Source organism: Homo sapiens, chromosome 9, assembly GCF_000001405.40.
Source record: "Homo sapiens chromosome 9, GRCh38.p14 Primary Assembly".
NCBI classification, from domain to species: Eukaryota; Metazoa; Chordata; class Mammalia; order Primates; family Hominidae; genus Homo; species Homo sapiens.
This window is the reverse complement of record NC_000009.12, coordinates 85,480,316-85,926,627: the sequence shown is the minus strand read 5'-3', so window position 1 is coordinate 85,926,627 and position 446,312 is coordinate 85,480,316. Positions and strand designations below refer to the sequence as shown.

Below are 446,312 nucleotides of genomic sequence, written 5' to 3'. Positions count from 1 at the left end.
TAACTCAACAAATATTTATTAAGCGCCTTTTTTGTACCAAGTACTCTTCTGTGCAGTGGTGATAATCTCTGTATAGAGGACAAACAAGACCCCTGATCTTGTAGAAATTAAACATAGGCAGAGAAATTGTCTAGGATTTTACTATTAAAATAAATCTAAGCAAATTGGAGGTAATTCAGAAGAAAGAAAAGCAGAAAAAAAGTAAATCCACATGAACAAAATTATTGTTAGGATTTTGGTTTCTTTGTTTTCAGTTATTTTTTTTCCTCTGCCAGGACTTTTGTTTTTATTTTGTTGCTTTCCTTTGTTGAGTGTGTATGTTGAGGGGGTTCTGTTTAACATCTGAGATCCTACATTCTTCTGCTTATAAACATGTGCCTATGTAACAGCATAATCTTCATGGCCATCATTTTGATAGGGCATAATATTCAAACATTCACTTTTCTTTGAGATTGGTATTTGGGTAGGACCCCTGACTTAAATTCACACGTCCCATCCCTAGGAATAACTGGTCTCCACTAGGGTTTGTTAGAAATGCTCCTTATAGCTGGGCGCAGTGGCTCACGCCTATAATCCCAGCACACTGGGAGGCCGAGGCAGGCGGATTACCTGAGGTTGGGAGTTTGAGACCAGCCTGACCAACATGGAGAAACTCCATCTCTACTAAAAATACAAAATTAACTGGGCCTGGCGGCACATGCCTGTAATCCCAGCTACTAGGGAGGCTGAGGCAGGAGAACCACTTGAATCTGGGAGGCTAAGGTTGCGGTGAGCCGAGATCGTGCCATTGCACTCCAGCCTGGGCAACAAGATTGAAACTCCATCTCAAAAAGAAAAGAAAAGGAAAGAAATTCTCCTTATATTCCCAAATCCTCTTTTAACTTCAGGCTTGCTGACCAGAAGTCACTGGGTCTACAACACATGTACACAGACAGAAGACACATGTTTATGCAGCTGCTCGATGCCCTAACACACTTCCTCATGGATATCACATGATGATATCCATCTTTCCCAGGCCAGACCAGATCATGAAGGGCTCTTTTGGCCTATGATGTACATGCTTACAGCAAGCTTCTTCAGAAATGCAGTTGGCTTTGAGTCCTAGAATCGTACACTGAGCCATTGTTATCACATTGGTACTAGGTGAAAATATGTTCATATGTTCAGCACTACAAATAACTGCCATACAAGTGAATTTTTGGAATACAGCTTATTTATGAAATGGTGACTCACATGGCAATGCTATTTTTTTTCTTGGTAAAGGGAACAATTGTTAATGGATAGAATCAATTGTGTTCGCCCATTTATTTTATCCAGATACAAGGCAGCTGGGTTGTCTTGATGTGGAAAACAAAATGTCTGGCTTTAGTAACACTCGAAATAGTTCATACAATAGGATCTGGCATGCAGGCCTCAAATCCCAAATGCACTATTCATGTGCAGAAAGCAATCTAGGTTTCTGGTGGTATACAAAAACAAAGATATGCACCTCAATTAGCTTCTGATTTCAAAGAAGAGTGGTACATGTTAACAACTCACTATAACATGAGCCAGCATGAAGCAGAGTATCACAAGAGTGGTAGAAGCTTTAAAGAAAGTCCAAAGACAACCCAAGGAATGGAAGATAATTTTTGCAAGTCATATATCTGATACAAGACTTGTATATAGGACATATAAAGAACTATTACAACTCAATAATAAATAGACAAGTAACCCAATCTAAAAATAAGCAAAAGATCTGAATAGGCTATTCTCCAAATAAGAACTACAAATGGCCAGTGTACACATGAAAAGATACTCAGCATTAGCCATCAGGAAAATACAAATGAGACACCACTTCACATCATAAAAGAGATCCATAATAAAAATTGTTGATAAGGATGTGAAGAAATTGGAACCCGCATACGTTGCTGATAGGAATGTAAGATGGCACAGCTGCTTTGAAAAGAATAGCAGTTCCTCAAAAGGCTAAAACAGGCCAGACACACTGGCTCACACCTGTAATCCCACCATCTTGGAAGGCCAAGGCAAGTGGATCACTTGAAGCCAGGAGTTCAAGACCAGTCAGAGCAACAAAGTGAGACCCAGTCTCTACAAAAACATTTTTAAAAATTAACCAGGCATGGTGGTGCACGTCTGTAGTCTTAACTATTAAAGAGGCTGAAGCAGTAGGATCACTTGAGTCCAGGAATTCAAGGCTGCAAGGCTGTGATCCCACCACTGTACTCCAGCCTGGGCAACAAAGTGAGACCCTGTCTCAAGAAAAAAGAAAAGAAAAGAAAAGAAAGCTAAACATATGTTACCCTATAACCCATCTATTCTACTCCTAGGTATATACCTGAGAGAAATAAAAACTTATTTCCACACAATGTGTACATGAATGTCCTGTTAAAAGAAAAACTTTAGACAAATTAAACTTAGAGTTTAATTGAGCAAAGAACAATTAACAAATCAGGCTCTGGGGCTGCCACATAGTCACATGACATTTATGCACAGAAAAAGAAATGATATATGGAAAACAGAAGTGAGGTAAGGAAAAAGGTGGATTGGTTACAGCTCTGCATTTGCCTTATTGGAACGTGGTTTAAACAGTTGGCTGCCTGTGATTGGCTGAAATTCAGCTTCTGTGATTGGCTCTCTGCTACTTGTTACAAGACTAGGTTACAGTCCCTTTATTCCTAAGAGCCAAAAAGTGAAAACAACCCAATGTCTATCAATTGATGATGGATAAATAAAATGTGATATATTCATACAATGGAATACTATTCAGCAATAAAGAGAAATGAAGTATTGATACATGCTATAACATGGATGATGAACCTTGAAACTCTGATGTTCAAAGGAGAAGCCAGTCACAAAAGACCACATCATTATATGATTGCATTGATGTAAAATATCTAGAGAAGGCGAACCTCTAGAGACAAAAAGTAGACCAGTGGTTGCCTAGGGCTAGGGGAGTTAGAAGGTTGGGAGTGATGGCTAAGGGGTACAGGGTTTCTTTCTGAGGTAATGAAAATGTTCTAAAATACATTGTCATGATGGGCCCACAACTCTGAAAATACTACCAGCCCTTGAACTGTACACCTTCAATAGATTAATTGCATGGTATGTGAGTTATATCTCAATATAGCTCTTTTAAAAAAGAATTTGACCAGGTGCGGTGGCTCATGCGTACAGTCCCAACACTTTGGGAAGCTGAGTGGGGAGGACTGCTTGAGCCCAAAATGTTGAGGCAGCGGTGAGCCATGATCGTGCCACTGAACTCCAGCCTGGGCAACAGGGAAAGACCCTGTCTCCAAAAAAAAAAAAAAAAAAAAAAGTAGAATTTGAGCATGGTCAGGAGTGCGAATGGGGAGTGATTGTAAGGGGTCATGAGGGATGTTTCTGGGGTAGTGATAGCTTTACAACTTTGTAAATTTACTAAAAATCATTTAACTGAAGCTGCAATACAACATTTTTTTAAAAAATTAAGCTCTCAGAGGGCTTGGGATTCCAGCTCAGAGAGGCAAGAAACATTCCTGGTTAGAACTCAAACTCCTGGAATAGTCCCAGAAGCAGAAGGTCTGGAGGGCAGCATATTTTATGGCCAACCTGGTACCATTGGAGGGATTTGTGGCCACCCACAAGGCCCAAAGAGCTGCTAGCAATAGTATCTCATAAGTTGCAGCTAACCAGTCATATGTTGATTTCAAAGTGGGTAAGTGTCAAAGAATGGGCAACTTGGGAAGATCCACATTTCTCCTGGCTCCACCTGAACCTCCAGAGCACAGGGTAATGAAAGTTTTTAGAAACCCACCAGGTGATTCTGATGTGAAGCCAAAGTTGAGAATCACTTCTCTAGAGAAAGCTGGCTGATACGGTTTGGAGGTTTGTCCCCTCAAAATTTCATGTTGAAATGTAATCCCCAATGTTAGAGGTGGGGCCTGGTGGGAGGTGTCTGGGTCATGGAGGCAAGTCCCTCATGAAATGGCTTGGTGCCATCTTCATGGTAATGAGTGAGTTCGATCAATAGATAGATAGGTAGATAGATAGACAGACGGACAGACAGACAGATAGATGATAGATAGATAGATACAGAGAGATAGATGCTCTATCTATCTCTCTAGGCTGACACACATTCACTCAAACTGATGCTCCCTTCTCTTTCAAGTCACTAGATGGAAGAAACAATTTCCTATCCTGATCAGTGTGGATCGGGTGTGACTTGGTGTGTCACACAAAACAGCAAACATCACTTGACTTCTACCTTGATTTCTGAACAGCACACAAATGAAAAAGGAAGGAATGAAGTAGCTTAGGGCAGGAGAAGATGAGAAAGACATCACAGTTTTAAGGTGAACTCATACCTCTTACATTTTAGTAAAGAGGCATTACTTATTACTATGGCTTTTAGATTAAATAGTGAATATTTGTTTATAAATTAATTTTTCCATGGGTCTACTGGACTAGGAGCCATGAAAGCAGAGCTTTTCAAACCCAAGAGTGCATCAGAATCACCTGAATGGCTTGTTAATATGTCCTGCTCCTTCTTCCCCAGATCCTGATTCAGCAGGTCCAGGGTGAGGCCCATGACTTTACACTTCTAACAAGCTGCTAGGCAATGGCTTGCTTCAGACCACACCTCAGCCCTATGCTAGAAGGCAGAATCCACCTATACCTCAACGAGTCACACATTTAATCAGTACACAACATATTCAAGACCCTACATTAGCTACTTAGAAAAAAGGGACATAATTGGTTTTTAACAGGTTCATAGTCTTGTAGAAGCAAAAATGTAAAGAATTTCTGTCTTTTGTCAACTTTAAATTTATTAGAAAACTCAAATAGGATAAAGATGAGCTATAAAATCAATAGAATTTTGACACCAAGAAGACATTTACATCCAAACCCAAGACATTTTTAATAAATGTGCTCCCTTCTTACATCAGCAAGGGTCAGTTTCTGTCATTTATAACCAGGAACCACGGAGTCTCTTTCCTTATTTTGAGGTGTGACTGAAATGGAAAGAATTTCAGTTTCTTCCATTTAGGGAAAGGTAATAATATGGGGAAGATAATAATAGCACCCATTTTTTAGCATAATTGGAAAGATGAAATAAGATCATATATAGAAAGCTTGAAATATAAAGAATTTATTTTAACAATGTCTGGCACATAATAGATGCCTAAATCTTAGCACTTGGAGCTGATTGTATGGGAAAGGGGAAGCGAGAGATTATAGCTGCTGGTGGAATTTTAAAGAATCCCTTGGCCAGGCGCAGTGGCTCATGCCTGTAATCCTAGCACATTGGCAGGCCAGGGTGGGCGGATCACTTGAGGTCAGGAGTTCGAGACCAGCCTGGCTAACATGGCAAAACCCTGTCTCTACTAAAAATACAAAAATTAGCCAGGCATAGTGGCAGGTGCCTGTAATCCCAGTTACTTGTGAGGCTGAGCCATGAGAATCGCTTGAACCTGGGAAGTGGAGGTTGCAGTGAGCTGAGATTGTGCCACTACACTCCAGCCTGGGCAACAGAGCAAGACCCTGTCTCAAAAAACAATAATAATAATATAAATAAATAAATAGTCACCTACCTGAGGCTGTGGGTGCACTCACTGATGTCCACAACAGCAAGTGGATAAGGGGACAAAATGTACTGTGTCAGACAGAGGTATAAAGAGTTCCCCCAAAGAAAGAGGTGGAAAGCACAACTCGAAAATTCAGCCACAAAACTTAGCAGACAAAAGAAAACAGAAAAACACAAAAAGAAAGTAAAATATGTATTCTGGACAACTCCTGGAAACACTGCTAACTGCAGCCTATTCCTGAGCACCAAATGCAAATTGGAATGGCACTGGGTTGCCTGCTTTTAAAAGCCATGCACAAGATCAGGCAAAGTGGCTCACACCTATAATCTCAGCACTTTGGGAGGTCGAGGCAAGCAGATTGCTTGAGCACAGGAGTTCGAGACCAGTCTGGGCAACATGGCAAAACCCTGTCTCTACAAAAAATACAAAAATTATTTGGGGCATGGTGGCACAAATATGTAGTCCCGACTACTTGTGAAACTGAGATGGGAGCATCGCTTGAGCCCAGGAGGTTGAGGCTGCAGTGAGCCGTGATCGCACCCTGAAACTCCAGCCTGGGTGACAGAGTAAGACTTGATATCGTTAAAAAAAAAAAAAGAGGCATACACCACATGAACTGAATAGATCCATAATCAAGAGGCGAAACTGGCAGAAATTATGTTTTGTGTGTGTGTGCGTGTGTGTGTTTTTTGGTTTTTTTTTGAGACGGAGTCTCGCTCTGTCACCCAGGCTGAAGTGCAGTGGTGCGATCTCGGCTCACTGCAACCTCCACCTCCTGGGTTCAAGTGATTCTCCTGCCTCAGCCTCCTGAGTACCTGGGACTACAGGCACGTGCCACCACACCCGGCTAATTTTTTATATTTTTAGTAGAGCAAGGTTTCACCGTGTTAGCCAGGATGGTCTTGATCTCCTGACCTTGTGATCCACCTGCTTCGGCCTCCCAAAGTGCTGGGATTATAGGCGTGAGCCACCGCGCCCGGCCTGGAAATTACGTTTAATCACCCAATGTAATTGTTTCTGCTTTCAAAGCCTTTGTTTCTACATAAGCAGTGGTTCTCAACCTTGACTGTAGATTAGAATCACCTAGAGAGCCCACCTCCAGAGACTCTGATTTAACTGCTCAGGATGCAGGCAAGGCATAGGCTTCTCCAGTGATTCTCATATCCAGCCAAAGTTGAGAACCAACTGTCAAAGTCTTTATAAATATCCCATGCTCAGTTTCTATGAAGAAAAAACAAAGATTTTATTTCAAAGAATTCATTATTCCACTATTCAAAAATTTCTAAGTAGGTGTTCAAAATCACCCTCATATTGAGGCTATAAAAGAGTCAAAAGAGAATTTGTTAGGAAGGTTTCTTTGGAAACAGTTGTTCTTTGACTCTCATTCCTAGAATGGAGAGAGAGAGAATATCTGCCCCTTCACCTTAGTTAAGAGAGAGAGGCTTCAGCAGTACTACTTAGAGAGTTTTATATTCATTCTACTAGCCAGGGAGACACAGTGGACTGGTATCTGACCACTGGAAAATTGTGAAGGCAGAGGTAGACTCACTAACTACTCCAGTGCTGGAAAGCAAGAAGTTAGCTGCTTTGGGATGGGCCTGTACTTCCAGTTGGTCAGGGCAATGGATGCCTATGCCGACTGCTCAGGGCAGCCCTGGAGGCTGATTCCCTGTGTCCTTTCAGTAGCCTGGTAAAGAGCTGGCTCACCAGATCTGAGTTCACTCAATAGGAAAACAGGCTAAAACATGAAAACTGATCTCAGAAGTTGCTTCTTTCTAATAAAGCCTGTTTGCAATCAGAGGTTGTCCATCACTACAAAGGCACGTAGATGATCCTTGTCTCTATTTTCCTACGAATATGGAATGTAGGTGGAAGTAGAGCTCTTCATTATGGGACCATGGCCCCACTGAGTCCAGCCCACCCACAATCAGTCCAAGCATCATTCCTGGAGGACTCATGACAGTAGGAACTGTCAACTATGCACATTTCTGCTTATCCATTTCTCCCAATAAATGTTATTTTATATTTGTACCATGTGGCATTGATGGAGTGCATGTATTCATGCTACCTTTGCAAAATGACCACTAAGGAGAAAGAGCTAATCTGGTGCCTTTTAAGTCCCAAGAAGGGCTGCCTGGGGGAGCCACAGGATCTTAACAGAAAAAGTCTGTGAGTGCCTCCCGAGTAGAGTCAGTCAAAGGACTAGGGGCTAAGAGGGGAGCAGCAAGTCAGAGGAAACTCCAGTTCCCCTATCAGGAAAACACCATTGAGCATTCCCAACAGAATCCTCTGAATACTCCCACCCCAAACATTATCAGCTCTAAACACTTATTAGGTCCAGAGAACACCATCTTACAATACCAGTCATCATGTTCCTAACGCTTTTTACCTCCTCTGCCTCCCCATTCTTAGAGGAAATCATACTTAGCAACATAGATGGAGTGGAAGGTGAGCATAGAGAAAAGAAACATCACAGTCCCTCCCCTGGTTCCTGCCTGTAGAAGGTTCCATCAAGGGAAGGAGAAAGATTTTAACTTAATTTAAATGCAAAGATTTTATAATAACTTAACATAGTGTACTTTTAGTTACTGAAATAAGACTGTGTTTTTGTTCAATGTCACCAAGATATTTTTATTTCCTGAAAGTAAGAGAAATGTCATGGGAATGCGTACATTTTCAAGTTGGAACAGAAGGTACTTTCCCACTAAATAAATTTAAAGGGAGCAGAAGTCAAGAAAGAATTAGAGAAAGAAAGAGAAGGAAAGAAGGAAGAGAGAGAGAGGGGAGAGGGAGGAAGGAAGGAAGGAAGGAAGGAAAGAAAGAAAGAAAGAAAGAAAGAAAGAAAGAAAGAAAGAAAGAAAGAAAGAAAGACAGAAAGAAAGAAAGAAAGAAAGGTGTTTTCTGATTACATTCTTTGAATCAAGTTTTTCTAGTTTCCCTAAATATTTCACGAATATTTTGCATTATCTGATATTCTAAGTTTTACACCCATCAGATCAGAAAAACTTAGAATATCAGATAATGCTAAATATTGGTGCGAATGTAGGAAAATGGAACCCTCCTACTCTGCAGGGAGCGTCATACAGCCACACCCATTTTGGAGAGTAGCCTGAGAGTACTTATTTGTATATGTGTACTATGTCTACTACGACCAAACAATCCATATTGAGTACACCCAGAGGAACATGCACACGGGTCCCAAAGGGGATATGTACAAGGATGTTCATTGCAGCGTTGTTAGGGGTGACCAGCAATTGTTGGGAATGAATAAAAGACAGCCTCGCTTCCAGCTTCCATATGGAAAGCACTCAGGGAGTAGAGTGATCGAGCTGTTGAATCAGGCAATCTGCAGTATCCACACAACACGTAAGTCCAGTTTAAACTGCAATTTTTAAGATCACACAAGAATATCTAAAGAATCTTAGTGGACACCTAGAGTCCATGTCACCTCTAACTGGACACTGACAAGGTCCCACATATTTTCTCCAAACAGCAAACCCCTATGCTATGACCTTTTAAAAATGTTAATACCAATAATATAATCAATGACTTGGTTTATTTTCCATGTAGGTTCTGCATTCTCTGCTCAGTTTTTTTTTTTTTTTTTCAGAGATGGACTTTTGCTCTGCTGCCTAGGCTGGAGTGCAGTGGCGCCAACTCGGCTCACTGCAACCTCTGCCTCCTGGGTTCAAGCGATTCTCCTGCCTCAGCCTCCTGAGTAGCTGGGATTACAGCCCCCTGCCACCACACCCACTTAAATTTTGTATTTTTAGTAGAGATGGGGTTTCTCCATGTTGGCCAAGCTAGTCTTGAACTCCTGACCTCAAGTGATCTGCTGCCTTGGCCTTCCAAAGTGCTGGGGTTACAGGCATGAGCCACCGTGGCCGGCTTCTGCTCATTTTGAAGAGTTGTATTGTCTGTATTTTCAGAGCACGTTGCTACTATATATTACACATTACACCGTTTCTCTTATAAGCATCTTTTTTTTTTTTTTTTCAGACGGAGTCTTGCTCTGTTGCCCAGGCTGGAGTACAGTGATGTGATCTCGGGTCACTGCAACCTCCACCTCCTGGGTTCAAGGGATTCTCCTGCCTCAGCCTCCCGAGTAGCTGGGACTACAGGTGTGCACCACCATGCCCGGCTAATTTTTGTATTTTTAGTAGAGACGAGGTTTCGCCATGTTGGCTAGGCTGGTCTCAAACTCCTGACCTCAGGTGATCTGCCCGCCTCGGCCTCCCAAAGTGCTGAGATTACAGGTATGAGCCACTGCACCTGGCTGCGTCATTTTGTTTTATTAATAGTTCTACAGAAAGGGCACACTTAAACCTCACCACAGGCTTTATTTCAATGTTTCCCTTCTTTTTCTTTGTCTGAAGCTCATTAACCCCCAGGTTTCTCAGGAGGGATCACTGAAATAGTTTCTAAGTTTGTTGCATATTCTTCAATATTTGCAGTGGACTATTTTGATTTAGGTGAAATTCACATAATACAAAATCAATCATTTTAAAGTGAACAATTCAGTGGCATTTAGTATATTCACAATGTCGTTCAACTACCACATCTATCCAGTTCCAAAACATTTTCATTAACCCCAGAAGAAACTCTGTCTCCAGAGTTACTCCCACAACTCCTAGCAACCACCAATCTGCTTTCTATTTCTGTGAATATTCTGGATATGTCACATAAATGGAATCATACGTTATGTGATTTTTCTGTGTCTGGCTTCTTTCACTTAGCATAATGTTTTTGTGGTTCATCCATGTTGTAGTATCCATGTATCAGTCCTTCGTTCCTTTAATGATATTTCATTGCATAGCAGCTATACCACATTTTGTTTATCCATCTGTTGATGGATCTTTTGCTCATTTTTAAGTGAAATGAGGTTTCACATAATAGCGAGAGGGAGGGTGTATTAGTCCATTTCCACACTGCTGATAAAGGCATACCTGAGACTGAGTAATTTTTAAAGAAAAAGAGGTTTAATATGGACTCACAGTTCCATGTGGCTGGGGAGGCCTCACAATTGTGGCAGAAGGCGAAAGGAATGTCTTACATGGCTGCAGGCAAAGAGGGAAAATGAGAACCAAGCAAAAGGGGTTTCCCCTTATAAAACCATGAGATCTCGTGAGACTTATTCACCACCATGAGAACAGTATGGGGGAAACGGCCCCATGATTCAGTTAACTCTCACCAGGTCCCTCTCACAACACACAGGAATTATGGGAGCTACAATTCAAGATGATATTTGGGTGTGGACACAGCCAAACCATATTAGAGGGATAAGCCAGGGCGGATCTTCTGTCTTCTCAGCTCTATAGTTTGCTCTTTTGATGTTCTCATAAAGTGATCACAAATATGAACTCATTCTTTCTGATATCTGTCTCTTCTGTTGCCCTCTTCAACTTTTATTTGAACTTTTTACATTTGCTTTGTATTGGTTTCCCATTACTACTGTTAATACCTTAACACAAAGCTATTATTAAAACAATAGAAATTTATTCTCTTACCATTTGGAGGCCAGAAGTCAAAGTAAGTGTTATGAGGCTAAAAAATCAAGGTGTCTGCAGGGCCACACTCCTGCTGGAGGCTCCAGGGGAGAATCTGTTCCCTTGCCTTTTCCATTGAGTACGTTGAGGTGTTGACTACAATTGAGTGATTGAGAACCACTGCTTAAGTTTGCAGTAATGAAAACTGAAAAAACCTGAAAGTATAATCTACCAATGGATTTTTTTCTCCTTTCACAAAGACATTTGAGACCTTTTGCTTTTTTTGTAAAGTTAAAAATCTGCAATAGAGGCAGTCCCTATTTCCAGGTCATATTTGAGGTACATTTCTCACCAAGTAATTTCAAAACTTCTTAAAATCCATGTCTCCTGGGAGTTTCAGTACTGAATTTAGTGACACGGTGTCTATTCTCTCTAAAAAATGGGCCTTTTTAGGCAGGAGCCACAGTATCTATTTTTTCTGCTGATATCATGTAAGAGCAAGAAATAACTTAAGATTTCTAAGAAAGAAATCTTAAGTGATTTCTTAAGATGACCACATGATTTATCATCCAAACTAAGACATGTTTGAGAATGAAAGGCACTCACTTCATAATTATTACAAGGACAGTTGATGAAAATTAGGACTATCTGAGGCAAACTGGTATGGCAGTCAACTTACTTATCCATAATTAACCAATCCAGACAGGATAACTGTTGAGCCCACTGACAAGTGACATGAGTCCAGGGTTAGATTGTCCACAGTAATACAATTAACATTACATGCCACCCATACCCATATTAACACACAAAATATTCCGATCACCCCAGAGAGTTCCTGTGTGCCTCCTTCAGTCAATTCCTGCCTACTCCCAGAAGTAGTAGGTTCAGATGTCTATCACAGTAAATTACATTTGCCTCTGCCAGGACTTCATATACAGGAATCATCTTAGTATACACCCTTTCGTGTTTGGCTTCTTTTACTCAGCATGTTTTTGAGATTCATCCAGGTTTCTGCATGTGCCAGTAGTTCAGTCCTTTCTTACTGATAAGTAGTGTTCCATTGTTTGACTATACCACAATTTCTTTATCCTTTCTCCTTTTGGTGGACATTTAGGATTTTTTTTTCCCCAGTTGTTAGCTATTATGAATAAGCCAGCTACAAACATTATTGTACAGTAGTTTGTGGACATAAGTTTTCATTTCTCTTGAGTAATACCTAAGAATTGGATTGATGTGTTTATGAAAATATAGTCTGGTGGTTTTCATATCCTGGATTTAGTTTCTGTTTCACTATGCTGCCCAGGCTAGTCCCAAACTTCTGGCCTCAAGTAATCCTCCCAACTCAGTCTCCCAAAATGCTAGGATTATAGATGTGAGCCACTGCATCCTGACAATGTTAGTACATTTTTAAAAATCCAGTCTGTTCATCTTTATCTTATAATTGGAGTGTTCAGCTTTTACATTCAATGTAACTATGAATGTGGTTGGGCTTAAGTCTACCATTGCTATTTGTTTTCTGTTTGTCTCATGTGTTCCTTGTTCTTCTCTTTTTTATTTTTTCCTGTCTTCTTTTGAGTTAATCAGTTTTTGTTTTTAGAATTCCATTTGTCACCTCCACTTCATGTATATGTATAGTTGACCCTTGAACAATGCGGGTTTGGGCTGCATGGGTCCACTTATATGTGGATTTTTAAAAATAAATTTGTTGGAAAAATTTTTGGAGATTTGCAACAATTTGAAAAAACTTGTAGACAAACTATATAGCCTAGAAATACCAAAAAAATTCAGAAAAAGTGTCTCACAAATGCACACTAGTCTATGTGTTAATCAACTATTTATGTTAATGGTAAGGCTTCCAGTCAACAGTAGGCTATTAGTAGTTGAGTTTTGGGGGAGTCAAAAGTTATGTGCAGATTTTTTACTGCACAGGGGTTGGCACCCCTAATTTTTGAATTGTTCAAGGGTCATCTATAAATATATATTTTTATTTTTATAATAATTGCTTTAGAGATTATGGTATGCATCTTTAACTTATGTTTACCTTTAAATAATATATTTCTTTTTTTTTTTTTTTGAGGCAGAGTCTCACTCTGTTGCCCAGGCTGGAGTGCAGTGGCACGATCTCGTCTCACTGCAACCTCCATCTCCTGAGTTCGAGTGATTCTTGTGCCTCAGCCTCTGGAGTAGCTGGAATTACAGGCATGAGCCACCACGCCCAGCCTAAAATAATATTAAATGACCACAAACAATGTAAGAACCTTACAATTGTATAATTTAATTTTCCTCCTCCTCATCCTTCATCCTCTTATTGTCATGTATTATAAACCCCACAATACATTGTATGTTAAAAGCCCCCATGATATATTGATATGTTCATATTTTTACTTTAAAAATCAATCGTCTTTTCTAGAAATGAAAAAATGTGTGATACGGTTAAATACAAAATTAAAAGCTTTTTCCCAGGAGGCAGAGGTTCCAGTGAGCCGAGATTGTGCCACTGCACTCTAGCCTGGGCGACAAGAACGAAACTCTGTCCCAAAAAAAAAAAAAAAAAATTAAAAGGTTTTTAAAATGTTTATGTACTAATTTACTTTTTCTGTTATCCTTCATTCCTTATTGCAGATTTGATCTTCCATCTGACTACATTGTCCTTCAACCGAAAGACTTCCCCTTCCCCTAGCATGTCTTATGGCACTGGTCTGGGGATAAATTCTTTCCATTTTTGTTTATAAATGTATCTAATTGGCCTTAATTTTTTGAAGGATATTTTCACTGTATATAGACTTCTAGGTTCAGCCTTTTTTTTTCTTTCAGCATTTTAAAGATGCTGTTCCATTGTTTGCTCATCTCCATTCTTTCTGATGAGAAGTCAGCCAAAAATTTTGTTATTATTCCCCTGTTTAAGATTTGGGATCTGTGAGTTGCCACCACCACCCTCAATCCCCCATCAATTTTGCAAAATTCTTGGCCATTATTTCTTCAGGTATTTTTCCTTCCCCACTCTCCCTTTCCTGTTCCTCTTAGGCTCCAATTACACATCTATTAGTTGATTTGATTATTACCTATAAGTCTCAAAGATTTGTTCGGTTTTTCCATTCATTTTTCTCTTTACATTTCATTTTAGACACTTTGTATTCAAATTCCCTGATCATTTCTTCCACTCTTGTCAAGTTGGCCATTAAGCCCAACTGATGAAATCTTCATTTCTAATATTGTACTTTTTCAGTCCTAGCATTTCCATTGCATCTTTTCTGTAGTTTCCATTCCTGGAATGAAATTCCCTGCCTACATATTGTCTACCTCCCTGCACCCCAATCTTTTAAACATATATACTATTGTTATTTTAAAGTCCTTGTCTGCTAGTTCCAACATCTTTTCCATCTCTGAGTCCACTTTTATTAACTGTCACATTTTCTTCCTTCTTTATGTCTCAATTACAGCAGCCCTAGCAAACTAATATATTGCCTATTTCTCAATTGATTCGAAACTTTGGGGGTGGGGGAAGTGTGCTGTTTATTAGGTGCAGTGAAATCCCCCAACTGCGTGGCAAATTGTAGTGTTCAATAAATGTTTGTAGAATGAGAAATTTAACACCTTATTAATAAGTCTAAAAATATAAATTGCTTTTCTGATATTTGTTCTGAATTTGCTCAACTTAGAGGAGTTTAGACTGTGGCAGTAACATTATTTGTAGCTACTTCTATAGTTGACTGTGACGGCCTTGGGAGAGCAGTTTATGCCACATTAACAAGGGTAAACACAGGTCATGAATCATTGCATGGGAAGATGGTGGCTATACTGAACATAGATACGTACTCAGGTGACTTTCATATTCCCACACACAAGATAGCATATCCTAGGGGTTAAAACCGCAGCCTTGACATCATATTCCCTTGATTCGAATTATGTCTCCAGAACTGAGTGGCCTGGAAAATTGTTTAATATTTTGGTGTCTTAATTTCTTTTTTTGAGACTCTCCTGCCCAGGTTGGAGTACAGTGGCATGATCACGGCTCATTGTAGCCTCGACCTCCTGGGCTCAAGTGATCCTCCCATATCAGTCTCCCAAGTATCTGGGACTACAGATGCATGGTACTATGCCCAGGTATTATTTTTTTTTTTTTCTGTAGCAATGGGGTCTCCTTATGTTGTCCAGGCTGGTCTCAAACTCTTGGGTTCAAGTGATACTCCCATCTCAACCTCCAAAAATGCTGGGATTACAGGTATGAGCTACCACCCCCAGTAGTATCTTAATTTCCTTACTGAAAGGTGAAATGATATTAGGGCTTTGGTGAGGACTAAATGAGATAGACTACATAAAACGCTTAGGACATCAAACGGCACATGGTAAGTAATAAATGTCAGCTGTTGGGCTTTTGAGGAGTTCAATATACAGCACCTCTCTTTCTTGCCTGAATTGTGAATCATTTCAGGTATAAAATGGTAGAAGCAGCAGATGAAACATCAAAATGACATCTGTGTTATTGGTAAAGCTAGGTTGGAGAATTTAACTCATTGTGAGAGCAAGAGAGTCCTGAACTCCTTATTCTAGTGGTCCTCAAAATATATTCCAGTATCATCAGTCTCACCTAGGAACTTGTTAGAAATTGGGGCCCCACCTCAGCTATACTGAATCAGAAACTCTGGGAGTGGGGCCAGCGATTTGTGTTTTCACAAGCCCTAATAGTTTGACAACAACCACCTTCTCCATCCCAGTCTGGGACTTAGGAAGTAGCATTCTAGGGGAAGACTGTCAGATCAAAACCCCTTTCTCATGGTCCAGATGAAGGAAAGAGTGAAGAGGAAGAAGCAAACTAGACCATAGCCAAGAAAGTTCCAAAACAGACAAAAGATGTCAAGAAAGAACAGAATTAATGAGTAGAGGTAGCCCTTGGAGGAATTTTGCTATAAAGAAACAGAGAAATGGAGTGGTTGATTGAGGGGCATGTAGACTCGATACAAAGATTATAAATAAAATTGGCTGGTTAGTTTCTTCAGGAATTTATATATCTATCATATCACTTACAGATGACTCCCATGGAGGTAATTCTTTTTTTTTTTTTTTTTGAGACAGTGTCTTACTTTGTCTCCCAGGCCGCAGTGCAGTCATGCAATCTGGGTGCTGGGCTCACCGCACCCTCTGCCCTCTGGGTTCAAGCATTCTCCTGCCTCAGCCTCCCTAGCAGCTGGGATGACAGGCGTGCCCTACCTTTCCTGGCTAATTTTTGTATTTTTAGTACAGACGGGATTTCCCCATGTTGGCCAGGCTGGTCTCAAACTCCTGACTTCAAGTGATCCACCCGCCTCGGCCTCCCAAAGTGCTAGGATTACAGGTGTGAGCCGCCGTGCCTGGCCTATGGAGATAATTCTTATAATTTAGAATTTTTGTGGCTGCAGTCTTGGCAATAGAATCATCAAAACAAGAATTCATTTGATTTTAGGAGTGAAAATCATTTAATAGCCTAAAGCTTGTTGAAGGTCAGACATTTTACATATATTTATTTAAGATTCACGGAATTAAGTGTCATTATCTCCATTTTATAGAGATTAAGTAACAGGACCTAAATTGAGAGGAGAAATTTTCAACCAGGCATTCTGGCTTTCATGTACTTATTTTTACTCCTACCAGGTCTTCTCCTGTAAAATAGAGCTTAAAAGACTCTTAAATCAAGGTCTGATGCCTAAAAATCTGTATGTACTTCAGCAGAAGGATATAAATACTGACAGCATTTTCATTCATTGGGGAATTGAGCCGAGATCAGAAGAAGCATATTACTTACTATTACAGAGTCACAAGATCTCAGGTATCAAATGTCAAATTAAGTGACATTAGCATGACTGGCCAAGGTTTATCTCTGCCACTCTTTTTTCCTTCAGTAAATCCAGAAAGAATCAAAGGATTCTTTGATTCTTATTGGATTGGATAAAGGATTTTTTTTTAAATACATGGAGAGAGAACAATGCTTTATTCATACTGGAGTGTGGGGTCCCAAATAGGCCCTAATTGGATAATGAGAGATCTGTGTGTTATGTGTAGGAGAAAGCTAGAAAAGCAGCTCCTTCCATGGTAAAACCCTCCTGGGGTGGAGAGTTCATCTGCAGCCCAGCTCTTCTCACCACTGCTGCTAGAGGAGGAAACTGGGAAGGTTGCACGTGGAGAAAAACTCAAAAACAGATGATGGAAGGGGAAGCAGTTGGTGAAAGTCGTGTTAGGGAAGCGATGACATGAGATCCCAGCATTTCCTGTTGGACATACTTCTCTACCTTCTTTGAAGAATCTTTTTTTTTTTTTGAGATGGAGTCTCACTCTGTCACCCAGGCTGGAGTGCAATGGCGCCATCTTGGTTCACTGCAACCTCCACCTCCTGGGTTCAAGCAATTCTCCTGCCTTAGCCTCCCAGGTAGCTGGGATTACAGGCACACGCCACCATATGCCTGGCTAATTTTTGTATTTTTAGTAGAGACAGAATTTCACCATGTTGGCCAAGCTGGTCTTGAACTCCTGACCTCAAGTGATCCACCCACCTTGGCCTCCCAAAGTGCTGGGATTACAGACATGAGCCACCGCACCCAGCTGAAGTACCTTACTCAGAGTTTTAACACTACTTAGTGGCCTTAGAGGCAATAATCCAGTTCTTTTTCAGCCACTTCCTGGGGCCTCCAAAAAAATATTTCAGCTATAAGACAATGGGAAAAGAGAGACAAAAACTGCCAAATTATCACCCTCCCCATGTCCCTGGTCCTACCCTTCTACTAGGGTTGGATGGGTGGGTGTACCCGATGGGAACAAACCTCAGGGAGCAGATTTTCAAGCTGGGTATGTTTTGAAGCTGGAGAGAATTAAGTCCACTTCTAGTTGAAAATGACAATGATGCCCCACCCACCTTGGGTGTTCTTGAAGCTGGTGGGAGTGGGAAAGAAACCATGAAGCACTCTGCTCTTGCCTGTGGCTCCAGGCTGGACCAGGTTCTTGTGGTGATGTCCACAGTGCAGCTCCTCACCCAAGACTGGGAAATGGAATTGAAGTGTGGAACAGGGGTAGCCTCAGGGTAGGCAGTGTTAAGGGAACTGGTTTTGAGTCTGACCCTAATTACCCATGTGTCCTTGGATACGTTTGTGATAATGTTGGTTTATGCAGGTGCAAGTGGCCTTTCATTTTCCTCATGGCCATGAAACTCCCTTCCAGAGAGGGGATTTATAGAAGCCTCCCGCCGAGAGAGAGGGGATTCTGGGAGCCCCAGCAATTGCTGCTTTTAGTCAGATAAGGGAAGGTCTGAGAATGCTTCTTTTTGCATTTGTTGAATTTCAAATATTTTCAGCTTAAAATAATCTTCATACAAACTCTGGGGTTCTGAGTAGGTCCCCTCAAAATGCTAAAAAGCTAAAATGACAAGAAAAAAGAGACATATAACAAAAGATAGAAGAGATATAAATAAATAAGACATGGTAAAAGATGAGCATAATTTTAAAATTTTAAAATCAAAGATAAGTAAAAGGAAGAATAAAATAAACTGCTTATATAATAAAATAAGATAAAACAGTAAAAACTAGACAATATACAAAGCAGCAACATTGAAAGTCAATAAACTAAATGAACATAGGAATAATAAAATAATAATTAAACCAACAGGTCCAGCTACAAGTATGTATAAGAAAGGAAAAAATTAGAGTGCAGAACAGTGCCAAGGGAATGTGACAGGGACCAGGGATAAAAAGCTGGTTGCTGGCCAGGAGCGGTGGCTCACGCCTGTAATCTCAGCACTCTGGGAGGCCGAGGTAGGTGGATCACCTGAGGTCAGGAGTTCAAGACCAGCCTGGCCAACATAGTGAAATCCCCTCTCTACTAAAAAATACAAAAAATTAGCCAGGTGTGGTGGTGCATGCCTGTAGTCCCAACTACTGGGGATGCTGAGGTGGGAGAATCACTTGAACCCAGGAGGCAGGTGGAGGTTGCAGTGAGCCAAGACAGTGCCACTACACTTCAGCCTGGGCAACACAGTGAGAGTCTGTCTCAAAAAAAAAAAAAAGAAAAGAAAAAAAAAAAAAGCAAGCTTGTTGCTTTGGAACAACCAGCAGTTCCAGTGTCTTCCATTCCACGTTCTTTTGGAGTATAGGGTCATTGAAGGAAAAAGCCTAGGCTTTAGAGCTTTAGGGCATAGAAAAGCTGCCATAAGCCTGTGTGGTGTTGTGTACCTGTAGTCCCAGCAACTCTGGAGGCTGAGGTGGGAGAATCCCTTGAGCCCAGGAGTCAGTCTGGGCGTCATAATGAGACCCTATCTCTAAAAAGAGAAAAGAAAAGCAGCTATTCATCCAGAGAGTTCCTTGAAGGAGAAAGAAAAGCTAGCTGTGGTTTAATCATAATTTCCATCTTGATGCATTATCGTGACATTTTTCTGGCTTGGTTAATGAATGCCAGCATGTTATACAGAGCAATAGGCCTAAATCAGAGTTGGTATTATTATTCTTTAAGTATGCAAATGCACCGTCTACTTTTAGAAGTGGGACAAGTTGGAATGGGAACAAAACTTTCATAGAAATAGTGAAAAAAAACTTTCAATTGGAAGTTTATCTTGAATCTTAAAATTAAGGAATGTAAAAACTTTACCTTAGTTGGATAAAATTGAGGTTATAATTTCAACTAAGCATCAGATCACAGAATACATAAAAACTAAAACAAGTACTGATTTTTGCAGGATAGTAGGAGATGCCGTTCTTCATAACTGACATTTGCAGCACAAGTATTTTTGCAAAAATACTTAAAGACGTTATCAGATTTCTCAAGAGGCCTATCTTAATCCTTTGATAGTTAGCTCCTTTTTGAAGCTCCTCTCATGTCTTAATCATCCTCGTTATATTTTTTCCCTCATTTATTAACTGACCTAGATACACCAGATCATGTGGTATCTCCTCTTTCTCGCTCTCTTTTTTTTTTTTTTTTTTTTTTGAGACGAAGTCTCGCTCTTGTCCCCCAGGCTGGAGTGCAATGGCGCGTTCTTGGCTCACTGCAATCTCCTCCTCCCGGGCTCAAGCGATTATCTTGCCTCAGCCTCCTGAGTAGCTGGGATTACAGGCGCCTGCCACCATTCCCGACTAATTTTTGTATTTTTAGTAAAGACGGGGTTTCACCATGTTGGCCAGGCTGGTCTCGAACTCCTGACCTCAGGTGATCTGCCCGCCTCAGCCTCCCAAAGTGCTGGGATTACAGGCATGAGCCACCGCGCCCAGCTTGTCACTCTCTCTTTTTTTAAATCAATTTTGCTTCTCTTCACAACCTTGTTACTTCAGGAGTTAAATAACAAGTATTCAGAAAATGCTTCTGGTAAATAATGAATATTCAGAAAATATTTTGGACAATAGCATGTGTACTTCTGTTTTTGACTATGCCAAGTTCACACATACAGTGGGAACAAATGGAAATGTTTTGCAAATGGATGTGTGTCTGAGACCTGGGAAAGATCAGCTACTGCCAACTCTTGTTATTGTTAAGTAACTTGTATCCCAACTTAAAATCAAACGAGAAAGCAGGCAAAGACACTGACATTTGCACAAAGCATCTGATGAGGCTACAGTAATTAAAATTGACTAGTAAAATAGGAAATAGAAGTTAGCAATTCCTTCTTCTTCCTTAAATCCTCAGTGACCCTCAATAAAGATGTCAGACTATAGCATCCTGGAGCAGGTGCTAAATTTGTCCATATTTTTCCATGACAAATTAATTTCTACAGGCCTAAGTATTTTATTGTAAATGTGACAGTTTTTCAACTAAGCAAGTTTTGGAGCACCAACCAGCTATAAGGAAGAAGGCATTGTGCCAGTGCTGCAGAGTTCTTTTGCATATATTATTTCTCTCGGAGTAAATAAAGATTTTTGTGCACATGTCTGCCTCCCTTGCATTATTTCAGTTTCTGCTCAAATATCACCTCCTCAAAGACTTTCTTTGACCAGCTCATACTGCACTCCTACCTCACTGTCTATTATATCACCCTGTCCCACTGCCTTATCACTATTGGAAATTATCTTGTTCATTCAATTGATTGGTTATTTCCTGAATGTTATGTCCAAGAATGTAATGTCCACAAAGACTAGGACTGTGCCCATCTTGTTCACTACCGTACCCGCAATGCCTAAAGCAGTGCACCTGGCGCATATCAAATTTTTTGAACAAATTAATAAATTATAGTCTCTAAGGGATAGTCAGCTAAATTAATACATAGGAGGCCGAGCGAGTCTGAAAGTTTCATTGAAATATTTGCTTTAAAATGTTAATTTGCACAATATTAACTTGTAGTTATTTACAGAATGCAATGCAAACATCAGATATGTGGCCTTCTCTAACCCAAGATTTCATTATTCAAATATGTTTCATCAGCTCTTCAGACAGTGTCCTTGCATGGGATAGCTAAATTTGGAATAAATGCCAACATTTGCATGCAAATCCATCATTCTCCCTGTCTATTTCTTAGAAATTTATATGCTATCCAAAGGTAGGGAGACTAGACAGAAAATATGTGGCTTGAATGAAAATTGCTTCAACTGGAGGCAATTGTAATCCTTGAAGTCAATAGAAGTTACACATTCATCTTACTCTAGAAATGGAATTCTCTTTTCAATGCTCATCTTTGAAAGAGCAACACATATGACTAAGACAAACATACATATCTAAGAACATCGAAATCATTCTATGGGAAAAATCAGTTTCATGTTTGGTAGTTAATAGTTTCTCTTTTTAGCATGCATTGTAAATTTAGTATATATGACAAATTGAGCTGTCAAAAATATTCCCCTGGCCGGGCACGGTGGCTCATGCCTGTAATCCCAGCACTTTGGGAGGCTGAGGCGGGTGGATCACTTGAGGTCAGGAGTTCGAGACCAGCCTGGCCAACATGGTGAAACCACATCTCTACTAAAAATACAAAAATTAGCTGGGCAGTAGTGGCACGTGCCTGTAATCCCAGCTACTCGGGCAGCTGAGGCGGGAGAATCTCTTGAGCCTGGGAGGCGGAAGTTGCGGTGAACCGAGATAGCACCACTGCACTCCAGTTGGCGGTGACAGAGTGAGACCCTGTCTCCAAAAAAAAAAAAAAAAAATTCCTCTTTTTAAAAACACTTCAATCATTAAGGAATAAAGAAAAATATTATAGCTTATAGTACATAGCTAGCTCTTATACCTTCCTGATCAAAGGTAGAGGTAGCATAAGTTAATGAAAACAATATCCCATTCCTTAGTTTATTCATTAGTTCCAGCTTCTCTTCACTAAATCCATTATTGAACAGCCAATAAAATCATTCAGTTTATGTTTTACCATTTGTTAAAATTAGTCTAGGCTGATTTCCAACTGGAAAGGTACCTGGGTGTCTTTCCCATCTTGATTTTCTGCCTTAAACTTCCAGAAGAAAAGAAAAGTTTCTATACACATTGCATCCATGGAACAAAGGTTTCCCCACCTGCATCCCAGGCCTCTGTTTAGAATTCAAGAACTGTGTTACTACTGTGTTGGAGAAGATCATAGGACTGTATAGAGGTATGTTCCTAGGGGTAAAGCTACATGCCTTTGGGTGTATTCTTAGGTCGGCCAATTTATATCCTTGCCTTTAATCTTATCGCCCTTAGGGTTGACACTACCCTAAAAGTCAGGAAAGAAAACCTGGCTTAGAACTAGGAGTGCTATTCTACATTCAACATTCAAAAACTCTTCTGTTGGTCGTTGACTCACCAACATCCATTCATCCCCAGAAAACAGTCTAAATCAATTTTAGTAATCCTATTTCTCTCCCAAATTGGAATCATGAAAAATATTCCTGGGTTGCCAATGGCAGAATTGTGCTACTGAATCCACCAAGCCTGAAGCCTGCTCTGCCTCTTGGAGTTTGATTTATTGAAATAATGAACTTCTTTATTGTCTAAGCCAGTTTGAGTCAGTTTTTGTTACATACAGCAGAAAGTATCCTAACTCATGCAGCTCCACTAGGAAAGAAGTCCACTGTCATGATTCCAATTTACTAAGAAGGACATCAGAGTTCTGGTTCAGGGAGCATCTTTATCTAAATTATCTGAGACCAGTGCCCTCTGAGCCTCAGATGAACCAGTTTGTAACTTTTCGAGTACAGTCTACCTTGACTATGGCCCCTGGAGTTTCTAAAGGCTATTACCAGTTTTACTTATTCATGCTTTGGAACCCATTGAGTTTCTCCAGGGGTTCAAAGGTCCAGTGTGTTCCATTGTGGCATTTTCTTTAAAAATTCATGTCTAGGCCAGGCGCAGTGGCTCATGCCTATAATCCTAGCACTTTGGGAGGCCAAGGCGGGAGGATCACGAGGTCAGGAGTTTGAGACCAGCCTGGCCAACATAGTGAAACCCCGTCTCTACTAAAAATACAAAAATTAGCCAGGTGTGGTGGCACGTGCCTGTAGTCCCAGCTACTTTGGGAGGCTGAGGCAGGAGAATTGCTTGAACCTGGGAGGCAGAGGTTGTAGTGAGCCAAGACTGCGCCATTGCACTCCAGCCTGGGTGACAGAGCTAGAATCTGTCTTAAAAAAAAAAAAAAGTGATGTTTAGCAGCTTCAGTGCCCATAGATGCATGAGGCACTGGATTATCATACTTTTTCTAACCTAAGTCTGCAGACTTGTATATTATTTATAGTTGACTCTCTGTCCCCATAAACAAATGGAAATGAGATGTGCACTCCCTTCTGAGATCACATCTAGCTTGATAAGCAGACCTAAGGTATTTGAATTTATTTATTTATTTTTGAGATGGAGTCTCACTCTGTCGCCCAGGCTGGAGTGCAGTGGCACGATCTCGGCTCACTGCAACCTCCGCCTCCCAGGTTCAAACAATTTTCCTGCCTCAGCCTCCTGAGTAGCTGGGATTACAGGCACATGACACCACATCTGGCTAATTTTTAATATTTTTTTGTGGAGACAGGGTTTCACCATGTTGGCCAGGCTGGTCTCAAACTCCCGACCTCAGGTGATCCGCCCACCTTGGCCTCCCAAAGTGCTGGGATTACAGGCATGAGCCACTGTGCCCAGCCAGGTATTTGAATTTAAGCAAGGCATCTAACAAGGACTCTTATGCCAACTCAAGACGTCTCAAGGCCTTTCATGGACAAGTTGGAGAAATGTGAACTGGCTACACAGGCAAATTTATTAATGTTTAAAACTGCATACCTGCAGAATGTTGATTCATGGATCACGGTCAATTTAGAAAAAGTTCTCCAAAGCCTGCTCTGAAGCACAGTCATCAGATATGTTCTATTCAACGTTTTTATCAATGAATAAGATGAAAATATAGAAAGCATGCTTTTTGTATCATTTCCCTATGATACGAAATGGAAGAAAGTGACAATATGATGGCTTACTGAAGCAAAGTCTGAAAATAACTTAACAAGCTGGATCAATGAGCCAACTGTACAAGGAGCTGTTTTCATAAATGATATAAAAATATGGTGAAGATTATGTAAAAATTATTTTTTTAAACTAGGGATATATAAATAGAAAAATTGGTATCCATATTCCTATATCTGATGGACTGTCATATGAAATGAGAGAGAGATATTGTCTATGTCTCAATAAAGTAGGTCTAAGACAATTTTTTTGGCTCAATAATGAAGGGATTCTTTAACATTTGAAGACAAAGGAAAAGAAGAGAATTACCTGAAAAAAAAAGAAAAGAAAAGAATTACCTGAAGCCAGGTGCAGTGGCATATGCCTGTAGTCAACTTCTTGGGAGGCTGAGGTGAGAGGATTGATTGAGCCCAGGAATTTGAGTCTAGCCTGGGCAACATAGTGAGACCCTATCTAAACAAAATTTTCTGAATTAGGATCTGGTGATAAGTGAGATTGCTATGGTTTATAAATTCAAACCAAATCTGAGGGGCTATAGATATTTTGTTTTATAGATAACTTGGAGGAGATGAAATCTAAACTTTCTTTCCATGGGGTTTATTTTTTAAAACTAGCCTCTCATTCTTTGTGTTTTAATTGTAGCATTTAGTTGCTTTACATTTGCTATAACTATTGATATATTTGGTTTTAAATCTACCAAATTATTATGTGATGTACACTTGTTCTGCCTGTTCTATGCTCCTTTTTCTCTCCATTCTTGTCTCTTTTATATTGATCTTTTTTCTTTTCTTTCCTTTATTTTTTATTTTTTGGCAGAGTCTTGCTTTGCTGGCCAGGCTAGAGTGTGGTGGTGCGATCAAGTGATTCCTGCCTCAGCCTCCGAAGCAGCTGGGACTACAGGCACCTGCCATCATACCAGGCTAATTTTTGTATTTTTAGTAGAGACAGGATTTCACCATGTTGGCCAGGCTGGTCTCGAACTCCTGGCCTCAAGTGATCTGCCTGTCTCGGCCTCCCAAAGTGCTGGGATTACAGGTGTGAACCACTATGCCCAGCCGATAATTGATATTTTTAACAATTCTACTTTTAATCTCTATTTGCTAGGACATTATACAGCTTTTACTCTTCCTTTGGTCGTTGCCTTAGAGACTATAGCATGCAGATTTTTAGCAAGCGTTAGACTTGACAAAGTCTAATGTCAACTGGTATTTTTACCCTTTTCCAGTAGGAGGCTTTTAAGCCCTGTAACTCCATATACCTCCCTCCCAAATTATATACTGTTGTGGTCTTGTATCTATAAATATTTTAAACTGCACAATACATTATTTTTGTTTTATATAGTTAACTATTTATTTAGAGTTACTAGTTGCTATGCTCTAAGGTGTCCCTGATAATTTGTGTTGAAAACTCAAGTCTCAATTCAACAGTATTGGGAGGTGGGGCTTTTGGGGAAGAAGTAGGTGAATGGATTAATGGGTTTGTGGGAGTAGGTTCACTCTCTCTTGCCCTTCCGTCTTCTGCCATGTGAGGGCGCAGCAAGAAGCCTCTCAGCCCCTTGATCTTGAAATTCTCAGCCTCCACAAGCATGAGGAAATAAATTTCTGTTCTTTATAAATTACCCAGTCGGAAATATTCTGTTATACCAGCACAAATGAACGAAGACCCTAGCATAATTATTATTTTATTGCTTCGTCTTTCTTCCTCTATTTCTGACCTTCTGCGTGGGTTCATTTTCCTTTTAGCTGAACACCTTTTAATACTTGTAGTATGGGCTTGCTGGGGATGAATTCTCACTCTATTTTTTTCTTGAAATCCTTATTTCTACGTCATTTCTAAAGAGTATTTTCACTATTTATAGATGCTTGCTAAGTCACTATGGCAGTTATTTTCCTTCAGGACATTGAAAATGCCATGTTATTGTCTTCTGGCTTCCATTGCTTCTACTGAGAAGTAAGCTATCATTTCAGTTGTTGTTCCTTTTAAGATGATCTGTCTTTTTTTCCTCTGGCTGACATTTTTGTTTTAGACTAATTAGAGATCTGAAGTGATTTTACCTTTATTTCCTTCAGTTTAAGCCAATTATGAAATTTCACAGTGATTTCTGATGTAGGGGCAGAAGGAAGGCCGTGTTAAGAATCATCGGGACGGCCGGGTGTGTTGGCTCACGCCTGTAATTCCAGCACTTTCGGAGGCTGAGGCGGGTGGATCATGAGGTCAGGAGTTCAAGACCAGCCTGGCCAAGATGGTGAAACCCCGTCTCTCCTAAAAATACAAAAAATTAGCTGGGCGTGGTGGCGTGGGCCTGTAGTCCCAGCTACTCAGGAGGCTGAGGCAGGAGAATCTCTTGAATCCGGGAGGCAGAGCTTGCAGTGAGCCGAGATTGCGCCACTGCACTCCAGCCCGAGCAACAGAGCGAGACTCCGTCTCAAAAAAAAAAAAAAAAAAAAAAAAGAATAATCGGGGTTGTGGCCCAGTTGGCCCTCGGAGGTGCAGGCAGGGTGGGCCCTCACCAGCGCAGCTGCAGGGGCATGGACTGCCCTGCCCGCAGGTAGGTGATGTTCCGAGAGCGTAAAAGCTGGTAGGTGATGTCCTCCACAGCTTCCAGCTTGCGCAGCTCGATCAGGGCGTCCCCTGCTGTGGCCAGTGAGTTGGTGATCAGCTCGGCCACCTTGGAGTCGCCCTCAGCAGAGATGATGGCCGCCTTTTTCTGCTGCTCAGCCTTTTCCACCACAAATCTGGCCCTCTCTGCTTCCTGCTGAGCTATCTGTTTGGCTTCCACCGCTTCTATGAACTCCTTCCCGAAGGTCAGATATGTCAAGGACACGTCGTCCAGAATGAGCCCAAAGGTGGCTGCTGGCTCCGTAAGGTCATCGCTCACCTGCCTGGAGATCTGCTCTCTCTGGGTGATTAGTTCTCCAGCTTCAAAGCGAGCCACCACTGACTTGAGGATCTTGTTCGTGATGGACGGCGGCACACGCTCATCATGGTCCTCTCCGCTGCTGGTGAAGATGTGAGGAAGCTGGCTAGCTACGGGCCGGAAGATGATGCGCAGTGTGAGGTTGACATTCTGTAAATCTTTGCTACCGGTGATGACTGGCACATTACGTGGCTGAGAACGGCAGTCAAAGATATTGATTTCTGTAACCATGGGATGAGACAGTGAGTCCCTTTGCCTACCACAATGTCCTGTACTCCACGGAATCGGTCAAAGACGACAGCTCTGTGCCCAGCATCCACACTATATAAGGCAGAGTTCACCACGCCTCCTGCAACAACTAAGGCCAGGCCAAACTTGCCGATGAACTCAAACATTTTGGCAGCCATGTTTTCTTCTGCTGGACCCTCTCACACCCGCTTCCACCCTGACGTCCACACGAATTCTCTAGCCACATATACTGCGCGTGCGCCGCACTGCTTCTCCTCGGCCCGCTCTCCTTCCCTGGCTGCTTTTTAAGAGTTTCTGTCTTCCTTGGATTTTCAGCCTTTTTACTCCAATGTGCCTAGGTGAAAACCTTTTCCTGTCCTGCTTTGGGCTTGTAGGGCTTCTGGAATTGGTTGGACTGATGTCTGTACAAGATTTACTTCTGTGTTACCCCAGATCCATGCGCTAACCTTATTGACACAAATTCATATCTGCCCTCTGTGGTGGCTGTTCCCTGATCCTTGTCACACTTGAGCACAAACTGCCAGCGGCTTATCTCACACACTTGCTATGTGCTTTCATGTCCTGCCCTGGGGCTTTCCCGGTGGGCTGAGGCATGAGATACATACCATGGTACCCACTCAGCGCTCACGTGTACACAATCTTGAAGTGTGGGAGGTATCACGCCATATAGTGGGTTCTACCCAATGGGAGGGGAAAACTCCTGGACAGTTTTCTCTCCCTTCCTCCTCAGAACCAGATTGTTGAAGTAACAGTTGCTCATACCTTTTCTGATGATGGGTTGCGAGACGAGGTAATAGACTTTACAATGGGTGTATGCCCACGTTAGTGTAACACACGCTACATCTGTACTACATCCTTCTCTATCTCACATCAATTTTGCCCCACTCGTGCACTTGTAGGAATACACTTACCAGTAAAGTATACATGTAAGCTTTTGCCTCAGGCTCTGCTTTTTAGAGGATCTGGGCTATGAGCTCCTCAAATACTTATTCTGACCCACTTCCTCTTTCCTTTTTTTTTCTGGAACTCCTGTAAAATGCATGTTAGTTTTTTTCCTTCACCACATCCTCTGGGTTTATTATTCTCTCTTATGTAATTTTTATCTGTTTGTCTCTCCAGGCTTCATTCTGGGTTTTTTTCTGTCCGCTCTTATAGTAATTCTCCTTTAAATCTGATGTCAAACCTACCTACTAAATTCTTGGTTTCAGTTATAGTTTTTAAAGTTCGAATATTTCTGGGTACTTCTTTTTTTAAATTGTCTATGTTATTTCTGTGCAGTTTTCAACTGTATTTTCTATCTTAGGTTTGCTTACTTGGCTATAGTAAGCATAGTTATTTTAATATCTAGATCTGTTAGTTCCAATATCCAGAATCCCTACAGATCTAGGTCTATTGCTTATGGTTTCTTTCAGTCTTCATGTTGTCTTGTCACCTCATGTGCCTGGGTACATATGAGTGTGTGTTGGACATTTTATTTGAAAGATTGTTCACATAATTTGAGCCCTAGGAGATACCTCTCCCCAGAAAATATTTTCATGTGTTTTGATCAGGTCCCCATTAGCACTGTCGTCTTGAGCGACCTCAATCTGATTTCAGAGACTAGACTTCGAGATCACTGGAAGCTGGGCTGCAGTCTGAGGAGGGGCTGCTTTTCTTTTAGTTCTCCCTACAGTTGGGGTACTATCATTTAGATAAAAGTGTGTATCGGGTGTGGGGGGTTGTGCTAATAGGACATTTCCCTTAGTGGGACCTGGACTCCAACTTTCGTACCCCTTTTACATTACAGCTGTCAAAAGAACCACTCCTCCATTTAGCTGGAAAATGTCCTAAAGGTAAGTAACCCCAATTGCCAGGATTCCTATCTTCTAGATTTTGCTAAAATCTAAATTAAATGAAGAACACGTTGTCAAATTATGTGCCAGCAGAGTCAAGTTGGCAATAATTCTTTTCTGTACTGATAAAGAAATATGATAAATATTTTTAAACTTTAGAAATATAGAGATGATCCTAAAAGAAGCTACCACATTGCAGCTTCAACTCAACATTATGCCCAGAAGTACAATTTATCAAATAAGAAAATGTATCCAGTAAGAAAAGTAATCAAAAGTACAGATTATGGTGGAGGTTATTTTCAAAGGATTTAATAATAATTTCTAGTACGTGTTTCACAATGACTCTAGTCAAATAATACTTCCTGGAAAACTTTACATTAATAGACGACAAAGCATAGATAACATTAACTCAAATTCACATGAATCTCTGTCTCACAAAGAGAACAAGACGGGTAATTCTTGTGAAAGTTTGCAATTTAATGGCCGGGCACAGTGGCTCACACCTGTAATCCCAGCACTTTGGGAGGCTGAGGCAAGTGGATCACCCGAGGTCAGGAGATTGAGACCAGCCTGGCCAACATGGTGAAACCCTGTCTCTACTAAAAATGCAAAAATTCATTGGGCATGGTGGTGCATGTCTGTAATCCCAGATACTTGGGAGGCTGAGGCAAAAGAATTGCTTGAACCCAGAAGGTGGAGGTTGCAGGGAGCCGAGATCGTGCCACTGTACTCCAGCCTGGGTGACACAGTGAGACTGTGTCTCAAACAAAAGAAAAAAAAAGTTTGCAATTTAACATGTTACCAAAGAATATTCTTTGAACTTGATTTATGACACAAAGCAAAATCCTTCTGTTGCTGTGGGGGAGATGGTACATCACCTTTATTTGTTTTTAGATAGATCCTTAGTTAATTACAAGGACACAAATTAATTAGCATTTTTTATAAAAAGCAGCCTGTGGAGATCGAATTTATTTGCAGTTATGGAGAAAACACTTAAGGATATTACCTACTAACAGTGAAATCAAGAAGTTATAGCATTTTTTTTCTCTAGTCTTCCATCTTTGTTGTTATAAGACCTAAATCTGCATATGATCTCTTATTACTTGAGCCTCAAATTTGCTTTCTCTTAAATACATAATGTACAGTTTCAACACTTACACAAGAAAATTTTTGATGCATTCCTTTAAGACAATATATACAACATTTTATCAGTATTACCACTATATACAGGCTTATCATAGTCCACAATATTGCTAATATGCCTTACACAGTTTTCTGAAAGGCTACCAGCCCATGCAACTCAGTTCCTTCTCTCCGACTGCTGAAATGTGGTAGTTTCTATTTGAATGGGAATATGCAAATCCTAGACAAGTTCTCATTGACAAGAATATCGATAGCATATTCATTGCCAGTAAGAGCACACACTACTCTTCTATTGATTAAGGTGAAATCTAGAGTCAAGAAGTTCCAAAGGACCATGGCCCTAGTGGCCACTGTGTCAGTACTGAGCAGATTTTAGAGATGTAGCTGAGGCATTGCCAGATTGTTCCAAAAAGGCCAGCGCGGTCCTTAATCCTTGAATAGAATGTAAAACTCCATTTGATGAAAACTTACTATTCTATTCTTCCAAACTGTAGTGTTTCATTTATGTCATGGAAGCTGTGAACCTTTTCAATATGGAGAGTTGGGAGATGACTTGTGTTGGAGGTACTATAACATACATGCATAAGATGAACATATAATTTCTCATCCAAACTGGGATACTTCTGAAAGCATAAGGTACTATTAATATTTATACTATACTGAGATATAAGGTACAAACTGAAATTTCACAAGAGCAAACAGTACTGTGCAAACTCAAACTAGACTCACCCTACCTATAATGCAAGAAATGGACCAAACACATGGTAAACATGGGCAAGCATAGTTTCCACAAGTAGAATAGGTGCTCTTATGAGCTGTAATAAAGCTGCAAGTTTCATCCCAAGAACAAAAGAGAAATCTACTTTGCAAGGGTTATATTTTTAGCACAGCCTAGGCCAGGTATCACCATTGATATATCACAACAATTCAGGAACACCGTTTTTTCTCAACAGGATGAAGCAGACAAGCATCAATTATGCAAAATTAGAACTCTGCTGTACCCAAATCAATATTTAGCTAGATGTTTGCCTTCTTTTGCCCGGCTATCACACCTGTCATCCCAGGTGCAAGACAAGGCATCAGAGACGTTCCTCACACAGTGATGAATGGAGTATAAAAGCAGATATAGAAATGAGAGATATTTATAACATTTGCTCATTGATATAACAATAAAAATTGCATTGTTATTGTATTCACAGGCTACCAACTCATGTAAATAGTCATGGTTACCAGTTCTGGCCCCATGATTTTTTGTTGTTTGTTTTTTGAGATGGAGTTTCACTCTTCTTTCCCAGGCTGGAGTGCAATGGCGGGATCTCAGCTCACTGCAACCTCCATCTCCTGGGTTCAAGCGATTCTCCTGCCTCAGCCTCCTGAGTAGCTGGGATTACAGGCATGTGCCACCACGCCCGATGAATTTTGTATTTTTAGTAGAGACAGGGTTTCTCCATGTTGGTCAGGCTGGTCTCAAACTCCTGACCTCAGGTGTCAGGTGATCCACCCACCTCGGGCTCCCAAAGTGTTGGGATTACAGGTGTGAGCCACCACGCCTGGCCTGGCCCCATCTTTTAGAGAAGGTCAACTTTACTCTTTCCTTGACAGAGAACCTTGATCATCTTACAATTGTGAATTAAATTCAGGTAGAATGCTGTGGTATCAAGCAAATATCAGGGTACTGGATTGCTGACACACACATTTTACTCTTTATTAATAGAAGAGAGAATTAACAATCTTACTCAATCTCTGCATTGTGTAAAAGATCCCAAGAAAGAACTTATTTCCAGATGAAACAGAAATTTAATCAGTTTCTGGCAAAAAATAGGTTGTCAGTACATGAGGTTGCCCAGCATCTGGTCTCAGTTCACAGACAAGCAGAGCAGCTTTGACAAGACTAGAGAATTCCAGAAAAAGAACTAGGGATGGAAGCATCCCAGTAATATCTGATTATTTCTAGCATGCTCCTTGGGTTACATGAGCAAGGTGAGGAGCACACCTTGGCATTGCCAGGTAGCTCCAGAGGATACAGCAAAGAACAGCAAAGATGTCTAAGAACAAGAAATAGCCATAACCACGGCTGGATTATTAACAACAGAGTAACAGCATTTTATAACAGCTATAGCAGAGGTAAAATGCTCCAGTAGAATTTTTTTTAAAAAACACAATAAATCGGCCGAGTGTGGTGACTCACACCTGTAATCCCAGCACTTTGGGAGGCCAAGGTGGGCAGATCACTTGAGGTCAGGAGTTCAAGACCAGCCTGGCCAACATGGCGAAGCCCCGTCTCTACTAAAAATACAAAAATTAGCTGGGCATGGTGGCGGCACCTGTAATCCCAGCTACTTGGGAGGCTGAGGCAGGAGAATCTCTTGAACCCGGGAGGCAGAGGTTGCAGTGAGCTGAGATCAAGCCACTGCACTCCAGCCTGGGTGATAGAGTGAGACTCTGTCTCAAAAAAAAAAAAAAAAAGCAGTAGGCTAGGCGCAGTGGCTCATGACTGTAATCTCAGCACTTTGGGAGGCTGAGGTGGGCAGATCACTTGAGCCCAGGAATTCAAGACCAGCCTAGGCAATGTGGTGAAACCCCATCTCTACAAAAATGAGATGGGTGTGGTAGTGCATGCCTGTAGAACCAGATGCTTGGGAGGCTGAGGTAGGAGGATTGCTTGAGCCTGGGAGGAAAAAGTTGCAGTGAGCCGAGATTGTGCCACAGCAATCCAGCCTGAGCGACAGAGCAAGACTCCATCTCGAAAAAAAGAAAGGATTAATTAGTACATCCGTTATGAAAAAACAGTATGGCGGTTTCTCAAAAAATTAAAAATAGAACTACCATATGATCCAGCAATCTCACTTCTGGTTATATGTCCAGAGGAAATAAAATCAGTATGCTGAAGAGATATTTGTACTCCCGTGTTCATTGCAGTGCTACTCACAATAGCCAAGATATAGAATAAACCTAACTGTCCATCCCCTGATGAATGGATAAAGAAAATGCAGTATATATACACAATGGAATATTACTCAGCCCTTAAAAAGATGAAAAACGGCCGGGTATGGTGGCTCACGCCTGTAATCCCAGCACTTTGGGAGGCCAAGGTGGGTGGATCATTTGAGGTCAGGAGTTTGAGACCAGCCTGGCCAACATGGCAAAACCCCGTCTCTACTAAAAATACAAAAATTAGCCAAGCATGGTGGTGCATGCCTGTAATCCCAGCTACTCGGGAGGCTGAGGCAGGAGAATCGCTTGAGGCTGGGAGGTGGAGGTTGCAGTGAGCTGAGATCACGCCACTGTACTCCAGTCTGGGCAACAGAGTGAGACTGTCTCAAAAAAAGAAAAGATGGAAAACTTGTCATTTGAGAAAACATGGATGAACCAGGAGGACATCATCATGCTAAGTCAAATAAGCCACACACAGAAAGGCAAATACTGCATATTCTCACTTACATGTGGAATCTAAGAAAGAGGAACTCATGGAAGCAGCATGGCATGGTGGTTACTAACGGACAGGTAGTGGTGAGGGGATAGAAAAGAGGTTGGTCAAAAGAGAAAATTTCAGTCAGACAGGCAGAATATGTTCAAGAGATCCATCCTGCAACATGGTGACTATAGTTAATAACAATGTATTGTATATTTAAAATTGCTAAGAGGGTAGATTTTAAGTGTTTAAGTGTTCTCACCACAAAAAAATGATAAATGTGAGGTAATGCATATGTTAATTAGCTCAATGTAGCCATTCCACAATATGCACATATATCTCAAAATATCACATTGTGTACTAGAAATACATACAACTCTATCTGTCAATTTAAAATAATAGTAAAAGAATTTATCAGAAAAATAAAACACCCAAAAGCATCACCAGGATTGTGGTGTTGATCCTGGAGAATCTCTGTAGGTCCACATAATCTTCAGTAGTGCTTGAAATTTGCAAAAGCCAATTTTATAACAATAATAGTTTAAGAATTCAGTTTACTGAATTCATATTTACTTTTACATACTTTAAAATAATAGTGTAAGGCCGAGGTGGGCGGATCACAAGGTCAGGAGATCGAGACCATCCTGGCTAACACGATGAAACCCTGTCTCTACTAAAAACACAAAAAATTAGCCAGGCGTGGTGGCATATGCCTGTAGTCCCAGCTATTCAGGAGGCTGAGGCAGGAGAATGGTGTGAACCCGGGAGGCAGAGCTTGCAGTGAGCCGAAATCAGGCCACCGCACTCCAGTCTGGGTGACAGAGCGAGACTCCATCTCAAAAAAAAAAAAAAAAAGTCACATAATGATGTTTCAGTCAATGACAGACCGCATGTACAACTGTGGTCCCACAAGACTATAATACTCATGTTTACTATTCATTTGCTATATTTAGATATGTTTAGATACATAAGTACTTATCACTGTACTGCAACTCCTACAGTATTCAGTACAGTAACCTGTTGACAGATTTGTAGCCTAGGAGCAATAGGGTATACCATAGGATATGGTTTGGCTATGTCCCCACCCAAATCTCATCTTGAATTGTAGCTCCCATAATTCCCATGTGTTGTGTGAGGGACTCAATGGGAGGTAATTTGAATCATGGGGGTGGGTTTTTCCCATGCTGTTCTCATAATAGTGAATAAGTCTCACGAGATCTGAGAGCTTTATAAAGGGTAGTTCCTGTGCACATGTTCTCTTGCCTGCTGCCATGTAAGACATACCTTTGCTCCTCCTTCACCTTTTACCATAACTGTGAGGTCTTTTCAGCCATGTGGAACTGTGAGTTTGTTAAACCTTTTTCTTTATAAATTACCCAGTCTCTGTTATGTCTGTATTAACAGTGTGAGAACAAACTAATGCACCATATAGCTTAGTTGTGTAGTAGGCTATACCATCATGGTTTGTGTAATTACACTCTATGATAATGACACACTATGATGAAATTGCCTGACAATGCATTTTTTAGAAAGTGTCTCCTTCATTAAGTGATGCATGACCATGTAACAAATGTTGGCAGTTACAATTACTGAACTTCTTGCAAAAAAACAAATTCAAACGTTAAAGTACAATGTCATGTCTGCATTTAATTTTTGCACTATGGTAAAAATCAGAAGACATTTAGCCATCTTTTAACCCCATTCATAAAATAAACTTAAGTAAACTTAACTAATTCTTAAAATAGAATTCTTCAAATTAATTTTATGGTCTAGTATTAAAACTCTGTAAATCTTAGCAAAAGGTCTTAGTAAAGAAAAGTTCTTGAAGACTTCTCACAACTACTAATCATTGGTCTAGTGTCAAGTATGCTAATTTGCATTTCTTTGGTCATGATCTTATAACTGATTAGTAGGGATACCGAGCAATACCTTAATAAACCAAAATTACATTTTTATTTGGTAAAAATAGCATTTATCTTTAAGCAAAAGTCTCATAACTCAATTGAGTAATTGATTTTCACTTAGAACAGAAAAAGGATATTTTCCAAAGTAAAAAACCATTGCAAAATTTAGTTCTCTAAAGACTGATCTTTTTAATGTATTTTAAAGCATATGTGCAAATTATAGAGCAAAATGTACTGCTTGGCTCTTTCATGAAGTCCATAATTTTATTTCTACCACCCTGAAAAGTTTTTCTTAAAGAGCTCATATAAAGCAGTAACAGTTTTGACTTCATTTGTTTCTTTGCTTTTTTTTTTTTTTCCATTTCTTTTCTTCCTGGAAGTCTTTCAGACCTGATATTTTAAATTTGTATAAGTACTTAATACCATCTAGAACTCAATCAAAATAAGAGCTTTATTGAATCTGAGACTTGATAACTTTACTTGCCAACTGTCTATGGAATAACCATCCTGTCTTGTTTAAAAGTAGCTTCTGAGGTAAACACACTTTGTTTTCCATCAGTGGCATATCTATACTAACCTGGTACAGATTCCTTATCCAGGGGGGGATGATTATTTATTCATAAAGCAGAAACAACCTATAACAATCTGACTTTAAGGAGGCCCTCCTTGGAGATCAAGAGTTCATATTCCTAAGTCTGAGAGAGGGGAATTTAGTGAGGATCTGAGCAGGGTGATTTTAAAGTTGTTCAACTATGAATACAGCAGATGCCAGAATGACCAGATGGATGCCAAACCAGCACACACCAGCAGCATATCAGAGCCGGAGCCCAACCAAAACAGGTACTGGTTTTTGACTAGGGAATTCTTAAGTGAGTAGTTTATAATAAAAGTTATTTTTCCCTATTTTATTATTATTATTATTATTATTATTATTTTTTTTTTTTAGATAGTCTTGCTCTGTCACCCAGGCTGGAATGCAATGGCACGATCTCAGCTCACCACAACCTCTGCCTCCCAGGTTCAGGTGATTCTCCTGCCTCAGCCTTCCAAGTAGCTGGGATTACAGGTGCACGCTACCATGCCCGGCTAATTTTTGTATTTTTAGTACAGACAGGGTTTCACCACGTTAGTCAGGCTGGTCTTGAACTCCTGACCTCAGGTGATCCACCTGCCTCAGCCTTTCAAATTTCTGGGATTATAGGCGTGAGCTACAGCGTCCGTCCTCTCCAGCTTCTTGACTGTGGTCTGATAGGTGTACCTGTTCCGTAATGACTGCAGACTGAGCAACACTTCAGATGCTTGCGGTGGATAGTATGAAATCTTGAAGGCAAAATGAAATTTTATTCTTGACTTTGGTGAGTCTATTAAGTCATTAAATTCATATTTCATCTTTATATAAGGAATGTGGTCATGATGGCAGGATTTCATGGTCAAAAAACAGTTTCCAGCTTTTTAATGATCATTTTGCAAGGTCTTTTATTCCTCCCTTCTAAGTGGGGGCATGTATTTGTGCAAATATTATTGCTATAGACTAAGATCCTTGGAGATATACCTACTTTCATGCCCCAGTAAAAGTGATCTTAATTTGGGGGAATAGAGGAGTGTGTTTTTCTAACTCCTAAGAGCTTTTCTTCTTTGTTTGTATGCTAGATTTATTTGTCAAATAAGTAACAGTTATCTGCTAATTGAACAAAACCAGAAAAAATTATAAATAGATATTAATGAAATATATTTTTAACATTTGCATTTTCCCACTTCTCCAGAGTGGAGGTCTAGCATACTGCATGGATTTAAATTAAAAAAATTTAAATACACATATTGACAAAAAAGAAAACAGATTGCAAATATATATTTTTATACATATATTTTATTGGTGTCAACAGATTTTTTAAGAATAATTTTTACTAAATTCAATATTTTTTAATATTGGAACCTAACTTCCAGGTATGAAACAATTCTACAGTACCTAATTTTTGAAAATACCATTACCAGCCAGGCGCTGTGGCTCATGCTTGTAATCCCAGCACTTTGGGAGGCTGAGGCAGGTGGATCATGAGGTCAGGAGATGGAGACCATCCTGGCTAAGATGGTGAAACCTCATCTCTACTAAAAATACAAAAACAACAACAACAACAACAATTAGCCAGGCGTGGTGGCATGCGTCTGTAGTCCCAGCTACTCGGGAGGCTGAGGCAGGAGAATCGCTTAAACCTGGAAGGCGGAGGTTGCAGTGAGCCGAGATTGTGCCACTGCACTACAGCCTGGGCAACAAGGCGAGACTCCGAATCAAAAAAAAAAAAACAAAAAGAAAAAAAGAAAATACCATTACCAAAAGAAAACTGAAGCTTGGCAACTTTCCCTAAGGTGTAAGCTAACTTCGATTACATATATATATATATATATATATAATTTTTTTTTTAAGATGCTGTCTCACTCTTTCACCCAGGCCGGAGTGCAGTGACGCAATCTTGGCTCACTGCAACCTCTGCCTCCTGGGTTGAGGCAATTCTCTGCCTCAGCCTCCTGAGTAGCTGGGATTACAGGCACCTGCTGCCATGCCCGTCTAATTTTTTGTATTTTCAGTAGAGACGGGGTTTCACCAAGTTGGCAAGGCTGGTCTTGAACTCCTGACCTCGTGATCCTCCCACCTCAGCCTCCCAAAGTGCTGGGATTACAGGCGTGAGCCACCGCACCTGGCTGATAATATTTTTTAAAGTTTGTACATGACAACTACTATTAGCTTTACAGTCTTTACTGTAATTTTACTAATTTCAGATTTAGTAAAGAAAAAGTCTTTTAACAATCTTAAAGGTTAAATACTTAATTACCTAAAGAAGTCTGGACTTGTTTCTGCTGAATTATCCTTGTCTCCCAAACAGTGAGAACATTTCCTTCTGTTGCTTAGAGAAGTTCCCAGCCAGCAATCATTGTTTTCATTTTGTCTTTTCAAATACTTTTGGGCTAGCTGCTTGATTTCATGATGCACTTAACTTTTGAGATACTATTCTTATTCTACAGGCAGTCTATTTTAAAATCAGCATTTTCATCAAGAAGCAATTATTAAGTACTTTCTATGAGTCACTATGCTTGGGGAAAAAGAAGAGACAGTCACATCTCTACATTTGTAGTAAATATTTGTGATTCATGGAAAAATGAGCTTTTAAAGAAACATGAGATATGGGTTCTCAATAATAAATAGTTAATTCCAACCAGAGAAATATCCGGAAAGACTTCAGGAGGAGGATATATTTGAACTGGACACTGAAGGATAATAGTGATCACTATATGCCTAGATGTCTCAAGTCATAAAATCAGTACATAAAAATTTGATTTTTAAATTTTTCTAAAACTGAACTTAATTTCTATCTCAAGTCTCCATTTCTGCCTGCTATGGCAAAACTTAATCTAGACATTTCCAGATAAACTCAGCCAAATATTGAGATTTCTTATGCATTTTAAAATTCAGTCAAACACATCCTTGCTACTCGAGTTGTGGTCCATGGACCCAGCAGCATCAGCAGCATCTGGGAGCTTTTTAGAAATGCAGAATCTTGATCCCCACTGCAGATCTTCTGAGTCAGAATCAAGATTTGTATTAAAAATCCCTAAATCAGAATCAGTAGTTTAACAAGATTTCCAAGTGATTTATATGCACATTAAAATTTGAGAAGCCCTGAAATACATTACTGTCACTTTCCTCTTCAAAATAGAATCTGAGCTCCAGGGCTTCGGAAGTGTGCTGGGATCAGGGGCAGTCCTCTAGCTGTGCATTGGCAAGGTCAGCCACTGAATTTGCTACAAGGAGTCAACCAGTCTGCTTCTGAGATGGTTGAGCCTTCCATGGTGGCTAGCCTCAGTTGGGATGGAAGCTGGTCTCCATCTAACCTCAGTCTCAACTTTCTTGCTCTACCATAGGTTTCTCTCTTTCCCTGGCTGCAAGACCTTTAGAGATCTACCATATCTCACTTTTCACTAATCTCACATCATTTCTCTCATTTTTCAAAATTTCTCTACTTTCCCAGAAACTTTCTGGTTCATTCATCTTTGTGGAAGCCTGCTAGCTCAGGCATCTGAAGTTCAACTAGTCAGTGACCACAGGTACAGGTTGGCCTTCTTGTGGTTGGGACAGAAGTCAGACAGGCTGTGTCTAACTATATATTGCTGAGTTCATAATCAACAATACATAGTGAGTGGAAGGAAAATGGAAACGTTGCTGAGTATGAATCCTTAATCACAACTGCAAAGACAAATTTTTCCAAATAATGTAACATTCACAGGTCCCTAGGAATTTGAGGTAGATATCTTTTAGGTGGCTGTTCTTGGCCTACTACATACAGATTAGTATATACACATATATTTCTTTGCTCTGTCGGCTGAGAGGGCCTAAAAAGAAACAAGGTAGCACACGGTGACTATTCAGATCTTGGTTTCTATTGTAATACCATTCTCTAGTAGAAGAAACCAGGGCTATTTGGAGAAATGGCTGATTCTAGTACTGGGCAGGATATACACATGATGGGCCTAGGGCATCCTGTAGTGCTAGAAACAGGAATTTCTCAAAAATGAACAAATGAAACCCTATCTCTACCAAAAAATACAAAAATTGCCGGGCGTAGTGGCATGCACCTGTAATCCCAGCTACTTGGGAAGCTGAGGCAGGAAAATCGCTTGAACCTAGGAGGCAGAGGTTGCAGTGAGCCGAGATCGTGCCACTGTACTCCAGCCTGGGTGGCAGAGCGAGACTCTGTCTCAAAAAAAAAAGGCATTTCAAAGGGGCCCAGGAGCCAACTGAAAGAGTTCTCAATGGCCAAAGCTGGAAGAATTAGAGAAAAAAAAGTAGTATTGAATTATAACCCAAGTATAATAAATACCCAGCAGTTCCTACTGATCTAAATAAATTAATAAATGGGAGAGAAAAGACAAATGTCCTGTAAAGAAGAATTCAAAATCACCTAAGTAGATACTTCACTCTAAAGACGGGGAGCATAACTTCTTGCCTTTTAAGTGCGGGCTGCACATTTTTACTTCCTTTCAATAATACAGCATAGAAAAGGGGGGAAAGAGTAACTTCCCAGTGGAGAAACCTGACAAACGTCCTTCAGCCAGGTGACGAAGGTCAACACCAACAGTCACAAATCACACAGACAGTCTGTACCATTGACATGATGTGAGGAGAGTGACACTTTACCTCTGTGGTCTTCCTCCCCCACACCCATAGCCTTAGTCTCATCATTGTAAAAACATTCCATTTAAATTTAAATTGAGGAACATTCTTTAAAAAATAGCTGATCAGTACTCCTCAAAACTGTCAAAATCATTGAAGACAAGGAAAGTCTAAGAAACTGTCACAGCCAAGAGGAACCTAAGGAGATAGGACAACTAAATGTAATGCGGTATCCTGGATGAGATTCTGGAACAGAAAATGGGTATTAGAGGCCGGGAGCATGACTCACGCCTGTATTCACAGCACTTTGGGAGGCCGAGGTGGGTGGATCATCTGATGTCAGGAGTTCAAGACCAGCCTGGCCAACATGGTGAAACCCCATCTCTACTTAAAAAAAAAAAAAAAAATTAGCTGGGCATGGTGGTGGTACACACCTGCAGTCCCAGCTACTTGGGAGGCTGAGGCAGGAGAATTGCTGGAACCCAGGAAGCAGAGGTTGCAATGAGCCGAGATTGCACCACTGCACTCCAGCCTGGGCAACAGAGCAAGATTCTGCCTCAAACAAAAAAAATGATATTAGAGAAAAACTAAGAAAATCTGAATAAAGTATGGACTTTGGTTAATAATAAAGTAATTATATTGGCTCATTAATTGTAACAAAAGTGTCAGGCCTCTGAGCCCAAGCTAATTTATCATACCCCCTGTGACCTGCACATTTACATTCAGATGGCTTGAAGCAACTGAAGAATCACAAAAGAAGTGAAAATGGCTGGTTCCTGCCTTAACTGATGACATTACCTTGTGAAATTCCTTCTCCTGTCTCAGAAGCTCGCCCACTGAGCACCTTGTGACCCCTGCCCCTGCCCGCCAGAGAACAGCCCCCTTTGACTGTAATTTTTCATTACCTACTTTATTGCTCACACATAGCCTGTTTGGTGGTCTCTTCACACGGACGCGTGTGACATTTGGTGCCAAAACCCAGGACAGGAGGACTCCTTTGGGAGACCGGTCATCTGTCCTCACCCTCACTCCATGAGGGGATCCACCTACAACCTCAGGTCCTCAGACCAACCAGCCCAAGGAATATCTTACTTTCTGTTTGGACAGAAAGGCTACAGGGTGTGGTCTGGCTCTTGTGTAAGAATTCCGACTGCACAGCCCTGCACTTCAGCTGTGTGTAACGAAAAGGGCTGCGATGAGTCAGGGAGAGCTAGTGTGGGAACAGTCTCTAAAGCTGTCTTCAAGGAACGGAAAGAGGAGTGGCAAACGGATTTAGGATCTATGGGGTCAGCTAGGTTTGGTTTTGTGAGTTTATATAATGGTTCTGTTAGGATGGCAAAACCAGGTATCTAAAGGCGAAAGTATCCTACCATGCCCAGGAAGGAAAGGAGTTGTTTTGTAGAAGGCGGTGAGGTTTGAGAGATCAGTAGGACATGATCGGCAGGGAGAGCACATGTGTTTTCATGAAGAACTATGCCAAGATAGGTAACAGATGAGGAAGGAATTTGGGCTTTACTGAAGTAATGGGGGCTGTCCGTGAAGGCTTGTGGCAGTACAGCCCAGGTAAGTTGCTGAGGCTGATGGGTGTCAGGGCCAGCCCAAGTGAAAGCAAAGAGAGGCTGGGATGAAGGATGCAAAGGAATAGCAAAGAAAGCATGTTTGAGATCCAGAACCGAATAATGGGTTATGGAGGGGTTGTGGAGGGAGGTATTGAGGATAGGAGAGTATATGGGTTTGGCACCGCAGGTTGGATAGGCAAAACAATTTGCTTGATAAGGCGCAGATCCTGAACTAACCTGTAAGCCTTGTCTGTTTGTTGGACAGGTAAAATGGGGGAATAGTAAGAAGAGTTTATAGGCTTTAAAAGTTACATGCTGTAACAGGCAAGTGATAACAGGCTTTAATCTATTTAAAGTGTGCTGTGGGATGGATACTGGTGTTGAGTTGGGTAAGGATGATTAGGTTTTAATGGGATGGTAAGGGGTGCATGATCAGTCGTCAAGGAGGGAGTAGACGTACCTCATACTTGTGGGTTAAGGTGGGGGGATATGAGAGGAGGATGCAAAGGAGGCTTTGAACTAGGGAAAAGGGCGGCAATGAGGTGTAGCTGTAGCCTAGGAATAGTGAGGGAAGCACATAATTGGTTTAAATGTCTCGGCCTAATAAGGGAACTAGGCAGGTGGGGATAACTTAAAAAGATTGCATAAAAGAATGTTGTCCAATTTGGCACCAGAGTAGCGGAGTTTTAAGGGATCTAGAAGCCTGGCCATCAATACCCACAACAGTTACGGAGGCAAAGGAAACAGGCCCTTGAAAAGAAGGTAATGTGGAGTGGGTAGCCTCCGTATTGATTAAGAAGGGGACAGACTTACCCTCCACTGTGAGAGTTACCTGAAGCTCAACATCTGTGATGGTCTAGGCGGCTTCTGAGGCGATCGGCCTGCATCAGTCTTCAGCCACTAAGCTGAGAAGATGTGGGAAGGAGTCAGTCAGAGAGCCTTGGGCCAGAGTTCCAGGGGCTCTGGGAGTGGCTGCTGGGTGAGTTGGACAGTCCGATTTCCAGTGGTGTCCCGCACAGATGGGACATGGTTTAGGAGGAATCCTGGGCTGCAGGCATTCCTTGGCCCGGTGGCCAGATTTCCAGCACTTAAGGCAAGATCCTGGGGTAGGTGGTCCTGGAGGAACGCCTGGCCACTGCAGTTCAGGCGTTTGGAGTTCTTGTGTGCTGGAGATGTGGCTGGGGTTTGTCTCACAGTGGAAGCAACGAATTGTAACTCAGAAATAGCTACTTGGCTGCCTCTACTCTATTATTGCACACTGTGAAGGCGGGGTTAATTAAGTCCTGTTGTGGGGTTTGAGGGCCAGAATCTAATTTCTGGAGCTTTTTTTAATGTCGGGAGTGGGTTGGGTAATAAAATGCGTATTGAGAATAGACAGCCTTCTTGCCCCTATGGGTCTAGGGTGGTAAAATGTCTAAAGGTTGTTGCCAAACGGGCCATGGACTGGGCTGGGTTTTTATATTTGATGAAAAAGAGCCTAAATGCTAACTGATTCGGGAAAGGTCAGATACAGAAAAAGGAGCATTAACCTTGACTATGCCTTCAGCTCCAGCCACCTTTTTAAGAGGAAATTGTTGGGCAGGAGGGGGAGGACTAGTCACGGAATGAAACTGTAAGCCAGACCAGGTGTGAGGAGGGGAGGTGATAGAAAGATTATAGGGTGGGGGAGCAGAGGTTGAGAAAGAATTGGGACCTGGCTTGGCCTGTCGAGGAGCAGCCTGGGGAGGAGAGGTCAGATGGGTCTGTAGAAAAGGAGGATTCAAAGGACTCAGAGCTTGGGGTGGAGACTGAAGGAACAGAGAGGCGAGAAAAAAGAAAGATTTGGGATGAGTCACATTGGAGCAGAGACCAATGTGTAAAAGAATGCCTGGAAGTCAGGCACATCAGACCCATTTGCCCATTTTTTGACAAAAATCATCCAAGTCTTGTGAAATGAAGAAATCAAAAGTGTCATTTTCTGGCTATTTAGAACAATTATCAAGTTTGTATTGGGGCCAAGAGGTGTTGCAGAAGAAAATAAGATGATCAGGTTTTCGGTCAGGCGAGAGTTGAAGAGGTTTTAAGTTTTTGAGAACACAGGCTAAGGGAGAAGAAGGGGGAATGGAGGGCGGAAGCTTGCCCCTAGTGAAGGAGGGAAGTTTAAAGAGAGATACTGACACGGAGAAGGGAGTGGGTGAGCAGCCCTGGGCTGTAATGTAGGTGAGCAGCCAAAGCAGGCATCCCCGCAGTTGACTTGCCACCAAGGGAATGTGGGTGACTGACCAAGGCACGTGTCCCCATGGTGATCAGACACCAATGAAATGTGGGTGAATAATCAGGCAGGCATCCCTGCAGTGATTAAACACCAAGGGAAGACTGTCTTCCCGAGTCGGTGACTGGCGCCGGAGTTTTGGGTCCACGGATAAGATGTGTCTCCTTTCTCTCTACTAGAGAGGAAAAAGAACTGGAATTGGAAGGACAGGGAGATTGAAGGGTAGTGAGAGAGGGAGATTGAAGGGTAGCAAGAGAGACTGGAGAAAAGAGTGAAAAGACCGCTTACCTGATTTGAAATTGGTGAGATGTTCCTTGGGCTGGTTGGTCTGAGGATCTGAGGTCGTAGGTGGATCTCCTCATGGAGTGATGGTGAGGACAGGGGATGGTCTCCCGAAGAAGTCCTCCTGTCCTGGGTTTCGGCACCAAATGTCATGCACATCTGTGTCAAGAGACCACCAAACAGGCTTTGTGTGAGTACCAAGGCTGTTTATTTCACTTGGGTGCAGGGGGGCTGAATCCGAAAAGAGTCAGTAAAGGCAGATAGAGGTGGGGCCGTTTTATAGGATTTGGGTGGGTAGTGGAAAATTACAGTCAAAGGGGGTTGTTCTCTTGCGGGCAGGAGCGGGAGTCACAAGATGCTCAGTTGGGGAGCTTCTGAGCCAGGAGAATGAAATTCACAAGGTTAATTGCTCAGTTAAGGTGGGGCAGGAACAAATCACAATGGTGAAATGTCATCAGTTAAGGCAGGAACCGGCCATTTTCACTTCTTTTATGATTCTTCATTTGCTTCAGGCCATCTGGATGTATACGTGCAGGTCACAGGGGACATGATGGCTTAGCTTGGGCTCAGAGGCCTGACATCCTCCATCATTAATGCCTCTTTAATAAAAACTCTGCTCAAGGCCGTTTTACTTCCAAAGGAAGCTGGAGTCATTCACTGCAAGGGCCATCAAAAGGCATCAGATTCCATCGCTCAGGGCAACACTTATGCTGATAAGGTAGCTAAAAAAGCAACTAGGTTCCAACTTCTATCCCTTATGGCAGTTTTTCTCCTTCTCAGCTGGTCACTCCCACCTACTCCCCCACAGAAACTTCCACCTATCAATCTCTTCCCACACAAGGCAAATGGTTCTTGGACCAAGGAAAATATCTCCTTCCAGCCTCACAGGCCCATTCTATTCTGTTGTCATTTCATAACCTCTTCCATGTAGGTTACAAGCTGCTAGCCCACCTCTTAGAACCTCTCATTTCCTTTCCATCGTGGAAATCTATCCTCAAGGAAATCACTTCTCAGTGTTCCATATGCTATTCTACTACTCCTCAGGGATTGTTCAGGCCCCCTCCCTTCCCTACACATCAAGCTCGGGGATTTGCCCCTGCCCAGGACTGGCAAATTGACTTTACTCACATGCCCCAAGTCAGGAAACTAAAATACCTCTTGGTCTAGTAGACATTTTCACTGGATGGTAGAGGCCTTTCCCAAAGGGTCTGAAAAGGCTACCATGGTCATTTCTCCCCTTCTGTAAGACATAATTCCTTGGTTTGGCCTTCCCACCTCTATACAGTCTGATAACGGACTGGCCTTTATTAGTCAAATCACCCAAGCAGTTTTTCAGGCTCTTGGTATTCAGTGGAAACTTCATACCCCTTACCGTCCTCAATCTTCAGAAAAGGTAGAATGGACTAATGGTCTTTAAAAACACACCTCACCAAGTTCAGCCTCCAACTTAAAAAGGAGGACTCTGTCAAGGATAAGCCCAAAAACTCACCAACCAAGCAAGTAATTACGCTGAACCCTCCTGGGCACTCTCTAATTGGATGTCCTGGGTTCTCCTAATTCTTAGCCCTTTAATACCTGTTTTTCTCCTTCTCTTATTCAGACCTTGTGTCTTCCGTTTAGTTTCTCAATTCATACAAAACTGCATCCAGGCCATCACCAATCATTCTATATGACAAATGCTTCTTTTAACAACCCCACAATATCGCCCCTTACCACAAAAGCTTCCTTCAGCTTAATCTCTCCCACTCTAGGTTCCCACGCCGCCCCTAATCCCGCTCGAAGCAGCCCTGAGAAACATCTCCCATTATCTCTCCATACCACTCCCCAAAATTTTCGCTGCCCCAACACTTCAACACTATGTTGTTTTATTTTTCTTATTAATATAAGAAGACAGGAATGTCAGGCCTCTGAGCCCAAGCTAAGCCATCATATCCCCTGTGACCTGCATGTATACATCCAGATGGCCTGAAACAAGTGAAGAATCACAAAAGAAGTGAAAATGGCTGGTTCCTGCCTTAACTGATGACATTACCTTGTGAAATTCCTTCTCCTGGCTCAGAAGCTCCCCCACTGAGCACCTTGTGACCCCTGCCGGTGCCAGCCAGAGAATAACCCCCTTTGACTGTAATTTTCCACTACCTACCCAAATCCTATAAAACTGCCCCACCCCATCTCCCTTTGCTGACTCTTTTCAGACTCAGCCTGCCTGCACCCAGGTGATTAAAAAGTTTTATTGCTGACACAAAGCCTGTTTGGTGGTCTCTTCACACGGACTCGCATGACAAAAAGTACTATATTAATGTAAAATATTACTCAAAGGGGCAACTGTGTGCAGAGATTGGGGTCACATATTGGCACTCTCTGTAGTCTCTGCTCAATTTTTCTGTAAATGTAAAACTGTCAGAAAAATCATAACATCTTTATTACTATTTCACTTTTTTCATAGTCAGCATCTATTTTTTTCCTTTGGTAATTTAAAGAGCTTAACTTCCTAGCTGGCTAATGCTGATCAGTGGGAATACATATGTGTGGGGTCTGGAGTGAGCTGCGGATCCTGCCTCCCTCAGTGATCTGTGTGGATTTTGACAAGATTTTTAACCTCTCCGTACCTCAGTTGCCTGTGGGTATAATAATGACATTCCTCAATTGCCTCACGAAGATAATAATAAAATTGTACCTTTACCTCCAGATTTGTTATGAGATTTAAGTGAAATAATGTTTTTTTTTTTTTTTTTTTTTTTGAGAGGCCGTTTTCGCTCTTGTTGCCCAGACTGGAGTGCAGTGGCTTGATCTTGGCTCACTGCAACCTCCACCCCCGGGCTTCAAGTGATTCTCCTGCCTTAGCCTCCCAAGTAGCTGGGATTACAGGCACATGCCATCATGCCCAGCAATTTTTTTTTAATTTTTATTTTTAGTAGAGATAGGGTTTCACCATGTTAACCAGGCTGGTCTCGAACTCCTGACCTTAGGTGATCCACCCGCCTCGGCCTCCCAAAGTGCTGGGATTACAGGCGTGAGCCACCGTGCCTGGTCAAAGTGAGATAATGTCTTGTTGGTAAATTCTATGAAGCAAGGGATCTTGTCTGTTTTGACTCACCAGTCAACCCTGTACAGGGATTGGAAAACATTTTCTGTAAAGGGTCAGGTAGTAAATATCTTAGGATTTGTTAGCTATATGGTCTCTGCTGCAACAATTCAATTCTGCTGTTACAGTGCAAAAGCAATAGACAATAGGTAATGAATGGGCATGGTAAAGTTCCAATTAAACTTTACAGACACTGATATTTGAATCTCATATATAATTTTCACGTGCCATGAAATATTATCCTTCCTTTGATTTTTTTTCCCCCAATCATTTCAAAATGTAAAGTCATTCATAGGCAGGATCTGAAGCTCACTCCAGATCCCATGCATATGTGGTCCTACATACATATCAAAGTTAGTTAGCCAGAGCCAGGCACAGTGGCTCTGGCCTGTAATCCCAGCACTTTGAGTGGGTGGATCACTTGAGGTCAAGAGTTCGAGACCAGCCTGACCAACGTGTTGAAACCCCATCTCTACTATATTTTTACAAGCCTGGGCACGGTGGCTCATGCCTGTAAGCTCAGCACTTTGGGAGGCCGAGGTGAATGAATCACCTGAGTTCAGGTGTTCAAGACCAGGCTAGCCAACATGGTGAAACTCCATCTCTACTAAAAATACAAAAATCAGCCAGGCATGGTGGCTGTTGCGTGTGCCTATAATCCCAGCTACTTGGGAGGCTAAGGCAGGAGAATCACTTGAACCCAAGAGGCGGAGGTTGCAGTGAGCTGAGATAGGGCCACTGCACTCCAGCCTGGGCAACAGAGCGAGACTCCATCTAAAAAAAAATAAAAAATAAAAAAATAAATTAGCCAGGCGTGGCAGTGTGCACCTGTAGTCCCAGCTACTCAGGAGGCGGAGGCAGGAGAATCACTTGAACCTGGGAGGTGGAGGTTGCTGGGAGCTGAGATCGCACCACTGCACTCCAGCCTGGGCGACAGAGGGAGACTCAGTCTCAAAAAAAAAAAAAGCTAGCCAAAAAGTTAAGCTCTTTAAATTGCCAGAAAAAGAAAAATAAATTAGCTGACTACGAAGAGACTGAATAGTAATGAGAACATTACTTTTTTAAGATCCTAAATCCAGACAGTGGGCTGGATTTAGCCTGCAGGCCATAGTTTGCTGACCCCTTGTCTTGTACAAGGTAAGAATTCACTAAACTCAAAATATATTTTGTAGTTTAGTGACAGCATTAGTATTATCACTATTTATGTTTATAGAGCTTGAAGGTAAATGTTGTCAAGGTCGCGTAATTTTGCTTCATAAATTTTAACTGTATATTTACAATGAGCTCCTTTAAAAACACCAAACAAACATCTTCCTATTCATAAACCCTGTTTTACAATGACAGATCTTTGCACCCTTAACTTACTAGAGTTAACAACATTGAAAAAAAAAAGTGAAATCATTTTGCCTTTTCTTAAGTTTCTTTCCTAATTATGATATTTTATAAGTAAAATGTGAAATTAAAAAATTATTTAGTGAGTTTATTTTTAATCATTCATGAAACTGTTTTAACCATTTTTGTTTTATAGGGGGTTCTCTGGAGAGTCTAGTTAAAAACCTCAAAGAGAAAACAGTTGTTGCTATGTGGAAATACAACATAAATCTTTCTGACAGTATGTTTAGCTTCTTCTCCTCTAGGTTCTGTTCACAGTAGGAACATTCTGTGTTGGAGGGACTGCCTGTACATTACCTTATTGCTCTTACCCTGCATAGTAATGTTGAAGCTCTTTCTAGAACCAGGGTTACAATCCTAAAGTCAGAAGACAGTTTTTCCACAATTAATCTGAAGACAAAAAAGCAACAGCATTTTAATTTATTCTCAAACCCTGGTTCAAAGACTTCCATTTGATGAAGCTCTCCAGAAAATAAATTCTATGCAAAGTAGGACTGTTTTCAATGAAGAAAAATGTTTGGATTGTTGAAATGTCTTTTTAAAAATCCACTTGAGTCTGAGCTTCTAGAGTCAAGCATTGGGCTTTGCCTTTTGTCATATCCCCTACAACACCAAGCAATCATTTTCCAAACTGTATGGACTGCATTGTGGAAGTGAGTTTAAAATTTCTATAAATTGGCCGGGCGTGGTGGCTCAAGCCTGTAATCCCAGCACTTTGGGAGGCCGAGGTGGGAGGATCACGAGGTCAGGAGATCCAGACCACAGTGAAACCCTGTCTCTACTAAAAAAATACAAAAAAAAAAATTAGCCGGGTGCGGTGGTGGGGACCTATAGTCCCAGCTACTCGGGAGGCTGAGGCAGGAGAATGGCGTGAACCCAGGAGGTGGAGCTTGCGGTAAGCCGAGATTGCGCCACTGCACTCCAGGCTGGGCAACAGAGCGAGACTCTGTCTCAAAAAAAAAAAAAAAAAATTCCTATTAATTTAATTTAGCTATTGGAGCGGAACCAAGAAAGAATAGAGGGATCTGAGCCAAATAACAGTTGGAAAGAAGCATTGATTATCCTACCTCTGGCACTACCTTTATTTCTCAGTAGGCTTGCCTCAATACATTGGCATGCATACCCCTATGTGATGACTTGGAGGCAAAAAAGCACAAATTTCCTAAGTCTTCATAATTTTCAGAAGAGGAGAATGTGCATCTTTTAGCATCACATCTCACTTGAGAATAGGTCCATACAGAGACTCAGTGGTACATTTTCTTCTGGAAGCTTCTTGTACAATGCAATTGTCAATCAAAGAGGACCTCTGTAGACTGTGAAATTCTAGGCAAATGTAAAGCTTAACAAAATTATTCTTATTACCACCGGGCGCAGTGGCTCACGCCTGTAATCCCAGCACTTTGGGAGGCCGAGGCAGGCTGATCACCTGAAGTCAGGAGTTTGAGACCAGCCATGATCAACATGGAGAAACCCTGTCTCTACTAAAAATACAAAATTAGCTGGGCGTGGTGGCACATGCCTGTAATCCTAGCTACTCAGGAGGCTGAGGCAGGAGAATCGCTTGAACCCGGGAGGTGGAGGTTGCGGTGAGCCGAGATAGTGCCATTGCACTCCAGCCTGGGCAACAAGAGCAAAACTCTGTCTCGAAAAAAAAAAATTATTCTTATTACCAAACAAAGTGATTTATTTTATTTTAAATTGCTTAGTGAAGTGATTTTAAATTAACGATAAAATGGAAGGACAAACTATTAAAATTTTAAAAATAGGTTACCTATAGGGAGGAAGAGAACAGTGAAGACAGAGAGAGAAGCTAATTTCTTCAAACACATTTTGTTTATATATTTGATTTTGGAAGCATATAAATTTTTAAAAATAATCATAATATGGCTGGGCGTGGTGGCTCACGCCTGTAATTCCAGCATTTTGGGAGGCCGAGGCGGACGGATCACCTGAGGTCAGGAGTTCGAGACCAGCCTGACCAACATGATGAAACCCCCTCTCTACTTAAAAAATAAAATTAGCTGGGCGTGGTTGTGCATGCCTATAATCACAGCTACTCGGAAGGCTGAGGCAGGAGTATAGCTTGAACCTGGGAGGCGGAGGTTGCAGTGAGCTGAGATCATGCCATTGCACTCCAGCCTGGGCAAGAAGAGCAATACTCCATCTCAAAAAAAAAAAATCATAATATAAAATTAAATGTAAAATTAAAATGTAAACAAATGAACTTAAAATAAGAGATCCAGTTGATTGCATAACTAGAGAGAGAGAGAGATTGTTATGAATGTCTTTAAAATACAGATGCTCTTTGGCCGGGTGCGGTGGCTCATGCCTGCATTCCCAGCACTTTGGGAGGCCGAGGTGGGCGGATCATCTGAGGTTGGGAGTTCAAGACCAGCCTGACCAACATGGAGAAATCCCGTCTCTACTAAAAGTACAAAATTAGCTGGGGTGGTGGTGCATGCCTGTAATCCCAGCTACTCGGGAGGCTGAGGCAGGAGAATCGCTTGAACCCGGGAGGTGGAGTTTGCGGTGAGCTGAGATCATGCCATTGCACTCCAGCCTGGGCAACAAGAGAGAAACTCCGTTTCAAAAAAATAATAATAATAAATAAATAAATAAAATAAAACAAAAAACAGATGCTCTTCAACTTATGATGGGGTTTGATACAGTTTGGATTTTGTCCTCTCTAAATCTCATGCTGAGATGCGATCCCCAGTGTTGAAGGTGGGGCCTGGTAGGAGGTGCTTCAGTCACGGAGGTGCGTCCCCTATAGCTTGGTGCTGTCATCACTATTGTAAGCGAATTCTTACAAGATCGAATTGTTTAAAAGTGTGTGGCATCTCCCCCACTGTCTTTCTTGCACCTGCTTTTGCCACGTGACATGGCTACTCCCACTTTTCCTTCTGCCATGAGTAAAAAGCTCCCTGAGGCTTCCCCGGAAGCTGAGGAAATGCTGGTGCCATGCTTGTATAGCCTGCAGCACTGTGAGCCAATTAAACTTATTTTCTGGTTTTGTTTTTGTTTTTTTTTTTTTTTTTTGAGACAGAGTCTCACTCTGTTGCTCAGGCTGGAGTGCAGTGGCGCGATCTTGGCTCACTGCAAGCTCCACCTCCCGGGTTCACGCCATTCTCCTGCCTCAGCCTCCCGAGTAGCTGGGACTACAGGCGCCCACCACCACGCCCGGCTAATTTTTTGTATTTTTAATACAGACAGGTTTCACCGTGTTAGCCAGGATGGTCTGGATCTCCTGACCTTGTGATCCGCCCACCTAGGCCTCCCAAAGTGCTGGGATTACAGACATGAGCCACCGCGCCCAGCCCACTTATTTTCTTTATAAATTACCCAGTCTCTGGTATTCCTTTATAGAATTGCAAGAACGGCCTAACACAAGGTTACGTCCTGATCAACCTATCATAAGTTGAAAACATCGTAAGTTGAAATGCATTTAATACACCTAACCTACCGAGCTTAGCCTCATCTACCTTAAACGTGCTCGGCTGCGTGCGGTGGCTCACACCTGTAATCCCAGCACTTTGGGAGGCCCAGGTGGGCAGATCACGAGGTCAGGAGATCGAGACCATCCTGGCTAACACGGTGAAACCCCATCTCTACTGAAAATACTAAAATTAGCCGGGCGTGGTGATGGGCATCTGTAGTCCCAGCTACTCGGGTGGCTGAGGCAGGAGAATAGTGTGAACCTGGAAGGCGGAGCTTGCAGTGAGCCAAAATCGCGCCACTGCACTCCAGCCTGAGCGACAGAGTGAGACTCCGTCTTTATATGCAAAAATAAATAAATAAATAAAATAAAGTGCTCAGAACACTTACATTATATATAGTTGTGCAAAATTATCTAACAAAGTCTACTTTACAATAAAGTATTTAATATCTCATGTAATTTATTGAATACAGTACACTGCAGAGTACAGTATTTGTTTACCCTCATGATGGCATGGCTGACTGGAAGTTATGGCTCATGGCCACTGCCTAACATCTCCAGAGAATATTGTACTGTGTATTGCTGGTTGGGAAAAGATCAAAATTCAAAATTTGGGGTGTAGTTTCTACTGAATGTGTATAGCTTTTGTACCATAGTAAAGCTGAAAATTGGTATGTTGAACCATTGAGCTGAGGATCATCTGTTCAACAGCTTGATTGCATGTACCTAGAGGCACATATACTAAGGACAAAAAGATATATAAAAATAATCCTGTTTTCGGGAACTGTATTTTGGAGACTGGAAGACATGGAGAAGTGCTGCTCAGATCCTCCTGCAGGGAAGATCTTGCTACTGGGAGTGGACAGCCTCAGACTATTAGCTCCTCCAGGGTTGATATCATATGCAGAGTTGCCATGCATAAAGTCATGCGCTTCCTGGTACAGCCCACATCTGGTGGCCAAGTATGACAGGAATATAAAGTCTGACCAGTTTGGCCCAACATGAGACATCTATGACGGGTATTACTCATTCCAGAATTCCCTGCTAGGTTGGCCAAAGTTTTGAACGGCCTGATCATACGGTATCATATTAATTGGTCTTCTGCTCAGTTCTTCCTGATCCCCGCTTCTTTCTCATGTTGTACCCCAAATTCCATCTCAGTGTCTGCTCCACAAAATGTAACCTGTGACAGAGGTTGTATTAGTATTATCATTCTGAGACCTCTTTATATGTAGATCGAGATAAAACAAATGAGTTATTCTGTTTATTTTGTTTACAATTGGAATTTTTAGAGTAGGAGAAAGAAGTTTCAGTGAAAGATCAATAAAGGGCTTAAAAAACGCTATAGATTTGGGTTTTAGTTTAAAGTGTTAATGTCAATATATATTTTATCTTTAAAATACATATTTTTTAGGCACGCTTTTACACTGTTGGTGGGAATGTAAATTAGTTCAATCATTGTGGAAGACAGTGTGGTGATTCCTCAAAGATTTACAACAGGAAATACCATTTGACCCAGCAATCCAGAATATAAATTGTTCTATTATAAAGATACATGCACGTGTATGTTCACTGCAGCACTACTCACGATAGCAAAGACATGGAATCAACTCAAATGCCCATCAATGATAGACTGGATAAAGAAAATGTGGTATATATATACCACAGAATATATGCAGCCATAAAAAAGAACGAGATCATGTCCTTTGCAGAGACATGAATGAAGCTGGAAGCCATTATGCAAACTAATGCAGGAACAGGAAACCAAAGACAGCATATTCTCACTTATAAGTGGGAGCTGAACAATGAGAACACATGGGCACAAGGAGGGGAACAACACACACTGGAGTCTGTCGGGGAGAGCAGGGGGCGGAGGTGAAGAGCATTAGGGAAAAGAGTTAATGTATGCTGGGCTTAATACATAGGTGATGGGTTGTTAGGTGCAGCAAACCACCATGGCACAGGTTTACCTATGTAACAAACCTGCACATCCTGCAAATGTACCCCAGAACTTAAAACCAATAACAACAATAAAATAATTTTAAAAAAGAAAAAATACATATTTTTATATCAGTCAGCTTTTGCTTTTTTGGGGTTTTACAAACCACCTCGAGGCTTAATGGCTTAAAACAACAAATGTTTTTATTTCTCATTATTCTATGGGTCAGCTGGCTAGTTTATGGTTTTGGCTGGCTAGTTTGGGGACGGATTGTAGGATGGCATAATTCACATCTGTGCTGCAGCTGGGACAATTAGGATGGCAGGTGCCTCTCTCCATGTGGTGTTTTATTCTCTAGGAGCTTAATCAAGGCTTGTTCCCAGCAGTGTGGTGAGCAAGCCCCATTGCACATGTGCTTTTTAAGTCTCTGCTTTTGTCACCTTTGCTGTTTTCCATTAGCTAAATCAAGTCACATGGCCAAGTGCAGATTCAAGGTGTAAAGAGGCACGCCTCTCAATGGTAGAAGTGTCAAAGCCACATTACAAAGAGACATGGGGTATGCAGGAGGGAGAGGAATTTGTGTCCATTTCTGCAATTTACCATCATTCTCTAGCACATTTTACAATGCCTAGAAGCAATGATTTACTGAAAAAATGCTATTTAGAGACCACAATCTAGCCACTTCAGGTGTTCATTGCTGTTCAGCTGGTCACTGTCTCTGGGTTTTTTCCTACTGATTAGGAAAGAGCACCAAGACACCTTGGCAAAATTGGTGATTCCATGTTTGGGGCAGGGAAAGTAAAAGATGAGGCTGGAATATCTTACAATACCAGACAACAACAAAGCTATCAAAGACTACTAGGTTTGCATTAAAGGAACCTGAAACCAACTTTAATAGACTTTCACTGGCCAAAGAAGGAGAAATTTTAACATGAATAACAATAATATCTTCAAGGAATTGAATACCTCGAATATTTCAATATTGTTTAAAATATTCAAATATGTTTAAAATCAATGAGTTCATAATGATGCTAAAGAAAAAAATACCATTGGTCATTTTTGGAGGATGTTAGGAAACTAACTCATTATGCTGAAAACTGGTAATTAAAGGGAAAAGAATGAAGCATTTATTTTGTCTTTCTTATATTGCTTGTACCACAGGGTAACCCAGTAGTTGATGATGAAAAGTTTCTCTTTATAGTTATATTCCCTCTAATAAATAAAGAAGAATGGTAAAATTAGAGCATCACCATTTTTCAATTCCTAATAAATTAATCAACATAGGCAACTGTCATCATCAACTGCTAACACACACACACACACACACACACACACACACGCAACTAGACACAGTGCCTCCTGAGGGAAAAAGGTAGAGGTAGCACCACCTGTGAAACAGTCTTTCCCAAAAAAAAAAAAAAAAAAAAAAAGGAATCTGATCAAGACTTTAAATTAAACTCCAGTGAAAAGGTTAGAGGAATGTGTTAAATGACACCCTACGACTGGTGTGCGGTGGCTCACGCCTATAATCCCAACACTTTGGCAAGCTGAGGTAGGAGGATTGCTTGAGGCCAGGAGTTTGAGACTAGTAGGGTGAACACAGTGAGACACTGTCTCTACAAAAATTTTAAAAAATTAGTCAGGCATAGTGGCACGTGCCTCTAATCCCAGGTACTCAGGAGGCTGCGGTAGGAGGATCCTTCGAGCCCAGGAGTTCAAGGCTGCAGTGAGCTATAACTGTGCCACTGCACTCCAGCCTAGGTGACAGAGCAAAAACTCATCTCAAAACAACATCAACAACAACAAAAAACCCTAAGGATGCAACCAGAAAATCTAGCCTGCGAAAAACAATCTTGCTTTTTTTTTTTTTGACAAAAAGTTGAGTTGTAAGGCATATTAAAAAACAAGAAAAGAAAAAGGAAAAAAATAGAAGGGGGACATAAAGATTAAAAGATATATCAACCAGTTAAAATACATGGACCTCGGCCAGGCGCAGTGGCTCACACCTGTAATCCCAGCACTTTGGGAGGCCGAGGTGGGTGGATCACCTGAGGTCAGGAGTTTGAGACCAGCCTGGCCAACATGGTGAAACCCTGTCTCTACTAAAAATACAAAAAAATTAGCTGGGCATGGTGATGGGCGCCTGTAATCCCAGCTACTTGGGAGGCTGAGGCAGGAGAATCGCTTGAACCCAGGAGGCAGAAGTTGCAGTGAGCCAAGATCATGCCACTGCACTCCAGCCTGGGCAACATATATGTAACTACACACACACACACACACACACACACACACACACAGATATACACACCTCATTGAGACTCTGATTCACAAAGTGTAAAAACAAATTCTGTAAGAAAATCAGGAACCTGTAAAAGCTGACTGCATATTTGATGATATTCAGCTGCTAAATATGGTTCATTTTTTTTTAGATTTGATAATGATCTTATATCTGTGTTTTAAAGAGTCTTCATCTTTATTATATGTATGAAATATGTATGTATAATGTCTGGAATTTGCTTCAAAATAATCTGAGTAGAGGGAAAGAGTTGAATTATAGAGAAGATTGGCCAAGTGTGTTTTAATTGTTGAAACTGGGTGGTGTAATGGGAGTTTATTATATCACTCTACTATGTTTGAAATCATCTATGATAGTTAAAACATTTATACTTAAAGAAAACATTAAGAAATGAGGACAATAATAAGGTTCCAGGGGAAAAATAATGAATATACCTACTACAAGAAGAAAAACTAAGAGAGTGAAGGGTAACAGAATTAATACTCTGTTTGAAGATTCCTGTCATATTTGACTTTTTCCTTCTCTTCTGTGGTCTATTTTCTTTATTCTTTCAATAGAACATTCTTTTGTATCTCTGCTAGTTGTTTTCCATTTGACCATCCAAGATTCATTCTCTGCCATTCTCTGCCTTTCTCAATGTTCCTGGAAGCCACGGATTGTGTTACCTATGCTCCCTTATCAACTGACTGCTGGCCGGGTTTAGCCAGGGGAGTGTAGAGGAGACAGTGGTGAGAGTATTAATTCCACCAATTCCTCCTTACTTGGGCTCTGTGTGGTTTTCTTCTTACATATAATTTCAACTTTTATTTTAGATTCCAGGGGTACATGTGCAGGTTTGTTACATGGGTATATTGTGTGATGCTGAGGTTTTGGGTACAAAATGATTCCATCACCCAGGTAGTAAGCATAACAGCCAATAAATTCTTTTCAACTCTTGCACCCCTTTCTGCCTCCTCTTTCTAGTAGTCCCCAGTGTTTACTGTTCCCATCTTTATGTACACGAGTACCCCATATTTACCTTCCACTTATGAGAACATGCAGTTTTTGGATTTCTGTTCGTGTGTGTGTGTGTGTGTGTGTGTATGTATGTGTGTGTTTTTTTTTTTGTTTTGTTTTTCATTTAGGATAATGGCCTCCAGCAGCATCCATGTTGCTGCAAAGGACATGAGCTCACTTTTTTTTTTTTTTTTTTTTTTTTTTGAGATGGAGTCTTGCTCTGTCGCTCAGGCTGGAGTGCAATGGCGAGATCTCGGCTCACTGCAACCTCTGTCTCCTGGGTTCAAGCTATTCTTGTGCCTTAGCCTCCCAAGTAGCTGGGACTACAGGCGTGAGCCATCACACCCAGCTAATTTTTTTAGTAGAGGTAGGTTTTCACCATGTTGGCCAGGCTGGTCTCGAAATCCTGACCTCAGGTGATCTGCCTGCCTCAGCCTCTCAAAGTGCTGGGATTACAGGCGTGAGCCACCGTGCCTGGACCAGCTTTTTTTTTTTTTTTTTTTTTTGAGATAAGTTCTTGCCCTGTTGCCCAGACTTGAGTGCAATGGCAAGCTCTCGGCTCACTGCAACCTCCACCTTCCAGGTTCAGGTGATTCTCCAGCCTCAGCCTCATGAGTAGCTGGGATTACAGGTACCTGCCATTATGCCCGGCTAATTTTTGTATTTTTTTTTGTGGAGACAGGATTTCACCATGTTGGCCAGGCTGGTTTTGAAGAGCTCATTCTTTTTATGACTGTGTAGTATTACATGATGTGTATGTACCACATTTTCTTTATCCAATCGACCACTGATGGGCACCTAGGTTGATTCCAGGTCTTTGTTATTGCGAATGGTGCTGTGATGAACATAAGTGCATGTGCCTTTTTGGTGGAATGATTTATTTTTCTGCGGGTATATACCCAGTAACGGGATTGCTGGGCCTAATGGTATTTCTGTTCTAAGTTCTTTCACAAATCTCCAAACTGCTTTCCACAGTGGCTGAACTAATTTACACGCCCACTAACAGTGTAGAAGCATTCCCTGTTCACAGAAATATCGCCAACATCTGTTATTTTCTAACTTTTTAATCATAACCATTCTGACTGGTTTGAGATGGTATCTCATTGTGGTTTTGATTTGCATTTTTCTGATTATTAGTGATGTTGAGCATCTTTTCATGTTTGTTGGCTGCTTGTACATCTTCTTTTGAGAAGTGTCTGTTCATGTCCTTCGCCGCCCCCCCATTTTAATGGGGTTGTTTTGTTTTGTTTTTGTTTTTGAGACAGACTCTCACTCTGTCACCCAGGCTGGAGTGCAGTGGTGCGATCTCGGCTCACTGCAACCTCTGCCTCCCAGGTTCAAGCGATTCTCCTGCCTCAGCCTCCCGAGTAGCTGGGATTACAGGCATGCATCACCATGCCCAGCTAATTTTTGTATTTTTAGTAGAGACAGGGTTTCATCATGTTGGCCAAGCTGGTCTTGAACTCCTGACCTCAGGTGATCTGCCTGTCTCAGCCCCCCAAAGTGCTGGGATTACAGGTGTGAGCCACTGTGCCCAGCCGGGTTATTTGTTTTTTGCTTGTTGATTTGTTTAAATTCCTTCTAGATTCCGGACACGAGAACGTTGTTGAGTGGATAGTTTGCATATATTTTCTTCTATTCCATAGGCTGTTTATTGATAATTTCTTTTGCTGAGCAGAAGTTCTTTAGTTTAATTAAGTCCCACTTGTCAATTTTTGTTTTTGTTGCAGTTAGTTTTGAGGACTTGGTCATAAACTCTTTCCCTAGGTTTTCTTCTAACATTTTTATAGTTTGAGGCTTTACATTTAAATCCTTAATCCATCTTGAGTTAATTTTTGTGTATGGTGAAAGGTAGGGATCCAATTTCACTCTTCTGCATATGACTAACCAGTCCATCCCAGCACCATTTATTGAATAGGGAATCCTTTCTTCATTGCTTATTTTTGTTGACTTTATTGAAGATCAGGTGGTTCTAAGTGTGTGGCTTTATTGCTGCGTTTTCTATTCTGTTCCATTAGTCTATGTGATCTGTTTTTGCAGAAGTATCATGCTGTTTTGGTTACTGTGTCCTTATAATATAGTCTGGAATCAGGTAATGTGATACTTCTGGCTTTGTTCTTTTTCTTTAGGATTGCCTTAACTATTTTTAGGTTCTATATGACTTTTAGAATAGTTTTTTCTAATTCTGTGAAAAGTTACACTGGTAGTTTTGCAGAAATAGTGTTGAATCTGTAGGTTGCTTTGGGAAGTATGGCCATTTTAATGATATTGATTCTTCCAATCCATGAACATGTAATGTTTTTCCTTTTGTTTGTGTCATCTCTGATTTATTTCAGCAGTGTTTTGCAGTTCTTCTTGTGAAGATCCTTCACACCCTTGGTTAGATGTATTCCTGTGTATTTGTGTGTGTGTGTGTGTATGTGTGTGTGGCTATTGGAAAAGGGATTGTGTTCTTGATTTGGCTCCCAGCTTGAATATTATTGGTGTATAGAAATGCTACTAATTTTCATACATTGATTTTGATCCTGAAATTTTACTGAGGACATTAATCTGTCTAGGAACCTTTTGGTGGAGTCTTTAGGGTTTTCTAGGTAAAGAATCATATCATCAGCAAAGAGATAGTTTAACTTTTTATTTTTCTATTTGGATGTCTTTTATTTCTTTCTCTTGCCTGACTGCTCTGGCTAGGACTTCCGTATTATGTTGAATAGGAAAAGTGAGAGTGGGAGTCCTTGTGTTGTTCCAGTTCTCAAGGGAAACGCTTCCAGCTTTTGTCCATTCAGTATGATGCTGGTTGTGGGTTTGTCATAGATGGCTCTTATTATTTTGAGGTATGTTCCTTTGATGCCCAGTTTGTTGAGGGTTTTTATGATGAAGGGATACTGGATTTTATCAAAAGCTTTTTCTGTGTCTATTGAAATGACTGTATGGTTTTTAGTTCTGTTTGTGTGATGAATCACATTTATTGATTTGCATATGTTGAACTAAGCTTGTTCCCCAGGATACCTTGATTGTGGTGCATTAACTTTTTAAAGTGCTGCTAGATTCAATTTGCTAGTATTTTGTTGAGGATTTTTGGGTCTATGTTCATCAGGGATATTGGCCTGCAGTTTTCTTTTCTCACTGTGTCTTTGCTGTATTTTGGTATCAGGCTGATACTGGTTTTGTAGAATGAGTTAAGGAGGAGTTGCTCCTTCTCAATTTTTTTGAATAGTTTCAGTATAATTGGTAGAAGCTCTTCTTTGTAAGTCTGTTAGAATTTGGCCATGAATCTCTCTGGTCCAGAGCTACTTTTGTTTGGTAGATCTTTTATTACTGATTAAATGTCAGAACCCAATATTGGTCTGTTCAGGGTTTCAATTTCTTCTTGATTCAATCTTGGGAGGCTGTGTGTTTCCAGGAATTTATCCATTTCTTCTAGATTTTCTTGTTTATGTGCGTAAAGGTGTTCATTTTAGTCTCTGAGAATCTTTTACATCTCTGTGGGATTGGTTGTAATGTCACCTTTGTAATTTCTGATTGTGCTTATTTATATCTGCTCTCCTTTTTTCTTTGTTAATCTAGCTAGCAGTCTATCCATTTTGTTTATTTTTTCAAATAACCAACATTTGGTTTTGTTGATCCTTTGTGTGAATTTCATTCAGTTCTGCTCTGATTTTAGTTATTTCTTTTATTCGGATAGCTTTGAGGTTAGTTTGTTCTCATTTTTCTAGTTCCTCTAGAAGTGATGTTAGATTATTAATTTGAGATCTAACTTCTTGATGTAGGTGTTTAGAATCATAAACTTTCCTCTTAACACTGCTTTTACTAACAAAGAAATTCTAGACTTAAATTGAACACTTGACCAATTGGACATAATAGATATCTAGAAAATACTCCACCCATCAACCATAGGATATATATTTTCTTCACATGGGAAATACTCAAAGATTGACCATGTGCTCAGCCATAATGCAAGTCTCAAAAAATTAAAAAAGATCGAAATTGTACCAACCATACTCTTGGACCACAGCGGAAAATAGAAATGCCAAGAAGATCTCTCAAAACCACACAATTACATGGAAATTAAGCAACTTGCTCCTGAATGACTTTTGGGTAAACAATGAAATTAAGGCAGAAATTTAAAAATTATTTGGAATAAATGAAAACAAAGCCACAACATAACAAAATCTCTGGGATGCAGCAAAAGCAATGTTAAGAGGGCTCTGTGGTTTTGACAGTGGCAGCTTCATTGCACAGCTGTAGCTCTTGCAAGATGGCCCATCCTCTCCAGCTCTGCACTATCTGTGCTCCGGTAACACTATTTCCTCCCCTGCATCTTCAGCCTTAGAAATGGTAACAGAGTCCCACTGTTGCAAGCTCTAGGTGGCTCAATGTTCTTTGCTTGGTCCTTTCATGAAGGAACTCTTTAAGTAGTTCCCTCATTAAAGACTTTTCATTTGATATATTTAAGCCTCATGCCTGTAATCCCAGCACTTTGGAGGCCGAGGCAGGTGGATCACCTGAGGTCAGGAGTTCGAGACCAGCCTGGCCAACATGATGAAACCCTACCTTTACTGAAAATAAAAAAAATTAGCCGGGCGTGGTGGCGTGCATCTGTGATCCCAGCTACTCAGGAGGCTGAGGCAGGAGAATCGCTTGCACCCGGGAGGTGGAGGTTGCAGTTAGCTGAGATTGTGCCACTAGACTCCAGCCTGGGCAACAAAGCGAGACCTTGTCTGACCAAAAAAAAAAAAAAAAGAAAAAAGGAAAAAAATAAAAAAAAAGAAATATTTGAGCCTAATTTTATTTATTGCCTGGACCTCAAAAAATACAGCTCACCTTATTTACATTCTATTTTCAACATTAATATTGTCTTTCTTAGTGTATTTTACACTATTCTACTTAAAGATGGAACTGAATTATTTAAGTCAACAAATATTAATTGAGCACTTACTGTGTGCAAGGTACTATGTGACTATTTCAACATAGTGGTTATACGGTGGTAATTGAGACAATAAGGTCTCTGCCCTCATGGGGCATGTTTTAGTCACTTTGGGCTGCTAAAACGAAGTACTATAGACTGTGTGTCCTTGATCAAGCAGCCCTCAGAGTCTAGTGGAGGCAACAGATGTACATAAATGGCCAGCTGAAGACATATCAAGGGAACTGTGTGGTTACAGGCATAATTCTAGGTGCACAAAGACACTTAGTATAGGTCATTCATTCATTCATTCACCATTTACTAAACCTTATACCTTCTACCAGATCTTTAGGAGGAACTATCTCTTTATGATTATTGTGATTCGAGTGCAAAATAATTAATGCATCTCCAAAAGCGAAATCTTCGTACAGCTACCTGCCAATTCTCTACCTTTGCTATAAGCATCTTTTCTGCCTGAGACTCTCCAAAGAGAGCTCCCTATTTGTTTTTTCCATGGCCTCCCACATATATTATCTGAGGGTTATGAAACCTCTCCCTCTAGAGAATGCAAATGATACTCTTACAGATTAACAGAATGTTAGCTCTGAAAGAGATGTTATTGTTTCTCATAAAAGTTAATATTTGTCTTCATATCATGAAAAATGAATAGGGTGGTTTGTGATTAGAAATGGCAGGCTCAGGACCTCCAGCTGCCCTGAGGGCTGAGGGCTCAATACTTCTGCATATCTATAGCCAGAGCAAATACATTACTAACAACTTTTACTGCACAGGCACCTACCAATCAGAATGAGCACAGACACCGATGTCAGACAGGGGCATCCAGATGACTGGCAGCCTACCCATAAGCCATTCCTGTTACATTAATGTTTCTTGGCCCATCTGCTTAAAAATACTACCTTAGAAGCCAATAGACACATGAAAAAATGCTCATCATCACTGGCCATCAGAGAAATGCAAATCAAAACCACAATGAGATACCATCTCATGCCAGTTAGAATGGCAATCATTAAAAAGTCAGGAAACAACAGGTGCTGGAGAGGATGTGGAGAAATAGGAATGCTTTTACACTGTTGGTGGGACTGCAAACTAGTTCAACCATTGTGGAAGACAGTATGGTGATTCCTCAAGGATCTAGAACTAGAAATACCATTTGACCCAGCCATGCCATTACTGAGCATATACCCAAAGGATTATAAATCATCCTGCTATAAAGACACATGCACATGTATGTTTACAGCAGCACTATTCACAATAGCAAGGACTTGGAACCAACCCAAATGTCCATCAATGATAGACTGGATTAAGAAAATGTGGCACATATACACCATGGAATACTATGCAGCCATAAAAAAGGATGAGTTCATGTGGTTTGTAGGGACATGGATGAAGCTAGAAACCATCGTTCTGAGCAAACTATCACAAGGACAGAAAACCAAACACCGCATGTTCTCACTCATAGGTGGGAATCGAACAATGCGAACACTTGGACACAGGGTGGGGAACATCACACACCAGGGCCTGTTGTGGGGTGGGGAGACGGGGGAAGGATAGCATTAGGAGATATACCTAATGTAAATGACGAGTTAACAGGTGCAGCACACCAACATGGCACATGTATACGTATGTAACAAACCTGCACGTTGTGCACATGCACCCTAGAACTTAAAGTATAATAATTATTTAAAAAAAAAAAACTACTACCTTAGAAGGCTGGGCACGGTGGCTCAAACCTGTAATCCCTGCACTTTGGAAGGCTGAGGTGGGCGGATCACCTGAGGTCACGAGTTTGAGACCAGCCTGACCAACATGGAGAAACCCGTCTCTACTAAAAACACAAAATTAGCCAGGCGTGGTGGTGCATGCCTGTAATCCCAGCTCGTCGGGAGGCTGAGGCAGGAGAATGGCTTGAAACCGGGAGGTGGAGGTTGCGGTGAGCTGAGATCGCACCATTGCACTCCAGCCTGAGCAACAAGAGTGAGACTCCATCTCAAAAAACAAACAAACAAACAAAAAAAACTACCTTAGAGATTGTTTAGTCCAGCCCTTCTGTTTATTTTTCAGATCTTTTGTTTTACAAAAGAGAGACCTAAAGTCCTTAGAGGTGACAAGACCTACCCAAGGGCATATACTGAATCTGGGTTTCTCCCCACTAACTCCATCTAGAGATGGCACCTCTTTATTACTGTAAAGTCCTTCAGAAAGCTCTTTGTCCCAACTCTCTGATCCTTTTTTCATTTTCTTCCTTTTGGCTGCAAAGCCCTCCATTCCATTTATCCACTCCCATTTCCTTCTTCCCTCTTCGTAACTTCCTATTCTTCCTTCAAAGCCCTCAGTTCTAACTAATTAGCATACTGAAGCTGAAGCAGCATATTTTGGGGTGGCACTCGAAAGCCAGAACTGACCTTAGGTTTCTCATTCTAAGAAAATGTATGTAAATTGTTCAGCACAGTTTCAGCAAATGGTAATAAATAATAGCAATTATTATTATTATTGTTCTTTTCAGCTCTGTGACTGTGAATAGGTTACTTAACATCTCTGCATCTAGTTTATTCATATGTAAAATGAGAAACTTCCCCAGGGTCTTGCCCACAATGCTGACAGGCTCTATGAGGGTCGTCCAGCAGTCACGTAGGGAATTGGTGGGGGATGCTCTCACAGTGGTCAATTAAACCATGGAGGGTAGAATTTGAGAGTTGTTGGGAATGATGTGCTAAGCCAATGCAGGGAGAGGAGTGCTTAGGGAGGAATGCAAAAGACAGACTAGAGGCTGGGTGCGGTGGCTCACGCCTGTAATCCCAGCACTTTGGGAGGCCCAGGTGGGTGTATCATGAGATCAGGAGTTTGAGACCAGCCTGGCCAAGATGGTGAAACCTCATCTCTACTAAAAATACAAAAATTAGCTGAGCGTGGTTGAGGGCGCCTGTAATCCCAGCTACTCGGGAGGCTGAGGCAGGAGAATCACTTGAACCTGGGAGGCGGAGATTGCAGTGAGCCAAGATCGTGCCACTGCACTCTAGCCTGGGCGACAGAGCAAGACTCCAAAAAAGAAAAAAAAGAGACTAGATTGTGTCTGTGCAATAAGGATGTGAAGTAGACAGGCAGTGGGAAGCTGGGGAGGCAGGGATACAGGCGGCAGCAGTGAAGTGAACCCAGAGTTACATGCAGAAACACAGGGTCCAGGGCACAGCATTCTTTTGAGTTTCAGGAAGCTTACTCAGGATGGGCTTAGGTGCTGCAGCAAGGGAATTATGATAAATCTCCCAAAATTAATTTGGTTTGGAGCTAAGGATAGCTAGCCAGCCTCAAGGTTTCACATGCCCTTTTCCTGCAGCCCTTTGCTAATCAAATTAAAGCCTTCCTGGCAATAAGGGAGTTTTCTGGAGAGCTAACTGGAAGAGTCAATTCCACACATATGATTTGGCTTTCCACTTGCTTCAGGCTGCATGCCTCAGGTCAAATTTCTTTTTCATTTTGCTACTATCACCTTTCATCTTCCTGTAATCATTGGTGACACCTGATCCAATTACATGCCGGTGACTTTCCAGGAGTGCTAGGTTGACTAATACTCATGATTGCTGCTAATTCATAGAAGAAAGGGCTCTGTACTGGGCTGGTAGGTTTTCACAGTGGTGTCATCCACTTTTCAGTTTCAGCTGCCATACCAATAGAAATGAAAGCACTTTAGTTAGAAAAGAGAACACTATGCTTTATTTTCCAGAATCATGTATGTGCTAGAACGAAAGCCAGCAGTAGGAAAAAAGTCACAGAATTAAAATCTGTCTTCCACTCCCTCACCTCCCATTACTGCTTCTGTTACTTTCAAAGCTTGTTGCCTCTCTGTGCCTCATTCAGCCCAGAGTCTGAACACATCATTCTTTCAAACTCTAAACCATTCCTTCATGATAATCTCTCCTTTGTGGCTTATTTCTTTTTCATTGAATCCACAAATACCTGAAAATTGTATTTCTAGCTGCAAAGGTATTTCCCTCATAGGTTAAATATTTCACAGCTATAAAGTCTCCCAGAGAATTGTAATTTACCTCAAACAAGAGACTGCTAGGCTGAGAATTTTAGGCAACTTGATATAACTGTAGTGAAGATATTTTGGGAGGCAGTTAAGGTTTTTTTGTTTTGTTTTGTTTTTTAAAGCATATCAGTCACTAGTGCTAGCTAGCATTGCCTAGAAGATAAGCAGAAATATTTTACAGTGTCTGTGATTCTGCACAAAATGTTAATTGATCTTACACAACTCTTTACAAAACTGAACCAGGAGCTACTTTATTATGGAAAACAGAAATTGTCATCTAGGTCTTCAGTATAAACTAAGGCACTGAATGAAAAACAGTAAAACTAGACTAACCCAATTATTTGTCCAGGTCCAATTCTTCCAGAGCCATGTGAACAAAACATTTATTAAAAATTGTCAGCCAGGCATGGTGGCTCACACCTGTAATCCTAGCACTTTGGGAGAGTCGAGGTGGGCAGATCACCTGAGGTCAGGAGTTTGAGACCAGCCTGGCCAACACAGTGAAACCCCCGTCTCTACTAAAAATACAAAAATTAGCCGGGCATGGTGGTGTGTGCTTGTAATCCCAGCTACCTGGGAGGCTGAGGCAGGAGAATTGTTGGAACCTGAGAGGCGGAGGCTGCAGTGAGCCAAGATCGCCCCTCTTGCCTGGGAGACAGAGCGAGACTCTGTCTCAAAAAAAAAAAAAAAAAAAAAAAAATGCCCATCTGGCCTCCAGGAAGAAACAGCAGCATGATTCATAAGGGAAGAAAAGACATTTAGGTATGAAATAATCACAAGGCCGAAGGGATGTCTAAAATTTGTCAGAAATCGCTGCTGTCAATAAATAATGGGGCTTTTGTTATCTGGCTGCTCTCTGAGCAAAGCCAGTAACAATTAACACATGACAAGTCGATTTGCCTTTTACAGAAACCATCCAGAGATGGTTTGTAGGTATGTGATTGTTAGAGTTTCAGGAAACTCCTACATCCTATAAAGTTGATCCAGATTTATTACTGAGGCAAGAACATCCCCAAAGAAAGCTATAGCCTAATAAGCTATGTTATAACCCAAGTGTATGAAGAAATAAAGAAGAAACAGCAGGTTGGGTTCTGTGTGGAGCACACATATAATAGAATTAGTTAGCGGTTTTCTGCCAGTGCGTGCCAAAAGTCAGCTAGTAGAGGTTTACAAGAACTAACATTTGGGAATTTTGCAAGCTGTTGTTAAATTCTGCTGATAGACCACTGTGGGAGTGTCTACACCACAGAAAATGCCAAATTGCTGTAGACCAGGGATTTTTGGGTTATTTTGTTTGTTTTCAGCAAGCTGGTTTACTAGCCCACTATTGTTTAGCACTGTTGAAGGCAGAGTGATTCTTTCTGTCAGGAATGTATATTCCTATCTCTCAGAGAGGCATGTACTATTGTGGAACTAGAAAAACTCATCAGACATTTCCCAGAATCTGGATTTAGTATTCCTCTAATTTTGTTTGCTTCAGGTCTATGCTCACCAAACAATCTTCTGCTTATCCATTTGGTACCATCAAATGAGTTGGTGTTAAACTGCATTCTTTGAAGTCTTGGGGATTCTGAGGAGCCCTCTTAGGGAACATCTTGGGGAAGGGAAAGAAAGGGGAACTTGAGGCTGGGCAGGTCTGTTGTCTGTCTTCAATCAGAGCAGCTTTGTTTTCTGTTATGTATTGGTTGTCCATAAAAACAAAACAAAACACAGTTGCTTGAAGAAAGCATACCGCTGCTAAATAAATAAAGCAATAGCAAATAACTTTTGAAGATGGGCCAGAGCTGTTTGTTCACCAGAAAAGCACATCCCTTTTTTTAATACGTTATTAATCTGGGTATAATTCAGCCATTCATGAGTTCAGTTAACATCAATTAGTTTTCAATCAACTGATAATGTTTGGATGCACCTACTGAAAAAACCCAAATTTATTGTCTAACCATATTGAAGACAAGAAGAATTGCTCATCTGGGATTTTTTTTTGTTTTTTTTTCGAGACGGAGTTTCGCTCTTGTTGTCCAGGCTGGAGTGCAATGGCACTATCTCGGCTCACTGCAACCTCCGCCTCCCAGGTTCAAGCAATTCTCCTGCCTCAGCCTCCCGAGTAGCTGGGATTACAGGCATGCACCACCACGCCCGGCTAATTTTTTGTATTTTTTTTAGTAGAGACAGGGTTTCTCCATGTTGAGGCTGGTCTCGAACTCCTGACCTCAGATGATCGGCCCGCCTTAGCCTCCCAAAGTGCTGGGATTACAGGCGTGAGCCACCGCGCCTGGCCTCATCTGGGATTTTTATCAGTGTAATCAGCAAGCCAAACTGTCTGGTAGCTTTTTTTTTTTTTTTTTGAGACAGAGTCTCACTCTGTCGCCCAGGCTGGAGAGCAGTGGCGTGATCTCAGCTCACTGCATGCTCCGCCTCCTGGGTTCACGCCATTCTCCCACTTCAGTCTCCTGAGTAGCTGGGATTACAGGCGTCCACCGCCACACCTGGCTAATTTTGTTTTTGTATTTTTAGTAGAGACAGGGTTTCACCGTGTTAGCCAGGATGGTCTCGATCTCCTGACTTCGTGATCCGCCTGCATCAGCCTCCCAAAGTGCTGCGATTACAGGCATGAGCCACCGTGCTCGGCCAGCTCTCTCTTAAATGTAGCAGCTGGAAACATTCTTTTTGCTACAAGGAAATGGGAAAATAAATCAATCGGGATAGCTGGGCTCAAGTCATGGGAAGATTTCATCTTTTAAACTGGCTTTCCTTCTAATTACAAAAGTGATCTATGTTCCTTATAAAAATGTAGAAAAAAAAGTAAAAGGGAGAAAATAAAAAATCACTTAGCCACATTCAGAGATAGTTATTATTTTTGGTATATAAGCTAGCTGTTTATACAAATATATATATTCATACATATACATATGACTTTTTTTTTTTTTTTGAGACAAAGTTTCGCTCTTGTTGCCCAGGCTGGAGTGCAATGGCACGATCTCGGCTCACTGCAACCTCCACCTCTGGGGTTCAAGCGATTCTACTGCCTCAGCCTACCGAGTAGATGGGGTTACAGGCGCCTGCCACCATGCCCAGCTAATTTTTTTGTATTTTTAGTAGAGATGAGGTTTCACCATGTCGGCCAGGCTGGTCTTGAACTCCTGACCTCAGGTGATCCACCCGCCTTGGCTTCCCAAAGTGCTGGGATTACAGGCATGAGCCACTGTGCCTGGCCTACACATGACTTTCAAAAGGAATTTCTGTTTTTAATTTGAGTGCACAATGTAATGCCACTCTTGACTGGTTTTTAACAGTTTCCTCATCTATATACATGTGTATTAGTCCATTCTCACACTATAAAGATACTACCAGAGACTGGGTAATTTAGAAAGGAAAGAGGTTTAATTGATTCACAGTTCTGCATGGCTGGGAGATCTCAGGAAACTTACAATCATGGCAGAAGATGAAGGGGAAGCAAGGCACATCTTACATGATGGCGTGAAAGAGAAAAGAGAGAGAGCGCAGGAAAAAACTCCCACTTATAAAAACCATCAGATCTCCTGAAAACTCACTCACTATCACAAGAACACTATGGGGGAAACCACCCCCATGATCCAAGCACCTCCCAGCAGGTCCCTCACTTGACATGTGGGGATTACAGGGGTTACAATTGGAGATGAGATTTGGGTGGGGACACAGCCAAACCATATGAAATGACTGTGGGTTAATCTATACATGAAAAGCTTTTTCCCTATATAAAATGCTGAATAAAAGCTAAACCACGGCCGGGCACGGTGGCTCACTCCTGTAATCCCAGCACTTTGGGAGGCCGAGGCGGGCGTATCACCTGAGGTTGGGAGTTCAAGACCAGCCAGCCAAACGTGGAGAAACCCCGTCTCTACTAAAAACACAAAAAAATTAGCCGGGCATGGTGGCCCATGCTTGTAATCCCAGCTACTCAGGAGGCTGAGGCAGGAGAATTGCTTAAACCCGGGAGGCTGTGATTGCAGTGAGCCGAGATCGCGCCATTGCACTCCAGCCTGGGCAACAAGAGCGAAACTCCCTCAAAAGAAAAAAAAAAGCTAAACCAAAAGCCACAAATTTAAAAATAATCAAGTAAATTAAAAAAAAAAATCAAGCAGGTACTATGTACACGACATAATCTAAAGTCATGATATAGTATTCAATAAACATAAGTCTCCCTCTCACCTCCACCAGATAGCCTCGCAGTTCTCTCCAGAGGCAACCATTATTATCGGTTCCTTATTTAGCTTTCAGTGATATTCTGTGCATATCCAAGCATGTATATGAATTGCAATGATTAATAAGATTTCTGGTTTATATGTAGAAGTAGAACCCAAATATTTTTTTCCTTTCTTATTTATTTTTGGTTGAGACAGGGTCTCATTCCACTGTCCAGGTTGGAGTGCAGTGGTGATCATAGCTCACTGCAGCCTCAAACTCCTGGGCTCAAGGGATCCTCCTGCCTAAGCTTCCTGAGTAGCTGGGACTACAGGTGTGTGCCACCATACCCAGCTATTTTTTAAAAAATTTGTGTAGAGACAGGGTATTGCTATGTTGCCTAGGCTGGTCTCAGACTCCTGGACTCAAGGGATCATCCTGCCTTAGCCTCCAAAGTGCTACGATTACAGGCGTGAGCCACTGAGCCCAGTCACATTTTCTCTTTCTGCCTCCCTCCCTCCCTTTTTTTTTCTCTTTCTTTGTCTTTCTCTCCCTCCTCCTCCCGTCCCTTCCCCGCCCCCTGCTTCCTCCCTCCCTCCCTTTCCTTCCTTCCTTTTCATTTCAGTAGGTTTTTGGGGAACGCGTGATGTTTGGTTACTGGATAAGTTCTTTTGTGGTGATTTATGAGATTTTGGTGCACCCATCATCACCCTAGCAGTGTATGCTGTACCCACTTATAAGTGAGAACATATGATGTTTGGTTTTCCACTCCTGAGTTACTTCACTTAGAATAATAGTCTCCAATTGCATCCAGGTTGCTGCTTATGGCTGAGTAGTATTCCACGGTATATATATACCACACTTCCTTTATCCACTCATTGGTTGATGGGCATTTGGACTGGTTCCATATTTTTGCAATTATGAATTGTGCTGCTATAAACATGCAAGTGTAATGTGTTAAGTGTCTTTTTCATATAATAACTTATTTTCCTCTGGTAGATATCCAGTAGTGAGACTGCTGGATCAAACGGTATATCTACTTTTAGTTATTTAAGGAATCTCCATACTCTTTTCCATAGTGATTATACTAGGTTACATTGCCAACAACAGTGTAAAAGTGTTCCCTTTTTACCACATCCATGCCAACATCTATTATTTTTTGATTTTTTAAATTACAGCCATTCTTGCAGGAGTAAGGTGATATTACATTGTGGTTTTGATCTGCATTTCCCTGATAATTAGCAATATTGAGCATTTTTCCATGTTTGTCACTTGTATATCTTCTTTTGAGAATTGTCTATTCATGTCCTTCGCCCATTTTTTGATGCAATTATTTGTTTTTTTCTTACTGATTTGTTTGAGTTCTTTGTAGATTCTAGATATTAGTCTTTTGTTGGAGGTATAGATTGTGAAGATTTTCTCCCGCTCTGGGTTGTCTGTTCACTCTGCTGATTTTTTTTTTTTTTTTTTTAATGAGATGGAGTCTCGCTCTGTCGCCCAGGCTGGAGTGCAGTGGCGTGGTCTCCGCTCACTGCAAGCTCCACTTCCTGGGTTCACGCCATTCTCCTGCCTCAGCCTCCTGAGTAGCTGGGACTACAGGCGCCTGCCAACATGCCCAGCTAATTTTTTGTACTTTTAGTAGAGACGGGGTTTCACCATGTTAGCCAGGATGGTCTCAATCTCCTGGCCTCGTGATCCGCTTGCCTCAGCCTCCCAAAGTGCTGGGATTACAGGCATCAGCCACCACGCCCAGCCTGATTATTTCTTTCTCTGTGCAGAAGCTTTTCGGTGTAATTAAGTCCCATCTATTTATTTTTGTTTGTTTTTTATTGCATTTGCTTTCGGGTTCTTGTAATGAAAGTTTTTGCCTAAGTCAATGTCTAAAAGAATTTTTCCAATGTTATCTTCTGGAATTTTTATGGTTTCAGATCTTAGATTTAAGTCTTTGATCCATCTTGAGTTGATTTTTGCATAACAGGAGAGATGAGGATCCAGTTTCATTCTCCTACACGTGGCTTGCCAATTATCCCAGCACCATTTGTTGAACAGGTTGTCCTTTCCCCTACTTTATGTTTTCATATGCTTTGTCGAAGATCAGTTGGCTGTAAGTATTTGGCTTTATTTCTGGGTTCTCTATTCTGTTCCATTAGTCTATGTTCCTATTTTCATACCAATATTATGCTGTTTTGGTGACTATAGCCTTGTAGTATGGTTTGAATTTGGGTAATGTGATGCCACTTGGATAAATTCTTTAGGATAAATTCCTGTAAGTGAATCAAAGGGTATGCCAAATTTTAAAGCTTTAGATTTGGCAGGAATATTTAAGTTCCACTTCATAAACAAAGAATGTGAGGGTGGCCAGGAACAATGGCTCACACCTGTAATCCCAGCACTTTGGTAGGCTAAGGTGGGTGGATCACCTGAGGTCAGCAGTTCGAGACCAGCCTGGCCAACATGGTGAAACCCCATCTATGTTAAAAATACAAAATTAGCTGGACATGGTGGTGCATGCCCGTAATCCCAGCTACTTGGGAAGCTGAGGCAGGATAATCGCTTGAACCTGGGAGGTGGAGGTTGCAGTAAGCCGAGATTGCACCATTGCACTGCAGCCTGGGCAACAAGAGCAAAACTCCATCACACACACACACACACACACACACACACACAGAATGTGAGTGAGGGTGTAGTGGTTTATATGTATGGATCTTTAAACACTTATTTATTCTACATAACTGCAACTTTGTACCATTTGACCAACATCTCCCCGTTTCCCCTATCAGCATTTCCCTATTTCCCACTCTGACTGATTTTTGATAAGGGTGCCAAGTCCATTCAATGGAGGAAAGAACAGTCTCTTCAACAGATGCTACTGGTACAACTGGAGTTCCACATGCAAAAGAATAAATCTGGACCACTACTTCACACCATATATAAAAACTGACCCCAAATGGACCAATGACCTAAATATAAAAGCAAAAACCATAAAACTCTTAGCAGAAAACATCAATCTTCATGACCTTGGATTTAGGCAATGGATCTTAGACATGACACCAAAAAGCACAAGCAACAAAAGAAAAAAATAAATTGGACTTCAACAAAACTAAAAATTTCTGCATATCAAAGGATATTATCAAAGTATAAAGAAAACCTACAGAATAGGAAAAAGTATTTGGAAATCATGTATCTGATAGAATTTAATGTCAGAATATATAAAGAACTCATACAACTCAACAACAAAGACAAAGAACCAAATTAAAATGTGGACAAAGAACCTGAATAGACATTTCTCCAAAGAAGATTTATGAACAGCCAATAAGCACATGAAAAGATGCTCAACATCATTAGTCATTAGGGAAATGCAAACCAAAACCACAATGAGATACAACTTCATCCATCCTGGCTAACACAGTGAAAACCTGTCTCTACTAAAAATACAAAAAATTAGCCGGGCGTGGTGGCGGGTGCCTGTAGTCCCAGCTACTCGGGAAGCTGAGGCAGGAGAATGGTGTGAACCTGGAAGGCGGAGCTTTCAGTGAGCCGAGATCATGCCACTGCACTCCAGCCTGGGCAACAGACACTCTGTCTCAAAAAAAAAAAAAAAAAAAAAAAAAAAAAAGAGATACAACTTCATACCTACTCGGATGACTATAATAAAAAAAAAGGAAAGAAACAGGTGTTGACAAAAGTGTGGAGAAATTAGAACATTCACACATTGCTGGTGGAAATGTAAAATGATGCTGCTGCTATGGAGAACAGTGGTTTCTCAGAAAGCTAAGCACAGATTTACCATATAACCCAGAAATTCTACTCCTAGGTACATACTCCTAGGTACATACCCAAAGGAATTGAAAACAGAGACTTATTTGTATGCCAGTGTTCACTGCAGCATTATTCACAATAGCCAAATGCTAGAAACAACTCAAGTGTCCATTGATGGATGAATGGATAAAGAACTGTGGCATATCCATACAATGGAATATTACTTGGCAATAAAAGGGAATGAAGTTCTTGTACATGCTGCAATGTAGACAAACCTTGAAAATATTATGCTAAATGAAATAAGGCTGACACAGAAGGTAAAATATTGTATAATTCTACTTATATGAAGTATCTAGAATAAGCAAATTCATAGAGAAAGTAGATTAGAGATTACCAAGAGCTGGGGGAAGGGGAAAATGAGGAGCTATTCCATAATATTACAGTGTGTCTGTCTGGAGTGATGAAAATGTTTTGGAAATAGATAGTGGTGATGGTTGCACAAGATTGTGAATGTAATTAATGCCACTGAATTATACACTTAAAAAACAGTTAAAATGGGTTGGGCACGGTGGCTCACACCTGTAATCCCAGCACTTTGGGAGGCTGAGGCGGGCAGATCACCTGAGGTCGGGAGTTCAAGACCAGCCTGACCAACATGGAGAAACCCCATCTCTACTAAAAATACAAAATTAGCCGGGCGTGGTGGTGCACGCCTGTAATCCCAGCTACTCAGGAGGCTGAGGCAGGAGAATCACTTGAACCCAGGAGGCGGAGGTTGCGTTGAGCCGAGATCACACCATTGCACTCCAGCCTGGGCAACAAGAGTGAAACTCCATCTCAAAAAAAAAAAAAAGGAAAAAAAGTTAAAATGGTAAATTTTATGTTATATATATTTTACCACAACTTAAAAATTAATAATAAATAATGAGTAACTTGGTTTAATTGCTCTTTAAGTTCCCTTCCATTGCTGAATTCTGTGATTTTTTTTTTAAGGTCGGAAAATAGGTTATATCCATTGTTGAAAATCTAGGAAATCTGGGGCATACTGATAACAGGAGAGGCTAAACATGTGCAGGGACAGGGAGTATATGGCATATCTCTGCACCTTCCTTTCAATTTTGCTGTGAACCTAAAACGGCTCTAAAAAAATAAAATCTTAATTTTTAAAATATCTAGGAAATCTCCAATTATGTCCCATGCCTTGGGTTCAGCTTAACATTTCAACGGAACAGAGCCTGGCACATAGTACTAGATAAGCGTCTGTTATTATGATCATCATCATCTTTTTCAAAAAAGCCCTGTGGGACAAGTAGGATTAAGGCCATTTTAGATGAGAATAAACAGACTCAGAGAGGGTAAAATTTTTGAGAAATTTGAGAAAATTTATTTTCTCAATAAATCTCTCAGCCAGCAACTGAGTGAGCTAGGATTTGAACCGATGATAGCCTGGTCAAAGAGCCTAGGCTGACACCACTAAGTTCTTCCCCAGCCCAATCTATTCTAGAACTGCTGTGCATACAGGTCTGATCATTTTTCTGCTCACTGTGAATGAAATGGTACCACTTTACCTGGTACTTTTTCCGTGTAGCCACATGGACAATGCATGTCAAAGCACTTTGAAAACAGAAAATCCTATTCAAATGATAGGTATTATTTAGAAAGCTGGCTTTATAAATGCATGTTTTTGGCAGCTTCAATTAAAGTTAGGATCCTCCTAAGAGAAATTATCATTGTACCTTCTTTTGTGAAGTCAAAGCCTTCAAGACAGTACTCAAAATTCAATAAATAGGTTTTACTATGTAGATGAACAAAGCTTTAAAGTGAATAAGGACAGCAGTGAAGGGCAAGTCAAGGATAGATACTTCACAAGCCAACTGAATGAAGACCATGGATTCGTTAGCTCTGAGCCGTTTAACATTTCATATTATACTTAGCAGGAATGTATGACAATATTACTTTGATTTTTTGCTGGTCCCGCTTAATTACTGCATCCAGTTGCTTCCTTTTTTCATTTTCTTCTTGTAGTTTTCTTTGTAGCTGTATCTTTTGATATTTCATGTGATCTACACTCTGCTCTAGTTCATTAGCACGTTTCTCATTTTGGATTGACAGTGATGCCAGTTTCTTACTATCTTGTTGCTTCTTCTGTAAGACCTGAGATCATATGGAATATTTCAAAATGAAAAACTGAATCTCTCACAATCCTCAACTAAACTTAATCTTTTCATTTGATGGTAAAAGAAGAAATTTTCCCTAGATTTTCATTTATTTTTGACAGGTTCACAAACAATTGCTTACTATCATACATTTCCATTTTTGCAATTAGGGAAACCATCATAATTTGCATCACATATGTAAAAGTATAAAGAATCATGAGACTTCCTGATGTGGACAACAAAATGAAACAGATGATTTGCTTTTCATTAATAAGTATTTTAATTTAAAAAATAGTTAAAACAGTATAAAGCTGAATTTATATTTTAAGAGTCACTCTTATCATATACCCCAATCTACCTGTCCTGCTTCCCAACACAAAATTATCAATTTCTTAAATATTCTTCCAGAAAAAAATGTATGCATATGCATGCAAACAGCTGCATATGTATTCTATATAGACTACTGTCTCCCTTTTTTCCTACTTATCTCAGAGGTCTTTTCATATAGATTTGTTCCAGGTGGCTGCACAGCATTCTACTGTGCTCTTGTTTTTATAGCTACAGCTATAGCCTAAATCGTTAATCCCTGAGTTAGGATGATCAGAGCTGATAACATCTTCCCTGAGAGTGACCAACCATTATAATTACTATTTTAACATTTATCTTAAATTCCTTCTCATCTAACTAAAATTACGTACAGATAGCATTAGACTTTCAAAGTGTTCACACCACTAATATAAAATACTTGTGTTACAATTTAGTCCTGACCAAACAAACATATATTAAACTTGTATAATGTGATTAGCATTGCACTAAGTACCAATTAGGTGGCATAAAAAAGGTAAAGGGATGTCATTCATAAATTAGGCAGACCACAATTATTTCCTTTATTTTGGCAATAAAGTGTTAGCATAGGCAAGTTTTGTTTTAATTAAACTAAGTATCCAAGAGGCACTGCTGCTTAGAGCAGTGCTACTCAAAATGTGATCTGTGGACCAGTGCTAGTTCACAGACATTGTTGTCAATTTGCACTCCTCAGCATACTGTTAGATTCGGTTGACGTTTTCATGCGAGACTTTTTTGATCAAGGAAGCTGTGCAATGACTGACCTTTATCTCATCACAGAACAAGAACAATCGGCAGATGGACTACTTTGGGTACCACTGGCTTGGAGGCCACAGGCCTTTGCCGTTTCCAGTACCTAAATTTGGACACTGGCTTTGCCACTTACAATTGACAGTAATTACAATACTGCAGCAAAAATGCTAATACCAGCATTTTAGTGTCTTTTTCACATAATATTAAAAATATCAGTGTACATCCTAAAAGTCTTAAGAGTGAGATACTGTTGCCATTGTCTTTTGCACTTATTTCATAGTTGCTCAAAAGTGCATCTGTCAGCATTAAACTATTAATGAAGCATGTAACGCTCTACATATACTTAAAGACATTAAAAATATAGGTTTTAGAAGTTTTTAATTTAAAAATGTTTTGTTTTAAAAATTGAAATAACTGTTTTATACCAATAATAATACTAGTATTTCAATATTTTAAAACAGCATGATATGGCTGGGTGTGGTGACTCACACCTGTAATCCCAGCACTTTCTGAGGCTGAGACGGGTGGATCACTTGAGGTCAGGAGTTTGAGACCAGCCTGGCCAATGTGGTGAAACTGCGTCTGTACTAAAAATACAAAAATTTGCGGGTGTGGTGGCAGGCACCTGTAATCCCAGATATTTGAGAGCCTGAGGCAAGAGGATCATTTGAGCCTGGGAGGAGGCAACTGCAGTGGGCTGAGATCATGCCACTGCACTCCAGCCTGGGCAACAGAGCAAGACTTCACCTCAAAAAAAAAGTATGATATGTTAGAGAACTGAAAACCGGTATTGTCATCACCACTCTGGGACTCTGACTGAGTTATTTTACCTTTCTAAACCTTTCTTTCCACATTTGTAAAATGGCTAAAAATGCCCACTTCAAAGGATTAAATAATGCGTATAAACCATTTGGTATGCATAGGCCCTCAACAAATGGTAACTACTGTCCTCCTCATCCTCCTTATCATCCTTATCTCCATGAGTAGCGCATGGATATGTCAAAGGTACAAAATTTCTAAAACTATGTCTTCTTTCTGTCCTCTGCTGTATCAGATGTTTCTTTTGAGGTAAAGTTCTACACCTTTCATTTTCTTTCCTTATCAGTACTCTTAGCAGAAAAGGATATACAGCAGGAAGCAAAGCATGGAAAGGTGAATTCCAAAGTGGAAATAACTATGCTGAAGGAAAATGGAAGGTGTAACATAGATAACCACCCTATGTCCTCCTTTAAGCAGTTCAAACATTCAAGCCATATTATTTTAACTTGATGTTGACTTGAGAAGCTATTTAGGTAACAACTTTTAGTGGAAATATCCAGATGTTTGAGGTGGCATCAGAAACCCCAGGAGGGACTTTTCTGGCCTGTCACACCAGAATATACTGGTATATTACAATATACCGGGCACACCAGAGGTATATTGTAAACATCTATTTTGTTGAAAGCAAATAACTGTGGCATAGTTCAATAATAATAATAATAATGCTGTGAATAGGTTAATTACAACTCTACCTATAATGGAAAAATATAAAAATGCTTCTATAACATGAAAGAAAACAGTAGACCATGAGAGATAAAGAAATAGAGGACACATCCTAGAAAGCTCATTATGATCAGACTAACAAAGCACTGTGACTATCTCCAAAGCACCTGGAAATGGCTTCATCACACAAAATCTCTATGTGATGGAATATTTCTCATAGAATAGAATTTTTAACTGTAGCTATTTCTAAAGTTAAAGCTAAAACCAGGCATTAGGAAGTTAAGGATGAATTGCAGTACACAAAGTTATTAACCTTTCTTAAGCCAATCAGTTATGGTTTGGGAAAACCATATCTCGAAATAGTTCCCATTTGTTGAGTGTCTACAAAGTGTCATATATGTACCAGCTGTTTTATTTGTATTATTTAACCATTATTTAATCCTTTGTCCTTCAGAAAAAAACACTGTTTTGTGGTTATGTTTATTTCTTACCATGTGGTTTTTTGATATGATTGAAAGAATATACTTCTCGAATTAAGAAATATACTACCCAGATTGTAAAATATGTAAATCGACCAGCACACTACAAAAGAAAAGTTAACACCCAGTTTCTCTTGCTGGTATAAACTGAATCCCACTTCTTTCCTAACTCAGTACAAGAATCCTCAGAAGCAAGAAAGCTTATATAAGTTTTCTCAATTACATTTTTAAAATTACCTGAACTCTCAGCTTTGCAGCATCCACCTTTTTACGAAACTCTTTCTGTAATTTTACCTTCATTGCAACATCAGAAAGATCTTTGTTTTCCAGCTCCTGTAGCTGCTTTTGTGTTTCAGTTAGTTCGACTTTTGCCTGTTCTGCATCATGCTCTAGCTTTGTTACTTTCAAAGTATACTGCTTGCTTACAGACTTGGCATCGTTACCTTAACCGTAATAATAATTACTATTAGTATAAATTATGTAAAAAGAAGTTAAACATCAAAAACATAAAAATACTCTACTCTAAAATCCAGCCAGGCAGTGATACTATTTAAGGCATAGCATTAAAAACCCAGTTGTCCCCACCCACCCCCATCAAACACAGCTTGCCATCAGGCCTCTTAATAATTAGTTCCTTAATGACTGTTCCCATCTGCTGCCAGTCAGTCTCACTGGTTCAATCTTTGGCATTTTACAGTGACATTTCTGGTCCTCTGAATTTGTAGTTGAGCTTTGCTGGCATCAAACTCAGTTAAGAAGGATATTTGGAGTGACTGTCCTCTTGCTTAGTATACTCCAGCCTCCTGCTACCAATAATCTGTCTGCTTGAATTCCTTTTTCAAATTATTATGAAAATTTTTAAATATAACAAAAGAAATAATAAAATGAACCCCCATCACCCAGATTTAAAAGTTATCAAGATTTTGTCACAGCTGCTTCAAATATGTCTTTTTACTTTGCTTAAATATTGTAAAGCAATCCCAGATGTCACTCATCTCACCTATACATACTTCATTTTGTTAAATTCCTCTTTTTACTTATACATACTGCAATCGGCATTCACACAAAATATGGACATAACCAAAAAGTCATTATCACACTAACAATATTAACACCAATCAGTCCATATTCAGACGTCCCCAACTGCCTCAAAATGTGTCTCACAATTGGTTTATTTAAATCAGGATCTAAACAAGGTCCACAATACATTTGATTTGTTATGTCTCTTAAGAATCTTTTCATCCAAAGCTAACTCTCTCCTTTTTCACTAACCTGAACTTATTCAAGATTAATTCCTTTTAAATTCTTTTCTTATTAATATATAGAACAGAAAAAATAGAATAAAGATATTTCTGTATCTCTTTTGATTCTAAGTCCAGCTAGTGACCCTAAAAGCTTGGTTTTGATTTGCTCTGAATAGGCAACCGTCCCTGAACTAGACTGGCAAACTCGTGGCAGTAGAAAACAGGAGTCTAAGGCTCAGGGGGTGAATAATCACCAGAGACAGTTTATTATACTATTTATTTATTTAGACAGAGTCTCGCTCTGTCACCCAGGCTAGAGTGCAGTGGTACAACGTAAGCTCACTGCCACCTCCGCCTCCTGGGTTCCAGCAATTCTCCTGCCACAGCCTCCTGAGTAGCTGGGATTACAGGCACACGCCACCATGCCCAGCTAATTTTTGTATTTTTAGTAGAGACAGGGTTTCACCATGTTGGCCAGGCTGGTCTCGAACTCCTGACCTCAAATGATCCGCCTGCCTTGGCCTCCCAAAGTGCTGGGATTACAGGCGTGAGCCACCGCGCCCAGCCTATTATACTATTTATATAGCTGGTTATACTGCTATCCAAAAATACTCATCATTTTTTGATAAAAGTTATTTAACTAAATGTAGTGTGAACTGTCCTCTGACTCTAATTTATGATTACTTGACTAACTTTAGAATACATACAACTACTATATTTTAACAAATCATTTTGGACTATTCATTAATTGTTCAATACACCAATATTTTATGAACCAGTAAAAAAATATACAGTGCCAATAACAACATGTTTATTTTATTTTTTTGAGACAGTCTTGCTCTGTCACCTAGGCTGGAATGCAGTGGTGCAATCATGACTCACTGCAGCCTTGGCCTCTGGGGCTCAACCAATCCTCCTACCTCAGCCTTCCAAGTAGCTGGGACTACAGGCATGTGCCACCATGCCCAGTACGCATCAGTAGTTTTTATAAATTTTTTTGCAGTGTATTAGAATTGATAGAACATAGTATAGATGTCCTGTAATTATTAGTTGGCAGAAGTAGCTGCTATTCAAGAGAAGTCTTCAGTGAGACCGCATTAAGGGCATTAAGTTTTTGTGGGGTTTTTTTGACATTTTTTAAAAAGCATCCTCTGCTTAGCTACTTTCCCAAAGCTTTTTCCTTTCTCATTCTATGCATCAACCTAGCTCCAGTTACCCAGATGTTTAAATGAGTTTGACCATGCTGCTTCCCCACAGGCAGGATCAAACACCAGTTGACCCCTCCTAGGAGTATCTAGGAGCTGATCTAGAATGGTTTCTCCATTCCCAAGATTTCAGGGTACTGCCTGTGGAAGTTGAGGATATTTACCCACTAGAATCAACGACTTTCTTTCAGAAAGGTTATCTTACTATGGATCTCATTAAACAAGCATGTGTTTGTAGCCTGGTATACCCAACGTGGTTGTTTTAAAATAGAGGATACCAGAGCTTACACAGAGAAGACCCTTTTCTTGCTCATTAGAACCAACGGCAATTTGGAGCTTTCCTAAAAATCCTCAGAGATGGTGACTATCAAAAGTGTCAATGAGTGCTTACTTTTCAATGCCCTCTCACTGAAGACTTCTCTTGAATAGCAGCTGCTTCTGCCAACTAATAATAACAGGACATCTATACTATATTTTATCAATTCTAATACACTGCAAAAAAAATTTATAAAAACTACAGGTGCGTACTGGGCATGGTGGCACACGCCTGTAGTCCCAGCTACTTGGGAGGCTGAGGTAGGAGGATTGGTTGAGCCCCAGAGGTCAAGGCTGCAGTGAGTCATGACTACACCACTGCACTCCAGCCTGGGTGACACAGTGAGATCCTGTCTCAAAAAAATAAAATAAACATGTTGTAACTGGCACATTAAGTGCCACAGAATTTCAGCACAATGCAGAGTTCACACCGGTTAGAACAATTCAGAGGTGAAATCCCAAAAGAAAAAAATTCTTCTGATAACTAACCTCCACATATTGGCCTAAAAACTCACCTTGTTACACCAATCCAAGCTAAGTGGATAGACCTGAGCTTCAAAAACTAAAGTAACTGTTACCACATCAGAAGCAATTTTAGAAGTTTTCTTTCTCATATAAGCTGGTTCACAAGATACTATTACCTGTTTTTATTAATTCTTTAATCAGATCTTCCTTCATCTTGATGTTAACTGTAAGTTCTCTCATTTTTTGTTTGGCTTCAGTAAGTATGCGTTCTGAATTCTTTAATTTTTGCAAATTCAATTCTTGACTCTCCTGGAGACAATCAATCTTTAAATCTTTAAAAAAAATGGAGAAATAAAACTATCTGCTGGTAAAATATTCAACAGAAGTAGAGTTAAAAAAAGAAAAGCAGACTCAAAAGCAATTTAGAGGTGGCAGTGGAAGAGACAAAAAGGAAGGGGAGGAAAAAGGGGAAAAATACACAGCAACTGGGACTCAAGCATTCCAGCTTACAATAAGAGTTTTTATTTTCTTACAAATTAATACATATATGTATATATTCTTTCTTAATATCCCATAGGTTCAGACACACAGTTTTTCATTGCCTTTAACATGAGTTATTTGAGATAGGTGTAAAATTTCCAGATGGATAGAGGGGTGAATTTGTTTCCTATCAACTTCTACTTTTATTGTAATTGGAGAATGCAGACTATACCAGGCTACTCAGAGTGTGGTCTAGCACTGTTTGTTACTGTCCTGCACCAGAATGTAAATCAACTATGTCACTAAGCACACTGCTTTAGTTCAGGTGACATTTTTTTCATAGCCAGACTTTCTCAAGGAAGGAACTAGTGTAAGCTCATTTACATTCCGACATAAGTTTTTTTCCTGGTTGCAGAGCAGTAACAAACAGCTCAAGCATGGCTGCTTGAGTAGCATTTACCTTTGTTATTTCCACATTTTGAAATTTATTTTAGTTATACTTAAATTTTTGGCTCATAAAGCCACATATAGATTCTTAAAGAGATGCTCTATATTTTCAAAGTGTAGCACTTGTATTATATTCCCTATTCCCTTATTTTTTGTGGGTCAACCACGCATTGACCAAAAGAGATGAGTTAACAAAATCTACTACTACCGGCTGGGCAAAGTGGCTCACGCCTGTAATCCCAGCACTTTGGGAGGCTAAGCTGTGCAGATCACAAGGTCAGAAGTTCGAGACCAGCCTGGCCAACATAGTGAGACCCCCATCTCTACTAAAAATACAAAAATTAGCCGGGTGTGGTGGCACACATCTGTAGTCCCAGCTACTTGGAAGGCTGAGGCAGGAGAATCGCTTGAACCTAGGAGGCGGAGGCTGCAGTGAGCCGACACTGCACCATTGCACTCCCGCCTGGGTGACAGGGAGAGACTTCGTCTAAAAAAAAAAAAAAGTTGTGAAAACTATAGGGTAGTAGGAGTTTTTTTTTTTTTTTTTTTGAGGCAGGGTCTTGCTCTGTCGCCTAGACTAGAGTGCAGTGGTGTGATCTCGGCTCACTACAGCCTCGAACTCCTGGGCTCAAGCGATTCTCCCGCCTCAGCCTTCCTCCTGAGTAGGTACACACCACCATGCTCGGCTAATTTTCTGTAGAGAGACAATCTCACTATGTTGCTCAGGCTGGCCTCAAACTCCTGGCCTCAGGCAATTCTCCCGTTTCAGCCTCTCAAAGCACTGGGATTACAGGCATGAGCTACTATGCGTGGCTCATAAATGTTTTTGATGTTGTTATTGATGCATAAAAATTCTTAGCAGTTGTGTACTAAAACATTACCAACACCCAGTACACTAATTGGGCTCTAATGCCAAATACATCATTGACGTTAGGCACAAGTCCCAGTGAAGGAGTAGACACCTAGTACAATTATTTATACTGTATTTTAACATCATCAGGAATACAAAGCATATCAATTCAGGTCTGAATATAAAAATCCTTATTCTGAGGGAGTTAGCCTATATCTCTAGCCATAATTAATTGATAGAAAATCTTTTTTTATTAAGGAGTAAAAGAGGTAAAACAGAGAACATAAAAGAAGTTCTATCAACTAGGAAACCATTTGTACCAAATTCTGGTCTTTGAGAATTCCTGGATGTTTCTTAAATTATCAACTGAGGAAAAAGATAAGTGTCCTATAACCATTAGGTCTACATTATTTAAGAAGATCTATGTACCTTCATTCTCCGAATCTGACTTTTGTGTTTCATCCTGAGTATCACTCAATTCAACAAGGGAACAGAGTCTGGCTTCTGAATCCATGAACGACTTCTACATCTTAAAAAAAAATCAGAAAGTTAACTTATTTGTTAGTGTTTTCTAATCTGCCCTCAAATTAGTTTCCCCAAAAAGTGACAGTAATGTTAAAAAAATTATTAATTACATATAAAAACAGAATGTTACTAATATTGCTCAAAATAGAAGGATGCCCCCCTCACCCATGTTGAATCCAGCAGAAAAGTCATGTTTGTTGCCAATGTGGCAGCAGAATAAGGAAATCCAAAAAAAAAAAAAAAACCCTCTGAAAATTAGAATCTCATTACTATAAAAGCTCTAAAAGCAAAATTATTTTTCAGTTATAAGACTGATGACTTGTGTTCAAATACTATTTTCATAACACATTAGATGACAGTACATTTAGCAAAAGTTACCTACTCTTCTATTAAACATAAAAGATATACTCCAATGGAAAAAACCTACACTTTTATATTTATTGCAGCATATAATTCTAAATATTTATTAAATCAGTGTATATTTAACATACCTAGTTCCAGATTTCTCTTGGCCTTCTGATTCTTCATCATCACTGTTATCAGAAAATTGGCAGTGGAGGACCTCATCTCGTTCTTCTACGTGATCCAACAGCATCTGACTTTGTGTTCGAAATCCAGCAAATATTCGATCCAGAGAGTACATAGGCGGACTTGTGTGGACCTTGCAAGTGATTCCCCTACCCAACAACAAAAAAAGTGATATTTTAAAAGTCTAATTTTATCCTATTACTCTAAGTGCTTTTAAAGGGGTTATTAGATTGGCACTCTTAAAATAGCCAATCACTGGAAAATGCTCCCCTCAAACAAAGGTCAAAATTAATTTAACAATACTGTTGTGCCTCACAGACAAATACTTCTTTCAGAATCTACACAGCTCCTTCTCTTCTGGACAACTCTTCTATCTTCACTTACGGAAAACAGTATTCAAAAATGAAACCAAAAGAACGCATGGAAAACATCCTAGCTCTTAAACACAACACAGACACACCCCAACAAATGTGCCCTCTTCCCCATCTTCCCAGTTCAGAACACCTGGAGAACTGTGGTGCTGCCGCCAAAGGTCTGCATCCCCTCCAATCCAAATCCTACCACAGGAAGAAACCCAGAGCCGTCTCCACTCCCTCTGCCAGGGCAATATTCCTAATCTGAATACCACAATGTATATACTTATTCTTTATACATGGTAGTTAGGTATAGCTGAATTAAGGCTCTAGGAAAAATATTTAATATATGTCATAGGACAAATAAAATTGTATGGCTAGCCTGGGAATTTTCCACAGTACAACATTCTTCTATTGGAAATGCATTTTAAATTCTCAAAAAAAAAAATGACCTTGGAAAACAACAACAATAAATTAGAAATTGCCTTTATACCTTTGTTCTGGTTTCTATTACAAAATATTTCCTCTGCACCATCTCTGTAACCAAACCTCAAGATGACTTCTCACAACAGGCAATAAAATCTTAGAGGAGACAGTCCATTTATCAATATAAATTATTATAAGCTGTTAAAATTATAACATATAGTGGAATATGAGTATCACACGGTGTTTGGGATTTAATCACTTGACAATAGGCCCCCGTCATGTATTCTCTCCTAAAAAATCCTACCTGATTCTGAAAATCATCTTATATCTGATTTTTGTGCTTCTGCTGTCAGTCACCTAATTAGATCATCTGTCACATCAGCATCATGATAGATGGGCGTAAAGTTTTTTAGGTGGCCTCCCAATGGGGTATGAGGGAGGGGAATTCTTTAAGAAGAACCAACTCAAGAAGTACTGATCTAACAAATACAACGTACTAGACATGGCTATTTTATCCCATAACTGGCAGGCATCTAGTTTTCTCTTGTGAGAGTTTGGGAATTATTTAAGGAGCAAATAATAAAACCTTTTGTTCAGAGTCCAACTTCGTTCTCTGGGATTGTAATTTCCTTTTAAAATTTCTTAAATTATCAACTGAGGAAAAAGGTAAGTGTCCTATAACCATTAGGTCTACATTATTTAAGAAAATCTATGTACCTTCATTCTCCAAATCTGACTTTTGTAAAAAAGAAAACCAAATGTCCAGAGCTATTATAGTATTCATACCACCCAAGGCTGCCTGATGCAAAGTCCATGGCACTGCTCATGTATCACTTGCCTTTCATTTCTTATCCCTCTGACTGTAACAACCAGATGGATCTCACGTGAACAAATCATTTCCCTTCATAAAATGAGGAAATAGAAACCACAATTCATGAACCTGCTAAACCAAAACTCATGAATCTGCTAATTAAGTCTTTTCCATAATAGAGATTCTTTGATAATTCTTAAAACTGTGTGTGTATATATTTACCAACCACAAACTAAAATTTATATTGATATTTATATTGTCTTGATTATGTCTACTTGGTAAGACTGAATAGCATATAAATATTATTTCAAAAATGACAGACCAAACAAGTTGAAATAAATATCCTCTAACATCTCAACTTTGTGTGGTTAAAGGAAGAAATAAATTCATGTAGATATTAAACTTGGTCATGTCTGAAAATATGGCAAAGGATACCTTTTTCACATTGATGAAGTATAGACATTATCTCCATCCAACTATTCCCTCCAAATGTAACTGTGTATTCTCTTATTAGTTTTTTACTAGAAAGAAGTATGCTTAAAAGGTATATACAAAATTCCATAAAATCAAACAAAAAAAATCTGCTGAGACTGTATAAATACACTGTGATACTACACATGGCTAAAATTTTTTTAATCTCAAAATAAGGAAAAGATTGTTTGGACTTTACCCTCCTGGAATCTTGTCTTGATGGGATATAAATATAATGCCCCAAATGAGTATCAAATGGTACAGTATATGGTCTCTTTTCAGGGATCCTGGCATCTGGCCCGTCTCCACAATTTTCTTTAGCTGAAGAAGTCACTGACAGGTTAAGTTTTGTTAGTTCTTCACTCAGTTGATCCACAAGAAGTTGTTGTTCTATTATTTTTTCATTCTTTGTAGAAGAGAGACGAAAAATTTTAAAATAGAGCACTTCAGTACATTCAGATTATGATTAAAAACGAATTTTACATTGACCAAACTCATAACTACTTTAATAATACAGTCAATTCTCATTTATCCAGAGACTAGCCTTCTGGTGTTCACAAGTAACTAACATTGTTCTGAGTGGTAAAACCTTTTTAATAGTAAGGAGCAACAAACACAGCCAAAAAAGTCAAAAGTCAAATACTCAAAGATAACACCCCATCCACTGTGACTGGTTGCTTTGCCAACCTGAAGCACTTTGATTAGCTTTCTGTATTAAAGTATGGACTTTCTGAGTGAAATCCAAAAAGTAAAAAGAAACAAGAAAGTTCAAAAAGTGGAGAAAGAATTGTAGGCAGCAGAGTTTGCAGCAAAGGAGGCAGAAGGAGGTAACAAGTGCAGGGAAGTGAAAGCCTTAGTGAAAAAGGAAGCCAAAAGCAGACAGATAGAAGATAGCCAACTGATAGTCCTGAGAGGAAGGAGAACTTGGAAATCAAAGGCAGAACAAATTGTTTATCAGGAATGTGTGTGTGTGTTTGTGTATATGTGATTTAGTTTTTTTTGTGTATCCTCTAAAGAAAATTTTTGAAGTGTATCAAATCTAGAAAGTTCTAATGTCAATCTTTGTTTTACAAGCACAAATTTATGTAAATAAGAAACACTCATTCATCTTAATACTTCACATGTACTACAATGTTGAAATAGGAAAAAAAAAAAAACCTTATGTTTTCATTGTATAAATGCTGAGCAATAAAAATGCAACCTTACTTAAAAATCACGTATTCAGATAATTAAAATATACAACATCAAAGGATTCAATGGAGTTCTTACATTGCCTGGGAAAAGGATAAAAGTACCAATTAATATTAGGGTGCATGGTATACTCTCTAGGATAACCACTAAAAAAAGAGTAAAACTATAACTTCTAAGTTAGTGGAGAAAACAACAGAAAAAGAATAACCAACGATCCAAAGGAGGGAAAAAGGAACACAGACGAGGAAGGATAAATAAAAGGCACAATGGTGGATTTTTAACAAAACAGTAATTATGTTAAATTAATAAATGAATAATGAAATTAAAAGATAAAGACTATCAGAAAGGATTTTAAAATTATCTAACCATATGCTGCTTACAAGAAACATATCTAAAATAGACACAGAAAGATTAAAAATAAGATAGAAAAAGAGATACCATGTAAATATTAATCAAAAGAAAGCTGGTGTAGCCATAGTAATGTCAAGGTAGACTTTAAGGCAAAACTCATTAGATAAGAAGAGGTAAAAATGATTAAAAGAGCAATTCACCAGGATGGTATAACAATTCTACATTTGTATGCACTTAATAACACAGCTTCAATATTTGTAGTGTAAAAACTATCAGCACTTCATGGAGAAATAAGACAAATCCAAAATTATAGTAGGGCTGGGCACAGTAGGGCTCACACCTGTAATCCCAGCACACTGGGAGGCCAAGGCCAGTAGATCACTTGAGCCCAAGAGTTTGAGAGCAGCCTGGACGACATGGTGAAGAACCCCTTCTCTACAAAAAATACAAGAATTAGCAGGGCATTGTGGTGTGCGCCTGTGGTCCCAGCTACTCAGGAGGCTGAAGTGGGAGGACTGCTTGAGCCCACGAGGTCGAGGCTGCAGTGACTCATGATCGTGCCACTGTGCCCCAGCCTGGGTGACAGAGTGGAGGTCTGTCATAGTGGGAGATTTTAACATCACTTTATAAATTACTGATATAACAAAAAGACTTCAAAATTGAGTAAAAAATGTAGATTTGAATAATAGGATTAACAGTGCCCAATGATTGCAGAATGCATATTCTTCTCAAGTACCTCTGTAACATTTACAAACATTTGCCTTATTCTGAGCCAAAAAGCAAGTTTCAATACATTCAAAGGACTGAAATCAGAGATAGTATGTTATCTGATCACAACGCAATAAAAATTGATAAAACAAAAATAAATCCCTCATGTCCTGTAAATAAAATAACTATGTTATTCACAAATCAAAAAGTCACAATGAAAATTAGGAAACATTTTGAGCTCAATGTGGAGTGCAAGTCAAGATAAGCTTAGAAATATGTAATGTTAAATGCATATACCAAAGAAGAGAAGCTAAAAATCAATATACTAAATATTCATCTAAAGATGTTAAAAAGATAGCAGGAGGTTACCCCAAAAGTAGAAGGAATTAAATAATAAAGGGCAGAAATTGGTGAAATAGTGAACTAATGAAATAATGAACAAACATACACTAGTGAGGATTAACAAAGTCAAAAATTGTCTCTTTGAAGAGACTAATGAATTGGTAATTTTACTAGCTAGTGAAACTGCAAGAAAAAAAAGTGAGAGAAGGCACAAATAATCAGGAATGAAAAAGGGGACATGTGACTACACAGCTAAAGATATTAATGAATAAAAGACTATCATAAACAAACTTATGCCAATACATTTGAAAATTATATACAATGGTCAAATTCCTAGAAAAATAAACCTTATCAAAACTGGAGGAAAATAAAATACTAATATGATTTAATTCATAAAACATACCCCCAAAGAAAATTTCCAGTCCCAAATGCTTAACAGGCTAATTCAACCAAACATTTAAGAAAGAAATAATACCAATTTTCACACACTTTTCCAGGTATAGGGGGAATTAAATAATCTATATTATGAGGCCAGCATAACTTGTTACAATATCTGACAAGAATACTATGAGAAAGAAAAATATAGGACAAGCTTACTGACAAATATAAACATCACACTAGCAAACCAAATCTAGGTCAATTGTGCAGAAGAGTTAACATAGCAGACCTGACTGCTATCTTTTAGAAGATCTGCTATGAGGTTGTCAGATGTCTGAGAGCTTGGATTTTGGGAGTGTTCTTAAACACTCTGATAATACTGACTCACTGTGCTCAACTATTTGCACAATCAATGTGGTTTATGGTGTACACCTGCTTTCCTTGTAGTCTGGGACTCTGGTAGTCTGGGCTAGGCAAAGGGTGCCTTCATGACCCACGCATCCTCAATATAACCCATAGGCACTGAGTCTACTTAGTTCCCCTGCCAGATAACATTTTATAGGTGTTGTCACAACTCATTGCTGGGGGATTAAGCACATCCTCTGTGACTCTGCTGAGAGACAAGTCTTGGAAGCTTGTGCCTGGTTTCCTCCAGACTTTGTTCCATGTGTCTTTTTCCTTGCTGATCTTGCTCTGCATCCTTTCACTGTAATAAATCCTAGCCAGGAGAATGAATATATATTGAGTTCTCCTAGTACGTCATCCAATCTGAGGGTGGTTTTGGGGAACCCCCAATACAACAGTATATCGCAACATCAACAACAAAAAGGGTTTATTCCAGGAATAAAAGATTGGTTAAAAATCAGATCAATCGGCCGGGCTTTGTGGCTCACGCCTGTAATCCCAGCACTTTGGGAGGCCGAGGTGGGCAGATCATAAGGTCAGGAGATCGAGACCGAGACCATCCTGGCTAACACGGTGAAACCCCGTCTCCACTAAAAATGCAAAAAAAAAAATTAGCCAGGCGTGGTGGCGGGTGCCTGTAGTCCCAGCTACTTGGGAGGCTGAGGCAGGAGAATGGCATGAACCCGGGAGGCAGAGCTTGCAGTGAGCCGAGATCACACCACTGCACTCCAGCCTGGGTGACACAGTGAGACTCTGACTCAAAAAAAAAAAAAAAAAAAAAAAAAAAAATCAGGTCAATCAGTGTAATTCACCATATTAGCAGAATAAGGAAAAAAATCATATGATAAAGAAAAATCATTTGATAAAAATCAATATCCATTCATAATAAAAATTCTCAGTTATTTCCTTAGTTTGGGAAAGGGTAAATTAAAAATACCTATAGAAAATATAATACTTCAGAATGAAATTTTGAAAGCTTTTCCTCTATGATTGGAAACAAGACAAGGATGCTTTCTATCACCACTTGTATTCAACACTGCAGTGGAGATCCCAGCAAATATAAGAAGGTATTTTTATAATAACTTTATTGAGACAAAATTCACATACTATAGAATCCAACTATTTAAAGTATACAATATAGAAGATATAGAAGAAGAAAAAGATACAGAAGGTGAAAGGATTATAAAGGAAGAAATGAAACTGTTACTATTTGCAGATGACATAATTATAAATGAAAATCCAAAAGAATTTACAGATAAAATATTAGAATTAAAAAGCAAGTATAGACCGAGCACGGTGGCTAACGCCTGTAATCCCAGTACTTTGGGAGGCCAAGGCAGGTAGATCATTTGAGGTCAGAAGTGACTGACTGACATGTTGAAACCCTGTCTCTACTAAAAATACAAAAAAATTAGCCAGGCATGGTTGTGCATGCCTGTAGTCCCAGCTACTAGGGAGGCTGAGGCAGGAGAAGCACTTGAACCCAGGAGGCATAGGTTACAGTGAGCCGAGATCATGCCATTGCACTCCAGCCTGGATGACAGAGTGAGACTCTGTCTCAAAAAACAAACAAACAAACAAAAAAACAACAAAAACAAGTTTATAGCCAGGCGTGGCGCGGGTGCCTGTAATCCCAGCTACGCAGGAGACTGAGGCAGGAGAATCGCTTAAGCCTGGGAGGCAGAGGTTGCAGTGAGCGGAGATTGTGCCACTGCACTCTTATCTTGGGTGACACAGTGAGACTCCATCTCAAAAACAACAAAAAAAAGAAATTACTTCCAAAAAGTTTGGATCTTTTCCATTTATCTTGGGAATTTTGAAGGCTCCCCACCTGATGGTAACTGTAGACACTCCTGATCAAAAACTGAGTTTAGTCAGATTGCTGGATATATAATGTATTAATATCTAAAAATTAGTACAGTTCCACATACCAACAATTGGGGAATTTGAAAAATAAAATTTTTTAAAGATTCCAATTTACAGTGACAGAAAAAAATCAAGTACCTAAAAAGAAATCTATAAATTATTTGCAATATTTCTGCACAAAAAAAGTAGGCCATTACTGAGAAAAAACAAAGGAAATCTAAGTAAATAGAGAACTATACCATGCTTATGGATTAGGAGACTCAATCAAAATACGTTCATTAATTCTAAACAGATATATAAATGTAATTCAATGTTAATTAGTTAATTAATGTTAACCAACTTGATTGAATCTTTCTATAATGTATACATACATCAAAACATTACACTGTATCCCAGAAACATACAAAATTATTTGACCATGAAAAATAAATAAATGAAAATAGCGTACTTAGTGAAAGAAGTCACACACAAAGGCCACTTACTGTATGATTCCATTTGTATGAAATATTTAGAATAGGCAAATCCATAGAAGTAGAAAGTAAAGTGGTTTTTGCCAGGGGCTGAGGAAAGGAGGAAAATGAGGAGTGACTGCTAGTGGATACAATATTTTCATTTTGGGGTGATAAAAATATTCTAAAATTAGATGGTGTGATGGTTAGACAATTCTGTAAATACATAAAAAATCACTGAATTGTATATTTGAAGGGCTGCATTCTATAGTATGTGAATTATATCTCAATAAAGTAATTACTTAAAAAATTTAAAAATTAAAATAAAATTTATATGGAACAACCAAGACATCTGGGGAGTTGGGAGGGAAGGAGAACAGCAGAAGGCCTTGCTCTACAAAATATCTAGACTTATTATAAACCTACAATAAATAAGAAATGTGATCTTGGCTCAAGGAGATACAAATCAACCAACAGAATAGAAGGCCAAGAAATAGACAAGAGAGTCATGCACAAATGGACCTTGATTTATGATAAAGATAGATTTATGATAAAGATAGCACTCAAAACAATTGTGAAAAGATGGTTTCCAATAAATGATGCTAGAACAAATGAATATCTATATGTTTAAAAAATGAAATTTGATCTTTACTTTACTCCATACACAGAAATCAATTCCTGGAGGACTATACAGCTAAATGTGGAAGGCAAAACAATAAAGCTTCTGGAAGATAATATAGAAAGTATCCTCAGAGGAAACAATTGAGGAAAGGAAAAACTTATTAAATAGAGAACAAATACCATTAACCATAAAGGAAAAGATTGATGAATTTGATTACAATAACTCTTCATCAAAGATACCACTGAGAGTAAAAAGCAAGCCACAGAAAAATTATTTGCAATCATGTAAGTGACAAAGCGCTCACACCCAGAATATACAACAAACTCTACAAATTAATCTAGAAGACAGGTAACTCAATAGAAAAACAAACAAGAGACTTGAATGAGTACTTCACAAAGGAGGATATCCAAATAGCCAAAAACATATGAAAAAAATGCTCAACCTCACTAGTCATCAGGGAAATGCAAACTAAAGCCACAATAAAATGATACTACATGCCTACCAGATTGGCTAAGATTTAAAAATTAATAACAAATGTTGAGAAGCATATGGAACAGTGAGAATGCTCACATGGAATAGTGAGAATGCTGGGTGGGAGTATAAAGCGGAAAACAATTTGGTAACACCCACAAAAGTTGAAGATATACCTACCCTATGGCCTAGCAATTCAACTCCTAGGCACAAATCTGAAAGAAATGTATGTGCATGTGCACCGAGAGACACTGAAAATTCACGAGAAAATTTCACAGAAAGCCACAAATGTCCATCAAACAGTAGAACAGAAAATAAATTGTGGTATAGTCATACAATAAAATCCTATGTACCTATAAAACTAAACAAACCACAGTCACACATTACAGATAAAATATTAGAATTTACAGAAAAAATATTACAATTAAAAAGTGGATGAATCATAATAATGTTCAACAAAAGCAGCGAGATACTGAATAAGCTATACTGAATTAATAAAAATTCCAAAAACTAAACTGTAGTGTTGAAGGATACATATTTAGATAGTAAAACCATAAGAAAAGCAAAGAAATGATTACCATGTAAGTCAAGAGACTGGCTCTCTGAGGAAGAGGGAGGAATAATAATTGTAAGGAGGCACTAAAAATTTTGAGGCGCTGGCAGTTAGCAATTTCTTGACCTGGTGGTGGTTACCCAGCTGTTCTCTCTGTGATAAATCACTGATTAATATGTATTGTTTTGTATATACTTTAGTTTTATGTTTTTAAATTATTATACAATTAGGGCCAGGCATGGTGGCTCATACCTGTAATCAATCTCAGCACTTTGGGAAGCTGAGGTGGTAGGATCACTGAGCCCAGGAGTTCGAGACCAGCTTGAGCAACACAGTGAGACCCCGTCTCCACAAAAAAATCAGAAAATTAGCCGGGCGCGGTGGCATGCACCTGTGGTCACAGTTAGGAGGCTGAGGCGGGAGGATCACTTGAGCCTGGAAGGTCGAGACTGCAGTGAGCTGTGATTGTGCCAGCGCACACCAGCCTGAGCAACAGAATGAGATCCTGTCTCAAAACAAACAAAACAACAACAAAAACAAACAACAACAAAATACAATTAGAAGGGTTAAAAAAGAAAACAAAAATCAAACAACATGAAAATCAAAATCTGATGTGTGCTGGATCAGATTATTTCTCGGAGCATTAGTTATTCCCTGATAGGAAGCTAAAGGCTTTAAATGATATTAACTATTTGGGGTGATGGGAGAAGCCACAGCCAGGGAGTATAATATGTAGAGGCATACTATGTTATACTGTAGACATATCCATGTTAATATAATAGGAAAGCTAAGATAGAAAATTTGAAAGATGTAAGCAAAGTTAAAAAGCAAACCACTCACGAGGTATAAGAGGATAATTTAATACATTTTAAAGTTTAAATTATGTATTTACCATCCAACTCCTAACAATACTGCATTTCCTAATACCTTGGCAAACAACAGGAAGGAAAAGTATGGAAAAATAACCATGGTATGATTTATAAATTAATTTCCTGGGTATTATCTTTATATTTCTAAAACCAAAGTCAGGCTAACAATAAAAATGTTTCCATTTAAGCAGATTTAAAGGAAAAATTAATAATTCTCTCAGGTGCCTATGTTCAGAAGTCTTCAAATGAACATCCTTTTTTTAAGTTCCCATTTATCATTTAAAATGCTACTGTGTTTAGTTAGGTACTATTTCAAGAAAATCTACAGAGCTAGATGCATTAAGAAACTCTACCTGCAGTCTATTCACTTTTTGCGCTTCTTTCAAAGATACAGCATGCCCTTTGTTTTCCTGTACCATCATCTGCACTTGATTCTTCAGTTCCTTAACCTCCAGTTCCTTCTGATTAAATACTACTTCATCAGCAGCAAGCACACACTAGTGGGGAAAGAAGGCACAAGTGACATTCACCATGGAAAATAATCAAGAAACCCCATATGATAACACAAAAATGGTGATTTGATTATAGCTTGATGATGTCTCATAAATTTTTTTTCATTTTCAACTTTTTCTGATTTCTTTCTAAGAAAGGCAGAAAGAGTTCAGAGAACCTACCATTGCTATAACACAGGAATTCATTACCATGAAGACAGAAGATTTTCCTGATTTTTACTTCCTGTATATAAAAACTAGTTGTTTTGGTTCTAGAGTACCTTCACTAAGATTTTTACAAGTTTGCTAGAACTGCTATGAGATTTTAACGTGGATCACTCAAAGAGCTCACATTTTCCAAATTGACATATAGGGTTATAAGAATACATTAGGGCATTTGAATGAAGCAGATTTGCTGATTTTGTACACTTTCATTATGAAGAGATATATTTTGAAGATGTCTAAAAATGATTAAACAGTTTTACTTTTTGGTTTCTAGTAAATTTGCCGATTTTTAAGTACATTTGGGATATGTAAATAATAAAGTAGTTTTTAAATGAAATAAACAGAAAATTATTTGTCGAGAGCCTCATTCCACATATTGGCTTGGCATTTTAAAAATCTCACTAAATAAGATGTTGGTGTGGATGCGGTGATCAGGGAACACTTCTACACTGCTAGTGGGAATGTAAACTAGTACAGCCACTATGAACAACAGTGTGGAGATTCCTTGAAGGACTAAAAGTAGAACTACCATTTGATCCAGCAATCCCACACTACTGGGTATCTACCCAGAAGAAAAGAAGTCATTATACAAAAAAGATACTTGCACACGCATGTTTACAGCAGCACAATTCGCAACTGCAAAATTGTGGAACCAAACCAAATGCCTATCAATCAACGAATGGATAAAGAAACTGTGATTGATATATATATATATATATATATATATATATATATATATATATATATATATATATATATATATATATATATATCTATATCACAACTCCTATATAAACCAACTCCTATATGTGTCCCAACATTCAAGCTTCCAATTACCAGTACTTCCTGTTCCACCAGTTTCTTATACTAATGAGGAAGGGCCTGCTCTACCTAGACAGTTATTACCTTTCAGAAAAAAAAAGAACTAAAAAAAAGATTTAAGAAGTATTACCTTACCTGTTTTTATGCTATTATTTATTTATTCATTTATTTTTAGAGACAGGGTCTCACTCTGCCACCCAGGCTGGAGTGCAGTGGTGCAATCATAGCTCACTGCAGCCTTGAACTCCTGGGCTCAAGTAATCCTCCCACCTAAGCCTCCCGAGTAGGTGGGACCACAGGCGTATGCCACCATGCCTGGCTAGTTTTTTGATTTTTTGTAAAACAGGTCTCATTTTGTTTCCCAGACTGGTCTCAAACTCCTGGGCTCAAAACAATCCTCCAGCCTCAGCCTCCCAAAGTGCTGTGATTACAGGCATGAGCCACTGTGCTGGCTGAGACTAGTACATTTTAATGTACCGATCTTAATGTAACAAGATAGTTTCAAATCTCATATTTCAAGTAACTAGAAATTTCTGCTTGTTGAGTTTGGTGTAATAGGAAAGAAGAACATCCACAATTATCTGAAAAAATCAGTGAAATACTCCTCCCTTCAAACTATGCAATTATGAGGCTGAATTTTCTTTACAAACTTCAACCAAAACATATTGCAACAAACTGAATACTGAAGCAGATATGAAAATCCAACTTTCTGTTATTAGGTCAGATGTTAAAGAGATTTGCAAAAATGTAAAGGAATTCTACTCTTACTAAAATTTTTTGTGTGTTGGCCAGGTACGGTGGCTCATGCCTGTAATCCCAGCACTTTGGGAGGCCGAGGCGGGCGGATCATGAGGTAAGAGATGGAGACCATCCTAGCCAACATGGTGAAACCCCGTCTCTACAAAAATACAAAAATTAGCTGGGCATGGTGGCATGTGCCTATAGTCCCAGCTACTCGGGAGGCTGAGGCAGGAGAATTGCTTCAACCTGGGAGGCGGAGGTTGCAGTGAGCCAAGATCACGCCACCACACTCCAGCCTGGCGAGAGAGCAAGATTCCATCTCAAAAAAAAAAAAAATTGTTAGAAAATATTTTTCATTAAAAATGCCCTTTATATTAACATGTAATTGGGTTACTGTTAGTTTTGAATGAATAAATAGCTTAGATTTTTTCAGTTTTAATTCTAACACAGTAAATATCAATAGATATAACCCACATAAACAAAAGCTCTTTGAGGGATCTCGCTTTAAAAGTGTAAAGAAGTCATCCTGTGATCAAAAAGTTTGAGAACTTGAGCACTGCTGCAACAGAGGATAATACAAATGCCTTCTTTATAATATTACATGTAAAAAGGCTTTGAGGAAATATTTCTAGCTAGATAGAGAAATAAGCTTAGAGCCTAAAAAAAAGGAAATATACTTAACTATATTTCCTTTTTAACTAAAAAGCTATCTTTTTAAGTTTTCCTATTTTGAAAAATGGACAGAACCATGGAAGCTGGGAACCATGTTATCTCAGGAACAACTGAAGGACCATTCATTTGCTCACTAGCTTGCAAACTCCACCCAAGCAAGCAGTAACTAGGTGTGTCCTGTCCTCCACTATTCCCACGACATACAATCTTCACACAATAGTTTCTGAATGAAAAGCGGGGAAATGTAAATCTGAACTCAATACATGTACATATAACATGTATACATGTACATGCCTACATTCCTTAAACATTAATAAATATGCTAATTTGTTGGTTTTTTTAAAAACCTATACTCCAAACACAAGAGATGAAGTAATTTTTTCTTTCAAGAACTACTGACCGACAAAGGGAGAAAAACTCAGTAAAAGATAACTTAAGTTTTATTTCTGAAACAAGTTTATTTTCAGTCTCTAAATTGACAACCAGATCCACCGAGTTCTATTTAATAAATATAACAAATTAAAATACACTTTAACCGAAGGAGAAAGGAAGAGGAGCCAAGAAGGGTATGAATTGTGAGCAGGAAGCAATATGAAAGGGGAGGGTAGAAAGAAGGAAGTAAGAGACGCAAGTGGGATCTTTTTTTTTTTTTTTTTTTTGAGACGGAGTCTCGCTCTGTCCCCCAGGCTGGAGTGCAATGGCGCGATCTTGGCTCACTGCAAGCTCCGCCCCCTGGGTTCACGCCATTCTCCTGCCTCAGCCTCCCGAGTAGCTGGGACTACAGGCACCCGCCACAACGCCCGGCTAATTTTTTTGTATATTCAGTAGAGACGAGGTTTCACCGTGTTAGCCAGGATGGTCTCGATCTCCTGACCTCGTGATCCACCCGCCTCGGCCTCCCAAAGTGCTGGGATTACAGGCGTGAGCCACCGCACCCGGCCTATATCCAAAAATATTTCAAAGAGAAGTAGGTGGACTTAGGAATTGAATCAGAGAAGGAAAGCTCCTGATTTCATGCTCAAATTATATTGCCATAATTCCTCTTTACTCAGATACTGTCACATCACTATTTCTTTAAAAAATAATCATTTCAGTTTCATTATTTCCATCATGACGCTTTTTAAACAACCCAGTTCATTTAAAGTCCTGTAAGTCATAGTAAAACTTTCATTAAATTTTTCCAATGTTAGGCTATAAGTTAGCACTATGGTTCTTGAATGCAGATGCAAATCACCTGGTAGCTTTATAAAAAAGAAAGTGCCAATGCCCAGGTACCATCTCAGACCAATTAAATCAGAATCCCTGTGAAGTAGGACCCAGAAATCAGTATTTTTAAAAAGCTTCCCACGTGTACTAATTGTGTGGCAGCAAGCATGGACATCACTGCTTCATACAGAGATTCTAAAGAAATATGTCAAACAAATGCACTTTACTTGTGAGTGGGACATTATGTAAGACATACTGTAATTTAAGATCATTTGTAACATCCTTCCAAAATTTTTTCAGCATTGATATCAGATATGAAGTATTTTGATCAAGTTTATCAAGAGTGATAGTGAAGTGTATATACTTCTATTCTGCTTGATATTTTACAAAGAAGCATGTATTATTTTTGTAACTCTTTGATAAAAGATGAAAACATTCAATAATTGTATTCCATAAGATAAAGGAGCTCAAAACATCAGTCTGAATTTTATCCAGAAGAGATAAACTGTACTGAATTATCTAATAAGACCATAAGCTACCATATATAGTTTCTTCTTAAAAAAACAAAAACAAAAACAATTTCTTCAACCATGCAGGAATGCCAGGACAGGGGCTATAAAGATGCAAGATTTGCTGCCTCCTGTAGGCTGCTATTTGAATGACTAAAGCCATCTTACTTTCCTAGCTGCTAGGAAATTCCCTCCTCTGGCAGGATCTCCAGGAAGATTCTACTAAATATGGTTTTTAGGGGAAGAAGACATCCAAGAATAGGACAGGCATGGTGGCTCACGCCTGTAATTCTAGCACTTTGGGAGGCCAAAGCAGGCAGATCTCTTGAGCCCAAGAGTTCAAGACCAGCCTGGGCAACATGGTGAAACCCTGTCTCTACAAAAAAATACAAAAATTAGCCAGGTGTGGTGGCAGGTGCCTGTTAGTCCCAGCTACTCGGGAGGCTGGGGTAGGAGGATCACTTGAGCCCATGAGGTTGAGGCTGCAGTGAGCTGTGATTATGCCACTGCACTCCAGCCTGGCTGACAGAGGTAAGACCCTGTCTCCAAAAAAAAAAAAAAAAAAAAAAAAAAAAGAATAGTCACTGCAATATTATTTAATAATAGTTAAAACCTAGAAACAGCCTAAATGTCCAACAATGGAATATTAAATAACTATAAACACATTCATAAGACAAATTACCATATAAACATGAAGAGTCAAGTATGAAAAATATTTAATCATGTGCGAAAATATTCAAAATATAAATATTAAGTGAAATATAAAATGCAAAACTGTGTGTAGGGTTGCAAGTACATATTTTTAAAAAATTATATGGGCCAGGCACGGTGGCTTACGCCTGTAATCCCAGCACTTTGGGAGGCCGAGATGGGAGGATCACGAGGTCAGGAGATTGAGACCATAATGGCTAACACGGTGAAACTCTGTCTCTACTAAAAATACAAAAAATTAGCTGGGCATGGTGGCAGGCGCGTGTAGTCCCAGCTACTTGGGAGGCTGAGGCAGCAGAATGGCGTGAACCTGGGAGGCGGAGCTTGCAGCGAGCCCAGATCGCGCCACTGCACTCCAGCCTGGGTGACAGAGCAAGACTCCGTCTCAAAAAAAATAAATAAATAAATAAATAAATAAATTATATGTACCTAGAAAAATAATTCTGGAAGGAAACCCACCAAAAAGAGATGTTGGTATTTCTAGGCTCTAGAATTAAAGATAATCTTTTAACTTTCTTCCTTACACTTTCCTGTTTTGAAAATACTCTTGATGAACATGTTAGCTTTTAAACTAGAAAAGCATAAATTGTTATTCTTTAAAATATTTGCAGTTTGAGCCTCCCATTCTAACCTTCTCCCATTTCCAACAAATGGGTATTGGTTAATGAAATTAACAGGCTACTAATGCAGAAAGTCAGACCTTGAGGAACACAACAAAACAAACAGGTAAATGTCAATATCAAAAAACAAAAATATAAACTCTCAACTTTAAAAAAAGAAGTATGTGTGCTGGGACAAAAATCAAAGAAAAGAAAGGCAAGTTCTGGGTCAACTTTGATAAACACTTAAAGCAAAAGCCACCTCCAATCTCATGGTAGAGCTGAGAGGAAAAAAGATACAAAAACAAATTTAGCCTATATCACAGTCTCACCTGAAGTGAGTCTAGAGGGGAACGATAGGAATTCAGTATCTTGCATTACAAATTAATAACTTCACCTTACCAACCAGTCTGAACTACTTTTTCATCTGAGTGATTTAAGAGAGATTAATAGGCTGGGAGCAGTGGCTCACGCCTGTAATCCCAGCACTTTGAGAGGCTGAGGCAGGCGGATCACGAGGTCAGGAGTTCGAGACCAGCCTGACCAACATGGTGAAATCCTGTCTCTACTAAAAATACAAAAATTAGCCAGGCATGGTGGTGCGCACCTGTAATACTAGCTACTCGGGAGGCTAAGGCAGGAGAATCACTTGAACCCAGGAGGCAGAGGTTGCAGTGAGCCAAGATCGCACCACTACACTCTAGCCTGGGTGATGGAGTGAGACTCCATCTCAAAAAAAAAAGAGAGGGATTAATAATAAAGCTGTTCAATTTAAAAGTAAAAATAAATTCATTTTGCTTCTACATCTGTTTTTAAAGATTCCTTGGAATATATCCAGAAACTTAAAGCATTAAAGCATGTCTGTCTGCGAATGAAGGCAACTGATTAAGCGGGCTACTTTACCTGTGTTTCCTTTTTCATCTTTTCGGATGTGAAGATCTTTCATGGATGTCTCCAATTCTAGAAGATCTCTTAGGTCTTCCTTGTACACTTCTATATAAGATACTTTCACATTAAAGTCAATGCTAGGATGTTCAGAGATGCTTTGAAATATTTCTTGAATAGCTCGAAGAATGATACCCTTTTGGCCCTCCACAACTGAAGCTGAAAATTTAGAAAAAGAAAGCATATCTGGAACTTAAAACAAAAGAAAAGTTACAACCCCAAATTTATAGTTAATTTATTTTATCACATTTCTATATATTATAACTTTTTTTTTGGCGGGGGGATGGAGTCTTGCTCTGTTGCCCAGGCTGGAGCGCAGTGGTACAATCTCAGCTCACTGCAACCTCCGATTATCAAATTCAAGCAATTCTCCTGCCTCAGCCTCCTGAGTAGCTGGGATTACAGATGCCCACCACCAGACTATTATAACTCTTTTAAACCACAACTATAAAATTAACAAGTGAACGTTTTCACATGTATCCCCTTACCAAGAATTCATTCATGCATTCACTGAACAAATATTTATTTAGTATCTACTATGTGCCAGGCACTATTCTAGGACTCTGCAGTCCACCAATAAACAAAACAGGGAGAAAAGAAATCCCTTCCCTGGTGAGATTCTGCTGAGGAAAGACAGACAATAGCAAAAAAGAATAACTGATAAGTGAATTACATGGCGTATTAAAAAGTGTTAATTGTACCTGGAGGAAAAAAAACACGGCAGCGTAAGGGGACTAGAAGTGTAACCACCAGCCAAGAGATGCTTGCAACTTTAAATAGGAAGGTCATGGTGGGCATCATTCAGAAGGTGACATCTGAGAAAAGACTTGAAAGAGGCCGAGTGCAGTGGCTCACGCCTGTAATCCCAGACTTTGGGAGGCTGAAGCAGGCAGATCACTTGAGCCCAGGAGTTCAAGACCAGCTTGGGCAACATGGTGAAACCCTGTCCCTACTAAAAATACAAAAATTAGCTAGCTAGGTGTGGCGGCCCATGCCTGTAATCCCAAATATTTGGGTGGCTAAGGCATGAGAATCACTTGAAGCTGGGAGGTGGAGGTTGCAGTGAGCTGAGATAGCGCCACTGCACTCCAGCCTGAGCGACAGAGGGAAACTGTCTAAAAAAAAAAAAAAAAAGAAAAAAGATTTAATAAGAAAATATATTTGAAAAGGCCCAGGAATCAAAAAGACATCAAGTGGCACAGGTGAATTTCAAAGCAGGTAGATATGGTAGAAATGTACATTTTAATATAAATGATAAAACTATATGGGGTGGCATTTTATTCCATAAATAGGCCATACTGTGGTGGCTCACACCTGTAATCCCAGCACATGGGGAGGCCGAGGTGGGTGGATCGCTTGAGCTAAGAAGTTTGAGACAAGCCTGGGCAACATGGCAAGACCCCTTGTCTACAAAAAACACAAAAAATTAGCTGGGCATCGTGTTGCATGCCTATGGTCTCAGCTGCTTGGGAGGCTGAGAAGGGAGGATTACTTGAGCCTGGGAGACAGAGGTTGCAGTGAGCCAGGAGACAGAGCCTAGGTGACAGAGCAAGACCCTTTCTCTAAATACATACATACATACATACATACATAATCTTTCCCAATTCACTGTTGATTAAATACTAGATCCAGAGAGGTGGCCCTTGGCTCATAAAACATCATTCTACACAAAGGGCTTCCCCTGCCCAAAGCCACTCCACCTCTCGGATATTCACTACTACTAGTGGGAGCCATGTTATAGAAATGTTGATGCTTTTAGATGACATATAATTTCTAAAGCACAAAATAGCTGTAAAAAGCAGGAAACTGACCCTAGGTAAGACCAATCTATTTCACAGTCCTTTGCACTAAAATATCTTTCTCTTTAGATCATTTATTATGGTCTGGGTGGAATCCCAATCACTGGAGCACAATTCATTTATGTTGGCAAGAATGCTTTTTAAAAAAAATTCTTGTATCATATTTCTTCACACGTCACCAAGTCTATCTGTTCTGAGATTTCTGGATGGGGTGAAAAGGTGCAAGGAGCTTGAGAGTAGAAAGGGATAACGTGAAAAGACAGGGACGTAAGCCAGAGTTGATGGCGACAGAGAATGTGTGCAGAAAATAGGTGCAGAAAGGCCAGTTATGCCCAGTCCTAGACCCTCAGTTCAACAATGAGGAAGGAAACATCTCTACACCTCTTCTCCTCCAGCACTATCTAAGCCCACAGCTTCTACAAACCAGAACACAGACCAGTACAATAACATCATGAGTAAACACTTATTTCTGCTCCCACTTGTTTCAAAAAGGAGTTAGAGCAGCTTTACAAATAGGCGTAGGAGGGACTCAAACAGATACTTCTACATCGGTGTTCACAGCAACATTATTTACAGGAGCTACAAGGGGGAAGCAAACCAAATGTCCATCAAAAGAAGAATGGATAAATAAAACACAGTATATACATACAATGGAATGTTCTTGGAAAAAGGAATGAAGTTCTGATAGGTGACATAACATGCTAAGAGAGAGAAGCTAGACACAGAAGGAAAAATACTGTATGATTCCACTTCTTTTTTTCTTTTCCTTTTTTGAGACAGGGTCTCACTGTGTCACCCAGGCTGGAGTGCAGTGGCACAATCACAGCTCACTGCAGCCTTGACCTCCCGGGCTCAGGCGATCCTCCCACCTCAGCCTCTGAAGTAGCTGGGACTACAGGCATGTGCCACTACATTAAGCTAATTTTTTTGTTGTTTTTTGTAGAGACAAGCTCTCACTATGTTGCCCAGGAGTGCAGTGGTGCGATCTTGGCTCACTGCAACCTCCACCTCCTGGGTTCAAGCGATTCTCCTGCCTCAGCCTCCTGAGTAGCTGGGACTACAGGCGCCCACCACTACACATGGCTAATTTTTGTATTTTTAGTAGAGATGGGGTTTCACCATGTTGGCTAGGATGATCTCGATTTTCTGACCTCATGATCCACCCGCCTTGACCTCCCAAAGTGCTGAGCTTACAGGCGTGAGCCACCACGCCCGGCCCACTTTTATGTGTTTGGTTTGGTTTTGTTCTCTGAGACAGAGTCTTGCTCTGTTGCCCACACTGGAGTGCAGTGGCACGATCTCAGCTCACTGCAACCTCTGCCTCCCAGGTTCAAGTGATTCTCCCGCCTCAGCCTCCAGCAGCTGGGATTACAGGTGCACACCACCACGCCTGACTGATTTTTTTGTATTTATAGTAGAGATGGGGTTTCACCATGTTGCCCAGGCTGATCTCAAACTCCTGAGCTCAGGTGATCCTCCCAAAGTACCGGGATGACAGAACTGAGCCACCACGCCTGGCCTCCACTTATATGAAATATCTAGAATAGGCAAACTAAAAGAGACAGAAAGTAAATCAGGGATTATCAGAGAATGCGGGGAGAGCTATTGCTTAATGGGTACATAGCTTCTGTTTCGGTGATGAAAACTTTGGAAATACTGGTTATTATTGCATTAACAATTAGTATATTTGATGCTGCAGAACTCTACACTTGAAAGTAGTTAAAATGGTAAGTTTGGTGATCTTTATATTTATATGTACTTTATCACAATTGTAAAAATAGTAAAAAAAAAAGTGTATGAGATAAAATTTAAAGTAAGTGGAGGGAAAAATTGAGACTTTAAAAGTTTCTGTAGGCTAATTTAGAAAACTGCCCATCATTTTTAGCATTGTTCCATGGAAAATGTATTCCAAGCAACAAAGAGTTGACTTACAAATGAAACTTAAAAACAACTTGCTTCCAAGTTGAAGATTACCAAAGTTTAGGTTTTTGGCAACAATCGTTCTGAAAATCCGAGTTTCCATCAACTTTGATGGCTGCCTTTCCCCTAATTTAAGAGGCAAGACTGCCATCATGTGGCAAGTAAAGTAAGTTGTGGGTTTTCTTCTAATACAGTACAAAGGAAGATTCCCTTTTAAGAGCTTATAGGAACTAGCCTGTAGGAAATATCTAAACCTTTCAAACTGTAGTATAGATAAGCAATCTTGATTATCCAGAATAAATAATTGACCAGAAATAGTTCAGTTACTCCCCACATCTATAGATAACAAAGCACAATTTAAAAGACGTATCAAAAAGCTTAATTTCAAATATTTATAATAAAGCTCCAATATGTATTTTGATAACTTGAATATAAAATTTGCAATGTTAGTCTTATATTCCTGAAATAAACCATTTCCAAAAGAAAATCTGCAAAGTTTTATACCTCAACAACTCTCATTTAGCTATTATATGGTATTTAAAGAGTACACAAAAGTTTTTGGAAAAGGCTATACCTTGTAAAGGTAATTCCAACGTTCTGAAAAGCAGGAAAATGAATATTAGCTAAATAAGCATCATATTTAAAAATAAAGCCAGGCATGGTGGTTCACGCCTGTAATCCCAGCACTTTGGGAGACTGAGGCAGGGCGGATCACTTGATCTCAGGTGTTCAAGACCAGCCTGGACAACATGGCAAAACCTTGTCTCTGCAAAAAATTAAAAAAAAAAAATTAGTTGGGAGTGGTGATATGCCCCTGTAGTCCCAGATACTTAGGAGGCCAAGGTGGAAGAATCTCATAAGCCCAGAAGGTTGAAGCTGCAGTGAGCTGTGATTGTGCCACTGCACTCCAGCCAGGGTGACAGAGCAAGGCCCTATCTCAAAGCAAAATCAAAAACAAAAAACAAAGTGAGACTGTCTCTACAAAAAGGTTTTTAAAATAAAGTAAAATACATTTTAAAATAAAAGAGTTTCATTCTGCCCTAGTGCCCAGCATGGTAACCTAGACACTGCAGATGCTCAATAAATATTCACTGGAGGGGGAAAAAGAAAACATTATTTGCATGGTCAATAACCAAAAAGCTGACCCAGAATTGGTGTTCTATAGAGACATTCTGGGAAACAGAAAATGCTCACTAATACACCAAAAAATAAATCCAACTTTTTTTTTTTTCTTTTTGAGACAGTCTTGGTCTGTTGCCCAGGCTGGAGTGCAGTGGCATGATCTTGGCTCACTGTAGCCTCCGCCTCCCAGGTTCAAGCGATTCTCTGCCTCAGCCTCCCAAGTAGCTGGGATTAAACGCACGTGCCACGATGCCCAGCTAATTTTTGTATTTTTAGTAGAGACAGGGTTTCATCATGTTGACCAGGCTGGTCTCAAACTCCTGGCCTCAAGTGATCTGCCTGCCTTGGCCTCCCAAAGTGCTGGGATTACAGGCGTGAGCCACCACGTCTGGTCTGAAATGATATTTTACATTGTTAAATGCAAAAAGAAAGTTACAGAATCACAGGTATAATATCTCATTAAACAAACAAAAACCCAAAAAACTACACAAGTGAGTAATATGCATCACACTTATTTCTTTGGGGTGAGAGAAGCTGTCACTTGTTTAATTTCTTATGCATCACTTGCAATCCTTCTTATAATAAATATTTCTTTAATTTAAAAAAAGTAGAAAGAAAACACCATCCAAAATGTTTTTAATTGTCCTCCATTTCTTCTGATAGAGGGAATTTTAGAGCAATTAAAATGTTAGGACAACAGATAACTTCAATAACTTTTTCTCTTACAAAATTAAAATAGTACTCATGGTCTCTTAATAATAAAAAAAAAGGATAGCTATAATTAAGTCACCAGCTCCTGAACATTTATAACTCCTATTGGTATAAGGCACATAATGGGTCATTAGGATTATAAAACATTTGCCAATCAAAAAAAAAAAACCCTACAATCCTAAAGAAAAGCCACAATTTATACTAGAAAAACTGAATTCTTTTTATTGTAAGACGCTGAAACAATCTAGTATCTGTGATCTCCTAATCCTACAGAATATACAGATTGTTTTCTTTTAGTTGGAGAGTATTGGCCTCTTAAGGCTCCTCCATTTTAATCTTTGGAATAAAGATTTCCTGAAACTACACAACCACCCTCTGAGCCACCTCCCATCCATGCACATAATCAGAAGTTTCTTTTTAAAAATTTTTTTTTTATTGTTTCAGCTCATATCTGAACAGCTAAAGAGTTTCTGAAAGCCATATATTTTACATTTGTGAAATATGAAAATAGAAAAATATTGAGAGCCACTATTCATACAGAGAATACTAACTAAAACTTTAGACAATGATGCATATGTGCACTACTCAGAAGTTTGTTTTTAGTGGAAAAATATAAATACAGTAAACAATCTTAACAGAGGACTTGGCTGTCAATTCCCCCACTCTATTACCAGACACTTAACTAAAATGATTTCCAAGGTTCCCTTCAGCTCTATATGAGACCCTATGACTCCATCTTTTCCAAACTATAATTACAAGCAGCAGCAATTGTCCTAAAATATTCAGAATTTAAAAAAGAAATCTGGCTAGAATATGAAAAAAAAAGATACTTTACATAATAAATTTTTCCTACGGTCCCTAAGTCCTGATTGCGGGACTCTTAATATTTACAACTGGCTTGTTAAAGAATGCAAAATCTGATCATGTTAACTCATTTATCTCTATTTTAAATTCTGTTCAAGATAACAAGGGCTGACCACTGAAAACTATTTTAAACTTCTTTCCTCAAGCAAATATAATCCTAAGTTAGATTGCTTAATGAAACTTCAATATTTAAAAATGAATCTTTCAAAGATGATGATCTTACGATCACATTTGATTACATGATTCATTCCTTCACTATTCAACCAATATGCTAAACACCTACCATGTGTCAGGTATTGGTCATATTTTAGCTTCTTTCTAGCGTCACAAATAAAAGTCAAAGAGTATGAGAATCTTACCAATATGGCCCCCTCCAATGGTGTATGTCTTCCCAGATCCAGTTTGTCCATAGGCAAAAACAGTTGCATTACAGCCCTCAATGAGTGACAACACTAGGGGCTTTATACATGTGTTATAAACTTCATCTTGAGTGGAATTTTTGCCAAAAACAAAATCAAAAGTGAAGACTCTATCTCTCCCAATGATAACTTGCTGGCTGTTTGGAATAACTCTCACACAAACTTGGTGATTATGAAGAACTTCTTTGCAAAGCAGAGGTCTAATTCTTACAGCAACTTTTACTGGTATTTCTTCCTTGGCAACTTAGATTTTACTAAATAGATTTTCTATTTAATGTTCAGTATCTAGTGTGAGAGACTTCCATCTTATGTAAGATCTGGATTCCTGTGTATCAAAAATAAAAAGCAAATTTTAATTACTGATTCCTTGTATCCCAATAAACTAACCACCTTCTAAAGCAAAGTCAATTAGAACAGGTTTTGTTTCAATACAACATAGTTGAAATGAGTAAACCTGTCTTGTAAAATACATCGTAAATTTGTAGACAAACTAGTATGTCTTGGGTTTGCTTCAAAATAATCTAGGTGTGGGGTCCATGAGTTGATAAATGATGAAGCTAGGTGATAAGTACATGGGATTCCATTGGGCCTTTATTTCTACAGTAATAATGTTTCCCAGTTCATTAATCTAAATATTAAATAACCAGGGAGTTAGAAAGTTAAGGCAAGGAGATAAGTAAGGAACTGTACACACTTTTTTTGTTTGTTTTTTGAGATGGAGTCTAGGCTGGAACGCAGTGAACCACAATGAACAAAGCCCCTTTACCAACCTGTGGTGGACATGGTAGCTTGAGCAAGAAAGCAACTTTGCTGCTTTCAGCTGCTGAGATTTTCAGATTGCTACTGAAGCCTTATCAAGACTTATATCTTACACAAAAAAATTTCTTTCCATTCTAGGACTGATATGAAAACTGTGAATTTCATATATGGATTATTTGCATGCGTTATTCATAAATGTCTATTCTGAAACATCTCTCCAAGGCTCACAGAAATTTTCTTTCTGTAGCATAAGGCAGAGCTATCTTACCAGGGTATCCTTAGATAAAGTTTCCCTTAGGCCTTGGGGCAGCCAGGAAACCCCTGAAAAAGTAAAAGCCTCTGTTCCAGTCACTTCCAGATACAAGAAACCTCATCCAGTGCTCCTCAGTGGGTAGCTCCTGCACAAGCTGCTCTGGAGTTATGTCAACTATGAAAAGGGAAGTGCTCCAAGTCCTAGTAATCTACCTCATCAGACAACTGCAGAATGCACTGCTACCCATTATCAAAGACAGGCTTGTGAAACTGTTGGAAGATTATGTTCAAGGTGCCTAAACAGCAAGGCACACAGTAGAATAAGCAGCAAGTCAAGAATGGGGGAGCCCAAAATCTAGTGAGCAAGGTTTCCTTAAAGCAACAGCCTTAAATTTCTATATTGATTATATTTTTACCCATTTGCCAGTGACATGCATTTTCAGCATCAAATCTAGCTGCAAGGTGACTGCTCAAACAATGCATATGCTTTCTGTCACCTAGAGCTTTGTCATTAAACACTTGAAATTAGAAAGGTCAACTGAATTTGAAATCCTGTCATTCACTTATTTATTCATTTGTTTATTTTTGAGACAGGGTCTCGCTCTGTCGCCCAGGCTGGATTGCAGTAACATGATTATGGCTCACTGCAGCCTCGACTTCCTGGGCTAAAATGATTCTCCCAGATCAGCCTCCTGAGTAGCTGGGACTAAAGGTGTGTGCCACCATGCCTGGCTAATTTTTTCTATTTTTTTATAGAGATGGTGGGGTCTCCCTATGTTGCCTAAGCTGGTCTCCAGCTCCTGGGCTCAAGTGATCCTACTGCCTTAGCCTCCCAAAATGCTGGGATCACAGGCATGAGCCACCTCAACTGCCCCAAATCCTTTCATTTTTATCACAAGAAATTTTCTATTACATTTTTGATGAAAAGAGCTGTTAGATTATTTAAAAATAATTCCAACTGTTGTAAATTACTGAATGCTTAGATAAAAATTGTTTTTATTACCTACTCATACAAATGAAATTGTAATGGGCACTCAATTCTAAGAAATCATTATTTAAAAGTTTAGATCAGGAACTGAATATTCTTATTTCATGGATAAACTGATTTTAAAATGAAAAGTTAATGTTTACAGAAGCAAGTACAATTCTCTCATTAGAAACCCTGAAAAGAGTCTGAAGTTTTATAGAAATTCAACATTTAGTAACTTTCCTATAAATTTATATTATGTTTTACTTATCCTATACTATAACAAAAACGTTTTTCACATTTTTTTCCATCTAGTTCAATACAGACACCTTTAAATCTCTTTCCAGTTTTGGGAGAATGAGATGCCTCTGGTTCTTTATGTCAGTAATGCAAAAGGCAAATGGCAGGGAGCACCAGCACAAGACCACTGACCTGGAGCCAGAATGCCCATCACACCCAACTTGCTACTTACTGTAAGTACTTGAGCAACCTACTTGATCTCTCTTGAGTTGCTGTAAAGACTGAATAAGTTAATATATAAAGCACTTAGAATAGTAGCCAGAAGCATTCAATATACTCAAGCATCACTTAATGATGGGGATACGTTGTGAGAAATGCATCATTAGGTGATTTCATCATTGTATGAGTATCACACAGTGTACTTACACAAGCCTAACTGGTACAGCCTACTATCCACCTAGGCTACATGGTATGGCCTATTGCTTCTAGGCTACAAATCTGTACAGCCTGTGACTGTATTGGAGGCAACTGTAACACAATGGTAAGTATTTGTATATCTAAAGAAAAGGTACAATAAAAATACCGCTTTATATATGTCCATCATTGACCAAAACAAAACATAGTTAATGCAGCACATGACTATATAAGCATTTATGGGTGTTCTTACTATTATTATTAGACTGAAATGTGCCATGAGGTGCTATGAGGCATAGGAGAATTGGTACAAACTATTTAAAAATTTGACTAAGCATGCCTGACTCCATTGCAAAGTGTTTTGAAACTTTATCAACATCTGGCCCCTATATAAGCTAAGGCTTTAATCTTTGAAATAAAAAAGTTTTTAGGCATTGAGTAGTAGGTGAGTGGTCAGCCACTGAAAAGAGTCAAAGACCTAAAGATTACACATAACATACTACAGAAGGAAAATACCTATCTACCAGAAACCCAAGAGTCACAGTTGAGACTATATCTTAAATAGTGGGCATACAATAGATAATAAATGTTTCTTGAATGAATGAAAAAAAGTAACAAAAGAAACAAAAAGCAAACAGAAAGTATTATGACAAATACTGTTAATCAAGAAAAGAACCAATGACAAACACTCAAAAGACAAAATTATTTTTCTGGTAAAGCAGCTACTTATGCTGTGTCACATCAGCAACCTATGTGTTAACATGTCTTAACTTCTAAAAGGGTAAAATGGAAAGGGGGAAATGCTCCTTTAATGACCCCTTGTTTGATCAGGGTAAAGTGCAAAAAAAGAGTAAGATAAGTCCTTGCCCACGCCTATGTCCTGAATGGTAATGCCTAGGTTTTCTTCTAGGGTTTTTATGGTTTTAGGTCTAACGTTTAAATCTTTAATCCATCTTGAATTGATTTTTGTATAAGGTGTAAGGAAGGGATCCAGTTTCAGCTTTCTACATATGGCTAGCCAGTTTTCCCAGCACCATTTATTAAATAGGGAATCCTTTCCCCATTGCTTGTTTTTCTCAGGTTTGTCAAAGATCAGATAGTTGTAGATATGCGGCATTATTTCTGAGGGCTCTGTTCTGTTCCATTGATCTATATCTCTGTTTTGGTACCAGTACCATGCTGTTTTGGTTACTGTAGCCTTGGGCAAGGACTTCATGTCCAAAACACCAAAAGCAATGGCAACAAAAGCCAAAATTGACAAATGGGATCTAATTAAACTAAAGAGCTTCTGCACAGCAAAAGAAACTACCATCAGAGTGAACAGGCAACCTACAACATGGGAGAAAATTTTCGCAACCTACTCATCTGACAAAGGGCTAATATCCAGAATCTACAATGAACTCAAACAAGTTTACAAGAAAAAAACAAACAACCCCATCAAAAAGTGGGCGAAGGACATGAACAGACACTTCTCAAAAGAAGACATTTATGCAGCCAAAAAACACATGAAAAAATGCTCATCATCACTGGCCATCAGAGAAATGCAAATCAAAACCACTATGAGATATCATCTCACACCAGTTAGAATGGCAATCATTAAAAAGTCAGGAAACAACAGGTGCTGGAGAGGATGTGGAGAAATAGGAACACTTTTACACTGTTGGTGGGACTGTAAACTAGTTCAACCACTGTGGAAGTCAGTGTGGCGATTCCTCAGGGATCTAGAACTAGAAATACCATTTGACCCAGCCATCCCATTACTGGGTATATACCCAAATGACTATAAATCATGCTGCTATAAAGACACATGCACACGTATGTTTATTGCGGCATTATTCACAATAGCAAAGACTTGGAACCAACCCAAATGTCCAACAATGATAGACTGGATTAAGAAAATGTGGCACATATACACCATGGAATACTATGCAGCCATAAAAAATGATGAGTTCATGTCCTTTGTAGGGACATGGATGAAATTGGAAACCATCATTCTCAGTAAACTATCGCAAGAACAAAAAACCAAACACCGCATATTCTCACTCATAGGTGGGAATTGAACAATGAGATCACATGGACACAGGAAGGGGAATATCACACTCTGGGGACTGTGGTGGGGTCGGGGGACGGGGGAGGGATAGCATTGGGAGATATACCTAATGCTAGATGACACGTTAGTGGGTGCAGCACACCAGCATGGCACATGTATACATATGTAACTAACCTGCACAATGTGCACATGTACCCTAAAACTTAAAGTATAACAATAATAATAAAAAAAGAAAAAAAAAAAAAAAAGAGTAAGATAGTGCAGCCACTTCCCATTATATTATACTTTACATAACAGTAAATATTAAAGACAAAAAATAGCACTACTTAATCTGCAGCTAAGGGGATAGGAGATGAAACAACTGGAAGGGTTCAATCATCTGAGCTATGCTATACTTAAAAAAAAAATAGCCAACATATCAACACATCATCTACTTCAACAGCCTTGACAGAAATCTACATGCTATGTCAAAAGGTACAATGACCAGTACTTCAGAAGTAGAAGAGAAGGAAATGTAATTTTAAATGAAAGAAGGGAATAAAACTTAATATGAAAATAATCCCCAATTTGTAAATATGTCTATTATTCATACACATACCAAAATGAAGAAAGAAATGCATGGGATTACTCACTATGCTTATTTTCCTTTCTATAGTTTTTACTATTTCCCCAAATATTCTACAATGACTATATACATATATATATACACACATACATATATATACACATACACACACACACACACACACACACACACACACACATATTTTTTTTTTTGAGACAGGGTCTTACTCCCACACCAAGGCTGGAGCAGTGGTGTGATCACGGCTCACTGCAGCCTCAACTTCCTGGTCTCAGGTGATTCTCCCACCTTGGCCTCCGGAGTACCTGGGACTACAGGCACGTGACACCATGCCTGGCTAATTTTTTGCAGAGACAGGGTTTTGCCATGTTGCCCAGGCTGGTCTTGAACCCCTAGGCTCAAGCAATCCTCCTACCTCAGCCTCCCAAAGTGCTGGGATTACAGGAATGAGCCACCATGCCCGGCTCTACAATGATATTAGTTCTTAAAAAAAAAAAATCTCAAAAAGAAAAAATGGTTATCTATACTCAAGTTGAAAAAGTTAAGCATAATGTAATCAATACAATATTGATTTTTTTGCCCTGTGTCAAAATTTAGAAAGGGCAACTACAGGTCAGAATTGACAATGAGACGCCTTTGGCCATTCACATCAGTGATGGACAAGTCAAATGACAGAGAGCAACTATCGAAGACTAATATGTTGCATACTTTTAAGAGAACATTATCCTCGTTAACTAATTTTTCAGAATTTTCAAAAAGATAGTCATGTTTTGCAATCCGGGAATTCCTCCGTAACTTTTTTTTTTAATCTTGATAAGAAGAAATAAATAGGAAGACTACGAAAACATTAGGCTTTTAAAAGATACTATATTTCAGGTCATGGCTAGGGTTAGTATTCCTTCAGTCTTGTGTCCTAAACTTCTGCATCTCCACATACAGTCACATCTAAGAGATGTTAGGATAAATAGATTCAAACACAGCTCTTCTCCCTCCCTCTCTATACTTTTTCTCTTTCAAATACACTTGGTCTTTAAAATTTAGATGCTTCTATGCTCAGACATTTATATACACATAATATAATTAAGGCATACAATGCAAATGAAAATACAATGGACTGCCAATTAAGTTACATACATTAGTCTATGAATATGGTGGCTAATACTGTATATTAAACATTTACATATTATTAAAATACTACACAAATCAGGTTTTTGGTGCAGAAATCTAATGATTATTTTATTTACATTTTCCCCCTCTTCCCTTTGAGTTCCTTTGAAAAATAATTTCAAGGATATCTTGGCTCAGTGGTGCACACCTGTAATTTTAGCAACTTGGGAGACTGAAGCATGAGATCACTTAAGTCCAGGAGTTTGGGACCAGCCCAGGCAACATAGCAAAACCCTATCTCATAAAATAAATGATAAAACTAATTTCAAGGATAATGCATAGTTGAAGGAAGACAAAATAAATTCACAAGATAATTTTAAAAACAGAAATGTTTCAGGGCAAAATGTGAAATAAACACACATTCTCAATATGCAGGCAGTTCACCATAAATATATCTTCTACTCTCTTCCATAATGTAATGACTACCACTAGTAAAAACTATTAATTTATACTTAAGATGGCAGCAGGCCAGACATGGTGGTTCATGCCTGTAATCCTGGTACTTTGGAAGGGCTGAGGTGGGCAGCAGATTGCTTGAGCCCGGGAGTTCAAGATCAGCCAGGGAAACATGGCAAAACCCCTTCTCTACAAAATGTACAACAGTTAGCAGGCATAGCGGTGCACGACTGTGGTCCCAGCTACTTGAGAGGCTAAGGTGGGAGGATCACCTGAGCCTGGGGGTCGAGGCTGTAGTGAGCAGTGATTGTGCCACTGCACTACACCTTGGGTGACAGCCTGAGACTCTTTGTCAAAAAAGAAAAAGAAAAAAAAAAGATGGCAGCAGTGTCAAAAATATAACAGTCTCTATTTTACATATACTTCATACCCAAAAAGCCAACTATTTGACTTATTAAATGTAATAGCATGCGTTAGGGCTTTCTCTAGCAACCCTCTTTCTTCAGATTTTGCATGTACTCCAAGAAAAAACAACTTGAAATTTCTTGAACACACAGTTTACTTGTTCATATCTTTAACTATGCTGTTCTCTTTTATCTACAATGCCATCTATCTCTTCCACTGAAAACTTCCATTTATTCCTCAAAATCCTGCTCAGGTGCTAGCATATCTGTGAAGCGTTCTCTGACCTGTTCCTGAAGTCAAACATTCCCTCCTCGGTAATATTTCCATACTTTAAACTTACTATTATTGAATGGACTCCAAAAAAATTCTCTTTATTGTTGTGTCTAGCCCTATGATCCTGATTTCAAGATCCTGAAAGACAAGTTTCTATCCCTTACAAATACCACAGGACCTGGCACATAGAAGACACATTTATTGAACTCAGTGTTTTCTTCATGTTTACATTCTTCAAGTACACAGCTGTCTATGCAGTGAAAAATGTGCTCTACAAGTAGAAAAAGAAATATGTGAAGTGCACAATAGACAATCCTCAATTCCCATAATGCAGATGTGCATGAGCAATTATTAGCAGTTCAAAGTTGTTTCATTACGGTAAGTACTATTCTAACAAACTAACTGCCCCAACCAATTTTGTCTAGGAAGCATATATGGTTTTAAAGTGTTGATTTACGCCAGCTGGGCATGGTGGCTTACGCCTGTAATCCCAGCACTTTGGGAGGCCAAGGCGGGCGGATCACAAGGTCAAGAGATCGAGACCATCCTGGCCAACGTAGTGAAACCCCATCTCTATTAAAAATACAAAAACTAGCTGCGAGTGGTGGCGCACGCCTGTAGTCCCAGCTACTCGGGAGGCTGAGGCAGGAGAATCGCTTGAACCAGGGAGGTAGAAGTTGCAGTGAGCCAAGATTGCGCCACCACATTCCAGCCTGGCAACAGAGCGAGAGACTGTCTCAAAAAAACAAAAAACAAAAGTGTTAATTTAAGAGAATTAGGATGCATCGGTTGCTTACGTAAACTCTTCTAAAAATGAATAGCCTAAGCTACAAGCAGGAGAACTTCTTTTTTTTTCTCTTTGTGTATACATGGGGTCTCACCACGTTGCCCAGGCTGATCTCAAACTCCTAAGCTCAAGCAATCCTCTAGCCTCGGCCTCCCAAAGTGCTGGGATTACAGGCATGCACCACCAAGCCTGACCCAAGCAGAAGAATTCCTAAGTGGCTGGTAGTCTTGGCCTCTATCAAGGTTTGGAGGCACATTGCCATTATGACCTTACCCTCTACACTATGACCTCACTAGAATCAAGACAGACAGCAGCAGCCATATCTCAGTCCAGAAGACCACAATTAGGGAGCTTCAAAACACACACACACACACACACACAATTATATATATAAAATCCTTAAATCAAGAACAACCAAATATATCACTTTTTATGAGATGAATGATAGCCATCTTCTATTAACACTACCAATTAGCCTGACCAAAAAAAGGTATTAATGTAGATGCCAATTAGTGTGGCCTCACTGAAATATAACTTAGATTGAAATTAACTGAGCGTAATATGAAATGGCACCAAGTATCACTGATTTAACACCTGGTGAAATAAAAAATTGTGTTATTTCATGTTCTGTTCTTCAAATAACCAAACAGTATCTTTCACTTTGGCTTCTTAAAAATTAGCGTTCACAGGCCAGGTGTGGTGGCTCACACTTGTAATCCCAGCACTTTGGGAGGCAGAGGCGGGCGGATCACAAGGTCAGGAGTTCCAGACCAGGCTGGCCAACAAGGCGAAACACCATCTGTACTAAAAATACAAAAAAAAAAAAAAAAAATTAGCCAGGCGCCTGTAATCCCAGCTACTCAGGAGGCTGAGGCAGGAGAGTTGCTTGAACCTGGAAGGCAGAAGGTGCTGTGAGCCGAGATCGTGCCATTACACTCCAGCCTGGGCAACAAGAGCAAAACTCCGCCTCAGGGAAAAAAAAAAATACAGTTCACAATCAGCAAGTGTGAAGTGCATACTAAAACTCTGCTCCAAACACACTTACTGTAAGTGATGTAAACCCAATGGGTATGCCCCAAACTCCATTTTTTCCTCACAGTTAAGTACTGAGACCCCTCTCCAATCTGCAGCTCCCACTTTCTGTAGGCCAAGAAAGTTAAACAAAAAAATACAAGCAGGTACTCAGTGAGGACCTGAGGGATTCTCCCACGAGTAAAATACATCTATTTTCACACAAGGTTCTTTTGGTCAACTTCTGGGTTTTGCTCTTACTCCAGAATTGAAGCTACTATAGTGTTATAAATCTGTTGAGAAAAGAAATCTAGATTTGTATGAAGATCTTTAATATTTTAATTTGCCAAAAAGCTTCTCAAATATTTTTATAGCTACAAGTCACATTTATTAAGTGATTCCAGTTACAATCCCAAGCACATTTACTACACAACAGGCAATGCTAAATGTTGAAGAAAAGTGTCTCCAGCTTTTTAGTGTAAGACAGACGATCTTTCATTAGTCCTTCTAATGAAAGCATTAGCATCTACTCTGAAAAATCTGGCGAAGGTAAAGAGTGAAAAAGAGGAGGAAGAGAAAAGGCAATCAGCCAATTTGATAAACTATTTTTGTCGTTACTGTTCAATATTTATGAAGCACCTTAATGCTCGAAATCTGACAAAAATTCGGTAAGGCTGTTCCAAACAATAACAGAAAAAAAAATCACTTTTCAATAGCTGGCGGGGGAGGACGAGGAGCACTATATTCAAAAAGTAATTCACTATACCTCATTCATGAATGAAAGCCAAATTTCACCCATAGGCTGTTAACCGATGCTCCGAAACTTATTCGCAAAGTACATAGAGAAAGAAATTGCGCTGGGCGAAACCTAACTCGGCCAGAGAAGCGGCTTCAAAACCTGAAAGGGAGAAAACAACGAGTCAGGTCGTTGCTCCAGAAATTTCCGAGCGCCTGGCTCCCCGGGAGGGAGTGCGGGCGCCAGCGGCGGTGAGGGGACGGTGGCACCTGTCACTCGAGCGGCCCCCACGGAGTCTCGGGAGGCTCAGCGGTCGCCGGCCTGGGAGTCGGGTGCGAGTCCCTCCCCGCCGCCCCGAGCCTTGCGCCGAGCGTAGGGCCGCGGCCCCTTCCGCGGAGCGGCCCTCCCGTGCCCTCTGCCCAGCGGCTCCGGCCAGTGGGGCCCGTCGCCTCAGGCCGAGTCCCCGCCACCCTAGGAGCCGAGGGGAGCGCTGTCGAGCCGCTGCTTACGCCTCCGGGGTTCCGGAGCGGACACCCGCGAGGCGGGCCCGCCTCCGCGTACTCACCGGGCCTCCCGGGCCGCCGGCTCGGCCCTCCTCTCCCTCCTCCCCCCGCCGCCGCCTCTCCCGCGGCTCCCCAGGCGGCCGCACTGGGCGTTGGGACTGGTCTGGGTCAAGTGTCGGCAGAGCTGGGGGCAGGCTCGCGCCGGGCGGGGGTCGCGGTCGGCCCACAGGCTGGGCACTAACGGGTCCCGGGGCGCCGGGGCGGACTGCGGCGGTGAGCGCGGCTGCAGGCCGCGGTGAGGGGCGGGAAGAGCGCAGCTGCGAGCAGGCGGGCGGAGGGTAGCGGGAAGCCCGGGCGGAGGGGGCGGCGTGAGAGCCTCGGGGCGGGGGCGGGGCCTGGCGCGTCCGCCGAGCGCGGGGGTTTGTTTATTTTCCCGGTTGGTAGCGGCGCTGGCGCTGGTTAGAGGTTCGCCGGTGACGTGAGCGCCCGAGTTGGGGGAGAGGACCAGAACCACCTGCTGGAGAAAGGGAGCTACGGGGGCCGGGCAGGGTCCAAACGCCTCACGTGGGCGGCGGCGCCACGGTCTTCGGGGTCACAGGGAAGAGAAGGGCTCTCCTCAAGCGGGTGGAAGGAGGGAGGCCTCCCGAGGGAATGAGACTCCAGGCCACTCCCCCGCAGCAAGGCAGGATCACCTGCGTCGCGGAGAGCAGTTAGAGGTCCCTGGAGTGGAAAAGGGCAGTGGGACCTGGTAGCTTGGGTTCCCTGCAACTTGGGGTTCGACCTCCAGGCAATGAAGTAGGGATGGTCCTGCAAGTCAAGATTCCAGTAGCAAGAGTGCATCAGATCTCTGTAAGGAAAATAACTAACATTGCTCAGTTCCCTGTAGAGTTGCAGGGCGCTTTGACGTTATCTCCCTTGGTTCTCCATCAGGTCGTAGTGGACTAATTTTACAGGCGAAGTTAAGTGACTTACCCAAAACCTCACAGCTAATAAACGGCAGAGCCGGCACCCAGCTGTACTGGCTTCCAGCGCATCCCATTATCTCCATAAATCCCCCTGATTCAACTAATATTAGACGCCCCACAGGTAAGATGCTTCAGAGTTAGAGGGGAGTTGAAGATACCTTTGCCTTCAAAGAAGTAAGGAATGAAACAAAGATAAAACAGACAATAAAAGACAAACCATGATAGGTGCCACGTGAAAAGTGGCAGAGTACTGCCGGGAATCAAAGAACCGTGTATATCTGTCTTGGGGATAAGGAAAGAAACGCAGCATGAAGGAGTAGGCATTTGGGATTGACCTTGAAGGAGACAGGGAGAGTTTTACAGCAAGAAGGGATAGCATGAGAATATATATGAAGGCGAATCAGTGAAAGTTGTGTTGGGGAAAGAGCAAAGACTCCAGGTATGTTGAGAGGTAGAAAAGACAAAGGAGTATGGGGCCTAAGATACCAAATGGATGAATTTATATTTAATTCAGTATTTTGAGTTTTTATGGTTCAGAAGTTTGGGGGAAGAAAAGGAAGGTTTTTTTTTTCTTTATGCTAGTGATTTATCTGTGAAGGGAAGCAGAAATCAGAGGTGGAAAAACTGACAGATCTACTGTAGGCCAGGTAAAAGGTAATGATGAGTCTGACCTAAAGGGACAGCCAGGGGAATTTAAAGAGCATAGTTGAGAGATGATGTGCATGCAGAATCTATAGAATTTGCTAACTGATTGATTAATTGTGGGTAGGAAGAGAGAAATCAAAGAAAGTGGAGGTTTTGAGTTTCTAGATAATTGCAAGAGAGAAAAGAGACAATTACAAAGGAAAGGAGAAGGAGCTACTTCTTGAGAGAAGATCAGTTTAGATTTAGACATTTTAAGAATTCAAAGGGTTGTCAAGACAGCCAGACGGACATGGACACTAATAAGTTAGAAATAAAGGTTTTGTAATATGGGAAAGAGGACTGAGCTAGAAAATAGACTCATAGATAATCAGCCTAGGAGTGATATTGCTGTGAGATAAAAGAAGAAAACAAAGTCAGAATCTTGGAAAACACCCTCTTCAGAGTCTCGCTGCTCAAAACGTGGTCAGTGGCCCAGCAGCACTGACATGAGGACCTTAGTTGGAAACTCAGAATCTCAGGCTCCACCCCAGACCTGCTGAACCAGCATCTTCAACTTAACAAGAACCCGAAGAGATTTGTGCCACATCAAAAAGTTTGAGAAGCTCTGATCTAGGTGAGCCAAGCCAGCAAAGAAAGGGGGTGGAGCAGAAAATGGGAGGAGAATAGGGTAATGCAGAATCATCAAGACAAGGTAAATTGGACTTTCACAAAAACGGGGCTGGAAGGAGTGTTGCTCAACAATATCCAAAACCACAGAGGTTGAAAAGCACAAGGAAAGAAGGTATGTTTGCACTTTGTGATTAGGTAGTAGGGTCTTTAAGACCACATTGTTCTCATTGAAAGCCTGGGAAGAAAGATCCCCTTTCTGGTCAAGGTTAGTCTAGGGATCCATCCCCTCTTCCCCAGTTCCCACGTATATGGGACATGTCGAGATAAGTAGATAGATTGGACAGTGGGAGAAAGTAGTTCTCTTCCAGTTGCTTCTATTTTCTCAGCAAAGTGAGGAACAAGATCATTTTGGCAGACTGCTAATTGTCCATCATAATTTAGTCTCCCCTTCTCCCTGAAAACACAGACTGCTTTTCTCAGCCTCTCTTTCAGTTGCATATGGTCAAGTATTAAGTTATAGAACATGAGCAGATGTTATGTCTGCCACTGTCAGGCCAAGGCGTTTACTTTGAGAGTACTTGTGCCTCTTTCATACATTTTCCTTTCTGCCAGCTGGACCCTGGACACGGTGACTCTGATTCAATTATGCAGATGACCACAAGCCTCTGGGGTTGGCAGAGCCACAAGAAAGAAGGTGCCTGGATGAAGGAGAGCTACCCACTGACCTGGACACCCAATTATGTGAGCAAGATATATTTCTATTGAGTTGGAGCCATAACATTTTGCAGTCTATTTGTTATAGCAGTTTAGCCTACTCTAGGTAATGTAGTCCTTAACGGAAAGTATTGAGAAAAAAAGAGAGAAGGGAGGTGAAATCAGAGTTTATGAGTGAGGGAGAGTGAACTGACTAAAGAACATGGTAAAGTTTCCAGGCATTACTAAGAGCCCCATTGAATAAGTGGTCATGAATTTATAGTGAGGCTAGCCACTTGGTTATGCAATTTTCTCTAGCCATATTCAGTTGCTCATGTGCAGGCACTGAGTAGGCAGTTTTGGCAGTAACCAGGACTGAGATTTGACCAGGCAAGTATAAGGGGAAGATAAGGGCAGAGTTGGTGGTGGTAGAGGCAAAGGAGGCCTTATAATTTCAGAAGTGGTAAGAAGTAAAGCTATGAGAGGAGTGAAGAATGGTGGAAAGACGGTAGAGTGACTGAATTGGTGTTTTTGATGAGGTTGAAGAATTGTTGAAGTTTAGTTACTATATGCAATGACCTTGGAACGATAAGAGATGGTTGGAGAGTGGAGGCTTGAATTAAATTAGAGGAGGAGCTGTAGTTACCAGTAATATTACAGTGTAAGGAATGCATATGAGAATGGATAATTGAGGTACCAGAGGGTACAAGATCCTTTGAAAGGAGGTAAAGGAATTGAGACACAGTAAGGATTTTGAAGTGAACATCCACATAGTTATATATATCTATTATACATACATACATACATATATACACATACCCCTCACAAAGAATTACCGCAAGAGTGATTCCACAGTAGTGTTGTAGTAGTGAGTAGTTTTGGAGAGAGTGATAGCAGCCCTAGTACTAAAATCTTTAATCTATGAGTGAGGGGTTGAATTCTTCAAATTAGGCTGCACAGGGACATCAGTGGTTTAATATGTTAAACTCTTGCAAATATCACATTTCATTAAACAGATGCTTTTACGTTTTATGTTGCTAAAGTGAGATTTCTAATTGCTTCTCTCTGACCTCTCAAATTACGATGGTAACTGCCTTCTTTTACAGGAAATGCCCATCTGTCTGTATTATAAACCAGACACATGCCAGGTTTTCCAATTTAAATGACAGTGCTTTAAAACTTGTCATAGACTACTCTGTCCTACCTCCAATGTGTATTTCAAGTAGATACATCTACAGATGCTAGCTCTGCCACATCAAACAATGCACAGTGAATGTTCAAAATCTACATTAAAAACCTTGGTTATAAAGAGCTAGATACCCTGTTTTACATGATGTGATTATTACACATTGCATGCCTGTATCAGAACATCTCATATACCCCATAAATATATACATCTACTGTATACACACAAAAATTAAAATTATTATTATTTTTGAGATGGAGTCTTGCTCTGTCAACCAGGCCAGAGTGCAGTGGTGCAGTCTCGGCTCACTGCAACTTCCGCCTCCCTGGTTCAAGCGATTCTCCTGCCTCAGCCTCCCGAGTAGCTGGGACTACAGGTGCATGCCACCACACCTGACTATTTTTTGTATTTTTAGTAGAGACAGGATTTCACCATGATGGCCAGGCTAGTTACGAACTCCTGACCTCAAGTCATCCACCCACCTCAGCCTCCCAAAGTGCTGGGATTATAGGCATGAGCCACAGTACCCGGCCCAAAAATTAAAATTAAAAATTAAAAAATTAAAACTTCAGTTATAGCTTAAGTTAACAGTAAGTAGGGATTGGCTAAAGACCTGATAAATTGAAAATAAGATTACCTGTAGCTTGGGAAATGATGTACCATGTTATATAAGATTGCTAGGGGTAGAATTATGAGGTTATTGTGAGGATAAGACACGTTACACACACACACACACACACACACACACACACACAACCATTCTAAAGACTGCAAGTACATATAAGCATTAAGTTAGGTATGGTTATTCTATTATCATACTTATTTCTAATTATTATGGAATTGCTTTAACTATACATGGACTTTTCCTACTTAGAAAATGTTCATTGCATATGTACATGTTAAGACCCAGTGGCAAGGGGACTTCTGGTTAAGCATAGTGCATTGAACATACGTTTGTCTCCACTTATTCCAGAGACCTCATTAAAATGACAGTAAAGGAATAAAAAAGATATAAATCTATAAAGAAAAAGCAAACAGGGAAAGAGATCCCCGCTGAATAAAATGCCAACAAAACTTAGAAACGTGGAAAGCAGATGGATGAGTGATCACTGACTTACCAAAGCTGCCAAAGTGACTACTTCAGCTTTTGGGAGAAGGCAGAACTAGCCAGAAGTGAGCCTATCCATGTCACAGCACCCTGGAAAGGCTCTAAAACTACAGCTGCTTTCTCTCCGAAAGCAGAAGGAGAGCAAGGCTAAAAAGGAGAATTCACTGTGAATGTTTTCTAAAGAGAATGAGATCCTGCCTCCCCTATATTCCCTACTCCATTCCATGCTGCCCAAATTCACCGGAAGATAGATGGTTTACTTTCTGGAGAGGTTCACTCAGAGCTCTCTTAGGCACCAGGCAGAGCTGAAGACAGGGGTGACTCACTACACAGAAAAGCAGAATTAAGTGAAGTTGTGCATATTAAATTATAAGGCAGACCCCTTTCCCCCAGCTTCATTCACAAATTCAGATCCTGGAATGCTGGGATCCTTTCAAGAGACTGGAAGCTTCTTAGGGGAAAACCAGCTGCTCCAAGAGAAGAGGTCTCCAAATATTGAGGTTTGGGGATCCCATGGTGAAGAGTGTGGCTTGTTGACTGTCTTTTACAGTCAGCCCAATAGTCAGCAATCCCTGATTGTACCTACAGAGGCTCTCATCAACATTTTATTGCCTCATTCTTTTATTTGAAAAATTTTGACTGGGCGCACTGGCTAACACCTGTAATCCCAACACTTTAGGAGGCTGAGGTGAGAGGATCACTTGAGCCCAGGAGTTCAAGACCAGCCTGGGCAACATAGTGAGATCCCACCTCTACGAAAAATAATAAAAAATTGGCTGGGCCTGGTGGTACACACCTGTAGTCCTAGCTACTTGGGAGGCTGAGGCTGGAGGATAATTTGAGCCAGGAGTTTGGGGCTGCAGTGAACTGTGATTGCACCACTGTACTCCAGTCTGGTTAACAGAGTGAGACCCTCTCTAAAAATAATACAAATTTAACAAGTTTTTTATAGATGGGGTATCTCTGTGTTGCACAGGCTGACCTCAAACTCCTGGCCTCAAATGATCCTCCTGCCTGTGTAAATTAGTTCAACCATTGTGGAGGACAATGTCGCAATTCCTCAAGGATCTAGAACTAGATATACCATTTGACCCAGCAATCCCATTATTGGGTATATACCCAAAGAATTGTAAATCATGCTACTATAAAGACATACACACACGTATGTTTATTGCGGCACTATTCACAATAGCAAAGACTTAGAACCAACCGAAGTGTCTATCAGTGATAGACTGGATTAAGAAAATGTGGCACATATACACCATGGAATGCTATGCAGCCATAAAAAGGATGAGTTCATGTCCTTTGCAGGGACATGAATGAAGCTGGAAACCATCATTCTCAGCAAACTATCACAAGGACAGAAAACCAAACACCGCACGTTCTCACTCATAGATGGGAATTGAACAATGAGAACATTTGGACACAGGGCGGGGAACATCATACACCAGGGCCTGTCGGGAGGGATAGCATTAGGAGGTATACCTAATGTAAATGATGAGTTGATGGGTGCAGCAAACCAACATGGCACATGTATACCTATGTATCAGACTGCACATTGTACACATGTACCCTAGAACTTAAAGTATAATGATAACAATAATAATAATAATAAAGATCCTCCTGCCTCAGCCTCCCAAGTAGCTGGGACTACAGGCATGAGCCACGATGCCCAGATATCACCTCATTCTTAAATGTGGTGAACAGTTGATGATCTCCATTTATTTGAAGAAACCTCCTTACATGAAAGACAGAACCTACAATGAACAAACAAGAAAAGAAAAAAAAGAGCTTTAGAGGCCAGGTGTGGTGTAATCCCTGCACTTTGGGAGGCCAAGGTGGGTGGGTCACCAGAGGTCAGGAGTTCGAGACCAGCCTGGCCAACATGGTGAAACCCCATCTCTACTAAAAATACAAAAAAGTAGCTGCGCGTGGTGGCACACACCTGTAATCCCAGCTACTTGGGAGGCTGAAGCCGAGAATTGCTTGAACCCAGGAGGCGGAGGTTGCAGTGAGCTGAGGTCACGCCACTACACTCCAGCCTAGGAAACAAGAGCGAAACTCCGTCTCAAAAAAGAAAAAAAAAAAAAAAGAACTTGGAGGAAATAAAAGCAGTACAGAAAGCCAGAAAACATGTCAAAATCAAGAAATTCACAAAAATTTTAACTTCCATATACTCTTCTCACTCAGGAAACTGCTAGAAGGAGAACTCCATCCAAGTAAAGGTGTATATCAAGAAACAGAAAAACATGTGGCTGGGCACAGTGGCTCACACCTGTAATCTCAGAACTTTGGGAGGCTGAGGCAGGTGGATCACTTTAGGCCAGAAGTTTGAGACCAGCCTGGCCAATATGGTGAAACCCCGTCTCCACCAAAAATACAAAAAAAAAAAAAAAATAGCCGATGTGGTGGCACATGCCTGTATTCCCAACTACTTGAGAGGCGGAGGCAGGAGAATCACTTGAACCTGAGAGGCGGAGGCTGCAGTGAGCGGAGATTATGCCTCTGTACTCCAGCCTGGGTGACAGAGTGAGAGTCCGTCTCAAAAAAGAGAAAAAGAGAAACAGAAAAACATGGGATCTGGTAAACCAGAACTCCGACAAAGCAGAAAACAAAGAGAATTCTCTAGATCAAGCTTTTCCAACCCGTGGTGTGTGGCCCAGGATGACTTTGAATGTGGCCCATCACAAATTTGTAAACTTTCTTAAAACATACTTTTTTGTGATTTTTTTTTTAGCTCATCAGCTATTGTTAGTGTATTTTATGTGTGGCCCAAGACAATTCTTCTTCCAGTGTGGCCCAGGAAAGCCAAAAGATTGGACACCCCTGCCCTAGGTGAAGGTGAAGGGAGGTTCCAGGAAGTCAGCTGTGTAGCAGGCCTGGAGAGCACACTAGAGGATGGAAGGCTCTAGAAGGGATATCTCCAAGAAAATAAAATGGAAATGATGGATTACCTAATATGTCTGAACCTTTTGAACAAAATTTCACAACTCTGGTGGAAAATACGGAGATGTAATGGTGATAGATATAGAGAAAACTAAGCAACCACCAGGTGTGGTGGCTCACATCTGTAATCCCAGCATTTTGGGAACTGAGGCAGGAGGATGGCTTGAGCTCAGGAGTTTTGAGACCAGGCCAGGCAACATTGTGAGACTTTGTCTCTACCTTAAGTAAAAAAAATTAGCCAGGAGTACTGGTGCACATCTGTAGTCCCAGCTACTCAGGAGGCTGAGGTGGGAGCCTGGGAGATTGAGGCTGCAGTGGGCTATCATCGCGTCGCTGCACTCCAGCCTTAGTGAAAGAATGAGATCCAGTCTCAGAAAAAAGAGAGAGAGAGAGATAAAACTAAGCAACTTAAGAAAGAAGAAAGAGCCGGGCGCAGTGGCTCATGCCTGTAATCCCAGCACTTTGGGAGGCCGAGGCGGGCAGATCACGAGGTCGGGAGATCGAGACCATCCTGGCTAACACGGTGAAACCCTGTCTCTACTAAAAATAAAAAAATTAGGCGGGTGTGGTGGTGGGCACCTGTAGTCCCAGCTACTCGGGAGGCTGAGGCAGGAGAATCGCTTGAACCAGGGAGGCGGAAGTTGCAGTGAGCCGAGACTGCACCACTGCTCTCTGGCCTGGTTGACAGAGCAAGACTCCATCTCAAAAATAATAATAATATTAATTTTTGTGCATACACAGTAGATGTATATATTTATGGGGTATATGAGATGTTCTAATACAGGCATGCAATGTGTAATAATCACATCATGTAAAACAGGGTATCTAGCTCTTTATAACCAAGGTTTTTAATGTAGATTTTGAACATTCACTGTGCATTGTTTGATGTGGCAGAGCTAGCATCTGTAGATGTATCTACTTGAAATACACATTGGAGGTAGGACAGAGTAGTCTATGACAAGTTTTAAAGCACTGTCATTTAAATTGGAAAACCTGGCATGTGTCTGGTTTATAATACAGACAGATGGGCATTTCCTGTAAAAGAAGGCAGTTACCATCGTAATTTGAGAGGTCAGAGAGAAGCAATTAGAAATCTCACTTTAACAACATAAAACGTAAAAGCATCTGTTTAATGAAATGTGATATTTGCAAGAGTTAACATATTAAACCACTGATGTCCCTGTGCAGCCTAATATGAAGAATTCAACCCCTCACTCATAGATTAAAGATTTTAGTACTAGGGCTGCTATCACTCTCTCCAAAACTACTTACTACTACAACACTACTGTGGAATCACTCTTGCGGTAATTCTTTGTGAGGGGTATGTGTATATATGTATGTATGTATGTATAATAGATATATATAACTATGTGGATGTTCACTTCAAAATCCTTACTGTGTCTCAATTCCTTGACCTCCCTTGAAAGGATCTCGTACCCTCTGGTACCTCAATTATCCATTCTCATATGCATTCCTTACACTGTAATATTACTGGTAACTACAGCTCCTCCTCTAATTTAATTCAAGCCTCCACTCTCCAACCATCTCTTATCGTTCCAAGGTCATTGCATATAGTAACTAAACTTCAACAATTCTTCAACCTCATCAAAAACACCAGCCTCCGTCTCAAAAAAAAAAAAAAAAAAAAAAAACTAAGAAGAAGAAGAAAGGGATAAAAACCTCCAGGAGAAATAGTCACAGCCATAAAAAACAACGAAATCATGTCCTTTGCAGCAACATGGATGCAGCTGGAGGCCAATTATCCTAAACGAATTAGTGCAGGAACCAGAATACCAAATACCATGTGTTCTCACTTACCTTACCCCTAAAAGTTAGGTGCCCTTCCTCCATACTCCCACAGTACCCTCTATATTTTTACCAGAGTCATTATATTCCTCTTTACTTTGTGAGCCCCTTAAAAGCAGAGACCGGGTCTGTTTTACTCATTGGTATGTCACTACAGTGCCAGGCTCATTGTTCGCATTCAAATGGTTGTTGAATGAACAAACTCAAATGTAACTGCCTGTTTACTTGTCTGTCTTTCCTCAACAGGCTGTATGTTCTTTGGTGGATGGATCTGTGGTTTATTAAGCTTTGTTTCTTTTAGCATTTAGCACTCAGCATGAAGACCTAGCACACAGAAGTTTATTGAATAAATTAGTCAGCATTATAATTAATCTTTAAAATACAGTATATAGCATTGAAGAATATATACAAAGTATTCTCAAGATACAGAGAGACATGGGTTGCTCAGGATTATTCCTTTGTGTTTCACTTATAGGAAAGATCTCATACTATAGACTACAAATGCCAAATGACCTACTGTGCTCATACCACCCTTAACCTAGAAATAAAATAGAAACAATTCCTAAAGAGACAGTCTTAAAAATAACCAGCTAAAATTTTATCAACAACAACAAAAAAGTAGTTGGGGTTTTTGCTCATTAAATTAGTTTGTATGGGTAAGCACCACCTAAGTTTCTTGACTCATGGCATGTGTTCTTAAACCAATTTACTATCCACTAAAAATAAATAGTGATCAATATATAAAAAGCAGTTGTATTTCGTGACACTAGCAATGAACCATCTGAAAATGAAATTAAGAACACAATTCCACTTACAGTAGCATCAAAAAGAATAAAATATTTAGAAATAAATTTAACCAAAGAAGTGTAAGACATGTACACTGAAAACTAAAAAACATGGTTAAAAGAATGGAAAGACAGCCCATGTTCATGGATTGGAAGACTGAATATTGCTAAGATGGCAGTACTCCCCAAATTGATCTACAGATTCAATGCAATTCCTATCAAAATTCCATCTCCCTCTTTGTAGAAATGGACAACTGGTCCTAAAATTCATATGGAAACTTAAGGGACCCCAAATAACGAACAAATGTTGGAAAAGAAGAACAAAGTTCATGGATTCACACTTCGACTTCAAGATTTACTACATAATCAAGACAGTGTGGTACAGTCTGTCATAGGACAGACATATAGACCAGTGGAATAAAATTGAGTCCAGAAATAAACCTGTGTGGTCAATTGGTTTTCAACAAATGTATGAAGACAATTTAATGAGGAAAGAATAGTTTTTTTCAACAAATTGTATTGACACAACTGGATATCTGCATGCAAAATAATGAAGTTGGACCCTTAACTCATACCATGTACAAAAACTAATTCAAAATTGATCAAAGACCCAAATGTAAGACTTAAAACTGTAAAGTGCTCTTCTCCTTCCATCAAAGCTGGTTGGATGTGATTTCCATGTTCAGATACAATTTATGATACTTGCTTCTTTTGGGCATGCATACATTAGAAGAGCATTTTTTGATCAGTATGTTTACATGTAGTTCTTAACAGCTTTATATATATGTGAGCTCAGAAACTTATTTCCATCTGAAAAAGCACCCCTAATTTTCTATTTCCTTACCCTGCTTTACTCTCTCCATAAGTAATATCACTGGACTATAAGTTCCTTGAGGGATAGGGCTTTTAGTCTTCAACTCTATCAGCAAAAATATAAAGGTTGATAGAAAATATAAAGCAGGAAAATGCCTATAAATTAAAAGCCTGTAGAAATTTCCATCTTTACATTTTAGCATTTACATATAGATGCCATTTTTTTATATTTTCAGGAAATAAATAACTTTAGCTACCAGCCCACCCTTTGGAAGAGGTACAGATTATTTCCCATATAAGAACTAAACCCCACAGTACTGGCCCATGTCTTGAAGGGTGAAGGGCCAACTAAACTCACATAATCAAATGCTTAAACCTAGCTTCCTTTCTTATGGGAGATACTGAATTTTGTAATAAACCTTACTAAGAATACCTCATACCACTTAAGGTAACTCAGGAAAACTATGTTAGTATTCTTCTTTTCTGATTTATTTGTTCACAATCCACTAGAATACTTATGATTGTAGGTTCCATTACCCTTAAAGTCTTGACCTTCTCTTTCCTTGGCTGCTCAGGTCATAGGTGCTGCAATCTAGAGACAAAATATTCCTTACACTGCCAGATACTTGCAAACTAAGGGGAACGAGCTTCCCTCTGAATGTTTATGAAGGAGAGACCACTGTGGTAATGTTAAATTTAATACACTTGTTGTATTTAGGAGCTAAAAGTCTCAGATGCTAAATGAGGACTGATTTCTTTTTATTTGATCATATACCTATACATGTGCAAAAAAATTAACTTCTTGTATTATAGTGTCTTTGGGGAAAAATAGTTTAAAATTCTTATCAGTTTTAAGAAAAGTTATTTTCCAGCTATAGTTCAATAGCTCACAAACGTAACTGTTACTAAAAAAATAAGTAATAAATAGCCAAAAACTGGTGGCCAAAGATCCAGTAAAAAACATCCTCTTTCACTCATAAATCAAAGAAATAGTCATGAAGCACTTCTATGGCTATAAAAATAGATTCAGCAAGTCTTTAAAATATTTTTGCTAGAATTCACATTAATCTTCCCAGAGAATACTCTTATTTATACTGTTGAAACATACATAACTAAAATTGGGAATTTGTTTAGAAGATATATATAACTAAAACTGAGAATTTGTTTAGAAGATGTCTTATGATTTGTTTATATAAAATAAACAACCATGTGTGCCAAACAGTTATCCCATTTTGACATCCAACTGTATGGAAAACCTACTTATAATTTAATCTTAAACATATATGATGCTTCAATTTTCAAAGTGCTTTCATTTGATAAAGCATTTATTTGATAAAGCATTTATTTGATAAAGTAAGACTATGTAACAAAAATATTTGCTATGTAACAAAAATAGTAATTTCCCTCCTAATTACTTTGTGTTTCATTTGAAAAATATGATTTTGATATTAAATGCAGGGTAGTGATTCATAAATAGTTTTTTAAAGGCTGTTTGGTTTAGAAAATATCATTTAATGTACTCTATTAATAAAATTACAGCCTGTGTCTTTCTAGTCATGTCTAACAGCTGGTGACACCTGGAGCTAGCCAGGAAAATGTCTAGTGAAACGGATGGGCTTAGCCCCAGGCCTTGAATGGAACAATTCAGATGCTGTCCAACCCTCCCAGGTGATGGGAATTTCAAAAGGAGATTAACTCCTCAGTATTAAAATACCTTGCCCTGTTCCCATTATTCCCATCTAGAAAAAGCATGCTAGAAAGTAACAACAAAACTTTGACTTTAATAGTTATAAATTATGAAAATTATCAGTTAGTTGAACTCAGATAACTCCTCACTCCTTTTCATTCCTAGAGGATAGACAGTGAAGTGCAACTACAGCCCGCAAATGAAAATGAATAAAATTAATCCAGCCCCTCAAGGCAGGCAAGTAGCTGCTGGTTTGTAATCTTGAATTAAAGTTTTTTTATACACAGGTTTTTCGGTAGACAAAATCAGGGACATTTTAGCAGAGGGAAAAAAATAAGCAAAATAGTTGAGATATCATTGTTTTACAAAAATAAATCCCATTTTGCCTACAGCAATTTTTTTGTTTGTTTTGGCATATCATTCATGGTTCTTCAAAGGTAAAATCACTTAAGTCCTAACTGCTTTCCTTCAGTGTATGTTGTTAGGCCATTGGAATTTACCACAAACTGCTATTTCTTGTAATTCTCTATTGAATGGCTCCACAATTTCTATTCAAATTCGATCTAGGATGGCTTCTTTTCATAATATCCTGAGTGAATAGTAAACATAGGAAAAGGAACCAGTATAAAAATATACCAGTATGAAAAATAAAAACCAGTATAAAAAATAAAAACCAGTATAAAAAAGTTATTTTTTAATGGCAAAGTCAGTACTAACCAAGAGTATTCTTTAGTGTTTAGAGATAGCCAAAGGTTGAATTTAAGTTTCAGTCCTTATGCCAGAGAAATATATTCTCTCAAAATATTTTTTGAAAATCCTTTGCTTGTCTATGGAATGCTTTCAAATAAACCTCTTTCCCCCCTGTCTCCCTCCCACTCCAGTCATCTGTCTTAGAGCTATTGGAATCCTGGATCATTGTGGGAAATGAAAAGTAAGTAAGTACATGCCTATGATTTGTTGTTGGTAAGTGTGGTGTGGGGTCCAAGGAATGGTTCGTTTAAAAATATGACACTTCAGACCACATAACTTTTTTTTTTTTTTTTTGAGACGGAGTCTCCCTCTGTCGCCCAGGCTGGAGTGCAATGGCGCGATCTCGGCTCACTGCAACCTCTGCCTCATGAGTACAAGCAGTTCTCCTGCCTCAGCCTCCCGAGTAGCTGGGACTATAGGTGTGTGCCACCACACTCGGTTAATTTTGTATTTTTAGTAGAGATGGGGTTTCATCATGGCCAGGCTGGTCTTGAACTCCTGACCTCGTGATCCACCTGCCTCAGCCTCCCAAAGTGCTGGGATTACAGGCATGAGCCACCGTGCCTGGCTGATCACATAACTTCTAACAATATTTACCACACTGGACTTGAAAAATTATACCTTGCTTTATATATGTACTTAATAAGCTTGAAAACACAATAATACAGTATACAAATAAGGTTTTAAAATAATTCCTTTTCTACTTTAGTTATATAATTATTAATAGATAGTTTTAAATTTCCAAGAATCATTAAGTATACATTTTAAAAAAATATTTAATTTTCTATTCTTTTCTGTTGTGAATGGTTTTGTTCCTTGGGCATATAGGGATCTTGCTCATTATAACAGACTATGAGATTGTTGTTTTTTCCTCTTAAAGTACTGTAGATAACTCAATAGAGCTGTGTGTTACAATTAACCAGTAGAACATAATATCTAAGTCTTATTCAATATATTTGGGTTCAAATTACACTGTTAGCATTTCAAATAGTGCCAATTCTGTTGACTCATTGCAGAAATTCCTAGAAGGAAATATAAAAACAGACAAATGAGAACTATGCAAAATATCAAAAGCCATCATTATAACATCAACTTTTTCTGGGATTTCTTTTCATAATTTCCTTTGTTCTAATTACCTCCATGTTGGAGTCATGTTGGGGTCAACATGAAAGCCATTATAAAAATCAAACACTATTCCAGTGTTTGATGCTTTCTCTTTGTATGCAGTACATTCCAGGGAATGGAAGGAATCGCAGCAGTCAACCTTGGTGTAGGCAATAAGGGGTGCATTGTTTACAGATAATTTAAAAACAACAAAACCTATGAAAAGTCAGCCTGCTTTTATCAGCAGCAATGACAGTGATAAAATACTTCTCCTTATTGGGCAGAGGCTCCCCAGTACCCTACCCTTGGTGTACTTCTGCCAACATAAGCTCAAAAGTACTACATGCCCAATGCTTTTGAGATGCTTATTGCAAATGGATCTCACTCTCGCCTTTATTTTCAGTTTTTGAAAATATAAATGTAGAAGAATATATTATCAGTGTTAATCAAGGCAGCCTACAATCTGTTACAACTTTAAATGTTTAAAATATACATAATGAATTTTTTTAAAAAGTCCAATGAAGTTGAGAGAGGAATTGTGGACATAAGTAACTTTCTACCTGAACTTTCAAATACTGATACCCCACTGTTTTAAAGTCACGAGTAGGTGCCTAAGGAAATAAGTGAAAGATCAAAATATGTCATACTTGCATTTAATGTGTAAGAATTTGTTTTGACCACAGAACCGAACTCCCACTAAGGATTTCACTCCCTGATAGTCATTCCAAAACTTAATATAAGACTTTCATTTTTTTCTATATAAGGAATTTAGTCTCAAATAAGCATTCCTCACTTTACTGGCCTAGACTGAACAAGGCAATGGCTAGTGGCAATCTAGTCCACAATTAATGAAGATCATATTTTTGCCGACTCCTTGGACCCTGGGTTCATGAAGATACGAAGAATTGAGGCAACAACAAAAAAATACATTAACAAAAAGAAAGCAAACATTAAAGCACAAAAGCACCTTCATCAATGTTCTCACCACCTGTGGTTCCCAACATAAAGAATTTTCCATCTCTGTTAGCTATAACACTCTAGAGCTAGGAAAGTAACTAGTACTTTACAAATATTTTTCCTTTCAAATGCTTTATTACAGTTAGAGGAAAAAAGAACGTAATGAACAAAAAAAAGAAAACCACAAACATTTTATATACATGCAAAAGGGCAATAAAGTGACAAAATGTTTAGAAAAAGCATGTGAAAAAGTAAAATCATTTAGTATATGTAAAAAAATAATTTTACTTGCCTTGGGTAGGTGTTTAATTTTTTTCTTTCCTTTGTGAGAACACCGACTAAACTAGAATGACCAGAGGTTGATTTCCAGAATATATTATTCACGACGTTATTTATATGTGTGTTTGCATATGTGGCATGAAATCTGTCATATATATAAAGGATATATGTTTAACCAAAAGGAAGAAAAACACCATACCTTTGTTATTTAGAAAGCAACTCACAATTGCATAATCAAACCTAATCGTTGTTTTGATATAAATTTTCTTGCTTTATTAGTGAGTTGGCTTTGAGGAAATGTGTATTTCCACAGGTAAAACAAGTATGTGTTAATTTCTTGAGCAAGTAGGATTCCAGTATCAGAATACATTCTCAAATGAATTATTCCTAAATAACGCATAGCACATTACTTAATCTTATAAGGAACTTATTATTAGGATCTTCATTAATAAATATTTATTTATAAATATTGCTGTGCTTGTTAAGGGCACTGACCTTTGGCCATTATATATATCTATATCTATGTATATATACAAGTGTATCTATATATACATTATAGCTATATAATGATATATCATGATATAAAATCATATTAAATAATATAAAGTGAAATAATGTATAATGTATACCCTATATCTATATCTATATACAAGTATATAATACTATATATATACAAGTGTTTATATACAAGTGTATATATTATAATGGTAAAAGGTCAGTGCCTTCAACAAAGCATAGCAATAATATATTTAAATAAATATGTATTTATTAACAAAGGTCCTCATTATAAGTTCCTTGTAAGATCATGTGCTATGCCTTAATTAGAAATAATTAATTTACACATACTTGTTTTACCTATGGATATACAAACACATTTCCTTATATACTTGTATAGGTACAAGTGTATATATATATATATGAAATATATATAATAATGGCAAAAGGTCAGTGCATTTATACATATTTATAATGTGTATGTTTTACCTTTGGTTTCTATGATTTATATTTATATATAAATATACATAAATTTATAAAAGTGGAAGACTAGCTGGAAACCAGAATCTGACTTCAAACAGTCTCTGGTAAAAATAAAATTTCCCAGTTAGTTTGTAAATTCGTTTTTTGAAATTTAGAAAATAGTATCTCATTGGACCAATATTTATAAATTGTTTCATTCCCAGGTAAGTCCACAGAAGTCTATTTAATTTAAATAAATTTTAGTACCATGCTTAAGAGATAAACTATTTTCCTTTTTATAAGTTTGTTTTGTTTTGGTTTGTTTCTTAAAGGAACTGGTTTTTAGCAAGGAGACCAAGAAACTCTACTCCCTAGGGGCTAGCAATGAGAGAAAGGAAGCCTTGAGTCTTTGAGCACAGGGTGACAGTTTGGGTCCTATGTGAGATGATCAAATCCACAGCAACAGAGGAAAGGACAAAAGGAAAAGGTCTGTAGCAGCACTACATCAGAAAAAATGGATTCCGCAAGGAAGTGGGTGACTCTGAGTAAGCATCCATGTCAGGATGGTTTTGCTACAGCCCCCAACCAAACATTAATTAGTTTAAGAAACTCAACTTCGGTTTACAAGTGTTTTGGAAAAGTAACAAAGAACAACCTAAATAACAAAATAATTCCTCAGGTCATTACAATGGATGTTTCCTATAACTGAAAAATATGGTTAAAAAGTACAAACTACATTTGGTGTGCAAACTGTTTAGTTCTTAATTCCAAACTAAATTGTACATTATATAGTAAAATTTTGACCAGAAAAACTTGGAGATTTTAGTAAAAATTTCATTGACATATTTACAGCCCCAGTGTAGTTTGGCCAGTGTGCAAAGCCTGACTAAGGAGGTTATAGAAAAAAATATCAGACTTGAAGCCTATCAAATCATTAAAGATGCTTTAGCAAGACTTCAAGCTTTACAGACATACTCCATGTGACCAGAGATGTCATAACCAGTGTTCTTTCTCTTGAAATGTTAGAATGCTTTAGTTTTATTCTATAATTTCCGTGTTCCATGGAACAGCATTCATTTCTCCCAGTTTTAGTAACATAATGAGAGATATATTGAGTGTATAGAGCAGGAAAGACATGAAAACTTATATTGCATAATATTAGCAAACAAAAAAGATAGCATTATAAATTTTTAAAAATCCAAAAAATTTCCAGAAACAGAACAGTGAGCATGTTTAAAAAGTCAAGACTGACCATTTCTGTGAGCTCTGAGGACTGTAAATGAGCCTCAATCCATAAAGCTGAGAGGTTGTCTTAGCCCACATATGCAGCAGGTGACTCCCTCTGACAAAAGCAAGATTTAGCTGGATCTTTTAAAAAATAACAATATACTTGTATTTGAGAATAACAATAATATAGTTATATTGTAACATACTTTTATAATGTACATTTATATTATATAGTAATACATACTTGATAGATATTTTAGTCTATTACTAGTTTTATTCTTCAAATATGCCTGGAAAAACATTTAAGCGTATTTATAAATGTAAATATTTAAATGTTATCAAGTATTGGAAAACATGTTTGATTACTATGGGAATATAAACTAAAACTCCCCGAATATATATAGAAGATGTACACATCTATAGCATATAAAAGAATTAGGGATTCCTTCCTCCCCTTCTTCCTTTATGCTGAGGAAAGAGGTAGTGAACTTGAGCTTTAGTTTTTAACAGGTTAGAAAAAGGAATCTTTTTACATATCTACTAAAAGTTCTATTATTCAATGTCTAAGTTTTTAAGTCCCTTGGTTTTCTAGATACTTCGATGGAATCAGCAGCCATTGATCCAATGCCAACTCCAAGACTGGAACGTCGCAATGATAGTTCCAAGGCGGAAATTTGACGTAATTCTTTTCGACACAGTTTTACAGGTGTGACACCATGAAGTCGTCCCACATTTCCCACAACCTGAATTTGGGATGACAGTCGACTGAGATTTTGTAAACTGATTATCATCTGTTTCTGTTTTATTCTCATTACCTAACATATGCCCACTGGGGGGTGCTAAAGAACTATGAATTGGAGGTAATTCTGGGATATCTTCCCAGAGCTTTTGAGGATTTGGCTGTGTTCTTAAGCTGCTTGCTGAACTGTCCATTTCTCTTTCTCTTCCACTTAATTTCATACTTTCAGGTCTGGATGCCCATTTTAATTCTTCTGAAAGCATGCCTCCTTCTGGCTTCAGGACTCCATCTCCAGCCTTATGATCTAAAAATAATCCCCAAACCAAAAAATTAGATATTATTTCCTCAAAATTAGGTGTTTTAATCAAAACATCTTAACATAAATACATTATTATCACCCAATATGCATAATGTTGTTCAACTTTTTTGTTAAATGACTTATTTTAGATGAACAGATGTGTGAATATGAATATTTTTATTTCACTTACAGGCATCTTGCATGTGAATAACTCACAACTTTAATTCATGGAACAAATTGAGAAATAGTCTTTTGGGGGTTTGGTACTCCCTGGAAACATAAGAGTGCTTTGGGCACCTCTGGTGCCTTTCCATGCCTGCCTTCTCTGCTGTTCTTGCTACTAGTGAATTCTAAATCATGGCCAAGTGATGCCAGCACTGGATAATATTGGCTCTGCCCCATATCTCGAGGGAAAACTCTGGGACTTGGCATTATATGTGTGGGAATCTGGCCTTGGTTGGCACTCCCAGCATGATAGCAGGGTTCTGCTGTCTGAATGTACTCTGGGGTGTGCGCCACAATTTCTGTCATCGAAATGGAGATGAGAGAATATGCCCTTGGTGGGGACACCCCACTGGAATTAGAGTGAAGAGATCAAAGCTAGAGGTTCTTAAATCAAAGAATGTCTAATAGCAAAGACAAAAACTTGCTTAAGAGAAATGCATACAGGTACTAGACCTAATATGATGAAAAATGCTAACTTCAACATATTGATGCATGCTTAGTATACTTTTAGTCCTGCAAAGACAAAAGTTTTTTGTTTGTTTTTTTTTGAGACGGAGTCTCGCTCTGTCGCCCAGGTTGGAGTGCAGTGGTGTGATCTCGGCTTACTGCAAGCTCTGCCTCCTGGGTTCACACCATTCTCCTGCCTCAGCCTCCGGAGTAGCTGGGACTACAGGCGCCCGCCACCACGCCCGGCTAATTTTTTGTATTTTTAGTAGAGATGGGGTTTCACCGTGTTAGCCAGGATGGTCTCGATCTCCTGACCTCAGGTGATCCGCCTGCCTTGGCCTCCCAAAGTGCTGGGATTACAGGCATGAGCCACCGCACCTGGCCCAGTCCTGCCAAGACAAAGTTTTAAAACACAGGTTGCACATTGGCAGCTCTCAAGCCAAATCTGGCCCATAGACATGGTTTGCTTGGCCTATAATGTTAGTAATACTTGACCCAAGATTTAAAATTTGAAAAGTTTCATATAAAAATATAGATTTACAGCTTTTCTAGAAAAACTATAAGAGTTAACAGTTTCTGAATTGCAACAGCAGCTGGAACACCGTTGCCACTGACCATTTAGATGACTGCTGCAGTCCCCACGGCTCACTCTGGTTCAGGTAGGGGTTCTAGTTTGTAACCCCTGGTTTAAAACATAACTGACTCTCTAGTTTTTAAAATTCTCTCAAAATCAAATAACCTGAACTAGCAAATGATCTAGATCCTCGTACATGGAACTCATACTAAGTTGACCACAGACAGTGGCTCCCAAACTCTGCAGTACATCAGAGTCACTGGGAAGCTTTAAAAAATCCTGCTCCCTAGCTGGGTGCAGTGGTTTATGCCTGTAGCCCCAGCTACTTGAGAGGCTGAGGTGGGAGGATTGCTCAAGCCCAGGAGTTTGAGGCTGCAGTGAGCCATGAATGTACCACTACACTCCAGCCTGGGCAACAGAGCAAGACCCCAACTCTAAAAAAAAATCCTGCTCCCCAGGTGACAGTATCTGGGGGAAGGAGTAAGGCATCTTATTTTCAAAAGATCATAAGAAAAGAGGCTCATTGCTGAGGCTCACTCCGGAGCCCACTTGGATTCTTCACAAGAAAGTTTCCCTCTTCCAGAATTTTATAATTGAGGGAACCGACTAGGGAAAGATTAATTTGCCCAAGGTCAAACAACTAGTAAAAGAAGTAAGGATTCCAACCCAGATCTTTTGACTCTATTATCCTTACATATAGTTTTATAGTGATTTAAATTGATACAAGGATAGGTTTAAATACAAGTAGAATGCAGGTTCATATAAAACTGATTTTATCCTCATGTTAGAAAACATATACACTGTAACAGAGGGATGACCATCAAGTGACCAAGATATTTTAGTCAAAAGATGAATTTTTCTGCAATTGGAGAATGCCAAAAATATTCAAAGAAAATATAAGTCTTGTAGGCAGTCTTCTATCAAAACCCACTGAACCGCTGGGCACGGTGGCTCATGCCTGTAATTCCAGCACTTTGGGAGGCCAAGGCTGGTGGATCACCTGAGGTCAGGAGTTTGAGACCAGCCTGGCCGACATGGTCTCTACTAAAAATACAAAAAATTAGCTGGGCCTGGTGGCGGCACCTGTAATCCCAGCTACTGAGGAGGCTGAGGCAGGAGAATTGTTTGAACCTTGGAGGTAGAGGCTGCAGTGAGCTGAGATAGCACCACTGCACTCCAGCCTGGGTAACAAGAGTGAAACTCCATTCAAAAACAAAAAACAAACAAAAAAAAAACAATGCACCAAATACTAAGTTATTAACTAGGATACTGATTATTAAGCATGTAAAACATTTTATGGAACTCAGAGTTTGATGTAAATTGCTATATTTTATAATTCAAACAAACCTTGTTTCATGTCATTATATTAGAGTAGCATTATGAGACAGGATATAGTGTAAGCTATATCCCCAATATAATTGCAACTGTATATTTTAAAGCATGGGGAAAATATGAAAAGAATTATGCTCAAATGTGGGTAGGATTATAACTGATTTGTTTTCTTCATTTTCAGATTTTTCTATAATGACTATACATTATTTTTATAGTCAAAAATAGAAGTATTTTAAATGTTTCTAGGTAGAATAGCAAATTAGCTGAAATAGTATCTCCAACGTTATTATCAAGACTAGACTCCTTGGGTAAATTGGTCAGAACAGTGTTGTTCTCATTTTACACCTCTCCAAGATTAACTATGTTTTAGATTTGTGTGTGTGTTTGGTTAAAGAGCCAGGATGAAGATCCAGAGTTCTTAAACCTGTATACCACCATACTACATTGTCATTTTAAAGAAATGTCTAGTAGACTCGGTGGCATAAACATGGGCCATTTACAAACTAGATGTCTAATATCAGATACCTCAAATTTGACAGTAGACTTTTTTTCAAAGCTAAAGTGGTCTTATGTTGACTATTTTGTTTCTTACTTGATACTTGTTTACTTTTTAATTTTTGGCAAGTAATGTTTCAAGTTAAAGTTTTAGCTATATATAGCAGGCAGTATTTCAAGTAAATGAGTTACATCAGTAAACACCTCTGTATTACTAAACTGAGAATCAGAAAATGTAATCTCTTTGGCAGGATTCGTATGTTTGTATCACGTCTTTATCCTCAGGCAACTTTTATCTTGGAATACTGAACCAGCAGTCAGAATATGAGGGACATTAGACTGTGTTATAGTTACTGTTCTGTCCTTAAGTCACTTGCCTTCTCTAAGTGTCAGTTGCCTCATCTGAAAATGGAGTTAGCAGACCCCAGCCTATCCTGAGTTTGAGGGCTAAAGGGAATTATTCTTGAAAATGTCTATACATGATAAATGTCACAAATATAACTTAGCATTTTTTTTTTGAGACAGAGTTTCGCTCTTGTGGCCCAGGTCGGGGTGCAATGTCGTGATCTCAGCTCACTGCAACCTCTGCCTCCCGGGTTCAAGCGATTCTCCTGCCTCAGCCTCCTGAGTAGCTGGGATTACAGGCATGCACCACCACACCTGGCTAATTTTGTATTTTTTAATAGAGACGGGGTTTCACCATGTTGGTCAGGTTGGTCTCGAACTCCTACCCTCCGGTGATCCACCCGCCTTGGCCTCCCAAAGTGCTGGGATTACAGGCATGAGCCACCGCACCTAGCCAATTCTACTTCTATTACATTTTCAGCATATATCACTTCATTGCTCCTCCATATTATTTTTCACTGGTCTTCTTACATCTTGTGTGCCCATATTTAAGTAGTTTTCTTTCCAGGTAAAAAATACATGTGTGCCTAAAAGATTTTAAAGTCAACTTTTCATAAACCATACCTAAATTATCAAAGTTATTAGAATTATTAGAAAGTATTAGCTAATTCTTTTATAAAATGTAGACTTTATTATTTTAGAAATATTGATTCCTCTCTATTCAGCTATCTTAAAGAGGGTATATTTTAATCATCGCAATATATTACCTTCATAGTATTTTTTACTTTTGCAAAGTATATTTTGTCATGTTATTTCATTTAGGAATGCACTAAATCTACATATCTACATATGATTATACAAGGAAACATCTTTGTCTCAAAAATGGGTTCTATTACATTTTTTAATTTCCAGGGGTCATGATATATAAAAAGACCTGATTTATCTTAAAAATACATACTTTTATTCTTACCTACCATACATCTTTTTTTGTGATAATCAGAAGGCTTAATTTACTATAAAATAGGAAAACAACAGCTATGTTAGATTATATAGTTAATTTAGGGATTAAATGAGTTAAGGTCTACAAGCCCCTGGCACATGGCAGACAATCAATAATTGATCATTTCCTTTGCATCTATAAATTTGTTCATTCACTTCTCATGTGGTTCTACCTTAGACAACGATTTTTGTTTACAGAGACAAATAGAAGTATCTAATCCTAAATAACCCAATCAATTGGTAAAGGCTACACTACAAAGCTGGCATGACTTCACCAAATGCTAGAGAAACAGTGTTAAGAGTGACAACACTAAAAGTCTTACACTCTGATGATGCTAGTTGCCGCCGAATTGCTTCCCCTACCAGTTCCTTAAGTTTCTTCTTATGATCCCGGCTGGTTTTCTTATAGAAATAAAGATCTTTTTCCAACTGCTGGATTTTATCTTCATATGTTTTGAAAGTTTCCATAATGCCTTCTCCATCTTGTTCTATACAACAAAAATTTGCATTTAAAATCAGTTTTAAATAAATGATGCAAAATTATGTTTTTGTTTGTTTCTTTGTCTTTTTGAAACGGAGTCTTGCACTGTCGCCCAGGCTAGAGTGCAGTGGCGTGATATGCTCGGCTCACTGTAAGCTCCGCCACCCAGGTTCACACCATTCTCCTGCCTCCGCCTCCCAAGTAGCTGGGACTACAGGTGCCCAGCACCACGCCCGGCTAATTTTTTTGTATTTTTAGTAGAGACGAGGTTTCATCATGTTAGCCAGGATGGTCTCGATCTCCTGACCTCGTGAACTGCCCGCCTTGGCTTCCCAAAGTGCTGGGATTACAGACATGAGCCACCGTGCCCGGCTGCAAAATTATGTTTTAACATAGGCCCTGGACTATATATTTAAAGGATAAGAAGCATGTTACACATATCTGTTACCTGAATGGGTTTGTTTTCAGCTACAATTTGGATTTTTCTGCCTGTAAAATTTCCCAAAGTAGGATTGAGCCCTTAGTCACCTCCATCCTACCCCCTACCAACCCTCACACTTTCATAAGATTTTTTTTGCAGTAGCTACCAACTAGACCTATCCTTAGAACACCAGAAGTAAGGTGTTTTCTATAAAAAGTTCAAGTTTGGAACTCTGTTCATTGGCTGCTTTAGTATCTTCTGTAAAGTTTATATCAGGAACTGTGGTTATATAAAAAGTCACATGACTAGGATTTATAGGCCCAAGAAATATACAGCCAAAACCCCCACAAAAACCAAAACCTGTTAAAAGAGGCCATAAAGACTAAATCACAAAGGAAAACACCACAGAAAAAGAAGAGGGAATATAATCCAGCATAAAGTTCTAGTTTATGCCACAATATAACTTAAAGTTTCTAAACTTTAAGTTTACAGGTAATAAAGTTTAGAAACTTTATTAATATTTTCATTAATATTTATGAATGTCTAACATTGTCTCCATTGGGTTATGCTCTTGAACCAGTGAAATCCAGTTTACTAACCTTCAGAAAAAACATAATTTCAGACCTACTCTCCCCTACTGGCATATTTATAAAATGATCCTACTGGTTTGTGATTTTCTTTGGCTACAATTGGCTGTTTTGTAGAATTTTGTTTAAGTATATTTGTATATTTTAAATTAGTCCATCATCTTGTTTTAAAAAATACTTAAAATTAATGAGATCATAAATCAGAATCCCCATAAAGTATGTCATATAAATCAACTTAATTTTATGTCTGATATTCAGTTGAAATTAGAAAATGCATGAATTGTTAGCATTGTCAGTTATAACTTTGTTTTTATTTTATTTTCTATTACTATTATTTTCGAGACAGCATCTCACCCTGTTGCCCAGGGTAGAGTGTGTAGTGGTGCAATCATGGCTCATTACAGCTTCAACCTCCTGGGTTCAAATAATCTTCCCACCTCAGCCTCCAGGGTAGCTGGGACCACAGGCACATGCCACCATGCCCGGCTTAATTTTTTAAATTTTTGGTAGAGATGGTGTGATGGTTACTATTGAGTGTCAACTTGATTGGACTGAAAGATGCCAAGTATTGATGCCAAGTATTGAGTGTGTCTGTGAGAGTGTTGCCAAAGGAGGTTAACATTTGAGTCAGTGGGCTGGGGAAGGCACACCCACCCTTAATCTGGTGAGAACCATCTCATCAGCTGCCAGTGAATATAAAGCAGGCAGAAAAAGGCGAGACTGACCTAGCCTCCCAGCCTACATCTTTCTCCCATGCTGGATGCTTCCTGTCCTCAAACATCAGACTCTAAGCTCTTCAGTTTCGAGACTCAGACTGGCTCTCCTTGTGCCTCAAGCTTGTAGACAGCCTACTGTGGGAACTTGTGATTGTGTAAGTTAATAATAAACTCCCCTTTATATATATAGAGATATAGATATTTATATAGATAGCTATATATATTTATATTTATATAGATATCTATATCTATATCTATATCTATATCTATATCTATATCTATATCTATATCTATATCTATATCTATATATCTCCTATTAGTTCTGTCCCTCTAGAGAACCCTGACTAATACAGGTTTTGGTACCAGGAGTGGTTCTAAAGGAACAGAATATTAAGGATGGAGTTCTTTTGTTGGTTTTGGGGTTTCTGGAGTTGGCTGCTTAATCTGATTAGACCCAAAAATGCTAAGGACTCTACTCCTAATAGTATGGAGAACACTGATAGTCCTTGGCATGAACTGTTTACAGAATTATGCAAAATAAATGCATTTGACACTCCTGATTCACTGCTCGTGAGAGGCAAGGAGTTTAGTGACTCTATGTAATAAATTTGACCATATGTGGAGAACCAAGGAACATAATGAAGCTGGTTGGTTGCTCCTCAGTTCAGTGGACAAACTGATGAAAGAAAATGATGAACTCTTCTACCTCAGTAAAATTTCTAGGGGTCCAGTGGTGTGGGGCCTGTCGAGATATTCCTTCTAAGGTGAAGGATAAGTTGCTGCATTCGGCCCTTCCTACAACCAAGAAAGAGGCACAATGCCTAGTGGGCCTATCTGGATTTTGAAGGCAGCACATTCCTCATTTGGGTGTGTTACTCTGGCCCATTTATTGAGTGACCTGAAAGGCTGCCAGTTTTGAATGGGGTCCACAACAGGAGAAGGCTCTGCAATAGGTCCAGGCTGCTGTGCAAGCTGCTCTGCCACTTGGGCCATATGACCCAGCAGATCCAATGGTGCTTGAGGTGTCAGTGGCAGATAGGGATGCTGTTTGGAGCCTCTCGCAGACCCCCATAGGTGAATCACAGTGGAGGCCTCTAGGATTTTGGAGCAAGGCCCCGCCATCTTCTGCAGATAACTACTCTCCTTTTGAGAGACAGCTCTTGGCCTGTTACTGGGCTTTGGTGGAAACTGAACGTTTGACTATGGGTCATCAAGTCACCATGCGACCTGAACTGCCTATCATGAACTGGGTGCTTTCTGACCTATCTAGCCATAAAGTGGGTCGTGCACAGCAGCATTCCATCATCAAATGGAAATGCTATATATGTGATCAGGCTCAAGCAGGTCCTGAAGGTATAAGTTACATGAGAAAGTGGCACAAATGCCCATGGTCTCCACTCGCCACCCTGCCTTCTCTCCTCCAGCCTGCACCGATGGCCTCATGGGGAGTTCCCTATGATCAGTTGACAGGGGAAGAGAAGACTAGGGCCTGGTTCACAGACGGTTCTCCACGATATGCAGGCACCACCTGAAAGTGGACAGCTGCGGCACTACAGCCCCTTTCTAGGACATCCCTGAAGGATACCAGTGAAGGGAAATCTTCCCAGTGGGCAGAACTTCGAACAGTGCACCTGGTTGTGCACTTTGCATGGAAGGAGAAATGGCCAGATATGCGGTTATATACCAATTCATGGGCTGTAGCCAGTGGTTTGGCTGGATGGTCAGGGACTTGGAAGAAGCATGATTGGAAGACTGGTGACAAAAGAATTTTGGGGAAGAGGTATGTGGATGGACCTCTCTGAGTAGTCAAAAACTGTGAAGATATTTGTATCCCAAGTGAGTGCTCACCAACGGATGACCTCAGCAGAGGAGGATTTTAATAATCAAGTGGATATGATAACCCATTCTGTGGATACCACTCAGCCTCTTTCCCCAGCCACCCCTGTCATTGCCCAATGGGCCCATGAACAAAGTGGCCATGGTGGCAGGGATGTGGGCTCAGCAACATGGACTTCCACTCACCAAGGCTGACCTGGCTACGGCCACTGCTGAGTGCCCAATTTGCCAGCAGCAGAGACCAACACTGAGCCCTCAATATGGCACCATTCCTCAGGGTGATCGGCGAGCTACCTGGTGGCAGGTTGATTATATTGGACCTCTTCCATCACAGAAAGGGCAGAGGTTTGTCCTCACTGGAACAGACACTTACTCCGGATGTGGGTTTGCCTATCCTGCACGCAATGCTTCTGCCAAGATTACCATCCATGGACTCACAGAATGCCTTATTCACTGTCATGGTATTCCACACAGCATTGCCTCTGACCAAGTTACTCACTTTATGGCTAAAGAAGTGTGGCAGTGGGCTCATGCTCATGGGATTCACTGGTCATTCGCAGGATGAAGGTCCCCATCATCCTGAAGCAGCTAGACTGATAGAACGGTGGAATGGCCTTTTGAAGTCACAATTACAACACCAATTACATGACAATACTTTGCAGGACTGGGACAAAGTTCTCCAGAAGGCCGTGTATGCTCTGCATCAGCATCCAGTATATGGTACTGTTTCTTCCATAGTCAGGATTCACGAGTCCAGGGACCAAGGGGTGGAAGTGGAAGTGGCACCACCCATCATCACCCCTAGTGATCCATTAGCAACATTTTTGCTTCCTGTTCCCACAACATTACGTTCTGCTGGCCTAGAGGTCTTTGTTTCAGAGGAAGGAACACTGCCAACAGGAGACACAACAATGATTCCATTAAACTGAAAGTTAAGATTGCCACCTGGACACTTTGGGCTCTACCTACCATTAAGTCAGCAGGCTAAGAAGGGAGTTACAGTATTGGCTGGGGTGACTGACCTGGACTATCAAGATGAAATCAGTCTACTACTCCATAACAGAGGTAAGAAAGAGTATGCAAGAAATACAGGAGATCCATTAGGGTGTCGCTTAGTATTACCATGCTCTGTGATTAAGGTCAATTGGAAACTACAACAGCCCATTCCAGTCAGGACTACAAATGGTCCAGACCCTTCAGGAATGAAGGGTTGGGTCACTCCACTAGGAGAAAAACCCACAACGTGCTGAGGTGCTTGCTAAAGGCAAAGAGAATAAAGAATGGGTAGCAGAAGAAGGTGGTCATCAATACCAGCTATGACCATGTGACCAGCTGCAGAAACAAGGACGGTAACTGTCATATTTCCTCCTTATTTTGTTAAAAACATGTTTGTGCATGTATACACTTGTACTAAGAAAATATCTTCATTTTATTTCCTTTTTCCTTTATCATGTGACATAAGATTTATTGACTTCACATCAGCATTTAAGTACTGTTAACTTTATGTAATAGCATTTGGGTTGGGGATTGGTGCATTTCTGGTTGTACGAAGGATAGTTGTATTATGTTAGGTGTAATTATAACCTTATTATTGTCTTTATTTGAAGATTATGTATGATCTCAGGAGATGTGTATGAGTTCAAGTTGACAAGGGATGGACTTGTGACGGTAAATACCGAGTGTTAACTTGACTGGATTGAAGGATGCAAAGTATTGATCCTGGGTGTGTCTGTGAGGGTGTTGCCAAAGGAGGTTAACATTTGAGTCAGTGGGCTGGGGAAGGCAGATCCAACCTCAATCTGGTGCACCATCTAATAAGCTGCCAATGAATATAAAGCAGGCAGAAAAACATAAGAAGGTGAGACTGGCCTAGCCTCCCAGCCTACATCTTTCTCCCATGCTGAATGCTTCCTGTCCTCGAACATCAGACTCCAAGTTCTTTAGTTTTGAGACTTGGACTGGCTTCCTTGCTCCTCAAGCTTGCAGACAGCCTATTGTGGGACCTTGTGATCATGTAAGTCAATACTTAATAAACTCCCCTTTATATTTATATATATATATTTATATAATATAAATCCTATATATTTTATATATCCTATATATTTTATATATCTATATATATATCATATATATGATATATATATGCTATTCTGTCCCTTTAGAGATCCTTGATTAATACAGATGGGGTCCCACTATGCTGCCCAGGCTGCTTTCAAGTAAGCCTCCCACCACAACCTTCCAAAATGCTGGGATTACAGGCATGAGCCGCTGCACCCAGCCACAACTTTGTTATGAACAATTTGTACAGCTATAGAAATGAATGACTTTCTTACTTTTTTTTTTTTGAGACAGGGTCTTAACTCTGTCACCCAGGCTGGAGTGCAGTGGTGTGACCACAGCCACTGCAGGCTCAACCTCTGGGACTCAGGTGATTCTCCCATCTCAGCCTCCCAAGTAGCTGGGACTACAGGTGCGTGCCACCACGCTTGGCTAGTTTTTTGTATCTTTTGTAGAGATGGGGTTTCGCCATGTTGGCCAGGCTGGTCTCGAACTTCTGGGCTCAAGCAATCCTCTTGACTCAGCCTCCCAAAGTGCTGGGATTACAGGGATGAGCCACCATGTTTGGCCAAGTTTTTATATATTCTTATTTGGCTATGGCATGAACTTTTGTGGTATAATCCCAGTCACTTAAAAAAATATTAAAATATCAGTTTCGGAACCAAACTAAGGTAAGGAGAGCATGTTTGAATGTAATGATGTGTGAGATCTTGCCAGGAAATTGTCATTAGGCAACTGGTTGCTAATTAACCAGTGACAGAATTAACTTAGAAGCAAATTGCCTCAACAATCAAATTCACAGATTTTTCCAATTTTCTGCTTACTCAGGTTGCTTCTTCTAGATCCCTTTTGATCTATTTTCAGCTATGGATTCATGAGAATCAAGACTAAGCAGCCTGAATTGAAGGAGTAACAGTATCACCTAACAATGATTTTGCTGCCATAGTAGCTGTTTGTATACTGGCCATATGCCTAGGTAAAATGAGGCCAGATCACTCTCAGAGTTTTCTATCAGAGTTGGTGGTGAACTACTGCTCACTGATAATGGTATGTGCCCATCAATGGCAGTATAATTTTGACCCAAGATATTACTTTAATGCATAAAATTTTATAATCAACTGACAATTATAACCAGAAATATAACTAGGAATATGACAGAACCTATCACTTTAATTTTGTGAGTGGAAAATAACTTAAATATGATAGTATTATATCCCTGGGAAATAAAAAAAAATTCAACTGTATACCAAAAAGCCTGAATCAATCCCACATTTCTACATAAAAACTAGACCAACAACAAGCTGACAGGATTGTAGCAGTTCTTATGTGCATACTGGAGGCAGGCAGAAGGGATGGCATTCCAAGCATGAATAGCCCTACAACAAAGTCAACTGTCCCAAAATGCGGCAACCAAAACATGTAAAGCCCAAAAACTTGTCTAAGTAGCAACTATTTAAACATGTTGAGCTTTTAAGTGATCAAATTCTGTCCTATCTTCCTTCAGTACCCACACCTACACATCAACTTTACATAACTGTCAAAAGGGGAAGTTACCTTTGAAATGATGTAACAGCAACTGCATCTTTTGTTCGTGCTCCTTTTGCTGGAGGGTCAGTCTCCGGTCACACTGCAATTTTAGATGGTCCAGTGCAGATTCTAATTCACGAACCATATTATCCCGTTCCAGAACTTTCATTTTCATTTCTTCATTATATAATTGTTGTTTCCGTTCAGCTTCTCGCAAATTCACCACCTAACAAATACATATTTTGACCTGTTAAGTGTGTCTTAGATAAGCTAATATAATAATCTACTTTTCTTAGGCTACTTCAAGATGAACTTCCTTAATCTCCATAGTGTAAATGATTCCTGCCAGGTATTGGGTCCTTAGGCAAATGCTTTGTAACATATTCACAAAACAACCTAACAGCCTTTTGAATTTGTTAGAATTCAGGCCAGGCACGGTGGCTCACGTCTGTAGTCCTAGCAGTTTGGGAGTCTGAGGTGGGGGGATCACTTGAGGTGAGGAGTTCGAGACCAACCTGACCAACATAGTAAAACCCCGTCTCTACTAAAAAATATATATAAAATTAGCTGGGTGTGGTGGTGCACACCTGTAATCCCAGCTACTTGGGAGGCTGAAGCAGGCGAATGGCTTGAACCTGGGAGGCGGAGTCTGCAGTGGAGCCAAGATCGCCCCATTGCACTCCAGCCTGGGTGCAAGAGCAAAACTCCGCCGCAAAAAAAAAAAAAAAAAAAAAAAAAAAAAAGAATTTGTTGGAATTCTGAATTGATGACACTTTCTTTTTTTTTTTTTTTTTTTTTTGAGAAGGAGTCTCTCTCTGTCACCCAAGCTGGAGTGCAGTCGTGCAATCTCGGCTCACTGCAAGCTCCGCCTCCCAGGTTCATGCCATTCTCTTGCCTCAGCCTCCCGAGTAGCTGGGACTACAGGCGCCCGCCACCAAGTCCAGCTAATTTTTTGTATTTTTAGTAGAGATGGGGTTTCACCGTGTTAGCTAGGATGGTCTCGATCTCCTGACCTCGTGATCTGCCCACCTCAGCCTCCCAAAGTGCTGGGATTACAGGCGTGAGCCACTGTGCCCAGCCGACACTTTCATTTTTAATATATTGTTGCTCTAATGATCACCCTTCCATAATTTCTTAAATGTAATCTATGCAGTTTACATTTAATAATTCTGTAACTTTATTTCTCTAGTCTAAGTGGATAGTGAGAGGGTAAAGATTCTTGAAACATCTAGACAATTCCAAGTTTTAACTCCAGAATGGATGTTATAAATAAGTGACAGTTTGGTTGTTTTGTTGTTGTTGTTATTGTTAAGATGGAGTCTCACTCTGTCACCTCAGGTTGGAGTGCAGTGGTGCAATCATAGTTCACTGCAGCTTCCAACTCCTGAGATCAAGTGATCCTCCCACCTCAGCCTCCCACATAGCTGGGACCACAGGTACATGCCATCATGCCTGGCTAAGTTTTTTAAAAAATTTTTTCGTAGAGACAGGGTCTCACTATGTTGCCCAAGCTGGTCTTGAATTCCTGGACTCAAGTGATCCTCCTGCCTTGGGTCCTAAAGCACTGGGATTATAGGCGTGAGCCACCACACCCAGCCATGTTATGCATTTTGTCTACTGGATTCTTCCCTGCTGATGTGAAGTAAAAATACTTCAGACAATGTCTATATCACAGAACTTGTTAATAATCTAATGACCTCTCCAGAAAAATAATCATTAATACAAGGGTTCCCAGGATCAGAAAATCCACTGACCTTAGCCAGGTTGCCTTGCTTTAAGAGTAGCACAAGGGCCAGGCACGGTGGCTCACACCTGTAATCCCAGCACTTTGGGAGGCCGAGGCGGGAGGATCACGAGGTCAGGAGTTTGAGACCAGCCTGGCCAACATGGTGAAACCCCATCTCTACTAAAAATACAAAAATGAGCTGGGCATGGCAGCACACGCCTGTAATCCTAGCTACTCAGGAGGCTGAGGCAGGAGAATTGCTTGAACCCAGGGGGCGGAGGTTGCAGTGAGCCGAGATCACACCAGTCTGGACAACAGAGTGAGACTCCATCTCAGGGAAAAAAAAAAAAAAGAACAGCATAAAGAGTTATCTATATCAGGCTGGGCGCGGTGGCTCACGCCTGTAATCCCAGCACTTTGGGAGGCCGAGGCGGGCGGATCATGAGGTCAGGTGATCGAGACCATCTCTGTCTAACACAGTGAAACCCCGTCTCTACTAAAAAAAAAGTACAAAAAAAATTAGCCAGGCGTGGTGGCGGGCACTTGTCGTCCCAGCTACTTGGGAGGCTGAGGCAGGAGAATGGCGTGAACCTTGGGGCAGAGCTTGCACTGAGCCGAGATCACGCCACTGCACTCCAGCCTGGGCCACAGAGCGAGACTCTGTCTCAAAAAAAAAAAAAAAAAAGTTATCTATGTCAAAGCACTCCACCATCTTTCTACCCTCCAAACATGCAGCAATAGGATGCACTCTCATCAATAACAATAACAGTAGCTTACTACTGATGATGATTATCCAAGAGGAGGCTGTGCATAACATTTTCATTTATCTTATTTCACAGAATTATAATTTTATTTAATTTTTTGAGACAGGCTGTTGCTCTGTTGCCCCAGACTGAAGTGCAGTAGTGATCATAGCTCACTACAAACTCAAATTGCTGGGCTCATGTGATCCTCCTGCCTCAGCCTCCCAAGTATCTGGGACTACAGGTGTATGCTACCACACCCGGCTAATTCTGGTATTTTTTGTAAAGATAGGATCTCAAATTCTGGGCTCAAGTGATTCTCTTGACTCAGCCTCCCAAAGTGCTGGGATTACAGGCATGAGCCACTGCACCTGGCCTTAGGACTTTATTTTAAAATATCAGTGTTTTATTTTTCATTGATTGTCTGATATTCCCATAAATTGAATGTACTTTTCAGAGAAGAGTTATCTCATTGTTTAACACTTCATAATATATAACTTAAGTGGAAAAGACATTAGAGAAAAGACGGATATAGTTCTCAATGCTATGAAACATCTCTGGATCAGTAAATTGACTAATCTGTAAAAAATACAACATTTTAATTGATTTAAGCACATTCAGGTTAATAAAATCTACTATTATCTTTGCCACTGATACACCACTTCATCTTCATTTCAACTCATACATGATGAGAAAGTACAGATTCCCCTACCCTGCAGCAATGAAGGAAAGGGAATCAAAACTTGGAGGGCCCTTGATTTTTCATGAGTGCCAGGTAGAACATCCAAATCTAGAAAACATCCAAGAAATAATGAGCAAGGAATATAACTTAAATTCTTTGGTTTTAAAAACTTTCAAAAAGGACTTCTTTTGAAAGGCCCTCCAACTTTAAGAACCTCACAAAGTTAGGCCTACATATTTGGATAATCACAAAGCTTTTAGATAACAACATTTAGTTCTATAAAGAGAAATCATGCTCAAATTTGTAGTTACACCATCAAATCTTTAAGCCTTTCAATTTCTTTAAAAATTCAAAATAAATATAGGATGTATGCATCTTGACCCATCTTTATAAGAAAAATATTCTGACCCTCAAAAACAAACCTTATTGAAATATCTGAAAAGAATAGCTCTAATCTCAACAGGACTCAGGCAAGCTAGTTTTTCCAAGACATTTGCTTCACCACGAGAGAGGTTATGGAATGATGCTCTAAGTGACTTCTGGCAATTCTGGATACTTTCATTCTTGTATTCAATTGCAGCTTCCAAAGCTTCAATCCCTTCTTCAAGTTGGAAAAGAACATGTTCTTCCTAGATATAACAGAAATCACTCATTTTAAATGAAATAGTATAACTTTGACTTTGTCATATACTCAGATACTACTAAACTATTTGAGTCTAATGGATATTACCACTCTTGTACTACATTTTAAGAAAATGTTTTTTGAGTGCTTGCTATGCCACATAATGCAGTGTGTGTATACATGTGTGTATACATACACATACACACACACACACACACACACACACACAACAGATTAACATAATCATTAAGCCCTCACAATAAACCTGATGGAATAAAATGGAAAAGACAGAAGTTTAGGGGAGTTCTGAAATGTTCCAAGGTTATACAACAAATGCTGATCATCTAATCCACGGAATATACTTGAACAAAGCCTAAGCCCACAGGATTAGCAGTATTGTCATATATCTCCTCCATGACCCCTAAAGTGCATATTGTGTGTCAATATTTCCACTAGTGAGATCTAGAGACTCACTGTTGTCCCTTCAGTGATCTATCAAAACAATATACTGCCTAGAGGGAATAACTTATTCTAAATGTTAGAATAAGTTATTAAGAACTAGTAATAAAAAAGCACAATATGGCATAAAAAAGTAGTGAGGATTTAAGTATCTGAAATATTTCATAAGATTCCTATGAAATGTTATTAGAAGGAAAATGTAGGTGTTAAAAATAGGGCAACGTAATATTTTTTCACATACTAGAGAAGATCGATGAATCCCTGTAGGAAAACCTACAAGTTCTTTTTTTCTTTTTTTTTTTTTTTTTTTTGGACACAGGGTCTCGCTATGTTGCCCAGGCTGAACTCAAACTCTTGGGCCCAAGCAAACCTCCTACCTTGCCCTCCTGAGTAGCTGGGACTACAGGCACACGCCACCATGCCCAGCTCTTCCAGTTCTTTGAACTATCCAAATACATGTTATGTTGGTGATACAAATCTATGGTAAGGAATTACTTCAGATTGGTGAGATTTGGATATATGTTTCCGTATACCCATACCTATCGTGGAGGCCACCTCGATAAGTTCCTGTGGCAGACTATCTTGTCCATCTGCACACCCTTATTGCCTAGCACAGTACCTATCACATAGTTTGAACTCAATATCTGTTGACTTAATGAAGAAAGAAGAGAAAAAAATTTCATGTGTCCTTGGTTACAGGACCCATGTTATTTCTCTCCACTCCTTCCCCTAAAATCCCAAAGGAAAATAATGTGAATATTTCTTTTTTTTTTTTTTTTTTGACAGGGCCTCACTCACTTTGTCATCCAGGCTGGAGTGCAGTGGTGGGATCTCAGCTCACTGCAACCTCCACCTCTTGGGTTTAAGCAATTCTCCTGCCTCAGCCTCCCAAGTAACTGGGATTACAGGTGCATGCCACCACGCCTAGCTAATTTTTGTATTTTTAGTTGAGAAGGGGTTTTGCAACATTGGCCAGGCTGGTCTTGGAACTCCTGACTTCAGGTGATCTCCCTGCCTCAGCCTCCCAAAGTGATGGGATTACAGGTGTGAGCCACCATGCCTGGCCAATAATGTGAATATTTCTGATCTACCTAAAGAAAAATGTTCACCAGCCATTCTATTTCTCTGTGCAATCACTAACCATATGGAATTTGATGGTTTGATAATTGCTCCATAAGGAATAAAATAATATTCACCTTTACAAGAAAAAACCCCTTAAATACTAAAATGTACTTAGGTGAACGAATAAGAGGAGCCACAAATAAAAGTGAATTATCCAATATAGAGTAAGTCCTTATCATCAATAGGTTCTTGGAAACTGTGACTTTAAGAGAAACAATACATAACGAAACAAATTTTTTTTCTTATTAACTTTGTAACAAAAGCAACTATGTTGAAGGAAAACAATGTAATTTGAGGACCTGATGTACATGGTGTCTCTTAAAGTCACAATTTCCAAGAACCTATCCACAGTGTTCAGTGAGGACTTTACTGTACTTGACTTTTGAATTTATACTGTGACTATATTTTATCAAAAACAAATGTGAAGAGTTTGCCTTTATACGTGGCTGAGGACAATTTCGTATAAATTCAGTTTCTATGGTTTTAGATCTAAGTTAAGGAAGTACTGAGATAATATAAGGTAGTGTGAATATAGAAACCCAAGGACAGCCCGCTCCAGTGAGGCTGCAGCATATCAGTGTTTGCAGTTCCCTCTAACTCAGCAATAGGTGTAGGTTGACAAGATACGTGGCAATGGGTAACTATCCTGGGATGAAAAATTTGCCACAATACAAACCACAGGTTATCAAGAGTTGACTCTGCTTTATGATAGAGCACTGCTTTTCAACTTTAATGTGTACCCAGGAGCTCACTAGAATTCAGATTCTGATCCAGCAGGTCCACTTGGGGCCTGAGGATCTGCATTTCTAACAAGCCTCCAAGTGATGCTGTTGCTGCTGGTCCAGAGACCAAGTAAAATGAAACAAAAAACTAACAACAACTTTTGAGCAAGCACTGCAGAGATTTCCCTATAAATTATATGTTCTCAGCAGGGTGCGGTGGCTCAAGGCCTGTAAACCCAGCACTTTGGGAGGCTGAGGTGGGTGGATCACTTGAGGTCAGGAGTTCGAGACCAGCCTGACCAACATGGCGAGACCTCGTCTCTACTAAAAATACAAAAATTAGGCTGGGCGCGGTGGCTTACGCCTGTAATCCCAGCACTTTGGGAGGCCGAGGTGGGTGGATCACGAGGTCAGGAGATCGAGACCATCTTGGCCAACATGGTGAAACCCCATCTCTACTAAAATACAAAAAACTAGCCAAGCATGATGGCGTGTGCCTGCAGTGCCAGCTACTCGAGTGGCTGAGGCAGGGAAATCGCTTGAACCAGGCAGGCGGAGGTTGTAGTGAGCTGAGATCGCGCCACTGCACTCCAGCCTGGTGACAGAGCAAGACTCAGTCTCAAAAAAAAAAAAAAAAAATTAGCTGGGCATGGTAGTGCACATCTGTAATCCCAGCTACTCAGGAGGCTGAGGCAGGAGAATTGCTTGAACCCAGGAGACGGAGGCAGTGAGCCGAGATCGCACCACTGCACTCCAGCCTGAGTGACAGACTGAGACTCCATCTCAAAAAAAAAAAAAAAAAAAAAAGTATGTTCTCATCATAAAATGAGAAATTAAAAGTTTAAAAGATTAGAGAAACATAATAGTTCTTATATTTTCCTCCCTACCTATTAAGCAACTACTCTGTATTATTAGAAATCTAAAGTTCAGGTATTCTTTAATTTTAGTTTCTGGATTTTACCAAAAAAAAAAAAAAAAGCGGTGTGACCTGTCTGTAGTAAATTGTTAGGTAATCTTCTATTAGTGTAACGATCTAAAATCTTTCTATCCATTTCCTTAAAGTAATAAAATTAGGAAAAATATTTTAATTTACTGTGGAAAGAGAAAATTATCCTAAACAAGTTTAAAGACATTAAGATAGCAAACCATTCCAACTAGATTTTATTGATACCTTGTGTCACATCAGAATCTCATGTTCTCGATCATCTGCTAGTGACAGATCTATTTGGAATATTAACCTTGGCTTTAAAATCGTGATAAGAGCAGAGCCTCACTTGAGAGGTACACTAAGAAGAACCAACCATGTGGAAGAAAGGTGCATAGAAGCTCATGTGAGTAAGTAGAACTCTACCAGTTGTAGGAGGCTCATCATTCCCTCAAACCCCAGTCCAGAATAGCCGCAAAATAGGTATCATGCACCATACTATATTTTCACCACAAATCTGTAAATAACGTTTTTTGTTATGGGATCCCACATGAAATAGAAACCTAAATGTTTCTTGATATTAATGGAACTCTACCCTACTGCAAACATAATTTGTTAATTCTCATCTCTGTGCCTTATTCAAAGATGTTCTGTCTAAAACGGACTTCTTTCTTGTATCTGCCAGTGCATATCATGTTTTTCATAATCTAGCTCAAGATTCTGATCTACTGAGGCTGCCTTGATGAATCTTCCCCCAAATGATCACTTCATTGCTTTGAATAAATAATGTAAGAGGTATAGCTGTAATACGTTATCCACAACTTGATTTTCAGTGTCCTTCAGAGTTTACAGTTTTCTTATATTTCTATCTGTTTTCCCAAATAGAGTATTAATTTCTCAAGGGAAACATAATACTTTGGGTTTTTTTTTTTTTGGCTTCTTCTATCTTCTATAGAGCTTAGTAATAGTCACAGGCAGGCAGAATTCCTTAAATATTTGAATTCTGCTGTATCTTAGGCTCTCATGTCTTCAAATCTATAACCCTTGGGCTCCAATTTAACACCTTGGGAGGACACCCTGGCTCTCTGTTCCTCTGCACAGCTACCCAGCTTAAGTTATAAAACGGCAACAGAGGGCTATAATGTTCCTTTCAACCGCCATTTAGCCCCCAATCAAGGATTGATTTGTAAGTCAATCCTTTCATCAATTCTCAATGAGCAACAATCTAATGTTATCCTTGCTCCTATTTCTTAACTAGCCCTCATAACTTCCTGTCACTTGCTCCAAACTAAAACACTACAAGATTCACCACTGTGTATGATTCTCAGCTATTCACCTTCTCTTAGCAATTTTCCCTTGGTTTGGTAATGATGAGACACCAACAATAAATATTTGCAGAGGAAGTTCAGATTCAAAAATTCATCTTTCTCTGATGAAGTAAGGTAAAGGTACCACTGCCAACTGACTGAAAATTTTGAAAAAAGACAAAGTCTGGGGCAATTTGACAGCCCATAAATGAATCATCTTCTACATAGTTTTAAAAAACTATAACTAAAACTATAGTTTTAAAAAAACTGTAACTAAAACTATAGTTTTAAAAAAACTGTAACTATAACTAAAAGGTCTTTTACTGGGATTGGAATTTTGTGCATCTATTTGGCTGGACATAGTATGGACATTGGGCCTTTTAAACCAAGGTTTCATGGAAAGAATTAACCCCTAATTCCTTAGGCATCTCTTGTATGTAATAAATTACCTAGTATCCTTCAAGAAATATATATAGAGAAAAGTCAGGTGCCCTCCAGTAGAGTCCCTCAAATCATTTTCTATGTTCTGTGATTTCAGACGAGAAACCCCAGCTGAGAAGGCAAATATACTCAAGGAAATTAATAGTTTCCAAATGCCTGGCAGTGCCAGGAAGAGGCCATGTCCATGGACCACTATGTAAGGATATCTCAGTCTCTAGTCAAGCGTGGTTTATGGTGCCAAATAAGTGCCAGGTGAACTCACTACATCTGACAAAATCTCAAGGAACCAAGTTTACCAGATAATATTTATGATTATGTGAAAAAGACTGAGGAAATCACTCAAGTGATCCATCATACAGCACCTCCAGTTCCAAAGAATACTGACTTACTTCAGGTGATAACACTCTACCATTTTTAAGTTTTTCATCTTAAAAATGTGTCTTCGTTTCTGGAGCTGATCCTTTTCTTTCTGGAGGACTTCAACTTGCTCTGAAATCTTTGTTTTCTCCTCAGCTGTACTGGTCTGGAGCTGCACATTCTTTTCAGAGAAGTCTTGTTCCATTAAGTTCAGGCGAGTTGATACTTTCAAACTATCTGTGTTTAAGGCCTAAAAGATACAACCCACCAGACACCCCGAAAACAGTTACTAGAAATCTAGACTGCATAAAAATTAGGAAAAACATAGAGAAAATTGCTAAATGAATATATTTTTAGTTTTTACATTATTGTTTTCTCCCATGGATTTTTTTGAGGGAGGGGGTATTCATTTTCTTTTTTTGTTTTTGACATGGAGTTTTGCTCTTGTTCCCCAGGCTAGAGTGCAATGGTGCAACCTCAGCTCACTGCAACCTTCGCTTCCCAGGTTCAAGCGATTCTCCTGCTTCAGCCTCCCTGGTTGCTGGGATTACAGGCGCTCATCACCATGTGCAGCTAATTTTTTGTATTTTTACTAGAGATGGGGTTTTATCATGTTGGCCAGGCTGGTCTCGAACTCCTGACCTCAGGTGATCCACCCGCCTCAGCCCCCCAAAGTTCTGAGATTACAGACGTGAGACACCCACCCGACCGGGGTGTTCATTTTCTAAAATCTTAAGTTGAATGCCTTTTTAAAAAAAAAAAGTCTATTTAAACTCTGAGTTTACTGCCAAGAATTGCCTTGACTAGGTTTTCAGAGGCAGTATTTTTCTTTTTTCTTATTTTCTAAATTGAACTTTTCTTTCTTGGCTTACATTCTACATTGTAGAATTATGTTACAATTTACTAGGGGTTGAGATGTGGTGTGTTTAAACATACGATTGGTTGGCTTAAACATATAATTTGTTTTTACTCGTATTTCATTCTGATCAGAAAATATGGCCAGATTTATGGAGATGTTCACTATGGTCAAATTTCAGGTAATTTGTAAAATACTTTTCACAGTAATTATTTGTATATACTACCATGAGGTTTATTATAGAGACACATACTATCATAAGGTTTATAATTTTAAAAAAGCATTCCCCTCCCCCAAGCTTTTAATTGAATCCTACTCCCAGACGGCCACCTTCAACCTTTTCAGTTGGTTCTTCTGGTGTTTATGTCCATGTTTCTAAATGGCATTATCAATTTTAGACATTGTCTACTGACTGTGTATTATGGGAGATAAGGATTTAGCACTCTTATACCTACTCTACTTCCCATCCTCCTCCATTCTCCCAATATAAGTTACATTATAGTTTTTAGTTAAATCAATATTCATTTTCATTATTATAACTTTGTTATTCATAGGTGAACTATCTAGTATGAAATGATCATGCTTCTGTTTTGATACAACTTTTTTTTGCACCTTATACTAATTCTTCTCCAACAGAACTATAAAATTCCTCAACACTTTTTCATTTGATCAAACTTATCAGGAAATCTTTTCAATCTATTCTTTTCTGGAAACATTTTGCCTGGAGCATCCATCCTCCTGCTCCACACTGGACCAGTTGTCCTGGGTCTTCCCTTTGGTATTTCCTGAGAATTTCCATGTTGGAGCACATTTTCAGAATCCTGAGTCTTCCTTTTTCATAGTTGGTGCCCTTATTTTTGTGGGGCACATTCTCTAGTAGTTTCTCTGGACAGGCTTGATGTGAGGGTTTTTTTTTGTTTGTTTTTTGTTTTTTTGCCTGAAAATGCTTATTCTAGCTTCACATTTGATTGAGAGTTTGGCTAAGAAGAAAATTATTTATTAGACTTAATTTTCCTCATGAGTTTAAAGATTGCTTCAGATCTTAAACTTCTAATGAGGAAAGCTGAGAAGTCCAATGCCATTCTGATTCTTGCAACTTACAAGTAGTCTTTTTTGTCTAGATGCTTTCAGGACCTTCTTTTTTCCTCAGTCAGTGTATCCAAACCTTCACAGTGATATGTTTTGGGTACTCATTTTGCTGGGCCCTTGATGGGCTATTTCTTTCTATATATATGTATAAACTTTATATACATAAACTTTATAAAGTTTATATATATATAAAGTTTTACATATATATAAAGTTTTATATATATAAAGTTTTATATATATATATATAACTTTAAGTTCTAGGGTACATGTGCACAATGTGCAGGTTTGTTACATATGTATACATGTGCCATGTTGGTGTGCTGCACCCATTAACTCGTCATTTACATTAGGTATATCTCCTAATGCTATCGCTGCCCCCTCCCCACACCCCACAACAGGCCCCAGTGTGTGATGTTCCCCTTCCTGTGTCCAAGTGTTCGCATTGTTCAATTCGCACCTATGAGTGAGAACATGCAGTGTTTGGATTTTTGTCCTTGCAATACTTTGCTGAGAATGATGGTTTCCAGCTTCATCCATGTCCCTACAAAGGACATGAACTCATCATTTTTTATGCCTGCATAGTATTCCATGGTGTATATGTACCACATTTTCTTAATCCAGTCTATCATTGTTGGACATTTGGGTTGGTTCCAAGTCTTTGCTATTGTGAATAGTGCCGCAATAAACATATGTGTGCATGTGTCTTTATAGCAGCATGATTTATAATCCTTTGGGTATATACCCAGTAATGGGATGGCTGGGTCAAATGGTATTTCTAGTTCTAGATCCTTGAGGAATCGCCACACTGTCTTCCACAATGGTTGAACTAGTTTACAGTCCCACCAACAGTGTAAAAGTGTTCCTATTTCTCCACATCCTCTCCAGCACCTGTTGTTTCCTGACTTTTTAATGATCGCCATTCTAACTGGTGTGAGATGGTATCTCATTGTGGTTTTGATTTGCATTTCTCTGACGACCAGTGATGATGAGCATTTTTTCATGTGTCTGTTGGCTGCATAAATGTCTTCTTTTGAGAAGCTTCTGTTCATATCCTTCACCCACTTGTTGATGGGGTTGTTTTTTTCTTGTAAATTTGTTTGAGTTCATTGTAGATTCTGGATATTAGCCCTTTGTCAGATGAGTAGATTGCAAAAATTTTCTCCCATTTTGTAGTTTGCCTGCTCACTCTGACGGTAGTTTCTTTTGCTGTGCAGAAGCTCTTTAGTTTAATTAGATCCCATTTGTCAATTTTGGCTTTTGTTGCCATTGCTTTTGGTGTTTTAGACATGAAGTCCTTGCCCATGCCTATGTTCTGAATGGTATTGCCTAGGTTTTCTTCTAGGGTTTTTATGGTTTTAGGTCTAACATTTAAGTCTTTAATCCAGCTGGAATTAATTTTTGTATAAGATGTAAGGAAGGGATCCAGTTTCAGCTTTCTACATATGGCTAGCCAGTTTTCCCAGCACCATTTGTTAAATAGAGAATCCTTTCCCCATTTCTCGTTTTTGTCAGGTTTGTCAAAGATCAGAGAGTTGTAGATGTGTGGTATTATTTCTGAGGGCTCTGCTCTGTTCCATTGGTCTATATCTCTGTTTTGGTACCAGTACCATGCTGTTTTGGTTACTGTAGCCTTGTAGTATAGTTTGAAGTCAGGTAGCGTGATGCCTCCAGCTTTGTTCTTTTGGCTTAGGATTGTCTTGGCAATGTGGGCTCTTTCTTGGTTCCACATGAACTTTAAAGTAGTTTTTTCCAATTCTGTGAAGAAAGTCATTGGTAGCTTGATGGGGATGGCATTGAATCTATAAATTACCTTGGGCAGTATGGCCATTTTCACAATATTGATTCTTCCTACCCATGAGTATGGAATGTTCTTCCATTTGTTTTTGTCCTCTTTTATGTTGCTGAGCAGTGGTCTGTAGTTCTCCTTGAAGAGGTCCTTCACATCCCTTCTAAGTTGGATTCCTAGGTATGGTATTTTATTCTCTTTGAAGCAATTGTGAATGGGAGTTCACTCATGATTTGGCTCTCTGTTTGTCTGTTATTGGTGTATAAGAATGCTTGTGATTTTTGCACACTGATTTTGTATCCTGAGACTTTGCTGAAGTTGCTTATCAGCTTAAGGAGATTTTGGGCTGAGACGATGGGGTTTTCTAGATATACAATCATGTCATCTGCAAACAGACAATTTGACTTCCTCTTTTCCTAACTGAATACCCTTTATTTCTTTCTCCTGCCTGATTGCCCTGGCCAGAACTTTCAACACTATGTTGAATAGGAGTGGTGAGAGAGGGCATCCCTGTCTTGTGCCAGTTTTCAAAGGGAATGCTTCCAGTTTTTGCCCATTCAGTACGATATTGGCTGTGGGTTTGTCATAAATAGCTCTTATTATTTTGAGATATGTCCCCTCAATACCTAATTTATTGAGAGTTTTTAGCATGAAGGGCTGTTGAATTTTGTCAAAGGCCTTTTCTGCATCTATTGAGACAATCATGTGGTTTTTGTCTTTGGTTCTGTTTATATGCTTGATTACATTTATTGATTTGCGTATGTTGAACCAGCCTTGCATCCCAGGGATGAAGCCCACATGATCATGGTGGATAAGCTTTTTGATGTGCTGCTGGATTTGGTTTGCCAATATTTTATTGAGGATTTTTGCATCGATGTTCATCAAGGATATTGGTCTAAAATTCTCTTTTTTTGTTGTGTCTCTGCCAGGCTTTGGTATCAGGATGATGCTGGCCTCATAAAATGAGTTAGGGAGGATTCCCTCTTTTTCTATTGATTGGAATAGTTTCAGAAGGAATGGTACCAGCTCCTCCTTGTACCTCTGGTAGAATTCGGCTGTGAATCCGTCTGATCCTGGACTTTTTTCGGTTGGTAAGCTACTAATTATTGCCTCAATTTCAGAGCCTGTCATTGGTCTATTCAGAGATTCAACTTCCTCCTGGTTTAGTCTTGGGAGGGTGTACGTGTCCAGGAATTTATCCATTTCTTCTAGATTTTCTAGTTTATTTGCGTAGAGGTGTTTATAGTATTCTCTGATGGTAGTTTGTATTTCTGTGGGATCGGTGGTGATATCCCCTTTATCATTTTTTATTGCATCTATTTGATTCTTCTCTCTTTTCTTCTTTATTAGTCTTGCCAGCGGTCTGTCAGTTTTGTTGATCTCAAAAAACCAGCTCCTTGATTCACTGATTTTTTGAAGGGTTTTCTGTGTCTCTATCTCCTTCAGTTCTGCTCTGATCTTAGTTATTTCTTGCCTTCTGCTAGCTTTTGAATGTGTTTGCTCTTGCTTCTCTAGTTCTTTTAATTGTGATGTTAGGCTGTTAATTTTAGATCTTTCCTGCTTTCTCTTGTGGGCATTTAGTGCTGTAAATTTCCCTCTACACACTGCTTTAAATGTGTCCCAGAGATTCTGGTATGTTGTGTCTTTGTTCTCGTTGGTTTCAAAGAACATCTTTATTTCTGCCTTCATTTCGTTATGTACCCAGTAGTCATTCAGGAGCAGGTTGTTCAGTTTCCATGTAGTTGAGCGGTTTTGAGTGAGTTTCTTAATCCTGAGTTCTAGTTTGATTGCACTGTGGTCTGAGAGACAGTTTGTTATAATTTCTGTTCTTTTACATTTGCTGAGGAGTGCTTTACTTCCAACTATGTGGTCAATTTTGGAATAAGTGTGATGTGGTGCTGAGAAGAATGTATATTGTGTTGATGTGGGGTGGAAAGTTCTGTAGATGTCTATTAGGTCTGCTTGGTGCAGAGCTGAGTTCAATTTCTGGATATCCTTGTTAAATTTCTGTCTCATGGATCTGTCTAATATTGACAGTGGGGTGTTAAAGTCTCCCATTATTATTGTGTGGGAGTCTAAGTCTCTTTGTAGGTCTCTAAGGACTTGCTTTATGAATCTGAGTGCCCCTGTATTGGGTGCATATACATTTAGGATAGTTAGCTCTTCTTGTTGAATTGATCCCTTTACCATTATGTAATGGCCTTCTTTATCTCTTTTGATCTTTGTTAGTTTAAAGTCTGTTTTATCAGAGACTAGGATTGCAACCCCTGCCTTTTTTTGTTTTCCATTTGCTTGGTATATCTTCCTCCATCCCTTTATTTTGAGCCTATGTGTGTCTCTGCACGTGAGAGGCCTAGAGTCTCACATTACTGGTGTTGAGAAAATTGTTTATATGATGTCTTTGATAATCTCCTCTTTTCTGTTTTCTCTGTTGTATCTTTCTGGAATTCCCATTACTTGGATCTTGGGCTTTCTGAATTTATCTGCCAATTAAAAATGTTTCGCTCCTACTTTCTATTAACTTGTATTTTTACTTACTTTTCAGAATATTTCCTCAACTTTATCCTCTGACCCTTTTTGTTGAGATGGAGTTTTGCTCTTGTCGCCCAGACTGGAGTGCAATGGCATGGTCTCGGCTCACTGCAACGTCTGCCTCTCAGGTTCAAGTGATTCTCCTGCCTCAGCTCCCAAGTACCTGGGATTACAGGTGCCCACAACCACGCCTGGCTAATTTTTGTATTTTTAGAAGAGACGGGGTTTCACCATGTTGGTCAGGCTGGTTTCGAACGCCTGACCTCCCGTGACCTGCCCGCCTTGGCCTCCCAAAGTGCTGGGATTACAGGTGTGAGCCACCGCGCCCTGCCTATCCTCCAACCCTTTTAATTTCCAAGAGCTCTTTCATGTTTTTCATAACTTGTAGTTCTTTATAGATAGTCATCTTTTACCACATTGAGGATATTAAGATTTCTGTGAAGTTTTTTCAGCTTCTTGTTCTATCTCTAATGTCTCTGAGTTTATTTTTTCCTTTTGTTTTGTTTTCTGTCTTTAATAGTGGCATTCCTGAAATGTCCATCATATTTCAGAGTCAGGTATCGAAAAGCAGATAAGATTTGTGGTAACAGCATATATGTGGGCCACTTATTTAAGTGGGGGCTTCCAAATTTAAGAGTTTTCATATCTTTTTAGATGTTTCAGAAAATATGCCAATCTCCGGCTAGGAAGTATAAATCTGGCTGCCAGCATTCTTAGATCCAAGTAGAGATTAGGAAATAGATGTTTCACAATTCATATGCAGACTTGCATTCATTCCCTACTTGGAGTTTTTTTGACTTATCACAACCTTTGCTGTGCCTGGTTCAATCTTCAGAAAATAAATCGGTCCCAGAGTGAGAAAAAATAGTTTCATGACTATGCCCTGTTTTCATCTTTATGCTACTCCTGCCTTCTGAAAATCTTGGTCCCTTCATTTCTGAGTCTTTTTGATGTTCTATGTGAATTTTATCTCTCTAAAACTGTTATTTTTAAAAAAGGAAAACATCTAAAGCATTCCTAAAATGCCCATCACATTTCAGAGTCAGGTATTAAAAAGCTGGTAAGATGTGTGGTGATAGCATATATGTAGGATCTTGGCCTGGCTCTCATTTGTGTCTCTCTAGGTACTTGCAATGCAGCATCTTCTGTTCTGCTAAGTTAATAAGCTCTCATCTATTTGCTTTCCATCTTTTCTTTTTTTGTAATCTTTTGTCCTCTGTTATCTCCTCTACTGTCTTTTCCCTTTTATGGCTTTTCAAAAAACATAATAGCTTTAATGAGATATAATCTACATACCATGCAGTTCACCAATTTAAAGTATATAACTCAAGGCCGGGCATGGTGGCTCATGCCTGTAATTCCAGCACTTTGGGAGGCCAAGACAGGCGGATCACAAGGTCAGAAGTTCGAGACCAGTCTGACCAATATGTTGAAACCCCGTCTCTACTAAAAATACAAAAATTAGCTGGGCATGGTGGTGTGTGCCTGTAGTCCGAGCTACTCGGGAGGCTGAGACGGGAGAATCACTTGAACCCAGGAGGCAGAGGTTGCAGTGAGCACAGATCGCGCCACTGCACTCCAGTCTCAAAAAATAAAAAATAATAATAAAGTATATAATTCAATGGTTTTTCATATATTCACACTTATGTAACCATCACCACAATCAATTTTACATTTTCTTCACCCCCCCAAAAAAAAGAAACCCCACACCTATTAGTAGGCATTCTATTTCCCCCGCCCAATCCCCCACCAACCCTAGGTAACCACTATTCTAGTTTTTGTCTCTGGACAGAAATGGAATTGCCCATTCTGGAGACTTGATACAAATGGTATTATACAAAGGTGGTCTTTTGTGACTGGTTTCTTTCACTTAACATAGGTGTTCAACGTTCATCCATGTTGTAGCATGTATCACTACTTCATTCCCTTCTATTGTCAAATAATATGCTATTGTATGGATAATCACAGTTTATCCATTCATCACTTGATGATCATTTGTGTTGTTTTGTTTCTAGCTACTATGAATACTGTTACTATGAATGTTCATGTTCAAGTTTTTGTGTGGATACATGCTTTCATTTCTCATGGAGAAATACATACAGAGATAGATCTATCTATCTGTCTATCTCTCTGTCTATCTATCTATCTATCCATCTATCCATCCATCCATCCATCCATCAATCCATCCACCCACCCTCCCACCCATCCCTAGGAGTGAGATTACTGGGTCACATAGTATCTCTAAGTTTAGCCTTTTGAGGAACTACAAGATGGTTATCCAAAGCGATTGCACCATTTTCCAATTTCACCAGCAGTGTATGAAGGTCCCAATTTCTCCACCTCCTCCCACACATTTCTTATTATGTTTTTCTGATTATAGCCATCCTAGTGGGGAGTGGGGAGTGGTTTACAACCAGAATCAAGTAGTGTATTAAACAGAATACCTGACTAGATCTCAATTTCTTATTTTCCAGGTGACTCTTCTCCTGTAACAGAGCCTCCTTCTTAGAAACTATGGCCTCCCGTTTCTTTAAGTCTGCTTCCAGCTCCTCTAATTCTTGGCATTGGTTCAGAACTTTCTCTACTTCTTCATCTAACTATTTCTTTTGCTTATCCAATTTCTACATTAAAATTAAAAAAAAAATTACTTGTTTTTCCTTCTGCCATAAAAATTATATGGTAATAATAGAATTTCAGATTGGCTGAAATCTCTTAAATGAACATTTAAAAACTATCACTTAGAGTAACTCAGGTAGCCGTCTGAGATCCTAAAGACATCAGTGGTTCTAGTCAAGATGTAGCTATGTTGTTTTATAAAGAATTAAAATTTACCCCCCAGATATGTTAAACAGTCTAGGATTTTTTAGCCTGACGAAGAAAGGGCTGATAATTTTCTATGCCTATATTAAGAACATGCTGGAGTATTTTACTCTGTTGTAGTGCTGCACAGTTCCATCACAGCACTTACACTGGTGGCTGCCCTACGTATCTATCTCCCCAACTTGAGTTCCTTGATTGATTGCAGGGGCTGTAGTTTTTACCCGTCTATCCACATGGCTGGTATATTGCCTGGGCCACAGTGGGCATTCAATAAAATGTTAAATGAATGAGTGAATGAATGCCTGATTCAGTCAGTCAATGAAGTGAATAAATGAATACACACAGTGGAAGACACAGATGATGGAGGATGGAAGGAAAGCCAATTTGCATTGTAGCTTGTCAACCTCAAATAATTATTTTAAAAAAAGAAAAAAACAAAAATAAAAAATTGCTGAAAAGATCTCCAAAACAAACATCTGAGTACTCTCTTGAATTAAGGATATGCGGAAACAAATACAAACATAAATATAGATGGAATATGACTGTTTAAAAGGAACTCTACCAAGTGGACACGGTAATGAAGCACTGCCACCAAAACAACAAATAAATAGGAAAAGAAATCCATATAGTATTATTTCCTAGTCCTTCATGAACCTTATAGAAAGGGTTTCTGGAAATCTATCATACAATGAGACAGTGAATATATATGAGAAAAAGAGAGCAAAATGGCCAAGACAAAGAAGATGCATAGTTATTCGGTCTTCCAATAACACCAGGATATTAATAGTATAATCTTATAAGCACTATCATGTCCAGATAACACTGGAGCCTAAAATATTATAGTAGCTCTACAATTATTAGGAAGAGAAAGAGCAACTATAAAAATGTTAATTTTGTCATATCCTTAAATACTCCAGTAGGAGATCCTAGGAAGTCTAGCAAGTAACTTAAATATATTCTACAAACATTCTTAAACTGTGAGTGGGGTTTGAAAGATGAATAAGAGATTCTTTTTAAGCTCTACTTAAAAGGAAAAAACCTAAAAAATTACAACTGGTGATGACATTTCTGGGTGGAATGGGTGTGTGTGGGAATGCACCCATGTCACTATTAAACGTCACTAAGAAAATGTAATGTAAAATTTATGAAGAGAGAATAAATCTTTCTAAAGTAAGGTAGAGATAATTGCATTCTAGGTATTTTAAATACAGTATTTTTTGCTTACATAAAATTTAAAATTTCAATTTCTTTGAACTTCAAAATTAGTTTGTGGATTATGACTTTCTTTTTAAAAGGTGGCACTAAAATAATGGCTTTTTAATATATAAAGTACATATACAATTTGGTTTTCTTTGAATGTAGAGTTCTGATTTTTAGAAATATACTTGTCTTTGGCTGGGCGCGGTGGCTCACACCTGTAATCCCAGCACTTTGGGAAGCCAAGGCAGGCAGATCACGAAATCGAAACCATCCTGGCTAACATGGTGAAACCCCGTCTCTACTAAAAATACAAAAAATTAGTCGGGCATGGTGGTGGGCACCTGTAGTGCCAGCTACTTGGGAGGCTGAGGCAGAGAATGGTGTGAACCCGGGAGGCGGAGCTTGCAGTGAGCTGAGATCGTGCCACAGCACTCCAGCCTGGGCGACAGAGCGAGACTCCATCTCAAACAAAATAAAATATACTCGTCTTCATGAGATGGGAATAAATACAGTCCAGTGAACGTGGATTTCATGTTTATATTCTACAACATTCAAATCAACTCCTTTCTACTGAAATAAGAATATATTGATTCTGCTGAGAGCAAGGAAAAACAAAAAATACAGCACATTTCTGGATGAGAAAATAATTTTGTAATAATAAAAGTTTCACTACTTGGGCAACAGGATTATTAGAAGCCCAAATCTTAGCATCACACAATATACCCATCTAACAAACCTGCATGTGTATCCCTGAATCTAAAATTTAAGAAAAGAAAAATAATAAAGTTTCAGAACAAATACTAGAAATTTTGCATTTGGGCGGCATCTAGTGTTTGAAGGTTTTATTCAGAGTCCAACAGTTTTTACATCTATCTATCTATCTATCTATCTATCTATCTATCTATCTATCTATCTATTTATTGAGAGGGAGTTTTGCTCTTGTTGCCCAGGCTGGAGTGCAGTGGCATGGTCTCGGCTCACTGCAGCCTCCACCTCCAGGGTTCAAGCGATTCTCCTGCCTCAGCCTCCCAAGTAGCTGGGATTACAAGCACCCGCCACCAAGACTGGCTAATTTTTATATTTTTAGTAGAGACGGGGTTTTACCATGTTGACCAGGCTGGTCGAACTCCTGACCGCAGGTGATCCACCCACCTCAGCGTCCCAAAGTGCTAGGATTACAGGTGTGAGTTTACCTCTATTTAGACAACCATCAGATTGAAGAGAAACCAGGAAACGCTAAATAGAATTGACAAACCTGGAGATGGTCTATACTTCCAAACGAACCTTTTCTCCTTTTCAAGTTACATGCATCAAGGTCCTCAGCTTTCGGTTTTAGACCTTCTTCCTGTCCTGTTTTTAATTGTAGTTCCTATAGAAAAAGAAATTGAAAACACCTTATTGCTTTTACACCTGACCATTAAGTACACTGATGACAATTTTTTTTTTCTTTCTTTTTTTGGAGACAAGATCTCGCTCTGTCACCCAGGCTGGAGTGCAGTGGCACAATCACAGCCTCAAACTCCTGGGCTCAAGCCATCCAGCCACATTTTCTTAACATTTACTTCCTTAGTCACAGAAAGAGAAAATGAGTAGATGACAGTTGGGGCTCTATTTGAGAAGAAAATAATGTGGGGATTTTTTTGTTTAAAAAAATTTTTTAGAGATAGGGTCTCATTCTGTAACCTAGACTAGAGTGCAATGGCATGATCATAGCTCACTGTAAGCTCAGGCTCCTGGGCTCAAGTAATCCTCTCACCTCAGCCTCCCAAGTAGCTAGGACTACAGATGTGTACCACCACATCCAGCTAATTTTTTAAAAATTTTTTGTAGAGATGGGGTCTTGCTATGTTGCCCAGGCCAGTCTCCAGTGATCTTCCTGGCCTCCGGTGATGCTCCAGCCTCAACTTCCTAAAGTTCTGGCATTACAGGCATAAGTCACCATGCTCAGCCTTAATTTTTAATTGACAAATAATAATTGTACATATTCGTGAGGTACACAGTGATTATTTCAATACATATAATGTATAGTGATCAGACCAGGGTAATTAGCATATCTAAGAAGAAAGGAATGTTAGCTCTTACTGAGGCAATACAATACAACTGCAAAAATTAGGATTTACTAACAAAACTGAGCGTTTTTTTCATTCTTCGTGAGTGTTACACATTAGCGTAACAAGGATAAGAGTCTGAAATTTATAAGTGGGTTATTCTCTTCTGCCTTTCTGAGCTTATTACTTTCATAGTTACTCCACCCAAGACATCCATCTGCTGTGAGTATATTAAAATTTATTATAGTAGAAATGCAAAATGTAATGTTCAATTTCTTGTGTTCAAAAATGGGAGTTTGCAATATGAGAATAGACTTGGAAGACAGATCATGGTCTTATGAAGTGCACTTTCCAAATTTCTTTAGTTTCCATCCACATCTTTTTTTTTTCTAGACAAAGTCTCACTCTGTCACCCAGGCTGTATGCAATAGCATAATCTCAGCTCACTGCAACCTCCGCCTCCCGGGTTTCAAGTAATTCTCATGCTTCAGCCTCCTGAGTAGCTGGTATTATAGGCGTATGCCACCACACCTGGCTAATTTTTGTATTTTTTATTTTTTAGGAGAGATAGGGTTTTACCATGTTGGCCAGGCTGGTCTCGAACACCTGAACTCAGGTGATCCACCTGCCTCAGCCTCCCAAGGTGCTGGAATCACAAGCATGAGCCACCATGCCCAGCCTCCATCCACATCTTAAGGGTCAAGTCAAGAGGTGCGATGTTGGCCAGGAGTGGTGGCTCATGCCTGTAATCCAGCACTTTGGGAGGCCGAGGCAGGCTGATCACCTGAGGTCAGGAGTTCAAGACCAGCCTGGCCAACATGGGGAAACCCCGTCTCTACTAAAAATACAAAAATTAGCCGGGCGTGTGCCTGTATTCCCAGCTACTCAGGAGGCTGAGGCACGAGAATCGCTTGAACTTGAGAGGCAGAGATTACCGTGAGCTGAGATCGCGCCACTGCACTCCAGCCTAGGTGACAGAGTGAGACTCTGTCTCAAAACAAAACAAAACAAAAGGTGCAATGTTCATGGTGCCTTCTAGGGGTTTAGAAATGATGTTGTCCATCACTAAAGCTTAGCAGGACAGGAAGGACGCCATGAGTCAGAGCTGGCCAGTTCACATACTCTCTGTTACTGGTCCATGATGGATAAGTACGCAATTGAAAGTGCTGAGATACTTTTATAGCAATTTGACAGAATAATTTTATGTCTGATGACTCTAACAATTTTTAAAATGGACTTTTATTTGTATATTTTAAATTTCACTTTTCTACTAATTCATGTTTTATAAAAGTGTTAGGCTGTGACAAATTTATAACAAAATAAAAACTATACCTTCTCCACAAGTAATTTCAGAAGCACTGATAGAAAGGAAGTAAAAGAAAAGCCTAGTGCTCTCCAGCCCTGGGAATGGCAGAAAGGAGAAAAGAGACAGTAAGAAAGACTTGTTTCCCAATTGTCCTCTGTCTGAGTTTTGGTCCAGAAAGGGGGATGATAAGTAAAGGTATCAATGGGGAGAGACGGGCTCCTAAACTATTCAGGAGAGAAAATGCAGACTGCAGTGCAGAAGCCCCACACCCATATACAATTGCCCAGCCTTGCTGAAAGAGCAGAGAGGTACGATTAGGAAAGAGACCCCAGTTGGACTCCTTGGTCTCAAGTGGCATGGATCCTGAAAGTTGAGAGCTAATGTAGGTAGTCACTGTGGGGAACTGGCTCCCAAACTGGGTATAAGGACAGGCCACTGGGCTAGCAAGCTAGACGGAATGCCTAGTAGCCTCAGTAGGGGCTTATAATGCTAGTGGGAGATGAGATGAAGGGAAAGCACCCCCATGCTCCAAACCAGAAGCAAGATCAAACTGCAAGTTATACCAGCCAGGGGTTTCATCATCAGGGGCCAGCAGATTAGGCAGGGTAAGGTGGACAAGGGAGAACAATTTCCAGCTGGTCACAATCCTCAACTCCAAGGCATAGGATAAAAGAAGGCTATACACCCAACTACAACATACACTGGCTGTCATCTTAGGGAGAGAAGCATAGGGAAGAGGAGGCTAAGAGACTGAGCATTCTTATTCAAAAGACCTGAAAAGTATTTAAAGGAAGTGTTTACATTTTTAGAACAAGGTTTGAACAGAGAGAACATTTGATTAGTTTCCACCATATTTCCAGCAATAATCATGACATGGATAGAAGAGAGGTGCACTCACAAAGAAAACAGGTGCCATAGACTAAATAAAGAAAAATGTTACACCCATCTGAGTTATAAGTGAATTTGGACTCTATTATGTTTACCATCCATAGTTCTTGATGCTTCCCTAGTTCTAGTTCATAGCTATAATTTAGCCCCTGTGATAGCCCTAGACATTTCAGGATGATGAAATAAAGCTACCTTAAATAAAGAGACCTTATACTTGGAGTTGACTCTCTACTATTTCTGTTTGTCCACATACACTTTAAAAGTATACTGCACTTGTAATCCCAGCACTTTGGGAGGCCAAGGCGGGTAGATCACAATGTCAGGAGATCAAGACCATCCTAGCTAACACCATGAAACCCTGTCTCTATTAAAAAGACAAAAAAATTAGCCAGGCATGGTGGCAAGTGCCTGTAGTCCCAGCTACTTGGGAGGCTGAGGCAGGAGAATGGCATGAACCTGGGAGGCAGAGCTTGCAGTGAGATGAGATCACGCCACTGCACTCCAGCCTGGGCAACAAAGAGAGACTCCGTCTCAAAAAAAAAAAAAAGGGATACAGGAGTACTTCTAATTCCCTCTTCCACATGTTGCTCCAGACAATGCCTTTTTTCTTACATTGTAATTTTTGTTATACATATTAAAATAACTGTGTACCAGGCACTGTGCTAGGCTTTTTATATCTATTTAATTATCCCATTTAGCCCTCACAACAATCCTATGATTTAGGGACTATTATAAAATCCATTTTAAAGATGAGGAAATGGGTGGTTAAAAAGCTTAAGATCACACCACCACCCACAATTTCAGGAGTTCTCATATCTTTTCTTCAAAGCCTATCCATGGACCTCAGTTAAGAACTGCTGCTCTGAAGAGAACCTATGCAGAAGTTGTACTATTCTTTGGAAATGGTTTAGTCAAGTAGAAAAGAGACAGACAGGAGTCTCAGAGAGTTAGCTCCAAGCAGAGAGCAAATATCCTTTAGGACTGTAAGCAGGTTTTCTGTTTTTGCATTAAGTAGAGGATACATCAATATATCTTTGGGAAAGTCTGTTCCTTTTTCTGGAATACCTGATATCCCCCATAAGTGGGTCATTTCACTAGAATTAGAGATGTGGCAAGATGGAATAAAATTGCCCTACGTGGCAAGGTGTGGTGGCTTGTGCCTGTAATCCTAGCATTTTGGGAGGCTGAGGCAGGAGGATCACTTAAGCCCAGGAGTTTGAGATCAGCCTGGGCAACATAGTAAGACCCTATCTCTACAAAAAATTAAAAAATGTGTGAGGTACGCTGGCATGTGCCTGCAGTCCTAGCTACTTGGGAGGCTAAGGTGGGAGGATCGCTTGAGCCCAAGGCTGCAGTGAGCCACGATCACACCACTGCACTCAAGCCTGGATGACAGAGCAAGACCTTGTCTCAAAAAAAAAAAAAAAAAAAAAAAGTGCACTAGATAAGAAGGTAAAAGTTTGAGTTACAAGCAGAGTTGCATTTCAGCAGACTTCTACTCTTTGAAGAAGACAGTGTCTTCTTTTCCCTAAGCATGGATTTAAAGAGTGCTATGTCTTGCTGGTTTAAGCCATGGCCTATAAGAGATGAGGAGTTAAAACCCAAAGACCACAACACTGAACAGGCTGGCCTGATCTTCACATTGGAAGAAGAGCTAAAACAAAACAGACTAAGTTGTTGGCAGAAGAAATGAAAATTGGACAGATTCATGGTGTTTTAAAGATATACTCTGAAGGCTTTAGTGGTTCATTGGATATGCATAAGAAAGACGCAAGAGCCAATGATGATGCCCAAACTTCTAGCACACCCAACTGATATATCATGTAAGGCACATTGGAGAACTACATTTTTCCCCCATGAAGGGAGCAGGGAGTGGGGAATCATGGAAAGGTAAGTAAGGAAGATCATTAATTCATCTATAAGACAACCTAGGGGAGAGGCTGGAGCTCAAAGAACAGACTTGGGATTAAGCATTAAATTTGGAAATTTTCAGTTTAATTGCAGCCACGGAAAAGTATCCTATATTCACCTAGGATAGAGTATAGAAGAGGGCAGAGACCAGAGCCATGAGGAACTCCCACATTTATAAAGGACTGGTGGAGTAGGATGAGCTAGCCAAGACAGAGAACAAGCAATCAGGAAGAGAAGAAAAAACAAGGAAAGTATAATGTCATAAAGGCAAGGGGAAAATACTTCAAGACGGAGGGAGTGCTGAACTGTGCTGGATGCACAGTATTACGATAAGGACTTTAGTGACAGAGAGAGCACTAGTGAACTTCTCAAGAGCTGTGAAGTGGGTGATAGAGCCAGAAGCCAGGTGGAGAGGATAAGAGAATGAATGAAAGTAGAAGTAACAGAAACAAATGCAGTCAACTTTTCCAAGAAGTTTGGTTACAAAAGGGAGGTAAGAAAGGGATGGGAAAAAGGTTGAAGGAGGATAATTTTAGGATGAAAAAAACTAAGATATTTAAAGACAAATCCAGAAGAAAAAAAAAGTTGAAAATAAGAAAAAAGGATAAAAGATGACACATACATGCTTAGCAAAGTATTGCTTGAATATAAATCTCAATAAATGTTAACTATTGCTATAATTATTATTACCATTATTATGAATATCATTATTATTATTACCAGTTCTTTTAAATATGGGAGTTCCTCATGGCTCTGATTTTTGCCCTCTTAACTTCTATACTCCATCCTAGGTGAGTATAGAATACTTTTCCATAGCTGCAATTAAACTCATACTCTTCACTGGGTTGTCTTATAGTGTCAAGGAAATTTAAAAAGCAATTCCATTTATAATAGCATCTAAAAGAATATCTAGGAACAAGTTTAAGTAAAGAGGTAAAATACTACTGGTACACTAAAAATTATGACATTGCTGAAAGAAATTAATGAAGACCTAAACAAATGGAAAGACTTCCCATGCTCGTGGATAAGGAAATTTAATATTGTCAAGATGTCAATACTACTCAGAGCAATCTAGAGATTCAACAATCCTTATCAAAATTCCAATGGCCTTTTTTGCAGAAATGGAAAAGCCCATCCTCAAATTCACATGGAAAATTATAGGGGCCCTGAATAGCCAAAATCATCTTGAAAAAGAAGAGCAAGGTGGGAGAACTTACTTCCTGATTTCAAGACTTAATATAATCCTACAATAATCAAAATAGTGTGATACTAGCATGAGGATAGACATATAGACCTATGGAATAGAACTGAGAGTTTAGTAACCATATATCTGTGGCCAGTTGATTTTTTAAAAATAAAAATTGGGGCCAAGCATGGTGGCTCAGGCCTGTAATCCCAATACTTTGGGAGGCCAAGACCAGAGGATCACTTGAAGCCAGGAGTTCAAGATCAGCCTGGGAAATATAGCAAGACACTGTCTATAAAAAGTAGAAAAAAAAAATTAGCCAGGTGTGGTGGTATGCGTCTGTCGTCCCAGCTGCTTAGGAGGCTAAGGCAGGGGGATCACTTGAGCCCAGGAATTGGAGGCTGCAGTGGGCTATGATCATGCCACCGCACTTCCAGAGTGAGACCCTGTCTCAAAAAAAACAAAATTGTACATATGTAAGGTATACAACATGATGTTTTGATATACATAGTGAAATGATTACTATAGTCAAGCTAACATATTTATCTCTTCACATAGTTAGCATTTTGGTTTTTTTTTTGTGGTAAGAGTACCTGAAATCCACTCTCTTAGCAAATTTCCAGTATACAATAGTCATCATGCTGTACACTAAGTCTCTACTCAATTTTGCTTCTCTCTCTCTCTCCCCCCACTCTTTCTTTTTGTTAGAGGCAGAATCTTGCTCTGTTGCCCAGTCTGGTGTGCAGTGGTGTGATTACGGTTTACTGTAGCCTTGAACTCCTGGGCTCAAGCTATCCTCCTGCCTCAGCCTCCCAAGTAGCTAGGACTACAGGCATGCACCACCACGCTCAGGTAATTTTAATTTTAATTTTTGTAGAGATGTGGGGGGTCTCACTATGTTGTCCAGGCTGGTCTTGAACTCCTGGCTCCAATGATATGCCTATGCTGTCTGGGGTATATACCCTGTGGTTTGTTTTGTGTGCCAAGAAAGAATTTAGGACACAGACACATGTGGGTGGGTTAAGTAGTGGAAAGTTGATAGTTAGAAGAAAGGAGAGAGGCAGCTTTTTGGGAAAGAGAGATGTCCACAGAGGGGGTGAGGCAGTGGATCGCAGCAGATTTTATAGGCAGCAGGTTGGAGAAGGCGGTGTCTGATTTATATGGGGCTCACAGATTGGTTCCATCAGGTATGACGTCTATATACTGTGTGGGGGCAGGGGGAAAAGGAAGGCTGGTCGCCCCACCCTAATCTTATTCTGCAAATGGGCTTTCCTGTTGATCTGCACCATGTTGTCTGCTTCTTACTGTAAACGTGGCTGACAAAGAGAAGGGAAGTGGAGCTGCCATCCTGAACATGTCTAGCCCCGAGTTTCTGCTGGCATTCACCAGTGCAAGCTCCCAGATTGCTTGTCTATGTCTGGAGCTCGAGCTTACAGGCTGCTCTTTGTTAGAAAATGATTTGGGGCTGCTTTTCATTAAAGAGAAAAGCCTTACCAAAGGCTGCCATACTCTCACTGTCTGCCTAAGTGATTTCTTCTTAACTCCTATATCACCAATTGATCCTCCTGCTTTGGCCTCCCAAAATGCTGGGATTACAGGCATGAGCCACCACACCTGGCCTTTAAGTTCAATTTTTCTGACCCCGAATTATATATCATTCACAGTTTACCATGGAAACCATTTGCCACTGTAAAAGATTTTGCATCAGAACCATTCAATGTGTGAAATCCCAGATTGCTTCCCTCCATTTCCCAGTTTTGCCGCATTCATTTAGATTCAGCTCTGGTCGTTTGTACTACATTCTGTTCTGTGGTCTATTTGTGGTAAACCTTTTAGTTTGACACAAGGCAGTGGTTAGGTATTTTGTTGAGCATTATCATTTGCTTAATTCCTCAGAAGATCTCAAGAGGACTGTCTGGTACATAAGAGGTGCTCAATAAATGGTTGATTGTTGAATAGTTATAACAATCAATCCTCTAACTCCAGAGGACCAGCTATGTTTCAGAAACCTCATGATCAATCATGCTCTCCTAACATTTATGTTCTAGATGGAAATTGCTGTAGACTTTTTGAGAGGTCCATGGCTGTTCTAAGCCTTATGACTATAGAGTTTTGTAATACAGTGTGTTGCATTTTGTACGTTACCTTATTAAAAGCATGGAGATAAGGTGATCCGCAGAAGAGGAGAAAGAGATAGCTGGGCTCCAATGTTCACCTCTCTCTCCCCATGACTAGTCCAAAAATGAAACAGGAAAACATTTACTGAGTACCTACAAGGCTGGACTGAATAGAGGAATCCAAGTTAAATGAATTCCATTATATAGTCCAACTCTGATCTATATCAGCCATTCACATTTAGTTTTATATATCATAATAAGGTTTATTGAAGAAGCTGTGGAAAGAGTGACCAATAGAAATTAGCTCTGTGTTTTGTATGGTTCAAAGTAGAGAGATAAAAGTATGATTTCATGAATCACATTGAAAGGCGTCAGCCAGCTTGCTTTAGGCAGATAGTAAGCAAAGGGTCCCCAGAGAAGCTCCCACCCATGTTTCGTACAGATAAGGGAACTTACACAGGGGTCTTGCCTAAACATGCCTACAGTGGACTAAGGGCCCGCGTGCACACTGGGGGAATGGGGTGGAGCCACCAGGAATTTGCGCCTTACACAAATAGGGAACCTGGCCCCATCAGCTTGCATGTAAAAGCCCCTGCATTCAACTGTGAAGCGGGCAACTGGGAACCTGCTTTCAGGATCCTTCTCTTTGCTGAGAGCTTTCCTTTTGCTTAACAAATTCTACTTCACTCACTCTTCAAGTGTCCGTGTACCTGATTTTTCCTGGTCTTGAGACAAGAACCTGGATCTAGCTGAGCTAAGGAGGAAACAATCCTGGATCAACATGGTTTATTGCCATGTGAAGATAATTTATTTTCTTAGGTTCACAATGTATAGAGGCAGAGAATTAAGAGAATAATTTCACAGGGAATACACTCCATAGATGATGTTTATTAACTACATAGTGAGTGAGTTCCAAAACTATTAAAACCTAGTTGTTCAATTAAGATTGAAGCAGACCTCTGTGGAAAGTAAAGTCTGATTAAGGATTGAGGTGGGTGTGGTATTAATGCCTGTAATCTCAGCATTTTGGGAGGCTAAGGCAGGAGGACTGCTGAGCCCAGGAGTTTGAGACCAGCCTGGGTGACTTAGGGAGACCCCGACTCTACAAAAACAATTAAAAAAATTAGCCAGGTGTGGTGACGTGTGCCTGTAGTCCCAGATACTCAGTGGGAGGCTGAGGTAGTACGATTCATTAAGCCTGGGAGGTCAAGGCTGCAGTGAGCCATGATTGCACTACTGTATTACAGCCTTGGCAACAGAGTGAGAGTCTTGTCTCAAAAAAAAAAAAAAAAGAAAGAAAAAGAAAAAGAAAAAGAAAAACAACTGAGGTGTACCTTTACCTTTTGGAGGCTGAGGTTCTCGGGAGAGATGGTGTCCAACATACAGGAGATCGGTGAGGATATGCAAGGTCCCACGATGCTAGAGGGCTGTGCCAGTGTTGGTGGACAGGCTTCAAAGCTTAAAGGCTAACAGGGTGTGGCCCTGTTGCAGCCTGAGCTGGTAGCGTTCAGGGAAGTGGCTGACAGAGCACGCGATCTGCCACCCGCTGAGCTCTCAAAGTATCTTGCAAATTCTTGAGTTTATATGTATTTCGAAATCCTGTAGTTGAGGTCAGTAACATATATATGGTGTTTGATAAGGTGTAACGTCACATTAGCTAGGAGAGGTGAAGTTTATTTCAACTTCATACACGTGGGATCTGATGAAGAGTGATGTCACATTCCCAGGGGGTGGGGGAGTAGCTCTAAGTTCTTAATTACCGCAAAACATAAATCACTCACTCTTGTGGCAAACTATGTGATTGGAATCATTTCAAAGCTATGTAATGCTGCTATTTATCTTGTGTGGGTTAATCTCCTGGGTCTGTGTTGTGGTCATCAAACTATGCTAACAGTGCTTGTGAAAGTGGGATTCAAATTCCACAAACACACACATCCACATAATATCTTCCTATATTGCAGGTTGACTCATTTAGAAACATGTTCTTTAAGAAAAGTTTCAGGTATATTACATACATATTTAGCATTATTGTAAAATTATTACATTATTATTGGGTATTTTCAGATAATACGTTTCTGATTGGGTGGTTTGGGGTGGTGGTTGTTTCAAAATTATTTTAAATACCGTAACCTATCTTTTAGTGCTCACGATGAGGGAAACTACGATGTTTATAAAATGGCAGTTTCTTGTTCATCTGAATAAAGACATCTACCAAGGGCAAACTGTAAGAAGCACTGTGGTGTACCTTGGGTTACTTTTTGAATTGCTTTCACACCTGCTTAATTTTATTTGAACAAGATCATAAAACAAAACAAAAATCTCACAGTTCTCAATGCATTCCCTTATCTAGTTGTGATATTACATTCCTTACCATAAACAGTAGCAAACATGTTCTTGTGCAACGTGAAAAAGTAAATGATGTCAGTATTTATTTGCAATACATTGCAGTACACTGAAGTACAGTCAAAACAGAAGGGGGTGTATTAGTAATTTCTCTGACACATTACTTTGGCTCAGATAAAACATTCCGCCTTTGCCTTCAGTAGCCAACTTAGCATTACCGTTTTGATTATATGCAGGCACTTTTTCAAAAAACAGTAAATCAGCATGCTATTTTGTTCGCTGCAGCACTAGGCATCTAATTTACTGAGATTTGGCCACAAGGTGCAATCCTGTTGTTTTCTGGGAGCCCGATTGTAGTAACAGCATGTCCCTTCCAGCCTCTTATTATGGACCCTCCTTGAGGTCAGGAAAGGTCTAAGCTTTACCGCAGTCCCCAGCGTTTGATGCGACCCCGGGATCACGTGGGGAGCTTTAAGAACCCTTCCTAAGAAAGTGACTGATTGATGGCGGGGGAGGGGGTGGGCGCGGGCTTAGTTCCGGGAAAAGGCTGGGGCCCTCGTTGGGAGTGTACAGAAAGATGACTTGAAGAACGTGGGGAGTCGCTCGCAGTTCGGTACGGAGGGGCGGTGGCCGGGGCTGCTGGGTACAAGGGACCGGCAGCGCGCGGAACACCCGCCCCTAATTCCCGCTCCCGTGCGCGCTCCGCCCCCACGCGCGCGCTCCCTCCCGTCAGGCGCGCAGAGAGGCGGGGCGCAGCGCGCACGGAGGTAACAAGGGACGCGGCGGGAAGAGGGCGTGCGCTCCGCCCCGCCCCTTTCGCGGCCTCGCACGCCCCGCCCCCACTCCCTGCGCGTGCTGGGAGCCGGCTGGCAAGGCGTGCGGTGGGCGGGGCGCCGCGCTGACGTTGCCCGGGATGCGGACAGGTTCCGCCGCCTCCAGCGCCGCCGCCGCAGCTGCCGCCGCCGCCGCCTCCGCCTCGCCTGCCACCGGGGTTTGTATGAAAACACCGGGCGGCGGGCGGCGAGGGATCCGCCGTGATCCAGGTGCTGAGCCGGGTGCTGCGGCTCTGCGCGGTCCCCGCCAGCGCCCCATCCTGAGCCGGTGAGCGCCCTGCTGCAGTCCTCATGTCCCGGCCGGCCGTCCCTCTGCTCTCCCCGGGCCGCGGGAGATGCGAGCGACGGCGCCCGGGGGTAGGAGGGGCGACCCCGGATCCCTGCGCCCCTTACCTGACGGGTTGTGTAACGCATGTTACACATGTGACGCGTGAGGGGAACGCACTCGGTCTTGAGGGAAAGCCCTGACGGGGTGGGGCTTTGACTGGGTCTGGAAAACGCCTTCCCCAGTCCCCGGACCCTCGGTGGATCCCCGTCCCAGACCTTGCGGAGGGTATCGGGCGCGGTCTCTGGGCGGAGGCCGCCCTTTCTGCTCAGCCCTTTCTCTCGGGCCCGAGCTCGCGGCGCCGCGGGGAGTCCAGCCGAGGGGCTGCAGGGCCGGGGGCGGGCGCGCCCAGCCCCGCTCTCCCCCGCCCCAGTGGTAGCGGGCCGCTGAATCGCGGGCCCCTGTGCTTCGAGAATTCTAGCGTTCCCGACTGAGCGCCAGCAAGGTGGGATTTGCTGTGACATCGGCGATGGGCACGTTTGCTTCCTCTCGCTGGGTGGTTTGAGCTGAAGTGTGTCTTCTGTTTACAACTTGTCGCCTTGAGCGTTTGGTTTGAACCTGAATCAGATCACCCTGGATGACAGTGCAGAGTTTCCTTAGTGTCTTCCTTCCTGAATTGCGGGTTCTCAATTGCAAGTGTTCAAGGACTGTTGTAACCCAAAGGCTTGCTCGACTCTACCGTTGTTTTACCCCTTGTGCGGTATAAACCTCTTACGAGCACCAGGGCAATTGGAGTTGGTTGGGTTCCTTTCTTGGGCGTTTACTCATTGTAGAATGGAGTTTTCATGCATCATAGTGTAATCGATGTGAATGTTGATAATTTAAAGCCCATTTCCCGTTTTAACATAGCTTACTCAAGTGCCTGAAGATAGCGGAAATTTTCTTTGGCAGTATTAATTCTATGTGGGTTTTTTCCTTCAGGTGTTTAACATTGTAGTTGTGTTTAATTACAATGCATGACAATTTGTAGTTAGAAAGGACCTTAACAGTCTTCTTAATCGGTCATTTTCACTTACCTTTTATGTCCGTTTTTTAAGCTTTATGTAAATCAAATTATCCTTTGTGAACTTCTGAATTATTCTTATAAACTGGTTGTCTGAGAAAACCGGAAAGTTATTTTTGTAATTGTATTGTGGAATGTTTTTAGTTCAGTAGGCCAAAAAAGAAATGATTTATTTAAGGAACTTTAAATGGTGCTTATTTTAAAACATGTGCCAAATGTCAAAACCAAACAAAACTCTGAAAGATCTGTATTTCCTATGTAGAATTACTGCGAAATAATAAGTCGTGCCTTACCCACTGTTTCTCATCATGCAGGCAGAGTTCTAATATGACTTGCTCTTTTTCCCATTCCACTTCTCTTAAGTTAAATTCTATGGTGAAGTTACAGGTTCATTTTTAATGATCACAAAACTCTGCCTTGAATTGATTAATCACATAATTACAACTGCAGACTCACTCTGAACTCGGAAATGAAGTGGATAGGCTTAAAACTACCCTCGTATTTGGCCAACATTGCAAAGCATTTAAATCTATTAATTAAACTTTTGTAGAAGCAATTTTTATAAAGCTTTTCCGAATTGAGGCATTCTTCTCTTTAGAAAAGTCTGGCTAGGCTGCTATATAATAATGGTTTTACTTCCATTAGCAGAAGGAAAAGAGGTCCAACAGTTATGAAATTTTGTAATTTGTATTTTACTTTTTTTTTTTTTTTGAGACGGAGTCTCACTCTCTCGCCCAGGCTAGAGTGCCAGTGGTGCGATCTCGGCTCACTGCAACCTGCCCCTACCGGGTTCAAGCGATTCTCCCGCCTCAGCTTCTTGATTATAGGCGCGCGTCACCACGCCTAGCTAATTTTTGTGTTTTTAGTAGAGACGGGTTTCACCATGTTGGCCAGGCTGGTATCGAACTCCCAACCTCAGGTGATCCACTAGCCTCAGCTTCTTAAGGTGCAGGGATTACAGGCGTGAGCCACCAAGCTTGGCCTGAATTTTTTTTTTTTTTTTTTTGAGACGGAGTTTCGCTCTTGTCGCCCAGGCTGGAGTGCAGTGGCACGATCTTGGCTCACTACAGCCTCTGCCTCCCGGGTTCAAGCGATTCTCCTGCCTCAGCCTCCCGAATAGCTGGGATTACAGGAGCACACCACCACGCCCGGCTAAGTTTTTGTTTTTAGTAGAGACGGGGTTTCACCATGTTACCCAAGCTCGTCTTGAACTCCTGACCTCAGGTGGTCTGCCCACCTCGGCCTCCCAAAGTCCTGGGATTACAGGCGTCCGCCACCACGCCCGTCCTGGCCTGAATTTTTTTAAACCTCATCCAAAGTATTCATCTTCCCAAATCTGCTTTTCTTGCTTGAAGTCCCCCACTATCTGAAAGTTGAACAGTGCGTGAATAGCAATGGATGCACCTGTCAGAGGGCCATCTGCAAGATGGGAGCTTTCCTTAGGCAATGGGTTTCAGTATAAACAACATAAATTTTGTAGGGTGGGCACTGAATTTTAAACTTCAGATGTTATTGTTGATTACTGTGCCTGTGTACTATGGTGTAGTGGCTAAGGAGTTGGGCCTCAGAGCCAGATGGCTCGGTTTGGGTCCTGGCTTTGCTTTAGGCAAGTTATTTTTATTTTTATTTTTTTAAGACAAGTTATTTGTCCTTTTTGTACTTTAATTTTCTCAGCTCCAAAAATGACATAATATTAGTGTATACTCTTAAGATATTCTCAAATATTAAGTGATTAATACAAGTAAAGTGCTTAGCCCACAGTGCCTGGCATGTAGTAAGTGCCCAGTAAATATTGCTATTATTACCGTTGCTCTTCCTCAGTCTTCAAAGGGATCTAGTAAGCAGAAAAAGGACTTTTGGGGGATGGAGCAGTATTAGTGCAGATTAATTCCACTATGACCCATTTGCTCCTTTGGGGTTAAATGAGAGCTTAGTCTCACTGTCCTGCCTCCTGCCTTGGAAACATGTAAGTCAGTTTTAAATAGAACAGCTAGACCCTGAGCTGGGTGCCCTGGGATGCTACTGGAGAGCTGTTGATAAATCCGTTTGTCCCTTCTGACAGAACCTTGGATTGTCTCCCTCCTGTTGGTGATGGCTGCTATTTTAATCTTTTAATCATCTGTTTTTGAGTTTGTGATTGGGTGTTTCTTTGACTATAATGTGCCGCTATCAAAAATGTGATCTGTCAAAATATTGGTAGGTATGTACTTGTTTATTTGATCAGAATATTGTATGTTGTTTCCAGGGCACACAAAATCAATTTTTTTAAGCATTCTTTTTTATCTAAGCATTTTCTTTTTTATTGATATTATATAGTGTGAAATCAGTTTTGATTTGACATTGTGTTCATTTTCAGCTTTCATATAATTTTCCTAGGAACTTTTTTTTTCCCTCCAGTATGATTTTACATACTTGTTCTTGGTTTGCAGGGATCTAATATTAAAACTCTAAATGCTTTCAAACTTTTGGTTAGGACCCTTTTACATTGTTAAAAGTTGTTGAGGATCCCCAAAAAGCTTTTGTGAATTTATCTATGTTTACTGTATTGTAAATGAAAAGGGAAATATAAATTGTCAGTTCACTTAAAATGACAATTATAAACTCTTTACATGTTAATATAAACACCCTATTTTTAATGAAAACAACTTTTTTTTAAAACAAAAAATAAGGTAGTGAGAAAAGTGGCATTGTTTTACTTTTTTTGTAAATCTGTCTGGTTTAATGGAAACAGCTGGATTATCATATCTGCTCCTGCATCCAGTCTATTGCAATATGTTGTTTGGGTTGAAATACATATGGAGAAAATCCAGTCTCACATAGTTAATGGCTAAACAGGGTGGGGAGGCCGGGGAGGGAGCATTTTAATAGCCTTTTCCGATAATTGTGGACATTCTTGTTTGGTATTATATTAAAACTCAGTAAGTGGCAATTTCTTAAAGGTTAGATGCCGTGAGAAATCCAGTAAGTGGATTTTTGCATGCTCTAGTAAAACCCATTGGTTGGAACTTTGAATGGGTCTTATACTCATTCCTGAGATTGTAACATCATTCCTTGGTCATTTGTAAATATTGGTTCAGTGTTATGCAGATCTTCCAAATGTTGACATCTTTCATCATGCAATATTAAAGAAAGTTATGGTTGTTAATATCACCACCCATTTTGTTAGAGACAAATTATTGGGAAGCTGTTTAGGTCTTGACATGACAATGGTGGATATGAGTTTTCCAGAATTCGGATTTTTGCTTGAAAGCTCAAATTTTATCATTGGCAACAAATGTGACTTGTTTACTTAAAGTGACAAGCTCAGTTTATTCATTTCTGAGAAAACCTCTGCCAAAATATTCCAATTTGAGTAACCATAGTCTGTCAATCATTCTTTCAGTCACTTTCATTAAAAAAGAGGCTAGTTCAAGCTGTCAATTCAGTTACAGAAGCACTTTACTTTGAGACAGCCATCAACTATTGTAATTCAGTATGTAGCAGAAATGGTTCATGGAAAGTTCCCATTTTGTCACATAAAAAGGTGCATAAAAATTAATAATTTTTACTGTTTCAAGGACATTCTTAAGTGACATTGGCTTTTTCTTGTCTTTTTATTTTTTATTTTTTGAGATGGAGTCTTGCTCTGTCGCCCAGGCTGGAGTGCAGTGGTGCAATCTCTGCTCACTGCAAGCTCCGCTTACTGGCTTAACGCCATTCTCCTGCCTCAGCCTCCCGAGTAGCTGGGACTACAGGCGCCTACCACCACGCCTGGCTAATTTTTTGTAGTTTTAGTAGAAATGGGGTTTCACCGCGTTAGCCAGGATGGTCTTGATTTCCTGACCTTGTGATCCGCCTGTGTCCGCCTCCCAAAGTACTGGGATTAGAGGCGTGAGCCATGGCTGGCTTTTTCTTGTTTTATAATTGTTGGTGGTTGATGGTGACTTTAACTCAGTCCAAGATGCCAGTAATTTTAAGATTTTAAATTTTAGTATTATACAAATAGTTTTGAACTTGTGGGTCCCCTAAAAGAGTGTCAGGACCACAGGGGCCCACGCACCGTGCTTTTAGAACTTCTGGATTTAAATCTTAAAGAGGCTTTCTCACAAACGTTTGATTAAGAAGTGAAGTGGTAGTGACAGTCTCTTGTTTGCTTTTGTTTTACGCTTTGGGTAAAGGTAAAGGTCTTATTAAAAAAAAGTATTATAGCTAGATAGTAGGAATAAGCTCTACAGTGTTCTCTAGCACTATAGGATGACTGTAATTGATAATATATACTTTCGAATAGCCAGGAGGATATCAAATGCACAGAAATGATAAATGTTTGAGATGATGGATTTGCTAATTACCCTGATCTGATTGCTATACATTACATGTATCAAAAGATCACTGTGCCTCATAAATACATATGATTATTATGTGCCAGTTAAAAAATTTAAAGAAAAATATTTTAACATACAAAATTAAGTACAATAAAGGTTATTCACAGAAAGTTTCTTAATGGTTTTAGTCAGGTGCTGATACAATGGGATTATAGTATTAGTAATCTGAATACCATCTAAAAACAAAAATCAGACCCGGTAGTACATTTCTATATAAATGTTCAAATTTAACATTTTGGGAATGTAAATATTAAACAGTGAAGGCACAACGTGAAAAGCTCCACTAATATCTAACTCATAAGTTTAAAAAAAAGTGACCTGGTTTCCCTTCTTAATCTCTGCTCATTTCTCACTTAATTCATGCTGAGAATGAACTGCCCTATGGAGAAATTCCAGGCACTTGCTGTCTTTGCCTCACATTTTTCCTTAAGGGGAAAATGATTTAAAATTATGAAGATTATAAGGATATTGGTTATATAGGGATTAAAAACAATAATAAAGTCAGCCAGAGGGATTTATGGTCGGATAATGTTAATAAAAATCTGAACACTGCCTACATGTAATAGAGTTTAATGAATTAAAAAATATTATTTTAACAAGAACTCTTTAGGTTTATTAATTTATGGTCAACACACTTTCTAGACTCCTTTTTGGTGCATGGTGAAAACTAATCTCTCACCTTTTAATTTAATCTTATTGATTTTAACTTTTATTTATATTTGAAACAACTTTTTTCCCAATTTTTAACACAAGGTTCATATTTTGATCTTTAAAAAAATATTTATTTTAAAAATTGGTGGTAAAACATATATAACATAAAATTTACCATTTAAATCACTTTTAAGTGTGTAGTTTAGTGGCATCAAGTATATTCACATTGTTGTGCGGCAGCCACCACCATACATCTATGGAACTTCTTTTATCTTCTCAAATTGAAACTCTGTATATATTAAACAATTACTCTCCCCCTCCCCCATAATCCATTCCCTGGCAGGCACTGTTCTATTTTCTGTTGCTATGAATTTGACAACTCTGAGTAGGTCACATGAGTGGAATCAATCATACAGCGTTTATCTTTTTGTGACTGGCTTATTTCATTTAGCACAATGTCTTCAAGGTTCGTTCATGTTGTACCGTGTGTCAGGACTTTCTTTTTAAGGCTGGATAATCTGTTATATGTATATACCAGATTTTGTTTATGCATTCATCCGTTGATGAATGGACACTTGGGTTGCTTGTGAATAATGCTGCTTTGAATCTAGGTATGTAAACATCTCTTCAAGACCTTGCTTTTTATTTATTTATTTTTAAAATTTTTTTAGATGGAGTCTCGCTGTGTTGCCCAGGCTGGAGGGCAGTGGCGCGATCTCAGCTCACTGCAACCTTTGCCTCTGGGTTCAAGTGATTCTCCTGCCTCAGCCTCCTAAGTAGCTGGGACTACAAGTGTGTGTCACCATGCCTGGCTAATTTTTTTTTGTATTTTTAGTAGAGACGGGGTTCTACCGTATTAACCAGGATGGTCCCTGTCTCCTGACTTCATGATCCACTTGCCTCGGCCTCCCATGGAAGACCTTGCTTTCAGTTCTTTTGAGTATATACCCGGAAGTGGAATTGCCAGATTGTATGGTAATTCTATTTTTAATTTTTCAAGGAACCTTCATACTGTTTTTCATAGTGGCTGCACCATTTTATATTCCTATCAATAGTGCACAAAGATTCTAATCTATGCACATCAACACTTACTATTTTGTGTTTTTGTTTTGTTTTTGGTAGCAGCCATCCTAATAGCTACGAAGTGATATCTTGTAGTTTTGATTTGCCTTCATGTTGCTGTATTTGGTTTCCTAGTATTTTGTTGAAGAGTTTTGCATTAATGGTCATAAAGAATACTGGTCTGTCATTTTCTTGTAACATCTGTCTGACTTTGGTATCAGGGCTGTACTGGCCTTATAGAATGAGGTAGGAAGCGTTCCTTCTTCACTTTTCTGGAAGAGTTGAAAAGAACTGGACTTTTTTTTTTTTAAGTATTTTGTAGAATTTACCAGTGAAGCCATCAGATTCAGGGCTTTGCTTTGTAAGGAGGTTTTTTTGTTTGTTTGTTTCAGACGGAGTCTCTCTTTGTCGCCAGGCTGGAGTGCAGTGGTGCCATCTTGGCTCACTGCAACCTCTGCCTCCTGGGTTCAAGCGATCCTTCTGCCTCAGCGTCCTGAGTAGCTGGGACTACAGACACGCGCCACCACGCCCAGCTAATTTTTTGTATTTTTAGTAGAGACAGGGTTTCACCATGTTGGCCAGGCTGGTCTCGATCTCTTGACCTTGTGATCCGCCCACCTTGGCCTCCCAAAGTGCTGGGATTACAGGCGTGAGCCACCGTGCCCAGCCTGTAAGGAGGTTTTTAATTACTGATTACATCTCCTCAATAGTTATGGGTCTATTTAGATTTTCTATTCCTTTGTGGTTCAGGCTTGGTAGGTTTTGTGTTTCTAGGAATTTATCTCATCTAGGTTATCCAATTTGTTGGTGTACTGTTGTTCACAGTACTCTGTTATAATCCTTTTTGGTTTTGTGGAATTGGTCATGAATGTCTCCCCTTTCATTTCTGATTTTAGTAATTTGAGTCCTCTCTCTTTTAAATCTTGCTAAAGGTTTGTCAGTTTTGTTAATCTTTTCAAAGCACCAACTTTTGGTTTTGTTGATTTCTTTATTGTTTTTCTAGTCTCTATTTTAATTATTTCTCCTCTGGTCTTTTTTATTTTCTTCCTTCTGCTCACTTTGGGTTTAGTTCTTCTTTTTGTAGTTCCTTAGTTGTAAAGATAGGTTGTTTTGAGATCTGTCTTCCTTTTTAATGTGTTTATGTCTATAGATTTTCTCCTCAGCACTGCTTTTGCTATATCCTGTAAGTTTTGGTATGTCATGTCTTTGCTTTCATTTGTGTCTATTTTCTGGTTAACCCAGTGATTTCTTCTTTGATTCATTGGTTAAGAGTACGTTGTTTAATTTCCATAAATTTGTGTATTTTCCAGTTTTCTTTCTCAGATTGATTTCTAACTTAATCCTGTTGTGAGGTTGGAGAGCACACTTTGTATGATAAATATCTTTTAAAAGCAATTGAGACTTAATTTGTATCCTAATATGTGGCCTGTTTTGGAGAATGTTCTGTGTGCACTTGAGAGGAATTTATATTCTGTTGTTGAGTACCTTGTTCTAAATATATGTTAGATCTAGTTGATTCATTGTGTTGTTCAAATCATCTCTCTCTTCACTTCTTTCTGGTTGTTCTTTTCCTCATTGAGAATGGTGTATTAAGTATCCACCTTTTATTATAGAAGTATTTCTCCCCATAATTATGTTAATTTTTACCTCGTATTTTGATGATCTGTAACTACTTCATATATTTTGTTGGTGTGTAAATGTTTATAATTGTTTTATCTTCTTGCTCTGTTGAACTTTTTATTAATATATAATATACTTTTTCTCTTGTAAACTTATTTGATTCAGAGTCTGTTTTGTCTGATACTAGTATAGCCCTTCCTGCTCTCTTTTGGTTACTATTTGCATGGAATATCTTCTTCCATTCTTTCACGTTCCATGTATTTGTGCAATGGGATCTAAAGTAAGTCTCCTGCAGACAACATACAGTTGGATCATTTAAAAAAATCTATTCTGCCAGTCTTTGTGTTTTGATTGGCAAATTTAATCCCTTTACATTTAAAGTAATTACTTCCTAAAGTAAATTACTTATTTCTGTTCTTTGTTTTTTATATGCCATATTAGCTGTTTTTATTCCTCATATTTTATATATTTTGATTTATATTGGGATATTAGCTGGAGCTGACTTTGGGTTATAGTGGTTTTCTTCATAAAGTGGTTTCTTCAAAAAAACCCAAACCACTATTTGAGTTATAGTGGTTTCTTCATAGTCCCGTCCTGGCTAACATGGTAAAACCCCGTCTCTACTAAAAATACAAAAAATTAGCCGAGCCTGGTGGTGGGCGCCTGTAGTCCCAGCTACTTGGGAAACTGAGGCAGGAGAATGGCCGGAACCCAGGAGGTGGAGCTAGCAGTGAGCTGAAATCACGCCGCTGCACTCCAGCCTGGGCGACAGAGCAAGACTCTGTCTCAAAAAAAAAAAAAAAAAAAAAAGGGTCATAGTCATAGGTTAGAGGCAGAGAAAAATGTGTGTTTCAAGGTAAGATTTTAAATCTCATTTATCATCTGTATAGACTTAGAAATTTTGGCTTTGTTTAAGTCTGAAAATAGTTGAAATCTGAGTTGGAGGAAGAGTTATTTTAAACAAATCATTTAATAGTTGAAGGGTAATGAGATTCTGCTCTTCAAACCTACCTCATTTATTGATAGTAAAATGGAAATGTCACAAAGCAAAACTAATTAGACTTTTTATAAGTATCTGAACATTTTTTGTGGAGTAGTGTGTGAACCTTACAGATTTGTTTGGTTTTGATAAGAATGCATGATCAGGAAAGATACATAAGCTTTTTGTAGATTTACTCTTACCCATACTTTTTGATAAAATTAATGACAATAAAATAGGTGAAATCAATTTTCCTGTTTGAAGATTGGACTAAAATATAACATAATCATTGGGCTGGGCTTGGTGGCTCATGCCTGTAATCTCAGTACTTTGGGAGGCCAAGGTGGAAGAATTGCTTGAGCCCATGAATTTGAGACCAGCCTGGGCAATATGACAAGACCCGGTCTCTACAAAGAATGGAAAAAACAATTAGGTGGCTGGTGGTGTGCACCTGTGGTCCCAGCTGAGGCAGAAGGATTACTTGAGCCCAGGAGTTTGAGGCTGCCGTGAGCCTTGTTTGTGCCACTGTACTGTAGCCTGGGTGACAGAGCAAGACCGTGTCTCAAAAACAAACAAACAAACACACACAAAAAAACCAAAACACTTCCCTCCCCGAAAAAAAAAACCCTGCCAAACTACTTCCAAAGTAATTGCACCATTGTACATTCCTGTCAGCAATGTGTGAGGGTTCCAGTTTCCCACATCCTTGCTAACACTTGTTATTATCTGTCTTTTTAAAGTTTAGCCATTCTATTGGTTGTGAAGTGGTATCTCATAGTAGGCTAAGTTTCAAAATAGCAGTTAGGCATAACAGGAGTGATAGTACTTTAAGATGAAGTTAATGTTCCAATTAAAATATTGAATAGGCTGACCTAGGAATGGTTCTTGACCCTGGCTATGCATGATTAGTATCACTTCCTAATTTAAAAAAGTTGATGTCACAACTTCATTTCATTTCTGAGGATATTGTACGATTCCTCTCCTACTCCATGGCCCAAATCCTTCATTTAAAAATAAAACAGTAAAGACACACTTGTAGAGAAAGAACTACTTTCCCTTAAGCAAAGAGAAGGTTTACCATAGGCTGCTAAATAGTTTAAAGAATTGTTGGAATGTATCAGTATGGGTTCAATCAGGAGATAGAAACCACATAGTAATTTAACAGGGAAAGAATAATATAAGGAATTATTGACTGTAACAGGGGATTGGAGTAATAAGAGATTTACCAGTGAGAAGTAAAGATAATGCTAAAGAATATAGGAATAGCAGATATAAGGAGCAGTGACTATCCCAGGACTAAGATAGAGTGCGTTTCCATCTTCCAGATGAACTTAGATCTTATTGGAAAGGGCACGTTCAAGGCTATGTCAAAGGGCAAGTTCAAGCTATGGTACAGCACTAGTGGCATTTGCTGGAAATTTACCCCTTAGGGTACCAGGGAATGCTGTTTATGAAGAGGTATCTCATCAGAGACCTCTACTACAAAACTACCTAGGCTCTTATTGGAAAAGCAGCACACACTGAGGAGCCTGGTGGTAGAAGAACCATCCTTGTTGAAGGAGTGGGTCCCTGGAAAAGCCTTGCCTACTGGAGCCAAGTGAATGCCCTGGAACTAGGAAGCCCAATTCTTTTCCCTTGCAATGCTTTTCCAGAGCCGTCTACTGACACAGCTTAATGTCATGTCAGCTGGCAGATAAAAAAGATATTTAAAGGACACAAATTCATTTTCACAGAGCAGACAAAAAGGGCGAATTGGGAGATGAGGGGCAATAAATCAATATCTGGCACAGGCATTAAGTGGCTTACTTAGGAGGAATTAAGTTGAGAGATCTGAAGAAAGAGACATAGGTTGAGCTTTAAGGAACAACTCTCACATCTTACCACAGAACTGGGAAACCAAGAGAGTTACCTCTTTTATGATTAGGAAACCTCTGGTCTAATTGTGAAATTGCTTCTAGAGCTTCATTTCTGGAACCACACTGCTGTTTCAGAATCTGGAAACAGTTGAGGTCAGGAGGCTCTGGTAATCAGGAACCTCAGACTATCCTTACTAGCTGTAGAACCATGTTGGGCCTGTTCTGGTGTGCACCAGCTGCCTGCTAGTGACTGCCCCAACTTTTCTAAATCTTTATACCCTGGAGGAGCTGTGAAATAACTTTTAGGTCTCTTGTCTTTTTGATAATAGCCATCCTAACAGGTGTGAGGTGATGATATTTCACTGTGGTCTTGAATTCCATTTCTCTGATAAGTGATGTGGAGCAACTTTTTATATACCTGTTGGCTATTTTAATATATTCTTTGGAAGAGTATTCAGGTCTTTTGCTGATTTTTTAATTGGGTCATTCTTTTTTTTTTTGCTATTGAGTTGTGTTTCTTATGTATTTAAGATATTAACCCCTTGTATCTTGAGATAAGCTATATATCTAGATGTATGGCTGGCACATACTTTCTCCGAACCTATAGGCTGTCTTTCATTTGTTATTTCCTTTGGTGTGCAGAACTTTTTAGTTTGACGTAGTAGTCCCATTTGTTTTTGTTTTTGTTGCCCATACTTTAGATCCTATGCAAAAAATTGCCAAGACCAGTGCTGAGCAACTTGTTCACTGTGTTTTCTTCTAAGAGTTTTATGGTTTAGGTCTTACATTTAGGTCTTTAATTCAGTTAGTGTAATGTTTTCAAGGTTCATTTATGTTGTAGCGTATATTGAACTTCATTGCTTTTTATGGCTGAATAGTATTCCATTGTATGTTTCTACCATGTATTGTTCATTCATCTATTGGTGGGCACTTGGGTGGTTTTCATCTTCTGACTGTTGTGAGTAATGCTGCTTCATTCTTTGGCATGTGGATATCAAGTTGTTCCAGCACCATTTGTTGAAGAGACTATTTTTTCCAACTGAATGGACTTGACATGCATGTCAAAAATCGATTGGCCATAGATATATGAGTTTATTTCTGGACTTTCATTCCATTGGTCTGTATGTCTGTCTTTATGCTACTACTAGCTGATTTTAATTAATGTTATTTATTTAGGTTGGTGTGAAAGTAATCACAGTTTTTGCCATTACTTTTAATTAAAAGTACAATTAACATTAAAAGTGATGGCAATAACTGTGATTACTTTTGCACCTAATATACCATGAAAATTATTGACAATATCAAATAGCAAAGCTATTAAAAACCATAAGCCAAGGTAATACTAATAAAAATATAGTCCAAGTCATAATTTATGTAAGATTTTGAAATAAGCCAACTTTTTTTTTTTTTCTGATTGGCAAGGTGAGGCTGAAATATAAGTCCACAAGTTAACAAAATATTTGTATGTGTTTTGATTTTTTTCATCTTTTGTAGGCTTTAACATATACAATAAAATTGCCTTTTAAAACTAAAAGAAGTTCATCTTGTTCACATGAAACCTGTTTTTGTTTTGTTTAATTTGAAATAAGCATTCACAGTTTTCATTTTTATCTGACATGAGACAGTTCCTCCTTGCTGTAGGTGCTTGTTAAGTAAGAAAAAACTTAAGAAGTTGAAAACTTGCAGCTAAATGTTCATTACTTTCCTATGATTGGCAGGACATTACTGGTTCAGGGAAATCCATAACTTTTTTAGGGGTAGATCAGTAAATCTCATCTCGAGTGTATAATCAAGAGCATAAATCTCATCTTAAGTGTATAATCAGTGAGGAGGAAGAGCAAAATTCCTCCTCCTCAAAGTTAAGTTCTCAGCCTGAGCACAAGATTCAGAGAAAGGGTTCCTTCCTCAGTCTTACATTTATTTGAAAAGAAAAGGGAAATACTATTTACTTTTCCTTTTCAATATTTTTCTCCTATATCAGCAAGACTTGAGATTTGCAGATAAACATTCTTACTCACAAGCCCAAGAAACAATGGAAACGTTTTAAGATTGCCTTTTTTTAATCACAGGATTTTTTTTCCCAAGAATCTTGTCACTTGAAGTAAATATGTGTGTGTGTGTGTGTGTGTGTGTGTGTGTGTGTGTGTGTGTGTGTATATAAATATATATTTTGAGACACGGTCTTGCTTGAGTATAGTGATGCAGTCATAGCTCACTGCAACCTTGAACTCCTGGACTCAGGGATTCCTCTTGCTTCAGCCTCCCAAGCAGCTGGGATTACAGCCATATGCCACCATGCCCAGCTAATTTTTTTAATTTTTTTATTTTTTTGTAGAGATGGAGGTATCACTATGTTACCCAGGCTGGTCCAGAACTCCTGGCCTCAAGTGATCCTCTTGCCTTGGTCTCCTCAAAGCACTTGGGATTACAAGTGTGAATCAACACAACTGGCCTTAAAAATATTTTCTCTAAGGCCTGGCAGAGAGTTGTTCAGTTACTTCATGTGATAACAAATGTTTGTAGATTGGGCCATTCTTCATTCTCAAAATACTTGGCAAAATCTGGTCTGCTGTGTTTGTGAAAGTACTCCTGGAATTCGTCTTTCAGCTTAGATACCTGTTGAGAATTCTTCTGCTAAGCCACTGTATTTCTGTATGTAGTAGATTTATGTCCTCTTCATCCACGTTTTTACACAGTTCTTTAAACACTGTTGAATGAGCAGGTTTTTATATAACAGTTAATACTTTTTTGGAGCTTCAATTAGAACTTTAAAAATTTCCTTTCCTAGGGCTTTTGACACCAGCATCTCTCTGTGAAGAAAACACTGTGTTGTGAAGTGGGGTTTGCTTTTATTTTTTTGAGACGATGTCCCCCTCTGTTGCCCAGGCTGGAGTGCAGTGGTGCAGTCTCGGCTCACTTCAGCCTCCATCTCCTGGGTTCAAGTGATTCTTCTGCCTCAGCCTCCCGAGTAGCTGGGATTACAGGTGCGTGCCACCATGCCCGGCTGATTTTTGTATTTTTGGTAGAGACGGGGTTTCACCATATTGGCCAGGCTGGTTTCGAACTCCTGACCTCAGGTGACCTGACCACCTCATCCTGGAGTGCTAGGATTACAGGCGTGAGCCACCACACCCGGCCGAATTTTGGAGCACTTTGGATTTCAGATGTTCAGATTTGGGGTGCTCAACATGTACTGTAGAACTTTTTTCAGTTTCTCTTTCTGTATCTCATATAAACATTTTACTGATCTTTTACTCAGTGTAATTTTACACTTTTTTATTATACTTATAGTAGATTCTCACCACCAATTGTGTGACTTTCCCTTTTCTGGGCCATAAATTCTACTACTATGTAACTTGCTGCCTCAGTCTTTTCACTGATTTTTTTTTAAAACAAAATCTTTATTCTGTTTGTTTTGAGATTCCAGTATATTTGACACTTAACTTGTCAAATGAATGTAATTTGTATTTAAGTGTCTTTTGAATTTTGCTGGAACCATTGCTGTATTTGTAAAGTTGTTTTCCACAGACAACACAAAATGGTATAGGAAAACTTAGTACAGCCCATGTATACATCCATTGATACTTATTTGCATTGTAAAGAGGGACTTGTTTTATGTCTCTTGATGCACTAGTGCAATGAAATGACTCACTAGATACAGTTCTTTACCAACCTTACTGGAATTTTCCTTTGGCCCTATTCTCACACTTCATCCTCAGAAATTACCACATCGGATTATCGGGCATTTGTAAAACACAGATGTTAATGTATAAGACTTAAGACCATAGCAAAAAACTAATTGAGAAAAATCACAAAACTAAATTTTCATGATATAACTCCATTGTAATTTTGTCCATGTTTTGCAAAGCTTGCGCCAAATAGCAAAACATTGGGGGTAACTGAGTTGCAACATGTAAACATTTTTCTTTTTTTTTGTTTTTTGTTTTTTTTTTTTTGAGACAGAGTCTTGTTCTGTTACTCAGGCTGGAGTGCAGTGGTGTGAACATGACTCACTGTAGCCTCAATCTTCCAGGCTCAAGCGATCCTTCTACCTCACCCTCCCATGTAGCTGGGACCATAGGTGCATGCCACCACACTGGCTATTTTTTTTTTTTTTTTTTTTTTTTTTGAGATGGAGTCTTGCTGTGTCTCTCAGGCTGGAGTGCAAGTAGCATGATCTTGGCTCACTGCAAACTGCAACCTCTGCCTCCTGGGTTCAGGCAATTCTCCTGCCTCAGCCTCCTGAGTAGCTGGGATTACAGGCGTGTGCCACCACGCCTGGCTATTTTTTTTTGTATTTTTAGTAGAGACGGGATTTCGCCATGTTGGCCAGGCTGGTCTCGAACTCCTGACTTCAGGTGATTCGCCCGCCTTGGCCTCCCAAAGTGCTAGGAATACAAGTGTGAGCCACTGCGCCTGACCTAATTTTTAAATTTTTTGCAGAAATGGGGTCTCCCTATATTGTGCAGGCTAGTCTCGAACTCTTGGGCTCAAGCAGTTCTCCCACCTTGGCCTCCCAAAGTGCTGGAATTACAGGTGTAAGCCACTGTGGCTGGCCTTTTCATCAGAATTAAAATTTCTCTCCAATTTTCCATTACACTTGTAGAGCTTTTTTGCTTATATCAGGTAGTTGGCGGTGCCTATGGAGAGGTTTGTGGAGGTAATTTGAGAGGGAGAGGCTGATGTTCATTAGCCCCCTACCATCCTCCCCCTATGCGTAGCAACCACCAGTTATCAAGGACAACTGTATCTCAATAAACATGGTTTTACTGTGCACTACCACATGGCTAATTTCTAACACAATTGTTAATGAGGTTGTTCATTTACTGTCAATACTGCCATTGCTTGATGCACAAAAGTTAAAAAAATTTTTTTTTTAATTTTTTTGTTAAATTTCTGATCTCTCAAAGAACTCAAGCAGTATCTTCAATATCTTGTGGACTCCAGGTTGAGAATCCCTGCCTTACACTCTGGGACCTCTTCATACATTGTTGTAGAAAAACTGAACATGTCTGTGTCTATGCTTTCCTCTATAATCAGGCAGCTTTTGCTCATCTTCGAAATCTCTCACAAGTGACGAATTTGGTAGACTTAAGTTACAACTGGAAGTGTAGCTGCAGGGTGCAGGGGAGTCTGGGAAATGCTTTTTGGTTTTTAAACTTCCAAGTTCCTGTGGTATAGGAAGGCACGGTAGAGGGAAATTGGGATAGATACTGTGTGCCATTATACCGTATCTGCCATATTACTGGATTTTTAAAAATGAAGACTTTCTTGCTTGTTTGTGTAGTAAAATTTTTTTTCAAAAGAAAACTTAAAAGCATTCATTAATTAAAAAATTTATTTAGCACCTGCAATGTGCTGGCATTCTTCTAGATACTTGGGAGGCATTTAGTAAGCAAAACAAAGATCCATGCCCTCATGGAGCTTTAATTCCAGTGGAAAGAGATAGATAATAGGCATAACACATTGTTAAATTAGTTGTCTGTGTTATTGTGTGAATAAAAAGAATCAAGTAGTGGCCAGTGAAGTCTTAGATATTATACCATGTGAGTATTTATGCGGATATGGTTTTCCCCACAACCTTGAGGAAATAATCTATTTTGGTTGCTTTTGTAGTAAACAATGGTGATAAATGGCTAAGGGTCTAGGATAAAGTAGATTGTGGCATTAATGTATGTGTTATGATGTGGCATATATTGAGCATTTGTAAGTTTATAGAAATAAACTGATTGTTCTCTCAAAAACTGGTTTTGACACAGGTTTGTATATAACTGGTTATTCAGTAATGATAATTTTCAAAGTTGTCTTAGTCTATTTGCACTACTACAGCAAAATACCATAGAGTAGGTAGCTTATAAAGAACAGATGTTTATTTCTTTCTTTTTTTTTTTTTTTTTTTGAGACAAAGTCTCACTCTGTTGCACAGGCTGGAGTGCAATGGTGTGATCTTGGCTCACTGTAACCCCTGCCTCCCAGGTTCAAGTGATTCTTCTGCCTCAGCCTCCTGAGTAGCTTGGATTACAAGTACTCACCACCACACCCGGCTAATTTTTGTATTTATAGTAGAGTTCGGGTTTCTCCATCTTGGCCAGGCTGGTTTTGAACTCCTGACCTCAAGTGATCCACCTTCCTCGGCCTCCCAAAGTGCTAGGATTATAGGCATGAGCCACCGTACCCGGCCAGATGTTTATTTCTAACAGTTCTGGTGGCTGGAAAGTTTAAGATCAAGATGCTGGCAGATTCATATCTGGTGAGGATCTGTTTCATGGTTCATAGATGGTGCCTTTTCATTGTGTGCTCACATGGTGGGAGGGAAGAGCTTTTTCTCTAGGGTTTCTTTTAGAAGGACAGTCAACCCAGAGGAGGCTTCCAAGATGACCAAATAGGAACAGCTCCGGTCTGCAGCTCCCAGCGAGATTGATGGAGAAGACGGGTGATTTCTGCATTTCCAACTAAGGTACCTGGTTCATCTCAATGGGACTGGTTGGACGGTGGGTGCAGCCCACGGAGGGCAAGCTGAAGCAGCGCCTCACCTGGGAAGCGCAAGGGGTCAGGGGATTTCCCTTTCTTAGCCAAGGGAATCCATGACAGTCTGTACTTGGAGGAACGGTACATTCCTGCCCAAATACTGCGCTTTTCCCATAGTCTTCGCAACCCACAGACCAGGAAATTCCCTCCTGTGCCTGGCTCAGCAGGTCTCACGCCCATGGAGGCTTGCTCACAGCTAGTGCAGCAGTCTGAGATCAACCTGCAATGCTGCAGCTTGGTGGGGGAGGGGCGTCCGCCATTGCTGAGGCTTGAATGGGTGGTTTTGTGCTCACAGTGTAAACAAAGAGGCCAGGAAGCTCGAACTGGGTGGAGCCCACCATAGCTCAGCAAGGCCTACTGCCTTTCTAGATTCCACTTCTGGGCAGTGCCTACCAGAAGAAAAGGCAGCAGACAGCTTCAGCAGACCTAATTTTCCCTGTCTGACAGCTCTGAAGAGAGCAGTGGCTCTCCCAGCATGGCGTTTGAGCTCTGAGAACGGACAGACTGCCTCCTCAAGTGGGTCCCTGACCCCCATGTAGCCTGACTGGGAGACACCTCCTTGTAGGGGCTGACAGACACCTCCTACAGGTGAGTGCCCCTCTGGGATGAAGCTTCCAGAGGAAGGATCAAGCAGCAGCATTTGCTGTTCTGCAGCCTCTGCTGGTGATACCTAGGCAAACAGGGTCTGGAGTGGACCTCCAGCAAACTCCAACAGACCTGCAGCTGAGGGGCCCGACTGTTAGAAGGAAAACTAACAGAAAGGAATAGCATCAACATCAAAAAAAAAGCACATCCACCTCAAAACCCCACCTGTAGGTCACCAACATCAAAGGCCAAAGGTGGATAAAACCACAAAGATGGGGAGAAACCAGAGCAGAAAAGCTGAAAAGTTCAAAAAACCAGAGCACCTCTTCTCCTCCAAAGGATTGCAGTTCCTCACTGCAAAGGAACAAAACTGGATGGAGAATGAGTTTGATGAGTTGACAGAAGTAGGCTTCAGAAAGGTTGGTAATAACAAACTTCTCTGAGCTAAAGGAGCATGTTCTAACCCATCGCAAGGTAGCTAAAAACCTTGAAAAAGGGTTAGATGAATGGCTAACTATAATAAACAGTATAAAGAAGACCTTAAATTACCTCATGGAGCTGAAAACCACAGCACGAGAACCTCGTGACGCATGCACAAGCTTCAATAGCTGATTCGATCAAGTCGAAGAAAGGATATTAGTGATTGAAGATCAAATTAATGAAATAAAGCAAGAAGACAAGATTAGAGAAAAAAGAGTGAAAAGAAACGAAGAAAGCCTCCAAGAAATATGTGACTATGTGAAAAGACCAAATCTACGTTTGATTGGTGTTCCTGAAAGTGATGGGGAGAATGGATGCAAGTTAGAAAACAATCTTCAGGATATTATCCAGGAGAACTTCCCCTACCTAGCAAGGCAGACCAACATTCAAATTCAGGAAATACAGAGAACAACACATACATACTCCTTGAGAAGAGCAACCCCAAGACACATAATTGTCAGATTCACCAAGGCTGAAATGAAGGAAAAAATATTAAGGGCAGCCAGAGAGAAAGGTCGGGTTACCCTCAAAGGGAAGCCCATCAGACTAACAGTGGATCTCTCAGCAGAAACCCTACAAGCCAGAAGAGAGTGGGGGCTAATATTCAACATTCTTAAAGAAAAGAGTTTTCAACCCAGAATTTCATATCTAGCCAACTAAGCTTTATAAGTGAAGGAGAAATAAAATCCTTTACAGACAAGCAAATGCTGAGAGATTTTGTCACCACCAGGCCTGCCTTACAAGAGCTCCTGAAGGAAGCACTAAACATGGAAAGGAACAACTGGTACCAGCCACTGCAAAAACATGCCAAATTGTAAAGACCATCAATGCTATGAAGAAACTGCATCAATTAACAGGCAAAATAACCAGCTAACATCATAATGACAGGATTAAATTCACACATAACAATATTAACCTTAAATGTAAATGGGCTAAATGCCCCAATTAAAAGACATAGACTGGCAAATTGGATAAAGAGTCAAGACCCATTTGTGTGCTGTATTCAGGAGACCCATCTCACATGCAAAGACACAAATAGACTAAAAATAAAGGGATGGAGGAAGATCTACCAAGCAAATGGAAAGAAAAAAAAAAAAAAAAAGCAGGGGTTGCAATCCTAGTCTCTGATAAAACAGACTTTAAACCAACAAAGATCAAAAGAGACCAAGAAGGCCATTACATGATGGCAAAGGGATCAATTCAACAAGAAGAGCTAACTATCCTAAATATATATGCACCCAATACAGGAGTACCCAGATTCATAAAGCAAGTCCTTAGAGACCAACAAAGAGACTTAGACTCCCACACAATAATAATGGGAGACTTTAACACCCCACTGTAAATATTAGATCAATGAGACAGAAGGTTAACAAGGATATCCAGGACTTGAACTCAGCTCTGGACCAAGTGGACCTAATAGACATCTACAGAACTCTCTATCCCAAATCAACGGAATATACATTCTTTTCAGCACCTCATTGCACTTATTTTAAAATTGACCACATAATTGGAAGTAAAACACTCCTCAGCAAATGCAGAAGAGCAGAAATCACAACAAACTATCTCTCAGACCACAGTGCAATCAAACTAGAACTCAGGATTAAGAAACTCACTCAAAACTGCACAACTACATGGAAACTGAACAACCTGCTCCTGAATGACTACTGGGTACATAACGGAATGAAGGCAGAGAGATAAAGACGTTCTTTGAAACCAATGAGAACAAAGACACAACGTACCAGAATCTCTGGGACACATTTAAAGCAGTGTGTAGAGAAAAATTTACAACACTAAATGCCCACAAGAGAAAGCAGGAAAGATCTAAAATCGACGCCCTAACATCACAATTAAAAGGACTAGAGAAGCAACAGCAAACAAATTGAAAAGCTAGCAGAAGGCAAGAAATAACTAAGATTAGAGCAGAACTGAAGGAGAGAGAGAGAGACACAAAAAATCCCTTAAAAAAATCAATGAATCCAGGAGCTGGTTTTTTGAAAAAAATCAACAAAATAGACCACTAGCAAGACTAATAAGGAAGAAATGAGAGAAGAATCAAATAGATGCAATAACAAATGATAAAGGGGATATCACCACTGATACCACAGAAATACAAGCTACCATCAGAGAATACTATAAATAGTTCTATGCAAATAAACTAGAAAATCTAGAAGAAATGGATAAATTCCTGGACACATACACCCTCCCAAGACTAAACCAGGAAGAAGTTGAATCTCTGAATAGACCAATAACAGGTTCTGAAATTGAGGCAACAATTAATGGCCTACCAACTAAAAAAAATCCGGGACCAGACGGATTCACAGCCAAATTCTACCAGAGGTACAAAGAGGAGCTGGTACCATTCCTTCTGAAACTGTTCCAATCAATAGAAAAAGAGGGAATCCTCCCTAACTCATTTTATGAGGCCAGCGTCATCCTGATACTAAAGGCTGGCAGAGACACAACAATAAAAGAGAATTTTAGACCAATATCCCTGATGAACATCGATGCAAAAATCCTCAATAAAATACTGGCAAACTGAATCCAGCAGCACAAGAAAAAGCTTATCCACCACAATCAAGTTGGCTTCATCCCTGGGATGCAAGGCTGGTTCAACATACGCAAATCAATAAACATAATCCATCACATAAACAGAACCAATGACAAAAACCACATGATTATCTCAATAGATGTAGAAAAGGCCTTTGACAAAATTCAACAGCCTTTCATGTTACAAACTGTCAATAAACTAGGTATTGATGGAATGTATCTCAAAATAATAAGAGCTATTTATGACAGACCCACAGCCAATATCATACTGGATGGGCAAAAACTGGAAGCATTCCCTTTGAAAACTGGCACAAGACAAGGATGCCCTCTCTCACCACTCCTATTCAACATAGTGTTGAAAGTTCTGGCCAGGGCAATCAGGCAAGAGAAAGAAATAGTGGGTATTCAGTTAGGAAAAGAGGAAGTCAAATTGCCCCTGTTTGCAGATGACATGATTGTATATTTAGAAAACCCCATTGTCTGAGCCCCTAATCTCTTTAAGCTGATAAGCAACTTCAGCAAAGTCTCAGGATACAAAATCAGTGTGCAAAAATCACAAGCATTCCTATACACCAATTACAGACAGAGCCAAATCATGAGTGACCTCCCATTCACAATTGCTTCAAAGAGAATAAAATACCTAGGAATCCAACATACAAGGGTTGTGAAGGACCTCTTCAAGGAGAACTACAAACCACTGCTCAACAACATAAAAGAGGACAAAAACAAATGGAAGAACATTCCATGCTTATGGATAGGAAGAATCAATATTGTGAAAATGGCCATACTGCCCAAGGTAATTTATAGATTCAGTGCCATCCCCATCAAGCTACCGATGACTTTCTTCACAGAATTGGAAAAAACTACTCTAAAGTTCATATGGAACCAAAAAGCCCGCATAGCCAAGACAATCCTAAGCCAAAAGAACAAAGCTGGAGGCATCACACTACCTGACTTCAAACTATACTGCAAGGCTACAGTAACTAAAACAGCATGGTACTGGTACCAAAACAGGGATATAGACCAATGGAACAGAACAGAGGCCTCAGATATAACACCATACATCTGCAACCATCTGATCTTTGACAAACCTGACAAAAACAAGCAATGGGGAAAGGATTCCCTATTTAATAAATGGTGTTGGGAAAACTGGCGAGCCATATGTAGAAAGCTGAAACTGGATCCCTTCCTTACCCCTTATACAAAAATTAACTCACGATGGTTTAAAGACTTAAGTGTAAGACCTAAAACCATAAAAACCTAGAAGAAAACCTAGTCAATACCATTGAGGACATAGGCATGGGCAAACATTTCATGACTAAAACACCAAAAGCAATGGCAACAAAAGCCAAAATTGACAAATGGGATCTAATTAAACTAAAGAGCATCTGCACAGCAAAAGAAACTGTAATCAGAGTGAACAGGCAACCTACAGAATGGGAGAAAATTTTTGCAATCTACCTATCTGACAAAGGGCTAATATTCAGAATCTACAAAGAACTTAAACATATTTACCAGAAAAAACCAAACAACCCCATCAAAAAGTGGGCAAAGGATATGAACATATACTTCTCAAAAGAAGACATTTATCCAGTCAACAGACACATGAAAAAATGCTCGTTATCACTGGTCATCAGAGAAATGCAAATCAAAACCACAATGAGATACCATCTCATACCAGTTAGAATAGCGATCATTAAAAAGTCAGGAAACAACAGATACTGGAGAGGATGTGGAGAAATAGGAACACTTACACTGTTGGTGGGAGTGTAAATTAGTTCAACCATTGTGGAAGACAGTGTGGCAATTCCTCAAGGATCTAGAACTAGAACTAGAACCCAGTGATCCCATTACTGGGTATATACTCAGAGTATAAATCATGCTGCTATAAAGACACATGCATACGTATGTTTATTATGGCACCATTCACAATAGCAAAGACTTGGAACCAACCCATATGTCTATCAGTGATAGACTGGATTAAGAAAATGTGGCACAGGTACACCATGGAATACTATGCAGCCATAAAAAATGATGAGTTCATGTCCTTTGCAGGGACGTGGATGAAGCTGGAAACCATCATTCTCAGCAAACTATCACAAGGACAGAAAACCAAACACTGCATGTTCTCATTCATAAGTGGGAGTTGAACAATGAGAACACATGGACACAGGGCGGGGAACATCACACTCCACGGCCTGTTAGGGGGTGGGGGGCTGTGGGAGGGATAGCATTAGGAGAAATACCTAATGTAAATGACGAGTTGATGGGTGTGGCAAACCAACATGGCAATGTATACCTATGGAACAAACCTGCACGTTGTGCACATGTACCCTAGAACTTAAAGTATATTAAAAAAAAAAAAAAAAGGATACTCATCCCATTCATGAAGCCTCCACCCTTATGACCTAATTATCTCCAAAAGGCCCTAACTTCTCATATTGTCACTTGGGGGTTAGCTTTTCAACATAAGGATTTTGGGAGGCACACGAACATTCAGACCATAGCAAAAATGTTCAGTTATTTTTATTTTATTTATTTTTTGAGACAGCGTCTTGCTCTGTCACCCAGGCTGAAGCGCAGTGGTGTGAACACAGCTCACTGCAGCATTAACCTCCCGTGCTCAAGTGGTTGTCACACCTCAGTTTCCTGAGTAGCTGGGACTACGGGTGTATGCCACCATACCTAGTTAATTTTTTTATTTTTTAGAGAAGGGCTCTTGCTATATTGCCCAGGCTGGTCTTGAACTCCTGGGCTCAAGCAGTCCTCCCACCTGGGCCTCCCAAAGTGTTGGGATTGCAGGCGTGAGTCACTGCACCCAGCCTGTTCAGTTATTTTTGAATCATCATGTTTTAGAAGGCAGTAAGTGCTTTGGAAGAAGACAAAGTAGATTCCGGCAAGGGCAATGGGTATGCTAGGGTCTGGAGGTAGTTTGCAATATTAAATAGGTTGGTTGGGATGGGTTGTATTGAAAAGGTGATACTTGAGCAATGGAAGTGGTGGAGTTAGTTATTGGGATATCTGGCAGAAGCACATTCCAGGCAAAAGAAACAGCTTATGCAAAGGCACTAAAGTGAGAGCCTGGCATGTTGGAGGAAAACATGGAGGCCCAGCCAGTGCATCCAGAGCAGAGTGACTGAGAAAAGTTGTAGGTAGGATATGAAGACAGGGAGGTAAGGACTGGGGGTATTCCTCTAGGGTCTTTTATGTCATTGAAATTGGCAGCCGCACAGGGCTTTGAGCAGAGTAGTGACAAAAATCTACTTAAGGTGTTTTTTCCTTCTTCTGTCCCCCAGTGTATTAAAAGGATCACTAAGCATGTTGTGTTGAGAATAGACTGTAGGGGGCATCAGAGGTAGAAGGGAGACTAGTGACATTGTTTACTTGACCGTGGTAGATGTGGTAAAGTGATCAGATTCTGGATATATTTTAAAAGTAGAATTATCAAGACTTTCTGATGTATTGGATGTGGGACAGGAGACAAGGATGAAGCTAAGGTTTTGAATTGAGCAACTGGAGGCATAGAATTGTCTTTAACTTAGATGGGAAAGCCAGAGTAGAGCACACTTGGAAGGGAAGGTCAGATCCGTTTTGCATATGTCGAGTTGGTAATATTATTAGAGATTCAAGTGGAAATGTTGAGTAATTACAAGACTAGATGAGATCACCAAGGAAGAGACTGTAGTTAGAAGAGGACAAGAAAGGACTAAGCCCTGGGCATTCCGTTAAAGGAAACTTAGAAGTGGTCAGTGAGGTTGGGAGAAAGCAAAGTATATAGCCAAATGAAGAAAGCATTTCCAAGAAGAGGATGTGGTCAGCTGTATCAAATGCTGCTGATAGGACAAATAAGATGAGGACTGAGAATTGACAATTGGATTTAGTAACATGGGGATCATTAGTTGTTGATAAGAATGGTGTTGGTGGAGTGGGGTGGGGAAAGTCTCATTGGAATGTGTTTAAGAGAGGATTGGAAGGGAGGACTTGTTGACAGTGTGCATAAACAAGTCTTTGCTTTCAGAAGGAGAGAAATGGGACAGTAGCTGAATTGGGAGCGAGAAAGTTTTTTTCCTAAGACACAGAAATATCATGATTTTATGGTGATGAAAATGATTCAGTAAAGAGGAAAGAGGAGATTATACCTAAATTTCGAGCTCAGTTTTTATCACTTTTTTTCATACATTCTCAGTTCCTCTGCCCTCTTGCTTTATCACACTTGCTTGGCAAAGCCACAAACTTGGTGAAATGCAACACTTCTGCTTCTAGGTGCCTGCACTTTCTGTTACACCATATTGTAATCAACACAAGCTTTCGCAAGATTTTTCATTATGTTCTGGCTTCAGGCTTCAGTAATAAAAAGTGAACTGTAAGGGATACACTGGCCTACTTTAGGATAACAGGGTTGAGAACTGACCTTTTTCCTGGGGGACTCTTAAGCCTAGAAAGCAGAATTCTTTGAGGTTGTCTGTTCCTTTAGTGAAGATTATTTGCCAGGGGTTAGATGCTTGATACTGCTGAGCATGTTCCACAGTGGTAGGGCATGGAGATATGGAGGAGGTAAGAAGTTACTATTTGCAGTTCCAAAGTTTTAGTTAGCCCTGTTTTGTAGTCTTCCTCTGTCGTCCTTGTTTCTGAGTGCTAGGTTCCTAGTTTCCTGAGTTCTTCTTAGCATAATACCTGTTCCTTCTTCCCTCTTAGTTTTCCTTTTTGTCACTAGGTTTAAACATAACCAACCTTCCTTCTTTCCTCCCTCCCTTCTTCAGAATTCTTGTTTGCTTTATTTCTTTTTTTCTTTTTTTTTTTGAGACAGAGTCTCGCTCTGTCACCCGGGCTGGAGTGCAGTGGTGCGATCTCAGCTCACAGCAACCTCCGCCTCCCAGTTCAAGTGATTCTCCTGCCTCAGCCTCCTGAGTAGCTGGGATTACAGGCTTGCACCACCAGGCCAGGCTAATTTTTGTATTTTTGATAGAGATGGAGTTTCACCATGTTTACTAGGCTGGTCCTGAACTCCCAACCTCGGGTCATCCGCCCGCCTTGGCCTCCCGAAGTGCTGGGATTACAGGTGTGAGCTACTGTGCCCGGCCCTTTATTTTTGATAAGCTGCTATTATAAGCTCCTGTTAGAAGTTTTTTAGGCATTACACCACGTTGTCTTGATATTCTGATCATATATACACACATATATATTCATTTTTTCAAGAGATGTTTAACAGATATATACCATATATTGAATTTTTGCCATCAAATATTCTTAAATATGTTATCTTGCAGCATATCACTTTCAAGTTAAAATGCCAGAAACAATACCAATATCTATAATTATTTTAAGGAATGCTATATAATGACACATTAAGGTGTAGATTCTTTTGATTTGTAATTCTTAGAATGATAATAGCAAAAATGATGCAAAAAATCTTCAGTGTGAGATTATGATGAAGCTACATTTTACAATTGTCTTTTTCAACCATAATGAAAATGGTCTTGGTGTCTAGCTGCAGACAGATTTACTCATTCTAGAGCTGCAGGCAGATTTACTCCTTCTAGCTCATTACACACAGGATACATGACTGCATAGAAGGGCATATAAAACGTGGAAATGGCCTCAGCTTCATTCTTCATCTCTTCCATTGTTATCCTCATTCAAACACCAATTACAGTAGAAAAAGCAGTGCTAAAATGCACTTCATTCACTGCAGTATTCTCCTTTTTTGCGTGATTAAAGGATAAGGCACAAAACACACACTGGCAACTGAGGCACTGACTTCACTTCCCACCTATGGACCCTCTTCAGCTCCTGGATCTGTTCACTTTGGTAACGCCAGAGGACTTGAGAGGAACCAACTTTATTTCTTTACTTTTACTGTAATCTAGTCCCAAGAGTAAGAGGAGAGAAATGCCTGTGGTTTATTTTACTGTGAACTGCAAGTTCAAATCATTTCTTATCTGTTGAAATACAGTTGGCTATGATATTAGTGCTCACCATTATTCTTTTCAACTCTATCAACTCTAGTAAAATCCACAGGGAACTTTTCATGAGATGTGCTGTTAGTGTATTAATAGTTTCTTCTGTTTGTGGCAGCAACAGTGCTTTTGAAATCACGTAAGATTTTTTTCTCCCTGTGGATATATAGTGATTTTTACTTAATTTAGAAATAGAAAAAAGTTACTTTGATTTTGTAGTTGTGTCTTAAAAAAGAGTAAAAAAAATTACAATTTAAAATTTCTCATTGACTTTAAAAACAATTCATGTAATTTTTGTACACAATTCTAAATATTTCCTTTTCTTAGTTAAGGAAAATGAAAAAAAATTATGTATGTCGTGTTGAAAAGTTCTGTTATTGAAGACAAACATCCAGAATATCTTCTACTTCATCAGAGTATCTTCCAAATGTATTAAGTTAAACAATTTGAAGTTTGCCCTTTTTGTGTGTTTGTTGTCTCTTTAAATATGACATTACTAAATATTTCATAAGTATGTGATTAACTGGTTTTTTGTTTGTTTGTTTGTTTGTTTTTTTGAGATGGAGTTTCGCTCTTGTCGCCTAGGCTGGAGTACAATGGTACGATCTTGGCTCACTGCAACCTCCACCTCCCGGGTTCAAGTGATTCTCCTGTCTCAGCCTCCTGAGTAGCTGGGATTACAGGCACCTGCCACCACACCCAGCTAATTTTTGTATTTTTAGTAGAGATGGGGTTTCACCATGTTGGCCAGGCTGGTGTCAAACTCCTGTCCTCAGGTGATCCACCTGCCTTGGCCCCCCAAAGTGCTGGGATAACAGGCATGAGCCACCATGCCCAGCCATGATTAACTTTTTGAATTCACAGTAGTTATTCTACTTTTTGGTGATGCCAAAAAATTCTGCTACAGTAAGCATTGGTATTTAAAAGATATTTAGAGTATTTTAGGGTTAATAGTTGCAAAATAAACTTGAAGATTTATAAAAATTGTGTGAATCGAGATTTAAGGTTGTTTAAACATATATAATGTCTAAAAATGAAAACTATTGTTTGAGGGAAGATGTGCATAGAAGCTTTTACTAATTTGAAAATGTTCTTATATGGAAATAACACATATTGACTAGTATTTGACTACTGTGTGAATGGTGTACAGTAAGTGCACTAATCACAGGATGCTGTGATTGGTTTATGTATTTTAAGGAGGAGTATTAGAACAGAAAGCATAATTTGAACTGTCTCAAAAGATCTTAACATTAGGTTGCAAATGACATTATGTTAGGTTTCTGCGTTTTTGTAGCTCCGGATTTTGATAAGTTTCCTGGCTGATTATAGGTATTTTTATAGTCATACATTGCATTCTGAAGCGACCCAGTAGAAGCACATAGAACTCAAATGTTCTCTTTTTGTTTCCGGTGTTATCTTGTGTTGCCCATAATGAAAACTTTCCATTGTATGGCTTCTGTGATATCTAATATATAGAAAAAAGAGTTATAAGTTTTTAATATCATTAACATTTTTCTTTTAGATTATCTGCAATTATGAAATGAAGTAACTCAAGATGAGCAAGTTAAAAGTGATACCAGAAAAAAGGTACTGTAATTCTGAATATCAGTATGCATAAGTTACAGAAATAATGTATGACAGAATTACTTGAAACTCAATACTTGACAAAGTATTATTTGTGTTTAAGTATAATATGTTATATTTATGTAATTAAAAATGTTTATTAATGTTTAACTTTTCAGTTAAAATTGGAATCAGCAAACTATGACCACCTCCTGTTTTTGTGTGGCCTGTGAGCTCAGAATGGTTTTTACTTTTTTTTTTGAGACGGAATTTCACTCTCGTTGCCCAGGCTAGAGTGCAGTGGCACGATCTCGGCTCACTACAACCTCTGCCTCTGGGTTCAAGTGATTCTCCTGCCTCAGCCTCTGGAGTAGCTGGGATTACAGGCACCCACCACCACACCCGGCTGATTTTTTGTACTTTTAGTAGAGACGGGGTTTCACTATGTTGTCCAGGCTGGTCTCGAACTCCTGACCTCAGGTGATCCACCCGCCTTGGCCTCCCAAAGTGCTGGGATTATAGGTGTGAACCTCCATGCCCGGCCGGTTTTTACATTTTTAAATGGTTAAAAAAATAGTATTTTGTGATACATGAACATTATATGTAATTTGCATTTCAGCATCTATAAATAAAGTGTTTTTTTGGAACACAGCCATGCTAATTCATTTACATATTGTCTGTGGCCACTTTTCTATTAAAATGGTGAATTCGAGTAGTTATGACAGGGACTGCATGGCCCACAATGCCTAAAATATATACTATTTGGCCCTTTACAGAAAAAGTTTAGGCTGGGCGCAGTGGCTTACGCCTGTAATCTCAGCACTTTGGGAGGTCGAGGCGGGTGGGTCATCTGAGGTCAGGAGTTCGAGACCAGTCTGGCCAACATGGTGAAACCCTGTCTTTATAAAAAATACAAAAATTAGCCAGGTGTGGTGGTAGGCGCCTGTAGTCCCAGCTACTCTGGAGGCTGAGGCTGGAGAATCGCTTGAACCCGAGAGTCAGAGGTTGCAGTGAGCCCAGATCTCGCCACTGCACTCCAGCCTGGGCAACACAGTGAGACTCTGTCTCAAAAAAAAAAAAAAAAGAAAGAAAAAAGATAAAGTTTAACTGATTGCTGAGTTAAAGCACACTGTATCATCTCTGTTAAAGTTCTTAAATATCAAGAAATTGTCTTAATGTTGGTTTTATTTCTTTCAGTTGAAAGACAATTCTGATTGTATATTGAAATTGTCTTGGCTATACAGTGATGAGCAAATTGTGTAACTTTGTGAAGCCTCAGTTTTCTCATCTGAACAATTACTTTAATGATAATGCTGTTATTATAAGGCTGTGAAGATTAAATGGTATTTGGCTTGGTAATTGACAGTGTATTAATACTGGTAATGAAAGTTTCTGCTTTGTAGCAATGTTCTTATGTTTACGTGTATATAACTTTACATTCATTGGTATGCGTTAAATCTGTTATATAATGAATAGTATACACACTGTTTAGATAAGATTTATTCCTTAAATTGCTAGGTTTTGCAGTTATTAACATGTAATACATCATACCAAATTTGATTTTAGTCACGTACTTGTGTAATTTCTATAGGAAAGGAATTAGGCATTATTTGTATTTTAAAAAGGATCTTTTTAAAAAATGCCTTACTTTTTGCATCAGGTCAAACAAATAATGCTATTTCTATTGATTAGCTAAACTATCTAAAATTACTAGATCATTGTTCATAAAAATGTGAAATTACTTTTAGTTTGAAAGCCTCTGGCTCCTAAGGTCATTTTTAATTTTTTTCTCATGAAGTATATTTTATTGGATATTTGTTTTTTTTGTTGTTGTTGTTGTTGTTGTTGTAGGGTAACTAATTTGGAATCACTGCAAATAGTCTTCGTCTAAAGGAAATTATAATTTCTAGTAAAACTTGTCATACTGCTCTGTGAAGAAAGCTGAATGCAATAAGGCAAATTGAGATAGATAGAAAAGGGTCAAAGCTCCCTTCCTATAGTATGGCATATTGAGACTGTGTTAGAGAACTTACAAGAATGTCTTCTAAGGGTCTGAAAAGGGGGGAGAAATAATACTTCCAGGCTTTGTTTTGAATTTTTTTCTTTCTTCAAATTTGATGAGAGCTCACCAATTTTCACAGAAAATCTTTTGTATACTTTCATGTCTCTAGAAGCTTCTGTAGATACTGTCTTTGATTTCTTCCTTTTTTTCTTTTCCTCTTTTTGATTTATTTCTCAATTATGAAATACTTTTACCTAGCTTGGTACTAAATCTGTGAGAGTAGAAAAGAAACATGAGTATAACACTTAATACAGTGTATTGAAGAAAATGAGTGTAGAATATGTTCTAAAAAAAAGAGCCCTATTCTCTTTTTACACAAAGCCTGTAAACTGATAAAGAATATCTGAACAAATGCAGTATGGCGACTTAACCAGTATATAGTGAAGTGTTAAATTTTGAGGTGTATAGAATTAGAAAATAAGGTACTCATAAACAGGTGTTTATTGTGTGATAGGGACTTGAAGAGTCAAGGGTGGCTTGAGGGTTGGTAGAATATTCAGAATTGCTGAATTTAAACAAAGATTCTAATTAGATAGATTAGATTGGCAGATTTAAAGACCCATGGCAGTAGGTGGCAATTTAAATCAAAGAAGCACGTCTAGTAAAATATTAAGAAGTAGAAATTTTCTCTGCACTTCACTCTTTACCATTATGGTCATGCCCTAAATCTTATCATTAGAAAAACTCTAATTTCAAAATACTAATTTATTCTTTTCATTCTCCAACTATAATCTGTTATCTTTCTAGCTCACTTGCTCAAATATCTGTTCTCTAAGAGTTCTACCTCACCCAGAGCTCTAATCTGTTAACTTTTGTTTTCTCTCATTCATCTCTTCCTCCTCCTCTTCTATACAACAGTATAGAATCTGTTGTCCATTATTACACGTTCTTGCTGATATCTGAGATGTCTTTACCTTGCTTTAAATTTTTCCATCACATCCAAGAGACAAAGTCCTTACCCTGGATAACCTTTATTGAGCAGCTGAATGACATTGGAGGATGAACTCATTTAGTAGGTATCACTAAAAAAATGGTGACAGTGGATATCCTTATCTTGTTTTCTGGTTGTAGGAGAAAAGCATTCTTTTACCTTTAAACATTTTGTTAACTGTGGGTTTCTTAAATGCTTTTTATCAGGTTGAAAAAATTCTCTTATATTCTAGTATGCTGAGAATTTTTTATCCAGTATGAATGTCTGATTTTGTGAAATACTTTTTCTGTCTGTTGAGATGGTTGCAAAGTTTTTCTCTTTTAGTTTATTAATAGGTGAATTATATTGAATGATGTTCAAATATTAAACCAACTTTGCATTCCTGTGATTGATCTTACTTGGTCATGATATATTGTTATTATCCTTTTCATATATTTTTGGATTTGATTTGCTAAAGGGTTGTTTAGAACTTCTGCATCTATGTTCATGAAGCATATTGTAATATTTTTATCTGGTTTTGGTATTAGGTACTAGCCACATAGAATTTTGGAATCAGGAAGTATTTCCTCCTTTTCAGTTTTTTGGAAGAGTTTGTATATAATTGGTATTATTTCTTTGTATGTTTGGTAATATTCATCAGTTAAGGCACCTTGTCTTGGAATTTTCTTTGTGGCAAGTTCTTAAAGTATAAATTCTTGGCCGGGCATGGTGGCTCACGCCTGTAATCCCAGCACTTTGGGAGGCCGAGGCTGGCAGATCACCTGAGGTCAGGAGTTCAAGACCAGCCTGGCCAACATGGTGAAACCCCGTCTCTACTAAAAATATAAAAACTACGGGCGTGGTGGTGGATGCCTGTAATCCCAGCTACTCGAGAGGCTGAGGCAGGAGAATTGCTTGAACCCAGGTGACAGAGGTTGCAGTGAGCCGACACAGTGCCATTGCACTCCGGCCTCGGTGAAAGAGTGATCTGTCTCAAAAAACAAACAAACAAAAAACAATAAAGTATAAATTCACTTTCTTTATTAGATATAGATAGCACTATTCAGGTTTTTCTATTTCTTATTGAGTGAGTTTTGGTAATTTGTGTCTATGGTAGGCTGAATAATGGTCCCTTAGGAGATGTCCATGCCTTAATCCCTGGAACCAGTGAATATGTTACATTACTTGGTAAAAGGGACTGTGTAGATATAAATAAATTGAGCATCTTGATGTAGAGAGATGATCCTAGATTATCTGTGTGGGCCCAGTGTAATCATAAGGGTCTTTATTAAGGGGAAGGCAAGAGGATCAGAGTCAGTAGTAGGAGATGTGATGATGGAAGCAAAAGGTTAGGGTGATGTAAAAAAGAGGCCATGAGCCAATGAATACAGGTGACCTCTAGAAACTGGAAAAGGCAAGGAAATGGATTCTCCCTCAGAGCCTCTAGAAAAACCATTTCTTCTTCTTTTTTTAAAATTATTATTATTTTTTATTATACTTTGAGTTCTGGGTTACATGTACAGAATGTGCAGTTTTGTTACATAAGTATACACGTGCCATGGTGGTTTGTTACACCCATCAACCCGTCACCTACATTAGGTATTTCTCCTAATGCTATCCCTCCCCTAGCCCCCCACCCCCGAACAGGCCTCAGTGTGTGATGTTCCCCTCCCTGTATCCATGATTTCTTATTGTTCAACTGCCACTTATGAGTGAGAACATGCCAAAAACCATTTCTTCTTACACCTTGGTTTTAGCCCATTGAAACTGGTTTTGGATTTCTGATCTCTAGCCTGTAATACAATAATAAGTTCATGTTGTTTTTAAGCAGTGAGGTTAGTGGTAATTGGTTACAGCAGCAGTAGGAAACAAATACTTTCCTGTGAAAATGTTAGGAAGCTAATGTCTTTCAAGGCATTTGTTCATTTCTTCTATGTTGTCCAATTTATAGGCATAAAGTTGTTGAAGTATTCTTTTATCTTTTTACTGTCTAGCATTTATAGTGACGTTACTTTTCCATTCCTAATATTGGGAATTAGTGTTTTGTTTTTTTTTCTCAATCAGCCTGGTTGAAAGTTTATCAGTTCTACTGATATCCTCAAAGAACAAGCTTTTGGTTTCATTGATTTTCCTATGATTTTGCATGTTTCTTTGATTTCTATTTTGATTTTTATTATTTCCTGACTTGTGCTTACTTTTGAGTTTCATGTGCTCTTTTTTTCTTATTTTTTACATTGAAAGCTAAGGTCATTGGTTTGAAAGATTTCCGTTCTACTGTGGACATTTATTGCTGTAAATTTCCCCCTAAATACTATTTTGGTGATATCCTGCTAATTCTGATATGTTGTGTTTTCATTCAGTTAGAAATACCTTCTGATTTCCCTTTTGATTTTTCTTTGATCCATGGGTTATTTAGAAGCTTGTTATTTACTTTCCAAATATTTGAGGGGTTTCTAAAGGTTTTTACTGATTTTAGTTTAGTTCCATAGTTGACTTGATTAGTATCAGCATGATGTATTTTTTCTATTCTTTTACTTTTAGCCTATTTCTATCTTTATATTTAAAGCACATTTCTTGTAGGCAACATGTATTGTGTCTGCTTTTTTTTTTAAAATATATAGTCTACCCTTCTCTGTCTTTTAATTGAGGATTTTAGATCCTATTTATTTATTTATTTTGAGATGGAGTCTTGCTCTGTCGTCCAGGCTGGAGTGCAGTGGCGCGATGTCGGCTCACTGCAAGCTCTGCCTCCCGGGTTTACGCCATTCTCCTGCCTCAGCCTCCCGAGTAGCTGGGATTGCAGGCGCCTGCCACCATGCCCGGCTAATTCTTTTTTTTTGTATTTTTAGTAGAGATGAGGTTTTACCGTGTTAGCCAGGATAGTCTCGATCTCCTGATGTCGTGATCCGCCCGCCTCAGCCTCCCATAGTGCTGGGATTACAGGCGTGAGCCACTGTGCCTGGCCCTAGATCTTCTATATTTAATGTGTTTAAAAATATGATCTTACTATTTCTTTTCTTTTCTTTCTTTTTTTTTTTTTTTTTGAGACAGAGTCCCACCATGTGGCCCAGGCTGGAGTGCAGTGGTGCAATCTTGGCTCACTGCAACTTCCGCTTCCCGGGTTCAAGCAATTCTCTGCCTCAGCTTCCTGAGTAGCTGGGATTACAGGTGCCTGCCACGATGCCTGGCTAGTTTTTTGTATTTTTAGTAGAGAAGGGGTTTCACCATCTTGGCAAGGCTGGTCTTGAACTCCTGACCTTGTGATCCACCCACCTTGGCTCCCAAAGTGCTGGGATTACAGGTGTGAGCCATTGTGCCTGGCCTATTTATTTTCTATATGTCTCATTTTTTATTCTCTTCTTCCTCCTTTTCTTCCTTCTCTTAGATTAATGAATATTTCTTCCTGTTTCCATTTCATCTTCTCGTTGGCGTAGCTCCTTATTAGCTAGAACTCCATTTTGCTTTAGTGATTTTTATAGGGTTTATACTATACATCTAGTATACTTATCATAGTCTATCTTTTAGTGATACATCACTTCCTACATAGTATAAAAACCTTCCATAGTCCAGGCGTGGTGGCTCACACCTGTAATCCCAGCACTTTGGGAGGCCGAGGCGGGCGGATCACAAGGTCAGGAGATCGAGACCATCCTGGCTAACATGGTGAAACCCCATCTCTACTAAAAATACAAAAAATTAGCTGGGTGCGGTGGTGGGCACCTGTATTCCCAGCTACTCGGGAGGCTGAGGCAGGAGAATAGCGTGAACCCGGAAGGTGGAGCTTGCAGTGAGCCGAGATCATGCCACTGCACTCCAGCCTGGGTGACAGAGCGAGACTCCGTCTCAAAAAAAACCCAAAAAAACCTTCCACTTCCCCTCTCTCTAACCTTTGTGCTGTTTGTCATACGCTTACTGTTACCTATGTTATAGACCCAGCACACTACTTTTAGTTTAGTTAATTGTCTTTTAGAGAAATTTAAATAATATATAGTATCATTGTCTTATCACTCATTTTCTACTTCTTTTTTTCTTTTTTAATGAACAGAGATATGTCTTGCTATGTTGCCCAGGCTGGTCTGGAACTGTTGGTTTCAAGCTGCCCTCTTGCCTCAGCTTCCCAAAGTGCTGGGATTACCGGTGTGAGCCACCACTCTTGGCTACCTGGCTGCCTGCTTTTTTTCTGAAGATAATTCTGTTGTCATACTTATCTTAGTTCTTCTGTGTATAGCCTGTCTTTTGTTATTTGGCTGCTTTTTCCCATTTTCTTTTAAAAATCACTGATTTTGGAAGGTTTGATTATGATGTCCCTTGATGTAGGTTTTTTGTTTTTTTTTTTAATGTTTCTTGTGCCTTTAGTTTATTGAGCTTCTTGGGTATGTAGCTTATCAAAATTGGAAAAATTTTGGTCATAATTTTATTACATATTTCTGTTCTTTTCTCTCTCTCTTGTCCTTCAGGAACTTCAATGAAATGTATATGTCTTTCCTTGAAATTGGTTCACAGTTCACTGCCCTGTCAAATTTTTTCTCCTAATTCTTTTTTCTCTCTCTTTTATTTTGGATACTTTTTATTGCGTGTCCTCAAGTTCACTCATCTTTTTTTTCTGACACATAAAATTTGCTGTTTATCTTATACAAAGTATATTTCATCTCAGACATTGTAGTCTGATTTGGGACTTTTTAATATTTTTTAAGTGACTAGTTTTGCACACACGTAATATAGTTACAACACCTATTTTAATATCCTTGTTTATTAATTATAATGTTTGTATCTATTCTTTGTTCATTTTGATTGTTCCCATTATAGATTGTACTTACCTGTTTCTGTGCATGCCTGGTAACTTTTGATAGGTGATTTTTACCTTCTGCTGTCCTGGACATTTTTGTATTCCTTAAATATTCTTGAGCCTTATTCTGGGATGCAGTTAAGTTACTTCAAAAAAGTGTGAATCTTTTGAGTCTTTCTTTTAATGTTTGTTAGATAGGACTGGAGCTATTCTCAGTCTATCTGACTAAATTATTCCTTACTACTGAGGTTAGACCCCTGTGTGTACTCTATCCAGTGTTCTGCTAATCATGAGATTTTAAAATTTTGATTGGTGGGATCAGACACAATTCCCTGTCCTGTGATTACCTAGCAGTATTACTTTGAATCCTTTCTGATGATTTTTTTTCCTAGTCTTGGGTAGTTTCCTTACACTCCTGCGCTGATCTGTATTCAGCTGTGTATTTGAGGGAGGCTTTCTGCACATCTCTGGAGTTTTCTCTGTGCAGCTCTCTCTCCTCTGGTCATCTCTTCTTGGAATTCTAGCCACGATGGTTTCCCTGGACTCTTACCTTTATCTCCTCAACTAAAGAAGACTGTTGGGCTGTCTGGGTTCTGCTTTCTTACATTACCTGAAACTGTCAAGGCTGTAAGCTAGGGCAAGTACTTGGTTTACCTCATTTATTTCCTGTCTTTCCATGTTGATAGGCTATAGAAGCCCAAGGCCACCTTTAGTTTTCAGGTGGTAACTTAGTGGATTTATTTTATTTTTGCTTCTGTCTTATTTAACTTTTAAGCAGCAGTTGACATTTCTTTTGGATGTTGTCCCTCCTATTTGAAACTTATTTCAGTTGGTGTCTGCGGTACCATTGTCTCTTGTTTTTCTTCCCACTTCATTGGCCACTGCTTCTAAACCTACTTATGGGACTTTTTCCTCTGTAGGACCTCTAAATAGTCCTCAGGACTCAGTCCTAAACTTTTTCTCCTTTTAACCTATACAGTGTCCTTGGACAATCTCATTTGAGTCCTATTGATTTAGATGTCATCTGTAGTGGAGACCAATCCCTCTGTATCTCCATGCCTATTAAGTATTGCTACCTGGAAGTTTCATAGTCATCTCCCACATTATGTGTTCCCCCAGATTGAGCCTTTGCAAATCTTTTCATCCTCTAGTGTTACTCTGACTCAGTGAAATGAGATTCTAACCACGCAGAAGTGCAAGCCATAAATCTGGGAGTCATCCTTGACAATCTTTTCATTTAGCATTCTTCATCCAGGCTACCAGTGAATACTATGTTTTGTATCTATCACTAAAAGTAAATCACTTGTCTGTGTATTTCTCCATGCCCATTGTTGCTACCTTGACCAGGCTTTTATCATCTGTTTCTAAGACCACTGTAATAGTCTCCTTACTTCTCTGCCTCTACTCTTGATTCCTTTATGTAATCCATTCACTTCACAAGAGCCAGGAGGCCTTTAAAAATTGTATATCTAAACTTCCAGTTTGAACATCATTGAATAATTCTGTCTTCCCCATCTCTTCCTGGAAATTATTTCAAATCCTCAAAAAACTAGGAGGACTAAACAGCCTCATTCTTTGAAAATTCAGTTATTGGCAAGATTAGGAAACATTAGCTGCAGACTCAGCAATACATGTAAAGGCTGCCAAATGCAACTGGGACATTGGGCAGAAGCCACTTGGGAGGAAGTGAAGATAAGTACACATAGGGACCAGAGGGCTCAGAATAGCAGATCTCAGAAAGCTCCAGCAAAAATATACTTGTTGAAGGTTTAGGGTGGACCCTAAATTGTTTTGCAACAGTTTGACAACTCACTGTAACTGGGTTGTGTAGAGATGGGAGAACAATATTTCATGGATGGAATTGGTCCAGAGAAGCAGATCAGGCAGACTATTCAACAATTATGTAAACCAATAGCATGTATCCAAAGTAGTTTGTCTCTGTGGCAGCAAAGGAGAGAGCCATTCAATTGTGAGGCCTAATTAATTTGAAATGCTACCCTGGTCTTCCTTCACCTCCCATCTTTTTATAGGAGCTTATACAAGTTACCAATCGAGGAAAATTCAGCTCATTCAATGAGTAATTAAAAGGTACTGTTAAAAAAAAAAAAGAGAGAGAGACAGAGAGTCGTTACCAGAAATAACATTTTTAGGAAGCAGGTGAAAATTCTCATAAAATATTTCACTACAAATTAAAAAAAAAAAACTGATGATGTAGTTACCTCTGTGAAGATCATAAAACAGAAACAGATAAATTGAGAGATGATATTGTGAGTCAGCAGGAAGAGATGAAATGTGAACTGGCAATACTTAAAGCAGAAGAGAAAATATCACAGAAAGGACAATTAAATTAGCAGCAGTTTGAAAGTAGATACTATAAAAGCACAGTAAAACACACAAAGAATAGTAATGGAGAAAGTGATCACAATTTAATGGATGTAAACAAATGATTAAAGAGATTGGAGATAAAAGGTTAGATGTGTAAGACTGACAAAAGAAATCCAATATACTTGTAACTGTAATTTCCAAGGAAGGAATGGAAACAGTGGAATAGAATGTATTATTTAAAAGGTATGTTTTTAGAAACGTATCAAGAAAACTTTTGGTTGAGTGCATGGAGGGAGAAGGAAGAATGATGACTTAAAACACACAGGCTGTGTCAGAGAAAACTGAGCAGAGTAGGATATACGCTAGATAGCAGAACATATTCTAGAAAAGTTTTGGACCTTAAAGATAGTCTTTTGGGTAGCTAGGTAAAAAGATAACATTATATGGGGCAAAAAGAATCAGGCTGCTTCTGACAACAAAGACTGTTCACCTTCAATTTAAAACTCTCTTGAACAACCTGAGTCAAAGAGGAGATAAAAACAGGCATTTGAGAATATCTTGACTATGGTAATGAAAGCAGACACTAACCTTTGGAAACAGGTGAAACAGTTCCCAAAAAGGAATTCACATTTTTTCCTTTCCTAATTGACCTATTGGTAAAGACAGGTAAAAGGTAGTACATCTAAGTTGATCTCATAGAAGTAGAGAGTGGAATAGTGGTTATGGGGGCTTGGAGAGGGTTGTTTTCCCTGTTTATAAAGCAATCTGTCAGAGTCTGTTTTTGTTCTCTGTTACGGTGTTTTACATTGTCTTCTGTTCATGGTGTTCCTCATGTGGACTGTTTGATCACTCCTACAATATAGTAATTGATTTAATTCTTTATAAACATCTACTTTGGTTCAGATAAAAAGTTGGCCGGGTGCAGTGGCTCATGCCTGTAATCCCAGCACTTTGGGAGACTGAGGCGGGTGGATTACCTGAGGTCAGGAGTTTAAGACCAGCCTGGCTAACATGGTGAAACCCTGTCTCTACTAGAAATACAAAAATTAGCTGGGCATGGTGGTGGGTGCCTGTAATCCTAGCTACTCGGGAGGCTGAGGCAGGAGAATCGCTTGAACCAGGGAAGCAGAGGTTGCAGTGAGCCAAGATTGCACCACTGTCCTCCAGCGTGGGTGACAGAGCAAGACTCCATCTCAAAAAAAAAATTAAAAAATAAAAATAAAAAAAAAAAGGCCAGGTGTGGTGGCTCATGTCTGTAATCCCAGCACTTTGGGAGGCCAAGATGAGTGGATCACTTGAGGCCAGGAGTTCAAGACCAGCCTGGCCAACATGGTGAAACACCATCTCTAATACAAAACTTAGCCTGGCATGGTGGCACATGCCTGTAATCCCAGCTACTCTGGAGGCTGAGGCACGAGAATCCCTTGAACCTGAGAGGTGGAGGTTGCAGTGAGCCGAGATTGCGCCACTGCACTCCAGCCTGGGCGACAGAACAAGACCCTGTCTCAAAAAAGAAAAAAAAAAGTATAGTGTGTTTAATATATATAGCTATGTATTAGTTTAGACATAGGCTAAGCTGATGTAGTAGATACCTCAGAATACAATGGCTAAATATTCAAGCTTATTTCTATTTTATTAACCTAGAGGTTGTTGTTCAAGGGTGGCAGAATGGCTCTGCTTTTCCTGAATATGTGACTTCTATCTCTGGGTCCAAGGCATTTTCTCTTGTTCTCACTATATCATAGCCAGTGGGAATGCAGAAAGGATGCACATCTTATTCTTAAAAGCAAAACTTGCGAAGTGGCTCACATCTCATCTGCCTACATCTCACTTGCCAGGACTTGGATACATGGCTATGCCTAGTGTGGTAGTCACAAGGGCTGGTCACATATATTTTAGTTCTCCTTTTGGGCACCTGGCAGGGTTGTACTGTATTTTCTTTGAGGTTAATCTGTGGCTGTGTGACTTGCTTTAGCCGGTGAAATGAGCTGAAGTGATATTTGTCATTTCCAGGTGAGAGCTTTAAGAGCTAGTGCACCATTTGCCACATCTCTCTTTTTTTCCTCTTGGTGTTGTGAACATGAAAATATCTCTGGCAGCCTAGATGGTTGAATGAGTTGAGTCTCCTGCTGACTTGCACTGTACACGTAATGTGAGCAGGAATTACACTTTCGTTGTGTTGAATAAGCCAAGGGGATTGTGGAGTTGTTCGTTTTGGTAGTATAACCTAGCCCAGAAGTTCTCAAGGTGTTAGCTGTGGACCTTAGAGGAATGAGGTCACAACCATTTTCATAGTAGTACTGAGAGATGATTTGCTTTATTCACGCTCATTTTCTCATGAGTATAAAGTGCTGTTTTCCAGAGGCCTCATGATGTGTGATACTGTAACAGGTTGAATACAGAAGTAGGTATGAGACTCTGTCTTCTACTGAGCCAGACATTAAAAGAGTTTTGTAGTAATGTAAAACACTGCCGCTCTTCTCTCTAAATCTTTACTTTTTTGGTAAAATACAGATACCATTTATAAAAATGTTATGTAATGGATTTATTATTTTAAGTGATTTAATGATTGAGTACTTTAAAATTTGTTCAGTTTTAATTTGTGTTATGGTAAAAAATAATCCATTCCACATAAATTAGAAGAAAACAGTTACGTGTTTAGTATTTGGAGAGAAACAGTAAAAATGTGATTAAAGCCAGAATAAAAGTTATAATTGAGCAGAAATTTCTGAAAGATAAGGTGCATTTTGAAAATAAAGCCATATTGTTTGAAATTGTTTTACTACCATGCATCCTGTGTAATCCTAAAACTTTTGTATGTTTTTATGGTTTTTTTTTTTGCTGTTTATTATTTTTTTTTACCGTATTTATGAGGAAGTCTTTATTGCCTGCATTTGATTTATATTTTAAGGTGAAAAAGGTAGTGTAATTTATTTATAATGTGAATATAGGTTTTATATCCCTTGCCCTTACTTAGGAAATTATTTGTTGCAAAGACAGTATCTGCATATCATTGGGACTTTTGCCATATTCAAGCAAATTTATATTTTTAGGAAAATAGCTCCAAGATTGAATATAAGCTCAAAGAATCAAAAGCAGCATGAGACCAATACAATGAAACAAATATTTGAGTGATAATGCCCTTAAAATATTTATTTGGGCTGGATGTGGTGGCATGTGCCTATGGTTTCAACTTTTTGGGAGACTCACGTGGGAGGATCGCTTGAGCCCAGAAGTTTGATCATCCTGGGCAGCATATAGTGAGACCCTTTCTCTTAAAAATAAATAAATAAATGAAATTATTTAAAAAAATATGCATTTGAAGTTAACTTGATTTGATGTGTTACACATTGATCGTTTTTTCAATTCCATAATTTTCTCACTGTTACATATATAACACTGACAGTTACAAATGGAACCTCCCAAAGTTGGTCTCAGCCTTATTTTGATGCATCTAAAAATAGGGTTAGGTGTGTAATCTCAGCGCTTTGGGAGGCCGAGGCGGGTGGATCACGAGGTCAGGAGATCGAGACCATCCTGGCTAACACAGTGAAACTCCATCTTTAATAAAAATACAAAAAAATGAGCTGGGCGTGGTTGCAGGCGCCTGTAGTCCCAGCTACTCGGGAGGCTGAGGCAGGAGAATGGCGTGAACCCAGGAGGCGGAGCTTGCAGTGAGCCAAGATCGCGCCACTGCACTCCAGCCTGGGCGACAGAGCAAGACTGCTTCTCAAAAAAAAAAAAAAAAAAAAAAAAAAAAAAAGGGTTAGGTGGGGAAGATACATTTCCTCCTCTAAGTGTCTTTATTTAACATTCCTCTGCTTTGCAGTGTAGTATCTCAAATTGCTCATATATAGCTTTTTTTCTTTCATTTGCATCCCACCGCCCTCAGATTTTCCAAAGCCAAAATGTAGTCAAATGGTAGAGCTGCCCTCTGGTGTTCACCCTCTGACTCTCAACATTAGTGTCAACCAGCAGTCTTAACAAATTTTAGAGCTGAGTTGGGAAGTGGCTTAGAATATAATTTTGTTCCGTTTTCCTTCTGTAGATGAAAATAAAAATAGATTGATTTAACTGTTTATTTCCATTTATTTGCCTTTAAAAAATTTACCCATCTATCCATCTGGCATTTGGAAAAGGATGATTCTCACAAAGGAATCACTAAGATGAAAGTTTTCTTTTGTAGTGGTAAATTTATTTTAATTGGCGTAATTAATTTTAACTAGTCAGGGTTACTGGCAAAGCAAGCTCTTAATTTTAGGACCTGTGTTCCATTCACTGTGTTTTGTATGTTTGTGAATTGCATGTTGAATTTTTTGAATAGATGTTTTATTAATTGCCAAAAAAAAAAGATGACCTTTTAAAAGAAAAATAACGAAAAACAAAATGGTCAGTTATTAAATTTTAGAATGTTGGTTTCTGTGAATGCAAATTTCTCTCAAATCTGGGTTACAGAAATTTTTAAAAAGATGTGTTTGCTCTCTAGTACACAGATTGTGGTGACTTATATATCATTTCTCACCAAAAAGAACCAGATCAAGATCACTGAATGTACAAGAGAAGCCTAAAAGAGCAGTTATCAAACTTTTTGGCTTTAGAACCTTTTTCTATTATAAGTTAATGATACTCCAAAAAACTTTTGTTCATGCGGATTATTTTATCTGTTGATATTTATCATATAACAAATTAAGGGCTGGGCGCAGTGGCTCACGCCTGTAATCCTAGCACTTTGGGAGGCTGAGGCGGGCGGATCACGAGGTCAGGAGATCGAGAACATCCTGGCTAACACAGTGAAACCCCGTTTCTACTAAAAATACAAAAAGTTAGCTGGGTGTGGTGGTGGGTGCCTGTAGTCCCAGCTACTCAGGAGGCTGAGGCAGGAGAATGGCGTGAACCCGGGAGGCGGAGCTTGCAGTGAGCCGAGATTGCGCCACTGCACTCCAGCCTGGGCGACAGAGCAAGACTCTGCCTCAAAAAAAAAAAAAAAAAAAAAAAAACAAAAAACAAATTAAGACCCATAATTTATCATATTACAAATATTAATTCATTTAAAAAATAATAAACCCACTGCATAACATATAATGTTTTTGCATTAAAAATAACTATGGTTTCCTAAACAAAATAGGTTTGGTAGGAAGAGTGGCATATTTTATTACATTTTTGCAGATCTTATTAATGTCTGGCTTAATAGAAAACAGATTCTCTTATCTGCTTCTGAGTTTACATGTTATGTGTAAATATATATACACATACATTTTTTTGTGTGTGTTGTATTGTTGAAGGGTACAAAGAAGACATATCTGGGTTCACACAGAAATATATAGTAAAGGAAGGAGTACTTTAGTAGCCTTTTTAGATTGTTGTCCTTTGATTTATGGTGGAGGAAAATAAAATCATGTGTTCACTATTTGGAGAAAAACAGTAAAAATGTGATCAAAGCAAAAGTCATAGTTAAAATGTAGAACAAACAGTATTAAATGAAAATGTGCTTTGGAAATAAAACCATATTATTTGAGATTCAAATTGAAATAGATATTCCTTGATATTACACTAAAGCTTGATAAGTGATAGTGTCGTATAGGTTAGTTACAATGTGGAATCTGAAACCATATTAGTGAACTTTTGTACTCTGTTACATTAAAATCCGTTGGTCTATCTTACACTTACTTTTATCCACATCTGATTTTGTAACACCATGCATTGGTCATTTGGAAAGTACTGATTTAATTATGCAAATCAAATCTTATAAATGTGGATTGATACTTTTTTTTTTTTTGAGACGGAGTCTTGCTCTGTCACCCAGTTTGGAGTCCAGTGGCACAACTTGGCTCACTGCAGCCTCCACCTCCCGGGTTCAAGCAATTCTCCTGCCTCAGCCTCCCAAGTAGCTGGGATTACAGATGTGCGCCACTACACCTGGCTAATTTTGGTATTTTTAGTAGAGATGGGGTTTCACCGTGTTGACCAGGCTGGTCTCGAGCTCTCGACCTCAAGCGATCTGCCCACCTCAGCCTCCCAAAGTGCTGGAATTACAGGCATGAGCCACTGCGCCCGACCGGGTTGACACATTTTTTACACAATATTAAGAAATTATATTTGTTAATATCACCATTGATTTTATGAGAAAATTCTTTAAATATTGAGACACTGTCAAGGTCATTATGGTAGATCAGTGTTTTCCAAAATTCCAATTTTTGCTTGAAAGCTCAAATTTTATCATCAGCAACAAATCTATTAGTTGTTTCCTTTGAAGTGACAGGCTCACTTTGCTTATCTCCATGAAAAGAGAATGTCTGGCAAAGGCTAGGTGTGGTGGCTTACACCTGTAATCCCAGCACTTTGGAAGGCCAAGGCAGGCAGATCACTTGAGATCACAAGTTCGAGACCAGCCTGACCAACGTGGTGAAACCCCGTCTCTACTAAAAATATAAAAATTAGCTGGGTGTAATGGCTCATGCCTGTAATCCCAGCTACTTGGGAGGCTGAGGCAGGAGAATCGCTTGAACCTGGGACATGGAGGTTTCAGTGAGCCGAGATTGCGCCACTGTACTCCAGCCTGGGCAACAGCGCGAGACTCTGTCTGAAAAAAAAAAAAAGTAAAAGAAAAGGAAAGAAAATGTCTGGCAAAATATCCCAGTCTGAATAATCATTGTTTGTCCATCGTTTTCTTGAAGTAAAAATGATGTTCTTTGGAAAAAAGTGGCTAGTTTAGCTTGTCATTCAGACAGTTGCATGTATTTTCTCCCAAGATAACCATCATATTTCAATGTGCAGCAGAAATGATTTTATGCACACAGAATATTAAGATGATGTACACTCATGGGTAAAACTGGCATTCTCTTTAAACTACAAATTCATGGTGGTGAAAAATGCACTGACTATTAGAACAGTTTGGTGTCACTGCCTTCATTTTGCTGCAATGCCAACTCTGTACCCATCATTGCCTTTGGACCATCGGTGCAAATGTCCACACAGTGTCAATGGTAAATAATGTGTTAGTATTTTTATGAAAATTGTCTTTGGCCTTGCACATTTGCTGAAAGGGTCTTAGGTACCCTTAGCATTTTTTTTTAAAGCTCAGTTTTATTTTCTGTGGTAACAAACATTTAAGAACCAGATAAAACAAGGGGCCCCTGAGCACCCAAGGGCCAGTACAGGCCGACCATGAGGCTCTCACAGGAAAGTAGCAACTGTGTCGGTTTTCCTGGTTTTGATATTGTCCTATAGTTATGTGAAATGTAACCATTGGGGAAACTGAGTGAAGGTTACAAAGCACCAGTCTACTATTTTTGCAACTTCCTGTGAATCTATAATTACTTCAAAATAAAAGTTAAAAAAAATTACTGTGTGGAAATGGGTTATTGGGCACCAAGAAGGGAAGCAGCCTAGTCACTAGGCTGTGAGAGATGATGATTGCTTGGATGTGGGTAGTCATATAGTAGATATGGAGAGAAGTGAATGGATTTGAGATGTTTTGAGATAGAACTTGTATTGGGTTGCAGTGTGGAAAAGGGAGTCTAGATATTTATGTTGAACCTTCAACTGAATTCATGTGAATTTGTAAAGGTTAAGATTGGAAGAGGACTAGGTTGAGAGGAGGAACAGAAGTTTTATATTGGGCTGGTTAGGTTGGTGAAGCTATCAGAGGTTGAGGCTGCTATTGAACATAGGAGCCAAGCTGCATACAGATAATAATTACAGCTGTGGGATTAGATGGGATCACTCAAGGCAAAAGTGTAGTGAGTGAAGAGAAGTGGGCTGGGACAGAGCTGTTGGGGGAGATGTCAGTGTCTTAGAAGTGTGTCAGAGGGGATCTCAAAGAAGGGGCAAGAGGAGGAAAATCAGGCGAGTATAGAGTCATTGAATCCCAAAGAAGAAAGTGTGTTAAGAAAAGAGGAGATAACTGGTTTGTATGGTGCAGAGATGTGAATATGTTGGGGTTAGAAGTGACCACAGGATGCTTTTGGGAGATCTCAGAGTTCAGAAGGCAACCTGGTGGTTTGAAAAGTGAACAGTCTGTGGGGAAATGGAGAGAGCAGTACATATTTCTCTTTGGAGGAATATCAGAGAAACAGCTGGTAGGAGCTCCTAGATCATACTTGTGTGCCTACAAGTCGATTAATTGAAGGGGAAAGATAGATGAGGGATCAGAGAAAGTATAATTGAAAGAGAAAGCAAGTACTTTGAGAATGAAAGGGGCTGGGAGCAAGTGTACGAGTGGATTGTTCTTTGAATCTCAATGTACCAGCCAAATAGAGCCCGTTAAAAGTGAGAACATGTAACTCTTCTGCTCAAAAATTTCCCATCTCACTCATTGTAAAAGCCAAAGTCCTTAAAATGGCCTACAAGCCTCTAAGCAATCTGCTATTTTTCTCTGTTCTCTCCCATGCCTACCCCCAACTCTGACCTTGTTCCTCACTGTCTCCTCCAGCCACACTGGCCACCTCATTGTTCATAGAACATGGCAGGTTTGCTCCTGCGCAGGGATCTAGGAGCTTGTGCCTCCGTTTTTCTGGACAGCTCTTTTTGCCAGTATTTGCACGGCTTGCTTATTTACTTGCTTCTTTCAGGCCTGTTCTTAAATGGTACCTTCTCAGTGGTCTTCTCTGACCATGCTGTCTAAAACTGTCTCTCTCCCCCTGCACTTTTTATTCCCCCAATGTGCTTTTTCTCCATAGTACTTCCCATCACCTGAAATATAAAATGTACATATTTACCTATTTGACTTGTTTCTCACCATAAGAATGTACACTCTATGCGGGGCAGGAGTTTTTGCTTGTTTTGTTTACACTATATTGACAACACCTAGATCAGTACCGTATGTACAATTTTTTTTGTTGTTGTTGAGATGAAGTCTTGCTCTGTCGCCCAGGCTGGAGTGCAATGGCATGATCTCAGCTCACTGCAACCTCCGCCTCCTGGATTCAAGCAATTCTCCTGTCTCAGCCTCCCAAGTAGCTGGGATTGCAGGCATGCGCCACATGCCTGGCTAATTTTTTTGTATTTTTAGTAAAGATGGGTTTCACCATGTTGGCCAGGCTGGTCTCAAACTGACCTCAAGTGATCCACCAGTCTTGGCCTCCCAAAGTGCTGGGTTTACAGGTGTGAGCCTCTGTGCCCGGCCTATGTACAAATATTTGTATGATAAATAGGAACAGGGAAGAAAGAACATAGGTGGAGGATAGGTAGGCTTAAGGATCTGGTGACAGGAAAGTGAGTGTATTCTTGCTGGATTTATACCAGTTATGAAGCAGGGCACTAACTGAGAATGGAGTCGGATGGGAAGAAGGATTATCAGAGTTTTGAGGAGAGCAGAGTAAGTGTAAAAAGTCTTTGAGAGTGGAAAGGTGAACTTTCCAGGTGTGATGTAAGATTACTGAACAGGGTTGAAGGGATATTTGTGATTTGTGGTTTTCTGAAATAGAATGTGTTTCTCACTTAAGTCAGTAGAATTTAAGCTATAGAACAATATTAAGCTATATTAAGCTATAGAACAGAGTAAGGAAGTGCGACGTGTAAATGCTTTCTGTTTTTAAAAGAGTAGAATTGTTTTTTAAACAGTGATCGTTATAGTATTGAATTTACACCATTGATTTAGAATGTGCCCTAACATTCTACGTTCTTTTTAGCCTTACCAATAATTCTAGGATCGTAGGACTCCTGGCTCAACTGGAGAAGATCAATGCTGAGCCTTCAGAATCAGACACTGCCCGATATGTTACATCAAAAATTCTTCATCTGGCTCAGAGTCAAGGTAAACATTGATCTCTTCTTTGTTTTTGAAATGCTTTTTTAATTCTTTAAAAGTGGATGCTAAAAATGTTCAAACTTCTAATAATGGATGATTTTCCACAAAAATTGAACTTTCAGGCCGGGTGTGGTGGCTCACACCTGTAATCCCAGCACTTTGGGAGGCCAAGGTGGGCAGATCATGAAGTCAGTAGTTTTGAGACCAGCCTGGCCAATATGGTGAAACCCCGTCTCTACTAAAAAATACAAAAATTAGCCGGGTGTGGTAGCATGCACCTATAATCCCAGTTACTCGGGAGGCTGAGGCAGGAGAATCACTGGAACCCAAGAGGTGGAGGTTGCAGTGAGCTGAGATCGTGCCACTGCACTCCAGCCTGGGCGACAGCAAGACTCCGTCTCATAAAAAAAAAAAAAAAAAAATCAAACTTTCTCAAATTGACTCGAGTGGAAAACTGAATAACTTTGGAGGAAATTGATCTTCAAAGCATGGTTTCTAATAATGATTACAATTTTACTTATATATGATTACCACCCTCCCATTTACAAATAGTACCTAATTCCAGTGCTACTTGATATAGATTTTTGGCAAAAAGATATCAAGTAGCATAGAATATTGGTTATTATGGGGTCCTCACTTTGAAATTCAGGCTCTACTATTTAGTGGTTGGGTACCTTAGGGAGGTTATTGAATTTCTAAGATGTATAATAGCTGTACCATCTCTGAAGTAGAGGTAACGAATATCACACGGTTGTCATGAGATTTACATGAGAAGCATGTAAAAAGAATATTTAAAATGTTCTATAAATGTCAGCTGTAATTAGACTTTTTTTATATTTTGTGATGGTAATAGTACTAAATTGATATCAAAACCCCGATAGAGTACACAAATAGTATTGACTTTGTACTCAGGAACATAATGTGAAAAGGCTCAAATAAAACTTTAGGGAATTAAGTCTGTACGTGGAAATATGAATATCATTGTTAAAGAACACATTTCAGGAACGCAAGATACCAGGAAATATATCACTATAACATTATCTGAACAGGTCAAATAAAATCCATGTGATTACCTTAATAGATAGTAAAAAGGACTTTGATGAGACTAAAAACTGTGCATGATTTAAAACACACACACACACACACACACACACACACCCTCTTTTTTTTTTGGATAAGAGAAAACCAGCACTACTTTAATATTTAACAGTGCACATAAAAGGTATTTCTGTTAGAATTAAGGTCTAATAATTATAATCTTTATTTAATTTTTAAAAATTTCATTATTCTGGAGGCTTAGGTCATTCAGATAAGATGTTTGGCAGGCATTTAGTGTTTCAAGATCTCAGTGTCTATTAACCCTTCTTCTTGGTCATAGACCCTTATATTTATTTTGATAACTTCCTCCCATGTAGCCCATGCATTTGGAGGATAGTTGATACCACCCCATTGTTTCTTGCATAATTTAAAATACCTGTACCTTTTAATTAAGAAAGCCACTGTATTGGATTCCAGGCTCTGGAAATATTGTACTTATCAACTAAGGCAACTAATGAACAAGGGTGTTCGTTATATCAGTGCAAAATTAAATGTGCCAGGTATATTCACTGCATTGTCATATGAAATACCTCCTCCTCAAAAAAACCAACCAAACAAAAAACCCAACAAAAACAAAAGAAAATGAATCCTTCAGACCTATAGATAAACACTTTTGTCCATTGCTCCTACCACTGTAGACTCTTCTTTGTGTCACAACCTAGAACCCCTACTCCAGCATTACCACTGAAAATACTCCTAACCATACCGCTATCAGGGAATGACCCTCTTCCCACCACTGAAAATACTCCTGACCATACCACTATTAGAGAATGACCCTCTTACCACCACTGAAAATACTCCTGACCCTATCACTATCAGAGAATGACCCTCTTCCCACCACTGAAAATACTCCTGACCATACTGCTATCAGAGAATGATCCTCTTCCCACCACTGAAAATACTCCTGACCATACCGCTATCAGAGAATGACCCTCTTCCCACCACTGAAAATACTCCTGACCCTACCGCTGTCAGAGAATGACTTTCTTCCCACCACTGAAAGTACTCCTGACCTTACCACTATCAGAGAATGACCCTCTTTCCACCACTGAAAGTACTCCTGACCATACCACTATCAGAGAATGACCCTCTTCCCACCACTGAAAATACTCCTCACCACTGAAAATACTCCTGACCATACCACTATCAGAGAATGACCCTCTTCCCACCTTTTCAGCCACCACTGGGGTCTAACTCCTGAATACTGTCCCTTGGGGTGTATAATATAGTGACTCTGTTTATAGTGCCTAGGATTAGCCAACCAACACAGTATAAGTTGGTAGTGAAAGGCAGTTCCATCCTTTATAGGATAATCCAGTTAGCTATCCATTTGGGAGAGAAAGTTTGGAATTTATAGTTGAAAGAAGAAATGCAAACAACCAAGAAATGTACAAAAATTTTCTTTACTCCCTTACAGTTCAGGAACTGCTAATGAAAACAACAACAAAGATATCTTTCAGTAGTCAGATTGACAGAAATTAGAATGACAATGTCTGGTGCTGTTGAAGGCACGGGGAGAGGGTACTCTCATACACTGTTGGAGGTGTAGTAATTATTACAAACTTGGGGAAAATAATCTGGCAATGTGTACTAAAACAAATTGTACCTGGTATTTGACCCAGCACCTGGTATTTTATTTTTACTTTAAGATATATATATATATATATATATTTTTTTTTTTTTTTTTTTTTTTTTTTTGAGGCAGAGTCTCTCTCACTCTGTTGCCCGGGCTGTAGTGCAGTGGCACAATCTCCACTCATGGCAACCTCCACTTCCCGAGTTCAAGCCATTCTTTGTCTCAGCCCCCCGAGTAGCTGGGATTACAGGCATAGGCCACAACACCAGGCTAATTTTTTATATTTTTAGTAGAGATGGAATTTCACCATGTTGGCCAGGCTGGTCTCAAACTCTTGACCTCAGGCGATCTGCCGGTCTCGGCCTCCCACAGTGCTGGGATTACAGGCGTGAGCCACTGTGCCCGGCCAAGAAATATATTTTAACTGAAATAAAAATGCTAGTTAGAGAGAGTATAGAGATATTCATGTGGCATTATTTGTGATGTCAAAGTTCAAGAAACAACCTAAATGTCTATCACTGAGAGAATGTGTGAGTAATTTTTGATATACCAAAGTGGAAATTTATAGCCATATTATGCAGCTATTATGAATAATACATTATTTATGATGGGGACTCTTGTAACCCCTACACCCAGGCTCACCCCAAACCAATTAAATCTTAATTGTTAAGGCTTTCCAGATGGTTCCAAAATTGAAAGCTACTGCTCTAGAGCAGGGAATGGCTAGCGTTTTCTGGGAAGGGCCAGATAGACATATTTTAGGCTTTGTGGGCCATACAGTCTCTGCCCTTTAGCACACGAACAGCCATAGATGATACATAAAGAAACAGGCATGGCTGAGTTCCTATAAACTTTATTGTAGACATTGAAAAAAAAATTATAGTTGAAACATACAGTTCATATGTGTAACTATATGCACGCTCTTGGAGGCTTAAATTTAGTATATTACATACAGCAAGTTTCTTTAGTTCATATGACTGTAAAGGTGTATAGTCTCATTTTTATACAAAATATGTATAGTCTCATTTTTGTACAAAATAAACCATTATATTTGTATGTAATATTTGTATGAGCCAGGCCAAAAAATAAAAGGAAGGATACATATCAAATTGTTAGCAGTAGCTATATTGATGGAATAGGAATGGGGGAGAATAAGGTAAGCTAATTTTGTTTCAGACATTTAAATTGTTGCAACAAGCATATACTACTTATGTATTTAAATGATATAAAAAACCAACCCCTACAACACATTTTATTCACACAATAAACTTATAAATTTCCATAATTTGCCTCTCGTTAACTACTTATGTACAGTGAATTATTTCTTGCAATTTCCCCTTAGTTTTTTTCCTAGAAACATTTCTATTATCCACTTTCATGCAAATGGTTAATTTGTTGACCCATGGTTGTTGCTAATCTTTCCTTATAATCCTTTTAGTTTCTATAGAGTAGGGAGTGATGTGTCTTTCATTCCTGATTTTGATTGTGTCCTTTCTTTTTTCTTGGTCTGTCAGCTTATTAGTTCTCAACCAGGAGTGATTGTGTCTGCCCCACTTTTTCCCCCAGGGACATTGGCAATGTTTGGTGACATTTTTAGTTGTAAATTTTTTTTTAGTGAGGCTTACTGTAATTTGTTGGATAGAAGCCCGAGATGTTGCTGAACATTCTATAATATATAGATCAGCCCACCACAAGAAAGAATTATCTGTTCCAAAATGTCAAGAGTGCTGAGGTTAAGAGACCCTAGCCTAGCTAAAAGTTTGTCAATTTTGTTGATATTTTTAAAGAATTAACTTCTGGTTTAATTGACTTTCTCTGTTTTGTTTCATTGATTTCCTTCTTTTATTTATTGCTTTCTTCTTTCTGCTTGTTTTGAGTTTAATATGCTCTTTTTTTTGCCTTTTTTTTTTTTTTTTTTTTTTTTAATTTTGAGACAGAGTTTCATTCTTGTTGCCCAGGCTGGAGTGCAATGGTGTGATCTCGGCTCACTGCAACCTCTGCCTCCTGGGTTCAAGTGATTCTCCTGCCTCAGCCCCCTGAGTAGCTGGATTACAGGCATCTGCCACCACACCCGGCTAATTTTTTGTATTTTTAGTAGAGACGGGGTTTCACCGTGTTAGCCAGGCTGGTCTCAAACTCCTGACCTCAGGTGATCCACTTACCTTGGCCTCCCAAAGTCCTGGGATTACAGGCATGAGCCACCGCGCCTGGCCGCCATTTTCTTACAGTGGAAGCCTAGATTATTTATTTTGAGACCTTTATTTCTACTGGAGGCATTCAAAGCCATAGATTTTTCTGTAAACACTGCTTTAGCTACATTCTACAGATTTTGATATATTGTATTTTTGTTTTGATTCAGTTGACAATATGTTCTAATTTTCTTTGTGGTTTTTTTCTTTGACCCATTTTTTTTTTAGAAGTGTGTTGTTTAATTTCCCAATATTTCAGGAATTCCTAAATTTCCTTCTGTTGATTTCTAATGTAATTCTTTTGGCTGGAGAATATACTTTGATTGATTTCAATCCTTGGAATTGCTTGAGACTTGTTTTATGACTTAGTTTATGGTTTCTCCTGAAAAATGTTCCATGCATACTTGAAAAGAATGTATATTCTGCTGTTGTTGGGTGAAGTGTTCTATAAGTATCAATTAGGTTAGTTGATAGTGTTGTTCAGATCTCTTATACACTGTTGATTTTCTGCCCAGGTGCTCTGTTAATTATTAAGAGTTAGGTGTTAAAATATTATTAAATTGTATATCTTTTTAATTTTGGCAGGTTTTGGTTAATGTGTTTTGAGGCCCTGTTCTTAGCTGTGTATACATTTATAGTTGTTTCATTTTCCTGATAGTTTGCCTCTTCCATCATTGTGAAATATTGCTTTTTGTCTCATAATAGTTCTAGACTTAAAGTTCATTTTGTCTAATGATAATATTGCCACTCCAGCTGCCGAATGATTATTACTCTTTGCATATCGTACCTTTTTTCATTCCTTTTACTTTGAACCTGTTTGTACCTTGGAATCTAAAGTGTGTTTCTTGAAGATAACATATTGTTGGATCTTGCTTCTTAACTAGTCTGAGTGTTTTAGTGCTTCCAATTTAATGCATTTATTAATATGATTGGATTTACATCTGCCATTTTGCTAATTGTTTTGTTTCATGTCTTTTACATTCTTCTCATTCTTTCACTGCTTTTGTTGTTATCTAACTTAAAGAAATTGGAGTTCTTTTCTTAGTGGTTCCTATAGGGATTAAAATGTGCATCTTTTTACAGTGTACTTAATTCCAGTCAATATCAAAACTTCCCATATAGCTTCATTTCCTTCTCATTCTTTATGCTGTTATTGATTTACATGTTATGTTTATACATATTAGAATCCCAACAATACAATGTTGTAATTATTGCTTACACAATCTTATGCTTTATAAAGAAGTTCTGAATGAAGAGCAGGATTAAGAGCCAACAGATTGATAGTTAAAGTAATGGGGGTGGAATTAAGTTTTCTTAGAAGGAGTTGTGGAGTGAGAAAGCTGAGGTTTGTGTCCTGGGAACTGTGCACATTTAGATAGGGCTATAAGAGGGTGAAGATAATCAAGTGCATTCACATGATTTTTGTGTCTTCCTGATGATTTACCCCTTTATAATTATGGAAAGTTTCTCTTTATCTCTGGCAGTGTTCTTTGTCTGAAGTTTATTTTGTCTGATATTAGTATAACCCTTCAAGCTTTCCTACGGTTGCTGTTTGCATGATATAGTCTTTTCTATTCTTTTACTCCCAGCCTTTTTGTGTCATTGAATCCAAAGTGTGATTTCTGTAGACAGTATATAGTTGGATCTTTTTAAAAAAAAACATCCAGTTTGACAGTCTGAGTGTTTAATTTGAGCATTTGGTCTGTTAACATTTAATGTAGTTGTTGACTGGATTTAGGTCTACAATTTTATTTTCTGTTTGTCTTTTATGTTTTTTATTCCTTTTCTTCCTGTCCTACCCTATTTTGGATTATTTGAACTTTTTTTTAGAATTTCGTTTTAATTTACCTATTGGCTTTTTAGTTATACCTCTTTTCATTTTTAAGAAGTAATTTCTTTGAATATTGCACTAAATGTCATTAACTTTTCACAGTTTGCTTAGAATTATTATTGTTACTTCATGTAAATTTAGAATCTTAAATTTTTTCTACCATTCTTCAGCTGTGATTGTCATATGTATCTACATCTGTATACATTACAACACAATTTTTGCTTTATCAAGTCATGTATGTTTTAAAGACATTAAAAAGAAAAAAGGTAGTTTTTACATTTGCAGAGATATTTACCATTTTGGAAGCTCTTTATTCTTTTCTAATGATGTGAGTTTGATCTGGTGCCATTTCTCTTTAGCCTACAGAATTTTGTCACTTCCAGTAGTTCAGGTTGGCTGTGGAAGATTTTTTTTTCTTAATCTGACAGTGAATTTATTTCACCATTTTTGAAGGATATTTTTACTGGATATAGAATTCTGGTTTGGCAGTTTCATCGTCATCGTCTTTTAGCATTTTTAAAGTGTGCTTACAATTGTGTTTCCACCATTTTATGGCCTCCATAATTTCAAATGAGAACTCTGTTGTCATTTGAATCTTCATTTTCCTGAATGTTATGTGTGATTTTTTTCTAACTGATTTCAGGATTTATTTATTTATTTATTTTTTTGGATTTTGCTTTTCAAGTTTGACTGGCTATAGTTTTCTTCATAGTTATCCTGCTTGGAATTCACTGAGATTTTTGAATCTGTAAATTTATATCTTTAGTCAAATTTGGGACATTTTTGGTTGCTCAGTTTTTTTTCTCCCTTATTTTCCCTATTTGTCTTGTGGAAGTATAATTATACATGTATTAGATTTTTGATATTTTTTCAGCTGTTGTTGAGGCTTATATCTTTTAAGTTTAATTCTCTGTTATTTGGGTTGGATAATTTCTATTGTTCTATTGTCAGTTTCACTGCCTCTTTCCTATGCATCCTTCCAGTTAGCTATCTGATAATTTATTTCAGATGTTTTTTTTTTTATTCTCAAGTGTGCACTTGGTTCTTTTGCTTTTGTAGTTTCTATTTCTCTGCTGTGTTTTCCCATCTTTTCATTCATTGTGTACTTCTTTACTTTAATGTCATTTATTATAATAGCTGCTTTAAAGTTCTTGTCTGTAAATCTAATCTAACATTCAGATAATTGAAGCTGTTAAAGAAAGAATACAGCATTAAGATAACTGGGAAGGATTATATTTAAAGAAGCCAAAGGAAGATGCAGTAGTCAACAGTGCTAAGTGTTAGGAAGTTTAAAGTTCTTTTTGATTGGATTATTAACAAATTACTGATCACAACAAAAGCACTTTTCAAGTGGTAGGATTAGGTGGAAGATTGCAGTATGTTATAATGTGAATGGCAAATGAAATAATCACAGGGAATATAGAGTACTTGTTTGAGGAGCTTCACCGAGAAAGAAAAGAGGGAAATAGAGGGGGAGGCAGGGTAAAATAAGATTTGGTAAGTATGTGGAATAATAAAAAGTGTATTTATTGGTTGAGAGGGAACAACTGATATGTTGGTAGAGGTTGAAGATAAAGGTTCATAAGAAGGTAGAAAGGATGGAATTCAGAACATAGGTGAAAGGACATTTCTTCCTAACCTCCACTGTCCTGCTCCTCTCTGCCATTTACTGGCGGAAGGAATGCAAGATTGTCAAGGATTTTGGTACAGGAGCATATAGAGTTTGGTTGTTATTAGTAAAATGTTTTGTTAACTAATTACTTTGCTTCATTTTAATGAGGAAAAATGTAGGTTCTGAGAAGTCCAGAGAATGAGAGGAAAGATTGAGGGCTACTATAAATGTTGAAATAGCTATGGGCTATGGCAGGGCAGATGGTGATGGATGTGAGCTAAGATAAGTGAAAGGAGCAGTTTTGTGTTCCCAAGTGAGGTTGGAATTCATTAATTTTATGGTATTAACAGTCTTAAATTGTGGTGTTATTTTTACTCTGATGTAGGAGCAGGGAACTCAGCTTTTTGGGATTCACTTCTGTATCAGGGTTTGTGGTGGGAAAATTGGTGGGGGTGGGGGTGCTTGGAATCCAAGTTAAGTATGGAGGGGACTGATACTGTGGGAAAACAGTGCTACCTCACACTGGATAAGAAGTTTCAACAAAGGTGACAGTGAGGTTTATATAGTCTTTATAAAGGAAAGATGAATAGAAATGTTAGGAGGTTATGGGCCATAAGTAGAAGATTAGGGATTAAGATATCAGAGGCAGAGCAGTTTGAGGTCCTGAGAATGGCCATTCAGAGGGTTGATGAATTGGAGCACAGAGGGAAGGATTTTGTTATGAGGTCGAGAAACTATGGAACTAGGTATTTGAATGAATTTTCCACAATGACATTGAAGTCTCCCAAGATTGTGGCAGAATTTGGAGTAGAGTAGAAAACTGTTAGTCTAAACACCTAATTTTCATTTAGTGTGAGGTGTAAACAAAACAGTGGTGAATGTTAACAAGGGGAGGCTGCATTATACTGTCTTCAAAGGAAGATAGTTTTTTTTACCCTTCATGGAAGTGAAAATGTAATGGCTTGTTAGTAGTGATATTAATATTGAAAAATAATTTGGCTTTAATATTAAATCAGGGGCCTTTAAAATATTACATCAAGGGTACATTAGATATTTGAAACAATGTTTTATTTTGCAACTCAACATTTTTTGATGGAGGCAGCAGGGCTGGAGAAAAAGTAAAGGATAGGTTGCATTATCAGAAGGAATGACATACTTTTTAAAAAGGAGAAATTTAATTTTACTCTCATTAATGAGTTTTTCCTTTTGTTCTAGGTAAATTTTATATTCTTTTAAGCATTAACAATGTGGCAGCAAGGAACTGGTGAATATTATTTTAGGTCTTCATATCACTTACGGGAGTTTCTGTTTTGAAAGATGTAAGGTTCCTTAAGTTTAGTGAAGTCCATTAACTGAACCCGAGATGATGCATGATAGCATGAGATTGTTGTTTTAAGATAAATATGACATGTACTCTCCAGCATATTTATTTTGTAGCTAGTCATAGGTAGTTGTCATAAATAACATTATACTATGTCCCTTCTGTAGTACATTTTTCCCTCTGTTTACTCCTAATTTAGAGTAACTTAATTTTCAAGTGATGTCAGATTCATGAAGTTGAACAGGATTTGCTCAGAACAAAAGTATGATATTCTAAAGGCTTAGCCTGAGTTTGTTTTTCTCCCATCTGTGTTGATATTTTCCTTTAATCAGGGCCTCACTATCTGTTGTTCTTCTCTTAAACTCCCTTGACTATCTCCATGTGGAACATTGAATTTGGTATCAGTCCTTTGAACTTCATTGTGGAATATGTACTGTATTGAGAGTGGGTTGATTGTGTTTTTTAAAATCTCAAAATGTGAAATAAATGGCACTGTCATTCTGTATTAGAATAATTTCTGGCATTAGTATTCAGGTTTGACATTAAATAAAGTGCATTAAATGCTGGAAGACTATAAGTTTTGGGTTCAGAAACACAAGTGATGACCTGGTCTTTTCACTTGTTTGCTCAGCGACTTGTACAGATTTATTCTCCTTTCTGAACTTAAATCTTTAGATCCATGAAAAGAGTAGTTTTTTTTCCCCAGAGGGTTGAAGGGAGTTATAAATGACATAATGTAGCTATGGAATAGTAAATGTTAGTTCCTTTTCTAAATGTTGACCTAGGATGTACTTTTCTTCTTTTGCTAATCAAAGGAGAAGAATTGTGGAGAAGCTCTAGAAACCTTCACCTAATAGAAATAATCTATGCTTTTTTTTTTTTTTTTTTTTTTTTTAACCAATCCTAATGAGAGGAAAAGGATCATTTGGGTGATCTGGTCTCCAGATTGTTTCAGAAGTAGCCTTTTGTTAGTTTTGTTTGTTTTTGTGTGATACAGAATTTTAAAATAGTATTAATACAGGTCGGGCATGGTGGCTCATGCCTGTAATCCCAGCACTTTGGGAAGCCAAGGCAGGTGGATCATGAGGTCAGGAGTTCAAGACCTGCCTGACCAACAGGGTAAAACCCCGTCTCTACTAAAAATACAAAAATTAGCTGGGCATGGTGGCACACACTTGTAATCCCAGCTACTCAGGAGGCTGAGGCAGGAGAATCACTTAAACCCGGGAGGCGGAGGTTGTAGTGAGCGGAGATTGCGCCGTTGCACTCCAGCCTGGGCGACAGAATGAGACTCCGTCTCAAAAAAAAAAAAAAAAAAAAAAGATATTAATGCAATCATAGCATTGGAAAATGGTAGTAGGTTTTTGTTTTCACCCATTTTGATGAACAATTTTCTAGTTCTACTCATGAAGATGAGGTAAGACTCCTCCCTTACTCCTAGTTCTGGCACCTGTACTATATTATCGATTTTAAGATTTTAAATGGATGAATAGGAATCACCTAATTCATGACAGGAGCTGTGATGAAATGTGAAGAATGCCATGTTAACTGATATCTCGAAGTCCACATATGGTAGAATTAGCAACATCAGAGGGAAGAACGTCTGTGAACCAAGTTAGAGTGTTTACTGTACCAGTGGAGACTTGTTGAATCTTTATTAGCTATATGCAACAAAACTATACATACTTTTAAAAATTTATGTTTGAGAAAAAAATTGTTTGCTACTTTTCAGAAAAAACAAGGAGAGAAATGACAGCCAAAGGTTCTACAGGAATGGAAATTCTGCTGTCAACATTAGAGGTAAATCAGTGACACGCTTTAATTATGTAACTACTAATGCCAAGCAATACTGAAGAAGAAAAAGCGTATGTGTGTGTATAAATACACACAGAAACACATACACACGTACATATATACACACACACGTATATGTAATAATTTTTGTTTTAGAGGTAAAGCCAGTAAATGGAAATTCATTTTAGGTTTTTAAAATACTATTTGGAATGGTGGTATAAATATTTTAATATGTATTAGGTGACTATTGAAGTATATTTCCCTTATATGATTATAATGATAACTGTAAATTGTAATCCTAACATGCCATTTTAGTTGGTATAGAAAATAAAGCATTAGCTGGAAATAAATCTTTAGCTTAAAACAAATGAAAATTATCGTTTATTGTTTTAGCTGATATACATTTGTGATTTTACTACACATATTGGTTAACTATATTATATTGATGATAATTGAATTTCTACGCCAGTGTAAAGTTTTTGGTGGACCAGCAGGATGTATTCAGAATCAGGATTCTGTATTTTGTTCAGTTGCAATGTTAAGAACAAGAAATGAATTCATGTTCTTCAATAGGAAGTCTTAGCATCATAAAGATGTCATTTCTCCCTAGATTGCTCTGTTACTTTAGAGCAATCTCAATAAAAGTTACCAACAGTTTTTTTTTTCTCTCTTTTCTTTTCTTTTTTTTTTGAGACAGAGTCTCACTCTGTCGCCCAAGCTGGAGTGCAATGGTGCAATCTCGGCTCAATGCAACCTCTATCTCCCAGGTTTGAGTGATTTTCCTGCCTCAGCATCCCAAGTAGCTGGGATTATAGGTGCACACCACCATGCCTGGCTAATTTTTGTATTTTTAGTAGAGACAGGGTTTCACCATGTTGACCAGGCTGGTCTTGAACTCCTGACATCAGGTGATCCACCTGCCTCGGCCTCCCAAAGCACTGGGATTACAGGCATGAGCCACTGTGCCCGGCCTAACAGTTTTGTTTTTAAAGTCCAAATGGGGAGACATAATCAGCAAAATATAAAGCACATTTCTGAGAATGAAGATAAATGAGAAGGGACTATCCCATTAAATATCAAAGAACATTAGAAATCTTCAGTAATTAAAATAGTTTGGAAATTATGCATGAGTAATAGATAGACTACTACTATAGTGTAACAGAATAGAAAATCTAAAAATAAAATGCATATGGGAATTTAGTATTATTTATTAAAGGTAGCATTTCAGATCAGTGAGAAATAGAGTGATTGGTAGCTATGTGGAAAAAGGTAACATTGAATCATGACTTCCTGCATTCCACACCCAAATAAATTCCATATGAAGCAAAGATTTAAGCATGGAAAATGGAATCATAATACTAGAGAAAGAGAGATGAATTTTAAAATAATCTTACAACAAAGAAGGCTTTTTTAAGTATGAAGAAATAGAAACTATAAAAGATTGATAGATTCAACTATATTAACAAAAGGATGTAGAAAAAAAACACCATGGATACTTGGAAAACTGAGGAAAAGTATTTTGGCTTACATAATTTCTTTGACATGTAAAGAACTTCTTCAGTTAAAGGCTGGGTGTGGTGGCTCACGCCTGTAATCCCAGCACTTTGGGAGGCCGAGATGGGCAGATCACGAGGTCAGGAGATTGAGACCATCCTGGCTAACACGGTAAAACCCTGTCTTTACTAAAAATACAAAAAAATTAGTTGGATGTGGTGGCGGACGCCTGTAGTCCCAGCTGCTTGGGAGGCTGAGGCAGGAGAATGGCATGAACCCGGGAGGCGGAGCTTGCAGTGAGCCGAGATTGCGCCACTGCACTCCATCCTGGGTGACAGAGCGAGACTCCGTCTCAAAAAAAAAGAAAAAAAAGAACTTCTTCATTTAGGAAGGAACAACAACAAAAAAAAACACTTCAAAAACCATGTAAAGGCTATGCTCAGTTCTCAGGAAAAGAAACACAAATGTCACTTGAGATTGAGCATTACTTTTAAGAAGATAAATAAAACCAAAGTACAGTGTTTAAACATTTTCACTTATTAGATTAGTTGTCCAAACTTGGAGAAATAGTCACTCTTCTGCATTGCTGATGGGAGTATAAATTATTTCATAGAGAGCAATTTGGTAATATCTATTAAAATAAAGGCCCATATTCTTTGACCTTGGAATTGTAGGCATTTACCTTACTATACAGATGTACTTTACCACATGTAAATATATATCCTTAGTTAAATTTGAAACTTTTAATAGCAAAATATTAAAAGCAACCTAAATATTTCATGGGTAGATGACTGGTTACATAAACAATGGTGATATAGCCATATAATGGAAAATATCCTGTAGCCCTCAAAAAGAATAAAGAAGCTCTTTATCTATCGATATGTAAAATATCAAGGTGCAAAATAGTACCTATAGGGCAATACCATTTGGAGAAATAAACCTGTATGCACATGTATATTTACATGGATTTCTTTTATGTGTGCATATTATCTTTGGCAGAATGCATAAGAAATTGATAACGTGATTGCCTTCTGAGAGGGCAGCTAAGTGATTGAGTAGTCACCAGACATACATTGTAATGCCATTTACATTTTGATTCATTTACTTTTATTATCTATTTGGTAGAAAGATGAGGAATTCAAATGACAAATTGATTCTTCTTGTAATGTTGATATTTCACAAGTAATAACTCAAAATGATTTGTAAAAATTCTTAAAGGCAGAAGGAAACAGACGGAAATGATAATAGTGAAAACCTGAATACCTTTGTTCCTAGAGAAATTGGAAAGGTCATTTGTAAAATATAGGTAGTTCCCAGTGGATTCAAAAGTCTGGGAATCAAAAGTTTACAATGTTTTAATAAAACAAACTATTTATTTCAGAACACAAAAGATCTTCAAACTACACTTAATATCTTAAGCATTCTTGTTGAGCTGGTGTCAGCTGGTAAGTTTTTGTTTCTTTGGTCTAATTTCTGTTTCTAAACAGTGATCAACAATGTATCGTATTCACTTTATTTGGAATTTTCCGATACTCTTATAGAGGCTATTCTGAGTATTGGAATTAGAAACTGAAATGTCATAGTTTGTTGTTGTTGCTTTATTTTTGGTATCTTTTCAAGTATCCCTCAGACTACCCCATAGCCATGTATTTCACAGCCTTGAACCTAGAATTTCAGCGTGATTTGTGTTTACCCTTTGTGTGCTATTTTCTAAATAAATGAGATTAAACAAAATGTGTTGATGGTATTTGTTTGATATTATTGATTGATTGATTGAGATGGAGTTTTGCTCTTGTCACCGAGGCTTGAGTGCAGTGGTATGATCTCTGCCCACTGCCACCTCTGCCTCCTAGGTTCAAGAGATTCTCCTGCCTCAGACTCCCAAGTAGCTGGGATTATAGGTGTGCGCCACCATGCCTGGCTAATTTTTGTATTTTTAGTTGAGACGGGGTTTCACCATGTTGGATAGGCTGGTCTTGAACTCCTGACCTCAGGTGAATCTGCCTGCCTCGGCCTCCCTAAGTGCTGTGATTACAGGCGTGAGCTACTGCGCCCAGCCTTATTTGTTTGATTTTAGAGGTCATCAGTTTTAACCATTTCTTGAATGCTAACAAGTTATGATACCTAATATGTTTGTTTAAATTTGTTAATTTTTTTTTAATTTGTTGTTTAAATTTTTTTTTTTTTTAATTTTTAGGTGGAGGTCGAAGAGTGAGTTTCTTAGTCACCAAAGGTGGTTCACAAATATTGTTGCAGTTACTTATGAATGCCAGCAAAGAATCTCCCCCACATGAGGACTTAATGGTACAGATTCATTCTATTCTTGCAAAGATTGGACCAAAAGGTAAGGGATTTCATTTGTATGATTATTGTATCTAGAACTATTTTTGTAACAGTGATTCTCTCACCTTGTAACTACTCAGTTTTTAAAAATGTTATTTATTTTAAATTTCTATGGATACACAATAATTGTACATGTTTATGGGGGTACACATGATATTTTGATAAAAATGTATGTGTAATGATCAAATCTGGGTACATGGGGTATCCATCACCTCAAACATTCATTATTTCTTTGTGTTGGGATCATTCCATATCTTCTCTTATAGCTATTTTAAAATATATAATAAATTATTATTAGCTATACTTGCCCTATTGTGTTACCACTGGATGTTATTCCTTCTATTGAAATGTATTTTTGTATCCATTTAACAAACTCCTCCTTATCTCCCGCTCTCCATTACCCTTGCTAGCCTCTGATAACCACTATTCTATTCACTCCTTTCATGAGATCAGTTTTTTTAGCTTCTGCATATGAAAGAGAACATTGATATTTATCTTTCTGTGCCTGTCTTATTTCACTTAACATAATGTCCTCCAGTTCCATCCATGTTGCTGCAAATGACAGGATTTCATTTTTTTATGGTTGAATAGTATTCTATTGTGTAAATAAACCGCATTTTCTTTATATATTCATTCACTGATGGACACCTAGGTTGATTCCATACCTTGGCTTTTGTGAATAGTGCAGCAGTAAACATGGGAATGCAGATATTCTTCAATATACTTATTTCCTTTCGTTTGGATATATACCCAACAGTAGGACTGCTAGATCATCTGGTAATTCTATTTTTAGTTTTTTGGGGAACCCCCATACTGTTTTCCATAGTGGCTGTAGTAACTTAGATTTTTGCAGTGTGTGAGAGTTCCTTATCCTCACCAGCATTTATTATTTTCTGTCTTCTTGATAACAGCTGTTTTAACTGGGATGAGATGGTATCTCATTATGATTTTGATTTGCATTTCCCTAACGATTAGTAATGTTGAGCGTTTTTATCTATACCCATTGCCCATTTATATATTTTCTTTTGAGAATGTTTATTCAGATCTTTTGCCCATTTAAAAAATCCTTTCTCTTTTTTTTTGCTGTTGAGCTATTTGAGTTCCTTATATATTCTGGTTTTTTAATCTCTTGTCAGATGAGTAGTCTGTAAGTATTTCCTCCCATTCTGTAGGTTATCTCTTCACTTTGTTGATTGTTTCCTTTGCTGTTCAGAAGCTTTTTAGCTTGATACCATCTCATTTGTCAGTTTCTGCTTTGATTACCTATGCTTTCCAGGTCTTACTAAATTTTGCCCAGACCAATATCCGGAAGCATTTCTCCAATGTTTTCTTATGGAGAGTGCTTAATTTTTACAATCTAACATGCTACAGCTTTTTCTTAGACTTAGTAATGAAATGTTTTTTTTTATTTTTGAGACGGAGGCTCACTGTGTCACCAGGCTGGAGTGCAGTGGTGTGATCTGGGCTCACTGCAACCTCTGCCTCCTGGTTTCAAGTGATTCTCCTGCCTCAGCCTCCCGAGTAGCTGGGACTACAGGCATGTGCCACCATACCCGTCTAATTTTTTGTATTTTTAGTAGAGACGGGGTTTCACCATGTTGGCCAGGATGGTCTCAAACTCCAGACCTCATGATCCGCCCACCTTGGCCTCCCAAAGTGCTGAGATTACAGGCGTGAGCCACCGCACCCAGCCGAAATGGTTTTTTATAGTCAACTAGTGACCTGCAGTAACTGAGGATCCAAAATTTATGAGGAATTCTATTGCATGTGGTAGAAAAAAGAAAAAGTTTTGGGTCACAAGTGTGTCTTGGAGTGTGTGTGTGCCCTCTCAAGTGTGTTTGTAAAGGATACATGCAATATGGGTATTGTTGAGGCTAGAAGGAAGGAGTATGGATGAGAATGTTTTGAAAAACATGGAGGTAAAATATGTCACTGCTTTCTTTAATAGTCATATTTGTGCTGCATAGTGTGAATGCTCAGGAAACTTACAATCTTAGTTAAGAAGACAAAAATAGAAAAATTATGAGACCAGTTATTACAACAGTAAGACACGTGAAATATTAAAAAATGCAAATTGGGAAAAATAGGATATAGAACAAAGGAAGAAGCTGATTAAGGTTAGGTTAACTAAGGAAGGCACCCTTTGACTAGAACTCAAGTTCAGTTTACGGTTGTCTACTTGCACAAAGATTAAAATAATTCCTTAAATTATTAGAATTGTGTTTTAAGAGTTTTGCCTTTGGCCGGGTACGGTGTCTCATGCCTGTAATCCCAGCACTTTGAGAGGCCAAGGTGGGCAGATCACGAGGTCAGGAGTTTGAGGTCAGCCTGGCCAGCATGCTGAAACCCCATCTCTACTAAAAATACAAAAAATTAGCCAGGCATGGTGGCGCCTACCTGTAATCCCAGCTACTCAGGAGGCTGAGGCAGGAGAATTGCTTGAACCTGGGTGGTGGAGGTTGCAGTGAGCCGAGATCGTACCACTGCACTCCAGCTTGGGTGACAGAGCGAGACTCTGTCTCAAAAAGAAAAAAAAGAGTTTTGCCTTTGCCTGTGGCATACATGTGAGTTTTAAACTTTGAGTATTTGGCTAAAATGCTTATTGGAAAAAATGAGGATGCGTGTGTACATAGTTTGTGTATTTATTAACATACGTATTTCTAGCATATCTTTATGTATTGTATAAGTAATTAGTAGTTTTTATAGGTGTTGTTTTAAAGAAAGGAACCCTGAAGTGACTTTAATTTTCCAGGTATATTAGGAGCCTTAAGACTTAAAGATGTATTTAGTTTATTTAAGGAATATGTTAGCTGTCTCTTATTTTTCTTTAGCTCTTGTATTTAAGATTTAAAGACTCCCTTTTGAGATTTTTGTGGAAAATGAAAATGAAAAAATAAGAAAACCATAATTTGGCAGAAAATTCATTTAAAAAAAACCCCTTATTTATTGATGAGTATTGTTATGCTTTCTCTTCTAATTAGAACTAGGTTATCTTCTACTTTTCATGAAATTAAGATATTGATTTTAAAAATATTTATCATTCTTTAATATCCCTTTTAAGTTTTAGGTCATATTTATTTTCTCTTATATATTCTTTTAAATTTGGGCTATTTCCTTTATGGTTTGCCCTAGTTTCCCATTTTTATGTCATTCAAGGACATTATATGGTAATTTCTTGAGTGATTTTTCTATTCTTTTTATTTTTCTAGTGAGGTAAAATAATTTTTCCTCAGGAATATTGAGTTATTTTGATTTAAAATTATTTGTTTGCTGGTCCTATTTACTTTGTTTAAGTCTTTTTTTTTTTTTTTTTTAAGATGGAGTCTTGCTCAGTTGCCCAGGCTGGAGTGCAGTGGTACGATCTCGGCTCACTGCAAGCTCCTCCTCCTGGGTTCATGCCATTCTCCTGCCTCAGCCTCCAGAGTAGTTGGGACTGCAGGCGCCCGCCACCACGCCTGGCTAATTTTTTTTTGTATTTTTAATAGAGACGGGGTTTCACCATGTTAGCCAGGATGGTCTGGATCTTCTGACCTCATGATCCACCCACCTCAGCCTCCCAAAGTGCTGGGATTACAGGCGTGAGCCACCGCGCCCTGCCTTAAGTCTTTTTTAAAATTCATTTTTATTTGTAGTTTTATATAGTGGAGTACAAGTGCAGATTTCTTACATGTAGTATTGTATAGTGGGGAAGTCTGGGCATTTAATATACCCATTACCTGAATAGTGAACATTGTAGCTAACAGGTAATTTTTCAACCTTCACCCCTCACCCACCCTGCCACTTTTTGTATCTCCAATGTCTACTATAAATCTTAACATTCTTAAGTTCTTCTTATTTAAAATTTTTTTTACTGTTTTAATCTCTTCATGAGAATAAAAATTAAGAACATCTTTTCTTCCCTTCCTGTGTTAAGAATTATTTCCCTTTAGAAATTTATTTGGTAATATTTGCCAGATTATTTTCTACATAAGCTGTTAATTTTTTAAATGAATTTTTATTTTTTTACAAGTCAGAAAAGAATATGGTTCATATTAAGTATTATTGTAATGGACATTTGGATTTTGTTCCTTTTAACTCTGTGTTGGTGTTCTGGGAAGTGTGTTGAACTAGACAAATGTATATGTGTAGTGGAGCAGTTCAGTTTTTTTTAATGACAGTCTAAGTGTTGGGCTACTCTAGCCTCCATCCTCCTTCCCTATCCCCCTGTCTGTTTCTTAGTACATTCTTTCAACTAATGTTTTAAAATAAAAGGGATGTTTTATTTTAAAAATAATACAAAAAAGGATTATAATTTTATTCTTTTCAGGCCAACTTTATATTTCATAAAATTAATTCATAATGTAAATTTAAAATTTACATCACTGATTTATAATATCATCATTTCATTCAAAACTTACATGTGGGCCAGGCACAGTGACTCACACGTGTAATCTCAGCACTTTGGGAGGCCAAGGCGGGCAGATCACTTGAGGTCAGGAGTTTCAGACCAGCCTGGCCAACATGGCGAAAGCCCGTCTCCACTAAAAATCCAAAAATTAACCCAGTGTGGTGGTGGGTGCCTGTAATCCCAGCTACTCAGGAGGCAGAGGCAGGAGAATTGCTTCAACCTGGGAGCCAGAGGTTGCAGTGAGCTGAGATGGAGCCACTGCACTCCAGCCTGGATGACAGAGCAAGACTCTGTCTCAAAAAAAAAAAAAAAAAAAATTAAAAAGAAAAGTTGTATGTGCATAAATTGTCTTTTTTTTTTTTAAACAGATAAAAAATTTGGAGTAAAGGCTAGAATTAATGGGGCTCTGAATATAACCCTGAATTTGGTCAAGCAGAATTTGCAGAATCATCGCTTGGTTCTACCTTGCCTTCAGCTTTTACGAGTATATTCTGCCAACTGTGAGTATTTAGGTGGCTTTTAGTTAACTCAGTGTTGTAAAGTTACACAAAAAGAATTTTAAAGTATCCTGATTCTGTAAACCTCTGATATTTGTGAAAAAGGAAAGAGAAGATTTAATATGGCTCATTTTAACTCTTGACTCCAACCACAACAAAAGTGATGTGGGGTAAGGTTAAGTTGGTCTGTGCATGGTGGCTCATGCCTGTAATCCCAGCACTTTGGGAGGCCAAGGCGGGCGGATCACCTGAGGTCAGGAGTTTGAGACCAGCCTGACCGACATGGGGAAACTCTGTCTCTAATAAAAATACAAAAATTAGCTGGGCATGGTGGTGGGCGCCTAATCCTGACTATTTGGGAGGCTGAGGTAGGAGAATCATTTGAACCTGGGAAGTGGAGGTTGCAATGAGCTGAGATTGTGCCATTGCACTCCAGCCTGGGTGATAGAGCAAGACTCCGTCTCAACCAAAAAAAAAAAAGGTTAAGTTGGTAAAACCTTGAACATTCTAACTAATTTCTCCAATTTATAAAGGATAGGAGTGAGGAGGATGACTAGGCAGCCTGTAGAAAAGATGTGGAAGAATATGAGGGTATTGGTAGCTGGAAAAACTCCTGTGCCTCTTTAGACTGTCACAGATGAGAGGAGAAAGCCTAGAAGGAAAGGATGCAGTAGCATAGTCACCTGGAGCTAATTCTCTTCAGCAATCAATAGGGAAGTAGCAGAACTGAAAATAACTAGTATGGGAACCTCTGAGAAGCTAGAGAGAAGAGGGCTCACAGAGAGACAGACTCAGATAAAATGTCTCCCAAAACACACACTCTCACTAACACGAGGTTCCACGCATGAGGTGTGGATTTTTTTTTCTATTCTCTGATTGCAGAATTGAAGTGGTTAATGAAAGAACCTAAGATTGAATTGCAGAATATATGTTATTGCAGAATATCATTGCAAAATAATGATAGAGTGCTAGATATGTGTGTATATTGCGTATATACATATATGTAATATATAAACATACATAAGCTTATGTATATGTCTCTGTGTGTGTATATCAGTACCTTTAAAATATGGCTAAAGGTGTGCTCTGTGGAAAACAGCTTAGAACACTTAAATAACTAACATGTAATTAAAAAGAACATAAGGAAACAAATGAATTAGATATCTAACCAATGAAGTTAAGAACAGAGAAATAAACACCAGTAAAGTCAAGAAATGAAATAGTAAAGGTAAAAGGAAAAATATGCATTAGAAAATAGAAAAGCAGTTGATTTAAAAAATAAAACTGTATTGGATTAAAAATAAAATACACTGGTACAGTCGCACATGGCTGTAATCCCAGCACTTCAGAGGCTAGGCAGAAGGACCGCTTGAGGCCAGGAGTTTGCAACCAGCCTGGGCAACATAGTGAGATGCCATTTCTACAAAAAAAAAAAAGGAAAAAATTGGCTAGTTGTGGTGATGTGTGCCTGCAGTCTCAGCTACTCAGGAAGCTAAGGTGGGAGGATTTCTTGAGCCCAGGAGGTTAAGGCTGCAGTGAGCCATGACTGCACCACTGCATTCCAGCTTGGGCAACACAGCAGGACCCTGTCTCAAAAACAACAACAATGCAACAAAAACCCCCAAATGTAAAAATAAAACAGCTAAACCACCAAATACTTCAATCAAGGTCAAAGGAATACAGTATAGACATGAAATTAGAAGGGATAACGGAGTAATAAACAGAGAAAATTAAGATCATCCTACGAAATATTAGGAGCTACATTTTTGGTGGCATTTTATTGGATTAACCAATAGAAGGCTAGCAGATGGCTTATCTATAATTTAAAAATTGTTTATTAAACGATTTTCTTTTAGAGACAGGGTCTTGCTATACATCTCAGGCTGGCTTTGAACTCCTGGCCTTAAGCGATCCTCCTGCTTCAGCCTCCCAAGCAGCTAAGACTACAGGCACATGCCATTGTCCCTGGTTCTACAATATATTTAATAACATCTGTTCAGAATTAAAAATGTTTAGCACAGTTTTCTGGTTAGGTAATTATTTGTATATTCCATATTAAATACTGAAATTGTTCCATCTTTTTCCCTGCTACACTTGCTTTAATTAAAGTCCTCATTACCTGTTACCTAGACCATAGCCTCCTAATGTGTCTTTCAAAACCAGCTTCCTCAGAGTTCTTTGAATTCTGACCTATTTATTTAAAATTCACATCTGATATGTTCCTTTTGCGTGATTCCCCATAGTCAAAAGAATTAACAACTTCTAGGGCCCTTCATAATTTCTCATCTTTTTCTACCTCATCTTCCTATTTGTGTATCTTTTCTTGATACTCTGTGTTTAACATTATGTAACTGCTCACATTGTGATGTTCATTGTCTTCGTTCTGTTTGTATTATTCCTGTGTCCAGAGCCACATCTACCCCTTTACCTCTACTCCTGCCCTAACTACTACTCACTTTTAAAGACTGAGCCTAGGCATCATTTTCTCCAGAAATGTCTGTCTCACTCTGAATTAGGAACTTCTCAATGGTGTAATCCAAATAGTCTACAACTCTTGATCTATTTTGAAAGTAATTTAGTAATTATTTGTTTATTGTTTCTGTCATTCTCTCTACACTTTGTTCTTTGAGGTCAGAGATTTTATTCTTGTTTCGGAATCCCCATAACCTGGTGTTCAGTGAGGTTCACTAAATTTATTAGAGAAATATAGAGTAACTGAAGAATTTTTTTTATAATAGTGGTTTTTTTTTTTTTTTGCATATAACTCGTTTCAGAATTTCCCTGCACTTTCCATAACAAAGCAAAAACAAAAAACACTATTTCTTCATGTGGTTAGCTTAGATGGACTTTAAGGTGACTTGAGTTGACATTTACTAAACAATTTGTATATGTTTTTGCCTATGTATCACTAAGTATACACATTTTTGGTTGTCAAACCTTAAAATAATTTTGCATCTCTTTCTCCCCCTCTCAGCTGTGAATTCAGTATCCTTAGGGAAAAATGGAGTTGTGGAACTGATGTTTAAAATCATTGGACCATTTAGTAAGAAGAATTCCAGTCTTATAAAGTGAGTAAATGTTTTGAATGTAAACATAGGTATAGCCTTTGTTACTCTGGGCCTCATTATCTTGATATGTACAATGAGCAGGTTGAATTAAATTGTCTCCAGGGTTATTTCATTTCTTAGTTCTTAAATAATGATTTTATCATGATAAAGATTTTCTTTAGTATAAAATTTAATCTTCACAAATATCTCAAAATTGGACAGTTTTGACTTCATTGAATATAATGTTTATAGTAACTTAGACTGAACATTTCTAGATACTGTAAAAGGAAAAAAGATTATCTATAGAGTATTCATTCAGAAACATTTATTGAGTGCCTACTATATTTCTCACCCAATTTTACAATCTTGTAATGACTTTTTCATTCTTATGAATACCTGAACAATCTTAAATTGATACATTTCTATTTTGTCAAAATCACATCATTCTTTTTCCCCCATCCTGAGATGTGTGTGTGTGTGTGTGTGTGTGTATGTATACACACACACACACACACACACACACACACACACACACACATGTATGTATGTATGTATTTTTATTCATTCCTAGGCCTTTCAGCCTCAGAAAATGAAAGCCATGTCTCATTTATTGGTTACAGTTTAATATTTTCTTAAGCCATTTTAGAGGTCTTTCTTTAAAATTTTTTTTTATTGTGGAATTTTTAAAACATACATAAAATAGAGTTTATATTAAACTGATTATATTGAGTTATATTAATTACTTGTTGTGTTTAACAATTCTGAACATTCCACCATTTTTGTTTCATTTGTTTCCACTCCACACTTTTGTTTGTTTGTTTTTCCTGGGGTACTTTTAAGAAATCTCAGGTATTTTATATATACATAAATGTGTGTGTATTTCTATAAGCAGATCCTAGATATTTTCTCTTGGATTATTTTCTTTGAATACTATCATTTATTTTCTAAATACCTCAGTATATAATTCTACTAAATAAGGACTTAAAAATAACCAGAATACTACAATCATAGCCAACAAAATTATTAATTTCTTTTTTTTTTTTGAAATGGAGTCTCTCTCTGTTGCCTAGGCTGGAGTGCAGTGGCATGATCATGGCACACTGTAGCCTCAAATTCCTAGGCTCAAGTGATGCTCCCACCTCTCCCTCCTGATACTTACTTAATACAATCTAAAATCTGGTCTGTTGTTTGATTTTCTCCAGTTGTCTCAAAATAGCCCCTTTTTAGTTGGTTTGTTTGAATCAGAATCCAAACAAGATGCATACATTATTCTTCATTATATTTAGGAAATTTCCAAGCCTACACAAATGTAGAGAGGATAATATAATGAACTCTGATGTACCTGTTACCCAGTTGTACTATCAAAAATCTGTCATTTTAATTTTATTTTTCTTTCTGTTTTTCTTTTTTCCTAGCGTATTTTAAAGCAGATATCAGCCATTATATTTGAGCTGTAAATTCTTTAATATGATCACTGTCAATTACAGATCTTTTCTCTTTTAGTGTTACCGCAGTTGTCTTTTCTGTGCCCAACAATATTAACGGTAATTTCTTAATATCTGATATTTTCTGATTAGGAAATGCTTTTTTTTTTTTTTTTTTACAGTTGGCTTGCTTGTTCAGGGCTTCAATTAAGTCTATACATTATATTTGATTGATATGTCTCATAATCTTTTGAAATAAAAAAAAGTTTCCCTGTTTTTTGGTTTTGTTTTATTTGTTGAAGGTCTTCAGTGATAGGTCTTTTAAAATGTCACACGTTCTGGCTTACAATGACTATATCCTGAAGTTATTTAACATATGAGTATATCCCTTACATTTTCTGTAGACTGATAAAACTGTGGCTTGATTAGATTTGGGGTTCTGGTTTGTTTTTTCTGGTCAAAAATATTTCATAGGTGGAGCTGGCAACTTTGTTTTATGTCACTTAAGATAATTGAGTTGAGGTTATCTACCCATTAGAAATGTCCCCATCCACTTTTCACTTAGTGATTTAGCAGTCATTCATGACACTGCCTGTATCTGTTATTTCATTAGTGGTTGGAAAATAATAACTTATCTAGTTTTATTTTTTTCCTGTGTTTATTAGCTGTGAATCTTTTGTAATGAAGAACTTGTCCACATGAACTATTTGATTTGACTTTACTCTTAAATAGGGTTCAGGACATTTCCAGTGTTTTCACCCTTTCTTAATAAGGGTCAAATATTTTAAAATATTTTCTGAGCTTACTTGCACATATGACTATTTATTAAATATTATTTGGTGGGATGACAACATAGTTACAGCTGTGTAAGAATTATACACAATCCCAGAGTATCTGATGAAATGTAACAAAGCAAACAAAATGTTTGTATCACAATCAGTAACACAGAATATTGGTGTCTTATGGTGGTTTAGAGTGGGCTCTGCAGGCAGACAGACTTGGATTTGCATGTTAGCTCTATCATTTACTGGCCCTAGGATACAAGTAAGTTACTTAATTTATTATGCCCCAGTTTCCTGTCTGTAAAATTGTAATAATATTTAGCATCTCTATTATAAGGTTGTAATGATATGATTCCTGTAATTAGCACAATGCCTGTATTAATGTAATACAGTTTAGATAAGCAATGTAGTAGTGTGTGTATGAATGATTCCTAGCTAACACTAAAAGTACATTAGTTATGCTTTTATTTATTTGCTGTTTCTCCCTTTAATCGGTACTGCATTTTATAATTTATTTTTTATATAATGGCCATGATCTCCTACTTAAGATGTACTTTATGCTCTATTATAACCAAGTTGTCAAATCTAATATAAAATGTTTCCAGGGGAAATGAAATGGAGCATTTCAAAAGGATCTTTATAATATACCACATGGGGTATATCCAAAACCTTATGGAAATCAGTGGATCTAAAACATCAGAGAAAAGATGAATTATGCATTATTTTTCTATTTCTACTTTAAAAAGGAAAAATAATCTTTTACTTTATTTTTACTTTAAAAAGAACAAGCCATTCATTGACCAAACTTGCTATATCTTGATCTCTTATCATTTTTAGTAATCTGAGGGTCTCTCCTCTAATTAACTAAAAACCTCAGACATCTAACGCTTTCTGTTGTATTTCTTCCTCCCTTTAAACAATGCTCCACATTTAATGGGAAGACGATTGAGGAAGAGTTGTATTTGGAGGGTTATGCTTCCTCTCCTTTTTAATTTTAGGTTTTGGATTTAAAACTGTTAATCTAGAAGGAAGCAACTCAGGAGGTTATTTTAACTGTATCTTTTTGAGTTTCCCCATAGGTTTGGAAGTCATTGCAAGGACTGACCCAGAATTGAAAGTAGATGTCACTTCATTAGTACCTGGGGACTTAAGCTTTTTTTCCTTCACATCTCCTAAATCTAAGCCACAGACTACTTTTTGAATTATTGTTGCTTGTAGTATTCTTTGTGGAAATATGAAGACTGGAAAAATATATGAGGAAGTATAAATTATTTATACTGAGAAATTTTAATTAATTAACTACAAACTATGCATTTCAATAAATCTAACATTTTAAAATTCTTTTGTAACATTAATTTACTCTGGCTTATAAGTGTTATAGAATTTCAGAAATTTCTTTGTGGTAAAGTTCTAAAAATAACTCTTAAATAACATTTGGTAAAAATTTACAAATGACTTTGCACCAAACTTGACTATATCTTTTAATCTACTGGAAATAATAAGAAACATACACAATGGGTGTTGCCATCTGAAAGAACTGGGTTCATATCCCAGCTTTCCAGTGTTGAAAAATAAACATCAACAGAAAAAAATGTTCTATTTTAGGATTAGAAACTGTCAGAAGTACTTTTATTTGGTTTAAACAGTTGTAAACAACTACCAGTAGGGAGAAAGAGTTTCTGAAAGTACTCTAAGATTTTTACAATTTTGAATAAAGAATTAGCTGTAGAAAGGAAGGTCTTATGAGTTCATTGTAAGTGATTGCATGTAAGTTATTATATTAGTTTTCTAGGGCTGTCATAACAAAGTCCAATACTGAGTGGCTCAAAACAACAGAAATTTATTGTTTTATAGTTCCAGAGGCTGGAAGTCCAAAATCAACTTGTCAGCAGGGCCATGCTCCCTCTGAAACCTGGAAGGGAGCATCCTTCCTTGCTTCTTCCTAGCTTCTGGTGGTTTGCTGGCAATCTTTGGTGTTCCTAGGCTTGCAGCCATAGCATTTCGGTTTTTGCCTCCATCATCACATGGCACTCTCCCCTTTTGTGTTTGTCTTCACATTGTCTTCTCTCTCCTTATAACAGCACCAGTCTGTTGTATTAAGGGCCCACCTACTCCAGTATGACCTTGCCTTAACTAGTTACATCTGCAATGACCATGTTTTCCAATAAGGTCATATTTGGAGGTATTGGGGGTTGGGACTTCAACATACCTTTTTGAACACAATTCAACCCATAACAGTGATTAACTGCATGTACTTAGCAGTAAGCACAATTTGTGATCTTTCAGTGTGTTCTGTGTTAGCTGTGTCTTAACTTTGCATAGTTTGCATAGTCTTTCACAAAACTTGACATCTATGTGTATACATAGAAGTTAAAGTTTTTGATGGATCATGGTAGTCTCGAATAAAAGTTGACAAAGAAGGCTTCTTAGTAATGGTAAGAAACATATTGCATTGAATGGTAAGTGGAGTCTGGTACTTTAGATAATACATGTAATGCAGTGAGTCTTGAGACCTTCTTAACATGATTAATCAGCAGATTGTTTAGTGCCTTGGGGAGTAAATATTTTGTCTCAGCTTTCTTAATCACTTTTTAAATAGAAGGGATTTATAACATGTAGAAATTAAACAGAGTAACCATAGGAAGAGGGGTTTACTTAGTTTCTGTTATATTAGATTGACTTCTGTTTTTAAAAATACGTTTCTGAGATGTAGTTGACATGATAAAATCTGTATATTCAAAGTGTACAGTTTGATGAGAATGGACATAGGCTGGGCTAAAGCCTTTAGGCTTGGGAGGCACAGTACTTCTAGGGTCCCATAAAAATGTTTTAATTTCTTTAAAAATCATATAAAAATGAACTTTAGGCTGAAGAAAATGTTTTCATTTGTGATATTAGTTCATTCATCTTTATACCAACACCAACACGGTTGTAAAATGCTATATGAATTTTAAATACTTTTTTGAAGGGAGGGGCCTATGAAGGCAAAGAAGTGTCTAGAGCCCATGAAAATCGTAATGTGGTCTTGGATATATGGCTAAACCTGTGAAAAACTATCACCACATCAAGCTAACATCTCTATCACCCCCAGAGGCTTTATTGTGCCCTTGGTAATTCTTCCCTTGCTTCTCCCCTTTGGCCCTAGCAGTCATGACAATGCCTTCTATTACTGTAGATTTGGTTACATGTAAGTTCAGGAATTTTATATGAATGGATTCATAGTGTGTGTACTCTTTTTTGTGGTGGGGTGGATCTGGCTTCTTCCATGTATCATGATTATTTATAGATTCACTTATGTTGCACATATCAAAAATTTATTCCTTTTTATTGTTGAGTAGTAGTCACAGTTATATGGCTGTATTGTCATTTGTTTATTTATTCACCTCTTAATGGACATTTGGGTTTTTAGTTTTTGACTGTTACAAATAAAGCTGCTGTGAATGTTTATTTGGGTATATAAGCATTCACACACTTTTTATGGTCATATATTTTTTTATTTCTGCTGAATAGATATCTAGGAGTAGAATGGCTGGATCAATTGGTAGCTTTTCAAAAAAACTGTCTTTCTGCAATATGTTAAATCTTCCCTCTAGAACACGTGGAATACTATTGTGATAAGTGTTTTAATGTTTTCTCATGTTTATGTCAGATCTAGGTCTGTTTCAATTGTTTTTTTTTTTTCCCCCATCATTATGGGTCTTTTTTTCCTTGCTTTTTTCATGCTTGATAATTTTTGAGTGCCAGTCATTGTGAATTCCACCTTGTTGAGTGCTGGATATTTTTGTATTTCTATAAATATTCTTGAGGTTTTTCTGGGATGTGGTTAAGTTAGTTGGAAATAGTTTGATCTGTAAATGTCTTTTCACATTTGTTAGATGGGATCAAAGCACTGTTTAGGACTGATTTTTCCCCACTACTGAGGCAGAATCCTTCCGAGCACTCTACCCCATGAGTTATGAGGATTTCCAGTGTGATTGGTGGATATAGGCACTGTTCTCAGCCCTGTGTGAATACTAGATGTGGTTCTGCAGTCCTTTTGGATGGCTTTTTCCCAGCCTTAGTAGTTACTTCACACACATGTGCTGATCACTACTTTGCTGAATATTCAAACACAACTCGCTGAAAATCCCTGTACAGCTTTCATTTTCTGGTATTCTGCCTTGTGAGCTCTAACCGACTTGGTCTGCCTGGACCCTCTATGTCCTCAATCAGGGAGTTCATGTGCTGAACTTTTGGGATCTGCCAGACTCCACCTAGGTTCTGTCTCCCTGTGCTGTGGCTTGGTCGCTTTCTCAAGGTGTAGTAAGCTGGGGCAATTGTAGGGCCCATCTCATTTTTGCCATTTCTGTGGATCTCTATCTTTCATTGCTTAATATCCAGTATCTTAAACAGCCATTCCATTTTGTCCATTTAAAAAATTACATCAAATGAGAGGGTACATCCGGTTTCTGTTACTCCATCTTGTCTGGAAGTGAAAGTTCAGATAGCCTTCTCAAAGGGAGACTGACATTTCTGATTGCATAATTTCCTTTCTCAACAAGATAATTACATTATTCATTTTCTGTTGCATTGAGATTTTATGTGGCCCTAGGCATGTTATATTTCAGTTCTGTGGAACAAAATTGTTTTAAGAAGGAAACTAGAAAACACATATATAAAGCACCTGTAACAGTGTCTGGCATTTGTCAGGTCTTGCTGAAGAGGTTTTCTTTTCCATTTTAGTTTTTATAAATCGCAGTCTCATATGGAATATTCATTTAGTTTTGTGTTTAATTTTGACCAATTTAAAAGCTATCCTTATTCTCATAGTTTTATATTCTCCTGTACATTTTATTGCATAAGTGTAAAAAGTATGGAAAGTTTCTTACTGATAATTCAATGCAATGAAAATTTAATACAAAATTTTATAATGTTTATTTTTAACTCACCAACACTTCACATTGTTTTGAGGAAGTTACAGGTATGAATTTCTTATTTTACAAATTCGTTATTATAAAAATTTACAGTTGCTTTATCTTTGTCAATAAATAAAAGTGTAGCCATTAAGAACTTCCTCTTACTGGGCATTTGTTGAGCACTTACCCTGTGCCTAGTCCTCGATTATTGTTTCAGATTTTGCTGTGAACTTTACCTACCCATCTTAAGTCTTGTAATCTGTTATGCTCTTTACCTTTACCTACACCTAGTCATGCTACTTCCCTTGTACTGCTGATGTATGCAACTTTTACTTTATTACCTCCTTTATGTTTCTAATTTCTTGAGCAGTTTTTTCATAGCTGTGCTCTTTTATTACATTATGTAGATTGTAAAATTATCTGTGGAAGAGATAAGTTTGTTTTCTAATTTTATAACCACGAAGAACTTGCTACTGTGGTTATCAAGTAGGCATTCAACAAATGCTTAATGGTGAGTGAAATGATTGTTTCATAATATACACAATTTTAATGCAAATTAATTGTAATTGTTGATGTATTACCAAGAGGTACCATAGTATGTGCCTTACATTTTAAAAATTATTGAAATTAAGTGCCATTTCTTCAGTATCTGATTAAAAATAAACGATTTGAATTACAGGTTTTCCATGGTGATATTATGTGTATTTTTACAGCTGATTAACGGCAGTTGATTTCACTATGTGTGACTGAGTATTTACGTTCAAATACAATTTAAATACTTTCAGTTTTGGGGGTGATTGCTTTGTCCTCTAAGGGACAGTAAGAGTTTTTGAGATATTAGTTAGGCTTCTTATTCATCTTGGTGCGTCATAGCTGAAAAATGTTAAGGGCTGATACTTCTCCCCAACCTTCAAGTTCCAAAATATTTTACCTTTATTATGGCCTTAAATAGGAGGATATATACCTTGATAGAATGGAAATACTTTGAAGTCAGAAAGTGACAATATCTATAGAATTTTGTTGTTATGAACTTGTGTTAAGATTTGTTTTTAATTCCTTTGCAAGTCACGGCGTATGATTTTTAATAGTGTGGTTCCTTTGTTAACTCTCAGGTCAGATACAGAGGCTGATGAATGATTCCGTTCATCTAACTTCTGACAAATACTTAGACATTGTTAATTTCCTTCTTTTTCTTTCTCAAAACATTTTTTTTGTTCCTATCTATTGATATTTCAATCTTTTTCATATCCAATTTTAAGCTGAAGAGAGAGATGCATACGGAGAAATACCATGTGTAATTATCTTAAACAAGAGTAAACTTTGGAATAGATAATAGAATAATGACTTATTGAAAAAGATTGTATGAATTTACTATTGTAGATTAATTTTACTAGTTTTGTTGTTGTTTGTGTTTTCTTGTTGTGTTGACAGGGTTGCTTTAGACACTCTTGCTGCATTGCTAAAATCAAGTAAGTTTTTAAATACTAGAAATACTAGATACTATTTTTCTGAGAATTCTATTTATTATGTTAAAGAAACTGGAAATGTAGATTTAGACTATAGTTATAAAGCTGGTTTATAATATTCTAATGTCAAAATTGATTTTTCCTTTTAGTGTAGTTGATGTGCATCATAACTAATACCATATTATGTTTATTGAGCTATAATTTATTTAGTACATTTATATAATTTAGTCAAGCACATTGATTTCTTATTTCTAAGTAATTTAGATAACATAAAAATCCATTAGTAGAGGAAAATATATAAGTATCATGTTTTGAAAGTAAAGCTAACATGGTATTGAACTTTTACTATAAGAAATATCTTTAACAACTACTGTCTCTGATTTTGTGAGTGACTTAGAACCCTACAGATTTTATTTCTACCATAAATGTAAGTTTATATAACATTTAGAAAATGTGACAATATACATTTACAGTCTAATTCATTTACAAAATAAAGCACTGTTTTCCTTATCAGAATTGAAGCATTGGAGTAGATATGTCTTATGCTTTTGGAGAGTAATCATCTGTACTTACATATATTTTTTCTCTCCAAGATACTGAGTCTCTTTATTTTAAATATTTTTTTGGGGGGCTTCAGGGGTCTGTTGGTTGATTACATAAACATTTTGTTTAATCACGGTAACATTTGGTCTTCACAATCTGTGTTGGTGGCTGGGTGGCTTTTATATGTCCCCACCCCACTCCACCCTCCACAAGGGAGACATAATTAACAGCTAGCTCATCAAGAACTGTCTGTCAGGGGTGAGACCAACTTGCCCCTACATTTTAATTGCCAGAACTCTTTTTTTTTTTAAATAATAGCAAATAATGAATTGATCAAAAATCTAATATTTGGTAATGATTTATTAAATTTTAAAAATCACCTTAGGTATTAGTAGTAAATAATAGAATTCTCATTTAACAATTTTATTTTTCGAATGAAATGTATGACACTCAGTTAGATTAGCTTTGTAGCTTTATTTTCATATATGATGTGGTAAGCTTTAGACCAAGATCACAATACGTGGATTAATTTTAGAAGATATTTTTAGGTTTGCTTTGATGGGTCCTGAGTTTGTGGTTCAAACTGTATAAAGATTAATTCTTAATATGGGCAAATACTTTTGATTTGGAGTAGATTAGAATAGCTATTGAAACTAAACTTTTATTAAAGCTTACTAATTTTCAGGATCACTGATAGTGAAGTCACTAATTCTAAGTTAGTAAAAGCCAAAATTCTCATAAGTTGCAAGTATTTTATAGAAATCAATCCATGATTACTGTAATTTAATATTTTCAGTTTTTAGTAGTAGTCTCCTTTTTACTCCCTCCCTTCTTTTTCAAATGAGGGTGGTGGGCAAACATACATGTTTATTCCATCAAAATAAAAAAAAGTAACTGACAAGTAGAATGACTTCAGTTTATATTTAATGTATTTTCAGATGACACATGGCATTAAATAGGATGAAAATTGAATGATACAAAATAAAATTTAGTAGCCTACTGCATATTTTTAAACAAATCATGGCATTTTGGAGCATTCTCATTTATTTTTCAAAATTTTTTTGGTTTTGGCAGAGAGGAGCAATCATTTTCTTTAAAAGGATAAATTAGACTTTAGAGAGGGAAGAAGAGACATAGGCTAATTGTGAGTTTGGTACACTGAATACATGAATAAAGTTCCCTTTACTAATGTTTTAATTGTGCTCAGCACAGATTGCATGTAGCTCTGTTCACTTCCTTTAAGGGGCACTCAGCACCTGTGTTTGAATTATGGGCAAGTTTCTTACTTATTTGTGAAGAATTTTAATATTTCTCATAAATTCCATTTAGGCTATTGGGAATCTTGGTGGAAACACACAAGGTTTGTAATAGGAATTAGAATGATCATAATGGCTTTTAACAAAATCACATTCACAGCTAGTAAACTAAAGGCTTATTTCCAACTGGTATAAACAAAGTGTATATTCATTTAAAATGTATGAAGCTTTTCTTGGTCAAAACAATGGAAGTGATTTTGTAAATAGCCACAGCCTTAGCACACTAGCTATTGTAGACACAATACTGGGTTTAAAGCCTTCACATAAGAAATCTTTTCCGTAGCTCTAGTGAGTGTCTTCTGCCTGTCTAATGTCAGAACATAGTTCTGAAAGGGAATTAATAAGTTTATCTCAGTGTTATGTTTTAGGTTTGTACTAGCACATTTAGAAACTGTAATAATTCAGGCAGCTAAAATCAGTGGAGGCTTACTACTGCATTATCTTAGTGTCCATACTGTGAACCTGGTGGGTATTTTATAGGTGTATTTGAGATTAAGAAGAGATTAGTATTTCCTTGTAATTAAACAACCTCAGATGGGTATTGCACATTATCTTGCACCCCTTATAATTAACCCACCAGAGCAGCATTGGGTGACTTGATATGTTGCTCTGATATGATTCCCTTGCCACTATCTTAGTAAAATGTGCCCTATGGTTAATAATTTTAAATACTAATACTTTTAAAAATAATAAAATTAGGTCAAACATGGATTTATTTGTTAATTCTACTCCAATAAAATTGAGTATTTACAAAAACCTTTAGTGTAGTTCTTATTGCAATAAAAATCTAATGACTAGAAAGCCAGAAAGCACTATTTTCTAATCATGTAATGCTCCTTAAATTTCATTTACTAAAAAAGTTACGGAAGTATTTTTTAATGAGCATTGTTATAGTATGAATATTTATATAATTGTGGAGTAATTAGAGCAATTAATTTTAGTGGAAACACAAAGTTTGCAATAGAAGCTACAATTCAATAGGGTTTATTTCAGTGGGAACATAAAGTTTGTAATAGAAATTATAAAAATGATAGCAGATCTTCTAAAAATCACATTCACAACTAGCAAGTAGAAAGCTTATACATTTCATTTGGTGTAACAAAAATCAGTATATTCATAAATTGTAAAATACCTGAAGCTTTTGTTAGTAAACAAAAGCCTTTAAAAAGATGTTCCTCTAATTTTAGTAAAGAGATTTTGATATTTATAAATCGTGAAACATTACACAGGCAGATTTTGGAAGAGGTTGTAATTTTCTCTCTGGAACTTCATATTTATTTTGTTAGAAAAAATATAAATATGTGCTTGTCATTTGTTTTGGAAAAAAGAATTATAAGTATCCATCACAATATTGAGGTAATATTTTAAATTTGATTATTCTACCACTCACTCTCGTCATTTAAAAAATATTCTTTCTCAATCTTCTTTTGTTAAAGAAACAAATGCCAGGAGAGCTGTAGACAGAGGATATGTCCAAGTGCTTTTAACAATTTATGTAGATTGGCACCGCCATGATAACCGGCATAGAAACATGCTCATTCGGAAAGGAATTTTACAGAGTTTAAAAAGTGTTACAAACATCAAGTTGGGAAGAAAAGCATTTATTGATGCCAATGGGATGAAAATTCTGTATAATACTTCGCAAGTGAGTTATTTTCTTCTTATTATTGTGATTATGTACTAATAATATGATTTGGTTGTTAAGAAAACTGAATTAGTGTGCAAATACTCAGAAACGTATACACAGGATAAATGCATTTTTCGAAAATCTTAAAAGTAAAAGACACAATTATTTCTCACATGTGACCTCAGGCTGAGTTGGAGGAAATGGTCAGTGCACAGCTCTGCAATGTGAAATTTTCTTTCTTTTTTTTTTTTTGTATTATTTTTTTTTTATTATTATACTTTTAAGTTTTAGGGTACATGTGCACATTGTGCAGGTTAGTTACATATGTATACATGTGCCATGCTGGTGCACTGCACCCACTAACTCGTCATCTAGCATTAGGTATATCTCCCAATGCTATCCCTCCCCTCTCCCCCCACCCCACAACAGTCCCCAGAGTGTGATATTCCCCTTCCTGTGTCCATGTGATCTCATTAAGGCAAAAGGAAGAAGTAGAAATTCATCCACTTAGCAAGAGGGGATTCCGTAAAGCCATGTTTTCTAGGATGTGTAGTTGGCTGTACTCGGTGTTGTTTGCTCCTCTCATGAGGTATCTGTGGATCCTTTACAGCCTGTAGAGCAGCTCTGTTGTCTGTGAGTATTCTGCACGTTTTCCTGCTGGATAGAGGCTTTTTTGAATAGAGAAGGTACAAAAATGAAACCTGGAACTGGGAATGCTATATCTGCCAGCCATTTTAAGCATAAACATTTTTGACAGTGTATTTAGTGAGATCCTTTCTAGTTGCTGTGCTGACTGTCAGCCATGGGGAATGAGGATGTTGCAATGCAACCCCCTCTCTTTTTTTTTTAAGAAAGCTATAATTATTAGAAAGAAATCTGTCTTTTTGAAAATATCAGCCAGTTATCTTGATTGTGCCCTCCTGGTCTCACACATGACAAACACAGTCTATTTTTATATGACAAGAGTTGAGATATCTGAACACATATTTTATGTTTACCTTAGTTTTTTCTTTTCTAGATCAATCATATGTACTTGTTTTTACTATTCCTAGTATAGACATTGATGGATATTTTATATATGAGAAAGAGTTAGGTCACTTGGTTTATGCCACTTAACATTTCTGAGCCTTAATTTCTCATTTGTTTTGACAGGTCAGATGTGAAAATGTATATGGAAACTTTTACAGTGTATCATAGTACCATCTAAATGTCAAATGTCACTAATAATACTGTTGTTATATGACGGTTTCATATCCCATGTCCCTTAACCCTTCTCCAGATTAGATACCAGGACAGCAAGTCAGACTCTTAAAACTTTATATTGTGGGCCAGGCGCAGTGGCTCATGCCTGTAATCCCAGCACTTTGGGAGGCCAAGGCGGGCGGATCACGAGGTCAGAAGATCGAGACCATCCTGGCTAACATGGTGAAACCTCGTCTCTACTAAAAATACAAAAAATTAGCCGGGCGTGGTGTCGGGCACCTGTAGTCCCAGCTACTCGGGAGGCTGAGGCAGGAGAATGGTATGAACCCAGGAGGCGGAGCTTGCAGTGAGCCGAGATAGCTCTACTTCACTCCAGCCTGGGTGACAGAGCGAGATTCCATCTCAAAACCAAAAACAAAGAAACAAAAAAACCTTTATATTGTGATATTCAGGCTATCCTTTTATAAGGTGAATAGCCAACTTATGAGAGGTATTATTGCATGATAACTGATACAGTTCTGAGGAAGGTTTGGTCAAATGCGTGTTTTTTTTTTTGTTTTTTAATTTCTTACACCTTTTAAATTTTCTTGCTTAATCCTTTTCCCCCTTTTCCCTTAAATTATCTTTTTTATTTTATGCCCTAGGCTTGCCAAGTGTCCCCCCAAGTCACTCCAAAGATGGTACTGATTTCTGCTTAGTGAAAATATTTAAGGAAAAGTTCTTCTGAATTTGCCACATGGGGTTCTTACTTACAGATAGATAATTCTGAATAGTAAAGCTATTTTGTAATTATTCTGTGTTAAAATATTGGTTTTTGAGATATTTGTTTCTAGAAAATTATTAATGTATGACACTTTTTGAACTAAAGTAAAATTGGTTCAGTTATTCATCAAAAACATTCTTTTTCTTTTTCTTTTTTTAAAAAACAGGAATGTCTGGCAGTCAGGACTCTGGATCCTCTTGTCAATACCTCCAGTCTGATAATGAGGAAGTGTTTCCCAAAAAATCGACTGCCACTCCCAACAATTAAAAGTTCTTTTCATTTCCAGTTGCCTGTTATTCCTGTGACTGGTCCTGTGGCTCAGCTCTACAGCTTACCTCCTGAAGGTAGGATCACAGGGTCACTGCTGCTTTTTGTGGGTTCTTAGAATTATGTGACCCTGTGATTTTCTTTTTATTTATGTCTAACTCCTCAGCAAAGGAAGGCCTTACTTAACGTGATAAACATTCACATTTTATTTTAGTTAAGCATTTCTTTAAATGTAAGAAATTGGAGGCTAATAATTAAGTGAAATGGTGTGGGATGTGTTGTATATATGCAAATGTGAATTGTGAAATAATTAAGCTTCACATAGGAATATTATTTGATAGCTTATGTACTTTTTTTTTGTTTTAATTTTTTTTTTTGAGACAGAGTCTTGCTCTGTTGCCCAGGGTGGAGTGCAGTGGTGCAATCTCGGCTCACTGCAACCTCTGCCTCCCGTGTTCAAGCAATTCTCCTGCCTCAGCCTCCTGAGTAGCCAGGATCACAGGCCTGTGCCACCATTCCCGGGTAATTTTTGTATTTTTAGTAGAGATGGGTTTTCGCCATGTTGGCCAGTCTGTTCTCAAACTCCTGACCTCAAGTGATCTGCCTGCCTCGGCCTCCCAAAGTGCTGGGATTACAGGTGTGAGCCACCACACCCGGCCCAACTTATGTATGTTTTTAAAGTGTAAAAATATAAACATTAAATGTCTAGGTAAATTATGTTCGGGTTTACATTTGTAGCTTTTCAGTGATTTTTTTTCTTAAGTTAAAAAAAAACAACCTAATCACCAAAATTACTATGGTTTTATGCTTAACAAAAACTTTCACATGACTTACTTGGATGAAAATATGAAATTATCTGAGGTAGGCTGTTTGTCATTTTCCATATAATACTGTAGGTATACAGTAGAGGAAGTAAGAGTTTATTTATATGGGGAAGAAGAATTTCTTTGACAACATCTACCAAAGTGAAAAAGAGAAAGTAGTCCTGGCTTTTAATAGAATTTCTATAGTATTTTCTTATCAGTTTATTACTTTTTTGAGAAAAAAAACGAAGATTCTTTATTTATATGTAAAATTCTTATTTGAAACAAGTGTTTTAAGAGAATTTTCAAGGAATTATATTAGTTTCATTATCCTTGATATAAATTTATTAATGGTATATGTCATAGGGTACACTATTATGATTTTATTTTTAAAATATGTAGTTATTAAAACAAGTTGACACAACATATCAAAATGGATTATTTAGAAACCTCCTTTAAAATGTTGAAAAGTCTAAGACTAAGTCTAGGACTTATGAGTAAGAAAGCTAAGTAAAAGCAGTGGTCCAATACCCTTTTCCCATTCCATTTGAAATTACCGACAGACTTTTACAGGAGAAAATCTGTACCAAATCTGAAAACTGGGTAAGAGGGGCATGGAACAAATACAGAACATTCAAGAGATGTGGTGGAGCTGTGAGTAAATGCAGGAGCAGCATCAAGCCTCCACTCCCTCTTCTAGGAATGCATTATCTTCTGCTAAAGTTGAGGTGCCATTAGCACCAGTTTGGAGGGACAATCAGGAAGCAGTTGGAATCCCTTTCTTTCCTACATCAACATAGGATTATGGGGGTTAAATGGTGGTTCTCACTGGTGGAAAGCTGGTGAGTCTTCCCTGTGCTGCGGCCAGTAGTAACACCAGGAAGGAGGTGGGATAGGCCCCAGCAAGTTCTTTATTTAGTGTCTGGATTGACGGATAGAGAAAGCCGACCTCTAGTGCAGTAAATTCACCAAACACGGGAACAAACAAGAAATTATATTTTTCTTTTAGTTCCTTTGATGCCTGCTTCTCAGACCAATGAGTCACTGGACTAGAAATGCATATTTACATTGACTGACAAGCCTTCCTGATTCAGATGGGAGAGGAGGGTTCTAATAGCAAGTGTATAGATACTAGGAAAATACTCTCATTCTGTTTTCCATTATTCCTTCCTCCTCCTCCTCCTTCCTCCCCCCATGTTTCCCAGGCTGGTCTCGAACTCCTGAGTTCAAGAGATCCCCCCCACCTCAGCCTCCCAAGTAGCTGGGACTACATGCCCTTGCCTCTGCTTTGTTTTCCATTATTTTCTCACATGTCAGGCTTCATTATATGTTTCACAGTCTTTATTATTATTTACCTTCCTCAGCTAGAATGTGAGTCCACAAGGATAGGTCTGAACTCTTTTACTCACAGCATTTCTGACCCCCAAATATGTGTCTTTTGTCCTCATACCAACCAATTCTCCATATCTCCAGACACTAGCTGGGTGTTCTGCAATTCAGTTCAATTCTGACACTGAAGACCTGGAGTTAATACAGACCCCACAGGTTAAGGGTTTAGTCCCACAGGACTGCTACCACTTCAGATAACAATTACAAGTCTGGACTACCTGTATGTCTGACCTACTGGCAATAAAGTTGATGGGGGTGGGGGTTTCCACAACCTGTTCCTGAAGTTTGATAATTTGCTAGAATGGCTCACAGAACTCAGGAACACTCTACTTATGGTTATGGGTTTATTATAAAGGATACAATTTGAGAGCTGCTAAATGGAAGCGATGCATAGAGCCAGGTATAAGAGAAGGGGTGTGGGGCTTCCATGCCCTCTCTAGGTATGCCACCCTCCCAGCACCATGATGTGTTCACCAACTCAGAAACTCTGAGTGGTGTGTTGTTTTTTTCTTTTTTTGAGATGAAGTCTCACTCTGTCTTCAGGCTGGAGTGCAGTGGTGCGATCTCAGCTCACTGCAGCGTCCGCTTCCTGGGTTCAAGCAATTCTCCTGTCTCAGCCACCCAAGTAGCTGGGACTACAGGTGTGCACCACCACGCCCAGCTAATTTTTATGTATTTTTTAGTAGAGACGGGGTTTCACCATGTTGGCTAGGATGGTCTCGATCTCTTGACCTTGTGATCCGCCTGCCTCAGCCTCCCAAAGTGCTAGGATTACAGGCGTGAGCCACTGCACCCGGCCAAAACTCTGAGCTTTTATACCATTGTTTAGGGTTTTTATGGAGGTTCCATTATGTAGGTGTGATTGCTTAATTATAAGGCTATTTTTGATAAAATCAGTCCCCAGCTCCTCTCTCCCCAGAGGTTGAGGAGTGGGGCTGAAGTTCCAACTGTCTGATCATGCCTTGATCTTTCTAGTGACCAGCCTCTATCCTGAAGTTATCAAGGGGCCCACAAAGAGTCACATCATTAGAACAAAAGATGCTCCTCTACCTAGGAAATTCCAAGGGATTTAGCAGCTGTGTGCCAGGAACCTGGGACAAAGATCAAATATATATCACAATAGGACTGTTGTTGTTTTCATTTTGTCTTCAGCATCCATTAGATTGTGTGGGACATAATAAGTGCATTTAATGTTTGTTGAATAAATGAATCGAGCTGGCCTTGATACTTATTCTTCTGAATGTTAAATGCTGCATCTATGGAGATTTGAAGGAAAGGGTTCTGACTCAAGACTTCTGGACCTTTATTAGTTGTCACCATATGTGAAGGTGACATATTCTTAGGTATGTTTGGGTACAGAAGTATATTATCCAGGTATTCCCTTCCTGAAGTAATTATGTGAAATATTACTCCAGCCAGTCAGATGATGAATTAGAGATGTCAAGAATGTAGACGTTACCTAAGAGTATTTGTATTAAACATTATAATCTGTTAACTATATAATACTAAATAGTTGTTATAGTATTATTATGAAACATGTTAGCTAATTATTGGCAAAAGATACATAATACAGTTATTATAAAGTGGGTATTTACATAAATGAGCTAAAATTTATATTGATAGATTTCCTAATATTATACTGTTCTTGCATTTCTAAAATGAAAATTATACAAATAATCCAAATGTATATTCGCCAAATGTAAAGGTAACATCTGGAACAGAGATCCTTAAACAGGAGTCCATTGACCCATAGAAATACATGGGTGGCCTTTGGAGACTATGGACACTTTGAAAATTGATATAAAATTATAGGGGTCCATCATTGCTGTGTAAAAGCAAGGAAATTTCAAAGATGCACAATATCCTGAGAGCACTAAAGGCTAAGCAAGGACAAGCAGATCAGTTTCAGTAATAAGTCTAAATGGATGAAATACTCCTGTTGAAGGAAAGAGACTCCCAGATTGGGTTAAAAAACAAAATCCGACTAGCTGGTACATATGAAGTCTCTTAAGACAGCAGGATAGAAAGCTTGAAAGTAAACAGATTAGCAAATATGTATGTGTTATTCCTTAGCCCAGAAGAGGTGAGAAGGAAAGTATTATTGTTAAACAAAACACGAATACAGAATAAAAAATGATTAAAACAAGGCAGTGAAGATTATTTTATGCAAGCTAGATAACACATGTGCCAAATACTAAAAGTCGACAAAACTATAATCATTTGAATAACAGAAAGACATTGGTAGAAACAGTGTTGGTGGTTGATTTTAATATACCTCTACATTCTTGGCAAAGTAAATAGGGGTGGTTAAATCAGTCTAAGTAGATGTTAAAGGCAACTCCTGCGAATGCATTTGAATACAGACTTGACCCTAAAACAACTTGGGGATTAGCAGTATCGACTCTGTGCAGTTGAAAATCTGCATAGAACTTTTGACTCCTCCAAAACATAACTACTAGTAACCTGTTGACCAGAAACCTTACTGATAACATAAACAGTTAATACATATTTTTTATGTTACGTGTATTCTGTACAACAAAGTAAGCTAGACAAAAGAAAATGTTATTTGAAAAGTCATAAGGAAGAGAAAACATATTTACTGTTCATTAAGTGGAGGTGGTTTTCATAAAGGTTTACATCCTTGTTGTCTACACATTGAATAGACTGAGGAGGAGGAGGGGCAGGAGGGGTTTTGCTATCTGAGGAGTGACAGAGGCAGAAGAAAATCTGTGTATTAACGAACCTGCACAGTTCAAACTTACATTTTTCAAGGGTCACTGTGTGATTGGAATGGACAATATTTTAGGAAAATATGAATAACTAATATTGACTTAAATAGTAAAAAATTTGAAATTGAATATGCAATCAAGCTTCTTTAGTGAAGACACCAAATGGTGATGACTTCATAGATTAGTTCTCCCAAACTTTCAAGAAATTGTCCTACACTTTATTTTCCAGAGCAAGAAAAAAAAAAAAAAAAAAAAAGGAAAGTTTAGAAGCTAGCATGATGCTGAAAACACAATCTGGTAAGATTAATCTGAAACAACCTACAGATCACTGTCACTCATGAAAATAAATATAAAAATCCTAAAGTATTAGCAAATTTAGTTGAGCAGTATTGTTTACGTTTAGGACACCTTGACCAAGTAAAGATGATTTTTAAGAAAGTAAGTTTATTGTAATATTAAGACTTTAATTAGTAAAATATATTATCAGTAGATCAAAGGGACAAAACCAAATGATCATCTCAGTAAATGCCATGACAAGATTTCATAAAAATCATATCAGTGTAGAAAAATTTTTAAGGAACACAGGAATATTTCCTGAACAAGCTAAGTATTATCTAGCTCAAATCAATAGCCAACATCATAAATAGTAATGAAATGTTAGAGGATGCCTCTCTCAACCATTATTATTTACCGTAGTTTTGAAAACTCTAGCTAAATCAGTAAGATAGGGAAAAGAAAGGTCTTAACCGTTAAAAGAGTGAGATAAATTTATCAGTATCTGTGGAGGATATTACTGTCTATATAGAAAATCCAAGCAAATCAATTGTAAAAAAGTGGCTTACGCAAAGGAACAGTAAAGTACTATTTACAAGAAAAATGAATAAAATTAAATAGCCTTCCTCTACGTGTGTATATGTGTATCAACAAAAAACACATAGAAAACATAAAGGGAAAGTAGATCACATTTATAGGCACAATAGCAACAACAAAATAAACTTCCCGTGATGTACTTTCCCAGTCCTTATAGAATGTGCAGACTCTTTCCTTCTAATGACTACATCATACAGTTGTAGTATAATTTATCTAACTAGTGTCCTACTGATAGACATTTAAGTTGTTTCCTATATTTCTGTTTTTACTATAAGCCAAGGACATTTTGAAAATCAGTAAGAATTTTGGTTTATATTCCCTGGTTTTAATTTGATTGGCTATAATAATTAATATTGTTAATTATTGGTACTGGTATAATGAATGGATCTTTGAAATAGCAGAGAAGGTCTCAGACGCTCTTAAGCTACATGGCATTTCACATCTGGAGTATAAACCCTAAGGAAAACATCCTACAAAGGAAAATATTTGAAAGGTTTGACTAAAAATTGAAAACATATTTTCTCTCTGATGCTGAACTGCATTTTCTCCTCTCCCTTTCTTTCCAAGCAGTCATTTTTCCTACTTGCAATAGGATTTTCTTTCTTTCTCTTTTTTTTGAGACGGAGTCTCGCACTGTTGCCCAGGCTGGAGTGCAGTGGCGCGATCTCAGCTCACTGCAAGCTCCACCTCCCGGGTTCACGCCATTCTCCTGCCTCAGCCTCCCGAGTAGCTGGGACTACACGTGCCCGCCACCACGCCCAGCTAATTTTTTGTACTTTTAGTAGAGACGGGGTTTCACTGTGTTAGCCAGGATGGTCTCGATCTCCTGACCTCGTGATCCGCCCGTCTCGGCCTCCCAGAATGCTGGGATTACAGGTGTGAACCACCGCGCCTTAATTCAATCCCTTTCTTTTTTCCTAGGAGTTATTTTCTTCCTTCTCTTCTTCCAAATGTCAGTTCTTCCCTTGTTTATCCATGACCAACTGCCGTTAGGGCATAAGTATAAATCAACCCAGGTTACCATGTGAAATATGAATATTTATTTTTTGCTATCTAAGAATTTGAGGTGATTTGTTTTTATATTTGTACCTGTATTAGTTAGGGTCGACTAAACTGCTGTTACAAAGAGACCCAGTAGCACAGTCCCTCAAGCAACAGCAGTAATAAACATTTGTGTAACACATACTCTGCCTGGCACTTTACGTATATTAACTTCTCTAATGCCCACAGAAACACTATGAGTAGATATCTCCATTTTATAGACAAAGAAACGAAGACAAAGAATTGATGTAACTTGCTCAAGGTCAAATAGCTAGTAAGTTCGGGAGCTAGGATTTGAATTCAGGTATTCTGTTTCTAGAACCCCTGTGCTATCCTGCTACAACATGGAATTTTTTTCTTTTCCTGTTTGTTGGTCACCTTCCACCCGTATGCTGTCTCTCTCACCTCTTAAAATTGAATTAAGCCATTCTTGTCTTGAAAATTCTCAGTGCCTATCTTCTTTATATTAAAAGTCAGTACTACTTGGCCTACTATGTTACATCCTTCATTTTTTAATTCTTTATTTTCCTTTCAGTACTTTCATAAGCATACTCTTCATCCTAGTCATACCTTTTGTTATTTTCTAAAGATATCATTTCACTTCCTTATTTTAGTAGTATTATTTCCTCTTCTTAGAAGCCACACTCACCCACCATTACATTCACATAGAAATCTGTTATACTTTCTACAAGATACTGCTTAAATATCACCTATTCTGTGAAGTGGTCAGCATCAAGCCCCTTGTCTCCAAGCAGTTTACAATTAGTTGTTGCATTTCTCGTTTTCCCATAGCATTTTGGAGTTTATGGCTTCATTAGCATTTATCTTTGGTATTATAATTACGTGTTTACTCCTTTCTGCTCTTTGACCTCATGAGCCACCTCATTCCTCATTTTCCCATAGTATTTTGGAGTTTATGGCTTCATTAGTGTTTATCTTTGGTATTATAATTACATGTTTACTCCTTTCTGCTCTTTAACCTCATGAGCTACCTGAAGGAAGAGACTATATTTACACCAAGCATGTCCAATATGCTGCCCATGGGCCACATACAACCCAGATTGACTTTGAATGTGGCCCAACAGAGATTCATAAACTTTCTTTTTTTTTGAGACAGAATTTTGCTCTTGTTGCCCAGGCTGGAGTGCAATGGCGCGATCTTGGCTCACCGCAACCTCCGCCTCCCAGGTTCAAGCAATTCTTCTGCCTCAGCCTCCCGAGTAGCTGGGATTACAGGCATGCACCACCATGCCCAGCTAATTTTGTATTTTTAATAGAGACAGGGTTTCTCCATGTTGGTCAGGCCAGTCTCGAACTCCCAACCTCAGCTGATCTGCCTGCCTTGGCCTCCCAAAGTGCTGGGATTACAGGCGTGAGCCACTGCGCCTGACCTCATAAATTTTCTTAAAACAATATGAGATTTGTGTGTGTGTGTGTAATTTTTTTTTTTTAAGCACACCAGCTATCGTTGGTATTAGTGTATTTTATGTGTAGCCCAAGACAGTTCTTCCTCTTCCAGTGTGGCCCAGGGAAACAAAAAGATTAGACAACCCGATTTACACATCTTTTGAAAAAATTCCCAGCATATAGCACAGTATGTGGCACATGACTGTCATTGAAACAAATAGGGGGTCAATTATAAAGGGATGAAGTGAGTCATTGAAATTTATAATAAATAGAAAACAGGATGTTTCATTCAGGCTATCGCAACATAAGACATTATTTTTAAAAACTGAGAACATTAGTAAAATTCACCTTTACAGTGCTTTCCAAATTTTGAAGCACTTTCTTATATGGTCCCATGGGTTTGTCAACAGCTGGGACAGCCTTAGAGAGATGTTAAATAAGAAATCTCATTTACTTTTTCTCTGGTGATTGAAATACTTTATATAAGTCACATTCTACCATTGGCTATGCATATTGTAGAATGCTTACCTCTGACCTACTTATAGCACATTTTGTATCATAGTGGATGACGTAGTAGATGAAAGTGATGACAACGATGATATTGATGTAGAAGCTGAAAACGAAACTGAGAATGAAGATGACCTAGATCAAAATTTTAAGGTTAGTATAAATTTCTGTAATTAGTTAGCTTTATAAATGATATACTACAGTTGTAAAACAAAAATTGGGTAAATAAATATATATGTAATTTTAGGTTTTACTTTGTCCACATCTTTTTACCATGAATGACTATGCAATTAAAGGGGTAGATGATATTGGTTTAAATCCACTGGTCTGAAAAGGACCTTAAAGTAACTTATTTTCACTCTCTCTGACCAGAAAGATTTTATCTAACCTTTCTGCCTTAGATTTTGAAATCTACAAAATTGAAGGAAAGTGATCTGAAACTCTCTTGTGGCAACTTATTTCAAAATGCATTATTATCCTTTGTCAGCAGTCTTTTGGGGATACAAAAACAGTAGGAAAATATTCTATAATGGATTTGTTTTTGTGAGAATTAGTGTTTGCATAATGATTCTTAGGTTTCAGTTAATTGAACAAGGAAGTGAAAAAAGTATTATTGAGAAAATATAAAATTATTGTCATATTACATAAGATGTTAGGTAAAGGTGGCAAGTAAGTTTTCGGAGTTTCATTGTACCTCTGGAAGCCTAGAAAGTCTGTATTTTGCTTTATTTATAGAGAGAGGACTACTCTAGCATCTGTAGAAAAATGGTCTCTTTTTTTAGCTGTTTAGCCTATTGCTGGGTTTTTTTTATGGGGGAGGAGGGATTAATTTGACTCTTTCCTGTTTGGACCAATTTTTGTCTTGCAAAACTGTATCAAAATTGGGGTACACTGAGTATTCGATTCACTTTGGAGATAGAAGTTAAGATATTGGAAGATTTCTGTCTTAATAGATACAGAACCCATTTTATAACCAGCAAATGTGATCACCAAGGTAAGCTTTGGCGAAACTGTCAAGTTAGCCAATCTAAACTACATCTATGTCCTGGCATCAGGTATTGCCCTTAATTATCTTGTCTCTTTAGTCTCCTTTAATCTGGGACATTTCTACAGATTTCTTTGTCTTATAACATTGACATCTTTGGAAAATGTAGTTGTTAGCTTGCATTATTCACTATTCACTGGGGTATCAGTGATTGCTCACGTTTTCCCTACTTTATCTTAACAGAGCAGTTATAGCAATAAGAACAAAATACATTTTATTATTGAACACTTAACTGTGGTAGTCCAAACTCTTTACATATACATAGTAACCATTAGATCCTTATAGCAACCCTATGAGGTAAATACAGGTTGTATAAGTACATAGAAAACAGAGGAAGAGAGAGGTTCTCAGTCTAGTTTATAAGAGGTGGAGCCAGGATTCAGAAAGCAGTCTAGTGGAATGTCCACTCTCTTTATCACTATACTGTACTAAAATATAATTTTTCTTCAAGAACTATGGAATTGTTGGCTTTTTGAGACTGCTGAGCTTTATTATCTTCTTTTTCTTTCCTACTGCTGCCTGCCTCTTACTCTCATTGACTTTACATTTAGACGTTACTTAATTTTTCCTTTTTTTATCTGAATCCTATTCCTTCATCCTTCAGGTGAACTGCTACATCATAGTGGGGGTATTATTTATTTGTGTTCTCTTATGGTTATAACTTTTTTTCCTGTGATTCCATTTTCTTTGTCCCAGATTTTTCAGAGTTTGGAGCATTTATAGAAACTGGTAGCTTCTAGAAGATTCATCTCCAGCTAGCCACAACTTGACCGTATATAAGTTTCAGTGCATTCTTTGTTCCTTCCTTAACTAGCAGAACTTTTAAGGAGTGGTAGCAGGTTGTTTTGTTTTTTTCTAATGAGTCTGTAAGTAGTCCTTCACTACTGTTTCTTCTTAAACCAAACACAAAATTCCCTGCTGTTGAGCTTTCGGAGTGTTGTAGTTTTCTTTCCCCATTATACCTGTTTTACAGGTAAAGCCTTTTTTTTTTTTTTCCTCTCCAAATAGCCACTATGTAAGGCCATATTTTCACAAAATAGTGTCAAATATTGAACTAGTATGTTTAGAGAAAAGAATATCTTTGTAAATTATTTTTTATTTTAGAAACATTATGTATTCTATTAGATGTTAAGAAAATTATTACATTATTGGTTCCTAAATGTATAATTTAAAGAGATTAAATTACATATTAATGTAATAATAAGTATACAATAATGATACAGTGATTAATATGATAACATTTAAATAAAATCAATCTCTATTATGCATATCAATGAGGAAAATCTTTTTCATTGGCTATGTAAATAATAGCTAAATTCCTGAATATGAAATAATAAGAAATACATAATATGTTTTTTTCTTTTAAACTAGTAGTTAATATGTGTAAGTATGGTCAGATACATGTATATAAAGTTTTTTAAGGATTGAAGCATAGTAAAATATACTTGTAAATTAGGCTGAAAAATAAGTAGCTTACTCTGGTAGTAAGTAAATACAAAATTAAAAATAAGTACCAACTGAAAATTATTAAATGGTATTATTATCTCTCTTCAGCCATAACAAAGATAATAATTAGTTTGTGTGAGGCCAGAGTCATTGAGGATCCTAGAAAATAGCTTGGGTAGTAGATAATCTGACATTTGCCCTCTTATCATGGGATTCATTAGCTCTTCTCTGAAGAGCATTTAGAACACATTGATCCTGGATACATATCTTGTTTCTCTGAGGACATACTTTTCCTTTAAATCCACCTGCTTTTTTTCCTAGAGAGACATGGAAATCATTTCTGGCTCTTGTTCCACTCCTGACTTTTTTCCCCCACTGAAAACAGAGTGAATGGTGACACTGAGTTTTTCTAAAAGAACTTTATTTCCCATGCACTCTAAGATTGTGTGATCATCATTAATCTGTATTGGGGCAGTGTGTGATGCTGGCTGACAGTGTGGTGCTTCAGAATCACTCTAACTGGTTTTTATCCTGGCTCCTGTCTTTGCAAGATGTGTAATTTTCAGCAAATGGCTTAACTTCTCCGTACCTCATTTTCCTCTTCAGTTAAATGGGGGTAACTTCATAGTGTTCTTATGCAGAATAAATTAGATAATAGATGTAAAATGCTTAGCATAGTGTTTCATTTATTTTCAGTGCTTAATGTTAGCTGTTTTATTATCACCATCATCATATATATGTATGTTTTTCATAATGGAGTCTTGATCTTTACACAAGTTTTTCTGTTTTGAGTAGCCAGAATACTCTGTTATATTAGAGTAACCATGACAAAAACAAAACAAAACTACCCAACAATAACACAACAACCCCAAAACAATAAGCAAATTTGAATTTAAGATAAAATTAATGCAGTATTTATTCAGTAATTATTCTTTAATTACATGTAATTAATAACTTGGAACATTTTAAATCTAAAATGTTTTCTGTAATTTTTAAAAATTTTGTTTTACCTGATAACATACTCTTTTTATCATTTCAGAATGATGATATTGAAACAGATATTAACAAACTAAAACCCCAGCAAGAACCGGGACGAACAATAGAAGATCTAAAAATGTATGAACACCTTTTCCCTGAGCTTGTTGATGATTTTCAGGTATAAATATAGAAAATTCAGCATCTTAACTGATTTTAATAAAAAGTTATTTTTTTTCCCTTAGGTCGATAATCACTGTTTTTATTTTCTTTCCATTTCTAAAAAGTGAAACTAGCATTGCTTTTCTGAGTGGCATTGAATAATTATGTCAATATCCTGAGCTGCAGTTAAGCAATTGTAAAATGAGGGGAGATGGGCCGGGCGTGGTGGCTCACACCTGTAATCCCAGCACTTTGGGAGGCCGAGGTATGTGGATCACGAGGTCAGGAGATCAAGATCATCCTGGCCAACAGAGTGAAACCCCGTCACTACTAAAATATAAAAAAAAAAATTAGCTGGGTGTGGTGGCACGTTCCTGCAGTCCCAGTTACTTGGGAGGCTGAGGCAGGGGAATAGCTTGAACCTGGGAGGCGGAGGTTGCAGTGAGCCGAGATCTCGCCATTACACTCCAGCCTGGTGACAGAGCAAGACTCCGTCTCAAAAAAAAAAGAGGGGAGATGGACTATTACATTTTTTGTCACTTTAGTCTTTTTGCATCACTTTAATGGACACAGTTTTTTTATTCAGCCTGGATTACAGAGCAAGTCAAGTTGATTGAATTGTTGGCAATTAGCTGGCTTTTGTGATGGTTCCTTGGATAAGTCTATGAAATCGCCCAGGATCTTAAAGTGTCTAAGAGTTTGAATTAGATAATCTCTAAGATTTGTTTAGCCCTTCCTTTGTTCCCCAAATTTCATACACTTAATTTCTAGTTGCTTAAAGAAAAATACTTTGTTGTGAGGTTATAGTTGTGAGGTTATAGGTGAGAAATTAAAAAGAAATATTTGTTGCCGGGTGTGGTGGCTCATGCCTGTAAGCCCAGCACTTTGGGAGGCCGAGGTGGGCAGATAATTTGAGGTCAGGAGTTCGAGACCAGCCTGACCAATATGGCAAAACCCTGTTTCTTCTAAAAATAAGAAAATTAGCCGGGCGTGATGAGACACACCTGTAGTTGCAGCTACTCGGAGGCTGAGGCAGGAGAATCTCTTGACCTGGGAGATGGAGGTTGCAGTGAGTCAAGATCGCACCACTGCACTCCAGCAGCCTGGGCAACAGAATGAGACTTCGTCTAAAAAAAAAAAAGAAACATTTATCACCTAGAATTTACATTTCATAGTTCTAATCATTCAGGTTTCAGCTTGGGAACTTAGGAGCCTTAGATGCCATAAAAGATGCAACAACTGTCCACCTTCTGCAGCCTTCCCTGCCACCCCCTGCTCTGGTGTCTTGGTATTCCCCCTAGATTTGAGGTACATGAGAAGGTACTTTGAAATCGGGGTAATAGAAGGAAGGCAGGAATGAAAGAGAAGGTATTTGTCAAAAGAAAAAAAAAAGAAGACAGGAAGAGGCATTTGAGAAAGGGTATAGGTTGATTCTCTTTCATTCAACCTACAGCAGTTATCCGTGAGCTCTTTTAACACATTTGTGTCTAGTTAAGAACCACTTGAAAATATCAGTAATAACAAATACTGCTAAATCAAGGCAGAAGAATACTGTGGAAAAAGTTTGAGGAGGAAATCGATTATTGTGTGAAGAAGTCACCTGTTTCTTCTGTACCTTCTACTTTTTCTGTACATATGAGAAATATATACGGTAGGCCCCCCTTATCCGTGGGAGATAGGTTCCAAGACCCCCAGTGGATGCCTGAAACCAAACCCTTTATATACCATGTTTTTTTGATCTGGTAGCAGATGGCTACTGAGTGACTAACAGGTCAGTTGCATAGATACTGTGGATACGTTGGACAAAGGAAGAGTCATGTCCTGGGTGGGATGGACCATGGTGGTATGCTACTCAGAATGGAGCACTCTTTAAAACTTATAAATTGTTTATTTCTGTACTTTTCCATTTAATACTTCAGACTGTGATTAACCTCCAGTACTGAAACCATGGAAATCAAAACCTTAGTTAAGAGGGCACTACTCTCATGTGATTACAGATTGTAGTTTTGATTTGGGAATAGAAAAAAGTAACCTGATTATAGGTATTAAGTCCAGGACTTTGATTCTTATCCTTTCACAAATGAGTTTTCTTTCTTTTAGATTGTGATGAGTTGTCTTGCATTCTATGTTTAGATTCCCTGTTTTCTAATTATAGTTTGTCACCCAGAATAGGCTAACCTTGATGATTTCCTACATGGCACTTTATGAACAGCTGGCCAACTTGTCCATTAGTTTGGCTGCTCCTAGAGCAGTTTCCTGCTTTGGGTCTGAATAGGTGTGGCCAGGGTCAGATTGTAAAGACAGATCTGAGTGAAAGAGCTTCTCACTAAGTTACTCCTTTTTATTTTCTTTAAGCGAAAGATGCTGCTTCAGATATTTCAAGTAGTACACATTTATTAATGCATTGTCTATTCTGCTGTAAAGTTTTATATAGAGTAGCTCTATTTCTGTAGCGTATGTAATAGGAAATAGCATATCGTCTTTTATTTACATAATCAGAAAATTATTTCTAAGGTAATTGTGTTGCCACTTGATTATCTTTGTCATTTTTAAGTTTCAAAGGAATGCATTATTTGATACTTTAGGCTCTGTTTTTTGAAGTGTGTATTTGAATTTTAGGCAGCAATATGTAAGTGACATGCTTTCAAGGATTAAAAAGATTGGTTGGTTCCAGATAGGATGTGTTTGAAAGAATTTTCTTCAGCTATCTTTGTATCAATTTTTTGTAGATCATGAGATAATAAACATAAATGAAGTTAGTTTCAATTATGACTTTTTCCACTTTCATTTGTATATTATTTTCAGCATCAACCATTAATGCTTAAGATTACTTTATGTGTTTGTTTCAATCTTGAACACCGCCTGCTTTGTTTCCAGCTGTGTTAAGGCCATTATTCAGTGGCCAGATGGAAGGAAAATGAATGCTGTTCGAAGGCAACGTATGGTATTATTAAAGTAATTATCAACATCCTTTGTGAAGTGACCTCACCATGCTTTTAAAGCTATGTTTATTTATTCATAGTGACAATTACAGTTTTATTTTCTCTTGTTTCTTGATGGCAGAATAATGAAAGTATCAAAATTCTGCATTTTCACAGTTCTTTTATTCATATGTCTGTGGTAGCATGATGGCATTTACTATGGACTTTTGTTATATTTTGTTTTTCTTTCTTGTTTTCCTTTTGTTAAATTTGGTTTTAAATTTTTGTCAAAGTTATTCATGGAGAAAGTTTAAAGTGTCAAATAGTTTTATATAGGTAGTCCTTTCCCACATGCTAAATCCTGAAATTACTTTTTGTATGTTTTTGAAGTTGATCCTCATATCTCTAAATAATGTTTAAAGTGCTGTGTCTTGACTTTTGCTGCTTTCATTCTTTTTTATTTTCTTTTTTTGCGTTGTCATCTAAGGGAGATGTCCAGTAATTTTCAGCCTTATTCTTTTCATATGTGTGTGTGTGTGTGTGTGTGTGTGTGTGTGCGCGTGCGCGCGCATGGGTGTGTGTATGTATGCATGCATAGATAGGCTATAAATTTTCCTCCTATAATTACTGTTTTTGCTGCATCGTATAAGCAGTAATTTTGATGTTTAGTGTTTTTATTATCTTTACTCTGAAACTTATTTTTTTTGATTCATTGGTTTTTTAAAAAAGATAATTTTTAAAATTGGCTTTCTAAAAAAGATAAAAAATTTTAAATCTTTTAAATTTATTTCTAGCATATAGTTGTAGAATAAGAAGACACAGTCTTTGTAATCATAACCTTTTAAAAATTTTGAGACTCGTTTTATGGCCTTGGATATGATCAACTTTTGTTACTCTTTCTTATGTGTTTGAAAAGAATTCTATATTCGTTAGTCACAGTTGTCTATTTGCCTATTAGGACAAGATTGTTAATTGTGTTGAGAAGTTAAGTTCTCTTTTATCCTTATGGATTTTTATTCTTATTCTATTAATCACTGTGAAAAGTATTTTAAAAATTTCTCACAATGAAAAAATTTCTCACTTGTGATTATGATTATGAGTGTGTTTCTATTTGCAGGTCTGTTAGTTTTTTGTTATATATTTTTTGAGGGTTATTATTTATTGTATATACATGTAGATTGAGTTTTCTTCCTTTTTGAGTTGGACTTTTTATCATTATGAAGTTACTATCTTTACCTCTAAGATTCTAAGACAAAAAGTACTTTAAAAAATATTAATATACTTATATTAACTTTTAACTTTTCAGTATCCTTCGATGTGTATTTTTTAAACAGCGTATAGTTGGATTTTAAAAATACCAAATCTGAGTTTTGTCATTTAACTGGAGCATTTAGATCATTTACATATAATTACTTCTATATTTGGATTTATATTTATGAAATCTTATTTTAATAGTTTTATCTCTTTATGTTTATCTCTTTTTCTTGCCTTCATTTGGATTATCTTTCTCTTACTCCACCTTTTCCCTATTACTAGTTTGAAAACTGTATATACAGTCTTTTTTTTATTTTAATCAACTTTTTTGAGGTATAGTTTACATAAACTGTATCCATTTAAAGTATTAGTTTGATTATTGACAAATACGCAAAAATTCTAGTTACTCTAGATTTTCCAACATATTTATCAAAGTCTAAAGTAAATCAGGACCTTTCTTTCCTCTTTCCCTCAGCCATAAATGGAAACTTCGAGTATTCTAACTACCATGACTTCCCAAATCAACATATATATATACACACTTTTTTTTTACTAAACATAAAAAGCAAAGCAGTAACGTCAAGTGGGTTTTCTAAAAACTAGAGTTAAGATATATAAAAAACCTATTTGACATTACTGCTTTGCTTTTTTATGTTTAGTGTAGACTTACCCACATTTTTACCACTTTAAAATTTTTCATTACCTTTTGTGTCTCAGACCTTCTGTTGGGATCACGTCGTTTAGTGGCGTGTACTTGCATGTGCACTTGTGCACATGCTGTCTTGCTCTCCCTCCCCGAAAGTGTCTTTATTTTGTAAACATTCTTAAAATTAGTCTCTTTCTCTGGTTACTTTTAAAAAATCAACTTTATTGAGTTAAAATTTGCATACAGTAAGTTTCACTTAAGTTCAGTGAGTTTTGACACATTTATACACCTATGTGACTACCACCCATTGAGACAGAAATATTTCTTGTCATTCCAGAAAGTCTCCTTGGGCCCCTTGTAGTCTCTTCATCTCCTGCGCAGATGACTGCTGATCTGCTCTCTGTCACTGTGACTAGTCTTGACTGTTTTAGAACTTCTTATAAATTGAATCATACAGCATTTACTTTTTAGGGTCAGGCTTTTGCTGAGCATATGTTTTTGAGGTTTACCCATGTTGCTGCATATAACAGTGGTTCTTTCCTTATTGCTTGATAGTATTTTATTTTGTAAATACACCACAATTTCTTTGTGGATGCGTGTTGGAATGTCTGAAGTTTTAGACTTCATTGGACTTTAATATGAGTAAAGTTGATAACATTTTGTGCACAAAATTTTTTGGGGTGGCCAGGCATGGTGGCTCATGCCTGTAATCCCAGCACTTTCAGAGGCTGAAGCGGGTGGATCACCTGAGGTCAGGAGTTCAAGACCAGTCAGGCCAACATGGTGAAACCCCTTTTCTACTAAAAATACAAAAAATTAGCTGGGCATGGTGATGGGCACCTGTAATCCCAGCTGTTTGGGAGGCTGAGGCAGGAGAATCGCTTAATCCCGGGAGCTGGAGGTTGCAGTGAGCTGAGATCATGCCATTGCACTCCAGCCTGGGCAACAAGAGCGAAACTCTGTCTAAAAAAAAAAAAAAAAAAACTTTTTGGGGAGATATGCTTTCATTTCTCTTGGGTAAATACCTATCAGTGAACTTGCTGGGTGGTATGTATGGTAAGTGTATGTTTTTATTTTATAAGAGACTATTTTTGGTGGCTTTTAACATATACTTTTTTTGCTTTAATGCTACAGTTCCTAGTAATGTTGACTAAGTGTGGATTTTCTTTTTTAAAATCCTGTTTGGGATTTATTGTATTTGGATTCTGTGAGTTGTTTTCTCATAAGATTTGGAAAAACTCTGCGTTCTCTTCTTCAGTTACTGCGTTTTGTTTTTGCCCTCCCTCTTTTGCAATTCTAATTGAACGTAGACCTTTTTACTCCCTTTCATGTCTTTTAACCTCTTTTTTCTGTTTTCCTTTTCTTTGCCTCTCTGTGCTGCCTTCAGATTATTTCATTAGAACTATCTGTCAGTTTCCTAATTCTCTTTTTGGCTTTGTCTCATCTGTCATTAGAAATATCTACTAGGGGCCAGGTGCGGTGGCTCAAGCCTGTAATCCCAGCACTTTGGGAGGCCAAGAGGGGGGATCACAAAGTCAGGAGATCGAGACCATGGCCAATATGATGAAACCCCGTCTCTACTAAAAATACAAAAAGTAGCTGGGTGTGGTGGTGCGTGCCTGTAATCCTAGCTACTCGGGAAGCTAAGGCAGAGAGAATTGCTTGAACCAGGGAGTTGGAGCTTGCAGTGAGCTGAGATTGCGCCACTGCACTCCAGCCTGGAGACAGAGCGAGACTCCCTCTCAAAAAAAAAAAAAAAAAAAAAGAAACCTTACAAAATGCATTTAATCAGTCTTTCTTGTTTTCTATATTTTATTTCTTTGAACATATTAAATATGGTCATTTCTTAGTCTGAGATTCTGGTAGGTCTTTTTCAATATCTAATGTTTCTTTTGGTTCTTTTTCCTTCTACCTTGTTGAATTGTATGTTTAGGTTTCTTTTCTTCTTTATAAGTTTGTATGTGGAAATTATGTGGAAACTCCAGGAGCTGTTGCTTTTGAGAGTCACCATTATAGATTGAATCCTCAAGGGCTTTTGGACCACCAAAATGACATGAATTCAGGCTGCGAATCCATGTGATTTGATGGCCGGTTTTTAATACCAGTTTGTGAGTGGTGCTACTTTTCACCATCTTAGAGCTAAGGTTTAAAATTTAAGACAGTTGGCTTTTCTTTTTACGTGTTTTTTTTTTTTCTTTTGTGGTGGGAGTGTTTCTAGGACCTATATACTGAAGATGTAGTACTGGAGTTTCATCTTTTTGAGAGGGAAATCACCTTAATGCCAGTTCAAGGTTTTTCTCCTGTCCTTCATCGCCTTTGAGATGGGAAAATCTGTACCCAAGGTCACCTGGTTTAGCAAATGTTTTCAAAGTGAAAGGTAGCTTCAGTCTTTAGCTTATCACATAGGGATCCCTTCTTCATTTGATACTTTGCCTTTATCCTTGCTTTCTTATCCACTTAATGACAAACTTAAAATATTTTAATATATGTAACAATTGTAAATATTTAATATATGTAAAAGTTGTAAATAGTTCTGTGGGGTGGATACTTAGCCTACCATGTTTCCTACAAAATGTGTTTTTTAATGCAAACTTACTACCCCTTTAACCCTTTTAAGGTAGATCTACCTATTTCCTCCTTATTGCTTCCACTGTCTTCTTGGCTTAGCTGTAGTACAGGGGATCCTGTGAATCATCTTTGAATCCTTGCTTTGTATACAGTGGACATTCAAGGAATAAATCACAATGGAAGATTCTTAATTTGGACTCCATAATGTATATAAGGAAATTAACCCAGATTAAAAGATCAATTGCAAATCCAGAAAAATATTTTCAAAAAATGGGTTAACTGGTGGATTCATGTATGTATGTGTATACAAATTTTTTAACATGAAAATTTATACCGTAAAAAAAGAAAACCCTGTATCCAGGAACAAAAAAGTTACCTATGAAGAATTGCGACTGATTAACAGATGTATAGAAAAGTGTTTGCTTCCCAGTAGTCAGAGAAATGCAAATTAAAATAGCAGTAAGATAATATTTCTTATCTACCACATTAGAAATTTTTTTTTAAAAAACCATAGTATCGAATGTTGGCAAAGAAGAGAGCAGTTGAAATAGATACTCTTATGTATAGTTACTGGGAATATACATTAATACAAGTGTTTTTGGAGAGTTTGGTGTTCTGGCCAGTTTGCATTATTAAAATTGATTATAATATCTGATTCTGCAGTTCCATTTCAGTGCTTAGGAAATCATTATAAACAAAGCAAAAACTCTTTGCAAAAAGATTTTTATTGCAGTTTTGTATAATAGCAAAATTTTGGAAATGACTTCAATATACACCTTATTTATCTGTTTAAATCATCCAAAAAAGAATGATCTGGCCCAAAATGTTTGCCACTGTCATTCAGAAACCCTGCACTAGGATCTGATCTTTCAAAAATAACTCGTGTCATGGCATCCCTCCCTGTCATGGCTTCCAATCTCATTCAGAGTAAAAACCCAAATTCTTATAGTGTGCAAGGCTCTCCAGTGCTTGGCATTCATCGTGGCATTCATCTTGTCCATTCTTTCCCAGCTATCCCATCCTTGCTGTTCTTTGAACACCTCAGGTGTTCTTCCACTCTGGGAGCTATGTGCTCTAGTCCTCTCTGCCTAGAATGCACCCCTTGTGTGGTGCCCTCACCGTCTTTGCTTCTATTTCATCTGCTCATGAGGCTCCTTAACAAATGGCATTTAGAGTTGCCACCTACCTCTGCTCTCTTGGTACTCCCAATCCACATTACATCCTGCCTGTCCTGTCCTCCTTTTTTTTTTTTTTTTTTTTTTTGAGAGAGAGTCTCACTTTGTCACTCAGGCTGGAGTGCAGTGGCATGATCTCGGTTCACTGCAACCTCCACCTCCTGGGTTCAAGTGATTCTCATGCCTCAGCCTCCTGAGTAGCTGGGATTACGGTGTCCACCACCACCATGCCCAGCTAATTTTTGTAGTTTTAGTAGAGACAGGGTTTCACCATGTTGGCCAGGCTGGTCTTGAACTCCTGACCTCAGGTCATCTCCCTGCCTCAGCCTCCCAAAGTGCTGGGATTACAGGTGTGAGCCACTGTGCCCGGCCTTGCCCTCCTTTTTTTTTTTTTCTGTAGAGCTTTACCCTTCTAATGTTCTATATATGAAATATATATCGTATTTATTACTTGTTGTATTGACAGTCCTCTTTTCTACCCCTATACAAATGTCAGCTACAAAAGGGAAGAGTTGTTTTTTTAAGTGTCTTAAGTGCTTGAGACAAAGCTTGGCACAAAATAGACACTTCATAAATATTGCACAAAACAGACACTGTAATGTTATTGAATGAATGAATAACAATTTAGTTGTTGTCCCTAATAGGATTTTGGAGTCTTTATGTTTTTCTGTTTAGAATTCTAAGATTTCCCACATTTCTGTGACATGTAGGCAAAGTAAAGTAGTTGTTATGAATTTTGTTGTGGTTAAAAATTTTGTCTTTTTAGTGAAATGAAAACATATCCGGTTTTATCCATCTTTAAAATTTCCAAAAATTTCTGAAGCAATATATAACATGAATGTATTAGTTTTGTTAATATGTTTTAATATTTACAGTTAAAAGATTAAACATGTTTTTATTTTCAAAGGACTATGATTTAATCTCCAAAGAACCAAAGCCTTTTGTATTTGAGGGAAAAGTACGTGGTCCTATTGTTGTTCCTACGGCAGGCGAGGAAACATCTGGGAATTCTGGCAATTTAAGAAAAGTTGTAATGAAGGAGAACATATCTTCTAAAGGAGATGAAGGTGAAAAGAAGTCTACCTTTATGGATCTAGCAAAAGAAGATATTAAAGATAATGATAGAACATTACAACAGCAGCCAGGTGATCAAAATAGAACTATTTCATCAGTCCATGGTTTAAACAATGATATTGTAAAGGCCTTGGACCGAATTACATTGCAGAATATTCCTTCTCAAACAGCCCCAGGTTTTACTGCAGAAATGAAGAAGGACTGCAGTCTTCCTCTTACTGTCCTTACCTGTGCTAAAGCATGTCCACACATGGCTACTTGTGGAAATGTTCTGTTTGAGGGAAGAACAGTTCAGCTAGGGAAGCTTTGCTGCACTGGAGTTGAAACTGAAGATGATGAAGATACTGAGTCAAATTCATCGGTAGAACAAGCATCGGTTGAAGTACCTGATGGACCAACACTCCATGACCCAGACCTCTATATTGAGATTGTGAAAAATACGAAGTCTGTCCCAGAATATTCAGAGGTGGCTTATCCCGATTATTTTGGTCACATTCCGCCTCCATTCAAAGAGCCTATTTTAGAAAGGCCTTATGGTGTACAAAGGTGAGTTGCATATTTCTTCCCTCTTCTAAATAAGGCTATTGTCAAGATATGAGGCAGTCTTAAAAAAATTACTTTGGGCATTTAGGAAGATAATTACTGTGAGTTATAAGTTACTGTATTTTTAAATTCTGCTTTGGAAATTTTGCCTTGTTTTGAAATTGTCCTTGTTGGTTTACTTTATTTCTTGAGCTTATTCCTTATTCAGATGAAGCCAGAATGATAAACCTGACCATTGGATAGTTTAGAAATTTTCTATTAATACTGAATCTCAAAATACAAAAACAGATTATTTAATAATCTTTGAATAAATATTCTTAGCAATATTTGTTAACTTAGTAATTTGTCATTTGAACTTGAGTTAAGTATAGGATTTAAAAATAGGCTATAAATCACAACAGGGCAACTACAATCAACAGTGATTTATTTTGCATTTAAAAAGTAAAAGTATAATTGGAAGAAAGGATAAATGCTTGAAGTGAGGGATACCCCTTTTACCCTGAAGTGATTATTACGCATTGTATGTCTGTATCAAAATATCTCATTTACCCCATAAATATATATATATATACCTACTATGTACTAAAAAAAAGTAAAAATTGAAAAAATAAAAATAGACTATAAATGAAACAATATAGACAGTATTATTTTGCAAAGTTTGCAATTTTAATTGGAAAACATTTTAATTGGAAATAGATAAAAGTACAGGATTCATAACATCAATAAGATTATTAAATATTGCCAAGTAAGATTAGATATTGCAAATGATATTAAATATTGCCAATGAGTGAATATTTGTCATATAAAAATACCTTTTTTGGTGCATTTGGACTGGTTTTGGTGATTATGGAGAAGGTTTTATGATAATGGCTTGTATCAGTATCTGAAAAAAATTGTATACCCTTGTTACAAGTATAGTGTGTAATAAACAAGGAAGAACTTGCTGTATTTGATTCTCTTTAGACTATAAGTTCCTTTGAGAAAATAACTGCATCTTATTTTTTTTTACCTATAGCATCTTATATAATTCATTATTTTTACTTGGCAACTTAGTGTATGTTTAGTGCCACTGGTTGGCCCCTTGATCCACAGACGTGTCATCCCGTACATCATAGCATCAGAATGGGGGACTTACCTCCCTGGGAAAGATGTGTGGGAGTGGGTCTGTGCCAGGGCATCTACCATGTTACAGATGGCACCATCCAGAGGCAGCTGGCCTCGTGGAGTGCTACAGTGGCCTTCAAAAGGCCCATGTAAAGCTCTAACTCAGGGAATGGTTGGGTTGCCATCTTGCAGCATGCAGTGCATACAGTAAATTAGAAATGTTTCCATAATTCTGTAGAAAGAATACACAAGCCTGGGAACCAGGAGGTGGGAACAGAAGTGGCCCTATTTAGTGTAGCATCCAGTATCCACCCAGGGACTTTCTGTTTTCTGTCCCTCCACCTCTGGGCTCTCCAGGGTTAGAAGTCCTCATTCCCAAAGTGGGTGCAGTCTTACCACAGGGTACAATGTAACAACAAGATGTGGTTGCCAGTGGGGTACTCTGGACTCCTTGTGTCTAAGACCAGCAGGTGAGGGGAAAAGCATACCATTTTGACAACAAGTGATTGACCCAGATCAGCTAATAGAGGTAGGGTTGTTTTTACACAGTGGCAATGGGTTGACTATGTGTGGAACATAGGCAATCCAGTGATTAGCCTGTTGCCTACTCCCTTCCTCAATTTTAACTGTGAATGGACATGTTACAGCCGGCCTGGAATGAGAATGATTACCAGGGGCTCACACTGCTCAGGAATGAGAGTTTGGATTGCTTAATCAGATAAGCTATCAAGACCTGCAGAGGTGATAGCTGAGGGTGAGAGGGATTTAAATAGATCCTGGGGCCTGGGTGCAGTAGCTCACCCCTCTAATCCCAGCACTTTGTCAGGCCAAGGTGGATGGATCATTTGAGGTCAGGAGTTTGAGACCAGTCTGGCCAGTATAGTGAAACCCCATCTCTACTAAAAACACAAAAATTAGCCAGGTGTGATGGCACACACCTGTAGTCCAAACTATTCAGGAGGCTGAGGGAGGAGCATCGCTTGAACCCAGGAGGCAGAGGCTGCAGTGAGCCGTGATCGTGCCACTGCACTCCAGCCTGGGTGACAGAGCAAGACTCTGTCTCAATCAATCAATCAATCAATCAATCAATCAATCAATCGTGCCACTGCACTCCAGCCTGGGTGACAGAGCAAGACTCTGTCTCAATAAATAAATAACTAAATAAATAAGTAAGTAAGTAAGTAAGTCAATCCTGTAAGTAAGTAAATTGATCCTGGGGGATAGAGGTGAGGGCTTGCAACCCTGAGAACAGTTGCAGTGATTGAGGATGAACTCTGTCCCACTGTTTTTCTTCCAAGTTTCCCCTTAGGAGAGGCCCACAGGAGCATATCTCATTGTGCCTTGGCATCTGCTTTTTGAAGAATCTGAACGACCCACCTGGAGTGAGTCAGAGTCAGGCAGCAACTTGATATTTCTTCTTTTCAGCATCATCTCTTAGGCTCTTTACCTCTCCAAAGTCAAAGATGTCATCTTGACTACAGAAGGCACTTCCTGAATTTTAAGTGCTCTTTAAGCCCTGAAAGCAAGTTTTGTTATTAAATTGCCTCAAACTGAAAGTATTTTCTCTTACTAGCCTGTAATATTTGAGGTAAGGTTAGAAGGAAGAAGGATTGTAGAAAAGAGGCATAATTTTATATAAGCCTCTGATTCTCAGCCTTAATTTTAACTACAAAGGAACCCTCTTATTTCCTCTCATGGACTTTATATTATGAAAGCTTTCATCGGTCAAGACACTTATTTAGATATTTTACCTGTTTATGTTAGTAAGGGACATACATCCCTCCCAAGCAGTGCTTCTGAGCAGCATTTGATAACCATTGCTAAACTCCGTTTACTTGATTGTATATATCAATATGTAAAGAAACTTAATGTTTTAATTAAGCGTAGATGTATTATAGTTAAATGCATGATGACTTTGACTAGCTGTCATATCTCTGTGAATGTCTGTATGCAGATTGAGGACTACCACCCTTAGCTCTGGTGACCTCTGTCCTCTTTGAGCAGCTATTTCTGATACTGGGTTTTGTCCTTGCCTGGCTTGCTTGACCTTTCAGGTAATATTGTTCTATCCATGGTTCCAAGCTTCACTCCCTCTCTCTCCCTGACTGAGCCTATCCTGATGATGGAGGAATTTATACATACTGGGAGTTACTGTGACTCTTCTCCAACCTTCTCTGTCTTAATATTTGTGATTAGTTTTCTCACCTTGTTTCTGAAACATGGACCTCAGAATTGTCCTGTAAATGTAATCTACAGATTAGAGTCCAGCTTCTTCCATATATTAGGGCATCTGTAGGACTTTTTCCTGAAGTAATTGACATTCTTACTGCCTGTGTACAGTCTAATATACCACTGAGTTCAAAACAAAGCTTTAAGATACATTTTTAATAGTGTGAGGTAAGTAGCATGATAAGAAATCAAAAGGTGGATGAGAGTTGGTACAGGTGTTTTAAACATAGATATGTTGGTATGCAAGTTAAAGTGCAAAGGAGATGCAGCTGAAGGAAACAAACACAAAAAACCTGGAAATTCAAAACTCTGTTGTTGGCTGGGCGTGGTGGCTCATGCCTGTAATCCCAGGACTTTGGGAGGCCGAGGTGGGTGGATCACGAGGTCAGGAGATTGAGACCATCCTGGCCAACACAGTAAAACCCTGTCTCTACTAAAAATACAAAAAATTAGCTGGGTGTGGTGGCACATGCCTGTAGTCCCAGTTACTCGGGCACCTATAGTCCCAGCTACTCACTTGAACCCAGGAGGCAGAGGTTGCGGTGAGCTGAGATCGTGCCACCGCACTCCAGCTTGGGCAACAGAGTGAGACTCCATCTCAAAAACAAAGAAACAAACAAAAAAACAAAAACAACCAACTCTGTTGTTACCTGTATTTGCTCCTAGAAAATTTGCGATGAGAAAAACAGGACTGGCTCCAAAATGCATTTGAGAATCGAGTGATCCACGTCTCTCCAGAAGTTTCAAAGATTTCTTTCCCTATAGAGATGTTTTCTCTTTGATTTTCACGACCTTGATGGAGATGTGTTCTGATTTGTTGCTGCAGAAATAAGTCATAAATTCTGAAGCAATCTAAAACCTTTGCTAGTCTCTCATCATCATATAATTGTATGATGGTGACTCTTACCAAGTTTGACTGATTTGTATACCCTGTGTTTTAAAGAACACTTTTCATCATATTTGTCGCTCCATTTTCCTGCCATATTTGCCAACATTTCTGTGGGTATTAGATAGTTGACATGCAGCAGGAGAGTATAACCATATTTCACTATGGAGTTGTAGCCCTGAGAACGATTGCATTGTTGAGGATGAAGGTTTCATATTTCAACAAAACAATATGATTCTATTCATATTACTTAGATGTATAGGACTTCCCCAATAATGTTAATCACCTTAGCCATGACTACTACAAAAAATAAAGTATTTTTATTTAAAAATGTTTACAGATTGTGTAATAGACAACAGTACTTTGGTATTTGAAAGTTATTGCCTTTCCCCTCCTAATTTTATATACTCTTTGCAAATATAGTTAACCCTTGAACAATGCAGAGGTTGGGGCACCAGCCCCTGTGTGGTCAAAAATTCAAGTATAACTTTTAATTCCCTCAAAACTTAACTACTAATAGCTTACTGTTGGCCGGAAGCCTTACCAGTAATGTAAACAGTTCACACTTATTTTGTACATTATTTGTATTATATACTGTATTCTTGCAATAAAGGTAAGTTAGAGAAAAGAAAATGTTATTAAGAAAATCATAAGGAACAGAAAATATGTTTACTAATCATTAAGTGGAGGTAGATCACCATAGAGGTCTTCATTCTTGTCAACTGGCTGAAGAGCAGGAAGAAGAAGGATAGGTTGGTCTTCCTGCCTGTCTCAGCAGGGGCAAAGGGGAAGGAAAATCCACAAATAAGTGGACCTGTGCAGTTGAAACCTGTGTTGTTCAGGGGTCAACTGAGTTTTTCAAGTGTTTACATGGGAGTTATGGTGAGCAGTGCAGTGTGGATCTTCACAGGTGCATACTCCAAAGCCTCCACTCTCCCTTTTCACCTTTTTACCCATTATTTTTGAATAATGGGTAGGAAACTCTTCAAAATTATTTGTTCCTCCAAGTAACACTAATGTGAGACTGGAAGAACATATGTGTATGGCAGAAATGCTTGGATAATTGGGTTAGACTTGATGAGAGGGGTGAGACCATATATGTGGTGAGACATCTTGTCAGGGCAGGGCAGGATGCTCTCTGAAAAGCAAGTTTTAGACTTAACTCTCCCACTCTGTGTGTGTGTGTGCGCGCACATAAATAACTTTATTTCTCTGGATAACAATTTTCTCAACTTTTTAAAAGCAAAGATTAGACCAGTGTTTATCAAATTTGGGTTGATACTCATTAGTAACCAATATTAAAATAACAGTGTGTCACATGTAGTACAGCTAAGTATTGTTTCATAATTCTTTTGATTCACCTCTCTGTTTCTCTTTTGTAGGCTTGTGATCTTTAAAATGTGTTTCTTGTTGGTCATATTAAAAAAGTTTGGTAGTCATTCACCTAGGTTAGGGTTGGCATACTGCGGTCTGTGTGCCAAATCCATCCCAAATCTGCCAAATCTGCCTGGTTATGTTCAGCCCATGAGCTAAAAATGGTTTTCACATGTTTAAGTGGTTAAAACAATTGAGAGGAAAATAAGGCTTCGTGGCACATGAAAATGATATGAAATTCATATTCGTGTCCACAAATAACACTTTGTTGGAACATAGTCATGCCTTGTTTTTTAATGCATTGTCTATGACTGTTTTTGTGCTACCATGGCAGAGTTGAATGGCTGTCATGTGGCCTGCAAAGCCTATCTGGCTCTTTGTAGGAGAAGTTTGCTGACCCCTGTAGCCACTCTGAAGGCTTTATGGTTCTATATTTGTGATAAAATATCAAATATAGTTCAGGTTAAAGGTATTTCCAAAGTACTCAGAAGTGCTTATTTTAAAAAATACATTGAGGATGGTAATTCTGGTTTGCTTATTTGCCTAGTCTTCTGCATCTTATGTTTGAGCAAATGATGACATTTTGTGAATTATTTGCCAACTTATCACATTCCCTACCTGAATGCATTGTAAATGAATGATGTCAAAATTAATGAAGAATTACTGTTTTATCACTTTCAGAAAAGGAAACATTAGACTCCTTTACATGATTTCAGTGAAAATATCCTGATTGTTATTTTGAATTTCTACTGTACAGTTTTCTTATGTGCAATCACTGTTTTAAAGAAAGTTCAGTATAAAATGAATAAAACTTGGTTAAAAATCTCTTTACCTCCAAATGAAAGAGAAACAGTCCATTATAAGTAAGATTCGTATCTCAATGTAGATAGCACACTAACATTTAAAAAATTGTATTGCAAACACACTGATGATTACTTAAACCTATATTTTTGGTTTAAGTTGGATTTAAAATTAAAATTAAATTTATCTCTTATTTTAGTATGCTTAGCATTTTTGGTGCATTTTTTTGTTTTTATAGTCCATAACATTAGAGAGTAGGAAGAAGTCACTTTTTGTCCCATCCTGCAGAGATAACCATTATTAACATTTTGATTTATTTTCTTTCCATTGTTTTTTCATATATCCTAAAAAAAAAAAAAAAAAAAACAAAACTAGGTTTTTTTTTTGAGACAGGGTCTCGCTGTGTCACCCAGGCTGGAGTGCAGTGGCACGATCTTGGCTCACTGCAACCTCTGCCTCCCAGGTTCAAGTGATTCTCTTGCCTCAGCCTCCCAAGTAGCTGGGATTACAGGCACGTGCCACCACTTCTGGCTAATTTTTTGTATTTTTAGTAGAGATGGGGTTTCACTGTGTTAGCCAGGATGGTCTCGATCTCCTGCCATCGTGTTCTGCCCACCTCAGCCTCCCAAAGTGCTGGAATTACCGGTGTGAGCCACCGTGCCCGGCAAAAAAAAAACTGTATTTTTAAAAACGTTTTATTATAAATTACACTTTTATATAATATGTGATGCCTGTTTTAAAAAACATTCAAGATATTTTTAAAAAATACGCTTATGAAAATAAAATGAAAAATAAGGGAAAGGAAACGGTGACAACCACAAAAGCATGGTTAACTTAACTCCAAATGAGAGAAATGTAAGTTAAGATGTACTGAGATATCATTTTCCACATATCAGATTGGCTAAAATCTAATTGAGCATAACATTCTATTGATGAGGTTATGGAAAAACAGCCTCTCTCATACATTAATTGAAAGAATTCATGTATGAGAGAATCTCAATTGAGGGAATGTCAGTTGAGAATACCACTGGTAGAGGGTGATCAGACAGATTCTATCAAGATTAATGTGCATGTTTCCTTTGACATGTCAGTCCCACATCTGGGAATTTGTGAGATATGTTTATTTCACAAATCTCACATGTCTGTGTGCACACATAGTTTGCATACGTGTGAAGTGGCATTCAAAGTTTTTCATTGCAGTATTGTTTTGAGATTGGATACAACTCAAGTGCCTATTTGTCAAGGACTAGTTAAATTATGGTGTAACCTTTTTATGAATAATGTGCAGTGGTTGAAAAAACAAAAAGCTGTCTATACCCTGATAGAGGTGTAAGATGTATTATAAAATGAAATAAACAAGGTGCTTGTTTTATGACGTTTTAGACTTCGTATCAGAAGGAGGGAAAAGCAGTCTACATTTATGTTTTCATCAAGTAAAATCTGGAAGAAAAGTAATAAAAGTAGTTCCTTGATTATGTGGATGGAAGATACAGGTTGTGTTAATAAGTGAGACTTTTCATTTTTTGCTTTTATATCATACTTGATTTTGTGTAATGCCAGCATATTACCTTTTCAGAAATTTTAAATTAAAAAGTAGATAAAGAATTGTGGCAAAGGCAAAATAAAGAAAACAAAACTCTGGATTTCTTATATGAAGTTTAGAATGGCTTGGAAAACACAGGTACTTCTGGAATTGAGGCAATAGTGGAAGTATTGGTAGGAATAAAAGCAGCAGATAGCTTTTATTAAAGACATTTTAGGCATTTTGTGGGCCAGACACACAATTCAGTAACAAGCATTTTATATGCAGTGTATATATGCATATAAAGTGTGCCATTTAATACTATAGCACCTCTATGAGGAAGGTGCTATTATTTTTCTTATTTTACAGAAGAGTAGGTTGAAGCTCAGGGTTGTTGAGTTACACTACTGGTAAATGGCAGAGCCAAGAGTCAAACCCTGGTCTATATCATGAGCCTATCCTGTTGATCGTATATATGTACTGATCACATATATATGTTATACTCTCTGTAAAGAAGATGATCTTGAATCTTCTTTCTAGCAGATACAGATAATATGGAACCTCAGAGCATACTGTTAATGTGATGAACATTTCCCATAATGTTCTTACAATAAATATAGCAATGAGATTTACTAAATGATTTCTTATAGTGTTGCCCTGTGGTTGAAAACCTAACAAAGTACAATTTTGCTGGTGGCCACATATCACATGTGTTTTTGAGTATGGACTGAATAGGCTATATATTTTCTAGACAGTCCTGCATAAATTATTCCTTTCCATGCCAAGTCTTTCATAAATGTTGAATGGCAGTAAGTTTGAGGTTATAGTCCCTGAGAGTACCTAGACTATTTGTTTTGACTGGAAAGCCATGTATTTCAATAGGTGGCTGGGGTAAAGGAAGGAAGAGTTGTCATTCTTCTATAAAAGTTGATCTGCTTAACACAAATACATGTCTGAATAAAAGACTGTTTCCCTCCTTTTTTTTTTTTTTTGAGACAGAGTCTCGCTCTGTCGCCCAGGCTGGAGTGCAGTGGCACAATCTCAGCTCACTGCAACCTCTGCCTTTCAGGTTCAAGCAATTCTCCTGCCTCAGCCTCTTGAGTAGCTGGGATTACAGGCACCCGCCACCACACCCAGCTAATTTTTGTATTTTTTAGTAGAGATGGGGTTTCACCATGTTGGCCAGGCTGGTCTCGAACTCCTGACCACATCGTGATCCTCCTGCCTCGGCCTCCCAGAGTGCTGAGATTACAGGCACGAGCCACCATGCCCTGCCTCTCCTCTTTATTAAAGAGAGCTTAGGGCAGGGCAAAGATTCCCCTCAAGTATTTTAGATCTAGTCTAATATAAATGGGCAATTATGTCCCCCAGAATACAGTGTTAGAGGTATACAAACAGGTATATAGGCCATTTTCAACTTGCACATGATTTGGCTTAACTTGCAGAGTGGCATTTTTTTTTTTAAACCAATTGCCAGCCTTTAAAATTTGGGAGATTCCGCATCTCCCAAACAAGTCCAAGTTTCTGGTGTTTCTTGAAGGTTGTCAACAACCTTTACCTCTGTTTCCTGCCTAGCAGCAGTCAGCTCGTTTTTAGACAGAAGCTGTGTCCTCAGTTTTTCACAGTTCCTGCCCGTCAGCCTCACTCAGTTCTCATACCTGCTGGCCCCTGTCGGGCCCGAGCTCTTTGACCCTGTTTTGCGTTATGGAACATCACTGTGGAACTGAGCTGTTAAAACTAGCTTCTCATAACATTTTGCTAAAAAAACAAAAACCAAACCTTTGTGAATATTAATTTTTACATATTTGTGGCATATATCAACCTTATTAATTAAATAAATTATTCTGACAAATAGATATATTTAGTCATTCACCCATACTTGACCACTTAAATTTTGATGTGGTATATTTTGAGTATGTGAAAGTGCCATATCCTTCACTATTGGCCATCTGGTTGATGTAAATTCTGAATTTATTTATGTGTTACTATAATCGATAGCTTTTAAAAAAGCTTGTTTCTTTATAATTGGCATTTTAAAGTTATGACATTAAACTTACATCAAGAATGTGTAGCTTAATTTTTTGATAGTAGATCTTTTTTTCCTGATAGACTACTATGTCAGTAATGAGTTATTTTTTATAGAATAAAATTAAAAGTAAATTATTCTTAACTGTTTAACTAGTAGATTAAGATTAGTTTTAGCATTATACTTTTTTTTTAGTATCCTTTGTTTATATGTTTAACTATCATACCTTCTGATATTTTCCTGGTAATTTTTAATTTTTCAATTAGGGTAGGTTCTTGGCTTATTTTAAATTTAAGGTTATACTGTGATATTGTTACATATATTTCTAAACTATGTGAGAGTTAATATCCTTTTATCATGGAAAAGTATCTTCGTGCAGGAGACTAGTTTCAGATTTGCCTGAAGTTTAAGACTGTCAGTGTTTAATGGATTCTTGAGATTTTGTTATAAACTATTTTGGTACACTTTCTCACCCTGCTCTCAATAAATCTATAAGCCACAGTTCTAATCTGCATTACTTATCTTTAGCTGAAATGAACAAACTTGAAATTTAAATCAGTGCATATAATCACCTTCCTCTTTGAGAATAAATTTTACATGAGAAGTAGCTATGTATTAACACTAGCAGGACTTTGTGGCCAGTCTACCTGGAGTTACAGGCAGTCTGGCTTTAGGAACCAAATCTGTTCTGTTTTGGCTATATTTTAGTGTCACCTGTGTTGACACAGTTTGGTGATTATTGTCTTCCTTAGCTTAAATATTGATGGGGTAAAGATTGTGGGTTCTATGGGTGACTTAGTCTTCTAGGACAGTGGTAGGGATTGGAGGAATTTTTATTTTGTTGGACTGATTCAGGGAGAGATTAAGTCTAGAGAATTTTGCATGCTCAGGGAATCATCCTCTGCTCCCTCAAACAGGTGTTTCCCTTCCCTCTACCTTTCCTTTCCCACCACAAAAGAGAGGAGAGATTCTACGAACATGCAGACTGACTGCCAATTGCATTTTAGCTAAATTCCAGCCAGGTGGGTTTAAAAAAATTATTCTTATATAATCTCTGGCTTTTCACATCTTTATACCTTCTCGTAATGCTGCTATTATGTATACAGAATTATTTGCCCAAGGGTTAGATAGCGAAACCACACCATTTCTATGTAGAAAGGCATAATAGACATTCAAGTTTTTTTTTTTTTTTTAAATGATTGGACTTGTGGCTGGCTGTATTCTACGTGGATATTTTCTAGAACTCAAATTCTGATACTGATTTTTGTCTTATTACGTATTGCTAGTTTTTTTGTATGCAAAATATATAGATAGAGGAATAATCATTTTTATTTTAAGAAATTTTTATCATGCACTTTTTTCATTCAAAATTTACTTTGGAGAAAGTTGTACATTAGTGTATAATAATATATTTTGGTTAAACCTTTATGATTTCAGGACAAAAATTGCTCAAGATATTGAAAGGCTAATACATCAGAGTGATATCATAGATCGTGTGGTATATGACTTGGATAACCCAAAGTAAGTCTTGATTTTAATGAACTTTTATTAGTTTTAAGTTTTTCTATAAAATTTTAGTATTATTTCTAAAAGATAAAAATTCTGTGAAAAATGTTGGTAGTTTTTAAAATAATAAATAAAAATATAGTTAATTTATAACTAGTTGTGACTTAATTAGGTTTTCATCCTTTGGGATGTAATGGTAATGGTAAGTCACGTTTACCTACTTAACTCTATCACGAGATTTTGTTTGTTTTTAGGTAGATTTTTAATGGGCTTGAGGTAAAGGTTACACAATGATGTTGTATTTTTGAAAAACTGAAATTACTTTCACTTAGGAGAGTGGATATTTTATATGAAATGCTGGCTTGTCTTGCAATACTGAGCCTTCATTTCATTAGGATAACAAATTACCATCCCTTTCGAAGGAGCATCTGCTTGATCCTTCTCCATAGTCCCCACCACACCCTGTTGTCTCTTACTGCTTATAATCGGCTCAGTCATTTAGGTTGCCTGCTCCATCTTTGGAATGCCTTTTTTTGTGATCCTTGATGTGTTAGTCATTTACTATTTAGGATTGTCACTGATATCATCACATTTTAGGATTTAAATATAAGTAAATAAATGAAAATTACAAATATTGAGTTTGACTATTATTTAGTCATCTGCCTTCTCATATGAGAAATTCAATTAGCCCTCAGTGGCTTTCTTCTCTCCCTCAACATACAAATATTTTTGGAAAATTTCACATCTTGCCAATCATATGTGGAGGAAAAAAACACCTTTTTTTTTTTTTTTTTTTAGATGAAGTCCCATGCACTCTGTCTCCTAGGCTGGCTGGAGTGCTTTGGTGTAATCTCGGCCCACTGTAACCTCTGCCTCTTGGGCTTAAGTGATTCTCCTGCCTCAGCCTCCTGAGTAGCTGGGACTACAGACACATGCCACCACGCCTGGCTAATTTTTCTGTATTTTTAGTAGAGACGGAGTTTTGCCATGTTGGCCAGGATGGTCTCGAACTTCCTGACCTCAGGTCATCTGACCACCTCGGCCTCTCAAAGTACCGGGATTACAAGTGTGACCCACCGTGCCTGGCTAAAACACTTTTTTTTTTCTTTTAAAGTTTTGTTAGATAAGAGTATAAGCTGTAGCAAAGCTAATGACTAAATTTGAAATAATACTGTTATAAAAAAGAGGAAACATATACCTTATTTATTTAATTATTTCAACATTGATAATTCTTTGTCAGATAAGACAGGCAGAAGTGGTAGAAACAGAAACTCAGGAACCCTGAGTGTGGCATACCAGTGCTATTTTGGACAGAATTATTGAGCATCTTAGAGTCCTAGTCTTCTCTTATTAGCGAGTAGGCTCCAGAAGAGCAAGAGTTTGCATTCAGTCGGGGAACCAAGCAGACATATGTCTCAAACAGTATCTGGCACCTAGTAGATACATGGTAAATGCTTATTTAATAATCAATATGTAAAATGATAATACGTGTGCTTCTTGATGCTAATTAAATAAGATAATAGGTAATTTAGCTCTTCAAATTGAAAATAATATTTTCTTCAGAGAACTGCATCGTTTATGAGAATTATTGCTGCTCAGTACAGGTCATAGCCGTTTTAAAAATGTTCTTTTTTGTATAAAAATAAGTATTTTAGAAATGACATGCATTCAGTGAGGCAAAAGTTCTTACTATATCAGTATAAACATAAGAATAAATCTCTTATTATAAGTTTTGTCCATAAATCTTATCCACATTTAATGTATTGATTGTGCTTGTTTTGTGCTTTAGTTTAAAAATAATGAGGAAGGTGATATGGCAGTAGTGATGTATTTTTAATTATAATTTTATTTACTTTTTGCTCATCTGTTTAAATGCAATGTATTTTAATACATTTACTTTAAAACTTTTATTTAGTTACACCATTCCAGAAGAGGGAGATATTTTGAAATTTAACTCCAAATTTGAGTCTGGGAATCTGCGCAAAGTAATTCAAATTAGAAAGTAAGTCACTTAAGATTTTCTCATTTTGTATGTGCACAGATATTTCCTAATTTTCATCAGATTTCTTTGTCTTCTATTTTCAGAAATGAATATGATCTTATTCTGAACTCAGACATAAACAGCAATCATTATCATCAGTGGTTTTACTTTGAAGTCAGTGGAATGCGACCAGGTGTTGCTTACAGGTTTAACATCATTAACTGTGAAAAGTCCAACAGTCAGTTTAATTATGGTAAGACAGTTTTCTTTCCCAATTGAAATGGCATGCAGGCATCTTAACTGTGGAAAAGAAGTTTTTTTAAAAAAATTGTCAACTTTTAAAAAATGTTTCAGTGTCTTGTTTTCTCTAGTTCTCAAAATTCAGATATTATGCAACATTTGAAATAGGTCAAGCTTTTGTTGGTGAAAAAGAGTTACTCTTATATAGGCAAGTCCTTTAAAGTGTAATGGTTGATTTCATCCAAATTGAAGGGAACTAAAGGTTTATTATGTATACTCCGATGGCGACATCTGATTGTGTAATTTTTCTTCTTTAGCCTGTTAATATGGTATATTATGTTGATTGATTTTTGAATGTTGAATGAACCTTTTTCATTTGGAATAAACCCCACTTGGGATAAACAAATCCCAAGTGGGATTTATTTATTAAAAAAAAAAAGTGTGGAATAAACCCCACTTGGTCATTGTGTATAAATTGCTAATATTTTGTTAATGATTTTTTCATTTCTACTAAAGAGGGATATTGGTCTATAGTTGTCTTTTTGTTTGTTTGTTTGGTACTGTATCTGCTTTTGGTATCATGGTATTACTTCATGAAATGAGTTGGGAAGTGTTCCCTCCTCTTAATTTGCTGGAAGCACTTGTGTAGCATTGGTGTTAATTCTTAAACTTTGGTAGAATTCTGTAATGAAACCATCTGAATCTGGAGATTTCCTTTCTTGATAGTCTTTTAAACTAGAAATGTAATTTTTTTTTTTTTTTTGAGATGGAGTTTTGCTCTGTTACCCAAGTTGGAATGCAGTGGTGTGATTGTGGCCCACTGCAACCTCCACCTCTCAGGTTCACGTGATTCCCCTGCATCAGACCCCCAAGCACTACAGGTGCGTGCCACCACGCCTGGATAATTTTTGTACTTTTAGTAGAGATGGGGTTTCACCATGTTGGCCAGGCTGGTCTCGCACTCCTGACCTCGAGTGATCTGCCCACCTTGGCTTCCCAAAGTGCTGGGATTGCAGGTGTGAGCCAGTGCGCCCAGCTAGAAATTTAATTTCTTGAATAGTTTTAGGGCTATTCAAATTACCTCTTTTATCTTGAGTGAGTTGTGGTAGTTTGTGCTTTTTAGGAATTGGTCCATTTCTTCTAAGTTGTTAAATGTATGTGCAGGGTTGTTTGTGGTATTCTCTTACTATCCTTTTGATTTCTGCAGGGTCTGTATTGATGGTCCCTAATTAATTCCTGCTAATGATAATTTCTTCTCTTTTTTTCTTTGTCAGTCTAACTCTAGAGGTTTATTAGCTTTGGGCTGTTTCGAAGAACTAGTGTTTTGTTTCACTGGTTTTCCCTACTATTTGTCTCATGAGACCGTTTTAAAAAAAACTCTTGAGTTGTACCCACAAAAATCTTAAAAATATAGGCTCATTCAATGTTTTTGTGTTTAGTACTTTAATATATACAAAACTAAGGATTATTTGTAAGACACCCAGTAGTCAAACATTATGCCTGTGGAAAATGACATACTTGTATGAACTTAATATCAACATTTTAAAATTGAAGCATCAAGTTTCAAGTATTAATGTTATAATGGCAATCTTATTGTGTAAAAGAAAAGAATTTTTTTCTGGCATACAAGAAAACTTGCACTGGGGCTTGAGAAGAAACATATGTGTGACAAGTTACAAAATCTCCAAGGTCTCAATCATTTGTTGGAAAGATTGAAAAACTTTTAACAACTGAGACATGAAATGCTGTATCATCCATTTCATTTAAATCCTCTAAGTTATTAAAAGCATGAATATGATAATGCTATTTAAGGGGACATTTCTGAAAATTAAAGCTTTCAACAGTTGAAGAGGTTGTTCCCAATTGTCATTATTTATGTGGAAGATAAGATATTGTATACTCTAGAATTACTTCACATGTATGAAAAAAAGCTTTAGTCAGATTCATTTATTTAATGCAATAATTGTGGGATGACTAGGTAGCATAATACCTGGTTTAGTTATAAACACTTTTCTAAGATTTTTAAATGGCTTAAGTAACTAATTTTTAAGTGTTTATTCTTTTAAATATGCATATTTTGACTAAAAGTTCAGCAAGTATATTGATTTATGTGAATAGTGATAGGAATATTCTTGATGCAGTCAATTTCACATTTTGTGATTTTAAACTACTAACTATGGAATGTGATATTTCTCAGAAATATGTTAACCTTAAACTTTCAATTAACTTTAAAAATTACCTTAATTGAAACTCATTCAAAGTATATTAAAATAAGTAAAGAAACCTAGTGATTTCCCTATTTAACTTGTAATGATGCTACATAATATTTTTAGAGGAGAAAAGAACAATTAATTAAATTAATTTTATTGGTATGGTGGGTGCACCTTACGAGTAAAATATAAAGGCATATTTATTCCTGATATAATAGTCAATATAATTTTCAGAAGTGCTACAAGTAGATTGCATTTTTACTAACTATATTCACTTAAAATAGAACTCTTAACACTTTAAACTTTATTAAAAACTATAACATTTTAAATTAAAAGTATACATTTTGGAGCAATGCTTCTCTGTTTCTTAAAAAAACCTATACCTTTATGTGATAGATACAATAATTTCTCTAGTGTCATTTAAAATTTTAAAATGAATAAAATTCTGTAATTAAAACTAATTCAAAGCAGTGGGACAGATGGCTGCTTTATTTTTAAATTTCCTCTCCTTCTTCCCCCTTCTCCTTTGGATATTCTTGTATGTATATCACACTTTCCAAACTCACTATGTAGTGAATTTGGAAAACAGAATGGTGTTAAGAAAAAAATAAAACCATTGACAATGCATCATCCAGAGATAATCACTTTCACATTTGTTGCTTCTTACCAGCCTTTTTTATAATGCAGTGTATGATTTCTACTTACATATAGTTATGCATTTATTTTTTAAAAAAGAAGACTCATAACCAATGCAATTTCATGTTCTGTATTTTAATCAAATTTATGTTATCAGCATTTTTTTCTGGTTATTAAATATTCCTGTGAAACATAGTTTTAAGAGACATCCAGTGGAAGTACTGTAATTTATTTATCCAAACCTTTCTTTGTAAGACAGTTGTTTCTGATTACTTTCTATTTTAAATATTGCCGAGATAAACATTATTATACATAGATATTTGTATTTATAATTCATAGAAGTATCTGTATGCCAGGTACACGTGCATGTTTTTCTGATGATAAAACAGTAGATATTTAATGTGAGAAAGTAAGTAAATTAAAAACAGTTTAAAGGAAAAACTTTAGAAAGGGAGCATCCAAAAAAAACCATTGTTTAACATTTTGTTATCTGTTCTTAAACTTATTCACATTCACATACATAATTTTAAAATTAAGTTTTACTCTTTTACAGATTTGGGATTATAGTATGAAAGCTCATGTGTAACACTACATTTTTTTAAAACTGTACAATAATTTGTAAAAAAACTTTCCCCATGCCCATTAAATATTATTCAGCAGCATCATTAGTAATGTCTGTGTAATATTCTATTGAGTAAGGTACAATAAATGAATGATAACAGATTGAAGATTTAAGTCTTTCTCCACATTTCAAAATTATAAGCTGTCTTGCAGTAGATACCCTTAATTATTTGTTTACATATATGTTTCTGATTATTGCCATGAATTCCTAGAAGTTGGATTTCTCAAAGAGAATGAACATATGTTGCTGAAGACTAGGGAAAATGGGTACTACAGTGCTGGTGAAGTATTAAATTAGTTCAGCCTTTTTGAAGTGCATTTGATAGTATGTTTTTGGTGTTTATATTTAACAGCATCCATCCGGATTTATTTTGGTATTTTCTGTGAATTGGGATTTAACTTAATCCTATTCTTAGTGGTTAAGTAGCTACAACTAAATTCATTCGTTCTCCAAAGAGTTTTAAAGTGTCGTTGATGAATTTATTGAATTGTTAGACATTTCACATTTACAACTGCATACCTGAGCCACGAATGAACGAAAGGTACGAAATACCGTTCAGAAGCCGTTAAACATTGTTGCTCTGTTTTGGCTGTTACAGACAATGGTCAGGTTAGTAAAAACAGATTAGAACCTGATTGATAAAATGCCACCATAACTTGCTTATAATTCCTCACTTTTTGAATTTGAATTCAATTATTTTGACCTCTTAGACACATGTCCCCATTGGTTTGAAACACTGCAGTTCTCATAATCTATGGTCCTACATACACACTAATTATGTTTGGGGGTTTCTTGTTGATCTAGTACCACTGTGTTTCTAATTTATTTTGACTTTAAAATATAGTCTAACATCCTGTAGTTATTTTCAAATACGATATACAGACTTTTCTACCTATTTTTTCTGAATAGTTTATTCTGAATATGATTCACAATAATTTTATCAAATACCAAAAATTTCCATTGGATTAAATTTGTGGAATAGTTTGGGAGAGGCATAATATTTTATATCCAGTCTTACTACTAAGGCACGTGATGTTTTGTTTTGTTGATTCAAGTTTTTTTATGCCTTCACCTATGTTTTTTAGTTTTCTTATTGTTTTATATTTCTGTTTACCTTTGTTTCTGTTGTGAAAGAGTACTCCTATTTTCAAACATTACTTCTATTAAGAAAGCTACTGATTTTTATATATTTACTTGAAAATCAACCTTCTTGCTGAACTTTTTATTAGTTGTTACAGTTTCTGAGTTGGTACTTTGGATTTTCTTGATACCTAGAATTTCTGTGATTCATAGCTATATTGTGTGTCTTTCATTGTTTTTGAATAGAATTTTAACAATGTTTAAATTAAAGGGGTACACTGGGCATCCTTGTATTTTATTTTAACTTCAATGGGAATGTTGCTAGTGTTTACATTAAGCATATCCTTGTTTTGAGATACATATTTTTCTATTTCTAAAAATAAAAATAAAGAATTTCTTTTTTTAAAAAATCAGATTTAAGAATTTTTTTGCATTTATCAATGAATGTAATGTGACCATATAGTCTATAACCTTTGGATGTGTTATATTATGTTAATAATATTCATGTTATTAAGCCACCCTTGGATTTTAGGAATAGGTCAGCTTGGCTGTGTGAATTGATCTTTTATGATACAGCTATTTTTGATTTGTTAAAATTTTGTTTAAAGGTTTTACATCATAAGTTAGACAAGTCAGTTTCTTTTTCGAGAACTATCTTTGTCTAGTTTTGGAAGGAGGCTGATCTTACTTTGAACACTTAAATGTAAAGGCTTTTATTTTTGCACCCTATGTTCTGGAGCAGTTTAAATAACATATGTTTTAATGAAATTTGCAAAAAATGTGCCTCTAAAACTGTCTGATTCTGTACCCTTTAATTGGGTGAGAGGGGGTGCTTTTGGACTTTTTCAGAGTTTTCTATAACTCAGTCTAGACTAGTTTTTTATTTTTTGTTGAGGGAGTCTTGATAATTTGTATTATATATTTTTATGTCAGTGACATTTAGATTTTAAAAATTCAGTAGCAGAAATTTGTGTGCTATCTGCAATATGTATATTTGCTTATTCTCTGGATTAGTTTTTTCCAATTTTTTGGTACTTAAAACTTATTTTGTTGTTTTATAATTTTAAAAAGCTGGTTTATTCATTATTTCTATTGGAATTTTTTATACTTATTAATTTCTCTCTTTACCTCTCTGCAGGCTGATTTTTTTTTCTTTTTCTAACTTCTGGTATGTTTACCTAAATTTATTTTTGTCTGTTGATCAAAGTATTTAAGTTTCAAATTTTCTCTTGATTACAACTTCTGTATTTCCCTTTCAAATTTTAATATTAAGATCTCCTTGTTATTTTTTATATTACTTGTATGTAATGTGGTATCCTTTAGATTAGAATTATTTAGGCAAGAGTTTACATTTTAGTTGGTTGTATTATTTTTGTGAAGACTTTTCTCATTCTTTCAAATTTTAATCCATTTTGTTCACTGATGTGGAATTTATGATTTGCAGTAATTTTTTGTGGCTTAATATCTGGTCAGTTTTGTGCTCATGGGCACTTGGAAAATAATATTCATTCTTTTTAGGCAACATAATGTAACATACATTGTTTAGTGAGGAGAAAAAAAAAAAACCTGTTTTTCTTCCTACTACTCACACCACTTCCCACACTTCTGTGCCCAAATGTGTGGGGATTATTTTCTCCACACATTCCAGTTCTTCTACTCTCCAGACACCAACTGGGTGTCCTTCCTACAATTCAGTTATGATACAAACTACCTGGAGTTAGTGCAGACCTCAAGGATTAAGGACTCAGTCTCCCACGACTGCCCCTCACTACAGATGCCAGTCAAAAGTAGTGGGTCCCCAGGTTACCATACTTCTCTCTGACTTGGTTACAAACAGGGGGTCCCATAACCCTCCTCACTTTGATAATTTGCTATGGCAGCTCACAGGACTCAGGGAAACACTGAATTACGATTCACAGTTCATTATAAAGGATAGATTTAAGGATTCAGATGAACAGCCCGATGAACAGGTAGGTCCAGAAGGGTCCTGGGTACAGGAGCTTTTTTCCCCATGGAGTTGGAGTGCCCCACCCTTCTGGCATGTGGATGCATTCATCACTTGGAAGCTCTCTGAATCCCGTGTTTTGGAGATTTTTATGGAGGCTTCATCACATCGATATGATTATTAACTCAGTTTACATCTCCTTTCCTTTCCCTTGAGGATGGAGTTTGGGGCTGAAAGTTCCAAGCTTCTTATCATGACTTGGTCTTTTTGGTGACCAATCCCCATCAAAGAGTACACCAAGAGCTGCCTCATTAGAATAGAAGTTGTTTCTATCACCAGGAAGTTCTAAGAGATTTAGAAGCTCTTTGTCAGGGAGTGGGGTCAAAGACCAAATATTAGAACAAAAGATGTTTCTGGCACCTCCATTGCTTGGGAAATGACAAGGGTTTTAGGAGCTCTGAGCCAGGAACTGGGGGGTAGAGACCAATATATATAGAGAGAGATTTCTTATTATTTCATATTTGGCTGGGCATGGTGGCTTATGCCTGTAATCCCAGCACTTTGGGAGGCTGAGGTGGGTAGATCACAAGGTCAGGAGTTCGAGACCAGCCTGACCAACATGGTGAAACCCCATCTCTACTAAAAATACAAAAAATTAACCAGGCTTGGTGGCACACACCTGTAATCCCAGCTGCTCAGGAGGCTGAGGCAGGGGAATAGCTTGAACTCGGGAGGTGGAGGTTGCAGTGAGCTGAGACTGTGCTATTGCACTCCAGCCTGGGTGACATAGTGAGACTCTGTCCCCCAAAAATATATTGTTTCATATTTAATATTATACATCTATTCAACTTTCTATATCCTTGTTTATTTTTTGTCTTCTCTATCTACCTAAGACTTAAAAATACTTAATAGTCTTTCAATTATGTTGTGTTTCTGTCAAGCCTTCATTTAAAAACTTTTTTTTTCTATTTTAATACAATGTTACTTGGCACACAGAATTTTGTAAGTTTTCCATTTTCCTTTTGCATATCTCTTTAATAGTATAAAATTATCACATTTATCTCATTCAGCATCTTTTGCCTTGAATTCTGTTTTTATATTGGTTTGAATTTGCTTGATGTATGTTTGCTTTTTTTTTCATAAATAAGAGGTTGGATTTTGTTGTTTGATCATTTGTCTTTTAATAGAGGAGTTTAACCTGTTTAAAATTCTTACAATTGATGTGTTTGGGTTTTTATGCTTTCTATTTTTGTACTTCTTTATTGTTTTCTTTATTTTTTATTTAGTGTGACACTTATTTTAGCTGTGGAATCCAAAATGTAAAATGCAAAAAAAAAAAAAAAAAAAGAAAAGCCCCTAAACCACAAGATACAGATCACGAGGCATATTCTGCATTGGATTTTTCAGTCTTGCTCCATCTGCCTTAAGTTTAATAGAGATTCCTTCCAGATTCTGATGATAAGTTGTCTATTGTGAGTTTTCTTCTTATTTCCATGTATTTGTAAGTATTTAACTAGGAAGTTAGTAGAAGCTATGGGAGCTGTTTAGGTAGATGTAATATTTTATTAAACTTATCTTTAGATTTGTTAGGTCAGTACAACATAAAGCAAATCTTGGTTTGTCTTAACATTAACAGAATTAAAAGAAAGGGACCAATATTTTGGTAAACTAGAATTTAACATTGTAAGCAATTATAACTAGCAATAATTCATTTTAAGGGTGGGGGCTGATGACCAAAGAAAGTATGTGCAGTGGAAACTTCTTCATCTGGAGGTATTTATTTAATTGTCAGACATGATTGAAATGAGGAAGTAGTATCAGTTAGGAGAGTAGCTTATTGTCTGTAATTTTTTTTTTGATTGGGGCGTGCCGGTTGGGGTACTATTTAAGTGTTGGATTCTAGAAAATGTGCCCAATAGAGGTCTTGTTCTTTGGCAGTGTCCCCAAAAAGGAACAGGCTGGCAGTTGCTTCTCTTTCAAGTTGTCCTTTTCTTTGAGCTTTTTAAAAGTGATTCTATTGAATACTTAGTGGTTTTCACAAGTGAATGATCTTAAAATTAAGCAGTTTAAAAATATTTATGTTTCACACTGTATTTTCAATTGTAAAGAGAATACTGCCTTTGAAATACTGAATTTGAGAATGTGTGTCACTAAATAGTGCTGTGTCTGTTTCAATCCATCACCCCCTCTTACCCCCCCATTACTTGGAAGGGATTTGCTGAAATTACCACCAGATGGCAGTCTTGCATTTTAGTGACTTGGAGCTTCAGTACCAAGCTTCTCTTTCACTTTCTCTCCATCTTTGTTTCTCTCAGATTTCTGAGGATTTTCAACTGCCTTCTTACATAAATTGAACATGTTTGGAACCAGGCAATAAAGTACAATTTTGGAGTCTAGTCTGTAGCATTCTCACCGCTTTGCCCACGTTAGTTAATTCAAGTCTCCTCTGCCTCCCTAGAATGGATTAGTCCCCCTGACAAATGTTCCTCATACATTTTTGCCTTTTGGGGTGCTCTTTACAGTTTAATATTATTTAGGTGTGTGGCTTTCCTACATTTCCTTCTTCTCTTTGTAATTAGTGTTATACATTGAGGTACTTTGAGACTATCTAAATATCTTGTTCCTTCTCAAGCTTTTAATGTATTATCAGTATAGACTGGGTTTCCTATTTGACTCAATGAGTTATAATTTGTTGCTATCATTATTTATTTTGATATTCAAATTGTCCAGGATTTGGCCAGTGGGATACCATTAATGCTGGTGTGTGTGCCCTTTTGAGATATCCCTGTCATTCCTTATGGGTGCCCTTGCTTTTTGGCACAAGGCCCATCTTGCTTTTCTCTACCCCTGAATGAAATCTGCCATTTCTTCAAAGAGTGCCATTTTACTTTAGTAGTGAATGATGTTTAAAAACCAAGATCTGGCCGGGCGCGGTGGCTCACGTCTGTAATCCCAGCACTTTGGGAGGCCAAGGCAGGCGGATCACCAGGTCAGGAGTTTGAGACTAGCCTGGTCAACATGGTGAAACCCCGTCTCTACTAAAAATACAAAAATGAGCCTGGCACCTGCATGTAATCCCAGCTACCTGGGAGGCTGAGGCAGGAGAATCGCTTGAACCTGGGAGGTGGAGGTTGCAGTGAGCCAAGATCATGCCATTGCACTCCAGCCTGGGCAACAAGAGCGAAACTCCATCTCAAAAAAAAAAAAAAAAAGATCTGTACACTTGGTATACACATTGCTATTGGGTTATTACTGTTTACAAACTATCTCAATGAACAATTAGGGAGTATATTTAATACATACATAATATTTACACAGTAATTCACATTTGTAGTGGTTTCCATATTTGTAGGTACATATTTATGTATGTGTGTATATAATCACACAAACACACATACACTCCATGAGATTATACTTATACCTTAACTTTCGAGCAAATAACACAGGCTTTATTCTTGTTTTCTTTCCATATTTACAACTTTCTTCTCCAACAGAGATAATTTTGGGCCCCACTGTCCGTAATATATTAACTTGTTTGATCAATTCCAGTTTATGTAATAATCTCCCTGTTGTCTATTTGGACAGATGCCTTCCTCCACCCTATTGAGGGTCTGATATCCCAAATTATTCTTCCTTCCATCCTCCTGCGTGGGTTCCCTCCCTGTTTGTTTTTTTCATTTTGTTTGTAATTTCTAGTTTTAGTACACTGTGACCAGAGTTTGTAATATTTCTGTTTTGTGAAATTTGGTGTTGTTTTCCCTGTGATGTAATATATTATCAGTTTTTGTGAATGTATTGTGCTATTGAGAAGATATATTACTTATATCATCTTATATTATATCTTAATATATTATCATCAAATTCCAAGCAAAGAAGATATCTTTGCTTAAAATTTGCTGATAATATATTGTCATATATATTATCAATTTTTATGAATGTATCATGTGCTGTTGAGAAGAAGATAATAAAGAATATATCTTCTTCACATAAGAAGATATATTTTTCATCTGTATCAGGATGAGACATTTGACATTTAGATGTAAAAATTGCCACATTGATTATGTCATTTGGTTCTCTATATTTTGTTTTCTTGTTCAATTGTTCTATCTTATTCTGAGAGTGGTGTTTTGAAGACTATATCAATAGTATGTCCCTGTCGATTTCTGCTTATATCTTCTGTAGTTTCTGCCTTATGTAGGAGGTTGATCTTATCAGATGCATTGATATTAAGTATTATTATATTTTCATTATGAATTGTGACTTTGTCATTATAAAATTCCTCCTTTTTCTCATTAAATATTTTTTATTCTAAAATCTACTTTAAAGATTTCAACCCCAATTCTGTTGTTCCATCCTCTATATCTTTGCTCATTTTACTATTTATAAACAATTTAAAGTTTGTTATATTCTGTCTTCTAGTAATGCTGAAGGCCTGGGTCATGTGTGGTTTTATATGTGCTACTTATTGAATTTATTTATTTCTTCTTTGGTTGGGATGAAAAATCAAATTCTGAGACTGGAGGATAATGGCAGCCACCTGAATCTGAATCTGAAATCGCAGCTGTAATACTAGACGTGTTAGAAGCATGTATTTTTTTCTACGTAGAGTCATTGGGTGTAAATAACATGCAGCTTACGATAGATGCCTTCAGGTTTATTAGAGCTCCACTTTAAACTTTTCTTGTTCTCCTCATCTGTTAAATGAGGGTGTTAACATCAACTCCAACATTTTACAAATCTGTGATTTATAGTACATTAATGATTATGACCTAAAACACCTCATCTTTCTTTGTATTTGCACATAATATTAACCATGTTCTCAATAAAACTTTGGCCTTTACTTGGATATTATTAGGGGCTAGTGCCATTGGCACTCTGGCAATTTAATATTTTGATTATCTATATTTGAGGCAAAAAATTTACAGTTTTAAGCACACTTGTTTTACATACATGAAGGTTTATCCTTTCACTAATGAATAAATCTTGCTCAGATATAGGCTTTCCATACTATATCAGGTTGAATAGACTGGTTTATTGAGTCTGAGTTTACCTCATTTGATTGATTCTTGCTGGGGCAACTTACTTTGTCCAAATGGTTTTTGTTACAGTCAGAATATCCAAATATAGCTAACTTCACTGTGACCAGCATTTAATATGATTGTTTTAAATGTGATATGAGAATACATTGTTTTAAATGTAATGTAATAATAATTGTTTTTTATAACATTAGAACACATGAGACAAATCTAAAGTGCTATTTGACCTTAACTTGAACCTTTCACTACTTTATATAGTTAACTTTTAAAAATTGATACATAATATTTGCACATATTTATGGGGTATATGTGATATTTTGTTACATGTATAGAATGTGTCACAATCAAGTCAGGGTATTTAGGATATCCATCACCTTGATGATTTATCATTTCTGTATGTTAGGAATATTTTAAGTCCTCTCATCTAGCCATTTTGAAATATACAATATATTGTTACTGATAGTCACCCAACTCTGCTATAGAACATTAAAACATTTCTTTTCTTGAACTATATATTTACACTCATTAACCAACCTCTCTTCACCCCCCTTATCCCTCCCACACACCCTTCTCAGCTTTTGTATCTATTATTTTAATTTCTACTTCCATGAGATCAACTTTTTTACCTACCACATATGAGTGAGAACATGCAATATTTGTCTTTCTATGCCTGGTTTATTTCACTTGACATAAAGACTTCCAATTCCATCCATGTTGCTGCAAAGGACATGATTTCATTTTTTATGGCCACATTGTATTTCATTGTGTATATATATCATTTTCTATATTCATTCATCCATTGATGGATGCTGAGGTTGATTCATATCTTTGCTATTGTGAATAGTGCTACAATAAACATGGGGTGGGTGTAGGTATCCTTTCAGTATACTGATTTCCTTTACTTCGGATAAATACCCAGTAGTGGGATTGCTGGATCTTATGTTGTTTTATTTTTAGTTTTTTGAGAAATTTCTGTACTGTTTTCCATAGTGACTACACTAATTTACGTTCCCACCAACAGTATGTAAGAGTTCTCTTTTCTCCACATCCTCACTAACATCTTTTTTTTTTTTTCTCTTTTTAATAATTGCCATTTTAACTGGGGTAAGATGGTATCTCATTGTAGTTTGATTTGCATTTCCCTGATGATTAGTGATGTTGAACATTTTTTCATATGCCTGTTGGCCATTTGTATATCTTCTTTTTGAGAAATATCTATGTCCTTTGCCTACTTTTTAATGAGATTATTATGATTATTTTTTACTATTGAGTTGTTTGAGTTCCTTGTATATTTTGGATACTAATCCCTTGTCAGATAAATAGATTGTAAATATTTTCTCCCATTCGACAGGTTGTTTCTTCACCCTGTTGATTGTTTCCTTTTATTGGAGAGTTTGGTCAAGTTACATTCATTGTTATTGATAGGTAAGGACTTACTCCTGCCATTTTGTTGTTTTCCAATTGTTTTGTGGTCCTCTCTTCTTTCCCTCTTTCTTTCCTATCTTCCCTTTTGTGAAGGTGATTTTCTCAGGTGATATTTTTTAATTTCTTTTTTTATTTTCTGTGTATCTGTTGTAGGTTTTTTGAGATTACTGTGAGGCTTGCAGATAACATCTTGTAACCCATTATTTTAAACTGATGACAACATGGATTGTAAAAACAAACATTAACAAACAAGTAAAAAGGAAACTAATAAAAACTCTATACTTTAATTTGATCCCTCCTCACTTTTTGACTTTTTGTTGTTTCTATTTATATCTTATTATTCTATGCCTTGAAAAGTTTTATCATTATTTTTGATAGGTTCATCTTTTTGTCTTTCTACTCAACATATGAGTAGTTTACTCACCACGATTACAGTATTATAATATTCTGTGTATTTCTGTGTAGTTATTATTACGATTGAATTTTGTACTTTCTGATGATTTCTTATTGTTCATTAATGTCCTTTTCTTTCAGAATGAACTCCCTTTAGCATCTCTTGTAGGACAAGTATTTGATGTTGATGAATTCCCTCAGCTTTTTTTTGTCTGGGGAAGTCTTTATTTCTCCTTCATGTTTGAAGGATATTTTCAATGGATGTACTTACTATTCTAGGATCAAAGGCTTTTTTCCTTCAGTGCTTTAAATATGGCATGCCACTTTCTCCTGACCTGTAAGGTTTCTACTGAGAAGTCTGCTACCAGATATATTGGAGTTCCTTTGCATGTTATTTGTTTCTTTTCTCTTGCTGCTTTTAGGATCCTTTCTTTATCCTTGACCTTTAGGAGTTTGATTATTAAATGGCTGGAAGTAGTCTTGGGGTTAAATCTGCGTGGTGTTCTATAGCCTTCTTGTACTTGAATGTTGATATCTTTCTCTAGGTTTGGAAAGTTCTCTGGTATTATCCCTTTGAATAAACTTTTTACCTTATCTCTTCCTCTATCTCCTCTTTAAGGCCAATAACTCTTAAATTTGTACTTTTGAGGATATTGAAGTATGCCTCGATATTGTAGGCATACTTCATTTTATTCTTTTTTTTCTTTTGTCTTCTCTGTGTGTTTTCAAATAGCCTGTCTTCAGGCTCACTAATTCTTTCTTCTACTTGATCAATTCTGCCGCTGAGACACTATAATGCATTCTTCAGTATGTCAGTTGAACTTTTCAGTGCCATAATTTCTGCTTGGTTTTTAAAAATTATTTCAGTCTCTTGGTTAAATGCATCTCATAGGATTCTGAAATCCTTCTCTCTGTTCTCTTCAATTTCACTGAGCTTCCTCAAAACATCTAGTTTGAATTCTCTGTCTGAAAGATCACATATTTCTGTTTCTCCAGGATTGGTCCCTGGTGCCTTTGTTCATTTGGTGAGGTCATGTTTTCCTGGATGGTCTTGATGCTTGTGGATGTTCATTGGTGTTTGGGCATTGAAGAGCTAGGTATTTATTGTAGTCTTCAGAGTCTGGGCTTATTTGTACCCATCTTTCTTGGGAAGGGTTTCCAAATATTCAAAGGGAATTGAGTGTTGTGATCTAAATCTTTGGTCACTGCAGCCATATCTGCATTAGGGGGGACCCAAGCCTGGTAACACTGTGACTCTTGCAGACTTGTAGAGATACCACCTTTGTGGCCTTCGGTGAGATACAAGATAATTTCTTGGATTATCAGGCAGAGGCTCTTGTTCTCTTCATTTACTTTCTCCCAAACAGAGTCTGTCTCTCTGTGCTGAGTTGCCTGGAGCTAGGGGAGAGATGATTCAAGCAACCCTGTGGCCACCACCGCTGGTACTATACTGGGTCAGACACAAAGCCAGCATAGCACTGGGTCCTGCCCAAGGCCCATGGCAACCACTGCCTAGCTACTGCTGATGTGTTCACTCAAGGCCCAAGGGCTTTCCAGCCGGGCTTGTGTCCTGCCCTTTAGGGCAATGAACTTCCCTCAGCCCAGGGCAGGTTCCAGAATGCTGTACAGCATTCAGGGCCTAGAGTCGGGAATGTTAGGAATCTACTTGGTGTTCTATTCTGCTGCAGCTAAGCTGGCACCCAAACTGCAAGACAAAGTTCTTCCCACTCTTCCATCTCTTTTTTTCATGCAGAAGAGTCTTTTCCCATATCCATCACCATCCCAGGCCTGCGTTTAGTACTGCCTGGCTCCTGCCGATGTTCCCTCAAAGCACAAGGTCTCTTCAGTCAGCTTGTGGTGAATGCTGTCAGGCCTGGGTCTCTCCCTTCAGGGCAGCAGGCTCCTCTCTGGCCTGGGGCAGGTCCCGAAATGCTGTCCAGAAGCCAAGGCCTGAAATTGGGGACCCTAGGGGCCCTCTTGGTACTGTTGTCAAGCTGGTGACCAAGCTGCAAGATAAAATCCCCTTTACTCTTCTCTCTCCTTTCCTTGAGCAAAAGTATTACCTCCCTGTGGCCACCCCCTGAAGCCAGCATGGCTCTATGTCTCACCCAAGGCTTGCAGTGAGAACTGCCTGGGTACCACTGATGTTTATTCAAGGCCCAAGGGCTCTTTAGCCAGCAGGTAATGAATCCTGCCAGGACTGGGTTGTTCCCTTTAAGGCAGTGGGTTCTCTTCTGGCCCAGGGTGTGTTTAGAAATGTCACCTGGGGCCTGGGGCCTGTAATGGTGGCCTCAGGACTCTGCCTGGTACCCTGTTTTACTGTGGCTGAGTTGGTATCCAAGTTACAAGACAAAGACCTTTTTACTCTCCCGTCTCCACTCTCAAGCTGAAAGAAGAAGTCTCTCCTGGACCTACAAGCTGTGCTTCCTGGGATTGGGGGAGGAGTGATGTGAGTACTCCCTTGGCTGCTCTGATTGGTGTCCCACTGGGCCACATGCACCCCACATTCACTGGCTCTGAGCCCAGCATAGCACCAGGACTTGTCCAGAATTTCAGTTCTTGTGACCTAGACTGCCTTTCAAGTTTATGTAGGACGCCAGAGTGCCTTAGCCTTCGGTGGTGGGGCTAGCCGGAACTCAGGTTCTGACAGCTGGGATGGGCAATTCCCATCTGGCTAGGTCAGTCTAAATACTCCCTTCGTGAACACCGGCTGAGTTCTGCCTAGTGTTGCCTTCTGCTGTGACATTGACAGCACTGAGTTCCAATGCAAAGTCCCACAGTCACTGCATGTTCTCTCCCTGAAGCACACAGATTCTCTGCTCCATGTGGCCACTGGGGCTGGACTGCGGGAGTGGTGTGAGCAATTCCAGATTGTCTTTCCTACCCTCTTCAGTGCATTTCCTTGGTATGATCGCTCACCTAATTTTTGGTTCTTAAAAAGGTGCTTTCTTGCGTGGATAGTTGTTCAATTTGGTGTTCCTATTGTGGGGCATGGAGTGGGGGGCGGTGATCACTGGAGGCTTCTATTTGGCCATCTTGTTCTGCCTCTCAGCTGTTTATTTTGTTAAATAGGTTTACTTTCCCTCACATCTTCTCTTTGCTTCCTGCAACACCAAAAAATTGAATATGTGTTTGCTTTATGGTGTGCCATATGTCATGTAGGCTTTGTTCATTCTTTTTTATTCTTTTTTTCTTTATTTGTGTCTGACTGGGTTATTTGAAAACACCTGTCTTTAAGTTCTGAAATTCTGTCCTCTGCTTTAGTCTATTGTCAAAGCTCTCTAATATATTTTTTTCTATCATTTAATGAATATTCTTCAGTTCCAGTATTTGTTTGCTTTTTAAAAAATGATATCTGTTTTGTTAAATTTCTCACTTATCATCTGAATTGTTTTTCTGATTTCTTTGTATTGTTTATCTGTGTTCTCTTGTATCTCACTGAGCTTCTTTGATACCATTATTTTGAATTACTTTTCCAGCATTTCATGTATTTCTTTCTCGTTGGAATCTGTTGCTGGAGAATTATTGGTTGCTTTGGAGGTGTCATATTTTCTTGTTTTTTCGTGTTTCTTGTGTCCTTATGTTATTATTGGCACATCTGGTATAACAGTCGCATCTTCCAATTTTTTTATTTACTTTCATGGGGAGGACTTTTTTCTGAAGGCAAGTCTATGATACTGGCTGGATAGGGCACTGTGGCTTTGATTCTGGGTGGATGCAGTAATGTGGCCCCTGTAATTTCTTCACTGGCTTAGGGTGTGGTTGTTAGTGGTGGCTGTGGTGAAATTTGCTGGGAATGAGGATGCCAGGTCGGCCATTCCTTGGGCACCAGTGGTGGCAACAGCAGGCCAAAGATTCCTGTCCTTAGGACCCAGCATGACTGGTGTTAGTGGGTCTAAATGGGCCAGTTCTTGGGCCCCCATGCAACTTTCTCAGATGCTGGCAGTTGCAGCTTTGGGCCAGATAGGTGGGTGGGTCCTTTGGCTCCTGAGCAGCAGGCATAGCATGAGCAATGAGAGGATCAGTGGTGGGACAACCCTCTGCCTCCTAAGCAGTCTGTGCTAGTGTTGGTGGTGGCTGTGACAGGCTGGGTGGTCCAGTCCCCAGACCCACAGATGGTATGTGTGGGTGTGTGCCAGCTGTGGTGGTAGTGGCAGATGAGGTGGCCCATCCGCAGACCCCTGGGAGGAGTGCTCAGGTGCCAGCGCTGGTTGACATGGCTGAGTGATCCCTAGGCTCCCAGGTATGCTCTGGTATTGGGGATGGTGGGGGAGCCAGGCCAGGCAGGCCTGTCCTCAAGCCCCTCACGTGATTTACAGGGGCTCTGGCTATAATGAGGACGGCTGGGTGATCCCTAGGCTCCCCTTAGAGTGTTTGAGTGAGGGCAGCAGCAGTGCTGGTGGGCTGGGGAAGTCTGCCTGCCCCCAGGGCGCTTGCAAATGCACCTCAGCCCTGCTGCTAGGGATTGCTATGCAGCTATCAGTGGCAGCAGCTGTAGGCGAGTGGCTGGGGAATGTGTGCCTCAGCCCCAGGCGACAGCTGGGGACCTGGGAGCCTGTTTGCAAGGCGTGTGTTAATATAGGGTGACCACACTGCCAAGGGCAATAAGGGCAATGGAGTTGCTACCAGGGAATTGTGCTTTGGCCCCAGTGACAGCAATCAGCAGTGGTGGTGGCTGTGGGTAGGGGACCCTGTCCTCTGGGCACGTGCAAATGCATGACAGCTTGCTGCTGGGAAGTGGGGTCTCTGCCAGTGACTGTTGCTTAGGTTTCAGTGGCAGCAGCTTGTGGCATTGGTGGCTGTGGGTTGGGGAGGCAGAGGCTGTTGGGCCTCGGGGCAGGATGCAGTTGAGTGGGGGCTGGGTTCTCAAAACTGTGCCAATGCTGCTGCTGCTTAGGTCACACCCCGTGTGAGTTCACTCTCTGGAGCAATACCTTTGTGCAGTCTCGAAGCAGCTCCCTGTGTTAGTCTTGGGACCTGTGAGGATGGAGGGCTCCCCCCTGGCTAGGATTGGAGGAGTCTGTAGTGCGGATGTGGACCACTGAGAATCTCACTTACCCTTTTCCTGTACTGGGAAGCCTCCCTGGTCTCCTGGCCAAGTAGCCTGCCTGCCTTCCCTCTCCTTCCTTGTCTTAGGTGTTCTTGTTACTTCTCTGTTGAGTTTCAGTGTTCTGTCTTAGATGATCTATTTTAAGTGTGGTTATCTACTCACTGTTTTGCTGCTGCTTTGTGGAGGACGTAAGTGCCAGATGCCTCTAGTCAGCCATCTTGAAGCCCCTCCTCTGTCTCCTGTAGTCACTGTTGAAACTATTATAATGAGTTTTGTGTTATGGTGAGTTTTATGTGAGTGGAGGGGTCAAAACTTCAGATTGAAGTGGCTCACTGAGTCCCAGGAAGGGATCAGGAAGGCAGACTTATTTTATATGTACCAGTGAAATTTCTGAGTTTCAAGTATAAAGAGAAAATTTTAACATGCTTCCACTTTAAAAGAATAGGTTACTTAAAAGGAAATAATGATAATAGTAATACCAGTAGCTAACATTCATTGAATATTTGCCGTATGCCAGGCCTTGTTCAAGTGCTAACACATGTGATATTTTCCATCCACACAACAAACAACCCAGTGAGGTTGTCACCCTCACTTTACAGAAGAGAAAATGGGGGCATAGAGTGGTTAATAGTCTGGCCAGGATCATGCATCTGGTATGTGGTGAAGTTGGAATTCAAACCCAGGAAGTTTGGTTGCAGATTGCATGCTCTTAATCACTGTATTTTTATGCATATTTAAAAAATTAAACTAGTATTGGACTGTTCATCTATAGCACTGGAAGCCAGTGGACATCCAAATGTCTTTTGAAGAATCTGTAAATTGTTTGTCACTGCCAACAAACTGCATGTCAGCGTTTATAAGAATTCAGAAAATGTACAGAGTGAAGGTCTGTCTCAAAAACAGTAATTCAGAAAATATGCTATCTGATCTCTTTCTGAACAAAATGAGTAAAAGGTCTCAAGATAGAAGTATTGGAACTTATAAAACGTGTTAACCAAAAATATTCTAAGGGGGGTAATATAGGAGAAGTGAAAATTAACTTGTGTCAGTGGGATGGCTTAGTTAGTTCATTTAATATAGTGTTAGAAAAATATCAATCATGACTATGAGGGTGGAAAAGTAGAATTGAAAAGCGTGATAGAAGGCTTCCAAATTAAGGAAGAAAAGAAAATGTGGAGCAATGCCACCAAACCAATAAAAATAAAATGGTAAGGAAGAACAATAAAAGCATTTGTTGGTATCAGAAGTAGAAAATAAGATGGAGAGAATACAATGAAATGTATATCCGTCATCACCAACTATGAATAAACCATGAAGTACCCTCAAAAGGTCAGAGATTGAAAGTAACACAGTTTAGTGGGATCTCTCTCTGCCTCTCTTCCTCTCTCCCTCTCTCCTTCTGTCCCTCTCTCTCCCTCTCTCCCTCTCTCACCTGCTCCCTACTGTGTGTGTGTGTGTGTGTGTGTGTGTGTGTGTGTGTGTGTGTGTTCAGTGACAAGGTTGAAAACGAATGGACGAAGATGAACTAGGCAAATGAAATTAAAATAAAGCAAAAGTGGTTAATATTAGTGTCAGTCGGCCGGGTACGGTGGCTCACGCCTGTAATCCCAGCACTCTGGGAGGCCGAGGCGGGCGGATGACCTGAGGTCAGGAGTTTGAGACCAGCCATGGCAACATGGTGAAACCCCATCTCCACCAAAAAATACAAAAATTAGCTGGGCACGGTGGCATGCGCCTGTAGTCCCCAGCTACTCGGGAGGCTGAGGCAGGAGAATCACTTGAACCTGGGAGGTGGAGGTCACAGTGAGCCGAGATCGCACCATTGCACTTCAGCCTGAGCAACAGAGCAAGACTCCATTTTGGAAAAAAATAATAATAATAAATAATAATGTCAGACTAAAACGTCAGGGTCAAAAACACTGACTTGCATAAAGACAGATATTTTGTATTTACAAGTTGCAATCCTTGAAGATGCTGTAAACCTTTACACAGCACAACAACCCTGGCCACATGGCACTTACATAAGCAGGGCAGAAATCTCCAGGAAATACAACTTGATTAGAAAACATTTATGAGAATTTAAAGTACTCCTTTCAGAATTTGACATATCAAGAAGACAAAAATAAGTAAGGCTATAGAGAATTTGAATAATATAATCAACAAGATTGATTGTTTGATTCACTAGGATCCCATTTGAAACCCGAGATGGAGATGTGAGATACAAGAACAAGTGGTACTAATCTGGGAGTCCAGTGAAAAGAAATAACAAGATGAAATCAGATTTCCTAGGCAGCAACTCATCCAAATTAGAATTATAAGTTAGTGGTATCCTGGAAATACACTTTAAAAAAAGTGGACTGGATTCTAAGAAATGATATAACATGATAAAGAAACTGAAAACTTAGGGACATCAGGGGAGAGAGAGAGAGAGAGAAATACCAAAAGCGATGAGGAAAAAGTGAGATTCTGAAGAAGCTATAGCTGTTGAAGGGAAATTTTTAAAAATATGTTTATTAATGCTGCCATATTGACATGGTATTCCAGCTGAATTGTATTTATCCTTTAAAAAATAGATGGTGCTTTTATTATTTATTCTAATAAGTGATGGAAAGTTTTAAAATTTAGTTTTCTGAAGCTAGTATAATCTTACCAATACTTGGTAAAAGTAAATTGAAATAAGAAAGATCATCTTAAGAACTTAGATGGAAAAATTCTAAATATTAGCTAACTTAGTCACATAGTGTTAAAAGAGTAGCATTTTCTTAGAATGCAAAGATAGTTCAACGATAGGAAACCTGTCAACATAATTTATTGCATCAGCAGTTTAAAGGAGAAAAGCCATCTGATTCTATTATTAGATGTTGAAAAGGCATTTGATGAAGTAATTAAAACTGTGAAGTATAATAAAAATTATGGTGGAACTACTCAAGTTATGGGAATAATAATAGCATTTACCACCTAAGTGTGGTTGTAAGGATTTAATTACTTAATACATGTAAAAAACGTTAGAGCAGTGTCTCACATACAGAAATTATTCATTGTTAGCTATTTTTGACTTAAACATAACAAAGTTGATTTGCAAAAAAGTGGCAAATATTACATGGAATGGCAAAACATTTTGGTTCAAGTCATGAAAAAGAATTGTTTGTTCTTACCACTATATTCGGCATAATTTTTTTGAGGTTTCATTTATCTAAATGTAGTAAGAGGAGAAAATGAAATAAATGATATAAATACTAGAAGAGGAGATAAAATATTTTAATTATATTACTAAAAAATCCATGAGACTACTAAAAACCTGTTAAAATTAGTGAGTTTATTTGATAATGTGAATATTAAGATAAATACAAAAAATAAATGAATAGTGCTTCATTGTTGGAATAACCAGTCAGAAATGGAAAGGGAAAAAAGAATCTTATAAAAATACTCACAGGTAAGTTTAATAAAATTATTCTGTACCAGGAAAAAAAAATGACTCTATCCTTAAGTTAGAATTTAAGGCAAGTCAAACCAGATCTCAATAAAAATTGTCAGCCTTTCTATAATTAACATGAATTTAATTCAGTTCCATTTAGAAACCTAATATATCATTTAGTAATTAGGTAAGGTGATTTTAAAGTTCATGTGGAAAATATATTTCTAAGAATATCCAAGAAAGTATACTTTATATTTTTGAGTCCCTCTTCGTTTTCTCTCCTACAAACACATATATGTATGGAGAACGGTGGGGAGGAAAGCAAAGATGCCATTTTGGTGGTGTTTTCCCATTAATTTTAGTGTAGATGGAAATCCACGGAGAGTTAGAGGGGTGATTGTACATTATGTCTTTACATATGTTTTGGCTGTTTCACTTTTTATAAGGAATATATTATCTTTAATTGATTTCATGTAGAAAGTTTAATAGAAAAGAGTTTAATGACTTCTCACTCTAAAGTTGTAATCCTGTATTAAACTAAAAAATAAAAGCATATCATTGATTGACTTGGGATGTTTAAGAAATGCATCAGATTTTTAAAATACATACTAAAAAACTGAAATGTAATTTACTTCTGCTTTCCTGAATGTTTGGTGCTTTCTACAAAGGCAAGATTAATTTTTAATTGAAAAATTATGAAAATAATTTTCTCTCTTTTTTTCTCTCTTTCAAAGGTATGCAACCACTCATGTATTCGGTTCAGGAAGCATTAAATGCCAGACCATGGTGGATTCGTATGGGGACTGACATTTGTTACTATAAGTAAGTATTTTAAGAATATTAATAGAATGTCAGCTTACAGAAGGCAGTATTAAGTACATCCTGTTTCAGTGTAAAAGGAAACAGTAGAGTTATTATTGCATACTTTGAATTGTGGTGCTATGCTTTAGTAATTCTAAAGAGTCCTTTTGAACTTGAGATCCACTTATGGAGTGTATGTAGTAGAAGTAAAATGTGTTGTATAGGCAGACAAACTTAGGTCCAGGCTGTGTCTCCACCACTTAGAGAGTTATGTGTCCTCAGCTTTTCCAGCTTTAAAACTCTGGAAACTTTATTGAATAAAACTGAAAATAGAAATTACGAGTAATAATTTGCAGTGGCTTTTTATTGTTCCTATGATATCAAGTATAACTCTTATCTTTTCCCTTTTTATATTAACACACAAATATTTACTTCATTTTAATTTCCAAAATGTTAACTGGAGATGTGTTCCAAATACAGTACATCAGCTTAACACAGTTCATCTTTGACTGTAAATATGTGATCTACTTATAGCAAATTAGAAATAAGTGCTAGAGGCTGGGTGTGGTGGCTCATGCCTGTAATCCCAGCACTTTGGGAGGGTGAGGTGGGCAGATCACCTGAGGTCAGGAGTTTGAGACCAGCCTGGCCAACATGGTGAAACCCTGTCTGTACCAAAAATACAAAAATTAACTGGGCATTGTGGCGCACACCTGTAATCCCAGCTACTCAGGAGGCTGAGGGAAGAGAATCGCTTGAACCCGGGAGGCGGAGGTTGCAATGAGCCGAGATCGCACCACTGCACTCCAGCCTCGGTGACAGAGCAAGACTCCGTCTCTAAATAAATAAATAAATAAAATAAATAAGTGCTAGAAATAATTTCCTACTTCTGTGGAATAGTTTGATTATTCTTCAGCTCCACCTCTAAGTACTCGAGGATTCTCATGTATCTTGCTTCTCATTTTTACTGTGTGTCTGCAAATGTTTCCAGCTAATGTTCACTGTTGATTCCACTTGGCACCCTTGTTTATTTGTTACTAAGTTCAATCCTGACATTTCTGTATGGTGAATTTTGACTTTTTAGATTGTGCTTTACTGGCACTAATGCCCTTGTTTTTTAGTTTTATCAATTAGAAGAAGGCTTCTAAAATTAAACTGTTTTGACATGGCTTTGGAAAAAACTTGGTGTTAAGTACTCCTACTTTCTGGGAAACAAAATCTTCCTTGGAATTCATCTCAGTAAGATTTCTTCCTTACTCTTATTAGCAAAATGAATAGCAAATAAATGAGAAACAGAAGTAAAGGTAATATGTAATTCATCTGCACCATAATACATCTTGTATTTCTTTTAGTGGTAGACTAATATAAAAATAGTCTTTCATCACTTGTCTCTTTCTCATAAAGTTGGGTGAAACTATCTGAGCAGTGCTTGGCTAGATTTTAGAATTATTTAGACTTTTAAAGAATGAAACAATGTTTTTCAAAAAGCATTCTTACTTTCATGCTTCTTTATGTTGTCACATTAGAAATTGTCAATCAATGAATGCTTTTTCACGTTGCAAAATGAATGATCATAGCAGGACAAGTTGTTCTATTCTGTGTAAGGGGTGATGGCAAAGATTTTTATATTTTTAATTTAGGTTCTGTCTTTTCTTTTGGCTACTACTTCCTGATCTGGAAGTAGAGTTCAATTCAACAAACATTTATTAACCACTTTCTATGTAAGACTCTATTCTAGTTGTTTTCCTGAAGCCTGAGGTATGTTTATTTATTTAAATTTTAATTTTTTTTTTTAAACACAGTCTTGCCCTGTTGCCCAGGCTGGAAAGCAATGGTGCAGTCCGACTCACTGCAGCCTCAAGAGCTTATCATCACTCCCAGGCTCAAGTGATCCTCTCACCTCAGCTTCCTGAGTAGCTGGGACTACAGTTGTGAACCGGCTAATTTTGTATTTTTTGTAGAGACTGGGTTTTCACCATGTTGCGATCCCTCTGCCTCAGCCTCCCAAAGTGCTGGGATTACAGGCATGAACAAAAGTGCCTGGCCTGAAATTTAGATGATAAAGATTAAAATCTGTTTTTGCATTGTGCCATAACTTTTCATGTCAGCTAAGTCCTATGATGCTTGTTTGTCTTCTCTATAAAATGGAATAAAACTGCTTTTCACCATTATATGAAATAATATATGTTTCACTGGTTTATAAACTAGAAACTGCCATATAGCTGTAATGTGGTAGTATAAATACCTCTCCAATTAAATGTTAAACTTTTGAGGGAAAAGAGTTGGCAAGGACTAGTTTTTGAACTTGTTTTGAATTTTTGTTAATCCTTAGCACTCTGTCATTGGGTATCTATTCAAGATAGTATGCATAAGTTAATGAAGACTATATCAATTTGAAAATACTTTGAACATTTATGTGCATGAAAAAATAACGTATAGGCCCTGGTTTTTCTTCATTTCATGGCTTAAATAATACAAGGTGATTCAGAATTTTAGAAATTAAGTTGTTAGAGCATCTTTAAGTCAGCATATGTCAGCAGTATTTCGAGTCTGGAAGGTAATGTATAGTTTTAAAAACTTTATTATGGAAATCTTCAAACATTTACAAAAACAGATAATAAGATAATGAGGCCCCATGTATTCATCACCCAGTATCAACAATTATCAACACATGGTGAGTTTTGTTTATCTATACTTTTACTCATACTTCCACAATGAATTTTTAAGTCCATTTTCGGATACCGTATTTTATCTGTACATACTTACATACGTATTTCTAAAAGACAAAGGCTGTTTAAGACAATCTTAACTACAATGCGATTATCACAACACAGAAAGATTAAGAAAATTTCTTACTGTGATGAAATATCCAATGTTCAGACTTCCCCGATTGCCTCTAAATGGTGTTTTATAGTTTTATTTAATCAGAATCCAGCCAAGGATCACACATTGCTTTTGAATTTTGTTGACATGTCCCTTAAGTCTGTGTTAATTTATAGGCTTCCCTTTTCTCTTTTTTTAAATTTCTCATTCATTCGCTAAAGAAGCTGGATTGTCATGTAGGGTTTTTCACATTTGGATTTTATTGGATTGCATCCCTGTGGTGTTAACAAGTGCTTCTGTTTCACCAATTTCCTATAAACTGTTAGTTAGATCTAGAAGCTTGATCAACTTCAGGTTTGGTTTTGGCAAGAATACTTAATAGGTGGTGCAATGAATTCCCATTGCATCACATCAGGAAACAACATCATCTCTGATTGTTTCTCTTTTTGTAATCTTAAGATTGATTAGTGAACCCAGGTCTTGTAGCCTGATCCATCCACGTAAAGGTGTCCATCAACCTTTCCTCTCTTGATTGTAGTAGCCATTGATGATCATTTTCTAGATTCAGTAACGTGTATGGATGTCAAAGAATGGGGTTCTAAAAATTTTTTTGACGTGAAGAGTATTAGCTCATTTAATTAGTAAATTCAGAAGTGAAAAGTTATGTAATGTCATTGGCTAATAATAGTTTACTGCTTTATTAGTACTAAGTTTTTTTAAAATAGGGTATTTAAGTTACACTTTTTACAGACTCGGGTTTTTCTTTTTTCCCTGAAGTTCTATTTAATAAAAGTAACAAGGAAAATCAGTTTTCATGTGGATGAAATGAACATGTTTTATGCGTTTTTATTGCAGAAATCATTTCTCAAGAAGTTCAGTTGCTGCAGGTGGGCAAAAGGGAAAATCCTACTATACAATTACATTTACTGTCAATTTTCCACATAAAGATGATGTTTGCTACTTTGCTTATCACTATCCATATACGTATTCAACTTTACAGGTAAGAACTCTAAATTAAATTGTATTATATGGATATGTATAAGATAATGGAAGAAAATTGAGTTTAGTTAAATATTCTAACATAAGGATAATGATAATAATTGAGTTTAGTTAAATATTCTAACATAAGGATAATTATACTAATTGAGTTTAGTTAAATATTCTAACATAAGGAAAATTAAGTTTAGTTAAATATAACATAAGAAAAGGGTTTAGTGTTGAAGATTTTGGAAAATACTACAGTATTTCTTGAGGAGTAAAATGGGAATGTAGCTCTTATTTTTTTTTAATAGAAATATTAAGAAACTTTGACATGATTTTTACTTCCCATCTTTTGTTGAAATCCACAGTTCTCTAAGCTAAGATTCCATGATTTACAATTTTTAACCAGGTGAGATTTCTGCATGTTTAACCAGAATCTCATAGAAAATAGAATATTAAAAAAATGTGGATGCAATTTGAGTGTTTTTGAAGGAAAAATTGAGATCTTTTTCTGAAGGAAATGGTTTTATTATGGAGACCTAGATCCAGATTTTTAAGAATCTAGGGTATAAGAGTTGTTTTGTGTGAAACCTTTTGAGATTTTGAATATAGCAAAATGAAACTAAAAACCAAAACTAAACAAACAAAGTCTAGTAATTAAATATCGACTGTGGTAGATTTATTCTCAGAACAGAATATCTATTCTAATGTCAAAGATCATGAAGATGTGATCAATTTACCAATAAAGAAATTGGAACACTCTAATTAGAAACAAGCTCCCAAATTATTAGAGAGGAGAAAATGAAAGAAAAACATAGTCTGTAGAGCAGAAGAGATATCAAACCTAAGAAGACTAAATGAGGCTGACAGCATTAAATGAGGCTTACTGTACTTTAAGAAAGGTTACAACCTACCATAAAGGTACAATGTTCATATATCTTTCTGTGCTTAGTAGTTTACTTTTGGGTAATTTATCCTAGGAAAACAAATAAGAATGCACATAAATATATATTTGCACTATTTTTATTTGCCTGGTTTTATGTTATTGTTCTTTACTGATTGTGCCTTTTAATATATTTTGAATTCTCCTGCTTTCTTTCAATCCCCCTACCATGATGTTTTCCAGGCATGACCATCGTTTCTCACCTGGGCTTCTGCCAACCTCTTTGTAACTAGTGTCCTAGGATTCAGTTTTGACCCCTTTGCTCTTCATTAGTTCCCGCTGCCACCCCACAAACCCCAGACTGTAGCCAGAGGGTTCTTTTATAGCTAATCTTATCATAAAATACCCTGCTTAAAACTCTTTAGTGATTTCCCTTGCCCTTTGTGTGAAGTCTAAAATTCTTACCGTGATTCACCCTGTCCTTTTTCTAGTACTCCCCCCCTTTTTTTTTTTTGCCATATCCACATACTATTTGAAGTATTATTTATTTATCTTTAAATAGACTTTAAAATATATTACTCTTTAAAGTGTATCCTCATCCTCAATTAATATCCATGAAATCATTTAAATTGTATCCTCATCCTCAGTTAATATCTGTGAAATGCATGAAAGATTTAATGTGCTAGACTTATTTCTGATTCACATAAAATATATACCTATAAAACTTTTAAAATGGTTATCTACATATCACTTAGTTATCTCAATTACCAGTGGTATGTATACTATGCTTTTGGAAAGACCTGTCTACCAGGCCCTTCATTCTGTGTCAGATTCTTTGTTTCTCACCTTTGTAGCTGTAATGAATCTTACTGAATTCTTTGAAATGCCCTGTTCTATCCTCTGGTCTTCCTAATATTTTTCCCTCTGCCTGCAGTACTCATCTCTGCTCTCTTGACTCATCCTTTGGAGTTTCATTTAAATGTAGTTTTCTGTAGAAGACCTTTCCTCACTGCCCAGACTTGGCTAGGCTCCCCTCCCCTTATTACAGGCTCTCACAGCACTCTCTATTTTCCCTAGGGTAGGGTTCATTTATTCATTGTTGTATCCCCAATGCCCTGTACAGTTTCTGGAAAATAGTGACCACTCAGTCAATAGTGATTTGTGAAAGAACATAGGCAAAAGTTTGAAAACCAACTGAATATCTAAAAAATGGGGGATTGAACAATTTATTTTTGGTATAACCACATAATAAGACCATTAAAACTTGTGTTTTCAAAAAATACACATTTAACATATTTAATGATGTGGTATAGTATTCATAATTAGGAATATATATGTTTATGTGTATGTATAAATTTTTAAGTGATAAAATCAAATTATAAAAGTCTGTAATCATGGTTTTGCTTACATACATTGTGTTAGTAGTAATCTAGGTGGTGCAATTGTAGATGTTTTAAATTTTTAAAACTTAAAAAAATTTTTTTCTTTGTAATTTTTTTGCTGTCTTTCAGACATTTTACAACAAACCCGTATTAATCTTGAAATCAGGAAAATAAATTGTTAAAATTGTGCTATATAATTTTTATTTTTCAAATTTTAGATTGTTGCTGTTACAGGTCTATTATCACTCACAATTTCAAAACTCAAAAGGCTTTGAAAACCAAAAGGTTTTTTGGAACTCGTTTGGAGGCAAAGCCTGACCTGAGTTTATTTAGAATATTGATTCTACTTAGGGTGATTCTTCATATGTTTTGCTGCACAAATAATGAGTGTATTACAGATTGCTACCCCGACCCTATTGGTGGTGCTGCATAATTAATGATTTAAACAATATATTGCCTGTTTCAAGTTTCCCAAACACTGATGTTTAGGCTACATCTGGCCCTGAGGGTTTTGGATAAGGGGTTAAGAATCTGATTCACTTCTAGTTATGTGGAGATCTGGATGCATTATTTCTGTATATCATAGGGACTTTTTAAGTGATTGTATATTTTGTTTTAAAATTTTTATCAAGATGCATCTTCAAAAATTGGAATCAGCACACAATCCTCAGCAAATCTATTTTCGGAAAGATGTGTTATGTGAAACCCTGTCTGGAAACAGCTGCCCCTTGGTGACTATAACAGCAATGCCAGAGTCTAATTATTATGAACATATCTGCCATTTCAGTAAGTTTGTCTTCCCAACTCACAATAGCAGTCATTCTCACCTACTTTGATTTGCTTTAACCGTATTTTATAATGGAAATGATAATAGGAACAGACATCAGAAGACTTGGGCTCTAGTCTTGGCCCTGCTATTATCTAGCTAGCCATGAGCCCACCTCTGGGCCTCAATTTCCTTATCCTGAAAATAAGGGGCTACATGAGATGTTCTCTGAGGTCTCTTTTGCTACCACTGTCGTTTAGTTCTTATCCTTAGAAATTGTATTCAAAGTAGAATACAACAAATTATTTTAAGAGGTCGTGTAATAGTATTATCAATTTAGAAATGGACTGATTTTACTTGTAAATAAAACAACCAGAAACCTATCAATTGTTTTGGTAGCTAGCACAGAATAGTTATTCATTTTTCCCTGCCATTTATATTTTTTTAAATTGCCTCAAATGTACAACTGTAGTAATAAAAATAAAACTTTCAATTTTGATAAGAAGGCGAAGTATTTCAGGAAACAGAGCTTATTGTGTATCGAAAATATGAGTGGTAAGCTGAATGATTATTTTGTAGACTTGTATATCTAAATGTATAGTGAAATTTTGGGGGCTAAATCTCTGAGCAGATAAACTTGTTTCTCTATGCTTATCAGAGCAACTGTAAGACAGGGCTAAAATTATATTTTATTTCTTTTCCCTATGATTTTATGAAAAAATAGTTTTATATTTTAAACTTCCCCCAAGTGCTTGTTCTTTATAAAATTAACATTATATTAAATAACGAATTTTACATGTTAAATTAGTCATTGGGAAATGAATAAGTGGATCAAATACTACTTACTGTTTTATGTCCTATTATGAGCTCCTTCGGGATATGGTTTTATTGATTTTATATTTGTTTATTTTATAGGGCCTAGTGCAGTGCTTGTAGGATGCACCATTGGGTTCTATTAATTTATATTAGAATTCACAATTGAGTTAGAGACATTTCTAAAGCCCCAAAGTAAAATATACAAACTTTTAGTAGCTGTTCATTTTAATTTGAGATTTTATGTGTACTTTAGGAAATCGCCCTTACGTTTTCTTGTCTGCTCGGGTACATCCTGGAGAAACTAATGCAAGTTGGGTTATGAAAGGAACGTTGGAATATCTCATGAGCAATAACCCCACTGCTCAGAGCTTACGAGAATCTTATATTTTTAAAATTGTCCCTATGTTAAATCCAGATGGTGTCATCAATGGAAAGTAAGTTAAGCAATAGTTGTAGAATATATTCAAGACCATTGTGGTTGTCCTGTATAAACTTGTTGAAATAACAATGTCCAGGTTAACAAACTTAGTGATTTTTCTAGAATAAAGAAATTTTTGGTGGGAAATTAAGATAAACTTTTAAATGAAAATACATTTTGGATACTATTAGCGATATGAAATTATTGATTTTATATTTGTTTATTTTATAGGGCCTAGTGCCCTATTCTGTATCCATGGGAATATGCTTTCATAAAATGCTTGAATTGTTTTAGAAAAATCACAATGTCAGGTTGTAAGAAAGGTTAACTCATACCTCTCATATTCCTTTATTTTTTTTTTATTAGTGGCATGAACCTAGATTGTTCTAAGATTAAGACTCTTCTGGGATCTCTTGGAATGTTAGCCCCATCTGCTAACCTCTTCTTGATATGAGGAGGTCTGGTTTTTGACAGGAGTTCTTTAGAGGGGGAATAGTGGAAGATAATTACTTTGTAAAAGGAGGCTGCATATAGTTAGTACAGTAAATTTATCCTGGTAATTTGACAAGGTCTCTGTAGTGCCACTCTGAAAGATGGGATTTAGTATAGTTGTCATGAGTATCTCCAAAGATGAGGATAACATGTCTTACTTCAGTGAAAGTAGCATGAATATTTCTCGTATTTTAGGAAATTACTGAATTTTTAAAATATAGAATTTCTTCTTAGTTAATATGTTATGGTTATGGAACTAAAATGTTGTCTATTTTTAATTGAGAAATATATTGACCAGTTAGAATTCTATTTATATTTATCATCACTTTATGATTATCTGCTTATTTGCATGATAGCTTTACTACTTAGTACCCGTAAATAAACAAAAAGGTATTTGATGTTTTACAACAGTGTATACTTTTCATATACTTGTCTTTCTCAGAAGAAGCACCTAGATAGCACTTTAATTGATGAAGTCAAGATATAGCATGCTAACATAACAAATGATTATTATGTAATCAGAATGGAAAATGTGATTATTAATACATTTTTATAAAATATGGAAGAAAACCTTGGAGTTAAGAATTTTTTCTATACTTTGAAAATTTTGATTATGAATCTGAAAACTTACCACAGTTAAATGCATGTGACACAAAATCTTGCACATAGCAAATACTCAATAAATGTTTACTTAATGAATATAGTATGCATTTGGTTGAGCTTACCATCTATACCTATTTGAAATGCTTAGTGGAATAGAAGCATAAAGTTAAATCAGATATGTATATAAGGGTTTAAGAAATGTATATAAGGGTTTATGGGTACCAGTGTTTTTCTGTCTTTGTGTTTATGTACATGTAGTCATCGCTGTTCTTTAAGTGGAGAGGATTTGAATAGGCAGTGGCAAAGTCCAAGTCCGGATTTACATCCTACAATTTACCATGCTAAGGGGCTGTTGCAATACTTGGCTGCAGTGAAGCGTTTACCCTTGGTAAGTAGCAATACTTGTTTTTACTTGGGATAGTCAAAGATAAAATATCATTTTTAATTATCAAGCACTTGTGTGATAATCATGAGGTCAAATTAATGCATTATGTTAGTTGTCTTAATTTTATAAGGTTGAATGTTTGTAATTCTCATAAGCCTTCTATTTTTTCCTTTTTCGTTATGAATATTGATAACTCTTGGTTGTAACTTTTAGATATTTAACTTCACTGTTTGAACAATACTAAGGTAACAATATGTATCTTCCAAATTCTCAAACTAGAAGCTTATTTCTGAGTTCTCTAGTCAGCTCTGAAGCTGTTAAGTCTCTACTACACACAGGGGAAATGTAGTACAGGCATGACTGGACTGGACTGTATACATACGCTCCTTCTGTTCTCACCAGCTTTTGATTAGAATGTTCCTGTTATATTAATGTGTATATTATGTAATCTTTCTTTAGGAAAGATAGAAAAACTTTGCAGAGGAGTAAAATTGACATGTCCTTTGTTTTTATTTATTTTTAAAATGATGCACTTAAATTAAAACCATACCCTTCTTAATGGTGTTTTTTTATAGGAGCATTTTCTTGTTTGTTGTTATTCTTTGTTTTTAATTTTTTTTTTTTTTTCGAGATGGAGTTTTGCTCTTGTTGCCCAGGCTGGAGTGCAACCTCGGCTCACTGCAACCTCTGCCTCCCACGTTCAAGCAATTCTCTTGCCTCAGCCTCCCAAGTAGCTGGAATTACAGGTGCCCACAGCCACGCCCAGCTAATTTTTGTATTTTTGGTAGAGACGGGGTTTTACCATGTTGGTCAGGCTGGCGTCGAAATGCTGGCCTCTGGTGATCCACCCGCCTTGGCTTCCCAAAGTGCTGGGATTACAGGCATGAGCCACCGCTCCAGGCCAAATTAGGTAAATGTTTTTACAACCATTTGGGGCAGCAATCACCACAACTGTAGATTTGAACTATAATGGAATGTGTTATTTCTTAAATGGTGAATAGTAAATACAAAGATGATATAGGACCTTGAAAGGATTTGGCAATTCTAGAATTAATTATAGATCCTTTCCCAAATTAGTTATTATTACTTTTGTTGGTTCTAATTGTTAAATGGTGGTTCTTTTACAATAAAAAGACCAAGGAACACAGACCTACATGTTTATTGGCTTGATATTAACTACCTTTACTTAGCAACATATGAACTTGAAGTCTTTTAATTTTTAAAATATATATTTTCAAGGTTTATTGTGATTATCATGGCCATTCCCGAAAGAAGAATGTATTTATGTATGGTTGCAGCATCAAAGAGACAGTGTGGCATACCAATGATAATGCAACTTCATGTGATGTTGTGGAGGATACGGGATACAGGGTAATTATTACAGATGATTCATAAGTTTTTGAATTTCAAACATGCATAAAAGTACAGAAAAGAACATATATGAACTACTCACATTCAATAAATATTGACATTTTGCCATTTTTGTTTCAGATTTTTCATTTTAAAAGTTTTTCATGTTTATATTTTTCATCTATTTGGAATTAATTTTTGTGTGAGATGTGGGGATCTAATTCTGTTTTCTCTGTGAATACCAGTTGGCTTGCACTATTAACTCGATAGTACCTCCTTCTGTCAATTTGATGATGCCATCTGTTACATACCTTATTTTGTATATATGGATGTATTGCAAGGCTATTATTATACCCATTCTTGTTTCTATCTCTTTGCATACAACATTGTTTTCATTACTGTAGGCTTATAATTAATATTGATATCATGTAGGGCAAATTTTCCTTTCTTGTTCTTTTAAAAATTGCTTTGACTCTTTTTTTCTCTGTACTTGTGAATTTTAGGATCCATTTGTGGATAAACTTTGTTGGAGTTTGCATTAGAGCTGCCTTGAATTTAAAGTTGGAGAGAATTATTATAATAATATGTAACATTGCTATCTGTGACCATTGCCTATGTGTCTATTTAGTCAAGTCTTTTATATTTGGTAAAGTATAAAATTTCTTCACCTAGGTGTGAAATGTTTGTTAGATTTCTTCACAAATACTTTATGAAGTTTGTTGCAGTTGGGAATGGAATTTTTCCCCACATACCTTCCTGCCCCCAGTTGATCATTGATGGTAGATAGGAAAGCTATTGATTTTTTTTCAGAAAAAATTTCTACAAATTTTTCAGATTCTTCTACAAAGGATTACATGTAAGAATGGCATCACATTTCACAGTAGCAAAACTGGAAGCAAAACTTTGTGGAGCAAAGCCTTCACAATTCTCAACTAGATTTCCAACCTGTAAATTTCATACCCCATTCTAACTATCAGCAAGTGTGAGAATAAAAAAGGATGTTCTCAGACATTTAAAGTCTCAAAAATTTACCTCACAAATAGCCTTTCTGTGGAAGCTACTGGAAAACATTCTTGCCAAAATAAAGGAATACATGAAAGAGGAAGGCATGCAGAAATTAAGTTCAAGAGAGAGACAAAGCCCAGGATAAAGGTGGAGGGAGAGCCCAAGAATGTGTGTAAAATGCCCAACATGTCAACAGTCAACAAATATTTCTGCCACACGACCTTCAGAAAATAGAGTTTTATTAGGTTAGACTGCATTAAATAAAGGAAACCAAGTAGATTAGTAGAGCTCAGTGATATAGAAAAGGGGAATATTTAGTTGAGACCCACATAAAAAAAAGATAAGAAAATGAGACTAGTGAGAGGCCCAGAGAATGGGAGAAAGCTAGATGAAGAGCATATGCACAGAGCCTTCCCTAGGCTGCTCTCTGGAACAGCACCATCATTGCCACCATTGCCTCACCCAGTCGTTTCTGCTTGGATCATACTTCACTTCTCAGGGAATTCTCACTTAGTCCCCAAAACGAAATCAGATCATACATCTATAGGATTCTCTCTCCTTCATAGCACTTAAGAATTATAATTGTGAGGTTTTCTATGTTATTTGATTAATGGGTTTCTCTTTATAATAGGTAGTAAGCTCCACATGCCTAGCAAAGATGTCTGATTTGCTCATTTTGACAACATTGCCACTATATAGCACAATACTTTATTCATAATAAGTACTCAATAAATATTTGTTGTTAGGTGGGTTGATGGATGAATGGCAGACAGACATGTGGGAAGGTAAATGCAAAACAGTTTTTCCATTGTAAGAGATAAAATGAACTCTCTTTGGTCTCAGTTTTTTTCATTAAAATTATCTTGTCTCAGATTTCTTTATTTGATTAATTTTTTGAATTTTGTTGTGAAAGGAAATGTAAGATGATGCTTTAATTAGAGTAAATAAAGCACCCAAATTTCATTTCTCAAGATGTTAACAGGTGTTACACACACACCTCCCCTCACCAGTAGTTGTGTAATTAGTTACGTCAGGTAATTGCATTAGACACAGTCAACTTTGTTTCTTTTCTTTAGGAAATGTAAGCTTCTTACATTTCCAGGGTTGTAGGGCAGGTGCGCATGTGGGTGTGTGTGCATGTGTGTCAAAGTGGAGTATTTCCCATAATTTTATAATCATATTAGTTCCTATTGCTGTTATAGCAGACTACAACAAACATAGCAAAACAAATTGATGGACTTACAGTTCTGCAGATCAGAAGTCGAAGGTAGCGCTCACTGGGTTAAAATCAGTGTCATCAACTACATTAATTTTTGAGGCCGTGTGGTAGAATTGTTTCCTTGTTCTCCACACCCCTAGCATGTCTGTGTTCCTTGCATCATGGTCCCTTTCAGCCAGGAATCAAATCTGACCTCTGCTTCCATTGTCACATCTCCTTCTCTCCTTCCGCTGCCTTCCCCTTTCCCTTATGAGAGCCCTTGTGATGGTAAGGGCCACTAAGATAATCCAGGATAATCTTAGTATCTCAGATTCTTAATTGACTCAAATCTGGACAGCCCCTTTTGCCATGTAAAGTAACATTCCTAGATTCTGGTGATTAAGACATTTTTGATGGTGACTACCATACCATGGAACCTTTTTTTTTGCAGATGGCTTGGGAAAAGATGCACTAATACACATAAATGCTATGTTTCTGATGATAAATCATAGTACTGCTTTGTCCTTTTAGTGCAAGTGTTTATGTTTTTGCGGGAAAATACAACAAATTATGACATATAAATGGAGTGTCTTTTTTTTTTGAGATGGAGTCTCACTCTGTCACCCAGGCCGGAGTGTAGTGGCACGATCTCGGCTCACTGCAGCCTCCGTCTCCCTGGTTCAAATGATTGTCCTGCTTCAGCCTCCCAAGTAGCTGGGATTACAGGTGCCCACCACCACTCCTAGCTAATATTTTTTGTATTTTTAGTAGAGATGGGGTTTCACCATGTTGGCCAGGCTGGTCTCGAAATCCTGACATCAAATGATCCGCCTGCCTCGGCCTCCCAAAGTACTGGAATTATGGGTATGAGCCATCGCGCCCAGCCTAAATTGTCATTTGAAAAAATAACTAATCAATACTCTTCAAAAGTGTCAAGATGATTTAAGTTATAAGACTGAGGAACTGTTACAGACTGCAGGAAGCTAAAGAGGAACAATAACTAAATGCAATGTGAGATTCTGGATAGGATCCTGAAACCCAGCATTAGAAAAACTGATGAAATTTGAATAAGGTCTATCAATAGTATTGCATCAATTCTAATTTTTTTGTTCTGATACTGAACTATGGTTAAGATATTAACGTTAAGGGTGACAGAAAAATGAAAATTCTTTGTACTGTTTTTGCAACTTTTCTCTAAGTTTAAAATTAGCTTAAAATAAAAGGTTTACAAAACAAATCTTTATTATTACAGGTTAAGTATCCCTTATCTAAAATGCTTGGGACTAGAAGTGTTTTAGATATCAGATTTTTTTTCTTTCTTGGAATATTTGTATTATATTTGCTGGTTCGAGCATTCCTAATCCCAAAATCTGAAATCCAAAATGCTCCAACGAGCATTTCCTTTGAGCATCATGTTGACATTCAAAAAATTTTGGAATTTGGAACATAATGGATTTTTTTATTGAAGTTAAATCATGTATTTGCTTCCAATAAGGGGAACATCATAGCATCCTTCCAATAAGGTGAACGTCATAGCATATGATGCTATGGAAATATGTAATTTAGCTTCCACAAAACTATTAGGTTTTTAAGGACGTTTTAATATTGGTAAATATTGTGGATAGTAGATCATCATTCCTGAATGAGATGACTAACAATAATGTAAATGAGGACTTTTGTTTATTTGGTTGACTGAGTATCCCTGATTCTTAGTAGGCATTAAGTAAATATTTGTTGAATGGATGGATGAATTAATTATAACTATAGACCAACATCTAACAATTATGTTACCGTATTTGTATTGTGCTTATAGCTTTTAGTATTGCGCTTATAGCCTTCATATGAATTTTCTGTGCGAGCCTCACAAAGCTCTGTGATGTAGGTAGGGATTATCATTGCTACTGTACAAATAAGTCCACTAAGACATCTGAGTCAGTTGACATGCTTGAGGCCTTGGCCAAAATATGGTGTGCCTAGGACTGAAATGAGCTGTGTTGCTTTAAGTCCTGCGTGCTTTCCATTTTGTCACAGTGCCTCTCTTCCTATGGTTATGCCTAAACAAGCACCCTAGGTTATTTTCCAAAAGACATTTTCGGTAACCTACTGCAGCTCTTAGCAGAACTTCAAAGCACATCTTCTTTCTGGGTGCCCTCTCTCTTCTTCCCCTTTCCCAAATAAATAAAATGGTTAGAATTATATAAAAAATGGGGAAACACTCCAGATTTATATAAAGGGGTAAGTGAAAGTTATCTTTTCCTAGTCATTCTCTTAATACTAGACAGTTTTACCATGTGTATTGTGAGACTTGCCTCTGAGCACATCCGTATAGATATGCATGTAGCATATGCAGTTTTTGTCTTTTAATGTTTTTTAAACACTACATAGCAACTTTTTCCCATGACAATATTTATTGATCATCTTTCCAGATCATCATGTCTGAATCTGTCTCAGTCTTTTAGTCAGATAAGATTTCCATTGTGCATTTTTGTTATTTTTGTAGACTGTACCCAAATTTATTTACTTAGTAGTCTCTGTTGATAGTCATTTAATAAGTATTGCCAAATTGTCCTTCATAAAGATTGTACAAATTGATACTACCAAATACCGTGAACGATAGTACTGTTTTTCCACACCCTTATTACATTGTACTATCATCTTTGCCAGGTGAAAATAATACCTGATTGTTAACTAGCATACCTATAATTATAAATAAGGTTGAGTTTTCTTATGTTTTGGTCAATTATGATCTGTGTCTTTTAAAATAGTCTTTTCTCCTATTTTCTGCTTACTTTTGTTCAGGTCATATAATGGCTTGAACCCGGGACGCAGAGGTTGTGGTGAGCAACAGTGCGAGACTCCATCTCAAAAACAAACAAAAAAAAAACTTTAGAATGAAAAAAAATCTTTCTAAGCCTCAAAACTCCAAAAAACAATTTATGAGAAATTAACAAATATGATAAAATTTCAAATTACTACACATCATAAACAAAAAATTAGAAAATATATTTGTAATATATAGAGAGAGTTCTTTTTTTTTTTTTTTGAGATGGAGTTTCACCCTTGTTGCCCAGGCTGGAGTGCAATGGTGCAATCTCGGCTCACGCAACCTCTGCCTCCTGGGTTCAGGCGATTCTCCTTCCTTAGCCGCCTGAGTAACTGGGATTACAGCGGCCTGCCACCAAGCCTGGCTAATTTTTTGTATTTTTTAGTAAAGACGGTGTTTCACTATGTTGGCCAGGCTGGTCTCGAACTCCTGACCTCATGATCCACCTGCCTCAGACTCCCAAAGTGCTGAGATTACAGGTGTGAGCCCGACCCATTCTGAAGTTTTAAAAGTACAGTTCCATGTTTACTATTTATAGTTTCATTTAAAAATATTTATTAATTTTAAGTTTATATTCTCAATCCAGCTAGAATTTAATTTAATGAAGAGTGACTTTAGATTGTTTTTCTTAGTGACTATCTAGTAGTGCCAATATTTAATGAATGATCAATCTTTTCTCCACTAATAATAATGATAATAAGTTTAATACATTTGGTTCTAATTCTGAACTCTTTCTTTCTAGAGATGCATCTGTTCCTATATCAGTATCACAATTTAATTTACTTTAGATTTATGAGCTAGTTTGATATGTTGGATTATTTCTCTAGTCATAGCCTTACACCCCCCCCCTCGCCCCACACACACACACACACACAATTTCTCAGGGTATACTTCTATATTTATGCTTTCGGGTGAAACTGATAATAATTTCAGTTGCAGAAAACTTTGGGGGTAGTTTTGATTGTGATTGTCTTAGCTGTATTAATTAATTTAGGGATGATTGGCATTTACTGTGTTAAATATCTCAATTAGTCTTTTATGACTAAATTTCACATTTTAAACATTTTTTTCATATTTTTAGACATGGTTTTCTCAAATGATTTTATTTTGCTTATTGGTTATACCGTGAATACGATTCTTCCATTGTTTTGTAACTGGATACTATATTTGTTTAGAAAAGCAGAAAATTTAAAATTAGTTAAGAGGATTGTTTTGCTGTTTGAATGGCAAGGGATATATAATAGAACATCCACATGGCTTTGCTCTAATTACTGTGTTTTCATCAAAACTTTTTAAAATTAAAAACATTTAAAATTAAAAACTTGGTTTATTTTATCATCATCATTCTTGTTTTTAACAGACATTGCCTAAGATACTGAGCCATATCGCCCCAGCATTTTGCATGAGCAGCTGTAGCTTCGTAGTGGAAAAATCTAAAGAATCCACAGCACGTGTTGTAGTTTGGAGGGAAATAGGAGTACAAAGAAGTTATACCATGGAGAGTACTTTATGTGGCTGTGATCAGGGAAAATACAAGGTAAAACATCTTAGGTTTTCTAACCATGAAAGATATTTGAAGACTTTCCTTTCATATATATCTTGTGGTTTTTAAGTATATATTAAATGATGTTTGTTTTATTGAGTTACATGTAATATGTAATAATGGAATCATATGCAGTCTTAAGAATAGGTTTTTATTTTTTGTTTTGTTGGTTTCTTTACTTCTCTGAACTAAATAGCTTACTTGGATCCTTAAGAAATTCTTGGTTGAGTCTGTTTATATTCATAATTTTTAGGAAAGCACATTAGAGTACACATTTACTCATTAGTAATTTATAATCTGTGTAAGTGATACCTTAAAAATTTTCTATTGTTTTAATTTATTGGATATAAATTTTTTTACATTTAAAATACATTATTTTTGTTTATAAAGCAGCAGGTTTGTTATATTTAGGTTTTTGTATGTGTAGCTATTATTTATGTGTTTGTTTATATTTTGAAAAATAAAAATAGAGACAGGGTCTCACCATATTGCCCAGACTGGTCTCAAACTCCTGGCCTCAAGCAGTCCTCCTGCCTTGGCCTCTCAAAGTTCCGGGATTACAGGCATGAGCCACCACAGCCAGCCTTATGTGTGACTTTTAAATACATATCCTGTTAGTAAACTTTTTTCTTCATTAAGACTACTCATTCATGGTACTGTAGGCTTTTACTGGAGATAATTAGAATTTAAACTTTACTTTTGAAATTAAATATTAGTAAAATGTTAGGTGATTTTGGATTTATTATTTATTAATTTTACAGATTGAAAACTTAATGTGCAATGAGTTGGACTTTAGATAAGCAATGAGCAAAACTGGGCATTTCTATTTCTTGCCTTGGCACAGAAAAATTTTCAGGTGTCGTGCTAATTATTCCGCTCATTCCATTTTGTTTGTTTCTTTTGTTATGGGGAAAGAGGATCTTGAATCTGAGAATGATTTTTATATACCTCACATAAAGATGGTAATAACTTTGTGTTTGAAAAGAAACATCTAACTGGTTAGCATTTAAAATGTAAACATATTATAGTTGATATGAAATATTTTAGGAGAGCTTAAATAATGACTTTTTCAGTCTGTAACAAACTGGAAGAAAGTTACATTGATTTTGCAAGTGATGTTTAAGTAAAGTAGAACTTACTTAAATAAGTATAGTAGTAGTAAAGTAGAATTTACTTAAATAAGTATAGTAGTAGTAAAGTAGAAATTACTTAAATAAGAATAGTAGTAGTAAAGTAGAACTTACTGAAATTCCAGTACTTTCTGTTCAGTGACTCTTCCCTGAATTTTAGGTTGATCACAGTGTGATCTTCCAAAGTGTAATATGAGATCTCCCTGAATATTGTAAAAACAGTGACTTCTAGTCAGTGTAGTTTACAAGGGCATGGTGGTGGTGAGAGAGAAAATGCAGCTTTAGCACCACTCCAGCTTCCAGCCCCTGTCCCCGATCATTGCTTCAGTGGACAACTGTTGTTAAGGGTCTCATTCAGTAAGTGTGTGGGATGGGGAAAAAACTTGAGAATCACTTTTTTATAAGAATATAGGTGATTTCTAGGAAAAAACCTTGGACTATGTGATTTATGGAAATACATTGTTAATTCTTAAAGAGATGACTTATGCAGTTAGGCTCAGAAGGTGACTTAAAGCATCACTGTCTCTGAAACTAGCTTCTGGGCAGTGGGGAAAGAAGCTGTCGGGACATCTGACTTGGATGCCCCTGAAATCATCCATAGTATACAATAGTAGTGCTTTGTCACTATATTTGGATTCTACTGATAGACTTTCATTGAATTTAAAAATTTTTTTCGATTTCTATTTTGATAAATTTGGTCATTTTAAAAACACAGATTTTTAAAAAGCTAAGATATATTTTGAAACATAAAATGTTAAACCATTTTTTCTAGTTATTTTTGTTTTTAATATATAAATATATAAACTTTTACAAATAAAATGGATACCTAATAAATACTCATTTTTCTTTGATATTGTTTAGTAAATAATGTATACATTGATTTAAAACTCTTACTGAGAGAAGTGTCTTACTAAGCCAGGGCTTTCCTTTAATGTCTAAAATGCAAGGTTTTGATCATAACATATACTTCTAAAAAAGTTAATAGACTTTATTTTTTAGAGCAGTTTTAGGTTCACAGCAAAATTGAGTGGAAAGCACACAGAGCTCCCATATATTCCCAACCTCTCCACACACACTTAACATCTCTTAAACTTGTTAGCTGATAAGTGTGTGAGTCTCATAATATTTTAGTCTTTTTCACCCTCAACAATATTTTTATCTTACTGAGTTTTAGGCTGTCAGTATTCTTTATTTTTATTGTCTATGAACTAATTCAGAAACATGTATAACCTTTCTAAAACTTACAAATTAAAAGGTCAAATGAAGGTTCTAATGAAGTCAGGTCATATTTCCTAGAATATTTGGGAGTTGGCCAAACTATTTAAACCAAAAAGTTGAAAAATTTAAAAATAACTGTAAAGTCATGTGCTTCATGTAGAGTAAGTAACAGTTGTTAAAGTTCATTTTCTTCAGTTACCGTGTGCCATAGGAACTCACTTAGTCTGGTCACTGAAAAGCAGTTTTAAAATACTTTCTCTTGAATTGATATCAGCTGTAATCTACACCTACAACTTATATAGGTGCAAGAATTTTGCCTTTTTTAGGGATTTATTTGTATCTGAAAAATAAATGATAAAGAAGGAGTATATTAATTTGTAGGCCATTTTTATGGTTTTATGTGATAACATTTAACTTTTGGTAAACCTTATATTACTTACTGAGAAACTATTTTTTAAAAAAGATAGGGAGGTTAAGATAAAATACTCTTTTTGCTTTAGTAGACAAAATTTGAAATGAGCATTCTGAATTGACATGGATCATAGGAATTTATTTGACCACTACTTCATTGGCTTAGATTTGATTCTTTTTTTGACAGTTACCTTTATTTGCTTTTTACTGATCAATTTCTCTTATCATACAGTAGAAGTATCTATAAAGTAATGTTCAAATGTACATATTGGAGCCTTGATTTTAATACTATAATATTTCAACATTAGCATACGAAGTAGTGGATTACAAGAAATACTAACAAGCTCTTGTTAAAATACAGTTTGTCACATGAATTCTACAAGTAACGTCACAAAGTGTTACTGTATTTTTTCCCCCTAGTGTGATGGTGAAAATAGTTTGCATCATAGTGAAAGAGAATAGACATTTTAGAAATTGTCTTTTAGGACAGTTTCCTTTGTGACTTAAAATAATCTTGTATTGTTAAGATGTTAAACTTGTTGAGTCCTAGTTCCATACAAAGTACCAGCCTTTTAATTTTATTAATATAGTTATAAATTCTTTTTATATAATTTCATTGAGCTGTATCCAGAAGATAGCAAACTTTGTAATTATATGCATAATATTTGTTTATTTCAAGGGTTTACAGATTGGTACCCGAGAACTGGAAGAGATGGGAGCAAAATTTTGTGTTGGTCTTTTACGTTTGAAAAGACTGACCTCTCCATTGGAGTATAATCTGCCTTCCAGCCTGCTTGACTTTGAAAATGATTTAATTGAATCAAGCTGCAAAGTAACTAGGTAGGAAAAAATTGTTTTTTCTTTTATTATATTGTAGTATATTATTAGACTTCATTAAAATAGCAGAAAAGGCATGGAAATTTTGACAGGCAAGAGCATGTTTAGAATTAATATAATTAAGTTAATACATCAAATATTTGTTCCAATTTATATTGCTGATTCTTTTAATGTTGATATTTGGATGAGATTTTAATAAAAATATATTTCAAGTATTTTTAGTGGTTGTACTGGTTTACTTTTAACCCCAAAATGAACAGTGTGAGAAATATTATACTTAGCTAATATCTAAGTTAAGAGGGCTTAGACAGCTGAGTGCAGTGGCTCATGCCTGTAATCCCAGCACTTTGGGAGGCCGAGGCAGGTGGATCACCTGAGGTCAGGAGTTCGAGAACAGCCTGGCCAACATGGTGAAACCCCATCTCTCCTAAAAATGCAAGAATTAGCCGGGCATGGTGTTGGGTGCCTGTAATCCCAGCTACTTGGGAGGCTGAGGCAGGAGAATCACTTGAACCTGGGAGGTGGAGGTTGCAGCAAGCCAAGATTTCACCACTGCACTCTAGCCTGAGCAACAGAGGGAGACTCTATCTCCAAAAAAAAAAAAAAGGCTTAGAGTCAGGAATATTTCAAAAGATTTTGTTGATGTCTACACACATCAGATGGCTGTCCAGTATCCTTCTGGTTATATATATCAGAAACAGCTAATTTAGCATTCCTTTGAAAATTGAACTACATCTGCCAAATATACTTCTAAATAGGTAGTCTTTTTCTCCTAAAAGTTAGTATATACAAATTTGATAAGCTGTAGGCTCAGAGATAATTTCATGTCATAATTCTTTTTTTTTTTTTTTTTTGATCATTCTTGGGTGTTTCTCGCAGGGGGGATTTGGCAGGGTCATAGGACAATAGTGGAGGGAAGGTCAGCAGATAAACAAGTGAACAAGGGTTTCTGGTTTTCCTAGGCAGAGGACCCTGCGGCCCTCCGCAGTGTTTGTGTCCCTGGGTACTTGAGATTAGGGAGTGGTGATGACTCTTAATGAGCATGCTGCCTTCAAGCATCTGTTTAACAAAGCACATCTTGCACCGCCCTTAATCCATTTAACCCTGAGTGGACACAGCACATGTTTCAGAGAGCACAGGGTTGGGGGTAAGGTCATAGATCAACAGGATCCCAAGGCAGAAGAATTTTTCTTAGTACAGAACAAAATGAAAAGTCTCCCATGTCTACTTCTTTCTACACAGACGCAGCAACCATCCGATTTCTCAATCTTTTCCCCACCTTTCCCCCTTTTCTATTCCACAAAACCGCCATTGTCATCATGGCCCGTTCTCAGTGAGCTGCTGGGTACACCTCCCAGACGGGGTGGTGGCCGGGCAGAGGGGCTCCTCACTTCTCAGACGGGGCAGCTGCCGGGCGGAGAGGCTCCTCACTTCTCAGACGGGGTGGCTGCCAGGCGGAGGGTCTCCTCACTTCTCAGACGGGGCGGCCGGGCAGAGACGCTCCTCACCTCCCAGACGGGGTCGCTGCCGGGCAGAGGCGCTCCTCACATCCCAGACGGGGTGGTGGGGCAGAGGCGCTCCCCACATCTCAGATGATGGGCGGCCGGGCAGAGACGCTCCTTACTTCCTAGATGGGATGGCGGCCGGGAAGAGGCTCTCCTCACTTCCTAGATGGGATGGCGGGCGGGCAGAGACGCTCCTCACTTTCCAGACTGGGCAGCCGGGCAGAGGGGCTCCTCACATCCCAGACGATGGGTGGCCAGGCAGAGACGCTCCTCACTTCCCAGACGGGGTGGCGGCCAGGCAGAGGCTGCAATCTCGGCACTTTGGGAGACCAAGGCAGGCGGCTGGGAGGTGGAGGTTGTAGCGGGCCGAGATCACGCCACTGCACTCCAGCCTGGGCACCATTGAGCACTGAGTGAACGAGACTCCGTCTGCAATCCCAGCACCTCGGGAGGCCAAGGCTGGCGGATCACTCGCGGTTAGGAGCTGGAGACCAGCCCGGCCAACACAGCGAAACCCCGTCTCCACCAAAAAAATATGAAAACCAGTCAGGCGTGGTGGCGCGTGCCTGCAATGGCAGGCACTCGGCAGGCTGAGGCAGGAGAGTCAGGCAGGGAGGTTGCAGTGAGCCGAGATGGCAGCAGTACAGTCCAGCTTCGGCTCGGCATCAGAGGGAGACTGTGGAAAGAGAGGGAGAGGGAGACCGTGGGGAAGGGGAGGGGGAGGGAGAGGGAGAGGGAGAGGGAGTTCATGTCATAATTCTTAATCATAATGCCAGAGATTAGCATTTTATGGTTTTGTGTATATGGGTAACAATAGTCTCATTTTATAGAACCTTCATGATTTTTGTTGTTAGGTATTAACTTGTCATCAAATTTGTTAATTTATTGCTCTGCCCTGTTGTATATGTCAGTATAGTAGTTTTAGGTGTGACAAACATTACTTGGAACTCCATTCCTCATAAATGTGATAATTTAGACAAATAATCACCTGCATTCTCTATCCTTCAAAGTACCTCCTAAACAAGAATAGAAATGAATATAAAAATTGTCAATTCTCACTGATATTTAAGCCTCCTTTTAACTTTTAATTCGTGTATTCTTAACATGTAGTCAACAGACCGTTACTGGTGCTTTAGATATACTGAAATATCGTTTATGCTTACTAATACTTCACAACTATGGTTATGATTAGGCCCTCCACTGGTCTTATTGTTTTAAAAGGAGTATATATATTTTGAAAAGCACATATTTTAAAGAAATCACATGTACTGCTATATCACAAATATGTTTTTAACATTTTGATAATTATATTTCCATATAATCGATTTCCTTTGTAATCATATTTATTTTGTTTTATATATTTAAAAGTATTATGAGAAGGAGTTTATAGGCCTCATCAGACTCTTTAAGGGGACTGTGGCACAAAAAAGGTTAAGAACTCCTCATCCTTATCATTGCATAAATATAAAAATACAAACCAAGCCAGCCGCAGTGGCTCACACCTGTAATCCCAGCACTTTGGAAGGCCGAGGTGGGCAGATCACTTGAGGTCAGGCCAGGAGTTCCAGACCAGCCTGGCCAACATGGCGAAACCCTGTCTCTACTAAAAATACAAAAATTTAGCCAAGCATGATGGTGTGCGCTTGTAGTCCCAGCTACTCGGGAGGCTGAGGCAGGAGAATCGCTTGAACCCAAGAGGCGGAGGTTGCAGTGAGTTGAGATCCTGCCACTACACTCCATCCTGGGTGACAGAATGAAACTGTGCCTCAAAAAAAAAAAAAAAAAAAAAAAAAAAAAAAAAAAAAAAACACACACAAACAACTAATAATGGCCAATTACAAATTCAGTTTTCTTTTGAGATTTTACTGTAGCTCTTTCTCCTGTTTATTGATGTAGGCAAACTAGTCACTTCTTCCTCCATGCTATCATTCCTCTTTGTCTATCTCAAATGAATTTTTTACATACTTCTGACTTTTCCTTGACTTCTGTATCCTGATGCTTTTGAGGATTAAATGTTCTCAATCTGAGTCTGTGTGTGTTGCATGATTATATTCAGATTATGCATCTTTGGCAAGACTATCATGGATACTGTGTGCTTCTCATTGCATCTTATCGTAGAGCGCAGTTTTAATTTGTTCCATTACTCAAAATATTCCCTTTGATCATTTAATTAAGATGGTATCTGCCAAACTTCTCCATTATGAAGTAGTTTTTTCCTCTTTTGTAATTAATAAATATTTTAATGGGCACGTACTTTGAAACTGTCAGTATTCCATTTTATCATCCAACTTTTAATTTATTCATCCTTAAATTTGTATGTATGGGGCTTATGATTTATAATTTTAATTCAGTGAGTTTTAATCTATTACTGCCATTGTTTATTTTGATGCTCAAAATTTTCCTGATTTGGCCCCTTCAAACTTCTGTTATGTTTTTTTATATTTCCTCATCATTCTTTGCGGATTTCCTTGCTTTTTGGCAGAACAGGATTTCCCAGGCTATCACTGCATGTTCTTTATCTCAGGGTTGGAATCATCAATCATTTCTTCAATGCTTCCTGATTCCTTTTGGTGGAAAACGGTATTTATATGTAAGCCTCGGTGCTAGTAGTTATTTATTGCTTTTGTGATGTTACTGCTCCCAAGTTCTCTTGGTAGACAGAGCTATAGAATATATTTAAGTATTTACATACATGAATTTATATATATGTACACACATGCATATACATGCATGCTCAAATAAAGACAGACATAACCTAAAAATTCTGAGTTCACAGTGATATGTTCCATTCTGATTCTACACCTAAGGGTTAAGTCTAGTTTTTAAATTAAATGTCTAATTCCCTTCCTTAACAGTGAGAAACCTGGCTGTCATTATCTTGAATATTTTTTTCTTACTTGATCAACCTGCCTGTGTGTAACTAATCTTCTGTCTCACTGCTCTCTCTCGGATGCCTTCCTCACCCTGCTTAGGCTCCAACAATCCAAAGGGAGGGAGCTTTTTAAAAATTATTTTTGTAATCTCAGTGTCTTTCATGTAGTAGCTATTCATTGACCAATTATGTTCTATTAATGAGTCATTGTGTTTAGGTATTTATTGCAACCTATCATGGGCAGAGTGTTGAGCTAGAATCTCTGCAAAAGTAGAAGAAATGGGAAATGAGAGCTCACGTCCTGAGGGGAGTCGATAGTATGATGGAAAAAGCACAGTTTATGTTTGTGAAGTGGCATGATAGTGTTATAAAAGAGTACAAAAATAACAGTTAAAAATTACATAGACATTTGAAGAAAAAGAGTGACTGAGTGAAGGCTGGATTTATCTGAGAGAGTTTTTCCCAAATCATTAGGTTTTAGGGTAGGGCTTGAAAGATAATAGTAGATGAGGTTTGGTAAAGAAATAGCAGCTGAACGTGAAGGAAACAAAGTTAGCAATGGAAAATACAGTAGCCTCCTTATCCTTGGCTTCACTTTCTGTGGTTTCAGTTAACCGTGGTCAAATGCAGTCCAAAAACATTAAATGGAAAATTCCAGAAATAAACAATTCATAAATTTTAAATTGCATGTTGTTCTCAGTAGTCTGGTGACGTCTCCTGCCATCCCACTCCATTCCACCTGGGACATGAGTCATTGTTTTTGTCCAGCATAGCCACACTATAGACACTCTCTACCCATCCCCTTTACCCCTTAGTCACTTAGTAGCTGTCTCAGTTATCATATGGAAAAAAACAGATATATGGGGTTTGTTACTGTCCACAGTTTCAGGCATGAACAGAGGGGTCTTGGTCTTGTCCTCTGCAGGTAATAGGGGACTACTGTAGACTAGGTAAGGTGGAAAGACTTATCTGGAGCTTAGAAAAGTTAAGGCTGAAGAAAACATCAGAGGAGCAAGTGTTCAGTTCTTTGCTAATGAGTATAGATTTTATAGAAGAGGAAATAGTAATTGTATATGTCTTTAAGTATGGAATGATAAATGATCCATCCTATATGAAAAATGTATTAATTCAAAACATTTAGAAGCTTATAGTAGCCTGGGACTTCTATGATGTAAGCAACAGCTAATGTGGTACTCTGAGGAGAGTGGTGGCTGCAGAGCTATCTGGAGTTGTTTTTTGAGGTGGATACTTCCAGTGTAATATGACACGCTACTAGCGTACAGCTATTCAGCACGCTGCTTCTTAAATGTAAATTTGTTGTTATTGTTTTGTTTTTCATATAATACAGATAGAGTAAATAAGGGGAATGAGGGAGGTTCTGATTGTGGGCTGAAGATAAAACTAGCCAGCTTTATAATTTCAGATCAGATCATTAGTATATACTTGCTGCTTTTAAGCCTGCTTCCCCCCACCCAATACAGGTTGGCAAAACTTTTTTCCTTAGTTACTGCTATTTATTATTTTAATATCTTATTTTATAGTAATATAATATAGTATATTCATTCAGCTATTCTTTTTCTTGCTCTTGGAAACTTTTCAGGAATAAGTGCAAATTCTTGTCATTATTTACATTATTGGTAATGTGATGTGGGGGATGTTGTACTATTTCTTATCTTTACCTCCTTCTCTTAGCTGTTGATATTTGTCCTTTAGTTGTGCTCTGCATCAGTGATCACTAATAAAAGTTACTTTGGTAACAACAGCCATAGTTAATTAACACAGGTCACTTGGGTTTATTTGTTGAGGGGGGAAACAGGGGTGGTGTGTTCATAAACTTTCCTCTGAGCATTTTTTCCTTCATCTTCTTTTGCTTTTTCTCCTCTTCCACTTCTCAATTTACCTGCTTTCTGTGGGTGATATTCATTCCTGTGAGTTTACATTCTATCTGTATGTTGACAACTCCAAAATACTTACAATCTCCCAGACCTGTGGATCCATCTTCCAACTTGCTTATGTACACCTGGACACAAAATTAACTGGTCTAGAACTCAGTTTGTGACTGCTGCTCCCATAGCAAACCTGTTCATTCTTAGCCACCCCTGTCCACCCAGATGCTCATGTCTTATTCTTGGCATTTTCCTCTCGCTTACCCTTAACCCAATCCATCACCCAGAACTTTTTGATTTCTCTTCTGAGATATTTCTCAGAGCTTTCATTTCTCTCCATCACCTTTACCATTACAGTAGTCCAGGCTGCCATTACCCTTTGCCTGAACAACTCCAGTAACCTTCTGACTGGTCTTGCTCCATGTACTTTACTTCTGGTATCCTCCAGCTTCTTTGCATGCACTAGTCACTCGTGTGCTTAGAAACCATTATCGGTGTCCCAGGTGTGTAATGGAATATATCCATTATCAGAGTCTCTGAGGTCCAGCGTAAGTCACCTACACCTTCCTCTCCTCTTTGAGCTTGTCCTACTCTCACTTTGTATCCTTATCATTCTAACTGCACTGACCACCCTTGAATTTTCAGAACAGTGCTTCTAAACCAGTTATGGCAAAGGACCAGTTTCTGTTTTACAACTTTTTCTGTACTGATACTTGAATAAAAATATAAGAATGAAACACTATGAAAATGGGAGAGAGGACCCCAAAGAATACAAATATAAGTGCTAATTTATTATTATTAGATCACCAGACCTATAATTTCTGTGTCAGATTGTTATAAAGGTTTCTGAACACTTCATTTCAGTTTCTGTACTTTTGTCACCATGGGCCAGTAACAAAGAGTTTGTGGACCACACTGGTCAATGGACCACACCTTGAGTAGCCTTATTTTAGAACAGATCAGTCTCTTTGTCACCCTAGGGTCTTTGCATTTTTGGTTTTCTCTACCAAAATGTCTGTGCCTCCACTTCTTTAAGATTTTATTCTTATCCTCAATCTGGTTCAGTTTCAGTACATTATGTTTAGGAGTAGACTTATTTTTAGTTTATCTTGCTTGACACTTAATAGGTACTTTTAATTTGAGGACTCTTGTCTTCAGTTTTGAAGTTCTCAACCACTTTCTCTTTGAAAATTGCTTCTTTATCATTCCCTTTATTCTGTTCTTCTAGAATTCCTGTATTGGAATTTCTCAGTCTGTTCTCCATGCATATCTCTTAACTGCTTTTTCATGTTTCCTTTTCCTGCTACAGTCTAGGTAAATTCTTCAGTAGCATTTTATAATTCACCAACTACTCCCAGAACTTATCTCCTGGGAGATTTTTCTTTTAATGACTATGTATTTCTCATCTAATTTGCTCTTTTTTGTTTCTGCATTTATTTCACATTTTCTTTCTTCTTTTTTTTGAGACAGGGTCTCATTGTGTCACCCATACTTGAGTACAGTGGCGCGATCTCGACTCACTGCAACCTCTGCCTCCCAGGCTCAAGCGATTCTTCTGCCTCAGCCTCCCTAGTAGCTGGGATTACAGGCATGGACCACTACTGCCTGGCTAACTTTTGTATTTTTAGTAGATACGGGGCTTCACCATGTAGGCCAGGCTGGTCTTGAACTCCTGACCTCAAATGATTCACCTGCCTCAGCCTCCCAGAATGCTGGGATTACAGGCGTGAGCCACCACACCCAGCCCTCACATTTTCTTGTATATCCTATGGCCGTTATTCTTTCCTTCTTTGAAGACCCTAAAGACTTTTAAAGTCACTTGTGGATTGTGCTGTTTATTTTTATTGTGTTGGTAAATTCATCCACTGTTTCTCATGATCCTATAGTTTGCAGGCTCATTTTAAGTAGAGTCCCCCACTCCCAGGCCTTTCAAGCCTCTCCCCGTAACCTCTTAATGATTTTGTGATTCTTTCTACCTGGCCCTCTCAGGGCTCCAGCACAAGTTTATGGTAGCATGATACTAACATTTCAGACTTCCCATCCTTCAGTGATTGGGGATTTTCCAGGACAAGTCACTGAGTTCATGAAAGTTCTGGCTGTGATTCCCTCTGTCTTTTCTTTCTGACTTTATAATTGCAATGCTATAAAGTCTTTAGCTTTAGGCAGAAGTCTCAGCCTTATTTTCTCAGCCTCCTTTCTAAAGTGGGAAGCCTTACTCCAGCTGCTGCATTCACAAGTCTGAATTTAGTTCCCTGCCTGTAGGGCACTTTGTCAGCCTCTCTGTTGCCTTGAAGGAGCTACTGCTGCCTGCATTTGGACCTGGCGGCACACCCATGACCTGACTTCGTGATTCTGTTCTTTTTCCGGTCCAAGGAGATATATATCTTATTTCTATATGCATATGTGTCTTTTTTGTCATCCTATTTTGTATTTTACCTAATCATTGCTCTGTCTTTGGGACAGGGATAACAGGAACCTGAAAGTGTGTACTTTTCTATACCAGCCTTTTTTTTTTTTTTTTTTTTGAGACATGGTCTTGATCTGTTGCCCAGGCTGGAATGCAGTGGCATGATCATAGTTCACTGCAGCCTCAACCTCCTGGGCTCAAGCAGTCCTCCCATCTCGGCCTCCTAAGTAGCTGGGACTACAGGCACATACCACCACACCCAGCTAATTTTTTTTGTTTGTTTGTTTTTTCAGTAGAGAGGGAGCCTCCCTATGTTGCCCAGGTGGTTTTGAACTCCTGGGCTCGAGCAGTCTTCCCATCTCGGCCTCCCAAACTGCTGGGATTACAGGCATGAGCCACTGTGCCTGGCTTCAATACCAACTTTTAAGAGAAGCCTTTTGCTCACACTTTGCCTGGCTAACTCCTAGTTAACCCCAGAGACTATATCTGTGCCCTTTAGTGCAGAGACTATATCTGTGCCCTTTAGTGCTGCATAATGTGCCATTCATGGTACCTTGCAATGTGTGCCAGTCACATATTGAGTTGAATAAGAGGTAGGTAGCTATGTCAGATTTAAAAATTCAATTGAATTAGATTTCTGGGAAGAGCACTGTCTTATAGTGCCCAAATTAACCATGTAAGCACATTAGACTTTATCCTTTAGTCATTTGGGAGTTTTAAAGCCACTGGCAAAGTATGCCACTATTTTACCTGAAAGAAGTATATGCATTTTTTTGAAACTGGGAAGGTGGAGGCAAAAAAATTCTTAAGGAAGGTGTTTGGAATCATTTACATTTGAGACGAGGATGAGTGCTCCAATAAGAATAGTGAGGATAAGGGGCAATGATTGCTTGAGGAGATAGTATTAGGTAGCATTGGAGGGTCATAATGATGAATATGGAATCAGTAGGGCACAGGCATTTGGCAGCATGGAATCAGTAGGGGAAGACACATTTCCAAGTGTAAGTGAAAAGGGTAAATGACAGTGTTAGAGATGGAACTAGGAGACCACTTACCTTTTACTAAGATCACCCCCCTGTCCTTTTCTCTTTATTGTCTGTGCTCTTCTGGATCCCTTCTTTGTCCTTGTAATTTTTAATCTATTTCCTGGTCGTAATGTGAAACTGAGGTATCAAGTTAATGAATATAAATTCCCCTAACTTTTTTTTTAGTTGAGTTCACCCTTTCATAATTTTTCAAATCCATCTTTCCCTGCCAGAATTTTGCTTTATTCAACCTGTCTGCAGTGTGGATCGTGTTATTCCACAACTTAGCCCTCAATTCAGTTTTATCCTTCTTGGTTTTAACTATTTCCCGAGATACAGTATCTGTTATAAATTAATTTATTTTCATTTGTAGGCAATGTATATCAAATAAGCTTGAATACTTGCAGCAATAAGAATAAATATTTACATTAAATGTCTTTTTCAACATAAGTAGTAACTCATTGACAGATGTTGTCCTAGTCAGCTCAGGCTGCCATAATGAAATACAATAGGCTGGATGGCTTATAAATGACAGAAATTTATGTCTCACAGTTCTGGAGATTGTGAAGTCCAAGAGCAAGGCAATGGCTGATTTGGTGTTTGGTGAGGGCCTGCTTCCTCATAGGTGGCCTTCTTCTCACTGTAACCTCATGTGACATAAACATTCAGTTCATTACCCTTCATCCCTGTTCCCATCCCAAAATTCATGTCCTTCTCACAAGCAAAATACATCATTTCCATCTCAATAGTCCCAAAATGTTCGCTTATTCCAACATTAACTCAAAAGTTTAAAGTCCAAAGACTCATCTGAATATAGTCATGCATCGTTTAACAATAGGAATACATTCTGAGAAATGTGTTGTTAGGTGATTTCATCATCGTATGAATATCATATAGTGTATTTGTAGTAACCTAGATGGTATAGCCCATTACACACCTCGGCTATATGGTATAGCCTATTGCTCCTAGGCTACAAGCCTGTACAGCATGTGACCGTATGGAATACTATATATAATTGTAACACAATGGGAAGTATTTCTGTATTTGAACATATTTGAATATAGAAAAAGCACAGTAAAAATATGGTATTATAATTGGGACCACTGTCATATATGCATTACATCGTTGACTGAAACATCATTGGAGCATATGACTGTGTCATTTAAATCAGATATGGGTGAGATTCAAGGTATAATTTGTCCTGAGGCAAATTTTCCTTTAGCTGTGAGCCTGTGGAATCAACCAAGTTAGGTGCTTCTAAAATACAATGGTAGGACAAGAACAGGACAGACATTTTTATTCCAAAAAGAAAAAGAAGTGACAATTCTTGAGCATGTCCAAAACCTGAAGGCTTGAAAATGATCTTTAGCTGCATTCTCTGCTCTTCAGGCCCACTGGGGCTGCCGTTCCACCTTCTGGACACACTAGAGTGGAGGCTCCATCCCTGCAGTTTTGCTGGCCATTGGTTGGATCCCTAAGCCTCCAGGCAGTCCTGCCCCCATGGCTTTGCTGGGCCTTGCCCTAGTAGCAGCTCTTTGTGGTGGCCTTGCCCTTGTGGTGGTTCCTTACCTGGGTGTTGTGCCTGTGGCTCCATCCTTCGATATCTAGGTGGAGGTAACCATGCTTCCCAGGCTGGTGAATTCTGGGGCTCAGCAGAGACAGCACACATGGATGCTGCCAAATGCCTGTGCCCTCTGAAGTGGTGACCACTGCATGTGTACCACACCTGGGCCTTCCAGAGCCTCACCTTGTGCTGCAGAGGAGCAGGGTGCCAGACTGCAGGGAGTGGAGTGTGTGAACCTGCAGGCACAGGTGGCTCCTCTTTTGAAACCACTCTGATGATCTCTGAATTGCCTGTCAGGGAGGGTGGTCGTTCTTTTCTTGTCTTGGACAATAGCTCCTGGCTCTGTTTATTTGGCTGACTTTATGCCTTATCAGTTGGTCCTTTTGCTACACCCTTGGTATTCTCTCCTCCCAAACTGTCTTTCTCGTTTGTTACAATATAGACAGGGTGAGAGTTTTCCAAATTTTTAAGTTCTGCTTCCTCTCTCGTGAATGATTCCATCTTTAATTTCTCTTGTCTTGCATTTTACTATAAGCAATCAAGAGAAGCCAAGCCATACCTTCAACAGTTTGCTTAGAAATTTCCTTGGCCAAATATCCTCATTTTCATCTGAGACCTCATCAGAATGGCCTTTACTGTCGTATTTCTACCAACATTCTATCAGGATTATTAAGTATTCTTTAAGAAGTCTGAAGCTTTCTCTATAGCTTTCCTGTTTTCTTTCTGAGCCTCACCAGAATTGCTCTTTATGGGCCATTCACAGCCATGTATCCCTTTTGTAGCAAGCACCTCCATACTCTTACAGCTTTTACTCACTACCCACTTCCAAAACTGCTGCCACATTTTTACATGTTTGTTACAATAGCACCCCCAGTTCTTGGTGTCAGTTTCTGTCTTGGTCTGTTTGAGCTACTGTGACAAAATACCGTACACTGGATACCTTATAAACAGGAGAAATCTATTTCTTACAGTTCTGGAGACAGGGAAGTCCAAGATCAAGGCATCAGCAGATTCAGTGTCTGGGGAGGGCCTTGTTCTTTGATAGACAGTGGTCATCTCACTGTAACCTCATATGGCAGAAGGGTTGAGGGATCTTTATGGGGTCTCTTTTATAAGGGCACTAATCCCATTCAAGAGGGCTCTGCTGTTGTGACCTGATCACCTCCCAAAGGCCCGCCTCCTAATACCATCACCTTGGGAATTAGGATTTCAACATATGAATTGGGATGGGAGGGGGGATGTAAATATTCGCCCAATTTCAGATATTATATAATTACTCTTTACAATACTGTGAACCATCAGGTTTTTTGCATATAACATTTAAGTTTTGTTTAAATAAACTAAGAAAAAGGTAAGAGACTTATTCAAAGTGAATTTGTGATAATTATGAAAAATAAGTTGCCAGTCGTTCCATTTAGTTTCTACACCATTGCTTTGGTGAAAGATAAATTTAGTTTTATAAATAACAATGGAGATTTAAAGATTAGATGTAAATTAAACAGAGCTTAAAACTACTAATCTATAAAATTATTTTAATTGGAAAAGCTTGAAACTTCTGAGTGTGTGAGTTAATATTACAAATTTGACAGAATCTTAACCCTGCTGGTGTTACTATGTATGTAAGCGTAAGCTATCTTTTTGTTTAGTATTTGTTTTTAGCCTTTTGTGTCTTTATATTTAAATATGTCTTTTAAGCAGAATATAGTTATTCTTTATCAGAGCATTTAGTTCACCTACATTTATTGTAATTATTAACATATTTAGGTTTAAATCTACCAGATTATTATTTGCTTTCTATTTGTTCCATCTGTCCTGTATTTTTTTTTTTTTGGCTTTCTTTTAGATTGGTAGATTTTAGATTGATTTTAGATTTATATTGGTTTTATTCTCTTAACTGATTTTAACGGACACTTGGCATTACTTCATGCAGTCTCACTTTATCAAACTCTTAATATAAAAGTGTATTTTTGGGAGGCCAAGGTGGGTGGATTAGGAGGTGAGGAGTTCAAGAGCATCCTGGCCAAGATGGTGAAACCCCATCTCTACTAAAAATATGAAAATTAGCTGGGCGTGGTGGCAGGTGCCTGTAATCCTAGCTACTCGGGAGGCTGAAGCAGAGAACTGCTTGAACCCGGGAGGCGGAAGTTGCAGTGAGCCGAGACTGTGCCACTGCACTCCAGCTTGGGTGACAGAGTAAGACTCCTTCTCAAAAAAAAAAAAAAAAATTGTACTTTTATCTTTTTTTTTGGACAATACAGGATTCTTATAACATTTGAAGTCCATTTAACCCCCCTCAACGTATCTGTTGCTGTTGTTAGATACTTTCAGATACTATGAGTATTTTTAACTTTACAGATATTATTGTTTAATGCAGTCATTAGCTCTCACCACGCATTCCACCCCCTGCTCTTTTTTCTCTTCATTTTTTTCCCTACATTTTGGGTTTTATCTGAGATCATTTTTCTTTTTCCCAAAGAACACTGCTATCTCTTCACCTTTACTTGTTGAGGGATATTTTCAGTGGCTGGAGAATCTAGGTGACATTTACTCTCTTTCAGCACATCAAAGATATGGATTCTGTTGTCTTCTGTCCTCCACTGTTAGGATGTCAAGTTAGCTATTTGTCTTGTTGTTGCCCTTTTGAAAATGGTCTGTCTTTTTTTTTTTTTTTTGAGATGGAGCCTCACTCTGTCACCAGGCTGGAGTGCAGTGGCATGATCTTGGCTCACTGCAATCTCTGCCTCCCAGGTTCAAGTGATTCTCCTGCCTCCCAGGTTCAAGCGATTCTCCTGCCTCAGCCTCCCAAGTAGCTGGGATTACAGACATGCACCACCACACCTGGCTAATTTTTGTATTTTTAATAGAAACGGGGTTTCACCATATTAGCCAGGCTGGTCTTGAACTCCTGACCTCATGATCTGCCTGCCTCCACCTCCCAAAGTGCTGGGCGTGAGTCACCACACCCGGCCGAAAATGGTCTCTTTTAAGGCTAAGTTGCTTTTATGAATTTCTCTTAGTCTTTCATATTTAGGAGCTTTACATAGATATGATTTTCTTTTTATTTTGCTTGGGGTTCCCAAAGTTTCTTAAATTTGGAGCTTCATGTCTTCTATCAGTTTTGGGAAATTCTTAGCTATATTCTCTTCAAACATTGTTCCTGCCTTCATTATCTCTCCTTCTGGGACTCCATTTATGTTTGCGTATGATCTTTTCACTATATCCTCTGTGTCTTTTATTCTCTTATGAATAAATTTCTATCCTTTTGTCTCTCTGTGCTTTCTTCTGGATGTTTTTTCTAACCCACCTTCTAATTCACCTATTCTTTCTTTCACTGGGTGTTATCTGAACTTTCTTTAACTGGGTGTTATCTGACATTAAATTTATCTTTTTAATACTTAATGTAATTAATTAAGGGGTGGGAGTTAGGAAAAATATCTATCTACAAAGACTCCTTAGGGGATTTTTTTTTTAAGTTGAGAAGTATTGCCTTAGGGGCATAAGCCAGCATTTGGGAAGCTCAATAGGATTTACTTTCGAGCAGACTTTGACTTGCGCTCCCCACTTGCACCCTCATTTTCTGGATTGTACTTCTGCTACTTCTGCCTTTTGGTCCTATGTGAGTAGCCTCTCTGAAGCATCTTTTGAAAGCCAACTTCCCATCTTTGTGAAATAGGAGATGGGCTGAAGAAGGGAATTTGAAGGTCTAACTCCTCTTTATAAATCTTTTAGCTGGTTCTTGTTTTCAATTCCACCCTAAAACCCATTTGTTAAAAATAACCAGTGTCTCTAATTGCTGAACTTTTCTAGGGCTTTGTAATGTAAATCAGCATTTTTTTTCCCTTGATTTCCCTTCCTTCCATAGGTACTTAGCAAAGTGAAGGAAGTTGGAACTCAAGACCATTAGTTTCATCCATCTGCTTCCACCTGCCTCCATCTTCCAACATTTTGTTATTATCTCTTGTTTGCTTTTGATACTGGTGGGCTGGAGGGGGTCTCCAAATGCTGGTGGGACCTTGACCCCAGCCAGTGTCTGTGTCCCCAGGCTCTTGACACTATCACGCCAAGGAATTGAAGGATGAGTCAGAAAATAGTGAAAATACGGAGATTTATTGCAAAACAAAAGTACACACTCAAGAAAGGGGACTGCAGGCATAGTCGAGACAGTCCCACAGTGGGGTTTGGGATTTTTATCTTTATGGATTTCTTTAATCAAAAGGTGGAATATTCGTGAAGATAACTGGGAAAAGGTGGAGATTTCTCGGAACTGTTGTGCTACCCACTTTTACACCAAATATGGGTGTTCCTGGAACTGTCATGACACTGGTGGGTGTGTGACTTAGTATGTTCATGAGCATATGATGAGGTCCTAGGTGAAACCTAGGTCAATTCCAGTGCTATGTTGGGTCCAGTTGGTCAACCTGGTTTTTCAGGGTCTTATCAGTCCCTAGTTTCTGCAGCCATTTCAGCAGTTTCTTTTTTGCTGGTCATGTGAAACTGCTGCCTGGAATTTTCTATTCTCCTGTGACCACCCTGTGTTATTCCTGTCTCATCGTTACCTCCTCTTGAATTTATTTTCTCCCTATGAATTTATCCTTAAAAAAAAAAAAGATTTTTTTTTTTTTTACTGTCATCTTAGTAGTATTTGAGAAGGGATCAGAAATAAATGCTTTTGTTAGATCCTCTGTGTTTACCAGAAGTTATAGAACTTTCTTTTCAATAATGCTCACTGTCGACTATTCATTATGTTATATATTCCCAGGGCATTTATTGGTAATTGCCAAACAAAAGTCATTTTAATTTTACCCATTTGTGTTGTATAATAAAAATTCCATCTGATGCAACACTACATTTTTCCTGGGGTAGGTGTTTCTCTTTCAGGTCAAAGCTGGAAATACTGGTAGGACTCATAAAAGCAAATAGCTATGTAGTATTTTTGTGCTTAGCAAAAGTCATTTTTATTTTATCTATTATCTGAACTATTAAACAGTTTCAGTGACCTTCATTTAAATGATTTGAGAATGAGACTGATGAAACATTTAATAGTTATTTATTAGGATATTGTAGTGGTGACTAAATTTCAGGATATCAGGTCTGTGGATGAAGTATTTGAAGCTTGAGCATGTTTAAAATACTATAGGATGGCCAGGTGCAGTGGCTCACGCCTGTAATCCCAGCACTTTGGGAGGCCAAGGCAGGCAGATGTCTTGAGTCTAGGAGTTTGAGACCAGCCTGGGCAACGTGGTGAAACCCTGTCTCTACAAAAAATACAAAAATTAGCCTGGCCTGGTGACAGGTGCCTGTAGTCCCAGCTACTCGGGAGGCTGAGGTGAGAGGATTGCTTGAGCCCAGGAAGTGGAGGTTGCAGTGAGCCGAGATCATGTCGTTGTATTGTACTCCAGCCTGGGTAACAGAATGAGACCTTGGCTCAAAAAAAATTATAGGTAAGTGAAGTTGAAAGATAGCAATATCTACACAATGTTTTATCATAATTAAAAATATACCCATGTTTAAATGAAGCCTAATTACTGACATATAATCAAAAATACTATTTGGATCTAGTTTTTAATTGAGATGAAATTCACAGAGCATAAAATTAACCATTTTAAAGCAAACAATTCAGTGGCATTTAGTATGTTGACAATGGTGTGCAGCCATCAATCACCCTGTCTTGTTCCAAAACCTTTTTATCACCCCCAAAGGAGACCCTCATACCAATTAAGCAGTCACTCCTGGCCCCTGGCAACCACTGATCTCCTTTCTGTCTGTATGGATTCACCTATTCTGGATATTTCATAGAAATGGAATCATACAATATGTGACCTTCATGTGTCTGATTTCATTCACTTAGCATGCTTTTGAGGTTCATCCATATTGTAGCATGTGTCACTACTTAATTCCTTTTCATACCTACAGCATGGACATTAGAAAATTTGATGAGAAATTGTTCCTGATGCAACTAATAAATATAACTTAAGCCAAAGAAAGCCTTTAAAATACTTAGCATTAGTTATATTTTGTTTTAACATTTTTAAAAAACCTAATTTGGTATGTTTTGATATTTTTCGAATAAGGTATAGGGAACACTATGAGTCTGTGGACCAGTTACCATCATATTATTTTTCAGCTAAAGTCTGTAGTCCTGTCCCCAGCATTATGAGAGAGACTGAGTGGTAGATATTGGTAAAATAGTACAAAGATAATAGTTGCTATAGACCGTTAGCAAACACTAGAATGAAATGTTAACCTCTGTTATCTGTATTTTCCTTATGTGAAGCTAGTATTTGTTTGTTTATACATATATAGGAACTCTGTCTTCTGAGAAAATTAAATTAATATAGGTAATTCTTGGCTAAATGTTAACAGTAGTGTCTAATACTTAGCTATGTGGTAAAGTTTACTGGTATTAATGTGCCTTATTTTTAATGTATAATTTACCATTTAATTAAGCAAATTAAGAAAAAAGATTTTCCTTTCTAATAGCTGTGGTACACATAACTTGAGTCTGGTTTGCATTTCTGGGAATCATTTATTGCTACTACATAGAAAATTCTTAGCGCTGTAATTACTACTGAGATTTTTCTGGGCAGATAAGTCATGTAATTGGAGATCATATCATACCTTCTTGTACTTTGGAAATCGTAGTTGCTTATAACTAAAAGTGCTCCATTTGTATTTGTGCTGAGTAGATGAAATGCTGTTGTACCCACAAATAGAGAGATTGAAATCATCCAGATAAATAAGTTTGGGACTGATGTGAGCACCTCGGGATCCCAGACCAGATTTGATTATAATGAAAGCTTTGAGCCTTGTCATAAGTAAATGATCCTTATAATTGAGATGTAGATAGGTATCAAATTAGTGATTATTAGTCTGGAAGACTTAGCTATGTAAGGAATTTGATGATTGTATATGTTTATGGCTATTTATATTTTTGGTAGCCTCTTGGGAGAAAAAGTTATTTCTCTCACAATAAGTGTCTGAGACTTCAAAATAAGAATATATCAGCATAAGGAAGAATACATATTTAGTGTTATATTCATATTAGAGAAGAATGTATATTCTTTAATTGCTGGTTGTAGGATTCCATATATTCCTGATAAGATCAAGTTTTTAAATCTGTGGTTCAGATTTTTCACATTGTAATGGTTTTTGGATCTGTTTGTTCTATTAGGTATTAAGAGAGATGTTTTCAGGTTTCCCCTATCACTGCGAATGTGTCCACTTTTCCTTTTAAGTTCTGTCAATTTTTGCTTTATGTATTATTATAGTAGATGTGTAGAACTTTTGCTTCATTACGTCATTCTGGTGGATTGATCTCTTTATCATAAAATGTCTCTTCTTTGGTAATGCTTCTTGCTTTAAAGCCAGCTTTGTTTTACATTGGTGTAGTTGCCCTAGCTTTCGTTGGTTAGTTTTTGCATAATATCTTTTCCATCCTTCTAGTCCCAGTTTTCTCTTTATATTTAAGATAGGAATCTTGTATGTACCAGGTAATTGTATTTTATAATCCAGTTAGTCATCTTTGTCTTTTAATTGGAGTATTTACTCCATTTCCATTTAATGAATTACTAATACAACTGAGCTTGTAAGTTACTGTATTTGTTTTCTATTGGTTTCACTTGTTTTATGTTTTTTTCTCACCTTCTTTGAGATTAATTCAAAAAGTTTTATTGTTATTCCAATTTTGTCTCTCTATAAGCTTGTTCCATTCTCTTTTGCTGTTCTTTTACTGGTACTCTAGAGATGATAACATGGATATTTGGTTTATTAGAGTATAATAAAAATTACTCTTCTTGCCTCTTCACAGACAATGCTAGGATCTTCAGATGTGTTCTACTCACCTTTTCACCTTTTGTGTTATTGTCATATATTTTAATTGAACTCCATATATTTTATTATTTTTTATTAGTAGTATTTTTTAAACTTCTAGGTTCAGCGATACATATGCAGGTTTGTTACATAGGTAAACCCATGTCACGGGGGTTTGTTCTACAGATTATTTCCTCGCCTGGGTACTAAGACTAGTTCCCAATAGTTATTTTTTTCTGATCCTTTCTGTTCTCCCACCTTCCACACTAAAGTAAGCCCTAGGGTTTGTTGAACTGAACTCCATATATTTTAAATCTAATTACACATTATTAATGTTTTAGTTAGTCACATTCACTTATATTTACTTTTACATTGTTCTTCATTTCTTCCTCTATTTCTGTGTTTTGGTTTAAGATTAATTTTCTTTTAGTGCATGTCTGCTTACAACAAATTATTTCCATTTTTATTTATTTGAAAAATTTCATATTATTTCACCTTCACTTTTGAAGACTGTATCTCCAGTATAGAATTCTAAGTGGGTCTTCCCCCTAGTGCCACCTCGCCCCCCTCGCTGGCACTTTAAAGATGCCACTGCATTGAATTTGAGCTTCCATTGTTTATGTTGAGAAATCAACTATCTTTTTTTGTTTTTGAGTTGGAGTCTCATTCTGTCGCCAGGCTGGAGTGCAGTGGCACGATCTCGGCTCACTGCAATCTCTGCCTCCTGGGTTCAAGTGATTCTCCTGCCTCAGCCTCCTGAGTAACTGGGATTACAGGTGCCTGCTACCACACCCAGCTAATTTTTGTATTTTTAATAGAGACGGGGGTTTCACCATGTTCCCCAGGATGGTCTCGATTTCCTGACCTCGTGATCTACCCGCCTCGGCCTCCCAAAGTGCTGGGATTACAGGCGTGTACCACTGCACCCGGCCTACTGTCTTATTTTTTACTCCTTTGAAGGCAATGAGTCTTGTCTGGATGCTTTTAGGTTTTTCTATTTCTGGTTTTTAGCAATTTTGCTATGAGTGCTGAGAGTTGGTTTTCTTTGTATTTATCCTACTTGGGATTTGTAGCCCCTCCTAAATTTGTGATTTGAGTCTTTTGTTGTTTTTGGAAAATTCCCCACCCTTAGCTCTTCAAATGTTGCATCTGCCACATTCGTTTTTCCTCAGCAGGTTTAATTTATGTGGAGATTTAAGTTTTCTATCCTTTTTTTGCTTTCTTCCCTTCAGTTTGGACATTTTCTACTTACCTATCTCTGCTTCACTAAGTCTCTTTCCAGCTCTGTCCAAAAGACAGTTTTAAACCTATCTTTGAGTTCTTAATTTCAGTTATATATTTTTCATTTCTAGGTTTTCCATTTGATTCTCTTTAAATAGATTAATAGATGGTGAAATTCTTCATTTCATCGTCTGTTTGGACATATTAATTACAATTATTACTTAAAGTTCATGCCTGAGAACCCCCATACTGAACTACCTTTGGGTCTGTTTCTGTTGGAATATTTTTCCTGTTTCTATTTCTTATGTGTGGTAATATTTGATCAGATGCCAGGTATTATGTATAAAAACTTCAGAGGCTCTAGATATCTTCCCTCACAGAAGATTCATTTTATCTTCTGGGAGGCTTTTAGAGTAGGGCAGATTGCCTGAGTCCAGAGAGCCCCTGAGTTTCCTTAAGGTAGGGTTGCAAAATGTATGAAACCTCTTTGAACTCTTGGTTCACGCCTCCTCCTGGCTTTGTAAGCTGTAGCCCTCCAGAGGTCACAACTGAAGGCCTAGGCTCCTCCTCTCCCCAGCACCACAGGACTACCAGAAATTTCTGTTGCTCACTTGTTTATTTTTTGTTTTGGTTGTTTTGCTGCTTTATGCTTTGCTTTTTAGCCTCTTGTACTATGTAATTTAAAAATTTGTCAAATGTCTTTAAGGGAAAACTGTCAAGTGTTGAGGTCACATCTCTGCACCTCCCTTCTTTCAGGAACCTTGGCAGCTCTGAACTTCAGTTTTTGCCTCCAATCCTTTGAAATTGCTGAAAGCTCTGATGACTTCTCTGCCTCTAACAGCTGCCCTTGCTTGGCCTGGGTTCCACTGGACTTTGCCCCACGCACCTTTTTTTCTTTGCTGATTTTGCTTTGTATCCTTTCACTGTAATAAGTCATAACTGAATTCAACTGTGTGCTGAGTCCTGTGAGTCTTCCTAGCAAATCACTAACCCTATGGTGGTCTTGGGACCCCTGATAAGCATGTTCATTCTGAATTTCTGTAAAGGTTGGTTATCCCAGAGGTTCTAATGTTCTACTGAGAATGATCAGAGACAGATGGTATTATGATCCTTTTATGGATGTGTGCAGCTGAGGCTGAAAGAGAGAAATTTACCTGAGGCCATCCATCTAGAAATTCCGGTCAGAATCAGGAGTTGGATTGAGGTCTAACTCTAAAATTCACGTTCCTTTATTGTATCTTATATCCCCCAAGTATGTAATCAAAATTAATAGAATATAATGGTTTCAGTTTTTGAAATGCTCTTGTCTAATTTGGATAATTTAGTCATTTAACACTTTCATTATGTGTAAGGAATGTTTTAGTTCAATGGCAAAATAGTGACATAGTTAATTGCTGCTTCCCAAAGCCAGCTTAGTGATACAGCTAAGTGATACAGCTGCTCCTTGACTTACAGTGGGATTATGTCCCGATAAACCCATCATAAGCTGAAAATACCGTAAGTTAGAAGCCCGTTTCCTACACCTAACTACCAAACATCATAGCTTAGCCTAGCCTACATTAAACATACTCAGAACACTTAAACAGTAGCCTGCAGTCAGGCAAAATCATCTAAGGCAAAGCCTGTTTTATAATAAACTGTTGGATATCTCAAGTAATTTATTGAATATTATACTGAAATAACGGAATGGTTTTGCACCATTGTAAAGTCAAAAAATTTTACATTGAACTATTACAAGTCAGGGACTGTATTGTACTTTTCAACAAAAGTACAAATAGATTAGCAAATTTCTTTTTTTTCCAAATAGACATATTCTCTTGTTGGATATTCTGTATGCTAGTTATGTGTGTGTATGCATGTACGTCTATATGCTGTAGCCATTTAAGCCTGACAGAAATTGTTACTTGCATTTTCTATGGATAACTTTGTTTACTTTGTGATATTTTTAGGAGATGCTATATTTATCTCTCACAAGATAGGAATAAAATTTTATAAATTATATAAATGAAACATCTTCTGGTATTTGTACAAATAGAAAGATTTTCTTTCACCCTAAATCTGACATTTCAATACAAGAAAATCAGACACAATCAGCAATTCACCAATTGCCAATAATTTAGGCAATGGCATATTTTTCTGTTTCTGCATCATTTTCAAAAATTTTCCCCCATGATATTTTATTATGCTGTCTTAAAACAGGTAGGTTATTCTCAAGAGTTAAGAGTTCAGAGTTAAAGGAGGGTTCTGAGGTGCAAAGGTAGATGGAGTATTTTTCATCCTATTGGCTTGAGACAGGCCATTGCCTGGGTTCTTTAGGAATTGAGAAAGGTTGATTTACTGTTTTCTTTAACAAGGTAGGTTTTATTATTATCATCATATGAGCCCAGCAACTTTGTGAGATGGGTGAGACTGATATTGTTATCTCTGCTTTACACTGAGAAACCTGTGCTCAGAGAGAGGAAATGGCTTGTTCTGGGTCATACAACTGGTGAATACAGTAGAGGCACAACCCAGAATTTCCAACTCCATGGGCAGTGTTTTGCTTTCATCATGCCTGTTGTAGGTCATGGAGCCGAAGATGTACATTCTGGTGTCTTGGATGGCAAATCAGCTCTCATGGAAGGAGATGGCATAAATTTGAGGGAGAATGGTGAATTTTTTAGGTTTAGTTTTGTGTTACACTTAATAGCTTAATGTGAGGGTAGCCAGAAAACTTTCTGAATCTGCATAAAGTAAACATTTTTTGTTCTCTTCAGAAATCAGTTGGAATTATAAACCTTTTCTGCATCATAATGATACCATACAGCAGAGAATTTCAATGCATTCATCCTGTCAGAAAGGCTCTTTGGGTGAAAGTTTTGATGTTTTTCTTGAAGCAGCATGACAGGATTTGGTTTTGGACTAAAATTCTGTTTTCTTTAGAATGAAATATTTCTTAATTGCTTTTGGCTTAGTCTATTCAGAGTAGAAGGATAGATGTTAAGGCAGGTGTACACAGGGCAGCTGTCAGAAAAGGATGCAGGACAAGCCAAAAGGAGTAAACTTATCTGAAGAAAATGGGGGAAGCAAGGAAACAGTGGCGTTAAAACAAAGTAATCATGACAAGAAATAATTAAGTACTGGTTAGACTTTTTTTTTCTTATGATTGTAAGAATTTTTGGACTCCTATCTGCTTATTTAAAGCGATTATTTTATAAACATAGGGCAAGTGACCTTGAAGTCTTTTTTTTCAGTGAAGGTTTTGTGAGAATCATAGGAAATAATGTCTATGAAAGCATTTCCTACATTGTAAAGTGCTCAAAACATACGTTGAAATTATTAATAAAAGCAAAGATGAATTGCTGTGATTGGTCTTGTGCCTTGAAGTTTGTTCACTAAAGTAAAATCTGTGGGATAAAAACTGAGGATCTCGTCAACCTCAAGGCTTTTCATAAAGAGTTTAGCAAACATTTATTGAGGTGCCTGCAATGTGTCATGCCCTTCTGGAAACTGACAGGAGAGATCAGATGGGTAAGTCACAGTTCTTGATCTTAAAGGCACTTGTGATTTAGTACTGAGAATATAGGCACACAAATGAGTGCTTTCAATTGCATACATGAAGTGATCAGATAGAATGTGCAAGGTACAAAGGGGATATAGAGAAGGGACACATATTCCAAGATGAGCTTTAAGGATGAACATCTGAAGATGAGACTGAGCTGTGTTTTGAAAAACTAAAGAGTATTTAGGGGAAGAAAGATGTGAAGTATACCTGTATTTGTCCATTATAAAGGTATTCCTTTATAGCAACTGGGTACTTATAAACTGAGACCGGGTAATTTATGAAGAAAAGAGGTTTAATTGGCTGGTGGTTCTGCAGGCTGTACAGGAAGCATGGTGCCACCGTCTGCTTGGCTTTTGGGAAGGTCTCAGGGAGCTTTTACTCGTGGAAGGCATAGCGGGAGCAGACATGTCACATGGCGAGAGGGGGAAGTGCCACACTCTTTTAAACAACCAGATCTCGCATGAACACAGAGTGAAAACTCATTACTGTGAGAGACACCAAGCCATTCATGACCCAAACACCTCCCACCAGGCCCCACCTCTGACACTGGGCATTACATTTCAACATGAGATTTGGAGTGGCCACACATCCAAACCCTATCAATACCTTATGCAGAGGAAACAGTGCTGGTGAAGGCTTGCAGTATGAAATGTGAGGCATGGAGTGGTCAGGATATTGAGTGGCAGGACTTGCTTGTAGCGAACTTTGGTTTGCATGACTCACGGAGTGAATGTTACCGAGCATACTGGAAGAGGATTGGGCTTGGTGGGGAGAACGGTGAGTTTTCCAGATGCTACATTTGAGGTGCACGTGAGACGGTCATGGGACTATATCTGGCAAGTCCATGCATGTACGGAAGTTCCATGGAGAAGTTGGGGCTAGAAATTTGGATTTGGAAATAATGAGAATACAGAAAATAGATGAACTTGTTCAAAGAGGGCATGCTTATAAGAGCTGTTGGCTAAGAAAGCATTTTTATAAATACAGTGCCTAGGTTTGAGGAATGCATAGAGGATGAGGAGCACATGATTACCATTGAGAAGGGACAGAAAGGAATTAAGCAAACTAGAATAGAAGGGTATCAGAATTTTCACCACCAGGAAGCACAGTGGAGAGAGCTAGTAAAAATGGACTGGAAAATGGTGATTGGAATAGCAGTCTGAATGCTGGTTTTAGTGGAATGTTGGGGGATGTAATCTTCTGTTTTTCTCTTTCCCCTGTCTCAGTATTTATTCCCCTAGCTCCTTCCAGATCCCCTGATATCTTTCTCTCTCTCTCTCTCTCTCTCTCACACACACACACACTCACAAACTCTTGTACACACTTGTGTATACCTCTTTGCACCGCTAACTTACTCCTCTTTGCACACTCAGCCTGACTAATGTGCCCGAGCTAGCACTGGTGGGCCCATCACAATAGCTCGATGTGTGCTGTATACTTCAGCTCCAATGTAGACCTTAATGAAGCTGTGGCTAGGAACATGATCTTATTAGGACCTGGAGAAACAAGAGTCAAATGTTAGGGCCATTGTGGGTTATAGGAGTGGAATCAGAGGAGTGGACCAGCTCCATACTCTTACTAGAATGGGTGATTTCAAGAAATGAATGGAGTTCTTCTCATAGTCAACATGATAAATGAGCCAAGATCAAGAACTGACAGGATCAGATTATTTTCCTAAGCATTTCTTGTGAAGATGCTTCTTTTATTTTCCAGGTACTTGCCTTCCAGGTTGTGCTACTTTGTCTTAAAAGTGCACATCAACACCTGATACCAACATTGCTCTAAGATTCCTTCCTGTCAAGGAAGCTAAACTTATTTAGCTCTATCCTGGGCATCCTTCTTGCTCCTAAATCATACTTCTCTCATTCTGTTTCCTCATTGACTTCAGCTTATAAGACTAGGCTTTTTCTGTAAACCCTTTCCTTTTGTTCAAATTGATTAACTCTGCAATATTCAGTTTCCCATGGAGAATGAGATCCTTACTCTGATCCCAGTGCAGTGGCTGGGCTCCCAGCAACCAGTTTCACTTATGCCAAGTTTGTTTTCAGATAGGGGGAAAGGTGGGCTGGAATTCCGCTGTCCATAGATCTCTTGAACGATGCGTGCTTCCCTGCCCAGCTACCCAACACATGGATTTTGTGTTCTTCCTACCTGATGGGAGACACTGGCCACTTCTTGTCTATCTGTAAGCAGCCTCTGTAGTTCTGGGTGGTTTCCCCAGACCCTGTGCTGGCACAGTGCATAACTTTTTAGTATCTGTCTCTTCCTTGCATTTCCATTATCATATCTTCTTGTTATGACTGTCTCCAGGAAGAAAATAAGTATGTGGCAAGAGAAGATTTGTCTTTTCTCCCTTCCCTCTTTTCCCTTTCTTTGCTTCAGTTAGTTTTCCATTTATTCTAAGAATCACCTGGGACTCCTCTGAGAATTTGAAATACAAACTCAAGGAGGAAGAATGAATTATTATATTTCAAAAGAAACATGGTAAGTCATTTTAAAGGGCCAAATAAGGTCGGGTGTGGTGGCTCACACCTGTAATCCCAGCACTTTGGGAGGCCAAGGCAGGCGGATCACTTGAGGTCAGAAGTTAGAGACCAGCCTGGCCAACATGGTGAAACCTCGTCTCTACTAAAAATATAAAAATTAGCCAGGCATGGTGGTGGGGGCCTGTAGTCCCAGCTAGTCAGGAGGCTGAGGCAGGAGAATTGCTTGAACCCGGAGGCAGAGGTTGCAGTGTGTCGAGATCACACCACTGCACTCCAGCCTGGGCAACAGAGAAAGACTCTGTCTCAAAAAACAAAAACAAAAACAAAAAAAAACCAAAGCCAAATAATCATTTCTTTTAATCTAACTTGTTTCTCTAATGACCTAACAGATTCATACTAAATATTTTAGTTGCAAATTAAAAACTGTGAAATTGTTCTCCTGAGTGTTAGGTATGTTGTGAAGTCTCACACAATCCTCCAAGCCACTCAGCTTGATTTATTTGGACTACTCTATCATATTGCAAGCTCTGAACTTTTAAGAGGAAGTTTGCTACATTAGATCAAGGTGGTTTTGCAATGCATTTTTCCCTTTAATGAGCAAGATTAAAGCAAGTATAGGAAAAAGGTACTCTTGCTGGATGAGTCTTGCAAACTTCTCAGAAAATTAGAGCCATATAATCTATTAACTTTCCCATCCCACCTTAACTTCCAGATATCTGGACTGAATTTCATACTCAGTTGCAGGAATTCTCTCATTTTAGGTGACTAATGACATCTGCTTCTCTCTTATTTTAACAGATATTGTTCCTTTTTCATTGTCTGATTTTATAGGTTTTAATTGCATCAGTTATAGGAAATCCTTTTTGGTAGCAGGTGGGAAATAAACAAACATACATCTATATGAAATTAGGGTAGTTTTGGTCACTACCTTAGAGATTCTAAAATGTTTCTGTAGTGTTTATTTGATATTTTGTGTGGGGGGGTGTAAATCTCACAAATGGGGAGAAATCAGAATAATGTGGTATTTTTCTAGGAAAGAATACATTACAGAACCTAGTAGAAAAGTTGTCTCAGTCCCAAACAACCTACTTCATGAAATATTTAGAAGCACTTAGTGCTTTTAAGCAAATGTCTTATTCTGTGTCCTTAGGGAAAGTAATTAATCTGGGTGTAGAGTGTTCACTTGTTTTTCAGTTTTATTCTTGACCTACGGAAACTGGTGGGGTGGGTATATGGGCTGTTTTTATGGCAGCTAATCACTTTATAGACTTAGAGTGAGTGGTTTTAGTGCATTACTCGAGAAGCCAATTAAATGCTCACAGTTTCTTGTAAGGACTATTGAAATTATATTTGCCTGATACACAGTGATTTTAGTAGAATTAAAAAATAAATCTTAGCCTGCAAATTGATGAAATCATTCAAAGAAATAACCTGATGAGAGAGTTCACTGTTTTTTAAGCTATCTATCTAATTTTAGGATATATATTGATACTCTTGTAATACAATTAATGATTCACATTTCACTGCTTATTGTCAATACAAGGAACTTTCACCTATTATAAATTTCAACTTGTTCATTTGGATAAGATTTTTAAAGTTAATGCAGCTTATATTATATTGGAATCAAAGTTAGTCCAGTATGGTGAAATAATCTTATATTAGGACCTTAAGACCTCACAAAGTCTTGTATGTTCTGTGTGTTTTGGCTGCAGCCCTACCACTTATGTCTTGGATGAAGATGAACCTCGATTCCTTGAAGAAGTTGATTACAGTGCAGAAAGTAATGATGAGTTAGATATTGAGTTGGCTGAAAATGTAGGAGATTATGAACCTTCTGCTCAAGAAGAAGTACTTTCTGACTCTGAATTATCAAGAACATACCTACCTTGAGCCCGCTGCCATCTCTTGTTAACTGCAAAGAATAAATGAAATATCTTGGTTTTTATTTCCCAGGAAGCTTGAGAGAAATGAGTTTATACAGAGCTGACTCAAAAAGACAAAAAGTAACTTGGGCCAGTTTGGTTTCAAGATAATAAATGTGTTATTAATTAATGATAAAATTGGCGCTTGTTTTATTTTCGATATTCAATGCACTTTATGTAGCATTGAATGATCAAATATTGGATTTACCTTTAAAAAAAAAACCTGAGTATCATTGCATGAATTTTTATCTCCCTATGGTTATATCCTGCATCAAGTGGATAATTTTGAAGTGTGTTCAGAATATAAAATTGAAATTTTAGAGTTGTTGAAAATCCTGACTTGTTGAAAACTAATATATATGTACATGGATTTCTATAGATGTGTTTGTTTAGAAGTGGGTAGATATTGCAGATAAGACTGTTCTTCAGAATCATGTTAACTATTGGGTTGTGACTGAAGTAGTCCAGGGTTTGCCTTGAAACCATTACATTCTACATTTACCAAATTAAACAAATAAAAACTGTATTAAATGTTGCATTCATTTTGTCATCTTCTTTAACCAGCTCAGATTATTTGATGTATAGAACTTTGTGAGAATGTGATAAAAACCCAGAATTGGACACAGTGATAAAAAGTTGTTTTTAAGAAAGTTGGCTGGGCATGGTGGCTCATGCCTGTAATCCCAGCACTTTGGGAGGCTGAGGTGGGTGGGTCACTTGAGGTCAGGAGTTTGAGCCTGGTCAACATGGTGAAACCCTGTCTCTACTAAAAATACAAAAATTAACCAGGCATGGTGGTGGGTTTCTGTAATCCCAACTACTCAGGAGTCTGAGGCAGGAGAATCACTTGAACCCAGGAGGCGGAGGTTGCAGTGAGCTGAGATAGTGCCATTGCACTCCAGCCTGGGTGACAGAACGAGACTCTGTCTCAATTTAAAAAAAAAAAAAAAGCCGAATATACTACTGTTAGATTTTGTTATGATAGAGGTATACCCACACCTATCATAAGAGATATATCTGAACAGCCCATTTCTCTAATACTGTGCCTCACGGATACACCTAAAGTATATCACTGCAGTTGAACAGTTTGTTAAGAAGCTTGAAAAATGCAGTGAGGAGATGATCTGATGTTAAGTGTGCATTTGTCTATTGAGCTTATTCAGCATCTCGAGCTGTGCTGTGTTATTAGACTTACTGAAGTGAATGGACTTAGGGCATGCTGACGCTGGTATCAGAGTCCTAGATGACTGCAGTACATTTAAACCCTTTTTTTGTTTGTTTGTTTGTATGTTTGTTTTTGTTTTGAGACGGAGTCTCACTCTGTCACCCAGGCTGGAGTGCAGTGGCGCAATCTCGGCTCACTGCAACCTCTGCCTCCCGGGTTCAAGCGATTCTCCTCCCTCAGCCTCCCAAGTAGCTGGGATTACGGGCACCCGTCACCACGCCCAGCTTATTTTTGTATTTTTAGTAGAGACAGGGTTTCACCACGTTGGCCAGGATGGTCTCGATCTCTTGACCTCGTGATCCACCCGCCTTGGCCTCCCAAAGTGCTGGGATTACAGGCGTGCGCCACCGTGCCTGGCTAAATCCTTTCTTGTAATGAAACCTACCTGGGTTTTAGCCCTCTTGCTGCAAGAATGACTTTATTTTTAAATAAAATAAAGCAAATCCATTGACTTTGGATAAGTGTTTTAAGAACTAAGTTTCTGATATAATAAAACAACCTCCAAAAGATACCTCATTGCAGATTTTCGCCAGGATTCAGGTGCTTAGGTTTTGGCACATATCTTCCTCACTTTTTCCTATAGTGTTTTTAACCTGTTATAATTGGAATGATAGAGATGTATTTCAGAATTTTGCATGGTCCAAATCAATGATTTTTCTTTTTAATATGTAAAGTATTTCATTAACAGTGTAGATTCTTTCTGATGTTTGGGGAGCCATGTTTAAAAATGTAGTATGGAGCAATTGAAAAAGGGGTCTTTTTCCCTAGCCTAATTCTTACTAATCTCAGAAAACAAAGATCAAATAGACTGTGAAGTTGAACTAGTCCTCTTAGTGTAGTAACCAAATTTAGGAAAGATCAGGATAATTTAGGAAGGAAAGTAATCATTTATTTAATTATTTATAATTATAAACAATTATTTTATGTTTTGTATATTTTATGTATAAAACAATTACATGTTTTATTATAGTTATACTTCTTCAGAGAGTAGATTATGGAGCCACCATGTCCATACAGTTAGTTGTTCCTTGGTATTCTTGGATTGATTCCAGGACCCCCCACAGTTACCCAAATCCACAGATGCTGAAGTCTCTGATATAAAATGGAGTAGTATTTGCATTTAACCTATGGACATCCTCCTGTATGCTTTAAATCATCTCTAGATTACTTATAATACCTAATACAATATAAATATAAATGCTCTGTAAATAGTTTTATTGTATAGTGTGTGTGTGTGTTTTAAGAGACGAGGACTCACAATGGGACACTTTGACCAGGCTGGTCTCGAACTCCTGGGCCTACACAATCCTCCCACCTCAGCGTCGCAAGTAGCTAGGACTACAGGTACTCACCACTATGCCTGGCAGTTTTTTAAATTTGCGTTTTTAAAAATTGTTTATTATTTATTGAATATTTTCTACCTGAGATTGACTTAATCTGTGGATATGGAACCTATAGATATGGAGGGCTGGCTGTATATGAATTTGTTTTTGGCTTTTACAAAATTAGAAATTAAAAGTAACTACAGTTACTATAATGTGCAGAATGACTCAAATATTTCCATTTATTATGTTAGTGTAAAAACTCCTAACTACGTATTATAATATTTTATATTAATGAAGTACTTTAGCATACATTATGAGCCTGAATAAAGCTTTTTATTAAATATTCACAAGATTGAAGGAGAAATTCTTTATAGTTAGGAAATGATTTTTTCATAAACAATAAATAGCTTTGAAAATATAAAAAAAAATTTAGGGCTGGGTGCAGAGGCTCATGCCTGTAATCCCAGCACTCTGAGAGGCCGAGGCGGGTGGATCACTTGAGGTGAGGAGTTCAAGATCAGCATGGCCAACATGGTGAAACTCCACCTCCACGAAAAATACAAAAATTAGCCAGGCATGGTGGCATGCGCCTGTAATCCTAGCTACTTGGGTGGCTGAGGCATGAGACTCACTTGAACCTGGGAGGCAGAGGTTGCAGCAGTGAGCCGAGATCAAGCCGCTGCACTCCAGCTGGGGCGACAAAGCAAGACTGTCTCAAAAAATAAAAACAAAAAAATTAAAATAAAATCCTAACTTTCCTAGTTAGAAATATAATTAACTTTTATTGGCTATTAGTAGCTAAAATTGCCCTTATTTTTGCTTCTGTGGCCTCATTTTTTTTCTCGGTTATTCAGTATTTAAATTATGGCTTAGATGTCTTCAATGCTATAGTCCTAAAAATTAATGATCTACGTTGTGCAGCAGTGATGGGATCTGATAAACTGAGTCTGATGATGGAGTTTAGATTTATTTCCTTTACCTTGCATTTGGAACTTTGAATCTCTTAAATGTGGTTTTGGTCTAGTCCACTGGTTCTCACGTTGTAATGTGCATCAGAATCTTCTGAAGACACAGATTGCTGATTATGTAGACCTGGGGTGGAGGTCCAAGAATGTGCATTCCTTGCAAATTCCCAGGTGGTGATGCTGCAGAGCCACACTTTGAGAATCACTAGTATAATCCAGTATGCTCTTCCAGCATCACACCTTCCTTCCTGAGAATCACAGGAGTTGTGAACTGCAGATTAGCATTGGGGAGAATTTAGATCAAACTAATTTGTAGAATCAAGGAGGTCAAGTAAGGTCACAGGGGCACTTGGGTTGAGCCAGGGTTTTAGCCCAGGTCTTCTGACAACTGCCTCATGTCCTTACCACAAAGGAGCTGCTATCCTTTGCCTTTCCCCAAAGAGTGAAGACTGCTTAAAGCTCAAGGATCTTTCTTGAATTTGTGAAATTTGTTCAGGCAAGGTGAAAAGCAAAAACCTATGGTTCACATTGACTTTTTGTATTGATCATTGTCTTTTGAAGACAGGAAGTATGATCAGTCTCTGCCACTTGTGCTAGTTTTTGTGTGGTGTTTAGAAACATGGGCATTTGTCTGGATCCTAATTACAAATAAGTAACCTAGAATTCTCTTCAGATAGTGCACTAACAGCAATGAATCTATTCTAAATTTCAAATATCCAAATTAAAATGACTGTATTAGCATAAGTACTGAAATGGATAATACAATAAATGTATTAATGGAATTGTTTTTGTGCATGATACAGAAATAAATGATAGTAACGAAACTATAAGTGTATCCTTATAAATCCTTGGTTTCCTATACATACTTTACAAAATGTTCATTGAAAATTGGTGAATATTTCTCTTATGTTGGTGAAGGTTTAGCTGTAAGTAAACTCTAGTTCTTTCCATTAGGAAAAACCCGTTGAAGCAATGTTTTAATTAGAACGCTATTCTACTTTTACAATAGGATGTTAATATTAAGTATTTCTCCGATTAAACTATATTCAAATTCCTGTGACATAAAGAAAAGGAAACCTAGAAGAAAGTTTAATTTTCTTTAAGAAACTGGGTATTTTGAAGGTTTAATCCTTGAACATCACATCAGTTGTTTTCTACTATTAATAATATTTACAAAGCATTTTTACTTACCTATATTGGCTTATACGGGGCAGTTGGGAGTCTTTTATTTATACTCCGCTTTCTAGTATGCGAACAATGACTTGGCCTTTGGCCACTCCTTCTTGCCACTCTGCCTCACAAGCCTTGTTTACAACTCTTCGAATCTTGGTGCTCTCTATCAAATCCTACCATTTCTTCGAGCTTGGCTGGTTATTGGGAGGCATTGAATAATTACACATTTTCTCAGTTTTAGTTCACTAACTTTGCAGTGCCAAAATTCATGTGAATGGCCCTTTTACAGTGGAATGTAGACCTCACACAGGCCAGTCAGGGTAATATTTGGAGTCTAAGATGCGGTTGACACTCGAGTCCTACAGCATTCTTTGTGTGTGTGCATTTGCATGCATACTCAGATCCCTGTGAAGTGGAAATGGATTTGTGGTATTCTTCTGTTTGCAAACCCAGATAACCTTAAAGGGCTAAAGAGATTTTGCTCTGATTATTTAGAAAGATTGACCTTTTTAATACCCAATGTAGGACTGTCTCTTTCAAAGACATCATTGAGAAGAGTGGGGTAGGCAATAGCAAACACCTGGTCAGAGTTAATGAAGATGCATGATCTCCCGAATGTTTGTGATGTGCTTTTAAACCACGTAAAGATCTTTGATAAATGGCAAATGTGAAGAGATTGTAAAAGGCAAAAATGTTTGTTATTGAAAATTAAAATAGAAAAGACTAGTGTTTAATAAATTAATGTCTGCACCTTTGAAAGTAGCTTGGCTTCTCTCTAGATTTTTCTCTAGCTGAAAGTGTAATCAAGTAGAGGGTTTTATGACTAGAAACTTGTTTTCATGTTCAACGGTAAATATTTGCTAAAGTCAAATTACATACACATTTACAGTGTCATGACTTAAATTATTTATACATTCCCATTTTTCCCTTATGTCATCTGTATGATTGCTCTTTCTCCTGTTTTCCTCATATTTCTGGAAGTGTTTGACATTTCATCTGCTTTTTTTTTCCGTCAGAACGTGGGGTGCTTGAAATAGAGTGGGTGAATTGTATAATTTCATATAAGAAGATAAATTTCAAAATCTGAAAACATCCCCTTTAAAGGAGTCTGATTTTTATTTAATGCAGAGGGGAGTGTCCATTGTACACCTACCTTTGCTAGTCTTTCTCCCCAAAGATCCATACAAAATGAAAAAACAGGAAAAACTAAACCACCATCACTATTACATGCCAAAATTAAATATTTTGGCTAGGCAGGGTGGCTCACGCCTGTAATCCCAGCACTTTGAGAGGCCGAGGCGGGTGAGTCACCTGAGGTCAAAAGTTCAAGACCAGCCTGGCAAATACCGTGAAACCCCATCTCTACTAAAAATACAAAAAAACTTAGCTGGGCATGGTGAAGTGCACCTGTAATCCCAGCTACTCAGGAGGCTGAGGCAGGAGAATGGCTTGAATCCAGGAGGCAGAGGTTGCAGTGAGCCGAGATCATGCCACTGCACTCCAGCCTGTGTGGCAGAGTGAGACTGTGTCTCAAATAAATAAATAAATAAATAAATAAATAAATAGTCTTTTACCTGATTGAGTGGACCCTTATGTGGTTGCCTACCAAATATCCATTCTCCCCTTTGCTTCACCAGTGTTTTAGGTCTCTCACTAATTTCCCCTGCAACTTCAGGGGTGAAGAACATGACCTGAGCTGAGCCATCTGGCACATTCCACTGCTGACCATAGGGATTGAGCTGATGGCGATCCTACAATCCTCCTACAGCAAGCCATCCTACTGCAGCCAGAAACCTGTAGTGTCCATTCCAGAGGCATGGTTCCACCCAAAGCTAATGTCCTCAGAGACATTAAAAGGAAGAGATGAGTTCATAAGGGACCCTGGACAGGCAAAAGCAGCAAATGTCCACTCCAGCGTGTTGGCCAGTCCATGCGGAGTGAGCATCAAGACAGTGCTGGAGCAAGCCCCTTCCTTCGGTAAGGAAGGATACAGCCACTGACAGCCACCAGGCAAGTGTGAAAGGCGACATTCCTGAGGCAGGCCAACCCTGAAAGAATGGAGCCAAGGCACTGAGAGAAACTGGGTCCTTTATCATTTCAGCCCCGTATTAAATGGTACATGAAACCCCACATTGTGTCAGTTAAATGGACCTATAAGCCACCATCATTGTTTAAGCTACTTGAATGTTTTGTTACTAGTGAAGGTATGTCTGTTCTACAGGTGTCTGACACCTATCTGAAAAGCCAGCAACTTGTAGTCTCCGTTCTAGAAGGAGTGGCTCCACCCACAGCTAATGTCCTAAGAGAAGCTAAAAGGAAGAGATGCATTCTTTTACCCAAAAGGACCCTGGGCAGGCAAAAACAGCAGATGTCCACTCAAACATGTCCGACCGACTAATTTTTATGTTGTGTCTACCAGAAAAAAAATGCTGAGCCAGAAATGAGCCACATTTTTATCACTGCTGCTCTAAACTCGGGGAATATTTCCTCCAGTGGTGAGACTTGTCATTGTTTTCTTCAGAGATAATATTGTCCTAGGAGCTGGCTTTTCAGCATCTTCAAAGTTCTCTCTAGTAGTAATGAAGGACACAAATATTGTTGTATATTCATATTGAAATTGAGTGCCTCTTTAATGGTGCATCATGATAACAAGATGGACCCGGAGAGCAAGCTGAGGAAGAGCAGAGATCCCTTTGCTGGGTCATATCACTTAGACCAAGTATGCAATGATGGAGAGTAAAAGCTGGAAATTTCTAGCATGAACAACTATAATGGGATGAAGTCTTAGCATTAGTCATCTACCCATTTCAAAGCTGTTTCCATCCACTTGCTGAGTGGAACTGCAACCCCCTGCCTTTTCATTACACAGGATTCATAAAGAGCATTTGCATATCCCTTTCAAGTTTAGGAAGTGCTTTCCTAAAAGGTACCTCATTTCAGCATCACGAAAACACTATTAAACAGAGAGCATTAGCGCTTCCACTTTACCTGCAAGGGAACTGGGGGTCGGAGAGGCATGTGTCTCACCTCGACCTGCGAGTGGAGAACAGAGTGGGAACTCAGACCTGAGCATTGCCGGGGCTGCCGACGACCTAGTGCTTCCTCCCACAGTCAGCTAGCCCGTGGCCTGGGCCAGGCTTTGCAAGCAAGCCAGGCTAGTCAGCCTTGTATCAATAGTTTGATGATACTGGAAAAATATGGCAACTGTTTCAGCACTACAAGCCATAGTGTTCCTAAGGAGACTGGAGAGAGCTAAAACTGACAAAATATCTACTGTGGATTAAGCACTCTCCTGAGTGTCTTATGAAAACAATCTCAATGGAAACATTTTCTTTTTTAGCTCATGGGGAGATTCTCATATTTTCCAAATCACTATCTTATGGGTGGTTGAAAAGAATGTGGTACATCCAGTTTGTATTTCTAACCATTTTTTTGTTTTCAAGGAAAAGAGACCCTTGGGTCTTTTTTATTTTATGTTTAACAAAATAGGTAATGGTTTAGTACAAGCCTTTCTTCATCTGTCTTTCTGGTTTCTCTTTCTATGATTGTGAGGGAAAAGAATATTGTTTAATGTACTTACCTAATTTTGTAAGGTACCAAAATGTAGCTAACGTACATTTTGTCTAAAATTGTGTCATCTTAGAGGTCTCCATAGGAAGACAAATGGGTAGAAACCAGACATAATAGACCAAGATTTTACCTTTAGTTCTTTAATATTTAAATAGCCCCCATTCCACATCAAAACTACCTGCCTGGGAATTTGTAAGGGACAGGTGTGACACCTAAAGGTGGAAATTCATCGTAGGTCTTTCAAATGCTTGTTCTAGTCTCTAACCTCCCCGCTTATCAGCACTACCCATATGTTCTCCAGCATCCATGGTAGGTTTATTTTATTGTCCCAGCAGGAGGAATCTTAGAATCTTATTAAATGTGGATTCTGTCAATTTATCTAACTGTTCAAAGGGACAGAGCATGCTTTTTCACAGGCCTGCTTTCTAGTGTGGGATTATTTTGCATTGGGTAGAGTGTTCAATGTCCATTTAATTAAATCACCAAATATTACGGCCCCAGCCTGTGAGGTTATTGAGACCCCAGTGAATAGCAGCAACCTATTGGCTGCAGGAAAATGGTACAACTCAGGAGTTTAATCTGTTCTATTCCCACAATGTGTGCTTATAACAAGGAGAGGAAGGAAAGCAAGAGATGTTCTACCGTATCTTGATGAATATTACCTAGGAATTACTCCTTCATTTTCGATCAACAGTGTCCCTAAAACTTCATTGAAAGCATAGACATTTTAGTCAATGAGCCACCAGAAGGGCAACCTCACCAGACCCTTGGACCTGACTCATTCAGCCTTTGAGTCTTTATCAGTCCCATGTCCTCACTTGGTGATCTTCACTGGTGAAACTGGGTCGTAATATGCTTGAGAAAATGAGTGTGTCCCTTCATCAGGGAGATCACCAAGAGGGGCACAGGGCCTGGTGTGGCCTTGGAAAGTCAGGTTGTTGTGTAAGTGGAACCTATGGGAGCAGCCTTTTGAAAAGGAAAAGTTGCAACAATGTTGTAACACGAGTGCAATATGTGAGACTTTTGCATAATGAACACTTCAGTGCCTTACAAAACAACACAAAACAAAAAAAGGGAGTTGTGCTTTAGTTGAAAGAACTTGGGTGTTGGATTTAGTAGACCTGAGTTCATCTCCCACTCCCCTGTTACTTAGCCCTCTGGGTGACCTGGGGCAAGACACTGCATCTCCCTGTGCCTGAATTTCCACACCTGTCAAGGGGCAATAATGGTGCTGTTTTTGTATTGTGTGTGGATTTAATTACAATTGTAGGATGTCAGGCACAAAGCTCAGCACAAAATAACAGCTCAATAAATAGTGTGTCTCTGTGGCTGGTGGCCCATTTAGCTGTCTCATTTATTCTACTTAATATTTTTGGCTGGGCGCCATGGCTCACGCCTGTAATCCCGGTATTTTGAGGTGCTGAGGCAGGTGGATTACCTGAGGTCAAGAGTTCGAGACCAGCCTGGCCAACACGGTGAAACTCCATCTCTACTAAAAAAAAAATACAAAAATTAACCAGGTGTGGTGGCGGTTGTCTATAATCCCAGCTTGGGAGGCTCACGCAGAAGAACCACTTGAACCCGAAAAGTGAAGTTTGCAGTGAGCCGAGATTGCACCACTGCACCCCAGCCTGGGTGACAGAGGCAGACTTCATCGCTAAAAAACAAACAAACAAACAAACAAACAAATGTAGAATTTTCCTGTCCCTCCCTAGAAACTTTCAGTGCTGAAAGGACCCTCGGAGGTCATCAAGTCCCACTGTCTTTGTTAGATGAAGAAATTCAGTCCAAGGAGGTTACGTGACTTGCTCGAGGCCACTCAGCTTTCTGACCCTGCTCCTCGAACCCTCCATCAGACCTTTTGGATGTGTCTGCTCTGCGGGCACATCCTTCTAGGCTGAGCAGTGCTGACTCTAATTTCAGACTCGTTTCGTAGTCTGTTGACAATTACGTTGTCCATCATGCCATTTAGAGCTCTGACTTTATAGCTTTGGGAAGCACCTTAAAATATAATTGCAAACACTCTGCCCATCCAAATGTGTACTTCCCATGCCTAATAATGAGGCTTTTAAGTGGTGGCACAGGAGAGCGGCAAGATGATAGCTCATGCGAAATGAGAAATTGGAGCAAATGGGATTTGGTAATGGACTTTGCAGTGACACGAGTTGTCTGATAGCTGGTCTGTGGTTATCTTGGTACATTTTGTATTTTGAAAGGCACAAAATGTCAGGTCATTGCTCAAATACTGGTTAAGATTTTGATTATTTTGCAGAATTGTAGCATAGTACCTCAGGATTGACATTTTGCCCTCAAAATTTTATGTTCAATGTTCCTGTCCTTTGTTTAGAAGTTGCACTTTCTATTGTTTGTAAGTCTATCAAAAAAAAAATAGAAAGTTTTTCTTTCCTGTTGCCTAAATGATTTGATTGTTTAGTTCTTGGAGTAGAAACACCAGCTGCCCTTAGCCTGGGTGCAAGCCAGCAGAGAAGGGGAAAGGAATGCAAGAGTGAGTAAGATGTGGCCCTTATCCTCAAGGAATTCAGAGTCCCATGGGGGAGATAGGCCTGGTTTCTATAAACAATGATGCAAGACAGAACATGATGTGCCAGGAGGGACAGAGTGCCAAGGTGGGGACAAAGGAATGACGAGTCCCGAAATAGACCTGTGGGAAAGGTGTTGTGATGCTGGGAGGCTGGACTGGATCTTAAAGAAGGTGGGGATTATAACATATAGGGAAAGGGTGGCAGGCGGGGAGATGGGGGCAGAGAGAGAGTATAAGAAGGCAGGGATTCCAGGCAAAGAGAAAAAGTTGAGCAGAGGGTGGAGGCTGGTAGGCGAGGAGAGGTAAATGGGGTCCCTTCATGAAAGGACTTGGAAGCCACGCTATGGTGTTGTGTCCCTAGGTCAGTGGGGGGCTGTGGATGGGTCTTAAGCAAGTTAAGTAACAGGATTACATTTATGTTGTAGAAAGACAGGGAATGGATTGGCATGGTAGAAACCTCTGATTTTACTTCTGATTCAACAACCAGCTGGGTTTCTTGGGTTTGCCCCTCAACTCCCCTCCTTGGGGACGAGTTCATATGTGACCCCCATCTCCCTCTGTCTGATAGCTGTCCTTGGGCAACACACCCACCAGGAGCTCGCGGAAACAGGACCATTCTCTTGCAGGGCCAGAGCCCGTGGCAGCCTGTTCCCAAAGCCCAGAGGAAGGCAGACAGCTATAATCATTTGGCAAACTAAGGTTACCACTGCTTCTAAGACATAACATGCTTGAATTTAACAAACGTGTGCAAATGATAATCTTGAAATTTCAACTAAGGATTCTAGGCTGGATCAATATTGTCACAGAATCACAGTTTTTGGAAGGTAGTTAGATCTTCTATACATTGACAATTAATTTTCTTTCTCAACAGAACTGCAAACCAATTCCCAATTAATGAATTTGCTGAGTAGTTCCTCCCCAAGGAGAGTCAGTCTGGCAGAGACATTCAGCTCTAGCTGAGGCCAGGCTAGATCTGTTGGACCAGAGTCGACCTGCAGACCTGTGAACATGAGCATAAGTGTTCGCTGAGAGCCAAGGAGTTTTGGTGTGGTTTGTTACAAAGCTTTGTCCAGGCAGCAGCTGACTGATTCCTGCCCTGGCAGAAAACTGGAGCACCCATCTCTTTATGTAGAAGTGAGGGTTCATTGAAGTATGAAGTATGTAAAGTGTGCTAAGCAGGACTTTGGCTTATAATTATAATAATTGTTACTATTATTAATCTCACATTAAACTTTGCTCACTCTCTCTCTTAACCAAACCAAAGTTCTAGAAGCCTCCTAGCGGGACGGGAAAGGAAATGTTGGATCAACATACATGGATTGATTAGATGGGACCAATGAGGCCTTACAGTCTGTTTGAGGAGGGAAAGAGAGAGAGGAGAAGGAGACAGGCAGGATAGGTCAGGTTCTAGGGGCTCCCATGGTTTGTATCTTAACAATCTACCATTTTCTTTTCAGGCCAGTGTCCACATCCTGCTCACATTTGGGACATCTGTGAGGCAGGGTGCCTCCTTTTTGTCCCTCCAAGAGGACAGTTGGGGGACTTGGCCTCTGGCCGCCTCAAGTTGGGTCAGCACCTGCTGGGCCTCATCCTGGTTCATCGTGCATCAATGGGAGCGCACCTGGGTTCTGCTGACATGTGAGAGCTTCTTCACCGAGGGGTTCAGAAAAGTGTGCTCATGGCCTGTAGATCTGGATTCAAAGGGAGATGAGAAAAATAGGAACTGAGCCCGTGGCTTGCCTCACCCACTTCCTGAGCCTGCGCAAGGGACAAGACTTTCCTGTGTGGCCTTCTTACGGCAGTCCACAGGGAAGTGGCCTCATTTTCTGTGTCTGTCCTGCCCAGCGCCCCCACTCTCCTGTGCTGGTCCCAGGCCATCCCTTAGCCAGAGTGCAGAACTCCAGACCCCCAATATTCTCTCATATCCTCAGAATCTTCAGCTTCCATCCATGGATGTTGGCTGAATCCTGAGTGGGGTCGTAGAAAGATCTGGTCCTGTGAGTAGGGGGGCGAGGAGGAAGGCAGGGACTTCAGCTGGGCTGTCTACAACCTGAGTCTAAAACACCTAAAGACAAGCACAACTTGCCCCCGCTAGGACGAATTTCTTGCTCCAGACCGCCTCACTGCATCTCTAGGGCCATGTGTATTCCTGCTATTTGGCCACATTCCTTGAGAAAAATTGCCTATTAAAAGAATTTCCTTATTCACCAGTTATTTAAACAAATGGTCTTTTTTTTCTGATCCCAAAGATTTTAGCTTATCTCCTGTTGTGTACATGAGTTTGTGTGTGTCTGTATCTGTGTGTGTATATGTGTGTGCACATATGTGTGTATGTGTGCATGTGTGAGTGTATGTGTGAATATTCGTATGTGTGACAGTGTATATGTGTTTGTGTGTGTGGTGTGTATATGCATGTGTGTGCACATATGTGTGAATGTATGTATGTCTGTACATGTGTGAATGTGTATGTGTGTATGACTGCGTGTGTGTGTATGTGTATGAGTATGTCTATGTGTATGAGTGTGTGGACGTGTAGTGTGTGTGAGATTGTATGTGTATGAGTATGTGCATGTGTGAGTGTATTTATGTGTGCATGTGTGTATGAGTGTGTACATGTGTGTGAGTGTGTGTATGAGTGTGTGTGTATATGTGTGTATGTGTGTGTGTGTGTGCTGATGAGGTTTGTTGAGTGGAGGCTAAGTGGATAGAGACTCAAATGTTCGCTCCTGGCTGAGGTGGAGAAGCCCTGCTTCTGTGTATTTGATATTGAGGTGGAGAAGCCCTGCTTCTGTGTATTTGATATTGGAAGTTCTTTACGAGACTTTGCCTTTCTCTTTGAAAGAAGTTTGAGTTTCACTGATTAGTGTGAGACACTATCCTTGCACAGCATAACACTTAGGTGGTGGAGCAGCAAACATTCTCTGCTCTTCTTACAGAATTCTGGTTTTATTCAGGGTGGCAATAAATCTTAGGAGAGATCATAATTGATCCAAACCAATCACTGCCTCCTATTCCCTTTTACCAAATACTTCCCCAGCCTTCCTTACAGATAGAAGTAACCAAGGGACCAAGTTCTGGCCAATGGGCCATACAGGGAAGGTTTCCACAGAGCTTCTGGGAAATATTTCTTCCTGATAAAAAGAAAAAGACTCACTAAAAGGGCACCTTTTCAGCACCTGGCAATGCTATTGCTTCCTTCCTTTGAAAGTGGCTGTGATGCCTGGAGTTGCAGCATCCATCTTGAGAACGAGAACCAACAGGAAGCAAGTTGAGAATGGTGGAACAGAAATAGCCTGAGTCCTTGTTGCCATTGTATTGTTACCAAACCAGCTCTGGACTTCCTATTCTGTACTTTATTGTTTAGGCTACTGTTAGTGGGGATTTCTGTTACTTGCAGCCTAATGCACCCTAATACTTAAATTGATTTACTTTTTCCTTAATTTTCACACTGTTCAAAGTAGCATTGGGAGACATCTTCCATGTGTCTTTTCTGCTCCTGCATATCATGTAAGCAGAGGCACTTGCAGCTTCTGTTCTGGACTATTTTCTCAAGCAAACAGCTTTGGGAATGTAAGAATAGTGTCTTCTTTTCAAACAGAGAGCAAATTTGTTTGCTGACCAGTATAATAAAAACCACATCAATCTCTGAGGAAAAGGTTATGCAGTCTTGATAAAGGATTGGAGTTTCCTAAGTTTGGGATTTGAGTAATCTTTCGGAGCTGGAAACAAGACTTGATGATTTGTGTATGGAGGCAGAAGAAATAAAGAGAAATCAATCTTTATGCTCAATTTTGGGGACTTGAAAGCACAACTTTCAACTGAGGTGGGACACGTTGTGTAGCAGGTAGTAGGAAGGTTAAAAATAAATTAAAAAAAGAGATGTAGGGGGGATGTGTGTTGCTGATCAGCAAAGGGAGACCTAGGAATACTAATCATTAGTTTTCTTCACCTCCCAGAGAAGATACTGGTTTCTTTTGGGCTGCTTCAAAGCCCACGTCCTTGGCCTTTGATATTTGGTAGGGGCCCAGCACCCTGTCAGAGGCTGGCATTGGGACACCGAGGGGAGGGGCTGCTGTCTTTTTCAGCAGCATGTACTGTGTGCCAATTCCACATCAGAAACTGCGCTCAGTGCTGCAGAGATGGCAGTGAATAAGACATGACCCCTGCCCTGGAGGGGAAATGAGTCTAATGGGAGAAATAAATAATTATGGTAGAATTAGACAAGTGCTGTCTTAGAGGCATGCATCTCTGGGCTCCGGAGGCTCAGAGCTGAGAGGGGACATCCAGCCCTGCCTTGAGGAGTTGGAGAAGACTTCACAGGAGGAGTGATGTTTACGCTGAACCTAGTTTTTGTGTGCATGTCTGAATGTGCACACATGTGCAAAGCAGTTTAGAGTTCCAAAGAACTTCCAAATATATCACTTTGTTCAATTGCTATACACTTCTCTAAGAGATGTAGTATCATCCCTATTTCGCAACTGAGGAAACTGAGCCTCTGTCAGATATAAGAGATGTGCATGCAGGTCATTCATGTATTTGCCTGAACCAAGGCTCAAGTCCATGCCGTTGGATTGCAAATTCAGTGCTTTTTGAATGGCAGAGATGCTACCATGTAGATACCCCTCAAATCAGAACAGAAGAGTGGATATCCGTGCTAAAATTGCTTGGGTCTTTATCTATGCAAAGAAGAAAATTAAACTAAAAAATAAGTTAGTAAATGGGAGGGAAAGGAGTTTGTGGTAGGCAGAGCTCTGGAGATGTCCCCTAGTACCAGAGGCAGGGAAGGGCAGGGGATAGAAAAAGATGAAGAGGCGTTGATTAATAAGCACAAATATACAGTTAGATAGAAGAAATAAGACCTGATGTTCGATAGATCAGTAGGGTGACTATAGTTAACACTAATATATAGTACATTTCAAAATAACTAGTAGAGAATAATTTGAATGTTCTTAGCATAAAGAAAAGATAAATATTTCAGGTGATGGTTACCCTAATTACCCTGATTTGATCTTTGCACATTATATGAATATGTCCCAAAATACATACATCTATTATATATCAATAAAAAGAAAAAAATTAAAGATGTCCCTCAGGATTGCTGTCCTGGGTGATTCCATCAAACACTAACCTGGGTACTGCTGTGAAGGGGTTTTACAGCCAGAATTAAGGTTACTAATCAGATGACCTTAGAATAAATTGCCCTGGGTTATCTGGGTGGGCCCAATGTACTCACAGGAACCCTTCAATGTGGAAGACTCAGCCAGAAAGATTTGCAGATGGAAGAGGAGTCCCCAAGCCACAGAAAGCGATTAGAAGCTGAGAATGACCCTGGCCAACAGCCAGCAAGGAAATGGGACTTCAGTCCTACGTGGAAGGGAATTCTGCCAACAACTTGAATGAACTTGGAAGTCAGTTCATCCCCAGAGCCCCCGGAAAGGGGTGCAGCGCTGCCACCTTGACTCTAGCCTTATGAGACCACACAGAGAACCAGCAGAGCCATGCTATGCCCAGACGTCTGACTTAAAGAAACTGTGAGATAGTACATTTATGGTGCTAAATTTGCTAAATCTGCTAAACTTATAGGCATTTTTAGGGCTCAAAAGAACACAAATACAGTGGAGAGGAACTGGACGATAAAGAAGAGAAGAGAAAACAACCAAATACCAGTCGCCATGCTATCGTGCAATGAGTTCTACACGTCACTTATGAAACTACGACGTGACTGCTTTCATGAGCAAAACTGACCACCTTTCATATTGCTTGAGTTAAATATTTGATGTTTGGCTTCAGCTTCAGGTGATACTTTTTATATATTTTTTTGCAAGTGTATGGAAAGTTTGTTTCAATTCCCCATTGAGTATGAGAATAGGAAAATGAGAACAATATACCTTCCCCATTTAAAAAAGTCAAATTATTGAGAATGGGTTGAATTTTAAGGCTTTCCATGTGGCTAATATTCAGTGTAGAGTGATAGTTTGGTTTCAGTTTTGGAGAAAAAGAGATAAAGTATAATAAAATGAGATTGTTAAGCAGCCCAGTGCTGTCCTTGATGACTGCCAGGTGGTCTGGGAAGTTGCCCGACCCAAGGGGGACCACATAGCTCAGCCAGTTTTGGTGCCCATATTTGCATGGAGCTATTCACAATATGTGGATGTTCTCACTTCATAGCACTCCCTGCCACATATTCTCCTTTTCCTACAGTTTTGAATCCACTACAAGGTGCCATTTTGTTGGCGTGATTTTGTCCATCTTCACTTTTGAATGTCAGAAAGGTGGAATTTTCAGGCTGTTTTTACTGATTGTGTTCTCACCTGCACCTTTAGTGGATATGGGATTACTGATGATCAAAATGCCCTGAGCCGATGGGTCCTAAAGGAAAGGTGAGGCAGGCAGGAATGCAAGGGTTTCCCTGGGCCCAGGGAGGGCATCCTGTGGAAGGCAGCTGGGATTGAGATGGTTCTCCAGTGTCCCACTTGAGTTACTGCCCAACGGATGGGCCAGTGCTCCTGCAAGGCCATGGGATGCATGCAGGTGACTCCAGCCGAGGGCACTAGAGAGACTGCAAAGAATTGTGCCATCCAAAGGGCTCTGCAGGGTCTTCTGAGACTCAGACACACAGCTCTTGAAACACCTGTCCCAGGAGGTGCCAACAGCTGTGCCAACCAATAGGGAGGTTTGCAGCTGGGCCAAATCTAGTCCCCAGCTCTTAGCCTGGGAAGCAGAGGCAACCAACAGGGAGAGGACTGTGTTGGGACCCAAGTGACTAAAGAAACAGTGGTTGGTTTTCCTCTCTTAGCCCCTCACCCTGACATATACTGAAGAGTGCTGCCCTGAAGAAGAAGGACTCAGAAATAGACCATGACCCTTTCCCCGTACACATTCAGGGCCTCTCTGAAGCAAGTATTAGAGGAAGGAAGAAGATGAGGCTTAAACAGAATTTGAGCTTAAATCTGCAAAATGTCATGAAGGGAAGGAAATGGGAGAGCTGACGAGGTAGGACTGAGGAAAATCACTGGAGAAAAAGAAAACTGTTTCATGCTCATATCCGTGTAGAGTTGAGAGCAGCGTGATTGGTAGGTCCAGGTGTTCAAAGGATTGCACTGGCTCCACATGGCCCTGGAGGTCCTGGGTGAAGTATGAGGTTGAAGTAAGGAAATGGCTGGAGGTGGAATAAGCTGACCGAGGAAGAGTGAGTTCCCCATCTATGCAAGACTGCAGGCAGAGATTGCAGAGATTGCAGCAGACAGATACTCCTTAAAGTCACTTCAAACCTGGGGCTCCTCTTCCTCTCCAGGGATCGTTGGGAGAAGTGGGGGCTGGAGGTGGCACAGGAGGAGACCGCAGGCTGGTGGTGGTCTGCAGCCATGCTGCCTCTTCATTGATGGCCCTGGGGCCTGCCTGCGCATGAAGATAGGGGTGGTGGTGGGGCTACACTCCCCTGGCTGGGGTGTCCACTTGCCCTTGCACTAGACTAAGGGTAGGTTCATCTGCTGGTCACCACTTCCTGCTGGTCATGGGCCTGATGACGCTTAGAGAAAGTTGAACTAGCTGGTACATTGGGTCTGACCAAGGATTCTGATGGGGAGTGCAGGAGTGACTGCCACCCACAGGGTATACACCTTGAACACTTAGATTCACTTTTGTTGGAGACCTTTAGGCCACTCTGCTGCTGCTCTGGTGGGAGGGCCAGTCATGACTCCTCCCTTTTTGTCCTGCCATCTCTCCTGTGGATACGGGGTAGCCATGGACATCCAGATATGGGAAGGGCTTGGGTGTGGAGCCCTTGCTGGGGGCCGCTGACAGGTGACTATGAGACTTAGTCAAGTGGCTTCATGCCCTGGTGACTGTTGAGCTGAAGATTTTGGGGGAGGGGTGGAGCAGCTGGTCTTGGCCAGAATGTTTCAGTCTAACCGAGAGGCTCTAATACTGTGAGTCTCGCAGACATAGGTCTGTTTCCTTTCCCTGCGCTCCCAAAATACGCTGCACAGCAAGTGTCCTCACTTCCTCTCCAGCAACCAGCTCTCCATCTAAAGTGCTATTATAAGGGGGAGCCCTTGTCAAGGCCCCAGGACAGAGGAGGCCTACTCACCTCACCTTTCCAGAGCCCAGAGAGGTCACCTGAGTGACAGAGTCCACAGACGGGATGTACTAAGTCCACCCAGATAGGAAAGCAGTTAGAAAATTTAAGATGGCAGTTTCTTACAATTCTGATAGGCATCTTCCTGATCTACCTGCCTAGGAGAGAGAGAATGGGGGCCTCGTGCTGAGTGTGAGATGGCTGGACCACATAAGAGCAGCGTGTGTGTGTGTTGTGTGTGTGTGTCTTCTCAGTGTAAGCCTAACAAGTGTACAGATCCTGCTGTGTGTCAGTCAGGCCCCTGGAACAGCTTGTCAGCATGGCTTATGTCACAAAGTGTTTCTTCAAAGTGGTAAACACACACACAATCCACATTGTGTTTCAGGAAGACAATGGTTCAAAGGGTCTGCCAGGCTATTTTTATCATGGAAGTCTGGAAGGAAAATGATGTCACATACCGAGAAAAGTGCCCAGCTATTCCAACAGACCACAGCTGAAAAATTCTTGTTTTTATTTGTTTCTCTCAGAATTGAGATCATTCAAAAAAGGTGAGTTTAAAACCCTTTGTTCCAGAAAGCTCTGTAGCTCACACTGTGCCTGGAGTGCCTTTCTTTCCTGTGTTTTGTCAAACAGACATGAAAGCTTCTGCAAACTAGGTGCCTGGATCAACCTGGGTGAACTTGTGGTAGGGGAGCTGAGGCCTTCTGACAGCAGATGGACTTGGCATTGGAGAGAGCAGATGGCTGGCCATGTTAAAGAGATAAAAAAGAAGAGTGATCATATTAGAGTTTTCCACCTCTGCTGTGGATCTTGGACAAATTTCTGAACCTCTCTGATTGTCATTCGTCTCATCTGTAAAGTAGGGTCATACCTACCTCAGAAGATTGTGGGTACTGATAAGATAACGACTGAAAACAGCTATTACAATACTGCACATATACTAAGTGTTAAACAAATATTATTAATTCCCTTCTCTCCTTTCCTTTGACTTTGTTTTTTTATGACCATATTTTATTTTTCCCTATTTTTTACTAGGGAAGAAATGTTACAAGGATTCCCCGAAACGAATTCTGCCCTACTGCTTTCAAGTAAGGAAAAGAACAAAGAAGAAAGAAAGTCACAGGAAGCAGAAAGAGTATAGATGTGATTTTTTTTTTCTGTTCCTTTTGGGAATGGGAGTTCTTTCTCTTCAGAAAATGGTGGTGCTACTTGCAGATGAGTGAGACCCTGATGTAGTCCATGCACTGGCAGGGGACACTGGGGATTGGGTTTTGCATTCGGGGTTGTAAATAGTCTCTTAGAGGCAGGTCCAACCTTCTTTGGCCAATATTCCCAGAATAACCCAGGCCTGCTTTTGGCATTTAGGTTTTCAGACAAAAGATATCTTTGTTTGTGCTGCTATAACAAAATACCACAGAATGGGTAATTTATAAACAATAGAAATTTATTTCTCATGGTTCTGGAGGCTGGGAAGTCCAAAATCAAGTTCAGCATGTTGGGTTTCTGGTGAGGGCTATGCTCTGCATCGAAGATGGCATCCCATCGCTGCATCCTCTGGAAGCAACAAACGCTGTGTCTTCACACAGCAGAAGGGACAGAAGGGCAAGAGAGGGCTCCCTCAAGCTGTTTTATAAGGGTGCTAATTCCATTCATGAGGGCAGAGCCCTCATAATTTAATATACCATTAAACTGGAGATTAAGTTTCAATTGGAATTTTGGAGTGGATGCCATCATTCAAACCACTGCAACCTAGGAAGCTCTAGGGAGTCCATTGGGCTCTTGGTGAGAATTGTATTCTTTAACATCTTATTTCATGTTTGCTCCTTTATCTGTGTTTCTTATTTGTTTATGATAAGGAGGCTGGAGACAGTTGATTATCATTTTAGGGGAAAAATGATGCTTTCCCAGGAAGTTCCCAGGACAGAAGAAAGGGAGGAGGCACTGAGTGGGAGAGAAGAGACACTGTTTCTAGAACATGGTGCAGGAAGCCACAGCTTCCTGTTCCAGTCAGAGGGAGCATTGGGTCAGCTTTGGGTTGGGGTAGGTGTGAAGGGGTGGATGGTAATTTCTCTATCATTATACAAAATCTGTAGATTGACCAGCTTGCTGCTGTCTTCTGCTCAGGATTCATGTAGCAACTACCACCCTGGGACCTCTTTTTTTTGAAAGAAAGAGTCTCAAAAATGGCCAATCCAGTAAGCAAGGTGCTTGGGGACAGTTATTTCACAGAAGGTGCTGTGTGGGCATGGGAGGAGTGTCCACCTCTTGCAAGAATGAGATTCTTGCCTACTGCAGTGTTAGTATTTAGACCTACTTGCTTCATCTGCTAGTCAGGATTTTGTCTGGGGTTATTGGTTTGGGGCAAGGGGACAAATAAGCTGGGGTGGACACTGGGAGACCTGGGCAAAGGGAGCTCAGAGGATGGGCATCTCACTTGGACTTGAGTGGCTAGGGAAGTCTTTCTTGGGGAAGTTATGTCTGAATTTCAGCCTCTGTAGCCAGAGAAGGGACTTCTGAACGGTAGGAACAGAATATGCAAAAGGCTAGAGAGTGACAGACACAAATATTGGATGAGCTACAGATGTTCAGTCTGGTTACTGCAGAATATGTAAGGGATAAACAAGAAGGCTAGAGACGGGGAGCAGGGTCTGGGCTGTGCTGGGGTTTTACTCAGATGTGGCTGTGCTTGCTGGATTGTAGATGCTCTTCCTGTCAGCACCTGCACACAGAGGCTCCTGCTAAGGATAGGGTGGAGAAACTAGAAGAACATGGCACCTGCTGGTGGTGCCTTGTCCATATCTTCTTGCTCTTACCTCCTCAATGCACACAGGCCAACTTTCAACACTGCCAGCACTTACATTGCTTCACCTGAAGGCTTTCTCTGTCTTCCAAACTGACTTTATTTGCTGCCAACACATCAGGCTGGAAATGCTAAAAAATTAGGAGCCACACTCAACCAATGACTCTCAGGATTTGATGAATAAAGACCCCAGCTCCCTTACCATGCTGGGTGGAGTGTGGGTTTGACACTGGCTTTCAGAGTTTCCTTTGTGAGATTAAACTCTATTTCTTCAAACTTGCACGTTCAACTATGCTCAGCACTCAAAGTTCAGGTTTCTGGTGCCCTTTTAATCACCAGGAGCCAAAACAACTTCCAAATTTGGTCCCTTAAAGATGATTATATTGGCAAGGAGATCGTTTGGTCGCTAAAGAACCACCAGTGCAGAAGCGATCGTGGTGCTATGATTTTAGGGACCCAAGACCCTTCTACCTTGTTACCTGGTGTGTTAGTCAGGAAAACCTAGGCTATGCTGCAGAAACAAACAATCCTAAACATCTAAGTGGCTGAAAACAACAAGGTTTTATTTCTCCCTTGTGCTAGCTGTCTATTGCAGATCAACAAAGAGGCATTGTCCTTTTCCGAGAGTCATGCTGAAGGAACTGCCACTATCTGTAATGTTTTTGGCAGCCACAGCAAACGCCTTACATCAGCAATAGAATGTTCAGCCTGGAAGTGATACATGCAACTCAGTGGCCAGAAACCTTCCTACAGGTGTTCCCACAGAGCAATGAGAACTGAATATGGCAAGCAGCACCAGTGACTGTCACACTCATTTACAGCAGGCTTCCATCTTGTGGGTCAGAGGACTGTTCTACCTCTGACTGGAACATCGGCATTTCAGCCAGCAGAAAAGGCAGAAGAGAGGTGGAGGCTGCACTCCTTCCCTTTGAGGTCCTGGTTCCAGACATTGCACACACCTACCTCAGTACATCTTCTATTGGTCCGAATGTGGTGCATGAGCAGCTGGGAATTAGAGTTCTCATGCAAACAGCCATATGGCCAGATGAAACTTGTGGGAAAAATTGGAGGATAGATTTTTGGATATCTTAAAGTCTCTGCCACACAGATGATGAGGAAGACACTCTGGCAGAAATTCTATTGTTTTGGGTTGATAGTGGAGTATCTGGGAAGGATGTGGTGAGGGCATCTTTTGGGGTAGTTGGCTTTCTAAGACAGCACTACCCATTCTATTCTGTTTCTGGCCTTAAAGTACAGACTTCCACAGGGGGAGACCTTCTTTATGGTGTATTTGATAAAATACTCAAAATACAGAGGCTCGGCAAATACTTGTCACAGATAATTTGAGAATTTCCCCAGGGTCTAGTTTTGAGTTGAGTGGCCACGGGAGGTTATGGCTGCTTTTATTTGTTATGAATGAATTTTGTATCTATACAGATAGCCACATATCCCTATCATATTTGAAATAGGGAGGGATCTTATGAAGTTTTGTGAAAAATTCTATATTCGATGAGTAGTCCCTAAAACACAGCCTGGAATTTCGACCTAAAGGAGGGCTTTTCCCCTTCTAATTATAATAATCTTTGTGTTTATCAGCAAAAAACTACTTTACACCTTTATCAACAATGATGAAGATTGTGGGGCTGGGGTAGGGGTGGGTGGGGTGTAGGTATCAGTCCAGAATCTGCCATTAACAGCGTGAATGACTATGGATAAGACCTTCCTGGGTCTCAGTTTCCTTATTTATGAAACAAAGTGTGGTAGATCGAAGATAGCCACAAATTCCCATTGACGAGTGGCATCTAATTCCACTCCTCCTGAAACTGGGCTAGCCTAAGTAACTTGCTTAACCCATACAATGTGGCTGGGACTTTTGCTGAGGCAAGCTCATAAGCAGCCCTCCAGCTTCAGTGTGGGCCTCTTGGTACCTTCTCTCTCATGACCCAGCCACCATGCTGTGAAAACCCCAAGCCACGTGGAGAAGCCATGTGCAAACGGACACTTCAGTCTCCAGCCCTGGAAATTTCAGCTGCCAGGCAGCACCCACACCTGCCCTGGGAGGGAGCCATCTGGCACGTCGAGGCACCCGAGCCTTCAGACGATGCACCCCATCTGACCACCGCAACCTCGTGGGAGACCCCGTGAGAACCTCCAGCTAAAGCCAGAAAACCCCTGAACCATATATGAGAGAATAAGTGATTGTTTCAAGTTACCGGTTCTGGGGTGGTTTGTTATGCAGCGACAATTGACTGGATCATTAAGGATTTGTACAGACTTCCTTTCTGGGGCTTTTAAGCTTACTAAGCATCAGTTCTCAGTAAGTACAACCCGTCCCTCAGGGCGGGTGAGGAGCCTCGGGTCTGCCAAAGCCGGGCCCTGGCGGGCTGGAGAGCGCGAGCTGGGGCGCCTGTCACTCCTGCGCGCACAGGGCGATCGCGCGGAGTCGGGGGCGGTTTCCTGCACACAGAAAGGGAGTGCTTTTAGGGGCAAAGGAAGCTCGCCGCGGCGTAGGGACGTCTTTCTAATGTCAGCAGAGAGAGGCCGATGCGGGAAGAGTTATCCACAGATGCGGGAAGGGAGAGGACGCGAGAAGGGGAACCGCGTTCTCCTGGCCTTCCGCGGACGGGGATCGGGTACCGACAGGGTTTACCCGCGGGAAGCCGCAACCCAGCACCCCGGGCCTGGCCGCGCAGGCGCTGAACGCGCCTTTGCTGTAGTCCTTTGCTGTAAGACAGTGAGAGAGGAAGGATGAAGTAGGGACAGACGAGAACGCCGGCAGGCACTCCCACTTCCCTACTCAACAGCCTGCCTTCCTTTCTTGCTGACAGAACCATGGTTAATGGGGGTGTGTGTGTGTGCGCGCGCGCGCGTGTGCATGTGTGTGTGCGCACGTGAGTGTGCGTCTGTGCGTGTGTGTGTGTGTCCAGAGGGCTGGTGGGATGCTAACGGGCCCAACTCAAAAGCTCTGTTCCCTAGTCTTCCTTGCAGTGAGTAGCGGCCATATGACACCGTTCCGGCCAAAGAGACCTAAGTAGACCTCACTGGATGAAACTTCTAGAAAGTGTGTAAATGGGTGTAAATTCACTTGACGTGAGCTCTTTGCCCTTTGTCCTTTGCCCATCCCCCTTTAGCAGCTCTGGGGCTGGGCCTAAGCATTTTCATTTTTCCCAAGTTCCCTGACGGATGCTGATGCTGATGCTGATGCTCCCAGGGACCACACCCTGAGCACCACTGCTCCAGGACTTTGGGGCTATGAAAAGCAGTTGTCCAAAGGAATGAGTTGGCAAATCACATGTGAGTGGTTTGAAATTCTTTCTAGTCCACAAAACAACCTAAGGATGTCCAGGAGATGGGACAAGTTTGAAGCATTTGAGTAATGACTGGAAGCACAAAGGGAACCGGACGCCACCACTAATTGTCACCAATGGAGTAAACAACACGTGCCTGTGTTCTTCAGGAATGGCGGGGATGCAACCAGAAAAGAGAGTTCTCCTTGATGGCACGTCCACACGCGGCTCCCACTCATCTCTCTCGGCCAGCCGCCCGCAGCCTGTTCTCCATCACTGTCCAGCCGTTCCCCACCTGCCTCGAGTCTGTGGCGTGGGCCGTGCAAGTGGTTCTCGATCGCAGGCATGTTTTATCCATCATGACTTGGTTGTTACGATACACAGTGTTTATTTTTCTTCATAAAAAGATGCAAGCTGTGCGCCTCCAAATGCTGGCAGCTCAGAATATTCCATTTGTTTGTGAAGAGACAGACTGGATGGCACAATTTCAATCAAACTATGAAATGCAGGCTGGCATGCCTGGAGAGAAAGATCATAACAGTGTGTACTCTTCTTTCTGAGAAGCCGCGGACTGCACACGTGGTTAACTCATCAGCCCCTGGAAGGCGTCCTGGTGGATGTGTTCCATCAGCCATGGCAAAGCAGGAAGGGGACTCTGTCAAAGCTGTCTGTCCTCTCCCTGGGGACAGGCGGGGCCACATGACACATGCTGTGCCACATTGATTCACTCTGGGTGGAAGGGGTTGTGTCCTTTGAATTCCCAAATGGAAATGGCTAGAGTTTTTTTTTTTCTAATTACAAAAGTAATAAATGGTCATTTACATTTTTTCCAGGAATAAAAAGACTAAAGACTAAACAACACACCAAACAAAAAAGAACTCCACGAGGACTATAATTTCTTCTTGATTTTTATCCATCTGCCTGTCTATAACTGACCTGCCTTTTGCAACCATAGGCTTCTCTCCAAGTACACATATAGAGATCTATACCTTAATTTTTATGGCTGAATGTTATTCCACCGTGTAGCTATATCAGCCCCCTATTGAGAGATGGTTGGTTACGGGTTGTTTTTTTCTTTTAAAAACTATACTATGTTGAATATCCTTATGCATCTCACTCCCTTTGTTTTCCTAATTGTTTTGGGTAAACTTCTAGCGGTGGAATTGCTGGAGAAATGCATTTGATCAACATTCCTGAACTGCCCTCCCCAAAGTCTGCGTGAATGACACCCACCCCCGTCGCTTATGAGGCTGATCCCAGCTTCACACCTGCATTATCAACGCAGGGCACAAATCTTTGTCACTTTCTGGAGTGATTTTCTCTTAGATTTCTGAATGATTAGCATACCTTGACATGGTAAACCTTTATATAATAAAGTTTTTAATTTTTCTTATTAACATGAATTGTAGCTATATGAAATATTTTATTGGTTGTCTGCTTTCTTATTTCAGCTTTCCATTATGACAATGATTAAACGTTGAAGAAAGTTGAAATAGTAGTACAATAAACATCCATATACCCTCCATCTAGATCAATTATTTACATTTTGCTATATATAATTCAGCTTTTTTTTTTTTTTGAGACAGAGTCTTGCTCTGTCACCAGGCTGGAGTGCAGTGGCGCGATCTTGGCTCACTGCAAGCTCCACCTCCCGGGGTTCACGCCATTCTCCTGCCTCAGCCTCCCGAGTAGCTGGGACTACAGGCGCCCGCCACCATGCTGGGCTAATTTTTTTGTATTTTTAGTAGAGACAGGGTTTCACCATGTTAGCCAGGATGGTTTCAATCTCCTGACCTCGTGATCCACCCGCCTTGGCCTCCCAAAGTGCTGGGATTACAGGCTTGAGCCACTGCACCCGGCCTAATTTAGCTATTCTTTCTATGCATTTAAATTTTCAGAACTCTCACAACACTTTGATTGCACCTAAGAGAATTTATCAACAATTGTATAATGTCATCTAATGTCTAGTGCATAGTCAGACTGACCCAGTATATGTAGAGTAGTATTTCCGCAGAACAGCTACTACAGAAGATGTGGAGATTCTATTCAGGGGTCTCCATCTTGGTTTATGCAACAGAACCATCTGGGACTATATTTTTAACAAGTGCTGGGGATTGAAATCAAAATTCTTCAAGGAAACCAATAAAGAAAAAGTTTTCTGGTGGGAAGGTCATAGATCCCAGGCCTTAGTGGAGGTGGGGATTGGGATTTGGGGACTAGAGGATCAGTTTAATGGCAAAACTGGGCCAATGCAGAGGCCATATTGCTTCAGGGACTGACCATGTGGGGAAAGATGGATGAGGAGAGACTTTTGCCACGAGCATTTGTATCATGGGACCCAGGGACAAGGCATGCATCCCAGAAGAGAGGGAGAGTGAAGACCCTAGCCCTCCCTCTGATGCCCACTGTTTCCTAGGGTCAGAGGAGAGGAGCGGCATGGCGGGAGGGTGAGAGTTAGATGGCCTCTCCTGGGACTGAGAAGCTTGTCATCCTGGCTCAGCCCAGCCTTTGCTGTATGTAGGATCCTACAGAAAGCAGAGAGGTGGGAGTCAGGGAGGGGGTAGAATTTTTTTAATGGGAAATTTTTCTGCAAGTTGGCAAACTTATCCAGCGAAAGGCTACTAAGGGGCCCCTGGTACACAAGCAGTAGCAGGGCAGAAAGAAGACGGGATTGGTGATTTCCAGCACGTTGTCGTTGCCACAATTTGTCCAGCACAAGGAAAGTGAGTAGTGAGCTAACAGCATTTCAGGAGATGCAATTTGGGTGTTGGGGGCTGGAGAGAGTGTGGTGATGGTGTATAAGTCCCACAGCCTCCCGATGAAGCCATCTCCTGAGTCCAGGATTGTTATGAATTTCCCGTGACCAGGGCCTGGCACGCTGATCTACTCCCTGCGCCCTGTCGCCGATGTTTCCAGGGCTTAGTCTTGTTTCTGATGCCTTGTGGAAAAAACAATGGCAGTTTAGTCTGAAGTTACCCAAATCATTCGTTGCCAGGAGAGTTCACTTCATTTAGAACTTGGAACCACCATGGTTTTCAATAGGACGCTTAATGAACTGGGCCCTACGAAATAGGCAAACTTCCTGGCCTGCTTAACCCAGTATTGTCTCTCTTGTTCTGACTGCAGTCATGTGTTTTATTTTCCCATTTTTTGTTAGCTTCCAGCTGAAGGCCAAGCTACATGAGCCCCCTGTGGCCTTCCTTTTGGGAAAGGTGGAACTCGGCTGTACATTCACCTTCTGAGCTCCTCAAATGTCTTCCAACACTGCTCCAACGGTAGACAAAATATTATTGAAAATGAGATTTCCATTGTGGCAGTGGTTTACTGTCTTCCATTTTAGAATGCAATTTTTTTTTTAATGTATTTTTGGATTTTTATTAATTTAGATTATGTAAACTAGCAGGGTGTTTTTTAATGAGATTGGTGATGCCAAACCTAAAAGAGTTAAAATCCCCTTGTAATCACATATAACTCAGAGAAAGGTAGGGAATGCCCCACAGAGAGACAGGGGATGCGTTTGTTTGATTTTTGCTCTTTTCCAAAGTGTGGCTTCCTTTTGAAATGTCTTTGCCTTCGGTTTGAAATCATCAGTCATTTGTTAATCACTGGCTAAAATTCCGTATTTGTAGCAGAGGGAAGAGAGAGGGAGAAAGAGAGAGGTGAGGTAGGTGTCAGGCATCAGAGTCTTGGGGTACCAGTCTCAATTTAGCTATTTCTGAAGCCACCCACTCTAAGGCTTGGTTTCCTCAAATCCTCTATTTTTTTCTGACCTTGGACATCTTGCTCCAGATCTGGGACTCCATCAGCACAAATGAACTCTTCAAAACCAGAATATTGCCTTTTTTATTGCATTTGCTGGGATGGTCAATGCAAATTCCATCCTCCCCCTTAGAACTATAATATGAGTTTTGTGTTTAACACCAATTAGAAGAAAACTTTGTGAATAAATGGCACCTGTAAAATACCTCTACCACAGCCAGACTATGGGAGAAAACTCTTGTTATTTCTCAAGTTTGCCTGAGAATTGTCTTATGGACAAATCCCAATTCTCTCATATTTGGAATATGTGAAAAACTAAAGCATGGAAAATTGAAGTGCTTCAGTCACTTCCCTAGATGACCTGAAACTACTAGCATATGAGCTGTCTGTCCATCCATCCATCCATCCATCCATCCATTTGGTCATTCTTTCTACTTCATTTGAATGGATGGATAGACAGATGGATGGATGGACGGACAGACAGCTCACATGCTACTGTAAGCACCTATTGTATATTTTTTCTTTTTTCTTTTTTTTGAGACGGAGTCTCGCTCTGTCCCCCAGGCTGGAGTGCAGCGGCATGACCTCGGCTCACTGCAACCTCCGCCTCCCAGGTTCGAGTGATTCTTCTGCCTCAGCTTCCTGAGTAGCCGGTACTACAGGCGTGCACCACCACACCCGGCTAATTTTTGTATTTTTAGCACAGACATGGTTTTACCATGTTGGCCAGGCTGGTCTCGAACTCCTGACTTCAGGTGATCTGCCCGCCTTGGCCTCCCAAAGTGCTAGGATTACAGGCGTGAGCCACTGCACCTGGCCAGCATCTACTGTATTAACCATACTTCCCCTTTCTGTAAACTAGATGCTTTCACATCTGCCCTGCATTCCTATGTGGTACACACCTTGTTCTGGACAACCCACTAATATGCCTGAGTCACCCTGCCTGGGCCTCCTGCCTCCCTTGTTGCCTCCTCCAGGGAGTGTGCTTTTAAAACACAAACTGGCCAATCTGGAATCCACACCTCCATCTACCTCCCTTATTGGGTTTTCACACTCAAAACAGGAGGCGAGAGCTGGCACAGGTAAACAATTTAGAGGTGGAGGGAATATTAGAACCAAATGTTTCTCTTTCCTCTGTGAATCAAGGGGCTAGTGGGGGCTGGAGGTGTAAGACAGCAATGCAGGACATGCTGAGGGCCCCATGAAGAGGGGAACACACAGCACACAGGCAAAGGAGCATGTGCCGAGTTGCATTTTGCCCTCATGGAGCTGACAGTCTGGCTGGGAGGCAGGCAGGCTCACCCCCAGCTATGAGAACAAAGCAGAATGCAGAATGTGCTCCAACAACTAACTGTGAGCATCGCTGTGGGGGACCAGGAGAAGTTTCCCAGAGGACATGGACTTTGAGTTGTCTTAATGGATGTAGGGAGGCCAACAGACTGAGAAAAAAAGAGGACCGATCCTTTGGTTGCAAATATGGCAAGCAGAAACGTCAACCCCCCTCAGCAGAAAAATAAAAGCAAATCCAAGGGATGCTGGTAGAGGGTGAGGATGGATTTAAAACGGTGCCTGCTGCTTTTTCTCCATCTTGGAGCGTGGAGAGCCTCGGCAGCTTCTGAACAGCGATGAGCGTGTTTCTAATTATCACATCAAGCCTTTGATCTGCTTTAATTGTTTGTTTCCCCCTGCAAACGCAAATTTGACTCACTGGTGCTGTGTTTAGCCAGCTGCTCCTCTTGGAGGTGCTCGGCATTGGGCCATGCCTATTTCCCAAATGAGACACAAATGCCCTGGCTTCCGTTCGGCCCTGCACATATTGAGCTCCTACTATGCGCTTGGTGATGGGGAGTGCAGAAACTAATAGAGTCTCTGTCTGAGGTTGCCTTGAATGGTTCTGAGTCTCACTCTCTTTCCACCCTGCCCCACTCCCAGCCCCCAGGAGATTCTGGAAGAAGACAGAAGACAGTAGGATAAAATTCTGATCAAATCAGAATCCGATATACAGAAATATGAACATCTTGCAGGTGGGTCAAAACTGGAGACTGCCAATTTTTAAAATAAGCTTTCTAGGTAGGTCTCGTGGGATTTACAGTTTCAGCTCTGCGTTTGAAGCTTCTGCATCTCTATTGTAAAACCTTCAGCAATCATCAGATGAAGATGTATGTGGTTCACCTGATTGGCTTACTAAAGCAGGAGACAGTCAAGCCAAAAGAAAACGGTCTTAAAATACAGGCTTGTGAATTGTAGAACTGAAAGAGGCTTTATTCAGGTATATTCTACATATCATATACTTCATCCATTTCAAGTGTATAGTTCAATGATTTTTTTTCTTTTTTTTCTTTTTTTTTTTTTGAGATGGAGTTTCACTCTTGTTGCCCAGGCTGGAGTGCAATGGTGTGATCTCGGCTCACTGCAACCTTTGCCTCCTGGGTTCAAGCGATTCTCCTGCCTCAGCCTCCGAAGTAGCTGGGATTACAGGTGCCTGCCACCACACCCAGCTAATTTTGTATTTTTAGCAGAGACAGGGTTTCACCATGTTGGCCAGGCTGGTCTCGAACTCCTGACCTCAGGTGATCCACTCGCCTCTGCCTCCCAAAGTGTTGGGATTACAGGTGTGAGCCATCTTACCTGGCCTAAATGCCTTTTCTTAAAAAGTGAAATCCAGTTCTGGTTTTTTTGTTTTGTTTTGTTTTTTTGAGACAGAGTCTCGCTCTGTCGTCAGGCTGGAGTGCAGTGGCACTGTATCAGCTCACTGCAACCTCCGCCTGCTGGGTTCAAGCCGTTCTCTTGCCTCAGCCTCCTAAGTAGCTGGGACTACAGGCACATGCCACCATGCCTGGCTAATTTTTTGTATTTTTAGTACAGACAGGGTTTCACCATGTTGGCCAGGCTGGTATTGAACTCCTGACCTCTTGATCTGCCTGCCTCAGGCTCCCAAAGTACTGGGATTACAGGCATGAGCCACGGCGCCTGGCCCGAGCCTTAGTTTTTAAAGAAACTCAACTGAGCCCTGGAGGCAGAGTATGACTAATTGAGGTTGTTTCCGAATGTCAGGTGCTTGATTCCTGGGTGTCTATTCAGTCTGGATCTTTAGTTGGCAAGTGATGAAAACCCAGCTTGGCTAAACCTCAATAAAAGAACCACAATAAAGAAGGGAGTTTATTGGCTTACATAATGAAATGCCCATGGGGTAAGTCTAGCTTCAGGTGTGGCTTGATCCAGAGGCTCAAGGGATATTGTTAGTTCTTGGTTTCTTCCCAACTTGTGTGTTAATTCAAAGGCTCTATATGCTGGTGAGATGGCTGGAACCCCTCTTCTTGGGTTCAAGTTCAGGTTCAAGTTCATTTGCCAAATGTCTCTTTCACATCTGTGTTTATGTGTGTGTTGTGATTGTGTGTTTTGTGCATATGTGTAAGAATATATGTTTGTGTATGAGTTTGTGACTGCGTGTTTGTGTCATATGTATTTATGAGTGGGTGTGTGATTGTGTATGAGTTTGTGACTTAGTATGTTAATGTGTGGGTTTTGTGTTTGTGTGTTGCGTGTGTTTATGCGGTATGAGTGTATGTTTATAACTGTGTGTGTTGTATGCATATGTGTGTGTGTTTGTGTGTGTGTGTGTGGCAGGGAAGGCATCTATGGCATAGAAATGATGCTGGGAAGCTCTGGCTGAGTCTTTGAATGCCATGGTGCTGTAGACTGAATTTCAAGTGACCCGTAGGAATTTTTAAACAGGGTGACCAGGTCATTTACGTAATTCAGAGCTCACCGCTGAGCAGTGTGGGAGGCTGATGGGAGCAGGCAGGGGCTGCAGGGAGGCCCGAGAGGAGAGAGGGTCATGGAGTTTTAGCCTTGGCCTCTCAGCAGGGAGGCAGCTGCAGTCTTGGAAACAGTGACTAGAGGGGGTGGGGCCTTGAGTCCTAAGGCTGGCGTTCAGGTTCCAGCCTGTCCCATACAGCAGGAAGGATGAGCCATACAGCGGGGAGGGCAGCAGAAGCCCTGGAAGGCCATGAGGCTGCTCACCACTCTGGCAAGGCTCTCCTGCCGCCATGACCTGCTGGAAGGATGACTGGGCAGGGCGGCAGTCTGTGGACTGATACTGCTCTGAAGAGTAAGTGGTACTCTTGGCCTGGACCTACTGATTGGTGACTGGGGCCTAACCCTGCCTACTCCAGTGGTTTCTGGAAGTTTCCATAAATGACTTTTAGGATGCCGTGGGAATAATATTTATTTTGCTACTTCCTTATGGAAACCAAATGCACATACATGTATTCATTAGCCACATGTAAGATTGGCTCCATGGCAGACAGATGACTACCCCTTAGAGTCCCAATTCTTGGAGTATGTTGCAAAGAAACCTGATGCCCACGGATGAATTAGTTCAGATAATCAGCGACTTTTTTTCAGATTATTTAAAACTTTCTTTTCTTTGGAAGGATGACTGAGAGTGAATTTGTAGGGAATTATACATGGTTAGTGGGTAGAGCAGTAAGGAGGAGAACTGACATACAAATAAATCAGATTAAAAATTGGTTTCTGATGTCTGGGAGCCTGCCAGCTTTGACTCCCCAATGGCGAATTGACTCCAACTAAAAAGATCCTTTAGATCCTTCTGTCTCAACCCTTTTCTCATATCATATATCCCATAATACAGCCAGACATAAGAGAATCGAGTCCAAATCCCTTATTGTTGCAGATGGGAAAACTGAGACCTATGCAGGTCACATGCCTCTGAAGCTTACACAGTGTTTATGGCAAAGCAAAGGCTTGAACCTGGTGGTTAGCTACTGAGTCCCAGTATTTAAACATTTTTATTTCATTGCCTCCTTATGCAAACCAGGTGCACACAGATATGTTTATGGGGCATATATAAATTTGGCTCTGTAGATGAAGGCTGATTTTGGTTTGAGGTAAGAAAGAAAGCAGGAATATAGGATTGTCCTGCCAATTTTTGTATTTCAAAATAAGTAAATCTAAGTTCAATTTACAAGTATGCCTTCTTATTCTTTATTACCTTGACAATGGAATAGAAAGGGGAAGAAATTTATATGAAGATACATGGGGGTAAATTGAGTGAGATAGGATAAAAGGGAGAAAATAGGTCTATTCCCAAGGGGTTCTGTGAGCGAATGAGACTTCCTTTGCTGCGTGTGTGATCATTGTTCATTTGTTCAAAGCCCTCATTCATCCTATGCTCCAGTCACCATAGTAAGGGCCTCATATGTATCTTTTAACCATGTGAGGTTGGGGTTATTATCCTATTTTAAAAAAAGACAACTGGGCCGGGTGTGGTGGTTCACACCTGTAATCCCAGCCCTTTGAGAGGCTGAGGCAGGTGGATCGCTTGAGCCCAACCTGGGCAACATGGCAAAACCCCATCTCTACAAAAAATACAAAAATTAGCCAGGCGTGGTGGTGCGTGCCTCCCAGCTACTTGGGAGGCTGAGGCAGGAGGACTGCTTGAGCCCAGGAGGTGTATGCTGCAGTGAGCCATGATCACGCCACTGCACTCCAGCCTGGGCAACAGAGGGAGACTCTGTCTCAAAAAATAACCAAAAAAATAAAAATAAAATAAAATAAAATAAAAAAGAAAACTAAGGCTCAGAGGATTTCAGTAATTTGCTCGAGGCCACAAAGCTGGCAAGTAATAGATTCATTCTTGGAACTTATCATGTTGAAAGTCTTATGAATTAGAACTCTGCAAGCTTCTTTCCTTAAGGACAGGGCTACACATTGGTCAACTGAGAAGGAAAAGCATCTGTCCATTTCTATGCTTGGGGTAGGATCCACATTTCTTTCCTGCAGATGGGTGAGAATAGAAGTATCACTTTGCAGAGTCACCTAGAAGGTGGTTCACTGGGGGGAAAGAGTTTACAGGTTCCCACCCCTGTCAAGGGTGTCAGCAGTGATCTGAGGTGAGAAAAGACCACAGAGAGCAAAAACCTTGTATGGTGGCCCCGAATCTCATGCTGGGACCAAGGTTTTGGGCCAGCCAGTGACTGTGCCCCAGTCTAGCTAAGGGGAGTTTGCAGGGCTATGAGCCTGGGGCAGTTCCTGTGGGCTGACTGGGCTGGACTTTCCTTACAGCAGCAGTGTGGCTCTCCATGTGGAAATGAGGCCATTCCTGAGCTTCTTGATGTCCTCTCCCTTTCGTTTCTCTGGGTCTTCCTTGACTACAATACCAATCCCAGCTCTTAGCGGATGCAGAAGAAAGGACCTTTCCCAGGAGGAGGCTGGAGAAGCAGAGGCTGGGGTGGCCTGGTGGTCCCAGGAGGAGTCTTGCTTCCTTCTGCATGTGCCTTTGACCCATTGTAACATGATTCTCTTTCTTGTGGTTTTCCTGGAGATCTTTCCTCCCTTGCTTGTCTTCCTGGGCTGTCTCAGACTGAATGGGCAGGAGGTGGGACATTCCAAGGGGGAATGTCTTGTGGAATGTCTTTCTTCCCTAACACCCATCTCTAGACTGGGGAACAGTGAGGTCATTTACAAGTGTGTAGGGCAGGGGTGGGCAATCTTTTATGGGAAGGGCCAGATAGCAAATGCTTTAGGCTTTGCAGGTGGTATGATTTCTCTGTCACACTACTGCACTCTGCCATGGTAGAGTGAAAGCAGCCATAGACAATACGTAATGAATGGGCGAGGTTGTGTTGCAATCAAACTTTATCAAGACAGGCAGGGGGCTGGATTGGGTTCCCTGAGCTGTAGTTTGTTGAACTGGGTCAAGAAGGTGGAGCAGCCACTTTTGGCAGATGAATGCCATTCATTGCCCACAGGGAAAAGATGTCTCACACAGACCCGGGACCCCACAGGACCCCAAGGCAGAATTTGTACAGCCAAGAACTGTGTGTGCCAGCCTGTCCGTCAGCCCCACACAGCCCCACAGGCGATGTCTGGACTAGAAGGCTTGGGAATCTTGTTTTAGGGCATCATATTTAAGAAGCCACGGTGGAAATATGGGCTTGGACAATATTAGTGACGATGTCAGCTCATCCAGCTCATCCTTCAGAGCTTGCCAGCTGGGGCTGGGCCAGGGCCTGGGGCCATGTTCAAAGGCTGATAAGCTTTCCAGAGACACGTTTCACTGACAGAAACATCCCCAGCACATGCTGTTCCAATTCTGCTGGCCTCTTATGGTGCACTGTGGGAAGACATGTGGGGTTTGAATATATTATGTGGCAGGGCAGTCTGAAGACACAGAGGGGCCACAGTGAGGTTTGAGGCATGTGTCCTCATGACTGGAAGGACCCAGGGCAGGCCAGATGCCCTAGGATGCAAGATGGAAGAGGGTAGGTGCCAGGAAGAACAGCTGCAGTATGGTGAGTGGGCGGAGGAGGAAGAGCTTGCTTTTGGCTGGGATGCTGGCCTTCCAGAGGAGGTGGCAATTGTGGTGGGCTCTGAAGGATGGGTCATATGTGGGAGTAATGAACATGGCCTGGGAGAGTGTGGGCATGCCTGGCTAGAGCCAGTGGTTTATTTGGCTTTGAGCTATGGGGCAGATTCTATTTTCCAAAGATGATCCCAACAATATCTCCCATGCCACACACTTTTCTCCTCATCAAGAGGTGGAGTTGAATTCCCCTCCCTCTGAATCGTGCAGCTGGTGACTTGTATGTTGCCACTGGAGTCCAGTGGAAGTGACACTGCGGGACTTGCAATGCTGGGGCAATAAAGGAGTTGCAGCTTCTGCCTTGAGAGTGGGAATACTCGCACAGAGCCCCGAGCCCCCACTTGAGAATCCCACCACCCTGCGCCAGCCATGCCCTGGGGAAGCCACACTGAGGAGCAGCCACACTGAGGGGCTCTGGAGGGCAGTCCTAGTCCTAGTCATCCCCCTAGCCCAGGAGACTCCAGCAGCGGGAACCCACTAGAAGGTCTGCTGGAGGAAATGGCTTACTTCAGGCTGTGCTTTCAGAAGAGGAATCGGCAGCAAAATCCAGGACAGAGTGGTGGCTTGTGGCTGGAGGGTGGGACGGGGAGACTGATGAAGTGCATTTTGGGCTGCTTTCCATGAGAAGCGATCTCAGGTGAGCTGTGGCTGCAGGCATGGAAAGGAAGGGCCATTGCAAGAGATGCTGCTGTGCAAGAACAGACAGGGTTCCCTCCTCACCTCTGCAGCTCCCCGCCCAAATCCCACATAACCCGTATCACATGACGTTCTTTGAAACCTGGCTGGCACAGGCTGTAAAAAGCAGGGCTTTCGGCTTCATTTAGGCCTACAGTTCCTCATGGACCATGAGGTTATGTGTGTGATAGTGGATAGAGCCCTCAGGAGCAGCTGAGTGGGTAACAAAGGTGGTCATCAGATTTTGACATGTGAAGGACACAAGGACCAACTGCTGTGATGGATCTGGGAGGACAGGCAGGCAGCAGTCTCCCTAAAAGCACTGAAGTAAGATGGGCTGCTTTATAGCCTACCCATGTGGGTGGCTACTGTGGAGTTATTTCAGGGGCAGAGACCCATCCCTGTTGTGGATATGTCTTTTCATGGGGCTTCTGCCTTTGTTTCAACAGTCAGATATGAAGTTTACTCTTTAGATGCTTTAGGGTCTTGACTTTATACTATGGTGTAAACGACTGATACATGAGCCTTTCCTTTGTGAGAATTCTGAAGCCACCGAGAACTGGGCCACATGAAGGCTTTGGGTTGTTGAAATAAATATAACAGGAGGGAGAGGAAAGGATGCAGAGGTGGAGGCTGGAAGCTGAAGTCCAAGCTCACCGACTGCAAGTCTGTGCTTAGGCCTGAGTTCACCCCCAGCTAGAGCTATTTGGCCGGTACAACAAGTAGAACCCATTGTTAATGGCCAGTGTTGGTTCTGATTGGCTGAGGATCAGTTCTAACTTGTCGGGAATCTATTCTGATTGGTTGAATGTCCACTATAATTGGCTGGGCATTTGTTCTGATTGGCAGTTGTGAAGTGCATGTAAGGAGGCTAGACTCCAGCTCCAGGAGTAATTTGTGGGCCCTGTGGGCCCCAAGTGTGGAAGCAAACACTGGGTGGCCAATCTAGTCCTGTCACTTTCACGAAGTCCACAGAAGGCATGAGTCTTAGGTCTCAACAATCCTACTGGCAAAACCTGTGAGCTTGTCATCACCCTTTCATTTTTGGAATTCTCCTCCTCTTTCTCATGGTCCTAGAAGGCATTTTTCCCTCCCTTTTCTTAGCATAACCACTGTGGCAGAGACTATGGTGCCCCACCTATGCCTTCTCAAGCCCTCATCCTTCCCAAGCCCATTGACTCAAAGCCCATTGACTCAAAGCCCACTGGAAGTCCACGTCCACCTGCAAGGCCATGTAGGCTCTTTGCCTTCCTCTGGCCACTGTAACCCTCTGGCCTGCTCAGCCAGGCTGAAGGACGGGGCAGTTGATGTCCTGCCAGGAGCAATCTCAACAAATGCTATGTGGGATTTGATGGATAAATACCCCAGGTTCTTTGCTTCTTGATTGGGATCACTCAGGGGCATCATCCACACTGTCTTCCGGAGTTCCTAACAGGCTTGAGCCCCAGTTGCCCACATTGATAACCTGCTGTCTCCCTCTAGTGGGATCTTTCCTCGTCTTCCTTCACTTCCCTACCTGCCCCAGTGATGGTCCTGACTTCACCTCCCAGATAAACTCTATGCACTGACATCCTTGTCCGGGGGCTGTTTTGGAGGTTCCCAAACTCAGAGACACCTCTTCAAGGATGCCATGTTTCAGGAACACAAGAAGCAAATGGCATACAGGCAGCCCCTGCTGTCTGCCCTATAACACAACCTTTCTCTAAAGTCAGGGACCAAGAAAAAGCTTGGCTGTTTTCCTGGTTCTCAGAGGGGGAAAATACAACGAAAACAAAGCAAACTAATAATGTAGTCGATGGCCCTGTTCCATCTGTTATTTCAGAATCACTAATGAAAGGTTAAAAAAAATCTGCCCTTCCTCAGCTCTAACAACTTTCCTCTGTGGTCACTAATTTATCCCATTTTTCAAAACATTGCTTTCTCAGCTGCTAGTGTGAGCTTCTCGGTTCTTTGCATCCTTGGACAGAAACACTTTCAAGCTCTGCTCCCTCTAAAGTTCAGATGACATTAAAACAAGATCTAAGCATCTGCTGTAAACACACCTTGGCAGGTACTGCTGCCCCCCAGTGTGGACCCCTCCCCAGCTGACATGCCTTTAACTGCGAGGAAAATGGTAAAACACTGAGCAATCGACAGGCCCTGTGGGGAGTGCTGCTCCCTGCTTTGTGGCATCTGCTTTTGATGGAGACAAAGGAGCTTATCTTCCCTTCAGTTCACCTCCCTGGCCCTTTGAAGGCAGAACTAGAAGCAGTGAGGGTGGAAAAACTCCAAAGTCTAGAAAAACATGCAGATTAGAACCATTTCCTCACTGTTCATCTGGAAGCCTTTTTAAAAACTGAATCCAACCATTTAGTAGGAATCTAATAGGACTTCCTTTGGATGCTTCCCTTGAGGGGGTACCATGTCACATTAAGAATGTAGGCGCTGGTAACACAAAGGTTGTTCCTTGTTGGGAGTCACTGGCTGCCCTGGAGGGATGACGGTTGGTGTGTGGGTAGAGCTTGTGTCTATGCGCAGCTCATTCGAGAGGCATCCCTGACAATGGTTCTAAGAAGTTTTCTCAAAGTTTTGCTCACCGTTGTATTCCTTTCACTCATTCATATAGGCAAGCTCCTCCCCAAATCCCAAGGTAAATTGAGATTGAATACTTCTCTTCTTACCTCCTCCTTCTCCTCTTATTTTTCTTTCCCTCCCCTGCCTCCTTTCCTTTTCCATTTCCCTGTGTGTTAGTTCCTGATGGCTGCCATGACAAAGTACTGCAGACTGGATGACTTGAACAACAGAAATGAATTTTCTCACGGTTCTGGAGGCTGGAAGACCATAATCAAGGTGCTGCAAATTCAATTGCTGGTGAGGGCTCTCTTTCTGCCTTGCACATGGCGGCCATCTCGCTGTGTCCTCACATGGCCTTTCCACTATGCCTGTACAGCTCTGGTGTCTCTCTGTCCAAATATCCTCTTCCTATGAGGACAACAGTCAAATTGTATTAGGGCCCACCCATATGATCTCATTTCACTTAAATTACCTCTTTAAAGGTCTCTCTATAAACACAGTTACATTCTAGGTACATGGGGTGGTGGTGGGGGGCGATAATATACACATTTTGGGAAGTGGACACGGTTTAGCCATAATACTCTCTTCTGCAAGCCTGTGCCCAGAAATGGTCTTGTTGACTCAAGTTGCATGCGTTCAAATCTTGGTTTTACCACTTCTAAGCTGAATGACCTGGATAATTTGCTTTACCTCTTTGAGCTTCAGTTTTAGTAGTTGTAAAATGGGAATACTCATGCTTGATGGCGTTGTAATGATGCTAGGGGATAATATATGTAGAGCCTGGTGCAGCAATCAGTGAGTGTGTGAAAGGTGCATGTGAAATATCCGTTCCTTCTGTTCTCCTTCCCTCTTGATGCATCCTGCTATTGTACAATTTTGTATAAAAATTACTCCCCACACTCTTTAAATGGTTGATTTATTCTTTACTCTAAGAATTAAGGCACAGTTGCCATTATAATCTAAGTTTTATTGAATAAAAATACATTTATTTTTATAATTTTAGTTTCAGTTTTCAAGATAATCTCCTAATCACCATTTACTGTGAAATTTTGATCTCTGTTTTAAATGGATTCACTTTAAGTGGCTTTTTTTCCAGTGCCAATTGTTCTTGGATAATGAAGACCTACTCTCTGAAGCATATTATTTAGAAGGATGATTATAACCAACAGTTTAAAACAGAAACAGTTGCAAGAGTGGACACCTCTGTGGAATGGGTAGATGGAGGAAGACATGATAGTACTTTTATTGATTGATTGATTGATTGAGACAAAGTCTTGTTCTGTTGCCCAGGCTGGAGTGCAGTGGTATGATTTCTGCTCACTGCAACCTCCACCTCCAGGCTCAAGTGATCACACCTCAGCCTCTCGACTAGCTGGGACTGCAGACTTGCGCCACCACACCTGGCTAATTTTTGTGTTTTTTTGTACAGATGGGGCTCACTTTGTTGCTCGGGCTGGTCTCAGACTCCTGGGCTCAAGTGATCCTTCCACCTTGGCCTCTCAAAGTGCTGGGATTATAGGCATGAGCCACTGCGCCCTGATTACACACATTTCTGTATTGTTTGAATTTATTTCATTGTATTTTATTTTGGTGAGCATCCACACTACATTCATATTTTGATTATTTGATAAAAATGTCTCAACGGTGTAACTGGTGAAAATGGCCATGATGTGAGGTCCAAAGTGGGTGCCCTGATACGAGTTTCCAGCACACACTGTTGGGGCCCCATCTGTATCCCCTGAATACCTGCCATTCCTGCCCTTCTACTATGAGCATCTGTAACTCTCTGCCTGAGCTTTCTCTGGCTGCTAGAACCATGCATGGAGCAGGCCGATGTGCAAGGCAGTCCGTGCCCTGGGAACAACCCTCAGCCATGATGGAGAGGAGCTGCACGGCCAAGATCCCACTTCCACTCCACGGATGGGCCAACTCAGCACGGTGCTCTACAGCAGCCCCCAGAAGCCCCCAGCCAGAGTGAGCCCCAGTGATCACAGAGGCAATCTCCTCACTAGCACATCCTCTTGGCATCCTTCCCTTCCCAGTCTCACTTCGCTATTCCACTAACGGTGTTTCATACTCACACAGACTCACTTGGAACAGGTTGCAATTCTTTCTCACTCACTGCCTGGAGGGGCTGGCACAGTGCACTTCTGTTTCCCTCACTTCTTTGTTGGAGGGGGCCAGTAGAATGACAACATGAGAGAAAAGGGCCAGAAGTCAGTCCCTTTTCATTCTTTCCACTCCTGGGAGGGTTTAGAATCTGCTACTGCTGGTAGCACCCAAAAGCACAGAAGCGCATGCTGGGAGACCCTGGGTCAGGGTGCAGTGTATGGGCATTTTGGCTTGTCCTCTAGAATATGAATCTACAGCAAGACTGAGAATGGGCGACCAAACCTGCCTTCTACATCAGATGCTGTTCTTGGTGGAAAGTTACCACCTAGCTTTGAAATGTTGCCCATGTTCTTTCAAAGCCCTTTTTAAATATGTGAAGAAAAGATAACATGTAAATTCAGCTACTCACACCCTGCCTTCCCAAGGAAGCATGGCTTTTAGACATGAATAGCCTGACCTTGCTTGTTACTATTTTGACCAACACAATGCAGTTGAATTAACTCTGTGCCAGTTTCTGAGTCCAGTCATTAAGAGACTGCAAGTTGATCCAGGTATGGTGGCACATGCCTTTAGTCCCAGCTACTCAGGAGGCTGAGGCAGGAGGATGGCTTCAGCCCAGGAGTTTGAGGCTGTCGTGTGCGATGATTGTACCTATGAATAACCACTGAACTCTGGTCTGGGCAACATGCAGAGATCCTGTCTCTCTTAAAAAAAAAAAAAAAAAAAAAAAGAAGGCCAGGCACGGTGGCCCATGCCTGTAATCCTAGCGCTTTGGGAGGCTGAGGCAGGTGGATCACCTGAGGTCAGGAGTTCGAGAAAAGCCTGGCCAACATGGTGAAACCCCATCTCTACTAAAAATACAAAAATTAGCCAGGCGTGGTGGTGGGCACCTGTAGTCCCAGCTACTCGGGAGGCTGAAGCAGGAGAATCACTTGAACCCTAGAGGCGGAGGTTGCAGTGAGCTGAGATTACGCCACCACACTCCAGCCTGGGCAACAGAGCGAGACTCCATCTCAGAAAAAAAAAAGACTGCAAGTTCCCACATTCTCACCGTTAGAGAACGGTCTAGTGCCTAGCTTAGTCCAGCCCAAATTCCTGACCCACAAAATTGTGAGATGTAATAAAATGGCTGCTTAAACCATGAAGTTTTGAGCCACTTTGCGATAGATAACTGAAATCAGTATGTTGGATCAGAGCCATGACATTTAGAATCCAGTTCTAATAATCTTCTTTAAATTCATGTTCTGTGTCACAAGACACCTATCTGGAACTATAATTTCCTTAAATGCAATTTTCATCGTTATATTCCTCAGCTAAAAATCTGCAGGCTTCCCATCATTTAATGAATCTAAATCAAAATTCTTAATTCTTCATTAGCACATTGATGACCTTACTGGTGCCAAATTTTCATTTCTCTCAGGCTCCATGCCCCTTGGCGTTCCTCTCCCTTAATGACTCTGAACTAGGCCATAGGCTGTGGGCTGAACTCTGTCTTCCCTCCCGCAAATTCGTGTTGAAGTTCTAACCACAGGTACCCCAGAGTGTGACTGAATTTGGAGATAGGGTCTTTAAAAAGGTAGCCAAGTTAAAATGAGGTTATTAGGGTGGGTCCTAGTCTAATATGACTGGTGTCCTTAGAAAGAGAAGTTAGGAGGCCGGGCGTGCTGGCTCACGCCTGTAATCCCAGCACTTTGGGAAGCCGAGGCGGGCAGATCACCTGAGGTCGGGAGTTCAAGACCAGCCTGACCAACAAGAAGAAACCTTGTCTCTACTAAAAAATACAAAAAATTTAGCTAGGCTTGGTGGTGCATGCCTGTAATCCCAGCTACTCGGGAGGCTGAGGTAGGAGAATTGCCTGAACCCGGGAGGCAGAGATTGCAGTGAGCGGAGATCGCACCATTGCACCCCAGCCTGGGCAACAAAAGCGAAACTCCTTCTCAAAAAAAAAAAAAAAAAAGAAAGAAAAAGAAAAGAAAAAAAGAAAGAGAAGTTAGGACACAGACAGATGGAGGAAAGGCCATCTGAAGACATAGGGAAAAGACAGCTATCTACAAGCCAAGGAGAGAGGCCTCAGAAGAAACCAATTCTGTCGACACCTTGATCTCAGACTTCCAGCCTCCAGAAGGGTGAGAAAATAAATGTCTGTTGTTTTAGCCACCATCTGTGGTACTTTGTTCTGACAGCTCTAGCAAACCAATACACTATGTGACTTACTTTTGCCAGTGAGAGTGTGGCAAACTTTATGCAAGAAGATTGAAAAAGTGCTTGTGAATTTCTGCTCTTCTCTTTCCACCACTGCTACCACCAAGAGATCAAACCCAGGTAGCCCATTAAAAGAATGTGAGAGAGACAGGGAAGAGAGCCACAGACCTCCCAGCTGAGGCCAACCCAGACCAACCAGCCCACATGCTCCTAACCACAGATGTGTGTGCAGGCCCAGCCACACCCGTGTGTCTGCTTAGATCAGCAGAACCACCCAGCTGACCACTGGTTTGTGAGAAGTAGTAGTGGTTGATGTGTGAAGCCACAGGTTTGGGGATGGTTTGTTACACAGCATTATTGTGGCTGTAACTGATATTCCCCATTCAAGGCCTTCCACAGTCCACTCAGTATCACATCCTCCTCCTCTCCACTACCCTCTAGTGACCGAACAAAAGATAAAGGAAAGCAGAGCCTCTGGGATGCTGCAGCATGTGTACCCTCCGTCCACTGCTTGCATGGTCCCCATGCCTGGGTGCTCCCACCTGTCACCCCTGTGTTGGCCTCCTGAAACTTCCTACTTAGTTTTCAAAGCCTAAATCTGATCTCTTCCGGTAATCTCTTCCTAACCCGTGTGAGTTTCCTCTAGCTGCCGTAGCAGCTTCCCACAAGTTTAGTGGCTTAAACAACACAATTGTATTCTCTCCCAGTTCTGGAGGTAGGAGCATAACCTGAAGGTGTTGGTGGGGCCATTTTCTAGGCTCTAGAGGAGAATCTTTTCCTTGCCTTTTCCAGCTTCTACAGTCCTCCTGCGTTCTTGACTTGTGGCCCCTTCCTCCATCCTCAAAACACATCACTCCAGCCTGTGCTTCCATCATCCCATTTTGATTTTCTGGCTTGTATCCTCTTGCCTCCTTCTTCTAGGACCCCTGTGATTGCCTTGGGCCCACCTGGATAATCCAGGATAACCTCCCTTTGTCAAGGTTCTTAATTTAATCCCATCTGCACAGTCTCTTTGCCATGCAAGATGACATAGCCACAGGCTTTGGGATTGTGACATGGGCATCTTTGGGGACCAGTATCCAGCCTCCTATACTTTCTGCCAGAAAGTGATGCTCTGTCTCTCCTCTGAACATTCTGCAAATCTGAGAAAATGCCTGTTGTTTTACTTGATAGGCAGGCTGAGATTGTCTAGAAGTCTGTGTCCACTACTAGCCAATAAGCTCCACAAGGAAAGGTATTTTGTGTATTATTCATTTTCACATCCATCGCACTTAGCATAGACCTTGGCACACAGGAGGAGTTCTGAGAAGATTTGTACATGTTTACTATACATGCAACCTACAGCCTCCTTATGTGTAATTGTGTAGATGAAGTATGTGTGTGTGTCTATGTAAATAGATGTACATATATTCATGCAATATATTTATGATAATGTTTTTGAGGGAGTAGGAAACACTTGTTATTGTGTTAGTGATACTGATTTATTTAATCATCAAGTGAGATCACAGGAGCCTCTTTCCTAAAGCAAGGATTTCATATTTTCTATACTTCCATTCTTATATTTTCCATTTTAGAGTGACTCAGACCACACAGCCACACACAGTGGATTCTTACATACTCTTTCCACAACATCCTTAGGGAGGGAATGAATGCTTTTATCTTCTTCACTGGAAAGACGGGAGATGAAGGCCAAGGCAGCTGAAAGGCTGGACAAGTTGTGGAGGTGTGGATGAAGTGCAGGTGGTTGGCCTTGCGCCGGCAGCATTTGCCCCCTGGGTAATAGTGAAGAGCGATCAGCATTGAGTCCAGGGGACATCGTCATCACCCCCTCTTTATTTACATCATAGTCTTGGGAGGGATTATTCCTTTGAACATTTTCCATGTTTGTTCTGCATTCAAAAGGACGGGAAAGATACAATTCAATGAAAAAATGTTTTCTGTTTTGCAGCTAGATGGGAGGATGGGTGTGTGTGTGTGTGTGTGTGTGTGTGTGTGTGTTTGTGTGTAACCTACAGAAAAGAAAAAAAGAATTTATCTTGCTCATAGATAACAGAAGAACATCTGGGAATTACAAAGTGAAATCTTCCATATGTGAAATTCTGCATGAAGAAAAATGTGCCTGTACAGTTTGAGAAAAGGAGGCACTGGTGTTTCTCAAACTTCTCAGGCCAACTACCCAAAGGTTTCATGAGCATCTCAACAACAGAGTGGGCTCTTCTGTGCTACATATTTTGATAAAATGGTGATGGGCTTCACAATAACAATGGGCAGGATGGGGAAGAAGACCAGGTCATTTCTGATTGTCTCAGGGTCGTTGAAATGAGGCTAAGGCTTGGGAGAACCAGCCTGTCCTGGAGGTAGGGGTGGAGGCTCCAGCAACATTTCCAGTCTCACTGGAGAGCTTCCCCACATCGGAAATTCCTCATCAGCCTCCTTACCGCTGAGAAGAGGGAATAGTGGGGTGGTGTTTGCAACTTAGGATCCTTGAAATTGGAACAGAGCTCTGCCCTCTCCTCAATGAATCCTAGTGGAGACCCTACAAGGTAGACTAGGTGGGAATCATTGCTCTAACTTTCTAAATGAGGAGCCAGACTGTCTCTAGACACTCTTCCCTTCTCTAGACTCATTTCCTAGTTAATCCAATCCAATCCTGAATACTGCAAGGAACCAAAGGCTTCTAAGTTCAACTACCAACTTCCTATATTCATTTGGATATCTCACCAGCAGTTGAAACTTACCTCAGCCAACATCAAATCCTTCTATCTGTTTCTCCTTTGGCCTCCTCACTTCAGTTAATGGCACCTTGTTGTTCAAGTAAACATACAAGAGCTCACTCATGATTTCTTTCTTTCCTTTATCCCTAGCCTCGTGCTTATATTCACATACCCAATTCATCAGCAAGGTGACTCAGAACCCCACTTTCCTGAATGCTCACCACTTCTGCCCATTACTGGGCCACCATTCTCTTGCTGCAGGAGTACAGCTGGAGTCCTAAGCTGGACTTAATGCTTTCACTCTGTTCTCCACACTAAAGTCACGGGGGTCTTAAAAAAAATGTAAATCAGGTGGTGTCACTTCCCCTTATGGCTTCCCCCACTATCCTTTAGAATACAGTCCCACCTGGGCCCACTCAGCCCTGATGGATGAGGACGCGTTGCTTACCTCCTGTGCCCCCTCACATCACTCCAGCAATTGTTTTACTCCTTAATCCCCTCCTTCACTCCTTGCCCACCCCAATACCCTTTGCTCTTATTTATTTATTTAACTGCTCCCTTGCTCCCTCTCACCCTGTGAAGTGCCTGCTTCCCCTCCACTATCTTCCGTGAGTAAAGACTTCCTTCTCCCCAGAAGCTGAGGAGATGCTGGTGCCATGCTTGTACAGCCTGCAGAATCATAAGCCAAATAAACCTCTTTTCTTTATAAATTAAAACATTATCATGGTAAGAATATTTAACATGAGATCCGTCCTCTTAACACATTTTTAAGTGTACAATACATTATTGTTGACTACAGGTACAACGTTGCACTTGTTTTTGTTGCCTGTGCTGTTGGTTTCATATTCATAAAATCATTGCTAAGACCAAGGTCATAAAGCTTCCCCACTATGTTTTTTCATAGGAATTCTATGGTTTCAGTTCTTATGTCTTTAATCCATTTTGAATTGATCTTTTTTCTTGAATAAACAGTGTTTCTCTCTGCCACCCAGGCTGATGTGCAGTGGTGCAGTCATAGCTCACTGTAATCTCAACTGAGCTCAAGCAATCCTCCCAACTCAGCCTCCCAATTAGCTAGGGCTACAGGTGTGCATCATCATGCCTGGCTAAATTTTAAAAATTTTGTAGAGATGGGGTCTTGTTATGTTGTCTAGGCTGGCCTCGAAATTCTTGGGCTCAAATGATCCTCCTGCCTTGCCCTCCAAAAGTTCTGAAATTACAGGCATGAGCCATCATGCCTACCCTGATCTTTGAATGTAAGGTCTTTGTGTATGGTACAATTTCTTTCTTTTTTTTTTTGCACTGGACATTCGGTTTTGTTGAAGAGACTATTCTTTTCCCATTTTCTAATCTTGGTGCCCTTGTCAAAGGGTACTTACCCAAAGGTTAGTTGACCATATATGCAAGGACTTATTTCTGGGCTTTATTCTGTTTTACTGGTTTATGTCTGTCTTATGGTAGTACCATGCTGTTTTGATTACTATAGCTTTGTAACACAGTTTGGGATCAGGAAGTGTGGTGCTTCCAATTTTGTTTTTCTTTCTCAAGATTAATTTGGCTCTTTGTGGTCTTTCCTGGCTCCATATAAATTGTAAAATTGTTTTCTCTATTTTTGTAAAAAAAATGCCATTGAGATTTTGATAGGGATTTCATTGAATCTGTAAGTTGCTTTGGGTAGTATGGACATTTTGACAATAGTAAGTCTTCCAATCTATGAACACAAGATATATTTCCATTTGTTTGTGTTTTCTTTAATTTCTTTAATCAATGTTTTATAGTTTCTAGTGTAAGTCTTTCCTCTCTTTAATTAAGTTTATTTCTAAGTATTTTGTTCTTTTTGTTGATATTGTAAATTGGATTGTTTTCCTAATTTCTTTTTCAGGTAGTTTGTTAGCGTATAGAAATAGAACTGATGTTTGTATGTTGATTTTATATCCTGCAACTTTACTGAATTTATATATGAGTTCTAACAGTTTTTTATGAAGTCTTGAGGGTTTTCTATACATAAGATCCTGTAATCTGCAAACAGGGATAATTTTACTTCTTCCTTTCTGATTTGGAAGCCTTTTATTTCTTTTTCTTGCCCAATTGGTCTGGCTAGGACTTCCAATATTACGTTGAATAGAAGTAGTGGAGACTGGGCATCCTTGCTTTTTTCCTTATCTTAAAGGAAAAACTTTCAGTTTTTTACCATTGAATGTGATATTAGCTGTGGAGTTTTCAAATATGGCTTTTATTATGTTGACATACCTTCCTTCTATTCTTAATTTGTTGAGAGATTTTATTATGAAAGAGTGTTGAATAATGTCAGATGCTTTTTCTGCATCTATTGAGATGATTATGCAAATTTTGTCATTATTCTGTTAATGTGGTGTATCACATAATCGATTTTCATATGTTAAACCATCCTTGCATCCCAGGGGAAATTTCCACTTGAGGTATGAACCTTTTAATGTGTTGCTGGATTTGGTTTGCTAGAATTTTGTTGAGGATTTTTGCATGTATGTTCTTCAGAGATATTGGTTTGTAGTTTTCTTGTGGTATCTTTGCTGGCTTTGATTTCAGGGTAATGCTGACTTCAAAAAATGAAATTGGAAGTGTTCCTTCCTTTTCAATTATTTGAAAGAGTTTGAGAAAAAATTGACATCAGTTCTTATTTAAATGTTTGGTAGAATTAACCAGTGAAAGCATCTGGTTTGGGTTTTACTTTGTTGAGAGGTTTTTGATTATTGATTCAATCTTCATACTAGATATAGTTCTATTCACACTTTCCCTTCACTATTTCTTCATGGTGTAGTCTTGGTAGGCAGTATGTTTTTAGGAATTTATTCATTTCTTCTAGGTTATCCAGTTTGTTGGTGTATGTTTGTTCATAGTAGTCTCATTATTCTTCTTATTTCTGTTGTATTAGTTGTAATGTCTCCTCTTTCATTTCTAATTTTATTTACTTCCCTTTTTTTCTGAATTAGTTTAGCTAAGGGTTTGTCAATTTTATTTTTCAAAACTCAGTTTTGTTTATCTTTTCTATTTTTTTGTTTTCTATTTTGTTTATTCTGATCTAATATTTTGTAATTTCTTGCCTTCTACTTGCTTTGAGCTTGGGTTTTTCTTTTTATAATTCTTTAGGATATAAAATTAGGTTGCTTATTTGAGATCTTCTCTTTTAACATAGGCATTTATTGCAATAAACTTCCCACTTAGTACTACTTTTGCTGTATCCTAGGTATTTTGCATCTTTGTCTTCATTTTTCTCAAGATATTTTCTAATTTCCTTTTTGATTTCTTCAGTGACTCAATGGTTACTAAATAATGATTTGTTTAATTTCTATGTATTTATGAATTTTTCAGTTTTCTTTCTGCTATTGATTTCTGGTTTCCTCCATTATGCTTAGTAAAGATACTTGGTATGATTTCAGTCTCTCCTTCTCCTTCTCCTTCTTCTCCTTCCTCCTTCTCCTTCCTCTTCTTTTTCTTCTTCCTCCTCCTCCTCTTCTTCTTCTTCCTCTTCCCCCCTCCCCCTCCCCCGCTCCTTTCTTCTTCTTCTTCTTCTTCTTCTTCTTCTTCTTCTTCTTCTTCTTCTTCTTCCTCCTCTTCCCCTTCTTCCTCTTCTTCTTCCTCTTCTCCCTCTACTTCTTCTTCTTTCTTTTTGTAGAGATGGGTTCTCACTATGTTGTCCATGCTGGTCTCCAACTCCTGGCCTCAAGTGATTCTCCTGCCTTGGCCTCCCAAAGTGCTGGGATTGCTGAGATTACAGGCATAAGCCACCATGCCTCATCTCAATTTTATTTAATTTATGAAGATTTGTTTTGTGATCTACCATGTCATCTATCCTGGAGAAACTTCTGCATGTGCTGGAAAAAGGTATATTCTGCTATTTTTGGGTGGAATATTCTGGATGTTTGTTAGGTCCATTTGGTCTGTAGTGTTCAGGTCTGCTCTTTTCTTATTGATATTCTGACTTGCTGTTCTACCAAAAATATCATTGAAAGTAGGATATTTAAATCTCCTACTATTATTGTATCTATTTCTCCCTTTAGTTCTGTCAGTGTTTGCTTTATATATTTATGTGTTCTGATTTTGGGTGCATATGTATTTATAATTGTTTTATCTTCCTGGTGGATTGATTCTTTTATCATTGTATAATGTTCTTCTTTATCTGTTGTGCCAATGTTTGACTTAAAGTCTGTTTTGTTTGACGTAAATATAGCTACCCTGCTCTTTTTTGCTTATTTGCAGCATATAATATCTTTTTTTATCCCTTCACATTCAGCCTTTGTGTCCTTACGTCCAAAGTGAATTTCTTGTAGACAACAAATAGTTGGGTCTTTAAAAAAATTCCTTCAGCCACTGTGTCTTTTGACTGGAGAGTTTAATCCATTTAGATTTAAAGTAATTATTGATAAGGATGAATTTACTATTGCCATTTTTTGATTTGTTTTCTGTCAGTCTTGTAGTTCTTTTGTCTTTCAATTAGTTTCTGGGATTCTCACGAAGGGAACTTGTCTGTGAATTTTGTTGAATCAGTGTGTTAGTAGGGGGAAGGAGGCTCCAGGACTTCCTACTTCACAATCTTGATGTCATCCAATGCTCTTTTCTCTTTCTGCTTTTCTGCCTAAACCCTCCCACCCCCAATCCTGATTTCTTTGCAGGGTTGGCACTACCAGGTCTTATTTCCAATATGATGTCTTTGGATCTTCTGTCCATCCAATTCCTGTGCTTACCTCATTACATTCACTTATTCACCTCAAGCGGGCTTCTTAACTAAAACATAAGTCAGTGTCATGAGCAGGGGTTTTGCTTGGTGATCTCTGCATTCCTAGACCCTATCATGGAGCCTGCACGTTGAAGATGCTCAATGAATACCTGTTGAAAGATGAATGTAAAGAGCCCACTGCCTTTTCTGTGATGCCATACAGAAGACATCTGTAGGCTCTACTTGATTTTGGTCAGAGAGTACTTAGGTCAGAGGTGGAGCCAGGAGTTCCCCTGGGGTAGCATGTTGGAAGAAAGACCATAGATGCATCTTAGAGCCAGAAGATCTTGGTTTAAATGCTGGCTCTACCTCTGATCTCTTGCACAAGCCACTTATTTTCTCTGAGCTGCAGTTTCTTAATCGATCCAATGGAGTTAATAATGCTTTATTTTAGCCAGTTGTTGTGTAGATTAAGGAAAGTCACACATGGGACAGTCCTGGGTCCACGTACCAAATGGCCATGGTACATCTTCTGTATCCTGCTTAGCTTCTTTGATCAGAACACAAATCAAACCACATAAAAACATCATGAATTTAATGTCCGATAAGGTGATTGCAATTGGGTTCTTGGTCTCTGACTTACCCTGGTTATCATCTTTGTTTAAAAGCCATGTGGAAGTGCATTTGTAAGATAACAGCTGTAAATAATAACATAGGTAACCAAGGTAGTAACCATGCTGTTGTTTGGATAGTGAACAAGATGGGGTTTTACCAGAGGAAAGAGACAAATGGAAGTGGCATTTATTAAGCAACTATAGCTTTCAGATGGCCTGAATACAGAATTTCAGCTGTCATAGGGAGGCATCATTGTCCTCATTTTACAGATGAGAAGACTGAGGCTAAGGATGACTGCACCAAGGATATATATGTCTTAAAGGCTTTTGGTATAAGCTGCATTACTTTTAAGAAAATTCGTTCTGATTGACATTACCATGAGCAGTGAATCTCACCACACTCTTGTAGAATTCATTGTGTGTGTGTGTGTGTGTGTGTGTGTGTGTGTGTGTGTGTGTGTGTGGCGAGTTGGGGGGAGGTCAGGGAATGAAGGACAGGGTTAATATCTGTTTTTAATTGGCTATATGTAAGTAATTTAGTACCCTCACAGACACATCCAGAAATAATGTTTAATCTGAACACTCCATGGTCAATGACCATTCAAATTGATGCATGAACTTAGCCATCACAGTGAGGAAAACTGAGCAAGTATAACTCAAAGCCTTCTCAACTGGTCCCACTGCTTTGAGGGCATCTGTCCATTAGACAGCCTTAGCCTATGATAGGTCTTGAGTTGATTCTGGCTGCAGCCTGCTGTCAAGCCCATTGGTGGCTGTGCTGTAACACCACATACAGTTCATGCTGCTTTGGAGATAAATAGCTTCCATTTTATTTTATTTTTTAAATTTAATTTTATTTATTTATTTATTTATTTTGAGATAGAGTCTTGCTCTGTCACCTAGGCTGGAGTGTAGTGGCGTGATCCCGGCTCACTGCAACCTCCTCCTCCCGGATTCAAGCAATTCTCCTGCCTCAGCCTCCTGAATAGCTGGGACTACAGGCGCCTTGCTAATTTTTTGTATTTTTAGTAGAGACAGGGTTTCACCATGTTAGCCAGGATGATCTCGAGCTCCTGATCTCGTGATTTGCTCACCTCGGCCTCCCAAAGTTCTGTGTTGGGATTACAGGCGTGAGCCGCGGTACGTAGCCATAGCTTCCATTTTAAATTGATGCAAGCAGCTACAGGGCTCAGTGGAGCTGACAGGCTCAGAATAGTCCTGTCCTTTCTTCCTTTCATCCTCTCATTTTAGCACAAGGAAGAATAGCTTGTCCTTGTACTGTTCAGCCTTGGAGGAAACCTTGAACTTGCCTTATTTGGTTCTACACAGGGCATTGCAGTTGATTTAGTAGTGCATTTGGTTGTTATTCTCTGTCTTGAAGTCACAGGGGGTTTCTCTATGTCTCCACTGAGCCCAACAGAAAGTGGTTGCTACATGTGGCCCTTATTTGCTTGTCCATATTTGCCTTCTGTCCATATTTGCCTTCTTACTGGACACAGATGATATCTTTTCACAAAAGGGCTGGTTTTCCTCTTCTTCAATTGAAGTGTTAGGACATCAGTGGCATTTCCTCGGGTTGGTAGCTTCTCAACTATCTTTGAATGAAGCAGTTGCTCTTTTTTCGACCTGCTGTGTTTTCCTCATCGGTTCCTGGGTTGTCTTTCCATTCTTAAATCATTTCTATCACATTGGTTGATCTCGCCAAAGGAAGTGTATGGCCTGCTGGCCGTTGGGCATCGAGCAGTTCCTTAGCTGTGATTCTGGGAGCAGGATCCACTTTGATAAGTCGTTTCAAAATGCTTTTAGTGCAATCACTTATAGAATCCCAAAGTGGATCTTCAAAATGTAGCTCTCTCTTTCTGTTAATTCAAAAATGTCTCTTCTGAACTTGCCATAAAGGGGGTTCCCACATAACGATATGTCCTTGTGACCTGATGGCCCCAGTGTCACATTGCTGGCTATAGCTATGGGCATTGATAACTTCAGGGGTCATGCAGACGGGAGCCCCACATGTGGTGCGCAGCATGGCTTCCTCCCTGCTAAGCCAAAATTACCTTTATGTTGAAGTTCAGTTTGTTGTTAGCATCAATAAAGCTGCTTTGAACCATTATGCTCTCCAGTTTCAGATTTCTATGTACTTTATTGTGAAGACACGCTACAGCAGATGTGAGGCTTAGGATGACCTACCTTGACTCATTCTCTGGATGTGCCCTCTCCTATTCAGAATTTCTTCAAATTCTCCCTGTTCACAGAGCCCCATCACAAGGTACATTCACTTAGGGGTCTCAAACACTTGCTCCAGATGTGTGATGTGTTCACATTTTCCATTTTTTAGCAAGTCCAACTCCTGTCCAAGTAACTTCATAGTGGAGCTTCCAGCCTTATTTTTTATTTTTTTTATTTTTTATTTTTTTTTGGTAGATGGAGTCTCGCTCTGTCAGCCAGGCTAGAGTACAGTGGCACAATCTCGGCTCACTGCAATCTCCGCCTCCCAGGTTCAAGCAATTCTCCTGCCTCAGCCTCCTGAGTAGCTGGGACTACAGATTCATGCCACAATGCCCGGCTAATTATTTTGTATTTTTAGTAGAGACAGGGTTTCCCTGTGTTGCCCAGGCTGGTTTCGAACTCCTGAGCTCAGGCAATCCTCCCGCCCGGCCTCCCAAAGTGCTAGGATTATAGGCGTGAGCCACCATGCCCAGCCCCAGCCTTATCTTTATTTGACCACTGGTTTCTGTTTCCTTCTCTGCAGCCTCAGGTAGCATTCGAATGTTCTTTGTCCCAGTGTTCTTCCAAAGGTACAGATTTCTGAAGAGCAGCTCCGTTGACCATCTTATTTTTTATAAGTAAATGCAAATACATTTTTTTGCTTTTATATTTGGAAGAATATACAAATATACCATTTTGAAATATAGTATGCATTGTTCTCTCTCTTTTTTTTTTTTTTTTTGAGACAGGATCTCACTCTGTTGCCCAAGCTGGAGTGCAGTAGCATGATCTCGGCTCACTGCAACCTCCACCTCCCGAGTTCAACTATTCTCCTGCCTCAGCCTCTGGAGTAGCTGGGATCACAGGTGCCCACCAGTAGGCCTGGCTAAGTTTTGTATTTTTAGTAGAGATGGGGTTTTACCATGCTGGCCAGGCTGGCCTTGAACTCCTGACCTCAAGTGATCCACCCATCTTGGCCTCCCAAAGTGCTGGGATTACAGGCATGAGCCACCACGCCTGGCCTGTTCTCAATTTTTGAAATGGCTGTACTTTATTTTTTATGGCTAAAAAAAGTAATATCAATGAAAAGTGAATGTAATATTTTCAAATTATCTTAACCTTAAATAGCTTAGAATTCAGAAGTATCTGACAAACACAACTATAATTCCAATGGGGCTTCTCTATATCTTTAGAGTATATTTTCCCATAGTATAGCATATGCCTGAAGTTTGCGTTTTATCTAGTTAAAAATATTACAAAGATCCTAATGAAAGTGGATTTGTTTCTCACATAAATTTTTCCTCTGTAAACTTCCTCTAAAATCATTGTTGTTGACATGTTTTTCTTTGTATTTGAGGTTTCTGAGGGCCCTTCTGTGAGGAAGAAGTGTTTCCTTTTGTTGTTGGGAGGGCAGCACATTAGCTGACAAGGTCCCATAGGATGTGTGTGAAGTTAGGGATGGGATGTCAACTTGTGCCAAGACTAGAATCTTTGATATTTACCTAATATTTCCCAGAGACAATATCTCTACTAGTAATTTTTTTCTTTCTTTTTTTTGTCTCTCTGGTAAAATTATAACTTCCGAGGCAGCAATGCTTGGTTATCTGAACTTTCCAATCCTGAAATGGAAGAAAGGCTTGTTTTTTTTTTTTTTTTTAAGACTTAGACTTCCCACATGCTTCCTGACCCCACATATGCACAGCTTCCCCCTTTATTAATGCCCCCCCACCAGAGTGTACATTTGTTACAACTGATGAACCTACATTGATTCATCATTATCACCCAGAGTCCATAGATAACATTAGACTTCACTCTTGGTGCGGTGCATTCTAGGGGTTTGAATGAATGTGTAATGACGTGTAGCCACCATTACAGTGAAACGGTAAAAGTTCCCTTGTCCCCCTCGCAGGGCATGTGATGGGGTGTGGCTCACTTCTTCGGTGCCCCGCTGCTCAGACCTCTAAGGGGAGCATGCAGATGGGGAGATTGTGGGGCTCCGACCCCATGGCAGTGTCTAGGGGTGAATGTTTACAGCTGAAGCCCCAGTGGGCGTGTGTTATCGTGTGCTCTTTTAGTTTTGCCATCTGTAGGCGGCTTGTGTTAATCAGCCCAATTAGACCCTCTGCCTTATTGCAAGGACAGAAGGCTTTCTGTATCCCAGGGTTCTTGCCTTGGTGTACCGGAAAAAATCATACCCCAGGTGGGCTTGGAGAATGAGTGCAAGGTTTTACTGAATGGTGGAGGTAGCTCTCAGCAGATGGATGGGGAGCCAGAAGGAGGATGGAGTGGGAAGGTGGTTTTTCCCTGGAGTCAGGCGCTCAGCGGCTGGACTCTCCTCCGACCGCCCCAGCCAAATTCCCCTTGATGCCCACGTCATTCCGCCAGCAGCGTCTTCCCATGCCTGTGGGTGTGTTCTTCTGCCGGTGTGTGCCTCTCGATGTCCAGCCACTTGTGCGCGTGCCCGCTAAGATCTCGGGGTTTTTACAGGCACAGGATGAAGGCGTGGTGGGCTAGGGTGGTCTTAGAAAACATAACATTCGGGTGCGAAAACAGAAATGCCTGCCCTTACCTAGGTCCGTGGGCACAGGCCCAAGGGTGGAACCCTCGCCAGGAACCCACCCTTCTCTACCCAGTATTTCCCTGCCGGACTCCTATATTATTAGTATCACATAGAGTGCTTTCACTGCTCTGAAAATCCTGTCCTCTGCCTATTCATCCCTCTTTCCCCTCACCCCTGGGAACTACTGAACATTTTTACTGAGTGCATAATTTTGCTGTTTGCATAATGTCATATGGTTGGAATTATAGAGTATGTAGCTTTCTCATATTGGCTTCTTTCATTTAGTAATATGCATTTAAGTTTCTTTCATATCTTTTAATGACTTGATAGCTCATTTCTTTTTAGCACTGAATAATAATCCATTGTCTGGATGTACTGTGGTTTATCAGAAACTCTTGTTTTGGCCAGGCAGGGTGGCTCAGGCCTGTAATCCCAGCACTTTGGCAGGTCAAGGCGGGCAGATTACCTGAAGTCAGGAGTTTGAGACCAGCCTGGCCAACAGGGTGAAACCCCGTCTCTACTAACAATACAAAAATTAGCCGGATGTGCTGGTACATGTCTGTAATCCCAGCTACTCAGGAGGCTGAGGCAGGAGAATCGTTTGAACGTGGGAGGCGGAGGCTACAGTGAGCTGAAATCACATCATTGCACTCCAGCCGGGGCAACAGAGCAAGACTCTGTCTCAAAAAACAAAAAAACCAAAAAACCTCTTGTTTTATAAGAACATAAACAAAGCCCATTTTCATAAGCTTTAGTGACACTTGGGGCATTTTGTGAATCTTCTAACCCAGCCACTATCAGGCATTTGCTTAAGTCTGAGACAAATGCAGAAAAGAAAGGTTCAACCAGAGAAGCAGGAAAACTAGGACATATACATGCACATGATTTGTTACTGGATTTGCCCTTATGCAGTGGTGGCTGCTGTTTAATCAGGCTCTGTACAGTTGCTGTCTTTGCTTCTGATGCTAGGGCTTCAAGTCCAGCAGGTGGTTGGGAAGGAGAGATGACTGTGTAGTGGGGGAGACCAGTGACAAGCTGGACCCCTCCAGTAGAAGTGGGAGCCCATGAGGACAGTTAGGAGCCTGTGTTAGTTCCTTTTGCCTTTGATCTTAGTGGCATGGGCCCTTCGTCTTGAAGCTAAACACACACCCCCGGCCCAGGAGTCAGAGAAGCTGAAGGAGGGTCCAGAGACGGATGGAGCAGTTGCAGGCCATAGAGGTTACCCAGCAGGTGAGTGAGAGGTATGGGAGCTGCAACATGGTGGCTGCTTCTTTTGGCCCTCCAAAGCTCCATAAGTGTGTCACTTGTTGCCCACCCTAACCGGAAATATGGAAGGAAGGGCATCCTGGGATGTGTGGTCCAGCCGAGCCAAGTGGACATATTGCAAAGCCACCACAGCTGGCGTGAATTTGTTTCTCAGATTCTTTTGTGAACAGGCCTAAGATTACGGAGTCTCAGGGAGAGACAGGTAGATTTCCTTGTGGGTCCTTTTCGATTCTGGCTGATTTCGTACCCATCCACCCTTTCAATGAATATGTAGCCACTTTGGGTGTCCTGGCTTTCTTTAGGGTCTTACAGCCCCCTCCCTCATTTTCAGTGACTCAAGGCCCAGTATCTTGTTGCCTGGGACATGGCTGTTCATCTCCAGAGCTCCCTGGCGTGTGTTTGCTCCCACTCCAGTGTAGCCCAGCTTCCTGCCTTCATGGAGATTATAATCCACTATGGGATGAAGGGAGAAGAAAGCAATTGTTAGAAAAAGGAAATAATTTCTGATGGGATGTGCATTATGAAGAAATTGAATAAGGGCTGAGTTAGCAAATCAGAGACACGTGAATAGATGAAGACGTGTAGGAATGTATACAAAGATACATAGCTATAAATACATGTGCAATTCTTCCTTTACACAAACACACACACACATGCACACACACACAAACATATAATACTTCCTTTCTTCCTTCTAATGAGGGGATGGAGTAGAAAAAAGTAGCATACAGGAGAGATGAAAGATGAAAACAGTTTGGAAGAATAGATTAGGTCACTTGTGCCTTGATACCTGTATTATAATGAGTCTGAGTCCTAACCTAGTGTGGCAGGGAGACCAATCTTTTCCTGAGGCCACTTCTACCCTGATTTTCTCATAATCCCCCACCGTATCCCCTGTCCCCTAATTTTCTAAGAGTCACATTTGCTAGTGGGTCAGATACCCCAGTGTTCCTCTGGTGGCCTGAGGCTTGATGCTAGTTGTTATGTTTGATGTGGCAGCCCTGACCGGCTGGTGTAACAGAGGATCCGCAGGCCCAGAAGCATGGGATTAAACAGCTGTGGCTGCGCCCCAGATCTGCTCTCACACAGTAAGAAGGATATGGTTCCTTCGGCAGTCCATTCAGTCTTTAAAAGGTATTGTAATGTGCTCCAAGGCAGAGTGACCCAGGGCCCCACCATTCTGACATTCAGGGCTACAGCGCATGCCTTCGCCACCATGGCTTTGTGCTTAACTGGCTGCCTTGGGTTCCTGAGAGCTGGATTCTCTGCAGGCTCAGTCTTGCTGATGACATGCTTGTCTTTGTGACTGTGGTCAGGAGAATGAGAGGCTGGGCTCAGGGCGGGAGTTGCCGATGCCCTGGCAGTGCTGCTGGTTCCTCAGCCTCTCTTAGAAGACACTGCTCTGTCACACTTGCAGATGTCTAACCAGCCTTGGTTATTCCACAGAGCAATGGGAGAACACTCCTTCCTTCTATGTTATGCTCAAGGGAAAGTGGTCCAGGGCCCCAGGATTTCAGCCCCATGGATTTAATATTGTTTCCTACATATGCTACATGCTAATTACAAAAAACTAACTTATTTTTTTGAGATGGCGTCTTGCTCTGTTGCCCAGGCTGGAATGCAATGGAATGATCTTCGCTCACTGCAACCTCCTCCTCCTGGGTTCAAGTGATTCTCCTGCCTCAGCCTCCCAAGTCGCTAGGATTACAAGCGTGTGCCACCACACCCAGCTAACTTTTGTATTTTTAGTAGAGGAGGAGTTTCGCCATGTTGGCCAGGCTGGTCTCGAGTGCCTGACTTCAGGTGATCTGCCCACCTTGGCCTCCCACAGTGCCACAGTGCTGGGATTACAGGAGTGAGCCACTGTGCCTAGCCAACATGGTTTTTTTAAGGTACGAAAAGAAGGCAACAAACCACGCTAAACCTAATTATCCTGAAAAACACCTGTGTTAATATTTTCTGAACATTAAAATAGACACATTTCAGCACACACGTCCATACAGAAATAATTTCAGAAGAAGAAGATTATACCATACACAGAGCTTTTAAAAAACAAAATTTATGGAATTTAATATTATTTGAAATCATTGGAAAAGGAAGCTGAAGTGAAACTGAAGGAAATACTAGACTTCAGATAAATGTTTCTCTGTTACAAGGGATTGTTACAATTCTTAAAAAATTATTATAAAGTATTTTAAGCATTCAAGGAGTAGAAATAATGTAACAAAAACCATGTTCCTGCTACCAGGAACTTCCTTTCTAGAAAGCTAGAAAGTTGAATGTTATGGTTGTTTAATTCCACCCCCAGCTCCTGCTGCTACACTCCCTGGTTTGGGACACTTTCTCATGTCAGCAATTTGCAAACCTGGAGCCCATGTCCCCCTCCAGTGTCCCCAGTGGGGTCCCAGAGACCTCAGCTGTCACGGTGAGCTTCTTTTCTTGGCTAGGGACATGGTGAGGCAGGTGTGCTGGTAGTCTTCTGGGTTACAAGGGCCCCACCTGTCTATTATGAAAGTCAGCTTTGGTGGCCCCCAGCAACCACCCCAGGTTGCTGCCACATCAGAAAGGCAATTTTAGAAATCAAAGCCAATTGTCAGCATGTAGCACCCTAAAGGCTCCTTCTCCAGGCCCTTGTTGCTGATGTGGGATTACTCAGAGGTTCTGAAGGACGAGCCTCACAAGTTTTGGATATCCCTGTTGACTTAGGGTTGATGGGTTCCTTGAGTCTGTTGAGTTTGGCATCAATTGCTCCCCTCTGCTTTATCTCCACATGGATCATTATCTGGTCTTCTGATGGCACTCCCTGGCTGATGGAAATCGCTGTAAATTTATTTTCATAATATGTATTTGTTTTATTTCATTGGGATTTGGTAGAAAGAAAAAGTAATTATTTGTATTCAGTTGGTGATCTCTAATGGCAAGTCTTGTCCTATTGTTATAGAGTATCTTCTGTATCTATGTGTATAATACATAGGAATTTTATACCTAAAATATATAACAATGAGAAGAAAAGCAAGCAAGCAATATTTAAAGAGTAGTGGATCATTTTGAATGTTTATTGATGCTCCAGTTCCCATTCATGAATCATACTTCTGATGCTACATCTTAATTGCATTTACTAAATTGTCACCCATATCTTTATGTTATTAGATGATTTATTAAGGATGCCAATTGGCATCTGATGATACACGGCTAGGGAAAAAGAGCACAGCAGCTGGGTAGGTCAGGAGGATGGTCCAATTTGGAGTAAGAATTGGCTACATCTGTTTTCTAATTATCCTGGGTCTACTGAGTTCATTTTGAAGTCGTTTTGGGGGACCCTAGGGAAGTGGATGTCGGTCTTGAGCCTCGGGCTCTGGGCTGAATGTTTTCTTTGCACTCCCACCTCTACTCTACCCTTCTCTTTATCAAGGGGCGATGGCTGAACCAAGTGAGGGGACATGGGCTTTCATGTCCTCTCACTTTCACTTGGCCTTAGCCAATGGGAAGGAGGGAGGGGAATGAGGCTGGGGTGTGTTTTCTCCTGGTCTCCCTGCAGGCTTGTGCTGGACCACTGTGCCCTCTGACAGATCACAATACCTCTCACATAACTTTCTCCCTCTGGTCATAAGCACTCCTTTCTGTCCACCTGTGAGTCCCCAGTGTCTAGTGTCAATGACACTAGCCCCAGGGATCACACAATTTCTTGTGGTTTCCCCATGCAATTTCAGAGGGTTCTTTTACTTATATTTCTTGAATTATCCTGAGTGTGTTGTCTCTTTCCTGCTGAAACCCTGACCGGTACAGATTCTAAAAAATTATCATTAATTAATTATGATATTAATAATATACTTTTAATTCTAAGAGGACAAAGGAGAACAGATAATATAGGATGGATTTCCACATTTTAATGTGTACAGTCTGGATTCTCAGAATCAGAAGGTCTGATTTCTCACAAATCTTGTGTTCCTGAACAGTCACACACAGTCTCGACTGAAGCTGCAGAAGTGAGAGATCAGCATTGCATTTTCCAGTGTGAAGTTGGAATTCCTTCTCTACATTATTCCTAAATCATCCCTAGTGTATCGTGTAATTCAGGTACTTCTAGGACACTTAAAAAAATCCTCTTTCCTTTCACTCTGGCTGGTTAACAGAGAGCCAATGGGTCTTCTCAGGGAGGGGGATAGATTTCTGGTGTTCAATGATTTGGGCTAAATCTAATGCCACTCAAAATGTCAGGTGATTCTGAGAGAATCTCAGATCAGCAGGAAGTTGTCTTAAGGGACTGACTTTCCCTTACCTGTTGGATAAACTGAGCTACAGCAGAAATGCATTGGACAACTGGATTTCACTGGCAGATGGTGAGCTCCTTAAGGGCAAGGATTCTAGTTGACATTAGTACTCTTAATATCTCACAGGTGTATGACAAACAGGGAAGCCCAGTTAGTGCTTGTTGAATGAATAGTGTAGAATCTTTTGGCTCTAGGGAGATCAGCAGGCTATATCTCCATTCTCCTGCCTCTCGTAGGCTTGCAACAAAGTAAAAACATTCCTTAGTGTGAGTGAGGATGACCTTCCAAAGTTTATTCATCCATACATTTAAAATCTTTCACTAACTAAATGTTATATAATTGTAGGTTAAGCTAATTTTATTGGATATAAATTATGGCATGACCCTTTTAATAATCCTTTTGTATTTTAACATATTCTTACCTTCTTTAGCTTCTTTCTGGATTAACTTATCACAATTTCTTAAAATTTTCTCAGGACTCAAACCCAATAGAATATGATGAAACTGGCTAAAGGCATTTGAATTTATACTGCATTTGGTTTAAAAACAATGTTTCCTAGTGTGATTTTGTCTTATAGTTTAGCATGTGTAAGAATCAAAATGATTCAGAGGCTTGTCATTGACAGTGGGTTGCCTGCTTGAAAGCACCTCATTTCCCTCTAGTAGTGTTAGGGGAGGTGGATAGAAAGAAAGTGATTCATTGAAGATAAATCTTTTAATCCAGCCCAGGCTTATGGGTTTTAGAAAGTAATCCAGAGAATTGGTGTATTGAACCACGCATGTAGGCAAAGGGGATCATATTCTGAAATCATAGGCTGGTTTGTTCAATTTCCCACAAAGGGCAAAAGAGGAAAGAGGCGCAGACAGAATAAAGTATTGAAGTGTTTTTTTTTTTTTTCCTTTTCCAGATGTGTATCAGGCAATCCTTTGAGTAAATGAGAACAGGAAAGGGCAGAGGAAAAGTAGGTAAGGCTTCCCTTTTAATCAACTCAGCTGAATCAGGAGCTCTGAACGACCATCAGCAAAAGAAGCCCAGATTCCCAAGAGAAGGGACAATGAAAGCACACCCCATGATTTTCTGGCACCTGGTTGAGTCAAGGGCTTGAACATGATCTAATGGGCATGGCAAATATCAGCTCCAAGCAGGCAGAGTTCATTCCAGGTAGGGTGCTCGTGGTGGAGCCACAAGTCTCAGGGCGAGATTCTCTTTTGAGCACCCCTCAGGGTACCACTCACCTGTTGCGTGGTGTAGGCCTTACACTAAAAGACACGCCGAATTGTGGCCTACATTTAGATTGAGATGGAAAGTAGTTTCTTTTATTAACAACAGGCTCTGCAATTATGTCTTAATTTTTGGATAGAGCCCTGGGTAGAAGGTGAAGCTCTTAGGATTTAGGTGTCTGCTGAAACTGCGGCTTTTGCTCTGCAAATGAAGGGGATAATTGTTTTGAGAGGAGAGGCAGTCTTAAACAGGAAGGCTAAAGAGAAAGAAAAGGAGAAGAAGGAGAAGGTGCAAGAAAAGAGCTAGCAAGACAGAATAAATTGACAGGCTAAGATCTACAAGGCCACGGCTGTCAACAGACATTTTAGGAATGATGATGCTTAAAACGTGAGTTGTGCGTGAAACAAATCACACATCTAAAGAGGGCAAGTCACCTTGCAGGTATGAATATTTGCACTTGAATATCCACCAGATGTCAGCAAAGGGTCTTAGTCTAACAAGATAAATATATTAAAGACATTTTCCAATGGATGAAAGTATCTCGAGGAAGGGTGCTTTAAAAAAATTTGCACAAAGGCAGAGGATGTGCTAGCAGAGCTCTGATTTTTGGCCTTCTTCCATTTACTATTTAAAACATCTTCCTCTTATATCCCTCAAAAAAAAAAAAAAGAAAAAAAAAACAGAAAGAAAAGAAATGAAAAAAAGTCAAAGCAAGGAAGAAAGGAAGGAAAGACAACGTTCCTGTGATGTCTATTCTTTATGAGCCGTCATACCCAAAATCTACCTTGGAACAATGGAAGCAAATTCAATGCAACTTTTATTGTACTCAAATGTGTTTGATCTGTTTGAAGAACTTCTTTTGTGGTGCACTCATAATACAACATCATGCTTCACTTTGGGTATTTATATTATGTGTTCTGTAATTATCTATGCTCATATTTGCATTTCCTAGAAGCCTATAAGTCTCTTTTAAATCAATAATTTATATTTTTATTTAAATTATGCAACATATAATTGAAAGTTAAGTGTTGCCATTAGGCTTATAAAGAAAAACATTCGTTAGTGTGAGTAAGGATGACCTTCCAAAGTTTATTCATTCATACATTTAAGCAGTCAACTACCTCATCCCACTCTATTCTCCCGGTTCCACTTCTCCAATGCGCCACTTTGAACTCTTTTACGTGTTTCATATGTGTGTATGTGTGTGTGTGTCTATACATACATATATACACACACACATGGATACATATTTCTAAATGATTTGCTTCAACATCTATTTCTTGATTTGTCAATTTCAGATTTTTCATTGTCTCCCTATTATAAGTGGTTGAGTATATTAGGATAAGTCATGCTAGCTGCTATAGTGAACAACCTTCCCATAATGGCAGCTTATCACAATAAAGTTTTCTTTCTCTCTCAGTGTAGGTCATTGAGGGAGGGTACAAAGTTGTTCTCCACACATTCAGAGACTCAGCCTCTTGCCATCCTTTGATGCCACCATCTTCAACACGTGACCTCCAAGTTTTCTCTGGAACAGGAAGAGCGAACAGAAGATTAAATGTGAGAGATTTTATGGCCAAGGGGTGGCACATCATCACTTCTGTCCACTTTCCCTTGTTCAGAACTCAACCACAAGATGCCAAGCTATTTGCTGAGGATCTGGACATTTAGCTGTGTGTCCAGTGAGGAAGAAAACTGGGTTTGGTGAACACATACCATTGTCTCTGCCATGGTGAGTTCCTGCTCCTTCCTGTATCCTTCCCCTATCCTAAAATCGTAACAGTTTTAGGTTGAACTTGTATTCTACGTTTGCATCTAAGTGATTATTGAACTGTTTTTCACTGCTGAGCCAACTAGTGTACTGAGGTTATGTCCCCTTTCTTGTACATCTATTTTTTGAAAAGTTTACACAGAAACAAAAGTTTTGTGTAAACTTTTGCTTTTACACAACAGTTTAAAATTCTTCCCCAAACACTCAACCATTGCTGTAGAGTGCCTATCAGTAGCACTTCCACACAACGCAGGGCAGCAGGTAACCCATCGGTTCCAACTCCCCCTTCCTAAGGAGCCTCCCATTTGTTTTCTAGCTTGATCTATCCATAGTGCCCCGCTGTTGCCCTAGCCACTCAATTTGTATTAATAATCCAGGAACTTCCCGTTATCCTTCAAGAGTTTCCTGAGAAAGGACACATGGGAGGTAAGTTTTGAGTTATTGTATGCTTGGATTTTCTTATTCTACTTTCATACTTGATAAATATTGGCTTGTTTCAAATATAGGTTGAAGATAATTTTCCCTCAGGATTCTTTAGGCATTGCTCCCTTGTCTAGTTTACTGTTTTTCTATTAAGACGTCTGAGATATGTGACACTCACTACACACTCCCCCAAGCTTTAATAGCATTTAAAATCCTCTCATCCTTGAGAATTTGAAATTATTCTAAGATTGTTTCCCTCAGCATGGATCATGTAAACATCCATTGTTTTTCTGATTATTTGGTGAATCCCTTCCATGTGGAAGTTTTTCCAAGGAAGAAGCCTCCAATCCCTGGAAGGTGGAGGAGTCCACATGCCCGTGGCTGCTGTGGGGAAAGGGATGATGGTGGAGGGAGCAAGCCCACTCACTCCTGCCCCTTTCTCTGCCTATGTCCCTCAGCTTGTGGTCACTCTCATTCATTTTATTTCCAGAGAGAAGCCTCCTGTATTATGCAGCATGGAAGGGCTGCAGGGTGGTGTTGTCACTGGACTGTTGGGAACAGGAGGTGATCGAGTGATTGAACTATTCTGTAAACAGTGAATGCCTCAGAAGTACTTGAAGCACCAACTTCTGAGCCTTTCTGGGGGCTGATGAAGTGAACTGGCTCAGTCCTTTTCACTACAGCATTCTGCAGGCACTTCGACTGCATAGCTCCTCATTCTTCATTCTTTTGTCTACTTTCTACTCCAAAATGTGTTGACATCTCTGTCCTGCCCCATTTTCCCCTTTCTCCCTCATTCCATTCTTTCCTTCCTTCTGATCTCAGTTATTTGTGGAAGGAAGGGAGAAAGGAGGAAAAAGAAAAAAAGACAATTGTTATGTTAGAATATAGATTGATGCGATAGGAAAATAGAGCAAGCAGTCAATATGGACTAGGAGGGCTGTGAAGGTGGAGTTCTAATGTGGGGGTCTGAGAGAGCCTCGTTATGAAGGTGAATCTGAGCAACATTCAGAGGAGACAGAGCAAGCCTTGGGAACATTGGGAGGAAGCGCAGTTGGGACAGAAAGGGCAGCCAGTGCAGAGGCCCTGATGTGAGGGCGGTGCCCATCAAGGCACAGTGAGGAGGCCCACGAGGGGCACAGAGAAGTGAGGCGAGAGAAGTAGGAGATGAGGCGAGCCAGGCAGCCCAGGTGGGATAGGGCCTTGCAGGGCGTTGTAGGGACTTTGTCTTTGACTATGGGAGCAATGGGGGAGGCTTTGGCAGGTTCCTGAGCAGAGGGGGGACAGGATGGGACTTGGGCTTTAGCACAGTCCTGCTGGCTGCTCAGTGGAGCAGGAGTGGAAGCAGGGAGAGTGGTTAGGAAGTGATCA

At 39.0% G+C, this 446,312-nt stretch overlaps 1 protein-coding gene, 1 long non-coding RNA gene and 4 pseudogenes across 27 annotated transcripts, besides 11 other annotated features; 2 read left to right on the top strand and 4 right to left on the bottom strand.

Moving 5' to 3' along the window:
• Positions 26,414-27,799, bottom strand: PHB1P7 (PHB1 pseudogene 7; annotated as a pseudogene).
• Positions 27,172-28,371: an enhancer, noted in NCBI's record as "BRD4-independent group 4 enhancer chr9:88513172-88514371 (GRCh37/hg19 assembly coordinates)". NCBI's record gives its function as "activates an origin of replication core promoter dependent on BRD2, P300/CBP, MED14 and CDK7 cofactors, and independent of BRD4, by STARR-seq in HCT116 cells {active_cell/tissue: HCT116}" and the evidence as "EXISTENCE:reporter gene assay evidence [ECO:0000049][PMID:35650434]".
• Positions 46,761-47,323: an enhancer, noted in NCBI's record as "OCT4-NANOG-H3K27ac hESC enhancer chr9:88494220-88494782 (GRCh37/hg19 assembly coordinates)". NCBI's record gives its function as "activates a minimal SCP1, AML or CMV promoter by ChIP-STARR-seq in primed H9 embryonic stem cells {active_cell/tissue: H9 hESC(primed)}" and the evidence as "EXISTENCE:reporter gene assay evidence [ECO:0000049][PMID:30033119]".
• LOC389765 (kinesin family member 27 pseudogene) lies at positions 83,749-120,626 on the bottom strand (annotated as a pseudogene). The gene is made up of 9 exons (NR_029410.1): positions 120,495-120,626; positions 110,365-110,749; positions 103,548-103,748; positions 97,022-97,165; positions 96,052-96,304; positions 88,663-88,869; positions 86,366-86,551; positions 85,779-85,878; positions 83,749-83,904 (listed from the first exon to the last, which is right to left on the bottom strand). The product of NR_029410.1 is annotated as a kinesin family member 27 pseudogene (transcript).
• Positions 107,142-107,643: an enhancer, noted in NCBI's record as "NANOG hESC enhancer chr9:88433900-88434401 (GRCh37/hg19 assembly coordinates)". NCBI's record gives its function as "activates a minimal SCP1, AML or CMV promoter by ChIP-STARR-seq in naive H9 embryonic stem cells {active_cell/tissue: H9 hESC(naive)}" and the evidence as "EXISTENCE:reporter gene assay evidence [ECO:0000049][PMID:30033119]".
• Positions 120,605-121,014: a silencer, noted in NCBI's record as "silent region_19990". NCBI's record gives its function as "represses an Ori minimal core promoter by ATAC-STARR-seq in GM12878 lymphoblastoid cells {active_cell/tissue: GM12878}" and the evidence as "EXISTENCE:reporter gene assay evidence [ECO:0000049][PMID:35858748]".
• Positions 121,045-121,354: a silencer, noted in NCBI's record as "silent region_19989". NCBI's record gives its function as "represses an Ori minimal core promoter by ATAC-STARR-seq in GM12878 lymphoblastoid cells {active_cell/tissue: GM12878}" and the evidence as "EXISTENCE:reporter gene assay evidence [ECO:0000049][PMID:35858748]".
• Positions 121,145-380,089, top strand: AGTPBP1 (ATP/GTP binding carboxypeptidase 1). Of its 25 annotated transcripts, XM_047423092.1 has the most exons (31): positions 121,440-121,816; positions 121,898-122,053; positions 123,019-123,190; positions 123,799-123,927; positions 135,092-135,141; positions 138,590-138,744; positions 214,062-214,126; positions 233,815-233,939; positions 245,293-245,360; positions 248,230-248,293; positions 249,046-249,192; positions 253,947-254,078; positions 257,050-257,143; positions 265,655-265,692; positions 268,985-269,193; positions 271,308-271,485; positions 280,210-280,307; positions 283,685-283,801; positions 293,254-293,966; positions 305,343-305,426; positions 307,327-307,413; positions 307,497-307,645; positions 330,179-330,266; positions 333,924-334,068; positions 336,947-337,100; positions 338,150-338,330; positions 339,668-339,797; positions 341,034-341,165; positions 347,532-347,708; positions 351,153-351,313; positions 379,342-380,089. In XM_047423092.1, the coding sequence occupies exons 7-31, from the start codon at positions 214,095-214,097 to the stop codon at positions 379,517-379,519; spliced, it is 3,681 nt and encodes a 1,226-aa protein (XP_047279048.1). In that variant the 5' UTR covers positions 121,440-121,816; positions 121,898-122,053; positions 123,019-123,190; positions 123,799-123,927; positions 135,092-135,141; positions 138,590-138,744; positions 214,062-214,094; the 3' UTR covers positions 379,520-380,089. The 25 variants fall into 25 exon arrangements, with proteins under 25 accessions (XP_047279050.1, XP_047279044.1, XP_047279046.1 ...); XM_047423094.1 differs by lacking the exons at positions 121,440-121,816; positions 123,019-123,190 and adding an exon at positions 121,145-121,262; XM_047423088.1 differs by lacking the exon at positions 138,590-138,744 and adding exons at positions 133,099-133,207; positions 134,376-134,447 and having other exon boundaries at positions 121,430-123,358.
• On the bottom strand, positions 139,753-173,318 carry LOC100419824 (kinesin family member 27 pseudogene; annotated as a pseudogene).
• Positions 184,351-184,950: a silencer, noted in NCBI's record as "silent region_19988". NCBI's record gives its function as "represses an Ori minimal core promoter by ATAC-STARR-seq in GM12878 lymphoblastoid cells {active_cell/tissue: GM12878}" and the evidence as "EXISTENCE:reporter gene assay evidence [ECO:0000049][PMID:35858748]".
• Positions 185,021-185,340: a silencer, noted in NCBI's record as "silent region_19987". NCBI's record gives its function as "represses an Ori minimal core promoter by ATAC-STARR-seq in GM12878 lymphoblastoid cells {active_cell/tissue: GM12878}" and the evidence as "EXISTENCE:reporter gene assay evidence [ECO:0000049][PMID:35858748]".
• Positions 185,511-185,660: an enhancer, noted in NCBI's record as "active region_28513". NCBI's record gives its function as "activates an Ori minimal core promoter by ATAC-STARR-seq in GM12878 lymphoblastoid cells {active_cell/tissue: GM12878}" and the evidence as "EXISTENCE:reporter gene assay evidence [ECO:0000049][PMID:35858748]".
• Positions 202,455-203,130: an enhancer, noted in NCBI's record as "NANOG-H3K27ac-H3K4me1 hESC enhancer chr9:88338413-88339088 (GRCh37/hg19 assembly coordinates)". NCBI's record gives its function as "activates a minimal SCP1, AML or CMV promoter by ChIP-STARR-seq in primed H9 embryonic stem cells {active_cell/tissue: H9 hESC(primed)}" and the evidence as "EXISTENCE:reporter gene assay evidence [ECO:0000049][PMID:30033119]".
• Positions 203,131-203,807: an enhancer, noted in NCBI's record as "NANOG-H3K27ac-H3K4me1 hESC enhancer chr9:88337736-88338412 (GRCh37/hg19 assembly coordinates)". NCBI's record gives its function as "activates a minimal SCP1, AML or CMV promoter by ChIP-STARR-seq in primed H9 embryonic stem cells {active_cell/tissue: H9 hESC(primed)}" and the evidence as "EXISTENCE:reporter gene assay evidence [ECO:0000049][PMID:30033119]".
• Positions 325,453-326,265: an enhancer, noted in NCBI's record as "H3K27ac-H3K4me1 hESC enhancer chr9:88215278-88216090 (GRCh37/hg19 assembly coordinates)". NCBI's record gives its function as "activates a minimal SCP1, AML or CMV promoter by ChIP-STARR-seq in primed H9 embryonic stem cells {active_cell/tissue: H9 hESC(primed)}" and the evidence as "EXISTENCE:reporter gene assay evidence [ECO:0000049][PMID:30033119]".
• A 10,534-nt stretch (positions 380,090-390,623) lies between the features above and the next one.
• On the top strand, positions 390,624-392,561 carry LOC101927603 (uncharacterized). The gene is made up of 2 exons (XR_007061633.1): positions 390,624-390,653; positions 391,223-392,561. It is a non-coding gene; the product is annotated as an uncharacterized LOC101927603 (long non-coding RNA).
• On the bottom strand, positions 432,534-434,049 carry STK33P1 (serine/threonine kinase 33 pseudogene 1; annotated as a pseudogene).

What these genes read in the sequence shown, in the direction of transcription:
- AGTPBP1 (NM_001286715.1), top strand. Translation starts at nt 184,666, where the DNA reads ATGCGGACAGGTTCCGCCGCCTCCAGCGCCGCCGCCGCAGCTGCCGCC. An exon ending in ACGAGTATATTCTGCCAACT is followed by an intron (nt 254,079 to 257,049) that starts GTGAGTATTTAG and finishes TCCCCCTCTCAG; the next exon opens with CTGTGAATTCAGTATCCTTA. An exon ending in TTCTGTATAATACTTCGCAA is followed by an intron (nt 269,194 to 271,307) that starts GTGAGTTATTTT and finishes TTTAAAAAACAG; the next exon opens with GAATGTCTGGCAGTCAGGAC.